A 523,065-nucleotide genomic window follows, 5' to 3' on the forward strand; every position below is an offset into this window, starting at 1 on the left:
TCGAAACATGCCACCAACCGGTCACCTTCCTCAACAGCCAAAGACTACGTGAAGGAAGGGTTTCCAACAGCCGAATAGCCACCTGGATGATGGCCTTCCAAGGCTATGACGTCGAAGTCAAGTATGGACAAAACAACAAAATGTCCCTAGGCCAAGGCCTGGCTACGTGCCAACATTGTGTCAGGGAGGACACCTCCGTGGAATCGCCAACAATCACCGCTGCACCACCTCCACCACCGTCAAATCACCACTACTTCGATGAGAACACCTGCGATGGCTTACCAACAGCATTCGTTGATGGATGTTCCGTCCATCATGAAAAATATGTCCAAGCTGGAGTGGGAATAACCTGGGAAAACGATCCCAACCTCAAGACCCAACAGATCCAGCTTGGAACTAAAACCAGCCAATATGCAGAATTAGCTGGAATCCTCATCACGGTTCAGCAAGCCGCTGAAAATAACCTAAAAACCTTTGTGATCTGCAGTGACTACAACTTCACCAAACCGGTTGGGGTCTCAAAGAAGTTCCTCCCAAATTGGTCAGGCCCCTATGAGATAGTAGACAAACTCTCGCCAGTGGCCTACCGAATAAAAATTAAAAAGGGGCAACGCACCCCGCACCTCAAATGGGTCCACTGCAATCAAATAAAATTACACACCCCTCTAAAAAAAATAGCAGACCCAATTCTAATTACTAACTAATAAAATTGGATAAGCTAGAAGTTTCTAACGAGGAACGTCTTACAGCTAGACACCCCATAAACAAACTACCTAAGCCCTCACCCATGAAGTCCAAGACTCCAGGAAGTCACACACTTCCACTTCTTTTTTTTGTTATTTCTTTTTTTTATTATTATTCTTTCCTCTATTAATTTTCTTCTTCCTTTCATTTTTAGCATAGAACCTTAACCTAGAGAAACTTATTAATTGGACCCAAGTTAGTCCCATTGATTCCTGCCTTGTTTAGAGTCCACTCATGCCATGGGTCCAGTAGAAATGCTGTCGTACTGTCGTGTTTGTCTTTTCTCTGCTCTTCTTACGTGCCAACAGCCCAACGACATCGAGTCATCGGACGTTGCCAGCAGGGGGATATGTAGCAGAGAGTCAACAGACAAAGCTTGGTACCATCCACACCTTTCCCCTACCCCCGAAAAGGGGGAAGGGTCCTTCCCCCTTTGTCCTTATCTCCCAGAAGATGCTTCAAAGCTCTGACCCAGCATGGGGTCAGGAACAGAGACCACATGGTCACACAGTATCAGACAATGGAGTATAAGGGAGAACTTTCTTTTGTGGATTTACGAACATATTTCTCAAGGACTACATGGCTCATGGACACTAATTCAATGACAGTAGTCGATGTGTTATAATGTGTGTTTTCTCATTTACCTAGAACGTGTTTAATTGATGTTTAATTATAACTCCCCTTCAGATATAGTTAAATCAGTCAATCTTGATATCAAAATAATTGTATCATACTAACAAAACCAGGTCACCTTCACACGGATGACCCCCTGTTCTTTGGAGTATAAAATCGCCGAACTTACAATCACCCCCGCTTGTTCGTAGGATTAACTTGGGGTGAACGCGTCACTCCCTAACCTTTACCTCAAAACCTGCATATTCACTTTGCGCCCGGAACTTTGACGAGAGATTCCGTTTCCTATTCGTTGGATATAACGAACCATTGACTCCGTTCTTCAAACCGACAAAAGTAACTGCGATTTGCAATATTTCTTACTTGTGACATATTGGCATGTTGTGATTGAATTGTCGATGTTTGATTGTATTTTACAAATGATTTAACTTGACCATCGTTAGGTCAGTTGCTATTGATCGTCCATTGTTACTATAGAAGCCTCTTCCTCTGTACCTCTTCCTCACTCTCTCTCTCCCCTCCCCCTCCACACGCGCTCTACGCAGCCATTGTGTAGTGCGCTCTCATTAGAATTTAGGCCTACTGTACTGCTTTAGCCCAACTAACCCATAACTTATCTGGTATGTGTTCACTATAATTACATTATCTTAAATAAATCATTGTGTATAATACTCGCGTATCTCTCACGTTATATGATCTGCTCTACTTTCATAGAATTCCCTACTTAAGATTAGACTGATTATTACGAGTGCTATTATTCAATATTATTAAACAAGGTTTCCTCTGTCCCTTTCACGAATCAGAGGTGGTGCCCCCAAGAACGACTATACTTTATTATAAACTAAGTATTGCTAATCTTAAAGTCCTTTTCAGCTCAAGAATAGCGTTTTACAATGTTTGGCATGTAACTTCTGGCTGCATGGTGTTTGTAAAGATGTTTAGCCATTAGATTCTGTTTTTGAGACTTTCATGTTTTTATTGCTTTAGAGTGCTCTGCTCCTGAATAACGTTTTACAATGTTTGGCATGTACCTTCTGGCTGCACGGGGTTTGTAAAGATGTTTAACCATTAGATTCTGTTTTTCAGACTTTCATTTTTGTATTTTTTAAGAGTGCTTTTCAGCTCCTGAATAGCGTTTTACAATGTTTGGCATGTAACTTCCGGCTGAATGGTTTTCCTGTTACTTTAACTGTTAGAACATGTTTCTGTGGCTGTTTTTATATGGAATTAAGGTGTTTTGTTAAGATGTTTAGCCATTAGATTCTGTTTTTGAGACTTTCATTTTATTATTGCTTTAAAGTTATTTTCAGCTCCTGAATAGAGTTTTACAATGTTTGGCATGTAACTTTTGGCTGAATGGTTTTCTTGTGACTTTAACTGGCTGTTCATTATGGCAAAGGTGTTTTGTGAAGGTATTTAGCCATTAGATTCCTTTTTTTATACTTTTATTTCTTTACTGCTTGTAAGTACTTTTCATTTCTTGAGTAGCGTTTTCAATGCATAAAAATGTTTGTCATCTAACTTCTGGCTGAATGGTTTTCTTGTTGTTTTAACTGTTATAACATGTTTCTGTGGCTGTTTATACATGGTAAAGGTGTTTTTGTTAAGGTATTTAGCCATTAGACTCTGTTTTTGAGACTTTCATTTTATTATTGCTTTAAAGTGCTTTTCAGCTCCTGAATAGCGTTTAACAATGTTTGGCATGTAACTTCCGGCTGAATGGTTTTATTGTGACTTTATCTGGCTGTTTATATATGGAAAAGGTGTTTTGTGAAGGGATTTAGCCATTAGATTCCTTTTTTAAAACTTTCATTTCTTTACTGCTTGTAAGTGCTTTTCAGCTCTTGAGTAGCGTTTTCAATGCATTAAAATTTTTGTCATCTAACTTCTGGCTGAATGGTTTTCTTGTTGTTTTAACTGTTATAATATGTTTCTGTGGCTGTGTATATATGGAAAAGGTGTTTTGTAAAGATGATTAGCCATTAGATTCTGCCCTTGAGACTTTCATGTTTTTATTGCTTTAAAGTGCTTTTCAGCTCATGAATAGCGTTTTACAATGTTTGGCATGTAACTTCTGGCTGAACAACCCGATATCACACCAAAGCGTGTAATAGTCACGTTGGTCCACTTGGGAAAGCGTGAGTGTCACGTTTTGCCTCGCCAAGGCGTGAACATTACACGCGTGTATGAAGGAGGACTACCAACAGGGGGCGATATTTCAATTAACTGCTAACAACTCCCACAGACCAGAAATAAGCAGGTAAGATGGAGATGGACGATTCCCCCCCCCCCCTTTTAATAATTCGGCTAAATAATTAAAATGTTGTTTGTTGAAAACTTTTTTGGGTGCTTGAGTGTTGTTATTTTTATTGCATTTCATTTGGCTGTAAGAGAACCGAGGGTTATTAACGTTGGATTAAACCGAATGAGCACTTTGACGTTAGTTACGCTAGCGCTTTTTAGCATTTAGCTTAGCTCCCTTTAGCAGTTTAGACAGGTACTGGCTTCACGGTTAGCTTAAATGCTAGTTCAAAATGAATGCTTGCTAAAGTTGATTAATAAAGCTATACTTAGATTGATGTTAGGTACTTCCGAAAAAAATTATACTGCCCTTTATATTGATCATTCATTTTTTATTCATGTAATTCATTTTAGATCCTTTAAGGTTGTTTACAATACGCAGTAACAGCATCCCAGTTATTTCTATATTTTGATACATTTCTGCATTTATGACAAGGAAATCCATGAAATGTTGCTGCAACAGAAATAACAATGTTATTGTTTTTCAACAGATTCTATTATACCCACCACCTTCATTCACCTTTTTTGAACATCTACCTACTCGCTTTCAATAAAAAAAACAACGGCTCTTTTAAGAGGCATTCTATTTCATTCATTCTTTTTACATCTCTCTCTCTCTCACACACACACACACTCTTTCTCTCGCTCTTCTTCACACTCTCTCTCTCTTCATCTCTCTTTCTCTCTCTAAATTTGCCTAGTATCTTGCCATGGCTGCTCAGCAAGACATAGGGAATGCGGAGGATGCTATTATCCTTGCAGACATGTTTATTGCTGAGAACAAAGTGAGTGTCTTTATCAAGGCAGTAATCTTGTAGCATTGGAATTTGTATGAACTGCTTCAGAGTTTTTTGTATTTCAGTGTTATCATACAATGCTCACTTTCTGTAACGCAGGGCAAAGCAGCATCCACTCAAGGTGCATTTGATGTCCGCTGGGTGGATAGAGATGGTGAAGGACGTCCACTGGTAAAAAGGAGCAGAAGCGGAGAGACGCATTCACGACGTTCAGCTACCGGTAGTACATGTCTTCCGAGATAATTTGTGATCACCCCCCTCAAGAGTCTTATACTGTGTAACCATCGTATAACTGCCCTCATTGTAAACAAAAGCAAAGGGAGTTTGATTAGTGGGTGATAGGCTGAAAAATTACTGTGTAAACCTGTTGGTCATTAAACATTTTGTGGCAGACGGCAGAGAGAGGTAAGGGGAGTGGTGGTTAAGGCCAGGTATCTGGTAGATTGGATCCACCCTGAGCCATGTAGGGACTTCCTGTCTTGTTGAGAGGATATTTGATTGTGGGTTGCTTATAAAAGGGTGTAGGTGACAAATAAAGGGTGTATGCGAAAAATAAAGGGTCTTGTGCATGGAAATTGGACAGTGTGTGCAGAGGTTTTCTTAAGCTTGATGTCGTGGAAACCCCACACCCCTTAACCTGCAACAATGTATTTACATGTAAAGGTTACGTATAACCTTTAGTCAGTATATTTTTCATTGTATATCTACTTTTTCTTTATATCTTTTTCCTTTCTATTATTCTATCAGTTGTTTCTGTGGTTACCAGTAAGGACTTTACTCCTTTGGAGTCAGCTGAGGAGGTTCCCACAGTGACCCAGTTAAACTGTACTCAGCACTTATTTGGTAAGATGACACCTTAATTTAACTTAACAAGTGAGGAAAAATCATGAAACACATGATCATTTTATTTTATATATACAGTGAGATGCAGAAACTGCAGGACATCTTTACTTCAGCAGAAGGTCAAAGTGCAAGTGAGGCGCCTTCAACGTCCACATCATGGAGCAGCAGCCCAACAAGAGTGGCGGAAAGCAAGGTCTTATCACCTTAGCTCCTTGCTGTCCTGCAATGTGGTTCCAGAGAGAAACTGCATCCACTGCACATCTCCTGCCATCATTCGCTGCAGAGACTGAATGCCAGAGGCGTGGCTGTGTATGGATTGTGACATCTGCATCAATGCAAAACTTGCACTCCATAACAGGGAGTCCTGCATCAATGGGATTTACAAGCCCATTGACCCAACAGAGGGCTGTATGCAAAAATATGGCAGATACACACTGTTCAGACAAGGTAGAAAATTGTCTGTTCTTCAGTCTATAGTTTTTTAAACTTAAATTACAATCTGAATTTGACATTTTTAAGTTTCCTCACTACGAATTGAACTTCTCACCTCAGTACGTCTACTGCCTACTGAGAGACCTGTCCAGTTGTGCACTTGTGGCCCTGCAAACATTGCAGAATCAGCTGGCAGAGCAATCATTCTGGTTTGCATAAATGGTATGAAGAATGACTTTATATTTTAATTTGTTATTGTCTCGTGTGTAGCAAATAACCAAGCATATAATTGACTTATTTTTGATTCAGGTCGGTATGATTTGCACTTGCCACACTTGCTGTGCAGATCATGTTTGGCACAGTGGACACCTGACAGGAGTGACCTCATTAGAAGTGGGTATTAGCCAGCATCCGTAAATACTGACACACTGTTTGCTGTGGACATCTTCAGCACCTTTGAAGAGATGAAAACTGTGGCACCCGGTTTGTCGAGACAAGGGTTTTTGCGAATGTTGGAGAGGAGGACATGTCACTATGGAAGGGTAAGATTGGTGTGTTGATCACAGTTTCCTTAACTAGAGATAAGAGAATATTAGTGTCACTATTTATTTTTTTACAAATCAACTTGCAAATGTACAGGCTGGGAAAATACATGGAGACGTATTCCAGACGAGTTTCATGGAGTACACATTCTGCCAGTACCAATGTGAGAAAATGGCCAGTGTAGAGCACTTCACCTGCCCAGCATGTACACCCAACATGCTTGCTGTTTGTGCAGATGGCAACAGGAAACTGCACCGATTTCGACAGTCAAAGGGGTTCGTTTTTTTAATACTTTGTAAAATTAACTAAACAAAACATGTCTGAAGCTAAACATAATCTTTCTTTCTTATTCCATTAAGGTCAGAGGAACCGTATTTTGATGGGACCTTCATTGCCAAAGACAACGATGTGCACCAATTTGTTGAGGATATCAGGAGTAACATGAAAAGTGTTAGTCAAATATACTGTATATCATGATGCATCCTCGCTTTGTGTGGCCAAACATTTGAAATGTATTATTTTTCTATTACAAAATTCTTATTTATTGTAATTATTTTGCCATCCAGGATCCTGGCAGAGGAACCTGTGGAGCCAGTCAGTGGTCTGCTGCACGTGAGACTGCCAGACGAGTAAACAAGCTGGATGAAGAGGGCCTTGAGGTGGCTGTTTGCAGACACAGAGTGCTACTCAAGGCCCTCAACATGTACAGGGGGGAAATATTTGCATATCCACTGTTCCTGCAGAAGGAACTTCAGGCAGCCACCAATGGGCAGTTCTATTGCACAGACATAGCGTGCAAGTATTGGCCCTACCTAGAGAAGATGGCAATCTCCATGTTGGAACTCAAACCTCTTCTTCAGATGAAGCCATTCCTGTCTGTAATGCATGCCAAGGCTCATTCAACCAAGTGTGAGGTACAACATATTATTTATGATGCCATTTGAAATAGATTTTTTATCACTTGTAATGTATATGATTGTAATATAAGTTTCACACTTTGTTAGATAATCTGGAGTGGAAAAAACCAGTAGGGTGCTGGCACCACTGCAGGGGAGAAGGTCGAGATGGTGAACAGCTACCTGTCTCGTTGTGCCCTCACAACAAAGTACATGACCAAATCAGGTAAGTGTTGCTTATTTTTATTCTTTCTGTCTAATACTTTCTGTGAGATTGCATGAGAAAAAGCTCTTTAGTATTCTTAATATTCTGTTGATATGACAATACATTAATAAAACTGCATTACATGCATAACTATGTCATACCAACATACCATGACCATTAATGGAACTTTCCTCTATCACATAATTTATGCTGTTAAAAAGGTCGGAATGACATGCTCACCATCCATGCAATTGGGTGGAACCGACGGAAGCAGGATGGCCTTCATCTTGCCTTATCCCGCAGATACATCAAGGTATTGCCAAAGCAAATTCCTTGTCTGTGCAAACTTTCATGGCGAATAAATCCCTTTCTGATTCTGATTGACCAGATAACTTTAGTCAAGATCAGGTTTCCTAACCAGATTAACATAGAACAAATTTTATTCAATTTTGGAAGATGACAATAAGAAAAATCTAGTGTTTGTTGTTTTTACTGTAGACTTTCCAAAAGGCAGAAGCTGAGGCTCAGAGAATGTTGGCTCTGACCAGTGAGCTTGGGTGTCCTGAGGAGAGCGTACAGCAATGGGTGCATGATGTTACACAGTGGGCTACTGACGGTATAATCTTTTATGGACATTATTGAAAGTAGTTGGCTAATATTGTTGTGTGATTGATTTAGCGTTATTTTCCTTCTTGTTTAATGATTTAGCCATTACAGTTAAGGTTTTTAACATATCCTTCCTCGTTACATTTTCCTTAATTTTGGAGTGCCTGGAACTTGGAGTGCTTTATGCATTGAACGTGAAACAATTTGAATATACAACCTTCAATACATCAAAATTGTTGACTTATATTGTTTTTGTTTAAGATGCTGTAGTTACCAGCTCTGATGACCAACATCATCTTCAGAAAGCAATCGAACAAATGTTTCTTGGTGTTCATCAAAAAAAAGCCAGCCTTTATAATCACACTGGAGTGTTGATAAAGTTGATTAGGATCATCAGCAGATGTCTTATCTTGCTTGTTTCTGTGTCTTCATGTTCTAAGTTTTAAATTGTCTCGCCTTTTTATATTTTACAGATATGATATGCCTTTAATGTATTTTCTTACATTTTGATGTATTAGTTGTTTTTTAATTTATAATTATTTGTCTTAACAGGATTGCATGGATTCTGATCTGCATATACATGCTTGTGCATCACGTTTTCTGTGTTTTGTAACTATAGACAGCAACAAAATTCGCCACTTGCGACGAAGGAAATTGGGGGATGAGAAGAGAAAACTCTTTGAGTCAATCAAGAGCTACAATGAACAGGTTCCAGATGAGGAGCGCATCGCCGAGGAGAAGGTGGAGAATGGACTCTGTGTGGTGGGAGGAGACAGTGGGGCAGACAGTCTCATATGGCCATGGGAAGTGAACAACAGTGGTATGGAACAATTTCTAAGGATATTGTGTCTGTGTGCATAATTAAGCCAAATTAAAATACTGTTTTATTATTTGTTTGACTTCAGAATCCAGCAACATCCTCACCAAAAAAAAATCTTTGACGTGTACATGTCTACACTGAGGCTCCAAGAGGAAAAGATCATTTTGATGAGGGAGATGAGACAGCACTGCACCTAGCTTGGAAGGCTGGCAGAGAGCATTAGGGCAATGACATCAGAGATATCTTCTGGCAGAAACAGTGGTAAGAAGCTAACTTTAATTATCCCAGTTTTGGGGATACTATGTGTTGTACATAAGGCTGATCCTTTGTACTAAACCGAATGATCCCGTTCTTGCAACAAGGAAGTAGTTTATCAGTCAAATCTGTACAATAGTTCATATTAAATAGCAAAGAGTTACATTATGGATTCCTTGTGGCTGAATATAAATTATCTGTATTGTAGCTTTTCAGTTATGACTAGCTGAACAACACTAACTTCATGGAAGTATTGTCATTCCTCCCTTTGATTTTTCCTTCTAGACAGTTTAAGTGACGAGGGTCATCGAGGGCTACTGTGTCTTCTGAAAAAAAAACTGGCAGATGTGCAGGAGAGGTTCCAGGCTGTGTGCTTCAGTTACAGCCAGGCCCGAGGAGATACTGGGGGACCCTGTAGAGGTTCATCATGAGAGCTCCGATGACAGTGATGAAGATGTGTAAATATGTGGATGTATGTGTACGTTTCCTATTACTATGCCAACAAAAGGAATTAATTTAGTGCGAACTAAACATCAGCTCCCTCACCCAGAAAGAGGATGTACTTCCTACGGCAGCTGAAAAAATTATACTTGCCAAAGACAATGATGGTGCACTTCTGCACAGCCATTATTGAGTCCATCCTCACCACCTCCATCACCATCTGGTACGCTGCTGCCACTGCCAAAGACAAGAGCAGACTGCAGTGCATCATCCGCACTGCTGAGAAGGCTGCAATCTGCCTACCCTGGAGGACCTGCACAACTCGAGGACCCTGAGGCATGCGAGAAAGATTGTGGACTGTCGCTGTTTTGGTGTGTGGGGCTGCATCAAATACCCTTTTTAGCTCTGTTAAATTGCTGCACTAGTCCACACTTGACCGGTGGTGATCTCATTCTATTATGACTGTTACTGTTAGCTGCTCCTGGCATTCTCTAATCCCTGCTCTCCTCTCTCTGTCCCCCCCACACATTCCCTGTGGTGTGGGGGGTTGGAGCTGTCAGGACCTGCTTGGTCGTCGGTCTGCCAACGTTGGACCAGGTCGTCACCCGGAATCCAGTCTCCATGACGGCCAACAGCGAGTTTCCCGGTCCCATCCAACGTCTATAAAGGCGAACAATGGGTTTTGGTGTTTCAAAACCCATTGACACTGTATGACTATGTTTAGCTTGTGTTCTGCTCCTCTCTCCTACCAACCGTCTCAGGAGGAGGGGATCCCTCTCTGAATTGCTCCTCCCAAGGTTTCTTCCATTTTTTCTCCAGTTGGGAGTTTTTCTGGGAGTTTTTCCTTGTCTTCCTTGAGGGTTTAGGTTGGTTGAGGGGCAGTTCTATGGGCGCATGTGAAGCCCTCTGTGACATGCTTGCGTGTAAAAAGGGCTATACAAATTAATTTGATTTGATTTGGACGACCCCTCCCACCCTGGACACTGTTTCAGCCACTCCCCTCCGGCAGAAGGCTGCAGTCCATCAGGACAAATACCACACACCACAAAAACAGTTTCTGGCTTCCTTGTACTTCCGAGTCTATTATCTACTATTTGTATTCAAAGTGTTCTAATATTGTGTCCCATGGGTTTTGTGTTTTATTGTCCAATAAACTTTGGTATTATTTTTATAAACATTGACTTGCATGGTTGGACTCACTTATGTAAGAGTACAAGCAACCGTCTGATCCTTTTCTTGTTGGAGTTAAAAGTAGACTACCTATGAAGAGAAGACTTAGATTAAAAGTTAGGCCATTACAAACGGATGTCAATTTGTTATCCTATTAACACCACATTGCCTACAATATTAAATGATGGATTCCATGTGGCTGAATATGAATAATCTGTACTGGGAGTGCGGCGTGATGACGTCACATTCAGAATAATCCATGCCTCTAAAAAGGTGATGGCATGAAGGTAGGCTATATGAATTATAAATTATATATTCTTATTTTTAGACTGTTGAACACGCGGTAAGACTTTCAAAAGTTTTTAAAGTAATTGAATAGGTCTTTATATAATGTGCGCTACACTTAACTAAAATGATAACCATGGTGAACTTACATGGACTACAAATATGGCGCATATTAGCGTTAAAACATATTGGCGGGGTCCTAGGAAATGTAGTTCTATTTTTACTTTCAATTTAAAAAATAATTATATGAGAAGATCTTTGTCCTCAGTTACATTTAAATCACTTAATATGACAAATATACAATCATTGGTCTTTTATGAAAGACAAAATGTATCAGTATTCGAAAAGTCAACATTTAAATGTCTTTATATGTAACATTTATTTAACATTATTTTACATCATAATCTTTAAACATGGTTCCAGTATGATATGAAGAGGGTCGATATTGGTCTAAATACAAAATCCCAGGCTGATCTTAGCCTCAGCTACAAAAACAAATTGAATTGAATTTTAGGAAACTACCTTTTCTAGGTGGCGCTGTTGATCGCCTGTAGGAGCTAAGGTTATGAAACTGAAAGACACAGTTTATCTAACCCTAGTTATTCACTGTACTGACTGTACTGACTCACTGTACCCTAGTTATTCACCAGGCCTATGTGCCATGAAAGGAACCCTAACCCTAATTAGGGTTACTAAATATAGGGCTTTAAAGTCACCACTGGCAAGGGTTCAAAGGTCAATATATCAGCTAAGGGTTTACAGGAATGTGTCAAACTTACATAAATTATCCTGCAAGCTAAGACCTTTCCAAAAATGGGTAAAAAAAAGAATTTTTAAAATCGAAATCTGCCATTGCAGTGAGGTATCTTTCCAAGTATAGATTCCAAGACCATTCATAATCTAAATAGACTACATCAGAGGTCAAAGTCAAATTATGTTTCGGTGGCACATAGTCCTGGTTTAGCACAAACAATATCAGGCTACAGACCCACTTGTGCATTTGTTTATCCCCAAACTTTAAAGATGATTATTTGCTCTGCATAAGACATGGTCTAAACAGACCGTGCTAGGGTTAGGGGTTTGTTGTCCTGATGAATATTTTGGACTAGTAAATACTTTTTTTCACATGGCCTTACTTCTAAGCCAGACAGAGGCTCAACAGCGCCACATTGAAATGTTCATTTTCCAAATCTAAAATGTATCTTGTACTCCAATGTGTGCTGCTACCGGGCTGAAAATGTGCATTTTGCTCCATTGAGACATTCCATGCAGAGTGTGACAAAAACATTCAAAACTTGAATATAATATAAAATAAAAAGTATGAAAAAAAGACATGCCAAAGTTTACCTTTGTAGTGCTGATTATATATAATGCTTATTGATCTATAATACATGTACATTTTACATTTCAAATCAATCTGATATAAAATTGGAGATGATATTGGTGTAAAACACAAATTACTAAAAGAACTACAAAAGTATTCCATTAAACACTAAATCGATATGTTGAACGACGCCATATTTGTAGTTCAACTACATGTTTCAAAGTTAACATGTTTAGGGTTTGAAAACAGAACAACTTAACGATTTATCACGTACAAAGTATGTATAAACAGATTATAATATAAAGGAGGTGTTGAAGAGGTTATCAATATTACCATGAAATGCCCTAGTTGGCAATGGAGTAGTATTCTAAATGAGATGATGCATCGAGGGATTAGCCTACCCATGAGACTTTAGGTGTATTCGATTTCATGCAGCGCCGGCGGTACCGACAGCCTGCCTGGCTGACTTGAAGCAGTGAATGCCATTGGCTGGTCCGCGCCACCGGTGCTGCATGAAGTCGAACACACCTTATAAGTAGGCTAGGCCTACTTATATCATGGTGTATGGCAAGATCAGTTGGTAGCTATATTTAGCCGGTTTGGTTTGTCATCATGTGTAATTTCGCATAATTAAACACATGTTATTAGAAACCATCCGATTACTTTGTTTTACGATTGTTTGGAATCTCGTTAGTTTTAAAGAACGACAGTTAGCTATCATTAGCTTTTAAGCTAACTCAGGGTTCCGTTGCGTAGCGATAAGCTACACAAATATTAGGTAACATTTCGGGTGAAGCGCCACCTTGTGGTTCTGTTTTTTGTAACATAGTATACGAAATCGAGGGACACAGAAAGACGTACACTATGTTACGAATAGACTCCTAGGTGCTATATCACACGCAGAACTTGCGTGATGAACTTGCATAAGCCACCTTTATCTCAGTATCTGATTGCACTATGTTGACCACTCATGCTGCTCACTCTTAGTCTTATATATATTTTATATTTAAATTGTTTTATTCTTAGATAGATGTTTTATTCTTAAATAGATGTGTAGATGTTTAGTTCTTAGAAATAGTTATACTTTTGTACTTTTACTTAATTTAAGATTAGTATGTTTATTTTTTGCACCTCCCTGCCACAGTAAATTCTGTGTTTGTATAACATACAAGGCGAATAAACCGAATTCTGATTCTGATGTGTTTTGTACTGTGGTCATTTGGCTAAGGGGCTATATACACTTATTATTCCACATTCTCTCATTTACCATAAAGATGCAATTTTATTACATTTCCCATAGCACAATATACAAGCGCCATACACCCTTGTGTACAAGATATATAGGATATAAATGTGCGATCCAGCGACTGCTCCAGTTATAGTGACAAACCATAGATAAGTTAAATCGTAAAACAGTATTATCTTGGATGTTTATATAATGACGTAGACTATTAAATACACAGTGTGTGACATTAAAGGAGAATCAATTTCATTTGGAAATGTTTTATTGAAGAAAGTACGAAAGAAAGAAAGATTATACTTATTACTATTAATTATAGTTGGAACAAAACAGAGCTCATCATCTTCGGTACATGGACACCTAATGGATACCGATGGTGTCCATATCTGCCACCCACTCCAATGGCCACTTCTTTCCACTGTAACACAAAAATAAACAATGACTTCAGATGTTTTGGTTATAGCTGTGTTGTAGTGGATTTTCATTACTCCACAGCTGGCAAATCTTGGTCAACTACAATATAGAACAGACAAGGTCAAAAATACATACTAGAGTCCATTTCAGAAGGGGGCAACACCTAATTGTCCCTTTAAGTCAAGAAAATCTTAAAGAACACATGGTGGATGTCTTATGTTGTTATCGTGGACTATAATCCATTCTGTTTCGAACATGAAACACTACTTGGTATGCACTATACATAAGTGTCTTGCATGTTTGGTAAATAACACAACTGCTCTGTGTCATTCATTCTCATCAGTCATTTACAATAAGTCAGCGACTTACGGTAAGTACAGGGACATTTCCCCTGAGGCAAGTAGGGTGAAGTGCCTTGCCCAAGGACACAACTTAATTTGGCACAGCCGAGAATCGAACCGACAACCTTCTGATTACTAGCCTGATTCTCTAACGGCTCAGCCACCTGACTCAACTTTTTGAGACAAGACATTTTGGAGGCTTTGCTATTTAATATTGAATTAACTGCTTGGCAACTAATGAATGATAGGAGGGAATTTTACTTTGAGACAATATATGTTTTCATGTGCACCATTAATCCAATTATTAGTGACGAAGGCAGTAATGCAAAAATAGACCATTTCTGTATTAAGGCTGTATTTTTGGACTTGCCAACAATGGTGTCATTGAAATAAACACCTCACCGAAATACAGGTGTTACCCATGGTAAGTCATACATACCAGAGTTTGCATGGCTCCCACTCCACCTGCTTCATTGTTTGGCCCTAAAAAAAATATTGACTTTTTTAGTTTCAAATCTTTGCGAGGTATACAATACTTTTTCAAGACCATTACCCTAATACTATTGTCACTTTCCAATTGTAATGTTCTGTAACCTGGGTTTTTCCAGGAGATTTTAATATCATTAAATAGAGTAAAAGATCAATTAAAATCACATCAAACAATCACATCAAAATCAGGTTCCAGGAACTGTGTATTTGTCAACAGAAACACTTCAGAAATGTGCCACTAAAGTCAACTTGTTACAGTTGAAAAGTGCCTCATAAATTGTGTAATCAAAAACGGCCTAACCCTCAGGAAGGAGTTGAGTGATGCCAGTTATTTTTGTGGATGGGGTGGAGGTACGGGGGGGAACTGTGTAGTGTCTGAGTGGGATTATATTTAACCTTAATAACTTTGAATTTGGTAACCCTCTTGACAGGGTAAAAATCCTGGCTCCCTGTCACTGTGTGTGGGCATTCTGTAAGGGAACAATATTTAATTCACAAACATTAACTCTACACTAGACAAGCTTTGTGCGAATCAATCTACTGCAGTGCTGGGAGGTATGGATCACTTTCTCAAAGCAGAGACTAACATGTTTTGAGTAAAAAAAACAATTAGCTCAAAAAGCACGTGTTAGTAGCACTGTCTCACTATCTGGACATCTTGTCTTGTTGATAGTCACTTAACTGTCAATGGTTCCTGCAAATAAAAAAACATTTACACATATCGCCAAACCTAGAAGGCCACAGTCATTTACAAATACAAACTCAGTCTTCATGAAACCTCACAACAATTAATGTCAATTCAAATGTATGGACTGTACTGTACATCAACACCTTTTCTTTTACGTGGCAGCACTGTTGTGGGAGCAGGACAGACTCCTTCGACACTTTCATCTGTTATAAATACAACAATTGCAGGAAACATTTAAAATATGTACAAAATATTGCCGATAGGTTGCCTGTGCAAGCAGCCTTTTACTACCTCTGATACATGCGTCTGAAACTAGAGGTGGCCCCCGACCTCATGGCATCTTGTTTGGTATCAAATCAGCCTAGATACATGACTATTTATATATATCGCTATAATGTACAATACTTTCCTACTACTACAAACAGTAATATGTGTAGTAGATGAGAAAAAGTGCCTGCTGATGATCACCCTGAGAACATGCCCTGGTGGAAGGAAAGACTAGTAGAACCGACAGAGGGGAGGGGGGGGAAGATGGATAAAAAGAGAAAGGGAGTGAACATTGTTTTTTGACCGTGTGAACTTGTAATTCTATGTTTTTCTAAGTAAACACTTATTGTCAAAAAGATTTGTTTGACTCACTTGCATTTCAATTACTATTGCTAGATTGATCTCAAAACTGTGATAGAGAAGACCAGTGCCACTACAGGGAGGCATCCTTTTACATTTTACATCCTTTTACATTAAGATACAAGACGTGCCCTTTTTTAGTCTCGTTCAAAAATTAATTTGACTTTGTTCATCTGGTTTTCTCCCTTGCATTTTCTTTCTCCCTTTCTCTTCATTTTGCATTTTCTCCCTTACCTTCCCTTTCTACCTCACTGTCACTATATCTTTCTCTTCTTTCCCTCTCTCTTGGTTTTGTTCTTACTCTCTTGCTCTACCTCCTGTGGGGTCTGCCAAAAACACACGTTCTGCAGAGAAATACAGAGAGAGAGAGAGAGAGAGGTTATCTGATATTACCCGCTGGGGGTCCAGTCATGGTGTCCGGTGGTCCGACTGAGGCCTTCGGGAGTCCAGCTGAGGCCGCTGGTGGTCCAGTCAGGGCCTTCGGGAGTCCGACTGAGGCCGCAGGTGGTCCAGTCAGGGCCTTCGGGAGTCCGACTGAGGCCGCTGGTGGTCCAATCAGGGCCTTCGGGAGTCCGACTGAGGCCGCTGGTGGTCCAGTCAGGGCCTTCGGGAGTCCGACTGAGGCCGCAGGTGGTCCAGTCAGGGCCTTCGGGAGTCCGACTGAGGCCGCTGGTGGTCCAATCAGGGCCTTCGGGAGTCCGACTGAGGCCGCTGGTGGTCCAGTCAGGGCCTTCGGGAGTCCGACTGAGGCCGCAGGTGGTCCAGTCAGGGCCTTCGGGAGTCCGACTGAGGCCGCAGGTGGTCCGACTGAGGCCTTCGGGAGTCCGACTGAGGCCGCAAGTGGTCCGACTGAGGCCGCAGGTGGTCCGACTGAGGCCTTCGGGAGTTCGACTGAGGCCGCAGGTGGTCCAACTGAGGCCTCCAGTTGCACTTCTGCAGTACCTTGTGGGGTCCAGCCTACATCGTAAAATAACTGAATTATTCGGAGTAAACATATTTAAGTATAAATACTTGTTTAAGTGTACCATTAATGAGCATTTGCCAAAAAAGAAGCGCTCAATACACTTGTAGATGATCAAGATCAGGGTTTACCGCAAATGTGTTAGTTAAGGTGGTATGGTGGGGTTTGCCGGCGGAGCGGGGGGGAGGGGCAAAATGTGTGAGTAGATAGTGAATTTCATAGACCATTGTAACTGTAATGCTGCTTCATCATATCAAAGCCTGCCCTTCCTGTTGTATTTCAACCAAAGCAAATTCCTGGAGTTCAATAACATGTTTCACCTCAGTCAATAATAGCAAGAGCAAGTCACAAGCAGGAATCTTTTTTTGAATAGTTCACATACTTCAGCCCCCAATATTCTTTTTTTTAATAGTTCACATACTTCAGCCCCCAAGAGCTTTTTAATGGCTTCTACAGCAAAAGTTGTTGTATCTCCTCTGTTAACCCCCAAAAAGGTATAAATATTAATACAACTAGTGCATAGTGCCCTTGGTGCAGTCGCTGACTTAAGAGGTCAGTGAAACAGACAAACACAGATTCCTGTAACTGTCGCTAGAGAGTGCGCAGTGCCAGTGATGAAGTAGTTGAAACACACACACAATCCTGGAGAAGCACTGTGCCTGTGATGCAGTTGTGAGTAAGATGTTGATGACAAACAGATTTCTGGATTTATAGATGGATAGTGCAGTGCCCGTGATGCAGCTGATGTTGCTAGTGACCTACATTTTTCAGATCACAATTTAAATTCTTAAAAGTACTTGTTCAACCTCTACATGCAAATCATAAAGTTAATTTTTCATTATTTTTAACAAAATGCAAATGACCTAGTACGTTCATGCAAATTATGTAGCCTACAAGTAAACTGCCATTTCCTACAGTGTTAATTGCTTATGTTGTGTTGACAAAAAAACATTATATAGATTCTCTGTTAAATTGTCTTACACCCACAAACATCTAGACATTTAGTAAATGATGTAAGTAATTAGGCTACATGAAAAATTGTTGAGTCAGTTGTCATAATTGGGGTTATAATTCACCATACTGCGCTGCAGACACAGTTCTGCCAAAAGTATGTTTTTTATGCTACATTAACATTTGTATTTGCCCGTTAATCGAGATAATTGTTGACACTCACTGTCCTAAAATTCACAGATCCCTGTCATTATTAGAGAGATGATTGAGGCAGCAGACATCTGCATGTGGTCCTTAAAAGATTCAGTTTCTATCTGCATCATAGTTTAAGCATGGTTAACTTGAATTTATTTGAAGCTTTAGGAATCAATGATAATGTGACTGCTTGTTGTGACTGCTCAAGAGAAGGCAAGGCCTTATAGTATCTGTAACAGGGATACAAGGCTTTAAATACGAGACTTAACTAAATTGCACAAAATTACCTTGAATTAAAATTACAAAAAGGTCCTGAATTCTTTTCTGACAGGATCTGGATGTCTCCGTCAGCTGGCAACGGGGTTTCAAAACTTCAGACACCCAGACATTTGGCTTTTTAGCAGGCCTGGACAACACCAAGAAAGCCCTCACTCCCAGAGACTGCAACTTTTCAAGCTAAAAAAAACAACATAAAATCTATTAATATTAAAAGGTATATGGCAACATTTGGAATCAAAATTGCATGGAAACATTTAAAGCAATCGCATACCAGCGTATAAGCTTTGTCTTTGATGTGCGACGTGGTCCTATTTCTTTGATCAAATTTGATCATTTTTTTGTTCAACTGCAGCTTATGTGGCTGCTCTACCTTGCATGCCTTGCAGGTTTTGCAGGCCACATTGAGAACTGTGTGGCAGGCGATACACTTTCTGGTTGTTGACCCCGGGCCTGGCATTTCTATATAGAGTAAGCAAGAGAGAGAATGGGAGAGACACAAACTGATTATGAGAAATGCTTCTTTCACTCAAAGTAACCAGAACCAGAGAACAAGAATTTAAAAAACAAAGCAATACTTGCTTAAAGAGTGTGAGGAAGAGCGAGAGAAAGTGTGTGTGTGAGAGAGAGAGAGAGAGAGAGAGAGAGAGAGAGAGAGAGAGAGAGAGAGAGAGAGAGAGAGAGAGAGAGAAAGGAATTAATGAAATAGAATGGCTCTTAAAAGAGCCGTTGTTTTTTTACTGAAAGTGAGTAGGTAGAAAAGGTTGATTGAAGATGGGGGGTATAATATAAGGTGTTGAAAAACGAAAACATTATTATTTCTCTTGCAGCAACATTTCATGGATTTCTTCTTCATAATTACAGAAATGTATCAAATTATAGATGTAACTGGGATGCTGTTACTGCATATTGGAAACCACTTTAAAGGATCTAAAATGAATTGAATAAATTAAAAATAAGTTATCAAAATAAAGAGCAGTATAATTTTTTCCAAAAGTAGAAGCGTCAGACCGCTTTAATCAACTTCAGCAAGCAATTATTTTGAACTAGCATTTAAGATAGCCGTAAAGCCAGTAGCTACAACTAAACTGCTAAAGAGAGCTAAGCTAAATGCTAAAAAGCTCTAGCGCTAACTAACGTCAATTACTCATTCGGTTTAATCTAACGTTAATAACCCTCGGTTCTCTAACAGCCAAATGAAATGCAATAAAAAGAACAACACTCAAGCACCCAAAAACATTTTCAACAAACAACATTTTAATTATTCAGTCGAATTTGAATTATTCAGTCGAATTATTAAAAAGGGGGAATCGTCCATCTCCATCTTACCTGCTTATTTCTGGTCTGTGGGAGTTGTTAGCAGTTAATTGAATTATCGCCTCCTGTTGGTAGTCCTCCTTCATACACGCGTGTAATGTTCACACCTTGGAGAGGCATAACGTGACACTCACACGCTTTCCCAAGTGGACCAACGTGACTATTACAAGCTTTGGTGTGATATCGGGTTGGGCTGAATGGTGTTTGTAAAGATGTTTAGCCATTAGATTCTGTTTTTGACATTTTCATTTTTGTATTGCTTTAAAGTGCTTTTCAGCTCCTGAATAGCGTTTTACAATGTTTGGCTTGTAACTTCTGGCTGAATGGTTTTCTTGTTACTTTAACTGTTAGAACATGTTTCTGTGGCTGTTTATACATGGTAAAGGTGTTTTTGTGAAGGTATTTTGCCAATAGATTCTGTTTTTGAGACTTTCATATTATTATTGCTTTAAAGTGCTTTTCAGCTCCTGTATAGAGTTTTACAATGTTTGGCATGTAACTTCTGGCTGAATGATTTTCTTGTGACTTAACCTGCTGTTCATTATGGCAAAGGTGTTTTGTGAAGGTATTTAGCCATTAGATTCCTTTTTTTATACTTTTATTTCTTTACTGCTTGTAAGTGCTTTTCATTTCTTGAGTAGCGTTTTCAATGCATTAAAATTAGTGCTGTCAGTTTAACGCGTTATTTACGGCGTTAACGTAAACCCAAATTAACGGCGTCAATTTTTTTATGGCGCGATTAACGCTCTTTTTGACCTAGCAAACTTTGTAGTTTTTTTTCACATTCTGTTGCAACAACCACTGACGTTAGAAAACTACAATAGGCCCTACCACACCGGATCTAGCTAGACCGGAAACAAAACAACAGGCACGCCACACCCACTTGTTTGGGCTTGCGAGCCGGCTAAACAGTCGTAGCAGAGCCCGTTTACGGATATTACACATTCTCTGGTAGTAGGCTAACGTTAGGTTTTGAGTTGATTGCCAGCGCCAGACGCCGAAATGGATGCCAATAAGATTCTGAATGGAAAGTTTACTTTTAAAAAGTTGCCAAATGGTTCCATTGACAAGATCAAAGTGATCAGTGTGTTCTGTCGTTGTGAACTGAGCCGGAGGGAATGAGCTATCATCGCAGCACGTCGTGGAGTCGAAAATATAATTTTGATGGCACACAGCCAAGCACACAGCTGATGCGAATTCTCCGCCTGCTCTTCAAAGCCAGGCGATTGCAATGTTGTTTTCAATTTAAAAAAAACATTTGCACGAAGCAATCCGAACCACTTTTCCATGTCGATAAGAGCATTACAATTTGAAAAAGAATGGATGAAAAATAAATCAAGGGATATTTAAAATAGATACAAATGTGTGATTAATTGAGATTAATCGCGAGTTAACTATGACATTAATGCGATTAATCGCGATTAAATATTTTAATCGTTTGACAGCTCTAATTAAAATGTTTGTCATCTAACTTCTGGCTGAATAGTTTTCTTGTTGTTTTAACTGTTATAACATGTTTCTGTGGCTGTTTATACATGGTAAAGGTGTTTTTGTGAAGGTATTTAGGCATTAGATTCAGTTTTTTTGACTTTCATTTCTTTACAGCTTGTAAGTGCTTTTCAGCTCTTGATTAGTGTTTTCAATGAATTAAAATGTTTGTCATGTAACTTCTGGCTGAATGGTTTTCTTGTTGTTTTAACTGTTATAACATGTTTCTGTGGCTGTGTATATATGGAAAAGGTGTTTTGTATAGATGATTAGCCAGTAGATTCTGTTTTTGAGACTTTCATGTTTTTATTGCTTTACAGTGCTTTTCAGCTCCTGAATAACGTACAATGTTTGGCATGTAACTTCTGGCTGCATGGTGTTTGTAAAGATGTTTAGCCATTTGATTCTGTTTTTGAGACTTTCATTTTATATTGCTTTAAAGTGCTTTTCAGCTCCTGAATTGCATTTAACAATGTTTGGCATGTAACTTCCGGCTGAATGGTTTTCTTTGTTACTTTTATTGTTAGAACATGTTTCTGTTGCTGTTTATATATGGAAAAGGTGTTTTGTAAAGATGTTTAGCCATTAGATTCAGTTTTTGAGACTTTCATTTTTGTATTGCTTTAAAGTGCTTTTCAGCTCCTGAATAGCGTTTTACAATGTTTGGCTTGTAACTTCTGGCTGAATGGTTTTCTTGTTACTTTAACTGTTAGAACATGTTTCTGTAGCTGTTTATAAATGGAAAATGTGATTTTTGAAGGGATTTAGCCATTAGATTCGTTTTTTTATACTTTCATTTCTTTACTGCTTGCAAGTGCTTTTCAGATCTTGAGTAGCGTTTTCAATGCATTAAAATGTTTGTCATCTAACTTCTGGCTGAATGGTTTTCTTGTTGTTTTAACTTTTGGAACATGTTTCTGTGTCTGTGTATACATGGAAAAGGTGTTTTGTAAAGATGATTAGCCATTAGATTATGTTTTTGAGACTTTCATGTTTTTATTGCTTTAAAGTGCTTTTCAGCTCCTGATTAGCGTTTTACAATGTTTGTCATCTAACTTCTGTCTGAATAGTTGTCTTGTTGTTTTAACTTTTAGGTTTCTGCCCACCAGACCCCCAGGACCCACAATCAACACCACTGCGTGGTCTCCCCTTTTGCAGTTCCAGCTGTTTTTTAGCGCTTCTGTTCTACGCTCAATAATTGCCAACACCAATACATCAACAGCAATGCTGCCAAAAGACTGCAATATCGGCAAAAATTCACATGGGTGCCACTTACCATGAAGGGTTTGTACATATTTCTGGCAATTGTGCTATATACAGGGCTGGTCACTGTTCATGATAGGGGCACCTACTGGAGGAAGGACTACCCCTTTCATTTCCGCTTCCCTGGGGACAGCATGACACAAGGCCGTTTTGAGGCGATCATGTGGTCACTGCACCTGAGCAACCCAGATGAGGATGAAGAAAATAACAACAAAAAAGGCACTGCAGGACATGATCGACTATTCAAGATCAAGCCCCTGTACACAGAACTTACCAATGCCTGCAAATCCCATTTCCAGCCATATCAGAACATCGCAATAGATGAAAGAATGGTGGCATCAAAGGCAAGAGTAAGTATGCAACAGTACATGAAGGCAAAGCCCACTAAGTGGGGGTATAAATTATTTGTACTGGCTGACTCTCATACTGCTTACACTTGGAACTTCTTTGTTTATGAGGGCAAGAGTGTTTTCACACCAGGCCAGGGACTGAGCTACACCTCCGTTATGGATTTGATGCCGTTCCCTTTACTTGGCAAGGGCTATCGACTGTTTGTGGATAATTTATATTCCAGTCCTGCCCTTTTTGAAGAACTACACCGCAAAAACACAGGTGCCTGTGGGACAATCAGAACAAACAGGATTGGTTTCCCACACACTAAAAGGAACGACCTGCCAAAAAAAAGCAGAAAGGGGAGATTTGCGATGGATGCGCAAAGATAACTTGCTGTTCGTAAAATGGATGGACACACGTGAGGTCACCATGTGCTCTAGTATACATACAGCATTTAGTGGAAAAACTGTCGATAGGAAGGTCAAAGAGGGTGGTGTATGGCAGACTAAGACTGTGCCCATCCCAGATGCTGTAGCAGACTACAACCAGAACATGGGTGGAGTGGATTTATCTGACGCATTGATAGGATACGACAGCGTTCATCATAAGACAATGAAGTGGTATAAAACCTTCTTTTTCCATTTTGTTGATATCGCAGTTGTAAATAGTTTCCTCTTGCACAAAGAACTCCACAAGAACAACACCACTAAGCCGTACACCCAGAAGAAGTTCAGGGAAAAGCTTCTCATGGAAATGTTGAACTTCGCCAAAGATTCGAAACCAAACACCTCAGCACAACCAGCACCAAAATCTTGCATGCCCGAATACTTTGGGGATGATGCCACCAAAACTCGCAAGCACTGCAGGAGATGTCTAAATGCAGGCAACAGCAAAGTGAAAACACTGTGCTAAACACACCGTGTCTAGCACAGTGGACTTCTGTGCTAGACACGGCTTGTCCATAACGAACACCATGTTCAAGCATAAGGGTGTCCATATGTGCACCTGGCACCAGGACACCCGAGGTCTCAGTTCGATGATCGACTTTGTAGTCGTGTCATCGGACTTGGGGCCGCATGTCTTGGACACTCGGGTGAGGAGAGGGGCGGAGCTGTCAACTGATCACCACCTGGTGGTGAGTTGGCTTCGATGGTGGGGGAGGACGCCGGTCAGGCCTGGCAGGCCCAAACGTAATGTGAGGGTCTGCTGGGAACGGCTGGCGGAACCCTCTGTCAGAAGGAGCTTCAACTCCCACCTCCGGGAGAGCTTCGATCATGTCTCAGGGCGGGCCGGGGACATTGAGTCCGAATGGGCCATGTTCCGGGCCTCCATTGTTGAAGCGGCTGACCGGAGCTGCGGCCGCAAGGCGGTCGGTGCATGTCGCGGCGGTAACCCTCGGACCCGGTGGTGGACTCCGGAGGTGAGGGATGCCGTCAAGCTGAAGAAGGACGCCTATCGGACTTTATTGGCTGGTAGGACTCCAGAGGCAGCTGATGTGTACCGGTAGACCAAGCGGAACACGGCTTTGGCGGTCGCGGAGGCAAAAACCCGGGCATGGGAGGAGTTCGGCGAGGCCATGGATAAGGACTTCCGAACGGCTTTAAAAAGGTTCTGGACCACCATCCGGCGGCTCGGGAGGGGGAAGCAGTGTTCTGTCAACACTGTATACGGTGGGGATGGTGCGCTGCTGACCACGACGGGCGACGTCCTGGATCGGTGGAAGGAATACTTCGAAGACCTCCTTAATTCCACCAACACGCTTTCCGACGTGAAGGCAGAGTCTGGGGACATCGGGGGGGCCCTTCTATCTCTGGGGCTGAGGTCGCCGAGGTGGTTGAAAAGCTCCGCGGTGGAAGGGCCCCTGGGGTGGATGAGGTCCGCCCGGAGTTCCTTAAGGCTCTGGATGTTGTAGGGCTGTCTTGGTTGACACGACTCTGCAACATCGCGTGGACATCGGGGACAGTGCCTCTGGACTGGCAGACCGGGGTGGTGGTTCCCCTCTTTAAAAAGGGGGACCGGAGGGTGTGCTCCAACTTTAGGGGGATCACACTCCTCAGCCTCCCTGGGAAAGTCTATTAAGGGGTCCTGGAGAGGAGGGTCCGTCGGATTGTCGAACCTCGGATTCAGGAGGAGCAATGTGGTTTTCGTCCTGGCCGTGGAACAGTGGACCAGCATTATACCCTCCGCGGAGTCATGGAGGGTACATGGGAGTTCGCCCAACCAGTCTACACATGTTTTGTGGATTTGGAAAAGGCGTTCGACCGTGTCCCTCGGGGGCTCATGTGGGGGGTGCTCCGAGAGTACGGGGTACCGGATTTCCTGATCGGGGCTGTCCGGTCCCTGTACGACCGGTGCCAGAGTTTGGTCCGCATTGCCGGTAGTAAGTCGAACTTGTTTCCGGTGAGGGTTGGACTCCGCCAGGGCTGCCCTATGTCACCGATTCTGTTCATTACCTATATGGACAGAATTTCTAGGCGCAGCCAGGGTGTTGAGGGGGTCCGGTTTGGTGACCTCAGGATCGGGTCGCTGCTTGATGATGTGGTCCTGTTGGCTTCATCGGGCCGTGACCTTCAGCTCTCACTGGAGCGGTTCGCAACCGAATGTGAAGCGGCTGGGATGCGAATCAACACCTCCAAATCTGAGGCCATGGTAATCGACCGGAAAAGGGTGGAGTGCCATATCCGGGTCGGGGAGGAGATCCTAAACCAAGCGGAGGAGTTCAAGTATCTCGGGGTCTTGTTCACAAGTGAGGGAAGAATGGAGCGCAAGGTCGACAGGCGGATCGGTGCGGCGTCCGCAGTGATGCGGGCTCTGCATCGGTCCGTCGTGGTGAAGAAGGAGCTGAGTCGAAAGGCGAAGCTCTCTATTTACCAGTCGATCTACGTTCCTACCCTCATCTATGGTCACGAACTATGGGTAGTGACCGAAAGAACGAGATCGCGAATACAAGCGGCCGAAATGAGCTTTCTCCGCAGGGTGTCCGGGCTCTCCCTTAGAGATAGGGTCAGAAGCTCGGTCATCCGGGAGGGGCTCAGAGTAGAACCGCTGCTCCTCCGCGTCGAGAGGAGCCAGCTGAAGTGGCTCGGGCATCTGATTAGGATGCCTCCGCGTCAAGAGGAGCCAGCTGAAGTGGCTCGGGCATCTGATTAGGATGCCTCCTGGACGCCTCCCTGGTGAGGTGTTCCGGGCACGTCCCACTGGGAAGAGGTCCCGGGGAAGACCCAGGACACGCTGGAGGGACTATGTCTCTCGGCTGGCCTAGGAACGCCTCGGGGTCCCCCAGGAAGAGCTGGTGGAAGTGGCCGGGGAGAGGGAAGTCTGGGCCTCCCTGCTTAGGTCGCTGCCCCCGCGACCCGATCCCCGGACAAGCGGCAGATGATGGATGGATGGTTGTGTCACCACATGGCCACCATACGAATCGCAAAAAGTTTACGTGTTTCTTCATAACTCTCACCTGGTGAAACATACCTTCAATGTCTGCCATAAAGGCTATCGGTTCCTGGCAGAAACGCAACAGAACACAAACAAGGTTGCTGGTGAGGTTCGGACCTCGGATCAATTTGTTAGTCAAGGATGTTCCCTGAAAGGATGCTGACCAATCAAAGACAACTCTCAGTGAACCCTTCTTTGGGTGGTGTACTCCGTGATGTGGAATGTACCACTTATTAAACTTATTCACTTATTCAAGTCTGCCACAGATATACGGTTTGCAGTACAGGAGTGGCTTCCTTCCATTTGGCAGGTCGCTTCTTGCATGAGCCCATTGACGACCCATCCTAAAGGTGTTCAAACAGCATATGGCCCATTACCTCTACTGTTTATTACCTTCCAAGGCTTCATAAGCTTTGCAGCGTTTATGCCAATCAACAACTCAATGTCGGCATCAAATTGTGGAATTGTCACTTCCTGTAGATATTGCCACTTGTTTATGGAGTGATGAGTGGGTATGTGCTGTTTTGAAACAGGTAACTTTGATTGTGTGTAGACCTCTGGGAGCTTATGGTACAGCAGGCCTTCCATACCTCTGACTCCAAGACCGGAGACTATACCACTGTTGACCCTTTTCTCCTGTCCCATTGTGCACAGCAGAATTGAGACGTGTTTGCTGGTGGCGTTCAACTTTCTCTTTAGCGAATCTGTACAAAACATAGCAGGGCTACCTGGATCCAAAAACGCATGTGTGTTTATCACTGTGTCTGAATTTGACATCTTTACCCACACTGGTACAATGGCAAGAGTGCATTGCTTTGACTGACTGGCCCCCATTGGGTCATCATCTTCCTCAGACACCACAGCGCTATTCAGCGGTTTATTTCCAGTTCCAGTCAGGACTTGGTCACCTTTATTCCAATCCTTCTCCCTTCTTCTGGTATGAATGTGTAGGATCGTTGGATGTAGTAAAGAGCATGTTTCACATTTCATTCTACATTTGCAGGTTTTGTTTACATGTCCTTTGGTCAGACAACCTATATGGACAGAATTTCTAGGCGCAGCCAGGGTGTTGAGGGGGTCCGGTTTGGTGACCTCAGGATCGGGTCGCTGCTTTTTGCGGATGATGTGGTCCTGTTGGCTTCATCGGGCCGTGACCTTCAGCTCTCACTGGAGCGATTCGCAACCAAATGTGAAGCGGCTGGGATGCGAATCAACACCTCCAAATCTGAGGAACCAAAGCACCTTCCATTTGTTTTCAGGAATTTGATTCTTTAATTATTTGGTTTCTTCTGTAACACTTCACATCTTTCAAATGTGTGATGTCTTTCACAGAATAAACAAGGCAGTTCAAAGGCATTTGTTTTCTGCTTGTTTTCCAATGATTAATTCCTTTAAAGTTCAGGTACTTGGGCAACTGTAGTAGCAACGCTGGAGAATCTACTACTTGTATTGGATCTTGTAATAGGGTTTTGTGGTTTGGGTTTTGGAACTTTATTCTCAGTTGGGGTTTGTATGTCACCAAAAATGGGATCAAGCATTGCTCTTGATTACTTTTGGTAAATTCAAGCAAGTCCTTAAATGTTGCTCTATGTTTGGTTTTATCCTGCAGGCTACACACAGTGGTTCAAAGTTTAGATACAATGAGCTTTAGGTTGGTGGAGTTTTCAAGTTCCCTCAAACCATCAATGTCTTGCATAGTGTTGTAACAGCTATGCAGAAAAAGAGCATAGGATCTTAGCTCTCCGCCATCTTCTGGCTTGATGGGTGGCCAGTTCAAGCTGATGTAACCTTAAAGCAGTTTCCAAAATTGTACTCAAGCTGTTCTTTAGCCTCCTCGTATGCAACAGCAGGATCCATATGCAGTAGGCTGCTAACAAGGTTTCTGGGCTGACCCCTTGTATACTGTTGTAGGTAGTACAGTCTTTCACTCATATCGTTGGTTTTCTTTTCAACACACTGTTCAAATACTTTTGTGAATGTCCTGTATTGTAGCGGGTCACCATCAAATATGGGGATTTCTATGTCTGGGAGAAGTGCCATTACTTGCTGTTTCACTAACATTTCAGTGATCTCAGTTTGTCTTTTCAAAACGTCTATGATAATTTTGTCACCTGAACTGCTTGTGCTTGGGCTTGTCCTTGACCTGCCTGTGGGCTGTGAAGGTGTAGCGTCAGGCGGTGTGCGGGCGGTTTGCGCAGAGCGAGTTTGTGTTCCAGTTGGAGGAGCTGAGGTGTCCCCATGACGGGTTCTCCTGGGCCTTACTGGGATGTACTCTGGTGGTGTACGGTACCCTGGTAAGCTAGGCAATGAGCGCTCTTCCTCGGCCTCTCTGTATACTCTAGCCTTAGCTTCTGCAGCAGCAAGTTCACTGTCAAACTCTGCCCTTTCTCTTCAAGCTTTTAACTTTGCCTCCTCGAGATCAAGCAGGTATTTGGTTTGGAGTGCTTGCGCTTTGGCTCTGATAGCCACGCATTCGGCTTTGGCCTTTACGTAGGATGCTTGCGACTCACCACTGAGAGCGCTTCTCGTTCTTCGGCTGTGCGTAACACTGGGCGCTGTTTGGCACGCGCTATCTTGAGGGTGGATATCGTCCTCTGTGTCCTGCATCTCCTTTTCCTTTCCTGGCCTTTCTTCCTCCACATGTTCAGACTTTTCATCGTCCTCGTTTTGATCATCATTGACCCATTCCGTAACAGACTCCAAATAACGTTCGAGACTCTGGCATTTGGGCTCGTACCAGTCAAGGCGATCGGCTTCCCTTTCGTGCTCGTCCTTTAACGATTGTTGCACAGATGGCTGCAAGCTGACAAATTCTTCCAAATATCCTTGAAACGCTGTGACTAGTGGCTTAACGGATTCCTTTGGCTGTCCACTTTGCATATGACTGTCAATTTCATTCCTTTTGCGTGTTAAAACGCCAAGCTTCCCCCTCCGTGTTGCGATCAACTTAAAAAGTACCTTTTCTTCTAAAGCTTCTTGATCAGGATCGGGTTGCAATAGTCCTAGGTCATCTGGCTGTTTGTCAGCCATGTTAAACATCAACTTAAATACTTTTATTCTTAAACTTAAACTTCGGTGATTAAGTGTCCATTGGAGAACCAAACGCGAGCGCAAAGGCCCACTTAGTAGTTTGGATGAGCGCAGCGGCGCAAGTTCAAATCATTGTACGAGCACGGCGGCCCGTTTTACAATCCAACATTACTCACGACTGGTCAAGGTAAAGGTTAGCGAACTGTCCAGCATTCCAAGAAATCAGCAATCCCCATTCTCCTGGATTTCTCCTAGGTTTCCAAGCTTTTCCAAAGCATGCGGTTCCAAACTTCTCCAAAGCAAGGGGTTTTTCAAAACTGTAGTGTCCTCTAATAAGTCACTTCCATCTGACGCCGTAGGAGTTTCCAATAGTTCAGTTGTTTATTAAACTTAGGTGTTGTCACAAACTATAAATGATAAAGTAAATGGTACAACTTGATGCGATTAAATAAAACGGATAGATGCAAACAAAACAAACAGACGCAATTGAAAAACCATATGCCTGCTAGCGTCTCCAAAGTTCCAACGTTCCATACGACAGGCTCTCTACCAAACGCAATGCCCAATGCCTTTGTCTAGTAGTCACCTCCTGATTAACACAGGTGAGGTGAAACCAATCAATCCTTGCAGGTGTTGTGGAAGGCTTCTGAAGTGGTTCTTATCGATCAAGAATAATAGGTTTTGAGTCGAGGAGTTCGGATTACAAAGGTATGCTTTTATTACAAAGGTTCTCTTTGGGTTTCACATTCGCAAGAGCTTCTCAGCCGAGAAGTTCTGCCTCCTCCATTTCCTCCAGGTCTTTTATACAGTTCATACACGTCACACAAATAACTCTTGGCATCATCTCATCAATACGTGTTGGTCAATCTTAAACAGATGCTGGTCTGTTTATTTATCGGTTGTCATGAGTCCAAGGTCATCTTTATCTAGGGGAACAGACTCCATGTCAACCCGACCTTGCTTATCTGTGTGAAGCATACAGCTCCCTAACTACACTCTTGGGAAGAACATTTCTAACACAGGAAGTTGAGCTGGAACAGCCAAGTGCTTGTCCCATAATTGACTATGGGGCCTGAGCACAACAACATCGTGACTCATCTACATTTCTCGAGCACAGCCTAGTGCTTTCCACCCTGCTCTATGCCCCTAACTGGGCCCTTGTCCTGATGCAACCCCAGCAAGTATATATCCAAATGTAGGGTGATTTCTGGCCCACAACAGTGTCAAGACACAATTCTACCAGAAGGGTCATAGGCTTAACCTTCAGTTCAAAAGAAAATCCAACAAAAGGCACAAATGGCTCCTACACTGTCCATATGGCTTGCGGTTGCAATGAGCATATGGTCGGAACAGCACAGGTTCAGCTTCCTAGCAAATCCTGCTTGAAATTGTCCAAGGTTGTCCTGTCTTGGGTGAAATGTTCAGAGCAAATGAATGATTGAGTGTCGAACTTCGTCGGGATCTTCTCATAGACAACAGCAGCCATGCCTGTCGAATGTTTGGCTCCTTGGGAAGACGGTGAGTGTTAGCCTTCCCTGTACAGCCTGGAATACAGCATTTACGACCGTGGTCCATTTTCAATATCCTTGTTATAATTCAAAACGTTCTTCTTTGTAATTCCTTATAAGTAGCCTACACAGAGCAGCGCGCAGCTAAACTAGTATCGGAGATAGACGCTACCTGGTCTGGATGTACATTTTTGGGCGTGACAAAGATTAAATAATTTATATTACATTACAGTACAATTCTAGAACTATAATCATTAGCTGTATCACGGGCATGGCACTATCTATAATTCCAGTTATTTACATTTGTGGCAACTTAATCACCAAATGCATCACGGGCACTGTGCCCTAGTGAATATAGCAACGGGAACAATGCTCGCACGACTTTATAAAGGATGCATGTATTAAAGTTATGTATTGTGCTTATTAAATTGATGTCTTATGAACTTAGAAGTGTGCTCAGGCTTAAACATTGGGTCTCACACAGGGTGTGGGAAACAGGCTGTATTTTGTGTCGTTATCTCTCCATTTCAGAAGCAACCTTGAAACCGGGCTGAGACAGCACCCAAGCAGGTGGCATGCGTGGGGAAGAACAAACTCCCGCACGAGAGAACAAGCTCAACCCTTTTTTTGTATTTCTGTTTCAATTGCACTGTATAATATATGCTGGGGCAGGGACGGATAGTCAGTTGGACTTTGTGAACCAGCCCAAACTCTGTTGCGGGTAGGGAAACGTAGACAACCCCGGAGCTCTGTACTGTTGATTTCCAACTGCTGCATTAAAGCTGATATTATCGGACCTCTGCAACTCCAGACCACTCTTTCTAGAACACATATTTGTGTCATTGATTACCATCATTACATATTGGATTAGACACAAAGATTTTCAGTTCTTCAGAAGCCTTTAGGAGATGTAGGAATTGTGCTTTTAGCCAGATGCTCCGATTATTTTTGTGATTTGTGGAAAACTTGCAAGTGGAGTGAGACTGCGTCCCGGGGGTACATTGTTTTGACAAAGCCTCAGTGACAGACTAGGCTCGCTCACTCACTGGCAGTGTGTAAACAATATCGTAGGCTCGTTACACATTTTAAGCTAGAATCAATGATTGGGTTTGTGAAAGTACACTACTCTTAAATTATGGTGAAGGTTTGAGCACGTTGAGACCTTTAGATCGTGAGTTTGAAGTGACGGAAAACCGAACTCGAAAAGTAGGCCTACCTAGCTTTTCTCTCTGTGTAATTAGTGAATCATGTAGCATCTCGGCGAATTCCTCAAAAAGGTAGAGGAGGGCAGCTTTTAGGAGAACAAGCGATTCCCCACAGACCTGTTGGCTCAGAATTTTGATTTGGGTCGAGAAAGTCTTTGTAATAAGCCTATGTGCCAGGGAGACTGCATAGGCTTAGACGGCAGCCATGTTTTGGTCGCGTCATGTTCATAAGTTCACCATTTACATTTACATTTAGTCATTTAGCAGACGCTCTTATCCAGAGCGACTTACACTGAGTACAGGGACATTCCCCCCGAGGCAAGTAGGGTGAAGTGCCTTGCCCAAGGACACAACGTCATTTGGCACGGCGGGGAATCGATCAGGCAACCTTCTGATTACTAGCCCGACTCCCTCACCGCTCAGCCATCTGACTCCCTACGTCTGACTCCACCATTTCACAGTTCGGTTGACACCAAAAATGTGTTTGTTACCAAACCTCGAGCAGGGAAGCCTTTAGGAGATGTAGGAATTGTGCTTGTAGCCAGATGCTCCGATTATTTTTGTGATTTGTGGAAAACTTGCAAGTGGAGTGAGACTGCGTCCCGGGGGTACATTGTTTTGACAAAGCCTCAGTGACAGACTCGGCTCGCTCACTCACTGGCAGTGTGTAAACGATATTGTAATTCACTAAATTCTAGTCCTAAAACGTCAGGGAGGGCTGCTTTTTGTAGACAGGAGTCTACTGAAGATAGCCAGTATATAGGATCTATCAAAACAAGCCTATTTCATTTGTCATTTTCCTGAGAAAGCGACCTACGTTAGCCAGGCTAGTTTCACTCGGTCAGCCTATTTAAAGGTCTCTGACAGTCAGAATCACTGTTTACAGTCAAAGGGCGAGTTGGTCTTTGGTCAGATGTGTATATTGACCAGTTTAGAGCTAAATACTCTTGCCAGAGCCTGGAATCGAGCCAAATGTTTGGAGTGACTTTGCATGGCCGGGTCTCCATCAGTTCAACACATTTGGATTCAAGTTCAAGTAATGCCATTGCATTTCACAGTCAAAACTGTAGTTTATGTCAAGTGTAGATGTAAAAAGCTTCATTTTTCACAACTGACATGGATCCTTTCTTCACTTTTACAGGTCTGGAGGGTCATGCAGAGGCCTGCTCAACAGAGTTCAACAGAGGATACTGAGAGAAACACTGATCCCTTGCTGGACTAACCCCCTCTAGCTGGACAGAATCAGAATCAGCTTCTCTTCAGCCCTGAACCCAGGACAGCTTCATCCAGCTGGCCTGCCCTGACTGCCTGCAGGCCCTGCTTGCCCCCGCCTGCAGGCCCTGCTTGCCCCCGCCTGCAGGCCCTGCTTGCCCCCGCCTGCAGGCCCTGCTTGCCCCCGCCTGCAGGCCCTGCTTGCCCCCGCCTGCAGGCCCTGCTTGCCCCCGCCTGCAGGCCCTGCTTGCCCCGCCTGCAGGCCCTGCTTGCCCCCGCCTGCAGGCCCTGCTTGCCCCCGCCTGCAGGCCCTGCTTGCCCCCGCCTGCAGGCCTTGCTTGCCCCTCCAGAGACAGACAGTCACCCCACAGACACAGTAGCTCTGCAGACTGCTTTTTTGAGGATATTGATGAAAAAGGACAAACCAGCATTTTTTACTTTGATGAAAGTCGAAATTTGTAATCCTTTCCATGTCCCAGCATGCCAAGCTGCTGACTTTTAGTGTCTTAAGTAATGAAACCAGTTCAAGTTATAGACTTTTGACCTGAATCCAATGATTAGTCATCTGAATAAAAACCACTCAAGAGAAGTACTGCTTCTTGGATGATTTGTGCTCCACATCAGTACATATCACACATTTGCCTTTGTTTCCATGGGATTGCTAGTTTCTGCTCCACCATTGTGTAATAAAAAATATAATTTAGGACAGCAATTCCATTTTTGTGTTATCCTTTCGCATTACACACATTTAGTCAATGTACTTAAATTCAACCGATTGTTGTCATTTTAGCATACTGTTCATATTGAACAGACATCAGTGTTTGGGAAGATTACTGTATATTTCCACTTTTGATCTGTATTTCCATCATAAATTTGGTCTTTAATTTCAATTGGAAGGGGTATTAAAAGGTCTTGAAAAGTCTTAAATTTAACTTGTTTACACCTGTAGACACCCTGTGAAGCCCCCACCCCCCACTCCAGAGACAGTTGGTGACAGAGAGGCGCAGACATTAAGTTAAACATAGTTATGCCTTAAGAGTAGAGTAAAAAATAGAGACTAAATGTGTAAATGGATGTTGAAACTCAGTTCTCTGAGTTGGTGCATGTCAGTTTAGGCAAAGGTTGTCTTTTAAACCTCTTGGTTTAAAAATAATTCAGATTTGATTGGAACTCTCTCTTTTATAAATTTATAGTTGGATTTGACATTTAACAGCCATTGAATTCATTAAGCAAGTTGTTTAACTCAAACAACCATAACACAGTACATATGGTATACAAAGCTGCAGTCAGATTTGGCGAAATTGTTAGCTTGGATGTTATCTTGACATATACATGGGGTCTTGATGATGATGCGCACGCAGCTTCAAGGCAGAAAGACGCGTTACATTTCAGGAGACGCCGGGACCTTTGCGTGTCAGTAGCATCTCGTCATATCACACAGTCGGAGCACAGCTAGATCATCAGCGTCAGCGCCCTTGGGTACCCAGCATGCAGTGCGGCATGTCAATAAACGCCAAGACTTGTGGAAAATAGTTTGGTTACAACAGCGATGGAAGGGATTTCAGTTGTTGCGTTCGTTCAGTTAGATGTTTGTGATATTGTTGTTTGTTAGTTAAAATAATCTCGTTGGTCACCCTGAGAGTGCATGTTGTGTGGTTTAAAACGAAGTGAGAGTCGGCCTTTATTCATTCGTTTTGTCAAGAAGATGATCATGGGCTGTGCCACAGACCTTTAGCTCTTCATGATAGTAAGATGACTGTGGTTCTGGAAATCGGTCTTCAAGCCATCCTTGAGAAATTCGGGAAACAGGCTTGTGACCAATGTGTTTTGACTGTAAGAGGGACATTTTGGTCGTCATCGAAACGTCATGCGTCCGCTACAGCATTTGTGCTTTGGCGTGCCTTGTGCTGGGAGGGAGGTAAACGTTATGGATTGGGACAGTGTGCGGACAGGTGTAATGTTATATAGGGTGAAATGGAATGAGAAATATAATACAAAATGTCTAAAATTGTTTTATTTATGTAAATGTCCTCATTGCCTCAATATATTTGTGTCAATAAATCAAATATCATTTTGACTGATTGTTTTCAAACCTTATTGTGTTCAAGATGACATCACTCTGAAGTACCGTCTACAATTTCACCTTGGTATGTCAAAATATGATTGAATTTGAGTAGTTTAAACTTTGACTGAATCGAACAACTCTAACCACAGAAACAGTTTACTTTTTTATGCAGTAACTGAACATGACAATATTCAACACTGAGAATAACTCAATCTTGCAACGACTTCTGGGAAATCAGAAGCGTTATCGTTGGTCAAGTCCCCATCCGATGCATCCTCGACAAAAGGGGCGGATCAGGAACATTTCCGGGGTATTTTGGCGTTCTTGGTGACTTGTGTTCTTTGGATTGGAACCGTACTTGGGCAATAAAAGATGACGTCAAACGAGTTCGCAAGAACACAAGAACGGAAAAAACGTGGATTGATAAAGAGCCATTGTCTCAAATGTGGGTCAACTCGTTTCGGTTTACTATGTGACACCTCGTCACATGTTCCTACTTGACCCATGTGCCCACAGAAACGAAGGGATGTCAACTCTGAGCCATAGCGCTGTCTATTGTAGTTTCCTTGGTGATTTGTTTCCACCCGTATGGCAATTTAAAAATGTTCTACAATTACCGTGGCAGATGATAAAAGGAGCGCTGATGCTGCGCACTGATAAAAACAGCGGAACGCATACTCTGTCGCGAGATAAAGGTGTATAAATTAATGTTATTTTTGTAAGCTCGACGTGAGCGACACCGTCCACGCTGCTGACTTTAAACATTTGCTAAAGCAATAATACACAGTCGTTATCAGCATATCTAATCACGCAATTTAAACGTTATAAGAATAAGAAAAGCATGCCGAAATCTGCAAAAAAATCTAGCAATGGACAGACCTCCACAAGCCGGTACTTTGGTGGAGCTAGCAGCAAGAGTCTCCCGGACATAAGCACAAAACCTGGTATGTGCTCTGTAATGGTGCCTACTGGGCTGAAGATAGGAGCCAGCAGAGGCAAGGTGGGCATGATTTGCAAAGCTCCTAGCACGGACACGGGACAGGAAATTGTCGAATTGATACATAGGCTATACCCACTTCACGTATTGTAGACGTCATAAAATGCTAGTGCTAAAACTCTTTCTGACAGTGATGTGCTATCCTTTGCCATCTTTTCTATTTCCTCTGCCCTCTGTGTTCAGCATAAGCATTCCACTGATGATGATGACTCAAGATCGATCAGGAAACGTCCCAAGCTTTACCATCTTGGGCAGAAAGAAGACATTTCCCGTCCGAGTGTCAGAGGTGTGTCCTGGGCATCTTACTGGGGTCAGGTTCATTTACTAAACAAAAAGAGTGAAATAGAAACATCCCTCTACTCAGGGATGGATTATCCAATGGGCGTACCGGGCCCGGGCCCACGAGCTCAGGGGGCCCATAACCCAGAGCCTCGGCGTATCGTCACTGTTATTAACTTGATGTACTAGGGTATTGATATGATGATATGCACCGTAGCCGGCTTAAGTCATTAATGTCTTTAACAGGGCCCCAAAAGTCCTACTGATTAAAATTAAAAATAGCCTAAACATTCACTTTGAAGATGTCACAAGAAAGAAACCTTTATGATACCTTTCAAGTGAGTGTTTATCCCCTCAGTTTATCTATAGGAGGGGCCGAGTACTCCATGCAATATGGGCCCTTCAACTTTGTAGGGAGAAATCCAAAAAGCAAGTGCAAAACAATAACATTAGAGCTGTGTCTAAGCACCCCCAACACACATATTATATTGAAGATATAATATTGTTAAGCCTATGATGGTAATTTTTCGAGAAAGAGAGAAGGTTGTGTGGGCTACAAATGTACACTCTAGTCTATGGTTACAACTATCTAAATATTTTTGTAATATAAACGTTGTTTATTTTGTTTATTACTTAAGTACTTTTGCTTTTTTAAACAACAATATCAATATTATTCCTGACAAAAAAAAGAAAAAGAAAAGAGAATTTATTTTTTTTGCTGTGAGGGGGGGGGCCTTGACACATCCAGGCCCAGGGGCCCATGGTTTCTTTATCCGTCCATGCCTCTACTCTACTCTACTCTCACTTTCTCTCTCAGAAACCAATGTGTCTCTAGGGTCAGGCAGCCTCTCCTCCTCCACCCTGGAGCGCTTGAAGGGCTTTAGCCGCATGGCTGAGCCCCACAGTAGAACTGATCGTGGGCCTGATGGTGCAGAAAGAGCGCCTGAGGATTCTGGTTGTGTGCCTGGGGGAGTTGTCCAGGACAATACTAAAGGGAAAATGATAAATGAGGAGGGAGACGAGGAAGAGCATATAATCAAGGAGGAAGAGGAGGAGGAAGACGAGAGCAAGACAGATCCATCCACTGATAATAAGGTAACAACTAGTGCTGTCAAACGATTAAAATATTTAATCGCATTAATGTCAGTTAACTCGCGATTAATCACAATTAATCGCACATTTTTATCTATTGTAGATGTCCATTGATTTCTTTTTGTCCCATTATTTTTTCTCATTTTGATGCTCTTGTCAACATGGAAAAGTGGATTGGATTGCTTGGTGTACATGTTTTTTTTTAATTGAAAACAGCATTGCAATCGCTTGGCTTTGACGAGGGGCGGAGAATTCGCATCAGCTGTGTGCTTGGCCATCAAGTGGTATTTCAGACTGGACGTGCTGCGATGATAGCTCAGTTCACAACTACAAAACCCAAAGATCACTTTGGTCTTGTCAATGGAACTATTTGGCAACTTTTTAAAATTAAATGTTCCATTCAGAATTTTGTTGGCATCCATTTCGGCGTCTCGCACTCGCCATCCACTCAAAACGTAACGTTAAGGCCCTTGCACACTAAGTCAGAAATTCGTATCCGAAAAGTTTGCACGTAAAAAATAAAACGACCTCACGTTATGTCAATCGCGCTTGCACACTGCCTCCAAAACTTTCGTACGTCAAAAAAAGATTGGATCGGGTTCGTTTTTCGCATCCGTAGCCATCCGTTTTGATCGTTTTTTTGGCAATTCAGAGCCACCGTACAAGCGAACGACTAAATACAGAATGGCGTCTGACAAGTTGATACCAAGCCCCCACCCCTCGACTCTCGGCTTGAGGCAACAGCCCCGGTGGATGTAGGTAGTATTGCATTTCCGATTTTTTACCCGACTCGTCCGGTCGTTTTTATTCTATTAACTCCAGTCAACAAATCTAAAACTATCTCCCCCAATAATTTTTGTTCGATTCTCGAACCTGGCTCATACTACTACCTTTTTCATAGAAGAATTTTTCCTGATTTTTGCCAAGATTGAAACCAATCCGAAATGGGTAAACTAGCAGCCCATTTATTTGCTTACATCAAGACAAGTTGCCTGGAAACGTGCTCGCGGATACAAACAATGAACGAGCACAAAAGGGAGCATCAGCAAATCGCTGAACTACCTGAGCTGAATGAGAACAAGGAGAAAGGATTTGATAATCTACAGCTGCCTGCCTTTATTGTAGCACGTTTTACAAATGGTTGCACATACATGACGGTTGTTAGTAGAGTTAATTTCAGTTATTTTAAAGCAGATTTAACAATTTTGTAATGAACGCTATTATGCTCATGGCATGACAAACGTAATTACAGCCTAATATAATTAGTTATAATATCTTGGCATGTTACGGCGTCATTATATATTGTTGACATGTTATTCTGAGGCAAAGACAAAGATGAATAAATCATGTCTGATAACGTCAATATTGTTATGGTCGTTATATTGTTAAAACTTTAAGTCAGTTAACACCACAACGATGGCATTAACAATAAGCTAGTAATAGTAAACAACACTCATCATCATTATAATAGTAACAAAGGTATAGGCTTAATTTGCTTTGCAAAGCTAGAACAACGACGGAGCCAGATATTCAGGTTTACAGTTTATCTATCCGACACAATACATAAGAAGTTAAACTATAAACACAAAGCAAAAAGAACAACGTATAGGCCCTGCACGTATAATACTACAGTACTAATAGTATTGATTTTTGTAAAGTTCACATGTAGGCTATCTGCTTTTTGATCGGACTTGTACCACATTCTGACAGTTTTCTGCAATGCCTTAGTTCCAGCTCACAAGCTCGCGACTGGTTGTCGCAAAGTATGACGTATACAGCTAGTTGCAAGCATGCACGAGTTTCGGAGCTAGGAATAAGCTTCTGCGCAAGACCGGACGAGTCGGTCTGGAAAGATGGCGCGGTCCGTTAGGAGCTCTCGCTTGGAAGACAGAAGTAGCTGTCTCTAGTTATATTAACTCTATGGTTGATACACTTGGTCTCGCAGCACAAAGCACTGTATGACAAGAAAAGTGCGGATTATAAAAACAAAGGGTGTACGAAGGTTTATATAGTATTGTGCTCAAGTTAGCTAAACAATAGCTTGTTGCTAATGTCATTCATTCATTCGTTGTCAAAAGTGATAACGTCGTCCCAACCAGGGTGTATTCATTCATTTGCTAGTAAACTTAGGCTTTTAATAGAATACATGCAATGCCCTGGTCACCTAAATGACTGCAATAATCTACATAACAATATATCTGTAAAGTTATAATATATGACATTTCATAATCAAACTCTCTCTCACTGACATTCTGAGGTAAATTTTAAATTCCTCCGGATAATTTGTGAGCTCCTTGATAAGGGAGATGAAACTCCCCTTCCTCTCTGCGCAACTTCAGGATTGGATGGACCCAATAGGCTATTTTCTATTTCTCATAATTGTTCTCTTTTTATAAGAGAGGGCAACAAAACCATCCGCACTGCTTGACGAATCCATTTAGTATTTTTTCCGTTTTTCCCCGCAAACGTTTAATAAATACGCATCGGACTCAGTGTGCAAGGTGTCTGTGCGTGATGAATTTTAGGCTAACGAATACGAAAAAAAACGCATACGAAAATTTCTGACTCAGTGTGCAAGGGCCTTTAGTCACTACTCTTTAGACGGCTCGCAAGCCTAAACAATGTGTGCGCCGTGCCTGTTGTTTTGTTTCCGGTCTAGCTAGATCCGGTGTGGTGTTGTGGTTTTTCTAATGTCAGTAGTTGTTTCAACATTATGTGAAAAAAACTACAACGTTTGCTAGGCCAAAAAGAACGTTAATCGTGCGCTAAAAAAATGTACACCGTTAAAATGGGTTTGCTTTAACGCCGTTAATCACGCGTTAAACTGACAGCGCTAGTAACAACAGCGTGCAAACTAAATACATACTTTATAGCTGCAACCATGTAGGCATGCTTTATGCCAGCAAATCTAAAATAGGCTATTGTATTGGGGTGAGAATCTTTTGTTACCTCACGATTCGATTTGAATAAATGTTTGTGGTCACGATTCGATTGAAAATCGATTCACGATTTTTCCAAGATTTTTTACAGTTGTGAATCGCTAGAAAACTGAAACGCGATTCGAATGTGAATCGATTTTTTCCCCCACCCCTACTATTGTATAATAATCAGTTAACCATCAAACCTCCATACGGGTATCAAAACCAAACATCACAATATAATACAATACGTCCAACTAAAGCAGTGCTCTTTGCCAGTTTGCACCACCAGTAGGAGGAAGACGAGACGCAGACATCAAAAGTGATGGAGGATTCAGAGGAGGTGTGGGGGGTGGGGCTAAACAGAGATACACGCCTCTGGAGCAGCAGTTTGTCCATATCAAGCAGCAGCATAAAGACTCCCTGCTGGCTGTGGAGTGTGGATACAAGTACAGATTCTTTGGAGAAGACGCAGAGGTGAGGAGTGTGTGTGTGGATGAGTGCTAATTTGTGTGCAACAGAAATCAGCACCCAGGGAATGAGTTAACCTAACTGGCTGTGTGCATGTTTGCGTCCATGTGCGGACGTGTGTGCATGTGTGTGTGTGCACACTAACTTCACACTTTGCACTACACTCAATTCCTGTAATATTTGTATTTTATATTGTAAATTGGCAACTTATATTTTACTTATTGTATATTTTATTTTAATTGTATTCCACTTAGTATTGCTAGTTTATGTATCCTTAGTATAGTTAGACCACATATTTAAATTTAAGATTCCTATATGTTTACTGTATGCACCTTCCTGCCAAAGCAAATTCCGTGTCTGTGCAAACTTTCATGGTGAATAAATCCCATTCTGATTCTGATTCAGATAGCAGCGAAGGAGCTGAACGTCTTTTGCCACCTGGACCATAACTTTATGACCTGCAGCATCCCTGCTCATCGACTCGCTATTCACGTCCGCCGCTTAGTCTCTCAGGGACACAAGGTCAGGTTAGCCACTCTGCTCAAACCAAACACACCCACAGCGGCATACCCTACTACTTGTGCTTGATTTAGTCCTTACTACTCCACAGTAGAATACAAAGTCTCTGAATTGCAAACTCTGAAGCAAATCTAATAAACCTATAGTACTTAAGGTGATTATCTAAGGACTGATTCAGAAACAGTTGCATGAGACCGCTTGCTTTTAATTGGCTGTTAATTCCTGTGGGGGGTCTGGGATTGGATGTTCTCCCAGGTGGGTGTGGTGAAGCAGACAGAGACATCAGCAATCAAGTCTTCAGGAGTCAATAAGAATGCTCTGTTTGATCGCCGGCTCAGTGGCCTGTACACCAGGTCCACTCTGGTGGGAGAAGGTATCCTGATGTTTGTGTGCATGTGTGTCCTGTGTGTGTTATCTGTTTTTGTGAGTGTGATGAATGACTCAGTGACAGACTGACTAGTGTTTGTGTAGTATTCAGTAGTTTTAAGTGTTCAGTAGTATTTAGCAGGGTTCAGTTGTAGTATTAGTGTTTAGTTTGGGGCCTTAACAGTGTGTCCAGATGTGAACCCAGCATGTTGTCCGGGGGACGAGGAGCTGGGGCAAGAAGTGATGTCAGACCCCACAGAAGGTTTCTTGTTGTGTTTGACCGAGAACTGGGACAAACTGAAGAAACAGCTCACCATAGGCCTGGTGGTCAGTAGAGCACACACGTACACAGACAACATCATTTACACATACCCAGTGTTTCCCCTAGGATTTTTTTTAGCAGTGGGGGCAGGTCAGGTCAGGTTATATTGCACATATTTTTGTCCTATTTCCCCTAAAGAAATAAAATTAGCATACTTAAAGACACCTTACAGTATGTTCTAAATGGCATAAATGCTGCCAATTAATAATTGACGTAACAACTTATGCAGTGGCCTAGCCTATAGATTAAGGTAGGCCACTCAGAAGCATGTACACTGTCTGCTTCATTTGATCTTGATAGGCTAAGCATTCTGTAGCAAATAATAACAATAAATCCACTATTTATTCATTAAAACTAGGCAACTTAAGCATAATAATGCAACTCAAATACAAACGTGAGCAAGGGCAGCAATCGCTATCGAATCAACAGATGTGCAATTTCGCTAGCCGGGGAAGAATACAAACAACAAAAATCACCAGTTAACTTAATTTAAATTTGCAAGAACTATAGACTAATACAATAACAGGCTTAAATGAACTGACAACATACGTTATACGACTTACAGTTCTCAAGGACGCACACGCGCAATCTCAACTGCGCTGTGAGGCGCGTCTGTGCTATTCTCTGACATGCGCTCTAACAATCACGGCCTAAAATTTTGTACAGCTCTAATTCTGATACCGTGGCGGCAGAAATGTAACCGTGGCGGGCCGCCACGGAAAAATCAACATAGGGGAAACACTGCATACCATCACATGCACACACCACACGTGTGTTTGTATTTGGTTGCATGCATACTGTGTGTGTGATCGTGTGTGGATGTGTGTGTCTTGCAGGCAGTGCAGCCGAGTACTGGAGATGTGGTGCTGGACTGCTTCAGTGATGGTACGGCTCGCTCCGAGCTGGAGGTGCGTGTCCTAAAGGTCGACCCAGTGGAGATCCTGGTGCCCATTGGCCTTTCAGATGACACCCACAGACTGCTACAGACCATTGCTAAGGCCAGGTGAACCCTAACCCTTAAACCTTTCACCTTTGTCACTACCGCTAACCTGAGAGAGAGGGAAACAGAATAAGTGACTATAAAAGAAAGAGTGAGTCAGAGAAAGAGACTGAATAGAGAGACTGTAGAGACTCAGCACTAGGAGGCAGTGTCAACCTCTTCCTCTACTTCAATGCCTTGACATGTTGCTGTGTATGTTTGTGTATGGTCTGGTGTGTCACCAGGGGCTTGTTCCATAAAGGCTGCACATTTTTTTTTGATTTAAGTCCCAAACCTGACTCGAATTAACTTAACCAGTTGGGGCTAAAGCGGTTCCATAAAGGCCAATTCTAGATCACGCAATCTGACTAATTCAATTCAGAGTTAAATAAAGATAATTGGGTGTGCTTGCTAGGGCTGGACTGGGAAAAAAAATCGGCCCTGGCATTTTTGGCCCAGGCGGCCCACACCCACTGTGATTGGTCAAACACATTCCCTGCAGACTGTCCTCTTAAAATATGCGTGCATTCTATAATATGAGTTGCCTAGTGTTCTGTGTTTATGTGATAGTTTTGGATCCTTCAAGAGGGGTATCAAGACCTATCTGTTGATCTTACACTTGAATAATTAATTAATTCCTAAAGTTTTGATTTGTATATTCATGGTATTTTATACTATTTTTTATTAGGGTTCCTCTGGTAGGAGGACCCTATTGTAATTGTTGGTATTATTATTAGGTTCCTCCGGTAGGAGGGAACCTATTGTTATTGTTGGTATTCTTATTAGGGTTCCTCCGGTAGGAGGGAACCTATTGTTATTGTTGGTATTCTTATTATTAGGTTCCTCTGGTAGGAGGGAACCTATTGTTATTGTTGGTATTCTTACTATTATTATTAGGGTTCCTCTGGTAGGAGGGAACCTATTGTTATTGTTGGTATTCTTCTTCTTCTTTTTATTATTATTATTTTTCTTCTCGCGCCCCAATATCTCAAAAAGTCCCTTGTTATAAATTTTCTAATTTGGCACATTGACACTGCATCCAAGTACTTCCATGCCTGGGAATTGCTCAATTGGCTGAGATGTTGTGCTGGTAAGCAAAGGGTTGTAGGTTCAAATCAGTCAGAGGCATCGTTTTTTATTTTTTATTCTGCACGGTTTCTAGTTTTCCATTAAATCCTCCGGTTGTAAAAACATGTTTATTTGAGCCCATCCCAACACTCCAATCATCTGTTTAGCGAGACTGTGTAAACCACTGCAAAACAAGCCAGGTTCACCACAGTAGCTAGCTACTGGAGGTCAGACGGCTGAGCCGTTAGGGAGTCGGGCTATTAATCAGAAGGTTGTTGGTTCGATTCCCGCCCGTGCCAAATGACGTTGTGTCCTTGGGCAAGGCACTTCAGCCTACTTGCCTCGGGGAGAATATCCCTGTACTTACTGTAAGTCGCTCTGGATAAGAGCGTCTGCTAAAATGACTAAATGTAAATGTAAATGACTTGTAGTCTACTTATGGTAGAGATAACGCTAATGGTTATTTCTAATGAAGTAAATTGATGGTTCAAGTGGATCCCTTGTCTGTTGCACAAATTCATTTCAGTAACCTAAGCCAGGACACATTCCCACTGATGCTAGGCGTGATTTGAAATTCCCTTCCATGACAAGTTATGGGACTCCAACAACCTTTTAAAAAAACTATAAGTAAGTTATTCTTTACAGCAGCAACCCAGTCATCCCGTTGTCCCATTTTCATAGGAAATGTTAAAGCTGTTTCAACTTTGGCTGAATCTAACAACGCTTACCACAGGAGAAACATCTTACTTTTTATTACAGTTACTGAACATGACACTATTCAACACTGAGAAAAACTCAATGGGCTGGGATGGTGACCTGTAAAGTATAAGGTAGTAGGTTGGAATCCAGCCGTTATCTTTTGGCCTGTCATCATTTTGATTATCTGTTTAGTTCAATAGGATGACATCATACTGAAGTCCCACAAAAATTTCACCTTGGTATGTAAAAATATGATTGAATTAGAGCGGTTTCAACGTTGGCTGAATCTAACAACGCTTACCACAGGAGAAACAGCTTACTTTTTAATACAGTAACTGAACATGACAATATTCAACACTGAGCATAGCTTAATGGGCTGGGATGGTGACCTGTAAAGTATAAGGTCGTAGGTTGGAATCCAGCCGTAATCTTTTGGCCTTTCATAATTTGTATTATCTGTTTAGTTAAACAGGATGACATCATTCTGAAATATCCTGCACAAATTCATTCAATTTCACCTTGCAATTCCTAACCTTTGTCCCAAAGCTGACCAAAGCTAATACTCTGCCCTTTCTATTCATAAAATCTCAACAGTTGGTGTGTAGCAGAGACGATAGAGACTGACTTGTAACCAGTGCTCAAAGTGGGCCGGTGCTCACTGGTACGCAGTACCGGCACCTCTACATTTTACTTTTAAGCGTACCGGCACCTTTTCTTTCATACCGCCACCTTTTCTTGCCTACCAGTACGCAAGAAAGGGTGCCGGACAAGGTTTTACCAAGGTTTTACGGCAATGTTTATTTTACACACATCTCAAAACACTATTTTGCGCTCAAATAAAAGCCAAAAAAGTTTTTTTGCGAGCTACGCACCCTCGCATTAAGTATCAAACTCCCGAACTAGCATCACATCAAACACAGACTATGCATGCATTAGCAGGGCAGCTGTGGTGGCGTATAGGTTACAGGGCCCGGTTCTGGTGGGCCGGTCTGGATCAAAGTCCAGGGGCTATTTTTACTCCCAGTCCGTCCCTGCCGCCCTGCAACATTAAGCCACCCCCCTGATAAAATATGTTCCCGCGGCTATGCATTTATGTTGTTGATAAATAACAATAAATTGTTGTTGTACCAGCAATGACTCCAAGTTTTGTTTTTCACTGTAGGAATCTCAAACTTCATAATGATTTTCCAATGCAAGAGAGTACCGGCACCTTTTTTTCCCCACTTCAAGCACTGCTTGTAACCTTATGGTCATGAGTTCTAATCCCCATTCAGCCTATTGTTGTTGGCCAAACATGAAGTAGTTTTGATCTTTTGTTGTCCAACTCTCGATCTTCTAAAGTGTACATGTTTATAATATTTTCCGGAGGAACCTGCATCGCTGCTTGCAGCTATATTTATTAGGTTCCTCCGGTAGGAGGGAACCTATTGTTAATGTTGGTATTCTTATTCTTATTATTCTTATTATTTTTCTTCTCCTTGCGCCCCAATATCTCAGAAAGTCCCTTGTCATAAATGTTCTAATTTGGCACATTGATACTACATCCAAGTGGGTACCCCCACACCAAATATGGGCCACATCGGACCATAGGGGGCGCCACAGGCCACGCCCAAAAGTCCGATTTTCAAAGTGATGGCATTTCCACCTTATTGCTCCAATTCTTCTGAAACTTGGTGTGCATGCCTCATTTTTCATGAGGAACAAAAAAGCCTCAATAACCCATAAGGTCCGCCATGATGGATTTTCCTGTACAGTGATAATTTTGGAAAACATTCTAAATTCCCCTGCTCTTGAACCAAAGGTCCTATTGACTTAAAATTTGGTACAGATATGTATCATTGACGTATTTCAAAATGTTACTTAAGGCATTTTGAATGTTTTTCAAAATTATTACTGTACAGGAAAATCCATCATGGTACACACCAACTGTTGAGATTGTATGAATAGAAAGGGCAGAGTATTAGCTTTGGTCAGCTTTGCGACAAAGGTTAGGAATTTCAAGGTGAAAATGCATGAATTTGCAATTTCAAATTATTATTTTTTTTCTTTCATGTCCCTTTAGGGGCTCCGTACTATTCTAACCTAAGTGGAGTACAGTACAATAGTGCAAATTTGCAGATCAGTGACTATGTCAATGACCATACAGGAGCCTGTTGGCGAGGTACAGTGAGGTACAGTAGTGCAAGTTACTGATAGAGCAACCAGTAGCTGAAAGTGACAGTGTATAAGTGACTAGTGTGCAGAAAAACAATGTCCATGTCAGTGTCCATTCAGAAGCCTGATGGCCCTTGGGTAGAAACTGTTGTCCAATCTGCGTGTGCGCGACTGGATGCTGCGGTAACGCCTGCCAGAAGGCAATGGGGTAAAGAGACTGAAGGATGGGTGGGAACAGTCTCTTAGAATCCTGCCGGCTTTCCTTAGGCAACGTGTGTGGTAGGTGTCCTGTAGGGCTGGGAGTTTCCTGCCGATGATGAACTCAGCAGAACGGACCACACTTCGTAGGGCCTTGCGTTTCCGGTCTGTGCAGCTCCCATACCACACTGTAATACAACCAGTCAGAATGCTCTCTATAGTGCATCTGTAAAAGTTAGTGAGGATGACTGAGTCCGTACCAAACTTCTGCAGTCTCCTCAGGAAGCAGAGGCGCTTACGGGCCGCTTTGACCACCTTGTCCGTGTGAACAGACCAGGTGAGGTCATTGCTGATGTTCACCCCGAGGAACTTGAAGCAGCTGACCTTCTCCACTTCGGATCTATTGATGAGTAGGGGTGCATGCTCCTCCTCCTGCCGCCTCCTATAGTCCACAATCATCTCCTTGGTCTTGCTGATGTTAAGAGAGAGGTTATTGTCCTGACACCATGATGTCAGGGTGTCAACCTCCTCTCTGTAGGCTGACTCGTCACTGTCAGAGATGAGGCCCACGATGGTTGTGTCGTCAGCAAACTTGACAAGGAGGTTGGAGCTGTGCGTTGCCGCACAGTCGTGGGTGAACAAGGAGAACAGGAGAGGGCTGAGCACACAGCCCTGGGGGGTGCCTGTGTTGGTGATCAGTACGGATGAGGTGCGGGGACCGATTCTCACCACCTGTGGCCTCCCCGTCAGGAAGTGGAAGATCCACTTGCAGAGGGAGGTGCTCAGTCCCAGGTCCACAAGCTTGGAGACCAGTCTGGAGCGGATGATGGTGTTGAATGCAGAGCTGTAGTCAATGAACAGCATCCTCACATATGTATTCCCCTTGTCCAGGTGGGAGAGAGCGGTGTGCATAGTTAGAGCGATGGCATCGTCTGTAGACCTGTTGGACCAGTATGCAAACTGCATAGGGTCCAGTGTGGGGGGCAGCGAGGAGCAGATGAATGATTTGACTAGCCGCTCGAAGCACTTCATGATGACAGAAGTGAGTGCTATTGGGCGATAGTCGTTCAGACATGTGACCTTGGTGTTCTTGGGCACAGGGATAATGGTGGTCCTCTTGAAGCAGGTGGGGAGTACAGACAGTTTAAGGAAGAGGTTGAAGATGTCGCTGAAGACCCCTGCCAGCTGGTCAGTGCAGCCCCTGAGGCCTTACCTGATATGCCGTCTGAGCCAGGTGCCTTGCGAGGGTTGATCTTCTTAAAGCACAGCCTCACCTCAGCTACAGTTAGTGTAGGCACACCACTGGCTTGGCCTTCAGGTAGCTCCACTGCAGGGGGGTCACTGTCTCTCTCAAAGCGAGCGTAGAAGGAGTTCAGCTCGTCTGGCAGTAGGACAGAGGACTGGGTCTCATTGTAGCCTCTCCCTTTGTAGTCTGTAATGGCTTTAAGTCCACTCCACATGCGCCTGGGGTCAGAGCCATGGTAGCTGGACTCCACCCTGGTCCTGTAAGCCCTTTTCGCTGCTTTGATGGCCTTCAGAAGGTCGTATCTGGCCTTCCTGTACTCATCAGGTTCCCCAGAGTTAAAGGCGACAGTGCGGGCTCTCAGCTTGGCCCGGACCGCGGCATCAACCCAGGGCTTCTGATTTGGGAAAGACTGGACAACCTTCTTGGGGACAACGTCGTCAATGCAGTGCTGGATGTAGCTGGAGACAATGTCTGAGTATTCGTTAATGTCCCCATCAGCTGCCTCCCTGAACATTAGCCAGTCAGTGGTGTCAAAGCAGTCCTGGAGGGTCGTCACACACTCGTCACTCCATAGGTGAACTGACCTCTCAACCGGTCTGACCTGTTTAAGCTTTTGTTCATATGCGGGGAGGAGAAGAATGGAGGTGTGATCAGCCTTCCCAAAGGCAGGGCGGGGGAGGGGTTTGTACCTGCCCTTGAATGTTGTGTAACAATGGTCAAGGATCTTGTCTCCACGTGTTAAGAAGTCAATATGCTAATAGTACTTGGGCAGTACTCATTCTTCATGTTAGCTCTGTTGAAATCACCAACAACAATGAAGCCACATTTTCCAGACCATTGATAATCCCATACAGTTCATCCAAAGCAGCGGCCTTGTCTACCTGGGGGGGGATATAGACTGCACTCATGACGACCGCAGTGAATTCCCGAGGTAGATAGAAGGGTCTGATTACTGTTTACTTTACTGTTAGCAGCTCAAGGACCGGAGAGCAGTGAGTTGCTAATACCGCTACATCCGTAGCCCAGAGAGAGTTAACCATGACACAGACCCCTCCGCCCCTGCACTTCCCTGAGTCAGCTGTTCTGTCCTGGCGGTATTTACATTTAGTCATTTAGCAGACGCTCTTATCCAGAGCGACTTACAGTAAGTACAGGGACATTCCCCCGAGGCAAGCAGGGTGAAGTGCCTTGCCCAAGGACACAACGTCATTTGGCGCAGCCGGGAATCGAACAGCCGGGAATTGAACTGGTGACCTTCAGATTACTATTCCAATTCCCTCACCATTGAGCCACCTGACTCCCACGGTGTATGGTGAATCCCAACGGTGTAACCGCTACGTCGGAGATCTCCGGAGACAGCCAGGTCTCGACGAACGCCAGTACACAGCAGTTCCTGATGTCCCGTTGGAATTTGACACAAGCGTTAAGTTCATCCATTTTGTTGTCGATGGACTGAACGTTAGCTAGTCAGATGATTGGTAAAGCAGGTTTGAAGCACCGTTTCCGAGTCCGAACGAGGACTCCAGCACGCCTGCCACGTTACTTCTTCCTCCGTCTGAGCGGCGGAACAACAAAGTCCCAGCTGCAGTCCGAGCTCGCACTCCGAAAAGTGGAATTACAGTTCGTAAAATAGTCCTTGCCAAGTGACAACTTAATGTCCAGAAGTGTCTGCCGGTCGTACTGAATAAACGACAATATAACATTGACAAAACAAGTAACGAACACTAAAATGATGAACAAAAAGCTAGGTTTTTGCAGAGCTCTCGTCAGTGCGGCCATCTCTTAGGCGCACTCAGGCTCAGGGATCACATCTAGTGGCCAGGATATAATTATAAAATATGACATTATTTTAGAATTGACCTATAACCGTGACTATGCAAAACACTTCAATGTATTTAGTGCTAATAAAATTATTACGCCTATTTGGAAAGAGAGGTTTATAATGTGACAATCTGTCAGTCATCGTGTGATAACGAAAATATGACTAGGCCTATTATATGTAACAGACGAAGTATTGCAAGTTCCGTCAGAGGTATCGGGCCCATGTTTGTCCCGCACTGGGTTCGAACCTGCCACATCTGACATCCCAAGCGCCACCACTACCAACTGCGCCAACGAAGAGTTAGCAATCGGTCAATCCGGGTGGCCTTCAATCCGGGTGGCCTGCTACATACCTGAGGAGTGAGTTTCACTGATACACACCAGCTACATCTATGAACTACTTGTTCTGAGCAGGTGTTGTCAGTGAACAGGCTGTAAAACTGATGCTAATTATCTGGGAAACATTTTCTAACAGCAGACAAGTTGTCATTGTTTGTGTCAAACAAGTTGTGAATTTGTTGTAACATTAAAACAGGAGATCATGACTGCTCAAAGTGATACTCGAGCTCCAGTGGTTTGCTTTGTAGGTGAACACAACTTTCGGAAGACGTAGCAGAATCACGAAAAATTACAGGATATGCTTTTTTTCCATTGGTTGTTGCATTAAATATTACCCAGATACAATGGTGCTATTTTCCGATTGGCTATTGTATAGATTCGTTCTTTTTTTTTATTGGCTGATAAGTGGCAGGCTCGACTAAGAAGTCCTGGGCTCTGTTCGAAATGTCTTAAACCTTCTCTTCCGCTCTAATAATCGCTCTGGATAAGAGCGTCTGCTAAATGACTAAATGACTAAATGTAATAAGATACCTTGAAATACGTCACATAACGGTCATTTTTCAAGAGAGCATTTGAGCTGCCTTGCTGTCTCAATGGCGGCAGGTATTACCCAGAACTCTGTGCGCGAGGTTACCGTGAGCAACAAGTTAAACAGAATCCTTTGACTGCCATTGCTCTAAGTTTTTCCAATTCAAATTTCAGCTAAACGGTACTTGTAAATCAGCATCTGAATTCAAATGTAACGAGAAGTGGGCAGTGTAGTTGTGTACTTATTTTATTGAAGAAACTCCTAATTTGTAAATTTGCCCGACTTTTCGATAACGTAGCTAGCATCGCAGTGCAGACAGCTAGTTGCTGCGTTTTACAATAATCCTATCAAATGAGTGAAATACAAACACAAATGTTATGAGCTATTGAGCATATATTAAACACAAGTTTAACTTGACTTAGTGTGACAATAAACTTGCGTGACAATAAACTCAATGCAATTGACTGCCGTCTGACAGAGCGCGCTAGTGCAAGCACATAAGTACACGCAGCACGATGACGTAGATCCTGTCTTAATAGACTGTTCGAAATCAACGGTTTTGAAGATACCTTCCCTCGAAAGGACCTGTCTAGTTAGACACCTGTGTAGTAAGAGATCAAGGATTAAGACAGCTATCTAAGATTTCGAACACAGCAGGGGAGACGCGCTTGATTCCTGCCGGTTACATAGTGAGAGTGGCGCGGCCAGAGGAATTTTGGTTGGGTGCGGCAACATATTAAATATATTATAAATATTTTTTTTCTGAGTGAGAAATACAATGTGTGGCGGCAAGGCGTGACAAAAGTCCGAAATGTGTGATTGTCACGCTCAATGCGTGACACTTGAGAGCCCTGTAACACACACACAGTCTCCCTTCCTTCCTGAGAGTCCCCTGTTAATTTGCCTACTCCTTACCACGTCGTCAACTACTCTTTCTTCCATCTTTTCTTCACTCGCTCCCATGGCCCTGTCATGGTCACTCTCCTCCTCCTCGGCTTATTCCCTGACCCTGTCTGTATGTTTCTGCCTCTCTGAGCCAGCCACCTGTCCTCCTTCCTCTACAGGTAATGCTGATGTTGAAGAAGCTAAAGCCCACCCAAACATGTTTGACATTTTTGCAAATTTTGTGGCATTCGCCTGTAGATTTTTTATCTTTTTCTCCCTTAACTTCTCTGCGCCTTCCTTGTGCTTGGATGGTATTTTCTCCATTTTAGCGATGCTAAACTTTAACGATGCTAAACCAGCATAAGCATTAGCCAACAGCTCGTGTTTCAGGGCCTGCGGGAGGCGATATTATAAATCAGGGGAAGGGGGTTCCTGGATTTGATTGGGTCAGGCCAAAGAAAATTCATCAATGGGCAGCTGTCAGTTCAATCAGGAGAGACCTGGGATGAGTCACGGGATCATGTGACAGCGTTAATTGATAGATGGGAGCGCAACTCAAAGTGAACCCAAATGAAAGCCCGAAACAGGAACAGAGGAAGTTGAGCGCTCTTAGTGGGAGGAGTGAGTAGTGGACATTATCGAGTATGCCCGAGTGCAGGGATCGGTCTTGCAAATGCCCGGTATGCCAGATGGCCAGTCCAGCCCTGGTGCTTTGCCTATGACAAGGCCCAACCTACATTCTCTCTCATATACAGTGCCCTCCAAAAGTATTGGAACAGTAAGGCCAATTCCTTTATTTTTGCTGTAGACTGAAAACATTTGGGCTTGACATCAAACGATGAATGTGAAACCAGAGATCAACGTTTCAGCTTTTATTTCCAGGTATTTACATCAGGATCTGATGCACAAATTAGAAAATATCACCTTTTTGTTCGAACCCACCCATTTGTCACGTGAGCAAAAGTATTGGAACATGTGACTGACAGGTGTGTTTTGTTGCCCAGGTGTGTCCTATTACATACATTATTCAATCAATAAATACCACTGAATGTCTACACTCAGGTTCAGATTGGGTAAGATAGGTTTTGTCTATGCAGACTGTATTCAGAGGTGAAAACAACATGAAAACCAGAGCGCTGTCTTTGGGTGAAAAACAAGCAATTGTGAGTCTTAGAGAAGATGGAAAATCAATCAGAGCCATTGCAGAAACATTGGCCATAGCCAGTACAACCATTTGGAATGTCCTGAAGAAGAAGAAAACTACTGGTGTACTAAGTAACAGACGTCGAACAGGTAGACCAAGGAAAACATCAGCAGTTGATGACAGAAACATTGTGAGAGCTGTAAAGAAAGACCCTAAAACAACTGTTAGTGAGATCAGCAACAACCTCCAGATGGCAGGAGTGAAGGTATCACTATCTACTGTTCGCAGAAGACTTCATGAACAAAAGTACAAGGGCTACACCAGAAGATGCAAACCACTCATTAGCAAGAAGAATAGGAAGGCCAGGCTGGAATTTGCCAAAAAGTACAGAGATGAACCTCAAAAATTCTGGGACAAAGTTTTATGGACTGATGAGACAAAGATTAACTTTTACCAAAGTGATGGAAAGGCTAAAGTTTGGAGAAAGAAAGGAACTGCTCATGATCCCAAACACACAAGCTCATCTGTGAAACACGGTGGAGGTAATGTCATGGCTTGGGCTTGCATGGCTTCTTCTGGGACGGGCTCATTAATCTTCATTGAGGATGTAACACATGATGGCAGCAGCAAAATGAACTCGGAAGTCTACAGAAACATTTTGTCTGCCAATTTAAGGAAAGATGCAACCAAACTGATTGGCAGAGCCTTCATCATGCAGCAAGATAACGACCCAAAACACACTGCCAAAACAACAAAGGAGTTCATCAGGGGCAAGAAATGGAAGGTATTAGACTGGCCAAGTCAATCTCCAGACTTAAACCCTATAGAGCATGCATTTTACCTGCTTAAGAGGAGACTGAAGGGAGGAACCCCACAAAACAAACAACAACTGAAAGAGGCTGCAGTGAAAGCCTGGGAAAGCATCAAAAAGGAAGAATGCAAAAGTTTGGTGACGTCAATGGGTCACAGACTTGCTGCAGTTATTGAAAGCAAAGGATTTGCAACTAAATATTAAGTCTTATTCACTTAAATATGTTTTAAGTATATCTGTTCCAATACTTTTGATCACATGACAAATGGGTGGATTCAAACAAAATGTGATATTTTCTTAGTTGTGCATCAGATCCTGATGTAAATACCTGGAAATGAAAGCTGAAACGTTGATCTCTGGTCTCACGTTCATTATTTGATGTCAAGCCCAAATGTTTTCAGTCTACAGCAAAAATAAAGGAATTCGCCTCACTGTTCCAATACTTTTGGAGGGCACTGTATATTTATTAGGGCTGTCAAAGTTAACGCGTTAATCTATGAGATTATCGTGACTGAGATTAATGAGATAAAGATTAATGCGATAAATAATTAGGTGGATTTTTGCCAGATGTGCTATGTTCGTGTGCTACAACAAGTCAACAATACACCCTTTCACTGGATGGCTTGAAAACGACTTTTAAGTGTTTATATAATTTGTTTGATGGTCAGATCGCTGCCCTTCGCTCTGTTGTGCTGCGATAAGCAGGCGTTAAGAGTACATTAGCCACAAACATAAGATGTTCTAACGATTTCACTGCAGGGCATATGCATTTGCTATACCTTGTTTGAAAGCTTAGGTCCTCTACAATTCAGTCGTCTGATTAATTTTATGAAAATGTCAATCTTATTCAATTTTTAAATAAAAATATTAAGTCTTATTCACTTAAATATGTTTTAAGTATATCTGTTCCAATACTTTTGATCACATGACAAATGGGTGGATTCAAACAAAATGTGATATTTTCTTAGTTGTGCATCAGATCCTGATGTAAATACCTGGAAATAAAAACTGAAACGTTGATCTCTGGTCTCACGTTCATTATTTGATGTCAAGCCCAAATGTTTTCAGTCTACAGCAAAAATAAAGGAATTCGCCTCACTGTTCCAATACTTTTGGAGGGCACTGTATGTAGTGCAAAAATGTGTTTTAAGGGAAAATAGCAGGGTTTCCCGCAGCACTTTTCAGTTAAGGCAGCCGCAACACACTAAGCAACACACGCCTGTAGCCTTAACTACGTAGTCAAAAAAATGTATAGCGATATCCGCCGTTGTCCTGTTTTCTCAACGCCAGTCTCCCTTCTCTGCAGAACGCATTAGTCTATCGCACAAACTAGCCCCCCCTCCCATTAGTCTATCACTCAAAATAGCCCCCCAGATTAAGACATGTTCGAAGCTACCTGGTGACATATAGAATCAACTTTCCTAGACTTTTAGTATACGGTTCTAGGTAGGCTAGCTAGCGAAAAGTAGCCTAAACTTTTCTAGACTTTGAGCTATGGTACTTATTCTGAGGGCTCACTGATATCGCTCTCTGTCTTACTAGCATGTTGAGAGCTGTGTTAAGGTGTTGCTACCACTTCAGGTGGCTAGCATGTAGTGAGCTTGACTGCATCTCACTCTTTCTGGGAGGTGGAGTGGCTGGCAAGTCCTTAGCTCCTTTGCAACTGTGTGGTGTGTGAGTGTGTGTGAGGTGAGTGTCCTGGGAGTATTGGAGATGCAGAAGGGACAGGGTGTGGCCATTACACATACATTGTGTTGACACTATGAACTGCATATGTGTGTGTGTTTGCATGAAGAAAGCGCAGCAACACTCTTAGGTCCACAGCCACATGTTCGCCTTGGTTACCTTGGCAACAGCAGAGAGCACACAAAGAAACAGAGTCCTTCGAATCCCAGTGGCCAGAGAGGCGAAACATTGATGGAAAGAGAGATGGAGAGGGAAAAACATCTCTCTGTGTCCTGATGGTTTCTCTTGTCTTTCTCCAGTGTCCTGAAAGATGATCGTGTTCGTGTGGAGAAGAGGGACAGCTCTCAGTTTGAGTTTTCTTCAGCAATGAACACAATCACAGAGTTCTATTGTTACAAAGACAACAAAGGTGTGTGTGTGTTTGTGTGAGTGTATGTCTAGGAAAAGTGGGGCTCATAGACCTACTTTTTCCTTGGTAAAGGGGAGGGAGACACTGAGTTTGTGTGTGTGTGTGTCTTTCGTTTTTTCTTTGAGGGTGACTAGAAGACTAGTGATGAAGACTAGTGATGAAGCGGTGGTTTGAGGTTATGATTCCTGTGTATGTGTGTGCGCGCGTGTTGCAGGCTCCCAATCTCTCTCCAGTGTTGCAGCGTTGGAGGCTCCTGTAATCTGCTGTCTGGGACCTCTCATCCATTACCTCAGAGAATTCAACCTGGAAAAGGTTCTCCTCAGTGATAGGTACACACATGCTGAATGCACATTCACACACACATTCACACACATAAATACAAATTAATGTAAACATACACACCCTCATAAGTAATTAAGTGTGTGTGTGTCTGGTAGCTCTTTCAGACATCTGTCATGCAAAGCTGATGGGATGATGCTTAGTGCCTCCACTCTGAGAAACTTGGAAGTACTTTGTAACCAGGTAAATACCATACTAAACTAGAGAGTAACACTCTATTACACCCTACTATACTCTAAGATACCCTCCTATACACAATACTGCTACTGTATACTACTATACCCTACTATACACTACTATACTCTCCTATGACCTACTGCTGTACCCTTCAATACCCTACTATAGACTGATATACCCTACTGTACTATACTACAGCATACCAATTAAACACTACAATGTGATACTATGCTCTACTACACCTACTATCTACTTCACTGGGTCTTGCAGCTGTTTGATTAACTGAAATTATTATGAAAAGTTATGTTCTACTAGCCATTTGCCTACTTTAGCAAGTCACTGTATTTCCAAGCCCTGATAATGTAACTAAGACGACACAGTAAATAATTCCTCTTTCAAGTAATAATAACCCCTTATGAAAAAGAAGTATACTTCAAGTTTAATTTGTAAGTATACATAAGTACAAAAAGTATACTATTATCATGGTACTGAAAGTATACTAGCAGTGTACTTATTTATATACTATTTTTGTACTAAGTAAACTGAATTGGCCCACTTTTTAAGGTCATTTAGTACACTTTAAAGTACACTTATAGTGTATTTGAGGTTTACTTTTGAATACTGTAAAGTAGCCTAAGTAAAGTAAAGTAAACTTTTAGTTTATGAAGTATACTTCCTAAAGTACTTCAAAGTATACATTTAAGTAACCTGTGTAGTGCACTTTCAGTTCATGAAGTATACTACCTTAAGTACCTCAAAATAAACTTTGGAATAATTTCAAGAGCACTTTCAATTAATATAAGTACTTCAAGAAGTAAACTTAAAAAAAAATCAATTTACTATGATTTACTAATATATTAAAATGTTTAGGGGCCCCTCAAACTCCACCGATCTTGCGTCACTTGACGAGAACGTGGGCCCTCGCCAAGTGACACTGTAGATTATTAGCTGTAAGAAGCTAATTATTCTATATGCACTCATGTCATAACAATCCAGCTCTTCTGATGAAACGTAACAGACATTTAACTTATGGTTACATTGGTAAACCAGCACAGCAATGACAATTACCAAGCAACAAAACACTACATTCTAAGCAGACACATTTAAAAAACGAAATTCATGAAGTTACATTTGTTTTCCGAACAAACGGCAAACTTATCAGCAAATTTTAACACTATGGTAAAATCGTAAATTCCCAGCCTTGCATCATGGGAATTGACCAGCCAATGAGCCACGTAATCTAAATTTTTTCACTGCATTTCAATGCATAACCTCCCGGAAATGAGTCTCTGCAGGTTGGGATGTCTGCATTCACGTGATGTAAAAGAAAGCGTGATTCATCAGACCAGGGGCCTGTTCCATAAAGGCCGCTTAAAAAAGCTAAACATAAAGTCCTAAACCAGACTTGAATAAGTTTAATTAGTCAACCGGGGCTTAAGCGGTTCCATAAAGGCCAATTTCAGCTCACGCAGTCCTACTAATTCAAGTCCGATTTAAGTAGTCAAGCTAATTGCGCGTGCACCCTATTCTCAGGGCCGGATTAAGACATTTTGAGGCCTGGGGCTAATTACCAGGATGAGGCCCCTATATCGCCCCAACGCGCATCATGACACGCCCACAAACCCACGCCAGGTGCACTGACACATCAGTGCTTTAAAGTCCACAGACCCACTCTATAAATATGATCAGTTTTATGTGGCGGACAGCTTGGATAACTATCTAACTAGACAACATTCTCAATCAAGTTGAACACTCAAATTATTTAAACTATAGACCATTGCATTACACATATCAAAACAGAACAAGCACAACAATAGAACTCCAAACAACGCCTATTTAACTAAACTAATACCCTTAACTTAGTAGCTTTTCAGCTTGCCGCAGGGCATTCTGGGTACCAAGAGCAATGCACGAGTATAGGCGATCTTACAGCATTGTGTAACACACTTCGGTTGTGGATAGTATGTCCATAAATAAAGCCAAGTCACTCATTTAGTGCAGAATTAATTGTTATGTCTACAAAATTATTTTAGATATAGTATAAGTTTAACTAGCTTGCAAATCCATAGGCTTGATGCTGAAAGCATTACGTGAAATCAGTGAGGGCTGTTCGAATGGTGATATCCAAAAAAATCTGTTGTAAAATGTATGAATAGAAACCGCGTCCGTGTCTTATTGTCCACACGATCATATCTGAAACAAACTAACAAAGAGCTCGGTTACACTACCAAAGTTGAATTAGCAGGGCTGCCAACTTTTCAAAAAACCTTTGCGTGAGATATTTGGTAACTCCAGCCCCCCCCCCCCCCCCAGTCAATTTTGCTTCACTCCGTTAACGTTAGCTTGGCTACTTGTTTCACGTTGCCTTTTCAGTGTGAGATGCACAAGGTATGGCGTGAGAGCGTGAGAAATGGTTGAAATGCGTGTCACACGGCGAAACCGTGAGAGTTGGCAGCTCTGAATTAGTAATGTTGTTAGCGATGCTAGCGTTATTTTGCTAGCCTAGCCTATAACATTTCACTGGGTCTTGCAGCTGTTTGATTAACTGAAATTATTATGAAAAGTTATGTTCTACTAGCCATTTGCCTACTTTAGCAAGTCACTGTATTTCCAAGCCCTGATAATGTAACTAAGACGACACAGTAAATAATTCCTCTTTCAAGTAATAATAACCCCTTATGAAAAAGAAGTATACTTCAAGTTTAATTTGTAAGTATACATAAGTACAAAAAGTATACTATTATCATGGTACTGAAAGTATACTAGCAGTGTACTTATTTATATACTATTTTTGTACTAAGTAAACTGAATTGGCCCACTTTTTAAGGTCATTTAGTACACTTTAAAGTACACTTATAGTGTATTTGAGGTTTACTTTTGAATACTGTAAAGTAGCCTAAGTAAAGTAAAGTAAACTTTTAGTTTATGAAGTATTCTTCCTAAAGTACTTCAAAGTATACATTTAAGTAACCTGTGTAGTGCACTTTCAGTTCATGAAGTATACTACCTTAAGTACCTCAAAATAAACTTTGGAAAAATTTCAAGAGCACTTTCAATTAATATAAGTACTTCAAGAAGTAAACTTAAAAAAAAATCAATTTACTATGATTTACTAATATATTAAAATGTTTAGGGGCCCCTCAAACTCCACCGATCTTGCGTCACTTGACGAGAACGTGGGCCCTCGCCAAGTGACACTGTAGATTATTAGCTGTAAGAAGCTAATTATTCTATATGCACTCATGTCATAACAATCCAGCTCTTCTGATGAAACGTAACAGACATTTAACTTATGGTTACATTGGTAAACCAGCACAGCAATGACAATTACCAAGCAACAAAACACTACATTCTAAGCAGACACATTTAAAAAACGAAATTCATGAAGTTACATTTGTTTTCCGAACAAACGGCAAACTTATCAGCAAATTTTAACACTATGGTAAAATCGTAAATTCCCAGCCTTGCATCATGGGAATTGACCAGCCAATGAGCCACGTAATCTAAATTTTTTCACTGCATTTCAATGCATAACCTCCCGGAAATGAGTCTCTGCAGGTTGGGATGTCTGCATTCACGTGATGTAAAAGAAAGCGTGATTCATCAGACCAGGGGCCTGTTCCATAAAGGCCGCTTAAAAAAGCTAAACATAAAGTCCTAAACCAGACTTGAATAAGTTTAATTAGTCAACCGGGGCTTAAGCGGTTCCATAAAGGCCAATTTCAGCTCACGCAGTCCTACTAATTCAAGTCCGATTTAAGTAGTCAAGCTAATTGCGCGTGCACCCTATTCTCAGGGCCGGATTAAGACATTTTGAGGCCTGGGGCTAATTACCAGGATGAGGCCCCTATATCGCCCCGACGCGCATCATGACACGCCCACAAACCCACGCCAGGTGCACTGACACATCAGTGCTTTAAAGTCCACAGACCCACTCTATAAATATGATCAGTTTTATGTGGCGGACAGCTTGGATAACTATCTAACTAGACAACATTCTCAATCAAGTTGAACACTCAAATTATTTAAACTATAGACCATTGCATTACACATATCAAAACAGAACAAGCACAACAATAGAACTCCAAACAACGCCTATTTAACTAAACTAATACCCTTAACTTAGTAGCTTTTCAGCTTGCCGCAGGGCATTCTGGGTACCAAGAGCAATGCACGAGTATAGGCGATCTTACAGCATTGTGTAACACACTTCGGTTGTGGATAGTATGTCCATAAATAAAGCCAAGTCACTCATTTAGTGCAGAATTAATTGTTATGTCTACAAAATTATTTTAGATATAGTATAAGTTTAACTAGCTTGCAAATCCATAGGCTTGATGCTGAAAGCATTACGTGAAATCAGTGAGGGCTGTTCGAATGGTGATATCCAAAAAAATCTGTTGTAAAATGTATGAATAGAAACCGCGTCCGTGTCTTATTGTCCACACGATCATATCTGAAACAAACTAACAAAGAGCTCGGTTACACTACCAAAGTTGAATTAGCAGGGCTGCCAACTTTTCAAAAAACCTTTGCGTGAGATATTTGGTAACTCCAGCCCCCCCCCCCCCCCAGTCAATTTTGCTTCACTCCGTTAACGTTAGCTTGGCTACTTGTTTCACGTTGCCTTTTCAGTGTGAGATGCACAAGGTATGGCGTGAGAGCGTGAGAAATGGTTGAAATGCGTGTCACACGGCGAAACCGTGAGAGTTGGCAGCTCTGAATTAGTAATGTTGTTAGCGATGCTAGCGTTATTTTGCTAGCCTAGCCTATAACATTTCACTGGGTCTTGCAGCTGTTTGATTAACTGAAATTATTATGAAAAGTTATGTTCTACTAGCCATTTGCCTACTTTAGCAAGTCACTGTATTTCCAAGCCCTGATAATGTAACTAAGACGACACAGTAAATAATTCCTCTTTCAAGTAATAATAACCCCTTATGAAAAAGAAGTATACTTCAAGTTTAATTTGTAAGTATACATAAGTACAAAAAGTATACTATTATCATGGTACTGAAAGTATACTAGCAGTGTACTTATTTATATACTATTTTTGTACTAAGTAAACTGAATTGGCCCACTTTTTAAGGTCATTTAGTACACTTTAAAGTACACTTATAGTGTATTTGAGGTTTACTTTTGAATACTGTAAAGTAGCCTAAGTAAAGTAAAGTAAACTTTTAGTTTATGAAGTATTCTTCCTAAAGTACTTCAAAGTATACATTTAAGTAACCTGTGTAGTGCACTTTCAGTTCATGAAGTATACTACCTTAAGTACCTCAAAATAAACTTTGGAAAAATTTCAAGAGCACTTTCAATTAATATAAGTACTTCAAGAAGTAAACTTAAAAAAAAATCAATTTACTATGATTTACTAATATATTAAAATGTTTAGGGGCCCCTCAAACTCCACCGATCTTGCGTCACTTGACGAGAACGTGGGCCCTCGCCAAGTGACACTGTAGATTATTAGCTGTAAGAAGCTAATTATTCTATATGCACTCATGTCATAACAATCCAGCTCTTCTGATGAAACGTAACAGACATTTAACTTATGGTTACATTGGTAAACCAGCACAGCAATGACAATTACCAAGCAACAAAACACTACATTCTAAGCAGACACATTTAAAAAACGAAATTCATGAAGTTACATTTGTTTTCCGAACAAACGGCAAACTTATCAGCAAATTTTAACACTATGGTAAAATCGTAAATTCCCAGCCTTGCATCATGGGAATTGACCAGCCAATGAGCCACGTAATCTAAATTTTTTCACTGCATTTCAATGCATAACCTCCCGGAAATGAGTCTCTGCAGGTTGGGATGTCTGCATTCACGTGATGTAAAAGAAAGCGTGATTCATCAGACCAGGGGCCTGTTCCATAAAGGCCGCTTAAAAAAGCTAAACATAAAGTCCTAAACCAGACTTGAATAAGTTTAATTAGTCAACCGGGGCTTAAGCGGTTCCATAAAGGCCAATTTCAGCTCACGCAGTCCTACTAATTCAAGTCCGATTTAAGTAGTCAAGCTAATTGCGCGTGCACCCTATTCTCAGGGCCGGATTAAGACATTTTGAGGCCTGGGGCTAATTACCAGGATGAGGCCCCTATATCGCCCCGACGCGCATCATGACACGCCCACAAACCCACGCCAGGTGCACTGACACATCAGTGCTTTAAAGTCCACAGACCCACTCTATAAATATGATCAGTTTAAACATGTGACTCACCATCATCACATCAGTGATATTAAAAGGTCAGTTTTTTCTGCTCTTTCTCAATGCAAACTCATCAATGAGCTCTTCAAAGTAGAGAACAAGTTGAAAGAAAAGAAAGAAGTTGGTGCAGTATGTCATGCTCTATTGAGTAGGGATGCACTGAATCCAGGAGTCGGATTCGGTCGAATATTGGGCTTTTGGACGGGACTCGGTTTCGGCCGAACCTTAAATTTTTTCCCACCGAACCCAAACCCTACACTTGCACTACGCCGGTTACGCTGATCGAAATAATGACGCCGTCGTTGAATTCGGGAATGTGTTTACGAAGCTAGGTGGTCCGTTCAAGGTAGTAGGCTGAGAGAAAGTGAAAATGCAACTCAAAAGCAGAAAAAGTGTTGTGTGCAGTGGCGATTTCTTTAAGAATGCAATGGAAGCTCAGCTTCCCCTAAAATATCAAAAAACGGATTTACATTTGGTGCTTAACCCGAACCTAATAGCCTACCTAGTTAAGGTTTTGATGTGAGGTAAAATCGGAACTTCACATTAATGCAAGCGCAAATTAATGCAAATTTTTTGCTTTATGTAGCCTAGCCTAATATGAACATTACGTTGGAGTCATATTCTTCGCTATATTTTCCGGAAATTACAACCCAAATGTTTACCTGAAAGATTCAGGGCTTTTGAGAAAACATATTGTTCCCACCCTTGCAGGAACCTAGATTTATGAAGTGACAGATCTTTCTTTTTTTACCTGGCTTTTTCAGTTCCTCCTGGCATCTTTTCCCCTTCCATTTTATTCTTCTCTGGACGCTCAGCGTCTCTGGGAGTGAATGGAGGTGGCTGGCCTGGACGCTGGGCTTCTGCTTGATGATTGGAGGTGTGTCGAAAGACTGCATATCCTTGTGATTGACAACGATTTTGTACTATAAAAAGTTGCCGAAGCTATTCGAGTTTAGTCCCATCGCGGATTTTGGCCACACTCTCTGCTTTCCTTGACCGGAAATTTTCGCACATTATTTTTGTTTTCACTCTGAATTTTTCTAATGTTATACGCGGTGCCGTTGACTCACTCGACATCGGGCAACCTGAGGCCCCCCTGGTGGCGAGGCCTGGGGCTGCTGCCCCTAAAGCCCATTGTCTTAATCCGGCCCTGCCTATTCTTTAGCAGCCCGAGAGGTAAAACATGTATCATACAATCCACCACGTTAAAAGCGATGTGCATGTGACTTCATCCAGAAAGAACGTTCCCTTTAAATCGTGTACAATGACAGCTCCCTCATCCACCGCTTCAATCAAAATAAAATGACACGCCATGATTGACGTCGTGAACGATAGGCTACGTAGGTCGAGGACCTTTTTAGACCTTACTTAGTTGATAAAAAAATACCCTCTAAACTAATCTAAATTGACTTTTGACATTGTTTAAAATAAATTGCTTACTATTAATCAATACATTATCCAGTAGTCTAACTTTTTAACATGGGTTTTGTGTCGGGGAAATGGAGGGCGGATTTAGGTTTGTTTTGCAATTGTAGGCTACTGTTAACAATTATATTGCTATGATAATTATACTCGGATCATTTATATTGAGATATATGCCTGATGCCTACTAACATCCATACATTTAACGGCTATGGTGTGTAGCCTATCAAAGCATTGTTCATCATTGTTTAATGCATTAGGCTAAATGTTGTAGCCTATGTAGGCTATTTAAGTTGATTTTCTATCAATGTTGAACATATTGAACTGATGAGAATAAGAAAATGAGAATATACGTGGTAAATCATCGTTTTCCCGTTGGGTCAGTGTTAGAGGAACGTCTAGTTAAGCACCAAGTCACGCTAAGCCTGACAGTTAGTCTGACCCTGACCAGACTAGTTTCGCAGCCTAAGTTGCCATAGTAACCAAGTTCGAACTACGTTGAGCTAGCTTTATGGAACCGAATGAACAAGAAATGAGTCCGACTAACTGACATAAGTCTGGCTTATTCGGTAAACTCGTTTTATGGAACAGGCCTCAGGCCATCTTCTTCCATTGCTTAGTCCAGTTTTGATGCTCACTTGCCCATTGTAGGTGCTTTCGGTAGTGGACAGGGGTCAGCATTGGAACCCTAATTGGTCTATGACTATGCAGCCCCATACGCAACAAATTACAAATCAGAACCAGCATGAACTATATCAGAAATGTTCTGTAGCTCGTCTGTTGAATCGGACCACATGGGCCAGGATTCGCTCCCCACATGCAACATCAGCCTTGGCTGCCCATGAACCTGTCGCCAATTCACAGTTTTTCCTTCCTTGGACTGCTTTTGATAGGTACTGACCACAGCAAACAGAACACCCCACAAGAGCTGCAGTTTGGGGGTGCTTTGACCCAGTCATCTAGCCATCACAATTTGAACATTGTCAAAGTCGCTCAAATCCTTACGCTTCCCCATTTTTCATGCTTCTAACACATCAACTTTGAGGACAACATTTTCACTTTCATGCCTAATATATCGACCTACTGAGAGGTGCCATGATAACAAGACAGTGTGATTCACTACACCTGCCAGTGGTCATACTTTTATGGCTGATGGGTGTATACTGGGGCTGGGAATCTTTTTTTTATTTATTAACTAATTAATCGCACAATATGCTTTTATTAATCGCAGTTATTCACATTTTCCCCAAGCTTGTTATCATCATGTAAAACACTGAATTTAATCAATTAACACAAGTATATTTTAAATAGAACATTTTATGATATCTCGTGAACTGTAGAGAGAACAGTCTCTCCTCGGAACTACAGAATAGTAATATATGGAGCAACTTTATAAACAACAAAGTGTTTAAGTGCACGTTGAATATTTAAAGTTTAAACCCTGAAGGTTATCAAAAATACTGGACAGGGCACCGTAAACTTTAAAAAAAAAAAAACTTTAGGGGCACAGACAAACATTTAAGGGCACCTCAGTTTCCTCACTATACCTCGCCACCAGGCTCCTGTTTGGTCATTGACATAGTCACTGTAGGAGCCGCATTTGAGTTTTTTGTCATTTGAATGACTTATTGATTTTCCCTTTTTTGTTGTGGGATTGTGAGTGTACGCTCTCTGTAGGCGGTGACAGTGCCACCCTTTAAAGGGCTGCCAGACGCGCATGACAGGGAGAAGGCGGGCGCAAATACCGTCATTGACCTCAGGGCTGAGGCCGAACAACGCTGTCTCCGTTTTGGGCCTGTTTTACAGACTTTAATTATTTGGACTTTAAGACTTTGAAACTGCAATTGCATCCTTATTTTTGTAACACAATCCTCAACAATAAAACCGGCAACATTGAACGATCAAACTCCCTTTGCACTGGATCATTGGACAGAACTGCGAGTCTTGACATTGCTTCTCCTGCCTTCTCCATGGTGGTAAAATCAATTAGGACACAGGAATGGAATCTAGGGGTTTAAAGGAAAAAAACAGAAACAGAAACAGATTTTCCCCGAAGGTATTCACGCAAGCTGGACAAAGGAAAGTCTAACGCATGGTGCACTCGGAACAAAGAAACGCTTTAACGGAGGTATGTGCTTAAAGATAGCTTTCCTTTGAGGGGTTTTTCATTGACAAAGGATGTTGCGATAATTAAAAAGCACGTTTCATGAAGATTTTTTGCATTAATGAAGTGTGATCATCGTTTTTGGAGGCTAACGGCAATGTGGCCAAACAATTGAACGAGTGGGTAGACGGCCTACTTCGAGTGTATGAAACAAGAAGATACTTTGGAAGATACTCCTTGGGAATCATATGGATTGTTTTGAACGCTGGATACAAGAGAAAGAGGAAGTTTTTCTGAAGGTTTATTTTTTGAGGACAATGTCTACCGACGAGGCCGACGTAACTGGTCTAAGTGAACAGGCCGCGCGTTTGCGTTTAATAATGTCTCATGTAACAAGGAGAATGAACATTGTGAACGGTTTGATGATTGAGGAAGGATCCCTCGATAAAGTGAAAGGAAACATGGTTAAGTTTTATGAGATTTATGACAATTCAACTTACGGTCGTCTTTGTATGGATGAGAACTCACGCACAGTTGATGACGAGAAGTGGTATAAGCCGCGATCGGCACAAGTAAATGCTTTTATTGCAAACGTGGATAAATGGATCTCACAAACAGAAAACCCTCATGACCCTAGTGTAGCAACGTACTTTGCTGCACAAAAGGAAGACCCAGACACTCTGGCTGGACCTGCTGACTGTGAGAAGGGTGAGCATGGTGCCGACACAAACACCAAAGCAAACGTTGAGAACAGCGATGGGCTATCTGTGTCCGGTATGTAATCTAGAGCGTCTGGAGCGTCCTCATCACTGCGCATCAATTCAGAAGCAGAACGGTTAGCCTTACTCGTCAGAGCTTCGAAATTAAAGGAGAAACACGCAATAGAAGCGCAGGAAGAAACGTTAAGAAAAAAGAAGGAAACATTGAATTTGGATGCAGAAATCGAAGCAGCTACTGTAAAAATCAACTATCTAAGAGAAGCTGAAAGTGATAACCACATGCCTTCTGTTAACATGCCTGTAGTAGGTGCCGAAGCAGCTCAAGCCACATCCGGCGCATCACAAGCACACTGGCAGGACTACTTGCTTCATCTTCACAATATCCCTCCCCCAGCAGTCAGGACCAAGACGGGTGCCAGTGTTCGATTTCCCTCTGCCCCACACTCATCTCATAGCTACTCCTCTGCCATTCCCCCTGTCGTCTCCCAATCACATGCTAGCTCGGGTCAAAACACTCGGTCCACTGGGACACAATGGAAAACTCCCTCTTCAGTCAGCTCATCGCAGGACAACCATGTCATCAGAGTATTGGAGAATCAAAGTGAACTAACCAGGATGCTCATGAAACAGCAACTTCTGACTACACTACCTCAAGGAAGTATCCCACTCTTTGACAGGCAAGTCCTAGAGTACAAATCATTCAGTCACATGTTTGAGAACGTGATTGAACAGAAAACGGATAACAATAGAGATCGGTTACAATTTCTTATCCAGTATACCAAGGGCCAAGCACAAAGACTAGTCAAAAGTTGCGAGCACATGTCCCCGGATAGAGGCTTTCAGAGAGCAAAGCAGTTACTGAAGGAAAACTTTGGGAATGAATACAAGATATCTTGTGCGTACTTGGAAAAGGTCCTATCCTGGACACAAATGAAATCCGAGGATCCCAAACTGCTGCAGGATTATGCCATGTTTCTCAGGAGCTGCTGCAACGCTATGGAGGACATGGACTACATACAGGAACTGGACACCATATCCAACATGAGAAACATTGCCCTCAAGTTGCCATTCAAGCTCAAAGAGAAGTGGCGCAGCAAGGCGTATGAGCTACAAGAACAGCACCAGCGTAGGGTAGGGATTTTAGATCTTGTCTCTGATCCAGTCTTTGACAACCTTCAAGACCAGTCAGCTAGTAGAGCTAAGGTTAGAGCCCCTACTCTGTCACAGCCCCCAAAGTCAGCTGGCAGTAGCTATGCCACTAGCATTGTTCTTGCCCAAAAAGAGACAAGGCCTGAACCCTCTTGCCCCCTCTGCAGCTCAAAGCACACATTGGACTTGTGCAAAGAAAACGCATAGAGACAAGATCAGTTTCTTAAAGACCAAGGGCATATGCTTTGGATGTCTCTCTGCAGGCCACATTAGCAAAGAGTGCAAAAAGCGACTCACATGTAAAGTTTGCAAGAAAACTCACACAAGCGTCTTGCATATTGAGATTAACAGCACAGCTAAAGAAGCAGGAAAAAATGGTGTTGTAGGCAGTGCATCAGCAGAGTTATGTGGTCACATAGGGGCCGGAGACCAAGAGTACGCACTCTCAATCGTCCCAGTTAAGGTTAAGGCAGGGAAGGGCAGCCAAGTCCTGCAAGTGTATGCTCTCCTGGATCCAGGGTCGTCAGCCACCTTCTGCTCAGCGGAGCTCATGACACGTCTCAATCTCAAAGGAAGGAGAACATAAATTCTTCTACGAACAATGAATCAGGAAAATTCTGTCCCCACGCACGTTATCTCAGGACTTGAAGTTTCAGCATTGGACAGGGACAACTTCTCACCTCTTCCTGACACTTTCACTCAGAATGAGATGCTGGTAACCACTAACAACATCCCAAGACAGAGCGACTTAGCGCAATGGGCGTATTCAAGTGAAGTTAACATCCCCTCTATTAGTGCAAAGGTAGAGCTGTTAATAGGAACAAATTCTCCAACCCTGATAGAGCCGTGGGTGGTGGTTAACAGCCAAAGCGGGGGCCCTTGTGCCGCTAAAACTCTATTGGGGTGGGTTGTAAATGGGCCACTTAGAAGTGGAGCTGGAAGTGCAAAAAGATGAGAGGTGAACAGGATTTCAGTGGCAAGGCTAGAGGAGCTTCTGATCTCACAGTACAATCAGGATTTTTCTGAAGTTGCCTCTGAGGAGACAACAGAGGTTTCCATTGAGGACAAAGGATTTCTGAGAACGGCCAGTGAGGCAGGCCTGGATGACAGACATTACAGTATGAAACTGCTCTTCAGAAAGGCTGATGTCTGTATGCCAAACAATCGCCGAATCGCGGAACAGCGCCTCCAAAGCCTAAGAAGGAAAATGGAAAAGGATGAGCAATACAAACAGGAATATGTTGCGTTTATCAATGACATCTTCAAGAATAATTACGCGGAGGAGGTCCCACAGGAAGAACTTACACAGTCACCAGGAAAGGTATGGTACCTGCCACACCACGGGGTGTACCACCCTAAAAAGAAAAAGCTCAGGGTGGTCTTTGATTGTGCTGCCTCTTACCAGGGCGTATCCCTAAACACCGAACTGCTGCAGGGACCTGACCTGTCAAATTCCCTCATTGGAGTCATGAGATTTCGCAAAGAGCCTGTTGCAGTCATGTCTGACATCAAGTCAATGTTCCATCAGGTCAGAGTAGCCAGATCTGATGTCGATTACTTGCGGTTCCTGTGGTGGCCGCAGGGTGAGTCCAGTCAAGCACCCAAGGAACACCATATGCTCGTACACGTATTCGGTGCAGTTTCCTCCCCTAGCATTGCAAGCTTTGCGTTAAGAAAAACTGCTGCGGACAATGAGAGTCGTTTTCCCCCTCAAGTAGCTGAAACAGTTCGGCACAACTTTTACGTTGACGACTGTGCCAAGTCTGTGGCCAAGGAATCGGATGCCATCCAGCTGGTGAAAGATGTCACTGCACAATGCAACAAGGGTGGGTTTCAACTCACTCAATGGGTCAGCAATAGCAGGGCAGTTTTAGCGTCAATCCCCAAAGAACACAGAGCAAAGGAAATCAAAACACTGGATCTCGACAGACAGTTTGCCCATTGAAAGAGCACTAGGACTGCAGTGGTGCGTGGAGTCTGACAATTTCCAGTTCAACATCAGCCTAAGCCAAATGCCACTCACCCGCAGAGGCATACTCTCTGTTGTTAGTTCCATCTTTGATCCCCTAGGCTTTCTTGCTCCTCTCATTCTACCAGCTAAGCAGTTGCTACAAGGGCTCTGCCAGCGAGGCTTCGGATGGGACGAGCCTCTACCCCAGCCAGTGTCTGAAAAGTGGACGGAATGGACCAACAGCCTGGACAGGATCAAAGGCTTCAGTGTGCCACGCTGTTGGAAACCAAAGGGCTATGGACTGACGAGCTGTGCCGAGCTCCACCACTTCGCGGACGCCAGTGAGAGCGGCTACGGCTCAGTCAGCTACATCAGACAATTGAACAAGCAGGACGTCGTTCACGTCACTTTGGTCCTTGGAAAGTCCAGATTCCTTCCCCTTAAGAACATCACCGTGCCACGACTGGAGCTGGCAGCTGCAGCATTGCTGGTGAAGGTAGACAGAATGCTGAGAAGAGAGCTACACCTTGACCTTAAGCCTTCGTGTTTCTGGACTGAAACAGTGCTCAAGTACATTGCAAATGACCAAGCCAGGTATAAGACCTACGTAGCCAACAGGGTCTCGCTGATTCGGGACAATACAGACCTGTCCCAATGGCGGTACGTAAGCAGCAAGGACAATCCTGCTGATGATTCGTCAAGAGGATTGACTGCAGGAAGATTCATGGAGCAAAGGAGATGGATACATGCCCCTGAATTCTTATGGAACAAAAAGGAAGGGTGGCCAGCAGAGGAGGTATTGGACCCGGTGTCGCAGGATGATCCAGAGGTCAGGAAAAGTGCTACTGTATCGGCAGTAGTAGTGAACCCTGCGACACCCACAGACCAGCTTATTTTGTTCTTCTCTGACTGGAGGAGACTACTTAAAGCAGCGGCATGGGATCTCAGACTGAAAAATATGTTGATGCTGATTGTGAAAAGAGGAAAGGAACAGCCCGCACCCGCTCAAGCAGGAAAAAGGTGAGGATGAAAATTGAAGAGCTTAGGACCTACCTTGGTGGACAGCTCCTCCCCATTGAGGATCTGACAGGGGCGGAAAGGTCAATTGTCACGTACACCCAAGGACAAGCATTCAGTGCTGAAATTGCAACACTGGAAAAAAACCCACCTAGAGTGCACAAGAGCAGTAAGATCTGCAGGCTTGATCCTGTCCTAGACGAGGGCATTCTGAGAGTGGGTGGCTGACTGCACAGATCTGCAATGCCAGAGGAAACCAAACACCCCTTCATCTTGCCCAAAGACTCGCACATCTCAACACTGCTCTTACGACACATCCATGAACGCTGTGGCCACAATGGCAGAAACCACATGCTATCGGAGCTCCGGAAAAAGTACTGGATTGTAAAAGGCAACTCAGTTGCCAGGAAAGTGCTCTCAAAATGTGTCAAGTGTCGACGTTCGAGGGGCAAAGCAGGAGAACAGAAGATGGCCCCACTTGCCGGTAGAAAGGATCCTACCTGACCTCCCTCCGTTTACCAATGTCGGGTTGGACTACTTTGGTCCGTTTGGAGTAAAACGGGGGAGAGCTACCATCAAAAGATATGGAGTTCTTTTTACATGCATGTCTAGTAGGGCTATTCACTTGGAAGTTGCTTTTACGCTGGACACAGACTCATGCATTCATGCTTTGAGGAGATTAATCTGCAGGAGGGGTCAGGTGAAGCACATTAGGTCCTATAATGGAACGAACCTGGTGGGTGCACAGGGAGAGCTCAAGAAGGCCCTGATGTCACTGAACGAGAGGAAAATCCAAGATGCCCTGCTCCCAGACGGAATCAACTGGAGTTTCAATCCACCATCAGCCTCACACTATGGCGCAGCCTTGGAAAGGCTCATAAGATCTGTCCGCCACAAACGCTGTTTTGTGAGGTGGAGGCCATCCTGAACAACCGTCCTCTCTGCACAGTGTCCCTGAGGACACCCACATGACCTGGAGCCACTGACCCCAAGTCACATCCTGCTTTTAAAAGCCAAGCCAATTCTACCCCCGGAACCTTCTTGAAATCCGACATCTAAGCCAGACGTCGCTGGAAACAGGTCCAGTACATGGCCGATCTTTTCTGGCAAAGGTGGACCAAGGAATACCTTCTGCTGCTGCAGGAGAGGCAGAAATGGACCTCACTAAAGAGGAACCTGAGTGTCGGAGACATTGTCCTGGTCGTTGACTCCACTGCTCCTCGAGGGTCCTGGCCATTAGGAACAGTGCTGGAGACGAAACCTGATGCAAGGGGTCTGGTGCGGTCAGTGAAGCTCAAGACAAAGACTTCAGTCCTTGAGAGGCCCATAACCAAGCTGTGCCAAATCCATGAGTCCGAAGAGTGACCAGGGTCCTGTTCACACGAGAAAGGAATGTAATGTATCTATTTCATACCTTCTCTGACTCATCATTACATACTCCTGAAAGTATTAAGTGCTTATCCACTTTGTTGATGCCCCTTTTTGCTCCTTTCATGCTAAGTAATTGGTTCTTTTAAAAGTAAACTTTCCATTCAGAATCTTATTGGCATCCATTTCGGCGTCTGGCGCTGGCAATCAACTCAAAACGTAACATTAGCCTACTACCAGAGAATGTCTAATATCCGTAAACGGGCTCTGTTACGACTCTTTAGCCGGCTCGCAAGCCCAAACAAGTGTGTGTGGCGTGCCTGTTGTTTTGTTTCCGGTCTAGCTAGATCCGGTGTGGTATTGTAGTTTTTCTAACGTCTGTGGTTGTTGCAACAGAATGTGAAAAAAACTACAAAGTTTGCTAGGTCAAAAAGAGCGTTAATCGCGCGGAAAAAAAATTGACGCCGTTAATAACGCGTTAAACTGACAGCACTAGTTTTTTTTAAGGGGGGGGCTGATTATAATTGCACCAACAGTAATTCTGGATTGCCTCCACCAAACAAGTAAATAGGAAAATAGCAAATCAGAAGTAGCCTATGCACGCAAGCGTGAACCACTAGTGTTTCTTCTTGCTGCGTATCTTTTACTGTCTGCGGTGGGTACTCAATAAACGGACTCCGGTCCGGATCCGGACCGCAATACCTAGATGCAATTCATTGGTGCGTGATTTTGTAATGTAAGTATATGGATATTTGCCACGGGGTGAGGGCTTCAATTACCTCTCTCTTTTTTGACCATACATGTGTTTGCATCCCTGAATAATGGTTTGAGCATTTTCGGGTTCCATAGACGCAAAAATGGTCTGGCGTTAATTGCGCTAAATATTTTGTACGCGTTAAACATTTCAAATTAATTGCCTAGATCATTAACTTTCCCAGCCCTAGTGTATACTATACCTTATTGCACCCTATTATACACAACTATACCCTATTATACTCTACATACACTATTATACTCTGCTACACCTCCACTCTACTCTACCATACTATTATTATTAGGGCTGTGAAATGATTAACATTTTAAAACAAATTAATGGCAGGTTTCTGTGGATTAATCATGATTAATTACATATTACTGATTTTCCGAATTGTTGTCATTAGTGTCACTTTGATCTTGCGGTACCTTGATGCTCGAGTCACCCGTTGCCACTCGCAAAACTTTGGTGAACCCCTCGTCCTCAACAATATCAATCGGTCTACAGCTTTTTGCAATACATTTGGCTAGGTGCTAGTCACCTTGTCACAGGCCGACTTAGTGAGGGCCCTACACTGTTCAGTGAGGGTGGTTTGGCGCATTAGCTCGAACTCCCCTCGCCAACCAACGCATGCTTCGCGTTGAGGTGGTATAGGTTACTTTAGGCTGGTATTGCTTTGGTGAAACGATAACATTCAGTCATTTAGCATTTAGTCAATTAGCAGACGCTCTTATCTAGAGTGATAACGTCTTGATACGATAACGAGTGTGCATATCACATTGGTTTTATTAGATGTTCCATCTTAGTTTTTTTGGAACACGATCTTCTCATCCAGAAGTTGCAGATTGGGTGGAATTGTGGGTATTTTACGTTAAATGCGTTAAACAAAAATAATGAATTAATCCTGTAATTTAATCATAACGCGTTATTTTTCACAGCCCTAATTATTATTATACATATTATACCAAACTGTACTCTACTACATGTGAATGTCAGACAGACGGAGGTGTGAAGGGTAGTCTGCTTTGGGTGTTAGATCACACCCACACACCCTTTGGGAAAAGACTGATGAGGAAGTGGGTGAGCCAACCTCTCACACAAACAAAGTGAGTACCCACTTGCATGTGCACACAAACATACACACACACACATCTGAACCGGCATTGAGTTTTGCAGGGAATTAACTGATTTTAAACCTTATTCTCCTTCATCCCTTTTGGTCTCCCTCCTTCTCCCCCTTACTCCATCTCTCACTCTCTACCCAAACCCCCCCTCTTTCTGACTACCCCTCCACCCACCCTTCCTTCCTCCTTCTCTTTTCCTCTCCACTCTCCCTCCCCTTCTCTCCACTTTCCTCCCTCCCTTTCCTTCTCTGCCTCTCATTCACCCCAGGTCTATCTCAGAGCGCCTAGATGCAGTGAGTGAGATATTGCAGTCTGACTGTGCCAGTCTGGCCTCCATCAGGGCTCTGCTCACCTGCCTGCCAGACCTTGAGAGAGGAGTCTGTAGCATATACCACAAGAAGGTACACACTCACAGTCACACACAGACACACACATACACACAACATCCAGAGGATATTTTGGCATTCACATATGCATCAGTGAGGAGAATGGATTCAACACTGCAACGCTCTGCTGAGCATGAGCTGAATGCTCTGTGTGGGTGAAATTGGAAACTGCGTCAACTAGCTAGCTAGACAAAGAGGACTCAGGATTTTATTTTAAGATCGGTCAAGTAATTTGACTTCGTCTGACTTGGTCTCAGTTTAGGTGGTCTTGACTACAACACAGGTTTGGATTGTCCTTTTTACTATTGAAAAGGTGGTTATGGCCAGAGTCTTTGCACTTTGACTATTAAAAACAGCAAGAATATGGACACCACAAATCTCCACAATGCTCATATTCTACATTCCTTTGCTGTTCCATTCCTCACCGGAGCTTGCTGCACCTCTCCTCGCAACCCCTCGGGGCCTTCCCCCAACATCCAGTTTTTTTGACAATGTATTAGAACTCAACACTTTGCCTTGCATGTGTGAATGCCCTATAAGCCTGCACCACAAGTATGTACACTTAAACACATACATGCTTGCATGCATGCATACAGACGTGCATATACGCATGTATGTATATGTACAGACATGTACATGTGTACATATGCATACAGACATGTACACATACACACACACATGCATAAACAGTTTGGAACAGTGCCCTCTCTGACACCTGTCTCATTGGTTGACAGAATCTCATCAGATAAACAACCTTCAAATGTCGAATATGTGTGTGTGCGTTTGTGTGTTAGTGTGTGTGTTCAAGTATGTGTGTGTTTTCTGCATGTGGTTGTGTGTGAGCACTTACTTGGAGATGAGAAAGGGCTGGTTGATATTTGAGTGTTTTTAGGTTGACCTTAATTCATGTCTGGCTCCTGATTGTTCCATATCAATGGTCCCAAACACACACACACACGCTGGACATTCATTGTCCTATTTCCTATCTCTCTGTTAGTGTGTATAATAGTCCCTTTCTGGATGGCACTATTTTCATAATGAAAGTATAATGTTTGTAGTTGTGGTCTCTTGAGTGCTGGGACATCACTGTGACACCTATCTGGCCTGGTGTGTGTGTCTGTCTGTCTGTCTTTGTTTGTCCAGTGTTCTACTCAGGAGTTCTACCTCATCTGCAGCTCGCTCTCACGTGTGGGGACGGAGCTACAGGCTGTCCTCCCTGCTATCCAATCACAACTGACCTCCTCTTTATTACAAACGCTATTAATGGATACCCCAGACATGTTGGCTCCCGCCCACAACTTCCTCAAAGTGCTCAACGAGAAGGCAGCCAGGTGAGGATGTGTGAAGCAGCCTGAAGTCATTCCTCTCCAAAGGGTCATTGGGCCACATTAAGCAACATGCCGCAGCGAGTAGCTTAGCAGCAAAATCACTCTTACTTGACAACAAAGTGAAGTTAAACTTTATGCAAATGAGCCATGGCTGATCAGAGGGAAGATGTGTTCTTATATGATTATCATGTATAATCACAGGGACGTAAATGTAAAAAAATATGCTGCACAGATGCAGATTTTTGGGGTGAATATTGAGGTTTAATCAATTTATGGCAAATTTAAGCAGTTGTCAATGATGCTAGTCAAAATTCCTCATGAACAGTACCAATGTTAATAACGGCAATCCATGATGAATATAGAAAAGGCAATATAAATATATCATAAGTAAATATATAAAATATAATAAGTTATATTTATCATATTTATGAAAGATATTTTCTCTTTTATAGATCTCCTGTCAATACATTTGTAGCCCACTTTCTCGAAACTATTAGCCTGGCTGCCAGCCCAACTTAGCCCCGGCCACAATAAATGTGGTTGGGAAGTTGGGTCTGGGGGGGCATGTTTGGGGAAAAACTATGTCCGAACAGGAGCTGTTCGGACCAATGAAATTGTCAGGGCAGGCTTTATACGATGATGGACAGATGATCAACAGTAACGTAATCAACCACGTCACCAAAGAGCGCTTTGGTTGAATTTGTTCAAAACAAACAACATATTACGTAGCTCTGATTGGTTGTAGGTCTATCCAATTGAGCGAAGAGGCATTTGTTTTACGAGTTTGGTTGAAACACGCCTCATACTCACAGCCACACGGAGAGTTCTCAGACTCATATTCTGACTAGAATTATGAGTATGACAACGTCAGGTTACAAAACTATGTTAGCAACGCCCACAAGCTTGCTGCAAGCAATAGCTCGGCGACATCAACACAGGGACACAACAAGAACGTTGTTCATATATTTTTTTAGTTTCTTAATGACTTTGTGTATGGTGGGTGATGGTTGTTTTACAGTTGTTGACTTGAGTAAAAGCTGATTGATTTATGACTTAAGTGCTTGTTGTTACTAGGTGTGTACTGGTTTGTTACTGGGTATGTACTGGGTGTGTAATGGTTGTGTACTGGGTATGACCTGGTTATTACTGTTTGTGTACTAGTTGTGTACTGTTTGTTCTTTGTCGTGGAGCTCCGTCTCAAAGAGATTCTGCTCCTATTGGTTTACCTCCCAATAGCCCAAAAATGCATCAACTGTCAAGTTCCCCCTATATAAAAGGGTGTCACCCCGCTGCTCATTCTCCCAAAATCTTCAGCAGGGGTTGAATACTGAAGACTCCACAGAAGCCGGCATCTCAAAGAGAAAGATTTTGTTGACTAAATGAGCAACCCGCTTCTTTCCTTGCAGCATGTCGACTATTCCACTGCCACCAAAAGCCCTTCTAAGGGCTCACTGCCGGTGTTGTCCCTTGGATAACAACAGGGATGGGCACAAACTGTCTGCCTTGTCCCGTGTCTTGCCAAGGTGAATACCCCATAATGTCTGCACTGCCTTTGCCTCTCATTTGGAAAACAGCAGAGACTGCTTGCAATCTTCTGGGAGGAGGAGTCCCTCGAGGAAGTTGTTCCCTCATTCATCTCCGATATACAGTGCCCTCCAAAAGTATTGGAACAGTGAGGCCAATTCCTTTATTTTTGCTGTAGACTGAAAACATTTGGGCTTGACATCAAACGATGAATGTGAAACCAGAGATCAACGTTTCAGCTTTTATTTCCAGGTATTTACATCAGGATCTGATGCACAAATTAGAAAATATCACCTTTTTGTTCGAACCCACCCATTTGTCACGTGAGCAAAAGTATTGGAACATGTGACTGACAGGTGTGTTTTGTTGCCCAGGTGTGTCCTATTACATACATTATTCAATCAATAAATACCACTGAATGTCTACACTCAGGTTCAGATTGGGTAAGATAGGTTTTGTCTATGCAGACTGTATTCAGAGGTGAAAACAACATGAAAACCAGAGCGCTGTCTTTGGGTGAAAAACAAGCAATTGTGAGTCTTAGAGAAGATGGAAAATCAATCAGAGCCATTGCAGAAACATTGGCCATAGCCAGTACAACCATTTGGAATATCCTGAAGAAGAAGAAAACTACTGGTGTACTAAGTAACAGACGTCGAACAGGTAGACCAAGGAAAACATCAGCAGTTGATGACAGAAACATTGTGAGAGCTGTAAAGAAAGACCCTAAAACAACTGTTAGTGAGATCAGCAACAACCTCCAGATGGCAGGAGTGAAGGTATCACTATCTACTGTTCGCAGAAGACTTCATGAACAAAAGTACAAGGGCTACACCAGAAGATGCAAACCACTCATTAGCAAGAAGAATAGGAAGGCCAGGCTGGAAATTACCAAAAAGTACAGAGATGAACCTCAAAAATTCTGGGACAAAGTTTTATGGACTGATGAGACAAAGATTAACTTTTACCAAAGTGATGGAAAGGCTAAAGTTTGGAGAAAGAAAGGAACTGCTCATGATCCCAAACACACAAGCTCATCTGTGAAACACGGTGGAGGTAATGTCATGGCTTGGGCTTGCATGGCTTCTTCTGGGACGGGCTCATTAATCTTCATTGAGGATGTAACACATGATGGCAGCAGCAAAATGACCTCGGAAGTCTACAGAAACATTTTGTCTGCCAATTTAAGGAAAGATGCAACCAAACTGATTGGCAGAGCCTTCATCATGCAGCAAGATAACGACCCAAAACACACTGCCAAAACAACAAAGGAGTTCATCAGGGGCAAGAAATGGAAGGTATTAGACTGGCCAAGTCAATCTCCAGACTTAAACCCTATAGAGCATGCATTTTACCTGCTTAAGAGGAGACTGAAGGGAGGAACCCCACAAAACAAACAACAACTGAAAGAGGCTGCAGTGAAAGCCTGGGAAAGCATCAAAAAGGAAGAATGCAAAAGTTTGGTGACGTCAATGGGTCACAGACTTGCTGCAGTTATTGAAAGCAAAGGATTTGCAACTAAATATTAAGTCTTATTCACTTAAATATGTTTTAAGTATATCTGTTCCAATACTTTTGCTCACATGACAAATGGGTGGATTCAAACAAAATGTGATATTTTCTTAGTTGTGCATCAGATCCTGATGTAAATACCTGGAAATAAAAGCTGAAACGTTGATCTCTGGTCTCACGTTCATTATTTGATGTCAAGCCCAAATGTTTTCAGTCTACAGCAAAAATAAAGGAATTTGCCTCACTGTTCCAATACTTTTGGAGGGCACTGTAGATAGTTTGGCTGCGGACAATGCCCCCAAGGACCCTATGGAGGCAGAGTCTGGGCAGCGGGAGAGAGACCCTCCAGTGATGCCTCTGCTCTCCCATCCAATTCCCTTGCATCTTGTCAGATGATGGTGCCGGCACCAGGGCCAACTTCTCTGAAGAGGACGGCGAACCCTCGGCCACTGGTTTTGCTACCTCTCTCGTCTTCAGCCTGTGCGGCTGCCATCTCAGACCTTCCCCTGTGTTTAATCTGTTCTCCGACCTCTAGCCCTGATCTAGACATCTCAAAGGGATGGAGGAGGTAGCGGGAGTGTCGGCGGGACAGAAGTCTTCTGTCCCCACCACCGTCTGTCCTGTGTATGGTTAGTGTAATAAGATTAAAAAGAGGCATAGCCACTCTTTCCATGAAAAACCATCTTATGCATGGTGTTACACCTGGGTTAGCCGCATCCCTGTCTAAAAAAGCTTTCCAAGTGACTCCAATGTGGTGTTGGTTTTGAGCGAAGGGTCCCAAGGAAAGGGAGATTGAACCCCGCCAAACCTTCAAATCCTCCTCACACACTGCTACCTAATCCAACGCCGCCCCAGCCCTTTCGGGTTGACCCCAACTGCCGCCAGGACACCCCCCTGGTGCACGGCGGTGGTTGGGGTCTCTCAGAAATACAGCAGTTTTCTGTCGAAGGCCCCACTGCTGTTTGAAAAAGCCCCCCTTCCCTTCGAGGGCATGAGGGAGATTGCACTGCATGTCCTGTAAAGGTGGACGCTCTCCGTAATAGTGAGATAGTGAGCCTGCTGGACAGGGTAGAGGTGGCTCCCATTCTGAGGGAACTTTGCATGGGCCTGAACTCCCCATACTTCCTTGTTCTAAAGAAGAGTTCTATGCAGCTCATTCTGGACCTACAACTCTTAAACAAAAGTGTGGCCAAAAGGCCCTTTTGTATGTTGGCAATTTTGGGCTCAGCATAGACTATTTCCATGTGCCGGTCACATGAAAGCACAGGAAATATCTGCATTACATGAGTCTCACACACAGTCACCACTCTGTCAGTGATGTCCCTGCTGGGAATGATGGCTGCATCCCATGTAGTCGTGCACTTCTACACATGCGCCTACTGCAAAGGTGGTTTGCCCAGCTGCGACTATATCCTGGTCGCAGGCTGCTGGTGATACTACGTTCCGTTGGAACTGATCTATCCCATTGGAGAGACTCCCATTCATGCTCGCGGAGTCTCCATGGGCAGAGTGGCGTCCCACTATCCGGTCTTCACGGATGCGTCCCAGACCGGGTGGGTAGGGGAATGCCAAGAGGGTTAAATAGGAGGAGAGAGGGACTTCTATAAGACGCGCCACATCAACCTCCTAGAGCTCGAAGTGGGCTGTCGTTAATTCTCATAGCCTCCTACCGCCCTGGAACCCCTTGGTTCCCAGAACTAATGAGTCTGGTGAAGGAGGGGGCTAAATACGTTGAAAAGGTGTGTTAATTGACCAGGGTGAAGTTAGTTTCATATTCGACATTCATCTCACATTCGGAAGACGTTACTTTGCAGCGTCGTGCTAGGGACCGGGTGAAAACTACCCATACCATTTTGAAAATGTTTGACTTTTATAATATTTTTATGAATATAAAACCTCAGACAGACACCATAGTATCTTAACAATGTCTGGTATACTTCCACAGCCTTCACTTTTTCAATTAAGTTTCAAATAAAATTGTAGAAAACATTGATCTTTGAAAATAGCTTAATCCTTGCAAATCTTAAAGGTCACGACATGAAAACTTAAATTTAGGAAGTTATTTAATATTAATATGAGTTCCCCTAGCCTGCCTTTGGTCCCCCAGTGGCTAGAATTTTCGATAGGTGTAAACTAAGCCCTGGGTGTTCTTCTCCGCCTTGGAGAAAATGAACTCTCAAACGCTCCGTTTGAAAATCTGCTCCTTTTGACGTCACAAGGAGCCTATGCACATATTTTCGTTGGAAATGGGCCGACACAACATCTCCAAGTTTTGCATGTCTGCACCAAACATTTCAGCCACCACTGTTTCCTTAACTTGAGCCAATACAAAGTTGGCCTTGCTGACCGGCTGAAATTAAATTCTGGATCAGTAGCCTACTCGTTGGTCCAGCTACAAACCTCGGACAAGTAAGTCAACTAACGCTATATAAATGTGTTGCTTGCGATATGGTTACCTAGCTTGCTACCCTTAGAATCTGGCTGTAACATTAGCTCTGCAGCCATCAGCTGAGGTACTGTTGCTAATGTAAAGGTAGATAGCATCAAGTATGTGTGTGAATACACATTCTGTAACGCAGTGTTGTACGCTTCGTTGTTATGTGGATAATGTTCTGCTGTTGGTGTTATGGCGCGCGCGATATCTGCCTTTCCCCACATTGAAATGACTGAGTGTGCAGCTCTGCAAACCAGGGTTATCAGATGAGAATGGGCAAATTCGAGGCATCTTACAGCAACGGGTCCACGAGCCATTGCGATACATCCACTGTAAACATTAGCGCATGGTGCCGCCTCTCCTCCTCATTTAGCATTTAAAGCTACAGACACAGAAACGGCGCGTTCTGAGGAAAGCTCATTGTGGGACTACTCGTGGTGGCTATAATTCTGCACCATGGCTGAATTTCGGGAAAGAAACTTTAGGTACAGTATTAGGGGACCGCTAAATCCTATATAAAAGCATCCGAAAACAGCATGTCATGTGACCTTTAACTTTTTTCAAAATTGTGTCAAAAAATCATACATATACACCAGATTATTTTAATAAAGTCTGGCCTACTTCCACAATCTTTACATTTTCAAAAATGTTTTAAACAAAACTCAAATAAATTGCTCATCTCTGAAAAAAGTATTAAATCCACGCTAATATTAATAACTTTTTCTAAATTGTCTGCCTGTTTCTGCACATTCTGAAGATGTTTTGCACTGTGAATTTGCACTGTCAGTTCTGTTTTTGAATAAAAGGTTGGAAATTTATGCTTTTTAGTTTTTTTATCCGATTCATCGATTAATCGAAAAAAGAATCGACAGATTAATCGATTACTAAAATAATCGTTAGTTGCAGCCCTAATCCAGATTACAGTTACTGCGGGATTACAAGGTAACGCTTGAGTAATTAGTGGGGAGTTAACATGTTTGTCACTTTAAAATAATGGTCCACATCACAAGAAGTTCCTGCAGGATGACATTGTAACACTTGAGTAATTTGTGAGGAGTTAACATGTTTGTTACTGAAACATAATGGTCCACATCACAAATAGTTCCTTCAGGATAACAAGGTAACGCTTGAGTAATTTTTGAGGAGTTAACATGGTTTTCACTTAAAAATAATGGTCCACATCACAAGTAATTCCTGCAGGATGACAAGGTAACGCTTGAGAAATTAGTGAGGAGTTATTTTACATTTACATTTATTCATTTAGCAGACGCTTTTATCCAAAGCGACTTCCAGTGCAGGTGTACCTGTAGGAAAGCAATAAAAATAGGATTAACTAAAAAAGAATACAACAGTTTAAATCAGCTACCACTAACCAACAAGAGCAACAGTCTAAGCAAGAGTCATTGTGAACCTTGAGGAAACTAGCGTTGGGTTCAGCAAACCATTCCTAAGTACCATTGTACTCCCGGAACAAGTGTGTCTTGAGCCTTCTCTTGAAGGTGGAGAGACAGTCCGTGTCTCTGATGGAGGTGGGGAGTTGATTCCACCACTGGGGTGCCAGGCAGGAGAAGAGCTTGTGCTGGGACCGGGCGGTCTTGAGAGGTGGGACCACCAGGCGGTTGTCTGAAGAAGACCGTAGGTGGCGGGTGGGGGTGTAAGGCTGCAGGAGAGACTTGATGTAGTCGGGCGCAGTCCCGTTCACTGCTCGGAAGGTCAGTACCAGGGTCTTGAATCTGATGCGGGCCGTTATGGGTAGCCAGTGGAGGGAGATGAGGAGCGGGGTAACGTGGGAGCGTCTGGGTAGATTGTAGACCAGACGGGCCGCTGCGTTCTGAATCCTCTGAAGAGGGCGGGTTGCGCATGATGGGAGACCGGCGAGCAGCGAGTTGCAGTAGTCCAACTTGGAGAGGACAAGTGCTTGGACAAGCAGCTGGGTGGAGTGCTCAGACAGGTATCTCCTGATCTTCCGGATGTTGTAGAGGGTGAATCTACACGACCGGGAGACCGCAGCAATGTGGGCCGTGAGGGAGAACTTGTCATCCATGGTAACCCCAAGGTTCCTGGCAGAGGATGAGGGGGTCACCGTCGCAGATCCCAGGGTGATTGAGAAGTCATGGGAGATGGAGGGTTTGGCCGGGATGATGAGAAGTTCCGTTTTGGCAAGGTTCAGCTGGAGGTGGTGCTCAGTCATCCAGGCGGAGATGTCTGCGAGGCAGGCCTCAATCCTAGCTGAGATCCCCGGATCGGTCGGAGGGAATGACAGGTACAGCTGCGTGTCGTCAGCGTAGCAGTGGTAGGAGAAGCCATGGGAGGTGATGATTGGTCCAAGTGAGGTGGTGTACAGAGAGAAGAGGAGGGGACCAAGGACGGAGCCCTGTGGGACACCAGTGGAGAGCTGGCGTGGGCCTGACAGTTTGCCTCCCCAGGAGACCTGGTAGGATCTTCCCGACCTTCCCGGGAAGATCCTACCAGGTCTCCTGGGGAGGCGACCGCAGTTATGTGAGAAGAGAAGGATTTGAGGAGGGAGTGATACTTATCAAGGTCCAGACCGTCTTTGGACTTGCGCCATCTCCTCTCAGCTGCTCGAAGGGTGGACCGTTCTTCACGAATAACATCCGTAAGCCACGGGCAGGGGGGAGAAGATCGTGCAGGCCTGGTAGACAGGGGACAGAGAGAGTCAAGTGATGCAGTTAAAGTGGTTAGCAAGGTGTCGGTGGCAGTGTTAGTGGGGTGGGACGAGAACTCGTCAATGGGAGGGAGGGAGGATGTTACAATAGAGGAGAAGTGGGAGGGGGATAGCGAGCGGAGGTTGCGCCGGAAAATTACGAGGGGAGGGGAGGTAGGAGGGATTGGAGGGAGAGAGACAGTGAATTGGATAAAGTAGTGATCAGAGATGTGCAGTGGGGTTACAGAGGTTAGGTCAGTGATACAGTTACGTGTCAGGACGAGGTCTAGCTGTTTGCCTGCCTTGTGGGTCGCCTCCCCAGGAGTGGCCGGTCTTGAAGCCCGATTGGTTGGGGTCGAGCAATTACGAGGGGAGGGGAGGTAGGAGGGATTGGAGGGAGAGAGACAGTGAATTGGATAAAGTAGTGATCAGAGATGTGCAGTGGGGTTACAGAGGTTAGGTCAGTGATACAGTTACGTGTCAGGACGAGGTCTAGCTGTTTGCCTGCCTTGTGGGTCGCCTCCCCAGGAGACCTGGTAGGATCTTCCCGACAGGTAGGATGAGATCCACTGGAGTGCAGTGCCAGTGATGCCCATCTCAGAAAGTCTGGAGAGCAGGATCTGGTGGTTAACCGTATCAAAAGCCGCAGAAAGGTCCAGCAGAATGATGACGGATGACCTGGAAGCCGCTCTGGCAGACTGGAGGGCAGTGGTGACTGAAAGGAGGGCAGTCTCTGTGGAGTGGCCGGTCTTGAAGCCCGATTGGTTGGGGTCGAGCAGGTTGTTCTGAGAAAGGAAGTTAGACAGTTGGTTAGATACAGCACGTTCAATTGTTTTAGAAAAGAAGGGCAACAATGATACCGGTCTGTAGTTCTGGAGGACGGCAGGGTTAAGGGAGGGTTTTTTGAGTAAAGGGGTAACTCTGGCCTGTTTGAAGGCAGAGGGGAAGGTCCCAGAGGTAAGAGAGGAGTTTAGAACATGGAGCAGAAAAGTTATGATAGAGGGGGAGATGGTTTGAAAGAGAGGGGAGGGGACAGGATCAAGGGGACAGGAGGTGGGGCGATGAAAGGTAGACTCCTTGTCTTTGTTCGACTGAGTCTTCGTGCGACGAGGCTGGCAGACGAGGCTGCCTCTGTAATGCTAACCGCCTTAAATATGCTAATGCGCAGATACAACGCCCCCAATTACTGCCAAACAAAAGAATATCCTGAGTACCCTGAAACCGAAAATGACTCACTGGCTAGCTACTCCTTGACCAGTTTCAACTGGTTATCTAACTGCTGACCCTTCTGCTCTGCCCAAGAGACTAACTTTTAGCTAAACTCAATAATATACTAGTCTTGATCACTCGCAGTCAATGCAGCGCTCTCGAAGTTCTCTTCAGTATGACGCTATACGCTCTCAGCTGATTCCAGGCGACTTCGGCTTTTAAACCAAATTCTACAACGCCCCCAATTACTGCCAAACAAAAGAATATCCTGAGTACCCTGAAACCGAAAATGACTCACTGGCTAGCTACTCCTTGACCAGTTTCAACTGGTTATCTAACTGCTGACCCTTCTGCTCTGCCCAAGAGACTAACTTTTAGCTAAACTCAATAATATACTAGTCTTGATCACTCGCAGTCAATGCAGCGCTCTCGAAGTTCTCTTCAGTATGACGCTATACGCTCTCAGCTGATTCCAGGCGACTTCGGCTTTTAAACCAAATTCTACAACGCCCCCAATTACTGCCAAACAAAAGAATATCCTGAGTACCCTGAAACCGAAAATGACTCACTGGCTAGCTACTCCTTGACCAGTTTCAACTGGTTATCTAACTGCTGACCCTTCTGCTCTGTCCAAGAGACTAACTTTTAGCTAAACTCAATAATATACTAGTCTTGATCACTCGCAGTCAATGCAGCGCTCTCGAAGTTCTCTTCAGTATGACACTATACGCTCCCAGTTATACTGGTTTTCATAAGTAATAGGCCTATAATAAGTCACATTTTATATTTGACACATACGGTACAGGCATACATTTCTGTGAGGCACTAGTGATATTCTAACAAACATTGTAATCTGGAAGATGTGGTTTTGCGCTTATCGCAACATAAATGGAGGATACAATTTGTTTTGACTTGAGAACATCAATGTTTGTATTCATATCCTAAAGAGAAGTCCTCCTCAGGCGGCTACTGTAACATAAAGGTAGGTCTTTGTAGTCTGAGACATTGAACTGACACTCAAGAGCTCATAATAGTAAACTAATCCAATCATGAGAGTGTCAACATCACTTCCTAATTATAAAACATGTTAAACAAATGATCATTATTTGTATTATACCATGTTTAAGTTTGAAATAAACAGAGAACACACGTTTATCCTTTGGCACGAGTTGTCTCAATCTTAACCTGTAGTTAACGTATTTGGGGGGATATAATATTCATAAACTGGTTTCCACCAAGAACCCATTTGAGGCACAAGCTTCTGAAAAGTTATGATCATGTTAAGAGTAAAACAACCTAATTGTTCACGTTTTAGACATGTTACTTTTGTGATTAGTAATTAATTGTTAACTACTTGCTACTTGTTAACAATGGACCATTATTCTTAAGTGTTACCCATTGCTCAAACTCAGAGAGGGCATGCATTTTGTAAAACATAAGATTATAATAAAATATAATAAAACCAACTTACATTGGTAATTTAAGTTGTGTTCTTGGTTGGAATGATTTCAAATTGACCGGCTGTCAACAAGTTTGTTTTTATTTTGTTGGGAACAGCGCTTGACATTAACATTTTTGCTCACCAGCCACTGTGGCTAGTGGTTTTCCAAAGTTACTAGCCACTGAGAAATTACATTAGACAAAAATGGTCTATATTACCAAATGTTCTAGCCTCTCTGGAGTAAATAAAAAAATGTTAGACAAGCTTTCTTCCAACTTACCTTCTCCGTCACGTGTGTTCGCCCATCTATGTTGCTTACCCAGTAACGAACGTACGGTGGCCGAGACTGTTCCCTGTGTTCGCGCATCTATGTTGCCTTGTAATGAACGCATTCGGTGGCCGAGACTGTTTAACACACGGGAAAACGATACGTGGTGGCGGCAGGAAAATTCACTCTGTGTCAGAGGCGTTGTTAGACATAAAACTCTACTGGGGCACAGGCCCTTATTTATTTTTTACTTTCAAGCGCGCTCTGCACAATACACTACTCGGCTATAGAAACTCCCCTTGCTTAACCCACTATACAACAGTTCAGGGACGCAGGTTTGATATTAGCTTTGGTGGCAGAGAGAGGTATAGACATTGTTGGAATACTCTGCTGTTCGTTTGAGGTTTTATATTCATAAAAATATTATAAAAGTATTTTTTTTATTTATGGTATGGGTAGTTTTCACCCGGTCCCTAACGTGACACCACAAAGTAGCGTCTTCCGAATGTGAGACGAATGTCGAATATGAAACTAACTTCACCTCGGTCTTTGACAGGGACATCAATAGTTAATGCCAGTGCGCATTCATTTTCGTATTAATTTGAGCGCAAATACTGTTTTATGAGCTCCATGTAATATTGTTTTTATGTTTTAGTCAAAATATGATCTGTAGGCCTATCATTTTTTAATTTTCTTTAGTTTTGTAATGTTTTCTTAGCCTACCTCAATTTTTGTGTTCTAGTCCGACACCTGGACCTCTGTGTGCGTGCTGCAGTGGCTGATTGGCAAGCTCAGAAGAGCGCGGTGACATGGAATTCTGATTTTACAAGCTTTGAGCAGTACTGTGTTTATTTTTTCCGGGATTATCAATCTAAATGAATGCACTGACTAATAAAGTAAATTGTTGAAACTCAAACTTTTGATTGTACTGGGGCACAGCAGATTTATACTGGGGCACGTGCCCCGGTAAAAAGGGTCTAACAACGACCCTGCTCCGTGTGAAGGAGTTTTTTAATCAGCTGGATTTGTTTTGACTGGCAACAATCTGACGTTGCTCGTCACAAATGCCCTTATGAACGCATAAAATAGGGTTTACTTGTCTTGCTAGGCTACCTGTTCAGGCTGCCAGGTACCTCACTGACTTGCGGGGCCTGTCATGTGACTTCCAGTGAAAATAAATGGGAGGCCAAAGTTTGGTTTACCGCCCCTCCTGAATTTTTTTTTTTTACAAAGAGCACGCCAAAGCGGACGTGAGGCCATAACTTTGCAACTGTTAACCATGTGGAGACGAAACTTTGTAAATGTCATCACAAGCATGATGTGCCGGTATCTTCAGACCACAATCACATTGATATGTCAAAATATGAATGAATTACAGCTGTTTATACTTGGGTCAAATTTGACAACGTTTGCCACAGGAGAAACGGCTTACTTTTTTCATACAGTAACTGAACACAGCAATTCCCAGCCACAGATATCAAACATGTCATGATACTGGATTATCTGTTTAGTGAAGGAAGGTATGCCACAGTAGCTGTCTTGCAGTATAATCATAATGGTAACGATAATATTTTATTCTCAGGGGATCAAAAGATTGGACTTTTCTGATTCTTTGTGGCATACAAAGTCGTAAAATATAACACTTTCCCACGTTGACCATTTTGGGCGTCGGCCATTTTGAATGTTGTCCTTAAATGATGGATTTACTGACTGCATTGGCTTATCATTACAAAACTCGGTATAGGTCTTTTGCACAATGCCATGAAGGTAATCAAAACGTTTCGGGGTAGTGCCACCGTGTTGCCAAAAAGTATAATGCAATTTTATTTGTTTTGCTTTGCTGCTTTACCTACTGAATGTCCATTTTTTGTGCTGCATGGCCTCTTCTTTGCTGCTTGCAGCTATATTATAATTTGTTTCGCTCATGTGTGAATTACTTATGTTTACCCGCTTCACAAATCATTAGGGGTGCAACAATCCAACAAGCCCACAGTTCGGTTTGTATTGCGGTTTATGGGTCACGTTTCGGTTTGGTTTGTTTAGCAAATTAGGGGGAAGAAAAAAAACATTACCATTTCAGTGTTCTTTCTGTATTTTCGGTGTATTTTCTGTATATTCGGCGTAGATGCCCCATCATGTTAGATGTATTACCGTTAGCATACTTTACACGTGCTTAGCAAACTTTACACGTGCCTAGCTTCGTATGATTTGCCTCTCTCCAGCAGTGTTGCCATCTCCTCAGTAAGGAAAGTAGCAGTGGTACGCGAGGCTATAGTGAGACTGACCGCCTGTGAGTGCTTTGGGACGGCGGAGGATGCTTTGGGACGATCCGTGCTTTCACGCCAGAGTCTCTAAAACACCAGCAAGTCTCCAACAGCACCGGAAAAAGTCGCTAGATTTGTCAGCAGTCGCTTTTGACAATAAAAGTCGCCAGGAGGGTTTGGAAAGTCGCCAGATATAGCGAGAAAGTCGCCAAGTTGGCAACACTGCTCTCCAGTTCCTTCAAGTAAGTGACTCGTCATTGTTATACTGACAGTTCATTGGACAGGTAGTCTCCGGGAAAGGTTACGGGAAAGAATAAGGGGTGTTAGGTTCTGTTTTCTCATAGATCCGAAAAACCGCGGCTTACATGTAAAAACCGAACCGTGGTTTGTGTTTTAAACAATTCGTTTTTTTGCGGTTCAGTTTTGCAATTGTAAAATGTAATTTCAAAATAACATTTTGAAAACGTAATATTATTGGGTGTTAAAACACACATATCTAGGAAAATTCATCAAAGCAGGGTCCTGGAATTCTATTGAATGCGAAGTCAAACACATTTTTCTCATCACTCGTTGGCGCTTCAGTGTTAAGTGCAAGAGCTCCAACTTATTCTGGCTGCACCATGTCACTAGGTTGTCAGCTTCCCACTTTTAGTCTGCATTGCCTACAGACCTGTTAGCTCTGTAGGCAAACTACAGGGGGTCCAGGAGAGTCTGTGATAGATTTGACTTAATTACCATATAGGTCAGGGTGATAGGTCTGTAGTTATTCAGTCCTGTTGGCCTTGGCTTTTTGGGCACAGGGATGATGGTGGAGGATTTGAAACAGGCTGGCACATGGCATGTCTCCAGAGAGGTGTTGAAGATGTTGCTGAACACAGCTGGAGACAGCTGGTCATCACAGTGCTTCAGGGTGGCCGGAGAGACAGAATCTGACCCAGCTGCTTTGGGGGAGTTCTGCCTCTTGAAAAGCCTGTTGACTTCTCCCTCCTGAATGGAAAGAGTCATCTTTGTGGGGGGTGGGCCTCTGGTTTGGGCAGGTGGGGGTGAGGACAATCCAACTGTTAAAAGCGACAGTAGAACTCATTCACGTCATTCGCCAGGCGAGAGTCATTAATGGAGTAAGGGGCTCTGGGCTTGTAGTTGGTGATCTGCCTGAATCCTCTCCAGACAAAAGCAGACCAGGGGTGCGTTTCCCGATAACAATGGATCGTAGCAACTATCGAACAAAAAAAACAAACCATCTATATTTCTTACGTGCGTTTCCTGAACATGCTTGAAGGAGTAGGCTAATCTATGCGCTTTCAACAGCTACAAATTTTCAAGAGACACTTTAGCTACGATGTCTTTGGGAACGGACCGTAAAACTAAGATTCGTCGTACGAATCATTCTACGATCAACTTTCGGGAAACGCAGCCCAGGCTGTTTTTGGCGAATGAACTGCGGGTGCCCTCTTATGTAGGGGGCACATGTGTTTTTGTGTTTCAGTGATGGCTACGTGAACATATAGGGGTAAATCAACGGTGCTCCACTCCACTAAAGTTATCTCCATAACCATTGTTACCTGGTGTGCACTGGTTGTTACTGATTGTGTACTGGGTGTACAATGTGTGACTGGGTGTTACTGGTTGGTACTGCTTGTGTACTGAGTGTCTACTGGTTTTTACTCTTTGTATACTTATTGTGTACTGGGTGTGTACTTGTTGTGTGTTGGGACTGAATGTGTATGTACTGGTTGTGTTGCAGGGCAGGGGATAAAAAGGAGCTTTTTTCAGATCTGACTGGGTTCCCAGTGCTGCAAGAGCATCATCAGCAGATCCAGGAGGTTCTGACAGACATACTGGACCACCTTAGGGAGGTCCGCCTGACACTCAAAACCCCCTCACTGGACTACACCTCGGTCTCTGGACATGAGGTACCTACCTACCTATGTGTATGTGTGTATGTGTGAGTGCACTCGTGTGTGAGATCGATAGGTAACTTGGTGCAGGTCTGAGTCGAAGATTTGATTTACGTGTGTGTGTGTTTGCGCACGCGCACTAAGGTCTTAAGTTGTGTATGTATGTGTGTTTTAATCAAAGTGACATATCCTTCTGTTACGAATGCCTGGTGGGCAGGGAAACTAACGGGCCACTGCAAACATAAACGATGAACCAGGGTGAGGAAACGGGGAAAGAGGAAATGGACACAGAACAACCGTGGTAACAGAAAGAAAGGGAGTTTATTTTCTCCTCACAAACACATGGTATAACAATAATAATAATAACTAGAACATGCATTTCCTGCTGAAAATGCGTTGGAATGCTGAAATCTGATTTTTTGAAAATACAGAAATGAGAAAATACAGAAATGAGAAAATACCCGCAAGCTGAAATTAATTTAAAAAAAATATGATTCACCCAAGAGGGAGTGTGTAAGCTGAACTGCATCATCTAACAAAGCTCAGTGCTTAAATACAATGCGGGAGAATACGTTTGAACGTTGTGAAGCAATCGAATAAATAGTTTAATTTCAAGAATCAGTGTGGAAGCTGAACTGCATCAACAAAGCTAAGAGCTTAAATAGCCTACAATGCGGGAGAAGCTGAAAGTTAAACTGTTAAACAGAAGAAGAAGTAGGCTAGCTAGCTGTAACAAGAATATTATAGTTTTAACAGCTGAAATTATAGTTGGGATAGTAATATCAGCAGCAGATGTAGCCTATCATTGCGTGCGTTTACTCGGCTTTCTTAGTAGGATTCAATGTTTTGATTGAATGAAACATACAGCAGTAGGGCTGATACAGGAAGACACAGCGACACTTTGTTGCAAAAGGATGATGGTGCAAGTTTTGTCCGTGGAGCATACAACGATTCATAAAAAGAATCATGTAGAAGTGTTTGAGTAATCTCAAAACTAATTACACATGTAAACGGAGTTCAGTCAAGACAATCACGTATTAGATTTGAGCATTTATTGTTACATGACATGGACATGCAGATTTGACTTTGGCGGAGTGGATGATCTAAGGGAAGCACTCCCTGCCTCCTCGATGCAACACATACATACATGACAGATGAGGCAGGGATCAATAGAGATATAATCCCCCTGTTGGATAGATACACAGACAGCATGGGGGAGAAGGGGACGGTGGAGGGTGGCAGCAGCACTGATCATACAACGACCAGGGTGAGTGTGTGCATATCCGCGCGTCTTTTAAAGACGCCTTATCGGACGTGGCCCAATGGATATGCGCTGCTACAAGGGTGTGGTAGTGGGTGGAGTAAGGAAGGTGGAGTAAGACGCCTTACGTCCCCGATAACGCGCGCTGCCCGATTGCCCTGCCAGAACTAGCTGCGCTTATTTCAGTCAAGACAATCACGTATTAGATTTGAGCATTTATTGTTACATGACATGGACATTTAGATTTGACTTTGGCGGAGTGGATGATCTAAGGGAAGCACTCCCTGCCTCCTCGATGCAACACATACATACATGACATATGAGGCAGGGAGCAATAGAGATATAATCCCCCAACACACGCCACCACTCCGCCATGCCGACTATGTGTAGAGCGGAGCGCCACTGCTCCTGAGCCACAGGAGGACCCCCTGACATCCCACTACGTACATACTAGTGGCGAAAACAAGCGTTTTCTGGATGCGGGGGTCATGCTAGCATTAATCGATGACTAAGACTGTGTGCCTATCCATCGCGTTACATACCATCTGATGTGCGGTTTACCGAGCCGTCCCACGCGCACATCCCGTCCAGACCCAGTGCTGGACGGAAGGTGAACCCGTGACAAGCCAAATACACCGACCATCTCCCCGGTACCCTTCTCATCCGACATCGGGCAGATAGCTACTTCCAGAGAGCTGCCCCTCTTTGCGCCCGTCAGCGAACCCATCAGGATGTACACAAAGGCAGCATGTACGCCGGAACACGAAGATATGCTTATCTAGTGAGAATGACTAGTGTCAGCAGAGCACCTGCTGTTCCCTGGCCGGTATCCAGGGTGTCTCCGCAGATATCTTGACTCGGACGCTGGATTCTGATCGATTGCTACCGAATCAGCGCACGTCTGCGGATCACCAGTGCTGAGCCAAGATCTACGGAGACGTTCTACAATGTTTGTGATCCGGTAACCTCTCATCCATACAGGGCAGAGTTACAGCTGTCTCTAGAGACCCATTCCTCTAGCGCCCGTCGGCAACCCAGAAGATGTACGCGAGGCGCATGTAGTGCCATCAATATCCCTATGTGAGAATGAATAAACAAATGTGTCGGCAGAGCACCCGCCGTTCCTTGGAGTCCAGGGTATCTCTAGAGATATCTCGATTCAGACACTATGGATTCTGATTGGTAGCTACCAGATCAGAGCACGTCTGCGGATCACCACGCCCGAACCGAGATCTAAAGAGATATTCTACTGCTATGGGTTAACAAGCCGACCCAGCCACCATCTGTACTGCCATTCATTTATTAATGCAGAAATTACACTTGACCACATGGCCGCAAGCTCCGTTCATACAAAACTCATAGACCTCTGGGCTCCGAGGATGTCCTAGGCATTGGGGCGTACATAGCGCTCGTATGCCGATGAAGACCAACGCCCCATCATTTTCAGAGTGGCTGTAGGCACTTTGGATGAAGCCCCGGGTGGCTGCCCCGATCCGGAAGCAGTGTGCTGTGTACAGCTCCGGGGCCAGCCCACAGCGAACACACAGTACGCAGAGTCGTTGCGCGAACCAGGATCTCGTCATGGCCTTGCCTTCGTCGGTGACGAACAAGGGCTCGGATGGCGTCGCCCGTGGGCGACATAGCAGATACCGGGACATGGAGGAGAGTGGACAAAAAACACAATTAGTCCGAGCAATCACGATTGGGGTACCTCTACATGCAACATCTGTCTTAGAATGTTTTAGAACAACTGTAAACATGTCGCTTGCCACAGAAACATCAGATAAGGTTAGGTTAGGTCACGAAATGGATCGAAAGTGGCACATCTAGAGGTGAATTCCCCACACCGCAGAAACCCATAGAAGGTCGTGAAAAATACTGACTCAAGAAGCGTGTCGACGTAGGGCCCGAAGCACCCTTGTCTCAAATTGGACACCAGCGTGTGCAAGAGGGGTAAGGTGATTGGTAAGCGTTTATCTTTGGTCTCCGGACGCTGCTTCCTCAGCCCGTTCATCAGCAGGCGGATACTTGGGTTCCCGAGCAGGCTGCATGCTGAGGGCTCCGAACAACGTACATTAAATTGAATGCCTGACACCAGTGCTTTAATGGAGGAGGGATGCAGCTTCTGTGATTCAAAGCAATGAACTATAAAGGCACACAAAACAGACATGTTCACAGGCCTAGGGCTCACGCCGGCGCAGAAACCAGAGAATCGAATCCATGCCCTGTCGTAGGATTTTAATGTGGATGGGGCGATACCCTTCCTCATGTATTCACCAGCCGATACAACATACATGTGAAGCGCACCCGGGCCTAATCTAGCACCGTCAGGGGGAATGGCGTACACGCCAACCCGTTCGGTAACGCGTGAGGGCGCAGCATTCGGAACTCCTGAAAATTGAAACGAGACAGAGTGTCAGTGCTTCTGTTCTCCAGGCCTGGAATGAATGTGGCTCGCAATATGAAATTACCAAGCACGCTTGTCCACGTTAGCCGTCTGACTAAGCGATTAATGAAAGGCACCGAAGACCTCCCTTTGTTGATGATGTACACTGTAGCTTCGTTGTCACAAAACACGGTTATTTTCTTCCTACACCATAAATGCCCCCACAACAGACAAGCAATCACAATTGGATACAATTCGTGTAGAGCCGTGGAGTAATTCTCCGGAGCCAGAGAGACTATCTCCGGAGAACCACTCGTTACCGTGAAACCCCCCGAACCCAACCGAGGGAGCTGCGTCGGTGTAGAAATCGAGAGCGACGGACGACTCCACGGAATCGTGATAGAAAAAACTGATACCGTTCCAATGCTCGCATAGCACGCTCCAAAAACGCAAATCCGATCGGCACCCGTCGTCCAACACCACGCAGTCTTGGAGATGAGGCACGCTTTTAGCCAAGTCCAACAGACGGGACACGAACGCGCGGCCCTGGGGTATGATGCGCATTGCAAAATTCAGATGGCCCAGCAACGAAAGCAGTTCACGTTTAGCCATCCAAGCAGCGCCCGAAGCGGCCTTCAGGACGCTTCGAACGCGCTCCAGTTTTTCCGCGGGTAACGACGCCTGCATGGAAACGCTATCTAGGTTGATACCGAGTAATTCCAAGGAGGTAAACGGGCCTACGGTTTTCTCCGCGGACAGCGGAACACCCAGGTCTCCAAACGTGTCCCTCAACACCGAGATACAGCGGGCGGGTGGAGACGACGGAAAATCCACCACCAAAAAATCGTCCAGAAGGTGCAAAACGAACGGCGACCTGTGGACATTCACCAGGATCCAGCACAGCGCCTCCGACAGCGAGTCAAAAATACGTGGGCTGCTGCGGCAGCCGAACGCCAACCTGACAGAGAAGTACAGCTTGCTGCCCCACCTAACGCCGAATAAATGCCACTGAGAGGGGTGAAGAGGCATGACCTTAAACGCGTCAGTGATGTCGGCTTTCCCTAGCCACGCGCCCCTGCCAGCGGTTTTTATCATGCTGATGGCATTATCGACGCTTGCGTAGTACAGCGAAAACGGCTCCCGGGGAATCAAACTGTTAATGCTGGGCACGACGCCATCGTGAGGGGCAGACAGGTCAATGATGAGGCGTTTCTTGCCAGAATACTTGCGCGTTGCGACGCCTATGGGGCTTACTCGGTACGGGGCAAAAGGGGGCGCGAGGAAAGGTCCGATCATAAACCCTTTAGCCACTTCCTTCTCGAGGAGCTTTTCGACGACCGACGGCTCTTTGATCGCCGTTTGCAAATTGGGGCACTCATGACTCACGTCAGGCAGATAACAAAGACCAGCAAGAAACCCGTGCACCAAACCATCGAGTAAATATGACACAAAACAGCGATTGGGATGACTCCCCAACGCGGCAGAAAGTCTCGATACGTTGACTGGGGTTGACGGATGTTTAATCATTTCCCCTTCGGAGCAGGGCGGGCCCGACGAGGGCACACAGATCGGGGATGAGCATCCCCGCAATAACTGCAAGCATGCAGAAACCTACAATTAGCATATCTACACACACTTTCGTTGTACGTGATGCACAGCGAGGTGCTTGCAGCGGAGGAGGCCCGTACCTTCCTCCGACCGGCTTGACCGCCCGAGGTGGATGCACCGCAGGCCGACCCCTCTGCTTTGATCGGCGGTGCAAATGCAGTCCTCGGGCACAGATTCACCGTGTGGGCCAACGAACCGCACACGGAACAACACATCGGCACATGCCCGGTGAACACCCTGCTGACCAGATCGAGGTCGAGCACCGACCAATCCACACGGACGTTGAACTTTGTGATGTACATGGCCGCTTTGGCAGAAAAGCATTTGTGGTACTCATAGAAGAGAGTGCCGCCATAGCGCATTGCTAAATCCGAAATCAATGCCAGGTAGTTATCGAACTCCACGCGGCGCTCAGGGTAAACCTCGCAGAGCGTGTCGCGGTATACGCCGAAAGCCACGTAGAACTCGGGCAGAGTCAGGTTTTTGGACATCCTGGGATCACACCCCTTGAGGAGCACAGACACTTCCCCACACTCGACTACCCGCCTGTCCACCGGATCCGCAGAGCATAGCAGTATCTTAACCAGATTGACGTCGGTACCTGCTAGAATTTGGCTCCTCAGATGGGCGGAAATGCCGGCCGCGGGAGACAGGAACGGTGCCCCAGAAGCGGCCGCTGGTAGGGCGGAAGCCAGAGTCCACCTAGGACTTGCTGCGAAGTCCAAGGCCGCAGGAGTGCTTCCGGACCCAGGAAACTGCGTAGCCAACGCCGTCGCCGACCTGCCCTCCAACGCGACGACACGAGCTCCCATGTCAGCCAGAGAAACTTTGATGTCCAACAGGGCCGCCAGCACCGGGTCCGAACTAGAGGTGGACGCCACCGGGCCGGGCTCCTCCCCCGGACTCGAGCCCTTTTCCCGGATGCCGGTTGGGAAGAGGTGCCCCGTTTCCCCTTGCCTTTTCCTGCCGGAGCACTTGGGGGAGCGGGAGGAGCGATACCGCCGCACTCTATGAAAAAATCGAACAGTTCCTCGTGATTACATCCCCTGGGAGGAGACACACCCCGGTCGTACAGGGAGTCGAGGATACGATGGACTGGCCAATCGGTGATGGTAGCCGATCTCTGGGCCAGACGCGAGCTGCGTCGAACTTGGCCATTCCCGTTGTCGCCAAGGTCCACGGAGGGTGCACCTCCGGGTGATCGATCGGAACCTCCACCGAACACCCCCAACAAACGGGTCGGCTCCGAATCAGAGGATTCGCCCATGGCAAAACCGAAAAATATGACAGCCAAGAGAAGCGAGACCAGAAACAGCACTGGCAACAGCACTGATCATACAACGACCGGGGTGAGTGTGTGCATATCCGCGCGTCTTTTAAAGACGCCTTATCGGACGTGGCCCAATGGATATGCGCTGCTACATGGGTGTGGTAGTGGGTGGAGTAAGGAAGGTGGAGTAAGACGCCTTACGTCCCCGATAACGCGCGCTGCCCGATTGCCCTGCCAGAACTAGCTGCGCTTATTAATCGTATTATTGGCATAAACCGACAATGGCTATCGGGTTTTTTCATGGTCAAGTGAACGCAGTCAGTGGCGTAGTAGAACAAAACAGTACCATTAGCATAGTAGTTAGTAAAAGAGATATTAGCAGCATCTGCAGAATTAGTAGTTGTAGTGTGGCATAAGATATAGCAGTATCGGTAGTGGTAGTAGTTGTGTTGTGGTGCTCTTAGTCTTTTAATGAGACAAGTTGGCTGAATAGCTTCTCTTGTGTCTCCACTAATCAGCTATTCTAAAACTGGTTGTTCCCATCCTTGATTGTGATTGGCTATATCGCATTCCATACCGTTGTAAAATCCAGCATAACCTCACAGGTTGTCCTCATAACATTCTTTAACATTCCATATTACTGCACATCGAATATTTCTAATTGAAAAAGACGGCAAAGGTGTCCATCTGGCTGTTGCATGGCAACGATTTATGTAAGAACTATACTTTGTAGTAGCGGAAGAATGACGCTTTATTATTAAACCATTTTGTTTTGTAATTGTTTTTATTGATGAAACCATATCAAATATTTGTAGTAACAGTTTTAGAAAAGCAATAAGCCCCGCGAGTCTGTGGTTTACGCTGATTTTAGAACAGTTAAGGGGGTTTTCTGCACTCCGCTTCGCGTCGTGCCTAACAACTCCCCTTACCTGTTCTAAAATCAGCGTGAACAACGGCCTCTTGGGGCTTATTGCTTAAATACCAATCACCTGTGTAAGGCTGGCGCGTGTTTGTGTGGTTGCCACGGTGATGGTGCAGCTATGGCTGCTAATGTGCTGAGGGCAGAGAATACCCGAAATTTAGCTAGAATCCACACCTCAAACAAGTTAACCTAGACGCAAAACTATACGTCCAATCCAAAAAATAAAGATATTTTCCGAGACCCAAGACTCTGCCGAAACCAGAGATGTCCTTTATATGTCTGTGCGGTCAGAAATACGACTCTACCGGCAGTTTCTAAATCTGGTTGTTTTTGCCTTTTCTGACGAATTTGTCACAAGATTTGCATTGGACTCTATGGGGCGAGAGTTGGACTTTGTCTCGCTTTCGTGTGGCTCTGAACACATGTGTAAGTCTGTTGGATTCCACAGACAACTGTCTACGACCAGCACAAAATTAGCTATCTATTGATCCAAAAACGAAGCATGAAGAGCGAAAATTGTGGTAATGCTGGCAAACTAGAAATATTTTTTCAACGACATCCGAAGCTCCCCTCCACTCTAAGCGTTTCAGTCTGCACTCTAGGCTTTCACATAGACACCCATGTAAATCTCAGAAACGGTTTGAAAAACTCAGAAGAAGTTCGGATTTGGAAGTTGAAGAAGTTTTAAGAAGTTTGAGAGGATTTGAAAGAAAACTCCATTGAAAACCCATGTTAAAAATATTATGAATATTGATTTATATAAATTCAAGCATAAGAGGTACAAAGCTGAAAAGTCATCGCAGGAATGGCCTGAAACTGCTGAATTTTTTGATAGCTGAACGATTTTAATAGCTGAAGATTTGAAGGCGCTGAAACGTGCCACGGAAGAAATAGAAGAAAAATAAGTTGATTAAAGATTCAAAGAACAATACTTGGAATGCTGAAGCAGCATTCCAACAATGATGGGAGAAGAGGCTGAGTAGGACCAAAGCAAAGAAATCAAATATATAACATCTCCACCCCTAACTTGTCCTAACTCCCTAGCACAACAAACTAATCTAGCACACAATCAAGTTGCCCTAAACAAAAATACTGGGGTGGTCCGCCCAGTGTCTTACCTAGGGTGTATAGACAAAAATATTCCTAAGGGTGGAATGTAAGCCCATGGGCGTCTTACAAATATACATCCTATCACCACCCCATGTACGTTCCCCTTCCCCCAGGGTTAAACAAACTGTGGGATTAAACAAACTGTGGGATACACTAGCAAACACTGAGTAGACAACATAGTTCAGCCCAAGGTGAAGTACCGTATTTCTTCAATTAAATGCCGCCTTCAAATAAACACCTCCCTTGATTAGACGCCGCACCAAAAACATCAGAAAACTGTTATTTAATTGGTTAAATTAAAACACGGTTTTTATTACACAAGTAAATCACAGGTGTATAATTCCCTCGAAGCACTGGCAGACACAAGTGGCTTTATTGCTACAGGTTTGAAGCTTCTTCTCCAAATCCACCGTGAAAACTAAACCCAAAGGTTTCCTTAGATCACTGACATCTGTTGACAACCTTAAACTTTTATCGGATCATAGGTTTGCCACCCATCCCTTAAAATACGGAATCGTCCCGTATTTGAGAATAAAATGGCGCGTCCTGTTTAGAATCAATACGGAATGGGCTATTTCCCGTATTTTCAGTTGTCTTCAATGCAGCATCCCATGCAAATCATCCCACCGGCATTCTGTAAAGACTCGTCCTATTCTGCCCCTGATTGGGTAATACTCGCTGCCATCGTTGATTTGATCGGTTTGTTTCAGGTTCACGGCCAATCAGAGTCAGAGGAAGGCGGGTCTCTTGGCAAAGAGTCAATTTGAAAGAATGGCAGAGGCAGCTCCAGATAGCCCCCCATGTAATAAGAAGTACACTTATAAAAGGAAGTAGGCTTGACATGCCCCAATACCTCTTCGTTGAATTTGAATATAATGTATTTGGTAAATGGACAGATCATTAAACCCATTGTATGCATGGATTTGTGTAGGCCTACAGTATGTGAGAGATTATAATGAATGCTGAATGCGAGCCTGTACTGGCCTACATTTTGTTCGCACATTATGGATATGATGACTGATGGCACATTTATTATAGGGTAATATGTGCTGTTCAAAATAGAGGTTGCCATTGGTTACTTTTATTGTTATATTTTATTGCACTGCAAAATATTATTAACAGGGGGCCCCCCAATCCGTTTCCGCCCCCCCTGAGACACAACCCTTGCTTCGCCCCTGCCTTGAATGCATATACATGACACAAAAAGCACAATTTGCCATTTTCAGTTCCCGCTGCAGGCAGTCTGCGCTTTTACCTCAGTGCGCCATGTTTGTACATATCTCGGCATGCTTTTACGCGCAAATCGCGAAACAAATAGGCCTGAAGTGGGCGCAAAAGTACATGAGTTAGTACATGAGGCCCTGAGTGCATCTGTTCACACTGATTTCAGTAGCAGATATCTTTTTATAATGTCTGAAAACATGTTTTAAGTTGTGATTTACCACCACTGGCACATCATCGGGCCTGTGGTCATTGTGGCCCCGAGGGGTGTGGCCCCCGCTGCGGTAGGCGTCCCTTATTTTTCTGTACTGAAGGTGGCAACCCTATCGGAGCATTAAATAGTCCGTGCTTCGGTTGCTGACTCTCACTCACGAGCGTTCCAGAAGGCCTTCAAAATAAAGGCACTGTACTCTTACTCACCTAATAATACTGAATGCAATTGTATAATTCTAAATTATGACATTGGTTGAAAACAAATTATACATTTTAATAATGTAATTGTGACAATCACATGTAACCTAGGAGGTAGCTGACTTCACCACTGGCGAATTCGCCTTTCATCAACCCCAAGTTCGCGTTCTTTCTGTTTGAAAGCTGAAGTGTAAGAACGTTTCTGCATGCTGCTTCAGATTTCTACACAATTTAGATACGCTTCGGCTGCGGCTTCAATTTTATACTAGGCTTTGTGTTTGACAAACTTGTCTATGGCTGCACTCCAACTGCAATTCTCTAAATCTCTCTTACTAATTAAACGCCGCCTTAGAATAAACGCTGCATCAAAAATGATCATTGTGTTGATCGTTTATTCGAAGAAATACGGTATTCAAAACACAGACAATACATTACCCAACAAACGTCTTATTAAATGGGGCAGACATGTAATTGATGAACTGTAGTCACTGATTAGAACTCTCTCTCTCCTCTCCCTCTTATCTTCTCTCCCTTTTTTGTGCCCTCCTCTTTTTCTCCTCTGTTCACCCTCCTTTCTTTCCTCTGTCCTCCCATCTCTCAGTTCTTGATTGAGTTGAAGAACTCCATGTCATCTGTAGTACCATCTGACTGGATCAAAATCAACAGGTGATTCATCCCCCACCCCTCACACACACATACCCACACACTGAAATAAAAACACACGCAGGCATTCGCCTCCGCACATACATTCCCACACACAGCTTCACACACACGGTAAAACAAATACGCTAACGAACATTTTCATAATTTGTTTCCAACCACACAGTACTATCCCTTTGTTTTTCTGTTTAATTATGTCCTTGCCCCTGTGTCTAATCATGCCCCTTCCCCTGTGTATGCCCCCCCCTGCAGTACCAAAGCTGTGAGCAGGTACCAATCCCCCTTCTTAGTGAAACGCTACCGTACTTTGTTGCAGCTCAGAGAACTGCTACTGCTTGACTGCCAGACAGAGTGGACCAACTTTCTGCAGTGTGTACACACACACACACATACATCCACAAACACGCATACATAAACTGCTTTCGGCTCTACTAATCTATAATGTTCAATAATCCGAAGTGTTTCCTTGTTTCATATTCTGTCCAGTCCAGTTTTTCTATATTTTTCTCTTTCTCAACCTCTCTCACTCACCTTCAGTTTTTCTCACTCTCTCTTCATTCTTTCTCCCACTCCCTCCTTCTCTCCAGTCAGTTTGGGGAGTATTATCACACAATGAAAAAAGCTATTAGTCACCTAGCAACCGTGGACTGTCTCTTCTCATTGGCTGAGGTGGCAAAGCAAGGGAACTACTGCAGGTGATGTCTGTGTGTGTGTGTGTGTGTGTGTCTCTAAACTACAGGTTATGTGCCTGAGTGTGTGATTGTGTGTCTACTGCAGGTAATGTCTTCTTACATTGATGATCACCATGTGAGTCTGTGTATAAGTGTATATGTGTGTGTGTGAGTGTAGGTGTATACGTGTATGTCCGTGTGAGTTTGTGTGTGGGGGAAGGGGACAGCATGTGAGGAGGAGTGGGTTGGCGCAGCAAGCTCACTGAGAATGCCAACATCTCTCTGACACCCACTGCTCTGAAGCTCCCTTCAAGTGTCTCTCTGTGTTTGTCTCCCTCTTTCTCTCACTGTCTCTTTCCCTCCCGCTGCACCATCCAATAGTGTGTGTGTGTATGTAACAATGTGTATGTTCTGTCTCAGGCCCAGGCTGAGTGAGCAGCAGCAGATAGTGGTGAGGGAGGGCAGGCACCCCTCCATAGACCTGCTGCTCGGAGAACTACACCAATACGTACCCAACCACACACAGTTGCAGGTACACGCACACACACAGCTGAAGGTCCACACCTACTTAAACACACAAACAGACATACTGCTGCAGGTACAGACACACACAGTGACAAGTAAACACACACTGCAGGTACACATACACATCCCAAACACAGCACAGAGGAGAGTGCAGGTTGATCTTGTGAAACACAGGCCAATAGAATGAAGAGCCAAGCTTTCAAACCATACACTCAGTTACAGAAGTGCATACAAATACCTCACCCTCTCCTCTCTTTCTGTCCTCCTCTCCGTCTCTCTTTCATTCCCTAACTGAGCTGCAAAATAAAACCACCACCTGCTCTAACTCCTCCCATCTTATCTCCCCCTCCCTTCTTTTCTTTTTCTATCCTCCCCCCTCCCCTTTTCCCTCTCCTTTCCTACCTATTCCTACCTAAGGGGGAGGGCCAGAGGACCATGATAGTAACAGGTCCTAACATGGGGGGTAAAAGCTCATACATCCGCCAGGTGGCTCTGCTCAGCATCATGTTCCAGCTGGGTTCCTATGTCCCTGCGGCACAAGCTCAGCTCTGCATCCTGGATGGAATATACACCAGGTATACGCACCACATACACGTACACAGTGACAGGTGTACGTTTTCATGTACTGTGTGTGTGTTCTCTACTGCAACAGACCTAATGAGGTCTCATGGATGTGTGTCAGTCTCAGACATCGCCGGCATCTCATATTATCTCACATCTCATAGCTTGAATACGCATAAATTGCACTAAGACCTTTTATAGTCTAGAATCACTGACTGAGATTTATATTGCTCCTCGCGATCTGTATTCACACTCATGGTGCCGATTTTTCAAAAATGTCTGACGTGTCTTCTGAAATTTGTTCTTACGGACTTCGGAAGTTTAACGTAAGAAATTAAACATATATGATGTAATTTCTTTGTAATAATCCAAAATAATGCTAAGTGTATGGGTATTTTTCCAAGTAGGCCAATGACTGGTCGATACGTGCGATGCATTGAGTGGACAACGCGCCGTGATTTGAGTGGGCCGCACGCCGTTTACTGAGTGGGCTGGTCTGACAGTATAACTCCCGGGCCACTTTTTCCCCCCAGTCCGTCCCTGCCTCTGGTGTTCTGGCCCAGGATCTTGCATCAAACATCACTTTGTTTAACAATTTAAAGAATGATTTGCTAAGCCTATCTAGACTAGCTGTAGTCAGCATTAGAAGGGAAGCTTACAAAAAAATAGCCCGAGAACGAATAGCAGTTTAGCCTAGTGCTAACGCCTGTGTAGATTGAAAGAACTGGAGAAAGGCAGGTGTTAGATACAGGATATGTTAGCATTGCTAATAGCTGTTAGCGACATAAGCATACTACAGCTTGCGGTTGTGATGAACATGAGGTCGGAACAGCACCTCCTTTCAGCAACAGCTTCATAGCAAATCCTGCTTTACATTGTCCCAGGTTTTCAAAACCGTCCTTGGTGAAATGGTTCGAGCAAATGTGTAATTGAGGGTCAAACTGCACAGGGATATGGCAAGCCGTTTTAACATGTATTTCTATAAACGTACTGGTCACTATTTTAAAGTTACTAGTACTTATTCTTTAGTTACTAGTAACGAATCCAATAGTTATTAGTATCTATTCCCGTTTTACTAGTAACTTTCATTAGATACTAGTAACTATTCTTTAGTTTCTAGTAACTAATCCAATAGTTACTAGTATCTATTCCCGTTTTACTAGTAACTTTTCATTAGATACTAGTATCTATTCTTTAGTTACTAGTAACTATTCCGACATATCCCAAAACCAATAAGTACTAGTAACTATTGCCAACAAGATATCTAGTTAACATGCAAATTAGCTCCTGAAGATATCTAGTTAACATGCAAATTAGCTGCTGTAGATATCTAGTTAACATGCAAATTAACTTTTGAAGATATCTAGTTAACATGCAAATTAGCTGCTGAAGATATATAGTTAACATGCAAATTAGCTGCTGAAGACCACACCTCACAGAAGACGCCGTTTTAACATTTATTTCTATAAACTTACTAGTCACTATTTTGAAGTTACTAGTACTATTCCAGTTGTACTAGTAACTTTTCATTAGATACTGGTACCTATTCTTTAGTTACTAGAAACTAAATACAGCACATAAGACAGCACTACAGAGAACATATCGACGCAAACCGAATTCAGAAATGGCACACACGTGTTAATGAACAAATTCCAACAAGGCAACATACGCCACGCACAATTGATGCCTATTGATTCATTACTGGTGAATTTAAGAAGACTCTAAGGCATTTTATCGATGGAAGAACTTGTTGCTAGTCTTTCAGAACTCCGAGCTCTCATCACCACGCACTCAACGTCAATTAGAGAGCACAGCGAAGACGCCTTCTCAGACCCTCATATGCCATCAGGTAACTTTTGGATTTCGCTTTTAGAATAACATTACTCATACAATGGAAATATGGTTAGCCAAATATACCTTGTGTTAGAGATCCCTGTAGGTTATATTACTTAAACTAGCTTGCTAGCTGTTGAGCGCTAATGTTATCTACCTAGAATACCAGGGCTTGGTTTATACTTATCAAAATGTCTTGCCACTTGGTGACCAAAGGCAGGCTAAGGGAACTCATTAATGTTAAATAACCTCATAATGTGACATTTTTATGCCTTGAGACCATTACAAAACAATCACCATGGTAATGACTATACAATGGAACTTGCATTTAGCTTAGCTTAGTTCTTACAATAAGGGCCAATATATGGTTATGGTGTTGCATGACAAGTTATTGGCTATCCAATCAGAATATGCAAAATGTTTGTCATTAAACAGTTTGTGATGGTGCCCTTACCTGTGTTGCAGCTGGCTAGGGCACAATCTCTTACACTTGTGTCCTGTCGCTCCCCACTGTCCCATCTGAGGCAAAGGCTACTATTTGACTGTAGTTCCAAATTTGTGTCCTGTTTTTCATTACTGCAGGTACATGGATGACCTCCGCGAAGCAGGACAACTGACATTATCCACCTCTGCTGCTCAACAGGCTGTGTGCTGCTATTTGAAAATGGCGTGGGCACAGATTTGGACATAGAAGCTGGGCAGTGCTCTGTGCCTTCACAGTCAACCAACACAGCGTACAAAGTACACTTAAAAAAGGAGTGAAGTGTGGAGAGGGTGGCGGGACTTCCGCTTCCTGGGGGTCCACATACAACAGCCCATCCCGGAGTGTGAACACCTCTGAGCTGCTGAAAAAGGCCCAACAGAGACTTTACTACCTGAGAACACTCAGGAGGAATAACATCACACAAAGACTGCTGGTGTCCTTCTACCGAGCCTCCATTGAAAGCATCTTCACATACTGCATATGCATTTGGTATACCAGCTGTACAGTGGCTCAGAGGAAAACGCTCCAGAGGGTCATCAACAGCATTGTTGGCTGGCCTCTCCCCGCACTGGAAGACCTACACAGATCCCGGTGCCTCAAAAAAGCCCAGAACATCATAAAAGACACTTCACACTCCTGGGCACTCCCTGTTTGAAATGTTGCCTTCAGGCAGACGGTACAGATCAATCAAGGCAAGGACCAACAGACTAAAACACAGTTTCTATCCAACTGCAATAACCACTGTTAAAGCTGGCAAAACATAATGTGCACAATGTGATGTTATGTATTATGTAATGACTGTTTGTGGTTGTTTACGGTACAGTCTTAGGTATATTTATTCTTATTTGAGTAATTTTAGCACTTCAGTAATTTTATCCTTTTTACAGATTTTTAAGTCAATGAATGATGCACTGACTGGAAGCACTTTAATTTTGTTGTACCTAGGGGTGCACCGATCCGATACTAAGATTGGATATCGGCCCCGATATTGACAAAATAGCTGGATCGGTGATCGGAAAATGTAGCCGATCCACTGGCCGATCCATGCAACCTTTAGATGCGTGAGTTCTAAATATTTCCGACGGTGCCCACAGCAAGCATAATACTCGAAGCAATGCTACTAGCATGCTAGTGTTACCTGTTAGCCTTCTCATTAGTACATGTTGAAGCCATACAGCGTGTGTCGCATAGTTTTTGTCTATCGGAAAATATTCTGTTGGAATTTTCGAAATCGCATATGCAACGTTACACTGTGAGACCCGCATTCGAACGATCACATATGTGCAACGCTACTCGTTCTACACTGTAGATTCTACAGTATAGTAGAGTCGATGAGCTGTAGGAAATTGGCTTGCTCCTAGCATTGTGCTTTTGGATGTGCTTGATTAAATTGGTATTATTGTACTTTGCAGTACTACCACCACCCCTCAAAACATTTACTTTGCAGACATTGCAAACAGCCGATGAACTAGTTGGCGTTGCAAGCGTGAAATATCTCCACACAGCCAACTCTTTGGCTCACTCCATGTTGCTTTTAAGTTTCTGTCCACTGGTTGGACATGAGCTGTACACTGCAAGGTGCAATGCTTTAAGCTAAAAACTTCCATGGTTTACACACCAGCGATTACAAATAAATAAGAATTCAAATATTTTTACAAACATTGTTTACAATGTTTGGTTGCTGTTTGATTACTATTGTATGTTTGACCAATACACTATTTTGTTTCTACTGCTACATTTTATTTATTTTAATAGGCCCTACGTTTGATTACATTCTATTTTTGCATTTTGAATGCACAATTGTTTTTTAAATAACAAATAAATAAGAATGCAATAGATTACACCTGTTATTTTGTCTTAGTTAGGAAGGTGCCTTTAGTTTTTCCATATGGTGGAAGGAAGGTATAAGGTGGGAGGTATACAGTTTATTATTAATTCAACAACGGTATCGGATATCGACAGATACACAAAGCCCAGGCATCGGGACTGAAAAAGTCGGATCGGTGCATCCCTAGTTGTACCTGTAACAATGACAATAAAGATCTATTCTATTCATTTGTATAGTATGCGATTGTGTTGGGGGCACAGCCTGGCCCAAGGAAAATGCTGTAGACAGTAGTTACATGGAGATTTTTATAATGGACCCAGTGGTATTTGTTAGGGGACAATTTACACATGAGATGATCAATAAAACTACCATACCTGAGAAATCCCCAGAACAATATAATGATCAATTTTCGCAACTGGCTGAGCCTAAAACATCAGAACAATGGCCATTCGGTCTCATAAACACAAGTCCTTGTATTCCACACCTACACTGGTACAACATAATGCTAGTGTGTCCATTTCGCTCAGGCAGACAATCTGAGAGGTCAACCAGCCCAACACATATTTCAGGTAGGGCCCTCGGGCTGTGCTGACCAGCTAGCAGGGGTCTTCAGTGAAATCTTCCACCTCGCCCTCAGCCTGTCTGTACCCCCCACCTGCTTCAAGAGGACCACCATTATCCCTGTGCCCAAGAACACCAAGGTCACTGAACGACTATCACCTAATAGCACTCACCTCTGTCATCATGAAGTGCTTTGAGCGGCTAGTCAAATCATTCATCTGCTCCTCGCTGCCCCCCACACTGGACCCTATGCAGTTTGTATACTGGTCCAACAGGTCTACAGACGATGCCATCGCTCTAACTATGCACACCGCTCTCTCCCACCTGGACAAGGGGAATACATATGTGAGGATGCTGTTCATTGACTACAGCTCTGCATTCAACACCATCATCCGCTCCAGACTGGTCTCCAAGCTTGTGGACCTGGGACTGAGCACCTCCCTCTGCAAGTGGATCTTCCACTTCCTGACGGGGAGGCCACAGGTGGTGAGAATCGGTCCCCGCACCTCATCCGTACTGATCACCAACACAGGCACCCCCCAGGGCTGTGTGCTCAGCCCTCTCCTGTTCTCCTTGTTCACCCACGACTGTGCGGCAACGCACAGTCCCAACCTCCTTGTTAAGTTTGCTGATGACACAACCATTGTGGGCCTCATCTCTGACAGTGTCAGCCTACAGAGAGGAGGTTGATAACCTGAAATCATGGTGTCAGGACAATAACCTCTCTCTCAACGTCAGCAAGACCAAGGAAATGATTGTGGACTATAGGAGGCAGCAGAAGGAGGAGCATACACCCCTACACATCAACGGATCCGAAGTGGAGAAGGTCTGTTGCTTCAAGTTCCTCAGGGTGAACATCAGTGATTTGCAGATTTTCAATACATATGTGAGGTTGTCTCTTGCTGTGGTCAAGAGGTCAAGCAGCGGGCCTTTGACAATACACATGTAGATCAGGGAATATGCTCTGTTTAACCTTTGAGAAAAGTACAAACAATGAGTTATGACGCATCACCTGTGTGCTGTCTCTCCTGTGCATTAAGTTGTGAAATGTGTACCGTTTAAGGGCATGTTTTGGTGTTACTATATCTGTATGGGCCAGCTCATGTATATAATGGACCTCTGAGAGACTTGTTTCTCACTCATGTTATCCCTCTGTCATGGACTGATGGCATGATCCAACGTCGTTACTAATAAAACCGAGTCAACCCTTTTCTAATTGTCGTGCCTCCTTCCGGCTTGCTTGGAGACAGAGATCTCATCCTTACAATCAGCAATGATCTCACCTGGTGTGTTTACACGGACAAAGTGGTCAAAGCGGCCCGTAAATGCCTCTTCTTCCTAAGGAGACTGAAGAAGTTCAGCATGGACTCAGTCATCCTCACTAACTTCTACAGATGCACTATAGAGAGTATACTGACTGGTTGCATCACAATGTGGTATGGGAGCTGCACAGACAGGGACCACAAGGCCTTAAGTAGTGTGGTCCGTTCTGCTGAGTTCATCATCGGCAACACAATTCATGATGAATTCTCTTAGCCTTCATATATAGCATCATCAAGAAATAGCTATTAAATTGAAATGTACTCAAAAGAGAAAATGTCATTGATAATCATCCAGCTTGTTGTAGTGCTGATACTTCTGGCTTGTACATTTTGCCATTGAACCATAACTTCCACCAGTTATTCTTGGACAAAATACATATGAGATATATTAATTATACAGGGATGATACCACACTGGTCCCATGGGAAAATACAAATAATCATTAAGATATATTGTCTTCTTTCTCTGGTGTCTCCTCCGCGCGTCAGACGTCATGCAGCCCGTTTATGAGATAATTTAATGTCTTAGTGTAAAATACAGAAGGCATCTAACAAATGATCGTCAGATATTAAACTACTCATGAACTATAATAACTGGTGAACAAAGGGTATCAAGAGTGTTCCCCCAATGTAAGAGTGGATGAACTAATGTACAGCCCTTAAGCCATCAACGCTTAATACAAGGTATTATCATGTCAAAGCTAACTCGAGCTCTGGCATTTTTCATTTATCAAAAACGTTAAAAGAATATAGCATGCAGCGTGTGAAGAACGCGTTCAGCATCCCACGAACATTGTTTAAGGTTTGTTTGAGGCTTGTCTCCTGCAGGCTATATAATTCTGACCGCAATGACAAAAAAAGCGCTTCCATCGCGAGTGGGCCAGACAAGCAAAGCATGTAGTTGTCTGCCTCATGTTTATTCATTAGAACATTTGAAGACTAGAAACTAATCCAATAGTTACTAGTATCTATTCCCGTTTTATTAGTAACATTTTAAATTTTACTATCTAGTAGTCATTTTGACTTGTCATAAGCAATGACGAGTAAAAACGCATTTGTTACTGGTAAGAATAATAATGTTACTAGTAACAATTGTAATAGTTACTAGTAACTAAAGAATAGATACTTGTAACTATTTGAACAGATACTAGTTGGACACAAATAGTAGACATCTGTAAAGCAGAGCCCCGTTGTATACAATTGTAAAATTGTGCAATTTGTTATTAATACAACGGGAATAGATACTAGTAACTATTGGATTAGTTACTAGTAACTAAAGAATAGGTACTAGGATATAATGAAAAGTTACTAGTAAAACGGGAATAGATACTAGTAACTACTGGATTAGTTACTAGTAACTAAAGAATAGGTAATAGTATCTAATGAAAGTTACTAGTAAAACGGAAATAGATACTAGTAACTATTGGATTAGTTAATAGTAACTAAAGAACGGGAATAGATACTAGTACTAGTACTAGTAACTTAAAAATAGTGACTAGTACGTTTGTAGAAATAAATGTTAAAACGGCTTGCCATACAGGGATCTTTTATGCTACGGTATAGACAAACATCAGCCATGCCCATCGAGTCAATGTTAGCTGGACTCTAGCTCATTTGCTTTTTATTAACGCTGATTTTCAAGGAATGCAAGAACAGCTAGATAGCAAAAACACCTAGACTGACCAGCATGCAACTTAACTAAATATTCATGAGCATACCATAAAAGGAGAAAACCTCTTGTTTCATTCTGGGGCTCTTTCACAGGGTGCATCAGGGGGCATAGAACAGCACCCAGGCCGTTTTCAGCACAACCAGTGTTACCTACCCTATTCAGAGACCTTAAGGAACAGTGTGAAATACCCCCCAAAAAATCACCCCTTTAAGGGGATGTGTGTTTGTTGATGGATTTGTGTGTGTGTCAGTGGATGTGTGTATGTTTGTGTAACCGCCTGAACGTGCCAGTTTTGTCAGGGTTTGTATTGGTGTTTTGCTAATATGCGGTATGGATTTTGACTCTACTACGCTAACCGCGGTACAGCCTTCCAGAAATAAGATTTGTCACAGCCCTATTCACAGCATAAAATTACTGTACGGAACTTTAACACAAACATTGCGATCAATCTACGCAAACATCGCAAGCAATCTTCTGCAATTTATGCTAACATTGCAATCAATCTACGCAAACATCGCAAGCAATCTTCTGCAATTTATGCTAACATTGCAAGCAATTTTCCACATCCCCATAACCAGTAATGCACAGATCGAGGAGAGCATTGTTTTCGTGCTTTAATGTTTCGTTTCATTTGACATAACTTCTGACGTATACAGAATCAGAATCAGAAAGGGATTTATTCGCCATGAAAGTTTGCACAGACAAGGAATTTGCTTTGGCAGGAAGGTGCATACAATAAACATATAGGAATCTTAAATTTAGATATATGGTCTAACTATACTAGGGATACATAAACTAGCAATACTAAGTGGAATACAATTTAAGATAACATTTACAATAAAGTAGAATATAAGTTGCCATAAAATAAAATATAAGTTGCCAATTTACAGTATAAAATACAATATAAAATACAAATATTACATGAATTGTGAGTAGTGCAAATGCAATTGTTTTAAGACATGAAGTCATTAAAGTCAGTGTGAACTCTTGGCCTTGTTGAGGAGGCCAACAGCGGAAGGGAAGAAACTGTTTGTGTGGCGTGAGGTTTTGGTCCTGATGGACCGCAGCCTTCTGCCGGAGGGGAGTGACTGAAACAGGGAGTGTCCAGGGTGGGAGGAGTCTGCCACAATCTTCTTCGCTCGCCTCAGGGTCCTCGAGGTGTACAGGTCCTCGAGGTAAGGCAGATTGTAGCCAATCACTTTCTCCGCCTAGCGGATGATACGCTGCAGCCTGCTCTTGTCCTTGGCAGTGGCAGCAGCGTACCAGATGGTGATGGAGGAGGTGAGGATGGACTCAATGATGGCTGTGTAGAAGTGCACCATCATCGACTTTGGCAGGTTGAATTTCTTCAGATGCCGCACGAAGTACATCCTCTGTTGTGCTTTCTTGGTGAGGGAGCTGATGTTCAGTTCCCACTTGAGGTCCTGGGAGAGGATAGTGCCCAGGAAGCGGAAGGACTCCACAGTGTTGACTGGGGAGTCACAGGGTGATGGGGGTGAGTGGGGCTGTGTTCTTCCTGAAGTCCACAACCATCTCCACTGTCTTGAGAGCATTGAGCTCTAGGTTGTTCTGGCTGTACCAGGTCACCAGGTTGTCAGCTTCCCACCTATAATGAGACTCGTCTCCACCAGAGATGAGCCCAATGAGGGTGGTGTCGTCCGCAAACTTCAGGGGCCTCATGTATAAAGGATTGCGCAGCTTTCATACCAGAAGATGGCGTACGGCCAAAACTCGAAAAGTACCTACGCACAGAAATATTCACATGTATAAAACCGGTCGTACGCCAGGTCCTGCGCACCTTTCCTTTATAAATCACAATCAACGGGAGATTGAACGCACGTGAACGAGCCACTGACCCCGCCTTGCCTCCTCCCATAAATTAATATGCAGATGGACTATAAATGCGCTCCTGAGGTCATTTTGTTGTCTGAATTACCGTATTTATTCGAATAAACGCCGCCCTCGAAGAAACGCAGCACCAAAAATGAACGTTCAACGCTGCAGCGTTTATTTCAAGAAATACGGTGACTGTGAGAACGAAGTTCTGACAACAGATGTGGAGGCGAGAAAATGTGTCCTGTTTGGCGGCCTGTCATCAGGTATTAGTGACAAAAGACAGCACTTTGAGATTTAGCTAAATGTAAAGTGCATTACAAATAAAATTAACATTATTATTATAGGGCCATCAATGCTGTGGGTTCAGAGAACCGGACCATGGCAGAAATTAAGAAGAAATGGTCCAATATAAAACTTTAAATGAAGAAACGAGTGGTGGCGCATCGTAACAGCATGATTTTGTCATTTGACTGCCTCAAGTTTAACAGAAGTTATTAAGTGGTGGCGGTATAAACAGAAGGCTATATAGCATTTCCCGTTTTGGGTTTTGGCATTTTGATATGATCATCCACATTAATGATCAAACGTTTATTTTTATGTTTTTTGAATAGTCAACGTCATAAACGTACTAGTGGAAACTTTATTTTGAAATGTTTGGTGAGTCTCTGCACTTTTCAGTTAGAATTCGCCATGTTACAGAGCCAGACAAGACTTTGCGGACGGTCCGCACATTCTCACGTCTGCTCAAAAGTTTCCGTGACGGCCTGCACATTCTCACGTCAAGTAAATCTTTATACGTCACAAAGTGTGCATGAAAACCATCGTACGCAAGCTTTTTGTGCGTACGCAACGTTTATACATGAGGCCCCAGGAGTTTGACGGACGGATGACTGGAGGTGCAGCTGTTAGTGTACAGGGAGAAGAGCAGAGGAGAAAGGACGCAGCCCTGGGGAGATCCAGTGCTGATGGAACGGGAATCAGAGACTTGTGTTCCCAGCTTAACACACTGCTTCCTGTCAGACAGGAAGTCTGTGATCCACCTGCAGGTGGAGTCAGGCACGTTCAGCTGGGAGAGCTTGTCCTGAAGCAGAGCGGGGATGATGGTATTAAAGGCAGGGCTGAAGTCCACAAACAGGATCCTGGCGTAGGATGCTGGGGATTCCAGGTGCTGTAGGGTGAAGTGGAGGGCCATGTTAACTGCATCGTCCACAGACCTGTTGGCTCTGTAGGCAAACTGCAGGGGGTCCAGTAGAGGGTCTGTGATGGATTTTAGGTGTACAGAGACTTAAATGTCAAAAATGCAGCATGGAGGAGTGTAGCCATGCAAGCAGAGATGCCAGGTTGGATAGAATTGTGAAAAGCTTATTGTAGGCCAACAAAGCCATATAAGAATTTGTTATAGCTAGTTTTCTACTGATCCCTTAAATGTATTGCTGAAAGCTACATATTAGCTTTTCTACTGTGGCAATGCACTGTGATGGAAGGAAAATTTCATCTCCTGCGACACACTTGCCGTACCCCCTCAAAACGAATGGACTAGACATTTTAAGAAAAACTAATATGTTCTGATATATAATGTTACTGTCCGTGCTTCAAATTATACCGTGATCAGGGTTCTAAATTAACTTTTTTGATCACCAGCCAATGTGGCCGGTAACTTAGCAGCCAATCAGAATTTCCACTAGCCAAATTCTTTCCGTTGAAAATAAGAACAATTATGAGTTTCACTGAATGCATTTGATTATTTGATTAATATTGTTGCCATGAAAAACACGTAAAATGAAGTATGATGCAAGAGTATGTGAAATCACCAACACGTGACTAAGTAAGGACACAATTTATTGTAAATGGCTAAAACGTCCATTTGCGTCATGATTGACTCCTGCCCATGCATTTACAGTTACGTTTTTGTCCTAAGCAGGGATTAATTCAACCAACCTAATATACTCTTTAATAAGAACAGTGTATTTACATTACAGAAGACTGTGTCAGTAAGCAACATAATTTTCTTTTGCGTAGACTACATGCGGCAATCCATACAAAACATGACAAAATGAAGTTTTTGAAAAAAAAAATCATTGTCAAACACAAGCCATTCCCGACCCGTCAGCCATTTGTACTTTACTTTACTACTCTAGCTAGCTCTTATTACCTCCAAAGATCCTCTATGCTTCGTTTTACTTCTTCCTTGTGTTTTCTGGTTGACGCTCTGTTCGTTTCCACGGTTTCTCGCGCTGGTTTCACTTCAAACTGCGCGCAGCCAATGGGCGTATGAAACGTTATCACGTAGCATTACGGCACAATGTTCATGGGAAACTTACGAAGTACTGCAAGGGGGATAAATGACCGAGAACCATGCAGAGAACGGAGCCTTATGTATCATTCATCATCACCTCCCCCCACCCCCCCGCTGGCCTTCACCACAGACCTTCCCACACCTCCCACCCCCAGGACATCCTCACATCACCCACAGCCCCCCACCACCTCCTGCGACACACACCTCTCTGCACCACCCTCATCCCCTCCACCCTCAAACCCACCACGGACATCCCTCACCCCCCAGTCTGGACTTCACTTCACAGCCAGCCAGGTGAGGAGAGAGCTGGAGAGGCTCAAACCGAGGAAATCTGCAGGACCTGACCGCATCAGCCCTCGTGTGCTAAAGAGGGATGCTCCAGCCAGCTCTGTGGAGTTCTCCAGCACCGCTTCAACCTGAGCCTACACCTTCAGAGAGTGCCAGTGCTCTGGAAAACATCCTGCCTGGTCCCAGTGCCCAAAAAAGGACGTCCTGCTGCACTGGAGGACTACAGGCCGGTGGCACTGACCTCTCACATCATGAAGGTCATGGAGAGACTGGTCCTGGCACACCTCAGGCCGCTGGTGTTCCCATCACAAGACCCCCTGCAGTTTGCATACCAGCCCCATGTTGGGGTTGATGATGCAATCATCCACCTGCTGCGAAGGCTTATTCCTCCCTGGACAGACCCAACACCTCAGTCCGGATCATGTTCCTCGACTTCTCCAGCGCCTTCAATACCATCCAGCCCAGACTGCTGAAGGCCAAACTGGAGGGCACGCAGGTGAGTGCTCCCCTCATCACTTGGGTCGATGACTATCTGACGGGCAGACCGCAGTTTGTTAGATTACAGAACTGTGTGTCTGGTCGTCTGATCAGTAACATCGGGGCCCCCCAGGGAACTGTGCTGTCCCCCTTCCTCTTCACCACATACACTGCTGACTTTCAGCACTGGACTGAGTCGTGTCATCTACAGAAGTTCTCTGATGACACGGCCAATGTGGGGTGTGTTGGGGGCGGGGGGGAGGCTGAGTACAGGGACCTGGTTGACCGCTTTGTGAAGTGGTGTGGGGAGAACTGCATGCAGCTCAACGTGGCGAAGACGAGGGAGATGGTGGTGGACTTCAGGCGGAACAAGCCCCTGCTCTCTCCTGTCTGCATCGGTGGGACGGATGTGGAGGTGGTGTCGGCAAGTACCTGGGTGTCACACTGGACAATAAACCGGACTGGTCCACAGGCCGTCTACAAGAAGGGCATGAGCCGGCTTTACTTCCTGAGGAGGCTCAGGTCCTTCCACGTCTGCAACAAGATGCTGCAGATGTTCTATCAGTCTGTTGTGGCGAGCACCATCCTCTTTGCTGTGGTGTCCTGGGGTGCGGGCATCAAGTCAAAGGACGCCAACAAACTGAGAAAACTCATCAGGAAAGCAGAGTCTGTGGTTGGCTCTAAGCTTGTCACCCTGGAGGAGGTGGTGGAGGACAGAATGCTGGCAAAACTGCTGGCAATCATGGACCATCCCTCTCACCCCCTCCACAAAACCCTGGACAAGCTAAGAAGCAGCTTCAGCCACAGACTCATTCAACCCCGCTGCTCTAAGGAACGATACAGGAAATCGTTCCTCCCAACCGCAATAAGACTGTTCAACTCATCTACCTCTGTCAGAGCCACCATCACAGAACTGCACTAAACCTGTCTCCTTGCACTTTATTCTATTTTATTGTATTGTATTCAAATACAGTGCCCTCCAAAAGTATTGGAACAGTGAGGCGAATTCCTTTATTTTTGCTGTAGACTGAAAACATTTGGGCTTGACATCAAATAATGAACGTGAGACCAGAGATCAACGTTTCAGCTTTTATTTCCAGGTATTTACATCAGGATCTGATGCACAACTAAGAAAATATCACATTTTGTTTGAATCCACCCATTTGTCATGTGATCAAAAGTATTGGAACAGATATACTTAAAACATATTTAAGTGAATAAGACTTAATATTTAGTTGCAAATCCTTTGCTTTCAATAACTGCAGCAAGTCTGTGACCCATTGACGTCACCAAACTTTTGCATTCTTCCTTTTTGATGCTTTCCCAGGCTTTCACTGCAGCCTCTTTCAGTTGTTGTTTGTTTTGTGGGGTTCCTCCCTTCAGTCTCCTCTTAAGCAGGTAAAATGCATGCTCTATAGGGTTTAAGTCTGGAGATTGACTTGGCCAGTCTAATACCTTTCATTTCTTGCCCCTGATGAACTCCTTTGTTGTTTTGGCAGTGTGTTTTGGGTCGTTATCTTGCTGCATGATGAAGGCTCTGCCAATCAGTTTGGTTGCATCTTTCCTTAAATTGGCAGACAAAATGTTTCTGTAGACTTCCGAGTTCATTTTGCTGCTGCCATCATGTGTTACATCCTCAATGAAGATTAATGAGCCCGTCCCAGAAGAAGCCATGCAAGCCCAAGCCATGACATTACCTCCACCGTGTTTCACAGATGAGCTTGTGTGTTTGGGATCATGAGCAGTTCCTTTCTTTCTCCAAACTTTAGCCTTTCCATCACTTTGGTAAAAGTTAATCTTTGTCTCATCAGTCCATAAAACTTTGTCCCAGAATTTGAGGTTCATCTCTGTACTTTTTGGCAAATTCCAGCCTGGCCTTCCTATTCTTCTTGCTAATGAGTGGTTTGCATCTTCTGGTGTAGCCCTTGTACTTTTGTTCATGAAGTCTTCTGCGAACAGTAGATAGTGATACCTTCACTCCTGCCATCTGGAGGTTGTTGCTGATCTCACTAACAGTTGTTTTAGGGTCTTTCTTTACAGCTCTCACAATGTTTCTGTCATCAACTGCTGATGTTTTCCTTGGTCTACCTGTTCGACGTCTGTTACTTAGTACACCAGTAGTTTTCTTCTTCTTCAGGACATTCCAAATGGTTGTACTGGCTATGGCCAATGTTTCTGCAATGGCTCTGATTGATTTTCCATCTTCTCTAAGACTCACAATTGCTTGTTTTTCACCCAAAGACAGCGCTCTGGTTTTCATGTTGTTTTCACCTCTGAATACAGTCTGCATAGACAAAACCTATCTTACCCAATCTGAACCTGAGTGTAGACATTCAGTGGTATTTATTGATTGAATAATGTATGTAATAGGACACACCTGGGCAACAAAACACACCTGTCAGTCACATGTTCCAATACTTTTGCTCACGTGACAAATGGGTGGGTTCGAACAAAAAGGTGATATTTTCTAATTTGTGCATCAGATCCTGATGTAAATACCTGGAAATAAAAGCTGAAACGTTGATCTCTGGTTTCACATTCATCGTTTGATGTCAAGCCCAAATGTTTTCAGTCTACAGCAAAAATAAAGGAATTGGCCTCACTGTTCCAATACTTTTGGAGGGCACTGTATACCGGCTGCTATGACAACTTAATTTCCCTTCGGGGATGAATAAAGTACTCATCTATCTATCTATTCATGTAATGCCTCATGTATCACCGGCCAAACTGGCTAGTGAGTTTTTAATAACACCCACCAAAATGAATTTTAACCCGCATTTGGCAGGTTGGCTGGTGTTAATTTGGAACCCTGACCGTGATATACATTTTAGGCCCTACATAGGGTGTATGCATATGTATGTGTGTCACATCTATCCATACCTGTCAACACTCCCGTTTTCCCCGGGAGTCTCCCGTATTTCACACCTATCTCCCGCCCCCCTCCCGTTTAGTCATTCTCCCATGAAACTCACATAATTTGAATGGCCAAACCTTGTTATATAAATATTCACATCAATATATTATTTCAATGTTGTCCAGTTGCCAGATCTTGTATGAAACGCATCCTACTCACATACTACATAGGCTATACAATTTTCAACCCATTTGGGACCGCAACCAGAGCCCGTCGATATTAAACATTCTCTGCCGCAACCTACAACCCAGTTGCACTGTTGATATCTCCGCAGGTAGGCGGGAGAATTTGAATAATACACGGTTGAATTTTGATACAGAATCACTTGTAGAAATGGCAAAAATCTCAGGTGGTGCTACGGTATAATAGATAATAAAGCCACAGGAGTTGACCAGTCAAATGGTCAAATGTCCTTTGTGTGACCATCTTCAAACAATACTTTTAATTAACACAAACAATGAAACAGGACACAGTCCTTTTCTAGCCAAATTTCAGAGCAACTGCACATTTTCAACTAAGCAGTATTTCATCAAACCCCCACAATCTTACCATAGAGCCAAACTACTGACGCCAAAGTCATAAAACCATAAACCTCCCATAGTCACTTTCTGTTTGGATCAGTCAGTTATAAATTACTAAACGTCATCTCTTCCTCTCTAAGAAGCCTGCGCTTCCCTTAAAGAATCTGTGACAAATATTGTATCAGAGTCACACAACAATTTTCCTCGAAAGTCTCCTGTAAACCCAAATTTGTTAAGTTAGGCTTAGGCAGGACATGGCAACACCATCTCATCACTTCCTGTAAACATATGTCAATATCAAAACGTATTCTAGTTAGTTCATCAATGCTTGCAGGCAATCTAGAAACTTCTCCAACTAGTTTCAGCACTAGCATTTCTCTGTGAAATAATCATCATTATTAGAGTGAATCCGACATTTGCATACAGCAAGTTGTTTTACAGGTGAAACTTCCCATGTTTCCATCTTTCCCAAAATCATATACAACATCAATGATGTATTTAGCCATCAGTGAATGTGTTTAACTCTTTTCCCTTTTATGAATTGACAAGCTTACACTGAAGCAACCAACTTTTGAACCAATCTTTAGAGAATCAAACTATTTTAGAAAACAACCAAATTACAAATAACCTCAACTTTTAATCTCTTATTATCTTTTCTTAAAAACACTTTAGGAACCGTTCAAATTACTACCTTTATATTTTAGATTCTCTTCTATTTTTGTATTTAATTTCACCAAATGAAATCTCTCTTTGTCCAACACATGAGGACATCCACTACCCCAAATCAGAATTTAATCTGCATGATTCCAAAATGAAACATAGACCATGAAATGTTCTTAAGCCATTTAACCAAACGTATACCCCCTCTATATTTCTATATAGGTTAGATAGGTAGAACTTCATAACTTGCCTTGGCTGCAGTCCAAAACAGGCTAATTAGCACAAACCATCATAACCACAATTTATCAGACGTAATGAGTCTTCCCAAATTATTTCAAACCCAAAAGTTATAATAACCCTCTTTATGCACCAATACCATAATAAAACAACTTCATCAAAGCCTACCTTTTCATCCCAAAACATTGTGACAGGCTTTGATAAAACACCCAAATAAAACTTAAAACCATATTACAATCAAACTCAAATAAAAGTACATTGTAATAATCTTCTCTTTCTCATTTCATAACCAAATTACATCCAATACCTCTATCAAAACTCTTAAAAACCTTAGATTTTACTTTTTTGACTTAAAATGTTTTCCCATATACTTCTTCAAAGCATATGCATAGTTCCTTTTTTTTTTTTAAACCTTTAAATTCACAATTTAAAAAAAGTAACATAGCCCATAAAACAAAAACTTATTCTTTAACTTCTCAAAAGTCTTATGTAATACAGAATACTCCTTTGGATATTCTTATGTTTACCAGCCATTACACCCTTAGCATGCGTAATGCACGGAAACTAATCTCAAATTAGCTGACCAAAAACTCTAAATGAAAATATTTTACTTGAATATTTTATAGTTTGTATATGGTTTAATGTAACACTTCTCACTTTTACCCTTAGTTTTACTCAATGAATCAACTCAAATAAACATTGTCTATATATCAGCGCGCGTTTTTAAACTCAAATCAAACAACGCACTCTGGGACTGAGCAAAACTCAAAAACCTTTTTTTAACAACACAGATGGTTGGCGTTTACCTTCTCTTCACTTATCACCTCTGTAAGATCTCAACGTAATGGGACTCTATTTTAGCCCCCACTTTCTCCATTTCTCCTCGGAATTTCTAACACATAAAATGTACTCAAACAAACAAAAACCTTGTTAACAAATATATCAAAATACTCATCACGTAACATATTTCAAAAGTAACCAAATCAGTATGTAAATGTCGCTCCAAATTCATCTATTACTCTAAATTTACGTCTGCGCATGCGTCATGCGCTTACTCATTCTGGATCTCAAATGTCAAGCTGCAATTCCTTTACTAGCCTGTACCCGCCGCCATCGCTGTTGAGTCTGTCTGTAAGTTTGTTAGCTAAAAATGTCGTTACCACAGTTGCAAATTCAACTTCCTGGACTCTCCTCAGTCTCAGGACAAAGCAAAATGCACTTTCTCCACGTTTTACACCGTTAGCCATTAGCTAGCTGACAAAGTCACAGCTTTGATCTTTTCCTCTCAGATCCCAAAGCTACCCTAACAATTTGTAACAGACTTCGTTCAACAGACTGGCCTAAAACAGAACTAAAATCATATCAACCTTTCTAATCACGTCTTCATAACCCTTTACATATTTCTTTAAACAACCATCACATCTGTGAACTTCCCACACAAATGAAAATAAAAAACCATTGCTTGCTTCCATGTCAATGGATATCTAGTATGGACGTATTGAAATCAAATGTAGATATTACAGTAACCTCATTCACATAACACAAAACCGAAGCAACATTTCCAGATAAATTCAATACGTCGGCCTAAACAAAAATATTCCTTAAACAACATAAACTGACATTTCCGTTTGAACACATAAAAACTTTCTATAAACGTTTCAATAACCTTGGATTGTAATTCTTCGAATGAATATCGCTTTCGTTGCCAAAACTGGCCTTTACCAATTATCTGAACCAAGAACCAAAATTTAGCAGCCCAATAGCCTACTGTACTGTCCAATATCGAATCAAGCTCACAAGATAGAAAATCGGTCTGTACATGAATTCCAAATCAAAAGTATGCCAACTCACAATATCTTCTTAACTTTGACAAAGAAACAGAAACACACATGTGTTTTCAAACCAATACATTTCTCTTTTCAACGTCAAATTCTCTTTCAGATGAGTGTCTTTTGTTTTCTTTTTCTCTCTTTTTTTTTTAATCACTCATGATGGTTTGGGCCACTGCACGCAGAATGAGCCGTTAACTCAAGCGCATGCGCCTCTTTTCAAATGGAGAATTCAGCCAAAGAATTAACATTAGCATTTTCAAAAACAGACTGTCTCCATCCTCAAAACAAATGCCTTCTGGCGGCAATCAGACTGATGTAAAATCTAACATCAAATAGCATAATGGTTAACTGAATGTTGTAAAACAATATAACAAGTCAATTGTCTCTCCTCTACCATAACCGATAAACATCCATAAGAATCTGAAGAGAATATAACTAAGTATCTCCCAAGTGTTTAATATGTGTACGTTGATCAACATAGTACGGCTCCAGTTCAGACCTCAACTTCCAGTCACGAACCTCTCTGATTTGCGAGTTTGCCCCCAATTTCCAGAAAACTTTCAACAGTGATGACACATCTCCGTACATTCACGTCCATAATGCTCAAATACCCCCAATCAAACCACACATTTTGTGCTCAACATAGATTGACCATTCCTATCCAATCGTGTTGGCCTAACTTTGTGTCTTCGACTTTCCTGCATGTTTTCCAAACATATTTCAACATGTTCTGCATTCACTTTGATCAATCGTAACTCAGTGCTGTCCCTTGAGACAGAAGCATTTCCACCCAAGCCTATAACATTCTTAAACTCGTTCAGGGACTCAACCCCTTTTGTACCGGAGAGGACTTCTCCTTCTTTTGAATAAGTATACTCTAGGCAATGGTGCAAGTCAAAGCACAAACCGCAATCTTTGCGGGAATCCAAAGCAAATCTATAAACAAATTCCAGGATCCTGCTTTCTTGACTTATCTTAGACATAACCGTCTGTCAGAAGACACCTGAGTCGTAAGACAAATGTCTGACCTCACGTTCGTAGTTTGTTCTCGCTTTGCCAGCAAAACCTCATGCGCCTGCGCATCAACCCGCTAACCACTACGAGGTACGGATGAATACCCACCGCAAAGTTTGTCTGCGGAACAGCCATACAATTTGAATCGTGAATCTGTGTGGAAATAGATGAAAATTTCCCCACACTATTCTGTTTTAATATGTATTTATCTTTGACTCTACCTGCCTCCATACAATTCTGAAAAGCCATCCAATCAGGCTTACATCTAGCCTATTATTTTCCAAATCGTGTAACAATTTCACTCTGCACAAGCTTTTCATAATTTCACAACAAAACGACCCCACACTCTGAAATCCACATATATCAATCCATATTTGCATTTGCAATAAACTATCGTTACCATACTTTTGCTTCATGCAATCGATGTTTGGACAGGTTAATTCTGCCTCCAGACAATTTTTAGCCCTATTCATTTTCGAATTACAATCCATATTTGAACACACTGAACCAACAATAACCAACGAAGGAAAGACACAATTACCCCTTTCCTTTTCTAAAAACTCTCAAATTCCGATTTCACAACTTTTCAATGAACATATACCCTTACCGAATAGCCTACAATCGTAAATTACAAACGTTAAAACCAAAACAATATTTTTTTTTTATTTTTGTAATTTGTAGATATAGCTTTTACGTTGACACCATTAATTACTACTCATACTTGTTTTAACCTCAACTACTTGCAAGTAAAACAAAAATGAACACGCGCGTTTACAAACTCACTTTGAAATTTCATAGGCCTATACTTCCTAACTTTTTTTATTTTTTTTTTACACTCAGCTGGTTACCAATTCTTCACAAGTATACTTTTCCACTTCTCTCTGGACTTAGAATCATGTTAGGCCAACTGTTATGACCATAAAGCCAAAACAATTTCTCAAAATATCCCTAACCCAACATATTCTAATCCTAGGGTCTCAAACATACATTTAACACGATATCACATATGAATTTATCACCCTTTAGTGTGTACGTCTACACACTTTCCCTGCATGCTTTTTTACGACTTACCACGTAAAGGATGAGTTTTCTTCCGGCCTCACCCTATTAATTCGAATGACTTGCACATACAGGACACAGTTTTCCTCCGACTGCCCAATTATTAACTTAACCGAATTATTGACAATAGCCTATAACCTTATTTAGACAATTCAATATCACACAGTGACCGAAAAGAATATCTCACCAGTTCTTTTGAATCCCGCGCCAACAACAACGCAAACAGCCAAGCTCCCCCAAAACGGCCCCGCTGTCTCCTGTCAATTTGGTGATGGAGGTTTAGGCGGTATTTACCGGACTGATCAAATCACCGTCAGAGGGAGGATTTGTACGCTGAGCAGACGAGGATCCTCATACGGGCCACCAAATGCTATGGAAGAATTCGAGTGGCACTGTGTAGATCTGAATAGTCAAGGGATATGGTTTCAAAACAATTTATTTAGACTATACAATTACATATGATTAAACAAAGGTTTGCTGATCAGTCATTAACGAAGGAGGTGCCATCCACACAGATCGTTCGTAAGAGTGATAGAGAACTATCACACATGCACTGCCTTATATAAACTTTAGATCAAATGGCATTCTATACGGTCAATCAATCAATGTAGCAAACTCTGTGATTGGCTATCTCAACTTAGTGACCGTTTGAAACAATACCACGTGTCCCAAAGTTCTTTGATGTGGCATCTCTCTCCAGGGCAGTAGATAAGAAAGCCACAGGAGTTGACCAGTCAAATGGTCAACTGTCCTTTGTGTGACCATCTTCAAACAATACTTTTAATTAACACAAACAATGAAACAGGACACAGTCCTTCTCTAGCCAAAGTTCAGAGCAACTGCCTCATTGACCCCTTACACTAACCAGAGGACAGAAAACCATCCCCCAGGGCAAGCTGCCCACAGAGCCATCAGAACCTCACATTCCTCTGAACTCAACTTAATTATCTATCCTTCCTGTCTCTTACCAATGAACATAAAAGCTTATAGATTTCATACACATACATCTAAGCATATGACCAAAATTTCCACAACAATAGCCTACATTATCCGTTAGAAAATCATGTGCCGCTAACAAGCCTACTATTTAGTTAGATGGTCAGCAAGTTTTTATTTATTGGCCAAGTGGTCCTTGGTCTGAAAAAGTTTGAGAAACACTGATTTAGACATAAATACATGTATTAATTAATGCACAATTGTCAATCAATATTAACTTATAATTTACATGTATTTGTGTATTTATTTATCACACCTTTGGCTAATCGTTTTCAACGCTTTGTATTCAATTATGTAGTTTTACATCCATCCTTGCTGTCATGGACAACATAGCCTACATGGCCAGGCTGGCCGACCTCGTTGAAAACAAAGATTTAAATCACCATATATGTTATTTGGATAAACAAACATCTTATAAAGATTTGACTACATTAGTTGTGGGCTATCACTTAACACCCAACTTCACTACGCTGACCGGCCAACCATGTGTTTACCCCGATTAAAACGATATCTGATCAATTTCCCAAAATGTAAACATAAAAAAAATAATCATCCTGATTGTTGATTGTCAAACCCCCCCGACCAAATAATGGCCAAATATTTTGTGTGGAAATCCCTATCTGCATCACATCAAACCCATATGTCCTAGGTTTGGGCTAGAATATTTACAACGTCTGGCTCCGTGCTTGATTAACACTCGGATCGTTAAGCAGTCTCAAAACTTGTATTTTTTTCTTAGCGGAAATTATAATTAGCGGAATAGCCTACATCAGGGGTTTCCAATCCTGGTCCTCAAGGGCTACTGTCCTGCATGTTTTAGATGTTTCCCTGCTCCAGCACACCTGTTTCAAATTAATGGGTCGTTATCAATCTCTGTGGAAGCCGGGTAATGACCATTGATTTGAATCAGGTGTGCTGGAGCAGGGAAACATCTAAAACATGCAGGACAGTGGCCCTCGAGGACCAGGATTGTAGTAGTGGGTTTGTTTCCTTTTCTCAGCCGCGTCCTTGGCTGCAACCTTCTGCTTGCTGGGCCACCTGGGTTGCAGGTTGCTCTCTAGTGTTGGCAGAGTGGTCCGAATCTTGCGCCCCATTAACAGCTCTGCTGGACTAATTCCATTGCTGCTGCATGGTGTGGATTGTAGCACATGAGTGCTAGGAGAGAGTCCTTTTGCTTCAGAATCCCTTTTGCCATCTGCACCACTCTCTCAGCATGCCCGTTGCCTTGCGGGTGATGTGGGCTAGATGTTACATGTGTGAAGTCAAGTTCTCAGGCCAGTTCTTTGAACACTTCACTGGAAATCTGTGGCCTGTTGTCACTGACCACTTTGTCTGCTACTCCATAGCGGGCAAACGTAGCTTTTAGCTTTGGGACCACTTGGATGGCGGTGGTTGTGGGCATATGAAAGATCTCAATGAATCGTGAATGTAATCAGATAAGACTAAATCATTTGGCTTGTTGTATTCACACAAATCAATGCCAATTCTTTTCCATGGTCTGTCAGGAAGCGGTATGGAGATCAATGGCTCTCTGGACTGAGCTCTTCTTTGTTCCTGACATGACAGGCAGGATAAGACTTTCTATTTGATATGAGCTGATATACCCAGCCACCAGACAGCAGAGTTAGCTCTGTCGCGGGATTTAGTCAGTCTTTCGACTGTTAAAGTAAATGGGACTTACAATTTACCACGTTAACAACATTTATATTTGTAGTACTTGATGCAAATTGACTCTAATTTATATAGCAATCACACCAGCAACTGCTCAATTTAAGACAAGAAAGGAGTTTGGTAAATAGAACTGAATATACAAGGCAACCAATTGCATTCAATAAAACATTTTATCATACAATATGTCCAGTGAGAGGATCAAGTTTGTTTTTAGTGAGTGGACCTGAAATTCCTGCCCAGCGTTGAGAGCTAGCTGGACGATCGGGGACCCCTTAATCTGAATTCATTGTTGCTAGCTCTAATCAGATACCTAGTAGGGGTGCAACAATTCAACAAGCCCACGGTTTGGTTCAGTTTTATGGGTCACGGTTTTGGTTTGTTTAGGATATTAGGGGGGAAGAAAAAAACAGGACCATTTCAGTGTTCTCTCTGTATTTTCGGTGTATTTTCTGTATATCCGGCGTAGATGCCCCATCATATGTATTACCGTTAGCACAGGGCTGCCAAGTTTTCAAAAAACCTTGGAGCGAGATTTGGTGGGACCAACCCAATTTTGCTGCGTTCCAATCCCCTTTTAACCCCTTTCACGGTGTTTGCTATGTTGCTTCACACCGTGTGCCTGCGCCTCCTCCATTACTGTTTACAACGTTAGCAGGACTACATGGTTGGCGTTGCCTTCTCAATTTGAGAAATACAAAGTGTGGCGTGTGTGTGTGAACTGGTTGAAATACGTGTGTCTCATGGCCAATGCGTGAGTTGGCAGCCCTGGTTAGCATACTTTACAGGTGCTTAGCTTTGTATGATTTGCCTCTAGCAGTGTTGCCATCTCCTCAGTAAGGAAAGTAGAGGTGCTGCACGAGGCTATAGTGAGACTGACTGCGTGTGAGTGCTTTGGGCTAGCAGAGGAGCTCACGGCAGCACCCGCTGCTCGTTGAGAACAGTACTGCAAAAGGATCCATGCTTTCACCCAGTCCCCAACAACACCGGAAAAAGTCGCTAGATTTGTCGGTAGTCGCTTTTGACAATGAGGAAGGTTTGGAATGTCGCCAGATATTGCAAGAAAGTCGCTAAGTTGGCAACACTGCTCTCCAGTTCCTTCCGGTTTGTGACTCGTCATTGATATACTGACAGTTAATTGGACAGCTACTCTCCGGGAAAGGGGAAGGACAAAAGGTGTAGGTTGTGTTTTCTCGTAGATCCGAAAAAACGCAATTTACATGTAAAAACCGTACCGTGGTTTGTGTGTTGAACAATTCAATTTTTTCGGTTTCGTTTGCACCCCTACTAACTAGGCTTAAAGGATAAGACTAACTTTGTATGCCAACGAACACCAATAACTAGAACTAATTTGACAGACTATAAACCAACAGACTTTTAGTTATGATACACATGCTCTCTAGCTAACTACAGTAAAAGTGTTGCCTACGTTAGATACTAGACCTACAGTCTAGCTCTAACTGCATTTAGAATCTAACAAGCTATATCTTACGATAAACTCTAAAGCTGGCTATATAAAATACTACTAATACAAATTGATAAGAGGTCTACTAATGTGTTGAAATGTGAAAAAATGCTGTAATTTTGCAGTAAAACCACCATTCTTAAACACTTTTCAAAAGAATGTGTACTTGCAAAATATTTTTTTTCCATTTAATTTAAATAACCAGAACAAAAACCAAAACATAGGACTTTAACTTGGAAAAATACCGGCAGAAAAAATACACTGCGATGGATTCAGCCAAATGTCAATTGCCGATGTATTCGTCATACACATCAAACATGTTATATTTTCGTTCTTAATTTTTGTAAATCTATTAACAATTTCAAAAAACGTTTTCACGTTATTGTTATGGGGTATAACAGAGACCTGTGGAACCAAATAGGACACTTTCTTGTCCGGACGAGAAACACGTCCAAACGTGAAACTATCTAATTCGCACGTGAAACTTCTTTTTTTTCACAGGTCCCTTCAGGGGTAGGATATTGTGTGTAGAATAATGAGGATTTTTTTGAAGGAATTTAATCCATTTTGGAATACGGCTGTAACATAACGTGGAAAAAGTGAAGCGTTGTGAATACTTTCCGGGCACTGTAGGTGTAACAGACGTGGTATTGCAAGTTCGGTCAGAGGTATACGGGCCACTGTCCGCTCCGAACGGGAGTCGAACTCACCACCTCTGACTTCCCAAGCGCCACCACTAACAACTACGCCAACGAAAAGCTAGCAATTTGTTGACGCGGGTGGCCTTTTACATACTTGAGGAGTGAGTTTCACCACACACCGGCTACATTGGCACCAACTGAAGGGACCTGTGGAACCAAATAGGACACTTTCTTGTGCCGGCCAGTGAAAGTCAACAAACAAGCATGCGCAACTCCAGAGGACGCAAATATTCATTGGATTAAGCTGCTTTTGTTGGCAAGTCTAACTGTAAGCAAGCGTTAAGGATGTCTGAAAATAACGCCAGTGGGGTTGATGGTTGGGGGGGGGGTATGAAGGACCAAACCTGCCATATTTACAAATGAATGAATGAATAAATAAATGTCCACATCCATGCATTTAGACCAGTCGTTCTCAACGTGTGGTTCGCGGACCACTGGTGGTCCGCCACTGCCCCCGTAGTGGTCCGCGACGGCCACAAGTCAATTATTGCGACATTTCTAACATACAACTCAGAACGAAGAAAACACAGTCAGTAGTAGCCTATTAAAATGGGCCACACACATTTAATTCACCATATATGTTATTTGGATAAACAAACATGTTATAAAGATTTGACTACATAAGTTGTGGGCTATCACTTAACACCCAACTTCACTACGCTGACCGGCGAACCATGTGTTTACCCCGATAAAAACGATATCTGATCAATTCTCAAAATGTAAACATAAAATAAAATAAAAAATCCTGATTGTTGATTGTCAAACCAACATATTTGTCCTGTGTGTAAGAGCGAGATAGAGGTCATAGCCCCCAATCAAGCAGAAGATAAATTTGTGAAGATTGACGACACAAAGTTAATCATCGAAGATGAAATGTAGTTTAGGGTTAGGGTGAGTTGTATGCCCCACAGCACATATTTTACAAAGACTACGGCAACAAAAGCCAAACGTTGCCACATTATGTTGGGAATGGGATTCTGTAACGACGGTTGTGGGAGCAACAAGTTGCCTAAATAGCCTGTAGCCTATGCCATGTTTATGTACCATGTCAGCTTTACATGTTTAAAAGGAAAGCTCAGAGAAGGTGAAAGGCTTGGTGACCGACGTGGAGAAATGCGCGTCTAGTGTAAACAGCATTGCGCCATTGGTAGCAGATTGTGGCGCTTCAAGGCCATTCGCAGCCAGTGTGTCCCAGGCATTAGCTAGATTGAATCTATGGCTCTGGATTGATTGCAATGTCTGAACGTCAGTTTCCACACCTACTGGCCTCTCATTATCATATTGGGAACAATGAATGAATGAATAAATAAACAAATTAATAAATAAATGAATATATAAGTGAATCAATCAATAAATCAATCAATTAATGAATACAAAAATAAATACATACATAAATGTAAAAGATATGTAACTATTGATCGACAATTGTGCAGTAATTAATACATATATTCGTTTATTTCTGTCTAAATGCATGGATGTGGACATATATTTATTCATTGATTCAGGTTGTGGTGTCGAATTGGGCTAGCCAAAGGTGGAAACACTAGCAATCTTTTTCACCATCCTGTTTATTTATTTATTATTACGTTTCATTAGGCCTAATTAGATGGAATTTAGATGGCTTGTATCTGCATCATAGTATTTGAAAGCACGTTATTAATAGTAGGCCTAGGCTAACCGTTTGTCCCTGTCTTAATGCAATGTTGTGCGAACCAAAACAATGTTTACAAACGTGAATTGAATCTTACTCTGTACTTGAGGCCTTTTGCGGGCATCTGTGGGAGTGGGAGCACTCGATGGTCTCTTCAAAAATCGCCTGATATCCATGGCTAATTGATCCATTCCGAACAGGTAGACTAATCCACAACTTGTATGTGTAAATACTTTGTGGATCGTGATTGGTGTCGCAGCCGCAACGCATTGATTGGAGGGTCACAGACCATACAGCAAAGATAAAATGATTCAAACTACAGCGTTTATATGTTAAACAATATAAAATGTAATCTTTGGTGTTTTAAAATTACACCAAATTTATTTCGGATTATTCCACCGGCAAAATACGAGGCTCATGGAACTTAGATGTGCGTAAATGCTCATAAACGCAATTTAGAGGTGGATAAACGCAATTTAGAGGTGGATAAACGCTATTTCCGAAATTTGCGTAAACGGCGTTGATGTGCGTTAGCCCCCACTACATCCCTGATTGTGATATATACCATTATCTTCCTTGCTTCAAAATTATACCGTGATATACATTTGAGGCTATACCAGCCCTACTTCAAACCCCAATCCTTCAGTGTAAACAACCAATGCAGCAATGTTTTCTCCTACCAGTATTCATGAGTCAAATATTAAATACATGCAAATACAGTTCATTCAATCATGTAGCACTGAGGGAATAGATACACCTCCTCCATGATAGTATGTGTGCGTGTATGTATGTATGTGTGTGTGTTCTTGAAGGTTGGGTAGCTCACTCTCCATCCTCTTCATGGTTGTTATGGAAACAGCAAAGGAAGTGGAATGTAAAAATGTTTTTAACAGACTGTTAGCTTCAGCTAGGTTTCTCTTTGTTTTATAACAATCTTTCATATTTCCTCTCCTCCCATCCTTATCTTCTCTCTTCAATTCTCTCCTCTATTCCAATTATTTTATTACGAGTCTGTGTCTACTGTACTTCGTGGGTTCTGGGGAATGATGCTGTGGAATGCATGTGTGGATGCTTCTGGAACCCATGTGGTTGTGTGTCTAGAGTTCTGTGGTCTGCTGGCTCTCCATTGAGTTACTAACGAAGAAAGGGAGATCATCCCATAAGATATTGGAAGACTATTCCATAAGAGAAGAGAAGACCATCCGATACAGGCGGACCATCGCAGGAGATGCTGGAAGAGAAGACCATCCCAGGAGAAAAAGAATGAGAAGACCATCAAAAGAGATGTGGTCAAGGCAATATCCAAGATATCTAAAGAGATATGGTCAAGGACACAGAAAACCATCACAGGAGATACAAGAAGGAAATACCATCTCAGAAGATAAGAGAAGACCATCTACTGAGATCCCAGAGGACCATCTCAGGAGATACTGAAAGACCATTTTAGAAGATTGATGAAGACCAACTCAGGAAATACAGGAAGACCATCTCAGAAGATACAGGATGGGAAGACCCCAGGAAAACCCCAGGAATTAGAAATAGAAAGGATTATCCCTGGACAAGCAGAAAGAGAAGACCATCCCAGGAGATACAGGACAAGAACACGAGAATATAAAGGAAGTGAAGACTAACCCAGGATATACTGAATGGGAAGACCATCCCAGGAGTTAAAGATAAAGAAGATTATCCCTTGACAAGCAGGAAGAGAAGACCAGGAGATACAGGAAGGGAAGAAATAACTGAATGATGAACAGGGAAACACCTGGTTCTCTCCTCTTATTTATCCCCAGTTGGATTTTCCCCCCAAATCGGACATACACACACACTAACTAACTGAAGAGATGCATAGGCACACCGCTCAACTATATGGAGAGCTGTAACCATGGTTACATGAATTTCAGTGTCTCATTGGGCAGTCTCATGAAAAGAACATATTCAGCAGAGATGATGTAGACTGATATAGCTTTCAAATAAACATAACGGGACCATTAACCTGTTGTTGTGTGCATGTACATTTGTATGCACGTGTGTTTGTGAGTTGCATACTTTCATACGTACATACACACACCTACCTCTGGAACAGAAAGCCTGGCAGTAGTGTGAGTTATATTTTTAGAAACAGGCAGAATGGAGCTGTACACTTGAGTTCTCCACAACTTCATGGCTCCACTCACATGTACACCCCATTGGCCCATTTGTTGTGTTCTGCCTTATCCTTGTGTTGCCGTCTGTTGTGATTTGTAGGATGGGGGCGTCAGACAACATCTACAAGGGGCGGAGCACGTTCATGGAGGAGCTGACGGAAGTATCGGAAATCATCTCCCGGGCAACCGAGCGCTCATTGGTAATTTTGGATGAGCTGGGGCGGGGCACCAGCACCCATGACGGCATTTCCATCGCCCACGCCACACTGGAGCACCTCATCAGAGACGTGAGTCTGTCTGTCTGTCTGTCTTTCTGTCTGTCTGTCTGTCCTTTGCTGTGTGTGTGTGTGTGTATGTTAGAGATGGAGTATGAGGATTGGGAGGTTTGGAGGGAGAGTCAGAGGATGGGGTGGGAAAGTGAGAGAGTGAAGGGGATGTGTGAAATAGAGAGAAAGAAAAAGAGTGAGGTAGAGCTTGTACTTACCTCCAGGGTTATGGTTTCTCTGAAAGATCACATTAAAATCCCTGTAGGCACCCCCCTCACACATACACACTGTGTAGCTGAGTCAACAGCCCCAACGGGGGTTTGATGTCAACAGCTCGCTAAATCTACAAGTTATGGCATCCAATAAAAAGGTGGGTGGGTGTTGGTATATGTTTGTGTGTGTGTGCTTAAGTGTATGTGAGAGAAAGAAAGCGTGAGTGTGTGTGTGTGTGTGTGTGAGAGATCAGTGGGTTTGTTTAGCAAGCATAGTGGAGACTCCAGAGAAACACTGACAGCAGATCTGCTCTGAAACACTGAAGAGAATTGGTTAGAGAATTGTTCTGCAATGCAGATGTTGTTTGTTGAAGTGTGTGTGTGTCTGCTGTATTGACCAGTAGTGTAATTACATATATGACTTGTCTCATTTGGGTCTTGTTAAACAGATTTGTTTAGACTGATGATAGATAATAAGCCGCATTAGAGGAGAGGAGGGGAGGAGTGTAGGATTGGTCCTGGAGTCAGCCATGTGTGTGTTTGTGTTATCATCCCATATGTGTTTTTGGACTGGCACAGGCAGAGCTCCACTGGGTGTTGCATGTCGCTGCATGTCTCCTTGGTGACAGAGCAGAAGTGTGTGTGTGTTTGTGACAGACAATGACAAAGAAAAGTATTTGGTAAAAAAGAGAAACGCATGTGGTTGTCTGTTTGAGTATACTTGTGGGTGTGCTGGTTGTGTCTGGTGTCTAAGGTAATTTTTCCCTTAAGGTTACTGCTCAGGGTTGAATGTACTTATCAGCGCTCAGCCCTCGTAGTTCCTCGGGGGGACAGTGTTTATTGGTGCACATGGGGGGACCTTGTTTTGAAGCTTCTGCCGTGTGGATTAGTGGACCTACAGGTGTTCCTCTGGCAGAGCATCAAATACTGGCAGAGGGACAGGGTTCTTCGTAATTATGTTTTTATAACTGCCTTCTGGAAATGGTTTCAAAAATACATTGGAACATTGAAGTGGGATTTTCTTACATTTAGCCACAAAATGTGGAGGGTTGGGCAATGGACACTGATGTTTTGTAGTTAGACCTGGCTTACAAATTACGTTTATCCCAAATATGTTTGATGGTGTAGAGGTTAGGGATTTGTGCAGGCCGGTCAAGTTTTTCCACACAAAACATTTCTGTATTGATTAATTCACACATGGACCAAACTAGACACATGTGAACCCAACTGCAACAAATTAACAAACTAAAAACCTCACAGACACAGATGCAGGTAATTACACAGACACAAGGAGAACACACAAGGAAACACAAGGGACAAGGAAAAACCATAAGAACTCAAACTGGGGTACGTCTATGGGTGTGACACCGATCATCTGAGAATCTGTGAATATTTGAATGAACTTTTTACATTTGCGAAAAATAACTGTATGTAAGCCTTTTCTGTCTTCATTGTGTAACCCACTTCAAGGCATGTACACGTCTGGACCTCTAGGTTCGTATGAGCTGAGAGTATAGCAATTACCAGATGACACAGAAAATTGTAAATTAATGTAAACTTTAGTTTGAGCAATATTACAAAAGTGCACAATACAACCTATGGGCCCTAATAAGAAATAAAATAACAGTCCTTTTAGAAAACGTTCTTTCCGGAAAGTGTTGCTTTGCAACGTCGATCGATGTTCAAGTCAGTTAGTCAGGTAAATTGTCAAAAGTCAGGAAATGTATCCAATGTAGGCTTTCGTTGGTGTCAGTCAGTGGGACTGACACAATCCTACCCAGGATCCGTTGAATGGGTGGTAGAGGCTCAGAATTCGACTGGGAGGCTCGCCATCAATGTGTCAGGGCGTGAGGTGGGATTGGACCCATATGCAGGGGAGTCGGCAGGCGTTGTGAACAAAAAGGGTTTAATACTCAAAACGGGAAACAGACAGGGTACACGCAGGGACAGAGGGGAGTCTAAGACAAAGACTGGATACTAAACGGGAACCTAAATACCCAGAACCAAACAAGACACAGGTGGACACAATGAAACTCACAAGAACTCAACGAGACACAGGTGAAGACAATGAGACAGGGAAACACTAGGGCAGGGCAAAACCAAAAACCAGGGGGGCACGGCTGTGGCCGTGACACAAGGGATCATCTCAGCATAGTTTTTCCACGTTCTCAAAAAAAGACCTGACCTGTATTTGCAAAAGGTGTTATAGTACAGATTCTTATATGCAATTGCAATTAGGCTCGCTACAATTATTGAAGATTTATATAAAGGTGTTGTACAACATAAATTTATCTTCTCAAATTGAAACATGACTAAACATAGGTAACAACAGATAACTACAGTTACTTCCAAAATAAATGTCTCATTTAACTAAATATATAATTTTAACCCATAGTGATTTCAATGAAATGTAATTATGTAAACATATTTTACCAATGCATTCACGTATTTATGAAAAACACATTAACTTGTACAGTATAATGCATAACCCATATTTTCTTATCTGCATTGTCTCACTTTGTAACACTTTTTAACATAGTATTTTAGATTGCAAATAAAATAAATGAAATACATTGTTTTAATTAACAAAATACTCAGCTTTGCTGGTTTTACCCATTTTAAATAACTTAAAATGACTCTGTTTCCTTCAAATGCTTATTACTTTGACCCACAGTCGTGTTTAGCGAGGAGTGTGATTAGTTTTTTTTACAGTGTAATATATCCATATTTCACTTATTTTGATGACAATGCGTATCACCATTCAGTCAACACAGTCAAATAATTTAATAACATACATCCTTGCACAATATAGTACAGGGGTGGCCAACCCTGGTCCTCGAGAGCCTCAGCCCTGCATGTTTTAGATGTTTCCCTGCTGCAGCACACCTGATTCAAATGAATGGTCGTTATTCAAGCCTGAGAATGACCGTTCATTTGAATCAGGTGTGCTGGAGCAGGGAAACATCTAAAACATGCAGGACTGAGGCTCTCGAGGACCAGGGTTGGCCACCCCTGATCTAGTAAAATGTGCAAAATACCCGAATAATTAACTAGCACAACCACAAGGGCATCTCAATACATACAGTCAATGAGAACATTGCTAGCTTACCAAGAAGGATTATCTCAGTAGTGATTAAAGTAAAATTAGTGCTTCTTCGACTGTACTTTTTTCTCTCACTTTTTCAATTGACACGTGCGAGTAGAAGCAGTGCTCCATGCGTCAATGAGTAAGGTGAGGCTATCCATTTGCATACTACTTCCTGTTATCCGTCAAAATAAACTTAACAAGCTGAAACTAAGGAGGATACTAATTTGGAATGAGATATCCAATAAGCTCACATAGGTGTCATGGTCAGGTGTCCACATACTTTTGGTCATATAGTGCATGTAGTGCTCTCTCCCATTGTATCTAACACCCTGCACTGTTCTCTTTTTCTTCCTCCTCCTTTTCTTCCCTCTCCTTTGCTCCTTTTTCCCCTCCTCTTCCTTCTTTGCCTTCTCCTCTTCCTCCTTCTTACTCTTTCTACTCATTCTCCTTCCTTTTCCTCCTCCTCTTCTTCCTTCTGCTTTTCTTCTTTATCTGTACCTGTCTACTAACATTCAGTAGTTGTCATAGCTACAGCCCATCCTAAAGAGTTACCTGTGAAGTGTTTAGGAGGCGTATGGTCTGAATAGACCATTGTAGAGCAGACAGCCTTGATGGAGGGGGGCTAAAACAGAACTGGTTGCCATGGTGAAATCTTCTGCTCTTCCCCAAGGAGAGGAAAGTAGATAGAGCTTATACTGTTACCCCAGGAATTGCCCTACCCCTTCCCTGGAGTTACCCTACCCTGTCTTTGGAGCTCTCCTACATTTAGCCCTTCCCTGGAGTTACCCTACATTGTCCTTAGAACTCTCCTACCTTTACCCTGTCCCAGGGGTTATTTACCCCACCGTCCCTGGTGTTAACCTAGAGCTACACAAGTGTTGTGTTGAGCCACACACACACATTCACACAGAGACTGCTCTCATCTTTCTGATTAATGTGTGCTGATAAGTGGTAGTGGTGAAGATGGAGAGAAAGAGATGGAGTGATAATGAGAAACAGAGAGAAAGAAGGGAAGACTGATAGAGAGTTTGGAGGGAGGGTATGTCTGTCTGTGGTGGAGTTATGTGGTGAAGAGCTGCTCATAATGTCTGGTTCCTGGGATACACATGCATTGAACACACACACGTGCGCACACATACATACACACACCTGTTCAATCCAGTTAATCTCTGCCTCATCTCTCTCTCTCTTTCAGACAAAGTGCTTCACTCTCTTTGTGACCCACTACCCTCCCCTGTGTGAGCTGGAGAACCTGTACCCTCAATATGTAGCCAACTACCACATGGACTTCTTCATTAATGAATTTTCTGGCACCTCCCAAGGTGTGTGTGTGGGGGGGATGTCTTGAGAAATTCTCTCAAGAATAGTAAAACAAGGAAACTGTGGGGAAATTTCAATACTCATACTCATGCAGATGCTTCAGACAATGTTTCATGTCAGATGTTTCATATATCTACAAGATCATAATTTATGATTTAAGACGAATGTCTTTAGCATTCACTATTTCTACATTTATTGCATGGACAGGCAACAACAAAGAAAACACATTGTGCATGTTGACCCTAACGCTTACGGGCTATTTGGAACTTGGGAAAGTTTTAATGTTAATTAAGGTAAATAACCTAAAGAGGTAGGGAAGGGCTTGTGTGGTGTCACAGATTAGATTAGAACTGAAACACAGTTGTCAGGCATTGCAACACACATTTAATTGAGAATCAATGTAATGGATGAAATTGTAAAACAAAAATTTGAAAAAGAAATACAAAAAAAAAGTTTGGAAAGGGTACTTTTTTAGTAAGAGGGCAGGTTCTTGAGAACCACATGGGGTCTATCTGTGCATGTCACTATGCTAGAATTACAGTTAACGTTAAAATTACACAAAGGGTTGGGGTTAGGAGCTGGATTTGGGTTGGGCTGGGAAAATATTTTGAACTAGGGAGGGTACAATTTCTGGGGAAATTGTAGGGTGTGCTTGCTTGCGTCGGTTGCAGATGGGTCCGTCCCCTTAAGTTTTTCCCTTCTAGTGATATTTTCAAGCATTTAGCCTACTCATATTGCATAATTCATTAAGAACCCCCTTTGAAACAAGCTGAACCCCCTATGAAACAAGCTATTGTAACAAAGTTGTCACCGGCAGTATTTCAGATAGAATTGCGATTCAAACAGTAGCCTACCATAACATAAACTTATTTATGTTTTGGGGGTCATATTTTCAGTTAGCAGACGACTGTTTGAATCGCGATTCCATCTGAAATACTGCCAGACAGTGACAACGTTGTTACAGTAGCTTGTTTCAAATGGGGTTCGCTTGTTCTAAAGGGGGTTCGCTTGTTTCAAAGGGTGTTCTTAATGAATAATGCAATATGAGTAGGCTAGATGCTTGAAAATATCACTAGAAGGGAAAACGGACCCACCTGCAACCGACGCAAGCAAGCACACCCTACAATTTTCCCAGAAATTGTACCCTCTCTAGTTTAATGTGACCTTACTTACTGTACATGCAAGTCTAGATTTGCTTAAATGTACATGTGCTGCTAATACAACAATGACACAATACAATACTCGCTGTGCAACAGCACATCTATGCACGTCGTATCCATGCGTCGTTGCTAACCTGTGCTGACGTTGTGACGTAGGGTAGCCTACCACTTTTTGCCACAAAAATTAAATGTCTGCCTAAACCGTGCAACGGAACGTAAATAAAAATACAATCAACTCAATCGCTACCAAGACTAAACTTTTGACACCAACGTTGTCTATGTAGTCCAAATATTGACTGATCCTTAGGGGGCAATAATAAATAATAATAATATATATGTAAGAACAATGGTTGTGCTCGCCGAAGGTGTGAGCACACCCAATGATGAACATAGACTGAGCATATGAGCGTACAGGTTTGTGTGTTTCTTTGTGTAATTTGAGAGTCGTAAATTCAGTTTTTGTGTGTCAGATGGGGAGGTCCAGCCAGAGTTCATCACCTTCCTCTATCAGTTGATTGAGGGATCTGCTGGGCAGAGCTATGGACTAAATGTCGCCCGATTAGCTGATATCCCAGAACCTGTACTACAAACTGCTGCTTGCAAAGCCCACGAACTGGAGAACATTGTCAAAACCAGGAGGTACACACACTCATGCACATTTGCATGCACACAGACTCATACATTCTAACACGCCCACACACATTCGCAAACGGATGCACAAATGTTCCTTCTTTTGCTAGTTTTGTTAATGGAATGATCTCACTTGCTGTGGCCGGCATCATGCTAATGGTTAACAGCACGGAGACACAGACTCAATGTGTTAGCGTCATGCTAATGGCTAACAGTACCGTGACACAGAGACTCTTTGTTCTAATGTCATGCTAACAGCACAGAGACAGAGGTACTGTAGAGAGTTTCTAATCTGTAGTTGAACACCTGCTGAATGAGAAAAAGTGATGAGAAAAGGTGGAGAGAAGGTGTGTGAAAGAGAGGTATAGACAACCCAACACCTCCAGTATATTTGTAGATCAGCATTTAGAGCCTAAGCGCTGTAACAGAGCTTACGTGTGTCTGAATGAACACATACACTCACATGTACACACACTATTCTGTCCCTGTCTGTCCAAGCTTAATCCTCTCCAAATGAAGTGTTTGTATAGAGGTGTGAGGGGGAATACTGATCAATATGAGTCACAGAGGTCAGTTACTTTCTCCTTTCTTTAAATCTGTCTACCTGTCTTTCTCTCTCTACCCCTTGCCTTTATGTGACTGTTGTGTAATTTTAGCCAATGCATGCTATTTTAATTGATACACGGGGCTCAAACAGCCAATACAGTTTTGATGAGTACATATCTACAGACATGGAGGACACCCCTGCTACCAGGTTCTAGGTGTGTCCCTCAAAGCAACAATTATTTCAAAAAGCTTTTAGTGTAATCCTTTTTTCCTTGTAGTGCTTTTCAACACCCTTACACATTGTCATCTCAAACAGCCCAAAAGTCACAGTTTTTCAGACGCAATCAAATGGTTTACTGTTTTTGTCTTGTGGTCTCTTTGTCACAAGTTAAACACATCCGTTGAAACAGTGGTCTCCTTTGTGTCATCAGATTATCACATACGCAACAACAATAGTTAACAGCCTTGGCAAAAAAGTATTGGCAGTGACATACATTTTGTGTTTGCAAAGTTTGCTGCTTCAGTTGTTAAGGTGTTGATTTACTTGATTATTGTGCAGAGTGATCAGATCTATTTTAAATAACAGCTTCATTGGCCCCAAAAATGAACAGAAACCCACATTTCACCGTTTTTGGGGCCTGGCATAAAATTACTAGCTAACATAATTTAATTGATGATGATAATGATATTCAAGTTATATCATTAGCACATGGGAAAGTGTGAACAAGTTCTAGGCAGGTGAAATCACTATCATTCTAACTGGATTATAAGAGCATATTGATTGCTATAAAAGGTAGGACTCTATATGCATGTATATGCAAATACAAAATACGCATGATTGTTTTCCAATATGCCATGGAAATGTGAAAAAGTTTTCTACAAATACTGAACCAGCAAATTTAGCCAAACACGATACTTTTGGCCATGACTGTAGACGCTATCAAAGGACTAAATTGTAATGACTGTGATCTGTCCTCAGAGTAATATTTCAAACATATATAAATCATGACATATCTATCAGCCACCACAGTCACTCAACTACCCCCATCCAATCTTTCACTCCATTTCCCTCTCTTTCACATTCATGCAGTATGCATTATTGGCATAAATCTTTTTGCTAAACAATTTTGCCAAAGCGATCCACAATGATAGGACAACACACTTAATCATCTTCAACCATAGTTTGATGATTGCTGATTTACCAAACATCCCGCCCAAAATTATTCCCTCCCAAAATTTGGCAATTTATAAAGTCTTCCAATGCGCCCACGAGTGTCTAGATTTAATCGTTGGTACCCACTGGCTTGGGCTACATAGCTATAACACCAAAATGAAACATCCATACAATATAATAATATAAAAGTTACTTTTTTGAAAGGTTAAATGTTTGTGTGTGTGTAATTACAAAAGAAAATGCTTAGATAAAGAATAGTTTCAATAGGCTTGTCAGTTACACATGTTTAATCTCTCTCTCCCCACCTCTTTCGCTCTCTCTTTCTAGGAGGACTAAGAAGCTTTTATCAGTGTTGAGCATCAGAGACAGAAAATCTCTTTTGGACTGGATGCAGTCAAACCCCTAATTACACACACATGTTCTCATACCCATATACACTCAGTTAACTAATGAAGTGAGACCTATTTGCTGCAAGGATGACTCTGCTGGCTTTCTGGGACAAAAGGATTCACTGGAGGCCATCACAACTAACCTTTACTCTACAATTAACCTTTCCACTTTATTACTGTTGTACTGTAACTCTGTTCAATACAATTGCTTTGTTGATTAAATAAATACAAATACAATATTTGAAACTATAATTGTGTTTTAGTACATTATACGAGCACACATTTAGAATAATTATTACTAGTGCACTGCCTTTGATGCCTGTGCCTGTGATGCAGCCAGTGATTAAGATGTCAGCACATGGGTAAAAACGTTCACAGTTTGGATAGAGATGTTACGCATCCACATTGATTATCAGTCAACACGGTCATTCAAAGCAACATAACACAACTCACTGATCTACGTGGAAAATAAAGTATCCACTTTATATTTCTTCCATATGATCAGGTAGCGATTGACTGATTTTTGTCTCAGGTTATTTTCACATTTTGAGTGTTAAAGGTTATTTTGCAGGTGGTATACTTATGAGAAATTATTTTACACGCTCTCTCCTTTTCCTCTGCCTCAATGCTCACCGGGCAACGAATCCAAGAGAGACAAATCTGAGCAACTCTCCGGAGTAGTTAACTGAGCTAGATGTTCTTGACTTCTTGGTCATATAGTTAACCACTATTTTCTCTCTCTCCTCTCTCTCTCTCTCTCTCTCTCTCTCTCTCTCTCTCTCTCTCTGTCTCTCTGTCTCTCTCTCTCCATACACACACACGCACTAGCCCCTTATACTACAGAGACTCCGCCTCTAATTCCGCCAAGTCCAGCGCCGCCCTGCCCAGTTTCACAGAGATCTGTGAACATCAGAGAGAAAGAGAGATGCTGCGTCTTTAACTGGTGTCAAAACCTATTACTGCTGATATCGCTTGTGATTCGGTCACAATATACGGCTGACCCCGGGGTATGTGAGCGAGACTACCTTTATTTTCCGTAGAATCAATTTTATACTATATGTCACTCTTTCAAAAGTTTTGTTTATGTAAACATGGAAAGAAGTTGACTTGATTCAGATTGTGATACCGTGTTTTGAACTGCTGAACCTTCTGCGTGCGCTGAAAATGGAACGCTGACATGCGTCATGCCAGATATTGGCTCCCGGTAAAGTATCTAATCCAGGTTTTTCTAAACCGTTGACAGGAGAAACCTTGGCTATAACATGCAGAAGAGTGTCCGTTACAACGAGGGTCACGCGCTGTTCCTCTCAGTGGTAGCGCGTAAGGAAGGGACTAAGCGCGGTTATCTGAGCAAGAAGACTACGGAGAACAGCCGCTGGCACGATAAATTCTTTGCACTGTACCAGAACGTGCTGTTTTACTTCGAGAACGAACAGAGCGCGCGACCTTCAGGGATTTACTTGTTGGAAGGATGCACCTGCGAGCGTGTGCCCGCGCCCAAAGTCTCAACAGCTGGGAAGGAGCCCTTGGATAAACAGGTGAGAGAAAGAGAGACTGAGAGAATTACGCAAGGTTAGTTCTGTCGCCAACCGTCTCTGGAAGAAGGGACCCCTAACCGAATTGCTCCTCCCTAGGTTTCATTTTTTTTTTCTCAATTACTTTTCCTTGGAGTTTTTCCTTGTCTTCCTGGTGGTTTAGGTTGGCTGAGAGGTTCTATGGGCGAAATATGACATTGCTTGTAAAAAAAATAAAAATACATTTTTATTGATTGATTGATTCTGAATATCTGTACTGTACAGCATTTAAAGAAACTGGTACCAGTGCAATCTGGAGGGTAAGGGTGTTCTGTCTCTTCCCACTTTACGGGGCGTGGACTAGAACGTCCTCGGGGTGTTTTCGTGCATGATCGCTTTTAGTCAAATTTTTTTCTGATACTTGGCAACAGCGTGTGTGCATGCGTGTGTGTTTGTTTGTGAGAAAGAGAAAAAGTAAAAAAAAAATGCAAAAGATTCACAGGAAAATAGGTAGAGCAGAAACAGGAGAAAGATTCTAGCCCCTGCAGAACTTGTTGAATAAACCTGTTGAGTGAGCGTCGTCTCATTGTAACGTTTAAGAGGAACCTATATGACAAATGACATCAGTGGCTGTGGTGGCTACACGGAAGCACTGGTGTATTGTTCCTCCGGTTCAGGTCGAGAGATTCGAACCTATATGCATTAATTGGTGTTTACACTAGACTATGTATGTAGACTATAGTCTGGACAGGTCTGTTCAAACTGCCAACATTCACCCCCACACAAATTCTTCTTGTACCACCCACGATATGTGTGTGTGTTCTGTTGGTCTGTGTGTAATGCGTGTTTGTGGGCCTGTGTATGTTGCGTGAACAACAATTTGTAAAGCTCTATCTCTGTGTTCTGTAGACCTGTGTGTATGATCTAAAGTCTTCTGTGTGTTTGTGTATGTTAATTATCCAGTTATAATTGCCCCTTCTCAAGCAAGCAATGGTCAAAGTGGAAAAGATCATGTGAGATGTGCCTGCTCCCTGTCTCTTCCTCTCTTCAATTTTTCTCTCGCTTTTTCTTTTACTGTCTCCCTCTCCTCTCTTGTATTGTCTACCTTCCTCTCTATCTCCCTCTCTTACTCAGTATTTCATTCTCTTTTACTGTCTCTTCCTCTTGCCCCCTCTATTTCTTTTATCTCTGTCTTTTCTGTCTCCCTCTGTATCTGTCTGCCCCCTGTTTCTTCAGCTGTGTTGTTTAATTAGGGTTATTTTATTTTTTGTCTCTGTGCTCTCGGCAGCCATGTGTTACTATGCAAGTAAATGTACACACATCCAGGCAGCAACACACACTAGCACCCACACACTGTAGCAGACACACCAAATTCACAACAGTCATTATTCTAGTGTTTGGCCATTTTAGAGTGAAGTGTTCAGGTTCTGGTGTTAGGTAATAACACATGGACACACACACACTAGCACACACACCTGCACCTATAAACACACAGAGGGTCAAACAGCACAACAACACTGGAGCATGTCGGATTGTGTTTATGGGAGTGTGTTATACAATGAAATATAAATCAACCAGAATATGAGAGTTCTAGCTATGGCTCGGAAGGTGCATACTGTATAAACAGTATTACTGGGAGACCCAGAGTATGTGCTTGACTAAGAGGTGTGAGGAGCACTAATCTTTTGTTTCTCTCTCGACCCTCTCCCTCTCGCACTGTCATCTGTGCACTGTGCAGCGTTCTAAACCCTTAGCCACACGATAAACTTGCACACACCTACACAAATACACCCATCCACACATATGTGCACACACAGACACAAACACACATTCCCAAACATACTGGCTAACACGTGTAACAGACGTGGTCTTGCAAGTTCCGTCAGAGGTATACGGGCCACTGTCCGGTCCGAACGGGAGTCGAACTCACCACCTCTGACTTCCCAAGCGCCACCACTACCAACTACGCCAACGAAAAGCTTGCAATTCATTGACGTGGGTGGCCCGTTACATACTTGAGGAGTGAGTTTCACCACACACCGGCTACACACGCACACATTCAGATTTGCAAACATGGACACTAACAAAACAACACATATAAATAAAACAGACATATAATAGCATGCACACGCTCAAATGTTCAATTGAGCCTGCTTGAAAATGTATGGAGAGATAGTTCTGAGGATGTTCATCGCACTAGTCTAAATAGTCATTTCTAAAGAATGTCTTGGGGCTCAAATAAATAAGGATGTGCATTTGTGTGTGTGTTTGTTGTGTGGGTCTAAATCCACATTGATGACAATCTGTATAGATGCACGTACAAACACACACACACAGCTGATGCAACACCATGGTCGCCGTGGAAACCATCCAGGACAGGTTGAGAGCTCTAAAGCCTCAGATGCAAGGCTGCTGTCTGGTGGAGTCAATGTGTGTGTGTGTGTCTGTCTCCAGCTGTTCTGGCTCCACCACAATGATAGTCCTGTATGGAGAGAAGAGAGTGGCATGGTGATAGCAGGAAGTTGATAGTCGTGTATGGAGAGGTGGGTTGGTTAGTAGGTAACCTGGTTACTATGTAGTTTGGTTACTGGCTTGGTTAGTATGTGCATTGGTTACAATGTAAGTTGGTGACTAGGTAGATTGGTTAATAGGTAGCTTGGTGAGTAGGTATCTGGGGGTCAGATGGCTGAGCGTTTAGGGAGTATTAATCAGAAGGTTGTTGGTTCGATTCCCGATTCCTCACCTTACTTGCCTCGGGGAGAATGTCCCTCTACTTACTGTAAGTCGCCCGGGATAAGAGCGTCTGCTAAATGTAAAATGTAATGTAATGTATGTAGGTTACTAAGTGGCTTAGTCAATAGGTTGGTCACTAGGTGGGTTGGATACTAGGTGGGTTGATTACTAGCTTGGTTACTGGTTTTGTACAAGGTTGGTGTGTTGGTAACTAGGTAGATTGTCTTCTAGGTTACTCAAACAATAACAGATACTAACACATGCAGAAGAATACACTATTTTCAGCTGTGCTGTCCTGTGCTGTCTACGCTGGTCTTGTTTAACTAGTAAAGTGAGGTTAAAATTACCTTGTGGGGATATTTTCTTGGGTCCCATAACTTCAAGAGTTTTTTCTGGGGCTAAGGGGATTAGGGTGTGTGAGTGTGTGTGTGTGTGTGTGTGTGTGTGAGTGAGAGAGAGAGACCCAAATAATTACCGAGGCATACCCTAATAGATCAACACATCTACCAAAACAAACAAAAAAAGATTTTTGCATGCTTTATTGATTTAAAGAAAGCTTTTGATTCAATCTGGCAAGAAGGATTATACTATAAAATTCTCAAAAGTGGTATAGGAGGTAAAGTGTATGACATAATCAAATCAATCTATGTAAAAAATAAGTGCGGAATAAAAAATTTCAATAAAAGAACGGACTTCTTCACTCAAGGACAAGGTGTTCGCCAGGGATGCAACTTATCTCCAACGCTCTTCAATGTGTACATTGATGAGCTAGCAGTACTGTTGGAACAATCTACAGCCCCTGGCCTCAACAAAAGGGAGGTAAAATTCCTACTCTATGCTGATGACCTAGTGCTGTTGTCACCCACAGAGCAGGGCTTACAGCAGCATCTGGATCTGCTAGAGCAATTCTGTCAGAACTGGGCCCTGACTTTAAAAAATCCCAAATAATGATCTTCCAGAAAAAGCCCAGATTTCAACATATGTTCACTCTAGGAAACACCCTGTTAGAGCACACCCTGTCCTATGACTACCTGGGGATCAAAATCAGTGCTTCTGGAAACTTTGGACTGGCAGTGAATGCACTGAAGGAGAAGGCCTCTAGAGCCTTTTTTGCAATTAGAAAAAAATTCCATAAAATAGACATACCAATCAGAATCTGGACAAAAATATTTGATAGCATAATAGCACCAATAGCGCTATATGGGAGTGAGGTATGGGGTCCACTGAGTCAGCATGACTACACTAGATGGGACAAGCATCCAATAGAAGCCCTGCATGCTGAATTCTGTAGAATTATATTGAACATACAAAGGAAAACACCCACAAATGCATGCACAGCAGAATTAGGACGATATCCATTAATTATAAACATTAAAAAAAGATCACAAAAATTCTGGATACATATCAAATTAAGTCCCCAAGATACACTGCAATTTGAAGCACTGCGAACCCAAGAACTGAACCCCCAAAAGAGTCCGTTCAGTCAGCTGGTCATGAGACTAACTAACCAACCAACACCCAACATTGACCCATCTCAGATCAGCACTGCTCCACAATCTAAAATCAGAGTAAACCAAATTGTTCAACAAACCAAAAAGGCCTACCTGGAACATTGGAACAACCAAACCAAAACACAAAACAAACTAAGTTGCTATCGGGCCCTAAATAGAAACTATGAATTGGCTAAATATCTTTATACAGTAAAAGATGTAAAACAGAGACAGATCCTGACCAAATACAGGATCAGTGACCACAGTCTGGCCATTGAAAAAGGCAGACATAAGAAAACCTGGTTACCAGAAGAGTCCAGAGTATGTAGCCACTGTCAGACAGGTGAGGTAGAGACAGAGATGCACTTTCTACTACACTGCCAACGGTACAAAAATACCAGACAGCATTTCTTTGTAAATTTGAATCCCTTGTACGTTCACCTCACTGTCTGATGATGAAAAGCTAAAAGTGCTCTTAGGGGAGGGACACACAGCCCCCCTATCTAGACGATTTCTAAAAGAATGCCATGAAATCAGGGAAAACCTGAATGTAATGTGACCAGCCTTGAAATTATATTTGTAATGTGTGTTGTCCATGTCAATGTAGCTATTTACTTAGGTTGTTTTTGTCTTGATTTGTTGTTTTCTGTTCTTGACACTGTTGTCACCACATGTTCCGGACAATACTAACTGTAGTTCCTTATTTTGTTTTTGAATTGTGTTGTTAATGTATGGTTGTCTGTTGTTGTGCATCTTGCTTTGGCAATACGGTCGTAATGACTGTCATGCTAATAAAGCTGAATTGAATTGAGAGAGAGAGAGAGAGAGAGAGAGAGAAAGCTGGTGACAAGAGAACACTGTCTGTTACTGATACACACAATGACACAATAACAAGAACACCCTCTGGCCCCAACAAGCTGCATGATTTCAGCTGCTGTCAGTCAGTCATGCTGAATGACAAACCTCACATCGGTGTGTGTGTGTGTGTGTGAAAGACAGAGTGAAAGAGAAAGAGATAAGGACAGAAATTGTGAGAGAAGAGTTAGATAGTGAGAGAAGAGAGAACAATAGCACCTGCTCATTATCCTCCACCTCGCCTTTCTCTGTCACACACACACACACACATACACAGATTTGTTAATTGTCATTTGGGAACAGCTGAGAAGCAATGTTCTGAGAATGTAATAACTGCTGGGGGTTTATATAGACTTGTTAGACTCACACACACTCACTCACACACTCACAGACACACAGACACATGTGGCAACTAATAAGCATAGTAATAATAACATTAAATCTAATTATTTAGCACAACTCCTGACCTTGCATTCAGTACTAGTGCAACTGGACAGCACCTGCACAATAGTAGCGCCAATTGGTAATCCCTATAAAGGGGCATCCCCGCTGCAAAGTTAAACATCAAAGCAATTAGAAGGCAACATAAACTTTATGAACTTGATTAAGTTATTTTCTGTATGAGCCAAGACTAACAGCAAATAAACCAAATAAAGTAAAAAGAAGAAGTAGTATTCAGTTTTCTATCTTTGAAATACACAGGAAAAAACACATTGACGTAGCTGGGAAGTATTATTTGTTGTACAGTTTGATCTCCACTCGTTTGCTAATTATGTGTCTCCCCCCAATCTGTGTATTATATCACCCATTTGAGCCCCTGGCTCCACACACACACTTGCACAGCTGGTTCTCTGTTGTATTTTATTTGTAATGGTAATGACCCTGCAGGTGTCAGTGACACAGAACAAAATGAGGAGAGGAGAGAGAAAAGAACAAGAAAGGAGGGGACAGGAGAAGAGAATTAGAAATTAAACATGTCCTTCTACCAGAACTGAAAGAGAAGGATGAATAGAGGAGGGAATAGATTGAATAGCTGAAAATACGACAGAACATCTCTGGAGTGCTGGGAGAATATGTTGCCTTGGAAACGTTTTTTTTGTTAGGTAGTGACATGGTTTACAATTGTGCCTATCTTAAAGAAATGTTTTGTAATAACACTTGTCTACATCCCTCTCTTACCCTCTGTCTCTTTCCTTCTGTCTCAGTCTCTCTCCCACTCTCCTTCCCTCTGTCTCTTTCTCTCTCTGTCTCTCCTTATTTCAATCACTCTTTCTTCTATTTTACTCTCTCCTCACTTTCTCCCTCAACTCTCTATGTTTTTGAACTCTTTGTAAAAAATTACACAAATAGATACAGTAGATGGATAAATATATAGGGCAGAAGAAGAAGATAAAGTACAGTGAGAAAGAGGAGAGATGGGAGGTGGAGAGATTGAGATGAAGAGGAGGAAGAGGAGGCCAATGTGCTCGTCTATGAATACCAGTGCTCCGGGCCAGAAGCATTTGAATAAAAGCTTCAATCGGTTCACATAATGTCCTGGTGTGTATGTGTTCTGGTGTGTGTATGTGGGGGGTAGGTACATCAGGGACTATAATTATAGGACATTGGACGAGGAATAGAAGGAAGTGGGTGGGCAAAGCACAGATGCAGAGTGAGTGTTTGTGTGTGTATGCTGACCTGCCCTCTCCCTACAGCATTACTTCCTAATAGTGTTTGGCCACGATGGACAGAAGCCCCTGGAGCTGCGAACAGATGAAGAGAATGCATGTGACGAATGGGTGGAGGCCATACAGCAAGCCAGGTATATGCCTCTCCCATGGTCATTCCCTTTCTTCATCTCCCTCTCTTCCTTTCTCCCTGTCTTTCCCTCTCCATTTTCTGCCTCTTTTCCTCCTCTCTTTCCTTCTCTCTCTCCCTCCCTCTGTCCTATAATGCCCTGTTATTTGTCAGATAGATGTTATTGAGTGGACAAATATCCACACTTAGAACAGCATTTTCTTGATGATTTGTGAATAAACACCAGGAAGTAAACGTCTCCAGATTATATAACCTTTGATTTAAAGCAAAATAAACATCTCCTAACATGGTTGGATGATGGTAATCATCTAGTATGGTTAGATGTCTACTGATTCCAGCATCAGCAGTCGTCTCAGTAACTAACAGCAGGTCATTTTGTGTATGAGAGACTTGAGGAGTTCCATCATTCAGTGACATAATCTTTGTTCGGCTGTGGTTGCAGTTACTCTGACATCATCATCGAGCGCGAGGTTCTGATGCAGAAGTACATCCACCTTGTCCAGATTGTGGAGACTGAGAAGGTGGCGGCCAACCAACTCCGCACCCAGCTGGAGGACCAGGACACGGAGATCGAGAGGCTGAAGGCTGAGGTACACACACACACACATGGACTCAGCAGGAAGACCAGAACACGGCAAAAGAGAAATTGACGTTGTGTGGTGTGTGTATCAGTGTTACATACTTTGCCAATGTTTTACCCAAAAACCTCAACGGTAAGGCCTTCTGTCCATCCATGCACAGGATATTGTAATCCGCCATTTGCTTACCCATTCACTTTGTGTTGTGTGTGTAATTTTATGAAGAGGAAATCTGATCTGATGCTTATCTGACAGAGTAACACCTACACATCCACGGCGCATGCACGAACAGATCACATTGGTTCAATGTTTTAACATGCACACATTACCACAACCCACAAGTTATTTGTGTATTTGCATGGTGGTCATGAGCAGCTGGTGTGTTATCAGATCCTGGCACTGAACAAGACCAAGGAGAGGATGAAGCCCTACCACACCCAGCAGGAGCAAGATGACCCAGACATCAAGAAGATCAAGAAGGTAAAGACACACACCACACACCCAGCTAACCTGCATGTGGAGGGAGATACACTTAGACCAGCTAACCCATTTGTCTATCTCTATGTGTGTGCTTGTAGGTCCAGGGCTTCATGCGAGGCTGGCTGTGCAGAAGGAAGTGGAAGAGCATCGTCCAAGACTACATCAGCTCCCCCCACGCTGAGAGCATGAGAAAGAGGAATCAGATTGTGTTCAACATGGTGGAGGCAGAGACAGAGTACGTAGCTATTACACACACAGTCTGGTCCTGGTGTAACCCTAGTCCTGGTGTAACCTTACACCTGGTCTGTCTAGTCCTGATCTAAACCTAGTCCTGGTCTAACTCTAGACCTGATCTAACCCAAGTCTTAGGCCGAATCCCAATACTCCCCCTTACCCCTCCCCCCTTCCCCTTAGTTTTGCGCATTCCCGTGAGAGCTAGTGGTGTCCCAATACTCTTTTTGAGCTAGCGGTAGGGAAAAGACTAAGGGGTATATGTCACACTAGTGACACGGTTAAAGACAGGTGTTATCCTTGGGCCACAGTCACACAGCCGAGAGACAGATGCAGAAAATGGTTTTTAATAATATAATAAAGGATAAAATGTCCAAATACTAAAAACACAATATCTCTGTCCTTTAAAACCAGGAATGTCTCGTAGCCTACGGCTGCTTTGGCATATGTCCACTCCGGTCTAGGACTGCCGTCGGCTCCGCGCAGTACCGCTCCTTTCTTCCCTTGGACCACCGCTTGTAGTACGTAGAGCGAGCCTTCCAGGAAGATAATAATACTAATTGGCTACTCTGGTGGCGCACGGTGAAAGTGATTTTGCAGGAGAGATTCAAGTACTTCCCTTTACGCTCAGTAGTCAAGCCGTGGTTGTGCCTCCGAAGTCGGAATGGGAGTAGCGGAATACCGGTTGTCGCTTCTCTCTATGCTCTTGCATGTTTCCCCGTAGAATTCCTGCCTTCTGTTCAGTCCCCGCTCCTTTTTGAAGGAGTTCCTCTCAAGGAGTTCCTCTCCAACCAATCAGTTGAGAATCGTTTAGGAGTGATGTGATGCGTCCCTGTCAGCTGGGGAGTTCCCTCCCCCCGTTGTTGTCAAACAGCACACACACACACACACACAATACCATGCACACAATCACAGCAAACAATATGGAAATACCACAGCAACCAATAGTCAAAACCAAACAATATGAAAATACCACAGCAACCAATATGAAAACACCACAGCAAACAATAGTCAAAACCAAACTAAAACAGACAACATAGGCTGGCCAACTGACATCTGTGACATATACACTCCTTAAAATCAAGTAAGATCGGGAGCTTACTTGAAACCTAGGGCTATGTGAATACTGCGCGACTGGCGAATGGCGGCCAGATCATCCAGAGAGTCCGATAAATGTAATATTTACGGCGTAATTAATTGATAAAAAAATTATGACAGTCTTGTTTTGTGTTATACACAGTCCTGAACATATATTTGCAACCATTTTCCTAATTGAAACGTTTCTAAAAATCGCTAGTTTAGTACGCTAACGTTACAGTGCTGAATTGCACAACAGTCCCACATTTCTTTGACTAGCATGTCTACAGTTTTAAGTAAACTCCACTAGTAGCGAATTTAGTTTAATATCAGTGCATAACACTACTTGTTTTGGAGATATCAATACGTGCTAGACGACATACCTGTAACCAAGTGGCGTCCCATTTCTTAGGGATATGTAGCCCTTACCCCTCAGTTTCGAGGGCCAAGGGCTAGGGGTAAACTAAGGGCTAGGGGAAACGGGTAAGGGGGAGTATTGGGATTCGGCCTTAGTCTAGTTCTGATCTAAATCTAGTCCTGGTTTAACTCTAGTCATAGTACAACCCTAGTCCTGGTCTAGGACATGCCTACGATTGGCCGGATGAAGTTCCAGTTAATGGATAAGGTGATTAAAACAATAATAGCTGAACACCTGAATTTTAGAGGGGAGAACAGAAGGGAAGATAAACGTAGAGCACATTACCTTGCAGATAATTGTAAGATTATTATTATTAGCAATTATAATCTGTTTATTGTATAAAGGGTCATTATTATTTCTTTGAATGTAAATAGTATTCAATGTTTTGTGTTAAATTGGAGATTTTTTTTTTCTTTATTAGCAAGCTGTAACTGGCATGTTACCCCAAAGCATATTAATATCAACTGAACTTCTCCAGTACACTCACCAAGTCTTAACCAATCATAATGTAAAAAGGGTTATTACTAGTCAGTGTGTTTACAATACTGAGTGTGTTTATACAATACTGAGTGTTTACATAGTGACTTATTATTATCAAGTCTCTTGTCTAAAGTTCAAATCTGAAGTCAATTGATCAAGTCAAGCCAAGTCACATTTCTTTGTGACTCAAATCCAACTCTCAAAGCCTTGTCCTGTTCTAAGCCTAGTCTGGTCTGGGTCTAGATATGTCCACCAGCTGTCTATCCTGGTCAACTGTTTCCTGCGGCCACTTCGCATGGCAGCCAGCTCTAAGAAGCCTCCTATCAGACATGATGACGTCAGCAGTGTGTTCCTCAATAGGTGAGACAATACAGTACATTGTACACACCATAGACCAGGGAAGTTGTTAGACATAAAGCCCTACTGGGGCACAGGCCCCTATTCATATCCCTTTTTTTTCTTCCAAGCTTGCTGCACACAATGCACTACTAGGCTATAGAAACTCCACTTGCTTAACCCACTATACAACAGTTCAGGGACGCACGTTTGATATCAGCTTTGGTAGGGACATCAATAGTTAATGCGAGCGCGCAATTGTTTTCCGCATTCATTTGAGCGCAAATACTGTTTTTTGAGCTTCATGTAATATTGTTTTTAACACCTTGTAACACCTGCACTTCTGAGTGCGTGCTGCGGCATCGATTTGTGTTTTTGGTTAAACTGCTTTTATTTTACAAGCGTTGATTGGGATACTGCGTTTCTTTTTTCCGGGATTATCAAATTTCCATATTATCAAATCTAAATGAATGCACTGACTAATAAAGTAAATAGTTAAAACTCAAACTTTTGCTTTTACTGGCGCACAGCAGATTTATACTGGGGCTCATGCCCCAGTAAAAAGGTGTGGCAGACGGCAGGGAGAGGTGAGGGGAGTGGTGATTGAGTGCAGGTATCTGTCAGCCCGTTGGATCCACCCCCGAGCCATTTAAGGACTTCCTGCTTCAACGAGACAGGCTGTGTCTCGTTGAATTGATTGTGTGATTGAATTGATTGTGTGATTGCTTATAAAATGGTGTGTGTGACAAAGAGGTCTTGTGTATGGAAAGTGGACTGTGTGCCAAGGTTTTTGTTCAGCTTGTTATAGTGGAAACCCCACACCCTTTGACCTGCTACAAAGGGTCTTACAACGCCCCTGCCATAGGTCTAGACTAGGGATGGGCGAACGATGCCTTGTGAAGCTTTGGTGGTTTCTTCCGGATTGTGCCGGCCCAAAGAGCCGAACTATCGGCGCATTGAAAATGAACAGCGTCATCTAGCAGCCGTTTAAACTGGCTGAATGAGGCGTAGTGGTTGTCTCCGACGGTAGACTACCCTACGTTATTCAATATTTAATTAAGGCTACATGTGTTCATTTTGATCTGATATTAGTGCTCACACATTAAAATGTTGTGATACATCCGCAGGCCTTTAGAATTATGTCATTTTCTCACAGTAAAAGTTAAAGAACATCGTACGAGGGTCACTGCACTGGGGCGCGAACTCAGGATTCCAGATTCGCATTAACAATATGTTGTCGTACAATGCTTTAACCAACTACACCACCGAAGAAATCATTGCTTGTTGATGCGGGTGGACGGACTTTATACGATATGGTCTTTATATCAATTAAACTAGATAACACAGATTTTTTCTTAACATTTGTGATATGTAGGTCTATTGTGAACTGGGAGAACTTTATTTTTACAAATTATTATTACTGTTGACAATGTTGACGAATCATCAACATTTGTTTTCTGGGCACTGTATAGACCTACCTAGTCCTATCATGTCACGTTTCATTTCAATAAAATAACACAACACAAATGCACGGATTTATAATTATTACTATAAGGATTTGGCTAAATAATAATGACTGATGGAAGAAACTCTAGCGATGCCTGGTGCTGCTTCTCTGACAATGTGAGATTTGTCTTTAACAAGAAGCGGTGGCTTCGTTCCTTCCATGGCTCTGGTTCAGAAGAGCGGCAAAACTTCGAACCAGTTCCTGACGTTTGAAGCATTGAACGTCATCTGTCACATGGTTTCGTAATTTGATACAAGCTCCAAAACACTTTTTCGAAACTGTGCGTATTGGTTTTGCGACACAAGCATCGATGCGTCAGTGCCATACGTCCCATCCCTATTCTAGACCTATAACTAGACCAAGCGAATCGTCTCTTTAAAGATGTTGTTCCCGTTTGTTTCTATAGAAAGTTTTCAGTGGCGCAGTGAGGCAAATGAGAGCTTGAAACGGACCGTGCCTTCTTTCAAGTTCTAGCTCGTCCAGTCTTGCGCAGAACAGTGGCTCTCTATGCTCCTAGCGCTGAGGCTCGTGCATGCTCACAACTAGCTGTACCAGTCACACATTGCGACAACCAGTCGCGAGTATTCCTTTGATATTTTTTGAAATATAGAGCTATACTAGATGGAACTCACTACATAGATTGTTTTTTTTGCTTTGCGTTTTGAGTATGATTGCCAACGCGTTGTATCGGATTAAATCAACTGTAAACTTGAATACCTGGCTCCGTCATTCTAAAAGAAAGCAAAATAGTTATTTTGCAAACTCAAATATTCCATAATGCAGGTTTACTGTAGCCTACTGTCAACTTTCTATTCAAACAAAATGTCTTCAAACTGCCTTCAATTTAACCTCAGAAAACCACATTTCTACACTATGTTCAACCTACAAAACTGTTATTGTATGCCATTGCTGTAACCATAACAATATTGTGGCTTTATCAATTTATCGTTTATCAATCCACGTTTTTTCTGTTCTTGCGTCCTTGCGAACTTGTTTGACATCATCTTTCATTGCCCAAGTACGGTTCCAATCCAAAGAACACAAGTCACCAAGAACGCACAAAATACCCGGAAGTGTTCGTGGTCCGCCCCTTTTATCGAGGATGCGGTTGGTGACTTGTCCAGCGAGAACGCATCTGATTTCCCAGAAATAATTGTAAGATAATGACCAAGAACACACATCTCAAATTGTTGTCTGTCTTTGCGGTCTTGCAAGGACACTTGGCAAGACCGTTCTTCTCAAGAACGTAAGTACGTTCTTAGCGTTCTTCGGATTGATACAGCCAATGTATTAATCTTCGTCTTTGCTCCAAGTAGACATGTCAACAATAATGCTCACGCCTTAACACTTAACATTATATAGTAATTGCCTTTATCATGTACGTTAATGACAAAAAATTTAAATCTGCTTTAAAATAACAGGAATAAAGTCTACAAACAAAATGTTATGTATGTGCCAACCTTTTGCAAAACTGGCTACAGCAGGGCAGGCAACTGTAGATTATAAAACATTATTCTCTGAAAAAGCTGGTAGTATGAGCCAGTTTCGAGAATGGAAAATATTTATTGGGGGAGATAGTTCTTGACATGTTGACTTGAGTTTATAGAATAAAAGCGACCGATCGAGCCTGGTTCCTAATCGTAAATGCCAACCAACATCCACTGGGGCCTTTGCCTCAAGCCGAGGAGAAAGGGGTGAGGGCTTGGTACACATCCAAGGGGCCACCTCCGGGCATGAAAAATGCTGAAGAGGCTTAAAGTGCAATTTAAGCAATAAGCCCCAAGAGGCCGTGGTTTACGCTGATTTTAGAACAGGTAAGGGGAGTTGTTAGGCACGACGCGAAGCGGAGTAAACCCCCTTACCTGTTCCCCCCTTACCACGGACTTGCGGGGCTTATTGCTTTTCTAAAACTGTTACTACAAATATTTGATATGGTTTCATAAATAAAACAATTAGAAACAAAATAGTTTAATATAAACCGTAATTTTTCCGCTACTACAAAGTATAGTTCTTACATAAATCATTGCCACGCAACAGCCAGATGGACATCTTTGTCGTCTTTTTCAATTTGAAATATTCGATGCGCAGTAATATGGAATGTTAAAGAATGTTATGAGGACAACCTATGAGGTTATGCTGGATTTTACAACGGCATGGAATGCGATATAGCCAATCACAATCAAGGATGGGAACAACCAGTTTTAGAAAACTGCCTATAGTCGACAGGGGCTGGCTCCAAAAAACTCTTGCTCCAATTGACTCCCATAAAAAAATCGCTCATGAAACTTCTCTCATGAAATATTAAGTCAAACATTTTTTTTCCACAATTCATTATGCTGTCATTAGGTAAATTCCCTTCTTCTAATTAGTGTCCTGGTGGTCCATCTGAAAATAATGATGTAGATATTAGGCCTCAAAAATCGGTATATTTGGGGGTGTGGATGGCTTGATCGATAGGTTTACTAGCCAGGGGCATAGAGGATAAAGGCCGTTAGCAAGGTGGGTGTGCTTTGTGTCCTCGGCTTCTCCCGACCTTCGCCCCTTCCAAACTCCGCCCTCTCGTCTAAATGTGGTCACTTCTGGCTCCAAAAAACAAAGATGGTGACCAGGAAGTGCAAAAATCGAGGCTTCAAAACGGGCTTTCACAAACCAATGGGTGACGTCACGATGACTACTACCAATATATACAGTCGTGGCCATAAGTTTTGGCAATGACAAATGTTGTGTTTTGCAAAGTTCGCTGGTTCAGTATTTAAGGAAAATGTTTTCACGTGTTTCTATAGAATACTGGAATACGATAAGGCACATTTCATATTTTTTAAAGCTTTTCGGGGGCGAAAACTTCCAAAAGCAATATATGCAAATAGTCCCCTATTTTACAGGAGTCAATCTGCTCTTAAAATCAGAATGATAGAGTGATTTCACCTGGCTAGAACTAGTTCACACTTTCCCCTGTGCTGATGATATGACTTACTGAAATTATGTTAGCATTCATTGTATGCCAAGGCCCAGCAAGCTTTGCAAACACAAAATGTACGTCCCTCCCAATACTTTTGGCCACGGCTGTATACAGTCTATAGGCGTGTTCGACTTCATGCAGCACCGGCAGCGCCAACATCCGGCAGCAGCTGGCTGACTTGAAGCAGTGAATGCTGGTTAGGCTTTTTGTCCGACTCGACACAGCACCGAGGCTAGGTCACTGTGACGAATGCCAAGTACCGTGTGATAGACTGTTTTGTATTTTTTTTTTTTCTGTTTTTGTATTTCAACTTTTTTAAAGTAAACTTTCCATTCAGAATCTTATTGGCATCCATTTTGGTCTCGCGCTCGCCATCCACTCAAAACGTAAAGTTAGCCTACTACTCTTTAGCCGGCTCGCAAGCCCAAACAAGTGTGTGTGGCGTGCCTGTTTTTTTGTTTCCGGTCTAGATAGATCCGGTGTAGTGTTATAGTTTTTCTAACGTCAGTAGTTGTTGGAACAGCATGTGAAAAAAATACAATGTTTTCTAGGCCAAAAAGAACGTTAATCGCACAATAAAATTGACGCCGTTAATTTGGGTTTGCGTTAATGCTGTTAATAACGCGTTAAACTAACAGCACTAATTTGCCTTTATTGATTAACGGCTTTCCTCATGAAATACTAAGTAAAAAATATTTGTCCACAATTCATTATGCTGTCATTAGGAAGAATCCCTCCTCGCTAACAGCCTTTGTCCTCTATGCCCCTGGCTAGTAGACCTATCAATCAAGCCATCCACGCCCCCAAAAATACAGATCTTTGATCTCACTAATTGCACCATAATGAATTGTGTCATTTTTTGGCTTTGAATCAGGTGCGCTGGAGCAGGGAAACGTCTAAAACATGCAGGACAGCGGCCTTCGAGGATCAGGATTGGAGAACCCTGCTCTAATCCCTAACATCCATCTATCCATTTCTACTGGCCATGCTTCGCCAAAGACTATCTCAAACTCTGCGACGAAGTAGTTTGAGCTATTTAGCCTTTTTTGTGCCCCACGTTTCATTTTGTTGTGCGATCATTAATGGAGAGCTGTAAATTCAACCAATCAGCCTGTTGCCATGTGAAAGGCTCAACCGGGGGAGTACAAGCGACAGTGCGATGGAAACCTCTTTCTTTTTTTATCTAAGTAAAAATACCACCAATGGTAATATAGTTAGGAACCTAAGTGAGGAGTCGAAATGCGCTACCCTACAACCCTACAAATCATTCACATACACTCATATTCACAAATACACATACATGCCTACATGTATGTATTTAACTTGAGTTTCCTTCTCTGTATGTACAATGTTCCTCAGTGAGACCATTATGTTCCTGCATGAGATCTTTCATCAGGGCCTGAAGGCTCGCATCGCTAACTGGCCTACTCTGGTGCTGGGTAAGCTGCTCTCCCTCTCTCTCATACAAACACATGTGCACACATACACACGCACACCAGTAGCGGAGCCAGAGGGGTGTCCGGGGTGGCACTGGACACCCCTGACATTTGATTGGCCACCCCGGGTGCCACCTCAAAATGTAATTTGCTGATTTTGTTGATGCTGATTGACATTTCATTTGACCTCTTGTTAAAAGAAGCATATATTTTGCTGCGTTGCGTGCATTATTCAAATCAAAGAGAGACATTTGTTGTGAGATACAGCAGAATAAGAAGAACAGACAGCAGAATAAATAATATTTCCACAGCTCCACAAGCTCGTTTCGAGATTGAAAAAGGCCTAATATTTGAAGTAAGTTTTAAGCTTTGCATTGGGTTTAGGTTTCCTGAACATTTTTTACGAATGTTGATTAGCTTACAGTAGCTGTGTACAGTAAGTTAATGTTGGAACTTCGACTCCAATAACAGACAAACTGAGACAGTCGGTAGAATTGTACTCCGATAAAAAAAAATTGTAATCCGGTTTTAGAACAATAATTTTCTTTGTCTCAAGATTTCTACAGACCGTGCAGCTAATTTAATGCTCAACACTTGAACGGGGGCTTATTACTTGAAAGAGGAATTATTTAGGCTATCTCAGTTACTATCAGGGCTTGGAAATACAGTGACTTAATAAAGTAGGCAAATGACTAGTAGTTATTATCAGTGACCTATGCACTTTGTAAAGCTCTCTCTTGGAAGTCGCTTTGGATAAAAGCGTCTTCTAAATGAATAAATGTAAATGTAGTAGAACATAACATTTCAAAATAATTTCAGTTAATCAAACAGCTGCAAGACCCAGTGAAATGTTATAGGCTAGCTAGCTCTAGCAAAATGACGCTAGCATCGCTAACAACATTAGTAATTCAACTTTGGTAGTGTAACCGAGGTCTTTGTAAGTTCGGTTTATATCTAATTGTATATGATCCTATGGACAAAAAGACACGGACGCTGTCTTTTTTCATAATTTGTATTTTACCACTGCTCTTCTTGACATCGCTATTTGAACCAAGCCCCCACCCCTCTCCCCTCGGCTTGAAGCAACGGCCCCGGTGGATGTAGGTGGTATTGCATTTACGGTTAGGTTTTGACTCTTCCGGTCGTTTTTATTCTATTAACTCCAGTCAACATACAAAACTATCTCCCCCAAAAAATGTGGTTTCATTCTCGAACCTGGCTCATAATACTAGCTTTTTTGTAGAATAATTTTTCCTGATTTTTGTTAAGTTTGAAACCAATCCGAAATGGGTAAACTAGCAACCCATTTATTTGCCATGATGGCAAATATATTATGTTAAGAGCGAGCATAGATTGTTGACATGTCTATCTGGAGCAAAGACGAAGAATTATACTTTAACTGTTAACCACAATTTATGTATTTAAATAATATTAGTCTTGCTTTCAGAAGCTTTTGTTAAACACACCCATTATTCTTTTTTTGATCGTGTCATCAAGCCAGACTGCTTTTGTGGGACAATGAAGGTCCTCAGTGATTATGTTTCACCCCCACTTACATCTGATGGAAACGTCTTGTAGCCTATATGGTTCTGTGAATAAGCCCCTTTCAAAGGCAAATGTTCAATAAAGTATATTTTAGACACAGTTCTCAAGCTTTTATTTATTACATTATTACCAAGTCTTGTTACATCACGTTATATCCATTAATAGGCGTTTGGTTATGCAGGATGAACTTATAAAACACCGGCCACATTTCTACACTGATGATAAATTGAAGGCAGTGTGAAGTTTGTGGCATTTCGTTTGAATATAACGTTGACAGTAAGCTATGGTAAGTCAGCATTATGGAAGATTTCGGTTACCAAAATAACTAAGCTTTCTTTGCCTGGCGTTGACAACAACGGAGCTGTTCATGTTAACAGTTTATTTCATCCGATACAATGCATTGGAAATCATACTCATATCACGAAGAAAAAAAGTAACATATGTGATGAGTTCCATCTACAATAGCCCCATATTTAGCCCTATAGCCTATTTCTAAAAAACAAGTGAAAAGAATACTATACAGTGACAGAATACATTTCCGTTAAGTTTGCATCATGTCTCTGATTCTTATCTGACTTTCTGCCCATAGATTCTGCCACTGCAATGCCTTAGCTCACACGCTCGTAACCATATAAATCTATGTATAAAACTCTAGTTCCGCCACTGACGCACACACACACACACACACATGCAGTCTTGTCTGTTTCCTCTGCTATCTCATCCTAAAGCAGACACACACCTGATAGACAAAGAATGGCCTGACACCCAGACAGACCATAATTCCTCTACCCCTAAAACCCACCCTGACTAATAAGAATCACCAAGGAGACCCAATCTTGAAGCAGGGCTTGTTCAGAGACAAAGACACAAGCATTAATGATGCATTCAGAGAAAGAGGGAGAGGAGACAGAGGGAGAGAAGAGAGAGAATGAAGAAAAGGAGAAAGAGGGAGATAATGATAGGCAGTCAGACAGAGAAGGGAGGGAAGAGAGGAGACAGAGGGAGAAAGAGGAGAGGAGACAGGCAGAGAGGAGAGAGTCGGACAGAAAAGGAAGGGAGAGAAGAGAGGAAACAGAAGGAGAAAGAGGAGAGGAGTCAGAGGGAAAGAGGAGAGAGAGGGAGTAAGTGAAAGAAAGGAGACAGAGGAAGAATGGAGAGACTGAAGGAGAGGAGAGACAGAGATGGATTTTGACTCTACTACGCTAACCGCGGTACAGCCTTCCAGAAATAAGATTTGTCACAGCCCTATTCACAGCATAAAATTACCGTACGGAACTTTAACACAAACATTGCGATCAATCTACGCAAACATCGCAAGCAATCTTCTGCAATTTATGCTAACATTGCAATCAATCTACGCAAACATCGCAAGCAATCTTCTGCAATTTATGCTAACATTGCAAGCAATTTTCTGCGTCCTCATAACCAGTAATGCACAGATCGAGGAGAGCATTGTTTTCGTGCTTTAATGTTTCGTTTCATTTGACATAACTTCTGACGTATACAGAATCAGAATCAGAAAGGGATTAATTCGCCATGAAAGTTTGCTTAGACAAGGAATTTGCTTTGGCAGGAAGGTGCATACAATAAACATATAGGAATCTTAAATTTAGATATATGGTCTAACTATACTAAGGATACATAAACTAGCAATACTAAGTGGAATACAATTTAAATAAAATATACAATAAAATAAAATATAAGTTGCCATAAAATAAAATATAAGTTGCCAATTTACAGTATAAAATACAATATAAAATACAAATATTACACAAATTGTGAAGTAGTGCAAATGCAATTGTTTTAGACATGAAGTCATTAAAGTCAGTGTGAACTCTTGGCCTTGTTGAGGAGGCCAACAGCGGAAGGTAAGAAACTGTTTGTGTGGCGTGAGGTTTTGGTCCTGATGGACCGCAGCCTTCTGCCGGAGGGGAGTGAGTGAAACAGGGAGTGTCCAGGGTGGGAGGAGTCGGCTACAGGAGCCACAGAGAGGCCACAGAGAGGAGCAAGTGAAGGAGAGGGAATAGAGGGAGACTGGAGAGGAGACAGGTAGACTAAAGGAGAGGAAAAACAGGGACAGAGGAAAAAGGAGAAAGACAGGAAAAGGGAGAAGAAGAGGCTGAATGATAAACAATCTGCTCTCCAATGCCACTAATTTGGTTCTACTTTGGTTCAAATCTGGTTCTAGTCTGATTCTGCCTTACTTCTAGCTTGGATCTACTCTGGTTCTAGTCTGGTTCTGCTCTGATTATGTTCTGGTTCTGCTCTGGTTCTAATCTGGTTCTACTCTGGTGTAGTTGTAGACTAACTGTATAGTCTGGTTCATTCTGAGTGGATGAATGCGTATACATATGTGTTTTCTTTAATGTGCCCTTCCCACTCCCAGCGGATCTGTTTGACATCTTGCTCCCCATGCTGAACATCTACCAGGAGTTTGTCCGTAACCACCAGTACAGTCTGCAGGTTCTGGCCAACTGCAAGCAGAACCGAGACTTTGATAAGTTGCTTAAGCAGTATGAGGCCAACACTGCCTGTGAAGGACGCATGCTGGAAACCTTTCTCACATACCCCATGTTTCAGGTAACACACACATTCATACGCATGTATGCATGCATGCATGCATGCACACACACATGCCGGCACATACAAACACATGCAGGAAGGTACACACACATATACACACGTACTCACACGCAATTGATGATCCATCTCTAACCTGTGTAACTCATTTTCCGCCCCTTTCTGTTTCTTTCTCTCTCTCATTCTCTCCCTCCCAGATCCCTCGCTACATCATCACTCTACATGAGTTGTTGGCACACACTCCACATGAGCATGTGGAGCGCAAGAGTCTGGAGTTTGCCAAATCTAAGCTGGAAGAGCTGTCAAGGTGCGTGAGTGTGTGTGTGGGTGAAAGCATATGTATGGTGTCGGTCAGACAAAAACACTGAAGCAGTAGCAGGACCTGTAATCTCGATATAAACTAGTGTGTTGTATCAAATAAAAAAAAACAAATTGTATGGTTTGTATGTTATGTGTGTCTGGTGTGCATGAGGTGTGTATGATGTGTGTGTGTGGGATTTGTGTCTGTGTGGTGTGTGTGTGTTTGTGTCTGTGTGCGTCTAGGGTGATGCATGATGAGGTGAGTGACACAGAAAACATCCGTAAGAACTTGGCAATAGAGAGGATGATTGTGGAAGGCTGTGACATCCTACTGGACACCAGCCAGACCTTCGTTAGACAGGGTGAGGCGCTCTACGTTCCCCTAACTCTAACCTTTTACTTTACTCTACTCTTGACCCTCCAAGCTCCTCTAACCATGACCCTTTACATTCCTCTAACCCAGACCCTTTATATTCCTCTAACGTTACCCTCTAAATTCTTCTAACCTGACTCTCTACATTCCTATAACCAGACCCTTTACATTCCCCTAACCCAGACCTTCTACATTCCTCTAACCAGACCCACGACATTCTTCTAACCTGACTCTCTACATTCCTCTAACCAAACGCTTTACATTCCTTTAACCTGACCCTCTACATCAGTGGTTCCCAACCCTGGTCCTCGGGACCCCCTGTCCTGCATGTTTTAGATGTTTCCCATCTCCAACACATCTGATTCAAATGAATGGTCGTTACCAGGCTTCTACAGAGCTAGATAACGTCCCATTTATTTGAATCAGGTGTGTTGGAGCAGGGAAACATCTAAAACATGCAGGACAGGTGGAACTTGAGGACAGTTTTGAGAACCACTGCTCTACATTCTTCTAACCAGACCCTCTACATTTCTCTAACCAGACCCTCTAAATTCCTCAAACTTGATGCTTTACATTCCTCTAACCTGACGCTCTACACTCCTCTATACTTCAACCTCTACATTCTTCTAACTTGATCTTCTACGTTCCAGACGTCTACATTCCTCTAACCTAGACGTCTACATTCCTATAATCTGAAGCTCTATGCTACTCTAACCCAGACCCTCTACATTCCTTTAACCTAGACAGTCTACGTTCTGTTGCGCTCCTCTAACTCTGACCCTGTACGCTCCTCTAACATAAACCCTCTAAATTCTTCTAACCCAGACCCTCTACGCTCCTTTAACATAAACTCTATACATTCTTCTGACCCAGACCCTCTACGTTCCCCACTAACCTCGACCCTCTAACCTCACACCTCTACATTTTTCCAACCCTGACCCTCCAATATCCTTTAACTCAGAACCTCCACACTTCTCTAATCCAGAACCTCTACATTTCACTAATCCTGACCCTCTATGCTCCTGTAACCCAGACCCTGACCTTGGAACACTGACCCAGATACTGTACCATCTTATCCCTCTCCCCCCTTCTTCCCCCTCTTCCCCTCTTCTTCCCCATCAGGATCTCTGATCCAGCTCCCGTCCGTGGAGCGAGGTAAGCTCAGTAAGGTGCGCCTGGGCTCTCTGTCTCTGAAGAAGGAAGGAGATAGACAGTGCTTCCTGTTCACCAAGCACTTCCTCATCTGCACACGCAGCTCAGGGGGCAAGCTGCACCTGCTCAAGGTCAGGCACATATGCATGCACATTCCTGTATACACACGCATGCACACAGAAACATACTGTGGCAGCCACTTAGAGGGATGAGATGCAGTGTTTCCGCTATGTTGATTTTGCAGTGGCGGCCCGCCACGGCTACATTTCTGCCGCCACGGTATCAGAAATAGGGCTGTACATTTTAGGCCGTATATCAGCAGTGATTGTTAGAGTGCATGTCGGGGAATAGCACGGACACTGCAGTTGAGATTGCGTGTGTGCGTCCTTGAGAACTGTATGTCGTATAACTTGTGTTGTCAGGTCATTTAAGCCTGTTCTTGTGTTAAGGCCGAAATATGCTTCTGCGTCTCCGTTTACGGATGGGCGGGCGCACGGATACGGACGGATAGACTGCGTTTATGGTTCTCCGTAGGCTGTTGGTACTGAAAACAATTCACCGCCAGAAGAGTAGGTGGCGCAGCGTTTTTTTGTTTAGACGTTGTTGAGTGTTTATTTAGTTAGGTTACCGAGAAGTCAGAGCAAATTTACAAATTAGCCGTTTCATCAATAAAATACGCACATTTTCAGCAACTACACTGCCCATTTCTCGTCACATTTTATTCAGATGCTCATTTACATGTACCGTTTAGCTGAAATATGAATTGTAAAAACTTTACAAGCAATGGCGGTCAAAGGATTCTGTTCGTCCTGCTATCACGGCAACCCCGCCCCCGCCCCTGACGTAAGCGGTACTTAATACTGACCAATCACAGCCAAGGGGGTCTCCGTAGCTCTCCGTAGCTCTCCGTAGCTACGACGGATAGTTAGAAAATTCAGGCGGTGCACGTCAAGCTCTCCGAGGGCTGACGGAGAGCTTGTAGAGGGCGTTCCAAGGAGACGAGGGCGTTCCCATGTGTCCGTTTTTCGAAAAACGCAGAAGCATATATCGGCCTGTAGTCTATAGTTCTTGCAAATTTAAATTACTGTAATTTTCAGACTATAAGGCGCACCGTTATATAAGATGCAGCAGCTAAATTGAATGATGTGTGCATATATAAGCCGCACTGGACTATAAACCGCAGGTGTTTTAATGTTTAATTACCATATGTAGTTAGTTGTCGGGAAAGACATGGCTGCTTGAGGAAGCTCCCATGTATTAACCGTTAGCCGTTAGCTGTAAAAATCCATAGATTAGCCACACCGTTACATAAACCGCAGGGTCGAAAAATGCGACAAAGGAGCGGCTTATAATCCGAAAATTACGGTAAATTAACAGGTGATTTTCGTTGTTTGTATTCTGCTACCAAAATTGCACATCTGATTGATTCGATAGCGATTGCTGCCGTTGCTCACGTTTGTATTTTAGGTGAATTATTATGCTGAAGTAGTTTTAATTAATAAATAGTGGGTATATTGTTATTATTTACTACAGAATGCCTAGCCTATCAAGATCAAATGAAGCAGACAATGTACATGCTTCCGAGTGGCCTACCTTAATCGATAGTCTAGGCCACTGACCATTAACAATAAGTTGTTACGTCAATTATTAATTGGCAGCCTTTATGCCATTTAGAACATATTTTGAGCGTAAGGTGTCTTTTAAGTAGGCAAATGTTATTTCTTTAGGAGAAATAAGACGAAAATATGTGCAATATTACATTAGCTATTAGACTATTACATGAACATGCTCCGAAATATAGGGTTATAGGGTTAAAATCCTACAGGAAACACTGAGATGCATAAAATTCAGGAGGTTGTACAAAGAAATTGGGAAATGGCACAATTGTTGATACAATTGACATAATTATTTATTTAACAAAAAATTAGCAGGTCACAACGGTGTGGCTCGTCCGCTGAATAGAGAGCGGGAAACCATTTAAACAGGGCTCGACATTAAGGCTTGTCCGTTTGCCCGGGACAAGTGGATTTTTTTGTAGGGCAAGTGGAAGAGAAATTTACTTGCCCCACTGGACAAGTTAAAACTCAAACAAAATAAAATGCCATGTTACTTCACGATTATATTTTACCGATTTTATTTGAACGAATTCTGCATTAGTACAACACAAAAAAAGCTTAGTCCCAAGATCTCTACAGACCTTGCAGCTAATTTAATGCTCAACACTTGAACGGGGGCTTATTACTTGAAAGAGGAATGATTTACTGTATCGTCTCAGTTACACTATCAGGGCTTTGAAATACTGTGACTTGCTCAAGTAGGCAAATGGCTAGTAGAACATAACATTTCATAATAATTTCTGTAAATCAAGCAGCGCTGCAAGACCCAGTGAAATGTTCTACAGCTAGCAAACTAACGTTGGCTAGCATCGCTAACAACATTGGCTGAATCTACTTCGGTAGGCAATCCTCAGTATTTGCAACCTAGCTTAACTTATACTGTATCTAAAATAAGATAAATAGCCCCGAGACGAGCTTTCATGGGTGTTCGCGCGTCTATGTTGCTTCACTCCGTGTGCCTGCGCCTCGTCCATTACTGTTTACATTGTTAGCAGGACTACTTGGTTGGCTTTGCCTGAGAAATACAAGTTTTGACGTGAGAGCGTGTGAATTGGTTGACATGCGTGTGTCTCACGGCCAATGCCTGAGAGTTGGCAGCCTGTATTAAAAGGTGTATAGCCCACTTTACAGTTGAATATTAGCTGATATTTAACTACGTACATTTAGCCGGTACAAATGTTGCTAATGCTTTCTTGGTACACAGCTGCCGACACTAGCTAGCTAGAAACGTGTACACACAAAAACATTTTTTTTTTAATGATAAATCTTTACCCGGACAAGTGACTTTTGTGCATGGACAAGTGAAACGTAAATGTACTTGTCCAAAGGACAAGTGTCTCAAAAAGTTAATGTCGAGCCCTGATTTAAAGTTGCAGCCCTCTACCCTCATCACACATACACACACTCACACATACTACAACCCTTCCTGTCTACAGCAAGGAGGAGTCCTCTCTTTAATAGACTGCACTCTCATAGAGGAGCCTGATGCTGCCGATGAGGAGGGTGAGTCCACCATGCATGTGTGTGTGTTCTTCCCCAGCTCATCAATCTGCATAGGTGTGTGTGTTCAGATTGCTAGGCTGTGCGTATGTGAGTGTGGATTTAGGTGCGGGTGTTCAGATAGCTAGGCTATGCGTATGTGACTGTGGTTGTAGGTGTGTGTGTTCAGATTGCTAGGCTGTGCGTATGTCAGTGTGGGTGTAAGATTGTGTGTTCAGATTGCTAGGCTGTGTGTGTGTGTTTGTGTTCAGATTTCTAGGATCTGTGTGCACCATTAGTCCCCAGTAGACTGTGAAGTCTCATTACCAGCCCCCTGTTACTCAGCTAGGTTCATTAGTTTCCCTCCTCTCCCGATCTTTCCTACCTCCATCTTCCTCCACCTTACTCTCCCCATCCCTCTCATTCCTGCTCATCACCCAGGTTAATTATTTTCCCTCCTCCCTCCTCTCCCCATCCCTCCTTCTCCCTGATCCACCTTCCACCCTACTCTCCCCATCTTTCCGCCTCCTGCTCCTTAGCCAGGTTAATTAGTGTCACAGGATTAAAGACTACACATGGCCTCCCTTTAAAATATCACATGGCCATTCCTTTAAATGCCAGGGTCTAATCCTGTGACATCATCACTCCATTAACACTTCTCAGGTCCTTACCACTGACTATCCGTGTGTGTGTGTGTACATTTGTGTGCGCGTGTATGTAGCTAAATCAGGCCAGGTGTTTGGTCAGTTGGACTTCAAGCTGGTGGTGGAGCCGTGTGATTCAGCGTCCTTCACTGTGGTTCTGCTGGCTCCCTCTAGACAGGAGAAGGCTGCCTGGACCAGTGACATCAGCCAGGTACATACACACATACACTGACTTAATTCTGCTACTGTGTATGTATATTCATTATGGTCATCAAAGTTATATTCTTCTGCTTTCTTCTTATGCGTCCATCCTTCTGTCTCCTCTCTCTCTCTCTCTCTCTCTCTCTCTCTCTCTCTCTCTCTCTCTCTCTCTCTCTCTCTCTCTCTCTCTCTCTCTCTCTCGCTAGTGCATAGATAATATCCGTTGTAATGGTTTGATGACTAGTGTGTTTGAGGAGAACTCCAAAGTCACTGTGCCTCATATGATCAAGTAAGAAAACACACAAGGATATACACACACACCCACACATCCATGCATGTATACTGTGGTAACCCGAGGCTGAATCAGCCGCAGCAGGCCAGTCAGCACAATGATCAACTTCCCGCACTGAAGCACAGGTGTGTCACTTTTGCTTGCGTCCAATGAACCAGCTAGGTTTTATTGACTGGGGGTGAAGACAACTCTTAGTGTTAGAGTACTGCCTGTCCCGAGTGTCAGCTCACACGAGAGACCCACTGATACCCCTGCCTATCATAGATGTTCTCTTTGAGCGCTGGCTATGGACATTGTGTGGCCCAGACACAAGACCTGCTGGGGTCACCGTTATATTCTAGTGTTAGTAGTCTATGCCTATGAGTCAACCAGACACGGAAATAGATGCCCGGAAAGTGATCAAGGAGGATGGGAAGAATTGGGACCAGATTTCCATTTACATTTATTCATTTATCAGACGCTTTTATCCAAAGCGACTTCCAAGAGAGAGCTTTACAAAGTGCATAGGTCACTGATAATAACAACAAGATAGCCCCAAAGCATTGCAGGTAGCCAAAAACAGAAGTACACATTGTGAACAACCAAAAATAAGTGCTAAAGGGAAGAAACCATAAGAGCATGTAGTTAAGCAAATGACAATACACAACATGAATCTCTAAGTGCAAGTGTACCTGTAGGAAAGCAATAAAAATAGGATTAAATATAATACAACAGTTTAAATCAGCTACCACTAACCAACAAGAGCAACAGTCTAAGCAAGAGTCATTGTGATCCTTGAGGAAACTAGCGTTGGGTTCAACAAACCATTCCTAAGCACCGTTGTACTCCCGGAACAAGTGCGTCTTTAGCCTTCTCTTGAAGGTGGAGAGACAGTCTGTGTCTCTGATGGAGGTGGGGAGGTGATTCCACCACTGGGGGGCCAGGCAGGAGAAGAGCTTGTGTTGGGACCGGGCGGTCTTGAGCGGTGGGATCACCAGGCGGTTGTCTGAAGAGAACCGTAGGTGGCTGGTGGGGGTGTAAGGCTGCAGGAGAGACTTGATGTAGTCGGGCGCAGTCCCGTTCACTGCTCGGAAGGTCAGTACCAGGGTCTTGAATCTGATGCGGGCCGTTATGGGTAGCCAGTGGAGGGAGATGAGGAGCGGGGTAACGTGGGAGCGTCTGGGTAGATTGTAGACCAGGCGGGCCGCTGCGTTCTGAATCCTCTGAAGAGGGTGGGTTGCGCATGCTGGGAGACCGGCGAGCAGCAAGTTGCAGTAGTCCAACTTGGAGAGGACCATTGCTTGGACAAGCAGCTGGGTGGAGTGCTCAGACAGGTATCTCCTGATCTTCCGGATGTTGTAGAGGGCGAATCTACACGACCGGGAGACCGCAGCAATGTGGGCCGTGAGGGAGAGCTCGTCATCCATGGTAACCCCAAGGTTAGGATCCCAGGGTGATTGAGAGGTCGTGGGAGATGGAGGGTTTGGCCGGGATGATGAGAAGTTCCGTTTTGGCAAGGTTCAGCTGGAGGTGGTGCTCGGTCATCCAGGCGGAGATGTCTGCGAGGCAGGCCTCAATCCTAGCTGAGATCCCCGGATCGGTCGGGGGGAACGACAGGTACAGCTGCGTGTCGTCAGCGTAGCAGTGGTAGGAGAAGCCATGGGAGGTGATGATTGGTCCAAGTGAGGTGGTGTACAGAGAGAAGAGGAGGGGTCCAAGGACGAAGCCCTGTGGGACACCAGTGGAGAGCTGGCGAGGGTCTGACACTTTGCATCCCCAGGAGACCTGGTATGATCTTCCCGACAGGTAGGATGAGATCCACTGGAGTGCAGTGCCAGTGATCCCCATCTCAGAGAGTCTGGAGAGCAGGATCTGGTGGTTAACCGTATCAAACGCCGCAGAAAGGTCCAGCAGAATGATGACGGATGACCTGGAAGCCGCTCTGGCAGACTGGAAGGCAGTGGTGCCTGAAAGGAGGGCAGACTCTGTGGAGTGGCCGGTCTTGAAGCCCGATTGGTTGGGGGTCAAGCAGGTTGTTCTGAGAAAGAAAGTTAGACAGTTGGTTAGATACAGCACGTTCAATTGTAGATCCTCCCATATGTACTCTTCTCCTTCCATGAGGTACCCCAGGCCTCCACATGTTTCTCCCTCTTTGAGCTCATGTACAGCAGGAGACCGTGGAGACTTCTGGACATTGCCAAATAGGCCTAGGGTAGTCTGCCGCACTGGGATTGAGCACGTTGCGCAGATGCAACAGCGCTTGAGACAGGTATTGTGACATATTATATCGTAGCCAGTAGCAGAAATAGTGTGGGTGCAGCCACCCCAGGTCCCCGTGCCAGTCAGGGGGCCCCCAAACGCCACCGATCTTGCGTCACTTTACACGAGAAAGGGGCCCTCGCTAAGTGACACACTACAGATAATTAGCTGAAAGAAGCTAACTGCTGCTACTGACCTCGCGCTACCACATTTTGTGAATCCAGCTCTTCTTATCAAACGTAACAGTCACTTAACTCATGGTTACAATGGTAAACCAGCACAGTAATAACAATTACCAGGCAACAAAATGCTACATTTTAAGCAGACTCATCAAAAAAAAATCAGAAAGTTTTTTTAACCAATGGCAAATTTATCAGGACATATTAAGACAACTCTATTTACCGCCATGCATCATGGGAATTTACCAGCTAGGCCTAGATAGCGTGGCTCATTGGCTGGTCAATATAGTGTGGCTCATTGGCTGGTCAATTTCTCTTCTAAATGCTATAGGCTATAGCACTTAGAAGAGAACAGAATATTCGAAAATTGAGAAAAAAATATAAATCGGGCGCATTAAAAACAAAAGAACGAGATAGTAAGAAAAGTGTGGTAACATCGTGTGCTCCTCTCACATCATACTTCTCATCATCATCCAACTGTCAAATTGATAGGCCTAATAGGCCTACTAGGCCTACCGTTAACGTTCCTCAGTCATCGATGGTTAACAACGTTACTGCTAGTGCTAGCCCAACTAGCCTGAAACTGGCTAACGATGAGGATAACAGCCATCAAACCCAGAAAAGCTCACTAGAGGGGACGATTGTCCCCGGCAATTTGAAGAGGAGGATACCTTGTTTGTCGCGGATGCCTCCGGTTCCAGCAGCAGCAGCAGCGCCAGCATGGGTCCTCCAGAGGGGCACCGCCTAGCCAATGTCCTGACTGAAGAGGAATATCCCACTGACCGTTCCTTTTTCCTCAACGGCCTCTCTCCACTGAATTGATCCGTGCGGTGATTGGACATGGTCCTTGCCAGCCTGGTTTGAGGGACGGCTACATAGAGTTCCCATATGACCAGGATAAGCGATGCTTCAGTCCAGAATGGTATATGTGCCAGATGGGAGATAACGTTACAGTGGAGTGTCAGTGGTTGGTGTACTCACCCAGGGCAAACCGACTTTCTGTTGCTGGCTGGGAGAGAGTGGGTTGAGACGCATGAAAGGTCCGGCGCTCACTGGGAGGCAGAGAAGGCATATTTAATGACAAAGTTTTGTTTGAGTCAGGACAGCACTGTCATTGTGGAACTTCTGGAAGCCGAGAGAGAGCAGGTGGAGAAGAACAGAAGGATCCTACAAACGCTCTTTTTAGCCAGACAGGGCCTGGCTTTTCGTGGCCACAGAGAGTATGCTGGGCTGGGAGCCCCTGACTCTAACAAGGGGAATTTCTTAGAGCTCCTGAAGTTGCTGGCTCACTACGACTCCATCCTCGAGCAGCACATGAATAACCCAGTCAGCAGAGTGAACGATGTCTGGGCAGTTAATGGGGCTGCAAGCTAGGGTCAAGGAAAATTGCTCAGACAAGGCATTTTATGTCCACTGCTATGCACACAACCTCAATCTAATTCTGATGGATGCTGCGTGTTGTTTGTGTATCGCTTAAGTTTTTTTCGGTACACTCGAGACCTTGTACTGTTTTTTAACTTCAAGCCTTCCGAGGTTTAAAATACTGGAGCAGGAAATATGCAACTGGAAAGAACCGCTCTTACGCTGAAAAGCCTTTCTGACACAAGGTGACACAGAGGAAGCCTTTGACAGAATGGAGAACATAGCAAGAAATATGGTCAGAGAAAGCGACATAGCCACCGAGTTTGCGGAGCAGAGGGTTCGCTAAAGAAGAAGGCATTTTGACGAGGACACAGAGGATGACCAGATCGAGGACAGCAGACGCCGCTTCAAAGCGGATAGTTATTTTTACATTCTCAATGTTTTTGTGGGGCAGTTTGAAAGTTGATTTTTAGACTTAAAAAAAATGGCCAAACTGTTCACAGTACTCTGCCCAAAACAGTTTGAGCACCCTGACGCTGAGGAGAAACTACCAGGTACGAAAGCCAGAGAGGTGCAGCCCACGCAGTATCACTTCAACCTACAAAAAGAAATGGTACAGATCACTGGCAATTTCCCCGGTCCCTGGTCTCACAGCCTTGACGATCTGCCTTTCAAACCTGGCAGTCCCGCTCGGCGAACAATTCTGATCCAACCAGAAGCAAGCTCTCCGTTAAATTATTCTCCAGCTCCTGGATGTCTTTTCAGACCAACTAGGGAGGACTACCATGGCCCAACAAGACATCCAGACCAAACCAGTAGAAAAGGTGCTCCTCAACTCCTACCACATGCCAGAGGCACGAGAAGTACCATTCGAGAGGAGATGGAGAACGTGCTGCAACTGAGGGTAATAAAGGATTTGCACGGTGCCTGGTCCAGCCCTTTCGTCCACGTCACTAGTCCGGATGCTACGTATTGATTCTGTAATGACTTCCAAAAGTTAAATGAGGTGCCTATCCCATGCACAGCCTTTGTAACTCTAGACAGGTTGTTTCACTACACTGTACTCCCTTTCGGGGTGCACAATGCCCCTGCCAAGCTCCAGCATAGGATGGACTGGGTGCTGAGACTGCAACAGAAAACACATACATGTACTGCTTAAATAGATTACATAGTCGTGCACAGTGGAGACTGGACCACACACTTCCATTACCTGAGAGGAGTATGGTCAGCATGCCTGACGGACAACTCCAAGAAGTGCTTCCTAGGTCTGGAGGACGCTTACCTGGGGTACTGTGTTGGGTATGGCCTCAGTTACCCAAAGTTCATGAATAAACAGGTAAAGTCATTCCTGGGATTGATGGGGAATTAGCAAAGTTTCATCCCCAGATTTGCTACTTTGGCTGGGCCCCTGCACGACTTGACCAAGAGAGACCAGCCCCAATGCATGGACTGGTCGGACGCCACGAATGAAAACAAGGTGCTCAAGCAGGCCCTCTGTCATTAGCCAGTCTTTGTCACTCCTGACTTCAACTCCCCATTTGTAGTCCATACAGACACTTTGGAAGTGGGCCTTTAGATCTGTCCTTTCCCAACACCAAGGTGACGAGGAGCACCCTGTCACCTATGTCAGCAGGAAGTTCCTACCACATGAAAGAGCTTACTCTAAGGTGGAAAAGAAGGCCATGGCCATCAAGTGGACCCTCAATAAACTCAGGTTATACTTGCCCTGCAGGACGTTTACATTGGATACTGACCATGTGCCCTTGAAGTGGATGAGTGTAGCAGAAGACACTAACATCGGGGCCTAGAGGTGGTTCCTCATTCTGCATGACTTTGACTACCAGGTGGAGCACCGGACGGGGAACAGGGTGCTGTTGGCCTGGGCACTGGGACCCCGGCTTTCTGCTGGGGATGGGGTAGTATGGAAAACCAAGTTACTGCATTAATTCAACAAATGACTTAAATAGCCTTGTAAATACAGATTGTTGCCTAAACGACACTCCCTGGGCACATTGGCCTGACAGTTTGCCTTTGATTCACGCTGCAGGCAAACACATCAACAATTATGGCCGCAGAACGTGTTACGTTTTCGGCGTGGGAATATTCACACTATTTCGCTTTCATTGAAGAAATTGGAAGAAACAAGTTAAATGCAAACTGTGCCGCAACAAAATATTATCTAATGCCAAAAACAGCAATTCAAACTTTTCGAAAGTGGCCACAGAGGAACGAAGCTGGAAGCTAGTGAAAAATCCACTCGAAACCATAAGAGAGAGGACGACCCGTTTCCACAACTCGCTACTGAAAGTAATAGTAAAACCAAAGTGCGAATTATACAGTGGCAATCGGGGGGGTCAACTTCTTCTCCAGGGCGTAGCGTAATATTTATGATTACAGGTAAGCACGATTTATAAATGTATCGACCCAACCCGACCTGTTGTGTTTATCTCTTTTGTGGGGGTCCAAGTCTTAATTAGGAGTGTCAAACCCCCCTGTAATTCGCACATTGAGTAAAAGTAATATAATAAGTATTATAATAAGTTATGATATTACTTTGTACAGAAAGTAATAATGTAACTTAATCACACTACCTTTACTGAACAGTAATAAGTAATAAATATAGCTGCAAGCATCGATGCGGGTTCCTCCTCAAAATGGCAAAATATTATAAAAATGTACATTGTAGAAGGTCAAGAGTTGGACAACAAGAGAGCAAAACGACTTTATGTTGGGTCAACTACAATAGGCTGAATGGGGATTTGAACTCATGAGCATAACACATGAGCATACACACCAACTGTTGACAACGGAAGAGTAGAAAGGGCATAGTATTAGCTTTGGTCAGCTTTGGGACAAAGGTTAAGAAACGGTTGACATTTCAAAGTGGAATTGCATGAAATTGTGCATGGTATTTCATAATGATGTCATCCTGTTTAACTAAACAGATATTCAAATTTAAGAAAGACTAAAAGACTGCGGCTTGATTCAAACCTACAACCTTGTACTTTGCAGGTCATAGTCCCAGTCCATTGAGCTATTCTCAGTGTTGAATATTGTCCTGTTCAGTTACTGTACAAAAAAGTAAGCTGTTTATTCTGTGGTAAGAGTTGTTAGATTCAGCCAAAGTTTAAACTAATCAAATTCAATAATATTTTTAATTGTTGATGGTACTTCAGAGTGATGTCATCTTGAACCCAATAAGGTATGAAAACCATCAGTCAAAATGATATTGGATTTATTGACTCAAAGATATTGAGGCAATGTGTACATTTACATAAATACACCCCTTTCAGACATTTTGTATTACATTTCTCATTCCATTTCACCCTATATAAAAATACACCTGCCCGCACACTATCCCCCAATCCATGCCGTTTACCTCCCTCCCAGCACAAGTCAAGCCAAAGCAGAAATGCTGTAGCGGACGCATGAATTCAGACTTCGACCAAAATTTGCCTCCCACAATCAAAGACATTGCTCGCAACACAGTTTCCAAAATTTCTCAAATATGGCTTAAACCGCTTTCCAGAACCACAGTCATCTTACAATGAAGAATAGCCTCATTGGCATAAGGTCTATGGCACAGCCCATGATGATCTCCTTGCCAACATAAATGTATGAAGGCCGACTCTCACTTACATTACATTTAGTCATTTAGCAGACGCCCTTATCCTGAGCGACGTACAGTAGGTACAGGGACATTCCCCCCGAGGCAAGTAGGGTGAAGTGCCTTGCCCAAGGACACAACATAATTTGACATGGCGGGGAGTCAATCCTGCAACCTTCTGATTACTAGCCCTACTCCCTCACCGCCTAGCCATTTGACTCCCAGTTCCCATTAAACCACACAACATGCACTCTCAGGGTGACCAACAAGATTATTTTAACTAACAAACTACAATATCACAAACATCTAACTGAACGAACGCAACAACTGAAATCCCTTAGCTGTTGTAACCAAACTATTTACCACAAGTCTTGGCGTTTTTTGACATGCCGCACTGCATGCTGGGTACCCAAGAGCGCTGACGCTGATGATATAGCTGTGCTCCGACTGTGTGATATGACGAGATGCTACTGACGCGCTAAGGTCCCGGCGTCTCCTGAAATGTAACGCGTCTTTCTGCCTTGAAGCTGCGTGTGCATCATCATCAAGACCCCATGTATATGTCAAGATAACATCCAAGCTAACAATTTCCCCAAATTTGACTGCAGCTTTGTATACCATATGTACAGTGTTATGGTTGTTTGAGTTAAACAACTTGCTTAATGAATTCAATGGCTGTTAAATGTCAAATCCAACTATACATTTATAAAAGAGAGAGTTCCAATCAAATCTGAATTCTTTTTAAACCTAGAGGTTTAAAAGACAACCTTTGCCTAAAATGACTGATTTAGTCTTTATTTTTTACTCTACTCTTAAGGCATAACTATGTTTAACTTAATGTCTGCGCCTCTCTGTCACCAACTGTCTATGGAGTGGGGGTGGGGGCTTCACAGGGTGTCTACAGGTGTAAACAAGTTACATTTAAGACTTTTTAAGACCTTTTAATACCCCTTCCAATTGAAATTAAAGACCAAATTTACGATGGAAATACAGATCAAAAGTTCAAGTTCAAGTCTTTTATTTGTCAGGTGCACAGAGCAACACAAGGTTAGACTGGGCACTGAAATTCTTAAGACAAGACAACGCAAGCACCTGGCATAACACACCATATAAGTACACAGAACAAATTTACATCTATGCTGAGCTTAGATAAGTGAACTTCCTAAATATACAGATAGCAATAAATAAAGCGACTATACTAACCCTAACACTAAAACTTCCTAAATTACAGATAAAATAAATAGTACGCTATACTAACCCTAATACACAAAAAAAAAAAAAAAAGAAAAAAAAAGAAACCTAATCTAACCTAAGTGGAGTACAGTGCAGTAGTGCAAATTTGCAGATCAGTGACTATGTCAATGACCAAACAGGAGCCTGGTGGCGAGGTACAGTAGTGCAATGTTACTGAAAGAGCAACCAGTAGCTGAGAAAAAAGTGGAAATATACAGTCATCTTCCCAAACACTGATGTCTGTTCAATATGAACAGTATGGTAAAATGACAACAATCGGTTGAGTTTAAATACATTGACTAAATGTGTGTAATGCGAAAGGATAACACAAAAATTATAAAAATGTCCTAAATTATATTTTTTATTATATAATGGTGGAGCAGAAACTAGCAATTCCATGAATCCCATGGAAACAAAGGCAAATGTGTGAGATGTACTGATGTGGACCACAAATCATCCAAGAAGCAGTACTTCTCTTGAGTGGTTTTTATTCACATGACTAATCATTGGATTCAGGTCAAAAGTCTATAACTTGAACTGGTTTCATTACTTAAGACACTAAAAGTCAGCAGCTTGGCATGCTGGGACATGGAGAGGATTAAAAATTTCGACTTTCATCAAAGTAAAAAATGCTGGTTTGTCCTTTTTCATCAATATCTTCAAAAAAGCAGTCTGCAGAGCTACTGTGTCTGTGGGGTGACTGTCTGTCTCTGGAGGGGCAAGCAGGGCCTGCAGGCAGGGGCAAGCAGGGCCTGCAGGCAGGGGCAAGCAGGGCCTGCAGGCAGGGGCAAGCAGGGCCTGCAGGCAGGGGCAAGCAGGGCCTGCAGGCAGGGGCAAGCAGGGCCTGCAGGCAGGGGCAAGCAGGGCCTGCAGGCAGTCAGGGCAGGCCAGCTGGATGAAGCTGTCCTGGGGTCAGGGCTGAAGAGAAGCTGTCCTGATTCTGATTCTGTCCAGCTAGAGGGGGGTAGTCCAGCAAGGGATCAGTGTTTCTCTCAGCATCCTCTGTTGAACTCTGTTGAGCAGGCCTCTGCATGACCCTCCAGACCTGTAAAAGTGAAGAAAGGATCCATGTCAGTTGTGAAAAATGAAGCTTTTTACATCTACACTTGACATAAACTTCAGTTTTGACTGTGAAATGCAGTGGCATTACTTGAATCCAAATGTGTTGAACTGATGGAGCCCGGCCATGCAAAGTCACTCAGAACATTTGGCTCGATTCCAGGCTCTGGCAAGAGTATTTAGCTCTAAACTGGTCAAAATACACATCTGACCAAAGACCAGCTCGACCTTTGCCTGTAAACAGTGATTCTGACTGTCAGAGACCTTTAAATAGGCTGACCGAGTGAAACTAGCCTGGCTAACGTAGGTCGCTTTCTCAGGAAAATGACAAATGAAATAAGCTTGTTTTGAAAGATCCTATATACTGGCTATCTTCAGTAGACTCTTGTCTACAAAAAGCAGCAGCCTGACGCACCTCCCTGACGTTTTAGGACTAGAATTTAGTGAATTACGATATCGTTTACACACTACCAGTGAGTGAGCGAGCCGAGTCTGTCACTGGGGCAAAGTCAAAACAATGTACCCCCGGGACGCAGTCTCACTCCACTTGCAAGTTTTCCACAAATCACAAAAATAATCGGAGCATCTGGCTAGAAGCACAATTCCTACATCTCCTAAAGGCTTCCCTCCTCGAGGTTTGGTAACAAACAAATTTTTGGTGTCGACCGAACTGTGAAATGGTGAACTTATGAACATGACGCGACCAAAACATGGCCTACCGGAGGAACCCCAACTAATATATTACTTTTTTGAGTAACTTCCCCCAACACTGGTCTTGAGGTGGCTCGCCTCGATTCCCCCTCAGTGGTTACCACAATACACACACCCACACACATATGCAGTCATCATTGTCTTAATTACAATTATAGTCACTTCAGATGATTAAGCTTGAAAGATACTGTAGATGTTTCACAAGTGCTTGGTTGTGGTTGTGTGTGTGTTTGTGTCCATCAGATCCGATATGCGTCTTCATAAAGATGATGTTGACATTTGCTTCAGCAAGACGCTCAACTCGTGCAAGGTCCCCCAGATCCGGTATGCCAGTGTGGAGCGGCTGTTGGAGAGGTTGACAGACCTGCGATTCCTGTCCATAGACTTCCTCAACACATTCCTACACACCTACAGAGTCTTCACCTCCGCCTCTGTCATCATGGACAAGCTGGCTGACATCTACAAGAAACCTTTTACCTCCATTCCCATCAGGTAACACATGCACACACACCTTGTTAGACAAAGTAAAGCATTCTACAAACGTAGTAAACCACAAACGTCATTCAAATCTGCAGCTTTTACTGTAATAATCCAACAAGTGTAATACATTTCCCGCAAATGTTATAATTATTTTGTTTGCTGTATTTTGTTAGATTTGCAGGAAGGTGACAATCTTCAGCTTAAAAAATGTTTTAAACCTTCCACAAATTGAATAAATCATTAATAAAATACTAATCTGCAGCTTTTACAAGTTCCTTAAATGTCTTTAATAGCCACACCATTCTTCACACATATTGTCCACTAGGTACTGGCCTGCTTTGACTAATAGTGTTTCTCCATCATATTAATTCTGGGTTTTATTAGAAAGCCAAGAGTAAAAACAATTGGAAAAAACAGTCTCATGAAAGATTTACAACCAATAATTGTTACTCTATACAAACGTTTAAGTACAAATACACCTGCTTACAGTTAAACTATGCATAAGTAGGGTAAGGACTAAAAAATATTGGTTGTCAGTAACAGCTGGATAGTATTTATTCTGGGGACTCCACTCCACCCATCCTTTTGTCAAATATGAATACCTGTTTGGAGTCAGTGAGCAAATTTTTTGAACAGAATAAATGGCTCTCCCAGGTCATGTCCCTGGCCAGGCCATGAATGAGCACTTGAAATAGGCCTTTAGAGACTGTTGTGACTGCCCACTGCTCCTGACTGCCAAATGAGGAAGGACAATGGCAGAAAATGACAGAATTGCTCAGGTGGACACCCTGACATGCAAGAATGTGTTCAGCCTCTCCCTGCATATCTGTGTGTTCACTCATTTTGAGATAAATAAAAGGATTGTTGTTGTTCTTCTTCTAACTTATATATGCTAACTTTTTGCTGACATTGAATAGACAATTGAATCTTCAACATTTAGAAAACAAATATGGATTTATTGGTTCCAAAAGAGAGTTTAAATGAGCTACATTATGTTTCGGGTGGAGTACCCCTTTAAACACTATTGAAGTTTGAATCATTTAAAATAAAATGTGTTTATGATCAAATGTAAAACCTTTCGGCGAAATTTGCAGTTTTGAAACCAAAATAGGTGGCCTATCTGAATCGTGATTTTTTTTTTTGTGGGGGGGGTTCATATTCAGTGAACTGCGAACAGGTGCAGAAGGGAGCGCGAGTGCATGGAAATATTAACGCGAAGGGCCTTGCATCACCAGTGCAGACCACCATCAGAAGCTGAAAGCACTCCTGGCCTCTGCGATTTACCTGACTGAATTTGGTGAATGATGGTTTCAATAATTTTTATATTTTCTGGTATATCTAAGTTAAGTTACCCAGGAGCTCTGTTGACATAGACTTAGCTAACGTTAGCTACAGCTTGATGAATTGAGTCATTGAACACAGCAGGAGAGAATGCAACGTTAGCCAGCTAGCTAAAGCTTCGGTGGAAAATTAATAGCTAACGCTACCGTCTTTGAAGAGGTAGATTTTGAGGTGAGGGGACTGACAAGGCAGAAAGTAAAGTGGTCCACCGTTCTACAGTAGCAGACTGGCCATCGGGAGCACCGGGAGAATTCCTGATGGGCCGAAGCACTTCTGGGCCGGAGGGCCAAAAATTGCCCTACAATTTTTTTTACTAGCCTACTAAAAAGATTTCGGCAGAAGATCGAGCAACGCGGTCGGCCAGCAACACGGTCGGCCAGCAACACGGTCGGCCAGCAACACGGTCGGCCAGCAACACGGTCGGCCGGCCCCCCTTTCCCCCAGGACGGTTGGTCTATTCCAAATGAATGTATGCAGCCCTTAATGCCGCTTACACACAACAGTGACACTGACAGATCGAAAGCCAGCTATAAAGGCTAAAAAAGATGTAAAACCAGGCTAAGAAACGTAAACATAATTACCTTCATTAGACAATGTTTTACCAATTTGACAAACGGCTATGTTTGTTTGTTTTACATCAAGCTCCAAAAACTATTTTTCGCTCAAATCAGCCAAAAACATTTGCGCGCTCACATTAAGCGTGGAAGTTCCTAACTGGCATCACATCAGGCACAGAATTTGCATGCATTAGCAGGGCGCTCGCTGTGGTAGCGTATACGGGACTGGTTCTGGTGGGCCGGTCTGGATCAAAGTCCAGGGCCTATTTTTACTCCCAGCCCGTCCCTGCCGTTCTATCAAGAAGACCTGCCAACCTGTATGCAATTTGTGTAGCGGATACGCATTTTGACTTCAAAGTACGCTGGTACTTGTATTGGCTGTCAATCATGATGGAAGAGTAGACATGTTAAGTTACAGCATGTCCACCATCTCTTGTGGGGGTTATGCATTAAGCCATTTGTGGTGCCCTTACCAGATTGTGCCTCATATACTGTAAATGTTAGATGCAGTGACAGGCTGGCATGAAATGGCTTGCATAATACTTAGTAAGGAGGCCATAATAATTTTTGAATCATGGCTTAAGTTATGTTTCTCCAGCTCTCCCCAGGTTGGCAAAAAAAGTATCTTAAAATGCATCAGATTGATGTTTTAAAATATGGAATATTTAAATTGTTTAAATTGCTTACGGGGGAGCATGCACCCGGACCCCCTGGGTAATATCCTTCTCACCTTTTTCACCCCTGACCCGTTTTCATGCCTGATTTATGAATGTTTTTTTTTTATGTATCATTAAAACGAAACATTTCCCAATGTTTAAGATAGTCTTTAAAAAGAATCTGGTGAATTTGATGTAGTATAATGCAGGAAATAATCTGAATTCCCCTCTACCTAACGTTTGCGTAAACCAAAAATTGTTTGTTATATATTATAGGTTATGTTATGTCAGGGATGGTCCAAGCCTTTATGGGGCCTTAAGCAGAATTGATTTGGTGGCCCCTCCGAATTTGTATAATTACCATTAACATAATATATATACTTTTTAAATTAAGATGTAATTTAATGTGCTCTTGGGGGCCCACTGGTGGCTACCGGGGCCCTAAGCAGCCGCTTAGTTCGCTCATGTCGTGGGCCGGCTCTGTGTTATATCATAGACGGTTTTCGGCGACGCGTCATCAGACCGGAAGTCGCCATCTTGGAGGCACTCCGCATCACAACAAAGCACTGGCACTGAAGTATATCCCGAACGTCGTCAAGGAAAATTGTGAATTATTGCCGTGTTTCAGGTTGTACAAATAGGACAGATCGTGAAAAACATGTGGTATATTATCGACTTTCAAAAGTTATTAAAAACCAGGGAAAGGAATGCCAGAGATTGTCAGAGGAAAGGAGGCCCTTGTGGTTGGCAAAGCTCAACCAAGATCTACGAGGGAAAAATCTGGACAGCATACGGATTTGTTCGGCACATTTCTTGTCAGGTATTGTGAAATGTTTATTTCAGCGGCTCAAAACTAATTTTCTATTGTAATGATAATACTTTTAATAGTACATAGTAAAAACAATAACTGCTTTTATTGTTTTTACTGTGCGCTTATTTTACTGTAAAGCTGACGTTGACATAATATAATTCATATCAAACTACTGCATGTGTATGGGTTCGGCGAGAAAACCAGGTAGTTAACAATATCGAGATATCCAACTGCAGGCAGAATCACTGGGTTGTCACGGATCCAAGTAGAGGGAGCTAACTAGTAGGGATCTGCACCGCCAATAAGTCCTAATTTCTCAAAATATCGACCCTTTTCTTGTGGTCCAAGTCCTTCCCTATATGCCTTTGGATCTTGGACGCGTTTTGATGACCATTTCGGTCGGTTAGACATGGCTACAGTTGTACCTAAGAGTATAAAATATACGTTATTTGGTTGTACTCCGTTCAGTTGTTTACACCGAGTGCCTCCAATATGGCCGCGCATCCGGGTTACCACCCAGAATGTGACGTCGGTGAAAACCCTCTATAGGCAATGCAGGTTTGTAGGATAGTTATTTGTTAGTATAGCCTACATGTATTGATATGGTCATTACAGTGCAAAACTAATGCGCCTGTTTTACATCGTCAGTGTTACAATGTACTACTGTTTAGAGTAACAGTGTGATTAAGATAACCTAACGTATTAGCAACAATTGTTTGCATAAGCAGTAAGGAATATAAAGTTCATATTGCCCTGTTCACAATTCTCAAAATGTAGCTAGCTAAAGCAATACATTTCAACTGTGTGTCTAATAAATTGTTGTGTGTCCTATCAATTGTGATTCAACTCGTAAATAATGTACTTGATGCTACAACTGACAGTGATACTGTATGCTGCACGCATTTGAAAAATGTTCTTGCACGGTTGACACACGCCTGTCAACCAATTCGCACGCTCTCACGTCAAAACTTGTATTTCTCAGGCAACCAAGTAGTCCTGCTAACGTTGTAAACAGTAATGGACGAGGCGCAGGCACACGGAGTGAAGCAACATAGACGCGCGAACACCCATGAAAGCTCGTCTCGGGGCTATTTATCTTATTTTAGTTACAGTATAAGTTTAGCTAGGTTGTAAATACTGAGGATTGCCTACCGAAGTAGAGTTAGCCAATGTTGTTAGCGATGCTAGCTAACGTTAGTTTGCTAGCTGTAGAACATTTCACTGGGTCTTGCAGCGCTAGTTGATTTACTGAAATTATTATTAAATGTTATGTTCTACTAGCCATTTGCCTACTTGAGCAAGTCACAGTATTTCAAAGCCCTGATAGTGTAACTGAGACGACATAGTAAATAATTCCTCTTTCAAGTAATAAGCCCCCGTTCAAGTGTTGAGCATTAAATTAGCTGCAAGGTCTGTAGAGATCTTGGGACAAAGCCACTTTTTTTGTGTTTTGCTAATGCAGAATTCGTTCAAATAAAATCGGTAAAATATAATCGTGAAGTAACGTGGCATTTTATTTTGTTTAAGTTTTAACTTGTCCAGTGGGGCAAATACATTTCTCTTCCACTTGCCCTACAAAAAACCAGTAGCGGTTAGAACCGAAACTGTACTGTCCTGTAGCTAGTGGTACAGTGCCTCCGCTGGCACAGGACAGTAGCTAGTGGTACGTGACAGCGCCTCCACTATGGAGGATTATAGGGGCCAAAACTAAATAAATAAATACTTGGATAAATAAATAATTATATAACACAAGCCTTAAATAAATGACACAAAATATATAAATGTTACATGTATTTGTGTGTATATATATATATGTTTACGTTTTCATGTGTTTACATTTATTCATTTATACTTACATTTATTCATTTATACTTACATTTATTTATTTATACTTACATTTATTTATTTATACTTACATTTATGTATTTGTACTTACATTTATCCACGGTGAAACTTCCTGCAGCAAAATAAATCTGTCGTCCCCCCGTCACCAAGTCAGGGGGCGGGTCAAAGCCTCTGATTGGTGAATGAACAGTATTACACACCAGGCAGGCTCAACCAGTCGATCAAGCTCTCTTCAAGCTAGAGGGATCCTCTATCGCCTCACTCTACAGCTGCTAGGGGTGTGCGACACTGCACGATGTGGTATAGATCCGATACCAAGGAGTAAATACAAGGCCAGTATTGCCAATACCGATACTTTGGGCTTAGAAAAGCAGTGGAGGGGCAAAGTGAGTTTGAGCGAAGTTAGACGGTGTTTGCACAACCACTATGATGTAAAGGGAGTTGTGTACTCAGTGTGGAATGAAACTTAAGTATCGATCTTATCACGCTATCAATCAGGCTATTGATACCAACGTTGGTATCGATAGTTGCCGGGTTTCCCAACCCGGCCACTGTCGGTCTTAAGATCGATATGCCCACCCCTATGCTGTATCATCTCGCTGAGGATCGTGAACACATTTTCATCGATGTCTGTGTCAGTTAGGGCCAATATCATTCCTATAATTTCAGCGAAGCTCTCAATATGATGAAAAAAAAAGTGAACTGGCAGGTGCCTCCATCTCTTCAGCTTCCGCCAACATTTCGACCACTGTAGCATTCAATATTTCATTCATTGAATCCGCACAAGGTGCTGCCACCTTGGAATAGTCAAAAGCAGTAGATTCAAGTTGAACCACCAATCAGAGGCTTTGACCCGCCCCCTGACTTTGTGACGGGGGGACGACAGATTAATTTTGCTGCAGGAAGTTTCACCGTGGATAAATGTAAGTATAAATACATAAATGTAAGTATAAATAAATGTAAGTATAAATAAATAAATGTAAGTATAAATGAGTAAATGTAAGTATAAATGAATAAATGTAAACACACGAAAACGTAAACATATATATATATACACACAAATACATGTAACATTTATATATTTTGTGTCATTTATTTAAGCTCTGTGTTATATAATTATTCATTTATCCAAGTATTTATTTATTTAGTTTTGGCCCCTATAATCCTCCATACTCCACTGGTACATGACAGTCACTGTTCTGTTGATAGTGGTACGCAAGTGTCTCGTGGCAGTTGCATTGGGTGTCTTGCAGCTTTTGTTTACTGTCATGGAGACTAACTGCCCCACGGCCATTTTAGAATAGGCTATAAACTTTTATTTAAAAAAATAAGTTAAACTGTTCGTGCTAACAGACTCCATACCATACGTTTGATGTCTCACTACAAGCTCACCATACAAAGTAGTCAATTTAGACATTATATTGCACATAGTGTAATGGTGTGACTGTAAAGCAGACTTGTACACACAAAATGAATTAGTAACAAATTATTTTATTCAGAGAAACTGAATTTAAGCGTGCACATGAGCCACCGTTGTAGACTCTCCTACGTCTCTAATTCACATCCTTGTGTTGTTATCAGCGCAACACAAGGTGCCGTATATAATTATTAGTTATAACTGAAGTCAATCCACGTACATTACTACATTTGCATTTCGATACTTTTGAGTAAATATAGTTGTTAATAATAGTTCATTATTTTCATATGAAGAACCATGTCAATAAATGACACCCTATGATTGCAAATGTACTTTCTGGGTTTTATACATATTGGAAACTACAAACTCTCCTTGATACAAATCTGTTTAAATCACTCACTCATTAAATCACTTAAGATATCTTTATCACAACTGAAGTTACATTTTAAAGTCGACCTGTGTCAAAAAGTGATATGGGAGAAAATCCTTTTGTTTGTAATGACGTTGTGAATGTCAGTTTAAGTATAGGGTTAATAATTCTCAGCAAGTTATTTCATTGATCAGTTGTTATGGGCTGCTGCAGCACTCAAAAGAGCAGGCAGACATTGCTTGAAAATCTTGCAAGCTGACATGTCCAAGTAATCATATACTTTTTGTACATTACAATGAAGTTTAGGGTGTTAACAATACAAAACATCAAAAATCTCAATTTTGACAGAAAACGTTTTTCGATCTTTTATGGCTACAATGAGCGGCCGCGACATCCACGGGTTTCCGCAGGCCGCCACACATATTTAAAAAATAAAAGTTAATAGCCTGTTCTCCTATTCTAAAATGGCCGCGGGGCAGTTAGTCTCCATGACAGTAAACAAAAGCTGCAAAACACCCAATGCAACTGCCATGAGAAACTTGCGTACCACTATCAACAGAACAGTAACTGTCCTGTACCAGTGGAGGCGCTGACACGTACCACTAGCTACTGTCCTGTGCCAGCGGAGGCCCTGTCCTGTACCACTAGCTACTGTCCTGTGCCAGCGGAGGCACTGGCCTGTACCACTAGCTACTGTCCTGTGCCAGCGGAGGCACTCTACCACTAGCTACAGGACAGTACAGTTTCGGTTCTAACCGCCTCTCCAAAAAAATCCACTTGTCCCGGGCAAGTGGACAAGCCTTTATGTCGAGCCCTGAGGCCTATTACACTACAGGTTGTTGTCAAACCTATTATTATTATTTGATAGTATTTGTGGGAAGTTATTACAATTTTGAAAACTGAAGATTTTCACCTTCCTGCAAATGTAAAAAATGACTAACCGTTTGCGGGAAATTACGTATTACTTTTATGGTAGGTATACGTTTGTGAAACGTAGTGCCATGTTTGTGGGATTTAAAGCTGCAGATTTGTATTACGTTTGTGGTTTACTAAATTTGTGGGACGTTGTTACGTTTGCTGGTCTAACACACCCAGTGTTGGGAACGTTACCGAAAATTAGTTACAGTTACTAGTTACTTATTTCAGAAGTAACTGCATTACTTTACTAGTTACTGCATAGAAAACTAATTAGTTACAAGGGAAAGTAACGTTTGCGTGACTTTTAATTCCCTGCTTCTATTATCAAATTAACGCACACAGATAGTTATACTATTTTAGTGTTGCAGTGGCACAGTGTGGGACAACTGTCAAATGTTATATCATTGTATGTTGCTCATTAGTTGCCTGAAGGCAACAAACTCAACTGTTTACATAGGTCGCATGTCTTAACAACATACCTGGCAATCAGTCTGTTTGGTTCTGCCTGGCTTAGAGACTGGAAATACTTCTGTTTAAAATCATGGGCCATGGGCTGTTTAGATGAAGTGGCTCCGACTGCTTGATCAGCAGAGCTAACACTGGGTTCTTTCACGATTAGCTTTGTAGAAGCATGTTGTTTTACTAGGTGCTTGTGAAGATTATAATTACTATTCTTCACAGTGGATAAAGTTCTCGCACCTGCACACAAACTACAACTAACTAGTATATTTTTATCCTTGATCTGGACAAGGGAAAAATTATGTAGATATTTCCATGACACAAAGCTTGCACGGTCCGAACTGTCGGCCATTGTGTGGGCTGGTCTAAAATGCGGAGTGATTCATTCATACACTGCGTCACCGTAAACTTGTAAACAGGAAATTGGGGAATTCATGCAAGAAAAAAGTAACGAGTAACGAGCCCATTTAAATTTCAGTATTGTAATTGTGTTATTTAATTGATAAAAGTAATGAGTTACATTAATAGTTACCGCCAGAAGTAGTGGAGTTACAGTAACACGTTACTTTGTAACGCGTTATTCCCAACACTGAACACACCACATTATTCTGGTTTACCACTTTATAAAGAGTCTCTGTTTAATTATATATGTGTGTTTCATTATTTATGTGTGTGTGTCTTGTGTTATTGAGCCGTTTCCCCTCAACTCAGAGTGGGTTGTTGAAGATGATTCTCAAGCCGGTGTTGTATTTTCCGCACCCGCGAGTATGCGAGGATCTGCTAAGGTCCACGTAAAATTTGTCTTCATAGGGTGTGCACTTTGTTGTGGTACCGGGTATCTTGCAAAAAATGTAGGCTACTTTCCTAGAGACACATCCCCTAAGTAACCGCAGAAAGTAGTGTAAACAGAACTACTGTAGGCCTACGTCTGTTGTTTCCGCAATTTTAAGTATCTACATAGGAGTATATTTGAACTTTTGGTGCTGCACACACACTGCTAAATGACTAAATGACACACAAACACATACACAAACACCCATTCAGACACACATAACGGTCCCTATAAGATCCATTCAACCAAAAAGCTCAATTTTGGTCTCATCAAACCATAGAACCCTCTTCACTTTGTTTTAGTCTCCCAGATGCCTCCTGGCAAACACTAGCCAAGATGTCATTGTTAAAAAGGCTAGTGTTATTTGTTAAGTTGCCCAGACAGAGCATGTTTGGGAGAATGACCATATTTGGTAATTGTTTGGTCATATGACTCCACCCCACATGGTATAGTTTTAGGTTTGCTTCATGGCACGGATAGATAGAGTGGCAGTTTGTTTCGAACGATAATTACCCATAAATGTACGGCAGACTGGGTTGACTTTGTGTGTGTCCATGTATATGTAAGTTGACTTTGTATCTCGTTATTATCTGTTCGTGATAGTTTACCTTGTTCATAATTGTCATGAGTAGTGTACTTTAAATAAGCTATAGGGTTTTTCCTGGGTCAAAATGGGTCTTCGGTGCTCCAAAAAAGAAAAACATGTATGTATCTATATATATATATATTTTCTAATCAATGTATTTATTCCCAAGTGTTTTGCACCCCCCCCCCCCCCCCCCCCCCCCCCCCCCCCCCACCACACACACACATTTTCGTCCTATTTCCCCTAAAGCCATAAAGTTATAAAGTATGTTCTAAATGGCATAAATGCTGCCAATTAATAATTGACGTAACAACTTATTGTAAATGGTCAGTAGCCTAGCCTATCGATTAAGGTTAGGCTAAGATTAGGCTAAGCATTCTGTAGCAATTATTAACAATATACCTACTTTTTTATTAATTAAAACTACTTCAGCATAATAATGCACCTAAAATACAAACCTGAGAAAGGGCAGCAATCGCTGTCAAATCAACAGACATGTGCAATTTAGCTAGCAGGGGAAGAATACAAACAACGAAAATCACCAGTTAACTTGATTTAAATTTGCAAGAACTATAGACTTATACAATAACGGGCTTAAGAACTGACAACATAAGTTATACGATTTACAGTTCTCAAGGATGCACACGCGCTATTTCAACTGCGGTGTGAAGCGCGTGTCCGTGCTATTATCCGACATGCACTCTAACAATCACTGCTGATATACGGACTAAACTTTTGTACAGCCTGATTTCTAACGGTGCGTTCACACTGCAGACTTTTTTACCGCTCAGCACCGCCGGCCTTCCCACAGTGCACCACGATCGGGGGCGTGTCAGACAGATTCATTCAGAGCTGTAGTTCTCTTAAATTACTGTTGTAGTTCGTATAATGTCATGGCAAATGTGCGGACAAAATACAACTTTTACACACATTAAGCAAAAATCCGACACGCATTCTAGATCTGACATGATCTTATCTACAGCACACAATAGGTTATCTTTTTCCACACTTTTTTTAGGCCGAGTGAAAGATTAAATGCCACCTGCACTCTATGGAACGGGTCTTGTTCCAGCTGGAAAAAAAGATGCATCAGACATAAACGTTGACATGTGTAACCTTTTATTATATTACTCGAAATGTCTGCAAATCATTCGCTAGATTATGACTTGCCACTACACATTCACTGTATGGATAGCGAGTGGCTGCCAGCCAGCATTTCAGCGTTGAATGTCAATCGTGTGCCGGGTGAGCTACAGTAGCTAGACTATGCAGCTAGCACAGAAGAAAGTTACGTAATGTGAAGAAACTGAATTAAAGTACAAAATACAACACACCAGGGACGCCGACAACCTCAGCAACCCTGCGCCAGGCATCTTTTTTTTTGTTTGTCTCTGTAATCGAACATAGACGTATCATACAATACTGGGTATGAAGACAAACATACGATGAGTTGCTCTTCCATCTTGAAATTGTCAAACCTAGAAATGTTTACCATGACCAACAGTTGCTACGTTACAAGAAACAAGAAACCAACCCGATTGGCCATCGCTGGCGTTTTCACGCTCGTCATTTACATAATGTTCAGAAAAATCCAACTTTCGCCGCCCTGCTCGCCTTCCCACAATACCCTACGCGAGCGTCGACGCCCCGCTCGCCTTCCCACAATGCCCTACGCAGGCGTCAACGCCTGGTTACATTGAAAATGAATTGGAAGCCGACGCCCCGCTCTGCCCACCCCGCTGCAGTGTGAACGCACCGTAATACCGTGGCGGCAGAAATTTAGCCATAGAGGAAACACTGCACTTTTTGTTATCATTCCAGGTTAAGAATACCAATGGAGGCTACGTTTGAAATCGTAAATCAAACTTTTGTCAGCATTTTGAGTGGAAATGTAATTTGCATTAGTAGGCTACAGGTGTACTAATCGTGCACATCGGGCTGGCCCTCGCAGCGGAAAGACAGTTTACTGGCCGCTCTGTCCATTCGCGCACCTCACAGTTGCGTATTGATCAGACAAGAACACACGCTTATCAACTTGATTATTATTGAGCAAAACAGAACGAGGGTTCGGCTGTAGCCTACTTGAAACATACTATTGAGAACATATTCGCTGACATGCATTGCACGCTGACTTTTTTTGCCTTTGGTGCTCGGGATTTGTCATTGGCACTCGGGCAAACGGCTTTTGCGCGCGCCAAAAATTTCTCTATGTAGGAAAAACCCTGAGCTAGCATGATGTTTGTGAACTCGCTTAGCATAAACTGCTAACGCACAATCATGAAATTTGTTATCACACAGTGATAACAAATTTCCCGAACCCCCTCTATAATAGTCATATTTAGTTTTTTTTTCAAAAGTGGCTTTCTCTTTGCCACTCTCCTATCTAACTGTAACTGGTGAGGCACCCGGGGAACTGTTGTGGTATGCATAGACCCTCTCTTCTCAACCTTGGAAGCCCGTAACCAGTGGCGCCTTAATGCACAGGCTTACCTGGGCTTAAGCCCGGGGCGTCGATCAATCAGGGGCCTCTTAATAATAATTAAAAAAAATAATGATGATAAACGTCTGTATTCGCGGTGTCATTACTCTGCTCTACAGCGCATCTGGTGGTGGATGTGGGAGCCCCCCCCCCTCCCCCTCCCCCCCTCCCCCTCCCCCTTATCTAGCAAAATGTAACAAAAACTAGAGAGGGTACTATTTAGATGTGCTTGCTTGCGTCAGTTGCAGATGGGTCCATTCAATATGAAACAAGCTGAACCCCCTTTGAGAAAAGCTATTCTAACAACGTTGTCACCGGCAGTATTTTTTCAGATGGAATCGTAATTCAAACAGTAGCCAGGGTTTTCCCTACATACAGAAAATGTTGGCGTGCACCAAAGCCGTTTTCCCGAGCGCCAATGACAAATCCCGAGCGCCAAAGACAAAAAAAGATGAAGATAATAAAAAACCTGTGTTCATCACGCGTGCAATGCATGTCAGCGAATATGTTCTCAATAGTATGTTTCAAGTAAGCTACAGCCGAACCCTCGTTCTGTTTTGATCAATAATAATAAAGTTGATAAGCATGTCTTTGTGTCTGTGAGGTGCGCGAATGGACAGTGCGGCCACTAAACTGTCGTTCCACTGCGAGGGCCAGCCCGACGTGCACGAATAGTACACCTGTAGCCTACAAATGCAAATTACATTTACACTCAACATGCTGACAAAAGTTTGATTTACGATTTCAAATGCAGCCTCCATTGGTATTCTTAACCTGGAATGATAACATATAGTCCAGTGTTTCCTCTATGGCTAAATTTCTGCTGCCACGGTATCAGAAATCAGGCTGTACAAAAGTTTAGTCCGTATAGCCTATCAGCAGTGACTGTTAGAGTGCATGTCGGAGAATTGCACGGACACGCGCTTCACACCGCAGTTGAGATTCCGTGTGTGCGTCCTTGAGAACTGTAAATCGTATAACTTATGTTGTCAGTTTTTAAGCCCGTTATTGTATAAGTCTATAGTTCTTGCAAATTTAAATCAAGTTAACTGGTGATTTTTGTTGTTTGTATTCTTCCCCTGCTAGTTAAATTGCACATGTCTGTTGATTTGATAGCGATTGCTGCCCTTTCTCAGTTTTGTATTTTAGGTGCATTATTATGCTGAAGTAGTTTTAATTAATAAAAAGTGGGTTTATTGTTAATATTTGCTACAAAATGCTTAGCCTATCAAGATCAAATGAAGCAGGCAGTGTACATGCTTCAGAGTGGCCTACCTTAATCGATAGGCTAAGCTACTGACCATTTACAATAAGTTGTTACGTCAATTATTAATTGGCAGCATTTATGCCATTTAGAACATACTTTATAACTTTATTGCTTTAGGGGAAATAGGACGAAAATATGTCTGTGTGTGTGGGGGGGGGGGGGGCTGCAAAACATTTCGGAATAAATACATTGATTAGAAAAAATAAAATAAAAGAATATATATGTATACATATATCTTTTGGAGCACCGAAGACCCATTTTGACCCAGGAAAAACCCTGGTAGCTCCCATCTGCTAACTAAAAATATGCCCCCAAACATAACTTTTTAGTCTCAGTCAAGAGCTCTGCGTGGAGAAGCTGAATTGTGTTACGAGCAAGCTAGCCTAGCTGCTGTTGCTAGCCAAATTACACTGAGGGGATTGTTTGAATGCGCCAGAATATTTTTTTTACATACATATTAGGCTGTGGCATTGAAGACCGCGACGCACCACACAAGCTTGAGTTTAAATACATTATTTAATGTGACATTACTTACTGTACATGCAAGTCTTGAATTGATCATTCCCCAGGGCCCTGCCCCCTTAGTTACTGTTGCTACGTCCGACACAATCCCCGGAACTGTCAACCCAAAATACATAGCGAGTACGGGGATAAGCGCTATAGCTGTCAGTGTGAGTGAAGATTTTTGGAGTAATGCCTCAATGGAATGGAATGGAATGGAAACAACAAAAATCGAAGCCAAAGCATACAGGTCTCAAGTCGCCTTGTCTGGCCAGGCACTTCATAGTAAATAGGGTTACTCAGGAGTAGGTCCCCCACTCACAAAATGCTACGAAGATTAAAATAAAATATGTTTATAATGGCCTGTTAGGACGTTTTGTTAAACATTGATAGTATTTTAAGCTCCTGGTAACTTGCTGGCGTTCGCTGGCTAAATCAGCTTGCAATTTTACAGACATTACCATTTTGATTTCAACAACATATGTGTTGGAGGGACTAGTTATGCACTAATAGTGGTAATAATACTAGTTGACATGAACCGTAACTGTTTGGGGATGTTTTCTCAACTAACATATCTTAGATATTGTTCGCTAGCAGCTTAGCTAACTTATCTACCTTGGAGCAGACATATTTGTGTTTTGTTGATGTTCGCTAAATTAAGTTGGGAGTGGGGTCTCCCACACTGTTTAATCCACTGCCGGCATCTTTCCTCTTGTGCCTTGGGCTTTGGAAATGGAAAGAAAACCAAGCCTCCCTCTAATCTGTCAGGATACCTTGTGTCAGATCGACACGTCCCGTAGGCACACATTGCTTCAGATGTCAAAGCTTGACGGAGCTTCTTCTTTAGTAGCGGTTGCTAAGGTACGATTGGACGAGGGCCGTTCTAGGGAGGAGTTTCGGGAACGATCAATTGCTTAAATGTATAGCGTTAACAGAGCTTGTTTAAGGAGAGCCTGCCCACTCCCTATTAAGCCCCATTGTACCGAATTTTGTCGCAGTTCCACCAGAGTTCCACCGGGAGTGATCGCGGTCGAGTGCAAAATGAATGGGAGTCTATGGAGCTAAACGGCTAAATTTGTCTCTTTCGCCTGATTGTCGTTGATAAATCTCAGATTTGATTATAGTTATTGCATGTTCAACATGGATTACAGGTCAAAAGTTGAATGAACGAGTACTTATGTCCTTTCGATTTCTTACGGGGTAAGTCGTTGTTGCCCATAACACACTAGCATTCTGCTAACGAATGTTGATTGGTTAGTGAAGGACTGACTACGACCAGAGATCCCGCTTGATGGCATCTGAAGCAGAACCAGAATGTCAGAGCATTAGCAACATTAGCAACAACATTAGCAAGCCAAAACTATTTTTAGCATTTGTATTGACAGGGAGAGCCTAACCTGTCAGCTGTGTTGTCGATGCCTCGAGAGTAAAGTGGAAGTAACCAGAGCTTGCCGTCAGGCAGTAGCTCTGGTCGTACGATGTGTATGACGTCAATGCCATTTTCAAAGGCTTTTTAGAACAGAAAGGCGACTTAAAAAAAAATCTAACACCCAGTGGTGTGTGTTTTTTTTGCCTCCCCTTTCGATTTCAGAATTCAAATTACTAGACAAAAAATATATCCTGAGAAAAGTGGATTTTGAGGGGTATAGCTCCATAGACCTCCATTCATTCTGCACTCGACCGTTAGCGCCCTCAAATGGAACTTGAGTGGAACTGCAACCAGTTCAGAACCCGGAAGTTTCCCGAGAGTGGGAGTTCTCTCTTTATTAGACATTCTCTGGCGTTAATGATGTTGGTACACTATGGCACGAAACGATAGGCTACTTGCTGTGCAGCAATGCACGTTGTATCCATGCGTCGTTGCTAACGTGTGCTGACGCTGTGACGTAGGCTAGCACAAGAAGTTCCTTTCGTTGACACAAGGCACTTTTTGCCACAAATTTCAGCCTAAACCGTGCAACGGAACGTAAATAAAAATACAAGCAATTCAATTGCTACCAAGACGAAACTTAGCGGGAGGGGGGCCTCAAAAAAAAAAAAATACATAGCCCGGGGGCCTCAAGTGTTAAGACGCTCCTGCCCGTAACTCCTTGACAGTTGTCATAGGCCTCTTGATCAGGGTTCTAAATTAACTTTTTTGATCACCAGCCACAGATCAACGTGCATTGCTGCACAGCAAACAGAATTTCCACTAGCCAAATTATTTCCGGTGAAAATAAGAACAATTATGAGTTTCACTGAATGCATTTGATCATTTTATTAACATTGTTGGCATGAAAAACACAGAAAATGAAGTAAAATGAAGCACAGAAGTATGATGCAAGGGTATGTGAAATCACCAACACGTGACTAAGTAAGGACACGATTTATTGTAAATGTAAGGTGGCTGACATGTGCAAACGCGCTGCAAACTAAGAAAACACATGCATACAGACAAAACACAAGCAAATTAAGAAAACATCTTAATTAATTTGACAACACATGCGTAGCATTCAGCAAACGCGCTGCAAATACGCACAACACAACCAAATACATAAACACGCTGCAAATACGCGTTGCAAAAACGAAAGCACGCAAACCAAGAACGCTGCAGTACATAAACGCGTTGCAAAAACGAAAGCACGCAAACCAAAAATGCTGCATCCAGTTTTCACAACGGAAGTTTTCCAGGCCTCTAGGGGGAGATCCAAGTGGAAAATCTTGATTTTCGGCCCCATGGAGCGAGAGAGAAAGAGAGAGCATATGAAAAGTTTGGACCAACATCGAAGTAAGTCTTTTGAAAAACTGTAAAAGAGGAGGGGCACATGTAAAAATGAATACTAATCTTTTTATGTTGCCTCTTAACTTCGATTTTGGTCCCCTTATTCAAAACAAACTTCTCATCTGCCCTCTCTGGTTCGAAAATCACGCTCTTCCACTTAGCGCTCCTACTAGAGGCCTGGAGCTCTTCCGTTGTGTTATCTGGATGCAGCTTTTTTCTGTTTGCATTTGTTTTCGGGGTTTGCGTGCTTTCCTTTTTGCAGCGCGTTTCTATATTTGCAGCGTGTTTATGTAGCCCATTTGTTTGTGTTGTATGTATTTGCAGCGCGTTTCTATATTTGCAGCGCGTGTGCTGAATGCTGCGCATATGTTGTCAAATACATGAAGATGTTTTCTTAATTTGCTTGTGTTTGTCAATTTGTGTGTGCTTTGTCTATATTTGCAGCGCGTTTGCACATGTCGGCCACGTATAAATGGCTAAAACGTCCATTCGCATCATGATGAGATTGACTCCTGCCCATGCATTTACAGTAACGTTTTGTCCTAAGCAGGCGTTAATTAAACTGACCCAATATACTCTTTATTAAGAACAGTGTGTATACATTACACTAGACTGTGTCAGTAAGCAACATAATTTTTCTTATGCGTAGACTACATGCGGCAATCCTTACAAAACATGACAACATTTTCATTGTCAAACCCAAGCCATTCCCGACCTGTCAGCCATTTGGCATTACATTTTCTTTTCTTCGTTTCTCTATTGCTATCAATATCCTCATTCCCTGCCTCGTTCCTCTTCTCGCCCCCAGAACTTTGTCCTAACCACCGCCGCATTAAGTTAACTTTTTACTTTACTACTCTAGCTAGCTCTTATTACCTCCTATGATCCGCTATGCTTCGTTTAACTTCTTCCTTGTGTTTTCTGGTGGAAACTCCGTTCGTTTCCACGGTTTCTCGCGCTGGTTTCACTTCAACTGCGCGCAGCCAATGGGCGTATAAAAGGTTATCACGTAGCATTACGGCACAATGTTCATGGGAAACTCAGGAAAGACTGCCAGGGGGATAAATGACCGAGAACCATGCCGAAAACAGAGCCTTATTTATCATTCATGTAATGCCTCATGTATCACCGGCCAAACTGGCTAGTGAGTTTTTATTAACACCTGCCAAAATGAATTTTAACCCACATTTGGAGGGTTGGCGGGTGTTAATTTAGAACCCTGCTCTTGATGGGCTCCCTGACTAATGTCTGCTCTAGGCAGATTTACAGTTGTGCCATACTCTTTCTATTTGTTTATAATTGACTTATCTGTAGCCTACTCCGAGGGATATTGAGTGCCTTTGACATTTTCTTGTATCCTTTTTCTGATTGGTGCATTTTAATAACTTTGTTACAGATTCCCTTGGAACCTTCTTTTGTCTTCATGATGTCATTTTTGTCAAGAAACAGTTAATTTTTAACATCAAAGTCACTTGGACCACATTGATTGCACACAAGTGATCTCCCTTCAACTTGTTCTGTTGATTAGTGTCAAAAAGCTTTATCCATTGTGATTCAATGTTGTCAAACAACAAAACATGAGAAATGGGGGGTTATTATCTTTTATAGTCACTGTACACACGCACACACACACACACACACACACACACACACCAGTTTAGAACAGATGATACACAATACACTCTACACAATTCCTCTTGGCAGACATTTAGGAATATCCTGTTTTTTTATGTTAATCTCTCCCTCTCTTCCTCTTTCTGCAACTCTCCCTTTCCCTTCACTTTCTACCCCCTGTTCAGGCCCTGCTTCTGTAGTTGAGTCCAAAGTGTGTTAATCTTCCAGACATATGGACCTTTTCAGCATGTGTGTGTATGTCCCATTCGTCCATCCCTCTACTTCTCCATTCCTCCATCCCTCCATCCACAGGGTTCAGTACCACTCATTCGACCGTCTGTCCATCACCTCCGTTTGTCCAGACTACACCCTGAAGATCAGGAAGATCTCTCTGGACCAGTCTAAGTAACGCTCTCTGTCTCCATTCTTTGTTTCTCTCTCACTGTCTCTCTCCATTTCTCTCTCTATCCCTCCCTCTCTTTCTCCATGTCCTTCCCCTCTTCCACTTCTGTCTACTCATCCATTATTTTCTTCCTCCTCTCTCTCTTACTTCTCACTGCCCTCTCATCCAACTCTTTTTTCCTCCCTCACCTTTTCTCCTTCAGTGCCTGCTCACTGTAGAGATGTTTCAAGGTGACTCAGCCATCCTCTTCTCTTTTTTTCTCCTTCTTTCCCTCACTTCTCCAATTGTCCTTGTCCTCTCTGTCCTGACTAAAATTACTGAGCATCTTAATGAATCCTTTATCTGTCTGCCCTCCTCTCCCCCTTATCTTGTCTCCGCCTCCTCTCACTATATATCCCCACATCTCTCTCACTCTCCTCCTCTCGACTCCGCCCTCATTTCGGTCGCCTCTTTTTGCCCCCTCTCTCTATTGCCTCTCCTCTCTGTCTTCCCCCTCCTCTCTGTTCCTTCTTCCTGTCTAACTGCCCCTCCTCTCTCTGTCCCCTTATTTCTGTTTCTCCCTCTTCTCTGTCTCTTCCTCCTGTCTAACTGCCCCTTGTATCCCCCTCTCTCTGCCCCCTTCATCTCTGCTCTCCCCTCCTTTCTGTCTCCCCCCTCCTATCTACCCTCTGCTCTCCTCTCTCTGTCTCCCTCACTTCTCCATTTCCCTTGCCCTCCCTTCTTTCTGTTGTCCGCCCGCACCTGTTCTACCTCCCTCAACCACTTTCTTCCTCCTCCTTTCTGTATCCCGTCCACCCCTCCAGGTCTCTGGAGTTGTACTTTGCCACGAGTCAGAACAACAGAAACAGCGCTGAGCACGTCAGCGACAAATCCCCTCGCCTTTGCCGTAAATTCTCCTCTCCTCCTCCCCTCTCCCTCCCCTCCCACTCCTGCTCTCCCGTACGCATGCGCAAACTTTCCCTTAACTCTCCACTCAACTCCCCCCTCAGCTCCCGACTGGCTGGGCTGGATCTCAGCTACCCAAACCCCGCCCTCTCCTCGTCCCAGTCTTCTGTCAGTAGCCCAATCTCAACACACACACCTCAAACCCCTCCCCTCTGTACATGCACCCCTCAAGCCCTGCCCACTTCCACACACCAGACCCCTACCACACCCTCCCCCACTCCCAAAACTCCCGCCCCTGAGACCCCCAACCCCCCTATCTTTGCGGATGAGCCCCACACTCCTCCTACCTCCATGCCCACACCACAGACACCACTTTTCGCAGAAACCCAACAGACATTAGCTTCCATCATATCCACCCCCACCTCGCCTCCCACAACCACCTCCTCTCCCACCTCCACCTCTCCTCCCACCTCTACCCCCACCTTTTCCACCTCCCTCCCACTGGGCTGTGGTCTCCCCCAGGACCAAGACCCCCTCCCCCCCTCCTCCCCTGACCAGAGCCCCACTATTCTCTCAGAAGGGGAGGAGCTACCCAGGATGGAGGCCTTCTGTGGGAAACTGAGACGCAGCATTCGCAGAGGTGAGAGGTAGGACGGGAGAGAGAGAGACAGAGGTAAGGAAATGGGGGAGGAAGGGAGAGACAGAGAGAGAGACAGAAAGAGCGAGAGAGAGCGCAAATAAAGAGGTTCATCAAAGTTGTTCAGTGTACTGTGGGTCTACATTAATTTTTATTCCATAGACAGTATTTTTAGACAGTATTTGTATTCTGGGAAGCTGTTAAGGACAACACAGACACACACACTTAGTGTAGACAAGGCAGGGCAGAATGGAAGAAGTTTCAGAGTACAATTTACAGTATGTATGCAGTTATAAATATACTTTGTAACTGTAGTCTTCTGTATGTAGTTGTTGGTTAGTACTGTGTATCTCATAAGGAAAAGCTAAATTCAGGCCATGGTATACTTTATGGGTTACCTGATGCAAAGCGGAGCCAACAGCCCCTTACCTGTGATATCATTACCATAGATCATGGTCTGAAGTGAGATATTGCTTTTCTAAAACCAAATAGATTTTATTGCATATTTTATGCAAATAATTGCATATTAGCAATGATGATTGCAATGTACGACAGCGTATTAGGGCCATTGGAGGTCAAATACAAATATTTAAGAGAAAATACTCTGAGATTCTCCAAGATTAAAAAGTCTGAATTTCCTAGATAAAAATATATAACCATACGCATTATGTAGTTAATATATCAAACGCAGTTCTATTCTGTTTTGTTCATCCTGAGTGTGTTGTTGTAGCTGTGCTGGAGTCTGTCTCTCTGGAGAAGATCCTCCCAGAGTCTCCCCAGGGCAGTGATCCAGGAGAGAACTCTCCCTGCCACTCTCCCTCCACCCCACGACACCTACGCTACCGGCCAGGAGGTAGGTGTACTGCCGGGGGTGGGGTAGAGTGTTGTGTAGTGGGATTCTCCAGTGCCAGTTTCCCTTGCGCCTGCCAGGTTTGGTTGGCATTCAAGGAAAGCTAATATGTAGGGTAGTTGCTATATGGTCAGGCCCTGTTAGCCTTATACACACACAAACACACACACATTCATGCACACACAGTTTACTGTATGATGATGGTGATGATGATGATAATAATACTGATTATAGGGATGAAGATGATGATGATAACAATGGTGGTGATAATGATGGTGATAAGGTTGATCATGGTGATGATGATTATGGTAACGGTGAGGAGGATGAAAAATATGATGATGATGCTGATGATAATGATGACCTGTAGTCCAATCAGGAGAGAACTCTCGCTCTTCCGTCTCTCCTGCCTCAGCCTTCGCTATTGCCACGGCTGCAGCTGGACATAGTTCTCCCACAGGTACACACAGATGCACACACATTGACAAACACACACACACACAGTCACACACACACTCACACTATGTCTGCCTGTGTCCTGCAGTGTTCACTAACTCTGAGAGGACATGTGATAAGGAGTTCATCATCCGCAGGGCTGCCACCAACAGAGTTTTAAATGTGTTGCGACACTGGGTCTCCAAACACTCCCAGGTCTGCACACACACACACACCACATACACACCAATACACACTCGCAATTCACAGTATTTTACAATCGCTATGACAAATGTTTCAATACTTTTAACAAGTTTCCTAAACTCTTGACACAGTTAGCACAACATCCATCTGTGTTGGCTATACAATTAACACTAGCTGTGTGCTTTGCTTGCATGATGTGATAGTTTAGGCTAGAAGTGCTTCGGTGATGACTAAACTCAGCCTGACAATCAGTACACACAGCCTTAGCTTTGTCAACCGAGCCGTCTTGCAACTTTTTTAAATGGAACTTCCCATCTAAAAGCCCTCTCTCCATCATTCAGCTACCGTCGGCAGTCAAAGTCATGTAACGATAGGGGATTCCCAGGGTCAAAAAGAAACTTCACTATTTTAACGTCACTATTTTTTTTTGACAGCCCTACAATTAAAACATTTGTTGTTGCATTGACACAAAATGCATAGAGTAAACACAAATTTAAAATACTTACATCTCTTTTACACACAAGCTCAACCAAACCAAAATAATCGATTTTTACTGCCCAATTTACCATTGCTTTCACACTGTATGTCAGAACAGATAACATCATGTTCAAAACCTAACTTATTGGCTAAAGTCAAAGTGAACAGCTGTTCATATTGTGAATTGAAACTAGTGGTGGGCCGTTATCAGCGTTATGGTGAGACTCTTATCGGGCGATTAAAAAAAATATTGCCGGTTATCTATTCTCAAAGTTGGGTTGCAAGCTATGATGACTTTCACCTTGATATTTTAGCGCGGATGTATACCTAGCCAAATTGCACTGTAGGGGGCAAGAGCAAGTCTTCAAACCTGTGTGTATGCCTTGTCTATGAAATTACCACATCAAACGTGACATGCTAACATGGATCCAGCTATGATGCCGCTGGGTTTGCTTCAGGGAAAATGTATTTTTAAGAAGCTTCCCAATGGAAACCTCAACAAGACTAAGGTTGTTTCAAGCGGGGCTAAAGCAGTTCCATAAAGGCCAATTTCAGCTCACGCAGTTCTACTCATTCAAGTCAGATTTAAGTAGTCAAGCTAATGGCTCGTGCACCCTATTCTTAAGCAGCCCGAGAGGTAAAACATGGATCATACAATCCACCACGGCAACAGCAATGCACACGTGACCTCTTCCAGAAAGAACGTTCCCTTTAAGCCTTGTATTACGACAGCTACCTCAACCACCGCTTCATCAAAATGAAACGACACGCCATGATTGACGTGAACGATAAGCTACGTAGGTCGAGGTCCTTTTTTGGTCTTTTAGTTACTTTGTTGATTAAAAAACAGATACCCTCTAAACACATGTAAATGTACTTTTTTGACAATGTATGAAATAAATAACCTACTAATTATCAATACATAACCCAGTAGTCTAACTTTTTAACACGTGTCGGAAAAATGGAGGATGTAACCTATGGATTTAACCTAAGTTTGTTTTGCAATTGTAGACTACTGTTAACAACTATATAGCTATGATAATTATACTTGGATAATTTAGATTGAGATAGGCATTTGAAATCACAAACTAGGCTACGTGGCGTGTATCAAATTATTGTTCATCATCGTTTAATGTAGGGGCGGCGCAAGATCATTTTTAATGCAGGTTCTAAGGGGATGCTAGATCATTGACAGGGGGAGCTGTGCAATTAAATATATTATATATAAACACTGTCAGGGCCGCCTGGGCCGGAGTGGGACCCATTTTCCGCCCGGCAGTGTAATGGCCAAAGCCAGCGCATCCCCCACCAGGGGCTGAGCCATACGTTGAACAATCGGGGCTTAACCCGAATCTAGAACCTAGTCAAGGTTTTGAAGTGAGGTGAATTCGGAACTTTACACGAATGCGAGCGTGCATAACGCGCAAGAGCTATTTTTTGCATTAATTTCTGTGCAAAATGGTTTTTTGAGCTTTCTGTAGGCTAATACAAACATTTCGTTGGACTCATATTGTAATATTTTCCGGAAATTACAACCCAAATTTTTACCTGAAAGATTCAGGGCTTTTGAGAAAAACATATTTTTCCCACCCTTGCAGGAACCTAGATTTATGAAGTGACAGATCTTTCTTTTTTTACCTGGCTTTTTCAGTTCCTCTTGGCATCTTTTCCCCATCCATTTTAATCTTTTTGCATCAGCTTAATCTTGCTAACTCCACAAAAATACATAATTGTTTAGGGTTGTTTCCGTGGCAACAAACTTACTTGTGTTTGAGAAAGAGAGCATGGGCGACAACTGAAAACGGCACTTTTTAATCCACGGTCTGATCATGCTTTTATTTAAATTAAAAGATAGTGTAGCCTATTAGCTTACTTATCAGTCACACAGTAACTTAACAAGTATTGTTTTATTCAGTGTGTGAAAAAAACTAAGAGAAAGCAGGCGATCTGCTGGACCAATTAATGAGTGGGCAGAGCGGCCCACTGTGAATTCTCCCGATGGCCTCCCGGGCCTGAATACCATTAATAAATGAGCAATATTTTTGGTGGTGCTATGGGGGTGCTTTGGTCTTTCTAACATCAGTTCTAATTTAATTTATTTGTAATTTTTAGCATGAAATTAACTGTTTTGCCAATTGTATGTCGTAGGTGTGTGAAGAGTTTATGAAACCTGTTAGAAGTATTGAAAAAATTGTCATAGTGATTGTAAAAAAAGCTGTAAATAGTGTGTGCAGGAAGAAAGAAGGGTAGCAAACAAGAGAAAGCACGCTGGCACTAAATTATAGACCTGTGTGTTTGTATGTGTGTGTGTACGTGTGTGTTGTGCAGGACTTTGAGATGAATGGGGAGTTGAAGATGACCGTGGCCTGTCTGCTGGAGGAGGTGCTGAGAGACCCAGACCTTCTGCCTCAGGAAAGGAAGGCTACTGCCAACATACTGAGGTACACACACTCACACAAGCACACACTCTCCCACAAACTAAAACATGCCATTCACAAACACACACACACACACTCTAATGATAGATTGCCTTGTTCTTACAGAGGATTAGGGTTACAATTGACCCACAGCAGATCAGGATTTGTTGTATTGTCAGTTGACCAATCAGAATGTGTTGTCTTGTCAGCGCGCTTTCCCAGGAGGAGCAGGACGACACACAGCTAAGGATAGAGGACATCCTACAGATGGTAAGGAAACTACAATACCCACAATGCACCTTTACTTCACAAATCAATGTACATGGAGGTCCAACTGGCCAGCATCTCCTTCAGTCAGTGTCTCTGAAGTTGATTGGACAGTCCTTGAGTGTGATGGAATAGGATTGGACAGGTATTGAGTATGATGGAATGGGATTTGAGAGCAGGGTCGGACTGGGACCGAAAAACAGCCCGGGACTTTTAAACACAGTCCAGCCCCCCCATACCTCCACTTTCTCCCTCACTTTCTTTTTCCATACTTGTCTCTGTTTCTGCATCTGCTATTTGATGTTGCAAAAGAACAATAATCAGTCAACTATATTCAATAATGACAATCAATTCAACAAACTAATTTCCATATAATAACCCTGTTAACAGACTGACTCTTGTGTACAGTTGCAGTGCTGCACCTGTCATAGTCTCTCCACTGGACCCTGTCACCAGAGCAGCCTCCATCTCTTTCCCTGTGTCACCTGTGCCTGCTTTAATACACAGAACAGAAAATCAAGACAATTGCATTTGAGCCACATAGCACGTGTATTATTTAAAGCCAAAAAACATGTTGGGCATATTTAGATGAGTGCCTTTTTCTCTTGGCCATTTATTTTACTTCTTTTAAAATGTATAGCCTATATATTGGCTAACAGTAATACCAAATGTATGATGTCTTTAGAAACATTAAAACTATATGGTTTGGAATGATATTAGAATTTTATAAATGTCGAAAATACAGCTGCTTACAGCTACTTGCACCTGGCGCCTCGATCTGGTACAGCTGTATCTTCGGGCTTCAAACTCTCTTCGTCTTTTGACGGCCTAAACATGTAGGTTATTCTATACGTCTACATTGTACAGCATTTGCTTGCAGTGCCCGTTGTTTTTCTCCTTTTCTTTTCCTTTCCATTTCTTTGCTAAGCAAACAACGATGTTAGCTAAAATAGCTCCAATGAATTGGCTGTACCCGGAAAACGATAGATTTTTTATCAATCGTGATCTGCAAAATGGACGGACAAGTGCACCGTTCAAGTTTACACGGGGGAAATGCCCACCCCCACCCTTTGGATTTTGGATCGCTCTAGTTAAACAACCTCAAAGTGAGCGTAAACTATTAGGATTTTTTTTCGTTTGTTTGACCGGCTGTTCGGGATATCTTTGACCGGCTGTTCGGGATATCTCCCGAGTCTCCCGATGGCCAGTCCGACCCTGTTTGAGAGGATGGCCAAGCTTTTTAACTTGCTATCAGCCCAGAATAGACTGCAGAGAATGAATCACCAGTTGAATGAAAATCATCATGTAACTATGCCAGTACGGACAATTGATAGCATAATATAAATGGATACTGTGAAGTAGCTGATGTCACTATGGCGACCCATGGGAAATGTGCAGTGGTCACCTGGCTCGTTCCTGTGATTTATTAACTCCAGTCAAAATCCCTTAATAATAATTTTTTCTGTTTGTGAACCTGGCTCAAAATTATAGCTTTTTCGTTTGCAGAATTTGCAAGCACCTTGCACCCCATTTTTGGGGCTTAGGTCAAAGACGGTCTTGCACAGTAGAGTAAATCACCGTGCTTTTGACGTCATAATAGGTATAAGCTTTTATTGATATAAGCAAAAAAAATTAAGCATTTTTTCTTTATTTAGACTGGACTAATCGAGCAGGGTGCCAAAACAGAAATGCAGTACCACCAATCTCCATCGGGGCCTTTGCTTCAAGCTGAGGAGCTGGGCTTGGGACCATGGGATCATAGACCTATTATTAAGTAGACTAAGCGTCAAAGCTGGGTAAACATGGCAATAGAGATAAAAAGAAAGAGGAAAAGGGTGATTGAGAGAAAGATAGAGAGAAATAGAGAACTATGTGTGACCGGGGGTGTAGGTTATAATCGTAAACGAACAAAAAAAGCAAAACTAGGTGGAAAAATACATGGTCGTTAACTGAAATTAAAATTAAAATGAGGCATTCCAAAAAAACGAAAACTAACTAAAACGGTATTGTCTCGTAGCAAGACTAGGGTAACTAAAATAAAATAAAAATATAGCTGCAAGCAGCGATGCGGGTTCCTCCGCAAAATGGCAAAATATTATACAAATGTACATTGTAGAAGGTCAAGAGTTGGACAACAAGAGAGCAAAACGACTTTATGTTGGGCCAACGACAATAGGCTGAATGGGGATTTGAACTCATGAGCATAAGGTTACAAGGCAGCCTCTCTATCCTCTCTGCTACACACCAACTGTTGAAAATATATGAGTAGAAAGGGCCTAGTACTATCCTTGGTCAGCGTTGGGACAAAGGTTAAGAAACGGTTGACATTTCAAAGTGGAATTGCATGAAATTGCGCATGGTATTTCATAATGATGTCATCCTGTTTAACTAAATAGATATTCAAAATTAAGACTGCGGCTGGATTCAAACCTACAACCTTATACTTTGCAGGTCACTGTCCCAGTCCATTGAGCTATTCTCAGTGTTGAAAATTGTCCTGTTCAGTTACTGTATAAAAAAGTAAGCTGTTTCTTCTGTGGTAAGAGTTGTTAGATTCAGCCAAAGTTTAAACTACTCAAATTCAATCATATTTTTAATGGTTGATGGTACTTCAGAGTGATGTCATCTTGAACCCAATAAGGTTTGAAAACCATCAGTCAAAATGATATTTGATTTATTGACACAAAGATATTGAGGCAATGTGGACATTTACATAAATACACCCCTTTCAGACATTTTGTATTACATTTCTCATTCCATTTCACCCTATATAAAAACACACCTGCCCGCACACCATCCCCCAATCCATGCCGTTTACCTCCCTCCCAGCACAAGTCAATCCAAAACAAAAATGCTGTTGCGGACGCATGGATTTAGACGTCGACCAAAATTTGCCTCCCACAATCAAAACACATTGCTCTCAACACTGTTTCCAGAATTTCTCTAAGATGGCTTAGACCGCTTTCCAAAACCACAGTTATCTTCCAATGAAGACTAGCCTCATTGGCAAAAGGTCTGCAGCACAGTTCATGATGATCTCCTTGCCGACACAAATGTATGAAGGCCTACTCTCACTTCCGATTAAACCACACAACATGCACTCTCAGGGTGACCAACAAGATTATTTTAACTAACAAACAACAATATTACAAACATCTAACTGAACAAATGCAACAACTAAAATCCCTTGCATAGCTGTTGTAACCAAACTATTTACCACAAGTCTTGGCGTTTTTTGACATGCCGCACTGCATGCTGGGTACCCAAGAGCGCTGACGCTGATGATCTAGCTGTGCTCCGACTGTGTGATATGACGAGATGCTACTGACACGCAAAGGTCCCGGCGTCTCCTGAAATGTAACGCGTCTTTCTGCCTTGAAGCTGCGTGCGCATCATCATCAAGACCCCATGTATATGACAAGATAACATCCAAGCTAACACTTTCGGCAAATCTGACTGCAGCTTTGTATACCATATGTAGCCTACTGTGTTATGGTTGTTTGAGGTAAACAACTTGCTTAATGAATTTAATGGCTGTTAAATGTCAAATCCAACTATACATTTATAAAAGAGAGAGTTCCAATCAAATCTGAATTTTTTTTAAACCTAGAGGTTTAAAAGACAACCTTTGCCTAAACTGACATGCACCAACTCAGAGAACTGAGTTTCAACATCCATTTGCACATTTAGTCTCTATTTTTTACTCTACTCTTAAGGCATAACTATGTTTAACTTAATGTCTGCGCCTCTCTGTCACCAACTGTCTCTGGAGTGGGGGCTTTACAGGGTTTCTACAGGTGTAAACAAGTTAAATTTAAGACTTTTTAAGACCTTTTAATACCCCTTCCAATTGAAATTAAAGACCAAATTTACGATGGAAATACAGATCAAAAGTGGAAATATACAGTAATCTTCCCAAACACTGATGTCTGTTCAATATGAACAGTATGGTAAAATGACAACAATCGGTTGAGTTTAAGTACATTGACTAAATGTGTGTAATGCGAAAGGATAACACAAAAATTGAATTGCTATCCTAAATTATATTTTGTATTAAACAATGGTGGAGCAGAAACTAGCAATTCCATGAATCCCATGGAAACAAAGGCAAATGTGTGAGATGTACTGATGTGGAGCACAAATCATCCAAGAAGCAGTACTTCTCTTGAGTGGTTTTTATTCAGATGACTAATCATTGGATTCAGGTCAAAAGTCTATAACTTGAACTGGTTTCATTACTTAAGACACTAAAAGTCAGCAGCTTGGCATGCTGGGACATGGAAAGGATTACAAATTTCGACTTTCATCAAAGTAAAAAATGCTGGTTTGTCCTTTTTCATCAATATCCTCAAAAAAGCAGTCTGCAGAGCTACTGTGTCTGTGGGGTGACTGTCTGTCTCTGGAGGGGCAAGCAAGGCCTGCAGGCAGGGGCAAGCAGGGCCTGCAGGCAGGGGCAAGCAAGGCCTGCAGGCAGGGGCAAGCAGGGCCTGCAGGCAGGGGCAAGCAGGGCCTGCAGGCAGGGGCAAGCAGGGCCTGCAGGCAGGGGCAAGCAGGGCCTGCAGGCAGGCAGTCAGGGCAGGCCAGCTGGATGAAGCTGTCCTGTGGTCAGGGCTGAAGAGAAGCTGTCCTGATTCTGATTCAGTCCAGCTAGAGGGGGGTAGTCCAGCAAGGGATCAGCATCCTCTGTTGAACTCTGTTGAGCAGGCCTCTGCATGACCCTCCAGACCTGTAAAAGTGAAGAAAGGATCCATGTCAGTTGTGAAAAATGAAGCTTTTTGCATCTACACTTGACATAAACTACAGTTTTGACTGTGAAATGCTCCTGTAGGTTAGTTATAACGAAGTTAAGTCTGTACTCGCTGTGAAATATTTTACTATTGATTGTTGTACACTGTACAGGTACAGTCCTGCACTTTTTTGTGGTTCATGTTGTTTTAATTTTTAACTTGTATAACTGCATGCTCTTATGGGTCTTCCCTCTTGGCACTTGTTTAGTTTTTTCACAATGTATGCTTCATGTTTTGGCTGCTTGCAATGTTTGGGACTACCTCGTTGTTATGATCAGTGACCTATGCTCTTTTGTAAAGCTCTCTCTTGGAAGTCGCTTTGGATAAAAGCGTCTGCTAAATGCATAAATGTAAATGTAAATGCAGTGGCATTACTTGAGCTTGAATCCAAACTGATGGAGACCCGGCAATGCAAAGTCACTCAAAACATTTGGCTCGATTCCAGGCTCTGGCAAGAGTATTTAGCTCTAAACTGGTCAATATACACCTGACCAAAGACCAGCTCAAACTTTGCCTTTAAACAGTGATTCTGACTGTCAGAGACCTTTTAAATAGGCTGACCGAGTTAAACTAGCCTGGCTAACGTAGGTCGCTTTCTCAGGAAAATGACAAATGAAATAGGCTTGTTTTGAAAGATCCTATAAACTGGCTATCTTCAGTTGACTCTTGACTACAAAAAGCAGCCCTCCCTGACGTTTTAGGACTAGAATTTAGTGAATTACGATATCGTACACACTGCCAGTGAGTGAGCGAGCCGAGTCTGTCATTGAGGCAAAGTCAAAACTATGTACCCCCGGGACGCAGTCTCACTCCACTTGCAAGTTTTCCACAAATCACAAAAATAATCGGAGCATCTGGCTAGAAGTACAATTCCTACATCTCCCAAAGGCTTCCCTCCTCGAGGTTTGGTAACAAACACATTTCTGGTGTCGACCGAACTGTGAAATGGTGAACTTATGAACATGACGCGACCAAAACATGGCTGCCGCCTAAGCCTATGCGGTCTCCCTAACGCATAGGCTTATTACAAAGACTTTAACGAGCCAAATCAAAATTCTGAGCCGCAGGTCTGTGGGGGAATCGCTTGTTCTCCTAAAAGCTGCCCTCCTCTACCTTTTTGATGAATTCGCCGAGATGCTACATGATTCACTACTATAGACTCACGGTGTTACGTGCAAACTCGGACGTAGAGCGACTTTAAATAAGGCTGCAACGGTCAAAAATAAGGCTACAGCTAATCTGATAGCATCGTTGTTGCCGTAAAACGCTTGGCAACTTTCTGAGCTATGATTGACATGATGTTGAACCAATAATATAGGTCAAAATATTAAAAAACGGCGACATCCGGCGTTGTTCGGCACACCATGAGTAGCTCACGGTGTTCCGTGCACTCTATTATTTAACTCATGGTGTAACGTTTGCTTCTTTCCACCAGGGGTCCAACAGATAGAAACATGTTTAACTGACAACCACAAAGATAAAACATTTAAAGACACTTGTGAGACACATGTAAGAACCTTACATGTGTTTATACTCATAATATAATATACATAATATGCATATGTATATTATGGATACTATTATATGGATGATAATAATATGTATGATAACCTAATATACATTATTGGGTGTGCTTTGCCTTCGGCAAGCACAAACCATTGTTATCTCACATATATTTATTGTGAGAATGCTGTTAAGCATTCTCACTATTGTTTTTCTGTTTCTCTTTATTATTATTATTCCAACTTCTTAGTTCTTCCGCCGTTTTTTGGACTTTAATTAGTCCTGCATACTTTCACGGATTCCTACAATTTTTGTATCAAAACATTCAGCTCCTTCAGGAGATGATGGCTATGACTTCTGGTATTTCTCACTTTTATACTTTTTAAAGAATTAAGGTCTTTGTGCAAATTATTCTCCCATTAAAAGTAATGGTAAATCCTTTCAAATCATTAAAAGCTTCCTCCTCTTTCAAACTTAACTGCTTCAGCATACTTTCAGCTAGAGACACCATTCAAACTTTAAAATGTTCACAAGACATTCAGCTATTCCCAAATGATTCAGCTTTTTCAAATATATTCAGCCAATTTTGAATTGTGACAGTTTTAAATACATGACAAATTTAGCTTCTTCTTGATTTTAATGATTGAGCAGCCAGCAGAGTGGCACACGCTGCTCTTTTTCTGATATTCAACTAAATTGTTAAACAAATTCCTCTGACGTTCATATAGTTTAACTTACAGAAACAAGTTTGACCTTAACATGTAGGAAAACTTGTCCTCTTTCAGCCAATTTAACTACTAAAGAGCTTACTTTTACAGATTTTCAGCTTTGAGCCTTGAAGCGAGAGCAGCCTTTCAAATTCTCTCATTAACTTCAATGGAGATGTGGGTAAAATTTGTCAGAGAATTTCGAAAGTAGACGTGTTTTTAAACTGCCGGTAGAGTCGTATTTTTGACCGCACAGACATATAAAGGACATCTCTGGTTTCGGCAGAGTCTTGGGTCTCGGAAAATATCCAAATTTTTGGAATTGGACGTATAGTTTTGCGTCTAGGTTAACTTGTTTGAGGTGTGGATGCTAGGTAAATGTTGGTCATTCTGTCTGCCCAGCTCGTTAGCGAGTACAGCTGCTCCATTGCCGTGGCAACCAAACAAACACACACCAGGAAACCAAAAGGAACACGTTTTCGAAACTGCAGGTAGTCCATTTCTGACTGCACAGACATATAAAGAATATCTCTGGTTTCGGCAGAGTCTTGGGTCATGGAAAATATCCTTATTTTTTGGATTTGACGTACAGTTTTGCGTCTAGGTTAACTTGTTTGAGGTGTGGATTCTAACTTAATTTCTGTTATTCTCTGCCCTCAGCGCTTTAGCAATCATAGCTGCACCATCACCGTGGCTTCCACACTGCCTCTTTTGTGTGACTCACACATTTAAAAAATGTATTTCAGCTTTCGGATATTTTTCTCATTTCTGTATTTTCAGCAATAAAAAAAACGTTCAGCTCCTTCAGGAGATGTGTGCTATGTGTTTTGGTATTTCTCACTTTTATACTTTTAAAAAATTAAGGTTTTTGTGCAAATTATTCTCCCTTTAAAAGTAATGGTTAATCCTTTCAAATCAATAAAAAAGCTTCTTCCTCTTTCAAACGTAACTACTTCAGCATACTTTCAGCTGGAGACACCATTCAACCTTTAAAATGTTCACAAGACATTCAGCTTATAACTTTCTACTAAATGTTCACTATTTTCAGCTTTTTTAGCATGGTCAACTATCCCCATTCATGTTTTCAGCATTCTCACTGCTGTTTCGCAGGAACAGCCTTTTCTAGTTATTATTGTTTCTTTTCGCGCCCCTAAGGCTCAGTCAATATTTGGACTACATAGACAACGGTGGTGTCAAAAGTTTCGTCTTGGTAGCGATTGCGTTGCTTCTATTCGGATTTACGCTCCGTTGCACGGTTTAGGTTTTAATTAAGTTTTTGTGGCAAAAGTGAAGCTAACGGTGGCTAACTTGCTAGCCACAGTCACTGACGCTACTGACGTCAATAACGTCACGAAATATCGCGTGACTACCTTTAGCAGAACATTAGTTTAGCAGCTCGTTAACTTCTGGGAGATAGCTAGGCTAACTGCTTTACTGCAAGGGAGCTGCAGAAACGCCACAAGCAAATAGGCCAGGGTGATAACTATTTACTCATTTTACTTTGTGATATGAAAAACAATATAAGCTGATATAAGGAAGTAGTTACATCTACTTTCGAAAACATTAGTCTACTATTTCACTGAAGCATTAGCATCATGGCATTAGCCTCTGTTGTCCGGGCAACATATACTACAGCGGTCTATGATCGTTAAAACAAACATTCCTCACAATTACATTTTCGTTGTAGGATTTATTATGACATTAGATTACAAGTAAACAATTTGTTGGTGAAATTATCATTACCTGTGGTTTCAAACCAGTGTAGCTCACTGCAACGCTGTACTGTTAGTAGCTAAAAAAAACATCTCCAGAGCTGTTTACAGTACTGTAGCCTACGTAGGAAGTCAATGATGTTCGGCACTACCCTTTCTTAAATCAAAAGTCTTTCAATAGGTGAAACTATCTGACTAGTGACTACTAACCTGAACGCCATTGCCACAGCCTAAACTTCAATCTGTTCATGAAAATAATTCATTTCAGCCTAGACCGTACAACGGAAGTAACGTTAAATCGAATTCAACCAACGCAATCGCTACCAAGACAGTCTAGTAGTAGTTGTAGCCTACAATTTACCGGGGCAGCTTCTCCACACAGCAGGGCTATATCGCATATAATGATCGCTACCACTGACATTTTTATGAATGAGTGATTTTCCCCTAAGTAAATGTCAAGCTTATTTACGTTTTTTGGGGGCATATTTTCAGTTAGCAGATGATACAATTTGAATCGCGATTCCATCTGAGATAGCTACTGCCGGTAACGTCGTTGTTAAAATAAATTTAAAAGGGGTTTCTTCATTAATGAATAAATGCAATATGAGTAGGCTAAATGCTTGAAAATATCACGAGAAGGGAAAAACTTACAATGACGTTTAAATCATAGAGATCAGGTCAATTTTTACACCGGTCTGCCAAATATATTCGTTTTGATTCAACTATGAGGTTGCTGATCACCATTCCCTCTGGCAGGGGAAATGACAAGACTATTTCATTCTACTCTTCACTGTTAGTATTTTGAGTTGTAAATGAGCAGAAAAAAATATGCTTTTAAATCTATGTAATCTTAATAAATAATAAGAAGGCTATGCATTTTAATATAAAATATACAGAAATATCAGTTGTTAAATGTAGGCTAATTTAAATACGGACCCCTACAAGTAAGCAAGCACACCCAACTATTTCCCCAGAAATGGTACCCCCTCTAGTTAGTCTATACTATCCATATAAATTACCTTAACTATGTATATTACGGACTATTCTAATTGCCCATTATTTTAATAACCAAATAAGTCACTTATATTAGCTTTTGCTTCTGAAAGGCAACACATTACACTTTCTTTCATCGCAAGAAAGTTGGAATAGGAGCTTGTATTTGTGTGGTTGTATCAGTTATTCGCTAGCACACAGGTTTTCAGGGATACTTTATGGGAATACAGTGGAAGCTCCTGTGATTCTAGTGGTTACCCCTCACCTTGAATATGCGTGTCAAAATGAAAGCTGGTGGAAAGTTGGCATCCGTCACAGGGTTCTCATAGGGACAAGTTATTCCTTTGGCTAGACTACTTCTCAGCATTAGAAATACAAGGTGTTGTGAAATGGACAAATTGTATGTGGACAAAGCCAACTTCAATCCATAATTGCATTCACTCTTTATTTCCATAGCTAGTGTGGTTTCAAACTAGCATACCTACATATCCTACACAAAGATATAGAATTGTAAATCAATTGGAGCCCTGCTTTCAACAGAGAACTGTGAGATGTTGTGTTTAGAAATATATTAGGATCATTAGCTTCCCTGCATAAGAACAGGTACTGACAGGAGGCGCGACGAGAACGCTGATCCATATGCCTCCCAAAAAAAACTATTAACATTAAAGTTGATTTTAAAAGATTAAACTGATTAAAGATTAAACAGTTGAAATGCCAAAGATAGGCGGACAAACCGATTGCGCGACGCCAAAGGTGTCTTGTTTCCTTCTGTCACTTCTGTCCGGACAGGATAGGAAATGCAGAACATATTCAACAAAAACATTAAACAGAACTGGTTAAAATAGCCAAAGATAGCAAACATATATACAAAGATAGCAAACATATATACAAAGTGCTAGATCTCACTAAGAAAGCACTTGGGGCAGTACCAGTCCCCTGCTGGCACACTTGCAATCCCCAAACAGGTGAGGTGGAACCAGAGCTCACAAAGTTCACACTGTACCCACTCATAGATGGCATCCTCCACACCTGCCTCCTCACCTGAGGGAGGGGATAGGCTACGGCAGACAGCGCAGTGTCCGCCAAGCTCCTCCACTACTGCCATCTGCCTCTCCTTCTCTGCCCTCTTCCTCTCCTTTTCCTCCCTCTTCCTCTGGGCCTCCTCCCTCTTCCTCTGCGCCATCTCCCTCTTCCTCAGCACTTCTGCCTGTCTCCAAAGCCGCGCTTCCTCCTTCTCCTCTTCCTCCTGTCGGACCAGCAGCTCGTTGTATTCGTCACTGGTGACGACCCGAGCACCAAGTGGTGGCCTCCTCCTCACCACTGGTAGCCGCTGGTCTTGACGGTTGGCCATCACAGGGGGTATTAAAATGTCTCCCCACTTGGCTGAGACCAGACCTGACCACACCAAAGGATTAGATGGAGCAGGTCCATGGCAGGTGCAGGTTCGGCAGCAAGGGGTTGCTGCAGGGGGGGCAGGGCCGGTGGAGGGGGCTGGGCCGATGATGGTCGCCGTGGTGGGGGTTGGGCCGGTGGTGGTTGCCGTGGTGGGGGCTGGGCCGGTGGTGGTTGCCGTGGTGGGGGCTGGGCCGGTGGTGGTCGCCGTGGTGGGGGCTGGGCCAGGGGTTGGGCCGTTGGTGGGGGCTGGGCCGGTGGTGGTCGCCGTGGTGGGGGCTGGGCCAGGGGTTGGGCCGTTGGTGGGGGCTGGGCCGGATGTGGTCGCCGTGGTGGGGGCTGGGCCGTTGGTGGGGGCTGGGCCGGTGGTGGTCGCCGTGGTGGGGGCTGGGCCGGTGGTTGGGCCGTTGGTGGGGGCTGGGCCGGTAGGGGTCGCCGTGGTGGGGGCTGGGCCGGTGGTGGTTGCCGTGGTGGTCGCCGTGGAGGGTGCAGGTCTGACGTTGGTCAGCTGTGTCTTGTCGTGGCCTCCCCTGTTGCAGGGGAAGAGGCCTGTCCTCCTGAAGGCTGCTCTGATGTTTTCAGGCTTGGCAGCGTTAGGCCAAGCCTCCTTAAGGAGGCGGGAAAAGTTTTTTTTCCCCAAAAAAACATCCCCCCTCACCAGGCCAAGACGGGCAGCATCCCTGTGAAAGATCCTCTTGAGAGGACCAAACACCCCCACATCCAGTGGCTGCATGATGTGAGTGGTGTGCTCAGGGAGGCACACAACCACCACCATGTTCTCTCTGCAGAACCGGATGGCTTCCCTGTTCTTATGTGGTTCCGCCTGGTCGACCACAAGGAGCAGAGGCCTCTCTGGCGGGGCATGTTTGATGAAATGGCCTAGCCACCCTTACCTCCATCTCCTGAGGGGTGTAGGTTCTCCTCCTCTTTGCCTGTTTTGATGTCATGGCTGTAGAAATAGGCAGATAATTTGCGTTATCATTTGTGGCATAATAGATGAAGCTCGAGTTCTTCTAGATATTGTTTTGGCTGGTGTGCCACGGTTAGGCTACAATACAGTATATTGATGATCATATATTGATCATGCTAAGTCTACTAATAAAGGCAAAAGACACCACAGGGATTTGAGCCCCGTCCTGACAAAGCAGGAGTGCCACCACTGGAGTCAAAGGGAGCGCCACACAGTAGTAGACCCTACTGTACCTGTTTTCTATTTCATAATATATTAAATAATGTTGACTCTAGCATCAAAAATAACTGTTAAGTAATTGTATTTGAAGTAAGAGAAATATTACGTCTAAACAATATTGTTCAGTCTTATGATTTTAGGTTGCGGCTGCATAAGACACAACGGGACAGTTAAGGTTTCCTGAGGTAATTTAAAAAAAACAGAGCACAGAGCTTGCGCACTGTGGAGCAATTCAATTGAATTCAATCATATATTGACATACCAAGGTGAAATTGTTTATGGTACTAGAGATTGATGTCGTCTTGAACCCTATTAGGTTTGAAAAACAATCAGTCAAAATTACATTTGATTTATTAACAAAACAAATATTGAGGCAATTTGGACATTTACATAAATACACTTCTTTCAGCCATTTTGTATTGCATTTCTTATTCCATGTCACCCTATGTAAAGACATGTATTCTACACATCTGTAACTAATTTCAAGTCGATTGGGTCTATGGTTTATGAGTAGAAGGGTTTTGAAGGTTGTACCAAATTTGGACAGTACAGCAAAATCTATCATGGCGGACCTTATGGGTTCTTGAGGCTTTTTTGTTCCCCATGAGAAATAAGGAATGTATACCAATTTTCAGGCATTTTGGAGTAATGGGGCGCTGGGGAAATCACGTAGACTTTGGGCGTGTTTTATAGCGCCACCTTTGGGCGCACATGGGCCACTAGCCGTCTGGGAGTAATGAGTGACCTGTTGTATCATTGGGCCAAATTGGGAAAAATCGGGTCCAGGACTTTTTGAGCTATTGGGCCATTTAGCGGAGAAATATAATAATAAGAATAAGAATAAGAATACTAACAAAAACAATAGGATTCCTCCTACCGGAGAAACCCTAATTATAAAGTAAATGTCCTTAGTTTTCGTCTTTGTCAATGTATTTCATAGAACAAATATCTTTCAGCGTTTACATTTCCGACTGGGAATGCAGAAATTATGACATTCCATGTCAAATGTAACTTAGCACAGTCCATGCTCTTCGCCTAGCATCATGGCGTTACCGAAAGTTGGTAGAAAACGTGGCAAATTTATCAGAGGGAAAAATCCCACAAATTTAAAAGTCCATTTGAGAAGCGCGCACAAGGACCTATCTTTCTATCTAATCTATCTAACCTATCTTTCCTGAATAAGATGAAGGACAACGCCAGGCCCCCCTCCACCAAAACGGCAGCTAACCCCGCTAGAGAAATAGGCAGCGTGACAACCGTAGGACAGAGGACACTACAGCAGTGCTTTCAACGGCGAACCGATAGCTGCTGGTCAGTGAATACACAGGAGCACCACAAACGGGAGGAAGCGTTGGTCAATATGTTTATTGATATTGGAATGTCTACACGATTGTGTGAGTCAATTGCCTTCAAAAAGTTTGCCACTTCACTCGAACCAAAGTTCTAAACACCTGGGGCCTCATGTTTAAACATTGCGTACGCACAAAAAGCTTGCGTATGCTGGTTTTCACGCACACTTTGTGATGTATAAAGATTTACTTGACGTGAGAATGTGCGGGCCGTCACGGAAAGTTTTGAGCAGATGTGAGAATGTACGGACTGTCCGCAAAGTCTTGTATGGCTCTGTAACATGGCGAATTCTAACTGAAAAGTGCCGAAACTCACCAAACATTACAAAATAAAGTTACCACTACTACGTTTATGACGTTTACTATTCAAAAAACATAAAAATAAAAGTTTGATCATTAATGTGGATGATCACATCAAAATGCCAAAACCCAAAACAGGAAATCCTATATAGCCTTCTGTTTAATCCGCTACCACTTAATAACTTATGTTAAACTTGAGGGTGTCAAATGAACGGCAAAATCACTGTTACAATGCGCCACCACTCGTTTCTTAATACATCGGACCATTTCTTCTTAATTTCTGCCATGATCCGTTTCTCCAAACCCACAGCATTTATGGCCCTATAATGATAATAATGATTTTATTTGTAATGCACTTTACATTGAGCTAAATCTCAAAGTGCTACAGGTTAAAAACAAGAAAGGGCGCAAATAGTGACAGTTTTCCACTCTGCCAACTTTCTTTTGTCGCTAATACCCGATGAGGCCGCCAAACAGGACACATTAGGTGCGTTCCACATGGACTGCGGCTGCATGAAACGACCGGCGAGAGTAGCCGCTTGCAGTCGGGGAGGAGTTGAAAACGGCTCTGTGAAGTCGGACATTCCAGCTTGTCGTGGTTTGCTGCGTTGGTTTGCTTACTTTACTTTATTTATAATTAAACTTAGTCTTTCCGTTAGTGAAGAGGTGGACTAAAACCCTTTCTTCAACACATTTTTTATTCAATTTGGTCCGGATTTGAGCATTGGCGAAACTGAAGGTGTCAGAATAATTACAAAACACGTGTCAAAGTTGTCGTGTGTGAGTCTGGCCAATCATGAAATAGCTGTGTCGTCATTAGAACCCGTGCAGTTGCTCTTGAGAAAATGCGCTCGGCTACACAGCTTGCAGTTCTTGAATTGATCTCACGGTACTTTGATGGCTACGTCACAGTGAACTAGCCTCGGTGCCGTCTCAAGTCGGACAAAAAGCATTTCTCCGCGCCTGTCACCAAGCCTTTCAGCTACTCTGAGCTTTCCTTTTTCACTGACATGGTACATAAACATGGCATAGGCTAGGCTATATTTAGGAAATGTGTTATTCCAACAGCCGCCCCAACAGCATCCCAACATTGATCCTTCTCTACGTTGTTCTTGTAAAATTGGTGCTGGGGGTCATGCAACTCCTTGCTTTTCAACTTCGAGAATTAATTTGATGTCGTCCATCTCCTTGAATTTCACACTGATTTTCAAAATCAACTTGGGGGTTCTCTCGGTAGACTATGTCTGCACGCGTGTACTGTTTTGTGTGCAACGCGTGAAAACTCTTTTCTCTTAAACAACCAAAACAACTACGGACAAGCTGTCTCAACAGGTCAATCAGTTTATTTTGATTCGTTTTTATCAGGGTAACCACATGGTTTTATATTAGTGAATATTGTACGTAGGCCTTCAAAGCAATATTTAAAAAATAATTTTAAAGTCTACAACTTTACAAATGTTCACCATAGTCTACAATTAATGTAGTAAAATCTTAATAACATGTTTTTTCTCTCTCAAGATATCAATTAGTGGTGTATTTTATCATCCTGCAGCCGATTTTGCAAGCGTCTCGCCAAAAAAATCGACCAGCTGCCAAAACGATCGCTGCAGATCGCAGGCAATCGCAGGCATTCGCGGCGCTTCGCAGCCAGTATCGCCGGTCCCTTAGTCTGTTGGCTACAAGCCCTCGCCCCTCGGCGTGAAGCAACAGCCCCGGTGGATGTAGGTGGTATTGCATTTCGTGTTTGACTTCCGACTCCTCTGGTCGTTTTTATTCTATTAAGTCCAGTCAGCATTAACAAATTATCTCCCCCAATAATTTTTGTTCGATTCTCGAACCTGGCTCATACTACTAGCTTTATCATAGAATAATTTTTCCTGATTTTTGCTAAGTTTAAAAACCAATCCGAAATGGGTAAACTATCACCCTATTTATTTGCTTACTTCAATAAAAGTTGCCTGCAAATGTGCTTGCGGATACTAACAGGGCAAGAGCACAAAAATTCACATTGGCCGATAGCCGATTTACACGGAGCTGATGAGCCATAGACTTGTATTGAATGAGCACAGGGAGAAATGGCTTGGTTTGCCTGCCCTTTTGTAGCAAGTTTAGCAAATGGTTGTCACACATACATGAAATGTTGTTAATATAGTTTATTCCCATTATTTTAAAACAGATTAGATTTTTCGTAAAAACATTCATGACATGATGGCAAATATGTTATGTTAAGCACGAGCATAGATTGTTGACATGTCTATCTGGAGCAGTGACGTGCGGTGAGGTTCGTGGCTGGGGAGGCACTGACTCTTTCAAAGTCAGAATTACAAATATATGAATTCAACAGAGCAGCATTAATTCACCATTCAACTGGCTGCTTGCACATTGACTAATGGTTATGTTTCATATCCCATATCAGCATTCTTTACACACACATATTTGGCCAAAGAAAAGCGTTAAATGTATAGAGGCTCTGGGCCTCTTTTTCTAACAGGATTGCGGCCATTTCAGGCGTGAAATAGCCGGTATAGACACAACACCGTATTTACAAAGGCAGCACACTTGAGTAAAAACTCAGATTACCGCTGCTGGGAGGGTATAAGGGAAAGTGGGTGTGTATATTTCTAGCTCCTGTTTGCTGAACTTTTTTTAAAAAAATCCTCGAATCACCTATGGTGGTAGTAACATGCAGGAGATTTTTCCTGTCTTTTAACGGCGCGCTAATAAACACTAATGGGCGCTGATTGTCCGACAAGGATCTGGTTGGATAAATACCACGCAAAATGCGGAAATACACCGTGCGCAATTTGCGGTTGGGCAAAGGCGCAGATTAAGCTGCGGTCGTAATGTTAATAAATGAGGCCCTCAGAGAGAGCGCATTTGCTCCGCATCCTCTGTGTTCTTAATATAATATACAGGCTATAACAAAAACACAAATGTTGTTTTATTCTTTAAAATATCGCAATTTTTTCGTATCTGGTCTTATATAATTTTTAAAATATTTTTTCCCGTCGATTGAGCACTGCTCACTCTGCGGGCATTGATCTTCCATGATTTAGCGTTATCACTTCCAGTTTTGAGAAATGTTAATCTTATTTTTGCATATATATACAAAATTATAAAAATGCAAGATTATATATATATAATCTTATAATCAGTCAGGGCAAAAAAATACAAATAAACGATAGGGTGCACTTTTTCTATTTGACTTTTTTAGCTAGCAACAACCATACAATGGCATTTGTCTATAATGCATGAAGAAGAACAATAGCAGAACAAGCCCGTGTGCTCACACACGCCCCCTTCAGTGAGGCAGAGCTACTGGCTGCCTCCCCTCCTGCTTTTTCACTGCGGCGTTAAGTACGATCAGCAAGACTAATATGTTATACAAATACGTAAAATACATGACCAAGACTATGAAATGTAAGGACATATAATAAAAATGTGTACAAACATTACATTGATGACATACAGGGAGATCAAATTGCATGTGCTAAAATTTAGCAAAAAATATAGCAGCTCAGCCCAGTTTGTGTGGGATTGCGAAATCCGAGAGAAGGCACAGCTTTGAACCCCATATTTGAACAGGAAAATACACAAATTCAGCGATATTGGCTATAAAAATCATTGGAATCATCCAATAATTATATTTCTGTCAGAGATCAGTGGACAAATATTATTGGTGGCCAAACCGCAAAGCGGCGAACCCACCTTTAGTTTTTTTTATGTATTCTTATTCTTATACATCTTCTTCTGCCATTGGAGTCTATGGCAGCCCCTAAAGCGTATTTTCAGAAGTTGTGAAAATTGGCACACTCTTGGGGCCAGTCCCCTCATCAATTTCACAAAGTTTCATGTCTCCATTTCAAACCCTCTAGCGCCACAAATGGGTCAAAGTTGAAGGTGTGTTTACACACGTTACTTTTGAAATACATGTCTCATTTTCGAAAATGAGGTATCGTTGTATTCCCTGGATCAAGACCAGTCCAAACTACCCAGTCATACCCAGTTATATAGATTCTCCGCCATTTTGAATGGTAAGGTAAAGCATTTTTTTGTAACTACTCCTACAATTTGTGTTGAATCTTCACCAAATTTGGCACAGATCCTCTTCAGACCAAGCCTCACAAAAGACATCAGATGTTTCTTTGAATTTCTAAACCTTTTGACTGGAACAGCCAATCAAAGTTGTCAACCAAGCCACCATAAAAGCAGTGAGGTCATATCTCAGCACCTTTTTACTGCATTGACACCAAACTTTGTATAAGGACTAGGGACCCTGTTTAAAGAGGTACTATAGGTCATGCCCTTTCACCTCTAGGTGGTGCTGCAATAAGCAAAATATGGCACCACGTATCTTCAGATCAAGCCTCACAAACATTTTCACATGGTTTTTGATTTTCAAAACTGTTTTTCCGGTAAAGCTGATCAAAGTCAGCGATGAAGTCTGACAACCGCTTGCCAGTTGAAAAACTGCTTATATTTTTACTCAGTAACTGAATACAGTAATTTCCAGCAATAACTCACTAGGATAAATTGGTGCCCTGGCAAGGGCAACGTAAGAGGTTTAACGCCATTGTAGTTCTTCGAAATCTATTTGCCATGGTTAGCGATACTGAACATAACTATATTATATTCTTGTAACTTGTATAACTGCATGCTCTTATGGGTCTTCCCTTTTGGCACTTGTTTAGTTTTCTCACAATGTATGCTTCATGTTTTGGCTGCTTGCAATGTTTGGGACTACCTCGTTGTTATGATCAGTGACCTATGCTCTTTTGTAAAGCTCTCTCTTGGAAGTTGCTTTGGATAAAAGCGTCTGCTAAATGCATACATTTAAATGTAAATATTCTACCATTGTTATAATGATCTTAAATGGTCTCGTTGCAAAAGCTAAATCGTCCCTAGGGACTTTGAAGCACCTGTGTGCCGTTCTGGAGTAAACTGGCAATAGCAAAGATGATGGCAAATACCACACAAACGGAATTGGGGCTTGCTAGCTCTGCAAATTCAGCTATTCTGGGAAGCCAGCCAATATAAAACCAAAACATGAATTATATGTATGACAAAAGGTTGCAGTTTGCGTTGTGTAAAGGGTGAACTCATACAGCTGTCAATCTTTGTCAATGCAATCTGTTTCACCTTTCCTAACTGTCTAGCTAACTCGTAGAGCCTATTCTAGAAGAATGGTAATAAATGATAGAAGGCCATCTTTTACTGTAAATAACCTGCAAATTGTGTGTGCAGCCATTATGCTAGAAAAATTGCAGAAAAAAGAAAGACGGACATAAGAGAATTTCAGGACACCAGAACGCAAAGAAAGAACTGTAGTGGCCTAATCTCAAAGACTAGTTGATAAAACCTTGATAAAAACGATGTGAAATGTGCTAATTGAATGTTTCATAATGATGCCAATATGCAGAGGAGGCACCAGATGACAAACAGACAATAGAGTTGCAGGTAGGCAGGAACAGACTGGCAGAGACAGGGGGTCTCAGGTAAGTTTGTTGAGTCTCTTGTTTGGCAACATGATGGGTTCTCTTCTTTAGAATTGGACAATGCCATAGATACCCCCACTCTCTACTTAAACTGGTGACTGAACCAACATTAGTTTGAGGCAATGGTTTTGTTGTTGTGATTAATTGTGTAGTATTGGGTACTGGTAGTTAGAAGGATGGCAAACACCTTATGTCTTTTCTAGGAGACAGACTGTGAATCAGAGACTTCAGATGACAGTGTCACAGCCATGGCAGGACCGGGGGTCAACCTTTTTGCAAGCAGGAAACAGTGGCACAGTACTGTTTAGTCACCTCAGTGGTGGCACAGAACCATATCAGCCACACCCACAATTTATAGAACCGCAGACTCTTGCCAACAAAGTGTTGACACTTCAAGAGAAATGGTTTCGCGATTTTCCCCGACTTTATGATAGTTCAATTGAGATTATTTTAGATGAGACTGCACCATGCCCATTCTATATTACATAAACTGCACCCATACAGTGTATAGTACATACTGGCCTTTCTTGGTAATGCTGGTTGTAAATACTGTACACCTGCATTCATACTTGACTGATAAGAAACACTACTATAACTACATTTGAACAAGTTGAGACAACCCTTCAGTTACTAACTATAAATTATCCAGGAGTATTACAGTTTTTCTCAATTGCTTTGGCTCAATTCTTGAAACAGAAATTACATTCTCAAAGCTCCACGTGCATTTAGCGAAATAGCCTATATGGTTCAGCACAACTACATAGATCACCTTCAAAAGGTCATATCTCACCCAAAACAGTTAACTCATGCTTCAAAACCAAATCGTTTTCTCATATAAATAGTCAGTGCCCCCAAAATGAAAAGTTCCTTCTCGATTGCTTTGGCTCATCTCTCGAGAAAAAAGAGAACATTCTCAAACCTTTAAATACATTTGCCAAAATAACCCAGATGGTTCAGCAAAACACCATGGCACACCTGCAAAGGGTCATCTCTTTCCTAAAACAGACAACTTATCAGTCAAAACTAAATCCTTTTCTCATACAAATAGTCAGTGCCCCCAAAATGAAAAGTCCCATTGGCATTGTGTAAACACTGCAGGTCAAAATGTTTAGATTTTTTGTCAGTATGGCAGTGAACCTTAGAAATATCCCTTATGTGCACTGTGCTACAGTTACTGTAGTAGATGTTTTCTTTCCAGAATACAATGTGTCTCAATCTACATTTACATTTATTCATTTAGCAGATTCTTTTATCCAAAGCGACTACCAAGAGAGCTTTACAAAAGTGCATAGGTCACTGATCATAACAAGCCAAAACATGAAGCATACATTGTGAAAAACCCAAATACAGTAAGTGCCAAAGAGAAGAACCATAACAGCATGTAGCCAAACAAGTTGCAACTAAACAACATGAACCTCAAAAGTGCAAGAGTGTACCTGTACAAAAGCAAGCAACAATACTGTAATGTATGCTTCATGTTTTGGCCAACCACAATGTTATCTCGTTGTTTAGGATCATTGACCTATGCACTTTTGTGAAGCTCTCTCTTGGAAGTCGATTTGGATAAAAGCTAAATGAATACTTGTAAAATGTAAATGTGTATCATACAGCAAAAGGATTACAGTAATTCAAAAGTAGCCTACAAAGTGACACATCACATATTGCACTTACACTGCCATGGAAATTGTTACTGTAATTGCCATACATCATGGTTACTGTAACAGGAAATGTGTACAGCACAATATACTGTCATACAATAAGCACATCAAAATTAACATTATGTATAACCTACTCTAGTAGTATGAGTAACCACAGTAAGTTTCAGGCAAGTGACACTTTCCTAGTCAGAGTTAGCAGGGGGTGCATTACAGTAAACCTGGCATGAAATGCACCTCCTCTATTGTCTGTTTTGTATATCCCAGCATCAAATGATTCCTATTGTACACTGAAGGGACTAGTATGAGTAACCACGGTACTTTTCAAGCATGTGACCCCTTCCTAGTCAGAGTTGCAGAGGGTGCATTTCATGGCAAGAAGGAAACAATAAGAAAGTAAAGCAAAGCTGGAGTTTCACTAGTTGTCGTCCTCACTCTCCTGCTCATCCTCGACAAATGTAAGAAAGTGAGGTCCTACCAAACCCCTCTCATGTAGAGGGATAAAATCGGAGTGCAGGCGGTCCAAGGACACCAGGAGTGTCTGGGTATTCTATGGGCCAAGACTGGGAATGTGGGTGACTACACCATTCTCTGAAATGGCAGCAGAAACAGTGATGTTTCCCCCGAGCTGGCCTGGGACAAGCTCTACATATTTGATGGAAGCATTTATACTGCTGCATTGCTCCTGTCAGCTAACTAAACTTACTGTGTGATTGGTGATCGGATGTGTCCCCTTGTTTTGTAAAGTTCTAGTTGCACCTGACAATGACTGTAAGCAGATGATCCAAGAGATCCATATTACAGTATATACCATTATGTTTTTCATGGTATTATGTGCATGAAAGATTTTGACAGTGGAGTGAACTATTGTGCAGGTGATGATGTACACAATGAAATTATGCCAATATGTTTTGCAGAGAACAACCACTTGACTGAGAAACAACAGTCAGTTTAGACCAGCAAGATATTTTCAATTGATAGTTGGCCTAATTGAAGGCAATTATACCTAACCATTTCAAAGATGTGTTAAATCATTTGAAATGTGTGCAAACTGTAGGCAATTGCACTTGTCATTTACAAGGATGTGCTAATACAATTGCAATTTGATTAAAGGAATGAACAATTCCAATCTGTTGTGAACAAGAGCCCAGCGGTTTGCACGTGTTGTTTTGAGAATGTAATTTCTGTTTCGTGAAATGAGCCAAACCAATTGAGAAAAACTGTAATTATGGTTCCTCAATATACATTTAACATATTACAATGTAGGCTGTATCACAGCAATCATTTTGATGTCCCCCTCAGAAATTGCTCTTGAGATATATATATATATATATAATTGTCCCCCCCAAGTTGATAGCAGATTGTCGCCACTGCTACGACCAGCACCAAATTAGCTATCTATTGATCCAAAAATGAAGCATGACGAGTGAAAATTGTTGCAATGCTGGCAAACTAGAAATAGCTCTAAGCGTTTCAGTCAGCACTCTAGGCTCTCCACATACACACCCATGTAAATCTCAGAAACGATTTGAAAAACTCATGGAACATAATCAGTCATATTGAAAGAAGCTGAATTTAATTTTTTTTTTTTAAGGTTTTGTCAACATTTTAAAGTTTAAATGGTGGATGTAGCTAAAATATTGAGGAAGAAGAAGGATTTGAAAGTTGAAGGAGTTTAAGAGGATTGAGAGGATTTGAAAAAAACTCAAGTGGAAAACCATGTAAAAAATATTATGAATATTGATTTATATTCATGCAAACATAAGAGGTAAAAAGCTGAAAAGTCATAACATTCATAGCCTGAAACTGCTGAATTTTTTGATAGTTGAACGGTTTTAATAGCTAAAGATTTGAAGGCTCTGAAGGGTGTCATGGAAGAAATAGAAGAAGTTGAATAAAGATTCAAAGAACAATACTTGGAATGCTGAAGCAGTATTCCAACAATAAACCCGTTTGTGCTCTTTCCCCCCCCCCCCCCCCCCCTTGCCCAATAAAAATCAATAAGAGAATCAATAAGGATTCAAATTGATGAGCAGAAATTGATAAGTAATCGGAATTGTTAAAATCTTACCTCATCCGTAATCCTCACACAAACTATCAAAATTATTTTAGATTTTCAAAACGGTTTGATCGGTACAGCCAATCAAAATCTGCGGCAAAGCCGGCAAACAGGAAGTTGGATCGTATCTCAGCAAATCTTTGATGGATTCAAAGCTGCATTTATTCAGAACCCTGTTCTGAGGATGTCTAAAATGTTTTTCGTTCATTTGACCTGCTTTACTGGCTTGGACACCTCATTGCTGCTTGCAGCTGTATTTATTTTTTATTATTTGTTTTATACATTTCATGATGACACGATCAATCATTTTGATTGTTTCATCGAGCCAGACTGCTTTTGTGGGACAATGAAGGTCCTCAGTGACTATGTTTCACCCCTACTTAAATCTAATGGAAACGTCTTGTAGCCTATATAGTTCTATTAATATGCCCCTTTCAAAGGCAAATGTTCAATAAAGTATATTTTAGACACACTTCTCAAGCTTTTATTTATTACATTATTACCAAGTCTTGTTGTATCACGTTATATCCATTAATAGGCGTGTAGGATGAACATGTAAAACACAGGCCACATTTCTACACTGATGTTAAATTGAAGGCAGTGAGAATTTCGTTTGAATATAAAGTTGACAGTAAGCTATGGTAAGTCTGCATTATGGAAGATTTCTGTTACCAAAATAACTACTATGCTTTCTTTGCCTGGCGAGAACAACGACGGAGCTGTTCATGTTAACAGTTTATTTAATCCGATACAATGCGTTGGAAATCATACTCATATCACGAAGAAAAAAAGCAACATATGCAGACATCCCAACCTGCAGAGACTCATTTCCGGGAGGTGGCTCCCCCCCCCCCCCCCCCCCCCCCCCCCCCCGGACGCAATCCGGACGCATGAAGTACCCCCTCAACCAGCACGTACACCCCCCACCCCCTCTCCCCCCCCACGAAACGCTGTTATGAAGCGCGATATGCACCTATCTCTAAAAGAAATGACCATTTCACAGTCTCTCGCTCGCTCAAAATACAAAATCTCAGATTTCCGGGAGATTGTATAGCATTTGCGGGTGTCAGGGAGCCGCTACTGAAATGCGGGAGACTCCTGGACCTTCCGCGCTCTCGCTTGCCTCACTGCGCCACTGAGCACTTTTCATAGAAATGAATGGGGACGCCATCTTGGAAGACAACAGTTGCTTCCTCTAGTAATATTAGGTGCGTCCAACTTCATGCAGCGCCGGCGCCGCCTGCAGCCTGGCTGACTTGAAGCAGCCAATGGCATTCTCAGCTTCAAAGCAGCCAACTGCAGCCGGCTGTCGGCACTGCCGGCGCTGCATGAAGTCAACACTAAACCTAATAAAAACTTAAGTAAAACTAAGCATAAAAAAAAATTGAAACTAAACTAGCAAACCCGGATTAAGGACTAATTAAAACTAAACTGAATTTGAAAACAAAAAGTCAAAATGAAATTAAAATAATGAATAATGCAAAACTATAATAACCTTGGTGTAAATATACACCTATTTTCCCTTTTCTTAGAGGTTTATTGTCTGACTGCAGTTTTTTTTCAGAGAATCAGCTATCTGTGGAGCTTTCACAAACTAAAGTACATTAAACCAGAACATGGTTGTGTCTTTCTTAAATCGTACACAATTTCAAAAAATAAAATAATATCAACTATGAAATAGGGCAGTGGCTACATATGGGAGCACACGGACAGAGATCTGTGAAAGTGATTATTTGACTAACAGCCTATCTCTCTGTGTGTTTGCATGTGCACACATGTGTGTGTGTAGGCGGAGTGCCCCAAAGCGGAATGTTTTGAGTCCCTGTCAGCGATGGAGCTGGCTGAGCAGAGCACCCTGCTAGACCACATCGTCTTCAGGAGTATCCCCTACCAGTGAGCCTTTCACTTGTTTCTGTGATGTCATACATTTACATGTATACTGACATGCAACCAGTCATGACCACTTTGGTCATTCATGGTGTCCAGGATCTGTTTCAAGCAGTGGTGCAGTGTTCATTTTGTCAATAAACATTGATTGGTGTTTAGTAATCAGTGATCTCACAGGAGTGGTCCACACTTTGTCCAAACATTTACAATTGGGTAACAGAACATACTAAAACACATTTTGGGCAAGTACATATGAAAAAAGGCAATTCAAATATGAATATCAAACCAAAAGCACACCTCCCGACATTAACAAACAGAAATGACGATTACGATTAGCACTACAATCCAGACTCCTCTAAGCCGGCTTGATTTAATCATTAACAGAAATGGCAATGCTACGTGTGTGCATGCCAGTCTGCGTCTTTCATAATACGGCACAGGTTATCCCTGTGACAATGACATCTAACTATAATGCAAGGAATTTCTTTCTGGAATCTCTCAATTATTTCCAGAACCGGGCATTGTATGAAGTTGAAAATCTGCCAGTGTATTGCTCAGGGCCCAAGGATGTGCAGTGCCATGAATGACATTGTTTGGATGAGCTGTTTGCATTTGGAAAAAAATAAATATGCCTTAAAAGTTACGGGCACTTTATGCAAAAACATTTGAATTGGAAAATCACAATACGTTGTCGTGCATGCTGTCATCGAGAATACATTTTTCACACTGCTTCTTGCTCCAGTGTACAGCCAGATATGTAGTGCTGACTGGTAACTCTATCTCACTAGTTTGAATTAGCTTCTTTCAAAGGCTTTTCTTAACAGAATTCTTTTTGGAATACTTCTCAATGGGAATTGACACAGAAATATCCTTCAGAATGTTTCAGTCATAAAACGTATGACTAAAACATTGAGTAAAATTCAAAATGAGTACCAATGAATCTTGACTAAAACAAAACAAAATATCCCTTGAAGCCAACTACAATTTTCAGTAAGCTTACAACATTTACATTTAGTCATTTAGCAGACGCTAAATGACGTCAAAAACATTTGCCCTTCTGGGGTCAACACCTAACCACAACAGTATCCTTCCTACCTATATGCCTAAAAACACCTGTGCAATGAACAGCAACACCCAGTGTACAACAGGGACATTACACATTGACAACACATTTGGCTGTAGTAACCCATTTGGCTGCTACACCTTGTGAACTTAACATTAGGTGACTGAGTGTGTGTGTGTGTGTGTCAGGGAGTTCCTGGGCCAGGGGTGGATGAAGGTGGACAAGACAGAGAGAACACCCTACATCATGAAGACCAGTCAGCACTTCAATGATGTGAGTTCCTATCTGTCTATCAGTAGGTCCTGTCTGTCAGAACGTCTTGTCTGTCTGTCAGAAGGTCCTGTCTGTCAGTACACCCTGTCTGTCTATCAGTGGGTCCTGTCTCTCTGTCTGTCTGTCTGTTAGTAGGTGCCTCTGTACCAACGTCACTGTTATGACCTAACCGGATATCTCTCTACCTTGACAAACTTTGTTTATATTGCGTAAGCATCAGTAGACACGAACAAGAAAACAAACTGAACAGTTTTGATCTTCATTTTTCTTTTCCATCAATCTCTCTCTTCACTGGTCTCTCTTCTTTGGTTTTTCTCTTTCCTCGGCTTTCCCCCCACCCAGATGAGTAACCTGGTGGCGTCTCAGATCATGACCCACACAGATGTGGGCTCCCGAGCCAGCTCCATAGAGAAGTGGGTGGCTGTAGCCGACATCTGCCGCTGCCTCAACAACTACAATGGTGTCCTGGAGATCACCTCCGCCCTCAACCGCAGTGCCATCTACAGGTTGAAGAAGACATGGGCCAAAGTCAGCAAGCAGGTGCACACCGGATCTACTCAGTATTCAAATGAAGAATTAGAGAGTGTACAATTTCTGGGGAAATTGGGGGTTGTGCTCCTGTATATTTGTACGCCGTTCGACTGGTTAGCTCCTGCAATTCCCACAAAGCAGAAGTCTACTAGTTAGCTAGCTCTACAATTTCCAGCACAGCTGCTAGCTGTAAGTATATGCAGGTGCTAAATAATTATTTATCTGGTCGGCTCCATGACGCTGGGTAAGTAGGGTTTGTGTTTGGTTGCCGACTTTGATTAGCTGTACCGTACACACGGTTTAGAAAATCTAAAAACCATGCGATAACTTTTGTTAGGCTTGGTCTCACAAAAAAACATTTATGCATGAATTTAAAATGACGGTCGCAGCAATTCGGCTGTTATCGCAAGTTGACATGTTTAACCGATGGGATCCCCAATATGTCACCAGAAAAAGGAATCACTTAATTAAAGGACCCATGACATGCTGTTATTGGATGCTTTTATATAAGCCTTAGTGGTCCCCTCATGCTGTATCTGAAGTCTCTTTCCCAAAATTCTGACTTGGTGCAGAATAACAGCCACTACAACCATTTCTGTGTCTGTAGCTTTAAATAATATGAGGAGAGAGGCGGGGCGAACTGCCATGCTTCGGTCATTTGCAAGCCATGATGTCTCTTGAGGAAAAACCTCTAAGCTAATTTTCTCATTGGCGGGCCAAATTCTCTGGTCAGGAAAGCAGAGAAAGGGGAGGTAACCTCTCCCCTTATGACGACATATGGAGGAAAATACCAGATCGGATCATTTGAGCTTTCATTTTCTCAAAGGCGGAGAAGAATACCCATGGCTTGGTTTACACTTATCATAATTTCTAGCCACTAGGGGACCAAAGGCATGCTAGGGGAACTCATTTTATTTAACTTTTTCAGACTTTTTCTTATTGGAGCGCCCCCTAGAGGTTAAATGATTTGACCTTTTGTGGACCTCTTTAGAACACGGTTCCGAAACCCTGTACCAACTTTGGTGTCAATGCAGCAAAGATTTGCTGAGATAGGACCTCACTTCCCTTTTTCCGGCTCAGTAGCTGATTGGCTGTAACTGACAAACGATTTTGAAAATCAAAAATCCATACAATATCTTTTGCGAGGCTTGGTCTGAAGATCCTCTCTGGCAATTTTGAAGAAGATTTGACAACAACTGTTGGAGGAGTTGTGAACATTTTTTTTTCATTAAACTTCAAAATGGCAGAAAATCCATATAACTGTATGACGTCATAGAGTGCATTGAACTCGACTTGATCCAGGGAAGCTAATGATCGCTCAATTTAGAATTTCGTCTATACGCTTCAATAGTTACATGTGTAAATGCATCTTTAACTTTGACCCATTGGTGGCAATAGACTGCTGGATTGGGAGACATCAAACTTGGTGAAATTGATGAGGGGACTGGCCCCAAAGAGTGTGCCAAATTTGACAACTTCTGACCGTACGGTTCTAAAGGCTGCCATAGACTCCCGTGGCGGAAGATGTATAATAATAACTACTTACTAACCGAGAGTGAGGTCATGCTGGGAAATATCAAACTGACCTGGCAAAGCCGAGGTTAGTAAGTCGTTTATTATATGGCATTTTTAGCTCTTTTCATTTTGTAAATGAAAATAAATGGTAGGCTACTTGTCACTAGCTCTCAAGTCTTCTCAAGGTGTATTTCAGGTGTTGCCTAGCAGCTAAATACTTTTGATAGAAAGCGGACAACACGGTTCTGCTAAAATGGCTTTAATTCCAACGCAAATAACGACTCTTTTAGAAAGTTAACAATTTCTTCGTCGCTGTTGATGTCTTCAGTATCGTCTGGATAGTAAAACTCAGCTGACTCCTCGATATCGCTCATTTCGAAGATGACGTCAGAGGAGAGCAATAATAATCCGTATCAGACTGCGGACCGGCGATGAGGTCAATACACGGCTGGCATGACTACATTTACATTTATGCATTTAGCAGACGCTTTTATCCAAAGCGACTTCCAAGAGAGAGCTTTACAAAAGAGGTCACTGATCATAACAACGAGGTAGTCCCAAACATTGCAAGCAGCCAAAACATGAAGCATACAGTGCCCTCCAAAAGTATTGGAACAGTGAGGCCAATTCCTTTATTTTTGCTGTAGACTGAAAACATTTGGGCTTGACATCAAACGATGAATGTGAAACCAGAGATCAACGTTTCAGCTTTTATTTCCAGGTATTTACATCAGGATCTGATGCACAAATTAGAAAATATCACCTTTTTGTTCAAACCCACCCATTTGTCACGTGAGCAAAAGTATTGGAACATGTGACTGACAGGTGTGTTTTGTTGCCCAGGTGTGTCCTATTACATACATTATTCAATCAATAAATACCACTGAATGTCTACACTCAGGTTCAGATTGGGTAAGATAGGTTTTGTCTATGCAGACTGTATTCAGAGGTGAAAACAACATGAAAACCAGAGCGCTGTCTTTGGGTGAAAAACAAGCAATTGTGAGTCTTAGAGAAGATGGAAAATCAATCAGAGCCATTGCAGAAACATTGGCCATAGCCAGTACAACCATTTGGAATGTCCTGAAGAAGAAGAAAACTACTGGTGTACTAAGTAACAGACGTCGAACAGGTAGACCAAGGAAAACATCAGCAGTTGATGACAGAAACATTGTGAGAGCTGTAAAGAAAGACCCTAAAACAACTGTTAGTGAGATCAGCAACAACCTCCAGATGGCAGGAGTGAAGGTATCACTATCTACTGTTCGCAGAAGACTTCATGAACAAAAGTACAAGGGCTACACCAGAAGATGCAAACCACTCATTAGCAAGAAGAATAGGAAGGCCAGGCTGGAATTTGCCAAAAAGTACAGAGATGAACCTCAAAAATTCTGGGACAAAGTTTTATGGACTGATGAGACAAAGATTAACTTTTACCAAAGTGATGGAAAGGCTAAAGTTTGGAGAAAGAAAGGAACTGCTCATGATCCCAAACACACAAGCTCATCTGTGAAACACGGTGGAGGTAATGTCATGGCTTGGGCTTGCATGGCTTCTTCTGGGACGGGCTCATTAATCTTCATTGAGGATGTAACACATGATGGCAGCAGCAAAATGAACTCGGAAGTCTACAGAAACATTTTGTCTGCCAATTTAAGGAAAGATGCAACCAAACTGATTGGCAGAGCCTTCATCATGCAGCAAGATAACGACCCAAAACACACTGCCAAAACAACAAAGGAGTTCATCAGGGGCAAGAAATGGAAGGTATTAGACTGGCCAAGTCAATCTCCAGACTTAAACCCTATAGAGCATGCATTTTACCTGCTTAAGAGGAGACTGAAGGGAGGAACCCCACAAAACAAACAACAACTGAAAGAGGCTGCAGTGAAAGCCTGGGAAAGCATCAAAAAGGAAGAATGCAAAAGTTTGGTGACGTCAATGGGTCACAGACTTGCTGCAGTTATTGAAAGCAAAGGATTTGCAACTAAATATTAAGTCTTATTCACTTAAATATGTTTTAAGTATATCTGTTCCAATACTTTTGATCACATGACAAATGGGTGGATTCAAACAAAATGTGATATTTTCTTAGTTGTGCATCAGATCCTGATGTAAATACCTGGAAATAAAAGCTGAAACGTTGATCTCTGGTCTCACGTTCATTATTTGATGTCAAGCCCAAATGTTTTCAGTCTACAGCAAAAATAAAGGAATTCGCCTCACTGTTCCAATACTTTTGGAGGGCACTGTACATTGTGAAAAAACTAAACAAGTGCCAAAGGGAAGACCCATAAGAGCATGCAGTTTTAGGGTGAGTTCAGGTAATGTGGGTCATCAGGTAAAGTGGGACAGTTTTTTTATATGTGCAAAACCAAAATCCAATCACCAGAGCTGATCTTGATTCGTAAATACAACACTTCTAGTCACTATGCAGTGGTTTTTATTCCTCTGACATCATCAAACTATAATAGTAACAAGATACAGTAACCGGTTTACTTTATTTGTAACATCTAGATGGGCAATGTGAACATAAGCTATAAATATAGCTGCAAGCAGCGATGCGGGTGCCTCCGCAAAATGGCAAAATATTATAAACATGTACACTGTAGAAGATCGAGACTTGGACAACAAGAGAGTAAAACTACTTCATGTTTGGTCAACAACAATAGGCTGAACGGGGATTTGAACTCATGAGCATAAGGTAACAAGTCAGTGTCTCTAGCCTCTATGCTACACACCAACCGCTAAGATTTTATGATAAAAAGGGCTCATTATTAACTTTCCATAGAATATTGAAACTCTTCTTGAGTTGATTTCTTTCCAGACTCTCAGTCAATGCACAACTAATAATAGTCATGTGGGCAACTGGGCTGGGGCAGCGCTCATATTCAGCTCCTTGCAAGAATAGTCTATGACTGTATAGCAGCCGATTCTCTGGTCCGATTAAACTACACAACATACTCAATCAGCAACAAGATTATTATAACTAACCAACAATAACATTACAAACATCCAACTGAACAAACACTACAACTGAAATCCCTCGCACGGCTTTTGAAACCAAACTATTTTCCACAAGTCTTTGCGTTTTTTGACATGCCGCACTGCATGCTGGGTACCCAAGGGTGCCGACTGCGTGATATGAGTATTAGTTTTTTGTCAGCTTTGGGACAAAGGTTAAGAAACGGTTGACATTTCAAGGTTAAATTGCATGAAATTGTGCATGGTATTTCAGAATGATGTCTGCCTGTTTAACTAAACAAGTAATCAAAATCATGACAGGCCAAAAGACTGTGCCTGGATTCGAACCTGTGACCTTATGCTTTGCAGTACATCGTTTCAACCCATTGAGCTACCCGCAAGGCTGAGAAATTCTGGTCAGTTTCTGTAAAAAAAAAAAGATGTATATCCTGTAGCATGGCTTGTTCGATTCGGCCAAAGCTTAAACAGCTCAAATTCAATGATCTTTTGACATATCAAGGTGAAATTGCGCATGGTATTTCAAAACGATGTCATCCTGTTTAACTAAACATATATTCAAATTTAAGACAGACTCAGTGTGGCTAGATTTGAACCTACGACCTTATACTTTGCAGGTCACCGTTCCAGCTCGTTGAGCTATTCTCAGTGTTGAGTATTGTCATGTTCAGTTCCTGTACAAAAAAAAAGCTTTTTCTCCAATGGTGAGCATTGTCAGATTTGGTCCAAGTTCAAACAGCTGTAATTCAGTCATATTTTGACATATCAAGGTGAAATTGTTATGGTTTTTCAGAGGCATGTCACCTTAAAGTATATTAGGTTTGAAAACCCATCATTCAAAATGATCTTTGATTTGGTGACACAAACATATTGAGGCAATGTGGACATTTATATAAATACACCCCTTTCAGCCATTTTGTATTTTATTCAATTGCTATAAGTAACGTTTTTAAATATGTCAATGATACATATCTGTACAAAATCTCAAGTTAATTTGACCTTTGGTTCAAGAGAAGAGGTATTTTGAAGGTTCTCCCAAATTATCATTGTACAGGAAAATAGATCAGATGGACCTTATGGTTCCTTGAGGCTTTTTTGGTAGCCATGAGAAATAAGACATGCACACCAGGTTTCAGAAGAATTGGAGCAATGGGGTGGAAATGCTATCACTTAGAAAATCGGACTTTTGGGCGTTTCCTGTGGTGCCCCCTATGGTCTGATGTGGGCCAGTCTGTGTTTGGGCCTTAGTTGTGGCATGTTGTATCAATATGCCAAATTTCAAAACTTTTTACCAATGTGTTCATGAGATAAATTACTAGAATAATTATAATAAATAATAATACCAACAAACACAATAGGGTCCTCCTGACGGAGGAACCCTAAATATAGCTGCAAGCAGCGATGCAGGTTCCTCCGCAAAATATTATAAACATGTACACTTTAGAAGATCGAGAGTTGGACAACAAAAGAGCAAAACTACTTCATGTTTGGCCAACAACAGGCTGAATGGGGATTTGAACTCATGAGCATAAGGTTACAAGTCAGTCTCTCTATCCTCTCTGCTACACACCAACTGTTGAGATTGTATGAATAGAAAGGGCAGAGTATTAGCTTTTGTCAGCTTTGGGACAAAGGTTAAGAAACGGTTGACATTTCAAGGTGAAATTGCATGAAATTGTGCATGGTATTTCAGAATGATGTCATCCTATTGAACTAAACAGACAATCAAAATGATGACAGGCCAAAAGATAATGGCTGGATTCCAACCTACTACCTTATACTTTACAGGTCACCATCCCAGCCCAATGAGCTATTCTCAGTGTTGAATAGTGTCATGTTCAGTAACTGTATTAAAAAGTAAGCTGTTTCTCCTGTGGTAAGCGTTGTTAGATTCAGCCAAAGTTAAAACTGCTTGTACATTTCCTATGAAAATGGGACAACGGGATGACTGGGTTGCTGCTGTAAAGAATAACTTACTTATAGTTTTTTTAAAAGGTTGTTTGGAGTGCCATAACTTGTCATGGAAGGGAATTTCAAAGCATGCCTAGCATCAGTGGGGATGTGTCCTGGCTTAGGTTACTCAAATTAATTTGAGCAACATACAAGGGATCCACCAGAACAATCAATTTACTTCATTAGAGATAACCATTAGCGTTATCTCTAATGAAGTATGTCCTCATTTTGAGACCTAAAAAATGCGTCCGGCAGGGATTCCAAAACTGTCTGGGATTTTGCCTCGTCGAATATTTTTGTTTCTCTGGGTCTTTCACAAACTAATTATTACGCCCGGCCTTATAAGTTTTGGAAGGGTATCTCCCTTACGTTCCACCTTCTTGCGCAAGCTCTGACCGTAGAGAGAACTGTCATTGGTCAACCACCTTTTCAGTGTTGCCAGATGCACGATAATTATTCTCCAAATACGATGATTTTGAGCCTTTGGTATGATACCATTTCCAATCTGGCAACAATGTGAGCACCTTGTCGCCTTTGTTGAATATATGAGGAGGACTGAAAAGTGTCTTATATTTCTTATGTTAATATGTGAGCATAAACAATGTGTTATTTAGAATGTTGTATTTGTTATCATTATTGCTTTAATATATGGATAAGACACATTAAAGACATTAAAAAACCACTGAAAGCCACAGAAGCACTGGACCCCCCCCCGCGACGAAGTGTCCTCTTTTTCACAAACTCAAATCTGGTCACCCTATATAAAAGTAATTTAATTCGACAGTTCTTAAATGTTTAATACCAATGCATCATACTGCACTTAAGTTACCAACTAAATAACAACTTACACTGTCATCGAACCAGCGCTTTCAGACTTATAAGCGTGACCGCTAACGCTAGTCTAACGAAATGCTAATGCAGCGGGACTAGCTAGCTAGCACATAGACTGCAGATCCCTAAGGTTTACATCAGTTACACTTTATGCCTATTGTATATGTCAAACCCCACAACTAAATGAATCTTGCCACACCCTTGCACCTAGCATTGTTGTATATAAACAAATTATTATTATATTATCAGACTAGGCTGACAGACGATGACTGTCCCACTTTACCAGACAAGTTGTCCCACATTACCTGAAAATGCTGCCTGAGTCAGAGAGGGGTCATGTTATGTTTGAAAGTGTGTAGCTTCTAAGATATTGTGTATTCCCATTTCATTCCAACACGAAAATGTTCTTAAGCCCTAAAGTGATTTACAGAAACACCACTGGGGTGAGTTAACAGTTAATTTGTAAGGTTACTGGAGCCTCTACCAAAAATTGTCCCACATTACCTGAAATCGCCCAACAAGTTGCAAATTAAAACAACATGATCCCCAAAAAGTGCAAGACTGTACCTGTAGAAGAACAATCAACAGTAAAAATATTTCACAGCGAATACAAGAGTTCAAGAGTTAACTTCGTTATAACTAACCTACAAGAGCAACAAGTCTCTCAATAAGTCATTGTGATCCTGGAGGAAACTAACATATCAGCACACCCGTACTTTCGTTGCCATATAATAATAATAAGTATAGCTGAAAGCAGCAATAAGGTGGCCAAGCAGGTTAAGCAGGTAAAATGAACATAAAACATTTTATACATCCTCAGAACAGGGTTCTGAGTAAATGCAGCTTTTAATCCATCAAAGATTTGCTGAGATACGACCCAACTTCTTGTTTGCCGAAAATCTAAAATAATTTTGATAGTTTGTGTGAGTATTGCCGTGACTATATACAGCTAGACCAAAGGTAGCTAGCGACCTGGGTACCTGGGTTCCTTTGTAGTGGCTTACAGTCTCGCTAAACAGAAAACCAGTGACATGGAAGGCTTGTTGGCTTTGGCTGGATTTGAACCTCTGACATTGCCCTTGCCAGGACACCAATTTATCATAGTGAGTTATTCTCAGTGCTGGAATTTACTGTGTTCAGTTACTGTGTAAAAATATAAGCAGTTTTTCAACTGGCAAGCGGGTGTCAGATTTGGCCCAAGTTTAAACAGCTGTAATTCAGTCCTATTTTGACATGTCAAGGTGAATGTGGTTTGAAGATAATCTGTGCCAAATTTTGGAGATTGAATATTTGATATTCACCAAAAACGTTGTATTTATTTATTCAAAATGGAGTCTGCATCAATTCAGCTGGTATCACAATTTAACATGTGTCAGACTGGATCACTCCCTAGCGGTTAGATTACAGCACCTTTTGTGGACCTCTTTGGAACAGGGTCCCGAGCACCTGTACCAGAGCCTGTTTAAGGAGAGCCTGGCCACTCCCTATTAAGCCCCATTGTACCGAATTTTGCTGCAGTTCCACCAGAGTTCCACTGGGAGTGATCACGGTTACGTGCAAAATGAATGGGAGTCTACGGAGCTAAACGGCTAAATTTGTCCCTTTCACCTGATTGTCGTTGAGAAATCTCAGATTTGATTGTAGTTTTTGCATGTTCAACATGGATTTTAGGTCAAAAGTTGAATTACTTCAAAGTAAAGTACTTATGTCCTTTCGATTTTCTACAGGGTGAGTCGTAGTTGCCCATAACACGCTTGCATTCTGCAAATGAATGCTGATTGGTTAGTGAAGGACTGATACGACCAGAGCTCCCGCTTGATGGCATCTGAAGCGGAATCAGAATGTCAGAGCATTATCAACATTGGCAACAACATTAGCAAGCCAAAACTCTTTCTAGCATGTGTATTTACAGGGAGAGCCTAACCTGTCAGCTGTGTTGTAAATGCCTTGAGAGAAAAAAGGAAGTGACCAGAGCTTGCCGTAAAGCAGTAGCTTTGGTCGTACGATGTGTATGACGTCAATGACATTTTCAAAGGCTTTTTAGAACAGAAAGGTGACTTTAAAAAAATCTAACCGCCAGCAGTGTGTATTTATTTTGCCTCCCCTTTCAAATTCAGAATTCAAATTACTAGTAAAAAAAATGTATCATGAGAAAAGTGGATTTTGACGGGGATAGCTCCATAGACCGTTAATGCCCTCATATGAAACTAGAGTGGAACTGCAACCAGTTCCACTCTAGTTTCCCGAGAGTGACAGTTCTCCCTATATCAGAGATTCTCTGCCTGTAAGTTTGATGTCAATTCAGCAAATACTTCCTGAGATATGATCTCACTTCCTGATTTGGCGGCTCCATCGCCGACTTTGATCAGCTTTACCGAAAATGTTTGCTTATTGCATTGCCAAGTAGAGGTGAAATGGCATGACTTATTTTGGACTTCTTAAGAACAGGGTCCCTCCCTAGTCCCTATACTAAATTTGGTGTCTATGCAGTGAAGAGGTGCTGAGATGTGACCTCACGTCATTTGGTGGCTTGGTTGATGACTTTGGCTGTTCCGGTCAAAAGGTTTACAACATTTAAAAAAACATGTGATGTCTTTTGGTCTGAAGATGATCTGTGCCAAATTTGGTGAAGATTGGACAACTTTATAGGAGAGGTAGAAAAAACGTTATATTCATTTAAAATGGCGGCCACATCAATTCGGCTGGTACCACAAGTTAACATGTGTCAGACACGGGATTTACTAAGATATCACGAGACTAAGGAATCACTTAAGACAAACAAATCAACAGTAATTGGTCAAAACACAATCCTGCCTATTGTAGTGCCCCCTAGAGGTCATATGACATATGGTATTTGCTTGATGAAGTTGCTTGCCAATTTTCATAATTCGTTTCATACAATTATACACCACATTCCTTGTTTCAGTTTAACCTACTCCCACATTTCCTCCTTTCAGTTTAATATAGTTTTGTTAGATCATTCTTTCCTTCATTCATTCATTCATACAGTAGGCTAGGCTTGTGTCGTAGGGGTTAACTAGCCAGTGAACTAGCCAAATGAATGGAACATTTTTATGATAAAAATTAGCTTCCCTCTTTGAAAGACTAGCAGCTGCCACTGGTCCTGAGTCCATACACCAACTTTGGAGTCAATGTATCAAAAATTGGCTAAAATAAGACCTCACTTCCCTTTTTCCGGATCAGTTGCTCAATTTGATTGGCTGTAACTAACAAACGGTCGCAAAAATCTAAACGCCATGTGATGTCTTTTGTGAGGCTTGGTCTGAAGATGATCTGTGCCAAATTTGTTGAAGATTGGACAAACTTAGAGAGGTAGAGAAAAAATGTTATATTTATTCAAAATGGCGGCCACATCAATTCGGCCACATCAATTTGATTGGTTTTAACTAGAGCTGTCAAACGATTAAAATATTTAATCGCGATTAATCGCATTAATGTCATAGTTAACTCGCGATTAATCTCAATTAATCGCACATTTGTATCTATTTTAAATGTCCCTTTATTTCTTTTTCATCCATTCTTTTTTTTGTAATGCTCTTATCAACATGGAAAAGTGGTTCGGATTGCTTTGTGCAAATGTTTTTTTTAAAATTGAAAACAACATTGCAATCGCCTGGTTTTGACGAGCAGGCGGAGAATTCTTATCAGCTGTGTGCTTGGCTGTGTGCCATCAAAATTATATTTTCGACTCCACCACGTGCTGCGATGATAGCTCATTCCCTCCGGCTCAGTTCACAACGACAGAACACACTGATCACTTTGGTCTTGTCAATGGAACCATTTGGCAACCTTTTAAAAGTAAACTTTCCATTCAGAATCTTATTGGCATCCATTTTGGCTCCTGGCGCTGGCAATCAACTCAAAACATAACGTTAGCCTACTACCAGAGAATGTCTAATATCCGTAAACGGGCTCTGCTACGACTGTTTAGCCGGCTCGCAAGCCCAAACAAGTGGGTGTGGCGTGCCTGTTGTTTTGGTTCCGGTCTAGCTAGATCCGGTGTGGTATTGTAGTTTTTCTAACGTCAGTGGTTGTTGCAACCATAGATATATATATATATCTATGGTTGCAACAGAATGTGAAAAAAAACTACAAAGTTTGCTAGGTCAAAAAGAGCGTTAATCGCGCGATAAAAAAATTGACGCCGTTAATTTGGGTTTGCGTTAACGCCGTTAATAACGCGTTAAACTGAGAGCACTAGTTTTAACTAACAAACGGTTGCGAAAATCTAAACGCCTCCTGACGGAGGAATCCTAATAATAAAAACAGGTAGAAACACTTAAGGTGGCTTCGCCGCTTGGCCACCAATAAATAATTATATATGAGAGAACAATGGTTGTGCTCGCGAAGGCTTGGGCATACCCAATAACAATTCTATGATTTAGAACAGTGGAAAACTTGGTTATGTGTACAGTTATAGCATTGATGCTTGTTTGGTCCTCCAGACTAAGGCCCTGATGGACAAGCTGCAGAAGACTATTTCATCTGAGGGGAGGTTCAAAAACCTGAGAGAGACTCTCAAAAAGTGAGAGACATCCCACACAACACAAATCACACACATGACAAATGATACACAACACATGACACTTGACACACACCACGTCTGACAAATGACACCTAACCGATGACACACGAGAACACAATATTGAATGTACTTAAACATATTATAGAATCGTTATAGGCTACATTCTAGTCACTTGAGCTTTAAAGCAACCTCAACCCCACTACCTCCCCCCCCAGCTGCAACCCCCCCTGTGTACCATACCTGGGGATGTATCTGACAGACCTGGCCTTCATTGAGGAGGGGACCCCCAACATCACTGAGGAAGGCCTGGTCAACTTCTCCAAGATGAGAATGGTAACACACACAGACACACGCAGGTTTCATGCACACACACAGACCCATTCACACACACAGGCATGCACATCCATACACGTGACCAGGTAAAGACACACATCCACAAAAAAAAAAAACTGTGCACACACACAGAAACACCCCGCATGTACACACACACACACACACAGACAATACCACATACACACAAACAGACACAGGCACACTAACACTGTAACTGATGCACTACTGATACTTGGTGGTGTGTGTGTTCAGATTTCCCATATTATTAGAGAAATACGTCAGTTTCAGCAGACACCCTACAGGATAGAACACCAACCTAAGGTAAGACGCATTCATGCACGCTTGCACACATACACACACACACACATGCGGTGGCAACCCTGTATTGTATGCATTAAAAAAACACACAATTCTCCTTCCTCTTTTCTAGGTTACCCAATATCTCCTGGATAAGACTCTGATCATGGATGAGGACACTCTCTATGATTTGTCCCTCAAGATTGAGCCCCGCCTTCCAGCCTGAGAGTTGTCTGGACCAATGGGAGCCTGTCAAAAGTGCATTTCCCCTGCATGGGCATTGGCCACTCATATCGAGTATAATGAAACTAGAGGTGACGGAGGTGATAACTGACTGGCAATCTTTTATAAGAGAGGGAAGAAGGAAAGAAGAAAAAGAAAGAAAGACGCATGACAGAGGTCTGCTGAATGAGTGGAGAGAGGGATGAGGAATACCCTTCCTGAAGGCGGGCTCTTGATGAATGTGTGAGCTCATCATTCATCACCCGGAGGAGGTATAATGAGTGTGAGCTGCAGTTCCTCTGCTCCCAGAGAAAGAACATTCTACTGTTCAGAGGTTCTCCAGACGGAGAGCATTCTACTGTTCAGAGGTTCTCCACAAGATGTTTGATTTGGTGAAATGTAGCATGTACAGCTCTGAGACCAGGTATGTCACATCTTGTGTTTACACTTCTTTGTGACTGTTTGTGTGTGCATGTGTATGTTGCTGTGCTACATTTTGGAGCAAGAATATTGAAAAAACAGTTACTAGCTAGTGCAGCGCCCATTGGCAGCACCCGTTGCAGGCAAATGCAAGTGCAGTGCTCATTGGCGGGGAACGCATGTATATTATGTTCAGGCGAGATCCATGGCTCCATCACTTAGTGCAGCTCCACATGGCTGTGAATGCATTTACATATTTATTTCTCACAAACTGCTCATCCAACCAATATCACCACGTATCATCACCTCCTGCATGTCCTCGAGTCCTGAGCAAATTTCAACTTCTTACAGTGCAGGGTTCTCAAGATAATTGAGCCACAGATACCCACAGACAGAGATTCCTACCTTTATAGTTAGATTACTTTGCATGTTAATGTTGATACAGCTTGACCCCAAAGCCCTGGGAGGTATTCCAGGTAGCGGGTTTAGTGAAAACTTTTGAGTTGGTTAACCCTGAAAAGAAGCATACCCCGGGTTTTCCGTTCCCGAAAGAGAGGTAAGTGAGATGTAGAGGCTACAATCACAAGCGTATAGGCCAAAGCAAAATATGGCTTACCTGTTCGTAGTATGTTTTAATATTTAATACATAAACATTGAAAATGCTATTTTATGAAGTCCACCACTTTTTCTCTTCTATTATTAACGGACAGTGGGGTTACATGTATGGACTGGCTATTGCATTCAAATTGATTGATTCGGCAGCCATTGTCTCCCACACCAATTGTACAGGCTACGCTGCTACAGCCGTGTTGCTTTTTTCCGGAATAGGCTTTGTGCTCAGATTGACCATAAACACGTAATCAAACGTATATCTAAAGGGTGGTGAAGTAGGCAAGGGCGTAATTATATGGGGGGACAGGGGGACACGTCCCCCCCAATATTTAAAGAAGGACAATTGTCCCCCCCAATATTTGTTCATACTGTATGATTATGCGGGCAATATCGATGACTGCTAGCCTACGCCTTTCTTTCCAGCTCCGAAAATATCAAATCCCGGCCAGTCCATTTCCAAAATCCATTCGACTTGCCTTACACTATACATTAACAAAACCTATTTCTCCTGAAATTCATGTCATGTTTTCCCTATAGCTTATACGTCAATGAGTGAGTTAGCAGCGCAACATCAGACAGACATTTGGCAAGTATTTATGGATGGTAAATATCCAGTATTTGGCTAACATACTCCCTGAGATAAGGACTAGGTGAATTACACTAGAATTTTGAGAGAATTGTAGAATTAGTGCAAATTTCGATTGCAATACTATACAGCTTGTATGGGACTTTTGACAAGCTAGCCGACAGCAACCTATACAGGCTAGCATGTAGCCTGGCTTTACAGTAATCTGGGATAGCAGTCATGCAGTAACAGGCTAGTCAAATGTACCAAAGCTTTGAGAGTGTTTTGGGCTACGTTCCTGTTGTCTGAATTGGGTTATCCGGCAAGTTATTTTAGACTCCTGCCATTTGTTCTTTCTTCCTTCATAATTTTCATCCCTATGGAATTGCGTTGCTGTTGTATTTCGCAGTATAGTGGCCAAAAATGAACAATACTTCAGCAGTTGACGTCCGTTATTTCTTTGGAAAGAAAAAAAAGTATGTTTCTGGAGATGTTAGACATTATTAACAGAGTAGTAGTTTATTTAACATGTTTTAAGGTAGAGGACACCAGACTGGCTCTTAGCTCTTAACTAACATTGTGAGGGAATGTACATGGGTAAGATGGGGTAATAAGCTCGACACAGAAAGTCCCACAGCTGTCCCCCCCAATGTTTGATTGACTATTTCGCCCTTGGAAGTAGGACTACGTTTTTTGTCGCCGGGTGCAATGGTGGATCCTTGTATTGGAGTTGCATTGAAGTTGGCTTTTAATAGGTTTCATGCCCGCGCTTAACTCAGAGTGGACGTACTCCGAGTTGACTTAACAAATTCAGTTTTTCTGGAACTGAAAAGTTGGAGTTTCCCATTTTAGAGTAACTCAACTCAGAGTTCAGGGTTAGGCTCACAGTTTGTTAAACTCGCCACCTGGAATACCCCCCTGAACTCCTGTCTAGCATGCTCCTGTGCCTACCTATGCTCCCTGTGGCTGTCTCTCGCTTCTTCCACTCTACTTTGAATCCTCTCCAGCCTGGGACCGTGGCTGCTGCAGAGCAGTGTGACCTCATCTAAAACCACCAAGCTGATGCTGCTGTCATAGCTAGCACTTGCACAACTTTTCTCAGCTTTGGGGCATGGGTATTGGAAGGAAGGAAGGCAGGGCAAATGTGTAGTGGGTGGAGGGATCCCCTTACGGAAGGAAAATATATTGCCGTATATTCGAAAATATCATGTGCTATATAAGGCAATATATTTCCATATATGGGACTTACTATTTATATTTACAATACCTAGCAACATATTCAACATGAATATGTAATATACGTGTTTATAAATCCATTCAATATATGCAATTTTATATTTATAAATGCCACCATAATGTATTACAATTTATATGGGAAAATGCATTGGTAATATATGTAAAGATATAGTGTCACATGTATGTTTAATCTATGGTAGAATATATTTTAAATATATGTAAAAAATATAGCTGCAAGCAGCAATGGCGGATTCCTCCTTCAGAATGGCAAAATATTGTAAAATTTACATAATAGATAGTTACACCGGGATTACCCAGAAGACAAGAAACGGTTTTGTAAAAAAAAAAAAACAATGCCTATGCCTGGAGCTGAACCTGCAACTCTTTGATTACCAGCACAACCTGTCATCCGATTGAGCCATTCCCAGATTTAGACCTTGCCATGTTCAGTAACTGAATAATAAAATAAGACGTTTCTCCTTATGGCAAGTGTAGTCAGACTTGGTCGAAGCTCAAACAGCTCTAATTCAGTCATATTTTCACATATCAAGGTGAAACTTTGCAGTACTTCAAGGGGGTGTCACCTTAAAGCCTATTCCTGACAGGGGAATCCTAATTATATGGAAAGATATACATGAAATATATGTACAGATATGTGTTCAATATATTGTGGAATATATAAAAAATATAGTTAACATTATACCTATAAAAATATTGGAAATATATACTGACAATGATCGCTTCCAGCAAACTTCTTTTGAATTAGCCAGTTCCCCCTAAATAAATGTCAATCTTATTTACGTTTTTGGGGGCACATTTTCAGTTAGTAGATCATACTGTTTGAATCGGGATTCCATTTGAAATACTGCCATTGACAACATTATTAGAATACCTTCTAGATGGCTGAGCGGTTAGGGAATCAGGTTATTAATTAGAAGGTTGTTGGTTTGATTCCTGGCAGCGCAAAAATGAAGCCGTGTCCTTGGGCAAGGCAATTCACCCTACTTGCCTCGGTGTATGTCCCTGTACTTACTGTAACTTACTGTAAGTCGCAATGGATAAGATTGTTTGCTAAATTACTTAATGTAAATATCACCATATTTGTCTGTACATTGTATAGGCATGTTCTCATATATGTACACATGCATTGTACAATATATGTGTACATATATTTCATATATATATTTCCATATAATTTTACATATATTTAAAATATATTCTACCATATATGAAGCATATATGTGACACTATAGCTTTACATATATTACCCATACATTAGCGGCATACATTATGGTGGTTATTTATAAATCCATAATTGCATATATTTTTGAGGATATATAACCACATATATTATGTATTCATGTCAAAACGGCAATCATTTGTATATTCTGCAATGTATAGCAATATACTACATGAATATATATTATAGTGTATATTTATCATCAATATATTTATCCCATGTATGTCCATATATAATATATTGGAATATATAATAGGAAATAATATATTACAATATATTTCAAGTCATATATTGGTGAATATATTTTCTTTCCGTAAGGGGACAGGGTTTGCACTCTCTTTGCTTGTGTGATGATCTGTTAATGGACAACTGGACTGTCTGTGTGTACATTTCCAGACACGTACATGTTATTTTTGTACATAGGGAAAAGACATGTATCCTCACAATGTTAATGCTTGATAAAGAAACACTATGACTTGTTCTGTTGTTTGCATTGTGTTTTTATAAATAAAAAAGGTGGTATTTTTAATTTGCAACGAAACAAAAAAAATAAGAGAAAAAAAGATGTAGCATTGGATGGTTGTTTTCTGTGTGTGTGTCTGGGTGCTCTGGGATTGTACATGTCTGATGTGATGAACACTTGTCGTGATACACACACAACCTGTATGTAGCCTTCTCCTCTCCCAGGTTTTTTTCCCAGTTGTGTTTGTCATACATTTCTTTGTATTTCCCACTTGTGAGGAAAAATAAATATTAACTGCCAGTTGTAGTCTTGACAGTCTTCATGGTTCATCTGATAGTGTTTTGCAGTTGCAATTACACTATCTGACCACTAATGCAGGCATTCAGTCTGAGTGCTGTGGGACTGCAGCCAAGGCTCAAGGTTGTGAAAAATGTGTGTGTGTGTGTACGTGTCCAGTCTCATGATTTTACTGTCACAGGGACATTCTACTCTGTTGCACGGTGTGGCATCATCTGGTAGAGTGGCAGCATGGTTGGAATGTTTCATATTCACACACAGACACCAACACACCTGACTGGCCCTCATAGATGTTTCTGTGCTTCAAAGATCTTTCTCCTTATTTTCTCTATTCTTCCCTTCCCCCTCCCTCCTCCCACTGTCCTTCCCACCTTCTCCCTCCCTTCTCTCCTTTCTTTCTCCCTCCCTCCCCCACAGGTCTTAATGTAATCTCTAGTGGAAGTGTGTGTGTGTGTGTGTGTTAGGGGGGGGGGGGGTTCTTCCACAACATGGGTAATGGGTATTATGTTAGAACAGCCAACACAGCTGATATTGCTACATAGCAGTTTGTGAGTGTGAGTAAGCAGTTGACAGTGTGACAAAGAAAGTACAGAAGTGTACACCAGCAAGCATGGTTCACATAACTACTGAACAGAAGTGCATGTGATATAGATCACCTTGAGTCCCCAGAGGATCAGTGTCGTGAGTGTGCTGAGAAGTAAACCAAGTCCACCTCAAAACATCAAATGCTTCCATGACAGACAAAGGACCAACTAACACAACATCTAGATTACTGCAGAGGGTTAGGGTTAGCCAACCCAACACTAGACCACTGCAGAGGTTACTTAACCCAAAACCTAATGCAGAAGGTCAAGGTCAGGGTTAGTTAATCCAACTAGACTACTGCAGAGAATAAGGGTGCATGAATTAGCAGTCATTAATGCATTAACTAATGCATGAATCATCACCAGTTAATACATAAATCAGAAAGTACTTAATGATGCACTGATCATCAACACATCATTTGGTAATAGGGAGTCATATATGATTTACTATTAATTAAATCTGGAATCATGTATCAATTCCGATTGACATTAACACATTAACTGATAGGTGAGTTAACTACTTTAGTTAATCGTGCAAACTATGACTGTTAGTTAACTGTGTGAACCAAAACCCTGAGTTGACAGGGTAATTCATGTGTTAATTACTACAATGGCGGTATCCATGGATTGAGACGGTAATTAATCATTTGTTAATAGTAATGTGCCTCCTCAAGTAAAGTCATAACATGAGTTACATTCACTAATCATTAACTAATTATTCACTCAACAAATACTTACTGTTTTTTCAGAGAGACAATTTTTAAACAAACTCTATTATGAGTTGGAATCCTACGGAGCCCCTAAAGCAGGGGTGTCGAACTCCGGTCCTCGAGGGCCGCTGTCCTGCATGTTTTAGATGTTTCCCTGCTCCAACACACCTGATTCAATTAAAAGGGTTGTTATAACGACCATTCATTCGAATCAGGTGAGCTGGATCAGGGAAACATCTAAAACATGCAGGACAGCGGCCCTCGAGGACCGGAGCTCGACACCCCTGCCCTAAAGGGACATGAAGAAAAAAAAAAAACTTTCTGGTGCGCACGAGAAACGTTCTTGTTACCACGCTTAAGTATCTGGTGGATACCGCATGCACAGAAGCGTGCATTAGATCTGCTGTTACATGCGTGGAAATGACTTTTAAGGACGTTTGCTTGCGAGTCGCCACCACTATATTATCTAGAAAGACATTAAAAACGAATTTTGAAGTTGTGTTGTCTGTTTTGGCACAAGGGATACACCCGTCTTGAGCAGGGGTCTCATTTATAAACGTGGCGGTCTCAACATCACATGGTCCACTATGGTTGCAGGAGATGCCCTGACTGCATGGAATACAGGATAACATCATACATCCTACCTTTAGATAACTGCAGAACACAGTGTATAACTAAATATATGTATTTAATAATGTGCATATATCATCATGTCAAAAACTGGAAATACAGTTATAAGCCCCGGCGCAATCGCAACACTTTACGTCCTCGTTATCATTTCAAACTTTAATACTGTTCATAACAAAACGCTTTTGTTTTCAAATTGTATCTCGACTCGGGGTATCGCTGGCACAGTTGATGGCAGCAGCAATATGCTGCAACTCGCACAGTTTTTATTGGTGATCCAACGGCCACCAAATAATGTGGTTTTCGAGCCTCCACCTCGCCTACAACAGTGTCTGAGAAGATACTTTCTCGTGCGCACCAGAAAGTATCTTGTGCGCACCAGAAAGTATCTTGTGCGCACCAGAAAGGATCTTGTGCGCATGAGAACCTTTCAGATTTTTTTTTTTTTTCATGTCCCTTTAGGGGCTCCGTAGAATCCTGCATTACAGTCAAAATAACTTTTTGACGAATTGATGACTACCATGCTGTTTGCAAAACGTTTTATTTCACTCGAACAACACATGCAAGGCCACCCCGACCCCCATCCAACGCCTTCGACTGCTTGTTTCCCCTGGATGGTTGGCGGGTCTGTGTCCAGCGCCTTGTGGCTGCAGGTCCAGATGCTGCTTGTCTACCCCCCCCATTCCCGTTGCAAGTGTTTGTAATGTTGTGTTGTAAATGTTTGTGGGCTTACGTGCTGAGGTTTTTGCCTGTTCCCACACTGTACTCCTCTAGTACCCCTTTTCCACCAACGCATTTTGGGTGCCGGTTCGGAGCCGGTGCCTAATCTTGAACAAGTTCTTCCTCTTTCGACAGACTGGGAACCGGAAAAGTGGTTTGTACATGGTTCGTACGTGGTTCGCAATGAGCACCACTTTGGAGCTGGTCTAGTTTACGATCCAACAAAGAACCGCTTGGGGCGGGGTTACCGTGACCAACAAAACGCTTTGGCCGCCATTGCTCTAAGTTTTTACAATTCATATTTCAGCTAAACGGTACTTGTAAATCAGAATCTGAATGAAAATTTATCGAGAAGGGGGCAGTGTAGTTGCTGAAAATGTGCTTATTTTATTGATGAAACTGCTAATTTGTAAATTTGCTCCGACTTTTATTATTCTCGATTGTAATGTAAACATTCGGGATGCACGCGCAATGTGGCTGCAGAAAACCGGGAAAGGATAGCATTTTTAAAGGCAAAAGGACCACACGGATAATACAAATAGTTAGATTTAAAAAGACCAAAAAGGTCGAGGAAGACAGCCTTTAAAAGAGAAAGCGATTACCCATTGATCTGTCGCATCAGAATTTTGATTTGGGTCACGAAAGTCTTGAAATTTGAGTGAGAATGTCGCCCGGTACAGACCACATAGTCGAGCGGCCACCATGTCTTCGTCATGTCACTAAGTTCATAATTTTACAGTTTTACAGTCAATTTTACATTTTAAAAGTCGACAAGGACAGCTTTCAAGAGATATGGGAATTCTGCTTTAGCCAGCTGGTGCGATTGTTTTTCTGATTTGTTCAAACTGGCAATCTGAGTGAGACTGCGTCCCCGTTACACTGTTTTGACGTTAGCCTCAGTCAGACTCGCTCACTGGCAGTGTGCACAATGTTGTGATTCACTCAATTTTACACCAGAAACGTCAGCGAGGACTGCCTAATGTGGATACGAGCCTGATGAAGATAGCCAGCATCTTGGATTTCTTTAACCAAGCCTGTTTAATTCGTCATTTGCCTGAGAAAGCGACCTCCGTTAGCCAGGCTAGTTTTGGCCGATCACTTGGTCAGGCTATTTAAGGGTATCGGGGTCAAGTGAATTTTGTGCATAGACAAGTGAAACGTAAATGTATTTGTCCAAAGGCCAAGAGCCTCAAAAAGTTAATATCAAGCCCTGCAATCAAGTGGCCAGAGATATATGATGATCTGATCGACACTCCAAGTGTAATAGACCGGGGAGAAGTTCGTCTTTTACAACCGACATGCGCAGTTGAGACTGCTTGACAGTTGTGTGACGTAGGGTGATAATTGGTCTATACAAATGTCAAGTTGAACAAACACGTCGGATGCGCCGTGTTTGGATGCCGATGTAAATTCGCAAAACCATGAGCAACAACAGCAACAAAACGTCCGCCATTGTTGATGTTGTGTTTGGCGCTACTGCGCTAGCGTTGCTGGGAAATATGAGACGTATACAGTGACGAAATGACGTGGCTCTGTGGTGGCTCTCGCCCGTGGAAAAGCAAACCGGTTCTTAGTAGGCTCCGTTCTTGAACCAGCTCCGAACCTATCACCCTACGTCACACAACTGTCAAGCAGACGGTTATTACACTAGCACCAGCTCCGAACTAGCTCCCGGTTCACTTTGGTGGAAAGGGGGTTTCGGAGCATTGTATGGGGGTTGCCTTTTTCTCTCCTCCTCTCTCCTCATGTTATGCATTTTACATTTACATTTAGTCATTTAGCAGACGCTCTTATCCAGAGCGACTTACAGTAAGTACAGGGACATTCCCCCCGAGGCAAGTAGGGTGAAGTGCCTTGCCCAAGGACACAACGTCATTTGGCACGGCAGGGAATCGATCTGGCAACCTTTTGATTACTAGCCCGACTCCTTCACCGCTCAGCCATCTGACTCCCTCTACTTATGCTTTGCTGTAATGTTTCTAGTAGGCGCCTCTAATGGCTGCCTAGGTAGGCTCTCCTGCCAAAGTAAATTCTGTGTCTGTGCAAACTTTCATGGCCAATAAACATCAATTCAATTCAACCTTTCTAAGAAGAAGTCCACTCGAAGTATCGATCAGATCTTCCAAATGCCTGGGTGCAACAGATCCTTGATTCTGGACCGATTCAGGACGGTGAACTCCTATGTTAACTTTCCACCAGTGGCGATTTCTTTAAGACTGAAAAGGAAGCTCAGCTTCCCCTAAAATAAAATAGAATGTATGGTAAAATATTTACTATAGCGTTAAAATTGTAAATGTGTTAGAACACGTTCATCTCGAAGACAAATTAGTTCAGAATCAGCTGCGTATAGTAGCAGGTCGACTAACTAATTTCCTTCTCATACATTCCCGTAGCGTCACAGTCCTTGTTGAAGCCCAATGAACATCATGAGGCTTCTCTGAAGAGATTTTTCAGTGTTTCAAAACTATACACTCATTGGATAAATGCTGCGATTATGTCCCGCCCTGGACGCTCAGCGTCTCTGGGGGTGAATAGAGGAGTGGGCTGGCCTGGACTCTGGGCTTCTGCGTGATGATTGGAGGGTGTGTCGAAAGACTGCATCTCCTTTTGATTGACAGCTATTTTGTACTATATAAAGTCGCCAAACCTACGAAGGGTTAAATTCAGTCCCATCGCGGATTTTTAAACTGTAGTAGAGACAAACTGCTGCAACCTATTTCTGTTTTTTTGCTTGGCGAAATTGCTAGCCACATTCATTTTAGTATATACTGTTTTTGATCATTTCGATAATCACCTCAGCGTCTCTAAATAGATAGGTTAGAGTCTGTCAGCTGGCTGACTAGATAGCTAGTCTAGGTTTAACTATAATGGGTAAAAAAGCATTGTTAAGTTTGTAAGAGTGAGGTCAGTTAGCTCCACGTAGTTTGCTTTTACCATTCAAATGCTTAATTATTCTCTGTTAGCTTTCACCCTTTTCAAGTTGATGTATAATGCTGAGCTTAGGGGATAGTGGAAAGTTAACATTCGAAGATAGAAGTTCACCGTCATGAATCGGTCCAGTATCCAGGATCTGTTGCAGCCAGACATTTTCTACGGAAGATCTGGTCGATATTTCGAGTGGACTTCTTCTTAGAAAGGTGGCCTTGCATGTGTTGTTCGAGTGAAATAAAACGTTTTGCAAACGGCATGGTAGTCATCAATTCGTCAAAAAGTTATTTTGACTGTCATGCAGGATTCCAACTCATAATAGAGTTTATTTAAAAAAAACAGTAAGTATTTGTTGAGTGAATAATTAGTTAATGATTAGTGAATGTAACTCATGTTATGACTTTACTTGAGGAGGCACATTACTATTAACAAATGATTAATTACCGTCTCAATCCATGGATACCGCCATTGTAGTAATTAACACATGAATTACCCTGTTAACTAAGGGTTTTGGTTCACACAGTTAACAGTCATAGTTTGCACGATTAACTAAAGTAGTTAACTCACCTATCAGTTAATGTGTTAATAGGAATTGATACATGATTCCAGATTTAATTAATAGTAAATCACATGTGACTTCCTATTACCAAATGATGTGTTGATGTTCAGTGCATCATTAAGTACTTTCTGAGTTATGTATTAACTGATGATTCATGCATTAGTTAAAGTGTTACCGGTTTAACTGCCCCAACACTTAGACTACTGTAAAGGGTAGTCTAACCGAGGGTTAGCGAATTCAATACCTAGACCACCAGGCAAGAAACTGTATCTTAACCTACATACAACATATAAAATAACCCAGAGGAAGGCAAGAAGGAAGGGAGAGAGAAAGAGAGAGAAGTTTGAGTTAGTTCAAGGGCATGTGGAAGAGTGACATTGGGGGTTGGGAAGGCAGACATGCTGACTGATAACAGAAAAAGGATTGGCTATCTCCCGTATTGCTAATCCTAAACCTGGAACACAGATCTACCTCTCTCTTTCTTCGTCTGTCTGTTTCTATTTTTTTCCCCCTCTCTCTTCCCTCTCTTGGACTCTCTCTTTGTCTGTCTATGTCTCTCTCCCTGTGTCTCTCACTCCCCACCCCCTCCTTCTTTTTCTCCCTCTCTTTTCAACTCCCTCTCTGGCTCCTTCTCATCCTCTCTCTCTGAACGTCTTACTTCATTCTGACGATCAAGTCTGTCAGGACTAGACTACTGGAGACAAACCTCCCTTCTCCCTCCACTTTACAGGTGAGAAAACTTCCTCTCTCCTCAAAACACCTTTCCCTCCTCTCCTGTTCTATTTCTCACGTCCCCCTTTTCCCTCATCTTTTGTCATCTCCTCATCCCATTTTCCCACCTCTCCTATTCTCTCTCCTCCTGTCCCCCGCTCTTGATGTGTGGTTCTTTAGGTATTGTGGCATTAACTAACAAGCTTCATACTAGGTAATATTGTATTAGCAAACAATATAATATTCGGTTGAGGGGTATTAGCCAACCGGCTTTATATTTAGGTAGTGTGGAGAGAAAGTACTGCTTGTCTGAGTTTAAAAGTCTAGATGGAAGCTTATGGAAACTGATAATCTTCTTACCGAGGCTCAGTGGTCATGATTCTGCTCTAGTCCTGGTAGTCTAGTCCTGTAGAGGTACTCCTAAATATCAGACCTAAGATGACACAATCACAGCAGAACTGTATGTGTTTTTGAGATCTCATTCTACTTATTAGATTTCACAATATCTACGCTCTCTACTCTATAATCGAGCCTTGTATCAACTATGCTCACTTCTGAACCTTCTCATAACCACCCTCAACCAACATATTGCCCTATTCTAACCCTGACCCAACTAACACATAGCCCTCTACTGAAAAATACTCCAAACCCTAACCCTAAATATAAGAATGATCTTTCTAACCATAATACTAACAGATAGGGAATGCTGTTAATTGCTGAGCTCCTGTGTCTCCCCTCCCCATGCCCTCTTCTTTACTCATAGAGTATCCTCAACCGATGTCCTCCTCTTGACCTTCTGTCTATCATCTCACCCAACACATTTCTCACTCCCCCTCTCTTCCTTTATTTTGTGAATCTCATAGCTTTTCTAAATTTCTGTCTATCTATGTCTCTTAACCTATCATCCCTCTCCTTCGTTTATTGTCTTTTCCTTTTCTATGCCAATCTTCACTTGTCTCGTCTTTTCCCTCTGTTTTCCTCTACTCCTCTCCTTCTTGTCCTATGTCTCTGGTTGTCCTCTCTAAGCCCGGTTGATCTGTTGAAAATGTCAGACAGGATAATGCGCTGGCTAGCTGAGTGACAGGCCAGTGTGCCAGGCCATGGTTGGCACTGACGACCACCTACTGCCACTATTTATACTGAACTATTGTCCTTCCTGAAGCAATTATCAGTTAAACAGACACCCTATCTAATTAGTGGCCAACTGAATGAGAGTATAGAGGGAGGAGAGAGCGAGAGGAAGGAGGGGCTGGATAAAAAGGAATAGCAGTGTGCCATGACATCCTGGTGAGGTGACCTTGTGTCTGAGTTGTCTGTGACACCGCCTGAACACCACTCTCTCTCCTCCCCCCTTTTCTTTTTCTATCTCTCTCCCTTTCCCCTCCTTTTTCCTCCACCTCACCTAGGAGTAGATACCTCTCTATCTTATATGACACCCCCTGCATATCTGACCACCCCCCTCTGATCTGTACATCTGATAACTCTCTGTCCATAAGGGAACGTGGTAGGGGCCATGTGAGTGTGTGTGTGGGGGGGGGGGGGGGTGGGTGGCAGTGCGTGAGCTGGCAAAGTTCAGTGGTGGCTCTGCCAGCAGAGCTGCAAACCACCCTGCTCTATATTTACACATGCTTCCACAGCTCTGGAACGATTATAGAACTCTGCTGACACATGAATCCCAGCAGCTCAAAGAAGCTCCGTAAGACCCTGTCCCTCTTTTGCCCTCTCTGTAAAGGTCATCTCATTCTGCATTTTTTTTTACTTAGTGAAAGTTCTCTGTCAACTGACTTGTAATACAAAGAGGAACTTGGCGATCCGTAGACATGGTTACAGTGCTTTTGCCCACTTCCTCATAATGGTTGACGGTGACTTGACATTGACCAAAAACTGCGGTTGACGGTGACTTGATATTGACCAAAAACTGTGGTGTCACAGTCCCTCAGAAGTTACAATGGCAAGCTCCTTCAGACGTATGATGTTTGGGCGTGGCACGGCAGTGGTGCTGGCGAGCCTTGGTGCAGGCACCTTGGCGTCGGGATACCTTCTGTCTGACACAGCCGCCGCTGCTGAGAAGAGGAAACTCTACCCACCCAGGTGTGTTTCCCTCCTTTTTTCTCCATCATCTTCCCTCTTCCTCTCTCTTTCTATCTCTTCCTCCCCCTCTCTCTATTTGTCCTCTCTCTGTTACCCTCTCTGTGTCAGAGGACAGGTCACCACACTGCTGTCTGCCAGCCTGGCCTTGTGTCCCTTGATTTATGGCCCTGACAGAAACAGAAGACACAGCCTTGCTTCCTTCCTGCCACCGTCTTCACTATGAGCAGTCTCTTCTCGCTACCCCTGTGCCACCCCCCACTCTCTCCCTCACACCCTCCCTCTGTGCCACCCTTCCCTCCCTTTGCACTACCCCCTCACTCCACCACCCACTTAGTGCGGATTTCCCTGACCTGAGGAAGCATAATAACTGCATGGCAGCAGCTCTGACCCCATCCATCTATGGTCGACTGAGGGACAAGCTAACCCCCAACAATTGGACCCTGGACCAGTGCATCCAGACGGGAGTGGACAACCCCGGGCACCCCTTCATCAAGACCGTGGGCATGGTGGCAGGGGACGAGGAGAGCTATGAGGTGTGTGTTGAGTTATTTGTGAACGACGGGGTGCATAGACTTGATGTGTGGTGTTAGTTACTGTACTTTGATATCAGATGTTCTAAGATATGAGTCTTTCTCCCCACCTTGCACATTCTCCTCATCTCCCCCTTTCTCACATTCTTTCTCTGCCCCTCATACCAATCCTCCACTCCACCGTTACTCTCCAGGTGTTTGCTGACATCTTTGACCCCGTCATTAAAGACAGACACAATGGCTATGACCCTTGCACCATGAAGCACCCCACTGACCTGGACGCCTCCAAGGTCAGAGAGCCTCTCCCCTTAACATAACCCCTCACGTCACCACACATAACAATACATACTACTAATAATAATCCTAATAATACACTTTATTTGGGGGACTCCTTTCAAAACACTCAAGAACTCAAACACTCTTGTCAGCCATATGAATCCTCCGCTTAATATTACAAAATGCCCAGGACACAGAAAACCACAAAAGACGACATATAATAAAAGACTAGTAGTTTAATTTTACATTAAAAAAAAGGGTCAAAGATAATTACGTTAAAAAAAGGGAAAAACACAGCAATCCTCGGATTAGAATAAATGTCCACAGTGAACGTCCTGTCGGTTATTGTTCTGTTGTGTGGCTGCTCCTTCCTTGTCGTGCTCAGTCATCCCTTTCTGGTCCGTTCGACCCCTCCTGTCACGTCGTCCTCTCTTTCTTTATGCCTCCTCGGTGCCCGTTGATAGGCCGATATGTTAATTGTCCAGTCCAAGTGAATTGGCAATTTGCCAAAACCAATCGGAGGCCTTTCTGAAATGCTCACACACTCACACGTGCAACCACAGCAATCAAGGTAAATTAATGTCTTGACACACTAGTGCTTCCACCCAAAAAACGCACCACACATTCCCATTAGGCTGACAATTTCCCCCCCACTTTGACCATAGTCGTCCCGACTAGCATGGACTATACCGGTCGGGTTTATTACCTTGAGTGGCACGGGTAGAGCGGCGCAGGGGTAAGTCATTATCACCTTGGGGAGCAGCAGCTACACAGGGTCCGGACAGCTCAGGATTGGCATTGGCTGACACATCGTGGACGGGGCTATCTGACCCAGCAGGAGGGTTGTCAAGGATTGCTGGGGGCTCGGGCTCTCGTAGAGGTGTAAGTCTTTGTCTATAGAAGGTCAAGGGCCAGTAGGTCCTCCTCTGGTTTACACCAGTGTCGCACTGGCTTGCAGTTCGCCTTGGTGGTGGTTCTGGTTCCGCTGCCGGTGTAGGTTCCTGGGGGAAAGTTACGGGGCACGGCCGAAGATTGTTACGGTGGGCAGTTTTGGTGGGCCCTTCTTTTCCCTCAGGCCTAATGAGGTACACTGGTCCATCTGGAAACACCTTCTCCATAATCACAAAGGGTGCGGGGAGCCAACGGGGAGTCAGCTTACCCTGTGCTCGTCGTCGGAAATGCCTTAACAGGACCCGCTCACCTGGGAGAATTTCAGGTGCACGGGCCCGCCGATCGTAACGTGCTTTGTCCCTCCCTTGCTGTTGCCGGGAGTGCTTCTGGGCCAAGCGGTAGACCTTCCCCAGGAGCTGGTGTTGGTGTTGGAGCCAGCAATTGGCAGTGTGGGTATCTCCCTGTATCGTTACTCCATGGATCCAGTCTATTGGCAAGCGTGCGTGGCGTCCAAAGACCATGAAATGGGGTGTCATATTGGTAGTTCTATGTATGGTGTTGTTATATACCTGGAGCAAGGCCGGCAGCTTAGCTTGCCACTGCGACTTTTCTTCTTCCAGTAGGGTCCCCAACAGGCCCAAAAGGGTCTGATTGAAGCGTTCACATGCTCCATTGCCTTGCGGGTGGTACGGTGTCGTTCGACTCCTTCGGCATCCGTATAGCTGGCACAGCTCCGTGAAAAGGGCAGATTCGAAGGCTCCCCCCCGGTCCAAATGGATCTGCTCTGGGCATCCAAAGACCTGAAACAGGTGAGTCCAGACAGCACAGGCGGTAGTCGTGGCTGACTGGTCCTTGGTAGGGACAGCCACTGCATACTTCGAGAATAAATCAGTCATTACTAGAATGTAGGGGTGGCTATCGCCAGATCGACCAAGTGACACGTAATCTATCCCCACAATCTGGAATGGGTAGGTTGACTGAATAGACACCAAGGGTGCTCTTACCACAGGTCCAGACTTGTTAGGGATGCACTGACGACATTCTTGGCCCCAGATGGCAAAATCCTTAGCCATTCCAGGCCAGAAGTACCGTTGACGTAGGAGGCCGGCAGTCTTGTCTGGGTTGGCATGCCCAGCTTGACGATGATATTCCTCCCATAGAGTCTGTCCTCTTTTTTGTGGTACCAATACTTGTTGACAAGGCTCCCCGGTCCCCTGCTGCACCCTCTTCCTCCACAACACTCCGTCCTTGTTCTCCAGCCGGGACCATTCTCGTAGCAATTTTTGTAGCGTTGTGCTGATTCCCCCCCTCTCCAGGGCAGTCGGTGGGAACCCCCCCTTCAACCATTCCGATAAATGACACAGGTCAGGGTCTTGTTGTTGCTGGTGGGCCCAGTCCTCCTCGGCTTCCTGCTGGGCTTCACCCTCTCCTTGCAGCAGACATACTGTAGCCACCTGCTCACCGGGCAGCCTAGACAAGATATCTGCATTTTGGTTATTCTTCCCTGGTCTGTACCTTAGGGTGTAGTTGTAGTTGGCTAGCTGTTACGCCCACCATTGTTCCGTAGCACCAAGCCGGGCTGTCTGGAGGTGGACCAGAGGGTTATTATCAGTGAATACTTCGATAGTAGCGCCCCAAAGGTAATCCTTAAATTTTTCGGTTATAGCCCACTTCAATGTTAAAAATTCAAGCTTAAAGGAGCTCTAATTCTGGTCGTTTTTTTCAGTAAGGTGTAAACTACGACTAGCATATGCGATTACCCTCTCCTTGTCGTCTTGTACCTGAGATAGAACTGCCCCTAGCCCATCCAGGCTCGTATCAGTATACAGGCGGAATGGGAGGCTGAAATCGGCATATGCCAGAATCGGCGAACTCACCGGAGCGCTCTTCAATTGACAAAAGGCTTGCTCACAGGTGGTGCTCCACACCACTGGGGTATTCTTGCTAGTTGTCCTACCCCCTTGCAGGAGGCGGTTCAATGGGGCTGCGATCTTGGCAAAGTCCTTAATAAACCGACGATAATAACCAACAAAGCCGAGGAAGGACCGCAGCTGCTGGACAGTGCTTGGCGCCTCCCACTGCTCCACTACTGCGGTCTTTGATGGGTCTGTAGCTACCCCCTCCTGGCTAACTACATGGCCGAGGTAAGTTACCTTTTGTTGGAAGAACCGGCATTTATTGGGTTGGAGTTTGAGCCCCATCTCCTGCAGGCGTCGGAACACTGTCTATAGGTCTCGCAAATGGCTGTCGAAATCGAGGAGTAGACGATCACGTCATCTAAATAGATTAGCAAGGATTCGTGAATCATGCCCCCCAGGCACCGCTGCATCAGCCGCTGGAAAGTCGCCGGCGCATTGCACAAACCGAAAGGCATCCGGTCAAATTCATATAGCCCCATTGGGGTTGTGAAGGCCGTCTTTTCCCTATCTTTCGGATCAACCTCGACTTGCCAGTAGCCAGCGGCTAAGTCCAGAGTGGAGTACCAGGCAGCCTTCTTTAAGCAGGTCAGTGATTCTTCAATGCGTGGTAATGGGTAAGCGTTTTTTTGTGTTACCGCATTGAGTTTCCAATAATCCACGCAGAAGCGCCAGGAGCCATCCTTCTTTCTGACAAGGACAATTGGAGCTGCCCATGGACTGGAACTCTCCCGTACTACCCCAGACTCCAGCATGCCTTTCAGAAGGCTGCGGAGCTCGGGATAGAGGCTGGGCGGCACCGGCCGATACCGTTCCCGGCTGGGTGGTGCGGAGCCGGTCGGGATCTGATGTTGAACGGCCCCTGTCCGCCCAAAGTCTTCCTCGTGTTGTGCGAACATCGCTCTCCACTGGTCCATCCGGCCTTTCACTCTCTGCTGCTGTCCTGCAGTCAAACTTTCACCCAGCACTGGGAACGCTACGGAATCACTGACTTGGAGGGCATTAATGCGATGGATGGCGACCTCAACAGTCCCGGTCTCTTCGCCATGCAGGCGGAGCACCCGTTGAGCCTGGACATCTTCTGCGGACACCCCGTGGATTTCTGCAAGGACTGTTCTGGGGGCAATCTCGACAACATAAGGATAGGGATTACACAGGCGAATTGGCACATAACCCCCCCTTGTGGTGACTAAGGCCCTCCCCACTCGCCATTCTGCATCATGTTGGGGTAATGGCTCAACCAATAGGGTGCGTCCTGAGAAAGACGAGTCCTCACTTGTCCGCCCCCACACTGAGTTCGGATTCTGCAGGAACCACAATAGTCTCTGATTTAGGGAGTCTTACGTGTCCTTGGAAAGGCGGGGTGGGTCCCATGCTGGCTCGCTGGAAGACAGCAAATGCTTTTCCCCACTCCCGCTCTGCTCGAGGTGGAAGCTGGGACCGAAAAGCTGTCTCTCCAGGATGAAGGCCGTGCATAAGTTCTTGCCAGCAGTCTGTTATAATGTTCATCCCTAAGATGGCCCGATCTGCGCCTAAACAGTCATCATTCACAATAAAAACTCCTTTATCATGCAGCAGAACCCCACCTACTTTAAAGTCCAGTAAGGCATAGCCAATGTATGGGATTTGTAGGCCGTTTGCAGCTTTCAGTGTCAACCAGCGTGACTCCTCTCCTCCTTCCAACCCCACATTTCCCAAGCGCTGTTTGAAAGGGTCTGGCTCATCAGGGTCACCTGTGAACCGGTATCAAGCAAACAAGGTATTATTTGGCCATTAACCTCCACTTCCACCCCTGGACACTCACCTACTAGAGCAGGCCGCAGGGAGGGAGTTGAAATGTCCTTCACCACCCCCACCGGTCAGCCCGCTGCGGTGGGGAATTCTGAAAACCCTTGGCGGGTAGCCCCCACCTTCTCTTCGGGGTTTTGACGGCACTTGAAAAAGGCTGCCCTTGCCTGCGCTGCATTAAGGGTTTCTCCATAAAGTTCCTTTAGAGCGGAAAGAATGTGCTTGCCGGTGTTGCGTTGTGCCGTATCCAACAATGCCACCTCGCGTCGGGCCTCTCCCTCCAAGGCGCTGAAAACAAAGTCGGCTTGCTGTTCATCCGAAAGTGTTTGTGCGCGCAGCATAGCCTGCACCTGGGCACGCCATTCCCCGACTCGCCGCCGCTCCCCGTTGAATTTGGGGAGCCAGGGAGCACTGTAGAACCATGGCTCATTGGGATATTTGATCTATCGGGCGAGCCCGAGTGGCCTTCTGTGTCACTGGGCATCCTGCCGACTACGCCAGAAAAATCAAGGTGTCAGCCATATGACTCCTCCGCTTAATATTACAAAATGCCCAGGACACAAAAAACCACAAAAGACGAGATATAATAAAAGACTAGTAGTTTAATTTTACATTAAAAAAAGGGTCAAAGATAATTAAGTAAAAAAAAGGGAAAAACCCAGCAATCCTCGGATTAGAATAAAAATCCACAGTGAACGTCCTGTCGGTTATTGTTCTGTTGTGTGGCTGCTCCTTCCTTGTCGTGCTCAGTCGTCCCTTTCTGGTCCGTTCGACCCCTCCTGTCCCTGTCACGTCGTCCTCTCTTTATGCCTCCTCGGTGCCCGTTGATAGGCCGATATGTTAATTGTCCAGTCCAAGTGAATTGGCAATTTGCCAAAACCAATCGGAGGCCTTTCTGAAATGCTCACACACTCACACGTGCAACCACAGCAATCAAGGTAAATTAATGTCTTGACACACTAGTGCTTCCACCCAAAAAACGCACCACACATTCCCATTAGGCTGACAATTTCCCCCCCACTTTGACCATAGTCGTCCCGACTAGCATGGACTATACCGGTCGGGTTTATTACCTTGAGTGGCACGGGTAGAGCGGCGCAGGGGTAAGTCATTCTCACCTTGGGGAGCAGCAGCCACACAGGGTCCTTTTTCAGAGGCCTTTCTGAAATGCTCACACACTCACACGTGCAACCACAGCAATCAAGGTAAATTAATGTCTTGACACACTAGTGCTTCCACCCAAAAAACACACCACACATTCCCATCAGGCTGACAATTTTACATAAAATGGGCCTAGATAGGTGAGCAAAAAAAAAAAAAAGTGTTAAATCAGATAGTTGCTTGACTTTGCTAAAAATACATATCTTCTCCTCTCCTTCTCAGATCACATCGGGGATGTTTGATGAGCGTTACGTGCTGTCGTCTCGTGTGCGTACTGGGCGGAGTATTCGAGGCCTGAGCTTGCCCCCAGCATGCACGCGTGCGGAGCGGCGAGAGGTGGAGCGTGTGTGTGTGCAGGCCCTATCCGGCCTTACAGGAGACCTTGCTGGACGCTACTACAGCCTGGGGGAGATGACCGAGAGAGAACAACAGCAGCTTATTGATGTGAGACACACATGCACTCTCACAGACACTGCACGCACACAAACACATGCATACACACATATACACATGCACCAATAAATGCACACATACGCACATGCAAACATACCTGTGCACACACGCACACACAAGACATAAACCTGCAGCATTTGGTTAATGTAATTTTATGTATTTTACATTACCGCAGACACACGCACATTCTCAGACACAATGTTAATTTTGGCAATCATTTTTACAAATAATACATTGAGGGCCTTATTTATCAAGCCATTTGCACCTGTTTCCAGGCATTAATTGTTCGCAAAGACCGACTTAACAATGAAAATCGCAGATTGCCTGCCACATGAGCGAGAACAGGCAAGTTGCGCTTTCAATATGCGTTCGTGGGAGGGTCATGGGGAAAGTGGGAGGGTCGTGGGGAAAGTGGGAGTTCCACCCAAAAAGGTGGGAGGATACATGTAAAGTGCGCCTAATTATATTACTTCATGCACGTCACTACATTTAAGCTTGCGCTTTCTTTTTCCCGTTGGAACATCCATAGAAAGATCTGTAGAAACATGCGAGCCCATTGTTCTTTTAGAGGCGCGCAAATTACGCTTGAGGGTGGATTATGCTCTGATTGCCTAATGGGTGTCAGAGGCCTGTTCCATAAAGCGAGTTTACCGAATAAGCCGAACTAATGTCAGTTAGTTGAACTCATTTCTAGTTCATTCGGTTCCATAAAGCTAGCTCAATGTAGTTTCGAACTCGGTTACTATGGCAACATAGGCTGCAAAACTGGTCTGGTCCGGGGCAGGCTAACTGTCAGGTTTAGCGTGACTTGGTGCTTAACCAGACCTTCCTGTAACATTGATCCAACGGGAATACGATGATTTACCACAGATATTCTCATTTTCTTAATGTCATCAGTTCAATATGTTCAACATTGATAGAAAATCAACTTAAATAGCCTACATAGGCTACAACATTTAGCCTAATGCATTAAACAATGATGAACAATGATTTGATACACGCCACGTTAAACGTAGCCTATGGCTAGCCTAGTTTGTGATTTCAAATGTTTAGGCATCAGGCATAGGCCTATCTCAATCTAAATTATCCGATTATAATTATCATAGCTACATAGTTGTTAACAGTAGTCTACAACTGCAAAACAAAACCTAAAACCATAGGCTACATCTGTATCCTCCATTTTCCCGACACAACCATGTTAAAACGTTAGGCTACTGGGTAATGTATTGATTAATAGTAGGCTATTTATTTAAAACAATGTCAAAAAAGTAAATTTACATGTGTTTAGAGGGTGTCTGTTTTTTAATCAACAAAGTAACTATAGATCTAAAAAAGGACATCGACCTACGTAGCTTATCGTTCACGTCAATCATGGCGTGTCGTTTTATTTTGATGAAGCGGTGGATAAGGGAGCTGTCATAGTACAAGCAGAGCCTGTTTAACCCTCCTATTGTGTTCGGGTCAAATTTGACCCATTTTGAAGTTTAGATGCATGAAAAACACCTTAAACTTTTTCTGATCATAACAAGGTTTCATTAATGCCTCCACGGTGGTCTACTGAATACAATCAAACACAATTTGATCAGTTTTCTTTTTTTTTTAATACCTATAAAAAAAAAAAGTTACATCTGTGGTGTTGTGGGTCAAATTTGACCCGGTAGTAATTCTGGGTGGTTTAAGCAGGGAAATAAACAGTAAATGTTTCCAAATCATCATAAATAACTAAAAGGTCAACAACACATAAATACTATGAACAAAAACCATCAATAATAGTATATTAATATTGTGTAAAAGTATTCAAATCATGTTTCATGCCACTAAATCTCATTGACTTGAATTCAATTGTAACATGCAGCAAATACTATGATCCCACACACACACACCCATCCCACTCTCTCTTTCACTCACATCCTCCACCCACCCACCCCCCCACCCACCCTCACTCACCCCCACCCACATCTCTCTGTCCCCCAAGCTGTATAGCAGTATATAGGCTTGGACTTTCTCATGCTTTATTACCAACATCTCATTGCACCATATGCACCCACATACACTCACACAAACATAAAAATACCATTTCATCTCTCATATTGAATACTTTTTTGTTCTTATTATTTTGGGAACCCTTTCATTGTCATAGATGTGACTAAGGTTTTTTCAATTGGGGAGTGGTAACAATTTTTATAAGACTTTCTTTTAGGTCTTACCCACATCCCATTCTGAAGCAGCATATGAGTGAGGCCTAGTTCAGGCATGGCGCTCGGGCAGTGCGCTTCATTACACTCATCAACTACACCTGTGTTAGCCTGCTTCAAGCCCATTGGCCCACGTCCGATAAGGCGACCTTATAAGGCCGCACGGATACTCCTACACTCACTCCCCGTATGTTGTATTATTGTGCTGCTACCCTCCACCATCCCCATCTCCCCATGTTGTCTGTATGTTACTATCCATCAGGTGGGATTATTTCTTTATTTGCTCTCTATAGTCTATGAATGTTGTGCTTCCCCTAAATACATCCACCCTGCCAAAGTCAAACCTATTTTCATGTCGTTGGTTATCAATTACTGCTGAAATCTAATGTGTCTTGACTGAACTGCAGTTGTCAACATGAGCAAAGGATATCTCACAGCCTATAGAAAGATCCTTATTGACATGACCAACATGGAGGGAAGACTAGTGTTTGTGAATAGTCGGAGGGAGATTGCCACATTGCCACATTGCTACATGCCATTTCAATGCTTACTTTTTTTTTTAAATGCTTAATTTTGTATATAAAACGTACACATTGTAAGTTTAATATAGTCTAAGGTACTTAAAAAATTCAAAGCTATATATATTTAACTATGGATATGGATAGCTAATATATTACTTGGCAAATAAAACATTTCATTGGATGATATTTTTTGCTTTAATTCAGTGCTTGTCAATGTATTCAAACACGGGTCAAATTTGACCCGCGAACACCAAAGGTGTAAACACTTTTTGAACACAATAGGAGGGTTAAAGGGGCGATTGATGCAAAACCGATTTTACCTTGTCATAGTTGAATAACGACAGTTCGGTGGGTATAATGAACATACAGTGAATATCAAAGTCCATTGACACCTCTTTCCTATGCAAATCTCAAAATGAAAAAAATCGCTCGCTAGCTAGCTTTTCAGCAAAGCCACCGGAGTGACGTAGGACAGGGGACCGCCCTTTTTGGTTATGGTCTGTATCTTTGTCACGCCTCAAAATTTACATCTAGACCAGCCCACTCACTGGTGTTCTTGCCCAGTCCGAGGTAGCGAAGATCTCCGATGCTAGTTTAGCTGCACGCTGCTCTGTAGGCTACTTCTATGCAATAACAAGGATATTGAAAATGGACCACGGTCGTAAATGCTGTGTTCCAGGCTGTACAGGGAAGGCTAACACTTATTCCCAAGGACCCAAACATTCGACAGGCATGGCTACTGTTTGTCTATGAGAAGATCCTGGTGAAGTTCGACACGCAATTATACATTTGCTCTGAACATTTCACCCAAAACAGTTTTGTCAACCTCGGACAATTCCAAGCAGGATTTACTAAGAAGCTGAACCTGAAAAGATGTGCTGTTCCGACCGTACGCTCATCGCAATTGCAAGCTGAAAGTAGGCTACAGTATGATTTTGTCGCTAACAGTTATTAGCAATGCTAACGTCTCCTGTATCTAGCATAGGCACAATGCTAAACACATCAACATACTTTACTTAGCAAATGACTCTAGCCAGACTAGCTGTAGTCGGCATTAGAAGGGAAGCTTCCCAAAAAATTGCCAGAAAACGAATAGTAGTCTGGCCTATTGCTAACGCCTGTCTAGATTATCTATTTGAAAGAACTGGAGAAAGGCAGGTGCTTGATACAGGGTACGTTAGCATTGCTAATAACTGTTAGACAAAATCATACTATAGCTTGCGGTTGTGATGAACGTAAGGTCGGAATGCACCTCTTTTCAGCAACAGCTTCATAGCAAATCCTGCTTTACATTGTCCCAGGTTTTTAAAACCGTCCTTGGTGAAATGGTTCGCGCAAACTTGTCGAGGGTCGAACTGCACAGGGATCTTCTATGCTACAGTATAGACAAACATCTGCCATACCCGTCTAGTCAATGTTAGATTGACTGTAGCTCATCTGCTTTTTATTAACGCTGATTTGCAGGGAATGCAAGAACAACTAGATAGCGAAAACAGCTACTGTACTAGTAGGCATGTAAACTAGTTTAGCTTGCTAACGTAGAGCATAGGTAGAATGTGTGATGATTTAGCTTAGTTCATTGGCAATGGGGCTAATGTTGTTTCATGTTCCTGACTGTGTTTCATGCAAATAAATAACCCGTGTTATGTAAATCTACAATTCACGATGCATGTTTGTCCAGATCTTTGTCAGGTTATTTTTTAGCAAGATATCTAGAGCTACAACAGCTAGCTAACTGAAGCCGAGTAATAGTTTGGTTGCTAACCTGTAGCCTAATGTTCTACCCACCTAAATCAATCCAGTTTGCTTCGACAACAGAAGTAGAAACAACTAATGTTGTTTCTACTGGGAGTCAGATGGCTGAGCTGTGAGGGAGTCGGGCTAGTAATCAGAAGGTTGCCGGATTGATTCCCCGCCACGCCACATGATGTTGTGTCATTGGGCAAGGCACTTCACCCTACTTGCCTCGGGGGGAATGTCCCTGTACTTACTGTAAGTCGCTCTGGATAATAGCGTGTAGGGGGTTAAATATTGGCCAAGCAACCAAAACGAATTCCCCTATGGTTTAAAGGAAGATGGGAAACTGAACAGTGTATTAGCATGAACCAATAATGCCAAAACCAATAGAATTCCAGGTATTTGACAATATGGGTTAAAGCAGAGCAAGAATGGTCAAGGAAGGTTAAATGAAATACACATTTAATAACATTGCAAATGAATGAAATCAATTACAAGGCAAACATGTTACAAAATGAAGGCTTTAAATCTTACCCACTCTACCGTGATCATTGTAAATCAGAGAGAAAGCAAGAGGTGAGCAAGGAGTAGGACAGTAGGACAAGGGAGAACTGAGGAGAAGGTCTCAGGAGATGAAGAATCCAAAGAACAATGCATTACAATTCCCTTTATGCACAAGAACAACCAATCAGACCACATCTTGAATGGGGTGTGAGAGCCATCAAGTTGAGACCGTCCAGAAACTCCAGACTTTAGCATATGAGAGGTGGGGGCAGGTTTGACACCCAGCCTTACAAGCGTCTGCCAAATGACTAAATGTAATGTAATGTAATGTCATCATTTCAAATGATATGTAGTCAATCTGTTGAAAACAGTGTTGTGTAGACACAATTGATTTATTTGCACGTTTTTATTTCAAGTCTACACCTTTGGTGTTTCAGTAAGTGCTGCTGTTAGACGTGTTGTGTTTTTGCTCCCCAGCTTCACTCGTTGAAAACCAACCAATCAGCGCGCAGCTAATCTAAATATTAATGAGCATACCATGAAAGGAAAAAAGCTAGTGTTTTTTCCCGGGAACATTTCAGAGGGGCATAGAACAGCACCCGGGCCATTTTCAACCCAACCAATGTTACATACCCTATTTGGAGACCTTAAGAAACAGTGTGAAATACCCCCAAAAAACAGTCAATCGCCCCTTTAAGGAGAGCCTGCCCACTCCCTATTAAACCCCATTGTACTGAATTTTGTTGCAGTTCCACCAGAGTTCCACTGGGAGTGATCGTGGTCGAGTGCAAAATGAATGGGAGTCTATGGAGCTAAACGGCTCCTTTGTCTCTTTCACCTGATTGTCATTGAGAAATCTCAGATTTGATTGTAGTTTTTGCATGTTCAACATGGATTACAGTTCGAAAGTTGAATGAACGAGTACTTGTGTCCTTTCGATTTCTTACAGGGTAAGTCGTTGTTGCCCATAACACGCTAGCATTCTGCTAACGAATGCTGATTGGTTAGTGAAAGACTGACTACGACCAGAGATCCCGCTTGATGGCACCCGAAGCAGAACCAGAATATCAGAGCATTAGCAACAACATTAGCAAACCAAAACAGTTTCTAGCATGTGTATTGACAGGGAGAGCCTCCCCTATCAGCTGTGTTGTCGATGCCTCGAAAGAAAAGTGGCAGTAACCAGAGCTTGCCGTCAAGCAGCATCTCGGGCCGTACAATGTGTATGACATCAATTACATTTTTAAATGCTTTTTAGAACAGAGGCGACTTTAAAAAGATCTATCCCCCAGCGGTGTGTATTTTTTTTGCCTCCCCTTTCAAATTCAGTATTCAAATTACTTGACAAAATATTTTGAGGGGTCCAAGACTCCATAGACTTCCATTCATTCTGCACTCGACCGTTAGCGCCCTCATATGGAACTAGAGTGGAACTGCAACCAGTTCAGAACCCGGAAGTTTCCCGAGAGTGGGAGTTCTCCCCATATTAGACATTCTCTGATACAAGGCTTAAAGGGAACGTTCTTTCTGTAAGAAGTCACGTGGCCGTGTGCATTGCTTTTGCCGTGGTGATCCATGTTTTACCTCTCGGGCTGCTTAAGAATAGGGTGCTCGCGCAATTAACTTGGCTACTTAAATCTGACTTGAATTAGTAGGACTGCGTGAGCTGAAATAGGCCTTTATGGAACCGCTTTAGCCCCGCTTGACTTGTTAAGATAATTCAAGTCTGGTTTGTGACTTTACAGGCCCCAGGTTTGATAAATATTACGCAAAATGAGGAAGCATAGCAGGCGCTATTACCAAACTCGTAAAAACAGACGCAGCCTAAACTGCGCCATTGTAAAAGTGAGGTAAAAGGCCCTGAGTCTTTCTCACTTTGTACAAGGTTTAAAGGGGTGATTGACTGGGTTTTTTGGGGGTTATTTCTCACTGTTCCTTCAGGTCTCCGAATAGCGTATGTAACTTGGGTTGGGCTGAAAATGGCCCGGGTGCTGTTCTATGCCCCCTGATTCTTCCAGTGAATTTGTCCCGGGAAAAACGCTAGGTTTTCTCCCTTTATGGTATGCTAATGAATATATAGATGAGCTGCGCGCTGATTGGTTGGTCTACAACGAGTGAAGGTGCGGAGCAAAGACGCGACAGAGCCAAACAGCACTCACTGAAACATCGAAGGTGGAGACTTGAAATAAAAACGTACAAATAAATCTATTGTGTCTACACAACACTGTTTTCAACAGATTGACTAGATATCATTTGAAATGATTACGTTAAGCAAACAGGATCGACTTAGGTGGGTAACGTTAGCATTACAGCTTAGCCAACAAACTATCGTGATTCAACTCAGCTTTAGTTAGCTCTAGCTATCTTGCTGAAAAATATATCTGGACATGCATCTTGAATTGTAGATTTAGATGACAACACTTGTTTTAATTTTTTTTATAAAACACGGTCAGGAACATGAAATAACGTTAGCCCCATTGCCAGTAACCTTAATCATCACACATTCTACCGATGCTAGTTACAGGCAGGATACGTTAGCATTGCTAATAACTGTTGCGACAACGTCATACTACAGCTTGCGGCTGGGATGAACATCAGGTCGGAACGGCACCTCTTTTCAGCAACAGCTTCATAGCAAATCCTGCTTTACATTGTCATAGGTTTTCAAAACTGTCCTCCGTGAAATGGTTTAAGCAAAAGTGTAATTGAGGGTCTAACTGCACAGGGATCTTGTCATAGACAAACATCACAGCCCGTCGTCGAGTGTTTGGTTCCTTGGGAAGACTCTAAAAGGTGTCAGGATTCCCGGTACAGCCTGGAACACTGCATTTACTACTATTTTCAATATCTTGAAAACGTATTAACTTTTTTATTTGTAATTCCTGTGGAACAGAGCAGCACAGCTAGCTAAAAAAGTGTTGGAGATGTACGCGACCTCCGTTTATGTTCCTGGACCAGAAAACCAGAGGGCGGGTAAATGTTGGGGCGTCACAAGTTGCACTGTTTCAAAAGCTAGCATTTGCGGGTTGCCTTTCCAAAATAGTAGTGAGAAGTGAAATTTTGAAAGGAAAGAGGTTTCAATGGACTTTGAGGTTTACTGTTTGTCTATTTTACACACCAAGCTGTCATTTTTCAACTATGACAAGGTAAAATTGGTTTGCAATCAATCTCCCCTTTAATAACAACTTTGAGTCTTTTTGTGTTGTTTAACTCTGAACTACGTGTTTAGTCATCTAGACTGATAACGTGTTACTCACTTGCCATTCTTCTTTCATATATCAGATAAAATTAATGCTGCCGGTTAATATTAGGCACTCATCATTTCAGAGGCCATTCAGGGTTTTCATTTTTTAAGATAGCTAAATGTATTAGTTTGCTTTGACAAGATTAGCCATTTTAACGGAAATGCACTGAGCAAGAAAAAAAATCCAATGAGAAAGATGCATGGAGGTTATGACAATTTGTACATCCCTGTAAATTATTGGCCAAAAAGGAAAACAACCAATGCTTCAAGATGACTCCTGTGATCTAGGTTGTCTGCCCAAACATTAGAGCATGGTCTTCATCTTTTCTAACTCAGGGCATAATGAACAGACATTTCGCCGTAATATTAGTACAATTTAGGTAAAATAAAAGGTTATCAATGAATAAAAAAAAAATAAGACAAAATTAACACTGCTCAGACATAAGCATGGTACCTTCCCTGAGGGAATTCAATCCTGGCCTTTGACCCCTAAAAACTTCTGGTTTCTCTGTCCCTGTGCTGGCCAATCAAGGAGCACTTCCTGTTTGATAAGCCTGTGTCGCCTCTGCTCACGGCCTCTGGGATGGCCCGGGACTGGCCTGATGCACGCGGTATCTGGTAAGGTCAGGAGAACTATGCCAAATACTGCTCCCCTACTCAGTAATGCGTAGTGCACTCTGCCCAGAGAAATAGTCAACCCTGCCTCAACCTAGGGTAGTCTGCCAAATAAAGAGCCTTGAGTTGACAATGTGGAATGGTGGATGTCCTGTAAAAGGGAGAGCTACTCTCCTTTAGGTTTAAACTAACCCTGTTCCTGCAAAGTTACCCTCCTGTAGATTTAGGCCGAATCCCAATACTACCCCTTACCCCTAGCCCTTAGTTTACCCCTAGCCCTTGGCCCTCGAAACTGAGGGGTAGGGGCTACATATCCCTACGAAATGGGACGCCACTTGGTTACGAGTATGTCATGTAGCACGTATCGATATCTCTCGCTAATGGAGTTTACTTAAAACTGTAGACATGCTAGTCAGAGAAATGTGGGACTGTTCTGGAAATCAGCACTGTAACATTAGCGTAGCAAACTAGCGAATTTTTAGAAACGTTTCTATTAGGAAAATGGTTGCAAATATAAATATACAGGACTGTGTATAGCACAAAACAAGACTGTCATAATTTTTTTATCAATTAATGAAGCCAAAAATAATACATTTATCGGACTCTGGATGATCTGGCCGCAATTGTTGCCGGTCGCGCAGTATTTACACAGCCCTCGGTTTCAAGTAAGGTCCCGATCTTACTTGGTTTTAAAGGGTGTATACCCCTTCGTCTTAGTCCTACCCCTAGCTCAAAAAGAGTATTGGGACACCACTAGCTCTCACGGGAACGCGCAAAACTAAGGGGAAGGGGTAAGTGGGAGTAATGGGTTTCGGCCTAACTCCAAACTGGTTCCTGGTGAAATACACTCCTGTAGATTTACACTCCAAACTTGTTCCTGGAAAGAATCCCCCTGTACATTTCCTGTCTCTGTCTCTCCTCTTCATCCCTGCCCTCACCCCTCCCTCAATCCCTCTGTTTTATTGCTCCTTCCCTCCCTCCCCCCTTCCCCAGGATCACTTCCTGTTTGATAAGCCTGTCTCCCCCCTTCTCACCTGTGCCTTCATGGCCCGTGACTGGCCTGACGCCAGGGGCATCTGGTACACTGTCTACTCTTATGTGTATAAGTGTTTGTGTGAGTGTGCGCTTGAGTTTGTTTGTGTGCATGATTGTGTGTGCATGATCGTGTGTCCATAAGTGTATGTATGCATGCTTGTTTGTTTTTGTTTAGTTTGTGGTCTTCTACAGGTCTTGTTAATGCCAAAAACAATGTTAACATACCACGCAGCCACCCCTGCACTTTCCCTCCTCTCTCTCTCAGGTGGTAGACTGGTTATGCTGGGTACACACAATTTTTTTTTTGTTATTGATCTTATTAGATTGTCAAACTGTGAGAGACCACAAACACGAGGACAAAAAAACTAATATTTAACCGTTTTGCTCCTATTGTGTGTGGTTTGCCATGATGTGACAAAGACAGCACACCACATACACATATTTTCAACCAATGTCCTGACTGTGAAGACAAGAAATCTGCTAAATATCTCGAGACTTCAGAATAAGCATGGCGGAAGAAATTGCGATGATAGTATTTGGAATGATTTTCACAGAAAATTCACGGAAAAAAATTAAAGGGTTTGTTGTTGCCACAAATTGACCATGTGATAGTCCATCTCTGCTGTCCAAATCCATTTAACTTTGTGCTGTGTTATGACTATTTGTTATGCTTCCGTCTTCTCTCAGCTTGCATTCTGATTGGATATTGTTTCGTTTCATGTGATAAACTCTGGGTTTGTCCTGGGGATGTCCCCCCACACATCAGGATTTCTGATCGTAAATATTTTGTTGAATATTTAAGATTCGCAATTGAGGTGCCTCCGACGTCCTTCCGAGCAGATTCGTCACTCTTAACACACCTCACACCAAGGGAAAATCAGATAAAATAATCTGCAGAACCATCATGATAATCGTGACATTACCGAGGTATGTCGGAAGGGGCGAAATCGGTCCGATTATCCTGTGGTGTGTAGTGTACCCACCATTACTAGGTGATCTTGAGCTGCATGTTTTGCAGATGAACTACTGTCTGAATATGCAACTTTTTCAGTAACCTTGACCAGGGTTTGGGTTAGGGTGTGGCTTTTAGGGTTATGGTTAGGGTGTGACCTGTTGGATTACATTCAGGGTGTAACCTGCTGGGGTGAAGTTGGTTGTTCTAGCATGATAGATATGGGAGGCAGAGTTGTATCTCTTATGTAAACCCCCCCACCCCAGGCACAACAACAAGAAGACTTTTCTGATCTGGGTGAACGAGGAGGATCACACCAGGGTCATCTCCATGGAGAAGGGTGGCAACATGAAGAGAGTGTTTGAGAGGTTCTGCAGAGGGCTTAAGGAGGTATAATAAATATATTTAGTGTGAAGGGGTCAATTGTTGGTCAGCTAACCCTTGCCAGGAAGTTTGTAAAAATGTTAATATCATAAAAAACGCATTGTACTTTTTGCGACACACCTAGTTTCAGTTTTCCCAACATATTCCAAATGTACATTTACATTTAGTCATTTAGCAGACGCTCTTATTTAGAGCGACTTACAGTAAGTAGAGGGACATTCCCCCGAGGCAAGTAGGGTCAATTGCCTTGCCCAAGGACACAACGTCATTTAGTGCAGCGGGAATCGAGCCCAATTGGCTAAACGCTCATGATCCCATCTATAATTGGGATATGTTTGGAAATGTTAATATTAACTTTAATATTTATGTAGATACACACTCTCTCGAACCAAACCAAAGTCTTGTGCAGCATAAAGCTTGACATTTTTGCTAAAGTGATGAGGAAGACATTACTTTAGTGGGTGGATAATTAAAAGTATTGAGTTGTCATCTTAATTTGATGGATAAAGGATGCCTTTAGCAGTTAACATAATATTTATAGACATACAGCATAATACTATATGTAGTCTGTACATAGAGTTGTTTCTGTTCATTATATACACAAATATGTGTGTGCTTAGGTGGAGCGTCTGATCCAGGAGAGAGGGTGGGAGTTTATGTGGAATGAGCGTCTGGGTTACATCCTCACTTGCCCCTCCAACCTGGGCACTGGGCTGAGGGCTGGCGTCCATGTACGCCTGCCCAACCTCAGCAAGGTAAACACAGACACACAGATAGTTGGTTGAGAAAGGAAATAGTTGAGCCATATGTGTGTGTGTGTGTGTGTTTGTGTGTGTGCGTAATGGTGTCTCTGTGTGTATCGTGTGTGCGTGTGCAGGACGCTCAATTCTCGAAGATCCTGGATAACCTGCGTCTACAGAAGAGAGGCACTGGAGGAGTGGACACGGCTGCCACTGGAGACACCGTTGACATCTCTAACAATGACCGTCTGGGCAAATCAGAGGTAGGGAAGAAAGGGGAGGGGGGGGAGATAAGAAGGGAGAAGGGTTTTAGTGTCCCATGACGCCTGCGTTTGTGGCTCCACTCCTGCAGGTGGAGCTGGTACAGATGTTGATTGACGGCGTAAACCACCTAATCGAATGTGAGAAGAAGCTGGAGAAGGGGCAGGACATCCGAGTCCCAGCCCCAATTACCCAGTTCAAGAAGTAAGCCAGCAGGGCCATCTGGAATAGCACTGGTCCTTCAGCCACTTGTATCTCAGGATCAAATTGGTTGTGCATCAGTGTGAGACTCATAATTGTACAGTCTATTCTACACTTTAATAAAGCTGCTGATGTTCTACTAGGTGTGTGTGTGTTGGCATACCTTAAATTTTACATGAGAATTTGGAATTATGTTAGCCTGGCTGCCAGCCCAATTTAGGCCGAATCCCAATACTCCCCCTTCCCCTTACCCCTTCCCCTTAATTTACCCCTAGCCCTTGGCCCTCGAAAGTAAGGGGTAAGAGATGCATAGCCCTAGGAAATGGGACGCCACTTGGTTACAGGTACGTCATCTAGCACGTATCGATATCTCCAAAGCAAGTAGTGTTATGCACTGATATTAAACGAAATTCGCTGCTAATGAAGTTTGACTAGACATGCTAGTCAAAGAAATGCGGGACTGTTGTGCAATTCAGAACTGTAACATTAGCGTACCAAACTAGCGATTTTTTGAAACGTTTCAATTAGGAAAATGGTTGCAAATATATATGTTCATGACTGTATATAAAACAAAACAAGACTGTCATAATTTTTTAATCAATTAATTAAGCCGAAAATATTACATTTATCGGACTCTCTGGATGATTTGGTCGCCATTGTTGCCGGTCGCGCAGTTTTCACATAGCCCTAGGTTTCAAGTAAGCTCCCGATCTTACTTGGTTTTAAGGGGTGTATACCCCTTAGTCTTAGCCCTTCCCCTAGCTCCAAAAGAGTATTGGGACACCACTAGCTCTCACGGGAACGCGCAAAACTAAGGGGAAGTATTGGGATTCAACCAATTGGCCTTAGCCCCGCCCATTAAAAAAAATTGGTCGGGAAGTTGGGTCTGGGATCGCTCGATTGGGGAAAAGTATGTCCGAACAGGAGCTGTTCGGACCAATCAAATTGTCAGGGCGGGCTTTATACGATTATGGACCGATGATCAACAGTAACGTAATCGACCACGTCACCAAAGAGCGCTTGGGTTGAATTCGTTTTCAACAAACTACATACTACATAGCTCTGATTGGTTGTAGGTATATCCAATTGAGCGAAGAGGCATTTTATTTACACGTTCGGTTGAAACACGCCCCATACTCACAGCCCAACGGAGCGGTTTCAGACTCGAATTCTGACTAGAATTATGAGTATAACAACTTCAGGCTAGAATTATGTAACAATTATACATTAAATTCATAATTGCTATAACAGCCCCCCAAAACTTTAAAATTGTATTAGTATAATATAATTATGCCCAAACAGCCAAATGTGTGAATGGGCACAGTAGTTTTCTAATTCAGGGCGACAGCTAGGAGCTGTAGACATCACGCATCACAGGTGTGAGCTGAAGAGATAGGAAACTGTATGTGTGTATCTGTGCATGTGTGTGGGTGTAAGTGTGTATGTGTGTGTAGTGTGAAGGACAATTCTGACGGTATTATGTAATTTGAATGGTCAAGATGGCGGTTTCAATACAATTTATTTAGTTTGTACGAAACATAAGATTAACAGAGTACTCTGTGACCCGTCATAACGAACACATAGGCTATAAGCTACAGGTCGTTCGGAAGAGTGGTGGCGAACATCACATATACACTGCCTTATATAAATTTAGAACAAATGGTCTTCTAGATGGTCAATCAATCAATGTAGCGGTCTCTGTAATTGGCTTACTCTATTTAATGACAATTTGAAACAAAAGCCTCAGTACCTAGTGTCACAAAGTTCTTTGATGTTGCATCTCTCTCCCGACCAGTAGATAATAAAGCCACAGGAGTTGGTCAGCCAAATTGTCAACTGTCCTTTGTGTGGTCATCTTCAAACGACTTTTAATTAACACATACAATGAAACAGGACACAGTTCTTCCAGCCAAAGTTCAGAGCAGCTGCCTCATTGACCCCTTCTACAACTTCTCCCCCAGGTCATAAATACCTTAAAACAATACAAGCTTTACCCATCCTCCAGGGGAAAACGTCTCAGAGCCTTTAGGAACTCAAAATCTTACTTAAACTAGTAACTGGCTTTCTTTTATCAATGAACAAAGGAGCTTACAGATTACATACACATACCTTTATGCATATGCCCTAAATTTCCTCTACAGTAGTGTACATGTGTGTGTGCATGTTGTGAATTATGCTTGTCTTTAACACTTTATTTTATCTGCACATCCACAAATGGCAATTGACAAGTAATAATACAAAATGATGGCATGGGCTGTGCTGTTATAATCATTGTATTCAACAGAGCATTTCTGAGACATCGAGAGTTACAGGTATGTCTAGACTTCACTGTGTAGTCGGGTGCCTAAACAGTTTTGGTGGTTGAACAGTTGCAGTTTATGTGCATGACAGGAAGGGTACAAATGACAACAGAGCAAGGGTTGCTACAGCTTGCATGCTACAAGATTAACTACAGAGGGCCCAGTTTCGTAGGGATATTGTGGAGTGTGCTTGCAGCCACCCCAGCTGTTTACTGATACCAACCATTCATTGGCTTTTATTGGACTTTGCCCAGAAAAAAGGAAAACTTGCAATGAAAAGAATCCCACAACATTTATTCCAGTCGATATACAACCCAGATATACAAAGTGCTAGTTCAAAGCAACAAAAGGCTATCCTGTACAGTGGAGGCTCCTTAGAGGAGGTTCATCCTCCTCAGTAAAATAAAGAGAGATGCAGGAAGTATATTATAGTTTTCTTGATTTAAAAAATAAATGTTAGTGTCCAGTTTGTATAATTTATTAAAGGGGCAATTGACTGGGTTTTTTGGGTATTTCACACTGTTCCTTAAGGTCTCCGAATAGGGTATGTAACATTGGTTGGGTTGAAAATGGCCCGTGTGCTGTTCTATGCCCTCTGACAGATCCTCTGAAATGTTCCCGGGAAAAAACACTAGCTTTTTTCCTTTTATGGCATGCTCATTAATATTTAGATAAGCTGCGCGCTGATTGGTTGGTTATCAACGAGTGAAGCTGGGAGCAAAAACGCAACACGGCCAACAGCAACACCGAAGTTGGAGACTTGAAATAAAAATGCGCAAATAAATCTATTGTGTCTACACAACACTGTTTTCAACAGATTGACTATATATCATTTGAAATGATAACATTACTTGTTTCCACTTCTGTTGTTGAAGCAAACTGGATTGATTTAGGTGGGTAGAACGTTAGGCTACAGCTTAGCAACCAAACCATATCCTGATTCTACTCGGCTTCAGTTGGTTAGCTAGGCTAGCTCTAGATATCTTGCTGTAAAATAACATGACAAAGATCTGGACAAACATGCATCGTGAATTGTAGATTTTCATTACACAGGTTATTTATTTGAATGAAACACAGTCAGGAACATGAATCAACGTTAGCCCCATTGCCAATAAACTAGGCTAAATTATCACACATTCTACCTATGCTCTTGCATTAACTAGCAAGCTAAACTTGTTTACATGCCTACAGTCTAAGTGTTACTAGTAACAGTTAATAGCAATGCTAACGTATCCTGTATCTAGAACCTGCCTTTCTCCAGTTCTTTCAAATAGATTATCTAGACAGGCGTTAGCAATAAGCCAGACTGCAGTTTGTTTTCTGGCTATTTTTCGGAAGCTTCCCTTCTAATGCCGACTACAGCTAGTCTAGCTAGAGTCATTTGATGTGTGTAGAAACGTATTTAGCATTCTACCTGGTATGCCATATACAGGAAACGTTAGCATTGCTAATAACTGTTAGCACAACATCATACTGTCCTTAGCTTGCGGTTGCAATGAGCATACGGTTGATACAGCACCTCTTTCCAGGTTCAGCTTCCTAGCATATCCTGCTTGAAATTGTCCAAGGTTGTCAAAACTGTCTTGGGTGAAATGTTCAGAGCAAATGAATGATAGTGTCGAACTTTGCTGGGATCTTCTCATAGACAACAGCAGCCATGCCTGTTGAATGTTTGGCTCCTTGGGAAGACTGTGAGTGTTAGCCTTCCCTGTACAGCCTGGAACACAGCATTTACGACCGTGGTCCATTTTCAATATCCTTGTTATAATTCAAAACGTTCTTCTTTGTAATTCCTTATAAGTAGCCTACACAGAGCAGCGCGCAGCTAAACTAGTATCGGAGATAGACGCTACCCCGGGCTGGTCTGGATGTAAATTCTGGGGCGTGACAAAGATACAGACCAGAGCCAATAAGAGGGCGATCACCGGTCCTACGTAGGACCGGTGGCTTTGTTGAAAAGCTAGCGTTTAACAGCCAAATTTTTGCTTTTTGAGATTTGAATAGGAAAGAGGTGTCAATGGACTTTGATATTCACGGTATGTTCAGTTTACCCTCCGAACTGTCGTTTTTCAACAATGACAAGGTAAAATCGGTTTTGCAGTCAATTGCCCCTTTAAATTTGCCTTCCCACCTTGAGCCCGCACTGATTAGATGTTTCTTTCTTTCTCATTCACATGGCCCCTTTTTTATATATCCTGTAAAACCTGTAGATTATGTTGTATCCTGTAGATTATGTTGTAACATAATCTATAGGCTATACAGTTAAGTATTATGATTATATGATATATATTGAGTTAGACATAAACAACGTTTGGGAGAAGACCACACCATGACTCCAGTGGCGGCTGCTGGTCTTTCAAAGAGGGGAAGCTCATTTTCGGCCTACATCATAAAAAATGTTCAATTTATTTGGCTAGTTCACTGGCTAGTTAACCCCTACGACACTAGCCTAGCTAGGGTTGCCAACCGTCCCAAATTGTCCAGGACATCCCGAATTATGGGTGATTTTGATTTGCCCCATTAGGGACAGCTCCAGTCCCGTATTCCAATCACAGCCTCGCCGGCCAATAATAGGCTAATGTAAACGTGCCAAAACTCACGCAAACGGTGCTATAGGACACGTTGCTTGTTGGTGACAATAGTTGATTTGGGCCTAAAGCTTTCCAGTGTCTGTGGCATATCGTTAGAGTATAATGCTATTTCAAGAAAACAACATGAATTTTATTTTGAGAGAAACTTGTTGTCTTGACTATTAAAATGAACATTACAACCAAGCAAGTACAGAAGTGGTTTGCCAAAATTACACTGAAATGAGTAGGTTTGTGGTATGGATAATGAAACATTGCAATTTCCTTTATTGTTGGTCAGCTGTTGGCGCAGGCGCATAGAAAGTGTCCCTCATTTGGGGTTGAGGAAGTTGGCAACCCTAAGCCTAGCCTACTGTATGAATGATCTAACAAAACAATATTTAACTTAAAAAAAGGAGTAAATGTGGGAATTAGGTTTAACTGAAACAAGGAATGTGGTGTATAATTGTATGAAATGCATTATGAAAATTGGCTAGCAATTCCGTCAAGCAAATACCAAGAAATAGGTTGCAGCTGTATATTTTCCGACTACACTTGCAAAATCCGCGAGGGGACTGAGCTCGAATAGCTTCGGCAGCTTTTTATAGTAAAAAATCGCTGTCAATCAAAAGGAGACGCAGTCTTTCGACAGACCCTCCAATCATCACACTCCAATCATTCACCCCCAGAGACGCTGAGCATCCAGGGCGGGACATAATCGCAGCATTTATCCAATGACCATATCGTTTCGAAGCACTGAAAAAAACTGTTCAAAGCAGCCCCATTGTAGTCCATGGAAGCTTAGCTTCAACAGGGAAATCTACTGTTGCGCTACGGGGATGTATGAGAAGGAAATCGAGTCAACAGAGTCACCTGCTAATATATGTAGCTGATTCTGAACAAACTCGTCTTCGATATGAACGTGTTCTAACGCATTTAAAATGTTAGCACAATAGTAAATATTTGACCATTAATTTCTTGAAATGTTAGGGCTGAGCTTCCCTTGCAGCCTTAAAGAAATCGCCACTGCATGACTCCTTTTTTCTAATCGTCTTCTGGAGTCTGCCAAAGCCAATGTATGGGGGTAAGATGACCAGACCTCAACTCCTTCCTTCCCCTATTCTTCTTCTGGGTATATACTCCTCAATTTCTCCTGTCATTGTGCTGTCATGTTTTCATTATTGAATACTGACAAATTAATTCAGTCTTACTGTTTATGCAACAGACAGGCTTGGCCCCATCTATGGAAAGAAACATCCAAGCTAGCAAGCCATCTCACCAACTAATAAACCAGGCTTTCTCCAAAGATTTTTTTTTTTACTATAGTTAGGTAAATTAGTTAGAGTTTATGTCGGAGAAATTTAGAATGGAACATTATATCCCGAAAATACTGGTGCTAGCATTCCTTGCCAGCAGAGAACCCCCTCCTCACATGACTTATAGATGACAATAAGCCTACGTAAACAAACTGACCAAGGCTGACCATTATCATACAAGAGGTGCAATAAATAATTAGAGAGGGTACAATTTCTGTGTGCTTGCGTCGGTTGCAGGTGGGTCCGTTTTCCCATCTAGTGATATTTTCAAGCATTTAGCCTACTCATGTAAGCTCTGTGCACAATTGTACTGACAAACTTCCGCTGTAGCCAAAATTCGGGCTATTGGGCTATATTAGGCTATCATGTTTCAAAGAAAAACAATTATGGATAGAGAGGGGCAGAAATACAAATGATAATACATAAAAACGGACAGTTAGCGTTTCAAATAAAGAAAAACAAGCTTCTACACTAAAATGAACATATCTTTAACTAGCTTAGACGCTAGCCGACTGGAACACCACATTATACTACTTACGCTCATAGTTGTGCAGATAACTGGATATGTACAGTTTGAATCCCTTGTCCCGCTTGCTTGTTGGAGCAGGGGAAAAAAGCATTTACGATGCGATGGACGTCACTGCCGCTTATTTAAGGCAGGTCTTGGAGACATCTACTAAAGATGAGCATTTTGGAAACTCAGGTGATGGTCTCCAGTAAACTGGAAACTGATTTCCAGAATTTTGGCTACAGCGGAAGTTCGTCAGTTCGATTGTGCACAGAGCCTATTGCATAATTCATTAAGAACACCCTTTGAAACAAGAAACACCCTTTGAAACAAGCTACTGTAACAACGTTGTCACTGGCAGTATTTCAGATGGAATTGCGATTCAAATAGTACTGTCTGCTAACTGAAAATAAGCCCCCCAAAACGTAAATAAGTTCGATATTAATTTAGGGGGACATGGCTAATTAAAAAGCAGTTTACTAGAGGCAAGCTAGCTGCTGTTGCTATCCACACTTATTGTTTGAAAGCGCCGGAAATGAGAAAGTTTCTTTGGTAATGAATAGAACGCCGGTCATTATTGGGAAAATAAGCCCCTTCAGGGCGAAACAAAACGCCTTTGCTTCGCTCCGGGGTGCTGTTTGCCCTGTCGGGGCTTATTTTCCCAATAATGACCGGCGTTCTATACATTATCCCGCTTATTACACGGCTACTTGCCAACAAAAATAACTTAACACAGTGTGTCTTTTTACTATGTGTTTGTTACCATTCGTATTGTTGATCAGCAGAGAAATAGTTCGCCAAAGATGTTGAACTTCATAGACTTTGAACGTTCTTTAGGTTTCAAATCAGCTGACGTCGCTAAGCAACAGAGTACGCTGGGGTTGAAAAGTTACCGGACTACTTGCGGAGTGTTTCGAAAGACGTGAATCCGAGGCAAAAAGGCCACTTCCCTTGACAGCTGTCAAATATGCATAGCAACGGTCAAATATGAAAAATGTGTTCACTGCAGAACGTTGGGAAGCCCCATTCAAGTGAATGGAGCATTCTACAGTATTAAGAACAGCCGTGTAATAAGACATAATAAAGTTTAGCCATAGCTGTGGCATTGAAGACAGTACTGTAGCCTACTACTACACACTGCCAGTGGGCGAGCCGAGTCTGTGACTCAGAGGCTAACGTCAAAATAAGACGCGATCTCGCTCAAATTCCAAGTTTTACACAAATAACAAAAATATGCTGACCCGCTGGCTGTCTTCACAATCGCCAAAACACTGCTCTCCATTTGGATGTAGAATTGACCCTGGAACGAAATTAAGAAAATACTCATCAGACGCAGATTGACTGTTGTCGACGTTAACAACACTGTTGTTGCTGCCGCAATTGTCAATGGAGGCTGACGGGTCTCTACCGTAGCAAACAAATCAAAGTTTTTATAGCAACCTACATTAAAATCTCACCACCTGGCTGTCTTCACAATAGTCATATCGTCATAAAATTTCCCTCTCAGTTTTTTCGTGTAAAATTGAACTATAAAATTAGCTACGAAAATACTAGTATGACGCTTTCTAGCATGGCTGCCGCCTAAAAGACTAGGCGGTCTCACGGGCGACCCGCACTCGCTCAAATTACATAGATTTTGACGACCTAAATCAAACATCCGAGATTTCAGTTCCACTCGAAATCGCTTTCTCAACAAAGCCAAATGGTTGGGATTTTTTGGGGTGGGATTTTTCATTGTAATCCAAGCTCCAATTTGTGTGCTAGAACGTCTCTATCACGTTGTATCCATGCGTCGTTGCTAACGTGTGTTGACGTGGTGACGTAGCTAGCACAGATTAACCTTCGTCGACTAAAGGCACTTTGTCGTCACAAAAACGCTGTATCCTCCTAAACTGTGCAACGGAACGTAAATCTGAAAAGAAGCCACGCAATCGCTACCAAGACGAAACTTTTGACACCACCGTTGTCTATGTAGTCCAAATATTGACTAAGCCTTAGGGGCGCGAAAATAAACAACAACTAGAAAAGGCTGTTCCTGCGAAACAGCAGTGAAAATGCTGAAAACCTGAATGGGGATAGCTGACCATGCTAAAAAAGCTGAAAATGTTGAACATTTTTTGAAAGTTATATGCTGAAGCTTCAAAGCGCCCGAAAGGTATTTTAAATAGGGGCTGGAGCTGGACAAATGCATAAAACTACTGAAAAGAGAAGAAAAATGCAAAACAAAAAGTGAAAACAATCAGAAAGAAGAGAAACAATGCATAAAAATTTGAAAATTTTGCAGAAAATTATTTGCTGGAGTTTTAAAAGGCCTGAAATGTATGTTAGAAAGGACCTGCAGCAAGATGAAGGCAGACAAATACAGAAAAGAGAAAAAAAATGCAAAAGTACTGGCAGTTGGAAGATACTGCTGTGAAAGGTATTTTTGAAAGGACCTGGAGCAAGATGAAGGCAGAAAATAAGAAGAAAAATGCAAAACAAAAAGGGAAAAATTCAGAAAGATGAGCTGCAGGAAAATGTGAAAATTTTGCAGAAAACCAGTTGCTGAAGTCTGGGTTGAACAAATTTGAAGGTAAAAGGACAACACTGGAATGACTTGAACTTGCTGGAAAAACGTAGCAACCGTTGGTCATTGGCAACAGACTGGCAACATTTCTAACCTATAATCTAGGTTTCGGTTCAAGACGGAGGAGAAACTAATCATGCGTGCCTGCACACCCAGTCCTGTTCAGACACTTAATTTAAGATGACATCAAAATAATAATTCATAGTGCAGGGTTGCCAATGTTGTCGTTGTCCCTGGTGAGTTTTTTTATACGTAAGTAACAAGATCATGCTACATCTAACCAGCGGATCATTTCTTGCAAGTGTGTCAAAGTGGTATGTATTAACACTGTAAGCTTGAATAATAACTGTGGTGAAGCTAGAGAGGATGCATTGGGAGATTGCCTACATAAGCTAGATCTACTAGCGTTACTTCAAATTGAAAACGGAGAAGATATTTAGAGTAAAGACAAGTTACTTAACATCTGTGTTCAATATCGTCGAGAAGTAAAAACTGTCCAGTTACGAAGCGTTTGTTCGTAGGATTAACGCCAGCTGCAGCAAACACTTACCCCAGCCCTGGTTTGGCTGTTCGTGACGGTCAGCTATGCCTGTCTTGAACCTCGATTTTTGCAGATTTCTGTGAAACTTGCTAAAATAAAAAAGATCTAGCTAATTTATGTACACTTTAAGCTCAATGTACATACCTTGTTTGGCCAATTTGGTCGATACTGTAGTGGAAGAAAAAGTCGAACCGTTTTATGGAGAGCCATATCACGCTAGCTTGATTATAAGAGAATAACAAACATTTACCTAGCATCCACATCTCAAACAAGTTAACCTAGATGCAAAGCTGTACGTCCAATCCAAAAAATAAGGATATTTTCCGAGACCCAAGACTCTACCGAAACCATAGATATCCTTTAGGTCTCTGTGCGGTCAGAAATACAACTCTTTTGGCAGTTTCCAAAACGTTTACCCAATTCTGCTTTTATGGTGCGTGTCTGTTTGGTTGCCACGGTGATGGCGCAGCTGTGATCGCTAACGAGCTGGGCAGAGAATCACATGTTGTAAAGGTGTCTGTTGAGACTACTGAAGATGCTGAATGTATGCAATATCGAGGACAGAAAAATGTCAAATATTTAAAAGTATGGAGAACTAAATTCGGATTTAATGGTAAACTGAGTCTGGATAGCTGTTCCGCATTAGTTAAAGATATCTGAGCGAAAGGAAGAGGAAATCAGAAAACTGATAAAAAAACATGGCTTAGAACAGGCAAGAAATTGGTTACGTGAAGCACATAACAGAAAGCCAAAGAATGAAATAAATACATTGGCTCTAGAGGATTCCGAGGACATAAATGCAGTAACATCTAGACAAGATAGGAATCTCGGAGCAGAACTTGACATGGCTCCGCAGGAGGACCTACTTGAACCCCCAGCTTATAACCATGGGGTTGATAACGTCCCGACTGCCCCAGCACCCAACGTGTCATACCCAGACTTGCAACATACTAGTCCTTTCGGTCGAATGTTAATGCAGGCCTCGCCATTACGTCTCGTGACAGGTACCATTACTACTAGAAGTGGTAGTAGGGAAGAAAAAGAAGCAGGGGAGAATTTAGACACCTTCTCTATGATCCAAGTCCCAAATCCAAATCTTGGGGAGGACGGCGATGCAACTATGTATGTTTTAAGACCATGGACAGCTGATGATGTAGGGAGAGCAGTAGAAGGAATTCCCGATCCAAAAGTCAAAGCACCTGCATTTGTTGCTGGGATCAATGGCTTGATTGAAAGCTATCGACTTAATGGACTGGAATTAGAGAGAGCAGTTAGACAGATAATTGGCCCAGATTGGTGCATGATCTGTGGTGATTTTAGGGGAACTGGTAATGATGGACATGCTCTTGCACCGGGAGGTGCAGAGTTAACCCTCCGAACGCAAGCGCTCTTAGACCGAATACAAGGACGTTATAGGCCTAGGCCCGATTGGACGGAAGTTAAAAGGTGTGTTCAAATAGATTAAAAGAGGTTTTTGATAATCATAGTGGCGTATCACCCCCTCCAAATATGCAAAATGACTCGCCTAATGAACAGCAGTTAAAGAATGCGTTCCTCAGGGTTCGTACGGTTATGGAAAACCTGGAAAAGTCATGGAATTTTAAATGGTTATTTCCATTATTTCCAATAATGACCGGCGTTCTATACATTATCCCGCTTATTACACGGCTACTTGCCAACAAAAATAACTTAACACAGTGTGTCTTTTTACAATGTATTTGTTACCATTCGTATTGTTGATCAGCAGAGAAATAGTTCGCCAAAGACGTTGAACTTCATAGACTTTGAACGTTCTTTAGGTTTCAAATCAGCTGACGTCGCTAAGCAACAGAGTACGCTGGGGTTGAAAAGTTACCGGACTACTTGCGGAGTGCTTCGAAAGACGTGAATCCGAGGCAAAAAGGCCACTTCCCTTGACAGCTGTCAAATATGCATAGCAAAGTTCAAATGTAAAACAATTGTTCACCGCAGAACGTTGGGAAGCCCCATTTAAGTGAATGGAGCATTCTACAGTATTACGAACAGCCGTGTAATACAACTTTTTAACGTATACACCAAGATTTCACAAAACGTTTAGTCATGGAAATTTGGTTTTTAAGTCGTTGAAAAGGCATGGAAAAGTCATGGAAATCCGTTGGTCAAAATGTGTATGAACCCTGGTTCCTAAAAGGATGTCCGCCTCAAATCTTTGAGTTTGTTACTAAGCATAGGGTAGATTACCGGATTTCTCGTATGCTACCCAGAATTATGCCCGTCATGCTGAAAAACATTAAACAAAGGAAAAAGGTAAAAACCAGAACAGCAGCGTTTTCATTAGATGAAGACCGGACAGGCATGTTTGTGTTTGACAGTAATGTAGGCAGAGAAGGAGTCAGGGGCCGAGGAAGAGGCAGAGGGAGAAGAAATACGGAAAATAGACCTGCAGGCAGTTGCTTTAAATGTGGAAAAATGGATCACTGGGCAAAAGAGTGTAGACATAGAAAACTGAACTTCTCACCAGGAGAAGATAATGAAGCATGACTAGAGAGTGAAGAAGATGAATTAATGGAGAGATTGGGGAATATTTTTTTTTTTAAACCAAACGAACAATTGACTTGTGAAAACAGCGTTGAGGACGGAGAAGAGATGGTTTTAAATATTGAACATGTAAATATGATGTTACAAAAGGAAGAGAGACCAGAAATTGTGCTTATTGTAAAAGGGACAGAGGTGACGTTTTTGTGTGATTCTGGAGCGGCTAGAAGTTTAATTCACCCAAGTGACGTCCCTGGAATTTTTAAAACTAATTCCTGTGTTTATGTGCGGTCAGCTAGCGGGCTGATACACAAAGAGGGCATATCTGCATTAACATGGCTCGAGGACCCGGAGACAGGAAAAAGTGTGCAATGCCAATTTGTGCTGTCTAATGCCTGCCCATTAAATTTGTTAGGGAAAGATGTGACGCAAGCATTGAACATTGCAGTGGTACCGACCCAAAGAGGTGTTAAAGCATTAAGAATACATGACAGTAATGTGATCGAGGGAGAAGATGTTCCTCATTACTGGTATAGCTTGGATTTAGTGAATGTGGGCCCCAGCAGTGTGACGTCATCCCCAGTGTTGACAGGTTCGCGGTTTTCCTGCGGAATTGGGCTACTTTTGAAGTGTTGCCGCGGGTTACATTTTTTGTCCGCTGGTTTGGGTAGACGTATTTTGCATGCAAATTACATGAATATCTTCATATAAAAATCCATATTTTAAATGAAATAATGTATTTATACCCAAATCCTACCAAACTGACTCCAGAGTAGCATGTACACACATGGACATGGGACACGCCCACATACACACACGCACTTTGCGTGTACACACGTGCCTAATGCTCTCAGTTTCCTGAGAAAACCTCCTGAAAACCGCTTTTAATGCTGGCATACAAAAAAACTGGTGTTACTTTGTAGATATTACAATACATTTGGCAATGATAACAATGCTGTTGGACTTTAAAAGCAGTGTATATGGTTTGGCAGGGGCATATTTTGAGTTCTGATATTGGGCTGGTTTTTGGGCTGGTTTTGTCACACAGACCTGGCAACCCTGGTCATCCCTCCTTAAAACAGTCAGAAAGAGAGTGCGGCGTGTAACTACGATAATGAATTCGGATAAGTTACACTGTACATTATTTTACAACATGTCTAAAGGATCCGAATCACGTTATGAGGAACAATTATCCAAATTATTACAGTCTCAGGTACACATTACAACGCTCTACTGGGACGACATGGGGAACTCTGTGTGCTGCCTTCTGATATACACAAATTGTTTTGTGCAGGGGGGACACTGCATGTGTCGATTTAAAAAAACAAGCAAACTACTTGGCAGGATTTAAGCAAATTAGTTTTGAGAGGGAGAGCAGCAACTGACTGGCAGTCGCAAGGGAATGGTGACAGTTACAGCCCTGATCATAATAACCAATTGAGATAACAGCAAAATCCACCCTTAGAACACATCAGAGACAATACCCATTGAAACCAGATGCAGAGGAAGGTATAGATCCAATCATTAATGATCTTTTAAAAGCGGGTGTTATAATTCCTTGTTTAGATTCACCATGCAATACCCCTCTCTTTCCTGTTAAGAAGTCACCTCCCTCTTCTGGGTGGAGGATGGTACAGGATTTACAAGCTGTCAACAAAGCAGTGATACCTAGGGCCCCCACTGTGCCAGACCCACACACTTTGTTGAATTATTTGAGACCAACTAGTAAAATATTCTCTGTGGTTGACATCAGTAATGCATTATTTTCAATACCTGTACATCCTAATAGTAAATTTTGGTTTGCGTTCACTTACAAACAGAAATACGTATCTATACCTATACGAGAATTCCGTAGGGTTATTATGAATCTCCTACTATTTTCTCTCAAGCTATGTCTGCTAATTTGGCCAAATTTACATCACCAAAGGGTAGTCAGATTTTACTTTATGTAGATGATATTTTGGTTGCTTCCGATACAGAAGAGAATTGTAAAATTGATACACTTGCATTGTAGAAGTTCTTAGCAGAACAAGGACACCGTGCAATCAAGGACAAGTTACAATTGTGGCAGAATACCGTTAAGTACCTTGGTTACAATCTTACACAGCAGAAAAAATGTTTGGATGAAAACTGAAAAACAGCTATCTTACAAGCACCAAAACCACGAACAAAAAAGCAAATGATGTTGTTTTTAGGGGTAACTAATTTCTGTAGTAGTTGGATCTCGAATTACCCTGCCATTACCGCCGCCCTAACTGCGCTGATTTATGAGTCATTTAACCTGTAACAGAACCGCTCCAGCACCACTCTCACTGGCATCAACAGCAACATTGAAGGGACGGTCAAAGTCGGAGCAGATAGCACAGGGGAAGAAGCAAGCAACAGCTTAACATTGTTGAATGCCTCTTGGCATCCAGGGAACCATTTATATTGAACCTTAGGACTGAGGAGGTTTGTTAAAGGTGTAACAACAGTAGAAAAGTTCACACAAAAGGCCCTATAGTAACCGGCCATACCAAGAAACCTTCGGAGTTCCCGGCAGTTCTCAGGTGCGGCGAAGTTACATATGGCTTCAATCTTTGCGCCTACAGGCCGAACTTGTCCTCCACCAACTGTCTTACCAAGATAAGTAACGCTAGCCTTACCAAACTCACACTTGGCAAGGTTTACAGTCAGGTTAGCGTTAGCAAGACGAGTAAAGAGTTTGTTCATCTGCTGCAAATGATGAGTCCAGTTGGTACTATACAGAACCACATCATCAGGTATGCATCATCACAACCCTTCATACCTGCCAAGAACCGATTGACGAGCCTCTGAAAAGTCGCGGGAGCATTTCTGACCCCACACGGCATCACACGGTACTGCAGGAAATGTCGGATGTTACAAAAGCAGATAATTATTTAGCTCTGACTGTTAAAGGAACCTGCCAGTACCCTTTTAGAAGGTCAAACTTACTCACAAAATTGGCTGAGCCAACTTTGCAGTCATCACATCGGGGTAATCGATAACAGTCTGGCTTTGTAACCGAATTCAGTCGACGATAGTCAGTGCAAAAATGAAAGGTTCCATCTGGTTTGTTCACTATCAAACAGGGGGAGCTCCATGCACTAAAACTAGATTCAGCAAGATCATGGGTTAGCAAATAGTCTACTTCCTTCTGCAACAATTCCTTTTTCCTAGGATTGACACGATAGGCATGTTGTTTAATTGGTAAGGCTCCACCAATGTCAATATCATGTTCAAACACAGATGTATGTGTAGGAACATCAGGAAACAGAGCAGGAAAAAACCCAATCAAACCAATGATATCTGTCATTCAAATGGGAAAGATGTAAAAGTAACTCTGCTAGGAACTCGGAATTTCGCAGACGACCTTCCACGGTTGCCTGTGATGGACCTCTCACGCCCTCACTGGGCTCCTCACTGACAAAATCAAGACGGTCAGAACCGTACCCCACCGAAGAGACCACATAGTCTGGATCACTAGAGCCCCCTAGAGGCGTGGTGGCTATCAATCCAACAGGTGCAGCTGGTACTGGAGAAAAGTAAGGTTTCAAAAGATTTATATGACAGACTTGCACCTTTTTCCTCCGATCTGGCGTACTAATTATATAATTGTGATCATTGCAACAATTTCGTACGGGCCACCGAATTTAGCCTGAAAGGGACTGTTCAGAATAGGCAACAAAGCTAAAACGTTATCCCCCAGTCGAAAACTACGTTGCCTCGCCCTGCGGTTGTAAAGACGTTCCATCTTAGACTGAGCTTTACCCAGCTTACATCTAGCAGTAGCTCTAGCTTCGTACAAACGGTAGCGAAATCCGCTAACATAATCCAATACATTAACAGGTGTCTCAGCAGTACACCACTCATCAGCTAAGACAGCGTTTGGCCCTCTCACAGCATGTCCGATTACTAGTTCATTAGGGTTAACCCTTGTGCTACCTTCGGGTCATTGTGACCCACCGTCGTGTAGGTAAATAATTTTACCTAAACCTTGTGCTACCTTCGGGTCATTGTGACCCCCAAAGTGAATATATCACGTTATATCACTAGTTAACACTAGGTGGCTAGGGCTTGAGAGAGAGAGAGAGTCAAATGAATTGCTTTCTTGGATTCTAATAAAACACTTTGCATCGAACTCTGTCAGATTTCTTGTGCTGTTTCAAACTTCTTTCCCTCTCGGCCGGAGAATATATTTATAAACATCCCTCTCTCCCATTCCATTAAGTCCAACCACGGCCTTTACGTTCGTCGATCCCTCTCGGTGGGAGAATCGGCCGTGCGTCGGGGAAACCGCAGGCGGACCGACCTGCCCGCCCAGAGACATTGGAAACGCCTTTATTTAGTCCAACCGCGGCTTTGGAGGAAACCACAGCTGGACCCGCCTAACCAGAGCCGTGGCAGAACTTGGAATGAATCGGCCGGGCGTCAGGAGAAACCGCGGCCGGACATGCCTGTCCGCACGCCCGCCTGGCATGGCATGGCAGGCCTCGTGGAGTGGAATATTATCACGCTATTGTAATTATGAAGAACGATTATGGGTTATGTGATTGACGAACTTACCTGTTAGTCACTTTTATAATTTCATACCTTTACATAAATATATTAACATCCCACTCTCCCACTCCATTTAGTCCAACCACGGCCTTTACGATCGTCGATCCCTCTAGGCGGGAGAATCGGCCGGGCGTCGGGGAAACCGCGGGCGGACCGACCCGCCCGCCCAGAGTCATGTCACGCCTTTATTTAGTCCAACCGCGGCGTCAGGGGGAAACCGCGGCAGGACATGCCCAACCGCCCGCCCGGATGCGTGTGAGGCCTGTGACGTCAGGTCGAGCGTCAGGGGAAACCGCGGCGGGACATGCCTGCCTACCCGCACGCGAGCTCGCTCGCCCAGAGGCGTGTCAGCCCTCGGAATCTGAGGGCGGTGACGTCAGGTCGAGCGTCAGGGAAACCGCGGCCGGACATGCCTGCCCGCACGCCCGCCTGGCATGGCATGGCAGGCCTCGTGGAGTGGAATATTATCACGTTATTGTAATTATGAAGAACGATTATGGGTTATGTGATTGACGAACTTACCTGTTAGTCACTTTTATAATTTCATACCTTTACATAAATATATAAACATCCCACTCTCCCACTCCATTTAGTCCAACCACGGCCTTTACGATCGTCGATCCCTCTAGGCGGGAGAATCGGCCGGGCGTCGGGGAAACCGCGGGCGGGACATGCCTGCCTGCCACGCTCGCTCGCCCAGAGGCGTGTCAACCCTCGGAATCTGAGGCCGGTGACGTCAGGTCGAGCATCAGGGAAACCGCAGCGGGACATGCCTGCCTTTATATACCTTTATATAAATATATAAACATCCCACTCTCCCACTCCATTTAGTCCAACCACGGCCTTTACGATCGTCAATCCCTCTAGGCGGGAGAATCGGCCGGGCGTCGGGGAAACCACGGGCCAATATCTCAATGACGGCCTTTATGCTTCGACGATCCGCGATCGCTTTTTGGCGGTCGAATTAGGGACAATCATTTGTCCATGTAATCACGTGAGCTGTAGGCAAGTGCTACTAACACACATTCGTTGGGGGTCAGGACAGCCGTTGTCTAGGGTCACGCAGCTATGGCTCGGGATTTAAGTGCCCTGCAAGTTCTACAACAGATGTTTGCAAATATCGAGCAAAGTGAGTCCGAAGAGGAGACCGAGGATGTGTCAGATATAGAAGACGGCGAAGAGTGTGTGGAGCATGTGGCAGAAGAGCAGGAAGAAGAAGAAGAAAAAGACGACGGGCAAGAGTACGCGGAGCATGTGTCGGAACAAGAAGACGGGCAAGAGTATAATGCAGTCGACAACAACGCAGCAGCCGCCGCCGCCCGAGCCCCTGAAATCGACAGAGATACTTTCTTGTCGAAAGATGGCAAAATTGAATGGCGTTCGGTTGCGTATCTGAGGAATCCGAGGCTGCTGTCGCAACGTGACAGCCGTGAGAGGTACCGCGCTACCATGCAGCTGAAAGTCTTCTACACCTATTCAACGTCGATACGATTTGACGACCGTGGGACGTGAGCGGCGAAACGCGCCACGGACAAGTTGGCGGCGATACGAGAGGTCTGGGATATGTGGGTAGAGAGATTACCCCGCCTCTACGACCTAGGGCCCGAAGTGACCGTGGATGAACAACTGGTCGCGTTCAGAGGCCTTTCAGGCAGTACATGCCGAGCAAACCGGCAAAGTATGGGATCAAGTCGTGTCACGTGCGATGCAAAATCAAGCTACGCTTGGAAGATGCAAGTTTACACCGGGAAGTCGAGCGACGGAGCCCCGGAGAGGAGTCAGGGGATGTGCGTCGTGCTCGATATGACAGACGGCCTGAAGGATCGCAATGTCACGTGTGACAATTTCTTCCACCGCCTACGACCTCGGACGAGAGCTCATGGCGACGAGAAACTAGGGATGGGCGAACGATGCCTTGTGAAGCTTTGGTGGTTTCTTCCGGATTGTGCCGGCCCAAAGAGCCGAACTATCGGCGCTTTGAAAATGAACAGCGTCATCTAGCAGCCGTTTAAACTGGCTGAATGAGGCGTAGTGGTTGTCTCCGACGGTAGACTACCCTACGTTATTCAATATTTAATTAAGGCTACATGTGTTCATTTTGATCTGATATTAGTGCTCACACATTAAAATGTTGTGATACATCCGTAGGCCTTTAGAATTATGTCATTTTCTCACAGTAAAAGTTAAAGAATATCGTACGAGATTCACTGGACTGGGGCGCGAACTTGGGATCCCAGATTCGCATTAACAATATGTAGTCGTACAACGCTTTAACCAACTACACCACCGAAGAGATCATTATTTGTTAGAGCGGTTGGACGGACTTTATACGATATGGTCTTTATATCAATTAAACTAGATAACACAGATTTTTTCTTAACATTTGTTATATGTAGGTCTATTGTGAACTGGGGGAACTTTATTTTTACGAATTATTATTACTGTTGACAATGTTGACGAATCATCAACATTTGTTTTCTGGGCACTGTATAGACCTACCTAGTCCTATAATGTTACGTTTCATTTCAATAAAATAACACAACACAAATGCACGGATTTATAATTATTACTATACGGATTTGGCTAAATAATAATGACTGATGGAAGAAACTCTAGCGATGCCTGGTGCTGCTTCTCTGACAATGTGAGATTTGTCTTTAACAAGAAACGGTGGCCTCGTTCCTTCCATGGCTCTGGTTCAGAAGAGCGGCAAAACTTCGAACCAGTTTGTGACGTTTGAAGCATTGAACGTCATCTGTCACGTGGTTTCGTAATTTGATACAAGCTCCAAAACACTTTTTCGAAACTGTGCGTATTGGTTTTGCGACACAAGCATCGATGCGTCAGTGCCATACGTCCCATCCCTACGAGAAACATGACCATGGTTGGCACCGTGCGAAAGAACAGGACCGAGCTCCCGTCCGAGCTGCTGACGACGATGAAGAGGCGACGGGTGCTGTCGTCGCAGTTTGCCTTCACTCCCACCACCACTCTGATTTCCTACCTCGCAAAGAAAAATAAGAACGTTTTACTCATGAGCACACGCCACACAAACGACGAAATCAGCGACAGAAACGACGGCAAACCAACCATCGTCTTAGACTACAACCGCAACAAAGAAGGTGTAGACAATCTGGACAAGGTCATCACGGCCTACAGCTGTAAAAGGAAGACGGCCCGCTGGCCCCTCGTCATCTTCAGCAACATCGTTGTCGTCTCCTCCTACAACGCCTTTGTGATATGGAGAGAGGTCAACCCCAACTGGATGCCGCGTAAGCGCAACAAGAGGAGGTTTTTCCTCGAGCAGCTCGGAAGGGCCCTCGTGACTCCGCTGATCGAGAGGAGACGATGTCTGCCCCGCGCTGAAGCTGCTGACGCGGTTGTGAAAGATCTACGGATGGCCAGCTGTCGCGATCCACCTCCTCGACGACAACCCGAAGAGGATGGCGCCGCAGCAGCCGCCGCCGCCGCCTCATCGGCAGGACCGACCTCGCCGGCCTCTGCCAGTAAGAGGAAGAGATGTCAAGTCTGCCCGGTGAAGAAGGACCGTAAAACGTTCACGGTTTGTCGCGGTTGTAAGAGGCATGTCTGCAAATCCTGTTCGCATGTATACTGCCCCACGTGCCCCACCGAGCTGGGCTTCGGCCAAGGAGAGGTTCCCGTTGACCCTGGACGACCTGCGGGAGTGTGTACAGGAGACTGAACAACTCAGTCGAGTGCAGAAGATGGGCTTTGCTCAAGTCACAGCACAGTGCTGCTGCCGCCGCCACCACCACCACCACCACCACCACTACATGCATGGGATGAATAGATGATGTATCAGGACGGCAGGCTGAAGGTCTATCCATAGTGCTGTCTGCGGGTCATTGTGATGCACGGTGTCATGCACGGTGTGACAACTTTTCATGGTACAAAAATAAATAAAATAAAGTGAAACATTTGATTTTATTCCTCGCGTTGTCTGCCTAGTCTATGACGCCACTCTCGTGCCGTTTCGGGGTCGTGGTGAGTCAATCTGACATTGTGACAACTTTTTCTTAGCCAAAAATAAATAAATAAAGTGAAACTTTTTATTTCTAGCCTTGTCTACCTGTCTATTAGTACACTCTCGCGCTGTATCCTAGTCTGCGCTGTGACTCACCTTACCTAGTCTGTTACGCCAGTCTCGTGTTGACGACCTTTCGTAATACAAAAATAAAAGTGAAACATTATCTGTCTACATAAATAAAAAATAAAAAAATCATATTTGCCCTGGCCGGGGAGCAATCCAGGGCTGTGGAGTTGACAGCCTCGCAGCCTTGCCATTAGACCACAAGGGGAGTTGCTTGTTCTTTGTGCTGTCTCTGCCTGTTTATATATACATTTATTTTTTTTTACACTGCAACGTCTTTGTCGTCTATTACGCGACCCCGCACTGTCTCCGGTTCCTTGTGACCCACAGCGGTCTTCTGACAACTTCTCATAATACAAAAAATAAAGTGAAACCTTTATATTCCCCCAGTGTGGGTCACAATGACCCCGAGACAGCGCGAAGGTGGCGTATTAGACGGAGCTGTGGGTCACAACGACCCGGAGACAGCGCGAGGGATAAATGCAAGCTGCATAGACAGTGAGGTGAGCGTGAGGGTTAACAGGTACAAATGTCCAGCCTTAGAGCGAGGCAATGGACCCACACAATCCACTATGAGGTATTCAAAAGGACTGGACACCACAGGAATGGGCTGCAATGGCGCGACAGGAATCTGTTGGTTAGGTTTGCCGGTCAACTGGCACACATTACATGTTTTCAGATAGGAGGAAACATCTCTTCTTTACCTAGGCCAACAAAACCGACGCACAATCCTGTCGTATGTCTTCCGCACCCCAGTGTGTCCCGTCACTTCATTGTGAGCAAGATCTAGCACCGCTTTCCTGAACTTGCAAGGAACTACTACCTGTACAAAATAATTGGCAAAAGACTCTTTATCTGGAACACATACCTTCTACACAACAAGCCCTCTTCCACAAATTAGGACTCATTCTCAGGTTTCTATTGAGATGCTAAAACAAATAAAGGTTTAAGTGAAGAGTCAACCAATTGCTCATTAATCAATTATTCACGTGAAACCTTAAATAATAGCTCATCTGAACTCAGAATTGTAACTTCTGAATCACCATCAATCACTCCCAAAGGAGGGGCTACTTTCACAGACTTACTCTCACCTTCTGAGCCATCGCCACCTCCAGTGGAGTCATCCAAGTCAGTGTTGGTAGTCTCTAGCTCTCCTACAGGTTATTGTGAGGAACCACTACCTGAAACATTAGGCTTAGTAAGGAAAGTGTTGTTTAGAGACACCAAATCAGAATCAAGGCCACGTTTTACCATGGCACGAGTGACAACACAGCTAGGAAACACATCAGGATGCTGCCGTGCGCACTGATCAGGCTTTGGTGGTACCTCAGGCACTGCATCAGAGACAACAGGTGGCGAGACGGCCTCGGTGTTACCCCAAACCTTCCCCCCAGCTAAATCATTTCCCAAGATAAATGAAATACCTGGTATAGGGAGACATTGACGAACTCCCACCACCACATCACCATTGACCAGCTTCGAAGAGAGACAAACTCGATGCAACGGCACCTGTACAGGAGTAATTTCAAAACCCCTGACTAGGACATGTGTTCCGGTGTAAGTGTTGTCCGACAAAGGCAAAACACCAGACAGCATAAAAGACTGAGCTGCCCCAGTATCTCTTAGTATGCGTACTGGCACACTACCATGCCCATCAGGCAAAGACACAGAGCCTTTGGTGACAAAGGGAGTGTACTCTACATCGACTACACATTCATCTCCCTTAGAAGCAATCACAGGTCCAACACCCAAGACATTATTTACAGATGGGGTGCTTCCACAGGAAGCCACTAAGCCAAAACCCTTGGACTTCCCTTTACCCTTCTCTCTTCTCCTACGAAGTTCTGCACAGTAGTGATGTGTCGTTCGTGAACGATTCGTTCATTTTGAACGAATCCTTTATAAGGACTCGGGAGTAACGAGTCCTCTCAACGAGTGATTCGTTCATTTCCCGACTCAGTCTTTCTACAAGTCTTTGGATCATTTTTCACGTGACCTGCATAGGCTCTGTAGCTAGAGGAAACGAACGATTAGTTCATTTCCCGACTCGGTCTTTCTACGAGGCTTTGCATCATTTTTCACGTGACCTGCATAGGCTCTGTAGCTAGAGGAAACAAATGATTTGTTCATTTCCAGACTCGGTCTCTCTACGAGTCTTTGGATCATTTTTCACGTGACCTGCATAGGCTCTGTAGCTAGAGGGAAACGAATGATTCGTTCATTTCCCGACTCGGTCTTTCTACAAGTCTTTGGATCATCATGTCATGCACTAACCTACATGAGAATATCATAAGTGTTTGCAGTGGAGGTATAGCCTCCCCCCCCCCCCCCCCCGTTGAAATTAACGAATGACTCCAAAAAAGATTTGTTCATTTTACTGAACGAGATTCAAAGAACCGAATCAGTAAAATGAACCAAACTTCCCATCACTACTGCACAGTCATACTTTATATGGCCCCCCTTCTTGCAATAGTTGCAAATTACTTCGGCATTGCTATAAGGAGGACGGCTAGCATTAGCAGGGGGAGATGAGCGCGGAGCATCATTTCCACCTCCACTCTGTTGCTGACTGGTAAGAGGGGGTTGTGTTTTGCTCTGATGGCTTACCCAGCCGCTACCAGGTACACGCTTATGCGTAAGCACAAACTTATCGGCAAGAACAGCAGCCACGTTCAACTCTTGCACCTCCTGCTCAGACAGATGGACAGCCACAGCCTCAGGGAGACAATTCATGAAATCCTGTATGAGGATAAGTTGTTGTAGGTCTTCCCTGGACTCTGCTTTCTGTGAACAGCACCACCTATCGAACAGTAGCTCTTTTCACGTGCAAATTCAACAAAGGTTTGCTGTTCTGACTTCCTGGTCTTCCTAAACTTTTGGCGATAAGCCTCAGGGACAAGCTCATAAGCTTGAAGGATGGCCGTTTTCAAATCCCCATACCTCATGGCTTGTTCCAAACCTAGAGCAGAAAACACTTCCAGCGCCTTCCCTGTAAAAATGCATTGAAGCAACAAAGGCCACACATCCTCGGGCCAATTAAGAGTGGTCGCCACTCTCTCAGTGAGAAAAGTATTTCTCTACGTCCTTCTCTATGAAGGGTGGAACAAGGCGAATATTTTCACAGATATCAAACCCGAGTTGTTGACGGGCAGGAGGAGGGGGCTGAGATGGCAGTAGTTTCAGTTCAAGGTCAAGCTTCTTCAACGTCAAAGCATGCTCCCTCTCAGCCTCCGCCCGCGACTTCTCACGCTCGTTCATCTCCATACGCTTCAGCTCAAGCTCATGTTCGAGTTTGCGAACCTCTAAAGCCCTTTTCGAGTCAATCTCTCTCTCTATAAGAACCCTAGCCTCTCTCTTAGCCTCCAGTTTCACATACTGTAACTGGTCTGAAGTAACAGCCTCTGACTCCAACACTCCTGTAAGGATAAGCTGGCCTTTTACAGCCTTAAGCAATGTTTCTCTCTTGCTTTTCTCTGCAGGAGTTAAAGACAGTTGGTAATGCTCAGCCACCGCACAGAGTTGCACCTTGGTTAAACTGGACAACCCTCCCTCAGACAGCCTGCCATCCTAGCTCACAAACCAGTACAACCCTATATACACAATACAAGCGGCCACAAGAAACTACAGAAACAAACTCAAAATATGAGGCACAAAGAAAATACAGACTAGGCCGCTAGTTCTCTTCCACACATGTAACCTATACACAACGTCAGACTGATACGCAAGGCAGTGCACCACACAAATGAACTGGTAACTAATAACCAGAACCAAGTAGACAAATCTACAAACAGATAGTTATAATAATTATCTACCATTTTTTTTGTTTTTGCTTAGCTAAACACCAATGACGTTAAAGTCCAAACAAGCAACAAGTACTCACAAGCCAAATTTACTGCTTTACAAAGTTACTGAGTACAAACAAGCCAAAGGAGACACCTCCAAACAAAGAACAGTAACTTCCAAACTAAGCGTCTTAGCTACAAGTCAACCAACCTGCGCTGTAAACGCAGACAGCAGAAAACTAATTTACAGAACACTAACAAGAGAAAACTCACCACATCCACAAGCACGAACCAAAAGACTCCCATGCATCCAGGTGGAATCGTCCATTGATTGCCGGCACGTATCCCTTCTGAAGATGTGTGTTTAATAAGGCAGTCCACTGGCTTCCTACATACCTAACCAAATAAGCTAACTGTCCTGGCTAGCTCTTCTGAGACGTGCCGGCCTTGAGGCGACTGGACATCGCTTAACTCGCTACAGACTAGCTGTACGAAGCATGCCCCTGACAGAAGTTATTCAACTTCGGACCAGGATTGTCTCAAAAATAACAAACCAAAACAACAAAGATAAAACAACAACCAGTGCTCCGAAGGAAAGGCCCAGCTGGAGCACTCTCTCTTACTATTCTTACTACTCTTAACAACAGCCAATGCAAAACGTGGGACGTTCACACCTGAACACACAAACAGCCCAAGATCAGGATATTTTTACAGGAATCCCGGATGAGCCCCCAAATTATGTAACGGCAGACTCGTGAAGGGTTACCGTTGCATAATGAGGGACAAGACACAAGGTAGCTTTAAGTCAAATGATAAGTATTTATGTACACCAACAACGATAAGCAACAAAAGAGGGGTATGAAAAAGGTAATGTTCGATGTTGTGCATGAGTGGGTGAATGAATGCATCAATATGTTAGGATACCAAAGTCAATGTGTGTCAATGTGCTGAGCGGTGAGGGAGTCGGGCTAGTAATCAGAAGGTTGCCGGATCGATTCCCCACCGTGTCAAATGACGTTGTATCCTTGGGCAAGGCACTTCACCCTACTTGCCTCGGGGGGAATGTCCCTGTACTTACTGTAAGTCGCTCCGGATAAGAGCATCTGCTAAATGACTAAATGTAAATATGCAAATGTGCGGCGCACACTGGAAAAACAGACCCAACTTCAATAGGCAATGCTAAAGCTGATGTTGCAGCAAAGATAGCAGCTATGCAGGACATGTTAACACTATCAGATACACCGAGCTATGTAGATGAGACAGTGTTGAGAGATATGCAAGATGCGTCCCCTAAATCGGAAAATTCTAAATGGTTAACAAACGGGGCAACCATTACAAATGGGTTATACAAATGACAAGACAGCAAGCTTATATTGCCGGACAATCTGTTCCGTTTTGCGGCTGTATTGAGCCATGGATTGAATCATGTCTCAACAGGGGGGATGGTAGGACTGATAACGAAAGTATTTACTATGGGTTCATAAAATAAAAAAATTAAAAATGTTTAGCCTGCCCTATCTGTGCAATACACAACAGTGGCTAAAGCATTAGTAAAACACATTATTCCAAGGTTTGGGATACCAGAAAGAATATATAGTGACAATGGGAGTCATTTTGTAGACAATACCATCACAATGATAGCACAACATTTAAGCATTAACTTGAAAAATCATTGTGCATATCACCCACAATCAGCAGGTTTAGTGGAAAGACATAATGGTATTTTGAAGAGTAAATTAAGGAAGACCATGGAAGAGACAGGGAAGAATTGGATTTACTGTTTACCATTGGTTGTGTTGAATATGCGCATTACTAAAACATCAGCAGGATTGACACCATTTGAAATGATTTATGGAAGACCATATATAATACCACAACTTAAACCATTTACAAGGAATGATGGGGAAGCAGATCAGACACTGGCAGAATACATGAAGAAAATGCTAATAGAAAAAGAAGTTGCTTGTGCTAATTCTATTCCAGGTGATCCAGTGGATCAAACTTCTGGAGGAGTGGAACCAGGAGACTGGGTGCTGATTAAGGTCATTAAGAGAAAGAGCTGGTCAAGTCCCAGGTGGGAGGGACCCTATCTGCTCACCACACCCACTGCAGTCAAAATAGCAGAGAGGATGTCCTGGATACATTTGTCACATTGTAAAAAAGTAAGGGACATTGATCCAGGGACAGATTAGTTATGCAACACAGTCTTGAGGCACAAGTCTGACTACAAAGGGGAGTCATTCTCTTAAAGAAGGGCGCGTCTCAACCTCAATGAAGAAGCCAACGGCCAACAGAGACATAGGGTGTAGACTAAATAGGTTAAAACGATATGAGACAGTGAACAGGGAGAGGTAGAATCAAAATGTGGCATCCAGGTCCTTGTCCGCAATACTGTGGTGTTAGTGGTATAGTATGTAGCCTACTCCTATTGTCAATCATAATAGGACTCATTCCACTATTATAGTATGAGATGGAGATTTCTCATAACCAGGAGCCTACCATGCAACCTCCACAAAAGAGGCAGATGGTAAACGGTGTTTTAGTGATAGATCGATCAGTAATCATCCAGTGTCCAGCAAGGAAAGATTGCTTAGTCAAAATAGACCTTTGTAATATTGTTAATTAAAGGCGTGACACCTTGGAGACATGGACGAGATTGGCAATATCCACATTTACATTTAGTAGACGCTCTTATCCAGAGCGACTTACAGTAAGTACAGGGACATTCCCCCCGAGGCAAGTAGGGTAAAGTGCCTTGCCCAAGGACACAACATCATTTGGCTTGGGGGGGAATCGATCCGGCAACCTTCTGATTACTAGTCCGACTCCCTCACCGCTCAGCCATCTGACTCCCTATATCCTAGTAAATATGTTTGCGTCACACCCTGTAATTCATGGCATCAGGTGTTTGGCAACACAGGACCGGATTGGGGGCATAACCCAGCAGGGTCCTCCAACCTCAAAATTTTTTTTCTTTTTTCTAATCAATGTATTTATTCCCAAGTGTTTTGCACCCCCCCCCCCCCACACACACACACACCACACACACATATATTTTTGTCCTATTTCCCCTAAAGCAATAAAGTTATAAAGTATGTTCTAATTGGCATAAATGCAGCCAAGTAATAATTACAACGTAACAACTTATTGTAAATGGTCAGTAGCCTAGCCTATCGATTAAGGTAGGCCACTCTGAAGCATGTACACTGCCTGCTTCATTTGATCTTGATAGGCTAAGCATTCTGTAGCAAATATTAACAATAAACCCATTTATTAAAACTACTTCAGCATAATAATGCACCTAAAATACAAACCTGAGAAAGGGCAGCAATCGCTATCAAATCAACAGACATGTGCAATTTAGCTAGGGGAAGAATACAAACAACGAAAATCACCAGTTAACTTGATTTAAATTTGCAAGAACTATAGACTTATACAATAACGGGCTTAAGAACTAACAACATAAGTTATACGACTTAAAGTTCTCAAGGACGCACACACGCAATCTCAACTGCGGTGTGAAGCGCGTGTCCGTGCTATTCTCCGACATGCACTTTAACAATCACTGCTGATATACGGACTTAACTTTTGCACAGCCTGATTTCTAATACCGTGGCGGCAGAAATTTAGCCATAGAGGAAACACTGCACTATATGTTATCATTCCAGGTTAAGAACACCAATGGAGGCGTAAATCAAACTTTTGTCAGCATTTTGAGTGGAAATGTAATTTGCATTTGTAGGCTACAGGTGTGTAGCAACCGATAATGTAACAACGGCCAATAACGTAATAATTTAAATGTAATAAAACCAATAATGTAATAAATTGCCAATAATGTAATAACTTATTACGTTATTGGCTGGTTATTACGTTATTGGCCCTGCATTAAAAAAAAACGTTGAAAATGTAATAACTGAGCCAATAATGTAATAACTGAGGTATCACTTTATTTTATTTTCAATTTCTGGAGAGAAAGTGTCACTCTTAGCCTTAATATTGCATCTTGCAACAGATGCTTAAATATCCGCCCTTACAGATACCCCTCAAACCCCTCCACAGGAGGCCTTAAAGTAGCAATCAAGATTCAATTTGGATTTATATCTCACTCTTAAGAGTTGCGTTATAGCACTCTGTGTATCCAACTCTGACCATGCAGGCTCTTTGATGGAGTTGTCAGTCTTTTTAAGTTCTGCATTGCAGTTTTCAGTATGGTTTTGCAATTCACCGCCGGAACGCCAGGGGCTGCGGGAATGAGTCGTTATCTGACCAATGACAGCCCCGCGGTCTCCGTTGGTCTCAGTCGCCTCGACTGGTAAAATGTTTTGGAGGCACACGTCGGGCTACCATAAGCGAAGCTTTACTTTTACTCTGGGATTCTTGAATCGGCCATAACAGTGTTAGGGCCAGTCTGATCTACAAAGCAACATTAAATTGCAGATTCGGCTGAAAATTTTATCACTGATGATAATAATGTAATAATATATAAATATGACTGCAGCCCCCTCATTCAATAATATCATATCATACTGCTTTAATCACCAATATTTAAAAGCTAAATGTTTGTCTGATGCATATAATCTAGATGCTGCCCCTAAACTGATTTAATGCACTCATTCATCCACATATGCACAACCATGCGGTTCTTGAATTAAAGAAATCTGTAAATTCCATAAAGATAATTTCACTGTAATTTAATGTACTGGGAACCTCTCTCTTTCTTAGGGTTAGCTTATTTTTTATTTGATCATTTGGGTCTTTAGTCATTACAATTCTTACAGATATTGTTGTATAAATAGACAGTTGCTCATAATGGTGTATGTATGTAACATGAATTCATGTCTCGGTGAGGATCTTGCATTGTCAAATGAATGTACCAAATTATTTCATGGAAAAACATTTTTAATTCAACCTTTTTTCAATCTCAAAATGCCTATGGAACTTAGGCTGGTGTCAGGCTTTCCGGGTCGGGGATTGAACCCGGGCCGCTGGATCAATAAACTAGCGTGTACCCAGGTGAGCAAATAGGACCCAATTGCAGGATATAGTCAACTCTTGTTTTCTTTGTTTTCGAAAGTTCCAAAACACAAGATTCTTCTCACTGAGAAGTCCAAAAAACACAGATGATACAACCCAAAAACAGGAGAAAAAGGCAAAAGGAACTGAGAACTGCACTACAAAGGCAAGGCTCTAAATTTGAGACACACACAGTGAAAATAGAGACCTACTTGAGAGTACACACTTGCCTTGTGAGAGGAAACACCAACAAATGACAAACAACCCAATGATGTGCATGTGAACTAGCCAGGTATTTATACTCTGGCTAACATAGTTAAGTGGGTAATTAACAAACGTAAAATGAGGCACAGGTGAGTGAACACAGCCAATTGGACCCAGGTGAGGGAACAATGAAAACAAAAGCATGTGTACGACAAAAAACAATGGTGCAATAATGTCCTTTGGCCTCCAGGGCCAAAGTCAGACAGTGTCACAGTGTGACTGTCCCTCACCATGACAGCTGGAGGTAATGTTCAATCTCATATTAAAAGCTCTCACTCATTTACTAATGTATATCATAAAACAAAACATTAACATGAAATGTACTTTAGGCCTACTTTCTCCAGTACATATCCTTAATTTTAAACTGCCCTAAGGCTACATGACTGAGAAGAATCCATGCCCTCATCCAGCAGCTGTCCTCCAGTATTTTAAACGCATGCTAAGGCCACTGTTGCGTCCAGCGGCCTTGTAGAGCTTCATAACACTAATTGAAAAGTCATTTTCTTTATCCAGTTCTAGGCTCTCTGCAAGTGCTTCTCTTATATACAGGTGATAAAGACAGTTATTCTTCACAGTTATTTTTTCAACTTTAAACACAGGATAATATAACTCGTGGGGTATACTACGAAGAGAGATTAAGTATGTTGTGCTCAAAGCAAGTGTACGCATTGACACAAAAGTGGCTTTTTAACCTGGCTTTGGTTTCTCATGCTGCAAACTTAACCTGGAACAGGTACTGACCAATCTTGAAGTTACTTCATGTGAGAAATGTATGTTGCAACGGGAGCTCCTCCTATCCAAACATTTAATGTTCCTAGATGTGTAGAGTGCTAACGTGAAGATATGAATGCCTGCTGTGTTTGGCCCTTGAAGGCCCTCAAAATGGCTGAAAAAATGTGTTTGATCAAACATTCAGGCAACAATCTCATACTAATTTTAAATGAACCGGTATGTGACACATAGTTCTGAATGGCCAATATCATCGCAACACAGCCTCAACATGAGTACAAGCACAGAGTCTGAGCTAAAAGCCTGGTTTGACAGGTAAATATACTATGAACTCAAACCTTCAGGGTTTTCAGAGCTAACTCAAAAATTTCCAAGAGTCACTTTCTTTCGTAATACACCCCACTGGCATATACAACTGACAATTTTAAATTAATTGCAATACACAGTCAATATTCTATTGCAAAACATGTTGAATAACTCAGTAGGTTAGTAGATATTATTCTCTAAGCAGTTATTTTGTGATTAAGTTTAATTTTCATATCAGGCTTAGCTAACACAATTTAATTCCTTAATCTACACTGTCATCTAGTGGATACAACTGAATTAAAACTAGCCTACTTGGGTATAAACCTCACAGCTGTCTTATTACAACATATATTCTGTGCAGCAATACACAACATATTATATTTATTTATCTATTTATCTACTACAACATCTATGTAAATTATGCTAGCAATTTTAAAATGTTACAGTTGGACTAGCTATTTGTCTGTTAACTTTAACTATTCTCTCTCAATGTATATCTCTATCTATATATATAGAAATATACATAGGAAAATGAGAATGTATGAACAGGGACTTCATGAAAATTAAGTATGTTTATTGTAGTAAAATCATTTAATTTCCAACATGTTTGAAGCATGGGCATTTGCAGACAACTTTTTCAGTCACATGGCTTAGCCACTTGTCATGACTTTCCTATTAAATTGCCATCTAGTGGTCAAATATAGGTGCTGCTGCAAAAGAAGCATTTCTTCGAGAAAATTAAAGCCCCTAGCGTTCCGGCGGTGAATTGCAAAACCATACTGAAAACTGCAATGCAGAACTTAAAAAGACTGACAACTCCATCAAAGAGCCTGCATGGTCAGAGTTGGATACACAGAGTGCTATAACGCAACTCTTAAGAGTGAAATATAAATCCAAATTGAATCTTGATTGCTACTTTAAGGCCTCCTGTGGAGGGGTTTGAGGGGTATCTGTAAGGGCGGATATTTAAGCATCTGTTGCAAGATGCAATATTAAGGCTAAGAGTGACACTTTCTCTCCAGAAATTGAAGATAAAATAAAGTGATACCTCAGTTATTACATTATTGGCTCAGTTATTACATTTTCAACGTTTTTGCGCAGACTTTTTTTGCCTTTGGCGCTCGGGATTTGTCATTGGCGCTCGGGAAAACGGCATTGGCGCGCGCCAAAATGTTCTCTATTTAGGAAAAACCCTGATTTCATCTTTTCCCCACATCTGATTTTAAGACCCTATCTGACCAACTCTCAGGGCAGGGCATCACCAAGCAGAAGCGTGCTAAGGTGCCAGGAGGATCATTTCACCTTCATTATGGTTCCTCCGGTAGGAGGGAACCTATTGTAATTGTTTGTATTATTAGGGTTCCTCCGGTAGGAGAGAACCTATTGTTATTGTTGGTATTCTTATTATTATGTTCCTCCAGTAGGAGGGAACCTATTGTTATCGTTGGTATTTTTATAAGGGTTCCTCCGGTGTTATTGTTGGTATTCTTATTATTAGGTTCCTCCGGTAGGAGGGAACCTATTGTTTTTGTTGGTATTCTTATTCTTATTAGGTTCCTCCGGTAGGAGGGAACCTATTGTTATTGTTGGTATTATTATTATTATTATTATTCTAGTAATTTATCTCATGAACACATTGGTAAAAAGTTTTGAAATTTGGCATATTGATACAACATGCCACAACTACGGCCCAAACACAGACTGGCCCACATCAGATCATAGGGGGCGCCACAGGCGACGCCCAAATGTCCGATTTTCTAAGTGATAGCATTTCCACCCCATTGCTCACATTCTTCTGAAACTTGGTGTGCATGCCTTATTTCTCATGGCGAACAAAAAAGCCTCAAGGAGCCATAAGGTCCGCCTGATCGATTTTCCTGTACAGTGATAATTTGGGAAAACCGTCAAAATTCCTCTTCTCTTGAACCAAAGGTCTAATTAACTTGAGATTTTGTACAGATATGTATCATTGACGTATTGAGAAATGTTACTTAAGGCAATTGAATCAAGTACAAAATGGCTAAAAGGGGTGTATTTATGTAAATGTCCACATTGCCTCAATAAGTTTGTGTCACTAAATCAAATGTATTTTTGAAGGATGGTTCAAACCTAATAGGCTTTAAGGTGACATGCCTCTGAAATACCATGCAAAGTTTTACCTTGATATGTCAAAATATGACTGAATTACAGCAGTTTGAACTTGGACCAAATCTGACAATGCTCGCCATTGGAGAAACAGCTTTTTTAATTATCCAGTTATTAGGGGTGGAACAGTATACTGAAGTCACGGTTCGGTTCGTACCGCGGTTCAGACATCACGGTTCGGTACGAGTTCGGTACTATGGGGGAAAAGCAAAACAAAAATGCAGAAGCAGGGCTCCAGACTAACTACTGTACATGCAAGTCTTAACTAAATGTATGATGCGCTTGTCGATCAGTCTTCCTACACCACGACACGATAGGCTACTAGCTGAGCAACAGCGCAAACACAGGCAGGGATACAGTAGCAGCAACGCCGGCCCTGGTCCCTTACATATACAACAAAACACGGACGTTGATGGAGCGCGAGTTGTCAGCTGCACCCTCCGTTTCACTAACGACTAATGGTTGGACTTCTCGTGATACCGAAAGCTTTTATTGACTGAGTGGGAAATGAAAGCATCAGTTCTACAGACACGGCCCCTGTATGAGCAACACACAAGCACTCACCTAGCTGAGAAGCTACAGAAGATCGTGGCAGAGTAGAAACTAGAGAGGCCTGGAAATTTGGAATTTATTGGGTGTGTACAATGCCAGCACACGTTAGCAACAACTCATAGATACTACGCTTTGGATAAAAGCATCTGCTAGACTAAATGCACGTTCTAGCAAGACAGCAATATCAGCGAGCCCTCAGCATTAGTACCACAGCTAAAAGTCTAGGAAAGTTTAGGCTATTTTTCGCTATACTTACACTACGAACATTCATATTTAGCAGTAGCGTTGCATAGGCTACGTCTTTAGTGCTGATGCTGCTGCTAGCTATCTCTGACTCACTCAGGCACAGCTCGGATACACAGGTGGCGGCGCCAATCAGTTTCAGAGCTAAGGCGGGGCTACAGCTTGTCCTTAAAGAACATGAATATCTTACAGTAGTTCCACATTACATTTATTAATTTGCACGCGAGTTTTATGAATTTTTATACTGTGTATTCTCCGTGTAATTTCACGAGCCGAACCGTGATGCCCGTACCGTACGGTTCGGTACGAATACATGTACCGTTCCACCCCTACCAGTTATTGAACTTTGTGTATTCCATGCCTGGGAATTGCTCAATTGGCTGAGATGCTGTGATGTTAAGCAAAGGGTTGTAGGTTCAAAACCAGTCAGAGGCATGTTTTTTTATTTTTTATTCTGACAAAATGGTTTCTAGTCTTCTGATAAATCCTCCAGTTGTAAAACATAGCAATGCGTGTTTATTTGAGCCCATCAGAACACTCCAATTATCTGTTTAGCGAGACTGTGTAAACCACTGCAAAACAAGCTAGGTTCACCACAGTAGCTAGCTACTTGTAGTCTACGCATGGTAGAGATAACGCTAATGGTTATCTCTAATTAAGTAAATTGATTGTTCAGGTGGATCCCTTGTCTGTTGCACAAATTCATTTCAGTAACTTAAGCCAGGACACATCCCCACTGATGCTAGGCATGATTTGAAATTCCCTTCCATGACAAGTTATGGCCCCTGAAACAACCTTTTTAAAAAACTATAAGTAAGTTATTCTTTACAGCAGCAACCCAGTCATCCCGTTGTCCCATTTTTATAGGAAATGTACAAGCAGTTTCAACTTTGGCTGAATCTAACAATGCTTACCACAGGAGAAACAGCTTACTTTTTTATACAGTAACTGAACATGACAATATTCAATACTGAGAATAGCTCAACGAGCTGGAACGGTGACCTGCAAAGTATAAGGTTGTAAGTTTGAATCCAGCCACACTGTTTGAGTCTGTCTTAAATTTGAATATATGTTTAGTTAAACAGGATGACATCGTTCTGAAGTACCATGCGCAATTTCACCTTGATATGTCAAAAGATCATTGAATTACAGCTGTTTAAACTTTGGCCAAATCGAACAATCCACGCTACAGGAGAAACGGCTTTCTTTTTTTATACAGAAACTGACCAGAATTTTTCAGCCCGCAGGTAGCTCAATGGGTTGAAATGTTGTCCTGCAAAGCGAAAGGTCACAGGTTTGCATCCAGGCAGTCTTTTGGCCTGTCGTAATTTTGATTACTTGTTTAGTTAAACAGGCAGACATCATTCTGAAATACCATGCGCAATTTCATGCAATTTCAGCTTGAAATGTCAACCGTTTCTTAACCTTTGTCCCAAAGCTGACCAAAAACTAATACTCATATCACGCAGTCGCAGCACAGCTAAATAATCAGCGTCAGCACCCTTGGGTACCCAGCATGTAGTGCGGCATGTCCAAAAACACAAAGACTTGTGGAAAATAGTTTGGTTACAACAGCCTTGCGAGGGATTTCAGTTGTTGTGTTCGTTCAGTTAGATGTTTGTATTTTAGTCGGACCAGAGAGTCGGTTACTATACCTTCACAAGTTATTCTAGCAAGCAGCTGAACAAGAGCTCTGCCCAGCCCAGCCCCGTTGCCCACATGACTACTGTTAGTTGTGCAGTGACTCAGATACTGGAAAGAGATCAACTCAAGAGCACTTTCAATATCCTATAAAAAGCTAATACTCGGTAACTCGGTGTGCTCTGTTTTGTTTTGTTTTGTCTGTTAATTCAGTGTTCTGCCAAGATTTACGGGGTTCTCTAACAAGAGAAGCACTTCTTAACATCAGGACTACAACTCCTGTGGATTTATTTCCCACTTTTCTGCTCCCAGCGGCAGATTTAGTGGGAATTATAGTCAAAGCCACCCTCGGCTTTGTCCTAGCAGCGAAGAATCGCAGGAGAGGTAAACAGGCCAGTGCTTTGGTGCGACTTCGTCGGCGCGTAGTGCGCACAGCGTTAACGGGGATATTTCTCTTCAACGTTCGTTTGCTGAGCAACCAACTGGACGAACTTCAGCTACTGGTATGGAAAAACAGAGACTTTCGTTCATCTTCCGTTTTGTGCTTTACGGAAACATGGCTGAGTGAAATGATCCCAGACGCTGCACTACAGCTAGCAGGTTTCAAACGGGTGGTATTTGTTTTTTTATTAACAGTGGCTGGTGTGAAGATGTGACAGTGATTCTGCAGCATTGTTCTCCTGATCTGGAAACATTTTTTAATAAACGTAAACCTTTTTACTTGCCACGTGACTTTGCTTCATTCATACTGGTCGGCGTCAACATGCCCCCTCAGGCTAGCACCAACGAGGCTCAACGTGTTCTCGCCAACCAAATATTGTGCATGGAGCATGAAAATCCAGATTCCTTGGTTATTGTGCTAGGCGACTTTAACAAAGGCAATCTTACTCAATAACTCTCTAAATACAGACAATTCATCAAATGCCCTACCAGAGAAGAGAACACTTTGGATCACTGCTACTCTACTATCAGTAAAGCATACCATGCGGTTCCCCGAGCAGCACTGGGTCACTCAGACCACGGCATGGTCCACCTGATTCCTTCATACAGGCAGAAGCTTAAACGCTGTAAGCCTACTGTGAGGACATCAAAACAGTGGACCAGTGAGGCTATGGAGGAACTGCGGGCGTGCTTGGACTGTACTGACTGGGACACGTTCATGACTGCCACCAATAGTCTGGATGAGCTCACGGAGGCTGTGACATCATACATCAGCTTCTGTGAGGACTGCTGTATACCAACACACACCAGGGTGAGCTACAACAACGACAAACCCTGGTTTACAGCTAAACTCAGAAGGCTGAGGCTGGACAAGGAGGCCGCGTTTAGGAGTGGGGATGGGGACAGATTCAAGGAGTCGAAGAACAGGTTTAGCAAGGCGGTGAGAGAGGCTAAACGACTGTACTCGCAGAGACTGGAACGTCAGTTCTCTGCTAACGACTCTGCTTCTGTCTGGAGAGGCCTCAGGCAGATCACCAACTTCAAGCCCAGAGCCCCCCACTCCACTAACGACTCCTGCCTGGCCAACGACCTGAATGAGTTCTACTGTAGATTTGAAAGACAATTGGACAGTCCTGAACAACCCCTTTCCACCCGTGAGGCCTCCCCTCACTCTCCCCCCTCCCCCCGCCCCCCCCCTACTCTGACGACCCTCTCCATTCAGGAGGGTAAAGTTAACAGACTTTTCAAGTGACAGAATCCCCGCAAAGCAGCCGGGCCGGACTCTGTCTCTCCTGCCACCCTCAAGCACTGCGCTGACCAGCTGTCTCCTGTGTTTACAAACATCTTCAACACCTCCCTGGAGACATGCCATGTGCCAGCCTGTCTCAAGTCCTCCACCATCATCCCTGTGCCCTGTGCTCATTCAGCCTTTTGTTGTTGGCCAAACATTAAGTGGTTTTGCTCTCTTGTTGTCCAACTCTTGACCTTCTACAATGTACATTTTTATAATATTTTGCCATTTTACGGAGGAACCCGCATCACTGCTTGCAGCTATATTATTTATATTGATTTTATAGGTGTGCCACGAGGTGTTTCCAATTAATTTAAGGCAAGAAATCAGGTGGCGGCAGGCTTTGCATCCTTTCTATTCTGGTGGACAACTATTAATAAAAATGTTGATTGGATTAATTACATTTATTACAACCAACAGAGATCTGTCAACTACACTAGAGATGCTGTTAAATGTATTGCAGAGCAACTGGGTCCTGCTTCCCTGATGGCATGGCAGAACCGAATGGCCCTGGACATGTTGTTAGCAGAGAGAGGAGGTGTCTTTAAGATGTTTGGCACACATTGCTGTACCTTTATCCCTAATAACACCTCTCCTGATGGGAGCATAACAAAAGCTATGGAGGGTCTTACATCTCTTTCAGATGAGTTGGCGGAGAATTCCGGTATTGATAATCCATTCACTCCTATGATGGAGAGCTGGTTCGGCCAGTGGAGGACACATCTCCTCACTGTTTATCTCCCTTGCCGTAGCAGTGACTATACTCATTACTTGTGGTTGTTGTTGTATACCATGCATTAGAGGCTTAATAATATGTTTGATTGACACAACCCTTACCAAGACTATGTATCAGCAATTGCAAGACCATGCTGATGATGATTATGACAAGGTGAATGATCATGCTTATGATACTTATGATGATGCCTATGGATGAAGATCAAAAATCTTGAGTGAATTCGCCATGATCCGTTCACAAAAAATCTGACAAAGTGTTAAACAATGATAATGCCGACAGGCTTGAAGAAGTACAAACATTTTTGTTTCATGATATTGTTTCTATACCATTGCATATGATGATGTGAGTTTACATCTTCATACTCCTATTTTACAATCTTATATTCTGTTAGTTTTTGTAGTCATTTCTTTGATTAAAGCTTGACTCCAGGTATAACCTAATTGTGTCGTGAAAGACATCTGGAATATGTCAGCTATTAGGTGCATAGACGTCGAATGACCATTGGATTGAGTGATATGGAGTTTTCCAGTTATGTCTGAATGCATTCTTTCCATTAGATTGGATGACTATTTCTTTTACTTATGTTTTACTTTTATTAGCCATAATTTGATGTTATCACCTGTATGTTCCAGTATATTCAGGGGGGAGCTGTCGGAATTTTTTTGAACAGAACATTATATCCTGAAAATACTGGTAATAGCATTCCTTGCCAGCAGAGAACACCCTCCTCACATGACTTATAGATGACACTAAGCCTACGTAAACAAATTGAACTAGGCTGACCATTATCATACAAGAGTCGCAATAAATAATGATATGGTCAAGCCTCTCTGTCTCTGGGATAGATCATATTGACAGATGGTATGCAGAGGAGGGGACTTCTTCCCATGAAATGATCTTACATGATAATTTGTGAACCAGACTAACTGACAACAGTTTAGGTAACCAAGATGCAGTTAAATGTCTCAACAAGTGATCGTTGTGTTGTAGTTAATACAGCAGCTTTTAGACACATTGAGGAATATATAATGTGCCTTCATCTCCTGTGACTATTATCCTTTAAATATTTGATTACCATCTTCACCTGTTCCGCCAAATCTGGCACCAACATCCACTCTCTTCTGACTGTAACTGCTCATTTCAACAGTTATAGGCACCAGGACAGCTGTTGAATTTACTACACTCCAGAGCAGAATCAATGTCATTCAAAATATTCCTTAACAGACAAACCAAATGACCTTAACTACATTGGATACTTCTGCCAGGCATAACATGTAACCTGACAATTTCATAGAATGACTGGTGCTGGCTTGGTGTTTAGGGCTACATAAGAAACTTTAGTCAGTCTTACTACTGAATTGCATCTACTGCTCTAGTTCACACTTAACTGGTGTATACAATTAAAGATGCTGTAAAGTGGAATTGAAAAGTTTCAAGTTCATCACACCTCTGAAGAATGTGTTGTTAACTACCCATCCAAATTCAAATGAAAAAAAAATCTGACAAGTATGTTAAATGAGGCTGAAGGAGCTGAGGCTCCGCCCCCTCAAATGTATTGAATTTAGCAACAACAGCAACACTAGCTAAATCAATTGCAGATTGATCAGAACAGACCTACCTACAGTCTCTGAGTGTTTTATGTGTTACTTTGTCTTTGTATCGTACCAGCTGAGTAACAGAATGCAACAGTCTGTGATCTGACGTAGATAGGTTGGGTTTTTGCCCCGTCTATACAAAACCTGAGTTGAAAATGACAGAGAAACTGTTCAACGGTCTAACTCCACATTTCAGTGCGACAAAGTTTTCGCGCTTTGCACATGCTTTCAGGAACTCATTTCACACGTATATAATGTACTGAGAAGCAAATCATGGAATTGGCTTTACAGCATCTTTAAGAATTGCAAAACTGTTTTTTATTTAATTTAAAAAATCTACAAACTGCTGGGCCTGCTGAACGTATACCTCTTTCACAGATACTGGTCAGGGAAGCACAGTGGATTACTTCTGTCTCTGAAGACCTTGGGGTGGTGGGGTAAACACTTTTTGTATAATCTGAGCACCTTCATCCACAGGGTTGTCGAGGAACAGACACACCAAAGCCTAATTGGTTGTAACACTGCTAGATTAGTTTGTGGTAACTAGCTAGCGATTGAGTTTCTGGGTACTTGCTGCCGCAGACCCAGCTCTGTTGACATTATAATTAGGGCCATCGTCAGCCGGGCCTTAGCATATTTAAGGTGCTTAGCACTGCAGTAGCAGCCTTGTTTGCCAGCCTCGGTGCACGAAGACTGGTTCGAACAAAGACAGGGAGTCGACCTGCGGGAGTCCACCAAGGATGGACGAGGCCGGATCACCTCTTCTGATAAGTATCACCCTGTTTGTATTTTAATCCACCTAGAACATATTCATAGCTAGCATGTGTTTCTTCAGAATTCCCGCTCATTACACCACTCGCAGACGTAGACGTAGATGTCACAAAGAATATACAGTCCACTTCTAATCTTAGCTACCTATCCAGATCTTCTCCACCTGCCCTCTTTCTTTCTATAGGGCTCTGGAACTGCCAGTCTGCTGTGAACAAGGCAGACTTCATCCCAGCGTTTGCATCCAATGCCTCTCTTCACGCCCTTGCGCTGACAGAGACATGGATCCGCCTGAGAACACTGCAACTCCAGCTTCTCTCTCCGTCAACCATTCGTTCTCTCACTCACCCCGCTCAACCGGGCGAGGTGGTGGGACAGGGTTGCTCCTTTCCCCACATATTAAATACACATCCACCCCTCTCTCCGTTACTGCCAAATCATTTGAACACCATTATGTGATGCTAACTGATCCTATCAAAGCATTTTTAGTTGTCCTCTATCGCCCACCAGGGCCGCTAGCCGACTTTGTGGAGGAGCTGGACATGCTCCTCAGCGTCCTCCCGATGATGGAACACAGCTGATACTCCTTGGGGACTTGAACATCCACATAGAAGGAATGCAGGCCGTCGACTTCAAGTCTCTTCTGACTTCCTTTGACCTGAAGCTGCTGAGTACACCGGCGACCCACAAGGCAGGAAAACAGCTCAACCTCATCCTGACATGTAACTGTATCACTGACTTAACCTCTGTAAACCGACTACACATTTCTGATCACTCCTTCATCCAATTCTCTGTCTCTCCCTTCAACTCCTCCTACCTCCCCTCCCCTCGTAACCTTCCACCGCAACCTCTGCTCCCTATTCCCCTCTAATTTCTCCTCCATTGTAACATCCTCCCTCCCTCCCATTGACGAGTTCATGTTTCACCCCACTGCCACTGCCACTGCCACCAACACCCTGTTATCTATATTGGCCGGGTTTCCCAGATTCGTTAAGAAGCTCTTAACGCTCAGACCCCCCTATTTTGACGATCTGAATCGCAAGTATCAAAGCGCAAGTAACTTTGTGGGCGTGACTTCAGCTTGGTTGTTATTTTGCCGGCGGGATAAATGACTTTGCGCCTGGCGCAAATCGAAAAAGGGTTGGTCTGAAGTAACTACATTACTAATGGGTGTGGTTTGGGCGTAACGTGCAATAAACCAATCAGAGCATCATCTCGCATTCCCTTTAAGAGCGGCGCTTGTTCCATGGTAAATTGCTATTATAACGGCGGATTTGCCAGGCGCACGCCAGCGGTTCACATCCGAGGAGACCGACATTCTCGTCAGGGCCGTAAAAGATAGAAAAGTGACATTGTATGGGAAAGGCAGAGCAGTTTTCTCATTGCACTAAATTGCCCACTCATGCTGCTCATTCAAATAATTAGGGTTCCTCCGGTAGGAACCCTAACTGTTTTTGTTAGTATTCTTATTAATAGGGTTCCTATTATTTTATTATTATTCCTATTATTATTCCTATTATTCCTATTGTTTTTGTTAGTTAGGGTTCCTCCGGTAGGAGGGAACCTATTGTTTTTGTTAGTATTCCTATTATTATTATATTTCTCCGCTTAATGGCCCAACAGCTCAAAAGGTTCTGGACCCGATTTTTTCCAATTTAGCCCAATGATACAACAGGTCACTCATTACTCCCAGACGGCTAGTGGCCCATGTGCGCCCATAGGTGGACTTGAAATTTGTTCCAGATGTGTAGAATACATGTCTTTACATAGGGTGACATGGAATAAGAAATGCAATACAAAATGGCTGAAAGAAGTATATTTATGTAAATGTCCACATTGCCTCAATATCTTTGTGTTAATAAATCAAATATAATTTTGACTGATTGTTTTTCAAACCTAATAGGGTTCAAGACGACATCACTCTGAAGTACCATAAACAATTTCACCTTGGTATGTCAATATATGATTGAATTCAAGTGAATTGCTCCACAGCGCGCGCGCTCCAAATTCTCACAGACTCATCCTGCCCCTTGACACTAGGGTGACCACCTGTCCCGCTTTGCGTTGTGTCGCACATCATTTGCACCCCTTGTCCCGCACGTCGCATATTCTGTGCGATACGATACAGCGCAAAGAGGGACAGGTGGTCAACCTACGTGACATACGCGTGAGCTTGGCGAGACGCACACACATCCTTTCTGGAAATGGTATGCTGACCAAGCCATGCGCGCAGATGGCACTGGGGACGGGTTATGTCCCCCCCAGATTCCTAACGACCCCAATCCGTCCCCACCACTCTCCCTACGTAAGGCGACAAGCATCAGTTATAACTGCACAGCTGATTAGGCGATGTTAGCGTGTGTAACGTTGGCCACACAAAAGTACTACAACACTTGAAAAGAAAAAGTATATTATGCTAATTAGGGTTCCTCCGGTAGGAGGAAACCTATTGTTTTTGTTAGTATTCTTCTTATTAGGTTCCTCCGGTAGGAGGGAACCTATTGTTATTGTTGATATTCTTATTATTCTTGTTATTTTTCTTCTCCTTGCGCCCCAATATCTCAAAAAGTCCCTTGTCATACATTTTCTGATTTGGCACATTGATACTAAGGTCCGCTATGATGGATTTTCCTGTACAGTGATAATTTGGGAAAACATTCAAAATTCCTCTTCTCTTGAACCAAAGGTCTAATTGACTTGAAATTTTGTACAGATATGTATCATTGGCGTGTTTAAAAATGTTACTTAAGGCAATTGAATCAAGTACAAAATGGCTGAAATTGATGTATTTATGTAAATGTCCACATTGCCTCAATATGTTTGTGTCAATAAATCAAATGTATTTTTGAAGGATGGTTCAAGCCTTATAGGCTTTAAGGTGACATGCCTTTGAAGTACCATGCAAAGTTTCACCTTGATATGTCAAAATATGACTGAATTACAGCTGTTTGAACTTGGACCAAATCTAACAATGCTCGCCATTGGAGAAATAGTTTTTTTGATTATCTTTATTGAATTTTGTGTATTCCATGCCTGGGAATGGCTCAATTGGCTGAGATGTTGTGCTGGTAACCAAAGGGTTGTAGGTTCAAAACCAATCAGAGGCATAGTTTTTTATTTTTTATTCTGACAAAACGGTTTCTAGTCTTCAGATAAATCCTCCGGTTGTAAAACATAGCAATGCGTGTTTATTTGAGCCTATCACAACACTCCAATCATCTGTTTAGTGAGACTGTGTAAACCACTGCAAAACAAGTCAGGTTCACCACAGTAGCTAGCTACTTGTAGTCTACGCGTGGTAGAGATAACGCTAATGGTTATCTCTAAGTAAGTAAATTGATTGTTCAGGTGGATTCCTTGTCTGTTGCACAAATTCATTTCAGTAACCTAAGCCAGGACACATCCCCACTGATGCTAGGCATGATTTGAAATTCCCTTCCATGACAAGTTATGGCACTCCAAAGAACCTTTTATAAAAACTATAAGTAAGTTTTTCTTTACAGCAGCAACCCAGTCATCCCGTTGTCCCATTTTCATAGGAAATGTACAAGCAGTTTCAACTTTGGCTGAATCTAACAACGCTCACCACAGGAGAAACAACTTACTTTTTAATACAGTAACTGAACATGACAATATTCAACATTGAGAATAGCTCAATGGGCTGGGATGGTGACCTTTAAAGTATAAGGTCGTAGGTTGGAATCCAGCCATTATCTTTTGGCCTGTCATCATTTTGATTATCTGTTTAGTTCAATAGGATGACATCATTCTAAAGTCCCACAAACAATTTCACCTTGGTGTGTCAAAATATGATTGAATTGGAGCAGTTTCAACGTTGGCTGAATCTAACAACGCTCACCACAGGAGAAACAGCTTACTTTTTAACACAGTAACTGAACATGACAATATTCAACACTGAGAATAGCTCAATGGGCTGGGATGGTGACCTGTAAAGTCTAAAGTATTAGGTTGGAATCCAGCCATTATATTTTGGCCTGTCATAATTTTTATTATCTGTTTTGTCAAACAGGACGACATCATTCTGAAATACCCTGCACAAATTCATGCAATTTCACCTTGAAATTCCTAACCTTTGTCGCAAAGCTGACCAAAGCTAATACTCTGCCCTTTCTATTCATACAATCTCAACAGTTGGTGTGTAGCAGAGAGGATAGAGACTGACTTGTAACCTTATGCTCATGAGTTCAAATCCCCATTCAGCCTATTGTTGTTGGCCAAACATGAAGTAGTTTTGCTCTCTTGTTGTCCAAGTCTCGATCTTCTACAGTGTACATGTTTATAATATTTTGCGGAGGAACCTGCATCGCTGCTTGCAGCTATATGTAGGGTTCCTCCGTCAGGAGGACCCTATTGTGTTTGTTGGTATTATTATTATTATTCTAGTAATTTATCTCATGAACGCATTGGTAAAAAGTTTTGAAATTTGGCATATTGATACAACATGCCACAACTATGGCCCAAACACAGACTGGCCCACATCAGATCATAGGGGGCGCCATAGGCGACGCCCAAATGTCCGATTTTCTAAGTAATAGCATATCCACCCCATTGCTCAAATTCTTCTGAAACTTGGTGTGCATGCCTTATTTCTCATGGCGAACAAAAAAGCCTCAAGGAGCCATAAGGTCCGTCTGATCGATTTTCCTGTACAGTGATAATTTGGGAAAACCTTCAAAATTCCTCTTCTCTTGAACCAAAGGTCTAATTAACCTGAGATTTTGTACAGATATGTATCATTGACGTATTTAAAAACGTTACTTATAGCAATTGAATAAAATACTAAATAGCGGAAAGGGGTGTATTTATGTAAATTTCCACATTGCCTCAATGTGTTTGTGTCACTAAATCAAAGTTCATTTTGAATGATGGGTTTTCAAACCTAATAGGCTTTAAGGTGACACGCCCATGAAGTACCATAAACAATTTCACCTTAATATGTCAAAATATGACTGAATTACAGCTGTTTGAACTTGGACCAAATCTGACAATGCTTGCCATTGGAGAAACAGCTTTTTTTTGTTCAGTAACTGAACATGCCAATACTCAACACTGAGAATAGCTCAACGAGCTGGAACGGTGACCTGCAAAGTACAAGGTCGTAGGTTCAAATCCAGCAACACTTAATCTGTCTTAAATTTGAATACATGTTTAGTTAAACAGGATGACATCGTTCTGAAGTACCATGCGCAATTTCACCTTGATTTGTCAAAAAATCATTGAATTACAGCTGTTTAAGCTTTGGCCGAATCGAACAAGCCATGCTACAGGATATACATCTTTTTTGGGGGGGGGGACAGAAACTGATCTGAATTTCTCAGCCTTGCGGGTAGCTCAATGGGTTGAAGCGTTGTACTGCAAAGCATAATGCCACAGGTTCGAATCCAGGCACAGTCTTTTGGCCTGTCATAATTTTGATTACTTGTTTAGTTAAACAGGCAGACATCAGTCTGAAATACCATGCACAATTTCATGCAATTTAACCTTGAAATGTCAAACTTTTCTTAACCTTTGTCCCAAAGCTGACAAAAAACTAATACTCATATCACGCAGTCGGAGCACAGCCAGATAATCAGCGTCAGCACCCTTGGGTACCCAGCATGCAGTGCGGCATGTCCAAAAATGCAAAGACTTGTGGAAAATAGTTTGGTTACAACAGCCTTGCGAGGGATTTCACTTGTTGTGTTTGTTCATTTAGATGTTTGTAATGTTTTTATTGGTTAGTTAATATAATCTTGTTGGTCACCCTGATTGTGTATGTTGTATAGTTTAATCGGACTAGAGAGTCGGCTGCAGAACCGCAATAGGCTTTTCTTGCAAGAAGCTGAATATGAATGCTGATTTGCCCAGTTGACCACATGATTTCAGTTAGTTGTGCATTGACTGAGAATCTGGAATCAATGGTGGCCAAACATGAAGTCGTTTTGCTCTCTTGTTGTCAAAAGTCTCGATCTTGTGCAGTGTATATGTTTATAATATTTTGCGATTTTGCGGAGGAACCAGCATCGCTGCTTGCAGCTATATTTATTATTATTTTTCTTCTCCTTGCGCCCCAATATCTCAAAAAGTCCCTTGTCATAAATTTTCTAATGTGGCACATTGATACTACATCCAAGTGGTTACCCCCACACCAAATATGGGCCACATCGGACCATAGGGGGCGCCACAGGCCACGCCCAAAAGTCCAATTTTCAAAGTGATTGCATTTCCACCTCATTGCTCCAATTCTTCTGAAACTTGGTGTGCATGCCTCATTTTTCATGAGGAACAAAAAAGCCTCAAGGACCCATAAGGTCCGCCATGATGGATTTTCCTGTACAGTGATAATTTTGGAAAACCTTCAAAATTCCTCTTCTCTTGAACCAAAGGTCAAATTGACTTGAAAAGAAAAAGTATATTATGCTAATTAGGGTTCCTCCGGTAGGAGGAAACCTATTGTTTTTGTTAGTATTCTTCTTATTAGGTTCCTCCGGTAGGAGGGAACCTATTGTTATTGTTGATATTCTTATTATTCTTGTTATTTTTCTTCTCCTTGCGCCCCAATATCTCAAAAAGTCCCTTGTCATACATTTTCTGATTTGGCACATTGATACTAAGGTCCGCTATGATGGATTTTCCTGTACAGTTATAATTTGGGAAAACATTCAAAATTCCTCTTCTCTTGAACCAAAGGTCTAATTGACTTGAAATTTTGTACAGATATGTATCATTGAGGTGTTTAAAAATGTTACTTAAGGCAATTGAATCAAGTACAAAATGGCTGAAAGGGGTGTATTTATGTAAATGTCCACATTGCCTCAATATGTTTGTGTCACTAAATCAAATGTATTTTTGAAGGATGGTTCAAACCTAATAGGCTTTAAGGTGACATGCCTTTGAAGTACCATGCAAAGTTTCACCTTGATATGTCAATTTATGACTGAATTACAGCTGTTTGAAATTGGACCAAATCTGATAATGCTCGCCATTGGAGAAACAGCTTTTTTGATTATCTTTATTGAACTTTGTGTATTCCATGCCTGGGAATTGCTCAATTGGCTGAGATGTAGTGCTGGAAAGCAAAGGGTTGTAGGTTCAAAACCGGTCAGAAGCATAGTTTTTACATTTTCATTCTGACAAAACGGTTTCTAGTCATCCGATGAATCCTCCGGTTGTAAAACATAGCAATGCGTTTTTATTTGAGCCCATCACAACATTCCAATCATCTGTTTAGCGAGACTGTGTAAACCACTGCAAAACAAGCCAGGTTCACCACAGTAGCTAGCTACTGGAGGTCGGATGGCTGAGCCGTTAAGGAGTCGGGCTATTAATCAGAAGGTTGTTGGTTCGATTCCTACTCGTGCCAAATGACGTTGTGTCCTTGGGCAAGGCACTTCATCCTACTTGCCTCGGGGAGAATATCCCTGGACTGTAAGTTGCTCTGGATAAGAGGGTCTGCTAAAATGACTAAATGTAAATGTATTTGTAGTCTACGCATGGTAGAGATAACGCTAATGGTTATCTCTAATGAAGTAAATTGATTGTTCTGGTGGATCCCTTGTATGTTGCTCAAATTCATTTCAGTAACCTAAGCCAGGACACATCCCCACTGATGCTAGGCATGATTTGAAATTCCCTTCAATGACAAGTTATGGCACTCCAAACAACCTTTTATAAAAACTATAATTAAGTTATTCTTTACAGGAGCAACCCAGTCATCCTGTTGTCCCATTTTTATAGGAAATTTATAAGCAGTTTCAACTTTGGCTGAATCTAACAACGCTTACAACAGGAGAAACAGCTTACTTTTTAACCTTTTCTGGGAGACTGTTAATGTGCCTAAAAACGCCTAAACAGCATACCCAAAGTAAATTGACTGCTGTTCTTGAACCATTTGGAGTACATGCATGTAAATGGACTCTTTTGAAAGCTGACACTCTGAAGTTATGTTCCTTGTTGTCAGGACCCCTGTCAGTCCTACTGGTGTTGAGTAATAGAAGCTTGAACACAAGGAAAGTGAAAGTTTCTATTTCCGCCTAGATTTTGTTTTGAAAACAGAGGCCTGAAGAGGCCTAGAGGTGGTAGGTATTAGCTGGAAGACAGAATTGGACCACAGGTTGAAGCCTTACCCAATTCAGATCAAAAGTCAAACATAATACCACAATATATTCATATTTGACACGTTTTTATAAGAGTACATCCAGGCGTTTTCTAAAAGGGCCTTTTGGAGACTCCAGAATGACCCTTCTAACCAAGGTCAAATTCTTAGGATAAAAAGGTATAATTGCTATCTCTAATGAAAGGTGGTACTTAGAACTATCATATATAACAGCTAAATCCCTCATTAGTATTACTGAAACACAAAAACTGAAGCATGAACACATTGGAGTGATTTATCTGATTCCCAGGATTGGCACACAAAGAACACTGACATATTGCGCAATCGACTTTTATTTTGAAGGCTCCACAAAACCTGGCATATGGGGTATCGCCATTTACAGCTAGCGCTAAGCTACAAGGATAACTAGCTCTTTTCAGAGCCAGTCCAAGCCAGTTAGAAAATCGTGTAGAGGGGGCATGGGGGGGGGGGGCAGGGGGCGGGCTGGACGCACAGACCTAGTTGGCTTTAGAGGACTGTCACCGGGGCATGGAAGCTCCTATTGGCTAAACCAAGGTGTCTTTCAACAGGTCAGAGTGTAGCGGCCATTTTAAGACTATCCCCGTGTTTCTACTTGACCCAGATCTCATGCTATGAGCTAAAGTGCGTTGAGAGACAGATTTTTTTTTTTTTTTTTTTTTTTTAACGAAGTAACAATGAAGCAACAAGATCGTGGCTATGTGTGGATATAATTCTTTGTTTGGACAACTACTCGACATGGTTTGATACTTTGGACCCTTGGGAATGTAAGCAGATGAGGTTTTGATGAGTTGTGTGCATACCTGGACATTCCTAAGTAATCGAAGGTAAGTACAACTTTTTTCTCTGGCATTGTTGAATGAACGGTCACCGGACAAAGACGTTGACAGTACTTTCTGTTGCAAGTTGAGCTTGAATTGGTTTATTTCAATGGAAGCACAAGAATCGTAGCTTTCCAACGATGTATAACATGTGTACTAGTCGAAAAAAAATATTTATGATTTTTAATGCGTAATAACTGGGGGAGGAGGGGGCAGTGTTTCGGGCCCGCGGGTGGGCCCGCACGGAAAACAGGTTAATACAGTAACTGATCATGACAATATTCAACACTGAGAATAGCTCAATGGGCTGGGATGGTGACCTGTAAAGTATAAGGTCGGAGGTTGGAATTCAGCCATTATCTTTTGGCCTGTCATCATTTTGATTATCTGTTTAGTTCAATGGGATGACATCATTCTGAAGTACCACAAACAATTTCACCTTGATATGTCAAAATATGATTGAATTGGAGCAGTTTCAACGTTGGCTGAATCTAACAACGCTCACCACAGGAGAAACAGCTTACTTTTTAACACAGTAACTGAACATGACAATATTCAACACTGAGAATAGCTCAATGGGCTGGGATGGTGACCTGTAAAGTATAAAGTAGTAGGTTGGAATACAGCCATTATATTTTGGCCTGTCATCATTTTGATTATCAGTTTAGTTAAACAGGATGACATCATTCTGAAATACCCTGCAGAAATTCATGCAATTTCACCTTGAAATTCCTAACCTTTGTCCCAAAGCTGAGCAAAGCTAATACTCTCTAAACCCTTTTCTATTCATACAATCTCAACAGTTGGTGTGTAGCAGAGAGGATAGAGACTGACTTGTAACCTTATGCTCATGAGTTCAAATCCCCATTCAGCCTATTGTTGTTGGCCAAACATGAAGTAGTTTTGGTCTCTTGTTGTCCAACTCTCGATCTTCTACAGTGTACATGTTTATAATATTTTGCGGAGGAACCTGGATCGCTGCTTGCAGCTATATTTATTATTATTCTCGTAATTTATCTCATGAACACATTGTAAAAAGTTTTGAAATTTGGCATATTGATACAACATGCCACAACTACGGCCCAAACGCAGAATGGCCCACATCAGACCATAGGGGGCGCCACAGGCCACGCCCAAATGTCCACTTTTCAGAGTGATTGCATTTCCACCCCATTGCTCCAATTCTTCTGAAACTTGGTGTGCATGCCTCATTTTTCATGAGGGACAAAAAAGCGTCAGAGACCCATAAGGTCCACCATGACGGATTTTCCTGTACAGTGATAATTTGGGAAATCTTCAAAATAGATCTCCTCCTACAAAAAAGGTATAATTGACTTGAAATTTTGTACAGATATGTATCATTGACATATATATATTTTTTACTTAAGACAGTTGAATAAAATACAAAATGTCTGAAAGGGGTGTATTTATGTAAATGACCACATTGCCTCAATAAGTTTGTGTCACTAAATGGAATGTAATGTTGAATGATGGTTTTTCAAACCCAATAGGCTTTAAGATGACACCATCCTGAAGTACCCTGCAAAGTTTCACCTTGATATGTAAAAATATGACTGAATTACAGCTGTTTGAACTTGGACCAAATCTGACAATGCTTGCCATTGGAGAAACATCTTATTTTATTATCCAGTTATTGAACTTTGTGTATTCCATGCCTAGGAATTGCTCAATTGGCTGAGATGTTGTGCTGGTAAGCAAAGGGTTGTAGGTTCAAAACCAGTCAGAGGCATAGTTTTTTATTTTTTATTCTGACAAAACTGTTACTAGTGTTCCGGTCAATCCTCTGGTTGTAAAACATAGCAATGGGTGTTTATTTGAGCCCATAACAACGCCGATCATCTGTTAAGCGAGACTGCGTAAACCACTGCAAAACAAGCCAGGTTTACAACAGTAGCTAACTACTTGGAGTCTACGTATGGTAGTGTCGATTTACAACCGAATTAGCTTGAATGAAGTATATTGATCATCAGACATCTCTCTGAAGTACCATAAACAATTTCACCTTGGTATGTCAAAATATGATTGAATTAGAGCTGTTTCAACCTTGGCTGAATGTAACAACGCTTACCACAGGAGAAACAGCTTACTTTTTTGTACAGTAACTGAACGTGACAATATTCAATACTGAGAATAGCTCAACGAGCTGGAACGGTGATCTGCAAACTATAAGGCAAACTATCTGCAAACTATAAAACTATTTAAGGCGGCCGGCAATCTAGAGGCAGCCTCGCCTGGCAGCCTCGGTGCACGAAGACTCAGTCGAACAAAGACAGGGAGTCTACCGGCGGGAGTCCACCGAGGAAGGCCGACGGGGCCGGATCACCTCTTCTGATAAGTATCAACCTACTTATATTATATCTTACCTAGAACATTTTCATAGCTAGCATGTGTTTCTTTAGCATTCCTGTTCATTACACTACCCGTAGACGTAGATATGTCACAAAGTATATACGGTCTACTTCTAACCTTCACTACCTATCCAGCTCTTCTCCACCTGCACTCTTTCTTTAGGGCTCTGGAACTGCCAGTCTGCTGTGAACAAGGCAGACTTCATCCCAGCGTTTGCATCTCATGCTTCTCTTCATTGCCCTTGCGCTGACTGAGACGTGGATCCGCCCAGAGAACACTGCACCCCCCGGGCGGGGTGGTGGGACAGGGTTGCTTCTATCCCCACATTTAAAATACACATCCACACCACTCCCTGTTACTGCCAAATCATTTGAACATCATTATGTTATGCTAACTGATCCTATCAAAGCATACTTAATTGTTCTTTACCGCCCACCAGGACCCCTAGCCGACTTTGTGGAGGAGCTGGACATGCTCCTCAGCGTCCTCCCGGATGATGGAACCCCCCTGATAGTCCTTGGGGACTTCAACATCCACCTCCAAGGAACGCAGGCCGTCGACTTCTTGTCTCTCCTGACTTCCTTTGACCTGACGCTGCTGAGCACACCGGCGACCCACAAGGCAGGCAAACAGCTAGACCTCGTCTTGACACGTAACGGTATCACTGACTTAACCTCTGTAACCCCCCTCCACACTTCTGATCACTACTTTATCCAATTCTCTGTCTCTCTCCCTCCAACCCCTCCTACCTCCCCTCCCCTTGTAACTTTCCGCCGCAATCGTCGCTCCCTGTCTCCCTCCCATTTCTCCTCTCTTGTAACATCCTCCCTCCCTCCCATTGACGAGTTCTCGTCCCACCCCACTAACACTGCCACCAACTCCTTGTTAACCACTTTAACTGCATCACTTGACTCTCTCTGTCCCCTGTCAACCAGGCCTGCGCGATATTCTCCCTCCTGCCCGTGGCTTACGGATGTTATTCGTGAAGAGCGGTCCACCCTTCGAGCAGCTGAGAGGAAATGGCGCAAGTCCAAAGACGGTCTGGACCTTGATAAGTATCACTCCCTCCTTAAATCCTTCTCTTCTCACATAACTGGTGCTAAAACCCTCTACTTTCTTAACAAAATTAACTCTGCTTCAAACCCCCACAAACTTTTCTCTACCTTCTCCACCCTTCTTAACCCACCTCCCCCACCCCCTCCCTCCACCCTGACAGCAGACGACTTCTCCTCCTTCTTTGAGAAAAAAGTCGCCGACATTAGCAGTCGGTTCCCTAAACCCACCTTTCCTACCCCCTTACCCTCCATGACTGACCCTACTAAGCGTCTAAACTCTTTCTCTCCCCTGTCCGATGCAGAGCTCTCTGACCTCATGCTCTCTCATCGCCCCACCTCCTGTCCCCTTGATCCTATCCCCTCCCCTCTCTTTCAAACCATCTCCCCCTCCATCATAACTTTTCTTCTCCATGTCCTAAACTCCTTCCTTACCTCCGGCAGCTTTCCCTCTGCCTTCAAACAGGCCAGAGTCACCCCTCTACTCAAAAAACCCTCCCTTAACCCTGCCATCCTCCAGAACTACAGACCGGTATCACTGCTACCCTTCTTTTCAAAAACAATTGAACGTGCTGTATCTAACCAACTGTCTCACTTTCTCTCTCAGAACAACCTGCTTGACCCCAACCAATTGGGCTTCAAGACTGGCCACTCCACAGAGACTGCCCTTCTTTCCGTCACCACTGCCCTCCAGTCTGCCAGAGCGGCTTCCAGGTCATCCGTCATCATTCTGCTGGACCTTTCTGCAGCGTTTGACACGGTTAACCACCAGATCCTGCTCTCCAGACTTTCTGCGATGGGCATCACTGGCACTGCACTCCAGTGGATCTCATCCTACCTGTCGGAAAGATCCTACCAGGTCTCCTGGGGAGGCAAACTGTCAGGCCCTCGCCAGCTCTCCACTGGTGTCCCACAGGGCTCCGTCCTTGGCCCCCTCCTCTTCTCTCTGTACACCACCTCACTTGGACCAATCATCACCTCCCATGGCTTCTCCTACCACTGCTACGCTGACGACACGCAGCTGTACCTGTCGTTCCCCCCGACTGATCCGGGGATCTCAGCTAGGATTGAGGCCTGCCTCGCAGACATCTCTGCCTGGATGACTGAGCACCACCTCCAGCTGAACCTTGCCAAAACAGAACTTCTCATCATCCCGGCTAAACCCTCCATCTCCCTTGATCTGTCAATCACCCTGGGATCTGCGATGGTGACCCCTTCATCCTCTGCCAGGAACCTTGGGGTTACCATGGATGACAAGCTCTCCCTCACGGCCCACATTGCCGCAGTCTCCCGGTCTTGTAGATTCACCCTCTACAACATCCGGAAGATCAGGAGATACCTGTCTGAGCACTCCACCCAGCTGCTAGTCCAAGCACTGGTCCTCTCCAAGTTGGACTACTGCAACTCGCTGCTCGCTGGTCTCCCAGCATGTGCAACCCGCCCTCTTCAGAGGATTCAGAACGCAGCGGCCCGCCTGGTCTACAATCTACCCAGACGCTCCCATGTTACCCCGCTCCTCATCTCCCTCCACTGGCTACCCATCAACGCCCGTATCAGATTCAAGACCCTGGTACTGACCTTCCGAGCAGTGAACGGGACTGCACCCGACTACATCAAGTCTCTCCTGCAACCTTACACCCCCACCCATCACCTACGGTCTTCCTCAGACAACCGCCTGGTGGTCCCACCGCTCAAGACTGCCAGGTCCCAACACAAGCTCTTCTCCTGCCTGGCCCCCCAATGGTGGAACCAGCTCCCCACCTCCATCAGGGACACCGACTGTCTCCCCACCTTCAAGAAAAGGCTCAAGACACACTTGTTCCGGGAGTACAACGGCACTTAGGAATGCTTGGCTAGACCTGTTGCTAGTTTCCTCCAGGATCACAATGACTCTTATTGAGTGACTTGTTGCTCTTGTAGGTTAGTTATAACGAAGTTAAGTCTTGTACTCACTGTGAGAAATTTTACTATTGATTGTTCTTCCACAGGTACAGTCCTGCACTTTTTGTGGTTCATGTTGTTTTTATTTGTAAACTTGTATAACTGCATGCTCTTAAGGGTCTTCCCTTTTGGCACTTGTTTAGTTTTCCACAATGTATGCTTCATGTTTTGGCTGCTTGCAATGTTTGGGACTACCTCGTTGTTATGATCAGTGACCTATGCTCTTTTGTAAAGCTCTCTCCTGTGGAAGGTAGGGCTTCCGCCCTGACATGTTCACTGCCAGTCACCTTTACACTGTTGCGTCTTTGCAGTGTGGATCGCGGCACACCCCATGCTCTTGATAAGAGGTGCACACTCACTGTAATTCCTTGCTTCTCTCCCTTCATGTATTCATCTAAGGCCCCCTTCATCCTCTCCTCTTTCCACAGATTGTAATTGTTTGGCCTTCCTTTCCATCCCTGTTTTATCTTTGTATCCTTTCATCTCTGGTCCTTGCTCCTCCTCTCTTTTCTCTCTCTTTCCTTCTCCCTCTCTCCTCTCGCTTCCTTCTCGTTCGCCATACTCACTGTACATAAAATATCTACTACCATTATTACTGTTGGGGGGGTCATGATGTGACACACACACACACACCCTCACACACTCCAACACATGTGTATGTGTGTTTGTGAGGGACACCGATGATGGCCCATTTTACCTCAGTGAGTTAACGTAAATTGGACCACCAAGAAAAACATCACTTTTTCCAAAAATATGTTCATATACCAAACTAACAACATTATTTGTGATTGATGCCATCAAGACAGATATGCATAGTTTTTTTATGCGCATGTTTTTTTAAATAGATTTATCATCCTTATAATATTTTAGTTAGATTTGGTATGCCAGGCTACTTACCATGCAGCTTTCTGGTGCAGGCTTGTTTGAATTATTGGCCCGCCCACCATAGCAACCATAAAGCAATAAAATCCCCTGTTACTTGTCAGGGCTGGGACCCCCAAACCTTAAATGGCCCATTTTACCTGATATCACCCTATAGGCCTATATGTGTATATGCATGTAGGCCTATGTGTAAATCCCTCTTTGATTTCATTGACTGGGACATGGCCAGGGAATATGATGAATTGATTCATCAGCTGGTTAAGCGCCAAGTACACTTTTCTTACAGCAACGCATGCTGTGGCTTTGCCAATGTTTTCTGCGTCGCTTATACTGTATAAAAATGTAGCCTACCTGACGCGAAAAACCTCAAGGCTACGCAGAGAGTCTGAAGCACAGTAAACGTTTCAAGTAGCTTTATTGTCCATTTCTTCACGTCAAGACATAAAAAGGAATCGATATGAAGTTTCCCACTCTCCCACAGTGAAACAAAAAGCACAGGCACAACAGATGACATTTCTTAAAACATAGCGTTACATATTCACATACAGCAGCATAAGCTCATAAAGCATAAAACTCGCTGCGGCGTGTGATATTTGCAATGTACGGCCCGAGAAGGTCTTGCAAATAAATGAGTCCTTGTCGGCTGAATCGATATCGCTCAAACAAGAACTCATCCGTGTGAAATAAAGGATCTTGGCGATCGCGAAGAACTCTATTGGTATGGAAAGCTAATCGAACTAGAATATATCTCCTTGGTTATGGAAGCAAATCGTGACCAAAATTCAAATGAAAATGCATTTCCAGAAATGCATTTTCATTTGAAGAATGTGGCTGCATTATTTGACTCATAAATCAAATTAGTATTCAATCATCCTATTTGCATTTTCATTTTCTTCTTTAAGACTGCTCATTCTTTCCCTTAATTAAAATGAAAACGAAAAAGACATTTGAAATTTAATTTTCAAAATATGCCCCAGCAAATAGATACCAAAATTCAATTTGAAATGTAAAATTTGAAAATGAAAATGCATTTCCAGAAATGCATTTTCATTTTAAGAACGTGGCTGCAAAATCGTGACCACAATTCAAATTCAAATGCATTTCCAGAAATGTATTTTCATTTTCAAGAACGTGGCTGCAAAATCGTGACCACAATTCAAATTCAAATGTATTTCCAGAAATGCATTTTCATTTTAAGAACGTGGCTGCAAAATCGTGACCACAATTCAAATTCAAATGTATTTCCAGAAATGCATTTTCATTTTAAGAATGTGGCTGCATTATTTGACTTATAAATCAAATTAGTACTGATTAGTACTGAGCGGACATTGCATTTTCATTTTCATGTTCTGCCCGCAAAGAACTGCCCATAATTCGAAAACGAAAATGCATTCTGAGCGGCGCAGTGGAGTGACGTCAGTAGCCGCTCTTCTTCAGCTCCCTGCTGACCGAGCTACCCATCTTGTTCGGTAGGGGGCGGTGTGCACATACGCATTGCATTACATGGCAAATGTGCCGGGAAATTGATTGAATTGCCGGGTCTTTAGAGGACGCATCACAGATCATGGCGCTCCCTCAAATTGTGCAGACACTGATAGAATTAGCTGAGCTGGTAGAAACTAATAATATATCTGAGTCTGATGCCCGTGACCGAGTAGAACAAGTCACAGAGAGCTTGGCTGCATACTCTGCCGTCACAGACGTACACATTAATGAGGTTGCCATAGTAAACCTCTCTTCAGTCCTGGAACGGCTGGATGCCGTGGAGCCTCAAATGGGACGGGGACGACCAACCATCCACATCCCGTTCGAGTCCATCGAAAACTATTTATTAAATGGTTTAAAAATAAAGGACATAGCGGAGCTGTTGTCGGCCACCAGACCATCCGTCGGAGGATGCAAAGCAACGGATTTATGGAGCTAGAAAGCTGACAAAAGTATCTGAATTTGAATATGAAAGATCTGAAATATTTGTGTGTCGAATTTCATAAAACTGAAATATATTGCTGTTGAATATATAATATCTGAATTATTTGTATGCCAAATTTAATACAACTGAATTATTTTGATCCAAAAATAAAACATTCTAAAATTCAGATTGCAGGAATTCAGATTCTTGAAATTCAGATTGCGGAAATTCAAATTCAGATTGCGGAAATTCAGATTTTGTCTGAACCAGGCCAAAGGTGAAACAGCTTGCTTTCACAGGAAAAAGTAGACCATTTAATAAATAGTTTTCGATGGAATCAAACGGGATGTGGATGGTTGGTCGTCCCCGTCCCATTTGAGGCTCCACAGCATCCAGCCGTTCCAGGACTGAAGAGAGGTTTACTATGGCAACCTCATTAATGTGTACGTCTGTGACGGCAGAGTATGCAGCCAAGCTCTCTGTGACTTGTTCTACTCGGTCACGGGCATCAGACTCAGATATATTATTAGTTTCTACCAGCTCAGCTAATTCTATCAGTGTCTGCACAATTTGAGGGAGCGCCATGATCTGTGATGCGTCCTCTAAAGACCTGGCAATTCAATCAATTTCCCGGCACATTTGCCATGTAATGCAATGCGTATGTGCACACCGCCCCCTACCGAACAAGATGGGTAGCTCGGTCAGCAGGGAGCTGAAGAAGAGCGGCTACTGACGTCACTCAACTGCGCCGCTCAGAATGCATTTTCGTTTTCGAATTATGGGCAGTTCTTTGCGAGCAGAACATGAAAATGAAAATGCAATGTCCGCTCAGTACTAATCAGTACTAATTTGATTTATGAGTCAAATAATGCAGCCACATTCTTAAAATGAAAATGCATTTCTGGAAATACATTTGAATTTGAATTGTGGTCACGATTTTGCAGCCACGTTCTTAAAATGAAAATGCATTTCTGAAAATGCATTTGAATTTGAATTGTGGTCACGATTTTGCAGCCACGTTCTTGAAAATGAAAATGCATTTCTGGAAATGCATTTGAATTTGAATTGTGGTCACGATTTTGCAGCCACGTTCTTAAAATTAAAATGAATTTCTGGAAATGCATTTTCATTTTCAAATTTTACATTTCAAATTGAATTTTGGTATCTATTTGCTGGGGCATATTTTGAAAATTAAATTTCAAATGTCTTTTTCGTTTTCATTTTAATTAAGGGAAAGAATGAGCAGTCTTAAAGAAGAAAATGAAAATGCAAATAGGATGATTGAATACTAATTTGATTTATGAGTCAAATAATGCAGCCACATTCTTAAAATGAAAATGCATTTCTGGAAATGCATTTTCATTTGAATTTTGGTCACGATTTGCTTCCATACTTGGTCAGCTGGGTCTCTCAAAAAGGGAGCTGGCAATTATTTTCCGGGGGTGTGGCAAGCTTATCCAGCTACACTTACGTTAGCCTGCTCTCGAGCAGGTTAGTGCTAATTGATATGTTACTATGGTGATTTATCGAAAGTTGATTCCACGAACCAAAAAGAGGGACGTGTTTTATCTTAGCCTGAAAATTAGCTCGCTACGACAAATACCCCCCTGTTGCTCTTGTTGGTTAGTTGTAACTGACTTAACTATTGTACTTGCTGTGTAATATAATTTTGTTGCTTGCTTTTTTCCGCAGGTACACCCTTGCACTTTTTCGAGGTTCATGTTGTTTAATTGTATCTTGTTTAACTACATGCTCTTATGGTTCTTCCCTTTGGGATTTCTTTAGTTTTCACAATGTATGCTTCATGTTTTGGTTACCTGCAATGTTTGGGGCTATCTTGTTGTTATGATCAGTGACCTATGCACTTTTGTAAAGCTCTATTTTGGAAGTTGCTTTGGATAAAAGCGTCTGCTACATGCATAAATGTAAAATGTAGTTTTGACCTTATCTTATGTCCATCATCAACCATTGGGTTTTGAAAACAGTTGGGGTGACATGATTTCTTAACTCGTTTATTAAAATTAGTAAGTTATTTGATGATAAAGTGAAGACGTAAATTAATTCATGCTAGGTGATAAAAGAAGTGTGCACTTATGTTTCCGAACACGGACAGCACAAAAGTGCTGCGAACACTAAAAGACACTTAACGGAACTGTCTTCTGTGATTTTGTTTCCGCATATTCTTTACAACACAACTAAATTCAGCTCAACTGTTAGCCTGACATGGGCTGTTTATCAATCCACATTTTTTTCCGTTCTTGTGTTCTTGCAAACTCGTTTGACGTTATCTTTTATTGCCAAAGTACGGTTCCGATCCAAAGAACACAAGTCACCAAGAAAGGCAAAAATACCCGGAAATGTTCCTGATCCGCCCCTTTTATCGAGGATGCATCGGATGGTGACTTCACCAGCGAGAACGCTTCTGATTCCCCAGAAGTCATTGCAAGATGTCAAGCGAGGCAGATAGACCTTAAAACTGTAATTTTTTACTTTTCATATTTCAGTTAAACGGTACTTGTAAATCAGCATCTGAATTAAAATGTGACGAGAAATAGGCAGTGTAGTCGCTGAAAATGTTCTTATTTTATTAATGAAACGGCTAATTTGTAAATTTGTTCCGACTTTTCGATAACCTAGCTAGCATCTCGGTGCAGACACTAGTTAACATTAGGTACTGTAAGTTAGCAAGGGCTACAGAAAAAGTAAAATTACAGGTAGAGGGACCATTTTTTAGCTTTGTTATTTAGTTTAGTCCAGGAAAACCCTAACCATCTCAATTCACTCTCCGTCCTTACAAGACCATTCTCGCAAGGACGATGGCAAAAACTTTCTTCAAAAGAATGTACTTGCGTTCTCAGCGTTCTTCGGATTCATAAACAGCCATGGAGCAGACTAGTTCAGAGGTATAAGTAACTTGGTTACTTAACTAGGACACCAAAAAGTCACAGTAGTTGAACGGAACTCTCGCGGAAATTAGCGAGATTATCAAAATACAACTGTCTTTTCCTTAATCTACGTTGATGGAACACTCCCCAGGAGAAACAAAGGGATAATGAACGGTGCCAAAGAAAATTAATTAATAAAATAGTGTCCTATCTAATACCTAACCAGAAACAGCCCCATGGTAAAATACAAAAATACAAAAATACTGTTTTTAACAGGTCTTCACTACGTAATGGCATGTATGCCATTGCTCATGGACAGTTTACCTATCCCTTGTTCCTGTGCGAATGTGCAAAAACACACAGAAACACTATACCGTATGTCGGTATCAAACACATAAAGAAACAGCTATCCAGCTTTGAACTAACAAACAAATAAACTGGTATTCTGGCACAGATCTGACAGCTACAACTACAGACCGTGGCTACTTACAACAAACATCAAACACAGACTCAATCAACACAAAGATGGGTGAGGACTTAAATGGAAACTGGACAAAGCTGATTAGACGGGAGTGGTTGCACCAGTGCAGAGGAATGGAGTTGATGAACCAATCAGAGAGGGACACCTGAATGCATTAATGGTAGTGAGGGAAGAAACAGAAAGGGACACAGCACAACACACACCTATATAGACACACAAACATAAACCTGTGGCCGTAACAGCTTGTATTTGGTCAACAACCATGTGTATTGCTAAGAGGAGATCCCCTCCCCTTTCGGAAACTATGAACTACTTTATTTGGTAAAACCAGATGTGGACAGACATTGGTAAACACTGTGTTTTTTAACGCGGCCCGGGCGGTTCAGTAGGACTGCTGAGGATCTGTCATGGATGTCAAACCTCACTGCATGCCATTATCTCTAGATCACTGTCTGATTTTCTCCCCCCGGCTCTCAGTCCAGACCTTGTTCTTTGTCCTTTGCTCTTGTCTTTCCTTGTCCCTGCTGTAGTCTACTCTTCTTCTCTAGGTCCTTAAGTGACCTGTTCATGTCCTTGGCTTTCCCATCTTCACTGGTGTGGATGGAGAATGTACGATACAAAGCATTTAAATCAGTTGCTACATTAAACCTACAAAACTGTGTGACTTTGTAGTGTAGCTCAACGGGAGTGCCTACCAAGCAGGCCTAGCTGAATTTCATGATAGCCTTTCCTAATGCTCAACCCACTGAGTCTGCCTGCATGGCTTACCTGCACTGGGTGTTTTGTTGAGTTTGTAGAAATAGTTGGCCAGTGGCCTGATTCTTCTTTGATCCATGACTTATATGCTTGCCAATTTAATGAATTCCTTCTTTGATATATAAGCATCGAGATTTGAAATTGTGATGGGTCAGTCACATCCTTTTTGGTGCTTGAAGAATGCATTTGCTGTTCTCTTTTAGAACAATGCTGAACTCGAGCTGTCATTGTTTGATTACAGTTTCAACGTAAAATGTGAAACTGTGACAGTCATGAGTGTGTGTTTTATAGTGGACTATTGAGATGACAAAGTGTTCATAGTATAAGCTGCTAACACTGCTGGCTGGGGAATATATTTTTGCTACCTTTTTGGGGCTCGGCCATGAATGCATGGCACCCATTAATGCTCAGCTAGTGCATTCAATACCATACAATCCAAAGGAAACACCTTTAGCTGCCGCTGCTATCAGAGGAGGTTAATACTTTAATACTGACCTCTAGTGGACAAATAAGGGAAACCGCACAAGCTCCTCCCAGTTCTCAATCCCAAGTCAGCAGCAGGTCCCGACTTGAACCGTGTGTGTGTGTGTATGCGTGTGTCTGAGGGTCCCGCCAGGGTCTATAGAAACCTGATACTTGATGACTCTCCATAGCAAGAATGTGAGTTTCCTTCTCTTGGTGCGTCTGGACCAACACCCGCCCACATCTCCATCTGTGTGCTTGGGGAGGGGGTGGCTAAAATAGTCACAAACCCATTATCAAGTACAATGAAGAGACTATTTAAATTATTTTATCTTTAATTTAATATAAATTGATTTAATTTAATTGTTCCCTGGTCTGCAGCTGTTCACAGACTTGGTATACTCAGAGAGAGAAAGACATGAATGTATATATTATATAATAGGATGAGGGGATTGGAGGTGAATGGGGTGGGGGTGGTGGGGTACTGTTTCATTTCTTCACAATTCATTAAACTGGACTTCCTAGAAACACTAACAAGGTCCAGTCGTGTGTGTGTGTTTGAGAGAGCAGGTATGAAGGAACACAAAGGCTCACTTGTTAACTTTCTTTTTGTCTGTTTGCATATCACTCTGCTCTCCGTCTCTCTTTTTCTTTTGCTCTTTCTGTCTTTTATGTGCTCATTTCAGTGTTGATTCCTGATGTGGGCAGCAGATTTTAACATTCCTCTGTAAAAAAAGGAGGTGGAGTAGAGAAGGAGGACTGGATAAGGAAGGTAAAGAGAAGGAGGAAAGATAAAGAGGAGAGAGGGAATGAAAAGCAAGGGTTGTTGTAGAGATGTAATGGACGCAAGGACATGTTAGTAGGTGGCACATTTGCTAACAAAGACAATTAAGACACACGTGCAGGCATACACACACCACACACACACATACATACACACAAATGTACGTTCATAAGTAGGGAGAGGGGAAAGAAACAAAGAGATACAGACTGTAATTGGGTCTATGATGGCTTCCAGCTGCCTGGAATATTGCCAAACCCAAGTCTTTGAGATGGGGAACACTGCATGCCATAACACACACAAAAATACACATACACTGATGCTCTCACACAGGCACACATACACACACACACAATCAGCATTCAGGGATCCATTCAGGGAACATACAGAATCCAAGAGAAAGTTTACATTCTTAGATTTCAAAGGGGTTTTCCAGTAGAAGGAAGACCAACTACTAAACCCTCTTGTTGGAGCCACCTACTTGATCATCCAACTATGATTCCAGGAATCTCTGTCTGTGTGTGTGTGGAACGGTGGAACAATTAGCTTGACAACCGGGCACTGTGCAAAGTTTTACTTTTGCAGGTGTTCATTTCAGGACCCAAGGATGAGTGCAGTGCCACAAGTGACGTTACACATTAATAGGCTTATAAATGTGACCGCATAGCACCAAAAACTATAGTGCAATAGTGGACAGTTATTTTATGCAAAAAACGGTAACCCAAATATTCACATGCGACACACTGTGTGAAGTTGAAATGCGGTGTGGGTGTATTGCTCTGATGAGTGGTTTCGTGAAAATGAAATCAACCTATAAAGTGCGCAGCTTTCTTTGACAAACCCATTAACGACCAGCAGACTCAACGAAAAATTACAACTGGCCACCCGACTCCCCCCTCCCCCCCCCGAATCTATCTAGAATTCCAGAAATCTGTGTGTGTCACCTGCATCTTACTGAACAACTGCATCATGGGCGCTGTGCCCAAGTTATCAAGTTATAGTTCCCGGACTCTGTGTGTGTGTGTGTGTGTGTCACCGATAATCCTCCATCACGGGCAGTGCGCACTAGTTTATTAAAATGCTGTTATAGGTGTGGAGAGACATCCTAATTATGAGTAGAGGTATAATATTGATTGCTTGCATAGATTGAGATTTATTGAGTGCCGACCCCCTGAACTCAGACCAGTTACATGGTATACTTGTGTATGAAGGGTTCTTCAGTTCTCCTCTGAAAACCTTCATAGATCATTACAGTTTCTTCTGATAGCTAAGGTATTATCTTTGAAATAAGGCTGGGAATCGATTACATTTTGTAAACTAACTAATCGCACAATATGCTGTGATTAATTGCAATTAATCGCATTTTCCCAAGCTCATTATCATCATGTAAAACACTGAATTAAATCAAGTAACAAGTATATTTTAAAAAGAACATTTTATAACATCTCGTGAACTGTAAACAGTCTCTCCCGGGAACTACAGAATAGTCATTCCCATCAAATATTTGCAGCAACTTTATAAACAGCAGTGTTTAAGTGCATGTTGAATATTTAAAGTTTAAACCCTGAAGGTTATCTAAAATACTGGACGGGGCTCTACGTAAAGTTTTTTTTGCTGGAGCACATGTGCCCCAATGTGAAAAACTTTAGGGGTACAGACAAAAATGTTGGGGCACAGTGAGTTTCTGTTTTTATCATCTATTTTTTCATTGATTAATCAGAATGCTTTGAACGATTATTCAGCTTTTGCAATTTGTTAAAACATTGAGTTATTTATTATAACTAATAAATAAAACAACAAAATCACATCAGCTTTTGAAAAAACATATTTGTATGCACTTTGAGCCAACTGAACAGGCTTTTACATCTATTTTTGTCCAACTGTGTCCAACCTAAATCAAAAATGCTCTCTAAGCATTGTTTCAATCATGTTGCTTTAAAGTATTTAAAAGATAAATAAACAAAAATAAGTCAGTTGTGTTACAGACAAAAAAAGGAGGAATGTAAACATATCTCTTGTAAGACAACAGGGTTCTGTTCAATGAAAAACAGTGAGTAACGGTAAAATTTCTGGACTGGCTTTTTGTTTGTCTCATTACACTGAACTGTCTAACTGCTGTCTGTAGACATGTTGCTACGGTGTTAGTATCCGTGAAATACTGCGTAATTAATTATTGTCAACTGGTGTAGCTAACTAGCCATCCAGCTTGAGCACACTCACCTCTTGCCGTTTCCATCTCCTCTCGTGCGGGGATGCTTTCGTTTTAAATGTTCATGCATGCACGTTGTGCTACCATGGAAAACAAGTTCCGCCTTGCACACATTACATATTACCGTATTTTTTGTTGGATCTTTGGTGAAACTTTCCCACAAAAGACTTTTTCAGGCCCGTTTGCACCCTAAAATGTTTACCGCTGTTTTCTTCTATTGGATAGAATACCAAGTTGGGCAAATGGTTTTGGGCTGCATTAGTCTAGTGCTAAAGCGCCGCACTGGTCAAATCACGTTATTGCAGGCTCTTAAAATAGGTCCTATGAGATCAAACGATTTGTCAACAACAGAAATATTTGTCGACTATTTTGTATTGTCGACGTTGTCGATAACGTTGACTACTCGTTGCAGCCCTAATTCATTTCATTGGACTTTTATTTCCTAATGCCACATTTATTTTTTTAGACTTATTTCCTAACGTCACATATATTTCCGAACACCACATTTATTTCTGTGCTGTATTTAGATTCCAATCCAACATGCAAACAAGAGGGGCGTGGTTATCTTCTGACCAATGCACCTGCACAAGATCAAAGGCAGATAGGGACACCTAGATTCGAGGGTAAAAATAAATACATCTTCCTTTAGGGTTAAGGGTTAAGCATATTTTGATCGTAGCCTATTGTCTGGATTCACAGTGACGATATAAGTATTAATTTGTAGGATGTAGTTTCATAAGGGGCTGTGGTATTGTGGGAAATTTGCCTCAAATGAAATGAGCTATTGCCTCAAGACAACCCCAAATACGTGATTAGCCTACACATTCAGGTATTTTCTGGTGTGCCCACGGTAACCAATTGTTTTTGATTAACCCATACAAAATGTTGCCTTTTCTCCATGAGCTTGCATTGTATAGTAACGGACCAACAATCATATGTGTTTTTGCCCTAGTGCGATCGAATCCCACTTCATGCTTCTTGTTCTCAATCACTGCCACCACTACGTCTTCCTAGGTGGTATGTTGGCTATAACCGGTCTCAAGTCGGCAACTGTAGGCTAAGTGGCCGGCTAGCTTTCAATGGGAAAAATAATAAAAGGACTACATCAGTGTGGCCATTTCAGCTAGATAGTGTTGGGCTGTATTGGAACAGACCTGTACAGCCAAACCCGTTTTGTCACTGACTGGTCATTAAAGATCCCATGACTTGCTGTTTTTGGATGCTTTTATATAGGCCTTAGTGGTCCCCTAATACTGTATTTGAAGTTTCTTTCCCGAAATTCAGCCTTGGTGCAGAATTACAGCCACTACGAGGAGTCCAACAATGAGCTTTACCCAGGACGTGCCGTTTTTGTAGCTTTAAAATGCTATGAGGAAGAAAGAGGCGGGGCTAACTGCTGTGCTTCGGTCGTTGGCAAGCCATGATGTCTTGAGGAAAAAACAATATTGCGCTTGCACGGTCGTAGCTCATTTTCTCATTAAATTTTCTGTGCGGGCAATGCAGAGAAAGGGGAGGTAACCTTCCTTAGGTAACCTTTTTTGTTCCTTTCCCTATTGTGACGTCACAATAGGGACATTTTCAAAACCGAGCATTTCAGCTTTCATTTTCTCAAAGGCGGAGAAGAATACCCAGGGCATGGTTTACACCAATCGAAATTTCTAGCCACTGGGGGACCAAAGGCAGGCTAGGGGAACTCATATTATTGTTAAATAACCTCCTAAAGTGAAAATGTCATGTCATGGGACCTTTAAAACTAGTTGAGTGGTAGTGGTTTGATTTAATATTGAAGAATTACATAAATGATAATATCTGGGTTTGGTTATTGTGTACCCTGTTGAATGAGTCTTGGTCTGGACACGTCTTGGTTTGTTGCAACTTTTCATTGCCAATAATGACGATGCGTCAAGAAACTTGACTTCAATTTGAAGCAGTAAATCCAAAGGTTTGAGATATGAGATCCCGAGCCTCAAATATTTTAGCCAAAAATGCCTGCCACAGCTTTACACAGAATGCCGGGACAGAGTTTACAGTGAGTTAAGTAACATTTCATTCTTCTCCACTACTGACTATCTATGGTCAAGTCGTACCACAGAACCTTATATAAGCCTCACAATTGATTACATAGACGGTGACTGGAAACTGAAAAGCACGTGCCTACAGACGTCTTATTTCCCAGACGACCACACCGGGGAAATAATTGCAGGTGGGTTGAAGGACATACTGTCGTCCTGGGGATTAAAAGAGTCTCGTCAAGTTTATATGACGATCGACAGCGAATCGAACATGATCAAGGCTTTGCAGCTGAACAAGTGGGCCAACCTTGGATGTTTTGGACACAGGCTGCACAATGCTATTGGTAAGTTTCAGGACTGTAGCCTACCCTGTATGATGCTTATTATTAAGAAAAAAATACAGCTCACATCAGCCATGTACCGTAGGCTAAATCTACTATCTAATCAGATTTGTAAAATGTGTAACAGTTGAATGTAAAATGCCGTAAATCCTCAAATAAAGATTCAAAGTTAATGACCGCTGTCATTGGCAACGGGTTTTCTGCAATTCACATCTTTCATATCATTCCGCAAGTAGTCCGGTCATTTAACGTAGCGGAAAGTCATTGTAACTTGAAGTCAGCAAGTAATGGGTTGCTATGCAACACCTGGAATTTTAAAGTTCTAATAGCCTGAAGAACATTTTTTTCCCATTCAGACCTGCAAACGTTTAAATCAACTGAACTTTTTGGAACATTCTGAAGAGCCGTAGCGTACCTAGATAGAAATAAAGACCTGCCCCTAATACAGGCCTGTGCATTTTGCAGCCTAAGTAAATAAAAGACCCCGGCCACAATTTGAGGATTTTAAGGTGTATGTATATTAGATTTGTAAGTCCACTGTCCATGTTGTACATTACATTGTTATAATTAAAGCAGATTGTGATTTATATAGTATTGTGATTTCTATATAAAAATGCATTATTATTATTTTATTATTATTGTATTGTGTCAGTAGCGGAGCCAGAGGGGTGTCCAGGGTGGCACTGGACACCCCTGACATCTGATGTGCCACCCCAAAATGTAATTCGCTACTGGAAATTTGATGCTGATTGACATTGAAAGAAGCATTTATTTTGCTGCGTTGCCGTGCATTATTCAAATCGAAAAGAGACATTTGTTGTGAGATACAGAAGAATAAGGACAGCAGAATAAAGAATATTTCCACAACTCCACAAACTCTTTTCGCGATTGAAAAAGGCCTAATATTTGAAGTAAGTTAAGGTTTGCATCGGGTTTAGGTTTCCAGATTTTTTTTTTACGAATGTTGATTAGCCTACAGTAGCTGTGAAAGTTAATGTTGGAACTTCGACTCCAATAACAGACAAACTGAGACAGTCAGTAGGCTTTTACTCTGATTTAAAAAATATATATAATCCGGTTTTAGAACAAAAAAGTGTCTTTGTCTCAAGATCTCTACAGACCGTGCAGCTAATTTAATGCTCAACACTTGAACGGGGGCTTATTCCTTGAAAGAGGAATTATTTAGGCTCATCTCAGTTACACTATCAGGGCTTGGAAATACAGTGACTTGCTAAAGTAGGCAAATGGCTAGTAGAACATAACATTTCATAATAATTTCAGTTAATCAAAACAGCTGCAAGACCCAGTGAAATGTTATAGGCTAGCTAGCTCTAGCAAAATAACGCTAGCATCGCTAACAACATTACTAATTCAAATTAGTAGTGCAACCGAGCTCTTTGTAAGTTCGGTTTAGGTGCAAGACTCTACTTCCGGTCTACTTCCTCTCCCTTGAGTGTGTGTGCCCATACTTCCGGCAATATGGTGAGGTTGTACACAAGAGGTCTTCAAGACCTGCCCAAGCTGACAATGGCTGTTTATCAATCTGAAGAACGCTGAGAACGCAAGTACATTCTTTTGAAAAACGTTCTGGCAAGCGTCCTTGCGAGAATGGTCTTGCAAGGACGAAAGGACGGAGAATGAATTGAGATGGTTAGGGTTTTCCTGGACTCGCAGCATTATGATAACACTGACTAACTACAAAAACTAGATTAACAAAGCAAAAAAAAGGTCAGTCTACCTGTAATTTTACGTTTTCTGTTGCCCGTGCTAACTTACAGTACCTAATGTTAACTAGTGTCTGCACTGCACTGAGATGCTAGCTAGGTTATCGACAAGTCGGAGCAAATTTACAAATTAGCCGTTTCATCAATAAAATAAAAAAATTTTCAGCAACTGAACTGCCTATTTCTTGTCACATTATAACTCAGATGCTGATTTACACGTACCGTTTAGCTGAAATATGAAAAGTAAAAAATTACAGTTGTGAGGTTTGTCCGCCTCGCTTGACATCTTGCAATGACTTCTGGGAAATCAGAAGGGTTCTCGCTGGTCAAGTCACCATCCGATGCACCCTCGATAAAAGGGGCGGATCAGGAACATTTCCGGGTATTTTTGGCGTTCTTGGTGACTTGTGTTCTTTGGATTGGAACCGTACTTGGGCAATAAAAGACAGTGTTTCCCACACATAGACTAATTTGTGGCGGTGCGCCACAGAATCAACACAGGCCGCCACATATTGCGTTTCGTAAACAAAAAATGTTTTAACGCTATTTAAAACATGCAGCGTATTTAGTTAGTTTAGTTCAGCTGCATTTCCTTTCCCTGCTCTTCCTCCGTCTCTCTGTCACTCACGCGTCCCTCACATACACACACACACACACACACTCAGAGAGTCACAACGTCACCACAAGTTAGCAACGACGCTATGCGATATCAGCGAGCCTTCAGCATTAGTGCCGTAGCTAAAAGTCTAGGAAAGTTAAGGTTATTTTTCGCTAGGTACCTACGAACATGTCTTAATCTGCTAGACAAGTGGGTTCCCCATCGTAGGTTATTTTTCGCTAGGTACCTACGAACATGTCTTAATCTGCTAGACAAGTGGGTTCCCCATCGTTCTTTTGGTGAGCCGTCTCACGAGCCCTACTTACCCGGAGTCATGGAGCCGACCAGCTAAATAGTTATTTAGCACTAGCGTTGCTACATGCATATATGCAGAAATTGTTTACAATATTTTCAGGCTTCAACCAGTGCTGCTCAAGCAGAAAGACGGGGTCAGGGAGAGAAAGAGATTCGTCAGGCATTGAAGAAATAGTAGGAGAGGAGGACAGCATCCAACATAATACATACATATTTAATAAAAACAAAATAAGTTCTGTGTAACAAATTATTAACGAAGGAATTATGTTAAACTCCCCCCCCCCCCCCCCCCCCGCTAGCCTGACGTTGTCATACTCATAATTCTAGTCAGAATATGAGTCTGAGAACTCTCCGTTGGGCTTTGACTACAGGGCGTGTTTCAAAGGAGCCTGGAAAACAAATGCCTCTTAGCTCAATTGGATAAATCTACAACCAATCAGAGCAACAGAGTATGTGACGTGTGTTAAGCGCCGCATAGTTGTTGTCAACAGAACTAAACTGAAAGGCAGCTAATCTTTACTGACTAAACTGCAAGCAGACTTGAAGTATGCTTGAACAATGAATACAAACTATTTTTGCCGGTGTTGTAAAATTAATTTAAAGGTAGGGGGAGTACTTGTTCACACGGTCAACCTTTTAGAGCGAAACAATAAAGGGCAATGCATATACAAATAAGTTCTCCGTTTAGGATTACAACTCCACAAAAGAAAAGGAGAAACCACAATGGCCACTGGGTTTTCATTGTGTCCCATCTTCTTCGCGACCATCGGGGCCAACTGATAAATTAAACTTTTACCGAATCCTGTAGGAAGGACGGCAAAAACATATTTTCCATCGACAAATGCCTTGATTGCGTCTCTCTGTTCCTCTTTTCCGTTCCTCCAAAATTAATGCGCTGTCGATGTCTTCTAAAACAGACTCGATGGCAGAATCATAACATCCCAGATCTCCAGCGGTAGCCATGTTTGTTCAAAACGAATTCAACTTAAGCGCTCTTTTGTGTCGTGGGTGATTACGTTACTGTTGATCATCTGTCCATCATCGTATAAAGCCCGCCCTGGCAATTTCATTGGTTCGCCCAGATTCTGGTTTTCTGTAGTTGGTCCCCAATACGAGACCCTCCAGACCCAACTTCCCGACCAAATTTTTTGGAGGGCGGGGAGAAGTTGGGCTGGCAGCCAGGCTACCCCCCGCCGCCACAAATAGGTTTCTAATCTGTGGGAAACACTGAAAGATGACGTCAAACGAGTTTGCAAGAACACAAGAATGGAAAAAAACGTGGATTGATAAACAGCCAATATCAGACGTCCACAGACTCGTCCGGAAAGGATGCTCTGCCCCCCGTAGTAAGTGGGAAAAGGGGTACAAAATGTACCTTTCTAGTTTTATTGACAACTATGAAGGTAAGTTTGAAATTGACAGCAAACCACATTCACATTGTGGGATCACTAATTAGCAGCCCTAGCTGATTTCACAAATGCGTCCAGCATCAAGCCTACGGCAACTCCCGAGGGACAAAACACTCTTGTCCATGTCACATAGAAAGGTCTGCTACAGTAGGCTATCCTCAGGATTTGCAAGTTAGCTAAACTTATACTTGCCTATATCTTAAATAACTTTGTAGACATAACAATGGATTCTGCCACTAAATGAGTGACTTGGCTTTATTTCTGGACATAGTATCCACAACCAGGGCTGGACTGGGACAATCGGCCCTGGCATTTTTGGCCCAGGCAGTCCACAGATTTAATTTGGTCTTGTTTAGGCCAATTCCAAAACATTTCTTTGCTATTAGTTAACATAATATATATGAACATAAATATTATACTGTACATTTGTAATGTTGTTGGGCACCAAGTTATTTATATTTTTCAAGTCCATTTCTGCTTGATTTCTGCTACCTGTCAAGTCAAATTGCAGTGTTTTTGGGGGTTTGTAAATTAACTTTGTTTTGTAAATAAACTATGTACTGTGTTATTTCTGCAACACAGAAATACTATTATAAGTCCCTGGTGCTTGAGCTTATTGAGAATATTTTGTATGTTCCAGCACTTATAGACCCAGATTATACTGTATATATTAATTAAAACAGTGACCCAAGACTCTGGACTATGGACCCCCTGAAGTAGCCTTGGCCACCCCTTGGCCACCCCATGTATAAAACTCTAGTTCCGCCACTGATTGTGATTAGATTATTTTTCAACCCTTTTATTTTGATTTCTTATTCCCAATTTACAGAGAGGAGTGTCCAAAACGCACCTGGGCCACAGGAGTTTGCATTTCCCGGGCCACAGGGGTTTGCAAAAAGGTGGTTAGCTCATTCTCATACAGCTGGAAAAAGCAAAAGGCCCTGATGACAGCACAGAATGAACTAAGCCTGCCCCTGCACAAGTTCAGCACAGAATCTCCGACAAGGTGGGGATCTCATCTGAAGATGATGGAAAGAGTCCTGGAGCAGGAAAAGGCCATTACACAGGTCCCTGGTAGGGGACAAAAAGACACGGCACTTTGTACCTACCTGGCAAGACATCCAGGTCTTGGAATCAGTCACAGCAGCACTGAAGCCACTCCAGGACTTTACAGATGCCCTGTCAGGAGAAGCGTATGTGAGCGTGTCCTATTTTAAGCCTGTCATCAATCTGTTAAATGCAGAGGCTCTAAATCTGACGATACAGAATTGACCAAAGAGATCAGGACAAGGTTCTCGATTACTTGAATGACAAGTACACTGACCCTGCAACAGATGAGCTGCTCTCCATGGCTACCTTTCTAGATCCAAGGTTCAAGACCAGGTACATGTCCGCTGAGAAACTGGAGGACATTAAGGTATTTATTAATTTGTTCTTGTTTTAATGCTTCAAATGTAAAGCACTTTGGGCTGCATTTTATGTGTGAAAGGTGCTATACAAATAAATTGTTATTATTTCCATTTCTTTAAGGTGAGAGCTGCCTCAGAGATCGAAGCCCTCCTGGTGGAGAACACTCCAAGCCCTGGGAATATCATCTCTTGTAGAGGATCACACTGACAGGGAGAAAAAAGCTGCCACTGCTCCTCAATCAACCAAGAAGCCCAAGAAGAGCCTTGGGAGCTTCTTTAAGCAGACCAGTAGTGCACCTGCCTCATGTTCAGAGAGGCAGATCATTGAGCAAGAGCTGAACAGCTACATTCTGGCCATGGCAGCTGACAGTGAGTCTGATCCTTTAGAGTGGTGGCGATTTCACGGATCTAACTTTCCATGCGTGAGTCATCTGGCAAAGAAATACTTATGCATCCCTGCCACAAGTGCCCCCTCTGAGAGGGCATTCAGCACTGTTATTTCCAAGATGGCGCCAACGAAGGCAGCCGTGGTAGCTAGGTGCGCTCTGTTTTGTCTGTTAATTCAGTGTTCTGCCAAGATTTCCGGGGTTCTCTAACAAGAGAAGCACTTCTTAACATCAGGACTAAAACTCCTGTGGATTTATTTCCCACTTTTCTGCTTCCAGCGGCAGATTTAGTGGGAATTATAGTCAAAGCCACCCTCGGCTTTGTCCTAGCAGCGAAGAATCGCAGGAGAGGTAAACAGGCCAGTGCTTTGGTGCGACTTCGTCGGCGCGTAGTGCGCACAGCGTTACCGGGGATATTTCTTTCCAACGTGCGTTCGCTGAGCAACAAACTGGATGAACTTCAGCTACTGGTGTGGGAAAACAGAGACTTTCGTTCATCTTCCGTTTTGTGCTTTAGGGAGACATGGCTGAGTGAACTGATCCCAGACTCTGCGCTACAGCTAGCAGGTTTCAAACTGCTGAGAGCGGATCGTGACTCCCTGCTTTCTGGCAAAACGAAAGGATGTGGTATTTGTTTTTTTATTAACAATGGCTGGTGTGAAGATGTGTCAATGATTCTGCAGCACTGTTCTCCTGATCTGGAAACATTTTTTATTAACTATAAACCTTTTTACTCTCCACGTGAGTTTGCTTCATTCATACTGGTTGGCGTCTACATGCCCCCTCAGGCTAGCGCCAACGAGGCTCAACGTGTGCTCGCCAACCAGATATATACAACCAGATAACCAGTGTGTGGAGCATGAAAATCCTGATTCCTTGGTTATTGTGCTAGGCGACTTTAACAAAGGCAATCTCACTCAAGAACTCCCCAAATACAGACAATTCATCAAATGCCCTACCAGAGAAGAGAACACTTTGGATCACTGCTACTCAACTATCAGTAAAGCATACCATGCGGTTCCCCGAGTAGCACTGGGTCACTCAGCACACGCCATGGTCCACCTGATTCCTTCATACAGGCAGAAGCTAAAGCGCTGTAAGCCTGCTGTGAGGACATCAAAACAATGGACCAGTGAGGAACTGCGGGCGTGCTTGGACTGTACTGACTGGGACATGTTCATGACTGCTAGCAATAGTCTGGATGAGCTCACGGAGGCTGTGACATCATACATCAGCTTCTGTGAGGACTGCTATATACCAACACGCACCAGGGTGAGCTACAACAACAACAAACCCTGGTTTACAGCTAAACTCAGAAGGCTGAGGCTGGACAAAGAGGCCACGTTTAGGAGTGGGGACAAGGACAGATTCAAGGAGTCGAAGAACAGGTTTAGCAAGGCGGTAAGAGAGGCTAAACGACTGTACTCGGACAGACTAGAACATCAATTCTCCATGGCTCTCAAGTGTCACGCATTGAGAGTGACAGTCACTCATTTCGGTCTTTAGTCACGCCCTGCCGCCACACATTGTATTTCTCACGCCGAAAACAAATATTTATAATATATTTAAAATGCTGCAGCACCCAACCAAAATTCCTTGGGCCGCCCCACTCTCACTATGGAACCGGCAGTCAAGTGCGTCTCTTTAGTCAAACCTGCCACTTATCAGCCAATCAAAAAAAGAAAGGTTCTATACAATAGCCAATTGGAAAATAGCACCATTGTATCTGGATAAGATTTAATGCAACAACCAATGGAAAAAAAACATATCCTGTAATTTTTCGTGATTCTGCCACGTCTTCCGAAAGTTTTGTTCACCTACAAAGCAAACCACTGGAGCTCGAGCATCACTTTGAGCACAGTCATGATCTCCTGTTTTAATTTTACAACAAATTCACAACTTGTTTGACACAAACAATGACAACTTGACTGCTGTTAAAAAATGTTTCCCAGATAATTAGCATCAGTTTTTCACAAGTCTCTTAACCAACAGTTTACAGCCTGTTCACTGACAACACCTGCTCAGAACAAGTAGTTCATAGATTTAGCCGGTGTGTATCGGTGAAACTCACTGGTCAGGTAGGTAAGAGGCCTCCCGCATCAACGGTTATCTAGCTTTTTGTTGGCGTAGTTGGTAGTGGCGGCGCTTGGGATGTCAGAAATGGCAGGATCGAACCCAGTGCGGGATGTAATTAAGCCCGACTCCTTTGGCTTTTAAAATAACGTCAAATGTTATTATTATATCCTGGCCATGGATGCATTGATCATTGCTGCCTTTCAAAGCTGTCACGTAAAAACCAATTAATTAATTAATTTTGACCCCCTGACAGGGGGGGGGGGGGGGGGGGGGGAGAATGTCACTCTTGCCTGTCTTCAAAACTTGAGAGCCCTGATTCTCTGCTAACGACTCTGCTCCTGTCTGGAGAGGGCTTAGGCAGATCACCAACTTCAAGCCCAGGCCCCCCACTCCACTAACGACTCCCACCTGGCCAACGACCTGAATGAGTTCTACTGGAGACTTGAAAGACAATTGGAAAGTCCTGAACAACACCTTTCCACCCGTGAGGCTTCCCCCCTCTCCCCTTCTACAGTGACGACCCTCTCCATTCAGGAGAGAGAAGTGAACAAACTGTTCAAGAGTCAGAACCCCCGCAAAGCAGCTGGGCCGGACTCTGTCTCTCCAGCCACCCTCAAGAACTGCAGTTAATATGGCCCTCCACTTCACCCTACAGCACCTGGACTCCCCAGCATCCTACACCAGGATCCTGTTTGTGGACTTCAGCTCGGCCTTTAATACCCTCATCCCCGCCCTGCTGAAGGACAAGCTCTCCCAGCTGAACGTGCCTGATTCCACCTGCAGGTGGATCACAGACTTCCTGTCTGACAGGAAGCAGTGCGTTAAGCTGGGAACACAAGTCTCTGATTCCCGGTCCATCAGCACTGGATCTCCTCTGCTCTTCTCCCTGTACACCAACAGCTGCACCTCCAGTCATCCGTCCGTCAAACTCCTGAAGTTTGCGGATGACACCGCCCTCATTGGGCTCATCTCTGGTGGAGACAAGCCTGATTATAGGTGGGAAGCGGACAACCAGGTGACCTGGTGCAGCCAGAACAACCTACAGCTCAATTCCCCTCCGGCAGAAGGCTGCGGTCCATCAGGACCAAAACCTCACACCACACAAACAGTTTCTTCCCTTCCGCTGTTGGCCTCCTCAACAAGGCCAAGAGTTCACACTGACTTTAATGACTTCATGTCTTAAAACAATTGCATTGGCACTACTTCACAATTCGTGTAATATTTGTATTTTATATTGTATTTTATACTGTAAATTGGCAACTTATATTTTATTGTATTGTATATTTTATTTTAATTGTATTCCACTTAGTATTGCTAGTTTATGTATCCTTAGCGTAGTTAGACCATATATCTAAATTTAAGATTCCTATATGTTTATTTTATGCACCTTCCTGCCAAAGCAAATTCCTTGTCTGTGCAAATTTTCATGGCGAATAAATCCCTTTCTGATTCTGATTCTATGAGTGTGCACCTCTGCAAACTAGGGTGATCAGATCAGAATGGCTAAATTCGAGGCATCTTACAGCAACGGGGGCTATGAGCCATTGCTATACATCTAGGGCTGTCCTCGATTAAGACTTTCTTTGGTCGACCAAAACTCGACTAAATCTCGACTGAAAATCGACTAATCGAACTTTGAAACGCTTAAAAAAAACGTACAAACATTTTCGCGATCTGACTCAATGGATGCTGGACATTGCAGATTCAGCCGCTAATGGCGTACTAATAATAAGACTTGTATCACCAGTCCTGTTGTAACCGAATGCCGATGGTATTTAGTATCTCTTACAATGCTTCAAATTAAAAACATTTTTTGTTTAACATGCAAATCATCAGAGCGCGCGTATCACTACCTGAACTTGCAGCATTCGGACTTACGTAGAAGCTGAGTGGGGAACGTTGCAACAGAGAAAGATTTTGTCTTGTCCGGAGAAGATAATGTCATTCGATTTGGATGTGATTCTTATAATAGGCATATTCCTTTTTCAACCCAGCGCATTAGCATGAGTGAAGTAGGGCTAGACCAACTTACGTTTTTCAGGTGGTAGTCTTCATAATTTTCGACGTCGAACTATGAAAAATAAACCGTTTGCCAGAGTTTACATTCAACGTTTTTCGAGTCACCCGGTACTTTGTAAATGTAAATGTACTTTAATGAAATGCCGCCATACCACAGATGTCTTTGCCATTTTGACTAATAACACCGACAAAGTAGGCTATGGCAGAGTTTGTAGTTCTGCAGCCAATTGTGCTCGTGCCGTGTGCAAAATACCAAAACAAAGCGCAGATTAACAAAAGGGAAAACAGTAACACCTTTTCTTTTAAATTATATATTTTTTGAGTTAGTTTATTTGTCTTAAATAATATAATCTACAATTTCTTTTGCACATTTCGTTAATTCAGCAATGATGACACAAGCGGGAATCAGATCTCACACTGCCATATGGCAGCTCGACTAAAACAATCTTAGTCGACCAAGAGCATATCGACCAGAAAATCGACTAGTCGACCAAGTGGGGACAGCCCTAGATACATCCGTTGTAAACATTAGTGAAACATTAGCCCCCGTTGCTGTAAGATGCCTCGAATTTAGCCATTCTCATCTGATCACCCTGGTTTGCAGAGGTGCACACTCATTTCAATGAGGAGAAAGGCGGATATCGCGCGCCATAACACCAACAGCAGAACGGTTATGTGTACAGCGTTTGTATTCACACACACACACTTGATGCCATCTACCTTTACAGTAGTGACAGTAACTCAGCTGTTAGCTGCAGAGCTAATGTTACAGCCACATTCTAAGGGTAGGAAGCTAGGTAACCATATACAGTAAAGCAACAAAATGATATAGCGTTAGTTAACTTACTTGTCCAAGGTTTGTAGCTTGACCAACGAGAGTTAGTAATGATCCAGAATTTAATTTCAGCAAGGCCAGCTTTGTATTGGCTCAAGTTGAGGAAACAGTAGTGGCTGAAATGTTTGGCGCAGACATACGAAACTTTGGGAAGTTGTGTCGGCGCATTTCATGTAAAAATAAAATTAAGATACTGGTTGTGCAGAGGCTTGGATGAAGGAACTGAAAAAATACTTTTGTTTTGATTTGTACATCCAAACACTGAGCAACTGTTATGTTCGTTAGTTTGCTAGCCATGATGTCTCAGAGCTGCCAACTCTCACGGTTTCGCCGTGTGACACGCATTTCAACCATTTTTCACGCTCTCACGCCACACCTTGTATATCTCACGCTTAAAAGGCAACGCCCAACAACTAGCCAATCTAACGTTGTAAACATTAACGGAAGACGCGCAGGTTAACGGAGTGAAGCAACATTGACGAGCAAACAGTCGTGTAAACTCACCTTGTCTCTCCCTTCACTCCATGGCGAGATTTACATTGAGGGAGGGGGGTGAAGCTCGCCCCTCGCACCAAATCTCACGCCAAGGTTTTTGAAAAAGTTGGCAGCCCTGATTTCTCTCCAGAAAAAAACGATATATCACTTGCCTTTGCACGATCGTAGCTCAGTTTGGGTGGGCCAGATTATCTGGGCGGGCAAAGCAGAGAGAAGGGCAGTAGCCTGGATCCTTGCGACATCACAAGGAGGAGATTTTCAAACCGAGCGTTTGAGCCTTCAAGGCGGAGAAGAACACTCAGGGCTTGGTTTACACCTATCAGAAATTTTAGCCACTGGGGGACCAAAGGCAGGCTAGGGGAACTCATATTAATGTTAAATAACCTCCTAAAGGGAATGTCATGTCATGTGACCTTTAACCAAATTGTGCTTTTTATGCATCAATTTAATATCCTCCGCCACTCTAAACATAAAATGAATGCAGAGCTGCATCGATTATTTTAAAGATGCCTTAAATGGAAAATGTTGTTTTTCTTACATTTATGTTTCTTAAAATGTTTGATCTTGACTACATTTACATTTAGTCATTTAGCAGACGCTCTTATCCAGAGCGACTGACAGTAAGTACAGGGACACTCCCCCCGAGGCAAGTAGGGTGAAGTGCCTTGCCCAAGGACACAACATCATTTGACACGGCGGGGAATCGAACCTTCCGATTACCAGCCCGACTCCCTCACCGCTCAGCCATCTGACTCCCTTAGTCCTATTTATATATGGGAGATAAAAACGGGACAAAAAGATGACTGGGTTGCTGCTGTAAAGAATAGCTTTATCATAGTGCTTTAAAAAGGTTGCTTGGGGTGCCATAACTTGTCATGTAAGGGAATTTCAAATCATGACCAGCATCAGTGGCGATTTGTCCTGGCTTGGGTTCCTGAAATGAATCAGGCAACAGGCTGAACAATCAATATACTTAATTCGAGCTAATTCGGTTGTGAATCTGACACTACCATGCGTAGACTCCAAGTAGCTAGCTACTGTTGTAAACCTGGCTTGTTTTGCAGTGGTTTACACAGTCTCGTTAAACAGATGATCGGAGTGTTGTTATGGGCTCAAATGAACACTCATCTCTATGTTTTACAACCGGAAGATTGACCGGAAGACTAGAAACCGTTGAATTTACAACCTTCGATTACCAGCACAACATCTCATCCAATTGAGCCATTGCCAGATCTGTAATTTGCCACGTTCAGTCATGAACTGCCTAATAAAATAAGATGTTTCTCCAATGGCAAGCATTGTCAGATTTGGTCCAAGCTCAAACAGCTATAATTCAGTCATTTTTTCACATATCAAGGGGAAACTTTGCAGGGCACTTCAGGGTGGTGTAGGGCTGTTTTGGCAGCCCCTTTGTCACTGGTCACCCAGACACTCATCTGGGACAGTCGTTGATTTACATGAAAGCTAAAATGACAATCACACCTTAATGACACACCTCTGGAGAGGTGATCTCAACAGTTGAAGAGGAAGTTCGACAGAGGAGGACTCTGAAATTATAATTAAAAGTTGTTTTCTTGTAAATATCGTTCTAATCAGCTTTTAATGTCATGTTTTCTTATTTTATGTATTACATTTTAGTAATAATTTTCATACTGTAACATGTACATGTACAGGGTTTACAGAGTTCAAGTCTTTTATTTGTCACTGAAATTCTTAAGACAAGACAACGCAAGCACCTGGCATAAGATAACATATAAGTACACGGAACATAATTTACATGTATGCTGAGCTTAAATAAGTGAAACTTCCTAAATATACAGATAGCAATAAATAATCGACTATACTAACCCTAATACTAAAACTTCCTAAATTACAGATAACAATAAATAGTACACTATACTAACCCTAAATGCACGTAAAACCTGTTTCAACCCTATAACCTATTCTAACCTAAGTGGAATACAGTACAATAGTGCAAATTTCTGTGACTAAGTCAATGACCATACAGGAGCCTGGTGGCGAGGTACAGTGAGGTACAGTAGTGCAATGTTACTGATAGTGCAACCAGTAGCTGAAAGTGACAGTGTATAAGTGACTAGTGTGCAGTAAATCAATGTCCATATCAGTGTCCATTCAGAAGCCTGATGGCCCTTGGGTAGAAACTGTTGTCCAGTCTCCGTGTGCGCGACCGGATGCTGCGGTAACGCCTGCCAGAAGGCAACGGGGTAAAGAGACTGAAGGATGGGTGGGAACAGTCTCTTAGAATCCTGCCGGCTTTCCTTAGGCAACGTGTGTGGTAGGTGTCCTGTAGGGCTGGGAGCTTCCTGCCGATGATGAACTCAGCAGGACGGACCACACTTCGTAGGGCCTTGCGGTCCCTGTCTGTGCAGCTCCCATACCACACTGTAATACAACCAGTCAGAATGCTCTCGATAGTGTATCTGTAAAAGTTAGTGAGGATGACTGAGTCCATACCAAACTTCTTCAGTCTCCTCAGGAAGAAGAGGCGCTTACGGGCCGCTTTGACCACCTTGTCCGTGTGAACAGACCAGGTGACATTGCTGATGTTCACCCCGAGGAACTTGAAGCAGCTGACCTTCTCCACTTCCAATCCATTGATGAGTAGGGGTGCATGCTCCTACTCCTGCCGCCTCCTATAGTCCACAATCATCTCCTTGGTCTTGCTGATGTTAAGAGAGAGGTTATTGTCCTGACACCATGATGTCAGGGTGTCAACCTCCTCTCTGTAGGCTGACTCGTCACTGTCAGAGATGAGGCCCACGATGGTTGTGTCGTCAGCCAACTTAACAAGGAGGTTGGAGCTGTGCTTTGCCACACAGTCGTGAGTGAACAAGAGTTTGTACCTGCATCAGACGAACATGTGTTTAACATACTCCCTTGTCTTGCAAGGGCACCACATGGTCTACTGCAGCCTTGATTAATGATCCAATTTGAATTTGTATGCATTAGACAACTTTTCAGTCATATGACAGGTGTCCCCATTGTTAGGCGCCTATACTTCATTGTGAGTACCTTTGTGAACCATTGCTCTGAAGGTATGTTTTGTATTTGATGATATTTCATTAGGGTTCCTCTGGTAAGAGGGGACCTATTGTTTTTGTTAGTATTCCTATTATTATATTTCTCCGCTAAATGGCCCAACAGCTCAAAAAGTCCTGGACCCGATTTTTTACAATTTGGCCCAATGATACAACAGGTCCCTCACTACTCCCACACGGCTAGTGGCCCATGTGCGCCCATAGGTGGCGCTATAAAACTAGCTCAAAGTCTACGTGATTTCCCCAGCGCCCCATTGTTCCAAAATGCCTGACCATTGGTATACATTCCTTATTTCTCATGGGGAACAAAAAAGCCTCAAGAACCCATAAGGTCCACCATGATTTTGCTGTACTGTTCAAATTTTGTACAACCTTCAAAACCCTTCTCCTCGTGAACCATAGATCCAATCGACTTTAAATTTGTTACAGATGTGTAGAATACATGTTTTTATGATTGGTCAAATTGAATAAGAAATGCAATACAAAATGGCTGAAAGGTGTGTATTTATGTAAATGTCCACATTGCCTTAATATCTTTGTGTCAATAAATCAAGATCATTTGGACTCATGGTTTTTCAAACCTAATAGGGTTTATAGTTTCCTAGGTTTGAAGCTTTAGCTTGACGCTCGACCCGATCACTCTTTACCACGTCTTGAAAATATTCCACGAATCCACTTGTATTTAAATGTTTATTCGAAACTATTCAAGCAACATTACAAACAAAGAAGTTATCCATAAAGTACACAAAATATCCAAGTAGGCTATATCTTATATAAGAGCGAGTGCGAGGTCAAAAAACATTTTCGCTCCAATCTTCCTTCAGTTATTCTTCCGTTATGCCCTTCTTTTCACACTCCCCCCATATCAAAATAAAGGTCCTCCACAGTAAGTATTTTAACATTTTAAATCATGAAATATTAAATCATATTTATCTTAATAATGAACTTATACCTTTTTAAAGTAAAAAAAAAAAACATTTTCACTTAATTAAACCACGTTTAGGCTCCTACATTCCGGCCCCTAATTGTTACCAACGCCATTGAAACAATTACTCAAACTTAAACTGGAGCCTAATGATACACTAATTCACATATCATCTTGCTTTTGTTTAAACTTAATCAACTGCACAACACTTTATCTTCAATCCACAACTATAATTCACGTATTAGTCAATTACTCCTCTTCAGACTCTTGCAGCAGGCACAGCTTTGTTACTGGGCGCAAAAGTTCATTGGCTCGGGTCTTGACCTTCACTTGCCGAACTAATCCTTTCCGGTCAAGAAAAGTCTCTAAGATCTTTCCAAGTGGCCAGGACTTTCTTGGCGACGTGTCGTCCACAATCAGCACTACGTCACCAACGCAGAAGTTCTTCTGAGGTGTTGTCCATCGTTGCCGTTCTTGGAGCTGTGTGAGGTACTCTCTGCACCAGCGCTTCCAAAATATGTCCGTGAGATACTGGACTTGTTTCCATCTTCGGTTTGCGAACTGATCGTCCTTACTGAACACTCCTGGAGGCAGCTCAGGTTTGACTTTCAGTAACAAAAGATGGGGTTAAGAGAGGGGTTAAGGCCTCCAAGTCATTCATGTCAGAAGATTCTTTAGTTATGGGCCCACTGTTTATGATGGCCTCAGCCTCACACAAAAGGGTGTGAAGACTCTCTTCATCTATAAGCTGTTCCTTTATTGTGACTTTCAGGGTTTTTCTTGGAGCGGATAAGCCGCTCCCAGGTTCCTCCGTGGTGAGAACCTGTTGGAGGGTTGAAGTGCCCCTGTATACCACTCTGTTGCAAATGTTTTTCAATCCTACTGGTGTTCCACGCACTTATCATTTTATTCATCTCATTGTCAGCTGCTCTGAAATTTTTTCCATTATCTGAATACATCTCTCTGACCTGTCCTCTTCTGGCCAGGAATCTTCTAATTGCATTCAGGCATGCATCAGTGTCAAGAGAAGACGCTACTTCCAAATGCACCACTCGAATGGCAAGACAGGTAAAAATTACACCGTACCTTTTTACGTGTCCTCTTCCCCTTTTTACCAGAAATGGACTGAAGTAGTCGATGCCAACTCTCGTAAATGGAGGATCATCAGGCAGAACTCTGCATTCTGGTAGATCTGCCATGAGTTGCTTGCCAGCTGTGCCGTGAAGCTTCTTACAGGTGATGCACTTAGATATGATTCTCCTAATGGCTCCATTTGCTCCTGGGATCCAGAATCTCTGACGCAATTGAGCCAGAATATGATTTCTTCCTGCATGCGCTGTAACATCATGAACATGTCTAAGAACAAGCTCTGTAAGGTGCGAGTTCTTGGGCAGGATGAATTGCTGCTTTGAGTCATCTGGCATTGCCGATCGGCTCAATCTGCCGCCCACTCTCATAATCCCATCTTGTAATATTGGATTCAGTTTACGAAGCGAACTACTTTTCTTTACACTTTGCTGTTCTTGTAACATTTTCAGATCTTCTTGGAATCCTTGCTTTTGGGCGTATTTCACAATTTCTGTCTCTGCCTTGTTCAAATCTTCACAGGTAAGTCGTGTTTCTTTATGTTTTTTCTTGAACTGATTCCTTCTTTCACTGATTGATGAACCTGGTTCTGTCTTTTTCTTTGCTTTCAATTCTTTCAGAAGACCTTTCACTTTCAAAAACCAAGCTACTGCACGCTTTAGTTTTGTCCAGGATGAGTAATACACCATCAGCTGGCCCAAAGGATCTTGTTGCTCTTGCATCTGAATGGCATGTGATTGTACTCTTTTGACCTCTGGATCATCCACCTTTATCGTTTCAGCATCTGGATTCTTCGGCCACTGGTCTTCACTGCAGAGCAAGAAACTCGGTCCTGAAAGCCAGCTCTCACATTTCAAGAATGCTTCTACAGACTGACCTCGGGAGACGTGATCCGCTGGATTCAGGCTGGTATTGACATACCTCCATTGTGAAGCTTCAGAGTGCTCCAGAATGGCTGACACTCTATTAGCAACGAAAGTCTTGAATCTGGTACTTTCACTGTTCCAAGTATTTCAGCACGACTGTGCTATCTGTCCAATATATTGACTTGTGAAGTTCCAATTCAAGCTCCTTTTTCAACAGCTTGTCCATCTTGACTGCAACTGAGGCTGTTAACTCCATTCTAGGTATTGTTGGAGATTTCAAGGGTGCCACCCGTGCCTTTGATATCATGAGAGTGGATTGAGTTTCTCCAGCTGAAGAGCGTAGCACAAGGTAGCTTGTTGTTCCATAGGCGTCTGTACTCGCATCAGCGAAATGGTGTAGTTGAGCGAAGGTTGGTGTACCAAACACCTCTGTCTTGATGCATCTGTCAACGCCAAACTCCTTTAACTGCTGCAAGTCTGAAGTCCACTTTGTCCATTTTTTTTCTGACATCTTCTGGTAAGCTTTCATCCCAGTTGTATTTCTGCCGGCATAAATCTTGCAGAATTCTTTTGCCGGGTAGGACCACTGGAGCTATAAAGCCCAGAGGGTCAAAGATGGAGCAGACAAACGAAAGCAGGCCTCTCCTGGTGTGTGGGCGATCTTTGAGGTTGATCTTGAACTTAAACTGATCCGTCTCAGCACACCACTGGATTCCCAATGCTCGCTCCATTGGTAAACTGTCCATATTCAAATCAAGGTCCTGGAATCCTTGTGCTCTCTCATTTTCAGGAATTGAGTTGAGCACCTTCCTGCTGTTACTTGACCATTTGGTTAGTCAAAACCCACCTTTTGCCAACATGCTTCTTAAGAAAATGCATAAGCTGACGGCTGTTTCTTCATCAGCTATTGACTTAAGGCAGTCATCCACGTAGCAATTCTTCTTTACCGTTGTAGCGGCTTCTTGCCCGAATTCATCTTCAAAATCGGTTGCACATTTCTGCAGAGCATAGGTTGCCACACTTGGTGAAGATGTTGCACCAAAGATATGCACCAGCATCTTGAATTCAGCAAGCCCTTTCTCATAGTTCCCTTTCGGCCACCAGAGAAATCTGAGTAGATCTGTGTCTTCGTCTTTGACTCCAACTTGATAAAACATGGCTTCCACGTCAGCCATAATGGCAATGGTTTCTTGTCTAAACCTTGTGAGGACCCCGACTAGCGAACTGGTCAGATCTGGCCCTTGTAGAAGCTGCTGATTTAGTGATGTTCCTCCAAAGCTTGCTGCACAATCAAAGACAACGCTCAACTTTTGCTTGACTGGATGTCTGACTCCGTGATGTGGCAGATACCATGTTCTTCCTTCAGCTGGTTTGCATTCAGCACTGTCTATTTTCACTGCATAGCCTTTCTTGACAACATCTTCCATGAATGCAACATACTCTGCACAATAATCTGCATCCTTAGAAAGTCTCTTCTTTAAGTTCAGTGCACGTTGCTCTGCCGCTGATCTGTTGTTTGGCATGCACAGAGATTTGTTTCTTAGTGGAAGGCAAACACTGTAATGAACATCTTTCAATTGTGATGACTGTGACACCATGTCAATGAACTGGTGGTCTTCCTTGGACATTTCAATGTCTTCATTTTGCCCTGCATCGGGAAAGTCCATCTTAAATTGTTGATGCCAAAGCTCTTCTAGCCTAGTTAATGATATTCGGTTTGCTGTAACCGCTGCCAGTCGATCAGACCTCAGTCCATCATTTCCTCCTTTAAAAGGTCCATTGACCGTCCAGCCTAAAGCTGTCCTTACGGCATACGGTCCATCATCCACACTACTCACCACTTGAAGTGGCTCTATTGCTTTGGGAACATTAGCTCCTATCAATAGTCCAACTTCTGCTTCAACGGCAGGAAGTTTCACATTCTTCAGATGAGGCCAACTGCTGACATCCTCTTGGCATGGGATATTATCCTTAGTCACAGGAATGGCCTTCTGAGTGAACACTTCTGAAAGCTCAATAAACTGGTCACCGTCCAGGCTACTGATTTCAAGTCCTGTCACAATGCGTGTGTTCACCACCGACTCATTTCCCATTGTTCGCAATGAGATGCTTGTGTGGCGTCCATTCATGTTCAACTGATTTATTAGTGACTCTGTAGCAAAGGTAGCAGAGCTTCCTGAATCCAAAAATGCATACGTTGTCACTATCTTGCAGCAGTGTTTCCCACACAGACTAATTTGTGGCGGTGCGCCACAGAATCAACACCGGCCGCCACACATTGCGTTTCGTAAAATATATTTTTTTATCGCTATTTAGGTTAAAACACGCAGCGTATTAGTTCAGCTGCATTTCCTTTCCCCTGCTCTCCCTCCATCTCTCTGTCACTCATGCGTCTTTCTCACATATGCACAGTCACAACGTCAGCACACGTTAGCAACAATGCATACATATGCCGTTCTAGTAAGACCGACAGCTATATCAGCGAGCCTTCAGCATTAGTGCCGTAGCTAAAAGTCGAGGAAAGTTGAGGCTACTTTTCGCTAGATACCTTACTCACATTTACATTTAGTCATTTAGCAGACGCTCTTATCCAGAGCGACTTACAGTAGCCTACTCAAAGTTTCCCCTTCGTTCTTTTGGTGAGAAGTCTCAAGAGCTAGCTTACCCGGCATCATGGAGCCGACCAGTTAAATAGTTGTTTAGCACTAGCGTTGCTACATGCATAATGCAGAAATGATATGTTAGTTGTTGTTAATTTTGTGAAGGTGTGAATCATTTTGGATTAATATTTAATGTAACAAATTACTAACAAATTAACTGTAACAAATTATTACGAAGGAATTATTACGACCCCCCCCCCCCCCGGTCTGACAACCCCCACCCCTCCCTGCCACAATTAGATTTCTAATTAGATTTCACATAGACTAATTTGTGGCGGTGCGCCACAGAATCAACACCGGCCGCCACATATTGCGTTTCATGAACAAAATGTTTTTATCGCTATTTAGTAATTGTTCAGCTGCATTTCCTTTCCCCTGCCCTCCCTCCGTCTCTCTGTCACTCATGCATCTTTCCCACATATGCACAGTCACAACGTCAGCGCACGTTAGCAACAATGCATACATACGCCGTTCTAGTAAGACCGACAGCTATATCAGCGAGCTTTCAGCATTAGTGCCGTAGCTAAAAGTCGAGGAAAATTGAGGCTACTTTTCGCTAGGTACCTTACTCGAAGGTTCCCCTTCGTTCTTTTGGTGAGAAGTCTCAGGAGCTAGTTACTTACCCGGCGTCCTGGAGCCGACCAGTTAAATAGTTGTTTAGCACTAGCGTGGCTACATGCATAATGCAGAAATGATATATTAGTTGTTGTTAATTTTGTGAAGGTTTGAATCATTTAGGATTAATATTTAATGTAACAAATTAACTGTGTAACAAATTATTAACGAAGGAATTATTACGACCCCCCCCCCCCGTCTGACAACCACCACCCCCCTCCCCGCCACAACTAGATTTCTAATCTGTGGGAAACACTGTCTTGGTTCCTTTTTGTGCCTTGACCTGTACTGGAATGATTGAAAGAAAACAGTCTTCTTTACCGGCCCCGGTGACACCACATGTTTCTGACTTCTGAGCTTGAGTGTTACTTACGGCTTGCTGATCATTCATTTCCTTCGCTGCTTCTCCCTTTGAGTCTTTGAATGCAATGTGCAACGAGAACATTCTTGACACTGAGCTTTCTCTTGACAGCTGATCCTCATATGACCATGTTTCAAGCATGCAAAGCACAGTCCTTTTCTTCTCAAAAACTCTCTCAAAAAATTTTTTTTCTATGAGGCTATGATGTTCTCCATTGCAGTTAAGACATGGTTTGCTATTGACATCCACTGTGACAACTTTTGTTTTGTCTGATGTTGAGTTCTCATTTTTCTTGTTATCTTTATTTTCCGCTGATGAGGCAATGGATGTTGTAAAAACCCTTTTTGCTGTAGGCCTTTCCGTATGTTGTCCTTTTGCCCTCTGTCGTACTGAATCCTTTGTGTTAGAGACGTTTTCTTTTATGTTTCCGTACAGAGGGTGCAATACGTACTTGACTTGCTTGTTAACAAATTCAACAAAGTCCTTAAACCCTACTCTTTTCTTTGTCCTTTCTTGCAGGTCGCAGGCGAACTTTCTCCAGGATTCCTTTAGTTTGTATGGAAGCTTATTAGCTAATGCCCTAATGCTAGCTGCATTGTCTAAATCTTCCATATAGGTAATATCTAGCATTGTGTTGGAGCAACCCGTTAGAAACAGTGAGAAGGACTGTAGTGCAGCACCGTCTTCTGGCTTAATTGTCTCCCAGTCCATGGCTTCCTTTATGTATGCCTCTGCAATTTGGTATTCATTACCAAAATATTGTTTTAACATTTGCTTTGCTTTGGCATAGCTTGTCGAAGGTGGCACGTGAATGCAGCTCTTTACCAACTCATGTGGCTGTCCACTTGTGTACTGCAGCAAAAACTGTAAACGATCACGGTCATCCTCAGTGCAACTTTCAATTCCATGTTCAATGGATCTGATGAAGGATTTATATTCCAGTGGTTCACCCTTGAATGTTTTAATAGTGAGATCAGGAAGTAAAGATGCCTTGTGATTCTTCATTAGATACTCTGTCACGTTGGCTTGCTGCGATATGGCCTTGCACAAACTTTCAAGCACTTTTCCTTCATTGTCATCCCTATTTGCATTCTTTGACTCTATTTTTGTTCCTGCTGACAAGTTGCGATTAAATGAAACAAATTGGGAATCATTCTGTGCAGGCGTGGCATGCTGTGGTGGCCTCACATGAGTTATTTTCGCTACTCCTTTATCTTCTGAAATATCAGATTCACCAATGCTCACATCATCATGTGCATCCTCATATTTTTGCAAAACTTCCAACTTTGCATCTGACTCCGCTATTGCTGTTTGAATTACATGCATTTCCTTTTTAGCCCTTATTGCAGCTTCTTTTCTCTTTTGCTCTGCCTCAAACTCCGCTTCCTCCTCTTCTATTGCCAGTTTCTCCTTTAAAGCTGCTGCCTTAGTCTCTAGTGATGCACGCTCAATTTCTGCTTTCATTTTCATTGAGGACGCTGAAATAATACTTGATCTATGTGAACTCGATCTTTTAGAACGTTTACTTGAAGCCTTTGAGTACACAGACTCGTCACGTTGCACTCTTGCACTTTCCTCTGCCTGGTCAGTACACACCATAACATCTTTCATCCATTTTTCGCATTTCCAAAAGAAATCAATAGTTGATGCTTGCCTAGGCTCAAACCAATTCTTTTGATTTTCTGTAAACTCTTCCTCGCTCATAAAACGCTTCAAATTCTGGTTTAAATCTTGGAATTCTTGTTGCAAATTACTGAAGTCAACATGCAGCTTATTCTTAACAATGTCAACATTCGCATCATCTGCCATTAGTTCTTCAATTTGTCTGGTCATGCTAATTAGCTGGCTTAGCTTGTTCTTGCGTACTTGCACTTGTCTAGACTTTTGTTCTTCCATACCTTTTTCAGTCAATTTCACAGTTCGTTTTTCTTCCTGTGAATCCATATTAAACGAAGTCCTTCACGTCCACGTTTGTTAGCTGAAACTGTTAGCGTTTAGCTTTCCACTCGTCCCAAGTCGCCAGTCGACAAAAAGAAGTCCTTTTAGCAATCAGTAGCAGACCAATCTGTAGCTATATTCAACTTACTGTCCTCGTTTTTTTCTTTAGAACAATATTCCATAAAAGGCCACGAAGTCCATTAAATTGTATCCTCTTTATCCAGCCAGTCCAACTCGGAACCCAATAATCCGTGAATAGCGAGTTTTTTGACGTAGTTTCCTAGGATGAAGCTTTAGCTTGACGCTCGACCCGATCACTCTTTACCACGTCTTGAAAATATTCCACAAATCCACTTGTATTTAAATGTTTATTCGAAACTATTCAAGCAACATTACAAACAAAGAAGTTATCCATAAAGTACACAAAATATCCAAGTAGGCTATATCTAATATAAGAGCGAGTGCAAAAAACTTTTTCGTTCCAATCTTCCTTCAGTTATTCTTCCGTTATGCCCTTCTTTTCACACTCCCCCCATATCAAAATAAAGGTCCTCCACAGTAAGTATTTTAACATTTTAAATCATGAAATAATAAATCATATTTATCTTAATGAACTTATACCTTTTTTAAAGTAAAAACAAAAACATTTTCACTTAATTAAACCACGTTTAGGCTCCTACAGGGTTCAAGACGACATCACTCTGAAGTACCATAAACAATTTCACCTTGGTATGTCTATATATGATTGAATCCACAGCACGCGCTCCAAATTCTCACAGACACCTGTCGCGATTTGCGTTGTGTCGCACAGCATTTTCACCCCTTGTCCCGCAAGTTGCATATTGTTTGAAATTTATTGTTTGGAGGATAACCCCTTGAGATGCAGCATCTCGTTTTCGAGGGGGTCCTCAAGACACAAGACAAAGACAAATACATGCACATTCAAACTCGCTCAAGTTCCCCCACTCCCAGACCTCACCCACCCCACCGACTCTTTATTGAATACATATTGTAATATTGAGAGGTATATATACACATATACATACATACACATATACATACATATATATGCACACATATACACAAACCTTCACCCGTACACACGTACAATATTTATACATTAAAAAAAAAATTAAAAAAAGAAAGAAAAGTCCAGTCAAACATGAGCAAAACATTTACAGCGATAATTTGCTTGTAAGTGATTATAAAGGGATATTTTGAAGGAGTGCAAAGAAGTGATAGATCTTAGAGACCCTGGTAGGCTATTCCAGTATGAGGGGGCTTTAAATTTAAAGGCACGCCTGCCACTCTCTTTTGAGATGTTTGGTACAGTAAAGAAGGGGTATTCGGTGTGTCTCAATCTGTAGATAGGTCTATATGGAATTAAATATTCCTTCAGGTAAAGAGGATAGTCAGAGTAGATACATTTGAATATAATCTGGTACCAGTGAAACTGTCTTCTGGCTTTTGGTGATAATAAATTCAGTGTGTTATACATAATATAATGGTGAGTAGTGAACGGACATCTCAACACAAATCTGCACATACTATTGAAAACAACATTTAGTGCTTTTAGATTAGATTCTGATGTGTTTTGATAGACAACATCTACATAGTCTAATATAGGAAATATTAGCTGTGTCACAATTCTTAACCTAATCAGTTGAGTGAAACAGTTAATAGAATGATACAATATTCGTAAATTACAATTTATTTTATTGACTACTAAATGAATGTGACGCCTAAAGGAGAGTTGTGAGTCAAGTACAAGGCCCAAATATTTGAGTTCATCAACTTTAACTAGCGGAGTATTATCTGAGAATTTGAGTAAGAGATTGTTGTCCTGATTCAATGTAGCTGATCTGGTGGGAAACAGCATACTATATGATTTTTTCTTATTGAGTAGTAGGTGGTTGGAATGGAACCAAAGTTGGATGGCATTAAAGTTAGATTGCAGTGTGGATTGAATCCTAGAAATCGACGAGTTAGATGCATAGATCACCGTGTCATCTGCATATAGATGAATAAGACAGTCAGAGCACATTTGAGGAAGATCATTGATAAATATAGAAAATAAAAGAGGCCCTAAGAGCCTTGAGAGACACCTTTTTCCATTATTAAGGATTCTGATAAATAACCCTGAAAAGAGACTCGCTGACGTCTAGAATGGAGATAAGAGTTAAACCAAAAAAGAGATTGTTTAGAGAGGCCTATCGCATGTAGTTTGTCAAGAAGCATATAGTGATCAACCATATCGAAGGCCTTAGTGAGATCTATAAATATTGCGCCAGTCGACATGTTATTGCCTAAGGAGGATGAAACATCATTGGTGAATTTTAGAAGAGCAGTAGTTGTAGAAAACTTAGGTCTGAAACCAGATTGATTAGGTGACAGAATGGAGAAATCATTAATATATTTAAATAGTTGATTAAATATTAGTTTTTCAAACACTTTTGCTATACTACTTATGATGGAAATGGGTCTGTAGTTGTTAAGGTCAAGTGCATCGCCACCCTTGTGTATTGGTGTTACTCTGGCAGACTTCCACATTGATGGAACCACACAGGTGGATAACGATAAGTTAAATAAGTCCGATAAAGGAAATGCCAGTACATGAGAGGCAAGCTTGATAAACTTGATCTCCAGACCATCAGGATCAGTACCATTACCTGCTTTTAGATCAGAGATTGCCTGTTGGACGTCAATAGGATTCATTGAAGCGAATGAGAAGGAGCTGCTTAACTCATCTATCGGATTAGAGTAAGAGAGGTTGAACGATTGTGAACTACAAATAGTGGAGAAGTGTTGGTTAAAAGCATTGGCAACCGCAGAAGGATCACTAATAATGTCATTGTGAACTTTGACTTTTGTGGCAATGCTTTTAGTCGATTTGTTGAGTAAAGAATTGAGACTTTTCCAGAACTTCTTATTGAACATGCTGTGCAATACAGCGCAAAGAGGGACAAGTGGTCAACCTACTTGACACACGCGCGAGCTTGGCGAGCCGCACACACATCCTTTTTGGAAATGGTGTGCTGACCAAGCCCCCACCCTTGGTCTTTAGCTCCAGTTTCATTTCGCTTCCAATCGCAGCTCGCCATTACTAATACAAAGAAATTACACATTTTTCGGCGGCCATTGTTGCTTTCAACTGGAATCACCTGATAGCCGTGTTGGAGGCAGCCACGTTCGGTAAGTCTAATTTTTACACATTTTAAGCTAGAATCAATGATTGGGTTCGTGAAAGTAAACTACTCTTGAATTATGGTGAAGGTTTGAGCACTTCGAGACCTTTGGATTGTGAGTTTGAAGTGACGGAAAACCGAATAAGAAAAAGTAGCTAGCTTTTTCCCTCTGTGAAATTACTGAATCATGTAGCATCTCAGCGAACTCATCAAAAAGGTAGAGGAGGACAGCTTTTAGGAGAACAAGCGATTCCCCACAGACCTGTCGGCTCAGAATTTTGATTCGGGTCGTGAAAGTCTTTGTAATAAGCCTATGCGCCAGGGAGACCGCATAGGCTTAGGCGGCAGTCATGTTTTGGTCGCGTGATGTTCATTTCACAGTTTGGTCGACACCAAAAATGTTGAGGAGGGCAGCCTTTAGGAGATGTGGGAATTGTGCTTTTAGCCGGATGCTCCGATTATTTTTGTGATCTGTGGAAAACTTGCAAGTGGAGTGAGACTGCGTCCCGGGGTAGCCTCAGTGACAGACTCGGCTCGCTTACTCACTGGCAGTGTGTAAATAATTATGTAATTCACTAAATTCTAGTCTTAAAACGTCAGGGAGGGCTGCTTTTTGTAGACAAGAGCCTGCTGAAGATAGCCAGTATATAGGATCTTTCAAAACAAGCCTATTTCATTCGTCATTTGCCTGAGAAAGCGACCTACGTTAGCCAGTCTAGTTTCACTCGGTCAGCCTATTTAAAGGTCTCTGACAGTCAGAATCACTGTTTACAGGCAAAGGTCGAGCTGGTCTTTTGTCAGATACTCTAAATACTCTTGCTAAGCCTGTGTTTTGAGTGACTTTGCATTGGTTTCCAACACATTTGGATTCAAGTTCAAGTATTGCCACTGCATTTCACAGTCAAAACTGAAGTCTGTGTCAAGTGTAGATGGGAAAAGCTTTATTTTTCACCACTGACATGGCTCAACAGAGTGCAACAGAGCATAATGAGAGCAACAAGAGAGGTTGCTGAGTGTAACAGAGGATGCAATAGAGAATGCTGAGGGCAACACAGACCCCTTGCTGGACTACCCCTCTCTACCTGGACAGCTTCTCTTCAGCCCTGCCCCCAAAACAGCTTCATCCAGCTGGCCTGCCCTGCCTGCCTGCCCCTGCTTTGATATCTCAGAAGATCACGGAATTACAGCTGTTTAAAATTAAATCTTATAAAGCGTGCCGAAGAACAAATAGCGTACTTTTCTATACAGTAACTGACCTTAGTGGGTCTCAACATTGAGAATAGCTCAGTAGGCTAAGACAGTGTACTGCAAGGAGCAAGGTCACAGGTTCAAATCCAGCCGCAGTCTTTTGGCCAGTCATAATTTAATTATCTGTTTAGTTAAACAGGATGACATCATTCTGATATACCATGTTCAATTTCACCTTGATATGTCAACCGTTTCTTAACCTTTGTCCCAAAGCTGACCAAAGCTAATACTCAAATCACAGTTGGAGCACAGCTAGATAATCAGCGTCAGCGCCCCTTGGGTACCCAACATGCAGTGCGGTATGTCAAATAGGCAAAGACTTGTGGAAAATAGTGTGGTTACAACAGCCGTGCAAGGGATTTCAAATGTTGTGTTTGTTCAGTTAGATGTTTGTAATATTATTGTTTATCAGTTAATAAAATCTTGTTTGTCACCCTGATTGTGCATGTTGTGTATTTTAATAGGAGCAGAGAGTCGGCTGCTGTACTGCCATAGGCTATTCTGAAAAGGAGCTGAGCATGAGCTCTGCTGTAGCCCGGTTGCCAACATGACTACTGTTAAGTGTGTATAGACTGAGATTCTGGGAAGAGATAAACTCAAGAAGAGTTACAATGACTGCTGTTTTTCAGCCATCTTGGGAAAAATGTGTCAATTGTGGGATGCATGTTTTTGGACTACCCCTAAACTTTATGTGGCCACCGCAGCATTTCTCCTTGGCATGACCTGTGCTGGGAGAGAGGGAAGCAGCATGGATGGAAGTTGTGTGTGGGCAGATGTGTCTTTGTATAGGGTGAAATGGAATATGAAATGCAATACAAAATGGCCGAAAGAGTTGTATTTATGTAAATGTCCTCATTGCCTCAATATCTTTGTGTCAATAAATACAATATCATTTTGACTGATGGTTTTCAAACCTTATTGGGTTCAAGACGACATCACCATCAACAATTTCACCATCAACAATTTCACCTTGGTATGTCAAAATATGATTGAATTTGAGTAGTTTAAACTTTGGCTGAATCTAACAACTCTTACCACAGAAGAAACAGCTGACTTTTTTTATACAGTAACTGAACATGACATTATTCAACACTGAGAATAGCTCAATGGACTGGGATAGTGACCTGCAAAGTATAAGGTTGTGGGTTTGAATCCAGCTACAGTCTTTTATGTCTGTCTTAAATTTGAATATCTGTTTAGTTAAACAGGATGACATTATTATGAAATACCATGCGCAATTTCATGCAATTCCACTTTGAAATGTCAACCGTTTCTTAACCTTTGTCCCAAGGCTAACCAAAGTAATAATATGGCCTTTCTACTCATACATTCTCAACAGTTGGTGTGTAGCAGAAAGGATAGAGAGGCTGCCTTGGAACCTTATGCTCATGAGTTTAAATCCCCATTCAGCCAATGTAGGAATTTAGTAATTTTGCTCACTTGTTGTCCAACTCTTGACCTTCTACAATGTACATTTTTATAATATTTTGCCAGTTTGCGGAGGAACCCGCATCGCTGCTTGTAGCTATATTTATCATTGTATTGATTATCTTACTATTTCTATAATAAACTATTATTGTGCATTTTGAAGTTACTTGTTCTCCTTGAAACGTATCTATCAAGCTACGGCGGTGAAAACTTTGATCTAGTCTGGTTGATGCGGCTAACTGATTATAAACATAGACTTTTGGAGTAGGTTTTAACTTAAGGCCTCTGAGTCACTTACAGTGGATCTCCACGCTCCGAAGGAATTTACCGGAGCCTCTGAGTGATTGATTACATATCCTACTAGGTCTACTATGGTTAAATCAATATTATAGTAGAGATAAACGACTGATTAGTGAACACTCATACTTAAGGGTCGGTGCTCTGATCAAGCAGATGATTTTTACCTACGTCAGAGTTTCATGTCATTAACTGTTTAGCGCTCAAGGTTACAGGTAACGCACTTGTGCACATTTCAAAAATTGGAGTCAAATATTAACGAGTCAATTATCTCCCTGAGAATCTAACCAAAAGTGAATTGTGGTTCCCAAGCCAGGGACAAACACCAAGCGTCTCTGGCCTTTCAATTTACCACCTACAGTGGTGTCATCTTAAAGCCTATTAGGTTTGAAAAACCATAATTCCTGACGGAGGAATCCTAAGAATAATAAGAATAATACTAACAAAATAAATAGGTTTCCTCCTACTGGAGGAACCCTAATAATAAGAATACTAACAAAAACAATAGGTTCCCTCCTACCGGAGGAACCCAAATAAGTGCATGAAGCACCAATTACATGCTGATAGTATAACGTAAATCCTCAAATTGTGGCCAGGGTCTTTTAATTACTTAGGCTGCACAGCGCACCAGCCTTTATTTGGGGCAGGCTTGTATTAGGGGCAGGCCTTTAATTAATTTTACTTCTTACTTATCTTCTGTTATAGAATTTTAATACTTATGTAATGTGCATACACCCAAAAGCAGTGTGCAGCTTCTGAAAAGATTCTCAAGGGGGGCAATTTCTTGGAAAATGATTAAGGCGACCCACTCAGTAAGTACCTTAAACAGGACAATTGTATCTATTTGTTGTGAGCTGATTAACTCATACAGCAATACCTTTTTGTCCAGTAGTTGGCAGAACACAACAGAAAGATTTACCCTCTAGCTACATAAGTTAAAGGTAGAAAGCTATGGAAGAAAGTTGCATCCATGGGCCTTTAAAAGAAAAGTGAGGTGGCTCCACAATAAATTGTCCCACTTGTTCATTATTCACAATACCAAAATGTTGAATGATGTAAAATAGCTTAACAGGACACATGATATGTCCAGTAACAACATAAAGTCAATATATCATATAAGTCAAAACCAACCATATTAATTCTACACCAAAAGTTTTACACCAAAAAAAGTCAAGCAGGGCATCTTTCAAGAGATATGGGAATTCTGCTTTTAGCCAGCTGGTCCGATTAGTTTTGTGATTTGTGTAAAACTGCCAATCTGACTGAGACATTGACATTAGCCTCAGAGTCAGACTCGGGTCGCTCACTGGCACAATGTTGTATATTACTCAATTCTACACAAAAACGTCAGGGAGGACTGACTTTTGTAGATACGAGCCTGCTGAACCTGCAGCAGGCTGGGAAGACTGAATCTGCAATAGGTGCAGCTTGGTGTGAAGAAATCAACTGTGGGAGCAATTATTAGAAAATGGAAGACATACAAGACCACTGATAGTCTCCCTCGATCTGGTGCTTCACGCAAGATTTCACCCCGTGGGGTCAAAATGATCACAAGAACGGTGAACAAAAATCCCAGAACCACACGGGGGGACCTAGTGAATGACCTGCAGAGAGCTGGGACCAACGTAACAAAGGCTACCATCAGTAACACACTACGCCGCCAGGGACTCAAATCCTGCAGTGCCAGACGTGTCCCACTGCTTAAGGCCACGTTTACACATAGCCGGGTATTTACAGAAACAAATATTTCTGCCCCTCCGTTTTTAAAAATAACGTTGTACACACAAGTACGTTTTCAAAAATGTTTCTGTTTACATGAACCCGCATATACGCCCCCGAGCGCCATCATAACTATGCCAAACCTGTAGGCGGCAGTGTAATGTGAAGGATAAAGCCATGCAAACCAATCACAATTTTCAAAATCAACAACTACGAATAACACGACCGACTTCCTTTACCTTTCAGGCGCGAGGTTCATTTGTTTGAATGATTCACAAATGCGATGCACAAATGTATTTCGTGATTCAGAAATGTAATGCAATTCACAAATAAATTACCCCATTATGCTAGTTGTGTTCGACTTCATGCACCACCGGCGGTGCCGACAGCCGGCTGCGTTAAAGCTGAGAAAGCCATTGGCTGCTTCAAGTCAGCCGGGCTGCAGGCGACGCCGGCGCTGCATGAAGTCGAACGCACGTGTTACTATAAACAGGACGCTCTCATGACGTGATGCTTTTTTGGTCCCATACTGTTAGGTTTGAGAACCTAAAACTCTGTTTAAGCTAGTGCACACGCAAACACAAAAACTGAGTTTTCAGAAATCTCCACTTTGGCCTGAGTTTTTAGAAATGATCGTTTTCCGTGATAAAACCTCAGTTTTCGTGTAAATGAAAGGCCAAACCGCATAAAAATATATGCGTTTTTCTTCTGTGTAAACGGGGCCTAAGCCAGTACATGTCCGGGCCCATCTGAAGTTTGCTAGAGAGCATTTGGATGATCCAGAAGAGGATTGGGAGAATGTAATATGGTCAGATGAAACTAAAATATAACTTTTTGGTAAAAACTCAACTCGTCGTGTTTGGAGGAGAAAGAATGCCGAATTGCAGCCAAAGAACACCATACCTACTGTGAAGCATGGGGGTGGAAACATCATGCTTTGGGGCTGTTTTTCTGCAAGGGGACCGTGACTGATCCGTGTAAAGGAAAGAATGAATGGGGCCATGTATCGTGAGATTTTGAGTGAAAACCTTCCATCAGCAAGGGCATTTGAAGATGAAACGTGGCTTGGTCTTTCAGCATGACAATTATCCCAAACACACCGCCCGGGCAACGAAGGAGTGGCTTCGCAAGAAGCATTTCAAGGTCCTGGAGTGGTCAGCCAGTCTCCAGATCTCAACCCCATAGAAAATCTGTGGAGGGAGTTGAAAACATCACTGCTCTAGAGAAGATCTGCATGGAGGTGTGAAGGAGTGCGCCCGAGCGGTCGTTTCGGTCAGAGATGAAGAAGGCACGCAAGCACCGCAGGATTTCCATAAACGAAACAGGCTTTTATTGTGCATAACAATTCCTCTCATAGAACGTGCTCCTGCCAACCAGCCTCCTCACTGAGCTGTGCGGCACACCTTTATTCACCTGGGCAATACCATCTGACATGCGTCACAATCAATTAACAATCAATCAATCAACAATCACTCAATTAACAATCAATCAACATGCTCACCCGCTTTTTCCCCCTTTAACACCATATTGACATGACACATTTCACACATACATTATGTCTTATCCTGGACTGCCATAACATCACTGCTTTACGTGGCAGACGCCTTGCGTTCTGTCACAGGAGGAATGGGCCAAAATACCAGCAACAGTGTATGAAAAGCTTGTTAAGACTAACAGAAAACTTTTTACCTCTGGCATTGCCAACAAAGGGTATATAACAAAGTATTGAGATGAACTTTTGTTATTGACCAAATACTTATTTCATAATATCATAATCATATCATAATTTGCAAATAAATTCTATAAAAATCTTTTTCACAAAAAATCACACAGAAAATTGGTCTATAAGCTTTTACGTTGATTACTTATGACACGACATGGAGGGGCGAGCCCTCCCGGAAGCCATAGAGAATGCATTGGGAGTCCTGTTTTGTGAAAACAATTGATTTAACATGGGAGTCAATGGGAGAGGTCTGCGATTTTCATTTCGCCCCAAATCGCCCAGAAGGGGTGGGGGCCATTTGAAGCACGACTTTAGGCTGACTGAATGACTGTTACCTGATTCAACAATGACATACAGAGGCAGATCAGACGGTCTGGTAGAATCCAACAGAAAAAAATTATAACATTTAAATGTACATGTTGTCATTTACGCGATTAACAAGTATATGCGAGAAAATAGGTGCATTTGACATGGACTGCGGCTGCATGAAACGATCGGCGAAAGTAGCCGATTGCAGTCGGGGAGGAGTTGAAAACGGCTCTGCGAAGTCGGATTCCAGCTTCTCGTGGTTAGCTGCGTTGATGTCAGTCATGGCCGATCAAGCGCTGTTTGCTTACTTTACTTTATTTATACTTAAACATAGTCTTTCCATTAGTGAAGAGGCGGACTAAAACCCTTTCTTCAACACATTTTTTATTCAATTGAGCATTGGCAAATGATTTGAGCATTGGCGAAACTGAAGGTGTCAGAATAATTAAAAAATACTCGTCAAAGTTGTCGTGTGTGAGTCTGGCCAATCATGAAATAGCTGTGACGTCATTAGAACCCGTGTAGTTGCTCTTGAGAAAATGCGCTCGGCTACACAGCCGGCAGTTCTCAAATCCATCTCACGATACTTTGATGGCTACGTCACAGTGACCTAGCCTCGGCGCCGTCTCAAATCTGACAAAAAGTCTAACCAGAATTCACCGTTTCAAGTCAGCCGACCACCCGCATGAAGTCAGTCCATGTCGACCGCTCTGGATAAGAGCGTTTTCTAAATGACTAAATGTAATGTGTCCTTGGCGGCCTCTTATGAGGTATTAGCGACAAAAGGAAGTTGGTGGAGTGGAAAACTGTATTTGCGCCCGTTCTTGTTTTTAACCTGTAGCACTTTGAGATTAAGCTCAATGTCAAGTGCATTACAAATAAAATCATTATTATTATTATAGGCCCATAAATACTGTGGGTTCGGAGAACCGGACCATGGCAGAAATTAAGAAGAAATGGTCCGATGTAAAACTTTAAATTCAGAAAGAGTGGTGGCGCATCGTAACAGCATGGCAGCTATAGGGTTAGCGTTACATGCATTTCCTGAGTGATTTTGTCATTCGTTTCACACCCTTAAGTTTAACAGAAGTTATTAGGTGGTGGCGGATTAAACAGAAGGCTATATAGCATTTCCCGTTTTGGCATTCTGATATGATCATCCACATTAATGATCAAACTTTTATTTGTATGTTTTTTGAATATTCAACGTCATAAACGTAGTAGTGGAAACTTTATTTTGTAATGTTTGGTGAGTTTCGGCACTTTTCAGGTAGAATTCGCCATGTTACAGAGCCAGACAAGACTTTGCGGACGGTCTGTACATTCTCACGTATGTTCCAATCTTTCCGTGACGGCCCGCACATTCTCACGTCAAGTAAATCTTTATACGTCACAATGTGTGCGTGAAAACCAGCATACGCAAGCTTTTTGTGCGCACGCAACGTTTATCCCGTCAAAGGAGAGCAATCACAGAACGAACAGGAGACAACCAAAATTTTTAAAAAGCATTTAGCAGACGCTTTTATCCAAAACGAGGGGAAACAGGAGGCCGAAAGGCCAAAACTTAGACTAGGCCTATCATATTACGCAACGACCAAATTCCTCAGCAACATCTGAATGGGCATAGGCTATGGACAAATGGAGCAAACAAACTCAGAACTAAATGGACATTGCAAAATACATCTATACATTCCTTAAACGTACCTTATTTGACCCCCGGCCTGTATTCGGAGCCCAGCCTTTATTTGTACATATGGACAACGCCCCCAGCTACTATCTGTGTTATGTTCGGAATTTACATTCATACTTTGCACATTCAAACACCTGCGTGTATACGTTTACAGTCCTACATGTCTGACAAAATACAATGGCAAACTTCCCTGCTCACAGAATAAACTAAAGAAACAAAGGTTTTTTATTAATACTATTAGTGCCTTAGCAATCAGACAAAACTTTCTGGCAAATTGCTATGCCCTGTACACAGAAAATCAAAAGCCACAAGTGATTCATTTCATTTCTACTATCAGGGCATAGTTGGTGCTTCATATGCTTATTCAATAATGGTTTGTGTGTACTGTACAGTTTGGCAAGAATTGTTTGTCTTGTATAATATTCTGAACATTTCATCCTGTATGGAAAATCAAGGTTTTAACAAATCTGTATGGTACTGATCATGATCAAATGTTTAGAAATACTGAACTGTACTTAGGAACATATCTGTCTGAGTTGAATTTGAGTTGTCTGCGTCTCCTATGAGATCACAGGGCGCTCCCTAAATTGGGTTCCCAGCGACAGGCTGGAACAGGGACTTCATTATTAATACTGCACCTTTGATTAATCTGAGCAAATCTGTTCCACATCCCCTGGCAGACAGCTTAGGGGTCGAGAAGGGGACCCCAACACACACGCGCACACTCTGTCGTTGAGCGTTGACACACTCCAGATGTTGTCGGTTCTGTTCCAAATGAAAGCAGGGGCAGCCAGCCAACTCCCTGAACCGTTCACCCAATGTTTACAATAATGCTGCTCTGAAACTCTGGAGACACACAGACGAACAAACACGCACACACATCTGTCTGTCTCTCTCTCTTCTTTATTGGAAGAGCAGACAGAATAACAGCACTCTCTTCTCCACACAGCTTTGTAACAAAGGCAATGGGTAAATATTATGCCTCTCCCCTTTGGTCAGCTCTCTTTTCTCCCCCCTCATTTGCTCTGCACTCCTGTCCTCTCCTCATGCAGGAAAGAACACAATAAATAAAAATGCATGCATGCATGCACACACGCAGTATGCACGCACATAGCACGCATGCACACAGCATGCACACACAAATGTATTTCTCTCTTTACTGTGAATCTGTCAGAGGTAACATACAGTATTACACCACACATGTACACAAGACTTCCCAGAATTATTTTATCTCCTGCAGAAGAGATACAGTTACTGTTGAATGAACTAAGACTTACGTTCAGAAATATTGTGTGGTAGTTCTGGAGGAGTACCACACATTCTATAAACGTGTTTCTGTGATAAGAACATGGATGACAGCCAATTTCCTACTCAACTCAGATAACACAGAAGTGTTAATTTTAGTACCGAAAAAATCACAGGTAGAATCTGTCCGATCTCACCCTGGACTTTGATGGCATCAAAGTCTCCCCAAGCCAAATTTCCTCTCACAGGATGATGCTGAAAACTGTATACATGCATTGGTTACTCCTGACTAGACTACTGTAATGTACTGTTTCCTGGCCTCCCAAATACCTACGTCAAAAATTTGCAACTGGTGAAAATATATGTTGTAAGACTACTGAATAGAACCATAAACTACGACCATATTAAATTATTGTTGTGGCTCCCAATCCAAGCCAGAGGTGATTGCAAAGTCCTACTCCTGATCAAATCACTCCACGGATTAGCACCATCTTTTAGGTATCCTCGCACCATATCACCCTATATGGACAATACAATTCCAAGACACTGGATATTGGGTGGTTTCCTTTATCAACTACAAAACAGCAATGGGCAGGGCGTTCTCATATAGATTTCCTTCTCTGGAACAGACTTCCTGCTTCAATCAAGGAGGCTGACACCATTTTGACATTTAAAGCTAGATTGCCCGAACTGATACACGCCAACTCAAAGGACTGATTTGGGACTTTTTTTCCCCTTGTCTTCCTTGGGGTTTAGGTTGCTTTAGGGGAAATTCTATGTGTGTATGTGTGAATGTGAAGCCCTCAGTGACGCTGCTTGTAAAAAGGGCTATACTGTAAATACAATTGAATTTGAGAAAGTGTGTTAGTGTGTCCAATATTGTTGTACTGTAGTTTGACTTCAGATAAAGTTGTAGTATGGTGTCAGGAGTATGGTTGTAGTATGACAGGAGTAAAGTTGTGTGACCTGAGGAGTATAGTTGTAGTAAGAGTTCATTGCAGTTTAGTGTGAAGCCTTTAAATGCCTGGCCTCTCCTGAAACATTTGGAACTTATTATCTCCATGGCTCTTGTAGAGGAGATGATGAGGGTGGAGAGAAGGGGGAGGAGAGGGAGATGAGGGTGGAAAGAGGTGGGAAGGAAAGACAGAGATGACTGGGCATAGAAGGGTTAAATATAGAGAGTAGGGTAGAGAGAAAGGGATAAGCATTTCCCTGCTAGCATCCCTGTTAGCATCTCAGCTATTATCTCCCTGCTGGCACCTCTCAAATAACATCTCCCTGCTAGCATCTCTACTGATGTGTGAATACATAGCACAAAATGGCATCAGCATGTCTGCTCTGTCATGTCTTGAAGGACTGTCTTGTGACATGATGTTGATGTAGTGATGTCTAAGCAGCACAGATGAGTCATACTGTCACCTTGGCAACTGTGGTAATTACCATAATAGAGCAGACTCCAGATATGACAAAGTGTCAGTCCTTAGCTGTGTATGGCTAGAGACCCAAATGACTGTGTATCTGAGAGGAAGCTGGAGATGGTCTAACATTTTCAAGAAAGATTGCGCTGGAGCTTGATGTTCTAGAGAAAACTGGTCTGGAACTGGGGTTTGGGCTTGTGATGAAGCTGAAGCTGGGGTAAGTGCTGTGGTTGTAGCTGGGACTGGGGTTAGGGCGGGTGTTAGTTGGGATTTTGGTTGGTGCTTGAGCTGGGGCTGGGGTTTGGGCTGGGGATAGAGATGGGACTGTGGCTGCAAGCTGTCAATTCATATCTCACCAGCAGAGGGCATCTATCTTATGATAGAGAAGTGAGATGCATGGTACAAGGGGGCTAGACAAAGAGAGAAAATAAAGAGAGTGACAGTGAGAGAAATAAAGGAAGAGTCTGAGAAATATCCCATGTTACAGAGAGAAAGAGAGGGGAATGACTCACTTCACAAATAGTTACTGTCTCAAGAAAGAAATCACTCAGACTAAATTGGACCGGGAGGGAGACACAGAGGCAGGGATGAAGGGCTGGCAGCTAATGCCTTGTGGCTGAAAAGTCGCTGATTCACATCTGAAGGTAAAAGTGTGAAAAAAGAAGGAACTAGTTTTGACAAATGGATATGTGTGGGTGTCATATTCAAACATGGATATCAGTCAGAGTCTGAAGCAGCTCATCTACCCAGGCACACTGAACTACTAAACATGATGCACATGAACAAGTTCAACACTTAAATTTTACCACGATATTTCTCTCACATATATGCACACACACACACTAGCACACACATGCACGCACACACATTTTCTTACTATGATGAATACATACCTTGTTGTACATGCATGTGTTAGCTGTGTTAGTCCTTTAGTAACTGCAGCATGGGATGGGCTGCAGGCGGCTCTCTAATTGGCTGAAGCTAGTGCCTCATCATTGGCTGCTGCAAACTAGTTAAATTCTTCTGTTACCATGGTAGCAGTGAACTGCCCAAATATGTCTCCAAGTATTCTGGTGTGGTACTGATGGAGCAGCTGGCACCAGTGATGTTACACATTAATCCTCCCTTCCTGATGGTGATGCGTGTTGCAGTTAAATCAGTCCCCTCAGATGCACCACAATGCAGGTGGATATTATAGTATTATAGGGTATTATAAACACCCAGCCTGGAGGAGACCAAAGGAGGAGCAGGAAAATGGGAAGGAGAAAGAACAGGAAGAAGGGTAATAGGAAGAGCAGGAAGAGGGGGAGGAAGAAGAGCAGGAGGAGAAGGAACAAAATTAGAAGCAATAGGAGGAGGACCAAAAAGAGGAGGATGGGGGGAAGCAGAAGGAGGACCAGCAGAAGGGAAAGGAGGACATCTCTGTGTTCACCACTGTATCTGAAGACACTTGGATGACATCATAAGCTTAATAAAGTCATTTATTATTTCACACGAAGGGTCACATGACAAGGTCAAGGATGGTTGTTCTAGAAGTTCTCAGGGCTGTCAGCCTGAGGAACAAGCGTTTCTCTCCCAGGAAAGAGAAATGAAAAAAAAACTATCTACAAGATCATGAAGAATAAACATGACCAAAAGCATGCCAACGGACATGGATATACATACATATATTGCAAGTATACAGTATGTGCTTAAGACATATATCTGTATATGAACTAATGCAGATACAAAATATGTGTACATTTGAACACATACGGATATATGCATATTCATGCCCAAGTATTTACTTATTTCTATATGTCAAATATTTGCAGATGTTCATATTCATACAATGTACAAAATGCTTTATGAATAAAAATTCATTACAAAAAAGAAACATATCAAACAATGTACAAGTCTTGCTCCAGCTTCAATTATAGTTAAAGTTTCCGTGTCTAAAATATGTATGCATTGAATCAAATAGAGCATGCAAAGAAAGGGGAACCGACTAATAAAAATATTCAAAGATTAAACTCAAAATATGCCAACACAGGTGGAAGAGCTTACTTTGTGCTCTGTTAATGCACATGTACTGGTTTCCTCAAAGTTGACCGGGTGTGGTATGAGGTGATGACTGCTGACTTGGGGTCAGATCTGACCTTAAGCCACTGACGGTGACTGTCAGGCAAACCGCAAAGCACTAGTATAGAACCAGTACACCAGTCTAATACCACTACACCAGTCCAGAACCAGTACATAAATAAAACCCAGTACACCAGTTTAATATTAGTACACCAGTCCAGAACCAAACCACCAGTCTAATACCGGTACACCAATCAAGAACCAGTACAGCAGTCTAGAGCAAGTACACCAGTCTAATACCAGTACACCAATCCTGAAATTGAACAGCAACCTCAGTCAACACATCCCAGCACAGGGATTAGATTATCCATGCTGACAGTTGGTGTTCATTTGTTTATACATAGTTACATAGTATATTAAAACTGACCAACACTAATCTGCTTACTGACTGAATAAACCCTCCAAAATCTGAACATTAGCTTACTGAAAAACACATGTTATTCTGTGTCCAGTATGAGCTGAGCTTCTAAGGGTGTTGAGCTGTGTTTTGAAGCAGTTTCCAAATGCAAGGCTGTTCTAAACGCACTATCTGCACTGTTGTACAGATAGTTGCTAGTCTGATCCGGTCTATACTGGTCTATACTGGTCTATAATGGCCTGGACTGGTCAGTTCTTCAGAGACAGATCCAGCATGGCTGAGCCCAACCAGATCCGACCAGGCCAGTGGACAATGGACACATTGCTACTATTTACAACAAACACATCAGATTAAGGCTGTACTGCAGAGCTGCAGCAACTAGAGATACAATGAAATGATAGTCACTTTCTGCACAGATTATTACAAATTATTACTGGTAATTTTAACTATTCTGGTTACATTAATTATTTCGTAGTCACTAAATAAGACCACTTATTTGTATTTGTCAAAAAGGTGGACTTAAAACCGACACTCCTTATGAGGTCATATCCTGGCGTAGCCTGGTGCATAGCAAACAACATAAGACAGCATGGTTTCCACAACGAACTCCACTGGCACCCTCGGAGTGTACCTGTAGGGATGAGGATCTGAGGAGTAGGGGTCGGTGTTTTTGGAGGGGGGCGGGACAGCTAGATACAGGGTTCTGTCAACAATCCTGATAAGGAGGTGCTATCTCCAACCATCTCTTGTGGTGATATGAAACACTAAAAGAACCCAACGTAAGGCACAGGGGAAACGGGGGGAGGAAGTGGGGTGGGGGCTCTCATACTAAGACAGTTCCCAATGTAATACTGGCTCAATATTTGTATTCTTTCTGAAATACTGACTATTTGGCCACATCTGGGCCAGGGTCACAGAGAAGGTCCCAACCAGGCCTGGAACAAGGTCTGGAAGTGCTGTGTTGGATTAATGTAAGTGTCTGCTGTTTCATAGTGCATTAAACCAAGTTCCAGGGTCAACAAGATGGCCCCACATCCACTTTGCTGGTATAAAAAACATGAGTGAATGAACAAATTAATGAATGACTACATATATATAGTTCATTCTGTTTGAAAACAAGCTTGTATTGCGTCACACCCCTATCTGTTTTTTGGTTATGAAACAATGCACAACTGTCATGATCTAAGGTAAAACAGGTCTAAGGTAGAACTGGTCTGGTCTCAGGTAGAACAGGCCTAAAATAGAACCGGTCTGGTCTAAGGTAGAACAGGTCCAAGGTAGTACCGGTCTAAGGTAACACAGGTCTGAGATAAAACAGATCCGGTCTAAGGTAGAACAGGTCTAAGGCAGAACTGGTCTAAGGTAGAACAGGTCTACGGTAGAACAGTTCTATCGTTGAACAGGTCTAAGGTAGAACTGGTCTAGTAAATATATGCCAGGTAACCTAGTTCCACTGAAGGATGACTGGTCACATGTCTCTATGTGCAGCCTGCCCACTGCTATAGGCTGGAACAGGCTCACCCCTACCTCCATCCCTTCTTCCCTCACTCAGTCCATCTCTCCCTTCATCCGTCCGTCCCTCCCTCTCTCAGTTCATTCATTTTTCATATTGCCTTGATGTTGGAGCCCAGGGCAGGAGTTGGGTGGAAGGATGAGGGATGGGGGGTGGAAGGATGAGGGGGATGTGTGTAGGGGTGAGAGGTGGAGGTAAAGACTGGGCCACAATCACACGTCAAAAACAAGGAGCATACACAAGCATGTAGGAGCTACAGATCTAGGGTACCATGGTAGAGGACTATAAGACATGAATTTATCCTGGAGTACCATACAATTTGGAGGACCAGACACAGCATCCTGTGGTCCTGTAATGCCTAGATAGCAAAACTTGTCCTTGGATAGCATCGGCCAGATCATACAGTACACTATGAAAACCAAAAGGATTTAGCGTGGGGAGCCATTGGACGGTCCCTCCATCTTGCTCCCTGAGATCTATGCTGCTTTCCTATTGACTGGTAGGAGACCACAGCTCCTCCCTCCGGCGGCCCCTGCGTTTCCCACCACCGGCCAGCGGGGATGCTACAGAGCGTGCTCGGTGCACCACCGTCTCAATGGCCACCGAGATTGAATCGTGATTGGAGAACTCGAGAGGCTGAGGGGCCGGGCCGGGCCTTGAACTCCGCCTCCCAGGCAGATCGACACACCTCTCAAGCACTGGCATCCCGAGGCTCCTCCCATCTCCCCTTTCTTCTTCCATCTGACTAGTTGGCTCAGACTCCTCCAGCGGCCGTTTCCGTGGACGACCAGGTCGCCTCTTGACAACGTTGTTCCCCGTCTTGGCTTGTCGCTGAAGCCGCTTGACGCGCAGGATCTTCTGGACGTGATCAAAGCTCCTTCTCACCTCCTTCTGGATCTCCTCCACCTCCCTCCGTTTGTACCTCCTCTTACCTGGAGAGGGGTGAGGGCAGTGGGTGTGTAGAGAGGAGGGGGAAGGAGAGGAGATGAGGGGAGAGCAAAGCAGAGAATGGGGAGCAGACAAGATGATGAAGGGGGCAAGGAGAGAAGGAGGAGAAGAGGAGGGAGGAGGAAAGGAGAGGTGGAAGAGGAAAGGAGGGGAGAGGAATGGGAGAAAAGGGGAGGGGTAAGGAGAGGAGAAGAGGGGGAGGAGAGGAAAAGAGCACATTTGTAATCAATTCATCTTTCATTAATGCTATCAAAATCCATTCATCTACTATGGGAGCAAGTTAAGAACGAAAGCTGTCCTTCACAACCTGGGCTGAATCTGTCTCCTTGACTAAATCAGGATAAACAACTTCCTGCTCATTTACTCTATATTCATGTGGGCCATTCAGCCCCCAGCTGTCAATCACAATCACACACACACACACACACGCACACACAACCATTACCATTACTCTACAGAAACTTTCTGCATCTGGAGCACAGCCTGACAAACACACACACACATACACAATCAAACAAAATGATGCATACCCACACACGCACACACCTTCCATAAATGAACTGAGAAGCAGTGAAATGTTGAGCAAGAGAAACTGGAGCCATATTATTCCCTTCAGGCTGGCAAACTTGATACTATGCCCTTTACCCTCTCACCCCTTCGGCCTCCCTCATTCCTGTCTCCTTCATCCCTTCCTGCCACCTCATACCTCCCTGCCTCCTCATCCCTCCTTGCCACCCTCATCCCTCCCCTCATTAATTCCTGTTCCCCTCATCCCTCCCTGCCCCCCTCATCCTCCCCTGCCCCCCTCATCCCTCTTTCCTCCCCACCCTAACCCTCTTTGACTCACTATCTTCCCCTCTTACCTGTTCACAGACAGCTTACTGTCCCATTGTCTCCTCTACCATCCTCTCTACCTTTCTTTCACTAGCTTTCTAAAATGGCTTATATCTTTTTTCTGTTTGTTGTCCCTTGTTTCCCCCCCCGACCCCGCCCCTCCTCTCTCTCTCTGGGCAAGGTTCCCAGGACTGAAATACTGCCAAAATCCAAAATGGAGGAAAAATCTGAAACACCCCTCAAAGAATTAAACAAGTGAGTTTTCCTCCCTTAATCTTTCTCTCCTTTTTAGGTTGAGGTACAACCTAACAAAGGAACTAGCTAGAATTATTTCACATAAAAGGTTCTGAAAAAATCCCAGAGGGTTCTTAAAAGGGTTTCATAGGGTTCTTGAACAGGCCTTATGTCCTCTACTTTCACACACACACACGCAACAGACCTTACATCCTCTACCTTAACAAATAGGGTTTACGTTCTCCACTTTCACACATTCCCACCCACCCACACTGACACTCACACACCACTAAGTAGCAAGAATTTATGAGCTGCATACACGGTACATAAACCGATGACCTTCAGTGTTCCATGAGGCTGTTCTCCAGCAGAGCTATACAATCTGCTGGTGACCAGCCCTGCATGTGTGTATTTGAGAGGCTGGTTGGTGTGTGTGTGTGGCTGGTGTGTGTGCATGTGACAGTGAGTGTGTAAGTGCATGAGAGTGTGTGTGTGTGTGTGTGTGTGTGTGTGTGTGAGGATGTTTATGTGTCTCCTCGTTAAATCAGTTAGAGGATGACCTGCTTTTATGCAAATGATTGTGCTGTCTGCGGTGAGACCTTCTGATTAGTGGGAGTAGAAACACATGCTAACACACCCAAACACGTTTACACACACACACATTTACATATACACGCGTACACACACTCAGATATTGTCAGTATTTGGCAGGGAATGATTTAGAAGCATTCAATCATATATCATATTCTATTTCTTATATTATGTTTTTCTGAGGCGCTGTACCTGTGTTTGTTTGTATTTACGTGTGTATCTGTGTGTGTATTGTATCTGTGCGTGTTTGTGTGTATCTGTGTGTGTGACTGTATTGTATTTGTGGGTGTGTTTGTGCATTTTAATTGGGCTGGGGATGTGAAGTGAAGCAATAAGTCAAGCTGTAGCAGTGGAAGAGGCTGGGGGGGTGGGGTAAGTGGGGGATATAAGTGGGAAACAGGCAGATAAAAAGAGGATGGCAGGTTTTGTGAGTATAGATAGGTTGAGAAAGTATACATAGAAAGAGAGAGATTTAGATAAAGGAACATGAGGGAATGAGGCGGTAAAGCACGGGGAAAGAAGAGAAGGGCCACATACGTATGGGCAGTCTGTATGAGTCATCCCCCCCTAGGTCCCCTGGGGTGGGAGCTGTATTCTAACTGAGCCCCTGGTCTCTCCTCCCCTCCAGTGGTCTAGGCCCCGTCATTAAGCCGCTGGCTGGAAGCCAGCTCCTTTAGCAGGCAGGCCTTTTACAGCCTGTCTGGAGGACATCAATCACCCTGCAGGAATAATATATCTCTGGCTCAGCCTCTGGCATGAGAGAAGGCAGGGAGGAAGGGGAGGTATGGGAGAGATTGGTGAATTATAGTCGTCTCCATCCATGCATTACGTTTTCTCTTTCTCTGCCAGATGTGCTCCCAGACTGCAGGATACAGAATGTACCCAAACACACTCCAGCAAAGCTACTCTGCCCCTGTACATACATGTACCTGTTTTTTATATGACGAGCATTAAAATACTTCTGCATTTGTCCATTCAGTATGTGTCTGTATTTGCACTGTATATGTGCATACACATATTTATATATATGTGTTAAGCTGCCTGTGAGTGAGTGAGTGAGTGAATGAGTCAGTCAGTGAGATTGATTAATTGATTGATTGAATGAATGAGTGAGAAAGGGAGTGTTACATTCCATAGTACCTATGGTAACCTTTAGGTGAGTGAATGAGTAAGGCCTTGTATAATCATGATAAACAGCCTGTAGGTGAGTTAGAGAGAGTTGTATTACCATGGTACCCTCTTTGTGAGTGAATGAGCAAAGCATTGTCATGGTAACCTACCCGTGAGTGAGCTGCAATCAGACATGGGACCTTCTGCCTTCCTGGCGTTTTTGAATGACATCATCCCCTCCTCTCCAAACACCGCCAATCCCCTCCTCTGACTCCGCCCACTGACTGCCTCTTCGTGTGAATCAAAGAACAGCTCAGAGGCTCGTTGTGATTGGCCATGGTAGTTGGTCAGGAAGCTGCTCATTGGCTGCCCTAACTGGTGTGAGTGGAAATGGGCCTCAGCTAGAGAGAGAGCCCTCTCTGTCCTGGAAACACCCCTCTGTTTCTCCACAAACACAGAGGAGCTCTGATTGGCTATCTCCCGCCTGTCACTCAGCAGGGTCCCGCTGAAGATCCCGCCCAGCTCCTTCCTGTCTCTGGCCGAGAGGAGGGGCTCCTCTTTGTGCTTGTGCTTGTGCTTGTGTTTCCTCTTGTGGAGGCGAACCCCTCCCAACCCCACTGCTCTGGAGCTACCTCCACTTCCCCCTGCCCCCAGGATGCCCCGGGCCCCCTCTGCCCGACCAGAAACACCTTGGAGGGGGGCGCTGGAGACTCGCATCTTGGCCCCAGCCTGGATCTTGGTGTGGCCGCCAGGGTGAAAGGCTTTGGGAGGGGGGCCGGCCGGCCTCATGAAGGGCGAGGGTGGTGCTGGCCCCAGGGTGGGCAGGTAGAGGGGGGGGGCATGGGGGGAGTAGTACCCCAGGCTCAGAGGGGGGGGGTAAGGCATGGCATAGGGAGCTGCATAGTAATTCCCCCCACCCAGCGGAAAGCCATAGCCCTGGACTAAAGGCAGCTTGGCTGGGATTGGCTGGCTGATCTTGGCGGGTCGGCCACGCCTCCTCTTGGCCTTGAGTTGGGCACTCCGGCGCAGGTAGGGGGTGGAGTCGCAGGCGTAGGGGTGAAAGGTCAGAGGGTAGTAGTGGTGGAAGATAGAGGGGTAAGACTGCTGAGAGTAGCAGGCTGAGCGTCGATGAGACACACGTAGCTGCTGCATCTTTACCATCACCTACCACACAGAAATACACACAATTAGATAGACACACACCATGACACACACTCAGATCTACATACACCTACACACTTAGATATACACACACTTTGATACACAGACACACCGACAGACACACACTCAGTTACAAACACACACATCAAAATACACACAGACACACACTGATACACACACACTAAGCACACAGAAACACACACCTAAACATTCAGACACACACATACACACTTGGATATAAAGGCACACCTTAAAACGTTAAAGGCAGGATCAGTATGTTTTGCAAGCCTTGAAATGTTGGTATGGGTTTAAAAAGATTCACCCCCTCCCTTCAAAGCCACTCCCCCATAACACATGACTTCACATGAACACATGTCTGACACTGTCGGGGGGTAAGTAGACAGACAGACAAGTACCCCGTCCAATCATTACGTTTTTTCTCGATTGCTAAAACTAATTTCTTGAAACAGTCAACCATTTTCTCAAAACTGTTAACACAAAACCAAATATTCGAACTCAATTTCCAAAACCTATGACTCTTCTGGCAAAATCAAACACTCGCTCCTAAACCATGTAACCTGTGCTCAAAATTAAACTATGCTTTCAGATCATAAACACAACCAATCAATATATAAACACTATGGAGCAATCATTAGACACAACACAAAAAAATTGAGAACACAGCATCCAGGACATGTAGTTACATGTAAAGAAGAATTTGTTTATGTTTACACTGTAAATTCATTTACTTTAGTAATAAATAATGGATTTTGAAACACTGGATTTTGGTGTTTCAACACCCATTGACACTTTCCTGCTGTATGACTATGTTTAGCCTGTGTTCTGCACCTCTCTTTCACCAACCGTCTCTGAAGGAGGCGATCCCTCACTGAATTGGTCATCCCAAGGTTTGCTAAAAACAATTCTGGGAGTTTTTCCTTGTGTTCCTTGAAGCTTGAGGTTGGCTGAGGGGCACTTCTATTGGCATATGTGAAGCCCTCTGTGACATTGCTTGTAAAAAGGGCTATACAAATACTGTAAATTTGAGTTGAAAATATTACAGTAACCATCACAACTTAGTACTGTCAACAAAGAACAAAGAAAAAACCCTCTGGTGTGCTGGATCCAGCCATGAAAACACTCTACATCTATGTTACCACAGGCCAATTCCTTTATCTGTAGGAAATGTACCCTGGTTTATGGGTTTCGGTCATACACCTTCCACCACCATGCAGAGAAAGATTCTTCAATTGGGTTGAGAAAAGGGGTGTATGGTGGAAGGCAAACATTTACAGTAAAAAATGCTGTTTGATGTTGAACTATTCTCGTACACGGACACCACGGTGAAAGCTTACATTGTCCCAAACCAGAATGAACAGTTTTGAGTCATTGTGTTATACAGATGACAACTGTGTTGTAGTTGTGTTTACTGTTTGCCGCGTGTGTTTACCATTTTGCAGCACAAGTGCATCACAGTGCAAAATGTGTTTAGTGAATGAGAATGTGTTTAGAGTTTTGCCAAAAGAGTGTCTGATTTGACAAATTGGTTTAGTTCACTGAACATTTGATTCAGAGAATGGGGTTTAGTGTTTTAGCAATTGTAAAAAACTGTAACTAAATGATTGGTCGTGTTTATTACAGTCCTGTGACACCCACTGATTTATAATATTTTACAGTCAAACCTATTGATGTATTGGTTACTTATCAGGATGGGAGGTTTGTCTCAGCAAATATGACAAAACGTGTGTTTCAACATTACCAACCCTGCCTTTAAACCCATAATTTACTGGACAGCATAACAGAAAAGCGAAGTTCTGGGCTGAGTGGTTTTCGGCTGACCTCTTCGAGCTCAGACAGGAAGTGCAAGTGGTCACGACTCTGCAGGCACTTCCTCTTCCTACGGTGGTGTTTCTGCTTCTTCTCCTGCTGCGACAGGAAATTGTCCACCACTGCCACCTGCCTCTCACAGTGCCCTCTGCTGGCTCGGCTGGACGCCTCCAGAACTGCAGCCTCTGCAGCATCCAGGCCACACAGGTCAAAGGAGTACCTGTAACGATGTTAGCATAATGTTAGGGTCACCACCACATGCACAAATCAACCAGATAGACGAACTGCCGGCAGAGCCTACCTGCGTCTGGAGGCAGGGCCTTTCTCAGTCTGGTCGGACGTGCTGTTGTTGTCCGTACCGATACCACTGTCGCTGGGGATCGTCTCCTCGCTGTGCGATTCGCTGATGGGAGACAGCGTCACCTCCTTGGCCGATGCCCCCTCTATTAGATGGGAGGGTGAGTGGGCTAGCAGGCGGGGTGGGGACAGCTTCCAGCCCAGCAGAGCCCCCCTGCCTGAGGGCTTTGAGGGTAGGGCTGAGACAGGCTGCAGGCTGGGCATGGAGGCCTCATAAAGGCCTGGCCGGAAAGAGGGTGGGCGAGAATTGGTGGGGGGGACGGAAGGCACTAGGATGTTGTCATAGGTACTGGCTCTGGGAGGGTTAGCCTGGGCCTGGGCCCGGGGCTTCCTGCCTCTTTTTTTGCCAATGTAGATGGTTCCTCTCTTGCTAACGTTGATCTGCTTGCCCAAACGGGCCTCGATGCTGGAGGCCACGGCTGTCATAGCCGACGTGACTGGAGCCGCGGATGACTTCAGCACCAGGCTGCCATTATGTGCGGAGCCTGACAGGATCTCGTTGAGGATGCTCTGCATCTTGCCCAGCTTCAGCCTCTTCACCTGCCTGGCATGGCCCCCCCTCCCGCGGGGCAGCCGCAGACCATTAGGGTTGGCACTAGAGGACGGAATTTGGGCTAGTGATGTTAGCGAGTGGGTCTTCCGTCCACGGCCCAGCCCTGCCTTGAAGTGGCAGTGAGGTGGGCTGGGGGGGCAGGTTGAGGTGCCTTCATGGATCGTTTCTACTGTTAGGAGGGGCTGTTTTTTTGGGCGTCCTCGTTTCCTCTTCGGTGGGGGATGGACGGTCAGGCTGTCGGTGTTAGTGTACAGGGGGCTGGAGGGGGTGATGGGGAAGGCTGAGGGGGGGTCAGACAAGGCAGAGGGAGGGTCAATACTGTTCCAGGGACTGGGGCTGGGAGGACTCCTCGCCTTCAGATAGGACCACCTATCCTTTACCTTAGTTGGCCTTAGAGTAGGAATGGGGCTGGGCCTGGAGATTGGGTTAAGGGTGGCCCTTGGGCTGGGACTAAGGCTAAGGTTGGGACTGAGATTGGGGCTAAGGTTGGGCCTGGGATTGGGGCTGAGGCTTATGTTGGGTCTGGGACTGGGGCTAAGGTTGGGCCTGGGTTTTGGCCTGGGACCGGGGCTAAGGTTGGGACTGGGTCTGGGACTAGGGTTGGGTGTATGATTGGGTCGGGGACTAGGGTTGCGTGTAGGATTGGGGCTGGTGCTAAGGTTGGGTCTAGGATTGGGGCTGAGACTAAGGTTGGGCCGGGGTCTGGGACTAGGACTAAGGTTGGGCCTGGGTCTGGGACTAGGACTAAGGTTAGGCCTGGGTTTAAGACTAGCACTAAGGTTGGGCCTGGGATTGGGGCTGGGGGTAAGGTTGGGTCCGGGACTGGGGCTAAGGTAAGGTCCTTGCCTGGGACTAAGATTGGGTCTAGGTTTGGGACTGGGACTTAGGTTAGGTCTGGGTCCGGGGCTGGGGCTTAGGTTGGGGCTGGTTCCAGGGCTGAGGCTAAGGTTTGTCTTGGGACTGGGGCTGAAACTGGGCCTAAGCCTGGGACTGAGATTGGATCTCGGCCTGGGACTAAGGCTGGCACTGGGGTTGAGGCTAGGCAGAGTGGGGTTGGAACTAGGCAGATTGAGGTTGGGGAAAGGCAGAGTGGGGTTGGAGCTAGGCAGAGTGGGGTTGGGTTCATAGCTGGTCCTAGGGCGGACAGCAAAGTTCTTCTTCTTGCTTTGGCTCAAGACTGGTTCCACCCTCTTTTTCTCTCTTCTCTCTGTTCTATCACCATTCTCTCCTCTACCTGCCTTCTCTGCATCCAGCTCAGCTCGTTTTATAAGGCCAGATTCACGTTTTCTGGCAACCATTTTGGATGCCACTTTGGGGTCAGGGGGCCCTTGGGGGAACTTCTCAGGGATTTCCACATCCAGCAGCTGCTCTGATTGGTCCTCCATGGAAAATGACTCATGGAAAGCCTTCCTTATTCTCTTCTTCCTTCCTTTGCCCTCCTCCGTTAGCATGGGCATCTCTCTGTCATCCTCTTCTCCTCTCCTCCTCATGTTGCTCTTCTCCTCCCTCTCTTCCAGAAGCAGCTGTTGGGTCTCCTCTCTCCGTACCCTCTGCTTCTCTTCTGCATCCTGCAGTCCCTCACCTCCTCTCTCTATATGCTTCACCCACAGCTCAGCATTGTGGGTATTACTCAGCACCCTCTGGGAGTCCTTCCTGCCATATTTCCTCTTGATGTTCCCGAAGAGCTGCTCGCTAACCTCCTGCAGACCCCTCCCCCTGTAGAGAGACACAGAGAGCTAATTATTACTAAAAACTAAAGTAATTATTAAAGTAACAAATGTATTGCTGCTGGTAAGACAATCGACAACGGAAATGTAATATTAATATAAATTCTAAAATCGAATTGTACATCCATGATGAAAGGGAACAATGTAGCCTACACAATTCACAACACCGTCATAGGCCGTGAAACGTTCTGAAGTACAGTAATTTTTGGACTATAAGGCGCACCGTTATATAAGCCGTAGCAGCTAAATTGAATTATGTGTACATATATAAGCCGCACTGGACTATAAATTGCAGGTGTTTTAATGTTTAATTACCATATGTAAGGTTTCGTGCACAGAGGGGATTGTCGGGAAAGAGATGGCTGCTTGAGGAAGCTCCCATGTATTAACCGTTAACCATTAGCTGTAAAAATCCATAGATTAGCCGCACCGTTATATAAACCGCAGGGTCAAAAAATGCGACAAAACGCGTGTCCAAAGATTACGGTACTTGAGTACGTTTAGTATCTTTCGATATGTCCTGTTTAAGGACTGTGTGATCATCTAGCTATATGTAGGCAAGCATGTTCATGATTTTCTGTTGCTGGTAAGTGCTAAACATGCAGAGAATTGACAGCCATGCATTTGTATGCCTTTAGCCAAACGGATGCTATGTTAGCTAGCTAGTGCAGTTGCAATGCTGAATTTGTCCAGAATATCGTTGGGAGTGGAATTAACCAGCTATTGTTCCCATTGCAAAATCTTTCAAGGGGATTTTCTCCACTAGTTGATTTAAGAGGTACCAACATTCAAATAAGCATATCTCCTTAATATATTTTCAGATTTCAATGTATGATACATCATTAGAAAGCTTACAAAAATATATTGAAAAAACTGAAAAATGACCATAAACTAAATGGAGAAAAAATGTCCATCACCTGTCACATATGTTATCATAGAGCATACATACCTGCTGAGAGAGGTGAGGTTCAGGATGCTGGCATCTGTTACAACAGGCAACTGAGGATCAGGGGTCATTGACCTCAGAGGGGAGGGGCTTCCTGAGCCTCTCTGGGAGTAGGTTGTGTCAATTAAAGAACTCCTATTTGTGGCTGCCTGTTCCACAGAGCTGTCTGTGTGATTGGCTGGGATAGGAGAGAACATGTCCCAGTTTGGAGTGTGTAGGTTTGTTTGAGTCAGGGACAGTTGGTTTGTGTGCTGGAGCTGTGTGTGTGTGAGTGATTGTGTGTGTGTGTGTGTGTGCTGGTGTTTGGGTGGTGTGTGATCTCCCAGTAGCTGTAGCATGCCGCCCTCTCTCTGCTCCACTGCTCTGAACAGTCGCTCATACGTCTGAAGAGAGAAGAACACACACACATACACAAAGACACACACAATGTCATGTTTACTGTGATATGAGTTTCATTCTCTGCATAACACAATAGCTGTCTATACCTTTTCCCGAGTTTCTCACATGATTGTCTACCGAGACTCCATATGAAAATACAAAAAGACTTCATGTATTATAAAAAAAGTAACATGATGTGACACACACAAACACACACACACACACACACACACAAACGCTTCACTTCACAAACACAAAACCCACTTTACTAACACACTCCTTGGTATGGGAGAGCCCTCCTCGTCTCTCCTCTCCTCATCTCTTCCTCTATTCTCTCCATCTTTTCTCCCAGGCATTCTCCTGAGCCCTACACAAGTCATCTGTAGTCAGCTCATGTTTCACTGGCAGCAGCTAGCTCTTTATCAGCGGAGCACAGGCTGCACACGCAAACACACACACATGCACACACATGCACACATACACACACACACACAAGCATACAGACACACACAAACTGCATTCATACACACGCTAACCCAGACAGACTGTTTATCTACAAAGTACACACAGCACTGTCAGGGTTGGCTGCTATTCCCAGGACACACTGGGATGAATCTGAGAGATGCCTGAATGTGTGTGTGTGAGTGTGTGAGTATCTGCCATTGTGTGCATGCGTGTGTCTGTATATTAGCATGCGTGTATGTGTGTGTGTATCTGTCACTGTGTTTATTTGTGTGTCTGTATCAGTCAGTGTGTGTGTATCACTGTGAGTGTCTGTGTGTGTGTGTGTTCTTGCGTGTGTGGTAACACTGGAGACAAGGGACAGTGGGGTGGGATGACAGACACATGATACGGACGCCTTCTCAGATTACTGTTACTAATACCTGGTTTCTAATAACAGACAAAGAGAGAGAAACTGAAAGAGAAAGACACAGAAAGAGAGACAGAGAGAAATATGAAGAAAGAGTGAGACAGAGAGAGAGACCAACAGAGAGAAAGACAAGATATGATGCGTAAGCATAACATTTTTTCTATTTGAATTCTATTTTCTTACCTTTTCTTTTGTTTTATTCACACCACGCAATGACTATTTGAATGTACAGTGAGTATATGTAGTCTTTATATATACTCATGTTTGTACAGTATGCGTTTGTATGTATACAATAAATGCAGGATTCTCTGTCTGTCTGTGTGTTTATGTGTCGGTGGCTAGATTATCTAGAGAACCAAATATCTAGTATCTAGAAATCAATCGGTGTATTGGAAGTACGTGCTGCGTTGGGTGTGTAGTTGTTGGGATGAGCAGTTTGCAAAAACAAAATAGGCCTATAAATATATAAATGTGTTCCCTGCCTTGTTGAGCACAACAGCACTGCATTAATATTCACCACCAACAACTACTGCACTATTGTGCGCAGCCGACTCACTAAACGATGGATGTCGTGAGCCGCCAATGGCTACTGAACTTGTGTGCGACACCAACATGCATATACTATATATATGTTACGTAATAAAATAGGTAGTTCAAATCAATTAATCTGATACTGGTATATATGGCTATGTCTTATCCTGTGATCCTCCAATTCAGTATCACTCTGTGTCAGTTAGCGTAACAAACTATTAAGTTAACTAGCTAATAAACAAAGTTAGCTCGCTAACAACATTGACAGATTTAAGGGTAACCTGTAAAAGTTAACAAAATTAGCTAGCTAGCAAAACGCCCCCAAAAATGCCAACTAATGACATTTATATAACGGTGTACTAGCTGCTTGTGTTGCTTAGCAACCGCCTCGCATGCTGTGCAGGCAGCTATATGTTGACTCATTTTATTTTTTTTTATATACAAATAATGTAAATTGGAGTATATCTCTAATATTGCCATACTTAGTTTCTGTTTCAGTCTGTGATACATGGTTATCACAGCTAAGGGGCTGTCGGCAGGGGCACCGCTAGGATATCTGGGGCCCCTGGCTAATTTGTCATTTGGGACCCTAAATCTAAATCATACACAAAAGTATGGTGTTCTGTTGGGCCCCCGTGTCTGACCAGGGCCCATAAAATCGTTCTTATCTTCCCCCGTTACGGTGCCCCTGGCTGTCGGCCCTCCGCTTTGTGTTAGGCCAACCGGCCCTTAGGTTTGATGTAATAACCATATACCATGGCCTGAAAGAGAGAGAGAGACAGCGCAAAAGAGAACCTTTACCTTAAATTCCCTCCTATCTATCGTTACTCCATCTGTACTTCACCTATTTTCCCACAAATATCAGTACATCCTTACCCACAAACTAACTTCTTAATCCATACCCAACACAGACACATTTAAGTGGCCAACTTTTGAATAGCAAGTGTCAAAGCTGTCGCACTCTATTCAGGAAATGTCAAACGGATTATTTTCATTTGATGTTTTATCTACCCCCCTCCACCATTCCATTTTCCTCCTCTTGTCTCACTGGTCCACTCTGACTAGCGCTCTTTCAAACATGAGAGAAAACCAACACAGCCCCACCCAAATCCATCCCTTTCCCCCCCTCGCTTTCTCTGTCTCTTTCCCTCACACACACACACACACACACACACACACACACACACACATACACACACACACACATACACACACACACACACAATGCCCTTCAAATAGTTTTTCACAGCCTTTTACATGTATTTGGCTGCATGCCCAGTGGTTGGAGTGGTTCATTTTTTCCTTGTGTATAAAACTGGGCAGCTGTCCAGACAGAGAGAGGGAGAGAGAGGGAGAGAGGGAGAGATAGGGAGAGGGGCCGAGTTTAGTGAAAGAATGAGAGTGTGAGACAAGGAGGGAAGAATACGAACAATAAAAAATAAAGGGAAATAGTAGAAGGAAGAGCGAGAAAGAGGGGGGGAAGGGGAGAAATAAGGAGGGAGAGACAAAGAAAAAGAAGGATACAAAGAGCAAGAGGGAGAGAGAGAGGAAAAGAGAAGATACAGAGAGTAAGAAAGAGTGTGAGGTAGCATGAGAGAGACGACGGGGGTGAAGAGAGTGGGCAAGGTTCCCCAACCTGACTACTGAGATTCCCTCCAAAACAGCATGATTGATATGATTCCCTCTATCACACACACACACACATTCAAATACACACACACACACACACACACACACACACACCATGCCAGCTTCATTCAATACCGTTTCACACACACACACACATATTCACTCATTCACATACACACACACACACACACACACCCTGCCAGCTTCATTCAATACCGTTTCTCTGTGATCTGGGCATCTGACAACTCCAGGCACACACATACATGCACACACACACACACACAGACATTCTTTGCAAACAAGCACCATGAATACTAACAGGCTTTTGTGTCCGCCTCACTTATACGGGTGGAGGCAGAGAAAAGAGAGGGATAAAAAGGAGAGAGAGAGAGAGAGAAAACAAGCTATAGTACTGTTGATCTTGTGGCCACTCTCACAGACTCCTCCAGGACCCCTCCCTCACTGCCCTCCCCCCTCTCCTTCTCTCGTTCTTCCCACCAGTTCTCCAGAGAATAAAGAGCTCCATTCATTCGCCTGAGCAGACTCACAGCAGGGAGGATGGGAGAAAAGAGGAGGATGGGGGTAGGATGAGGGGAGGACCAGGGATGAGAGGAGGAGGAGGGGAGGAGCGGAGCACTGAGGGAGGAAGACAGGAGGACAGGGGAAGGAGAGGAGGAGGATGGGGGAGTTGGAGAGGAGGATGGGGGGATGACAGGAGGAGGAGGAAAAGGCAGGATGAAAAGAGAATGGGGGAGTAGCAAGAGGAGGACGGGGGAGAAGAGGAGGATGGAGGAGGAGAGGAGGGGGAGCAGGAGGGAGAAGGAGCAAGAGTAAAAGGAGGGAGGAGCAGCAGAAGAGGAGGACAGAGGAGGAGAAATGGAGAATAGGGGAAGGAAAAGAAGAGGATGTGGGTCGAGATAATGAGGATGGGGGGAGGAAGAGAGGATGAGAATGGGAGAAGGAGAGGAGGAGGGAGGAGGAGGAGGAAGGAGAGTGTGAGAAAGCCTGCAGAGTGTGCTGCATGATGGTGTGTGTGTCGCTGCATGGTAAGGTGTATGTAACATAGTGGTGTGTGTGTAGAATCTTTTGTAGCTACTGAGTGGAGGTGACACCACCCTTCTCACACAGAGGGCTTAGGGCACTGGGGAGATTAACCCACTGACCTTCAACAGAAGGACTCAACAAAGTAGTGTTTTAACAGACATGATGAACTCCACTATACTCCTCTACAAATCCACTACACTCTTTATTCACTATCACTCACTATATCACAAGACAGCACTCCTGTTTATTCCCAGTAGACATCAATATAGTCTTCTATACTCCACTGAACATCACCATACTCCTCTATACGCCACTAGACAGCGCTATACTTTATACTACACTAGACAGCACAAACTCCCATATATACTCACACTATACATCACTATACTCCTCTATACTCCACTAGACATCCCTATACTCCTCTATACTCCTCTTGACAACACTATACTCCTCTACACTCCACTATGTATGCCCACTGGACAGCACTATACTTTATACACTCACTCTAATCCTCTAAACGTCCTCTAGACAGCACAATACTCCTCTTTACACCACTTGACAGCACATTACTCCTCTATACTTCACTAAACAACAATATGCTCCTCTATCCTCCAAATAAACAGAATTGTACACCTATTTGACAGCACTATACTCCTCTATAGGCCATTAGACAGCACTGTCCTCCCACGAGACAGCACCCCACTCCTCTAAAGGCCATAGAAAGCACTATACGCCCACAAGACCGCACTTTACTCCACTAGACACCACTATACGCCCACTAGACAGCACAGACAACATTACTATATGCCTCTTTACACCACTAGACAGCACTATACTCCCACTAGACAGTACTTTACTCCAGTAACTCCTCTTTACGCCACTAGACAGCACTATACTCCTCTTTAGGCCACTAGACAGCACCGTACTCCCAGTAGATAGACAGCACTTTACTGCACTATACTCAACTAGACAGCACTATACTCCACTATAGGCCACTACACAGCACCGTACTCCCAGTAGACAGCACTTTGCTCCACTATACTCCACTAGACAGCACTATACTCCACTATAGGCCACTACACAGCACCGTACTCCCAGTAGACAGCACTTAACTCCACTATACAGCACTATACTCATCCATACTCCACTAAACAACACAATACTCCTCCATACTCCACTAGTCAACACTGTACTCGACTATACTCCACTAGACACTCCACTAGATACTCTTCAAGCAGACACAGATGACATAATTCTGAACAAAAGTCTATGATTGTTTAAACCGGAGTGTGTTATTACCACATAAAGGCACACATTTATATTCATATGCTATACAAAGCGTACCTTTCTAATCCCTGCTATCACCATTGATGGTGTGTGTGTGTGGCATGTCTCACTTGTGAATAAAGCTGCTTTAGCAGGGTTATTACAGTGATTACATGCTGATTGTTCCTTTCATGCTGCTGGTGTGTAGCCCCTTCCTCACACACACACATTTACACACACAAACATTCATCCAATCAACCACACACACACACACAAAGCTGCTATAATGACCTCCTCAGTGTCACAGAAAGTGGGCAAAGTAAGGCAAAATTTAACCAATCAGACTGCTCGCAAGGCTACCAGCCCCCGCTCATCAACAATAACGCCTTTGTGTGAGGCAGCACTCCACCCTCTATACTCCACTAGACAGAACTATACTACCACACACACTCCACGCTCTCTCTCCCTCGCAACACTCACTCACAGAAACACACTCCACTCTATCCCTCACAACACAATAACAGAAAGACACTCCACCCTCTCTCCCTGTCTTTATAACATCTCTTACTCTCCCTCCCTCACAACACAAGCACACACAAACAGATACACATTCCCCCACACATGCAATTAGAGCAACTTAGGCTACATAGAAACAAATACTGGATAAGGAGTCCAGTGTGGTTGCTGTTTGTGTGTGTGTGTGTGTGTGTGTGTGTGTGTGTAAAACTTGTGTGAGTGTTCCCTCCTCTCCCTCTCTCTCCCACAGCCCCCCCCCCTTTCTCTGTAGGTGAAAGGTCACACCGAGTGGCATTCCACACAGTCTGAGAACTACAGAAACCAGGAGAAGAAAGAGGTAGAGCTGCACACTACCCCAAGGAGAGACAAAAACTTGCCCAAAAAACAGAGATATGGTTGAAAACAGGAGTGGAGAAAAGAAGGAGGAAAGAAGCACCTAGGGATTCCAGCCAGCCACACTCACACAAACATACACACACACTCATACACAGAGACTGTACAATCTGAGGGGATTTGTTCAAGCGGATCATTACAGTAACACAAGGTCTTCCTTAATTTTGTAGTATTTGGTCTGTCTTGACACACACACGCATAAGTCCCCTGTCGGTGCCTCTGACAGGAGCGCCTCAGTCAGACAGCTGATGTTAGATCTTATTTCACTGACAAACACACTTAAGCTTCAAGTGATGCACTGTGAAAGTCAATACTCCTTCTGCTCCTACCCCCCCCTCCCCCACACATACACACACTCACATGCCCATGCACACACATCACTCCACCAACACCACCAAACCATCACTAAACAGAATAAATTATACAGATGAAACCAAAGGGAGAGCATAAAAGGTCCACAGGCACACACTTTTAGTGCTAACGCACACAAACACAACCCAACAAACATACATATTAAAGCCCTGAGGGCAAGAAGAAATGAACCAGACATCAGTTGTCTTTACATTTAGTCATTTAGCAGACGCTCTTATCCATAGCGACTTACATTAAGTACAGGGACATTGCCCCTGAGGCAAGTAGGGTGAAGTGCCTTGCCCAAGGACACAACGTCATTTGGCACGGCGGGGAATCGATCCAGCTACCTTCTGATTACTAGCCCGACTCCCTCACCGCTCAGCCATCTGACTCCCGTCTAAACCCCTACTCCCTCACACATCTAACTGTGAAGGTAGGAATATCTGTGTCTGTCTGTCTGTGATTCGTTATGTCGAGAACTGGGCTCTGTTTGAAGTTGAAATGTGGCTCAGGTTTGCAAAAAATTATATAAACACGTTTGCCACCATGTTGAACCATGGTGGTTCACTCAAATATGGTATTCTTCATCGGGGCAGGATACACTCCAAGACCCAGATCATTATGATTTGCCAGATCATAAAAGTATTTCATTCAAAGAAGCACTGCACTGGTACACAAAAAGAGACGCACACACGATTGTCCAGTACAACTCCAGAGTGCAGCCATCCACCTCCCTCTGCCCTATGGTCACACAGGGTCAGAGTTGACTTTTCCTCTCTTCAGCTAGCAGTGTGTGTGTTTGGGAATGGGAATGTGTGTTGGTGTGTGTTTGTGTGACTGAGCCCTCACCAGGACTGACCTTGCATAGTCATTCATTGTCCGCTGCACACAGCAGAAGCCCAGCTGATTAGGAAGCAGTCCTTCTCTTTGTGTGACATGGTGTCTCTGTGTGTCTTTGTGTGTCAGCCCTGTTCTCTCAGTGAGAGGTAGCACTGCTGGATGAGGTTCAGGATGTGTGTGTGTGAGAGATAGAGAAAAAGAGAGAGAGTGAGAAAAAGAGAGTGCGAGACAGAGATTGTGAGAATGTCTGTATGTTTATGTGTGCGTGTGTTTGCATGTGTGTAAAAAAGAGACACACAGAGACGAGGTGTAAGATGGCTGTTTGTGTGTGTGTGTGAGAGAGAGAGAGAGAGAGAGAGAGAGAGAGAGAGAGAGAGAGAGAGAGAGAGAGAGCAAAAGAGAGAGACAGAGTGAGCATGGATGTGTGTATATGTACGTGTTTGTGGAGGGAGGGGGGGGGGGCAGATAGACAGCTGGTGTTTCAGTGGTGCTAAATCACTCAGAGACCACCCCCTCCATCAAATGCACACACACACACACACCCACACACACACTCAGCCTTGTATCTGCCCATCCCCCTTAAAACACATTCAAACACAGTCCAGAGGCTAAGAAGAGCTTTGAGATTCAGACACACACAGACATATACAGACACATGGATACACACATATACACAGGTACACATACACATAGATATTCAGATACACACACGCTTAAACACATACTGACAAGAAGACACTCACGTAGACACACATACGGACACATGCATACACACACACACACAAAGAAAAACAGACAGGCAGACACACACATACATACACACAGACATATACACACATGAATACACACAATTACTTTTAGGAGCTCATCAAGTCCCACAGGTCACCAACCACCATCCCAACAGGGGATGAATACTCACATCAAAAGAACATGACAAGCACATACACAAACCACACACTGAGCCTGGAGACCACTGAGAAGGTTTGTAAAGACAATACATGCGTCAAACCACTGCCAGAACAGGCAAAATAACACGCTAACACACACACACACATAAATAAACAAACTCATCCCCTAGAAGTGTGGAGAAGCTAGGTCTTATCTTTGTCCACAAATAGAGAACTTCATTAAGGAGCTGTGTGGCACCTTCTGGGGCCTGGACAGATAACCAGAGTAACAATCTCACATATCATAGCTCGATGTGAGTGTGTGTGTGTACGGCATCCTTTCTGCTCTCACCCTCTCCAGAGCCCCCCACCCCTCTCTCTCTCTCCGTTAGAGTCCCCCTTAGTGACCCTCTCTTTTTGTGTCTCCCCTTTTAAGGGGGGGCCCCTTAACCAGGCTCTCCATATGCCTGTCTCCCCCTCCTCCCTCCCATCCTACCTCCCCTGTTACCTCCCTCCCTCCTACTCACACTCTGGCCTCATCTCCACCACCATCTGCCACTACAACGAGAGAGAGAGAGAGAGAGAGAGAGAGAGAGAGAGAGAGAGAGAGAGAGAGAGAGAGAGAGAGAGAGAGAGCAAGAAAGGAAGAGGGACAGAAAGAAAGAGGGAGGTAAAGAGAAATAGAGGGAGAGAGGGAGGGAGAGAGGTAGGGAGAGAGAGCAATATGTAAAGAGAGAGGGATAGAGTGAGCAAGGAAAATGTAGAGAGGGAGATGGAGAGAGAGAGAGGGACAGGGCGAGCAAGAGAGGAAGATGTAGAGAGAGAAAGGGAGAGGGAGAGAGAAAGAGCAGCAGCTCCAGACACAATACAACTGAGAAGCTGTCCATCTGCTCCCTGCCAGAACCCCCCAACTCATACCCCTCCCCCGCCCCGCACACCACCACCACCACCACAAAGACAGCATTTAACCCAAACACCACACACACACACACACTCTCTTTAACCTGTTCCTCTCCAGTGCCCCCGTCTGCATTACACTGATAGGCTTTTGGCCTGGCAGGTGATAGAGGGATAGAAGGAGGGGGATGGAGGGAGAGGGGGAGGGTGGGACACAGAGAATGAGGGGTTTGCAAGGCTGAAACTGATCCAACACATGTGCAGTTGGAGAAACAAACAGGCAGCCAGACTGATAGGCAGACAGACATTAATAAAAATAGACAGACAGGTCGGAAGACAGAATGACAGACAGGCAAGCAGATACACAGACAGGAAGACAGGCAAACAGACAGACAGACCCTTGATCATAACAATGGGCTGTCAGAATATCAGGCAGTAGTATTATATCACCTTAGAAGCTTAGACACACTCATGGTGTAATACAATTCTGCAAACACTTCAGGTCCCCATTGACCTGTCTGACTGTTAGACACACACACAGCATATGGTACATTTGTAACTGTATTATTTCAGTTTCTTATAGAGAGAGAGGTGGGGTGGAGGTGTAGGGTAGGGAAAAGAGAGAGGTTTGTGACCACAAATGGATCGAGCAGAGACCAGCTGTCACATGCTGATGTCAGCCCTATTCTCAGCTCCTGTGTGTGTATGTGTGTGTACGTGTGTGTGTGTTCTCAGCTAGTCATGACTGGTTTCAATTACGTGGCGAACTTTGACCCTATGTTGCCAAGGAAGCAAAGGAGCTGCTGAGAGCTGAAGTGAGTAGGGGGGGGAAGAAAGAGACAGACAGAAAGAGAGAGACAGAGAGATAGAGAAAAGGACAAAGAGAGACAGACAGAAAGAGAGAGACACAGAAAGTGATACCAGCTCGACAGGTCTGGACAGTAAGCCTTTTCCTGGTGATTCCCACTAATCCCAATGCCACAGCACAGTTTTCTTACCCTCTTCCTGGGCGGCCCTCGCTCCTCCTCCTGCCCCAGTCGCCCCCCCCGGCCCCCCCGCGGACCTCTCTCTCCTATCAGGCGAATCTCAGGAGGACAGATGTAGTTCTCCAGACTCTTGGGGGGTTTCTTGGTCCGCTTGGTGGTCTGGATTTTTAACTTCAGACTACCTTCCTGGAAGCTGGCTTCCTTGATGGAAAACTCTTGCTCCTCAAGTCCCTCCCCCGGCTCCTCTAGCCCCTCCCCTTCCCCAGAGGTCACCCAGCGTTCGCCAATGATGTGGTCGATTACATCGTCCCCCTGCACCAAGCCAATTACTTCCTGGTCCTCTTGATTCGGCTCCGCCCTGCCTTCCTCGATCTCCACCTCCTTTGATCGGACTGAGCCAACCAGATCCCTTGGCTCCATTAATGCTCTTGCAAGAACCAATCAGGAAGGGTGAAGCAGTAGCTTGCCAGCCAATAGAAGTGCAGAGAGTCTGTTGGGTTGGTGTAGTAGGCTCAGCTACTGGTGCTGGGCTGGTAGACCCACTGGTACCATCCACAGATAGGCTGGAGAGAGGGAGAAGGAGAAAGTGAGAGAGTCAGGGAGAGAATGAGAACAGGGCGATATTTGAGCAATATAAAATGTGCAGCTTTTTAACATGCAAAGCAGACCACTGCCCGCTAGGGTATTCCCCGGGGGCTTACAAAATTATATTTTAACTAATAGGCCTAGTTGCTAAGTTTGACAAACTTGCATAATTTCCGCAACATCTCTCTAATAATGCCAGGAATCTCTCTGTATGTGTGTGTGTACAAATTAGAATTGGTTTCCCATGATCAGCTCAAGAACTGGGCACTCTGCAAAGTTCATATTCTGCATGTGTTGTCTTTAAAATCCAACGTGCGACTGACATTGTTTGGATAAGCATTTCGACATCAAATCATTTGCCGCTATTTTGGCTTGCTCTCTTCGCATCCCAGCCCCTTTACTTTAGATTGGTCCTCTGGTCTGCAGCAAGTTTCCTCTAAAATCTCGAGAACCGGACACTCTGCAAAGTAAATATTTTAAACTAATGCAATTAACAAAGGCATTCGCAATTAAATTGATCTTAGATTAGTACGGAAAATAGGGAAATCTGATATTCAGGGGCTGGCTAGCTAGCAGAACGACAATATCAAGTGGATACTTTCAGTAGGCTATAAATCAAGTGTCAAACTCAAGGCCCGCCACGGCATTTCAATTAAGTTACGGCAAAGTGACGACATCCCGCCTCTAGAAAGCAGTGTATACATATCAGTGTTTAACGCAAAGTTTAACTGGGTAAAGGCGAGCATGGTTTGAATGACAGCACTTCAATGCAAACGTAACCCATGCGCATTTTCAGCCAAGGTCCTCGGGCATTCAACCCTAGTTGGTATCGCTCTCAAACTTGGTTAGAGTAGGCTACTCAGCCAAGCTAGCATGGTTCTGCTTCCCCTGTCGACAATTTGGAGCCAGAAATGATAAAGACATCACCTTCAACAGACAAGGTTTTACCAATTGGAAAACCGCAAAGTCAGACATCCCAAGTGTCCCGGAAGTTTCGGGAGGCTCCCGCATTTCAATAGCAGCTCCCTGACGCCCGCAAATGCTATACCATCTCCCAAAATTCAGGGATTTTGTATTTAGAGCGAACGAGAGACTAGCCATTTCTGGTAGAGGAAGGTGCATATCGCGCGTCCTGATTTCGTCTCGGGGGGGGGGGGGGGGGGGGGGGGGGGGGGGGGGGGGGGGAGGGGGGCGGTATAGGAGAGAAGCCACCTCCCTGAAATTTGTCTCTGCAGGTTGGGATGTCTGCAATGTTTATTTCACATAAAGTTCAAAAAGCTATTATGCACTCAAATGAAGGGCAAAAATAATAACTATCACGCTGTGCGTGCTTGCATTAAGTGTGGAAGCCCCGATCTAGCATCACACGAAACCCAGAAAAAGTCCTAGGTTTGGGCTAGTCCCCGAATGTTTACAACTCTTGGCTCCGCGCCTGATTAACACTCAGATCGATAAGCAGTCTCAAAAATCAATATCAGGCCTATCAATATAAAAAATAATACGATCCCCTTCCGTAATCATGATACCCCCCCCAAAAAATCACTGAACCCCCAGTCAAAGCAGGCTGCATCCGGCCCTGGATGGAAGGCACTTTCAATAAAGATGGGAAAGCGAATGTTTGTGCTTCAAGGAGAAAAACTGGTATATATTTTGCGATGACGGGCGTTAAGGAGTACAATCTTTGTCGGCATTTTGACACCAAACACAGAGATAAATATGCCAAATTTATCCATTCAAGAAAAACAGCAGATTGTCCAAGAATTAAAAGGCGGACTGCAGCAGAATAGTAGCCTGGCTCTACCCTTCTACGTACTTCCGCTCAATTTGGATTTTGCTTCTGTACCAGGTCTGGGATTTCAGTGCATGAGTCAGTTTTCAGGAAACACATTTTTTGTAGGTCTAATCACCAAACAGAGGGAGAGGCTGAGAACGATGACGTTGATGTCGTGCGCAAGTTTGAGTTGTAGTTCAGTCATGGCGGCGGAGAAAGATGCCAGCGAAGCTTTTCGGTCCGTTGGGGCAACGCTGCCGAATATCCATAAATTAAAGCCGGAGCAAGAACATTCCTTGCTGAGTTTTGTTGGTGGCCATGATGTTGTGGCCCTCCCCCCCACAGGGTTTGGGAAAAGTTTGATTTTCCAGCTAGCTCCGTTAGTGGTGAAGGAGTTGGCTAAGGCGAACGCTAGCGATTGGTTATGGCAGATGCAGAGTGGCTCTGAACAGATCCAATAGTTTTAAACTTCCACGGAGTACCCGCCTTCTAGGAAGTTAACGCTTGTCAATGGAGCGATCCCAGACCCTCTGTACAAATGAAATGTACGAGGGTCTGGTTAGGACCAGGTCTGCAGAACAAGCCCTATGTTCACAAAAGCGGAGGGGTGGCAGTTTTTTTCAATTGCTTACATGCATTGGTCAAAATTTAAAATGTTGTCAAAATCACAATGTCAGTAAAACAGAAGTGCCCATCTAACAAGAAAGTTAACAGAGACTTTTGTGATGTTCCTCAAATTTCTTTCAGAGGTACTGAATGCCACCGTTTTGAGCGATACATTATAGTGTACATTCAAAATGTGTAAATGGGGTATGTTATGAATGTACCTATAACGTCCTATCTCGTGTTTACGTTCAGGCAACTTTTATGACATTACTGAATAACATAATTAGGACATTCAGAGGCCCCCACATTTCAATGTCCTGAATATACTTGGGACGTAACTTTCACCAGCTGACACCACAGGTATGTAACACAAAGATACAGAATAAATTAAGGATATTGAAGCAAATTGCTGCACTTCTGAGTCCTTCTTGTGCTTTAATGCAAAGCAAAAGTTGTTATTCTTGTTCCATCATGAAATGTTGATTCATGTGAAAGATCCTTAGAAGAAAAAAATTGGTATGCATGTTGGTAATACAGACTGTAAGAAGTAAGCTGTGTCTACTACCGCGCACTTGTGCACTTTGAGCACTAACTTTCAGTGCTTAGGGCGCTTCACTCACAAAACCTGCAGAATTCAGTGCACTGAAAGTACCTGGATGGCGCAATGCAAACGGTCCAAAAAAACAGAGTACAACGATGGACACTACTCGCCCTATACAGGCGCCATCTTGGCTACGTAGGGGAAAAGGAGGAGCCCTTTCGGCAGCTTTTTCCACTTGAGTGGAGAAGCGCGTTCATTTTGGCAGGTTTTGCGGGTGTCGCGAGCAGATTTGCGTCCGTCACTTCCACCAAGTGTTTAACGTAAGTGTTCCATTTGAGACAGCACTTATCAGCGACGGAGTGCACTGAATATGTAAGTGCACTGTTTTGCAGTGCACTGTATTGCAGTGTACTTTGTAAAGTGCACGGTAGTAGACACAGCCATAGTTTAGGTGTCAATTGCAATTGCAATTAGTGGTCACTTGCAATTGCAAGGTGTGTGGTTTAGAGAACAAAGTTACACATTTGACAATTTGTATGTGTCGATTGAGGAAAAACTGTAATTCAGTGGAAACACTATTGACAATTACATATGTGGGCAATAAACAAAATAGGCTAATGCAACACTCCTGAGGACTATATCCCTGGTTTACAAACTGAGGTGTTTTTGTAAAAATAGTACTGCACTTGCTAGAGCCACGACATGCCCTGTCTATCTATAATTCAGGGAATCTGTGTGTGTGTGCCTGTGTTTGTCTGTGTGTCACTGAACTAATTGTTTCAATAACAGACTTAATCACTGGCTGCATCACAAGCATGGACACTGAAGTAGTACAACTCCACACACAGCTACCTATTGCTCCACCCTTCCTCCCTCCCTGCTTCCTTCCCTCCCTCCCTATCACAATTTGCAGTGGACAGATCAAGCTGGAGGATGGCAAAGAAACATAAAGAAGCTGATTGGTGTTCTTTGCTTTTCAGAGAGCAAAAAAGGAGGATCTTGCAGAGAGAAAGAGAGAGAGAGAGAGAGGAAGAAGAAGAAGAAGAAGAAGAAGAAGGGAGGGAGGGAGGAAAGGAGGGAGGGAGGAAAGGAATCTAAATTCTTTCTCCAGATGTGGTTTACGAGCTGGTCTGGAAAAAAAACTGCGTCTGAACTGTTTTACACACACGCAAGGGCACAAACATATGTGCACACACATAGACACTGCTATCGAGGACTGAAAGCCATAAAGCCAGGCTACTATTTCCGCTTTCTATAGAAAAGTGTCATTGGTACAACCTTGCACTAACACAGATACACAACATGGACCTATAGAGCCATCTCGATAGATTAAAAAAATCTGTATAAATACAACACACATATATCCACACAAATTGTACATACACACAACAGTGTACTCCAGCTTCCAGATCTATCACCCTGAAATGTCATCTGGGTGGGTCTGACAAGCAGGAGCTTAGAGCTAGGTGAGGATAAACCAGGGACAGGACTACAACAATACTAAAACCAGACTGGACCAAGACTGGAACAAGACTATGCACACCCTAGAACAGGACTGGACCAAGACTAGAACAAGACTGGATCAAGACTAGAACAGGACTACATCAAGACTAGAACAATACTGGATCAAGACCAGAACAGGACTACACCACTATAACAAGACTACACCAAGACTTCAACAAGACTGCACCACTAAAACAGAGCTACACCACCACTAGAATAAGACTAGAACACAACTGGACCAAGACAGAACCAAGCCTACCACCAAAACTAGAGCAGGACTTCCCCAACACTAGAACAGGACTACACCAAGGCTATACCAAGACTACTACAGGACACTCCCCAACATTAGAACAGGGCTACACCGAGGCTATACCAAGACTAGAACAACACTAGAACAGGACTACACCAAGGCCATATCAAGACTAGAACAAGACAAGGCCAGACCACAGCTAACCCAGAGTAAGGCAATTTTGCCTGTCTGTCTGCATATCTGTCTGCCTGTGTGTCTGACTGTCTGTTGTCCTGTCTGCTTACTTGCTTACCTGTCTATATGTCTTTCTGTCTGCCTACCTGTCTGTCTTTCTGCCTGTATGCCTACAGTACCTGTCTGTTTGTCTGTGTGTTTGTGTAGTGCGCATATGCATCTGTGTCACTTGCATGTTTACATTGAGAATTAAAACGTTTCTATGGATTATGATGATGTTAGAACACACACACAGAGACATACACATGCATACTAGTACTGCTGAGATAAAGCTGGATGGAGAAAGTATACAATAGTAACCCTATTGTTTTTGGTTTTGCCCTGCCCTAGTGTTTCCCTTTCATCGTCTTCACCTGTGTCTCGTTGTCGTTAGCGTCATTGTGTCCACCTGTGTCTTATTTGTTTCTGTGTATTTAGGTTTCCGTTTTGTGTCCAGTCTTTGTCTTGTCATTACTGCTACTACCCCTGCGTGTGAGTACCCTTCTGTGTCCCGTTTTTGGAAAATAAACACCTTCGTTATATCATGCCTCGCATCTCTCCTGCGTTTGGGTCCTACCCCTCCACACACCGTGACAGAAAGAGAAACTTGTTGCTGGTCCGAACGCTCCATGTGTGACCTAGTCCAAAATGCTAGTGTGTATGTGTAGGTGCATTTGTATTTGTGTGTGTGTGAACCTGTGTGGTGGTGAATGACCAAATGTCAGGCTGCTGACTGGCCAGAAGGCATGTGCTAAAGCCAGCCTGCATCCTGGGACTGGGGGCAATGAAAGCAACACAGGAGACAGCTGCCAGGCACATAGTTTTTCTCTCTCGCACACACACACGTGCACACACACTAATACATGCACAAACACACTTATACACACAAAAAAGAGACGGTACTACAATGTCAGAAAGCCTCCACCCGAGGACACACTCGCAGCTCTGGTGTCCAGTAAGATAGGTCAAAGAGTCTAATGACTGTAACCAGAGTTATTTTCACAATCTGTAGGCCTCCAGTCCAGCTGCACACCTCCAGACTACAGTACACTTGCAGACCTCCAAATTACAGAACACCTGCACCCTCCAGATTACCCCTAGCCTCTAGCACCAGACTCTAGCCTCAGCCTGAGCCTCTAACCCCTTTCTGTACTTCACACGCAATTGCACACACACACACACCAGGGCTTGAAATCAACGTTATTACTTGGTAGCACTGGTGCTTCCAACTATAAAAAGTTTGAAACATTTTATATTGTCTTTTTAGCTATTCAATTTTTTTGCACGAGTTAGCTCTGTGTCACGTGACAACGGAGCAGAGTGACATGAAGTGACTGACGGCTCATTTTAACTTATCTAAATTCTGTATTAAAGTTAGGAACGTAATGATGTTTAACTGTTAAAAAGTTTAACTGTAACGCTGGATAGAAAGGTAGACCGGTTACTGTATCAGCTCACAGCAGACACATAGTAGCACCATAACAATTATTTGCCTCGCACAAATGCTCCCAAACATATTTTTAGATTGCACAGATAATGTTATGGGAGCATATGCCACCACAATGGTTGCAATTTAAAGCCATCCACACACACACACACACACACACACACACCAGCAGACTCAATATACAGTCAGTAGCTTTACTGTGTTCGTATAGCTACCATGGCTAACATGGTCCTTCCTTATGTTTATTTAAGTACTTATAATAAATAAATTCCAAGAATTTCCAACACTACATCTCTGGCTTGTTTGTGTCAAATGTTGCTATTGTGGGCTTTCAATTGAATATCACTGTTTTGATGTAAAATTTGTAATAAATGTTTTTATATGTCTGTGTAAGATCTGTGTATGATAGAGAGAATAAGGTAGTGAGATGGACAGAAAGGAAGAGAGAGAGGGCAGAGACAGTATTTTAAGGCAGCAAATTGTAAACTCCCAAATAGAGTTTAAAAACACACATAGACTAGCCCTCAATCCCCTCCCTCGCATCTCCTCACACCTTCCTGAAGGGTGAAGCGGGGTGGTGATGTGTGTGGGGAGTTGTGGGGTGGAGTGGTAATGTGTGGGGTGGGGGAGGTTGTGGTGATGTGTGGTGTGTTTTAGGGTAGTAATGTGTGGGGTGGGGTGGTAGTGTGGCGTGGGGTGGATGTGGTGTGGGGTGAGATGGTAATGGATGGGGTGGGTGGTGATGTGTGGGGTGGTGATGTATGGTGTGGGGTGGTGTTGGATGCTTGATGTGTGGTGTTGGGTGGTGCTGTGTCGTGAAGGGTGGTGTAGTCATAACAGACCAGGTGTTGGTATAACCGACCAGATGTGGTTATAACTGGTGTAGTTACATCAAACCAGGTGTGGTAATAACAGACCAGGTGCAACAATAATAGACCAGGTGTGGTTAGAGCAGGTGTTGTTATAACAGACCAGGTGTGGTTATAATAAAGCAGGTGTGGTTATAACAGACCAAGTGTGGTTATAACAGGTTTAGTAATAACAGGTGTAATTATATCAGACCAGCTTTAGTTATGTCAGATGTAGTTATAACAGACTAGGTGTGGTTATAACAGACCAGGTGTAGTTATAAGAAACCAGGTGTGGTTATAACAGGTGTAGGTATAACAAACTTAGTGTAGATAAAACAGACCAGGTGTGGTTGTAACAAACCATGTTTGGTTATGAAAGGTGTAGCTATAACAGACCAGGTGCAATTATTATAGGTGAAGTTATAAGAGGCCGGGTGTGGTTATAACATAACAGGTGTAGCTATGAAACAGACCAGGTGTAGCAAAGCAAATGGCCAGATGTAGCTATGACAGAGCAAGAGTAGTTCTATATGACAGGGGTATGAGAGACCATGTGTGGTTATAACCGTGTGGCTATGATAGGCAATGTGTAAGAGATATAGATTTTATCTATGACAGAGCAGAGAGATCAGGTGATCTCACTGGTCCCTTGCTTGTTTGGCACGTTCATAATTGTATAGTGAACTGTAACAACGCGAGTCTTGATCCCTAGACTATGTCTACAGTTGCTGTTAATGTTTTACACATTAAAACGCAGTACCGTAGATGCCTTATTGGTTCCTCTCTGTGACAAGTTACAGGTACTCACAAATGTTTGGAGGCTCAAATGTATGCGACACAAACTGACAGCAATGTCGTCAATTGTTTATTTGAGATGGTGAAATCTAGTGTGCAAAAAAATTAGTTATTTATCGAATGTACTTACCCATGTCTAATGTTGTCACACACTCGAGTCTATCGTGTAAATATTTCATCAAGCTAATTTAAAATCCATTTGGCCACACCGACTCAACAGACGGATGGGATGACAGCCTCCCGCGGAGCTGTCAAATGGAGCAAGATTTTTTTGGTGAAGAAAACCCAGAGGAAAATGGCGTCAAGAGCAGGAACCGTTGAGAAAAGGGTGATCTAACAAAATATCAAGCGAAAATCAAATCAATTCTCCAACGCTGAACTGTTCTAAGAAGAGAGCGGCCCGGGCCTGCGTGCCGTCTCGCTAGCGGGGCGACGTGCAATGCTGCGGGGTACAATCTGTCTCGCTCTGTCTACTTGTCGGTCGTTGGTCACTCGGGGAGCTGCATAGGGCAGCTTCCCTCGCTCTCAAATCCGTGACTCGGGGGAGGATCAGACAGAGCTGTTATACTGCAGTGAAAACAAACGGTTTGCGCTCGGCATGCATCCGACCGAAATCCCAAATCCAACGGGAAACGTCAATGGCAAGCCTGCAGTAAACCCGTTTTAACGGACGATGGTGTTGATGGATCTCAAAAGGCGCGGTTTTATGTCGGTTTGCGCTCCCCGAATTGTATCAGGGTGTTCGCTTGCTCGTTCTTCTTCGCTGAGTGTCGTGTCTGTTAATGATCTCGCTGAACAGTCTGTAGCTGCAGCTAAACTCCGTCCGTCCAGGAGGAGATTGGAGGCGAGAAAGGAGAGGGGCGCAACATCGCCTCCAAGAGGTGTGCTCTTGCATTTGGCTACACCTCATGTTAATTTAGTCTCACACTTTCGTGCAGACTAATTCAGAACTGCTATGGAACCGCAGCCTAGTGTGTAATAATATTCAGTCCCATAACTGCAAACATGCACATGCTCCCTGACAGTTCACATTAGTGGTGGACTCAGAAAGGGAGGGGGGGGGGGGGTACATGCTAACAAAAGTGCCCTCTAGGATGCCCCTATGGTAGAGTAAACATGATAAAGGGTCCTGTACGGTTGCCCAGTGTACAAGAAAACGTGATAAAGTGCCTTCAAGGGTGCCCTACCAGTGGAGAAAGCAGGATTCAGCTCTCTCTAGGGTGCTCTTTCAATGGATAAAACATGATACAGAGCCCTCGGGGCCCTACCAGTGGAGAAAACACCAGACCAAACATTTTGTCTTCTCTAGAATGCTAGTTGCTGTCCAGTCAGAACCCCAGTAGGTACAATGAGGGTTACGGTTCAGGTGACAAATCCAGTTTGTGTGCCATGTACCTCTGAATATCTTTCCAGGGCTCTCAAGTCTCACGCATTTGCTGTGAGACTCACGCATTTCAACCATTTCTCAAGACGTAGGTTGTCTCGAGTTAAATGCCACCTACCAGCCAGCCTATCAGAAATATCACCAGCACAGCCCCCCCCCCCCTTCAACCCCCCACCCCCGTCGGACAGAATTTTTTATCCAACCTTTGAGAGGAACGGTAATCTCATGCTAAAATTTGGATAAAACTTGGGAGCCCTGTCTTTCTTTGTATGTAAAGTAGCCTACAAATCTGAAAGTTCTGCTTCAGTACTCTTTGTTTCCAATTTCCGTATTTGTAGCCTTGGTACCAGTATTGTATTACCATTGTGTGTAGGTGTGTTTGTGTGTGTGTGTGTGTGTGTGTGTGTCTGCATGTATGTGTGTATATGTGTGCCCGTGTGTGTTTGGGTTTGTGTGTCTGTTAATGTGTGTGTTTGTGTGTGTGTGTGTCTGTGTATTGATCTTGAGGGTTGAGTATGGATATAAAGAGACCCCTGAGTGTGAGAGGTCAACAGCTGCTGCCAACAGCCAATCAATCCACACTGTATCAGTAAACTGTTCTCTCTCTCCCTCTTTGTTTGTCTCTCCCTCTTTCTCTGTCTCTCTCCATCTTTTTATGTCACTCTCTCACTTCCTCTCTTTCTCTTTCACATGCACAAACCCTGACCAGTTCAGATAGGTTTCCATGGATACTAGATACAGGCAGGCGGGAGCAGTTCTCAATTATAAACATTGAATTATTATGGGGTGGATGTAGCTAGCCATGGTGCAATGTATTTCTGAATTAATCTGCTAATCTAATTAATGATCTAATCTATATAATCTGTTTGTCTGTCAATCCTTTAGTCTATCTGTCTTCAAATTAGGGGTCAGATGGCTGAGCGGTTAGAGAGTTGGGCTGTTAATCGGAAGGTTGTTGGTTTGATTCCTGGCCGTGCCAAATGACGTTGTGTCCTTGGGCAAGGCACTTCACCCTACTTGCCTCGGGGAGAATGTCCCTGTACTTACTGTAAATTGCTCTGGATAAGAGCGTCACCTAAATGACTAAATGTAAATGTATATTCTCATCTGTAACAGTTGCTGCCCCCTCAATTCACTGTAGCATATCATCATGGGCTTCATTATAGGCTCGGGGTCAGGGGCTAGTCAGGCTAAAGGTTACTCTTACATGATATAATCAGTCATTAGTTCCAAGAATCAAACCTTGTTTGTCAGTGCTAAACCTTGGCACCTCAAACAACCCCTGTCACTTGCTTCCTGTTGTTTCAGAGCTGCGAATGTGGTCAGTGAGTGTGTGTGTGTCTGAGAACTAAAGCATACAGAAACTAAGTGTTCTTGAATGAGAACACCCTCAGCCTTGTCCTTGGTGGGTGGAGGCCCACAGAGGACAGTTGATACGTGTGAATGATGGAAATAACATTTTAGGAAACAAGGTAACTGTCCTATCATCTACACAATGACTGTAGTTGAAGGATGTGACACATATGCAGGTGCACTGACTGTAAAAACCACACACACACACGAATGGCCTGTTTACTGTACAACCTGGCGTCCTGACTGAGGTCGCTCACCCTGTAGCAGGAAGTGGTGGCGTTATACGTCCTGTTAGAACAACACCCACTTCCTGTGAGATTGATAAACAGCCATATGGCTTCATTCTTATGTATTTAGTGGTTTATTTAACAGGGCACCTTAAAAACATTGCTGTAAATGCACCAGAGTTAGCCAAGAGGAAAAAGTGTTCTCTGCCCTGCCTCTGGCATGTTTATTCATGCATAAATAATAACTAATGAGAAAAGATTCAAATTAAAGTGGTGGACTTACTATCTTTTGTTTCGAAAGGAGTGTTTTTTACAAATAGGATTCTATCAAATTTAATAGAATCTATTTGATTAAATTGAATCACTATGAGCTAATTAAAACGTATTCATATAAGCATGGGTCAGCATTGTTCCCTTATTGTGCCAATAGACCAAAAATGTCAAGATAGGTTTATCTGCATGTGTGTATGCGTGTGCGTGTGGGTGATGGGGTGGGAGGTTTAGGGGGTGAGGGTTTACATAAGCATGAAAGCTTGTGTGTGTCTGTGTCTGTACCAGTAGAGATACGTTCACTGATGCACCAAGGAGCTCCATACCAGGCGATAACCGTCAAAATTCTGCTCAGAAGTATCAGACAACGAACAGGATGTTTGCTTCAACTTGACCCTTATTATTGTACAGCAGACGCACTTATCCAGAACGACTTACAGTAAGTACAGGGACATTCCCGAAGCAATAGGGTGAAGTGCCTTGCCCAAGGATGGCACAGCAGGAATCGAACCAGCAACCTTCTGCTTACTAGCCTGATTCCCTAACCGCTCAGCCACCCGACTCTTCTCTCTGACTTTATTTAGTCAACATGTTATACCTGTAATGATGTAAACTGTACTGAAAGGTATTGACCAGCAGGTGACGGTGTTGGTCGACAATCGTACTTTGAACTTTGAACCGGAAATATTTATTGGCCTTAAACAAAATAGGACGTCTGAAACCTTTTAACAGTTGACTACCATGGCGCTGGATGTCAAGTCCCGAGCCAAACGTTATGAAAAACTAGATTTTCTGGGAGAGGGACAGGTAGGGAGAAACTTATGTCTCTTATATCGCGACCGGGGTGCAACTGAGCGAGGCTATGTACAACAAAAGGAGTTAGTCTAATTACTGTAGTATAAGTTAGCTAACAAGCTCGCACAGAGTGAGTTTGCTTGCTAACTGTCTGTACAAGCAACAATACACAGCTCTGAGCTAGCTGTACCAAGCCATCTAGTCTAACTAGCAGATGCCAATAAAGTCTAGAGCTTGAATACAGTGGTCTGAAAAGCCCTTAGATATCCAGCTAGCGTGGGGTTTACAAGTATTTATGAATAAAACATGTTATTTATGTTATCGTAAGTGAACTAGCCGGCAAGCACTAATGTTGGTTACATAGCAGCCTGAGGTTAAATATGGTTTTCTACTCATCTACCTCCTTCTCAGTTCGCCACAGTGTACAAAGCCAGGGATAAGACCACTAACACTATAGTCGCCATCAAAAAGGTAAGCCGAGATTGACTATTACTCTCTTTCTAACCATTAGACACTATTATAACTTCACGATTCTGTGTCTGCCGGTAACAGATCAAGGTTGGACACAGAACAGAAGCCAAAGATGGTGAGGGGTTAAAGTTATAGATGTTTATAGATGTGATTTTATCCAAATATGGATGTTATCTGCTATGAGTAATGCTTGTTATTAAATGCATTTATCTATCAGGCATCAACAGAACTGCCCTCAGGGAGATCAAGCTATTGCAGGAGTTGAGCCATTCTAACATCATTGGGGTACGTACCTCCTCCCCCTCCCCCCCCCTGAAGTAGCCCTCCTCCCCCTCCCCCTCCCTCCCCCTGAAGTAGCCTTGTCATCAAACCTTTAAATCATGTTGTGTAACTGTTAGTTTTTTTTCCTCCAAGCTCCTGGATGCCTTTGGGCATAAATCCAACATCAGTCTAGTGTTTGATTACATGGAGACAGATCTGGAGGTGAGACACCCATCTGTATGCACACACTCTGCCAGGGCACATATGGGGGTAGAAGGGAGAAAGGGTTGGATTTGAAGACGAGGAGGACTAAATGGAATGGGAAAGAGACTTGATGCTGGGTCATTACAAGGGTCTTATCTCTTTTCCCTCAGAACAAGGCTAAGTATGGTGAGTAGATGAATGATTACCACTTGAATCTTTAATATGATCTCTATTAGATTACTTGGGTGAAATATATATATATATATGGAGGCAGGCCTCTCCGACCACATCTAGTCTAGGTTCTATGTGTTCATGGCTCCTGTGTCTGCTCCTCCTCTGCCCCCTCCAGGTGATCATCAAGGACACCAGCCTGGTCCTGACTCCTGCCAATATCAAGGCTTACATCCTCATGACCTTACAGGGCTTGGAATACATGCACCACCATTGGGTTCTGCACAGAGTGAGACACACGCTCTCTCTCTCTCTCTCTCTCTCTCTCTCTCTCTCTCTCTCTCTCTCTCTCTCTCTCTCTCTCTCAGGACAGCCAGATGTTTGTTGTGTCATGTTTTAGGGCGAGGTGTAGTAGGCCATGCATCTATAGTATCTGTGTGCCTAACTACCCTGTCTGTTAACAGGATCTGAAACCTAATAACCTGTTGTTGGATGAGAATGGGATCCTGAAGCTGGCTGACTTTGGCCTGGCTAAAGCCTTCGGCAGTCCTAACCGCGTCTACACTCACCAGGTAGTCACCAGGTACGAGCTGCTTTCACATTGGCTACAATAGCAGCAGGTAGTCACCAGGGGCTAAATGTATCAAATTGTGTAAATGTATACGTAAAATATAGCATACGTAGAAAAACTGAAAAACTAAACGTATGTAAAGTTTGTCTGATATTTATGAACACTATGTACGTGAACAGTTGTCTGCGCATTTACAACATTTTTTGCATTTACTTATGCACACGTCATCGAGCTCCTTGTTCACAACCAGTCCATAATCAGTCTGGTTTCCCAACAAATGTCTCGATAAACCGATTCTGGATAATTAATGATTATTGTGAAGATAAATGGCAAATGAAACGTGTGTGAAATACAGAAATATGAGGATTTAACATCATAGTGAGTTGGGGGAGCGTTTGGTGGCCTTAGTAGTGGGGTCACAAACAAGGCCTATCTGCTTCAATATAGAGAAATTATGGCAACAGTGAATGAAGTGGATGATGAGGTGCACTTGTGTACAATAATGAAATGGTCTGACTGAAGACAAAAATCATGTCAAGCCAGTGTTAGTGGTCTGTCTCAGTAAAGCTGTTGTTTACCTTTATTAAGCCAAAATTTATATCAGTGGAAAAGTGGGAAGGTAGGACATGTCTATTTGTTTATATGTGAATTTATAGCGAACTCTTTTATCCAAAACAGCGTATAGCAGCTTATGTATAGATTGTGCAGTCAATAACTTGAAGTGCCTAGTTCTAACACTATTACAGTGATTGTTGTCAAGGAATGGTCTGTGTTACATGAAACAGTGCAACATCATCTTGAAAACAACATACAACAAAAGTGTCAATTTTGTATATAACACGAGAAGTAAATCACGTTTTATGTTGCTGTGTATAGTTCTTTTAGATCTATTGATTTGATCAGACTCTTCAGACATCATAGGAAGGTAGTTGAAGGGAGGATATTCTACCACTGTATAACCAGGAGGATGCTGCTGCACTCCTACTGCACCAGTTCTTCTCATCCTCCTAGACTTACTTTTCCTCCCTTTCTCTCTTTGTGTTTTCTCTTTTTCTCCACGTTTCTTGCTCTCCCTCAGGTGGTATCGTTCTCCAGAGCTCTTGTTTGGAGCCAGAATGTATGGAGTGGGTGTCGACATGTGGGCAGTGGGCTGTATCTTGGCAGAGCTGCTTCTACGGGTACACGCAGACACAAACTTGAAGCATAAGAGATCACTTTCTGTCTGTGGAACAATTCTGGCTTACCCCTGATTACTTTGTGCCCTTACTCTTTCAAATTTGTTCTGCCTGTCTCATTGTCTTTCTCTTTGTCTCCTAGTTACCATTCCTTGCTGGAGATTCCGATCTGGACCAGCTGACCAAGATCTTTGAGGCTTTGGGAACTCCCACAGAGGACAGCTGGCCTGTGAGTGTGTGTGTGTGTGTGTGTGTGTGTGTGTGAGAGAGAGAGATTTCCCCACGATTCCCTCCAAAACAGCATGATTGATATTCCCTCTATCATAGAAAGAGAAATGTGACAGTGTGTGTGTGAGAGTGTGAGACATACAAAACCATGACAATGTGACAACGTGTGTGTACAGGGAATGAGCAGTTTGCCAGACTTTGTGTCTTTCAAGCTGTTTCCTGGTACTCCTCTGGAGCACATCTTCAGTGCAGCAGGAGACGACCTCCTGGAGCTACTGCAGGGACTGTTTACCTTCAACCCCTCCACACGCATCACAGCCACCCCGGTAGCACACACATCCGCAGACACACATAAACACACAAACATACAAAGCACATGATCACAGCGATATCTAAATGAGTGCAATTACACTGCAGATACTAGTTCCCATTTTCCTTCCATTTTTTCAGATTTTATGTATATATTTTTTCCCTCCCCCCCGTCCCCAGGCACTAAAGATGAGGTACTTCAGTAACCGGCCAGGCCCCACTCCTGGTCACCAGCTCCCGCGACCCAACTCATCCGCTGAGGCCCTCAAAGAGAAGGAGAACCTTACCATCGGAGTGAAGAGGAAGCGAGACGGCCTGGAGCAGAGTAAAAAAAACACCTCACATGTTTTACTTGGAACAAATTCATAAACTGAAGACAAAATGCTAGCTAAACATCGTTCATATAAACTGAACTGGAATTCTACTCCAGACATACTCAAGCTAGCGGGGAACATACAAATATAGCTGGAATGGTATGTAGTGATTAACGGGTGTTAGCTGCTACACAAACACACACATGCGCACCCACACACATGTGCACACATGAGCGCACACACAGGGACCAGGGTGTGGCATGGACAGTAAGTAGGAGGTTCAAAGCTGTGGTCAAGGAGTTATTTAGGTCAGCCTGTATATTATAGCAAGAGGGCAACTCCCCAGTGTGGGGAGGAAAGCCTAGTTAGTTTACAGATGTTTTCTGTTTCACTATTCCCATACATTTACTTCACTTTTTCAGATATTTTGATTTCAATTGAAAGATGGTACCTTACTTTCAGCAGACTCTGTGATGTGTATTCAGGTTTAATGTATCTTCCCTAAAAGTGTACTTAAGCTTTGTCTGTCTGTCCTCCACCAGGTGGAATGAAGAAAAAACTGGTCTTCTGAAAACGAACATGAGAGAGAGAGGGGCTCTGTTGACCAGAGGTCTGTTCCGGCCCAGAGGAACTCTGGAGAACGGCTGCGTTGTATAAGTTATTCAGACAAGAACACGTATTCTTTCAGGTGTGTGTGACTGACCAATTAGCTGGTAACTTGGTTTCAGGGTTATTCCTCATTGAAACAGTGATATCTGTAATCTCGATAGGCAACAACCAGAAGGTAGATTCTTCACGTAAATTGTATTCTATTTATGTGACTTGATTTGTGCTTACGTCCATTCATTTATTTCTTGTAGATGTATTTTTTTACATTTATAATTTTTGCATGTCACGTGGGTGAATAAATGCTGAGATCTTGTATAACGTCTGAAATTCATCTTTGGTTATTTGGGGGGGAAAACACTGCATCTGTGACACAGATCCAGATCTCAGAGGACACACAAGAAAGGACTATTATGTTTACTGATATCCGGGAGGGTGTGTGGACAGAAATGTGTGTGTGACTGCTGCATCAAATGACAGGGTCTCACACAGTGGGCAGCTTTAGAAGTGTCACCTTTGTTGGCCACTGATAGTTCTGCATGTGTTCTGTTGGGGTAAACCTGTTCAGTTCCCTACAAATGGGACCTTCCCTTCTCCTACTTATGTCAGATCAATAAGTATTCTATTTCAAGAAAAGGTGTCGAAGGATGCGTTTTAGAAAGAGTGTGATGTGTTTTTGAAAGCTTGGAGACTGTTTATCTAAATACCATAAAACTTGCCTAACTAATAATACATAAAATATCTTGACATTCCGACTTGGTGATTAAAGCTTCTGTCCCCATGTAAGTTCAAAAAGAGCTTTTTCCTCATGTGATAAATACAAAAATATGTGGAGTAACATTACGAAAACGGAAATCATGGAGGACAAAGAGGGAAAAATCTTACGTCAGATGCCACCACTAGTAGTTGTTTTTAACGTCGTGATCCCAGCTACTTGTGATTGATGAGACCTTGGCTAGTGTGCACTACAGTAGTCGGTCATTAATCTGTTAGTCCTTTGTGTGAGCTCCAAGTGTTTTATCAGCTGCCTGAAGGAAGAAGCGCCATTCTCGGTGGTACAGGCGGGGGAGGAGAGGGAGAGGCGGTGGGAGGGCGGACAGTCGGAAAGAGGGAGTTGAAAGATAGCTGAACGTTTTATCGCCAATCTCATGAGAGAAACCCAACCGTCTCTAATTTAAAAGTTTAGATTTTTCTCAAAGAGTAAAGACGCCACGTAATGTGTACTCCGTGCTGTGTATCGCAGGTAAGGTCCCAACAAATTGTATGGATATAACTAGTATTGATGGTTAGGACAACAACTTGCTAACGAAGGACGCTATTGTTGGTCGTGCTTCGGAAAGAGTCGACATCGAAAAAATATTCTGCCAGCGGAAACGGCGTGATTATATGTAAACTAAGTGAATTGTGCTGTTTTTGTTGGCATAATAGATTGCAGACGATGTCTGTTGAATAACTGTAGCTAGGCTAAACGTTATTCTAGACCAGTTGTGGCATCTCAGGGCCGTTATGGCCAGTGGTGCTACACTCAAGTTGAGTCTCAACATCGTCAACGTCCATGTTATTTGTTTGTGCGAAGGTTAGTTAACTACTGTAGTCAAAATATTTTGTGTGCAATCTGTAGAGCTAGCTACTATGATCAAAACAGGCCTAGTAGTTCTATATTGTTATTGTATACAAAAAATGACCGACAAATCTAGCTGAGATATTTCCCCGTGTTTTTTGTTGGTTTGCGGTTAGTCTCTTTTTCAGTAGAACGAGACCATCTCACTAGTCTACGAGAGGAATCATCCAATGTCTCACTTGAGAAAGTCCTAGTGATAATGTAAGCAAATGTATGAAGTTTAGCTTCAACTCAGTCTTAGTTCCGTTTTGCTTTCAGCATGACGTCTGTGATAGCTAGCTGTGATACTTATGTGACTTATTTGGGCATTCTTGTTTGTTTTGTCACAACTTATCAGTTCACTCTAGAGAGACGTGTTGTAGCCTACCTCAGGGGGACTGCTCTGGCGGTCAACTCGGCAAGGCGATTGAATCAATATCTTATCGCATTAACTTTTACAGCTTACATGTCTGTGGGCTATCTGGCTGTATGACTGTTCCATGGGCTGTCTGGTTGTTAAGGTTACTGCCCGGCTACTCTAACCACTGGGACAGCTCTGTTCTTTTACAGGAATTTAATTAGACACATCCCTCTTTTAGCAGACCCAATGAATAAAATAAAGGAATTATAATGGGATTTGTGTGTGTGTGTGTGTGAGGGCGGGGGGGGGGGGGGGGGGGGGGGGGGGGGGGGGAGAGGAGCTGGTATTACTAGGAAATAAAACTCAAACACTCAAGTCTCTATTGATCGACTGCTCTGGTCAGACCCTTATCCTGTCAGAGACCCACATTATCCCTGCCCTACGGTGTTCATTTTAGGACATCCTCAGATCTCAGACTCAAGTGTCAGACTCAAACGAAAAGGCGTCAAGTCTCAGACCAAAAGTCGTCATACTCAGGCGAAACTGCTTCAGTCTCATAAAAACCTCTGTCATTCTCAGACAAAACGCTCTCAAACCAAACAGCGTAATTCTCAGACAAAACGCTCTCAAACCAAACGCCATCATTCTCAGACAAAACGTTCTTAAACCAAACAGCGTCATTCTCAGACAAAACGCTCTCAAACCAAACGCCATCATTCTCAGACAAAACGTTCTCAAACCAAACGCCATCATTCTCAGACAAAATGCTCTCAAACCAAACGCCATCATTTTCAGACAAAACTTTCTCAAACCAAACGCCATCATTCTCAGACAAAACGTTTTCAACCCTAATCTCAGACAAAACGCTCTCAAACCAAACGCCATCATTCTCAGACAAAACGCTCTCAAACCAAATGTCATCATTCTCAGACAAAACGCTCTTAAACCAAACAGCGTCATTCTCAGCCAAAACGCTCTCAAACCAAACGCCATAATTCTCAGACAAAACGTTCTCAAACCAAACGCCATCATTCTCAGACAAAACACTCCAACCAAACACCATCATTCTCAGACAAAACGCTCTCAAACCAAACGCCATCATTCTCAGACAAAACGCCTTCATTCTCGGACAAACCGCTCTCAAACCAAACGCCATCATTCTCTGACAAAACACTCTCAAACCAAATTGTTTTGTTTGAACATGTTGCTCAAGCTAACGTTTTATCACAGTTTTATCGCTAGCTCACGCACTGAAACATTGAAACATAAATAACAACGTCATAATGACAAGACAATAAGTTGACATGTCGAGTGATAACGGACACCTACTACGTCATTGTAGCAAAACTGTCTTTTCACCGTTCTAAATGATTGCGCTGGGTACATATATGCATAGATATATATAAACACTTGAGGGAAGTCATTACTTCGATAATTATTTTTTCGCCCAGCCCTACTCTAGGTTCGCCTGGCTGCCAGCCCAACTTAACCCCGCCCCATCTTATTGGGGACAAACTATGTCCGGACCAGGAGCTGGTCGGACCAATGAAATTGTCAGGGCGGGATTTATATGATGATGGACAGATGATCAACAGTAACGTAATCAACAACGTCACGAAAGAACGCTTGGGTTCAATTTGTTTTCAACAAACAACATATTACGTTGCTCTGATTGGTTGTAGGCCTATCCAATTGAGCGAAGAGGCATTTGTTTTACGAGTTTGGTTGAAACACGCACCATAGTCACAGCCCAACGGAGAGTTATCAGACTCATATTCTGACTAAAATTATGAGTATGACAACGTCAGGCTAACTCTAGGTTGCGAAAGGAACATCCGATGAGGCAAATAGTTTTAGGTTTAGGAACTAGGTTTTGGGTTCAGGTTAGGTTTTGGGGTCAAGGTTGGGGAAGGGTTAAGGTTAGGTGTTAGGGAAAACAGGATTTTGATTGAGTCCCTACAACAATGGCAATACATGTTTTTTGTGTGTGTAAGTAGGCCTATCCGGTAGTGAGCTGTGTGGGTAGATGAATAGTTTTCCTTAGTTTCTGTCTGTGTTGCCAGGGGCTTTGTTAACCAGTAGGAAAGCAGGCCTGTGTGTGTTGCTGCCTAGCTATTCAAACATGGAGCACAGATAGGAGTGTTTACTTTGGATGGTCTCTTCTACTCCCTTTCTCTGTCTTTTGTTTCCCCATGGCTCTCAGAAAAGTGTGTAATTTGAGAGAACAAGGTGTGCACTAGGGCTGGTCGATAAATCGATAAAAATAACTATCGAAGTAATGACTTCCCTCGATAAAGATATCGTAACATTAGTTCATTTTCAATAATATCGATAACGTCGATAAGAGAATAATTAGGAACAGCAGTCCATTTAATTTCTGTGATGCTGCGGAGAAATGGTAGCCTACGCTCACTAAAATATACTGAGCACCTCGAGTGGAGTAGTTAATGTTAACCGCGGACAATTAGTCTTATTGCCGAAAACAGTGGCAGCGATAGCCATGGCGAGGGAGCAACTTCCAATTAAGAAATTATTGGTAAAAAGGGTTAGTCTTCTTCAGTTATTTGGAAGTTGTTTGGCTTTTTGAAATCCGACAAAGAGCAGAGCAATGTTCGGTGCAAATTGGTGTAGTAAAACAAACAGGTGGCTACCAAGTCTGGTAATACGACAAACTGCAAATGTGGACTTCTTGTTGACCTTGACCTACGGTCTCAGTTAACAAACGTTTTAACAAATCTCTGCTTACAAAGGAGTTGGTAGATCTGTCGAAAGTCCATATTTGTAGTTTTATTTTATTTTATATAATATAACAACATGTAGGAAAATCCCATATCTAACACAACGAATCTGGAGCAGACGCCATGTTGTCAACATCTCCAAGGCAACCGCTTGCTAGATCCGTAAATGAGGGCCGCAAACGGTTTTACGGATTTCTTAGAACGTCTCTGGACCAATAAGAACAGCGTATTGGTCCAATTATAATACTAATATATAAGAAACCTTTTTTACCACCTGAAGCAAAATCAGTCGTTGGGACATGCAGGAAGTGTGAGTTTGCGCCAAGGTATTGATAAGTAGGCCATTGATATAAAGCAAGGTTTTAAAAACCTTAAGTTACTTGACATCAGGTACGTGCTCCCTAGCCGCAAACATTTCTCTCACACCGCTCTGCCTAAACTTTATGCCGAATGTAGGGAAAAAGTTGAGGAGGAGACTTATTTAGCTACTACTACAGATATGTGGTCTATTGTTTAATTATCGTTATCGAATGTAAATATCTATATCGATGATTTTTTACCCATATCGCCCAGCCCTACTCTGACCTAGGATCCGCTCATAGATTTCTTTCTTGGGTTCGACTAGAGCAGGGATACTGAATTAGGAACCCAAAAGGTCCACTCACCAAATTTCCATTCAGTCCAGGCAGGGTCTGGAACAGTGATGGTTTATTTTTCTTGCCCTTAACTCAGAGTTCTGGGGGTAGTTGTGTCTATGCTTTGTGTCATAGGGATGTTTCACGTTACCACTTTTGACAAGGGCAACAGTGTCATTGCAGATTAATATCGGTTTTGTGCTCCCCACCTACAACACAAATGCATTGTGTAGTGGGGTTTGCTCACCATAAAATAGAAATACTTAATTCATAATAAAGTCTCGGGGCACCACCTTAATATTGGTTTAGGACATTAAAGGATCCTATGTTTAATATGTATCCTAGTAATTAGTTCCATCTTTAGAAATTAAGTGTAGAGCCAATAGCAGTAACATTAGTGAACACGCACACGTCAAAATATCTTTACATTTACATTTACATTTAGTCATTTAGCAGACGCTCTTATCCAGAGCGACTTACAGTAAGTACAGGGACATTCCCCCCGAGGCAAGTAGGGTGAAGTGCCTTGCCCAAGGACACAACGTCATTTGGCACGGCGGGGAATCGATCTGGCAACCTTCTGATTCCCTCACCGCTCAGCCATCTGACTCCACATCTTTACAATGAATTTATTCAAGTAAGGTAAACATGGGTAGTATGAACAAGTTAGATTATGAATTTGATATGAGAGACCAATGAAATGGTTTAACTTTACGAAAGACAGAAATTGTACAGTCAATGATTACGCGACGTCCTTACAAACCATAAACAGAGCTCACGCCAATGCCATGTCGGGGAGGAAAGAGCGTTAGCCATAGTTACGTTTGATCAGGGTTGACCAATGAAGTTGAGGGCGGTTCGCGTTCAAGGCCCATTTGAAGAATCTGAAGTCAAAGCGCAGCTGCGCTGCAGGATCATACTGAGGCAGAATCCCAATACTCTGTCCTATCGCAACACCTTTCCCCTAGCCCTTAGTTTACCACTAGCCCTTGACCCTCGAAACTGAGGGGTAAGGGCTACATACCCCTATGAAATGAGACGCCACTGGTTACGGTTACGTCATTTAGCACGTATCGATGTCTCCAAAGCAAGTAGTGTTATGCACTGATATCAAACGAAATTCGCAGCTGATGGAGTTTAGTTAAGTTCGTTTTTCAGGCACTGATTAGCGCGCTCTGATGATTTGCTGCTAATGGAGTTTAGTTAAGTTAGTTTTTCAGGCAGTGATCAGCGCGCTCTGATGATTTGCATGGTAAACAAACAATATGTAACATTTGGTTATTATGTATTATCTCTTACAATCAGGCATTTTGTATTATATCGGCATTCGGTAACAACAGGACTAGTGACACGAGACTTATTATTAGTAATAGCTTATTTTATAGTGGTTGAATCTGGAATGTCCAGCAGCTACATTGAATCAGATTGGAAAAATGTTTGTACATTTGTTTGTCTAGTTGTCAATCTCCCTTCTTACGTATGTATTTCTTTCATATTATCTCTTAAAACAGTGAGGTAAAACGTCACACAAAAGGATTTGATGAAAAACATTGGGGTAATTTTAGATAGCATGTGTGTGACAACCTCTACTGCCGGCTTATCATTGGTCCAAAAATCACCCCCCCATTCCGTGTTCGTACCTTTTTATAAAGAACTGCGAGTTGGCATAAAGACAGAACATTCTCGCCTTGAAAAGGCTGTGTAAGAGGGGTGGTGGGAGACAAGCCGTGTGTTTTTTTATTGTATCGGAGATGCCTATCGTTTTTTTTCTCCCACACCCCAACAGGTGGGGGCGGGGTAAGAGAAGAAGAGAAAACGAGGGAGATGTGAGAGAGAATGGTGGAGTAGGGGGAGGAAGGACATGAGAAAGGTACAGAGGAGAAGAAAAAAAGTTATTTTTGTTCCCCAGGACATCATCTCAATAAAGAAAGACAGACAGGAAGGGAGACGTAGAGAGAGAGAAACAAGGAGAGACAGGGACGGAGACGGGGAGAGAGACAAGGAGGCAGACAGTGATAGAGAAGGAGAGGCAGACAGAGAGAGAGGTGACCAACACTTGATTATCAAGAAGCCACAGAGGTCGAAGGGGGAGAAAGGGCGCTGGGCACAGACCACCTGGCACTTTGCTGTTAGAGTGGGCGGAGATAGCAAGGTCTGCCTGGTTGCCACGGATACCCGATTGTCTCAGTCTGCAGTGGAATGTCTGAGTAGGCCCCGCCCACTGGCTCAGGGTTCTAGAAGCCCCCGCTGACTGGCCAGTATAGAGAGCCAGTACCCCCTCTCTAATGAAATGTAAACAGCCTCACTAATCCATTTGCTGCTAAATAAAAGCTGTTGTGTCTAATTAATTGGCCATTCAATAAGGGATGTGGATCACCAGCGACCTCCTGTCTGTTCCCTTAATGTAGGCTTTTCGCCCAGTATGAGATCAATGCCCCCCGAAGCGAGGACGCACAAACACAGACCTTACTTTTCTGTTCTATTTCTCTATCTCCGCAGCTGGCGTGTTGCTGTGGGAATGCTGCGTGTGCATGCTGTTGTGGCTGCTGTCCCAAGATCAGGCAGTCAACGGGCACCCGCTTCATGTACGCCCTCTACTTCCTGCTGGTCACCATCATCTGCATCGCCATGATGTCACCAAGTGTCGAGGAGATGATGAGGGAAAACGTGAGCATGTTACGCACACGTGGTCATATACACACACACTCATATACACCCTCATACACACACAAACACACTCATACACACTCCAAAAACACACACTCATATGCACATTTCCAGGGTGATCATTGAGGCACAGTTATTGTGTGCTGGGAGCAGGCAGGCTTGTCTGTGCTCTACCTGTGTCCTATGGTGTGTGTGTGGTAACATATGTAGTAGGAGGTGTGTGTTATTTATAACCTCTGTGTGTGTATGTGTTAAAGTGTGTGTGCCTGGTAATAGGGGTGTGTGGTAACATGTTCATGTGTGTCAACGTGTGTGTAGGGTAACCTGTAATGTGTGCGCATTGGTCTCCTTGCAGATCCCCTTCCTGAGTGAGCTGTGCAGGGTGAATGCAGGCGAGCGCTGCCAGGTGCTGGTGGGCTATGCTGCCGTCTACAAGATGTGCTTCGGCATGGCCTGCTTCTTCCTCTTCCTTTGGCTGCTCACCCTCAGGGTCAACAGCAGCAGGGGATGCCGTGCAGCCATACACAACGGGTATGGGGACGTGTGTGTGTGTGTGTGCGCGTTCAAGTGTCGCTGTGTGGTAATGATTATTTCTCTCTCTCTCTGGACAGGTTCTGGTTTATTAAGTTCATAGCTCTGGTGGCTTGCTGTGTCGGAGCCTTCTTCATCCCCCAGCAAGACACCTTCCTTGAAGGTAGGTCACATACACACACACATATACTGGGAAAGACACAGACAGACACACACACTGTCGAAGAATGAACAGACCAGGGGTACTTACATTTACATTTACATTTAGTCATTTAGCAGACGCTCTTATCCAGAGCGACTTACAGTAAGTACAGGGACATTCCCCCGAGGCAAGTAGGGTGAAGTGCCTTGCCCAAGGACACAACGTCATTTGGGGTGGCCGGGAATCGAACTGGCGACCTTCAGACTACTAGCCCAATTCCCTAACCGCTCAGCCACCTGACCCCAAATGACCCCGAGGGTACTTAATGAGAAACCCAATAGGTCCACTCACCAAATGTTCATTCAGTCCAGGGTCCGGAACAGTGATGGTTTATTTTTCTGGCCCTTACCTCAGAGTTCTGGGGGTAATTTTGTTAAAAGTGTCTATGCTTTGTGTCATAGTGACCGGGCAACCGATGCAGATTAATATCGGTTTTGTGCTCCCCACAACACAAATGCATACTTATCAGTCCACTCTGTCTGAAATTTGCGATTTTCGGAATCAACTTTTCGCTTTTGGTTGGGTTTTGTCATGCCATGATTTTCGCAAAGGAAGAATCAGGTACCGTTAGCAAATCGATTAGCCTGCGTTGTTGTGAATGACACACACAACCTGTGTTGAGTGAGTGAGTTTTACAGTGATTACAGTAATTACAACTCCCGATTGGACCTTTGGATTGGACAAGGATGATAGAAACCACATCTAGTACTAAAGAAATAAAGGCTATAGCGCAAAATCACGCATCAATGAAAACTCGCTTGGATCATGACTAAATTAGAATGTTGATTTTGGCTTCGGTCCAAATTGGAGTCCGCCTATTGAGTACCCCCAAGATAGACCCTGCGATCGTACTTCTGCTTATTTGATGCTTTGCCCAAGGTCAAAGATAAATTAGTTCATACTGTGAACTGCACAAGGTAATAAATAAAACCTTAGAGATGTTTTCTCAGAATGGTGTGTCTTCGATCAAATTATGTTGGCCCTTGTCTCAAGCGTGAAAGAACAATCTGTGCACTTGGATTTGTATAGAGTTCTCACGTTATGTGCAAGTTCTTCTGTGCATGTTTTCATGCCCCCGTAGTTCTCATGCCATATGTGATTTAGGCATACACTAATACCTGCCTTTGTCATGTGGCGGCATCAAGTCATATGATTTCAAGTATGGACAAAAGCTTCTTTACAGAGATGCTTGAGTTTGGAACAGTGGGGCCAAAATTTCCGGATCCAAGACCTTGAGCCAGATCTGAGTGCCCAGACCTTCCAACGAGACCCAACAGTCAGAACTGTGCCCTTTTTTTTAATAGAAAATGAATTGTTTATCACTGTCACACCATTACATAATTATCAAGACGTACAAGTTTCCACAGGAAACAAAGTAACTTGACATTAACCGGTAAGTGCGTCTCGAGAAATAATGTTCTTGAAGTACAAGCTTTTCATAAACTATCGAGCCTCAGAACTCTTGCGTTACTGGTTAGTATTCAGAGTCAACTAAGTGAATGAGGGAAGCCGGTTGACTTGAACGACACAGACACACTGGGTCTGACCGTGACCTAACCCGGCCTTCCTTCCCCAGTGTGGAGGTACGTGGGAGCAGGCGGTGGGTTTATCTTCCTGCTTATCCAGCTTAAGTTACTGGTGGAGTTCGCTCACCGATGGAACACAAACTGGTAAGACACACACGCAAACTGGTAAGAACACACATGCACTCTCAACCACGTACACTCACACCAGGGCTCGAAATTGCGGCCATTACATATGCTCCCGAAATTATATATATTTATACATTTAGCAGACGCGCTTATCCAGGGCGATTTACAGTAATTACTGGGACATTCCCCAAGGCAAGTAGGGTGAAGAGCCTTAGCCTGGCTGCCAGCCCAACTTCTCCCCGCCCCAAAAAAATTTGGTCGGGAAGTTGGGTCTGGAGGGTCTCGTATTGTAGCCTGACGTTGTCATACTCATAATTCTAGTCAGAATATGAGTCTGAGAACTTTCCGTTGGGCTTTGACTACAGGCGTGTTTCAAACGAGCCTGGAAAACAAATGCCTCTTCGCTCAATTGGATAGATCTACAACCAATCAGAGCAACAGAGTTTAAACAGAAATTAAACTTTTACCGATTCCCGTAGGAATGTCGGCAAAAACATATTTTCCATCGACAAATGCCTTGATTGCGTCTCTGTTCCTCTTTCAAAATTAATGCGCTGTCGATGTCTTCTAAAACAGACTCGATGGCAGAATCATAACATCCCAGATCTCCAGCGGTAGCCATGTTTGTTTAAAACAAATTCAACTTAAGCGCTCTTGTGTCGTGGGTGATTACGTTACTTTTGATCATCTGTCCATCATCGTATAAAGCCCGCCCTGGCAATTTCATTGGTTCGCCCAGATTCTGGTTTTCTGTAGTTGGTCCCCAATACGAGACCCTCCAGACCCAACTTCCCGACCAAATTTTTTTGGGGGCGGGGAGAAGTTGGGCTGGCAGCCAGGCTACTCGTATTGGGGACCAACTACAGAAAACCAGAATCTGGGCGAACCAATTAAATTGCCAGGGCGGGCTTTTTCTGATACCGTGGCGGCAGAAATGTAGCCGTGGCGGGCTGATACGGAAAAATCAACATAGCGGAAACACTGTATTTACACGTTTACACTTACTTACACTTACAGTTTAGTGCAGTGTAATTGTTTGCCATGATAATTGACCGTTCCCCAGGCCCCGCCCCCTTAGTTACTGTTGCTACGTCCGACACAATACCCGGAACTGTCAACCCAAAAGTACAAAAGCCATAGCGAGTACGGGGATAAGCGCTATAGCTGTCAGTGTGAGTGATGATTTTTAGAGTAATACCTCTCCAATATCCTCCAGACCCAGGCAGAAGGGACTGCAATATTCAGTGGAAGGATATATTCAAAATATTAAAATTAGCAACGATGGGAAAACAACAAAAATCTATGCCAAAGCATACAGGTCTCAAGTTGCCTTGTCTGGCCAGGCACTTCACAGCAAACACAGGGTTTGGATACTCAGGAGTAGGTCCCACACTCACAAAATGCTACTAAGATTAAAATAAAATATGTTTATAATGGCCTGTTGGGACGTTTTGTTCAACATTGAATGTATTTTAAGCTCCTGGCAACTTGCTGGCGTTCCCTGGCTAAATCAGCTTGCAATTTTACAGACATTAACATTAACATTTTGATTTCAACATTAACACATTTGTTGGAGTGACTAATTATGCACTAGCAGTGGTAATAATACTAATTGACATGAACCGTAACTGTTTGGGAATGTTCTCTCAACTAACATATCTTAGATATCGTTCGCTAGCAGCTTAATTTAGCTACCTTGGAGCAGACATATTTGTGTTCGTTGATGTTCGCTAAATTAAGTTGGGAGTGGGGGTATCCCACACTGTTTAATCCACCACCGGCACCTTTCCTCTTGTGCCTTGGGCTTTGGAAATCGAAAGACAACCAAGGTTCCCTCTAATCTGTCAGGATACCTTGTGTCAGATCAACACGTCCCGTAGGCACACGTTGCTTCAGATGTCAAAGCTTGACGGACCTTCTTCTCTTAGTAGTGATTGCTAAGGTACGATTGGACGAGGGCCGTTCTAGGGATGAGTTTCGGGAACGGTCAATTAAATGCCAGTGTGATAATAAATGACCATTTAAAACCATACAAACTGTCATGTTGTACTGTTTTCTTAAAAAATATGACCTGCCAAACAAATGTGCAACTCAAGTAAAATGGTCTTAGATTAGAAAATGACATGGTAAATTAATCCTTAGAAAAATTATCCAAAGACTCGAACCCAAAGACACGGTCGGCAGAAGAACGATTCCTTAACTCGAAGACTCGGTCGGCAGAGGAACAAATCTTTTACCCGAAGACATGGTTGGAGGTGAATGATTCCTTTGTTCGGGTACGAGTCTTTGGATCATTTTTCACGTGACCTGCATAGGCTCAGTACTGGTAGAGGAAACCGAAACCAAGAGAAACCATGACTGTGTCTTCGGATACGAGTCTTTGGATAATTTTTCACGTGATCTGAATACATATGCTCCAAAAAGAAAACAGAAAGGATTTGTTTTCATCATTCACTTTCGCGTGACTGCGAGGTTTAGCAGTAAGATGTGGATGATATTCGTTCTTTGATGACTGGTTACATCAATCTTTGATTTGATTGATTACAGGTTGTTATTTTGGTCGTTTTTGCAACTGTACTTACAGTTCAGTGCGGTGTAATTGTGTGACGTGATAATTTAATGCCAGTGTTATAATGAATAATTACAAATCATAGAAAGTGTCATAATGCTTTGTATTTAATGCGGGAATTTATATTTTAAAAAGTATCTGTTAATATGTATATGTTTGCAATAGTTGACGTATTCAGGTCAGGGAATCAAATGTTGCAGAGTCCGTAAAATGATCCGAACTTTCCATCACTATAATAGTGACCGGTCCACCATTCTATTCAACGTTACATAACCAGTTAAACGTCATCTTTACGTTCTTAACTTTATTGCAGATTTCAGATTAATTAATGAATTTCAGGTTAATATTTGCTGTCAATCACTCCTTGTCACTGCGTTCAGTTGTCTCGTGACAGGGAGTTAACTAGCATGCAAAATTTGAAGTTGAAAAGACAACATGAAAATGTTCGGAGGGTTTGGCATAGGGTTGTAGCCTGGTCGTAACCAGACTCTCGTATATTTCATTTGTACAATGAGTCTGGGCTCAATCCATTGACAAGCGTTAACTTCCTTGAAGGCGGCTACTCAGTTGAACTTTAAAACTATTGGATCTGCCCAGAGCCACTGGATCTGGCGTAACCAATCGCTAGCGTTTGCCTCAGCCAACTCCACCACTAATGAAGCTAGCTGGAAAATCAAACAAACCCCGTGGGGGATCAAAGATTGTTCTTGCTCCGGCTTTAACGTCTGGATATTCGGCAACGCTGCCACAACGGACCGAATGGCTTCGCTCGCATCTTTCTCCACCGCCATTACGGAACTACAACTCAAACTAGCGCACACATCAACCTCATTGTTCTCAGCCACTCCCTCTGTTCGCTGATTGGACCGGTCAAAGGTTTACCGGAGACATCTGACTAATATATCTAAAGCCCAGACGCAGTACAGAAGCAAAATGAAAATTAAGCGGAAGTACGTAGGAGGGCAGAGCCAGGCTAGAAGGGTTGGGCGGTATGGCCAAAAATGTATATCATAGTATAATTTTGAATCACGGACGGTAACGGTATACATCATGATATATTCGTTGTTCTTAAAATTTCTAGTTGTCTAATCTACCGAATTTGAATTTAGATGGGGTATGTTGGGTGTGTCTGGAAGGCTCTACCGCGGTTACACGGTATAGTCAAAATCCATATTGTAGGCCAAATTCATACCGCTATATTTCTGTACTGCTCATCGTGAGTGTGTACTCAGAGCTTCCTCTCTCTAGCCAGAGGAAGGAAGGAGGAACCAACAGAGGGAGAGAGAGAATGAGAGCAGGGGTCAGATTGACCTAGAAGAATGGAGATGGGGAGGAGAGAGAGAGGAAGGGTTCAGAGTATGTTATCCCCCTACAGCGTGTACTAAGGTGGACTCTGTAGATGGAAACCACAGCCTTGCCAGACACCCTAACCCCTCCTCCACCTTCCCACAGGTACTCGGGGGTGAAGTATAACCGGCTGTGGTATGCTGCGCTGGCCCTGGTCACCCTGGTCCTGTTCACTGTGGCTGTGGGTGCTGTAGTATTCATGGCCTTGTACTACACCCACTCGGAGGCCTGCCTGCTCAATAAGATCTTCCTGTCGACCAACGCCAGCCTCTGCTTCCTGGTCTCCCTGCTCGCCATCTCTCCATGCATCCAGAAACGTAAGGGCTACTGCACACACACACACCAGCACGTGCACAAGGATGCACACACGTGACACAATCATGCACCGATCATACCACCACACGCGCTTGTTAGAAGCAGAGTGACCGTGTGTTTTGTTTGTGTGTGTTTGTGTCTGTTTTATGTGTGTGTGCGTCTGTATGTATGCATGTGTGTGTGTGTGTGTGTATGTGTGTGTGTCCAGTTAAGCCCACGTCAGGCCTTCTTCAGCCGGGAGTCATCAGTGTCTACGTCATGTACCTCACCTTCTCCGCCTTCTCCAGCAAACCAATCGAGAGTGAGTATGCTGGGGGGAGAGAGGACAGGGGAGAGTCAGACATAATTCTGTCATGTAAGGCATACAGTAGACTAATAAACACACTCTCTCATAGCGGTGAAGGTGAATGACGAGGACATGCAGGTGTGCGTGTTCCCCTTCAAGCTTGGCTCAGGCGGTGATGGTGATAACAAGATCGTAACCAGTGTGGGAATTGTTATCCTGTTTGGATGTGTTCTCTACTCCTGGTGAGACCCCCCCCACACACACACACACACACACACACACACTCTCCGTAAAAAAAGGGGTATGTGATTTACTGTTGCTGGAGTGAAAGGATATTTAATTTCTACGTTGTGTAGAAGATCCAGCGTGGTGGAAATCTGAGACTCAACCAGTCACCTCCAAACCTATTGTTTAAACTAATAGCAAACATCCAAACATTTGGAGAATTTTCCTGGGTGTACTTACATTTTACAACTGATATTTCTGTATATTTTAAATACATATGCATGGTTATTATTTGTGAAGATTGCATGGATTTAAAAGCATACCTTTGTTGTTGCTCATTTACACTTCAAAATACTAAGAGTGAAGTGTAGAATGAAACTGTTCTCTTATTTCCCTTGGTGCAAGAGGGAATGGTGATAGGCTATATGGCAGCCTCACATAGTTGAAACTGTCGCATTTACTCATATTGCAATCATTCATTTATAAAGAACCCCCTTTGAAAAAATCTTATTCTAACAATGCTGTCACCGGCAGTATCTCAGCTAGAATCGGGATTCAAACAGTACTATCTGCAAACTGAAAATATGCCCCCAAAGACATAAATAAGCTTGACACTTATTTTGGGACTGATGGCCATCATAACAAGTTTACTGGAAGCGATCATTGTGCTCCTCGATTCAGACCGGTAAGTTGTACAGCTGAGCTAGCTAACTACTAGACTATTGCTGTGTGGGAATTGCAGAAGCTAACCAGTTGAAGGGCGTACAAAAATACACAGTGTTGATGTCACAGCCTGGAAACATAGCTAGCTACATGTTATCACTCTGGCCTTGCCAGTGGCATTGCCACAGTTAGCTTCACGGGGACTCCCACAAGGATATATGCCCTTTATGCAGAGAAGCACAGCCACCTTCACACAAGTACCTACACAACTACACAAGTAAAAGTACAAAGTACGCTTCTCAAAAACTACTCAAGAGTTCCAAACATTCAGTTCTGTCCATAAATTAACTGTGCGATTATAACGATAAACTCTCTCTGAAACCTGGTGCAGCAGGGACTTTTTTTTGTCCAAATATCAAGGTTTTAATTGGTTGATTTACGATCGGATATCTTTATTGGCTACTGAAATGCCGGTCAAATGTTTGAATATGAATTCAAATTGTAGGCTAGGCTACTCAGTGACAAATTGTGATTTTGAAAGTAGCAAAGTAAATTACTTAGCTGACAGAGTTAAAATATACTCATAAGTACACGAAAAAACAACTTAATTACAGTAACTTGAGTAGTTGTAATTCGTTACTTCCACCCCTGGTCTTTAATATATAACTAATCGGTCGGATATCTTTATTGGCTACTGAAATGCCGGTCAAATGTTTGAATATGAATTCAAATTGTAGGCTAGGCTACTCAGTGACAAATTGTGATTTTGAAAGTAGCAAAGTAAATTACTTAGCTGACAGAGTTAAAATATACTCATAAGTACACGAAAAAACAACTTAATTACAGTAACTTGAGTAGTTGTAATTCGTTACTTCCACCCCTGGTCTTTAATATATAACTAATCCCATCACACCAGTCAACTGCACCACTGACTTCTACCTGTTGAATAGACTGACTGTCTCTAACTAGGAGACTAACTTGGAGCTCTGAAGTTTCTAAATAGGAGACTAGCAGGCTAGCTCTGACTAGGAGACTATTTCTGTCACATAGATGGACTTACCAAGGGGATTTATGGATATATACTGTTTGCTGCATGTTATGGAGTGGGCAGCCCATTCCCCAGACCTTAATCCAATATAAAACTTGTGGGGTGACATCAAACATGCTGTTTCTGAGGCAAAACCAAGAAATGCAGAGGAACTGTGGAAGGTTGTCAAATCATCCTGGGCTGGAATACCCGTTTACAGGTGCCAGAAGTTGGTCGACTCCATGCAGCACAGATGTGAAGCAATATTTTAAAAACTTGGTTATACAACTAAATATTCGTTCATTGATTCACAGGAATGCTAAATCTTTACTTTTTGTAAGTTTGTAATGAATAATGCAGATACTGCTATTTCTTTGAACAGCCCATTATATTTATTTACGTCATTTTCTGTAACATAATTAAATATTGATACTTTTTTGGGGGGTCATGTTTTAATGTAAAATAAGATGTGCATTGTTCCCAACAAATGAAAAAAAAAAAAAAAAAAAGGATTTTGAGCTATTATTTTGAACACAACTGTATTTATCCTAAGATTTATACTACAGTTTCTCACACTGCTCTGGTGGGATCTTGGTCTTCTCCTCTTCCAGTCTCTTCCACAGTTCTGTAACTGTAGTGGCTTTCTTGCCATAATTTTGTCACCAAGGATTTTTAAGAGATTATCAATCGGGTTTAGATCAGAACTCTGGGCTGGTCATTTCATTATTTCAATGTTGTAAGCTTCAAGGAACTGCTTCACCCGATTTGCAGTGTGTCAAGGGGCTTATTGGAAGATGCTCGCAGGGAAGGAACTGCATGTTGCCAAAGGAGGTTCTGATAAACATTTGCATTCCCCCTGCCATGTAGCTGTATAAGAGGCCCAACTCCTGCTGCAGAAAGCATCCCCTAAACCATTAATGCTTCCTCCTCCACATTTTACTGACTTCTTGATGCACTTCGGGTCCAGTCTTTCCCCAGTTTGACGCCAATCATGATTTTACCCATCTGAACCAAATAAGTAAAACTTGCTGTTATCCCTCTAGTGAACTGGACCAGTTATCTTCTGTCCACACAACATGCTCCTCAGCTAAAGCTGCCTTTTGATTCCTTCTGCTGATGAGAGGCTGTAGTCACTGCAGAGTGGGCATTCAGTCAAAATTATTTTAAAAACAGCGAGACACTGTATATACCCTGTTCAGTGCTGAACTGGTGAGCAATTCCAGGTGCAATGTTGAACCCATTCCCTGTAGAGACTCTCCACATTATCCTGTCCTCTCGTGCATTTGTCTTACGTGGACAACCAGTCTTTTTGAGGGACTTGAATGAAGTAGTGTCATTGTAAAACTTGAATATTCTAGAATCACAGATTTGGAACAACTAACTTCTCTTGCAGTGGATGAAAGGGTAATCTCTTTGGCCTTCAGTTACCTTAGAGTTTAAGTTACCTTTAACTGACTCACAAGTCAGTGATAATTGGGAAGTTATTTTAACAGAAATGCTGCCAGTTAAATAGGGTTTGTCAGATAATTAAGGAAATTAGCACCAGGTGCCAGATTAACACCAACACATGTATCTGAAAGTGTTATTTTTCAACTGTTCAATTGTTATCCTGTGCTTCAGAATATATTTAATTTATGAAATAAACTTAAAAACTGCTCTACTACTCCTGTTGGGATAACTTCAAATAGGACTAAGCAGTGACCTTGAAATTAAGGAAAATTGTAGGTTGGTCTCTCATTTTGATCTCAAGTGTATATGATATAGCTAAAGCAAGAATGATGGGTGTGATTGGAACTGCTGAAGAAAGGGTGTGTCCCCATATGTTTGTAAGAGTAGTCTCCTTAGGTCTTTCAATAACCATAGTCACTGCTTCCTGTGTGTGCGTGTGTGTGCACGTGTGTGTACGTGTGTAGTTTGACATCCACAACCAAAAGAAGCTCTGCAGCACTGGGGGTGTTTGGGAGCAGCGAGCCGGAGACTGAGGTAGGAACACCACACACATGTGCAGACCTCCTTCATTCTGTCCCTCTACCACACTACTTCTTGGTTTGCATAACAAATGCTTGTGTATGCGCCAGTCTTCCATTCCAGTGTGTGAAACTTTATTTTTATCTCTGTCTCTTTCTTTTTCAGAGAGCACGCTGCTGCTTCTGTTTTGGAGATGCCAGAGGTAAACATGTTCACTATAGAACACTCCCTGACTCTATGCCCCCTCTTCCCTCTCTCTCAGGGGAGTAGACAGACGTTGTTAACATTCGGGCTTAGCTGAAACCTAACATAGGACCTTTGATCTCAGCTAGGGACATCAACAGAGAATGCGAGCTTGCACGCTGGGCGAACAAAATATTTCGCATAAATTTAGTGTATAAAAAACATTTGGTTTATGTAGTATAAACATTACGTTAGACTCATTGTTATCATGAATGTAGGTGCCAAATCCGATTATATTATAAATCAACAGGCAAAGGTTTATTTATAAACTAGATTCTTATCTTTACTTACTAAAAAAAAGTTTTTACCTACGTTCTGCCATTTCTCCTCTTTTCTCTTCCTGCGACCCTCTTTCCGTTGTCACTGACTAGTGTCATTTAGAAGCCGAAAACTTACACCATTGTTTTTTTTGTTGAGATATAACATTTTTGGGGCTACACTCAAATGGTTCGGGGCTGCAGCCCTGGCAAAAATGGCTTGCGACGCCGCTGCTTGCTCTCCTTTGTTTCTCTCTCTCCCTCCCCCCTTCTCTGTCTCTCCTCTCCACCCCCCCTCCTGTCTCTCTCCCACCTTGTTCATCTCTCACACCCCTCCTCTTTCTGTCTCCCAGTCCATCAGGCCTCCCATAGCTATATTTATTGAACAGTCACAAACCCACAATGGAGGGAAAGCATTGGGTAACAAACACAGATGATGTCACTATTACTAGGAGCTTTTTCTGGGCTGTGGAGAACAAAGGTGCAATTCTGCCCCCTAGTGTATGAGTAGCAGTATTGCAAATATGAGGTCCACCTAAAAAATATGCCATTGTTAGCAACACCAGTTGATAAAAACCCATTACGCTGTATTTCACACATACTAACACCATAGCAACATGTCCAAAGACAGCAATTTGTGACACAAATATACAGGATTGATCGAATAAACAGAAGAAACTACAGATTTCACACTGTTGACACAAGCTGCTACCATCTTGGATTACGAAGTCAGACGTAATGGGTTTCTTCAAACTTTCTGAACTCTGACTTCCGAATTTAACTGAAACACACCATCAAGCAACAAAGTCCCCTAGTGGAGGAAGAAACGACCTATTGATCAATCTACGTATTGATCCATTTATTTTAATCTATTTTTTCCTATTTTCCCTAAAAATGATGTTTTACGTTGTTTTGTGAAAGCCTCAAAACAATGGAAAGTTCAGTTGACCACCGCGACTAATAGCTGTGTACTGGAGCACACTTTGTTTGCGGATACCCCCGTGTCCATATACTGATGTTCACGTAGTAGTGCTGAAGATCGCTTGTGCGCTGTGTTTGGTTGGTTAGTGAATTATGTATGGTGTATAGTGTTGATGTAATTGCGTTGTGCACTCGTGTGAGTGCCTGTGTTTGGTTGGCGTGTGTGTGCTGTGTTGTGGTAATGTGGTTGTGTGAGTGCTGTGTTCTGTTGCCTAGACGACCAGGACAATGATGAGGAGAGGAGGGGTGGGGGCCAGGATGTGATGAATGACGAGAAGGACGGGACAGTCTACCGCTACTCCTACTTCCACTGTGTCTTCTTCCTGGGGTCCCTCTATGTCATGATGAACCTCACCAACTGGTTCCAGTATGCACACACACACACACGTGCACAGTCACTATACATATATACACTACAGACATACACACGCACACACCATCCACATACACATTTTGTGCACACGCTATACTTTCACGTGCCAAAGCGCACTACGTACACATACAACACATGCATCTTTGTGTGATTGCATTTATTAAATATGTATCTGCTGGGTCTGTGTGCGTCCACCTCAGTTACGACAACCACAAGATTGAGAAGATTCTGGAAGGCAGCTGGTCGGTGTTCTGGATCAAGATGGTGTCTTGCTGGGTCTGTCTGCTCTTCTACATGTGGACCCTCATGTCCCCGCTCATCTGCACCAAGCGCTTCCAGGCCTAGGGCAGACACACACACAGACACACACAGATGAACGCACATACACGCACGCACTCTCTCACACACACTCTCGCATACACACACAGATAGGCTGTTTTTTTGTTTGTTTCTTTTTTTGGTTTTAAATTTCATTTTGTTTACATTTTTCCTCATATGATCATGTTTATGATATTGATGCCTTGAAGGCAGACAAAATATCTCGATGAGGTGTGTTTTGTGTTCTAATAGATTTGAGGTGCTACCTTCACTAAGCAAGGAGTTCCAGTTGTAGTTAGTTTGCTGCCATTGTATCCTGGAGGTGTTGACTTCTAGGATGGATGTCAAAACACCAGGAGATGCTTTACAATTGTGGGCTTGACCAGGGAAGACAGGGGTGTCACATAAACTCTGGTCTCCCTGCCCCAGCCTTTGTTACACATCTCATACGTGTGCTTTTGTGTCTTATATTTCTTACGTGTGTCTCACCATCCTGCTCTGGCCTGCCAGGCTGGGCCTGTTTGAGTCAGTTGTACCACAAACATAAAGAGCAGGTCGTGGCCTGTTCCATTCATGTTCAGGACTGCAGATTTCTCAAGTGAGGCGTGTTTACCTTCACTTCCTGGACGTGTCTGCAAGGACTAGCGGAAAAGACATTGGTCCCGGCCCTGTTCCAAACACATTTCTCAGGCTTGCATATCAGCTGGATGTCTCTGTGCTTGTTTTAATTGTGCTCTTTTATAGACTTTTTCTATGCAATCAAACAAGCCCCTGTTTAATGGGACACTCCTTTGGAAGGGGTTAGTTGAGTTCAGATTAGCAGTAGCCAGTCTAGATGATGTCGGGGCTCATTTCTGAGCTGGTTGTGTGATTCGCCAGATTGTGGTTTTGCACACCTCACCTCCGGCATAATTGCACTGCCATGTCTGTTTAGGTGACATCACCAGGAACTGAGCATTGACCAATACAATTTATAAGCTCAGCTGCAATCAGACAAGAGGAAGAAGCGTCACATGCCAAAGGTAGATTGCAGAAAACGCCAGTGGAAGTTAGTATCCGTATCTGTCTGCTACTCACTCTCTCCCTTCTATCTCACACACACTCGCCCCTGTCCACATGTGTACATCCATGCACACACACACCAGCAGGTCTGTGAGTGGTATTGCATCAGTAATACAGATATGCAGTTTTCCTTTTGGCATTTGTATCAGTCAGTCTGGTCACTGTTCAGTCTCGTAAGCCAGTATTACAGTTACCATGTGCTCCGTAGCTCATTTAGAAGGCTTAGAGAGTTTTACTTTGACTGGCCAAACAACACATTTATTTACAGAACCCTTGTTTTAACTGTTTTCTATTGAAGCTGTTTTGTTATTCTGCATTCCGTTTGTAATTTATCATAATATGTAAGTGCTCTGTGTCTGTTTCTTACCAATTAAGCATTGATTAATAAACCAATAATTATTTCTATGCCATGCTTCCATTCAATATATTAAACTTGTGATCCTAAGTGTCCATGTTCACTATGGTTTGTACATTGAAAGTGCATGGGTATACCAACAAACCAACTGGAAGTTTGCTATATTTATACGTTTGTAGAGGACGTGTCATGTTTAGTACAAAAAGAAAAATTATATTTTAATAAATGCTTGAATTATGCTAAATAATGGACAATATAGTGACTTGTCATTATTAAATGAGCAGCTGCTATTTGTAGGCCCCTGAGGGCCAGGGACATCAGTATCACTTCCTGTCTAACTGGCTCCTTCTGGGATTTAATTATGTCCTCTGACTCAGGCATGGAGCTCATCTTGAATAAACACTGCTTTAGCCAGCTACGCCACCAAAAAGATGAATACACACTCCAAATGCTCAACATCTTTATCATCAGCAAACTAATCAACATGGATGATGGGGTCAGAGTTATATCATGACATATACACAATGTAGATATTAAAGAAGAACAGGTACCTACTACCTACAGTTTGCAGAAAATGTTTTTGATTTTAATTGTACAGTTAATCAGGAATGAGAAATATGCTCTGCCATTAGAAAGTGCATGGCAGAGTGATATTCTATATGTTAACATGTGTGACTGGAAGCCTTAATGAACTGTCTCCATCAGGTTCCCCCCTCTCTCACCACCCTCAGACAACAGTAACCACCCCCACACCACTGTAAAAACAGTTATAATACTATAGATTAAATTCAAAGAGGACCCTTTGTCAAAAAGAACTTTCTCTCTTGCACTTAAAGCTGCTTTTGTATTCCCATTCCAGTTTTCTACTTTCCGTTCTCAGTCCACCATCCTTTCACATATCTTCTTCCTCATCTCCGGAGCTGTTCACTGTTCGTAGGAGTGCTGCGCGCTGAACTCTTGATAGTCAACAGGTATGGTGTCTGGAAAGTGTACAAGAGACACAGAAGCTCATTTCCACACCCAGACACAATGTCAGACCAATTTTATAGTGGGGGAGAGCATAGCTTGGCGGTTAGAGCACTTGTGATCAAAGAAATTGCAGGTTCAAATCCTACCCTGTACTACATTTGCTTTGGATGAAAGTGTTAAAGTCAAATACATTTTCATTATTATAGTCTAACCTACAGAGCACCAGGCAGGAGCGGCTAAATTGTGGCTACTGATCGACTTAGGTGTCCCTTACCGTTGCATCGGTACTTCAGATTGGACCAGATGATATTTTCTTGAGAGAAGCAGAACACTCCCAGTCGGCCCCCCCGCATGCTAGTGTCGATCCTCACCCCAGAGTCTGCCACCAGGGTTGAACCCTCGTAGAACCGGGCCCTGGTCCAAACACACATCAGACCCTCATGCTGGTTCTAGTCTGCACACGTGTGTGTGTGTGTGTGCATTTGTTCTTGTGCGTGTACGGTATTTGGTGCGTGTGTGTGCTTGCCTTACCGGATGTATCCAACCTGAGGTCTATGCTGGAGATACCAGCGGTAGGAGACCTTGTCCTTCCACCCCACGTTCCTGGGATCCTTCCACAGGAGACGCACCTGATCGCTAGTGTCACCTGTGTGCCACAGAGAGTTCCTCAGGTACTCACCTGGCCCAGTCTTAGATTTCACTGCCTAGAAAAAAGCGATTTGTGTCACAAACAGAGGAGGGCGGCAGTGGATAAGAGAGATCATTTTCATGTACAACATACCCCTTCCTCGTCCAGACTGTCCTCCACACCCACACCCCTCTCCCTCCACACATACACACTCCCTCTTCTCCTTCCACACACACACCCTTCTCCCTCCTCCACACACACCCCTCTCCTGCACACTCACACCCCTCTCCTCCACACACACACACCCTTCTCCACACAGACCTCTTCCTCCACACTCACTCGCTCCTATCCCTCCTCCACACACACACACAAACTCTTCTCCCTCCTCCACACACACCCTTGTCCCTCCTCCACAAACTTACTCCCTTCTCTCCCTCCTCGACACACATACACTTGCTCCTCTCCCTCCTCCACACACACACACATACTTACACACTCAAACACAGCCTTCTCCTTCCTCCACACACACCCATCTCCCACCTCCACACACACCCCTCTCCCTCCACACACACACCTCCCTCCTCCACACTCACACCACCTCCTGTATAGACACACACCTCTCCCTCCTCTATACACACACCTCTCCCTCCTCCACACACACACACACACACACCTTCAGCTGTATGCCCGGCTCGGCCACGGCTCGGAATGGGACAGCCTGCCAGTAGGTCTGCTCCGTCTGCTTCCACATGACCACGTAGAAGGAGGACGAGTCCTGGTAGCCAAAGATGAAGCCGGCGTAGTCGTCATCCGTCACCGTGTTGACATGGAACGTCCCCTCGAAGTCCACGCCGTTGAACAGCGTGTAACCTGGTCACGTGACGAAACCTCAACCCAATGTAGCTAGTACGGACAGTCAGGACTTAATAGGGGGGAAATAATCTCATTCTCTTATGGGCAGCATAAATAATGCTGAATCGTGAACCAGATCTTCATTGTGAAGTCATGCTTGACTGAGCAATCAGCTAGCGCCCTGCTATGGGCATGACTTTTCGTAGAAAAAGATGCGGGCTAGTCAAAGCTCACCTCAACCAATTACATCTCTACACTATAACAGAGAGAGAACCAAAAGCTAATTAATCTACACAGGTTACCTACACACACGTTTACTACACTCAACCCTGATCCTACCCTACATATACGTTAACTAAATTGATTAGTCTTGTTTCTGCAGTAGTAAGAGTAAGAAGTCGTACATAAAGCTAGACTGGGGTCAGAGTTCATGGTCTTACCTACAGCTAAGCCAGGATCAGAGTTCATGGTCTGGACTATCTCCATGCCCTGAATAGAGAGAAGAGAGCTCAATTACTGTAACATACACACACACTGTGGTAACCCGAGGCTGAATCAGCCAAAGCAGGCCAGTCAGCCCCATGGTCAGCACCCTATGCTAAAGCACAGGTGTGTCGTATGTGGCTTTTGCTCATGCCCGTCAGGCAGGAGTGGACATACCTGCAGCAAATTGGATATTTAGGACAAGGTAAGATAAGAAGGGCCAGCTCCAAACAGTGAAGGAGCATTTGGCGTGGTGACTGAGCAAAAAGAGGTGAGCTCCGAAGTTCAGCAAAGCGGATAACCTGTATTACTAATAGTGTTGTGCATGCTCCCCTAGACCAACGGCTTGCCGGTGTAAGAAAAGAGACACTGAGTGATGTTTTGCCCTTTGAGAAGAAGAACTTAAGTTGCTATTTTTTGTCTGCGTTTTTTTCTTTGAGACCTGTTAGGTCATCTAAAATAAATTCACAGGTGTGCTTTACCATCCCTCTGTCACGTGAAACCTGATTTATGTCTTGCTCACCTCGATTCCTCCACAGTGGTTGTCACAACACTCATGCATACTTGGGAATGTTTTGATGTGGAACGACAACAAAAGTCTAAAGCCGGGTGCACACTGTTTGGTTTTTAATAGTCCTTTGTGACTTCTTGTCAGACTGTACGAACATGATCCCCACTGTAGGCCATGTCACACTGTAAGATCAGTTGTCATTAATGTCAGACTGTCCAACAGTCGAGACGTGAAAAACAGATGCATGCAAGAAGACTCAATCAAAATTAATTAAAGACACAATTGTTGTAGGAGTAACCACACTACAGGACTGTGTCTGAAATCTTCAGACAATAAAATAATTTAATTTAATAATTGGATCGTAAAGGCCATTAATCAGTTGTCGGGGAACATGTCCATTTAGCGATCAAAGATTACAGATTTAGGCCTAGGATTAGATTAATCTTTTAGTATTCTCAAAATTCAACCAAATCATGGCCAGAATCGTACACTGTGCATCTGGCTTAACTCTAGCCCAAGGGTAATAGGTCACCTGGTTGAGAACCACCCAGTTGGGGTCAATCTGTGCGTCGCCCTCGGGGTCCAATACTACCGTCTGATAGGCTCGGAAGTCCGTCAGTGCCACCTCAGCATTTTCAGGACAGTTATCTTTCATGTCAATCACATTGTCATGGTCGAAGTCCCCAGCACATGCATCTCCGACCTTACTGTCTTCTGCAGAACACAAGCACACACACAAGTTTGTATTGCTTTTCTTGTGGGGACTCACAATTCAGTCCCATTCCAAATCATGTTTTCCCTTTCCCCTAAACGTACTCCTTACCCTAAAACTATCCAACAACCCTTGATGTAATCCTAACCCAAATAGAAATTCTTAACCCCAAAAACCTTTAAATTGCATTTGAACTTGCTTTATGTCTTGAGGACCAAGAAAAGGGGGAAAGTAGGAAAAAAACTAAATAAATAGGAGAAAATAAGTAAACATTTAGCATGTTTTACTATTCTTGAGGAGACCCCACAACAATACTTGAACAAGTTCACCAACACACACACATATGCATGCACACACTCTGCTGTCTGACTAACTTTTAGTTTTCTTCTGGTCAGGGTTGGCCACCAGGCGGCAGTTGTCAACATCATCCAGTACCCCATCATTGTCATCGTCATCATCACAATCATCTCCCTGCACAAAATCAAACCAAACTTTAAAACCACTAGTTCTCAACCCTAGTCCTCAGATGTTTCCTCGATAGATGTGTCCCTGCTTCAACACACCAGATTCAAATTAATGGTCAGAACCAGACTTCTGCAGAGCTAGATAACATTCATTTTAATCAGGTGTGTTGGGTCAGGGAAACATGGGACCAGGGTTGAGAACCACTGCTTAAAACAGATAATTGCTTGACAGGACAACATTGGAGGAAAGCTAGGGTCTGAATTATTTTGGGTTATAAAAGTTAATACCTTTCCATCTTTATCAGTGTCCAGCTGAGAGGAGTTGATGACAGTAGGACAGTTATCTTTGGTATCTTGGTGTCCATCTCCATCACTGGGTGGAGAAAACAGTGCTGTAGGTTCAGGAAAACCACCGTAAGATCGAACTCATGTCTGAGCGTTTATCCTCATTTAATCACTGGTACCTGTCAACGTTGGTGTCACACGTGTCTCCCACCAAGTCGTCATCCACGTCGGACTGCAGGAGCAGAAACAGAGACACCACACCTTTTTACATTTACATTTAGTCATTTAGCAGACGCTCTTATCCAGAGCGACTTACAGTAAGTACAGGGACATTTCCCCCGAGGCAAGTAGGGTGAAGTGCCTTGCCCAAGAACACAACATCATGTGGCACGACGGGGAATCGATCCGGCACCCCTCACCGCTCAGCCATCTGACTCCCTACCTTTTTACCAAACACACCACACCACGTGACCCCACACACTCCCCAACAGCCCACACACACCACCCCACTTGCTTGCTTGTAGTTGTCCATCGAGGCCGATGATGATGTCCACTTCTGATTTCACCGGTGGATTCTCTGATGACTGTACAGGACTGTACAGTCATCAGAGATTCTGGATCCACAGATTTTGTCACATGTGGGACATGTTCATGTGCTAGTGGTGGTACGGCAACCTTGGCTGTGTTTCCTCTACGCCTTCTTTCCCGCCTGTCCTGTCTCCTGGCTGTCCTGTCCTCCTCCAGCGCTTCTATCCCGTCCCGGCACACCTGACGCCAGGTGTTACGGTCAGCAGCCAAGCGCTTCAGGTCTCAAGGTCTGATTTTACACCTCTTCAGCGCTGTTTTTGTCGGATCTTTATAGCGCTTCTTCTGCCCCCCAGCAGAGCGTTGGCCTTGGGCGAGCTGGCCATACAGCACTTTGTGAGGCAGCCGATTGAGGGGCATCCTTATATATGCCTCAGCCATTGTAGCTGATGGTGGGTGATGGTGGCCTCAATGCTCTTACAGCCTGCTCTCCTGAGGATCTCAGTGTGTGGCACTCGGTCACGCCAAGTGATTCCTAGCATGCGCTGGAGACAGCGGATGTGAAAATGCTCCAGGAACTTCACATGACGGCTGTAAGTGACCCAGGCTTCACAACTGTGGTGGTGATGCAAACGACTTGATACACAGAGATTTTTGTATGGAGATATAAGTTCTTGTTTTGAAAGACCCGGTGTCTGAGTCTCCCAAAGGCAGCTGATGCTTGTTGGATTCTATTCTGGACCTCATCGTTGATGTTATTGTCCTCAGAGAGAATGCTCCCCAGGTATTTAAATTATGGTACTTCAGCATCAGTGATGCTGAAGATGGGTGAAGTGGATGGGATGTTGTTGCTCCACTGACAGACTACTTCTGTTTTGGTGATGTTGATAGTCAGCCCCATCCAGCTGTAAGCCTTCACAGCTGCATCCAGGACAGCCTGGAGGTCTTGTGGAGTGTGAGCCACAAGAGCGCAGTCATCTGCATACTGCAGCTCAAGGACCCTCACTCAGTGCAGCTTGGTGGTTGATTGCAGCCTTCTGATGTTAAAGAGATTACCATCTAGTCTGTAGACTACTGTCACCCCACTGTTGTCCTCAACTTCCTTGTGGAGAAGTTGGGTGACGCATAGGAGGAAGATGTTGAAGAGCACTGGTGCTAGTACACACCCCTGCCTGACCCCTGTGCACACAGGGAAGGAGGCAGACTCTTGTCCTGCTATTGTCACTCTAGCATTCATACCATCATGAAACTGACGGAGGATGTTGACAAACTTGCTAGGGCATCCAAACCGGAGCAAGATGTCCCACAGTAGGTCTCTCTGCACAGTGTCGAAGGCTTTGGAGAGGTCGACAAAAGCCATAAACAGGTCTTGATGGTGCTCCCTGCACTTTTCCTGAAGTTGCCTGGCTGTGAAGACCATGTTGACAGTACTCCTGTTCTTTCTGAAGCCACACTGTGATTCTGGGAGCAGTGACTCTGTGATGTTGTTGAGTAGCCTCCGCAGCAACACCTTGGCCAGGACCTTACCAGCAACAGCAAGTGATATACCCCTGTGGTTGACACATATGGTCTTGACACCTTTGTTCTTGTAGATGGTGACAATTTTGACATCTCTTCATTGCTGTGGGATGTTTTCATCAGCCCATACTTTCATAATGTGTTGATGTAACACTCTTGTACAGAGGTAACCACCCTGTTTAAGCAGTTCTGCAGGGATATTGTCAATGCCCGGAGACTTGTTGTTCTTCAGGGAGCAGACGGCTGACAGAACCTCCAGAAAGGTCGGGGGCTGGTTAAGGTTGTCAATCGGTGGAGGTTCAGGCAGTTGATCCAGGCTGGTGTGATCTGCTTCAGAGTCCTGATTCAGCAGGGTCTTAAAATGTTCAGCCTATCTCTCCAGTACACTGCTCTGGTCTTTTAGGACTCTGAGCCCATCTGCTGTTTACAGGGGTGTAATGCAGTGGTTTGTTGGGCCGTAGATAGATTTGGCTGCATTGTAAAAGTTATGCATATCATTTTTATCAGTAAAAGACTGGATTTCCTGTGCCTTCTCTGTCCACCACTTGTTTTGCATTGTCCGCAGGGTCCTTCGCACTTCACGACTCGCTCTCTGCCCTTGCTGTCTGGCGGTGCTCGATGAGGTTTTTTTTAGGGTTGCCTGGTGTGCTTTGTGCATGGCGTTCAAGCGAGTTACAGATGGTGTCTGAGTTATTGTCAAACCAGTCCTGGTGATTCTTGGTCTTATAGCCGATCACTGCTGGTCTGTGGCATTCTCTCCACTAAAAGTGAGCTCTAGCTTTTCAAGTTTTTCAGCCAGGGAGCATCGAAACTCATTTCTTGTGCTGGTATCTTCCAGACGGGTGCAGTCTAAGCGTCTCCCACTGGACCCATGTTTCCGCGTGGGGTGGCGTACGCTCATGTGGACATTGGCCATTATCATCCGGTGGTCTGTCCAGCATTCTGCACCTCTCATGGCCCGGCACATGTGAACGTCTTTGATGTCACAACGTCTCATGATGACATAGTCAATCAGGTGCCGATGGCGTGGGTGCATCCATTATGTTTTATATTTGGTCTTTTGCTGGAAGATGGTGTTGGTTATGGTCAGGTTGTGCTCAGAGCAGAGAGTAAGTAATCTCATGCCATTTGAGTTGGCCTGACCAATACCATGCCTGCCAAGCACTCCTTTCCACATCCTGTCACTCTGCCCCACCCGAGCATTGAAGTCCCCAAGGAGGAGGATCTTATCGGTCTTGGGGATCCGGTGGAAAGCCTCATCCAGTGACTGATAGAATGAGTCTTTAACCTCAGTATCGGATGGCAGGGTTGGCGCATACACACTAAGGAGTGTAGCGAAGCGGTTCTTCGCCAGGGGGATACGGAGGGTCATCAGTCTTTCACTGATGCCCACAGGTGTTTCAGTGAGTTGGTAGCAGTGTGTTCCTAATGGCCAGTCCCACACCGTGCAGATGTTCTCCACCTGGGGGGTAGCCTTACCAGAAGAAGGTGTAACCGGCCCCTTTATCTATCAGCGACCCTTCATCAAGGAGCCTGGTCTCGCTAATTGCGACGATATCGATGTTGTACCATCTCAGCTCCTCCTCAATCAGTGCTGTTCTTCTGTGAGGTCTTTCGGTCCTGCCATAGGAGTCCAGGAGAGTTCTCACATTCCATGTAGCCAGTTTTATGTTTTGGGATTTATTCTGTTTGGGCCCGCCTATTGCGCACCGCCAGCGCATTGCTTTTCTGTCGGGGTCTGCTCCCTTAGCCTTGCCTCGAGAGGCTAACCCACGTGGCAGTGGAGCTATTTACCCATAGCTGGGGCAGTGGTTGACGGGTGCCAGGGCGTGTCCACCTTATGATGGGCCTGCACACCACATCTCTGGGGCCCACTGCTGCTCCGAGATCCCCTGCAGTTTAGCCTGGGACCGCAGGGTACCCAGTTACCATGTGTGGTCGCGAGGAGGCACTGCAGGAGTCTTGGTGGTGGAGAGGCTATTTACTGGCAGAGGAGACTTACACTCTCGTCTCCTCTTTTCCCCCCCCTGTAAGGGGGCTAGCCAGCGGCGGTGGCGGAAAGCAGAGAGTTGCAAGCAGAGGGCAGCATGCACTAACTACAAGCACTTCTAAACTACTGCACTTGACGCTTCACACACACCCTGTGTCTCTATGAAACGTACACAGCGACACACACACACACAAGCCCACACCCCACGTACACCCCACACCACACATACAACCCCACCCTACACCACAAAACACACCACCCCTCACATATCACCACATCACACACACCACACACTATACCACCACCCTCTGGAGGACAGGACTGCTCAGCTGGCTGGAGAGCGACGATGTGTGGCTCTTTTGTTGGCTTGCTGGGTGATGTTGTGGTTGTGTTACCTGGTTGGGGTTGACCATATCGGGGCAGCTGTCGCAGGCATCGCCCACCCCGTCATTATCTCTGTCTTTCTGGTCAGTGTTCGGCACACGCTGGCAGTTATCAAGAATGTTTTTCAGACCTGAGGAGACCACGGCCCATTCAGACACAGACAGAGGGGCAGAGCAGATGCAGTTTTCTTCCTACAGTTGGCAATAAACTCCTCTACACTCAAAGATGGAAGGAGACCTATTTTTCCAGTGTGGGTGTGAGTTTGTTCTGTGCGTCCCCTTATCCAATGTTCCAATCTCACCAGGCAGCAGTGTTTGTGTGAGCCAGAAGTGGAATAGTTTCCACTGGCCCTCAGCTCTTGGCACCAGCTGGCCATGGAAAAATGTTTTAAAGGGGAGACAGACATGACCAAGCGCTCACAGATCCAAACAATCAGGAGCAGAGACAGGATTTGACACACATACACTGCTCCTGCCAATTTATTTTAAAAGGGCTATCTAGCAACTGAAAAGGCCATGAGGACAGTTTATGAAACAACAGGTCTGATCATTCCAAACTTCCCAAGTGGGAACATTTAAATACAGTATTTCACAATTTTACAGGTACTGTAAATGTAATGATGTTGCAGGCTGTCCCAGCTCCTGATCTCCTGGAAAACAGCTGATGTAATGACTGGAGGATGTGAATGAAAGACAGTCTAGGCCTGGGGGATGTTTAAAACATACATGGCTCAGACACTCTGATGCTGTGAAAAGGTCTGAGGTCTGAGTCCTAGGTCTACTTACACTCTGGGGACTGGTTCTGAACACTAATGCACGTCCACATTGACCTTTCAGCTTCACTAGGAAGTTTATAATGCCATTTCCTGAAACTGATGCAATGACTTACCAATAGGTCTAACTGGACATACACAGACAAAAACAGACACACACACACACACAAACCATCTCCATCCATGTCGTCATCGCACTTATCTCCAAGCCCGTCTTTGTCTGTGTCTCTCTGGTCTGGGTTGTCTGTTATAACACAGTTGTCGCATGCATCGCCATGGAGATCCTTATCACTGTTTTTCTGGTCTACGTTAGCAACCAGCCAGCAGTTGTCCTAGGAGAGAAACAAACATCCGAGATAGAGTTGATCAGAGACAGGGATCCTGAAGCTTGTTGTGCCTATAAGAGAGTGTGTGTAGGTGAGTGTGTACAGGTGAATGTGATGGTGAGGGTAAAGTTGAGTGTGTACAGGTGAGTTTGAAGATGAGTGTGAAGGTGAGTGTTCACAGGTGAGTGTCTACATGTGAGTGTGCACAGGTGAGTGTGTATAGGTGAATGTGGAAAGATGAGTCTGTACAGGTATGTACAGGTAAATGTGAAGGTGAGTTTGCACAGGTGAGTGTGCAGGTGATTGTGTACAGGTGAGTGTGACGGTAAATGTGCACAGGTGAGTGTGATGGTGAGTGTGTACAGGTGAGTGTGAATGTGTGTGAAGGTGTAGCCAGAAGAACAATGTATCAGCCTCTCACATCTATGTTAACGATCCCATCGCTGTCTGCGTCGTCGTCACACGCGTCTCCTAGCCCATCCCTGTCTGCGTCCTCTTGGCCAGAGTTAGGGACAAACACACAGTTATCCTGAAAATAACAAACCACTTAGCTTCTGTGATTTAAGGGAGGGAGGGGACATGGAACCATTCTGGATGAGAAAGTAAGAAAGAGAGAGAAGAGCGGGACATTTCTACCTTTTCACAGTTGTTGTCCCTGCACCGGAGTTTGCTATCAGGATAATCATCAATGTCTGTGTCTTTTCCACACACGTAGCCATTTCCTGCCCAGCCAATACCACACTGACACACACACGGTACAGTATTTATAGTAGTAAATTGTACTGATTGGTATGTAGTTCTGACAAGTCTGCTTGTGTCATTTGTTCCGACCATGTGCGTTTGCCAGTGTGTTCTCACCATGCAGCTGATGCTGCCATCTCTCTCTACCACACACTCTGCGTTGGTGTCACAGGGATTTGGTAGGCCATTGGCACACAGCCTCTCCCCTTGGCAACCTCTCACCTGGTCCCCAGAGAAGCCACTCAAACACTCTCCACAATGGTACGAACCCTTGGGGATGCAACAAAAAACAACTCAGGCCTGTTGACTCAGAAAGGACAGTATGGTCGTTTTTCTGCTGTGGTTATCTGGTTTATGGTGGTTCTTCTCACCACTGAGTTGTGGCAATAAGAGTTTGCTGTACACCTGCCATTGTCTGGTGGCCCCTGGCACTCGTCTATGTCCTGACAAACCTGAATACAACAGACAAAGTAAGAGACACATTTGACATATGTGTTATTCAAGTGTTTGCATGTGTGTTAGCGTGAGTTAGTGTAGCATTGGAAAGTGTGTTAGCGCTGGTTAGCGTGTGTTAGCATGTTGGCGTGTACTGGACCTGTTTGTTGGCCTGCGCATAGGCAACCCCCACTCCGTTGATCTCTGATCCTGTGTATCCCAGAGGGCACCTCTCACAGTTGAACCCTGGCACGGTGTTCACACAGCGCACGCCGGGAAAGCAAGGGTTAAACTGGCACTGTAATACACAAACAAGTGCACACACACACACACAGGTTGAGAAGAAGGAAAGGTCTTCAAGGATGTGTGTGCAGAGTGCAAATAGACACACAAACACACATACACCTACCTCGTCTACGTCATCGCAATTTATCCCATCTCCTGTGTACCCGTCAGGGCAAGGGGCACACTCAAACCCCCCTCCCTGTGCTGGGAGGCACATGGTCTGCAGGAAGCACTTTCCTGGAGCGCACTTTGACCTTGCTGTACCTGAGGATTCACTGCCCCCTAGTCCTGAACAAACACACACACTTCTAAAAAATCTCCCACCATCTACGTAAGAATAAATGTGCCAGAGAAATAGACCTTCGTACCACAAGCCAGACACTCAGAGATGGTGTTCCTCAGGAAGGCTGTCTCCTTAATCTTCACCATGGATCAAGCATGTAAACACATCCATTAGACCTAACCTTGACCACAAAGTGAGGCTACACAAGAAAATGTAGTGGTGGGGGGGGGGGGGTGGTCAAGGTGAATGAGGGAGGGCATGGTGAGGGGCATGTTGAGGCAGGAGTGGCTTTACCTGCTGAAGGAGCAGGTCTCTCATTTCTGACATCATCTTTGTAAGGTCCAGAATCTGAGATGAGTCCTGTCTACCCTGGAGGCCTGTGGGAAACGTAGTTTGGTCACATTCCAGTTGACAAATGGAAACAGTCTGCTTTGTTCTTCCAGTGTTCTTACCCAGGAGCTGCAGTGACTCTCTCTGCTGGGAGCTGCAGTCCTGAAGAGTAGCCACATTGTCTATGGTGTCCTCAATCACCAGTTTTAGGTCAGTCAGCTTATCCTAGAACACAGATAGAAGGAGGGAGATTGAGGGGTAGAGAGTTTTTATAATTTTCTTGCACTCGAGGCGCTACAAAACAGTATCAATTATAATAATTAAACATAATATACAATTTGCTAAAAGGTTTTAAGAACATAATGTAAACATAATAAGTTTGTACAACAAGGAATTTTAAACACACTTTAGAAAATTCATGCATTTATTTACTAATAATTACCCCAAATCCCATTCTGTCTCTCTGTGTCTATTCAAATGTCTCACCAAGAACTTCCAGGAACTCTTTGAGGCTATGTGAACCACGTGACGATCGAGCATTTTGGATTTCCGTTAATGTGATTATCTCTTTAATCTTAACTCTTTTCTCTTTGGCCGCAAGAGCCGATGACAGGGTTGGTTTACACAATCATTTAAAAATAAATAATATAGGCCTACTTATGGAAGCTACACTTGCTGAAATATGGGCTCTGTATGAGGGGCCGTGGACATTATTCAGAATATGCTCTCACAGACACTACTGAAAATCGTTTGATTGCGTCACCTTCACATTGCGCCGCGCTAAAAGCAATGTATTTTGGTTAATCCACAGCAGAATTTCCGATAACTGCCGTGGTGAGTCGCATGTTAGACGCTGCAGACATAAAATGAGCTAAGATACTTGAAAGCCACCACACAATGTTAAATGCTACTGTATTTTTGTTGTAATTAAGTTATGTGAAATAGATTTTGTAAAAACAACCACTTCCACTATACGATCATTATTCAGAATATGCTCTCACAGACACTACTGAAAATCTATACGCTCACACACACTACTGAAATGCTCTCACACACACTACTGAAATGCTTTCACACACGCTACTGAAAAACGATACGCTCACACACACTACTGAAATGCTCTCACACACACTACTGAAATGCTCTCACACACACTACTGAAATGCTCTCACACACACTACTGAAAAGCTCTCACACACACTACTGAAATGCTCTCACACACACTACTGAAAAGCTCTCACTCACACAACTGAAAAGCTCTCACACACACTATTGAAAAGCTCTCATACACAAAAATGAAAAGCTCTCACACACATATGAAAAGCTCTCATACACACACATGAACATTTCAGTTGAAACGGAAGGCGTTTCAGTTGAAATTTTCGTATAGTCCTCCAAGTAGCCTCAATCTGCTAACGCAAGCTGTCATGAATATCTTTTTCAAGCTTGTTGTTTGGCCAACCAATGTCAACATGACAGGCACGCTTTTTATTTTGAGTCATCGGGTCTGTAAATCCCAAAGCCCCAGACATAACATCCAAAATTAGTTATCCGTCGTGGTCACGAATTAGCATTTCGTGACCACGACGGATAACGACGTAGCTTAACTAACGATCCAAGTGTTAATCAGGCATGGAGCCGGATGTTATACACATTCGGGGCTTAACCCAAACCCATGACATATCCTGGGTTTGATGTGATGCTGGATAGGATCCTCCACAGTGCTCGCGCGCGCAGCCCCCGATTTTTGCTAAGTTTGAAACCAATCCGAAATGGGTAAACTAGCAACCCATTTATTTGCTTAGTCAATGAAAGTTTCCTGCAAATGTGCTTGCGGATACTAACAGGGCACGAGCACAAATGTTCACATTGGTCGATATCCTATTTACATGAGCTCTCGGAGCTAGGGAAAAAAAGAGCCACTGTTTAAAGCTAGACAGGAAGACACAGAAGTGGAAAGATGGCCGCGCAGTCTCGCGCTCTCGCTTGCCTCACTGCGCCACTGAGCACTTTTCATAGAAATGAATGGGGACGCCATCTTGGAAGACAAAAGTAGCTTACTCTAGTTATATTAACTCTATGATAAATCTATGACAAACCCTCCATCTCCCATGACTTCTCAATCACCCTGGGATCTGCGACGGTGACCCCCTCATCCTCTGCCAGGAACCTTGGGTTTACCATGGATGACGAGCTCTCCCTCACGGCCCACATTGCTGCGGTCTCCCGGTCGTGTAGATTCACCCTCTACAACATCCACCCAGCTGCTTGTCCAAGCACTTGTCCTCTCCAAGTTGGACTACTGCAACTCGCTGCTCGCCGGTCTCCCATCATGCGCAACCCGCCCTCTTCAGAGGATTCAGAACGCAGCGGCCCGCCTGGTCTACAATCTACCCAGACGCTCCCACGTTACCCCGCTTCTCATCTCCCTCCACTGGCTACCCATAACGGCCCGCATCAGATTCAAGACCCTGGTACTGACCTTCCGAGCAGTGAACGGGACTGCGCCCGACTACATCAAGTCTCTCCTGCAGCCTTACACCCCCACCCGCCACCTACGGTCTTCTTCAGACAACCGCCTGGTGGTCCCACCTCTCAAGACCGCCCGGTCCCAGCACAAGCTCTTCTCCTGCCTGGCACCCCAGTGGTGGAATCAACTCCCCACCTCCATCAGAGACACGGACTGTCTCTCCACCTTCAAGAGAAGGCTCAAGACGCACTTGTTCCGGGAGTACAATGGTATTTAGGAATGGTTTGCTGAACCCAACGCTAGTTTCCTCAAGGATCACAATGACTCTTGCTTAGACTGTTGCTCTTGTTGGTTAGTGGTAGCTGGTTTAAACTGTTGTATTCTATTTTAGTTAATCCTATTTTTATTGCTTTCCTACAGGTACACCTGCACTTAGAGATTAATGTTGTGTAATTTAACTTGTTTAACTACATGCTCTTATGGTTTCTTCCCTTTAGCACTATTTTTTGGTTGTTCACAATATGTACTTCTTGTTTTTGATTACCCGCAATGCTGTGGGGCTATCTTGTTGTTATTATCAGTGACCTATGCACTTTGTAAAGCTCTCTCTTGGAAGTCGCTTTGGATAAAAGCGTCTGCTAAATGAATAAATGTAAATGTAAATGTAAATGGGGATAGCGCCGTTTGATTGCGTCACCTTCACATTGCGCCGCGCTAAAAGCAATGTATTTTGGTTAATCCACAGCAGAATTTCCGATAACTGCCGTGGTGAGTCGCATGTTAGACGCTGCAGACATAAAATGAGCTAAGATACTTGAAAGCCACCACACAATGTTAAATGCTACTTTATTTTTGTTGTAATTAAGTTATGTGAAATAGATTTTGTAAAAACAACCACTTCCACTATACAATCACAGTTAACGAATTAATAAAGACAGCAGAACTGCCGTGGGCTATTTTATGTTTCTGTCTGCAACGTTGATGTGCCTGTCCTGACACCCTGTTTCCCTGTGTGCAGATGCAACTCCATAATACACAACCTAGTGAGACTGACACATAGAGGACCGTCACACGGGCAGTTCTGCTATACCGATGTGGGGCACATATAGGCTATCCAGAGCAAGCTAAAGGTGCAGTCATGGACAGAGATGATTTGATTCTATTGTATTTTAAGCTGGTGAATGACCGTGGTAAAGTTGGTTTGAAGTTCGATATTCAACAGATATTCGGATGCCCAGTATTGTGTTATTTTAACCGGTGTTACGTCCCAACTGGTTCCCAATTTAACTGGTTCCCCAGCTGTGCGTGCACCTATCAGTCTAGGCAATAACCATTAACCACGATATCACAGACCCTGAATGACACCACCTATCAGAAGTAGGATCATGTCTGTGCCCACATTTCTATATCATGCAGCGACGATCTAAGTATTACTTTGCAACAGGGTCGGACTGGGACCGAAAAACAGCCCGGGACTTTGAAGACCGGCCCGCCCCTCCCTCCACTTTCTCCCTCACTTTCTTTTTCCATACTTGTCTCTGTTTCTGCATCTGCTATTTGATGTTGCAAAAGAACAATAATAAGTTAATAATAAGGCCTATTAAAGCGGGCACAGGTGACACAGGGAAAGAGATGGAGGCTGCTGTGGTGACAGGGTCCAGTGGAGAGACAGGTGCAGCACTGCACCTGTACACAAGAGTCAGTCTGTTAACAGGGTTATTATATGGAAATTAGTTTGTTGAATTGATTGTCATTATTGAATATAGGCTGCACAGAACAGAAAATCAAGACAATTGCATTTGAGCCACATAGCACATTTATTATTTTTAGCCAAAAAACACTTTGTGCATATTAAGATGAGTGCCTTTTTCTCTTGGCCATTTATTTTACTTCATTTAAAATGTATATCCTATTTATTGGCTAACAGTAATACCAAATGTATAATGTTTTTTGAAAAATTAAAACAATATGGTTTGGAATGATATTTGAATTTTCGAAATGTCGAAAATACAGCTGCTTACAGCTACTGGCACCTGGCGCCTCTGGTACAGCCGCATCTTCGGGCTGCAAACTCTGTCCGTCCTTTGGATTTTGGATCGCTCCAGTTAAACAGTTGCTTGGTATTAAGGCAGTCCTCAAAGTGAGCGTAAACTATTGGGATTTTTTTTCTTGAATAATGCCGTGGCCGTAGCGGCCGTTTGTTTGACCGGCCGTTCGGGAAATCTCCTGAGTTTCCCGATGGCCTGTCCGACCCTGCTTCGCAATATGTGGTGTCATTAAGGGTCTGTGATATCGTGGTTAATATGGCTTTTGCCTAGAGACAACTCCAAACAAGGGATGAGTAGCCTACATTCGGGTAGTGTCTACGGTAACTAGTTGTTTCAGAAGAACCAAAACAACATGTTGCCTGAAGGCCAACGTAATTAACCAATTCGTGAATAATGCATTCATGTGCCTCAGTAGCTCGCGGTGTAATGAAGGGATTACAACAGTGCATGTGTTTCTGCTCGTGGAATCGAATCCCACTCGAATCTTTTATTTTCCTAGCTTCCATTTATTATGGTGTGAATGTCTGTAATGTAGTGCTCACTACATTTGTTCAGAATATACAAATATGAAATGAATTGATTTCAAAAGATATAGCGAAGAAACACTCAGCCATAGGCTACACAAATTCATAGGAAATGAATGTTTCCATGTTGCGTTACTCGTATTTTGACCGTATTGTGTAGGTTAGCAGCGACGTTCTTAGTATGAATTTTTAAATATGTGGTGTCAGAAGGAGCTTTGATGTCGTGGTAAATACGGCTATTTACCACGACAATACGGGGAGCCGCAGCTGTGCTGGAGCCGGCTGGAGATCCCCCTGTATTACCAGCTGACCAGGCAGTTCCGCCAGGTCTTCAGAGACCTCAGAGGGCAAGGAGACCACCTCAGTGGTTAAGAGATTTTTAGGTGGATGTAGTTGTTGGATGCGAGGACGCTATCCACTTCAAAGGGCAGTGTGATAAATGGGGTCTATCGGCCCAGCAAAGACAATTAAGCGCTAATTGGCGCTCCTGGGGGTGATTTGAGGAGTGTGTATATAAAGAGCGTGAGGAACGGCCAGAGAAAGAGCAGGCTGTGTGTGGGCCAGAGAAAGAACAGGACTGTGTGTGGGCCAGAGAAAGAACAGGACTGTGTGTGGGCCAGAGAAAGAACAGGACTTTGTGTGGGCCAGAGAAAGAGCAGGCTGTGTGGGGCCGATCGGGGTGACCAGAACCAGACACTGATGCAAGCGGGAGCCAGGGGTGCACGGAGTCGGAGAACACGGATCCACGGACGAACGGTGGCCAACGACGGGACCAGGGTCACGTTACCTCAACGGGCGGAGTGGAATACTGAGTATGGCGTACCTCAGCGTTGCTACTCGTGCACGCCGCTCTTTCGGACCTTCCTGTCGCTCGCCGCAATTTAAGTGGTCACCAGTACGCACTACTACTCCACAGTTGGAGCCGGCAACTCTGGGGACTGGGTTCATTGGGCTGTAGACATTAGTTTAATACGGGGCTGGGCGCCATAGGGCGTCGGGTTCTTAGAGGGACAGCACTAGGCTGCCGGATTGGTGTGTACTACAATTCGATTTACAGTAGGCTAATAAAGACATATTTCTTACAAGCCAGTGTGTGCATTGTCCGATTCACCTGTCCCCCATCCTGTACTAAAGTACGGTCTGCTACACAAGCCTGCAAATGTTTTATTTTGTCTCCATTTATTTTGTTGCCAATAGTAGTCTAATGCAGGGCCGGCCCAAGCCTTTATGGTGCCTTAAGCAGAATTGATTTAGGGGCCCCCCTGTAACGCAAATATTATAGATTATTTGTAATGCTTGATTATTCGCACACTATTAATCCAATGCACTAATTAGCAATGTTATTAGTTGTGTTGCTTATCATAACATTTCGTTTTGTATAAGGATTTTACCCTTATACAGATTTTAATTTTAACAGAAGCAAACCCACAAGATTGGTCAGGTGATGATTTGAACTTTTAAGTATTCAAAGTCTTACAGTAGTAAGTGGTGTACTTAATGTGGTGTAATGAAAAGTAGCTAAATAAACCAAACAATGCATCTATTGTACACAAGTTAACCACTTTAATAGCTTATGGTTTAAACTAGCAATGTGCAAAAGAGCCAAACATTCAACTCCAAATAACTTAAAGATAAACAGTATTTTCGTATTTCTTAGAAAACTGATTTTAAATTAAATACCAAAAATATATACAGATCTGGGATTGTTGAAAACGGACCTGCTGTATCATCAACTGTAGCATTGGCACTTCGGGCAGGAGGCGTTGGTTGTGACCCAGCTCCAAAATATTTCAACAGTGCTCCCAGGGAAGATTCATATGAGTACATAGTAGACGGATCAGAATATTCATTTAACAACATAAATTATTTTACACAGCAGCAAGCCATATGTACACTTGAAACCACAAGTCCTCATCTATAACTAGCTTATTGAGGCATAATGATATTTATGACAGCCAGCCCAATGCTGCGCTGTTTTAGTGTTGCCCCAGGCTCTGGTAGGATGCGCTGGGCGGCTATTATTTTACCTGTTGCACGTCTTCAATAAGTCCAAAGGTCGGCTAAAGAGGTAATACCTTTTATTCCAGTGATTGGTACAGATCAGACATTTACATGGTTACCTTGTTACAATACTCCGCCGAAATGGTCAAAACCATTTGCCCTTCCGGGGTCAACACCTGGCTCTACCTGTCTCCCCCTGGCTCATATAGCCGAGCCAAACCGCGCCACCCAGTGTACAGCCATAACCATTACAATACCAATACATATTTGGCTCTTACACACCGGCCCCTAATTGGCATGGTTAATGACAATTCTCAATTTACAAAACACACGAAACACACACAAAAAAAGAGACAAAATATGCAGACACAATAAACCTTTAGCACAGTACTGTTAGACCCCATGTACCAAACAAAGCTTGAAAATTGGCCTCTCTATTACGTTGGATTTTGTTTTTAGAATCAGAATCAGAATGGGATTTATTCGCCATGAAAGTTTGCACAGACACGGAATTTGCTTTGGCAGGAAGGTGCATACAGTAAACATATAGGAATCTTAAATTTAAATATGTGGTACTATGTATACTACTGTAGGTAATATGTATACTAAGGAAACATAAACTAGCAATACTAAGTGGAATACAATTAAAATAAAATATACAATAAGTAAAATATAAGTTGCCAATTTACAATATAAAATACAATATAAAATACAAATATTACAGGAATTGAGTGTAGTGCAAAATGTAAAGTTTTTCAAGATATTCAGTCAGTGTGAGCTTTGGCCTTGTTGAGGAGGCCAACAGCGGAAGGGAAGAAACTGTTTGTATGGCGTGAGGTTTTGGTCCTGATGGACCGCAGCCTTCTGCCAGAGGGGAGTGACTGAAACAGGGAATGTCCAGGGTGGGAGGAGTCAGCCACAATCTTCTTCGCCCGTGCAGGTCCTCAAGGGAAGGCAGATTGCAGCCAATCACCTTCTCTGCAGTGCGGATGATACACTGCAACCTGCTCTTGTCCTTGGCAGTGGCAGCAGCGTACCAGGTGGTGATGGAGGAGGTGAGGATGGACTCAATGATGGCTGTGTAGAAGTGCACCATCATTGTCTTTGGCAGGTTGAATTTCTTCAGCTGCCGCAGGAAGTACATCCTCTGTTGTGCTTTCTTGGTGAGGGAGCTAATGTTCAGTTCCCACTTGAGGTCCTGGGAGAGGATAGTGCCCAGGAAGCGGAAGGACTCCACAGTGTTGACTGGGGAGTCACACAGGGTGATGGGGGTGAGTGGGGCTGTGTTATTCCTGAAGTCCACAACCATCTCCACTGTCTTGAGAGCATTGAGCTCTAGGTTGTTCTGGCTGCACCAGGTCACCAGGTTGTCTGCTTCCCACCTATAATCAGACTCGTCTCCACCAGAGATGAGCCCAATGAGGGTGGTGTCGTCTGCAAACTTCAGGAGTTTCACGGACGGATGACTGGAGGTGCAGCTGTTGGTGTACAGGGAGAAGAGTAGAGAAGAAAGGACGCAACCCTGGGGAGATCCAGTGCTGATGGACCGGGAATCAGAGACTTGTGTTCCCAGCTTAACGCACTGCTTCCTGTCAGACAGGAAGTCTGTGATCCACCTGCAGGTGGAATCAGGCACGTTCAGCTGGGAGAGCTTGTCCTGAAGCAGAGCGGGGATGATGGTATTAAAGGCAGAGCTGAAGTCCACAAACAGGATCCTGGCGTAGGATGCTGGGAAGTCCAGGTGCTGTAGGGTGAAGTGGAGGGCCATATTAACTGCATCGTCCACAGACCTGTTGGCTCTGTAGGCAAACTGCAGGGGGTCCAGTAGAGGGTCTGTGATGGCTTTTACTGATTAGTTGCTTAGTTTTACTGATCTCACCAGGCTATGACTTCCTGGGAACACCTCCAACACTCTTCCAAGAGACCAGGATCCCCGTGGAGCAGATGGATCCATAATGGCCACAACATCTCCCACAGCCAGGTTCTTCTTATTGTCGTTCCATTTCTGTCTTTCTTGAAGCAATGGTAAATATTCTCGCACCCATCTCTTCCAAAAGAGATCAGCAAGGTACTGCACCTGCTTCCATCTCCTCCTTCCATACTGATCCTCTGGATCAAAAAAAACTCCAGGTGGAAATGATAGCTTGCCTCTCAGCAGCAGCAAGTGGTTGGGATTAAGGGGTTCCAAATGTTGTGGATCTTCTGACAGCTTAGTAATAGGCCTATCATTTAAAATTGCTTCTGCTTCACACCACACTGTGGTCAGCACATCATCATCCAGAGTTTGTTGGCGGAGCACTGAATTGAGAACCCTGCGCACCAGGCAGATCATCCTCTCCCACACACCACCAAAATGGGAGCCTGCAGGTGGGTTAAATGTCCACTCGACTCCTGCCTGCACCAAATGTCCCATTATTGCCTCCTGGTCCAGCGTAGCAAGGGCTTCTTTCAATTCCCTTTCCGCTCCAACAAAGTTTGTTCCATTGTCGGACCACAGATGTTTAACTTGTTCTCTCCGGCTCATGAACCGCCTCAATGCATTTATGCAAGCATCTGTATCCAGAGTAGGCGCTACTTCCAGATGAATGGCTCAACTTGCCATGCAGGTGAAGATCACTCCATAGCATTTACAGCAGGATCTTCCTCGCTTGACTTCAATTGGACCAAAGTAGTCAATGCCAGTGTTGGTAAATGGAGGACTGTCAAGTAGAACTCTAGCTGCGGGTAAGTCGGCCATTTTCTGCTCCAAAGGTCTTGCATTGTAGCGCCTGCAGATGCTGCATTCTCCAATGATCTTTCGTACTTTTCGTAGAATATTATAACAATGACCCCAAAAGGGTAGGATCTAAGCAAGCTACTCTAGGCTAGCTTTGTTAGCGAGCATAATTTATGTAGCCAGCTTATGTTAGCTCACAACGTAGCCTAGTTAGCAAACCTACCTTACAGCAAAGTTCAATGGCAATCGAAATGTATTTTGAAATATATTTAGCTAGTATGCATTCGCCTAGGTAAATCCACCTAGGTAAATGCATACTCGCTAAATAAATGCCAATTTTAAAGTGGGGGATCTAGCTTTTATATTTTGTAAGCTAGCCAGTCTAAGTGTTAAACTAAAATGATAGCTAGCTAGCTCTAGCTAACGTTGAAGGCTTGTTTGACGCATCTATCTCTAGACTGTAAATGTTTATGGTTAAAAACTGTAATTAATCATGCAAACATACCTTGATCTTGCTGTTCTGTCTCTTCTTCTGTTTTCTTTTCTCTGCACCAGAGGAATATGTCCTTTTTTGTGACATTGCTTTTTGCCGTGTCAGATTGCGATTGCCGACTGATCTTTTCTGTTCTCCAACAATCGACAACGTTGTTGCTATATGAGTGCTGACAAAGGCAGGCCCCCAAGATAATTTATTAAACCAGTAGTAGTAGGCTATTATCTTCCTTGCCAGCCGGTCAACATAATATTGAGTTTATTGCAATTGTGTATAATTACCATTAACATAATATAATTTTTAAATTAAGCTGTATCTTAATGTGCTCTTGGGGGCCCCCTGGTGGCCATGGGGGCCCTGATTAGCCGCTTAGTTCGCTTATGCCTTGGGCCGGCCCTGGGGCCTCATGTATAAACGTTGCGTACGCACAAACAGCTTGCGTACAATGGTTTTCACGCACACTTGTGATGTATAAAGATTTACTTGACGTGAGAATGTGCGGGCCGTTACGGAAACTTTTGAGCAGACGTGAGAATGTGCGGACCGTCCGCAAAGTCTTGTCTGGCTCTGTAACATGGCGAATTCCAACTGAAAAGTGCCGAGACTCACCAAACATTACAAAATAAAGTTCCACTAGTACGTTTATGACGTTGATTATTCAAAAAACATAAAAATAAACGTTTGATCATTAATGTGGATGATCATATCAAAATGCCAAAACCCAAAACGGGAAATGCTATATAGCCTTCTGTTTATACCGCCACCACTTAATAACTTCTGTTAAACTTGAGGCTATCAAACGAACGACAAAATCATGCTGTTACGATGCGCCACCACTCGTTTCTTCATTTAAAGTTTTATATCCGACCATTTCTTCTTAATTTCTGCCATGGTCCGGTTCTCTGAACCCACAGCATTGATGGCCCTATAATAATAATGATAATTTTATTTGTAATGCACTTTACATTTAGCTAAATCTCAAAGTGCTGTCTTTTGTCACTAATACCTGATGACAGGCCGCCAAACAGGACACATTTTCTCGCCTCCACCTCTGTCGTCAGAACCGCCATCTCACAGTCACCGTATTTCTTCAAATAAACGCTGCAGCGTTTAACGTTCATTTTTGAAGACTGATAGGTGCACGCACAGCTGGGGAACCAGTTAAATTGGGAACCAGTTGGGACGTAACAGGTGTTGTTGCCCAACTGGTTACCACGTCTTCCTTCATCACCAGATTCGTCACAAATTCACAAACTTATTATGGCGATTTTCAAGTCGGATCTCATATTTGCTGCGGCTAATATGAAAGTATAGGCGCACTACATTACATCCATTCACGACAAAATTAATGGAGACAAAATAAAACATTTGCATGCTCACATGAAGTGGGATTCGATCGTACTAGAGCGTTTACAGGAAAGTCCATTGCTCTACACTACGAGCCATTCTAGCTCAAGGAAAACGGCAAAATCGTTACGTATTTATTTACTACTTTTGCCTTCTGGTAACATCTTGTTTTGGCTTCTTCTAAAACAACTGGTTTCCATAGACACTACCCGAATGTAGGCTACAAATCATGTATTTGGGTTTTTTTCGAGGCAATAGCCATATTATCCACGACATCACAGCTCCTTCTGACACCACATATAAAAAATTAATACAAAGAACGTCGCTGCTAACCCAGAAAATACGATCAAAATACCCTACGCTAACCCTTTGAAACACAACATGTGTCTGATCATTTCATATGCGCTTTCTTGTATGGCTGAGTGTTTTTCTTCGCTGTATATTTTGAAATCAATTAATTTCATAGTTGTATATGTAGCGAGCACTACATATAGCCATTCGCCACGATAAAATAAATGGAAGCTAAGAAAATAAAAAATTCGAGTGGGATTTGATCCCACGAACAAAAATACATGCATCACTGAAATCCTTTGCATTACACCGCGAGCTACTGAAGCAGATGAGAGTCGAGCAGTCAAGTAGTCAGTAAAAAAATGTTTTAACTACGTTGGGCTTCAGGCAACATTTTGTTTTGGCTTCTTCTGAAACAATAGTGATGTGTCGTTCGTGAACGATTCGTTCATTTTGAACGAATCCTTATAAGGACTCGGGAGTAACGAGTCCTCTCAACGAGTGATTCGTTCATTTCCCGACTCGGTCTTTCTACGAGTCTTTGGATCATTTTTCACGTGACCTGCATAGGCTCTGTAGCTAGAGGAAACGAACGATTCGTTCCTTTCCCGACTCGGTCTTTCTACGAGTCTTTGGATCATTTTTCACGTGACCTGTATAGGCTGTAGCAAGAGGAAACGAACGATTCGTTCCTTTCCCGACTCGGTCTTTCTACGAGTCTTTGGATCATTTTTCACGTGACCTGCATAGGCTCTGTAGCTAGAGGAAACAAATGATTAGTTCCTTTCCCGACTCGGTCTTTCTACGAGTCTTTGGATCATTTTTCACGTGACCTGCATAGGCTCTGTAGCTAGAGGAAACCAATGATTAGTTCCTTCCCCGACTCGGTCTTTCTACGAGTCTTTGGATCCTTTTTTCACGTGACCCGCATTGTATTTTTTAGTAAGAGGAAACAGTTTCCTTATTCCCTTTCGCGTGGCCGCTGTTTTAGTAAGACGTGAATGAATTATATTCGCTCAAGTCATCATACTGACTGGTTTTGTTATTTTCACTTTACATTTACACTTACAGTTTAGTGCAGTGTAATTGTTTGACGTGATAATTAAATGCTAGTGTGATAATACATGACCAAATCATACAAACTCATGATACATTATTTTAATGCAGGAATTTATTTTGAAATAGTATTTGCTGGTGCACATGTCATGCACTAACCTACAGTGGACGTATAGGGGCTATACGTCCTTTGCAGTGGACGTATAGCCCCCAACCCCCCCCCCCCCCCCCCCCCCCCCTCCTGAAATGAACAAATGACTCGAAAAAAGATTTGTTCATTTTACTGAACGAGATTCAAAGAACCGAATCAGTAAAAAGAACCGAACTTCCCATCACTATGAAACAACTTGTTACCGTTGACACTACCCGAATGTAAGCTACTAAACACGTATTTGGGGTTGTCTCGAGGCAATAGCCATATTTAACAAGATATCACAGCCCCGTAATGACACCACATATTGCAAAGTAATATTGTCGCTGACAATATCAGCTTAAATGCAAACAATGCATGTGTAGTGCTTTTGCCCTGAGACAAGAAGATTCACCTACCCTCAGACAACCTGCCCTAAGACCAGATGAGACAGTTGACTCCCTGCCCTGAGAACAGAAAAATAAAACTACTGCCCTGAGACCAGGAGATTCACCTGCCCTCAGAAAACCTGCACTGAGACCAGAGGAGACAGTTGACTCCCTGCCCTGAGAACAGAAAAATAAAACTACTGCCCTGAGACCAGGAGATTCACCTGCCCTCAGACAACCTGCACTGAGACCAGGAGATTCACTCAGACAAAATTGCGGGAAACTCAATTCTCAGGTCTCTGCCCTGGGACCAAATGAGACTAAACAGCCATGAAGGAAAGCCAAATATATGAAATTAGACTACACTGCCCTAAATAGCCATTGTTTTTTTGAAAAGTAAGCTTAGCTAAGCTTTCTAGCTCACCTGATGGCTTGACTAGCTAGCTTAGCTAAACTTTCTAGCTCACCTGATTAGCTTGACTACCTAGCTGGCTACCTAGCTTAGCTGGCTAGCTAGCTTAGCTAGCGCTTATGGTTAACATGTATGGGCACACGTAATGTTGATAGCACTAGCAGGTATTAAAAGATTGCAATTTTTTTAAATTACAAATTTTTTGAATATATGAATGCATTGAAATTATAACTAGTTCCGATCTTTGCTGTGCGTAACTGAAAATGCCGCCAGAAGATTGAAAATGATTGAAAATGGAGGCCCCGCCTCTGCAATTCTCTCCTCTCTCGCAATTGGTTGTCAGATTAAACCAATCACAAACTTTTGTGCCCTCAGGACAACGTTGAGTAAAGAAAATTACCACAAGCGTTTTAGAAGAAGCCAAAACAAGATGTTACCTGAAGGCCAACGTAGTTAATAAAAACATGATGTACCGATTTAGGAACATTCCTGAAAGCCAGAGAGCTCTCAGTGTAAGGCAACGGACTGCCATACTGAACGTGTTTTTGCTCTAGTGTGATCGAATCCCACTTCATGCGAGCACGCAAATGTTTTATTTTGTCTCCATTCATTTTGTCGTGAATGGATGTAATGTAGTGTGCACGTAACCTATATTTTCATACTTTCATATTCGCAGCAGCAAATATGAGATCCGACTTGAAAATCGCCAGTAATATGTTTGTGAATTTGTGATGAATCTGGTGATGGAGGAAGACTGATGTGTGAACGCACAGCTGGGGAACAAGTTAGCGTGGTAACCAGTTGGGCGACAACACCGGCGTGTACGTGCAGCAACACGACTCAGCGGCGCGCACACTAACAGTATTTTTGACAAAACTCTTTGTCCTGTGTTTTATTATGATCATAATCATGAACAAGTAATTAAAGGAAAAATCATTAAATGATCATGAACATTTTAAATTTGTATTCAAATTTTCATATTGATGTTGCATTCACTTCATAAATTATGAGGCATTGCGCCCTCCACACGAAAGTAGTTAAACTGCTTTTCTAAGTAAAAAGTAATATTGCAAATCAGCATTATTGGTATTGGCGCTGGATGGCCCAGTATTTAGTCCTTGGTATCGGATCAATACCACATTTTGCAGTATCGCACAACCCTAGCAGCTGCAGAGTGAGGCGATAGAGGATCCGAGATCGAAGAGAGCTTGATCGACTGGTTGAGCCTGCCTGGTGTTTAATACTGTTCATTCACCGATCAGAGGCTTAAACCAGCCCCCTGACTTGGTGAAGCAGACAACGGATTTATTTTGATGCAGCAAGTTACACCGTGGACAAATGTAAGGATAAATTAAAAAATGTAAGTATAAATAAATAAATGTAAGTATAAATAAATGTGAACACATTAAAACGTACAAAAAAAAGTATATATATACACACAAACACATGTCACATTTAAATATTCAGTGTCTCATTTAATTTGTAATTTATATATTTTATATGTCAATTAGGCATTACATTATATAATTAGTCATTTATTTAAGGTTTGTGTTATAGTATTTATGTATTTAGTTTTGACCCCTATAATCCTCCATACAAAAGGGAGATACCATTTCCAAAACTTGTAGGGCGTAATAGTTTGTGAAAGACCCAGAGAAACACAAATATCCGACGAGGCAAAATCCTGGACAATTTTGGAATCCTTGCCGGATGCATTTTTTAGGTCTCGAAAAGAGGACATGTGCGGGTAAAAGAGGACGTCTGGTCACCCTACCATAGATAAACATCAGCCATGCCTGTCTAGTGTCTTGTTCTTTTTGAAAATTGTCAGGATTCCCGCTACAGCCTGGAACACTGCATTTACGGTGCTCCATTTTCAATATCTTGAAAACGTATCACTTTCTTCTTTGTAATTCCTGTGGAAGTACAGAGCAGTGCGCAGCTAGCTAAAAAAGTTTTGGAGATCTACGCGACCTCCGTTTATGGGTTAGACCTCCGTTTAACCCTAACCCTACTTAGGGCAGAAAAATAAAGGCTTGAAATAGATCTTGAAATAGATTTGCTGGAACACCAGTTACAGGAGGGTGCATGGTCTTAGGTGATATTACAGTTTTTCACAATTGTTAACACACAAAAAGCTAAACTTTGGCACAATTTTCACAACCTTAACATCATGTACCAATTGCTCGACCCAATTTATCACTACATTACACTCCCTTATCTGCATTAGACTGTGACTTTCCTTGTTTACACACTGATGTCAATTACACATCACCTTGTTGTCAAAACACTACACACAATGTTCAGTTGTTGAACACACTTCTCAAGTAAAGGCTCAAAGCATCAACCTACAACACCCAACTATTCAAATCTCTAAACACTCAGTCCTGGTGAGCAATTTGCGATCAGGACTGCAGCATAAAAAGGGCCTTGAGCCTCTGTTTTGTTTGGTGAACAATGGAGAACTTATAACATATCAACAACCAGAGAAGGAGAGGGGTAACAGTGAGAGGAGGAAGAGGACAAGGAAGAGGATAAGGAATAGGATGACAATAAGGAGGAGGAGGAAGAGGAGAAGCAGAAGGAGGTGGAGGAGAAAGAAGAAGGAGAAAGGTGATCTCTAATGAGATTCGAGCCACCGTGGTTGACCATGTGCTCAACCATGGTTTGAGCATGAGGGAGGCTGGCCAGAGGGTCCAACCAAATCTCAGCCGCTTCACAGTTGCTGCCATCATTAGAAACTTTAGAATGGAGAACAGGTATGAATTATATTTGCCTTGTGTACTGAAATATTGCATATCAATAGAATACAGTGTGCTCACTGTATTTGTATTTTGCAGGACTGAAAAAGAACCACGACCATGCCACATTCAGAAACATCCAGACCGTTACCCTCTCTACACTGTACCGTGTTCTCCGCAGGAATCCCATGCGGATGAAACGAGTGTACAGGGTCCTATTCGACCGGAACACATCAAGGAGTTACGGCAAGAGTTTGTAAGTCCCATACATTCAGCACTGACACATGCATGTATTGCACCTGTAATGTGTCTCACTGTACCCCACTGTGTTGACCCATCTGTGTCCATACTATACAGTAACTTGCATTATCATGCTGTCTGTTCCAGCAGATCCAGGATCATGACACAGCTAATCATCTATATGAATACATGAATACATATTCATTGATGAGGTTGGATTCAACCTGGTGAAGAGGAGGCGCCGGGGCAGAAATGTCATCGGCCAGCACACCATTGTTGAGGTCCCTGCCGAGCGTGGTGGGAACATCACCTTGTGTGCTGCAATGGGTTGAGCAGGCCCGTTGACTGTACTGTAATGTTCAAAAAATATAACTTTTTTTGCCGCATATGTGTGCTGTTTGACTATGAAAAAATGTGGCCTACACTGAGACATTTTACAAAAGTTGAAATGGATCATTCTCCAGAGTCATTGTCATTCATATGGTGTGTTCCATTTTGAGAATTGTGTTTTCAATTTTGCACTACTGTGTGCCAAATGCTTAGTAGTGTGCAGCAAATACTTTTTGTGTGTACTGTTATGAATGGTATGTGTGTGTCATTTGAAAATATGGCTGTGTGTACCAAATGAGAACACGAGTTCCATTTTGTGAACAGGTGAGATATTTGATGGCAAAGAGTCCTCTTGCAAAGGGAGTGTCAGGTTTAGCATTTTGTGTGTGAGGTTTTCAGTTTTGTGTGTGCAGTTTTGAGAAAGACGTTACTGTTTTGAGAAACGTGTGTTAACAATTGTGAAAAACTGTAATTGTAGGAACAATAGCCTATATAAATACTCATAGTTTAATTTCTATTTGCTGAATTTATAAGATAAGTTGATAAGTAAGGTTTAAGATTGTGATGTGATTGGTTGTTCTTGGGTATAAACGGAATTGTGAAGCATTGTTCTGTGGATTCTTGATCTCCTGAGACCTTCTCCTCAGCTCTGGCTTGTCCTACTCCTCCATCCTCACCTCTTGCTTTCTATCTCTGGTTTACAATAATCATGGTAGACTAGGTAAGAGTTAACCTTCATTTGAAATGTATTTCATTAATTTGCAATATGATTTAATGATTATTGTATTTAACCTTACTTTGACCATTCAAGCTCGGATTTAACCCAGTCAAATAACTGTAATACCATTGGTTTTGGCATTATTTGGTTAATGTTACAGTTTTTCTCAATTGGTTTGGCTCATTTCACGAAACAGAAATGACATTCTCAAAACAAAACGTGCAAACCTCCAAACCGCTGGGCACTTGTTCACAACAGATTGGAATTGTTCATTCCTTTAATCAAATTGCAATTGTATTAGCACATCCTTGTAAATGACAAGTGCAATTGCCTACAGTTTGCACACATTTCAAATGATTTTGCACATCTTTGAAATGGTTAGGTATAATTGCCTTCAATTAGGCCAACTATCAATTGAAAATATCTTGCTGGTCTAAACTGACTGTTATTTCTCAGTCAAGTGGTTGTTCTCTGCAAAACATATTGGCATAATTTCCTTGTGTACATCATCACCTGCACAATAGTTCACTCCACTGTCAAAATCTTTCAGGCACATAATACCATGAAAAACATAATGGTATATACTGTAATATGGATCTCTTGGATCATCTACTTACAGTCATTGTCAGGTGCAACTAGAACTTTACTAAACAAGGGGACACATCCGATCACCAATCACACAGTAAGTTTAGTTAGCTGACAGGAGCTATCCAGGAGTATAAATCCTTCCATCAAATATTTAGAGCTTGTCCCAGGCCAGCTCGGGGGAAACATCACTGTTTTTGCTGCCATTTCAGAGAATGGTGTAGTCACCAACATTCCCAGTCTTGGCCCATACAATACCCAGACACTCCTGGTGTCCTTGGACTGCCTGCACTCCGATCTTATCCCTCTACATGAGACCACTTTCTTACATTTTTCATTGTGTGGGACAATGTAAGCTTCCACCGTCACCCGCTCATCAGGATTCACTGCCCATCAAAGAATGCTAATGGTGCTCATATCACCTAACTCCCCATTCCTTAAACCTATCCAGGAGGTTTTTTCTGCATGAAGGTGGAGGGTTTATGAGCATCGGGCTCAAAACCAGAGGTCCCTGCTCCAGGCAATGGATACTGCTTGTGATGATGTCACAGCAGATCAGTGTAGGGGATTGTTGCGGCATGAACAACAATTCTTCCCCTGTTGCATCGTAAGGGAGAACATCAGATGTGATGTCAATGAAATCTGTGGCCAGACAGACAGTGAGGACGACAACTAGTGAAACTCCAGCTTTGCTTTACTTTCTTACTGTATTTGTTTCCTTCTTGCCATGAAATGCACCCTCTGCAACTCTGACTAGGAGGGGGTCACTTGCCTGAAACTTACTGTGGTTACTCATACTACTAGTGTAGGTTATACATAATGTTAGTTTTGATGTGCTTATTGTATGAAAGTATATTGTGCTGTACACATTTCCTGTAACAGTAACCATGATGTATGGCAATTACAGTAACAATATCCATGGCAGTGTAAGTGCAATATGTGATGTGAAACCTTGTAGGTTACTCTTGAATTACTGTAATCTTTTTTCTGTTTGATACACATTTACATTTTACATGTATTCATTTAGCAGACGCTTTTATCCAAAGCGACTTCCAAGCTGTCTGCTTTACAAAAGTGCATAGGTCAATGGTCCTAAACAATGAGATAGCCACAAAAACATTGTGGTTAGCCAAAACATGAAGCATACATTACAGTATTGTTGCTTGCTTTTCTACAGGTGCACTCTTGCACTTTTGAGGTTCATTTTGTTTAGTTGTAACTTGTTTGGCTACATGCTCTTATGGTTCTTCTCTTTGGCACTTTCTGTATTTGGGTTTTTCACAATGTATGCTTCATGTTTTGGCTACCCGAAATGTTTGGGGCTATCGCGTTGTTACTGTATGATCAGTGACCTATGCACTCTTGTAAAGCTCTCTTGGAAGTCGCTTTGGATGAAAGCATCTGCTAAATGAATACATTTAAATGTAGATTGAGACACATTGTATTCTGGAAAGAAAACATCTACTACAGTAACTGTAGCACAGTGCACATGAGGGATATTTCTAAGGTCCACTGCCATACTGACAAAACATCTTAACATTTTGACCTGCAGTGTTTACACAATGCCAAACTGACTTTTCATTTTGGGGGCACTAACTATTTGTATGAGAGAAGGATTTAGTTTTGACTGATAAGTTGTCTGTTTTAGGAAAGAGATGACCCTTTGCAGGTGTTCCATGGTGTTTTGCTGAACCATCTGGGTTATTTTGGCAAATGTATTTAAAGGTTTGAGAATGTTCTATTTTTTTTCGAGAGATGAGCCAAAGCAATCGAGAAGGAACTTTTCATTTTGAGGGCACTGACTATTTATATGGGAAAATGATTTGGTTTTGAAGCATGAGTTAACTGTTTTGGGTGAGATATGACCTTTTGAAGGTGATCTATGTAGTTGTGCTGAACCATATAGGCTATTTTGCTAAATGCACGTGGAGCTTTGAGAATGTCATTTCTGTTTCAAGAATTGAGCCAAAGCAATCGAGAAAAACTGTAATACACTGTTCAGTTTCCCATCTTCCTTCAAACCATAGGGGAATTTGTTTCGGTTTGGCCAATATTGAAACGCAGAGTTTGTCATGGAAAACCTGCTAGCGAGCAGGTTGGGTTCACAGAGTAAGCTACCATGGACACTGACCAAAAGTTTTTGTTACCTCTCTTTCTGGAACGGAAAACCCGGAGTATGCCTCTTTTCAGGGTCAACCAACTCAAAGTTTTCACTATACCCGCTACCTGGAATAACCCTCGGGTCTGTTGACAATCTTACCTGTCCAGTGGATTGCAGGGTCCTAAGTGCCACCCTGTTAGGTCCCGGTGGCAGTGCCCCAAACACAGCAGGTAGTTCGTCCACCGTGTGTACCAGACTGCAGTCTACGTACACTGCGATGCGAGGGGGGCTGTGCTGATTGAGCCCACTGGCATGCAGCATCACATGATGCTCCATCCCATCAGCTAGGGAGGCGTGGTTAAAACTGGTGGTGCCAAAGCGACCGTCAACCTTCATGTAACGCACAGTGACTGAGGAAGAGGGATTACAGGTTTAGAGAGTGAGGGAGGTAGGACAGAGTTAGTGAGGGAGAGGAGAGAGATGAGACAAAAAAAGACTGAGAAAGAGAGAGAGCGTGAAAGAGACAAAGAGGGAGAGAAAGCATGAGAGAAAGAGAGCATGGGAGAGAGCATGAGAGAATGAATGTGAGAGAGAGAGATGAAGAGACAAAAGGAGAGATATGAGGCACTAGGTGTCTTACGTCTGAATAACAGAAGAGTGTTTGAGATCTCACCCTTGTTGAGCTTAGCCTGAACGCTGAGGTCTAGGTACTTGCTGGAGTCTGTGGGGTTGCTGATGCTGTAAAGCTGGGCAGGAACTTTGTTTTGGAGCTTGAAGGAAGACAGGAGGAAAGCCTCATCCAGTCCTTTGGTCCTCAAACCTCCCTGGAGAAGGTCTGGCAGGCAGTCAGGAGATGCCAGCAAATCATAGACTAACACAAGGAACACATGCACACATACACACACAGACACATACCGATTAGTCAGATAGTAGTGACACAGTTCTGTCTCAACTAACAGTGTTCAGTTTTCTCTTTGATGCATTTCACAACTGTCTGTGGTTTCCTACATTATCACTTGCTATGTCATTTTGTTCAAAATGTATCTGACTGGTTGTCTGTGAAAAAGTCTTAGTTATTAGTTCATTCAAGTCATTACATGCAGGGGAGTGGCTGGAACAGAGTGTGTCCAGGGTGGGAGGGGTCGACCACAATCTTTCTTGTTCGCCTCAGGGACTTAGAGGTGTGCAGGTCCTCGAGCTCTCAGAAGCGCTCAAGAGACTTCATCTTCTCAGCAGTGTGGATGATACGCTGCAGTCTGCCCTTGTCCTTGGCAGTGGCAGCAGTGTACCAGATGGTGATGGAGGAGGTGAGGATGGCTGTGTAGAAGTGCATCATCATTTTCTTTGGCAGGTTTGACTTAAGTAAGTTAAGTATATCCTCTGTTGTGCTTTTGTTGGTGAGGGAGTTGATGTGAGGATAGTGCCCAGGAAGCGGATGGACTCCATAGTATTGACTGGGGAGTAGCACAGGGTGATGGGACTGAGCGGGGCTGAGTTCTTCCTGAAGTCCACCACCATCTCCATTGTCTTGAGAGCATTTAGCTCCAAGTTGTTCTGGCTGCACAAGGTCACCAGGTCAGCTTCCCACCTGTAGTCAGACTCATCCCCACCAGAGATGAGCCCGATGAGGGTTGAGTCATCCACAAACTTCAGGAATTTGACGGACTGATGACTGGAGGTGCAGCTGTTGGTGTCCAGGGAGAAGAGCAGAGGGGATAGGACGCAGCCCTGAGGAGATCCCGTGCTGATCGACCGGGAGCCAGCTTCACGCACTGCTTCCTGTCAGAAAGGGAGTCTGTGATCCACCTGCAGGTGGAGTCAGACACGTTCAGCTGGGAGAGCTTGTCCTTCAGCAGAGCAGGGATGATGGTATTGAAGGCAGAGCCGAAGTCCACAAACAGGATCCTGGCAAAGGATCCCGAGGAGACAAGGTGCTGGTGGGTGAATTGGAGGGCCATGTTCACTGCATTGTCTACAGACCTGTTTGCACTGTCGGCAAACTGCAGGGGGTCCAGAAGAGGGTCTGTGATGGATTTGAGGTGTGCTAGCACAAGGCGCAGCACACCTCACTAACCCTAACGCTCAAAAGACTTACCACAGAGGTCAGGGTGAAAGGGCTGTAGTCATTCAGTCCAGTTGGCCATGGCTTTTTGGGCACAGGGATGATGGTGGAGGACTTGAAACCGGCTGGCACACGACATGTCTCCAAAGAGGTGTTGAAGATGTTTGTGAACACCGGAGACAGTTCGTGAACAATGACAAAAGGGGCCCTATTCTAACGATCTGAAACACAAATAAGCGCAGCTAGTTCTGGCAGGGCAATCGGGCAGCGCGCGTCAGTCAGTGATCGGGGACGTAAGGTGTCTTACTCCACCTTCCTTACTCCTCCCACTACCACACCCATGTAGCAGCACATATCCATTGGGCCACGTCCGATAAGGCGTCTTTAAAAGACGCGCGGATATGCACACACTCACCCCGGTCGTTGTATGATCAGTGCTGCTGCCACCCTCCACCGTCCCCTTCTCCCCCATGCTGTCTGTGTATCTATCCAACAGGGGGATTATATCTCTATTGCTCCCTGCCTCATATGTCATGTATGTATGTGTTGCATCGAGGAGGCAGGGAGTGCTTCCCTTAGATCATCCACTCCGCCAAAGTAAATCTACATGTCCATGTCATGTAACAATAAATGCTCAAATCTAATACGTGATTGTCTTGACTGAAGTATCAAAACGCAACGCGCAAGTAACTTTGTGGGCGGGACTCCGGCACGGTTGCTATTTTGCCGGCGGGATAAATATCTGTTTATCCTTGTTCGAACCCGGCCGTGCCAAATGACGTTGTGTCCTTGGGCAAGGCACTTCACCCTACTTGCCTCAGGGGAATGTCCCTGTACTTACTGTAAGTCGCTCTGGATAAGAGCGTCTGCTAAGTGACTAAATGTAAATGTAATGTAAATGGCAAATAAACCGAATTCTGATGGAGATGGGAGAAGAAACCCGCCGAAATTAGCTTCGGTTAAACAGGCGTGGGGGGAAATTGCCACAATTGTTACAAATCAAGTTCACATACATAGAGATTTCTCATGAAAATCTTTTTATAATCATTGAAGAAATGTAACACGGCATAAATCAAAACAATGTAACGTGGCTTTGCAGAAAGAAGACCCTGGCACGGCCCTAGCTTGCGCCCTTAAAATAGCATCTGAATAACTCGCCATTGACTTTAGACTACGTTTTTCCTGGTCAGTGGCGGAATTGTTTTTCTGGAACTGCAAAATAGCACCAGGGAACGTTTGCGCCGGAACACGCCTCCTTTTTTTGCTGAACCGCCCCCGGGAGCGCAAAGTCATTCCCTAATTGACATGCATCTGTGGAGGGAAAAGTCAGCTTTGAGTCGAGTGCAAACTAGGAATGACACTTGCATCCTTGATTAAGTCATTTGCGCTGGGTGCAAGATCGGGCCCATAGAGTCAAATAACTGTAATTCCATTGGTACTGGCATTATTTGGTGAATGTTAATACACTTTTCAGTTTCCCATCTTCCTTCAAACCATTGGGGAATTAGTTTCGGTTGTTTGGCCAATATTTACCCCCTAGAAATAGATTTGCTGAAACACCAGTTACAGGACGGTACATGGTGAATCATGTAAATTGTAGGAACAATAGCCAACAAAAATACTCATTAGCTTTCTATTTGTAGGCAATGAAGAAGACCAAATACAATTTCAATTATGTAAGGGATAATGCCCGACGAGGTGTCCAATATCACCTGATAATGGACGATGCGGAAGCGTGAACCGTCCGACGCGCAGCAGAGTCCATTATCAGGTGATATTGGACACCTCGAAGGGCATTATCCCGCTAACCATGGTCACTTGCCAACGATTTTTTTTACAAACATTAATTTATGTTTAAGGCGTTTTGCAATTGAAATCTAAAGTTTTTCAACGTTAGCCAACTCTGATATTTCTAGTCCGCTCAGCTCCAGAACCAACGACGGCTTTCCTTTGGCTGAGCTATTAGCCCAAAAGCTAACGTTATGCTAGCAGAATTCAAAGGCAATAACATTGTGTACGGTTGACAAACAGTAAATATAATTTTACAGTATGTTTGACAAGGATATTTTCTAGCTAACCAGCCATGTCACTGTCCCAAAATCAATATTAAGATTTTCACGAAAGTATCGGCGATATAGTACAGTAGCCTACGACTGCAGCCTGTGGAGCGAGTTGAATAGCAAATGGTTGTGAGATGACTGTATCGAAGGTGACATATTCTCCTAACTGTAATTATAATTTGACGGGAAACGGTAACGTTAACTTAGGTATTCATCAGGGAATTAAAGCACATCAAACGCAGTCTTAAAATCGTCTACCGGCGTATAACTAAACGAATACATTTTGTTCGAGACCGCTCGGCTAAACCAAGAAAGGATATCCTATGTCTGCCAACGCTAGCAGGCTAGAGTTTGGCAAGGAAAACCTGCTAGCGAGCAGGTTCGTTTCACAGAGTAAGTTACCATGGAAACTTACCAAAAGGTTTTGTTACCTCTCTTTCTGGAACGGAAACCTTGGAGTAAGCCTCTTTTCAGGGTTAAACAACTCTTAAGTTTTCACTAAACGCTCTACCTGGAACACACCCCCTGATGGTACTGAGATGTTGATTGATATAAACATTTACTTTTGAGAGACTTTTAACTAAGGATTTTGAACTACTGGCTTTTGCAGGGTATCAATTGTGAGGTGCTGTTTGTACTAATTGTTTTGAGAAATGCACTTACTATTTTGCAAATGTTATGAATAATTCAAGAAATGTATCAAAGCGACAGAAAAAAAACGTAACGGATAGATCTAAACCCTCCTGTGTTCACAGAATGTCATCACACCATCCATGGCATTTCACTCTGTACATTTAAGCCTGTGGCTAGCAATGTACTGAGAGGCCCCCCTGGCAGGATGGGGGGACTGCTTTACTGTATTATGGTGTTTGTGTGCAGTGAGGCATGCTACTTGATATGTGTAGTGAGCTAAGCTACTAGCTACTCTACAATAAATTCAGCTTCACTACACAGAAGCTACCACTCATAAAAATGTAGCAAGCAAAGTTACAAAAATCTGGCAAAGGTAACTTGATACATTAGTAGCTACTTTCAGTTAAACAAACTGCATGCCAAGTCAGTGCAATTTTAGTGATTAACACAACTGTCAGTCAGATAATGGCCAAAATATGTATTTATTTATTTATTGAACAATAGCCTAATACACAAAAAAAACTAATGCATGAGTTAGAAAATTAACATGGAATGAGTTTACAATTTGAGTCAGTAAAGTGAAAATAAAAGTATTCTATATAAGAGTTAGTGTGATGTGAGTGTGTGTGTGTGTGTGTGTGTGGGGGGGGGGGGGGGTGGAAGCCTGGGCCCTCAACTTTTTCACAACAGGTGTTTGTTTACACGACACAAGAGAAGCTTCTCAAAATTAGCATCAGAAAGGCAGTTTCTCTTTGGACGGAAAATGTCGCTTCCTACACTAAAGAGTCTTTCAGAGGCAGCACTTGATGGAACTCCTGTGTTGTATTTGAGGAAGATCTTCTTCATCAATGGCAGGTTTTGGAATGCACTGCAGGTTTGGTGTCAGATGAATGCAAGAAGATCTCCACCTCATTCTGAACTGTTGTTGATTTCAGAGGAAGTAGGCCTACCCTGTTACTTCATTATCACTTGGGTCTTCATGCTCTGTCTCCATGTGATCTGGGGGGTATTCAAAGTAGCGGGTTTAATGAAAACTTTGAGTTGTTTAACCCTGAAAAGAGGCATACTCCGAGTTCCGCGTTCCAGAAAGAGAGGTAACGAAACCTTTTGGTAAGTTTCCATGGTAACTTACTCCTTGAAACTAACCTGCTCGATAGCAGGTTTTCCATGCCAAACCCCACTTTCTTAGCCTGATAGCGTTGGCAGACACGGCATATCATTTCCTGGTTCAGCCGAGCGATCTCGAACAAAATTTAATTCGCTTATACGCCGGGAGACGATTTTAAGACTGCGGTTTGATGTACTTTAATTCCCTGATAAATACCTAAGTTAACGTCACCGTTTCCTGTCACAATCTGTAATTTATTTTAGCAACATTCTCAGCCCTTTGGTCTTCATCGATAGTGTTACTCGCCGTGGATTTGCACTCAGAATTGACCAAATACCTTTTGCCACTGAAATAAAGAAAAATAATTGAAATTATATTTGGTCTTCTTTATTGCCTACAAATAGAAATCCAACAATGAGTAGCCTATTTCTATCGGCTATTGATCCTACAATTTACATGATTCATATGATTCCTACAATTTACATGATGTAGGCTACCTGTAACTGTTATTTCAGCAAATCTATTTCAACATTGTTGGGGGTCAATATATTGGCCAAACAACCGAAACTAATTCCCCCATGGTTTAAGGAAGATGGGAAACTGAACAGTGTATTAACATTAACCAAATAATGCCAATACTAATGGAATTACAGTTATTTGACTCTTTGGGTTAAATCAGAGCAAGAATGGTCAAAATTAAGGTTAAATAATTTTATCATTTTATCATATTGCAAATGAATGCAATCAATTAAGTTAACTCTTATGCCTACTCTACCATGATTATTGTAAACCAGAGATAGAAAGCATGAGGTGAGGAAGAAGGAGTAGGCCTAGGACAAGCCAGAGCTGAGGAGAAGGTCTCAGGAGATCAAGAATCCACAGAACAATGCTTCACAATTCCTTTTATACCCAATAACAACTACAATCACACCAGAATCTTGACCCTTACTTATCAACATGTCTAGCAATGCTACAGTAAGTTACAAAGATGTGAGAGCCATCAAGTTGAGACTCCATCCAGTAACTCCATATTTTACCATATGAGCAGGTGGATAGCCTTACAAGATCAGCCTTTATTATTCTGCCCTATGTACAACATCTCTTGGTCAAAATAGAAATTCTGCAAATTCAACAATTAATATTAATGTAGGTTATTGTTCCTACAATTAACATCACCTGTGACCATGCATCCTCCCGTAACTGGTGTTCCAGTAAATCTTTTGGAGATTAGCCTTTATTCTTCTACTTTAAGTAGGCCTACACCATCTCTTGGTCAGTTTTTGGCACTATCTTCACGAGGTGCAATTTGTACAACTCATTTACTTGTAACTGGGTATACATGAGATTACATTAGCTACATTTCACTAGCCTGGCTGCCAGCCCAACTTCGCTCCCCGCCCCAAAAAACATTTGTTCGGGAAATTGGGTCTGGAGGGTCTCGTGTTGGGGACAACTACAGAAAACCAGAATTGGGACGGACCAATGAAATTGCCAGGCTGGGCTTTGTACGACGATGGACAGATGATCAACAGTAACGTAATCAACAACGTCACGAAAGAGCGTTCGGGTTGAATTCGTTTTCAACAAACAACATATTACGTTGCTATGATTGGTTGTAGGTCTATCCAATTGAGCGAAGAGGCATTTGTTTTACGAGTTCAGTTGAAACACGCCCCGTAGTCACAGCCCAACGGAGAGTTTTCAGACTCATATTCTGACTACAATTATGAGTATGACAACGTCAGGCTAACATTTCACAGTTCCACATGCAAAATTCACTTGCCATTAAATGAACATCTCACTGTATACAGCATCCATGCTCTGTTCAACAGGATCAGAATGTGCAAATAGTTTTTTTAAATTAATTATTCTCACAATGTCAGTGTAACTGACAATTCCGTACAAGCCTGTAAATAAAAGTAGATGTTGAGAGAACTACCAGTAGCTACATACATAATTCTCTGCATCCATTTCTGCGGCAGCAGTCAATGTCTCTTCATCATCTTAATCATCATCATCTTTTGATGAAAAACATTCTGTTGGGGGAAACTGCTACTACAAATTGAAATAGGCACCAATTGATATTTACTTAGTATCATGTCAAATATGATTGAAACTAAGGTGACGTTGAGGCTACAATCACAAGAGTATAGCCTAAGAAAAATATGCGTTACCGGTTCGTAGTATGTTTTTACATTTAATAAAACATTGAACACTTTTTATCCTGTAATATTAACAAACAGTGTGGTTAAATGTTCAATTTATGGACTGGCTTTTGCCTTAAAATGTATGCATTGACTCGGCAGCAATTGTCTCCCACGCCACTTGTATACGCTGCTACACCCGTGTTGCTTTTTTCCTGGAATATGTGCACGACCATAAACACGAAATAAAACTTGTATCTGAAGTTTGGTGGAGTATGCAACGTTTTTTTCGCCATGTGCCATGGTGGATCCTAGAATCGGAGCTCCATTGATGTTGGCTTTCAATAGTTCTCATGCCCGCGCTTAACTCTGAGTTGACGTACTCCGAGTTGAGTTAGCAAATTCATATCAGCTTTTCTGTAACCGAATTTTCAGAGTTTCCCATGTTAGAGTAACTCAACTCAGGGTTCAGGGTTAATCTCAGAGTTTGTTAAACCCGCTACCTGGAATACCCCCCTGGAGACTGAGTTTGTAACCGGTTCACTTTCGTTTTTAGGTTTGACACAACATGCGTCTTCTTTTCAGTAGGGATATAGGTCAGCCTGAACATTGGATGAGCTGCAGAGGCTATGAGCAACCTATGATCTTGAAAAATATATTCAAACCTCTTTTTAACCCCATTGATGATGGCATTTATCAGCGGGTTACAGTATTGTAGGGGGATCCCATGCTTCATCTGCTCCATCTTTTCAAGGAAAACTGAGATCGTTGGCACCAACACTCCTTTGTAGGCCATTTTGTCAGACTGTAGGACATCAAGGGCCTTGGCTAGGGGCATCATCACCTGATATGGACACAAAAAAATAAGAAAGTGTAAAAGTTAATATTATTATTTTTATCAACCTGGAAGACTACTACTGTTTTTGCATTTATATTGACATGGATATGTGGCACATACGTAGTGAATATCAAAATATATTTACCTGGACATACTCCTGTATGAAGGTTAGTTCTGCGGCTTTGAAGCGAGTCACCTGCAGCTTCTCGCAGATTTCGTGGAGTTCTTGTTCTTGTGTCAGTATACAAGTATTCAAGCACTCCATGGCATGGTAAGTGGAGTTTCACCGGGTTGAAACGAGCACTATCAGTTGGCGACCTAACTTTTTTTTAATGGTATTTGAGGCTTGAGTACTCCTAGCTTGTTCCATAACGCCTGGCATTTGGCAAGTGTCGATCTTGATATTTTCTTAAAGGGCTCTGACTGGTTTAAGGCACTTTCAATGTCTCTTGTAGCAACCAGATTAAGGGTGTGGCAGGCGCATCTCTGGTGAGGTGGGAGACTATAATCTTCCTCTGAGTCTGCTTCATTCAGGATATGTGTTACATTGATAAAGACAGGTTGTTCCTTGTCTTCGTCGTCTTCTTCCTCCTCTTCTCCACTGCTTTTGATGGTTCTTTGAACCTCTGCGAACATACTGAATGCCTTCACAAAATTAGAAATATTATTCGTGGTTGCAGGGACGTGCACAGGAATTTTGAAGGGCAGTTGCTCTGGCCTGAAAAAAGGGCACCCCCCCCCCCTCGCAAAAAATAGCCTGCCTATCAATGATAATAATTCATGTAATGCATTACTTCCATTGTTTATTCTTCTTGTTTAAACAAAATGTTATAAACTAACCATCAGCAGACATGTAGCTTAGTTATCAAAAAATCAAACCAAAAAATGAGCATGTGATAACGGGCTGGTTGTCTGGTAGGCAAGCTAGCCGTATGATTATTTAGGCTAAACGTGGCAAACTGAGCATGGATTTATGAAGATTTAAATTGATTTCATAAAACTTGATGATGATTGTTCGTTTGTTATACATTTCTACAACTTATAACTCACCTTTCTGACAACGTCAAAGCAGTTTTTTATTGACACTGAATAAAACAACCGTGACCGTCTCTTAAGTGCAAGAAAATGCAGGCTCAGGTGGCGGTCGCGTGCAGTACTGCAGAGTAAAAAGAGTAGGGGCATACCCCCCTCCCCCTTGTGACTTCTACTCTCGTTGCCCATAGGCTTATTGATTGGAAGTGAATAAGGCTACTTTATGACATTTTTCGGGTGGCGATTTTTTAAATCTAGGTCTACATGAAATTCTGCAACTGTTTAAATTCACTATTATGTATTTATTTTCCTCGGAGGGGCACTTTGACTCGAGGAGGGCAAATGGGCAGTTGCCCGGGCAACCTTAGCCATAGCTTGTGCACATCCCTGCGTGGTTGTAACGGTCACCTTTTCTTTAATGGTGAAATCTCAGTGGATATCTTCAAGCATCTCTGCTAAAACATCATACGTGTGCCGCCCTGCAAGCCTACGACAGGTTAATGCTCCAGAGCAAATGCCTAGCTTTCCTCGTCTATCCAGTGGATGGTCACGCCAAGGAAGCTTCTTTTGTTTAATGACCATGCATCTGTTGTTGTGCATACATGGTTCTGTTTGGACAATATTTTGACCATTGTGCTCTTCACCAATGAATACTGAACACATAACAGTCTCCCCAACGTGCGTCTTGATACTAACTGCCTGGAGGGTAGAATTTTACGGAATAGTTCTAGTTATTCTGGCCTCCACTGTCCACAGTGGGTGCAATCCCTGAATCACGAAATTAAGAACAAATTTATTGAGATGTTCTTGACTTGAGGGGACAACTCTGAGATACACTGCCTTGTTGTGGCGCATGGTGTTCGTCATCCTCAGGCGCACTCCTCTTTTTTGGCTTGTTCACGCTCCCTCTCCATACAAGCAAAGTTATTTGGGTGGACTCTCTGGAGAAGAAATAATGTATTCAGTATTTGTTTTATGTATGTGGCTGTGATTAAACATTATTTCTAGTAGGCAACTGCTTAAGGCTCATTCTATTCAATAAGCTAAACGCTCAAATATATTTTGTCTTGCCTAGGCTAACAGTGGACCTAGCTATACGAGCTTGTTATTGTTCCCTCTGCTGGTTAGCATGAGTTATCTAACTGTTTGAACTTAATCAATTATTCATTCTCCCACCTCTTTCCTACTTTGTTCGTTTTGTTAGCTGATTTAAGCTTAATGTCATTCATTGATGCCATTTGTAAAAAGAGTAGAAATGAAATTCAATCACCTGAACGTGTTTGAATTTTTGTGTTGGATGTGGTTGACGTTGACAGGAACTTTTTCTTTGGATTACAAAGAAGGCATCTGAAAACAATTATTTTCACTCGTCTCGACTAAAGTGATGTACTTTTGAAGGTATGGCCACAGTGTCACTGTCACTTGTTTAGACTCTTCTAGGGCTCTCTGCCATCCTGTCTTTTCTGTTCTGATATTTTGCCCGTGAATACAGCGTTTTAGCAGAGAATGTCTAATCCATGGGGGGAGAACTCGAGATGGGTATGGCTGCAGCCTGCAGCCTCCCGTCTCATGCCCTCCCGTCTCATGCCCTCCCGTCTCATGCCCTCCCGTCTCATGCCCTCCCGTCTCATGCCCTCCCGCCTCATGCCCAGGCTGTCCAACGGTAAATTCAGAGGGTCAAAAATACACATTTGTTGCAATACATTGAAAAACTTGAAATTTATTTTTTTTATCCATAGATTGCTGATTTCTGGATATTATTGTTCTGTCCCTGATGTTAACGTACATTTAATGAAACCTGCGATGACCTTCATTTAAAACTGCATCAGCGTTTTTATGTTGACATTTGTTAGCGAATATTAGCTAACGTTGCCTAGAGCAATTTATGGTTGCAGACTTTGATGGTTTCTTTTTGAGATTTTCCTTAAGGTACACATCGGTGTCTTTAAAAAAAAGAAAACACCGCAGGTGAACAAATGCACGGTGTGCTGTACGACCATCATTGTCCCCCAACCGTCGTGGTTGTGCCTAACCTTAACCTCGACCTCTGCTACGACTCCTGGCCTTAAACTAATCTTAACCTCAACCATCGTTGTGACGCCTAAACTCAAACGGGCCTCCCGGCTGCAGCCGTAAAATTGATTCTTTGTTTGTAGTCAAGCAAAAATAAAAATAAAGGGAAGGCAAAAAAAATACACACTGCTTGGGTTTTAGATTTTTTTAAGTCGACTTTTGTTCTACAAAGCCTTTTAAAATGTCAATGATTTCATACACATTGTACGGCCAGAGATACTGCATTACGGCAAGCTCTGGTCACTTCCTTTTTTCTCTTCAGGCATCGACAACACAGCTGACAGGTTAGGCTCTCCCTGTCAATACACATGCTAGAAAGAGTTTTGGCTTGCTAATGTGGTTGCTAATGTTGCTAATGCGCTGACATTCTGATTCTGCTTCGGATGCCATCGAGCAGGATTTCTGTTCATAGTCAGTCCTTCACTAACCAATCAGCATTCATTAGCAGAATGCTAGCGTATTATGGGCAACAACAACTCACCCTTTAAGAAATTGAAAGGACATAAGTACTTGTTGATTCAACTTTCGACCTATAATCCATGTTGAACATGCAAAAATTAAAATCAAATCTGAGATTTCTAAACGACAATCAGGTGAAAGAGACAAATGTAGCCGTTTAGCTCCATAGACTCCCATTCATTTTGCACTCAACCGCGATCACTCCCAGTGGAATTCTGGTGGAACTGCAACAACATTCTGTACAATGGGGCTTAATAGGGAGTGGGCAGGCTCTCTTTAAACAGGCTCTGGTTTTAGTTATCTAGTCAGAGTGGCGGCGTAGGCACTGTGTGAGTGGAGATGAGACAATAGGTGCGTTCGACATGGACTGCGGCTGCATGAAACGACCTGCGAGAGTAGCCGCTTGCAGTCGGGGAGGAGTTGAAAACGGCTCTGTGAAGTCGGACATTCCAGCTTCTCGTGGTTTGCTGCGTTGATGTCTGTAAGGCAGATTTTGTGAGTACATGTATCACCTAAGTATCTGTAAGGTCAAGAGGTCCTGCAGCGAGGCCTCTCTCTGAGCAGAATATACCACACAGCCCGGACAGTTAGGAGACTGTGAGGCAAATCATGTACGAACTGGGACTTGAACGTAAGTAACGACCACCTCAGCTGCTGAATACTCTAGTGTATCAATGTACTGACCACTGAAGACCCGTTAAGGAAGCAATTCTGTGCATTCTATATCTGTACTGTCCAACTCATGTATTTAAGCATGGCTGAGAGACAGAGTTTTGACTCATGCCATCAGTTTGTCTTGAACTGATTGTTTAATCCGAGCGCTCGACTAATAAACCAAAGAATCAAACTCCTTAACTTTGTCGTGACTCCTTCCGGCCTGCCTTCTTCAGATAACCCCCCTATCAACGTCAGTCATGGCCGATCAAGCACTGTTTGCTTACTTTACTTTATTTATAATTAAACTTTTCAATAGTGAAGAGTCGGACTAAAACCCTTTCTTTAACACATTTTTTATTAAATTAAACAGTTTGGTCCGGATTTGAGCGTTGGCGAAATTGAAGGTGTCAGAATAATTACAAAACACGCATCAAAGCCGTCGTGTGTGAGTCTGGCCAATCATGAAATAGCTGTGTCGTCATTGGAACCTGTGCAGTTGCTCTTGAGAAAATGCGCTTGGCTACACAGCCGGAAGTTCTCGAATCAATCTTTTGTAAAGCTCTCTCTTGGAAGTCGCTTTGGATAAAAGCGTCTGCTAAATGCATAAATGTAATGTAAATGTAATCTCACGGTACTTTGATGGCTACGTCACAATGAGCTAGCCTTGGCGTCGTCTCAAGTCGGACAAAAAGTATAACCAGAATTCACTGTTTCAAGTCGGCCGCATCCAGTCGGCTGTAGCACTGCAGAAAGTCAGTCCATGTCGAACGTTCTACTTCATGCAGCGCCGGCGTCTGCGACCGCCTGCAGCCCAGCTGACTTCAAGCAGCCAATGGCATTCCAGCTTCAAGGCAGCCAACTGCAGCCGGGAGTCAGGTGGCTGAGCGGTTAGGGAATCGGGCTAGTAATCTTGGTAAGTAATAAGGTTGCCAGTTTGATTCCCGGGCCTTGCCAGATGACGTTGTGTCCTTGGGCAAGGCACTTCACCCCTACTTGCCTCGGGGGAATGTCCCTTTACTTACTGTAAATTGCTCTGGATAAAAGCGTCTGCTAAATGACTAAATGTAAATGTAATGTGTGTGTTGCAGATTGGATCAACAAAAAAGCCAGCAATAAGCTTTTTTCCATTGGAACAAATTCACTTATAAAACTCTCTCTCACGCGCGCACACACACACACGCCACACACACAAACCATTGCTCGTGCTGCTGTTACTGCCATGACCCAGTTTCAGGGATAATACAAAGGGACATGTGTTTGTGTGGAAAGGTTATAGGTTTCCAGATAAATCAAGTTCTAAAAAAATTTTCCTCAAGTTAATCAGTATCAGTATATTTGCTTCCTCAAACTATTCTTGTTCATAAATAATTCATTATTTCAATGAAACCCTCAATACAATAAAAGTCATGCCAACATGCCATCCCTAATCTTCTGGTTGGGAGAGAAAAGCAGGGATGGATTAAAAAAACTCACCGATGCCCTGTGCTTTGACGGTCACAGCAAGCTGCAAAAGTGCCAGTGAGATGATCATGGTCCACAGGGCCATCCTCAGAACCTTGGAACCTCAGAGTTTAAAAAGCTCAAACCATCAAACCTGAGCCACTGAAACTTTTCACACAGACAGGCTGAATGACTGGCAGACAGAAAAGCTGGCAGACAGACAGGCTGACTGACAGACAAATAAAAAGGTGAAGAGACAGACAGGCTGACTTCCAGATGTTTCAGAAGAATTCCAGCTGCGGTGTTCGTGTGACCGGTGGCCAGAGGGCTTTATAATGGCCAGGGGGTGTGTCCTGAAAGCCTCCTCAAACTGGAGTAAGGTATAGCAGAGTTTTTATGGCAGAAGGGTGTGTTACTGTTTCAGTAGTTTCAATGCTGTTGTTAATGTTTCAGTCTTCTAAAGAAAGGGTCTGTTATTGATTCTATACAAGCGAACCAGATGGTTTGCTTTAGAAAGATGCATGGACAGAGGATTCAATGACCAATAGAATACACAAAATATGTGAAATAACAATACAAATCACAAATCAACACAACTTTAACCCCAAACCTAACCTATCCCTAATCCTAAATCTAAAACATCCCTAATCCCAAACTCAACATAACCATAACCCCAAACCTAAAATATCCATAACCACAAACCTAACATAGCCCTAATCCTAAACCTAAAACCTCTTTAATCCCAAACCTGACATAACTGTAAACCCAAACTAACATAACCCTAAACCTACCACATCCTAATTCCAAACATAACATCACTGTAACTGCAAACCTAACATAACCCCATAATCCCAAACCTAGCATTATAGCTGGCGAAGATATCTGAAAGAAAGGTTTAATCCTGGACATAGTTCAAGATGAAGGTCTGGTACTCATCTTGGCTGAGATCTTTTTCAGAACCATAATAAACATTTCACCATCTATGTGACCTACATTAGCCGAGACAGACAGTTATCATCACTAAACTATTCCATCCACTCGTCCATCTGTCTGTCTATGTTTGTTAAAGGAGACAGCTTTATTTGCTTAGAAAAGAAAGTCTACAGAATATCATCCAACACTCATCAACTTAATTTAGAAAGCTGGATTGGGTAGTTATTTAATGTCTTGTATTTACAGTTTTTTCAGTTGCTAAAATACTTTTCATGATATTGGAATTCATTTTTACCGTAAGCAATGCGTGTTAAAGTAACTATTCTGAAAATGTGAATTGTCTTCAAAAAATGTTGATGCTTAAGCAATCTAGACACTGTAACATGATTTTAACTTTTCTGTTGTGTTTGTCTCATCTTAACTCTGTTCCTTGTCAAAAATGATCACCTGCATTTTAGCTGATTCTATAATCCATAATAATATCAAGTAATGTGATTGATCTTTTTTTTTTTTACCAATTTAAGGTATTGTTAACATGAAAACTAGTTCTAGTAATAAAAGCATAATGTATGGATTGTTTTGACTGACAAATACACAGATGAAACATATTGTGCATTTATGACAAAGATTTGAGGTCTGGGAGAGGAAGTGTGTCCATCTGATAAATGGGCATGTGCCTGAATTACATTTTAAAACTAAATGAAGCTCTCCCGGAGGTGGGAGTTGAAGCTCCTTCTGACAGAGGGTTCCGCCAGACGTTCCCAGCAGACCCTCACATTACGTTTGGGCCTGCCAGGCCTGACCGGCGTCCTCCCCCACCATCGAAGCCAACTCACCACCAGGTGGTGATCAGTTGACAGCTCCGCCCCTCTCCTCACCCGAGTGTCCAAGACATGCGGCCCCAAGTCCGATGACACGACTACAAAGTCGATCATCGAACTGAGACCTCGGGTGTCCTGGTGCCAGGTGCACATATGGACACCCTTATGCTTGAACATGGTGTTCGTTATGGACAAACCGTGTCTAGCACAGAAGTCCAACAACAAAACACCACTCGGGTTCAGATCGGGGGGGCCGTTCCTCCCAATCACGCCCCTCCAGGTCTCACTGTCATTGCCCACATGAGCATTGAAGTCCCCCAGGAGGACGAGGGAATCCCCAGGAGGAGCGCTTTCCAGCACCCCCCCCAGAGACTCCAAAAAGGGTGGGTACTCTGAGCTGCCGTTTGGTGCATAAGCACAAACGACAGTGAGGACCCGTCCCCCCACCCGAAGGCGGAGGGAGGCTACCCTCTCGTCCACCGGGGTGAACCCCAATGTACAGGCGCCGAACCGAGGGGAAACCAGTTTTCCCACCCCAGCTCGACGCCTCTCACCAAGGGCAACTCCAGAGTGGAAGAGAGTCCAGCCCCTCTCAAGGAGACTGGTTCCGGAGCCCACGCTGTGCGTCGAGGCGAGGCCGACTATATCTAGCCGGAAACTCTCTACCTCGCGCACCAGCTCAGGCTCCTTTCCCGCCAGCGAAGTGACGTTCCACGTCCCTAAAGCTAGCTTTTGCAGCCGAGGATCGGACCGCCAAGGCCCCCGCCTTCGGCCGCCGCCCGTCTCACACTGCACCCGACCCCCATGACCCCTCCTGCGGATGGTGAGCCCACTGGAAGAGGGTCCCACGTTGTCTCTTCGGGCTGTGCCCGACCGGGCCCCATGGGAAAAGGCCCGGCCACCAGGCGCTCGCCATCGAGCCCCACCCCCGGGCCTGGCTCCAGGGGGGGGCCCCGGTGACCCGCTTCCGGGCAGGGGCAACTGAGAACCATTGTTGTATTTCTTCATGGTTGGTTTTTTGAGCCACGCTTTGTCTGGTCTTTCACCTGGAACCTGTTTGCCTTGGGTGACCCTACCAGGGGCATGAAGCTCCCGACAACATAGCTTCCAGGATCACTAGGACTCGGGGGGGGGCGGGGACATTGAGTCCGAATGGGCCATGTTCCGGGCCTCCATTGTTGAAGCGGCTGACCGGAGCTGCGGCCGCAGGGCGGTCGGTGCATGTCGCGGCGGTAACCCTCGGACCCGGTGGTGGACTCCGGAGGTGAGGGATGCCGTCAAGCTGAAGAAGGAGGCCTATCGGACTTTATTGGCTGGTAGGACTCCAGAGGCAGCTGATGTGTACCGGCAGGCCAAGCGGAACGCGGCTTTGGCGGTCGCGGAGGCAAAAACCCGGGCATGGGAGGAGTTCGGCGAGGCCATGGAGAATGACTTCCGAACGGCTTCAAAAAGGTTCTGGACCACCATCCGGCGGCTCAGGAGGGGGAAGCAGTGCTCTGTCAACACTGTATACGGTGGGGATGGTGCGCTGCTGACCTCGACGGGGGACGTCCTGGATCGGTGGAAGGAATACTTCGAAGACCTCCTTAATTCCACCAACACGCTTTCCGACGTGGAGGCAGAGTCTGGGGACATCGGGGGGGGCCCTTCTATCTCTGGGGCTGAGGTCGCCGAGGTGGTTGAAAAGCTCCGCGGTGGCAGGGCCCCTGGGGTGGATGAGGTCCGCCCGGAGTTCCTTAAGGCTCTGGATGTTGTAGGGCTGTCTTGGTTGACACGACTCTGCAACATCGCGTGGACATCGGGGACAGTGCCTCTGGACTGGCAGACCGGGGTGGTGGTTCCCCTCATTAAAAAGGGGGACCGGAGGGTGTGCTCCAACTTTAGGGGGATCACACTCCTCAGCCTCCCTGGGAAAGTCTATTCAGGGGTCCTGGAGAGGAGGGTCCGTCGGATTGTCGAACCTCGGATTCAGGAGGAGCAATGTGGTTTTCGTCCTGGCCGTGGAACAGTGGACCAGCTTTATACCCTCCGCGGAGTCCTGGAGGGTACATGGGAGTTCGCCCAACCAGTCTACACATGTTTTGTGGATTTGGAAAAGGCGTTCGACCGTGTCCCTCGGGGGCTCATGTGGGGGGTGCTCCGAGAGTACGGGGTACCGGATTTCCTGATCGGGGCTGTCCGGTCCCTGTACGACCGGTGCCAGAGTTTGGTCCGCATTGCCGGTAGTAAGTCGAACTTGTTTCCGGTGAGGGTTGGACTCCGCCAGGGCTGCCCTATGTCACCGATTCTGTTCATTACCTATATGGACAGAATTTCTAGGCGCAGCCAGGGTGTTGAGGGGGTCCGGTTTGGTGACCTCAGGATCGGGTCGCTGCTTTTTGCGGATGATGTGGTCCTGTTGGCTTCATCGGGCCGTGACCTTCAGCTCTCACTGGAGCGGTTCGCAACCGAATGTGAAGCGGCTGGGATGCGAATCAGCACCTCCAAATCTGAGGCCATGGTAATCGACCGGAAAAGGGTGGAGTGCCATCTCCGGGTCGGGGAGGAGATCCTGAACCAAGCGGAGGAGTTCAAGTATCTCGGGGTCTTGTTCACGAGTGAGGGAAGAATGGAGCGCGAGGTCGACAGGCGGATCGGTGCGGCGTCCGCAGTGATGCGGGCTCTGCATCGGTCCGTCGTGGTGAAGAAGGAGCTGAGTCGAAAGGCGAAGCTCTCTATTTACCAGTCGATCTACGTTCCTACCCTCACCTATGGTCACGAACTATGGGTAGTGACCGAAAGAACGAGATCGCGAATACAAGCGGCCGAAATGAGCTTTCTCCGTAGGGTGTCCGGGCTCTCCCTTAGAGATAGGGTGAGAAGCTCGGTCATCCGGGAGGGGCTCAGAGTAGAACCGCTGCTCCTCCGCGTCGAGAGGAGCCAGCTGAGGTGGTTCGGGCATCTGATTAGGATGCCTCCTGGACGCCTCCCTGGTGAGGTGTTCCGGGCACGTCCCACTGGGAAGAGGCCCCGGGGAAGACCCAGGACACGCTGGAGGGACTATGTCTCTCAGCTGGCCTGGGAACGCCTTGGGGTCCCCCAGGAAGAGCTGGCGGAAGTGGCCGGGGGGAGGGAAGTCTGGGCCTCCCTGCTTAGGTCGCTGCCCCCGCGACCCGATCCCCGGACAAGCGGCAGATGACGACGACAACGACAACTAAATGTAGTCTCCCCCATTCATTTCTAATGACTGGTCAATTTGAATCGGGAACACCAGGTGAACAAAAGTTAAATAAAACATACAAAATGGAATAAAATAATGTATTTATTTAGTGTGTATTAAGTGTGCCCTGTATGGCCACACACATGGAACCTTATGACAATCAGATTAAATATACATACTTTTTTAGAGAGAAAGCTTGTCAATTGGGCCAATTTCTCCAGAACACGACAGGCATGTTTCACATCACTAAGGAAAAAACATCCTAACATAACAAGCAGAAGTGATCGTTTTTTCTTTTTTGAAAACTTGAGTGCTTGCTCCACAATACTGTAACTACATTTACATTTATCCTACCTCACCTTCTCCACTGCAACAGTGAGGGAGATACTGCCATCAAGGGAGGTGATTTGTGGTTGGAGAGGCCAACCAGGTCTTGTCATTCTCGGTTCTGCACTAGGTGCATCAGTGGTTCCCATGGAAAATATTCTGAAATCTCTGATCAATACAGCTCACCCACAGGGTGGAGTTTACAGTTGATAGGCACAAATTCTAGAAGAGAAACATTCACTCTCACGTTCCCTAACCAGAAATGACTGAAGGTGTCAGAGGTGGTACCAGGTATTGCCTGTCTAACAGTCATGTAGTTGTGGAAAGTTATAGATGTAGCATCCTAAACTTGATTGTAAATTATTGTGAGATTATTGAGTCATTTAAGGAGACGTTTTACCGGAAGGACTAGAATTTGGTTCAGGGGTTTATTCATCCACATCATTTTTGTCCAGTTAAGTCATTGTTGATACTATTAGAATGACAGTAATATAAACATATACAAACATAATACAACATTGACTGCTAGCAGAAACCAATGGTATTGGAGTTACACTAGTGGTTGTAGACAGCACTCTGAAATTACATTCACCAAAGTACCAATGAGACTACAAGGCAAGCTTAACCTTTCATCCTGACATTTTTCGTGCACAAACTTAATATCCTGGTTCTAATTTGAACCAGTTTAAGACCATAAATAACAGGATTTAGAATTGGAGGCACTATTAAAAACTCTATGGCCATGAAATTCTTAAGGCTTTGTGGCAAATCTCTTGAACCATATCGTGTATACATTACATCAAAAAGCAAAGCGATTGTGATGTTTAATAATGACAGTAAATGTGGTACACAGGTCTGCATAAACTTCCCCCTGTTCTCTATGGATCCCAAACATGTTCTGACCAGGCACACATATGAACATACAATGAACGTTACATGTCCAAAAAAGAATATTATGACAGCATATCCAGCTACATTGTTTACTGTGATTGAAGAGCAAGAAAGTTTAACAACAGACCAGTTCTCACAGTAAAGTTTTTGTATGTGGGACCCACATAATCTCTGTCTGGATGCCAGTAAAGATAACATAGTGAAACAACATAAGGGCGACACCCAGGAAAAAAACACCAATTGAGCAACCCTCTTATAAGTCATAACAGAGTGATATTCCAATGGTTTACATATTGCTACATACCTGTCGTATGCCATCACTGCCAAAATAGAAAAATCATAGTTGGCAGAAGAATATATTACAAAAGCCTGAACCAGGCACCCTGCATAGGAGATGACATGATGAGGAGACAGCAGGTCCAGCAGGAACTTGGGATAGAAACCTGTTGTACCAATAAGTCCATTGATGCACAAATTGCAAAGAAAGATATACATGGGTTTATGCAAGTCGTCATCCAAGATGATGGTGACCACCAGAGCAACATTGACCAGAATAATTACACAGTAACACAGTAGAGTGAGAGAGAAGAGTGTGGCTCTGTAGTCCATGGTCTCTTCTAACCCTGAAAGAGTAAACACTGTAACAAGGGACACATTATCCTCCAAGGTCATCGTGAATCTTCAACAAAGAACACAAGCACAAAACCATTTCAATAATTCCTCTAATACGTATACTTGCAACGTGCAAAAAGAAAACAGTTTAATCCTCACAAACCCAATGTAGAGTTAGTAGACAAGTATGTATCGTTAAACATGTATGTTGTACATGATCTAATTCATTCCCTTGATGAACAGCGATCCAGCCCGTAGTCAGTGATTCCACAGGTGATCTACGTGTGGTAACTTGCCCTCTTGCTCTTATACTGTTTATTCTCAAGTTACACACCCACACTGCTGACGCTTTTTGTTTGTCAGCATTTTGGTGCACTTCCCACTTTGAGCAGCTAAACTCAGAACATGTACACTTCTGGGCTAGTCAAATGTAGGCCCATGAACAGATCTGTATCTTTTAGAGCTACATTTTGTACAATTATACAGCTCTTCAAAAGTTACCTTTACAACTAGAGGGTACAATTTCTGAGGAAATTGTGGGGCGTGCTTGCGTCGTTTGCAGTTGGGTTATGTATATCTGAATCCACACATTCGTAGATATAGGCCTACTTTTTAACTATATAGAAATAGATTATGAGGTAGAACGGATGAAATGAGCTAAAACGAGACACAATTTCCCCTCTCTGTCCATATGAGAAATGCCTATGGCAAGCTAACTAGTGCTAGCATAGGGCATGTTAGCCATTTTCACAAGCAGACTGAAGGTTAGGCTGTGGCATTGAAGACAGTGATGCAGAACACACTTGAGTTTAAATACATGATTGAATGTAACATTACTTACTGTTCATGCAAGTCTTGAATTCCTTAAATGTATGATTCTGCTAGTACACCATGATACCAGAATGTCGTATCTATGCACGTGGTATCAACGATCGTTGATAAAGTGTGCTGATGTTGTGACATTAGGCTTTCACTGAGGTCCCTTGGTGCACACACAAGGTTTTTGCCACAGAAATGTCACAGGTGGGGGCGCTGGTGCCTCCACTTAGTCTACTCTCACTCTGAGGAGCAAAACATATCTCCCACTCAAAAGATGCCAAAACTCGTAGAATCGAGGTATAAAATGTATTAGGTTTATTGGTAAAAAAATAAAAAGAAAAGGAAGTCCTTGTTGTTGATCCCTTTAAGAGGCTCTGGCAGGAGATAAGGTAGCCTGGTTCCTCTGGTGGCCGCTGATACTGGCCTCCTCCAGCAGGGGGAAAGGGGGGTTATCCGGAGACTGCTGGAATAGTCCAATTGATTATTCTGCGCATACTGGACGTAATCATATCGCCCACCCGGGACTGCAGGGTGCTCCAACCAGTGCATGAACGGCAAAATCTGTAAAACAGTGGAACATGGGCACACCACACATCAAACTCACGTGTGCAAGCGTAACACAACTGTGGATAAAACCCCAAACTCAGGTGTATCAATAGGCCGAGCAGTCCGGGCAGCACGTTCCACAAGCTTGACTGGGTAGAATTCACGGTACTCAGCTTCGGCAAAAGTTCGTCTCCGTGCGCGCTGCGTTGCAGTCCCTTGCTCCCCCAGTCCTCTCTCTCTGCTTCCAGTCCTCTTTCTCTGCTTCCAGTCCTCTCTCTCTGCTTCCAGTCCTCTCTCTCTGCTTCCAGTCCTTCTCTCCGCTTCCAGTCTCAGTTCTCCTTCCAGTCCCCAACGCTCCTTGATTGACGGTGATCTGAGTTTAAAAACCCTCCCAATCCCCCGGTTAATTGCGACCAGCTGGGTGCTTCCCTGCTGCACACCTGCAGCTAGTTGGTTTAATACGGTACTGAATATGGTCCCCGTGACATCCTCCCCCACTATTGGGTTCTAGTCCCTAGACCCCATCTCATGAGACCCAGTTGCCGTACCTCGCAGGGGGCTGTCCCTGTGTGTCCCGTTGGGAGCGTCTGGCCTGTGGTGGGGGATCCGCTTCGTCTGTGGTCGGTCTAGGTCTTGCTGGTACCACGGCCCACCTCATCCCAGGTGGTCTCGGGGTTGCTGGTCTCACGGGTGTATCTTGCCTTGGTGTTGGGTAATTTGGACAGGGACGCAGCAGGTTACGATGTAATACCCGGTCAGGGCCTGGCCTTCCTTCAGGCCGCACCGTGTAGACAGGGCGGTCAGGTCGTTGGTTACATACCACATAGGGCATGGCCTCCCACCGGTCGCTCAACTTGCCTTTCCCTTGTCGTCGGCAGTCCCGAACCAGCACACGCTCGCCCGACAGCAGGGGGGCGTCTTGGGCTATCCGGTCGTACAGGCGTTTGTTCTTGACAGCCGCAGCACCTAAATGCTCAGTGACCCGTCTGTAGGCATCATGAAGCTGTTGATGGTGTTTACTCACCCATTCTGTTGTACTCTGGGGTCCGTCCCTTGGCGCCGTCCCAAGGAGCAGGTCAACGGGTAGGCGCACATGCCTCCCAAACATCAGGTAGGCGGGGGCATAGCCTGTGGTACTATGTACACTGTTGTTATAGGCCTGCATTAGGAAAGGGAGATGGTCCACCCACCTACTGTGTTGTTCCACTTCCAAGGTTCCCAAAAGGCTCAGCAGGGTCTGGTTGAACCTCTCGCATCCTCCGTTACCCTGGGGGTGATATGGTGTGGTATGGGTCTTTCGGCAGCCATAAAGCTGACACAGCTCTCGGATTACTTTGGATTCGAAATTCGGACCCTGGTCAGAGTGGAGGATCTCTGGACAACCAAAAGGTTGGAACACCGCGCCCCAAAGGACCCTGGCAGTGGTGGTGGCGGTCTGGTCGGTGGTGGGGATGGCCCAAGCGTACTTGGTAAACAAGTCGGTCACCACCAGGATGTTCTGGTAACGATCCGTTGGCCGACTCAGTGTTAGAAAGTCCATACTCACGGTGTGGAGGGGAGCCTGAGACAGTATGGGCACTAAGGGGGCTTTGGTGTTTGGTCTTGCTTTGAAAAGCATACAGCGTGGACAGCCCCGAATGAATGCCTCCACGGACTCCTCCATCTTCGGCCAGTAAAAGTTCCTCCTCAGCAGGGACAAGGTCCTTTCCTGGCCTTGGTGACCCATCTGTGTGTGGTAGGCTTGTAGGAGGGATTGTACCTGGGTCTGTGGCACTACTACCTGAAACATGGTGTCGTGGGTTACAGAGTCATGAACGGAACGACAAACCACCCCTTCACGCACACTGAGTTTGCTCCAGTGACTCAGGAGTTGCCTCACAGTTGGAGTTTGGGCCTTCCTCTCTGCCGCCGAGGGTAAGGAGTTCTGGTTCAGGTAGGTCCGAACTGCCACCATGTCGTCATCCTTCCCCTGTAGCTCCTCCCATCGGTTTGGGTCCCAACCCCAACTGGCGGGGACCAACTCGCGGCTTGATCCTGGTGCCTCTACCACTCCTACCAGTAGCCCGTCTTCAGGCTCAACGGGAGGGGTTGTGGCTGGGTCAGTCCCACCCGTAACCGGGAGCCTAGACAGCACATCAGCATTAGTGTGTTCCTTACCCGGTCGATAGTGGATCTGGTAGTCGTAGTTGGCCAGTTGGGCCACCCACCGCTGTTCTACAGCCCCAAGTTTGGCTGTCTGTAGGTGGACAAGGGGGTTATTATCAGTCACCACCTTGACCTTTGCGCCCCAAGTTTAAAGTAATCTTTAAACTTTTCACTTAAGGCCCACTTCATGGCTAGGAGTTCTATCTTAAAAGAGCTGTAGCGGGAGTCGTTCCGCTCAGCTGGATGGAGACTTCGGCTTGCATATGCGATGACCCGCTCTACTCCTTGTTGCTGCTGGGCCAGTACAGCGCCCAACCCTGCGTTACTGGCATCAGTATAGAGGATAAAGGGTTGTGAGAAGTCTGCATATGCAAGGATGGGGGACTGCAACAGCTCTTGCTTGAGTCTTTGAAAAGCTGTATCGCACTCGGGGTTCCAGGCCACGGAGGGGATCCCCGACCACGAGAGCGTCCTGTGCCTACCAGGAGTCCATTCAGGGGTTTAGCGATTTTAGAAAAATCCTTAATGAAGCGCCTGTAGTATCCCACAAAGCCCAGGAAGGACCTCACCTGTCGGATGGTCTTAGGAGGTTCCCAGTCTTGTACCGCCGATAGTTTTTCTGGGTCGGGGGAGATTCCTTTGGAACTGACGCAATGGCCCAGGAACTTAACCTCCTTCTGGAACAGCTGGCACTTCTCCGGTCGCAGTTTTAGGCCGTACTTCTCCATGGCCTGCAGCACTTGTTCCAGATGGTTCAGGTGGGAGGAGAAATCTGGGGAGAACACTATGACATCATCCAGGTATACCAGGGTGGAGTCGACCAACTGCCCGCCCAGACATCGCTGCATCAGCCGCTGGAAGGTTGCTGGGGCGTTGCAGAGGCCAAAGGGCATCCGGTCCCACTCAAACAGGCCAAAAGGGGTGGTAAAGGCAGTCTTCTCTCGGTCGCTCGCTTCCACCTGGACCTGCCAATATCCACTGGCCAGGTCCACAGTGGAGTACCAGGCAGCCTGTGTCAAGCTGGTGAGGGAGTCTTCTATCCGCGGTAAGGGGAAAGCATCCTTCTTAGTCACGCTGTTCAGCTTCCGGTAATCGACACAGAACCTCCAGGCCCCAGTCTTTTTTTGTACAAGTACGATGGGTGCTGCCCAGGGACTGCTGCTTTCGCGGACAATGCCTCCGTCCAACATCCCTCGCAGTAGCGTGCGGACTTCCTGATACAGGGTAGGTGGTACTGGGCGATATCGCTCCCGGCTTGGCGCTGAATCTCCCGTGGGAATCTGGTGTCTAACGATGTTAGTACATCCATAATCCTCCTCGTGGGTGGAGAACACATGCTGCCATTTAGTGAGGAAACATTGGAGCTGGTGCTGCTGGTTTTCGTCCAGACCATCCCCCCGTAGTGACTCACCAGTGAGATGTTCGGGCATGGCCGCCCTGGGGATACCCATCTTGTGGCCCGTCTGGCTGATGTCAACCTCGACCACCCCACAGCTGACCTGATTAAAGCGGACCTCACCGCTTTCTCTTATTTGTTGGGGCCCCACTGCTGTGACTCGGGCCAGACATTGATGGCGATGGAGGTTGACTGGGTATGGCCTGGCATTCCGCACTCTCACCGGGACTCGACCACGGTGTACGGCAGCAAGGCCTCGTGCCACCTCAATAGTCTGGCATTCCGGGTGTGGCTCCACTGTGACCCAGTTGTCCGGTCCATAGGCCCGGGCTGGCAACCTGGCCCAGACTATGGCTTCACTCTGGGCTGGGATGGAAAGGGCATAACGGCAGGCCACCCGGCCGGTGTCTTCCTGGTCCCACTGGGTCTTGGCCGTGTGGATCCTACGGCAGTCTGCAAAGATGTGTTCCCACTGCTGTCCCTCTGTGGGTTGGAGCGTCTGGGTAGGTTGGGTTTTGAACAGCTCCTCCCAGCAAGCGGAGATGACGTTCATGCCCAACAGGGCTCGATGGGTACCCAGACAGTGGTCTCGGACGATGACAACCCCCTTTTCCGGCACGGTGATGCCTCGAACCTGGAAGTCGCTGACCACATAGCCAATGTAGGGGATGTTGAGTCCATTGGCTCCCCGCAAGGTCAGCCATGGTGCTTCCGCTCCCTGGAGTTGTTGATTAAACAGTTCTTTGCACAAGCTTTCCGAGAACAGGGTAACCTGGGACCCAGTGTCGACCAAACATCTGATCTTCTTACCCCTGACCTGTACCTCGATGGTGGGGCATTGTCCAATCAGGCTGTTTCTAGGGGGAGAGAACGGGCCAATTGGAAGGGTCCCGGCCACTTGACCCACAGTGACCGGTAAAGCTAAAAATCCCCTTGTGACCCCCGACGAGGCCCAGGACCACACTGGCGGCTAATGTGGCCTGATTCCCCACAACTGTTGCAGACTGGTCTCCCCTGGTCATCCCACTGGAACCTTGGTCCAGTCGCCCGACCCGGACGCCTTGGTGGCTCCCGGCTGCCATCCGAGTAGGAGCGTTCACGGGGCAAGGGGGGGTTGCCAGGCTGGTGGCTGGACTGACCCCGGCGTAACTCTTCTAAGAAGGTTTTAGACAGCTCAGCCATCTGTTCCTTCACCTCTTTCATGACTTCAGCACGCACTTCTCGCTTCCAGTCGGCCGTAGAAGGAGGGGCAGGGGCGCAGGCAGTGCTGGTAGCCAGGCATGTGGGTTGGTCAGCCGTCTCTGAATGGTCCAATTCCAGGGCCGTGGCCTCTCGCCGGAGGTCTTCAAAGGTCAAGTTTGGATCATGACGAAGCTGCAGTCGCAAGCTCTGGCGGATTTTGGTGTTACAGAGCCCCATGAGGAACTGGTCCCGCAACAGGGTGTCTCCACCGCCAAGGCCATGGTCGCGCCGTCCTTGTAGCCGGGTGAACAGCTCGCGCATCTGTAACACAAAAGAACGGAGTGATTGTGTGGGCCCTTGCCTACATGTGAAAAACTGGGCCCTCAGAGTGGCCACCGGGGTGTGGTCGCCATAGAGCCCGGCCAAGAAGTCGAACACAGCATTTGAGTTGTTGCGTCGGTCTTCTGGTGCCGCCTGGACTTCACGTTTGGCCTCGCCCTCGAGAGACCCCAGTACAAACTGTAACCTCTGATGTTCACTCAGCCCCTGCAAGCCGGCCAGGTATTCAGTCTGGGACTTCCATTCTTGCAGACTTAGTTCCGACCCTTTTCCTCCAAACCTCTGTGCCCATGGTGCTCCCATGAAGACAGGCATCACTTGGGGGCGTGCTGCGGGTGCCTCGTCATCCACCATTTTGGAGGGTTACGGTTGCTCAACTCAAAGGAGATCCTGCCAACTACGCCACTTGTCACAGGTGGGGGCGCTGGTGCCTCCACTTAGTCTACTCTCACTCTGAGGAGCAAAACGTATCTCCCACTCAAAAGATGCCAAAACTCGTAGAATCGAGGTATAAAATGTATTAGGTTTATTGGTAAAAAAATAAAAAGAAAAGGAAGTCCTTGTTGTTGATCCCTTTAAGAGGCTCTGGCAGGAGATAAGGTAGCCTGGTTCCTCTGGTGGCCGCTGATACTGGCCTCCTCCAGCAGGGGGAAAGGGGGGTTATCCGGAGACTGCTGGAATAGTCCAATTGATTATTCTGCGCATACTGGACGTAATCATATCGCCCACCCGGGACTGCAGGGTGCTCCAACCAGTGCATGAACGGCAAAATCTGTAAAACAGTGGAACATGGGCACACCACACATCAAACTCACGTGTGCAAGCGTAACACAACTGTGGATAAAACCCCAAACTCAGGTGTATCAATAGGCCGAGCAGTCCGGGCAGCACGTTCCACAAGCTTGACTGGGTAGAATTCACGGTACTCAGCTTCGGCAAAAGTTCGTCTCCGTGCGCGCTGCGTTGCAGTCCCTTGCTCCCCCAGTCCTCTCTCTCTGCTTCCAGTCCTCTTTCTCTGCTTCCAGTCCTCTCTCTCTGCTTCCAGTCCTCTCTCTCTGCTTCCAGTCCTTCTCTCCGCTTCCAGTCTCAGTTCTCCTTCCAGTCCCCAACGCTCCTTGATTGACGGTGATCTGAGTTTAAAAACCCTCCCAATCCCCCGGTTAATTGCGACCAGCTGGGTGCTTCCCTGCTGCACACCTGCAGCTAGTTGGTTTAATACGGTACTGAATATGGTCCCCGTGACATCCTCCCCCACTATTGGGTTCTAGTCCCTAGACCCCATCTCATGAGACCCAGTTGCCGTACCTCGCAGGGGGCTGTCCCTGTGTGTCCCGTTGGGAGCGTCTGGCCTGTGGTGGGGGATCCGCTTCGTCTGTGGTCGGTCTAGGTCTTGCTGGTACCACGGCCCACCTCATCCCAGGTGGTCTCGGGGTTGCTGGTCTCACGGGTGTATCTTGCCTTGGTGTTGGGTAATTTGGACAGGGACGCAGCAGGTTACGATGTAATACCCGGTCAGGGCCTGGCCTTCCTTCAGGCCGCACCGTGTAGACAGGGCGGTCAGGTCGTTGGTTACATACCACATAGGGCATGGCCTCCCACCGGTCGCTCAACTTGCCTTTCCCTTGTCGTCGGCAGTCCCGAACCAGCACACGCTCGCCCGACAGCAGGGGGGCGTCTTGGGCTATCCGGTCGTACAGGCGTTTGTTCTTGACAGCCGCAGCACCTAAATGCTCAGTGACCCGTCTGTAGGCATCATGAAGCTGTTGATGGTGTTTACTCACCCATTCTGTTGTACTCTGGGGTCCGTCCCTTGGCGCCGTCCCAAGGAGCAGGTCAACGGGTAGGCGCACATGCCTCCCAAACATCAGGTAGGCGGGGGCATAGCCTGTGGTACTATGTACACTGTTGTTATAGGCCTGCATTAGGAAAGGGAGATGGTCCACCCACCTACTGTGTTGTTCCACTTCCAAGGTTCCCAAAAGGCTCAGCAGGGTCTGGTTGAACCTCTCGCATCCTCCGTTACCCTGGGGGTGATATGGTGTGGTATGGGTCTTTCGGCAGCCATAAAGCTGACACAGCTCTCGGATTACTTTGGATTCGAAATTCGGACCCTGGTCAGAGTGGAGGATCTCTGGACAACCAAAAGGTTGGAACACCGCGCCCCAAAGGACCCTGGCAGTGGTGGTGGCGGTCTGGTCGGTGGTGGGGATGGCCCAAGCGTACTTGGTAAACAAGTCGGTCACCACCAGGATGTTCTGGTAACGATCCGTTGGCCGACTCAGTGTTAGAAAGTCCATACTCACGGTGTGGAGGGGAGCCTGAGACAGTATGGGCACTAAGGGGGCTTTGGTGTTTGGTCTTGCTTTGAAAAGCATACAGCGTGGACAGCCCCGAATGAATGCCTCCACGGACTCCTCCATCTTCGGCCAGTAAAAGTTCCTCCTCAGCAGGGACAAGGTCCTTTCCTGGCCTTGGTGACCCATCTGTGTGTGGTAGGCTTGTAGGAGGGATTGTACCTGGGTCTGTGGCACTACTACCTGAAACATGGTGTCGTGGGTTACAGAGTCATGAACGGAACGACAAACCACCCCTTCACGCACACTGAGTTTGCTCCAGTGACTCAGGAGTTGCCTCACAGTTGGAGTTTGGGCCTTCCTCTCTGCCGCCGAGGGTAAGGAGTTCTGGTTCAGGTAGGTCCGAACTGCCACCATGTCGTCATCCTTCCCCTGTAGCTCCTCCCATCGGTTTGGGTCCCAACCCCAACTGGCGGGGACCAACTCGCGGCTTGATCCTGGTGCCTCTACCACTCCTACCAGTAGCCCGTCTTCAGGCTCAACGGGAGGGGTTGTGGCTGGGTCAGTCCCACCCGTAACCGGGAGCCTAGACAGCACATCAGCATTAGTGTGTTCCTTACCCGGTCGATAGTGGATCTGGTAGTCGTAGTTGGCCAGTTGGGCCACCCACCGCTGTTCTACAGCCCCAAGTTTGGCTGTCTGTAGGTGGACAAGGGGGTTATTATCAGTCACCACCTTGACCTTTGCGCCCCAAGTTTAAAGTAATCTTTAAACTTTTCACTTAAGGCCCACTTCATGGCTAGGAGTTCTATCTTAAAAGAGCTGTAGCGGGAGTCGTTCCGCTCAGCTGGATGGAGACTTCGGCTTGCATATGCGATGACCCGCTCTACTCCTTGTTGCTGCTGGGCCAGTACAGCGCCCAACCCTGCGTTACTGGCATCAGTATAGAGGATAAAGGGTTGTGAGAAGTCTGCATATGCAAGGATGGGGGACTGCAACAGCTCTTGCTTGAGTCTTTGAAAAGCTGTATCGCACTCGGGGTTCCAGGCCACGGAGGGGATCCCCGACCACGAGAGCGTCCTGTGCCTACCAGGAGTCCATTCAGGGGTTTAGCGATTTTAGAAAAATCCTTAATGAAGCGCCTGTAGTATCCCACAAAGCCCAGGAAGGACCTCACCTGTCGGATGGTCTTAGGAGGTTCCCAGTCTTGTACCGCCGATAGTTTTTCTGGGTCGGGGGAGATTCCTTTGGAACTGACGCAATGGCCCAGGAACTTAACCTCCTTCTGGAACAGCTGGCACTTCTCCGGTCGCAGTTTTAGGCCGTACTTCTCCATGGCCTGCAGCACTTGTTCCAGATGGTTCAGGTGGGAGGAGAAATCTGGGGAGAACACTATGACATCATCCAGGTATACCAGGGTGGAGTCGACCAACTGCCCGCCCAGACATCGCTGCATCAGCCGCTGGAAGGTTGCTGGGGCGTTGCAGAGGCCAAAGGGCATCCGGTCCCACTCAAACAGGCCAAAAGGGGTGGTAAAGGCAGTCTTCTCTCGGTCGCTCGCTTCCACCTGGACCTGCCAATATCCACTGGCCAGGTCCACAGTGGAGTACCAGGCAGCCTGTGTCAAGCTGGTGAGGGAGTCTTCTATCCGCGGTAAGGGGAAAGCATCCTTCTTAGTCACGCTGTTCAGCTTCCGGTAATCGACACAGAACCTCCAGGCCCCAGTCTTTTTTTGTACAAGTACGATGGGTGCTGCCCAGGGACTGCTGCTTTCGCGGACAATGCCTCCGTCCAACATCCCTCGCAGTAGCGTGCGGACTTCCTGATACAGGGTAGGTGGTACTGGGCGATATCGCTCCCGGCTTGGCGCTGAATCTCCCGTGGGAATCTGGTGTCTAACGATGTTAGTACATCCATAATCCTCCTCGTGGGTGGAGAACACATGCTGCCATTTAGTGAGGAAACATTGGAGCTGGTGCTGCTGGTTTTCGTCCAGACCATCCCCCCGTAGTGACTCACCAGTGAGATGTTCGGGCATGGCCGCCCTGGGGATACCCATCTTGTGGCCCGTCTGGCTGATGTCAACCTCGACCACCCCACAGCTGACCTGATTAAAGCGGACCTCACCGCTTTCTCTTATTTGTTGGGGCCCCACTGCTGTGACTCGGGCCAGACATTGATGGCGATGGAGGTTGACTGGGTATGGCCTGGCATTCCGCACTCTCACCGGGACTCGACCACGGTGTACGGCAGCAAGGCCTCGTGCCACCTCAATAGTCTGGCATTCCGGGTGTGGCTCCACTGTGACCCAGTTGTCCGGTCCATAGGCCCGGGCTGGCAACCTGGCCCAGACTATGGCTTCACTCTGGGCTGGGATGGAAAGGGCATAACGGCAGGCCACCCGGCCGGTGTCTTCCTGGTCCCACTGGGTCTTGGCCGTGTGGATCCTACGGCAGTCTGCAAAGATGTGTTCCCACTGCTGTCCCTCTGTGGGTTGGAGCGTCTGGGTAGGTTGGGTTTTGAACAGCTCCTCCCAGCAAGCGGAGATGACGTTCATGCCCAACAGGGCTCGATGGGTACCCAGACAGTGGTCTCGGACGATGACAACCCCCTTTTCCGGCACGGTGATGCCTCGAACCTGGAAGTCGCTGACCACATAGCCAATGTAGGGGATGTTGAGTCCATTGGCTCCCCGCAAGGTCAGCCATGGTGCTTCCGCTCCCTGGAGTTGTTGATTAAACAGTTCTTTGCACAAGCTTTCCGAGAACAGGGTAACCTGGGACCCAGTGTCGACCAAACATCTGATCTTCTTACCCCTGACCTGTACCTCGATGGTGGGGCATTGTCCAATCAGGCTGTTTCTAGGGGGAGAGAACGGGCCAATTGGAAGGGTCCCGGCCACTTGACCCACAGTGACCGGTAAAGCTAAAAATCCCCTTGTGACCCCCGACGAGGCCCAGGACCACACTGGCGGCTAATGTGGCCTGATTCCCCACAACTGTTGCAGACTGGTCTCCCCTGGTCATCCCACTGGAACCTTGGTCCAGTCGCCCGACCCGGACGCCTTGGTGGCTCCCGGCTGCCATCCGAGTAGGAGCGTTCACGGGGCAAGGGGGGGTTGCCAGGCTGGTGGCTGGACTGACCCCGGCGTAACTCTTCTAAGAAGGTTTTAGACAGCTCAGCCATCTGTTCCTTCACCTCTTTCATGACTTCAGCACGCACTTCTCGCTTCCAGTCGGCCGTAGAAGGAGGGGCAGGGGCGCAGGCAGTGCTGGTAGCCAGGCATGTGGGTTGGTCAGCCGTCTCTGAATGGTCCAATTCCAGGGCCGTGGCCTCTCGCCGGAGGTCTTCAAAGGTCAAGTTTGGATCATGACGAAGCTGCAGTCGCAAGCTCTGGCGGATTTTGGTGTTACAGAGCCCCATGAGGAACTGGTCCCGCAACAGGGTGTCTCCACCGCCAAGGCCATGGTCGCGCCGTCCTTGTAGCCGGGTGAACAGCTCGCGCATCTGTAACACAAAAGAACGGAGTGATTGTGTGGGCCCTTGCCTACATGTGAAAAACTGGGCCCTCAGAGTGGCCACCGGGGTGTGGTCGCCATAGAGCCCGGCCAAGAAGTCGAACACAGCATTTGAGTTGTTGCGTCGGTCTTCTGGTGCCGCCTGGACTTCACGTTTGGCCTCGCCCTCGAGAGACCCCAGTACAAACTGTAACCTCTGATGTTCACTCAGCCCCTGCAAGCCGGCCAGGTATTCAGTCTGGGACTTCCATTCTTGCAGACTTAGTTCCGACCCTTTTCCTCCAAACCTCTGTGCCCATGGTGCTCCCATGAAGACAGGCATCACTTGGGGGCGTGCTGCGGGTGCCTCGTCATCCACCATTTTGGAGGGTTACGGTTGCTCAACTCAAAGGAGATCCTGCCAACTACGCCACTTGTCACAGGTGGGGGCGCTGGTGCCTCCACTTAGTCTACTCTCACTCTGAGGAGCAAAACGTATCTCCCACTCAAAAGATGCCAAAACTCGTAGAATCGAGGTATAAAATGTATTAGGTTTATTGGTAAAAAAATAAAAAGAAAAGGAAGTCCTTGTTGTTGATCCCTTTAAGAGGCTCTGGCAGGAGATAAGGTAGCCTGGTTCCTCTGGTGGCCGCTGATACTGGCCTCCTCCAGCAGGGGGAAAGGGGGGTTATCCGGAGACTGCTGGAATAGTCCAATTGATTATTCTGCGCATACTGGACGTAATCATATCGCCCACCCGGGACTGCAGGGTGCTCCAACCAGTGCATGAACGGCAAAATCTGTAAAACAGTGGAACATGGGCACACCACACATCAAACTCACGTGTGCAAGCGTAACACAACTGTGGATAAAACCCCAAACTCAGGTGTATCAATAGGCCGAGCAGTCCGGGCAGCACGTTCCACAAGCTTGACTGGGTAGAATTCACGGTACTCAGCTTCGGCAAAAGTTCGTCTCCGTGCGCGCTGCGTTGCAGTCCCTTGCTCCCCCAGTCCTCTCTCTCTGCTTCCAGTCCTCTTTCTCTGCTTCCAGTCCTCTCTCTCTGCTTCCAGTCCTCTCTCTCTGCTTCCAGTCCTTCTCTCCGCTTCCAGTCTCAGTTCTCCTTCCAGTCCCCAACGCTCCTTGATTGACGGTGATCTGAGTTTAAAAACCCTCCCAATCCCCCGGTTAATTGCGACCAGCTGGGTGCTTCCCTGCTGCACACCTGCAGCTAGTTGGTTTAATACGGTACTGAATATGGTCCCCGTGACAGAAACTTAATTCAAGCCTAAACCGTGCAACAGAACGTAAATCCCATAGAAGCAACACAATCGCTACCGAGACAAACCTTTTGACACCGGTGTTGTCTATGTCAGTGGTTCTCAACCCTGGTCCTGCATGTTTTAGATGTTTCCCCGCTCCAACACACCTGATTCAAATGAATGGGTCGTTATCTAGTTATGTAGAAGCCTGTTAACAACCATTCATTTGAATCAGGTGTGTTGGAGCGGGGAAACATCTAAAACATGCAGGACAGGGGGAACTTCAGGACCAGGGTTGAGAACCACTGGTCTATAGTCCAAATATTGACAGATCCTTAGGGGTGGGAAAAAAATTATAACTAGAGAGGGTATAATTTCTGGGGAAATTGTGGGGTGTGCTCATGTATTTTTGTTCGCTTTTTCGACTGGTTAGCTCCTGCGATTCTCACACAGCAGAAGTGTAGTAGTTGGCTAGCTCTACAATTCACAGAGGCTAGATCTTAATCTAGGACTAAAATGGAGCACAGCAAGCTGTACGTATATGCAGGTAGCAACGCTAGTGCTAAATAAATATTTAGCTGCTCGGCTCCATGACGCCGGGTAAGTAGGGCTTGTGAGACTGCTCACCAAAATAACGAAGGGGAACCAAGTAGCCTCAACTTTCCGAGACTAGCTGATATTGCTGTCTGTCGTATCTATGCGTTGTTGCTAACGTGTGATGATGTTGTGACGTTAAGATAGCACTGAGTTCCCTTGTGCCCCACAAGGCACTTTTTGCCACAAAAACTTAATTCAAGCCTAAAGGCCGATTTAGGGTTCTCCGTTATCCAAAAAACTGACACATTAGAATGCCATTGTCTACGTGGAACGCCCTCTCCGAGCTCCCCGAAAGCACTCGGAGAACCCCCGAGAGCTTGACGTGCACCTCCTGAATTTTCTAACTATCTGTCGTAATTTCGGATAGTTACGGATACCCCCTTGGCTATGATTGGTCAGTATTAAGAACCGCTTGCGTCAGAGGCGGGGTTGCCGTGATAAACACGACAAACAGAATCCTTTGACCGCCATTGCTGTAAGTTTTTACAATTCATATTTTAGCTTAAGAGTACATGTAAATCAGCATCTGAATTCAAATGTGACGAGAAATGGGCAGTGTAGTTGCTGAAAATGCGTATTTTATTGATGAAATGGCTAATTTGTAAATTTGCTCCGACTTCTCGATAACCTAGGTAAATAAACACTCGACGACGACTTCCACACAAAGACAGTTTCTCTAAGGTCGTCTTTGACAAAAAAGCTTTGCGCCACCTACTCTTCTGGCGGTGAATTGGGTTAGTCTGAGTAGCATATTGCGGCCTTCAACCGTCAAACGGAATGTTCGCGCAAATACAAGCAACTCAATCAGGGCAAAGTTTTGACACCTACGTTGTCTATGTAGTCCAATTATTGAGGGATCCTGAGGGGTGGGAAAATTATAAAGAACTAGAGAGGGTACAATTTCTGGGAAAATTGCAGGGTGTGCTTGCATCGGCAGAGGGGTACTGACATTTTTACAACTGATATTTCTGTATATTGTATATAAAAATTAGTGCTGTCAGTTAAACGCGTTATCAACAGCGATAACGCAAACCCAAATTAACGGCGTCAATTTTTTTATCACGCGATTAACGCTCTTTTTGACCTAGCAAACTTTGTCGTTTTTTTCACATTCTGTTGCAACAACCACTGACGTTAGAAAAACTACAATACCACACCGGATTTGTTTCCGGTCTAGCTAGTTTGGGCTTGCGAACCGGCTAAAGAGTCGTAGCAGAGCCCGTTTACGGATACTAGACATTCTCTGGTAGTAGGCTAACGTTACGTTTTGAGTTGATTGCCAGCGCCAGACGCCGAAATGGATGCCAATAAGATTCTGATTGGAAAATTTACTTTCAAAAGGTTGCCAAATGGTTCCATTGACAAGACCAAAGTGATCAGTGTGTTCTGTCGTTGTGAACTGAGCTATCATCGTAGCATGTCGTGGAGTCTAAAATACAATTTTGATGGCCAAGCACACAGCTGATGTGAATTCTCCACCCGCTCGTCAAAGCCAGGCGATTGCAATGTTGTTTTCAATTGAAAAACATATTTGCTGGAAGCAATCCGAACCACTTTTCCATGTCGATAAGAGCATTAAAATTTGAAAAAAGAATGGATGAAAAAGAAATCAAGGGACATTTAGAATAGATAAAAATGTGCGATTAATTGAGATTAATCATGAGTTAACCATGACATTAATGCGATTAATTGCGATTGAATATTTTTATCGTTTGACAGCTCTAATAAAAAGCCATACTTATTGTTTATAAAGATTACATACAGTATATTCAAAGCATACATTTGTTGCTGCTCATTTACAACTCAAAATACTAAGAGTGAAGTGTGAAAGAAAAGTTGTCGGCTATATCAGCCTCATAGTTGAATCAAAACGAATAAATTGGACAGTCCGGAGTAAAAAGTTTCCAAATATCAATGACTTAAACGTCCCTTAAGTTTTTTCCTTCTTGTGATATTTTCAGGCATTTAGCCTACTATTGTATTCATTCATTAATAAAGAACCCCCTTTGAAGCTTTTTCTAACAACATTGTCACCGGCAGTTGACCATCAATCCATTAACAATCAGTTCAGAAAGTTTTATGCTTAATTATACTCCTCTGAGTGCCTAAATAGCGAAACACAATACGAACCTTCTGTCCTGTAGTAATTATCGCCCTATCTCTCTGCTCTGCACAGATGTAAAAAAACTAGCTAAAATGCTGTCTAGACGTCTAGAATGTGTCCTTCCAAATATCATTGCCGCAGACCAAACAGGGTTTGAAAAGAACAGACATTCCTTTCATAATGTCAGACGACTGTTTGATATTTTGTATTCACTTACAACCTATCACAACCCTGAGCTGGTCATTTCAATGGATGCAGAAAAGGCATTTGACCGTGTGGAGTGGCCCTACACATTGAAACGTTTTTGGCTTTCGCAATACATTTATATAATGGATTAAGCTTTTGTACACATCCCCTCTTGCTCGTGTCCGCACAAGTAATGACTATTCTGACCATTTCTCCCTCAAACGTGGTACCCGACAGGGCTGCTCACTCTCTCCATTTCTGTTTGCCATTGCCATTGAACCTCTAGCTGTAGCCCTTAGGTCCAGTCAGATGCAGGGCATCTCAAGAGGCGGCATAAAACATAAGGTATCCCTGTACGCCAATGTACGCTTTCTTGTACGGAGAAATCTATCCCCCTTGTACTAACTATGTTGAAAGACTTCGGGCATATCTCAGGTTATAAATTAAATCTGCATAAAAGCAAACTTATGCCAGTTAATGCGGCGGCCACAACCTATCCCCTCTCAAAGTTACCATTCAGAACGTCTCTGGAGCACTTAAGATATCTGGGGGTCAGTGTAACAAAACATTATTCAGAACTGTTTAAATGTAACCTCTCCCCTCTTTTGGCCAGACTATGCAAATACGTCAAAAAGGAAATTCTACAAAAACCTTAACAGTTGGGCGGCCTAGCTCTGGCTGCAAAATGAAGAAGCCACATGTAGTCCCTCCTCTCTGATGTCCCTGTTGTGCCTCCCCGTCTTTGACACCAACTGCACACTCCAGTGGTGTTATAGTGAAGAACTGCCTTAAGGCCGAATTATACTACTCCGACTCCGTTAAGGACAGACAGACAAACGGAGTCGGACGGATTAGTTGAATTTATAGTACTCTGAAGGCTGTGGGTGCGGAAAACAATTCACCGCCAGAAAAGAAGTCACCGTTACTCGCCCTGTTTTGTGTCCTACCCGTTGGCCTCTCACTACTGTCCTATTTTGTTGAACTTGTTGCCTTTCTCAAACTGCTAGCAAGATGTGCCATTCTCTTGCGGTGGAAAAGCCCTTGCCCCCTATTTTGCCCTCAATGGATAAATGATGCACTTCATTTTATGAAATTAGATCAAATTAAATACTCCCTCCGTTTCTCAGAACGGACATTCCATAAAATCTGGCAACCCTTCCTGGATCATGTCAGGTCTCTCCAGATAGACATTGACCCTGATGTCTAGACAACTAGTTATATTACAACTAGTTGTATTCCCCCCCATGAGCAGTAGCTTGTAGCACGTTTTTTAATTTTGTTATTGTTTTTTTTGTGCTATTTGTTTGTCTTTGTAAGCGTATGAGCATGCACAACTTGTATGTAATTATGTTTATGTATATGTGAAGGCATGCATGGCCCATATTAGACTACCACTACCGTTATTACCTGTATCAAATCCCACTAATGAATCATACAAAAAAGAAACATGGCAATGTTGATGTCATGGCCTCAATAAAGGTGTTAAATTATCAGCTGTTGGTGGTATGTTAAGATTTTTCCTTTTTCATCCTAATTTATAAAAATTAACCCAAGGCACTGTTACAACTATCTTGGACCATGGACTCAATTCCCTCCTTGTGGATTGTGAAAAATGTCTGAAACCCTCCGTTTGTGTGGACCAAGATACACCTAACTAGGTAAAATACAGTAGTTGATACAACAATCTGGCAACTAAAATGTTAAACCTTTGCAACAAACAATGAAAATATTTTTTTGAAATCATAGACTTTTCCAAATAACTAAGCCAACACTAAATTATAAGTTACTCATAAGTGATGACAGAAAGGTTACTGTACATGTCATGAACCTCTCTTCCCTCCTGTCCGTGTTTGGTGGAGAGTCCCTGCTGGGCCAATTTCCATAATCTGACATTAAAGGCTTCAGGGAGCAGAACTGGCTAAACTGACTTGAATAATTATGTCCAGTGGCTAACTAATACAATGGGATCCAAAACATGTTGATCCCTTCTCATTATTATTTTAGTGTCAGATAGTGCTTGACAGTATTTTAAATATATATCCATCCTAAAATAGCTAGACTATATTAACTGGGTGTCAGAAAAACATACACTAAAACAATAAAACATGCTTGGAATATCAACTAAACATACTTTGCACTTTCTTACTGTAGGGATGTCCCTGATGTGACACAGAACACTTGCTCTGAGAGCATAAACACGTTTAATCAGCAGGTCATTAGTCCACATGCCCTGGGGTGGCAATTTAGCCCCTTTCAACCAGTGAGACCGAACGGGCACAAGCCAAAACAAAGATGTCCCTTGCTGCTAACTCTCATTAGTCACAAAGAGGTTGTATTAGAGAGTTCTGTATTTCCTGTAATTCTGTTATATCCCCAAAATGAATCAGTTCATGTATACTTCAACTTTCAACTTAGAAGTTGTCTGTCAATAAACAATGACATTTTTTTTAATTAAAAAACAAACAATAAATAATACATACATATTATAAATACACATTTGTAATACCATATAACTAAACTAGATATGCCAATGATATCATTTTGTTAAATACTGATGTTTTTAAAATGGTATATGAGTGGTCTATAAGCATGTGTAAGTTGCTAGTGAATACTATTGAATACAACTGTAATAAATACATAAATATTCTCTGTCTTATATTTCAAAGATTAAATAAATAAAACAGTTTTCAGGTTTCAATGCAAAGATTCCAGAGCATATACAGACATATCACAGCACAGAGTTGCAATTTTCCAATAATGGATGGACCAGGAGACAAACAGGGTCAACAGCCGAGAGGAAGAAGAAGAGTAACCGTGCGTGTCCACTACAGCGGAGCGGCAAGGAGCATCGGCTTCCAATTAATTTTCAATGAAACCGGGCATTGACGCTCGTGTAGGGCATTGTGGGAGCGTACGCGAGCGTCAGCGCCCGGTTTCATTGAAAATGGATTGGAGGCCGACGCTCCGCGCCGCTCTGGTCCGCCATAGTGGACACGCACCGTAAGGATGCGTGGTGGAAGGCAAAACAGAGGAAGAGGCAGAAGAGGCCAAGGACATAGGCGCATATCTGATGACATACGGCCCACTATTGTAGACCATGTTGTCAATCATGGCCTTACAATGGCTGAGGCGGGTTGCAGAGTGCAGCGGAATATTGGGAGATCAACCATGTCCTCAATAGTTCAAAAGTTTTGAAGAGAGAACATGTATGTCCACCAATCTGCAGTGTACTGTTACAGTATACTGTATACTTCCTGCAATGCTTCATATTACAGTAGTCAACTTGTATTTCAAAGCATACAGAAATATACTTTATACAGATACATACTGCACCACACATGCACACACGTGCATGTTTTACAGTAAAATGTGTGCGCGCACAGTTTCTGTCTGTAAAAAATTATGTTTTGTATCACTGCATTTTTCCCCCTATAAGACTGCAAGATTACCTCCAACGGGTGGCAGAGGACCCCTTTTCACACTTCACCAGGAGGAGGCTATTTGCACTATGGTCAGAGCAAACAATGCCATGACACTCAGGGAAAAACAAAGGACCATTATAGAAGACAACATGTGTTTGATCCATACGGTTAGCATCTCAACCATCGACAGGGTGCTGCATAGAAACCACATGAGTATGAAACAGCTGTAACGTGTACCATTCCAGAGGAATGAGGACAGAGTGAAAGAGCTACGGTACCAGTATGTACAGGTAAAACATATATACAGTAACTACTTTACAGCAACATTTTATGGTGATAAATAGTACAGTAAGCATGAACTGTACACATGTTCCATTGCTGTGGAAAGAACATGCAATATGAGTACATTTTATGTCACTCTTCCTTACCAAAACAAATTCAACTGTGTGTTCTGGGATATAGCGTATAATGGAGTTGGAATCAAGTGAACCCTCTCACAACTTTGTATACGTGGAGGAGGCTGGCTTCAACCTGACTAAATGCAGAAGACAGGGTCGGAATATCATCAGTCACTGAGCTACTGTCGATATGCCAGGCCAACGGGTAGGAAATATCACCATGTGTCCTGCTAATTTGGAGCATGGTGTCCTAACCTTTACAGGGCTCTCATCCCTGATGATGAGACCACATGAAGTATGTGGTAATTTGTGATCATGTGAGTTTCCATCGATCAAAAATTATAAGGCAATGGTTTGTGACCCACCAGAGGATGCTGATGGAATAACCCCTCCCACCTTATTCACCATTCCTTAACCAAATTGAGGAATTATTTTCAGCATGGAGGTGTATGATCGCCAGCCACACACACAGATGACCCTACTGTCTTCCATGGATGTAGCATATGAGGGCATTACAGTAGACGCCTGCAGAGGTTGGATAATACAAGATTCTTTCCAGGTTGCATTGCAAGGGAAAATATCCGGTGTGATGTGGATGAGAATATGTAGGCCGACAGACAGGAACGTCTGGATGTCTAGAGACCGCAGTAGAAACGTGCTGCATGTTAAGTTTTGCCTAAGCGGTGTTTCCTATGTTTATTTATTAAAAAAAAAGTTTTACCTTTGTGCCCCTTGTC

The 523,065-nt window shown here is 43.3% G+C and overlaps 11 protein-coding genes across 22 annotated transcripts; 5 read left to right on the forward strand and 6 right to left on the reverse strand.

Annotated features, from left to right (window-relative positions):
• Window positions 1–16,473: 16,473 nt before the first annotated feature.
• Window positions 16,474–19,880, reverse strand: LOC124463565 (putative uncharacterized protein FLJ44672). Its single transcript, XM_047015313.1, has 3 exons — window positions 19,807–19,880; window positions 18,851–18,939; window positions 16,474–17,051 (listed from the first exon to the last, which is right to left on the reverse strand). Exons 1-3 carry the CDS (start codon window positions 19,878–19,880, stop codon window positions 16,474–16,476), a joined length of 741 nt encoding a protein of 246 aa, XP_046871269.1.
• Window positions 19,881–35,654: 15,774 nt separating this feature from the next.
• Window positions 35,655–142,633, forward strand: msh3 (mutS homolog 3 (E. coli)). Of its 7 annotated transcripts, none has more exons than XR_006955585.1 (24): window positions 35,659–36,330; window positions 36,511–36,613; window positions 37,424–37,701; window positions 40,896–41,093; window positions 41,493–41,609; window positions 41,862–41,979; window positions 42,166–42,299; window positions 43,131–43,297; window positions 56,153–56,262; window positions 56,477–56,591; window positions 56,700–56,784; window positions 74,479–74,588; window positions 74,875–75,007; window positions 76,136–76,323; window positions 91,382–91,550; window positions 102,326–102,390; window positions 102,637–102,753; window positions 102,972–103,079; window positions 103,476–103,587; window positions 103,998–104,155; window positions 133,700–133,886; window positions 138,361–138,487; window positions 140,116–140,844; window positions 142,323–142,402. XR_006955585.1 is itself a non-coding variant. In XM_047015433.1 (24 exons), the coding sequence occupies exons 1-24, from the start codon at window positions 36,172–36,174 to the stop codon at window positions 142,399–142,401; spliced, it is 3,306 nt and encodes a 1,101-aa protein (XP_046871389.1). In that variant the 5' UTR covers window positions 35,659–36,171; the 3' UTR covers window positions 142,402–142,633. The 7 variants fall into 7 exon arrangements, 6 of the variants coding, with proteins under 6 accessions (XP_046871394.1, XP_046871389.1, XP_046871390.1 ...); XM_047015433.1 differs by having other exon boundaries at window positions 140,116–140,284; window positions 142,323–142,633; XM_047015434.1 differs by having other exon boundaries at window positions 102,637–102,654; window positions 140,116–140,284; window positions 142,323–142,608.
• Window positions 142,634–143,282: 649 nt separating this feature from the next.
• Window positions 143,283–245,905, forward strand: rasgrf2b (Ras protein-specific guanine nucleotide-releasing factor 2b). 2 transcript variants are annotated; one of them, XM_047015432.1, is made up of 30 exons: window positions 143,283–143,391; window positions 143,628–143,922; window positions 150,671–150,777; window positions 151,216–151,363; window positions 151,742–151,831; window positions 151,930–152,066; window positions 154,281–154,397; window positions 160,199–160,278; window positions 164,207–164,400; window positions 164,598–164,707; window positions 164,944–165,062; window positions 166,196–166,356; window positions 169,278–169,344; window positions 170,042–170,175; window positions 170,372–170,454; window positions 181,090–181,338; window positions 200,053–200,145; window positions 200,947–201,668; window positions 202,396–202,518; window positions 202,883–202,972; window positions 203,057–203,163; window positions 205,957–206,069; window positions 206,255–206,315; window positions 231,246–231,349; window positions 232,595–232,679; window positions 233,022–233,219; window positions 244,958–245,037; window positions 245,253–245,370; window positions 245,623–245,691; window positions 245,801–245,905. In XM_047015432.1, the coding sequence occupies exons 2-30, from the start codon at window positions 143,647–143,649 to the stop codon at window positions 245,891–245,893; spliced, it is 4,128 nt and encodes a 1,375-aa protein (XP_046871388.1). In that variant the 5' UTR covers window positions 143,283–143,391; window positions 143,628–143,646; the 3' UTR covers window positions 245,894–245,905. The 2 variants fall into 2 exon arrangements, 1 of the variants encoding a protein (XP_046871388.1); XR_006955584.1 differs by lacking the exons at window positions 231,246–231,349; window positions 245,623–245,691; window positions 245,801–245,905.
• Window positions 216,233–217,395, reverse strand: LOC124463633 (MAP7 domain-containing protein 2-like). Its single transcript, XM_047015443.1, has 2 exons — window positions 217,059–217,395; window positions 216,233–216,794 (listed from the first exon to the last, which is right to left on the reverse strand). The coding sequence occupies exons 1-2, from the start codon at window positions 217,366–217,368 to the stop codon at window positions 216,709–216,711; spliced, it is 396 nt and encodes a 131-aa protein (XP_046871399.1). The 5' UTR covers window positions 217,369–217,395; the 3' UTR covers window positions 216,233–216,708.
• A 328-nt stretch (window positions 245,906–246,233) lies between the features above and the next one.
• On the forward strand, window positions 246,234–279,195 carry ckmt2b (creatine kinase, mitochondrial 2b (sarcomeric)). Of its 3 annotated transcripts, none has more exons than XM_047015441.1 (10): window positions 246,234–246,313; window positions 259,494–259,652; window positions 259,987–260,185; window positions 260,377–260,472; window positions 266,437–266,658; window positions 275,401–275,486; window positions 277,737–277,860; window positions 278,475–278,609; window positions 278,732–278,857; window positions 278,947–279,195. In XM_047015441.1, exons 1-10 carry the CDS (start codon window positions 246,270–246,272, stop codon window positions 279,061–279,063), a joined length of 1,308 nt encoding a protein of 435 aa, XP_046871397.1. In that variant the 5' UTR covers window positions 246,234–246,269; the 3' UTR covers window positions 279,064–279,195. The 3 variants fall into 3 exon arrangements, with proteins under 3 accessions (XP_046871397.1, XP_046871395.1, XP_046871398.1); XM_047015439.1 differs by lacking the exon at window positions 275,401–275,486 and adding an exon at window positions 276,477–276,562; XM_047015442.1 differs by lacking the exons at window positions 246,234–246,313; window positions 275,401–275,486 and adding exons at window positions 257,463–257,580; window positions 276,477–276,562.
• Window positions 279,196–385,082: 105,887 nt separating this feature from the next.
• Window positions 385,083–417,889, reverse strand: setbp1 (SET binding protein 1). 2 transcript variants are annotated; one of them, XM_047015349.1, is made up of 7 exons: window positions 417,184–417,886; window positions 408,504–409,054; window positions 397,903–398,282; window positions 394,618–396,942; window positions 394,329–394,536; window positions 391,499–392,492; window positions 385,083–388,543 (listed from the first exon to the last, which is right to left on the reverse strand). In XM_047015349.1, the coding sequence occupies exons 2-7, from the start codon at window positions 408,909–408,911 to the stop codon at window positions 388,101–388,103; spliced, it is 4,758 nt and encodes a 1,585-aa protein (XP_046871305.1). In that variant the 5' UTR covers window positions 408,912–409,054; window positions 417,184–417,886; the 3' UTR covers window positions 385,083–388,100. The 2 variants fall into 2 exon arrangements, with proteins under 2 accessions (XP_046871305.1, XP_046871306.1); XM_047015350.1 differs by lacking the exon at window positions 385,083–388,543 and adding an exon at window positions 390,082–390,968 and having other exon boundaries at window positions 417,184–417,889.
• A 3,081-nt stretch (window positions 417,890–420,970) lies between these two features.
• Window positions 420,971–425,726, forward strand: cdk7 (cyclin-dependent kinase 7). The gene is made up of 12 exons (XM_047015326.1): window positions 420,971–421,094; window positions 421,494–421,553; window positions 421,635–421,668; window positions 421,771–421,838; window positions 421,968–422,036; window positions 422,368–422,478; window positions 422,654–422,772; window positions 423,839–423,938; window positions 424,078–424,164; window positions 424,340–424,489; window positions 424,653–424,797; window positions 425,329–425,726. The coding sequence occupies exons 1-12, from the start codon at window positions 421,029–421,031 to the stop codon at window positions 425,355–425,357; spliced, it is 1,038 nt and encodes a 345-aa protein (XP_046871282.1). The 5' UTR covers window positions 420,971–421,028; the 3' UTR covers window positions 425,358–425,726.
• A 561-nt stretch (window positions 425,727–426,287) lies between these two features.
• Window positions 426,288–447,817, forward strand: serinc5 (serine incorporator 5). Its single transcript, XM_047015324.1, has 12 exons — window positions 426,288–426,635; window positions 433,226–433,393; window positions 433,749–433,924; window positions 434,005–434,087; window positions 435,703–435,796; window positions 439,800–440,011; window positions 440,218–440,310; window positions 440,405–440,537; window positions 444,124–444,193; window positions 444,344–444,380; window positions 445,876–446,026; window positions 446,233–447,817. Exons 1-12 carry the CDS (start codon window positions 426,609–426,611, stop codon window positions 446,375–446,377), a joined length of 1,389 nt encoding a protein of 462 aa, XP_046871280.1. The 5' UTR covers window positions 426,288–426,608; the 3' UTR covers window positions 446,378–447,817.
• Window positions 447,818–448,214: 397 nt separating this feature from the next.
• Window positions 448,215–495,684, reverse strand: thbs4a (thrombospondin 4a). Of its 2 annotated transcripts, none has more exons than XM_047015461.1 (23): window positions 495,392–495,684; window positions 481,526–481,723; window positions 481,012–481,262; window positions 460,383–460,485; window positions 460,225–460,307; window positions 460,016–460,067; window positions 459,772–459,935; window positions 459,523–459,660; window positions 459,299–459,370; window positions 459,045–459,197; window positions 458,823–458,927; window positions 458,608–458,715; window positions 458,033–458,192; window positions 457,100–457,218; window positions 452,851–452,903; window positions 452,675–452,759; window positions 452,297–452,393; window positions 451,743–451,924; window positions 450,657–450,705; window positions 450,038–450,234; window positions 449,268–449,440; window positions 449,011–449,150; window positions 448,215–448,747 (listed from the first exon to the last, which is right to left on the reverse strand). In XM_047015461.1, exons 1-23 carry the CDS (start codon window positions 495,462–495,464, stop codon window positions 448,692–448,694), a joined length of 2,811 nt encoding a protein of 936 aa, XP_046871417.1. In that variant the 5' UTR covers window positions 495,465–495,684; the 3' UTR covers window positions 448,215–448,691. The 2 variants fall into 2 exon arrangements, with proteins under 2 accessions (XP_046871417.1, XP_046871415.1); XM_047015459.1 differs by having other exon boundaries at window positions 459,299–459,379.
• A 4,875-nt stretch (window positions 495,685–500,559) lies between these two features.
• On the reverse strand, window positions 500,560–502,414 carry LOC124463651 (olfactory receptor 1D2-like). Its single transcript, XM_047015458.1, has one exon. The coding sequence runs from the start codon at window positions 502,199–502,201 to the stop codon at window positions 501,260–501,262; it is 942 nt and encodes a 313-aa protein (XP_046871414.1). The 5' UTR covers window positions 502,202–502,414; the 3' UTR covers window positions 500,560–501,259.
• Window positions 502,415–504,132: 1,718 nt separating this feature from the next.
• Window positions 504,133–512,906, reverse strand: LOC124463566. The gene is given in 9 exon segments (XM_047015314.1): window positions 504,133–504,207; window positions 504,327–505,796; window positions 505,799–506,100; window positions 506,103–507,904; window positions 508,075–508,897; window positions 509,874–509,961; window positions 510,146–511,615; window positions 511,618–511,919; window positions 511,922–512,906. Coding segments are annotated over 9 exon segments (7,311 nt in total). The 5' UTR covers window positions 512,901–512,906.
• Window positions 512,907–523,065: the final 10,159 nt, after the last annotated feature.

Source organism: Hypomesus transpacificus, unplaced genomic scaffold (assembly GCF_021917145.1).
Source record: "Hypomesus transpacificus isolate Combined female unplaced genomic scaffold, fHypTra1 scaffold_30, whole genome shotgun sequence".
Taxonomy (NCBI): domain Eukaryota; kingdom Metazoa; phylum Chordata; class Actinopteri; order Osmeriformes; family Osmeridae; genus Hypomesus; species Hypomesus transpacificus.

Excerpts from the sequence above, each read along its gene's own strand:
- setbp1 (XM_047015349.1), bottom strand. The coding sequence starts at position 408,911 with ATGGAGCCAAGGGATCTGGTTGGCTCAGTCCGATCAAAGGAGGTGGAG. Across the intron at positions 394,537-394,617 it reads GGCCCTGCCTCCAGACGCAG|GTACTCCTTTGACCTGTGTG; the intron begins GTAGGCTCTGCC and ends ACATCGTTACAG. Across the intron at positions 392,493-394,328 it reads TCCTGTCTGAGCTCGAAGAG|GTGATGGTAAAGATGCAGCA; the intron begins GTCAGCCGAAAA and ends TCTGTGTGGTAG.
- LOC124463633 (XM_047015443.1), bottom strand. The coding sequence starts at position 217,368 with ATGGCCAACCGTCAAGACCAGCGGCTACCAGTGGTGAGGAGGAGGCCA. Across the intron at positions 216,795-217,058 it reads TAGCCTATCCCCTCCCTCAG|AAGTGACAGAAGGAAACAAG; the intron begins GTGAGGAGGCAG and ends CTGTCCGGACAG.
- thbs4a (XM_047015459.1), bottom strand. The coding sequence starts at position 495,464 with ATGGCCCTGTGGACCATGATCATCTCACTGGCACTTTTGCAGCTTGCT. Across the intron at positions 459,661-459,771 it reads ATTGCGATGACGTAGACGAG|TGCCAGTTTAACCCTTGCTT; the intron begins GTAGGTGTATGT and ends TGTGTATTACAG. Across the intron at positions 450,706-451,742 it reads ACTGGGTGGTTCTCAACCAG|GGCATGGAGATAGTCCAGAC; the intron begins GTGACCTATTAC and ends CTCTCTATTCAG.
- msh3 (XM_047015433.1), top strand. The coding sequence starts at position 36,172 with ATGCCGAAATCTGCAAAAAAATCTAGCAATGGACAGACCTCCACAAGC. Across the intron at positions 74,589-74,874 it reads CAACCTCTCACACAAACAAA|GTCTATCTCAGAGCGCCTAG; the intron begins GTGAGTACCCAC and ends CATTCACCCCAG. Across the intron at positions 103,588-103,997 it reads CCAACCACACACAGTTGCAG|GGGGAGGGCCAGAGGACCAT; the intron begins GTACACGCACAC and ends TTCCTACCTAAG.
- cdk7 (XM_047015326.1), top strand. The coding sequence starts at position 421,029 with ATGGCGCTGGATGTCAAGTCCCGAGCCAAACGTTATGAAAAACTAGAT. Across the intron at positions 421,554-421,634 it reads CTATAGTCGCCATCAAAAAG|ATCAAGGTTGGACACAGAAC; the intron begins GTAAGCCGAGAT and ends TGCCGGTAACAG. Across the intron at positions 424,798-425,328 it reads GCGAGACGGCCTGGAGCAGA|GTGGAATGAAGAAAAAACTG; the intron begins GTAAAAAAAACA and ends GTCCTCCACCAG.
- rasgrf2b (XM_047015432.1), top strand. The coding sequence starts at position 143,647 with ATGCAGAAGAGTGTCCGTTACAACGAGGGTCACGCGCTGTTCCTCTCA. Across the intron at positions 160,279-164,206 it reads CTGGCCTACTCTGGTGCTGG|CGGATCTGTTTGACATCTTG; the intron begins GTAAGCTGCTCT and ends TCCCACTCCCAG. Across the intron at positions 166,357-169,277 it reads GCAAGCTGCACCTGCTCAAG|CAAGGAGGAGTCCTCTCTTT; the intron begins GTCAGGCACATA and ends TCCTGTCTACAG.
- ckmt2b (XM_047015441.1), top strand. The coding sequence starts at position 246,270 with ATGTTTGATTTGGTGAAATGTAGCATGTACAGCTCTGAGACCAG. Across the intron at positions 260,473-266,436 it reads CTGACCTGGACGCCTCCAAG|ATCACATCGGGGATGTTTGA; the intron begins GTCAGAGAGCCT and ends TCTCCTTCTCAG. Across the intron at positions 266,659-275,400 it reads AACAACAGCAGCTTATTGAT|GAGCACTTCCTGTTTGATAA; the intron begins GTGAGACACACA and ends TGGCCAATCAAG.
- LOC124463565 (XM_047015313.1), bottom strand. The coding sequence starts at position 19,880 with ATGAAGGAGGACTACCAACAGGAGGCGATAATTCAATTAACTGCTAAC. Across the intron at positions 18,940-19,806 it reads CACAGACCAGAAATAAGCAG|AAATGCCAGGCCCGGGGTCA; the intron begins GTAAGATGGAGA and ends TACTCTATATAG. Across the intron at positions 17,052-18,850 it reads AAACCTGCAAGGCATGCAAG|GCTGGACCCCACAAGGTACT; the intron begins GTAGAGCAGCCA and ends TTTACGATGTAG.
- serinc5 (XM_047015324.1), top strand. The coding sequence starts at position 426,609 with ATGTGTACTCCGTGCTGTGTATCGCAG. Across the intron at positions 440,311-440,404 it reads CTCCAGCAAACCAATCGAGA|CGGTGAAGGTGAATGACGAG; the intron begins GTGAGTATGCTG and ends ACTCTCTCATAG. Across the intron at positions 440,538-444,123 it reads GGATGTGTTCTCTACTCCTG|TTTGACATCCACAACCAAAA; the intron begins GTGAGACCCCCC and ends GTACGTGTGTAG.
- LOC124463651 (XM_047015458.1), bottom strand. The coding sequence starts at position 502,201 with ATGACCTTGGAGGATAATGTGTCCCTTGTTACAGTGTTTACTCTTTCA.